Below are 576,716 nucleotides of genomic sequence, written 5' to 3'. Positions count from 1 at the left end.
CTCCATTGTATGTTATTTGTTTCTTTTCTCTTGCTGCTTTGAGGATTCTTTCTTTATCCTTGACTTTTTGGAGTTTGATTATTAAATGCCTTGAGGTAGTCTTTTGAGTTACATCTACTTGGTATTCTATAACTTTCTTGTGTATAAATGTTGATACCTTTCTCTAGGTTTGGTAAGTTCTCTTTTATTATCCCTTTGAAAACTATTTCTACCCCTATCTCTTTCTCTACCTCATCTTTAAGGTCAACAACTCTTAAATTTGCCCTTTTGAGGCTATTTTCTGGATCTTACATACAGGCTTCATTGTTTCTTATTCTTTTTTCTTTTATCTTCTCTGACTGTGTATTTTCAAGTAGCCTGTCTTCAAGCTCATTAATTCTTTCTTCTGCTTGATAAATCTGCTATTAAGAGACTCTGATGCATTCTTCAGCATGTCAATTGCATTTTTCAATTTAAATTTATTTGGTAGAATTCTAAATTCCTACTCTGTGTCAACTTGAATTTCTTTGAGTTTCTTCAAAATGGCTATTTTGAATTATCTGTCTGAAGGGTCATATATCTCCATTTCACTGGTATTGGTCCTTGGTACCTTATTTATTTCATTTGCTGAGGTCACATTTTCCTGGATGGTGTTGATGCTTGTAGATGTTCATCAGTGTCTGGGCATTGAAGAGTTAGGTATTTATTGTAATCCACTGGCTCTAAGCCCAGCCTATCCCTAAGAGTTGCCTGGGAATTGCCGTCCTTATGTCCTAGACTGCCTTTTATCTTTACCTAGGACCCCAGAGCACTTTACCTCATGATGGTGAGGCTTTCTGAGAAACTCAAATTCTAACCACTGGGATGGGCAATTCCTCATTGGCTAGGGCTGGCCCATCACTCCCCTCATGCATGGATACTGGCTGAGCCCAGCATGGCATTTTCTGTGGGTAAATAGTTGTTAAAATTTGTTATTCTAGCAGGAGGAATGAATGGTATCAGCTTCTGTTCCACCATCTTGCGTCAACCATTGAGGTGCACTTTAATAGTCTGGCTTTTGCCTTGTGACCAACAATGCTCATAATGAAAAGTAGCCAGCTATGTATGATTCATGTTTGTATTTGCCATAGAAATATAGTTGAGAATGTTATTTATCACATCAGTATGGCCTATGTAAAACTTCTCATGAGTTATTTCTTTTACATTTAACACCAGCAGAAAACTTCTCTCTATTTAAGTACTGGCTTGCTTCCTTCTTTCTAATAATGAGGACTATGCCATTTATCTCTCATGTTCTCTTTTGACTCCGAAGCCAGGAATTTCAGAGCCATTCTGAAACTTAGCCATAGTGACTGTGTTGACCATTACTAAGCTTAGCATACTATGGTTTTCCGTTTTCAATATTCCTAATTTTGTATTTGTGTTTTCTTAGCCTTGTTAGTACATATGTTGATATATATCATGTTAAAGCCTTTGGAAATAAATGCATATAGATAAATTCAATACATACATAGCATAAGTTGGAATATTACTCAGCAATAAAAAGAACAAGCACACAACAAATTGGATAAATTATTTTTAATGAATTGCAAGGGCATTAGTTGAGTGATGAAAGCCAGTCACAAAAAATCCACATTCTGTATCATTCCATTTATATAACATTCTTGAAATGATAAAACTATAGAGACAAACAACAGATTTTTGGTTATCAGGTATTAGAGTGGTAAAAGATAGGGTATGGGTGTAACTACAAAGGAGTAGCCTGATGCAGTTTCCTGTGAATGTATACTAATTACAAAATTTTTTAAACTTTTAAAAAGAAATCTATATATCTGCTGCACCCACATATGCATAGCCTCCCTTATTATCAACATCCCCCTGTAGAGGGGTATATTTCTTTACAATTGAGAGAGTATATGAAAAATCTTTAAATTTTCTTCTGAATTTGGCTGTAAACCTAAAATTGCCCTAAATATATAGTTTATTAAAAAAATTCATCAACCTGTACATTTTACATGGGAATTTTATTGTACATAAATTATACCTTAACTAATATTGATTAAATAATTCACAAGAATGCCATTATCTACTAAACAATGAATTGATTGATTACATTGATTAGCTGTTGGAGGGACCCTAGGGTTGAGTTCCTTAAGAAAATCATTATCCTAAAGATAAGTTGCTTGCAGTTTGGTTGGTCAAATCATCTCATGAAAAGCCCTAAAGACATTTACAGTCAGCCCACTCGTATAAGTGAATATAGTGCTGACAGCATAAAGCGTAAGTGGCTGGCCTGAATCAGATGGGGTTTATCTTCTGGGTACAGAATGATAGAAGTGCAAATAAGCAGAAAGGAAAGCTCTCAGAGCGAAAACAAAATGCTTTATCTGCTCAGCCAGCAACACCAGGGCCAGGATCCAAGCAGATGAGCACAGGTCACCAAGACCCACAGACCATGTAGGCATGCATAGACACCTCTTAAGTAAGAGAGGGGCTTATGCAAAACCCTGCACCCCTGCCACCTATGATTGTTCCAAAGCCATGACTAAGTACCATGAGGAGTTTGTCACTTGCCCAGACCTTTGATGGGAATGGGTGATGCTCACAACCAGAGAGTTTCATCTACAGTGCAGCCATTAGGTCCATCAAATGAGGCGACAATATTAATATGTAATTTTTAAGCTATCCCCAATACTCTCTTTGAAACATTTGTTGTTAATGGGCTATTTAGAGAGAGTATCTGAAACTTTTGAGACCCAGGACTGTACCTGCTGCCTTGATGGCACTGAACCACCAGCTTCTGAGCTGCAATTAAATGTTTCTTCTAGAAACTTTTCAGTCAGTATAGATAAAAAATATATTGGCTTGACTTGATTTCTAAAGATTAGGCTTTGGACACAGGAAAATGTAGTGCTGTGTTTCTCAAAGTGTGACCCCGGCCCCAGGGATTCCCAGTATCAAATGTAAATTTCAGTTCCAGCCCTGCTGAATCTCAGGAGGCAGGGCCTGGGAAGCTGCATTTTAACAGGAATCCACAGTACTGTGTATGCTAAGAATCACTGGTAGAGTGCAATGGAAGGAAGCAGATTGGTCAAAAACATTTTCACCAATAGTGTTTCATCATCCCCTTTAGTAACTTGTAGATGCCTGGTAGAACAAACCAGATAGAAATTAGCTCTTTTTCCCGCCACACTGCAGGAGCCAAAAATTGGAAATCACCAAGAGGCAGGTAGATGACAGCAGAGGACCAGAAAGGGGCCCAGTATTTCCACCTGGGTAGTAGTTGGCTTTTGTGTGACATAGCATTACTAGATTCTAAAAAATCTTTGAAGGGTACATGGCTCAAAAGAAAGTAATAATGTAATTCTAGAAGTCCACATTTGTTTCCTTAGATACATAACACTGCCCAAACAATTTGGTTGCAATTTTGAGGCAGTGGTTTCACAGTTACTTGATTAAACTGTGGTGCATTTTTGTAAGAAGGAGACGGACTGATAGCACTTGAAGGTTTCTGCAAGTACCACAATTGAAAATTATAACGTTGCTTGCTTGTAATGATATTTTTTAGCTGATTTCTCCTGTTTATAAATATATTTTCATCTATTATTCCCATGAGATTTTCCTCATAATCACAGGAGCTTCTTTATCAACTAAGTTAATATACAAGTTTTCTGAGACAAAAAAAAAAAAAAGGAAAGAAGTGAGTGTCACATTTAGCTTTTGAGAAAAATGTGTCATCAGCAAAGATGATGCCTCTACATTATTGACAAGAAATACTTCCACAAACCATGAGCTTTCCTTACCGTTGACTGTCCTTCCCAAACCCCTAACATCTTCGATTAAGTAAGCCAACTTTAGGTGCAAAAGGGAAAGGGACTGAGCTATGAGATTTAAAGTAAGCAAGCAAGCAAGAAAGAAAGCTGGAAAATGCTGATGAATCACTGTGTATTCTGAAAGGGTGAGGTCATGCATTTTTTCCCATGAATAGTTATCTCTCTTTTTACTATGGACTACATCATCCATTTTATTTGGGATTATTTTGTTTGGGTGTCAGGGATATTTGTTCCTGTGACCTCCCTTCCCCCATAGAAACCAACATTTTATCTATAAACACAAGACACTGGATCCTTTGAAGCAGGTACCCCCTGGAGCCCCCGGAGCTGCTCAGCTGTTGCCTTTGACCTTAAGAGAACTTTTATTTTTCTCTCCACTTCTCAGCCCAGATTCTATTTTCATGCCAACGTGACATTATGGTCTTTCTTATGAAGGGTTTTCCAGTTGTGCTGAATTGGCAAAATTGTACCAAGTATTTGATATATATTTAATACATGTCATGTTGAACTGTAAAGAATTACTTTTGTGGGATACATTGCCCTTGATAGAGCAGGCAGCTTGATCTAAGCTAGTTTAAATATGTATAAAAGTGTGTGTACATTTATTAAGAAACGTTAATAAACTAGAAAGCTTTATCTTGTTCTTTTATTTTCAGCTTTAGATCTAAAATAGAAGCAAAGCATAAGAGAGTGATTCCTTTCATACAAATTAATAGTTACATATTAATTTGTTGTTAATTATTATCAGTGAGTGTGTTACTTTTAAAAAATAACAGAACACTTGAATTTTTTTGGTTATAATTTGGGGAGAAGAAAGTTACTCAGAGAAGCAAAATAAAATGAAATAAACATGATTACAATGATCTGTTCCTGAAAAGAAATTCAGATCATGGATTCTGCTAATATTCCCTAGATGTTTGCATTATTGAGGCCACATATTTTGTTTTGTTTTTTGGGGGAACGAACTTTTCATGTTATAAAAGTCCAAATATCTGTTTATTCTCTCCTAAAATGAAGCAGAGAAAACTCCTTGGTGATGAAGGCTGTATATAAATACACTTCATTCTTTTGTGCCTTTTAAAAATAAATTCTGAAATGCTCATTATATGCCATGTAGAAATGCAAAGTCTTTGAAACACCTCCATTATCATTCAACAATTGCAAAGGTGACCTATTTAAACTAATTTTTGAGGAAGTACTACCTTCCCTGTGATAATATAGATAATGTCTCTAGAAAGATGAATTAATATATTTTTATGGTTTATAGAAATGTGAGTAACTAAAATAATAATTTGAATTATGAAAACTGATTTCAAAATTCAATAGAAATTAACATACTTTTCTGTTAGGAAAGTCATTTTTCAATGTTAAAGTAAAAAGATTATCAAGAGATAATTCTGATAACTTCTGATGGTCATACTATTCTGGATGTCATCCATATTCTTGTCTAGGTCCATATACCATCCTTCCTGGTTCTACCCTATGTTGTAGAAGGCTGACCTCTATGGACTGCATCACTGGGCTACCTTGACCTTTGGCATCCCAGTGGGTTGGATCAGTGAGAAGCCCTGGCAGTAGATCAAATTGGAGGAGGAGAATGTCGTCAACCTTCTTACCAAGTGGCCACTGGTTAGCTGTGTCACTCTGCCAAAGGTCAGAAGCTTTCCAGGCAGTCCCATCGATACATCAAACTTCTCCAAGTTCTGGTGACCCCTTTCTCCACTTTAGGCCTAGGGGTAATAACAGTTACCCACCACTGCTAGCCCTGTGTGTGCTGAGCCATCTCTTGTTTTCTCTAAACCCTGGCCCACCCATTTGTAAAGAAAAGGGTTATCTTTATTAAAAATCTCTTAACTATGGTATTTGAAACAGGCATTTGTTTCTATCCAAACCTTATCATGACAGACATATTGATTATCAGAATTAAGTTCAAGCAGACCTTACAGAGATTAAAAAAAAAAATAGAAACTTCGCATCAGTTCTAGTTATTTTTTTCCATATTCTCAACAACCTAGGTACATTTATCAAAACTTAGGTGTCTTTTTTAATGAAATGGTTAATGTTCTAATAAAAATATATTCTGTTTGCTATGGTTGGCATCATTACAGTGCTTTTAAAAAGCAGATTTTATTACTTTGGTTAAAGAAAAATATTAAATGCTATGGAGAAAGGCTGTAAAAGCAGTGGGGTCAAAATATCTCCAAAATATACAATTTATTTTATTTTGTTTATCTTATTTTTTAAATTGTACTTTAGATTTAGGGGGTACATGTGCAAGTTTATTACTCGCGTATTTTGTATAATGGTGAGGTTTGGGCTTCCAGTGAACCCATTGCCCAAATAGTGAACATCGTACCCAATGGACAGTTTTTCAATCCTCTCACCCCTCCTCCCTTCTTCTATTTTGGAGTCCTCCGTGTCTGTTATTTCCATCTTTGTGTCCACAAAACATACAATTTAGCTAGAACTATTAGCCTTTCCATCAGTTCAAGTGTCTGCTTCATGTGGAGGATAAGAACTGTTTTCTTCATTGCTGTATTCCAAGCACTTAGCAGGGGTTGGCTCATGGTAGATTCTCAATAAATATGTATTGAGTTTGTAAGAAATCAAAACTTACTTTATTTTCTAATATAACTGAAAAGGAGGATGTAAAAATATAAAATCAGAGTCTAATAACTACTTTACATATTTATTTTAAAAATTAGATTATACCTATCTGTGATATAAATTTCTCTACATAATCATTATTACATTAGAAATAAATTTAATTGAGCCTTCATGATAAGGGGATTAGATTGAATGAATACCCGACTTTGAGTTCCAGAATTGAATAATAGGACCTCATACTTAAAAGAATTCTGCAACAAATCCAGCATAGAATTGGAAAATCCTTTTAGAATTTGAAAATTGAGACCAAGAGAACGTAAGTGAATCATCCGAGATCACAAATGATTTAAAATTTAAATACTTTCCAACTTTACAGGCAAATGTAAGCCCCTGGATTTTGATCTGTAGCCTCCTAGAGAATTTCAGCTGCCCTGTGGACCAAGCACTCAGTCTATGCGCTGAGAAGTAGATACCATTTGGGAGAAAAGGACCTTTGAAGCTACTAGAATATCATATTGTGCAAGGGAAGGGACACAGGGTGAGGTAGTTGTTTCGCCCTACTCTCTTCTCCGGACCTGCAGAGGAGGGGCTGATCCCTGGTTGGCTCCTGGCTAGATTCCCAAAGACTTTAAAGGCTGATTGGTTCCCAGTGAACTTCTAAGAAGAAATCAGTTCACTATTGGGCGATGGGTTCACTGGAAGCCCAAACCTCACCATTATACAAAATACGAAAGATGGGAGAGAGCTGAGACAGAAGATCCCAGACACAATATTATTCAGGGGTAAGGGAGAAGCCCAGTTATCCTTTTTGCTGCTCATTCCATTCCTCTTTGTCCCTCTGTTCTTCTTTTCCTTTTGTATTTCTCTAATCTCTCCTTTTTCACAAACTTCTCTCTGTGCCTCTCTTTCTCGCTTATCACTGACATCCTATTTCTCATTAAGAGCTTATCAGACCGGTACCATTACTCCTTCCACTGATAATGTCAGCCATATCTCTCTCTTTAACTGGTAGATTGGCAAATGGAATTCAATTTACTTTAACCAACTTTTGTTGAAGGCCAAACAGTGTTTCTAGGAATAAGTCACAGTTGCTAACCTCAGTGACTTTAAAGTCTAGGCAGACGGTTAAGACCTTAGGCAAATAACGGTCCTTCAAATTTCTTAAGTAGGAATAGATTTGATCACATCTACCTGAGTGAACCAGAACAAGCATATGAAGTAAGTAGGTAATAATTGAATTGAACAATTATTTACCACAATAGGTAATTAGGGGGAGAGGCCTTATATGGTTTTTCAATTGTTAGGGGAAGAAAAGACAAGATAAGGAGGATGAAACTAGTTTGGGGAGAGATTTCCATGCCAGGCTCCAAAATTCAGAGATGATTAGGTAGTTAGTGATGATTCTTTGAAAATACATTTAAATATAAAAGTGACATACAGTGTTTGTTACATGTAACTTAAGTGACCCAAACTGACTAGTATCAACTAAAAAAAATAAATAACTCGTGAAAATAAAACAAAAGCAGATGGAAAGTGGGGCACACTGCTTGTTTGTGTGGTTGCTTGCTTGTGGTTATTTTTTATCTATCAACGTGATTAGTTATACGACATATTTTGAGAATCATACGTTTTGCCAAAAATTAAAATAATTACAAATTGAAATAAAACAAACGAAATTTAAAAGACATAGAAATTTAATCCTAGTATAATTTTAAGAACTACAAAGAAAGCAAGCATTTGTTTAGTAAATATGCAAGAAAATAATCAGATTCTGCTCCCCTTTCATTCATTCATTCATTTTTCTCAACAAATAAATACTAATTGTCTGTTTTGGCCAGAACTATTTCGGGGATGAAAAGGTATCCCTTTCTTCCTTACTTCAGAGAAATATAGATTTTGTGGTAGAAGCTCAGCATATCTAAAGACACCCAAATAGAATATATTCTACACCACTTTGAAGTAGTTTGAATGTCACCTGAAATGGGATATTACTTCTCATCCATTTCAGGTCATCTGTTTTTTTGTTTTTTTGTGTTTTTTTCACTTTTGTCTTATAGACTAAATATTATCATAGTATTAGCACATATAGTGTATATCAATCTATGTAACATATGGTATTGGGAAACATTTTTACTAATAGGGATATTTACAAGAGAATTATGTCTCATTATGTATGTTCACAAATTTTAATAAACTCCTGTTTCTACCCATTGCCAAAATGTTTCCTATCCTCTCAAGAAATAAAACTGTTACTTTGTTTTTGGTTGAACTCATAGAATATTTTCTTTCTTAGGATAAAATTATTATTTTTCTTACATAAGTCATATACTAAGGTCATATATTAACATGTTGAATTCCATACCTCACCAACTGGGATATAAATGATATAAATTATGTTTGAAGTGGAAAAAAAAAAGCTATTAAGATGGGCTGATGGCCATTGTCTTAAATATTACTTTCCCAACACCAAGGGTTACACCTGGAAACTGTTCATCATAGCCAAAAAGGCAGGGCTCCTTGGGATGTGGCTCATCAGAATGACTAATACAAAGTCACTTTTCTCATAAATCTGCCTATTCTCCCACCATCTGTTATTTGCATTTTTCCAGAAAGTTAAAAAAAATACTGATGGAATGTTTTGACCCAATTGCAGTTAAATTCACATAGTTTACTCTTTGAGTTCCCAAGATGACATTTCAGCCAAGCCCTATAGTGGGGTATTTCATCAGAAGAGCTTCTATTATACAATGGGAATTCCAGGTGAGACATCTAGAGGCAAAAGGCGGAACTGCTTAAAAATTCAACTATCGTTAGTAATATTTTGTTTCATATCAATTTTGAGCTATAAAAATCATCTAAAAATATGTACCTATCACTGAATTACTACCCTCTGTTCAACTCATAAAACTCTACATGTTTTAGCATGCCAGACCTGTGAGCTTAGTAGTTTTTTTGAAATTTACAATGATTTGATAGAATGATTTGCACAGATTTTAAACTATCAACAGCAAAGCAGATGCATATTTCCAATTCAAGGAAAATGCATAATATAGAATACATATTATGTGTTATGTCTAGACATGCACACAGACATTTGAGCTTGGACAAAAGCAAGGTCATGCCTGTTTAAAGCTGTTAATCTAGATGATGTTTCATTAAAACCAAAGGCATATGTAACATTTGTAATAAAACCAAACAAACAAATAAAAACTTTATTTGCCTAATTACATCTGAGACATTCTACTGGATACTGAGCTAATAGTGGTAAAAAAGGCAGAGGTGGTCTCTGCCCTCATGGAGTTTATAATCTAGTATGAAGAGAGAGAGACCTCAAAAAGCAACAATAACAGGATGGATTATTACAAATTACAGGAATTGCTATGAAGGAAAGCAGAATATAAACTCATGGAACTATAGATGTTCATTGACAGAGTGGCTTTAGATGTCATCTAGTGATCAAATATGATATTTCACAAATAAATAATATATTATTTGTGATATAATTGTGATATAATTGTGATATAGTCTAAGGTGATTACAGGATCTGTCCAAGGTCACATAGCTATAGGGAGCATACATCAAATAAGACATAGAGAAAACTGACAGTTGATTTTTTTTTATCGCAAGAAGAGTTTGAAAGTTTTTAATTAATTTTTTATTGACATAATAGATGTACATAATTCTGGGGTATATGGGGTAATATCATACTTTCATATAATTTATAAAGATCAAATCAGTGTATATTAGGGTTCTCCAGAGGGACAGAACTAATAGGATATATGCATATATGAAAGGGAGCTTATTATGAAGAATTGACTCAAAAAATCCCAAGGTGAAGTCCCACAACAGGCCATCTGCAAGCTGAGGAAGAAAGAAGCCAGTGATGGCTCAGTCCAAGTCCAAAAGCCTCAGAAGTAGGGAATCAGACAGTGCAACTTCAAGGCCCAAGAGCCCCCCCAGCAAATCACTGGTGTAAGTCCAAGAGTCCAAAGGCCAAAGAACCTGGAGTCTGATGTCCAAGGGCAGGAATAAGGGATAGAAGCATCCAGCATGGGAGAAAGATGAAAGCTAGAAGACTCAGAAAGCCCCCTTCTCCCACCTTCTGCCAGCTTTGTTCTAGCTGCACTGGCAGCTGATTGGGTGGTGCCCACCCACATTGAGGGTGAGTCTTCCTCTCCCAGTCCAGTAACTCAAATGTTAATCACCTGTGGCAACACCCTCACAGACATACTCAGACCCAATATCTGCTTTTTAGGCATCCTTCAATCCAATCAAGTTGACACCTAATATTAACTGCCACACAATATGATTGGGTATCCATCACCTTAAATATTTGTATCTTCTTTATGCTAAAAGCATTCAAATTATTCTTTTCTTGCTATTTTGAAATAAACAATAGAATCATACTACTGATCTATCAAATGTTAGGTCTTATTTTTTCTATTTAACTGTATATTAGCACCCATTAATCAGCTACTCTTCATTCTTCCTCCCTTCTACCCTTCCCAGCCTCTGGTGACCACCAATCTACTTGCTGTCTTCATGAGATCCACTTTTTTTTAAGTTCCCACATATGAGTAAGAACATGAAATATTTGTTTTTCTGTGCTTGTTTTATTTCACTTAATGTAATGACCTCCAGTTCCATCCATGTTGTTGCAAGTGACTGGATTTCATTCGTTTTTATGGCTGAACAATATTCCACTGTGTACATATACCACATTTTGTCTATCCAGTCATCCACTGATGGGCACTTAGGTTGACTCCATATGTTGGCTATTGTGACTAGTGCTGCAATAAACATGGGAGTGCAGGTATGTCCTCTATGTATTTTCTTTCTTTTGGATACATACCCAATAGTGAAATTGCTGAATCATATGGAAGTTGGATTTTTAGTTTTTAAAGAACCTCCATACAGTTTTCTATAGTGACTGCACTAATTTACATTCCTACCAACAGTGTACAAGTATCCCTCTGTCTTCATATCCTCACCAGCACCCCTTATTTCCTGCCTTTTTGATAAAAGCCATTTTAACTGGGGCAAGATGATATCTCATTGTGGTTTTGACTTGCATTTCTCTGATGATTAGTGATGTTGAACACTTTTCGTAGACTTCTCGGTCATTTGCATGTCCTCTTTTGAAAAATATCTATTCAGCTATTTTGCCAATTAAAAAGATCAGATTGTTTGCTTTTTTTGGTATTGAATTGTTTGAGCTCCTTATATATTTTGGTTATTAATTCTGTCAGACTGATAGTTTGCAAAGATGTTCTCCCCTTCTGGGGGTTGTCTCTTCACTTCGTTTTGTTGATTGTCTCTTCACATGTTGTTGTCTCTTTAAGGTCAGCCATTGGTTTCTTTCTTTGTCCATTTAAGGAGGTCCCTGTTTGCTGTAGTTTCTTGTGGATGTATGTCAATGTCTTTGCATTAAAGGATGAGTTATTTATTCCAGTCTTCTTTGTCTGGCTTGTTTGGGTTTTTATTGGATATGTTTACTTACAGATTCTTTGTAATTTACCTGTTGCTTTTCTTTCTTTTCCTGCAAGGTTGATGCCTCCTTTTAGGCCCTAGATGCTGCTTTAAGCTCACGTTTGCCTAGAAGCTAGTAACATATCAGACTGCGCCCATCTTGAATGGCAGAGGTCCCACAGGCAATATCCTGGTAGTGTGGGAAGGCCAGCTAGGCATTCCTGCCAAGGGACCTGTAGAACAACCTTCCTGCATCATGCTGCTGTTACATGGCCACTCTGATGTCACTTCTCCTTTGGCCAAGTTACAGAGCAAAGTTTTTGGGACTGGATATGATAGTGCTGCCTCTCCACTTTGTCTCTGAATGTCCCCAGAGATATTTCTCTCTTCAGGCACTAGCAATGATTCCTGTGGGTTGAGGCAGGGAGAACTTTCTGCTAGGAAGTCCAGGATGGTGGGGAAACTGATTGTCCACCTTGATCCCACTTTTTCCAGTGTAGAAACTGTGAATTAGGAGGAAATTGTTACTGTACTTTTTCCTGGGCAGAAAAGGGATAGGAGACTTGTGGATACGGGAGTCTGATTCTGTTCTGCTCAGAGTTTTTCATCTCTCTGTGACCCCAGGAACTCTCTCATTCTCATGTTTGAGTTCTAGGATATTGCTCATGATAATTGCCATGTGGTATATTTGTTTTGGTTTTCAGTGGGGGCAGTAAAACTGGCTTGCTTCTGTGATGCCATTTTGGAACTGAAAGTGAAAGACAGTTAATTTTATATACGAAAATAGTATTATATTAAATTTAAATAACCCTTGATTTGCCTAGCTTTTCTGGAGTAAAATGAGATCAGAAAAGCAGTAGAGGAAAAGATTCTCCTTGGTTTACAAATGCCAAAAGAGAAATAAATTTGGTGATCCTTTTCAGGAGGTCTATCAGTCAGGCTAAGTTATATTTTGATAACAAATAATCCTAAAATTTTAGTGCAACACGTCAAGAAAAGTCTCCCTCTCTCATGTCCTATGTGTTTCATAGGTTGCCTGTGGCTGTACCCCATTTCATCTTCACTTCTGGGAACCAGGCTGATGGAGAAGTCTTCTAGCAGAAGTACTACGCGTCATGATGGCAGAAATAGGAGCACACTTGGTGGACCATGTGCTGGCCCTTGATGGGTCTACTCAGATGGGTCATGTATCTCTGCTCACAAGGTGAGTCCCTGGTTTCACCTGAGTATAGTTTTATTGCCAGGAGAGGCATCAAGTATGGGAGAATAGTATGCTACCTACCACATGCATGGAGTATATGTTTTTTATATAAAGACTAAGGGGTGCAATATTTTAGTGAAAGGAACACACTGGCTGCTTGTCTGGATTAGTTCTTAACAGTTATTTACTCCCTTAGTTTGAATCTACTTTCTCTTGGTAATAGCTCACTCACTTTTTGCTTGTGGAGGTCCCTCCTTCTCTCTTAGCCCAGGAGATGTAAGTCCCACCTCCAACTTTAAGAGTGAAATATCCACTTTATATGCCATCTAAGCCAATCACTACTTTATATTCTCCTGGCCACGAGGATTGGGTCAGAAGTGGGGACTTTATCTACAGCAAGTCTAGTTAAAGCAATTTTCATGCTTTTTGTGAAGCAACGGGTAGATGGTAACATAAAAGAGAACTTTTTCTTGTGGGATCTGGACCTTGAAGCATGTGAAGCAGAAGCTGCTGCAGTCACCATGCTCATACTCAGAGCTCAAGGGTGAAACCCAACATAGGGAAGAGGGGACTATTGACCTGAGATGTGTAGAGAATCAAAACCGTTGCAAAATGTCTGGGCTCCTGAATGCAGCTATTCCTGAATACAGCATTGCTCTTAGGCTTTATAGTTATTGGGGGGGTTTGTTGTTGTTGTTGTAACTAATTTATTTGATTTGGGCTTTCAACGCTTGCAACTTGAAAAACATAATGCATATTTTGGGATACTTATTCCGAGTCTATGCCTTCTTCTCTGCTTAAAGAAATAAGAAGAGGATAATTGAATTAGATGACATCCATATTTAGCATTCCATAATGTCATAATTTAAGACACCTTATTTCATGATTAAGATGTTAGTAGAAGAACATTAATGTTTATATCCAATTGAAATTAGATTTCTAACACATCTCTAATAATGTTGGTGACGAAAGTTGCTCTTTTCCATGGTAATGCAGCTTTATTCTATGACATGGGCACTTTACAATCACTTCTCAAGGGTCAAGAAATTATCACAGAATAAATCTGCTAATATCATTTTAATCGTTGTTGAGTCACTAGCTTGAAAGTTTCCTAAGTCCCAGGCCTCTTGAATACCACCTCTTCCCCTAATGGAGCTATAATAAGGTAAGAAGACAGTATATAATACGTGTAACATACAAAATGTATGTTAATTGACTATGTGATGGTTAAGGCTTCCAGTCAACAGTAAGCTATTAGCAGTTAAGAAAATGTTAGTTAAAAAATTATAAGAAAGAGAAAGTATATTTACTTTTCATTCAGTGGAAGTGAATCAGCATAAAGGCCTTCATCCTTGTCTTCGTGTTGACTAGGCTGAGGAGGAAGAGGAAGAGGAGGGGTTGGTTTGGTTGTGTCAGGGATGGCAGAGGCAGGAGAACATCCATGTGTATATGATTGGACCTCCACAGTTCAAACCTGTGTTTTCCAGGGTCCGCTGTAAAGTCACATGTCACTTAACAACAGGAATATCTTCTGAGAAATGCATGATTACATGATTCTGCAATTGCATGAACACCATCAAGTGAACTTACATAAACCTAGATGGTATAGCCTGTTGCACATCTAGCCTATCGGGTAAAGCCTATTGCTCCTGGCACAGACTTGTACAGCATGTTACTATTCTGAATACTGAAGACCGTTGTAACACAGTGGTGAGCATTTGTGTATCTACACATATTTAAACATTGAAAAGATACATTAAGAAAACAGTATAAGAGATAAAACGTGGTACAGCTGTATAGGGCACTTACCATGAATGAAGCTTGAAGAACTGGAAGTTGCTCTGGATGTCAGTGACTGGTGAGTGAATGTGAAGGCCTAGGGCATTACTGTATATGACTGTGGGCTTTATAAACATTGTACATTTAGGCTACACTAAATTTATTGAAATATGTTTTTCTCTCTTCAACGATAAATTAACCTTAGCTGACTACAACTTTGATACTTTATAAACTTCTTAATTTTTTGAACTTTTGACTCTTGTAACAGCACAGCTTAAGACACAAACACATTGTACAGCTGTACAAATATTTTCTTTATATCCATATTCTTTAATCTTTTTCTTTTTCCCGATTTTTGAAATTTCTCATTTTTATTACGTTTTACTTTTTAAACTTTTTAAAATTAGAAACGAAGACGCAAACATACACATTAACCTCAGATAAAAAAATGTACCACTGTTTTCCACCTTCATATCTTATCCCACTGGAAGGTCTTCAGGGTAAATAACATGCATGGACCTGCCATCTCCTGTGATAACAATGCCTTATTTTGGAATACCTCCAGAAGGACCTGCCTGAGGCTGATTTTCCACCTATTTTTTTTTATAAGTAGAAGAAGTACACTCTAAAATAACAACAAAAGTATAGTATAGTAAATACATCAACCAGTAACATCATCATTTATTATCATTATCAAATATGTCCCCTACACAATTGTCTGTGCTAATTTTATATGATTGGTAGTGCAGTAGGTTTGTTTACACTAACATCACCACAAACACATGAGTAATGCATTGTGCTACAACGTTATGATGGCTACAGCATTACTAGGTGATAAGAATTATTCAGCTTCATTATAGCCTTATGGGACCACTGTCCTATCTGCAATCCAACCTGGACTGACATGTCTTTAAATGACACGTGACTGTAGCAGTTTTTGCAACTACATGAGGAGACATTAAACCCAATAACATGCTACATCCAAACCTGGTGGCAATTCAATTCCACAAACAATACTAAGCACTGGTACTGAACTGTACATACGTGAAAGTGTCAGGTTAAATATGATAGGGACATGTAGATAAAATCAGTTCTTTACATTCAGTGAGTTGGCACTGTCTCCGATGATAAGGCAAGCATCAATAGATAGAAATGGGTTGCAAGGTGGAAGAGGTCCTACATTGTAAGGGAAGAGGAACTGAAAGTATTTCCTGGAGGCAATACAAATTGAAGCAGATTTTGTGAAGCTGAAAACTTAAAATGGTGTTGATGATGATGATAAACAAGCAAAAAACAGAAACAGCTAAAATAATAAGGAATGTTTATTAAAGTATTACTTACAAATTCCAGTAATAATCCTATGAAGATCATATGATTAAATCCTCGTAATGACATTGAGAGGAGGTACACTTTCTTCATATTATGGTCAAGTACTGCTACAGCCCAGTGTGTTGAAATAACTTGTCTATAGTTACACAGCTAGCAGTAGAGGAGTCAGGATTCATATCCAGGTTTATCTCATCCTAGAGCTTGAGCACTCATCTCGCATCTTGTCTCCTTGCCTTGGTCTAATGCTCCTTCTTCCTTCTCAATGTGTCCCACACTCACCCTGTTCTAGGCTCTAGGGCCTCAGAGAGAAGGAAACTGTCCCGGCTTGCTCTGTCCTAGGACTCCAACAGTCATAACAGAGTTATGTTGATGCTGACTATGCTGACAAAGTGGAGGTGACCCCATGAGGCCCAATGTCTTACCAAGGACTGGTCCAATCCAATAACAGAGCCCAAGGGTGGTCCCAGGGTACTCTGAAACCCCTTGCAGGTGGGAAATTTCTTCCATGCTTCTTAATCCTTTTACCTTGAGCTGTTAAGTATCACTTACACTCTCAGCCAGATGATGTAGGAGTCAACTAGTGGTGAATGCCCCACCAAATGATGCTGAGTTCATTTGTTTCAAATATTTAAGTAAGGGGAAGAACTAGAAAATCACTTCTTCATATTTTCTGAAGTGATAATACTCGTATTAGAATATGAATGGTGTTGAAAGTATGATGTCCAAGAATATGTCCTGAAAGTCTTCCCAGTTTTTGATGTGCTAATCTTAAAATTCTTAAGGAGTGCAGACTACATTGTGACCATAATTTAGGTGTTTCTCTTGGGAAATTGCATTTTAACAAATATCTTTGAAATAATCTTGTTGTACTGTAGCATTCTGGTTATAAAATTTTCAAAGAACAATTAGCCTAAGAATTTTGTGAATTAAATCTAGAGACTGTCGTGAAAAATTGCAGTGTTTGGTTTTGCTCTTTAAAGACACTGAAGGCAAATAAGTCTTCACCTCTTCTGAGGTGACCACTTCCCCACAAGGGTTTACCTTCTCTATTGATTGCTGAAACTTGAAGGTCTTCTGGTTTTCAGTCTTATTTTTATATTATTCTATTTCTTTGTCATTTAATTGTTTCAGCTTAGAATTTGCCTGTGGGCCCTTTGAGTTGTGACAAAACAGCTGGCACATGACAAGTTGCTAGAGTTAACAGCTGCCCGTCACACTCCATTGCCAACTGTGACACCAATGATGAACGCAATTCCAGTTTTAAATGGACCCATTTTTTAACCTCGGAAAATTGTCTTTGTGATTTTGAGCTGTCAAGAGGAAAAGAAAATATCCACAATAACCTATATCTAATTTGTCATTTCTTTAATGTTTTTCTCGTACTGCTTTTTATTGATAACCAAAAGGTTATATAAATTAAAGATACAGATTTAAGAAGCATACGAAGAAGAAAGCACATTATTAAAGAACCACATGGAAAATATGGCACATTTTAAGGGAAAAATATGAATACCTCATCTCATACTTCCTAGGACATGAAATATCACAATAAACTAAGTAAAATACCATTACAAAGTAGACTACAGGACTGGGCATGGTGACACATACCTGTAGTCCCAGCTACCTGGGAATCTTGGGCTCAGGCAATCCTGAGCTGCAGTGCACTATATTCATGCCTGTGAGTAGCTATTACACTCCAGCCTGGGCAATATAGCAAGACCCCATCCCTAAAAAAATCACATAAAATAAAAGTAGACTATATGTAAGAAGGTATAAAAGAAGTTTGCAAAATTTTAATCAGGATTTATATTATATTGTCGTATTTAAGTCAAAAATTGCCACACTTGATGTCTTACAAGTCACCAAATATAAATCACTCATCCTTAAGTATTAAAGTTCAAACTTCCTAATACCATATTGTGATTAATTGGAAATTAAACATCTAAGAATCTATTCTGTTTTTTTTCAGTATGAAACAAGCCTTCTACAAGAGTCCAATAGAAAAGTAACATTTCACACAAAAAGTCATAATATCTTTACTACATGAGGATGAAAAGATAAATTTGAACAACACTGTAACAAAGAAAAAGTTGGAATTTGAGTGATACAGAAATAGAAAAATGAGAAAAGAACAATAAGTAAATGACAAAGAAACAACAGGAAAATGGAATGAGCCTTAAAAAATGACCAAGTGTATTGTGATTTAAAATATTCCTGTATAACCCCTTTGGTTTGTTCGAACTTTATTTTAAAAGTTAGAAACACTCAAATTCAATCATAAGGCAAAATTCCCAGTTACTATTTATAAGAAATATAGCTAATCCAACATGGTCCAGAAATAGAAGAAATGATGAGTTAAATAAGACACTACAGGCATAGAAAGGAAAAAAATGAAGTAAAATAAACATGTCATGGTAAAAATTAGGGAAAGAATATATTCAATCACCAAAGGGCTTACCTATACCGATAAAAGGTACACTCTACCATGAAAATATAGTAGCCATGCACTTTGAAATACTGAGTAATATAAAATTAAAGTGAGAGGTTGTTCAAGATCACAGAGTGTATAAATCATAGAACTAGAACTTATACCACATTTCCCATAGCTGAAAAGTCAGTGCTCTTTCCAAGCTGATAAAGTTTTCAAAATATGGTTAGTCATGGATGCCCCAGTTAGCTAAATTTCATTAACATGACTTCATGTGTGCACCACTTTAAGGCTTCACGTGTAGCAGGACAACCTGTGATCATTTTTGGAGATTAAAAACACTATTACCACCAGCAAACTGCAGTGCAAAACATGGAAATTTAGCCTCTGAGATTCTTTTCCCTTTCTTTCTCGACCCCGAGTCCTCCTATGCCCCCTCCATATGCCCTCCTGTAATATTCCTTCTCACTAGGCAGTCTCACTGGCTATTGTAAGGTATGCTTTTTAGCATGATCTCTGCATCCTCTCTTGTGCCCTTCATGAGAAAATTTTGTAGATGTTTTGCCCTAGTCAAGTACACCTAGGCAAGGAGAGACTCTTAGAACATCAGCTGGTGGCACACGGCTGCTTTTGGTTCTCTGCAAATTCAAGGCTTCTTACTCTAGAACACAGTTGTCCAGTCTGTTGGCTTTCTTGGCCCACACTGGAAGAAGAATTGTCTTGGGCCACACATAAAACATACTAACACTAACGATAGCTGATAAGCTTTTAAAAATTGCAAGAAAAGCTCTGAGTGTTTCAAGAAAGTGTATGAATTTTTGTTGGGCTGCAGTCAAAGCTGTCCTGGGCTGCATGAAACCCGTGGGCCATGGGTTGGACAAGCTTGCTCTAGAATGAGCAAAGGGGAGCCTGTAAAACTGGGAAGGGAGAAGTCATTATTCGTGGCATAGGACAGAGAAGGAGCTCGCCTTTCCTGTGCTCAGTATATTAGGAAAACCAAAGTGAGTATGCGCACTTCACTTGATCCCCAGAATGTTCCAACAGGTATTTCTTTCAGTATCTAAAGTAGCCACCCCCATCAGCCTAACCCCCTTAACTGCAAAAGTTTTTCTTCATATTATTTGTTTTCAATGTTACATATTTATTGTTTTTAGCAGTCTTCCCTAATAGAGTATGAACTTCATGACGGCAAGAATCATGTCTGTTTTGTTCATTATGTCTCCAGGCCAGTGGGATATAGTAGGGACTCAACAAACATTTGTAGAAGGAAAGTTGGAACGAAGGAAGGAAGGAAGTGAGGAAGGAAGGGAGGAAGGAAGGAAGGAGGAGAGGGAGGAAGAGAGGGAGAAAGGGGGGAAGGAAGGAAGGGAGGGAGGGAGGGAGGAAGGAAAGAAGGAAGGGAGGGAGGAAGGAAGGAAGTGAAGGAAGGAAGGGAGGAAGGAAGGAAGGGAGGAAGATGAAATGAAACAAAATGAAAATAAGTGGAGAATCTTTTTTTTCAGTGTGCTTTTCTGGAATAAGAGAAAATTCTAGGCTTCCACATAAAACTAATGATCTCTATTTTTCCACAATATTTTACTACGCTTTTTTAAAGTAATTAAGTTTGTTTTACATCTGAATGCCTTTCTGAATGCTTGCCTAAAAAGAAATCACAACTAAATTACTTCTATAGTGGAGATATAGCTACCCTTACTAAGCAATCAGTTTCCTTTCACATGTTTTATATATAATGTCAAAGAATACTTCAAAAAAAAAAAACAAATTAACTTGAAACATCATGATAAGTGGTTTTTTTTCTGCCAGATGCTGAAGCAACCACTAAGAGCATTTCTTATCTTCTTTCTTATTGACATACACTTTAGGTTAGCTGTGTTCGTGGCATGTACATTGATATAAAAACACATTACCCTTGTGTAAAGGGTCAGTGAAGCACATGACTTTTGGCACGTAGCTGCCTTCAATTTAGTTCTCTAACCATCTATAAAATACAGTAAATTTGAATTTTTATGCAAAACAATAAGGGGGTGGAGAGAAGTTAAATTGTTGATATTTATGTATCAGAATGTCTTCCAGATAATAGTAAAGATATTATTATAACTTGTTCTTTTGCCCAGAGGGATTCCGCTACTTTATAAAATGATCCAATTAGTTTTCCCAGAATCTTTATTAAATAGCCAGTGCCATTAGATAGCAAATGATTCATTTCTATCGGAATGCATCTTAAGGCACTTTTCATTAATGGATGCTATTTACCTGGCCTCCTTAGGTTAAATTAACATAATATCATGTATTATAATCAGACAAAGTCCTTTTAATTCATATATCTATCTAATGTGGTTTTCTAAATGCTTAATAAAGAAAATAAAATGTTAAAAATTACTAGGTTGGTAATCAAAAACAGATTCATGTGAGATGAGAGAGGGCCCTGAGCTCCAGGTGAGGAACTCCCCCAAGTTGATACTTTGATTTCAGCCTGTGAGACCCTGAGCAGGGAACCCAGTGGAACTGTGCCTGGACTTCTGACCTGTAGACACAGTGAAATAATACATGGATGCTAGGTTAAGCCATGAAGTGTGATATTATTTCTCATGCAGCAATATAGAATTCTTTGTGTACATGAGTTTAATCCTACAGACTTTTGGATGTTTGACCATTTTTTGACGCATAAAATAATGGTAATTTCATAGAGTTCAATAATAAATCCTCATGCTGATTAGCGATTTGTGGTTGTAAGACTGAGACTCCTAGCAGCTAGAAGATGCCTGCATTTGCCTACCACGAAACCCTCCCCATAAGCAATTACATGGCAGTTTGTTTCTGCAAGGCCAGCAGCAGAATATGTCTGCTTCTATGTGCAACCTCTAGACCCTCTTTTAAAGGACTCACCTGATTGGGGAGTGGGGTTCACCTAATATAATCTCCTTTTTGATTAACTGAAAGTCAACTGATTTAGGACCCTAATTACATCTGCAAAATTCTTTCACCTTTCCGATAATCTATTGGTTAGAAGCAAGTGACAGGTCTCACCCATACTCGAGGCAAGAGGATAACACAAGGAGGTGTGTCATTATCATTTAAAATTACTCTCACTCAGAAACTGGTTAATTTGTTAATACAATGTGGCTAAGAAAATGATCTGTAATTAATTATCTGGAAAATCAAAGTCTGTTTCTGTCTCTATCTTTTTGTTTCTCTCTCTCTCCATAGTTCAGCGGCTATTTATTTTAGTCTGTATATGGCAAGCAGTTTTTCCCCTACACAACTTTGTTAGTTGTAGATAATTCTTATTCTTTACCTTTTCACTACTACAAAGTCTGCAACAATTTTATTGCTGAGATATGTGGGAATTTTGCTGATACACCTTCTGCTAAATGCCTGAGGCTTCTTACTTATGCCCAGAGATATTTTGTCTCTTTACATGTTTATGGGGCTTTATATTTTGTTCACATTGCTTTGGTGTGCTTGCTTCCTTAATTCATTTATTTATTCAAAAATATTTCAGAAGCCTACTCTGTGTCAAGGGAGATAAATATAGGCATACAGACTCAAGAGTGGAGCTTAAAAACTAGTAGAGGAGACAGATATTAGTCAAATAATCATACAAAAATGGATAAATTGTGAGTGCAACAATAGATATCAGAAAAAAAAAGGTCATGGCTTTACATTTGGACAATCTGCCCAAATCAGAAAGTCTGGCTTCACTTCCCTGAGTTAGGAATGTTTGAAGTAGGTCTGAAAGGTGAGAAGAAGGGATAAGGCTAAGTGGAGGGAAATGAACATTATGCACATGAGGCAGGACATGTGCCAAAGTCCTGTGGTAGAAGGGAGTGTGATGAGGATGAAGGCCTGAGAGTAGCCCTGGAGTGAAAACAATGGTATAGGACGAGGCTGGAGGAGAAGCTGGGGACCAGATCCTACAAGTCCATATTAAGTTCCACTATTCTGAGAGCGATAGGACATCCATTCAAGAGTTTCTAGCAGGGGAAGTAGCATGCTTCAATATAGTTTTGTGCTGGGCAGTGCAAGAAGTTAGAGGATATTCAAAGTGTCTCTGCTTAGATCAAGTAGGAGGCTATTTATGACCCATTCTGAGAAGGGGTGGTAGGTAGAACTAAGATAGAAACAAGGAGATCAACAAAGGTGGATGGATTCTAGAGATATTAGTAAGGTAATATAGATAGACTTGTTGATGGGTTGGATGTAAGGTGGCCAACTATTCCAATTTTCCTGGAACTGAGGGAGATTGTGGAATATTAGTTTGAATGAAGGACATTCAGTGCTAAAACTGGGAAAGTCCCTGCCAAACCTGGCTGAGTTGGTCACCCTGGAAGGGAAAGTGAAGGGTGATTTTATCGGGCTTGAAAGTGCTTCTACCCATTTGGGCAGAGGAAATAATCTCCAGAGCTATCCCCCACTGGGGAAAAACTATGGGCATCGAGCAATTGTGTACGTTGTATTGATAAACATTTTCCAATAACTTCTTTCCTGTAACTTCTTAGTATTTTACTGCTCAACCATTTTGTGTTCTCTTATTTGTGGGTTATAATTCATTCATTTATTCAGTCAATATTTTATGGAGCTTCTATTAAGCCTATGGCACTGAACATTCTAATTGGGATTTGAGGGAGGAGACAGGCATATATATTAGAATGTCAGATTGCAATAAGAATTATGGAAAATGATTTCCCATGATGAGGACTCCCAGGTGATATGGTTTGGCTCTGTGTCCCCACTCAAATTTCATCTCGGATAGTAGTCCCCATGTGTCAGAGAAGGCGCCTGGTGGGAGGTGATTGAATTACGGGGGTGGACTTCCCTCTTGCTATTCTCCTGATGGTAAATGAATTCTCATGAAATCTCGTTGTTTAAAAGTGTGCAACTTCCCCCTTCACTTGTTGTCTCTCTCCTGCTGCTATGTAAGACATGCCTTGCTTCCCCTTTACCTTCTGTCGTGATTGTAAGTTTCCTGAGGCTTCCACAGCCATGTGGAACTGTGAGTCAATTAAATCTCTTATCTTTATATATTACCCAGTCTCAGATGGTTCTTTATAGCACTGTGAAAACGGACCAATACACCACGAATAGTAGTGATTGAGAGTTTACTTTTTATTTCTAAATAGTGTATCCAAGAAAAGCCTAACTACAAAGGCAGCAATTTGAGCAAAGCTCTAAAGCACGTGAATTATTAGCCTACTACATGGAGAGGAGCATTTAATTAGAGAAGAAAACAATACTAATTCCTGAAGCAGGAATCTGCCTGGAAAATTTGAGGGCTTACAAGGAAATCCCAGGGTTCAAGCATGACAGCAATGGGCTATCTATAGGATATGAAGGGCAGGGTGATACTGTGTGTGCAGATTGCACAGTTCATCCTGATGAGCTGTCTTGATGGAGGCCACCAAGAGTACAAACTATACTAGATCATTTTCTTTTTAGTAATGCCATCAGTGCTTGTCTAAACCAGCTCTACACTTGATTATTGAGGATATGGTGATTTCTTTCTGCCTTTTTGGCTTTGCTCCAAAATTATATTTAACCTGTAAGATGAGTCTTTTCTTCTTTTCTTGTCTCTTACTTTGTGTGTACATGTGTGTACGTGTGTGTGTGTTTAAGATGGCAGAAAAGGGACGAATGTTTACTATGGATTTCTACGTGCAAGGCACTATCCTAGGCAATTTTCATGCATTTATTTTCATGAATTAGGTTACCAAATTATCACAGTGTTAGAGATGAATAAACTAGGAGTCCAGAAGGTACTAATACATACTTGCAGAGTAGAGTTTCATACACAAACCTTCGTATGGTACTAGATGATGCTATGATTAATTTCACCTATGATGTATATGATGCTAAAAATGTTCAAAGGAAAAATCAGTGAATAGAGAGAGCTAGCTTTCTTAATAGGTATAAAGGGCGCATATTGGTGGGTAAACAATTTTATCTGGCATATGGTTCAATGTGCTAATGAAGTTCAGACTTGAATAAGGAAAAATAAAATGCAAGCTATCAAAAAGTTGGGACTCTCTGCAAACCAAGTGTATTAGTCTATTCTCATGCTGCTAATAAAGACATACCTGAGACTGGGTAATTCATAAAGAAAAGAGATTTAATGGACTCACAGTTCCGCGTGGCTGGGGAGGCCTCACAATCACGGTGGATGGCAAAGGAGAAGCAAAGGAATGTCTTATATGGCAGCCGGCAAGAGGGCTTGTGCAGAGGAACTCCCATTTGTAAAACCATCAGGTCTCAGGAGACTTACTCTCTACTGTGAGAATGGTATGGGGGAAACCACCCCCATGATTCAGTTATCTCCATTCAACCCCCCCTTGACACATGGGGATTATTACAATTCAAGGGGACACAGCAAAACCATATCACTGAGGAATAGAACCTTTCACATTGTGGGGATTCATTGGAAAGGGGAGTGGTCATGAGAAAGGCCCAACCCACAAGCCTTAGTGGCCCTTTAACTCGAGCAACTCTAAGCCAGTGCTTTTAAAATCTTATCTGTTTTTCTCTCTGTTTATCATTAATACATTTTGTCATTAATACATTTTTGTTAACATTAATACATCTTTATTAAGTTAGTTCATTTCTGTTAAGTTAGTTTCTTTGATGAACTAACTTGTCAGGATGATCACTGATAGCTTAAAAAACATTGAAATCTTACATTCTGACTGTGGTGGCAATTACAAAAATAGCCCTATGTGACAAAGTTACACACACACACACACACACACACACACACACACCCCTACAAATAAGTGCACATAAAACTGTGAAATCTGAATAAATCAGTGGATTGTACTAAGGTTAATTCTCCTGCTATGATATTATACTAGAGTTATGCAAGAAGTTTTCATTGGAGAAATTTTGCGAAGGGCAGAGGGATTTCTCTGTGCAGATGCTCCTCAACTTACAATGGGGTTACAGCCCAATAAACCCACTGTAAGTTGAAAATATTTTAAGTCAAAAATAAATTTAATACACTTTACCTACCAAACATTATAGCTTAGCCTAACCAAATTAAACATACTTGGAGTATTTATATTAGTCTACAATTAGGCAGGATCATGTAACAGAAATCCTATTTATTTATTTATTTATTAGAGACAGAGTTTTGCTCTTCTTCCTGAGGCTGGGGTGCAATGGCATGATCTTGGCTCACCGCAACCTCCACCTCCCGGGTTCAAGTGATTCTCCTGCCTCAGCCTCCCGAGTAGCTGGGATTACAGTCATGCACCACCACGTCCAGCTAATTTTGTATTTTTTGTAGAGATGGGGTTTCTCCATGTTGGTCAGCCTGGTCTCAAACTCCTGACCTCAGGTGATCCGCCCGCCAAAGCCTCCCAAAGTGCTGGGATTACAGGCATGAGCCATGACACCCAGCCCACAAAAAGCCTATTTCATATCTCACACAATTTATTGAATACTTTACTAAAAGCATATCACTTTTACACCTTTGTAAGTTAAAAAAAATCGTTTAAGTGGATCCATCATGATTCAGGGACTGTCTGTATTGCATTCAGTTGCATGTAAATATACAATTACCCCAAAATAAAATTTTAATAAATTATTAAATCTTAGAAACCAACATTAAAGAATATTGTTGGAGTCAGACTTGACAACAAAAACTAGTAGAGACATTTTAATGTTCCAAGGATATGACTTTTAATTTGTTGGCCAATATGTCTTTTGTTTAAATTAAATTAAAAATAACATTTACCAGAGCAACCAATAGAGAACTGTTTCTTTCTTTTCCTTGGTCATGTATGACAGTGATGGAATATTTTTGTTTGCAACTAATTGTTCCCAGTAGACATTTTCTTTCTTTTTGACTATATTATACATATATTAATTCTATATGCACATCTAATATGCTTACTGAAAAATAAAGGAGCTCTTTCTTTACTTCTTTTTAAATTCTTTTTAAAGTATCCATGGAAACTTAAAGTATAATAAAAAATAAAATAAAATAAAATAAGGTATCCATAGAAAAGGAAAAATGAACATAGGCAATAAATGTGTGGTTTGTGAGTTCACATCTTTAAAAATGAAGCATGTTATAAATTTAATATGTAAAATACTTTTTAACATGATGTCAATCAACCCATTTTAAATTCCAAAACCACAGAATATTCTTTATCTGATACTAAAACAAGTACCCTTTAGGTAGGTATATATCTTGAATGTTGCAGTGGTTAATTTTATGTATTAATTTGACTGGGACAAAGGGTGCCCAGATATTTGGTCAAACAATATTCTGGGTATGTTTGTAAGGGTGTTGTGGATAAGACTAACATTTGAATTGGTAGAGTGTGAAACGAAGATTCTCTCCCAGTTCTTAGTTAACTGAAGAACTAAATAGAACAAAAAGATTGGCCCTTCTGTGAGTAAGAGGAAATTTCCTTCTGTTTGGCTGCTACAAACTGGGGCATTTTTTCATGCCTGCAGACTCAAATGGAAATAACCACTCTTTTTGGGTCTCAAGCCTGATGGCATTTGGACTGGAGCTACACCATAGACTCTCCTGGGTCTCCAGCTTCCTGACAACAGATCTTGGGACTTGTCAGTCTCCATAACCAAGTGACCCAATTCCTTATGATAAACTATGTATCTGTATATCCTATTTGTTCTGTTTCTTTGGAGAACCCTGACTGATACAAATATGCACTATGTGTAAGTAATATTAAATTCTTAAAGGTAAAAGCGTATAAGCTTTTCTGTATATATGTGTACATTTATTTCATATACTATGTCCTTCTTGATGTTCTGCTCACTATACCAACAGTACATAAAATAATGAGCATGAAACAAGTATGGCAGAAATTTAATCCCCATCCTAAAGCAATTTTCATTTTAAAAGAACAGATATTTTGCATGAAGTAGGAAGCAAATGTAGACTATATATATAATTTATATACATATATCACATATATCATGTATATACATATATCATATATATGAATACATATACTATAAATTTTTAGATATAAATTTACATGTATACATAAAATGCTTAAAAATGTGATACAAATCAAAGATATTGCCAGATTAAAATAATATTTGATAGGAAAGTCTTCCAGATGAACAAATAATAAAACTAACTAAAGTGATTAACTAGAAAACTACAATAAAACTAGAAAAAAATTACTTTCACAAATTACTTTCATCAGTTGTCTGAAATTATGGAAGACCTGGAGTTGTGACTGAGGGAGCTTAAGAAATGGAAGTCAGAGAGCATTCTAGCCCGATTAACTTGTAAGATAGAAATATGGTTTCAGGAACCAGCAGGTAGTGGAGGTAGCCAAGGAAGGTGTGGAGGGAGGGCTGATAATACGAAGGGGAAGAAACAAGATGGTATTTAAAATGCCACAGAATACATCACTAAAACTCTATACTCAGCCTCTAGGATGGCTTCACCACAGAGTAAAACTACAGAAGACTGTTTGAGCAGTTTTTGCTGGAATATTCTGAATATTAATGACCTAAGTGAATGCCAGGTGCCTATCAGCTGAGCATCACATCTGGTTTTGATTATTAACATGTCCTTATCTGTTACCATTCTTGGATAGTGAGTACTACCGGGGGCTTCATGACTTCTTAGTCTTTGAGTTGGGATTTTAAAATACCTGGGTGCGGGGTGAGGATTTCTCTCACTCTACATGCAGCACACTGAGATGTAGAGAGTTTATTTATTAGCAAATCTGCTTACTGAGAGCCTGATGAGAAGCTTTTCAGAACGTTTAGACAAAAGGAATGCAAAATTGTAAAGGCACGGAATGCTCTGATGTGCATCCACAGAGTATACTTTCCTAATTTATTGAAAGCAAATTAAACTTCCTGCTTCCAGTGCTCCTGAGGCTGTGGTAGAGATTGTGACTTCAGGGTACAGTGATCACAGCTCCATGGTTACTAGGATGCAGGATCCAGCAAGCCAGAGAAGAAAGCAGCTACCTTTCTGCTGGAAGAAAAACCAAAACCTCCTAGCAATGATGATTGTTAATACTGGAACTGGATTTTAGATTAAATGGTGTAATCTAATGGAGGTCTTTATAAGCAGAAGCTGGTTTAATATGTACAGGAGAGTACATATTAAATAAGGTAGACTATAAATTAAATGACTCTTGTAAGTTTTTACCATGGCCAATTTCAATTACTGATAATATAAAAAGCCCAAATTAATGTATATGATAGAAATAGACCACTGTTGCTCACTCCTTGATCTTATTCATGGCTCTCAGTTACCTACAATTTATAGTCACATTTCGTCAGCATAGACTGACATCCTAACCTCTTTTTCCAACCTTCTAAACTCTCCCCCAAAGTTTCTTTCTTCTCCAACACCACATATCCACTCTATAATAACATTCTTAGTTGCTTAATAATTAGTTCTTTATATTTATATGTTCATATTGTTTCTTGGTAGCATTAGAGATTGAATTTGTATTTCATGATGCAGCCTTAGCCTTTATTCTCTCTTCTCTTGATACTTCTAGTCCCAAATTTCAGCTTACCTCCTCAGGGAGGGTCCTAATTCCCCACTGTCCGTGATTCTATGTAATTCTTATGTCACTTATTTTCATGGTGTCTTTGAGATATCTGCATACTTCTCTTAACAGTGAACTGCACAAAGGCAGGTAAAGACTATGTTTTGCTCATCTTTCAATTATTGTTTAATAACTATGATGCATATATAAAAGCATTGGCATGATGTATATTTTCAAAGAGGTGCTTAATTACATATGCATATTCAATATGCTTATTGGCAAACTCTTTCAGAACACCTCCTGGATACCCACATCATTTGGCAAGTAAATCATAAATTCTACTGTGGAAGTGTCCGTGACTTTTTCTCATTCTTTCTAATCTGAGTGTCTAAGGCTTCCGTAATTTTTACCTAGATTTTAAAAAATTGTCTCTTAACCAGTTTACATGTCTTCAGAGATTCCTGTTTTTAATACATCTTTTACAAAGTTATCATAGTTATTATTTTCAGGTGATTAAGATGTATCCCTGTCTTGTTCAAACAAACAAACAAACACAAGTAAACTTTGGTGTGTTTTCAGTAGACAATCAGCAAAGGAGAGATTGATGACTGGGGACACAATGAACTAAAAAGTTAAATCAGACTTACTGGCAACCGATGAAAGTAAGGATAAGCCTTGCTGACAATATTCCCATCAGAACATAAATGATGCTCAAACCAGGACACAGACAAAGCCATGGTACTATCACAACATGACTACACATTCCTCACTTCTGACCAACATGAGTAATTGCCGGTTTTTTTCCCATTACAACACGAGCCCCATTTTGATCTTCCCGCTGCAGCAACACATTTGTTAAGATACCCAGTCACAAACTAGCCCCTGTTACTTCACAGTGCCCTATTCAGAACTGACTTTGGCTTCCCTAATTCCTCCTTAAAATCACTGGACATAAATCCAAGACTCATAAAATGTCCCTCTTTAATCCCACTACATAGTCCTGTCAACTTTCCTTTGGAATATGTTCACCATTGTTGCAGTCAGATAAGTAAACCTAACTCTTTTTAGCTATAGCAGTACTTCTGGTGGACTTTGTTGAACCTTGATGGACACATTAAGAACCTTACAATTAATTACAAGTTATAATTTCACTCTCCCATCCCAGGGTACTTTCTATTCCCACAGAGATAGTCATGGTCCATAATGAGACTTAGTCCTGATGAGAGAATATTACTCATGGGTGGTGTTTGGAGGCAGAAAGGGTCAATCAGTCTACAGAAATAGTAAGCACGGTATTTAAGGCACTTGGTCAATTATCAAAAACTCCACCTTTCTATCCTCTGGCCATGGATCTTAAGACTTTGCCATTTCAAAAATATGCTCTTCCCTCACACATGATATACTTTCTTATGTGATTTGGCCATGCACATTCTCTCCTTTACCAATTCCATCACCAATTCTCTATATGTTGAGTCTCCGTGTAAAGCCCAGAACAACTCTCATCTTTTCTGGGAAATTGTCTCCAGTTCTGAAATTCAGAAGGACCCACCTTTTCTTCTAGATCCCATAGCACTTTAGACTTTGTGTATATATCCATTTCCTGGTATGGATTATGAGCCCTTTGGGGGTTACGAGTCCACAATTTTTTATTATTGCCCAACATAGTTGCTTGACTATAGGGCTGCTCAATATGTATTTAATGGATTTGCCTCAGAGGCATTGACCCATGTAACCAAATTCCAAGACACTAGTTAATAATCCAGGATTCCAAGTTAGCACTTCAACATAGGAGTCACATCTGGCTTGAAAACTTGAAGTCTAGCTTCCCAAACCATTTTTGATAGGAAAGTTGCCTGAGGAGGCCAAAAGATTATTTACATATTCATATGCAAATATTACCATGGGGCACCATGCTACAAAGGAGATGAAACTTTTTGGAATTCCAGTTCTAATAGATCATATGATATCCTAATGTACAGTCTTCTTCTACTCAGGAATATTGCTAGGGAAATAACTGCTGTATTCAGCAAAAAACCAGATCATTTGCTTCCCTGAGAAAATTAGAAAAACACTAATGTTCTTGATCTTGTGACCCCACCACTCTAGAAGATTGAATTTATTTGGTTGAACCACATAACATTTCCATTTTTTGGTCAAAAATGATCAAATATCATGAACACCATATGGCCAAAACCAATATATACTTCCTAACTCTAAATTGTGCTGTGACAATTGAGTTAATTAACTTGCAGCTTCCTTTTGTTTTATTTTACTTTGGATGATGTGCTGTCATCATGAAGACTGAACTTAGTTGTTCCCTATCTCCTTAGCAACAGATACACACATCATTGCATAACGGGGATTCTTCCTACAGATGGTGAATCTTAACCAGTTGCTATTTATTTTTACAGGTTCAAACCAAGAGTTATTTTTTTATCTTGGCCTTAAATTCACTAATAAGACCAAAACCACCAGACTGACTATAGTTACCATTTTAGATACTTTAATCACAGTGCTGATCTAGGAATATATTATCAAAGTTTAAAAACTGGATCTAATCATGATGCACAATGCACTTTACTGCAGTGAATCTATCCTAGATCACTGCCTACATAATATAGTCTTTTTCTAAAATATCAAATAGGGTTTGTTCTGATTAAAAATTATTTCGCACATATAGTGATCTCACAGCATGCATACTAAGAACGGAGCTGTAGACAGCAATCAGTGTACTAGTCCAACACCGTTGGTAATATCAACATTTAAAAAATCCTGTATAACAATATTTGTAACACTAAGTGGTACACTTTACCTATTGTTGGAAATTTGATTTTTCTAAATTGTACTACCTGGGAAATATTGCCACTTAGGAAACTGATTACCACTTAGGTATCTTAACATTTACAGATTTCTTTTATTTAATTTATTTGCTATTTCTTTCTCCTTTCCTCCTTAGAAATCCTTGGCTCAAACATTTCAGTTTATTTTTCATCAATTACAACTGTAAGTTGAAAGGTGACAGCAAAGTTTGTATAAGCAAGTGAGATGGTGAAAGAACAGGAAGTCCTAACTGACATATTGGTGGAAAATGATAAACAAAACATCAATATACAATGTGAAATAAAAAATGTTAGGCTTAATTACTTTGTAAGCAACTGTGCTGCCAATAATATCCCAGCTTCCCGCAGTCCACATCAGCACATTTTAAAATATATTTCATTTTTAGTTTTTGTGGGTACATAGTACATGTATGTATTTGTGGGGTACATGAGATATTTTGATACAGGCATGTGATGCATAATAATCACATCATGGAATATTGGGTATCCATCCCCTCAAGCATTTATTCTTGTGTTACAAACAATCCAGTTACACACTTTTAGTTATTTTAAAATGTACAATTACATTATTTTGACTACTGTCACATCAGCATTTTTCAAAGGCTCATATATTTAAGTTTTTGGAAGGTTTTTTTTTTAAATAAAACATTAAAAACTGGTTTTAGATTTATAGAAATCTTGTGAAGAAAGTACAGAGTTACCACCTATCTCACACCTTGTTTTCCTTTTTTTAACATCTTAAAGTAGTATATTTTCACAAGTAATAAACCAATCATACTAGGTTATTATTAACTAAAGTCCATATGTAATCTGTTCTTCCTGTTTTATTTATTTATTTATTTATTACCCTATGTCATTTCTCTGTTACAGAAACCCATCTGCAATACTGAATTAAATTTAGTTTTCATGCTTCCTTAGGCTTTCCTCCGCTGTGACAGTTCCTAGGACTTTCCCTGTTTCTGACGATGATAGTATTGAGGAGTATAGGTCAGATACCTTGTATAATGTTCCCAATTGGGATTTGTCTGCTGTTGCTCTCATGATGAGGCTGCATTGTTTTGAGAAATAAGTGCTATTACATATTATCAACTTGATTTATTGATGGTGAGTTCATCTTGATCATTGACTGAGTGAGAGTTTGTCAGTTTTCTCCACTGTAAAGTTACTTTGTGTCTTAGTTCATTCTGTGCTACTATAACAAAATACAGAAGACTGTCTAATTTACAATAAACAGAAATGTATCAGCGTATAGTTCTGGAGGCTGGGAAGTCCAAGATGGAGAGGCCAGCACCTAGCAAGTGCCACTTGTTGCATCATCCCATGGCAAAAGATAGAAAGACAAAAGAGGGTGAGAGAAAGGTGGGGGAGGAAAAAAGCCAAAAGAGGGCTGAACCTGTCCTTTTATGAGAAACCCATTTCTGCAATAATGGTATTAATGCATTCAAGAGGCAAGAACCTTCATGGCCCAATCACCTCCTAAAGTCTCACCTCTTAGTACTGTCAAATTGGAAATTAAGTTTTCAACACATGGACTTTGGGGGACACATTCAAATCATAGCACTTCTTTATCCTCTTTCTGTACCGTACTCTTTAAAAGGACATGACTATGTGCAGTCTGCACTTAAGAAGTGGGGTGTTCAGTGTGGGCCGTTCTTGAGAGCATAGTACTTACATCAATTATTTATAATGGTTCTGAGTAGGAGGTTTGTTCACACTCCTCTTTGGATTTGTTTATTCAATTATTTTTTGTAAAAGTCTAGACTAGACTCATGGCTATTTACTTTTTACTTTGGTTTTAATCCAATACTACATTATTTATCTTATTGCTAAAATTATTCTAGCTTTGGCCACTGGAAGCTCTTTTAGTTGGCTTCTGTATCCCTTTGACATAGCCCATCATATATCATGTGTGCATTTGCGCGCATGCACGTGTGTGTGTGTGTGTGTGTGTGTGTATTTTTTGAAAGCACTTCATCACTTTTTCTGACACTGCAACATGCTCCAGGCTCATTTTGTGTACTCTCTAATCCAGATCTAGAATAAATAATTTCTCAAGGGGTCCTTGGTTCTTTTTTGTTGAAGAATGGTATTAGAAACCAAGACATGGCCAGAAGTTGTGCTCATTGCTACTGGATCATAGTTGCTTCCAGACGCCTTTAGCTGAAAGAGCAAGGAAATATATATGTATATACTAGCTCATTTACTTACACATATGTATTTTTTCTATATATATTATTTGTGTATTTACATTCTATAACTGTATATTTATAGAATATGTATTTCTATATTGATATATCTATATTTATATTAAGTTAAACATGTTTATATTGATGTTTCCAACTCTTAATGCATTACCACATGCATTATACTAGTTTCTTTCTTTTGCTCATCTGTAACCTTCCACTCCAGCATGTGAAACCTAACTCCTACCATGTGCCATTTATTAAGCTAATTGTTCAGTTCCTGCATATGTGCAGAATTGTTTACTGATATATCCCCATGGGAAATAACTTTATCGAACAAAGTGCAATACTTATGTCCCTTTACTCTTTGTTCTATAGTCTCCATTCATTTTCAATGTCACTTGGAACGCTTACTCCCAACCCCTTCAGAGAGATTATTTACAGCATGTATAATATAGTTCCATGCTTTTGTCACAGTCTGCCTTCCATTTGGGATCCCCCAACCTGCTAAATGAAAATTTAAATATGTATATATTAAGGTTAATTTTTTCACTGTGTAGTCTTATGGGCTTTAACAAATACATAGTGTCATGTACCCACCATTATGGTATACAAAACAGTTTTACTGATCTAAAAAGTCCACTGTGCTCTATTTATTCAACCCTTTCTTCTACCCAAGTCCTTGGCAATCACTGATATTTTTTCTCTTTGTATAATTTTACCTTTTCCAGAATGTCATAAAAGTGTAATCCTGCAGAATACAGTGTTCAAAATGACTTCTTCGGTTTATAAATATGCCTTTAATATGCATCTATAATTTTGCATAGCTTAGTGGCTGACCTCTTTTTATTGTTGAATAGTATTCCATTGTATAGATGTATCACAGTTTACTGAATAACATCTTGAACAACATATTGAAAAACATCTTGAATAAAACTGCTATAAACTTTTGTATACAAGATTTTATGTGGGCATAAGCTTTTTAATTAACTTGGTAAATACCTAGGAACACAATTGCTGGATTATGTGGTAAGACTGTGTTTTGCTATGTAACGAACTGCCAAACTGTCTTCCAAAGTGACTGTACTGTTTGCATTCTACCCAAAATAAATTAGAGTTCCTGTTACTCTGCATCCTTGCCAGTGATAATTATTATCAAGTTTCAGAGTTAAACAATTCCAATAAGTATTTCTCAGCATTTCGTTGTTATTTTAATTTGCATTTCTCCAATGACAAATTAGATTGAGCATTTTTTGTGTGTTCTTGTTTGTCCTCTGTATATCTTCTTTGGTAAAGTGTCTATCCAGATATTTGGTTGGGTTATGTGGCTTCTTATTGTTGACATTAAAGATTATTTACATATTCATATACAAGTCTTTTTTCAGAAATATATTTTGTCACCATTTTCTCATAGACTGTGGCTTATCTTCTTCTCACAACAGTTTCTTTCACAAACGTGAATTTTAAAATTTAATAAAGTCCAGACTATCCATTTTTATTTTATAAATGGTGATTTTGTGTATCTAACAATCCATCACCAAACTGAAAGTCAACTATACTTTGTTATGTTTTCTTCTAAAAAAAAGTATAGTTTTAACATTTACACCTGTGATCTATTTCCAGTTGATGTTTGTGTGACATGCAAGGGCTGTGTCTAAGTTAATTTACTTTTTAACTTTTTATTTATGCATGTGGATTCCAATAGTTCCAGGACCATTTGATTAAGAGACCATCTTTTCTCCATTGAATTGCCTTTGCATCTTTGCCAATTATTTGAATCTGTTTGGGTCAATTTGTTGGGTTCCTTTGATTTAAAGGTCTATTGTTTCACTATTACCACTGTGTCTTGATTATCATAGCTTAATAGTATGCCTTGAAGTTGAGGTGTAAGTTGCCAACTTTGTTCTTCTTTTTCAAAATTGTGGTTGTTATTCCAGTTCATTTGCCTTTCCATATTAATTTAAGAATCAATTTGTTGATATCTACAAAATATCTTTCAGGAAGTTTGATTAGGATTACATACATTCTATAGGTCAATTTGGGAAGAATAAACATCTTAATATTGAGTCTTCCAGTTTATGTACAAGGAATTGTCCTCATTTATATAGATCTTCTGTGATTTCTTTCATCAGTGTTCTATAGTTTTCTAATGATATGGTTTGGCTGTGTCTCTACCCAAGTCTCATATTGAATTGTAACTCCCACAATCCCAATGTGTCCTGGGAGGGACCCGGTGAGAGGTAATTGAATCATGGGGGCAGGTTTTTCCCATGCTGTTCTCATGATAGTGAATAAATCTCATGAGATCTGATGGTTTCATAAAGGGAAGTTCCTCTGTACATGCTCTCTTGTCTGCCACCATGTAAGATGTGCCTTTGCTCCTCCTTTGCCTTCTGCCATGATTGTGAGGCCTCTCCAGCCATGTGAAACTGAGTTCATTAAGCCCTTTTCCCTTTATAAATTATCCAGTGTTGGGTATTTCTTCATAGCAGTATGAAAATGGACTAATTCATCTAAAAACAGATTTTTGCACATATGTTGATATATTTGTACCTAGACACCTTATTTTGGTGCTATTATAAATGATATGTAGTTTAAATTTCAAATTTTAATTGTTCAATGCTTGTATATAGGAAAGCAGTCTAGTTTTGTATAGTCTTCTTTTATGTTGTACTCACTTATTAATTCAAGAAGTATTTATGTAGATTCTTTGAAACTATCTATATAGACAATGTTATCATTGTCAAATAAAGATAGTTTTGCTTCTTTCAAATCTCTAATTTTTTTAAGTTAGCCTGGGGCTTCCAGTATGATATTGAATAACAATTGTTAGAGAGGATATCTTTCCCTAGTTTCCAATCTTAGAAGGAAAGCATCCAGTCTCTCACCATTAAATATATTACTTGTAAAGATTTTTGTTCTTGATAAAGTTGAGAAACTACCCCTCTATTCCTAGGTTGCTAAATGATTTTTCATGAATGGATATGAGATTGTATCAAATGGTTTTCTCATGTCAGTTAATATAATCATATAACTTTAACTTTACTTCTTTAGCCTGTCAATAGGTGAAGAACATTAATTTCTGAAAACTGAACTAGCTTTACATACCTAAATAAATCTTTCTTGGTTGTGATGTAAATTTTTATGCATTGTTGGACTCAATATACAAAAATTTTAGCAGATAATTTTGCATCTATATTCATGGTAGTTATTGGTCTATAATTTTATTTTATTTTTTCTTGTAAAGTCTTTGTCTTGATTTTAGTGTTAGGGTAATGCTGAGCTTAAAGTATGAGTTAGGAAGTATATCCACGGTTTCTATTGTATGGGACAAATTGTGAAAAACAGTGTCTTTTTTTTTTTCCTTAAATGGTGGGTACAGTTCAAGAGCAAAACCATGTGGGCCTGATGGATTTTTTTCTTTAGTTTTTAAATCATTTATTTATAGTGTAAATATTAGCCTAATCAGGTTATCAATTTCTCTTTGTGTGAATTTTGGTATTTTGTGTGTTTCAATAAATTGGTTCATTTCATTTAAGTTCCACTAAGTTATCAAATATGTGGGTATAGAAATGTTCATAGTCTTGTCTTGTCTTTTCTTTGTCTGAGACAGGGTCTTTCTCTGTCACCCAGGCTTGAGTGCACTGTTGGCTCACCACAGCCTCAACCTCCCAGACTCAATCGATCCTCCCACCTCAGCCTTCTGAGTAACTAGGACTACAGGCACAGGTCACCATGTCAGGCTAATGTTTGTATTTTTTGTAGAGATGAGATCCCCCTGAGTTGCCCAGGGTGGTCTTGAACTCCTGGGCTCAAACGATCAGCCTCTCAAAGTGCTGGGATTACAGGCATGAGCCATCGTGCCTAGCCAGTATTTTCTTATCCATTTTATGTTTTTACTATCCATGAGATCAGTGTGGATGGCTCATCTTTCATTTCTACTGTTGATTATTGTGTTTTCTCTCTTTTATTCACTATCAGCTAGAGTTTTATTAATTGTTTTATCTTTGCAGTGAACTAGATTTTGTTGATGTTCTTTACTGTTTTCTTAATTTCAATTTCATTGATTTCTGCTCTAATTTTTATTTCCTCCATTTTGATTGCTTTTGGCTTAATTTGTTCTTTTTTTCTCTTATTTCTTAAAGTTATAGCTTAAGTTATTGATTTAGGATTTTTCTTATTATCTTCTTAATTAATATATACATTATATATATATTTCCCTCTGAATACTATTTTCACTGAATCCCACAGATTTTGATAAGTTGAATTTTCATTCATTGAGTTCAAGATAATTTTTACCTTTCTTGAAATTTCTTATTTGACTTATGGGTTATTCAGAACTGTATTTTTAAATTTCCAAATATTTGATGATTTTCCAGCTACCTTTCTGTTATTCATTTCTTTTTTTAATTCCAATGAGTTCTAAGAACATATTTTACATGATTTATTGTCTCTTAAATTTTTAAAGATATGCCTATGGCCCAGAATATGGTCTATGCAATTGTTCCATGTGAACCTGAAAAGAGTAGATGTTCTGCTGTTGCTGAAGAAAGTGTTCTATAAGTGATAAATCTGAAATATTCTGATGCCTACACTACATGTTAAGCTGTATAGAATTATTGTAAGGCAGACCAGGATAAGTAAGTAGTATATATTGTAAGTTGTAGCACAAACACTTGTTTTTTAAAAAAATATATAATTGATAATCTGAGAGAGTAGATAAACTGGAATCATATAAAGTGCTTACTAAAACCAGGGAAAGTGAGAAAAAAAGTTAGGAGGAAGAAACAAGGAGCATATGGAATGAATAGAAAGCAGTTACAAACATGGTAGATATTAATCCAACTATCTCAAATTCATCGCAAGTGTATGTTATAACATTGCACTCATTGATTTCACTTATCCACGTGACTATAAACACAAAATACAATGCTATTGTTATTACTTTGAACAAAAAGTTGTCTTTTAAATCTGTTAAGAAAATTGAAAATAAGACTTTATTTTACTTCCTTATTCCTTCTTCAGTGTTCTTCCTTCCTTTCCATAGATACAGATTTCTGACCTATACCGTTTTTCTTTGGCCTGAAGAAATTCTTTTAAAATTTCTTCCAGGAAAGGTCTGCGAGAGTTAGAGTTGTTTTTATTTGTCTAAGAATATATAATTTACTTCACTTTTGAAGAAAAATGTTGCTGAATATAGAATTTTAGTTGATTCGTTTTCTAACTCTTGAGATACTTCAGGCTAGTCTCTTCTTGCTTGCATGGTTTCAAATAAAAATTCACTATAGTTCTTGTCCTTGTTTTACTGTAGTTAAAGTGTTTATTCCTTCTGGATTCTTTAAAGAATTTCTCCCTGACTTTGATTGATTGTAGTTGGAATATGATATACTTAGGCTGTTTTTGTTGGTTTGTCTATTTTTTGGTATTTATAATTTTGGTGTTCTCTGAACTTTCTGAATATATAGTTTGGGGCTTGTCATTAATTTTGCAAATTTCTTAACCATGATTACTTTGTCTCTTCATATTGTGTTTTCTTTTCTTTTGTGGCATGACTTTTAATTTTCTTGTTGAAACCTGAACATACTCTTTGGATTACAGGGACTGAAGTAAACTTGCATTTATTGTGAGGATATTTATTACTTTGGCTAGATGTTAGGTTGCATTTATATAGTGTTGTAGTTACATATATATAAGGTTCCAAATTTTTTTAGTGTCATTGTTTTTGTTTCCTCTTTTAAGTTTGGGCTTTCTCAAATACTTCTTCTCAGAGAAGCTCTTTCAGCTGCAATTTGTTTTTATTATAGTTGAGCTGTGTTACATGGTGTTAAAGTGCGGGTGAGGAGAGCTTTTATAATGCTATAATTAAATCTTCAAACTTTTAGTTGGCATCTTTCTCAGACCTATGACCTTCACAAGTGTTTCTTCAGTGTTATAGCTTTCTTCTGCGTACCCTTAATTCTTTCCCTGGCTGCTACATTATTGATCTTTTTTTTATTTTTTGTTTTTTGAGACAGTTTCACTCCTGTCACCCAGGCTGGAGTATAAGGGTCAATCTTGGCTCACTGCAATCTCTGCCTTCCAGGCTGAAGCAGTTCTCCTGCCTCAGCCTCCCATGTAGCTGGGACCACAGATGCATGTCACTGCACCCAGCTAAATTTTGTGTGTTTTGCAGAGACAGTGTTCTGCCATTTGCCCAGGCTGGTCTTGAACTTCTGAGCTCAAGAGATCTGCATGCCTTGGCCTCCGAAAGTGCTGAGATTACAGGCATGAGCCACCACACCTGGCCTATTGATCTATTTTCTTGAAACTCAGACCCCTGGTAACTGTATTTTTTCCCTCATTATATATGATAAGACACACTAGGACATATCATAGTCAAACTTATAAAAAATAAAGACAAAACAATCTTTAAAGCATCCAGAGAAAAATAATATGTTATTTATAGTGCAAATAAAATGGAAAGTTAGTTTCCAACTAGAAACCATGAAGGCCAGAAAGAAGCAGGATATAATTTTTCAAGTGCTGAAAGAAAATAAGAAAATAACTGTCAACTCAGAATTCTATATCTAGCAAAACAACCTTTATGAATGAAGAGAAAGCAAGACATTCTTAGATGATTAAAAAAAGGGAATTTGTTACCAGGAGATCTTCTCTTTAAAAATATGGCAAAATGAAGTTCTCCAAACAAAAATGAAATAATAAAAGAAAGAATGTTGGAATATTTTGAAGGAAGAATGAGTGAAAAGAGGAAAAATATGGTAACACAATAGATTTTTCTTTCTTCTTGAGCTTTCTAAATTACTTTTAGAGTGAAGCAAAAAATTATAATACTGTGTAATGTGAACCTCAGTGTTTATACAGTATTTAAGACAATTATATTGAAAGTGGGAGGGAGTAATGATCTCTGCACTTTATTGAAGTTATTAAAATATTGGTTGACTAAATAAGTCAAGATGGAAGTCTAAATAAATATTCAGCTAACTCAAAGGAAAGCAAGAAAACAAAAAACATAAATAACAGAATGAACCGAAATAAAAAATAAATCACTACACTTGATCCATAACACACAAATAATTACATTAAATATAAAAGGACTAAATATATCAATTAAAAGACAGAGACTGAGATTGCAGTTTGGTTTAAAAAAAGAACCAACTATATGCTATCTGCTAGAAATGCACTTTAAATATAGTGATATAAGTAAGTAGAAAATAAAAGGAAGGAAAAAGATATATAATACAAACATTAATCAAAAGAAAGCAGAAGTGACTACATTAACTTCAAAAAAAGTAGATTTTAAAATAAATATAATTATCAGAAACAGAAACATGTTACACAATTTTAAAGGATGAATCCACAAAGAAGACACAAAGATAGAAAATATGTATACACAAAGCAACGGGTTTGCAAAATATGTGAAGTAAAACTTATTGAACTGAAAGGAAAAATAGACAAGTCCACAATTACAATTGGAAACTTAAACATTATTCTCTTAAATGTTGATAAAACAATTAGAAAATTAGCAAGGATATAAATAAACTTAAAAACACTATCAACTGAAATATCTAATTGACATTTATAGAACATTCCATGAAACTATAGCCAAATACAATTTTTAAAAGTACCTATAGAATATATACTTAGGTGGAACATGTTATTTGCCCTAAAACAAACTTCAACAAACTGAAAATAACTGAAATTATACAGAGTATCTTATCTGACTACAATTAATTTAAAATAACAGAAATATAAATGAAAAATATCCAAAAACTTAAAAACTTAATAATATACTTGTAAGTAAACCATGGGTCAAAGAGATAGTCTCAAGGGAAACTTTAAGAACTAGAAGAAAAATAAAAACTAAAAGAAAATAAAAATATGGCTTATCAAAATTTGTGGGACACAGCTAAGGAGGTACTGAGAGGAAAATAAATAGTATTAATTGCATACATTAGCACAGAGAGAAAACCTTAACCATTTAAGCACTAACCTAAGGAACCTAGAAAAAGAAGAGCAAAAATTAGCTTAAAATAAGCAGAAAAGGGAAATTGCAAAACATAAAAACAGAAATAATTAAATTAAAAACAAAAAAAATAGAGAAAAGCTAATGAAACAAAAAGCAGTTTCTTTGAAAAAGACCGATAAAATTGACCAAATTCTAACAAAGACTGACAAGAAAAAAGAAAGAATACTCTAATTACCAGTATCCTAAATAAAACAAGATGTCTCTACAGTTCTTTAAGACATCAAAATGATAATAGAAAAATGCTTAGAGCAACTTTATATACATAAATTTGCCAACTTATGTGAAATAGAAAAATTTATCAAAATACAAATTAATACATCTTACCAGATATGAAGTAATTTGAATAGACCTATACCTATAAAGGAAATTAATTTATTATTTTATTTTATTTTGAGAAAAAATCTCACTCTGTAGCGCAGGCTGGAGTTCAGTGGCATGATCTTGGCTCACCGCAACCTCTGCCTCCCGGGTTCAAGCAATTCTCCTGCCTCAGCTTCCAGAGTAGCTGGTATTACAGGTGCGCACCATGGCACCCAGCTAATTTTTTGTATTTTTAGTAGAGATGGGCTTTCACCATGTAGGCCAGGCTGGTCTTGAACTCCCAACCTCAGGTAATCTGCCAGCCTCAGCCTCCCAAAGTGCTAGGATTACAGGCGTGAGCCACCACGCCCAGCCTAATTTATAATTTTAAATATCCTGAAAAAAAACTTTCCAGGCCCAGAAGGTACCAAATAATTTTACCAAATAATTAAATAAAAATTAAGACAAATCTCATATAGTCTCTTTCAAAAAACAAAAGAGGAGGGAATGCTTCCTAACTTATTATAGTAGCTTATGTTACCTTATTACCAAAACCAGATAGATAGCACACACACAAAAAGAAAACTACTGACCAATATCTTTCATGAATATACATCCAAAAATTTTAACACAACATTATAAAATACGGTTCAGTAACATATGACCAAGTGCCAGTTGTAGCAGAAATAAAGGCTAGTACAGTAGTTGGAAATTATTGTGATCCAAAATATAAGCAGACTAAAAGGAAAAAAATCATAAAATTTTATCAATTGATACAAGGAAATATTGACAAAACTCAACACTCATTCATAATGAAAAGTCTCAGGAAACTAGAAATAGAAAACTTCTTCAACTTGGTAAAGAATATCTACAGAAAAAAATTAGAGTAAGGAAGTTAGAATGTTTTCTCTTACCACTACTATTCAACATAATACTAGAAATTCTAGCCAGCACAATAAGATTTTAAAGAATAGAAAGCACATAGACAGGAAAGGAATTTTTTTAAAAACTGTCTACATATAGGCAGATAACATAATAGTCTATGTAGAAAATCCCAAGGAATCCACAAAAATCTTCTAGGACTTGGTGAGTTCAGCAAGTTCCCAAGAAAAAAGATAAACATACAAACATCAACTGTATTTTTTTTTTATTATTATACTTTAAGTTTTAGGGTACATGTGCACAATGTGCAGGTTTGTTACATACGTATACATGTGCCATGCTGGTGTGCTGCACCCATTAACTCATCATTTAGCATTAGGTATATCTCCTAATGCTATCCCTTCCCCCTCCTCCCACCCCACAACTGTCCCCAGAGTGTGATGTTCCCCTTCCTGTGTCCATGTGTTCTCATTGTTCAGTTCCCACCTATGAGTGAGAATATGCGGTATTTGGTTTTTTGTCCTTGCGATAGTTTACTGAGAATGATGATTTCCAGTTTCATCCATGTCCCTACAAAGGACATGAACTCATCATTTTTTATGGCTGCATAGTATTCCATGGTGTATATGTGCCACATTTTCTTAATCCAGTCTATCATTGTTGGACATTTGGGTTGGTTCCAAGTCTTTGCTATTGTGAATAGTGCCACAATAAACATACGTGTGCATGTGTCTTTATAGCAGCATTATTTATAGTCCTTTGGGTATATACCCAGTAATGGGATGGCTGGGTCAAATGGTATCTCTAGTTCTAGATCCCTGAGGAATCGCCACACTTACTTCCACAGTGGTTGAACTAGTTTACAGTCCCACCAACAGTGTAAAAGTGTTCCTATTTCTCCACATCCTCTCCAGCACCTGTTGTTTCCTGACTTTTTAATGATTGCCATTCTAACTGGTGTGAGACGGTATCTCATTGTGGTTTTGATTTGCATTTCTCTGATGGCCAGTGATGATGAGCATTTTTTCATGTGTCTTTTGGCTGCATAAATGTCTTCTTTTGAGAAGTGTCTGTTCATATCCTTTGCCCACTTTTTGATGGGGTTGTTTTTTTCTTGTAAATTTGTTGGAGTTCATTGTAGATTCTGGATATTAGCCCTTTGTCAGATGAGTAGGTTGCGAAAATTTTCTCCCATTTTGTAGGTTGCCTGTTCACTCTGATGGTAGTTTCTTTTGCTGTGCAGAAGCTCTTTAGTTTAATTAGATCCCATTTGTCAATGTTGGCTTTTGTTGCCATTGCTTTTGGTATTTTAGACATGAAGTCCCTATGTCCTGAATGGTAATGCCTAGGTTTTCTTCTAGGGTTTTTATGGTTTTAGGTGTAACGTTTAAGTCTTTAATCCATCTTGAATTAATCTTTGTATAAGGTGTAAGGAAGGGATCCAGTTTCAGCTTTCTCCATGTGGCTAGCCTTTTGTATCCTAGCAATTAACATGTGGAAACTAAATATTAAAATACAGTACTATTTACAATAGTTTGAAAATAAAATGCTTTGGTATACATCTAATAAATATGCATAGGACTTCTATGCTGAAAATGAGAAAATGCTAATGAAAAAATCAAATTAAAAAATCAAATAAATGAGAGACATTCCATTTCCATGGGTATTAATAAAGATGTGACTTCTCAAAGTGATATACAGATTTAATGTAATTCCTATCAAGTCTCAGAAGATTTTTTTTTTTGCAAATGAGACTATTCTAAAATTTATATGAAAAGGTAAAATAACTAGAAAGGCTAAAATAATTCTGAAAAAAAAAATGAAGGGAGAGGAATCATCCTAACTGAATTTAAGACTTATTATACAGCTACAGTTATCATATGGCTACAGTTATATGACTCCTTATTACATGGCTGTGTGGTATTTGTGGAAGGATATCCATATAGATCGATAGAACAGAGTACTGAATCCAGAAATAGATTTATATAAATATGCCCAATTAATATTTGACAAAGGAGCAAACAATTCAGCAGCGGCTAGATTGCTTCTCCAATAAATGATACCGAAGAAATTCAGCATCTATAGACGGAAAAAGTAGACCTCACACTTTATACAAAACCTAAACTTCATACTTTATACAGAAATTAACTCAAGGGCCGGGCGCGGTGGCTCACGCCTGTAATCCTAGCAGTTTGGGAGGCCAAGGCGGGCCAATTTTAAGGTCAGGAGAACGAGACCATCCTGGCTAACATGGTGAAACCCCGTCTGTACTAAAAATACAAAAAAATTAGCCGGGCTTGGTGGTGGGCGCCTGTAGTCCCAGCTCCTCTGGAGGCTGAGGTAGGAGAGTGGCGTGAACCTGGGAGGTGGAACTTGCAGTGAGCCGAGATCACACCACTGCCCTCCAGCCTGGGCAGGCGACAGAGCAAGACTCCGTTTCAAAAAAAAAAAAAAAAAAAAAAAAAAATTAACTCAAAATGTATTATGGAGTTAAATGTAAAGCCTCAAACTATAAACATTAAGAAGATAAACTAGGAGAAAATTTTCACACTGTAGGTTCTACAGCATGAAGAGTTTTTAGATGTGAGACTGAAGGCACATTCTATAAAAAAAATTAACTGAAATTTGTCATAATTAAACATTTTTACTCTGTGAAAGACATTGTTAGAAGAATTAAAAGATAAGCTACAAGAGGTAAAAAATAAATTGCCAATCACATAGCTGGCAAAAGACTCACATCTAAAATATATAAAGAACTCCTGAAATTCAGTAGTTAAAGAAAAAAGTCAAACAATCCAATTAGAAAATGAATAAAAGACATGATGACAAAAATAAGCCTAAAAACAGGTGTTTAACATCATTAGCTGTTAGGAAAAATGAAATATCACTGCACTCCTATTAAAACAGTATACAGTTGACCCTTGAACAACAAGGTTTGAACTGTGTGGGTACATTTATGCATAATTTTTTTTCGATAAAAGTTTCAGTAAGTATGTCTGCTTCTCCTGCCTCTCCTTCCACCTCCTCCACCTCTGCCACTCTGAGACAGCAAGGCCAACCCATCCTCTTCCTCCTCTTCCTCAGACTACTCAACACGAAGACAATGAGCATGAAGACCTTTATGATGATCCACTTCCACTTAATGAATGCTGAATATATTTCTTCTTTCTTAAAATTTTATTAATAACATTTTCTTTCCCTCATAAGAATACAGTACATAATACATATAGCATATGAAATATGTATTAATTTATTGTTATTGGTAAGACTTCTGGTCAACATTAGGCCATTATTAGTTAAGTTTTTGAGGAGTCAAAAGTTATACATGGATTTTTGACTACGTGGAAAGTCAGTGCCCCTTGCCCCCATGTTTTTCAAGGGTAAAATGTATAAACACACACACACACACACACGCACACGCACACACACACGCATGCACAACCAAATACAAAATATTGGTGATGGTGTTAAAAAACTGGATCTATATCCATTGCTGGCGGGAATGTAAAATAGTACAACCACTCTAAAAATACTTCGGAAATTTCTTTTGAAAACACTAAAAACACAATTATCGTAAACTCAGCAACTGCATATCTAGACATTTATCCCATAAAAACAAAAACTTATGTTCACACATGAACCTGTGCACTATTTTTCAAAACAGCTTCATTTGTAATAGCAAAAACCTGAAATGACCAAAATGTTTCTCACTAGGTGAATGTTTAAACGGTGGGTCATCCATGCCATGAACTTTTATTCAGCAATTTAAAAATAACAGAATACTGATAGGTATAACAATTTGAATGACTCTCAAGGATATTCTCCCGAGTGAAAAAGGCCAATCCCAGAGTTGCATACTTTATAATGTAATTTCATTTATATAAGATTCTCAAAATTACAAAACTACACATGTGAAGAGTAGATTAGTGGTTGCCAGGGATTAGCAATGAAGAAGGGTGGAAGAATGTATGTAGTCTTAAGGGGTAGCACAAGAAAGGGCTAGCGGTGACGGAATAGTTCTGTTTCTTGATTGGATTGATTCCATAAATATGCACATTTGATAAAATTTTTTGGAGTTCTGCACACACATTTTACCAATGTCAGTACTCTGGTTTTGATCTTGTACTATTATTATTTAAGATGTAACATTTGAGGGAAGACACGGGACAAGAGTACATGGAATATCTCTGTATATACTATCTTTGCAACTTTTGTCTATCTACAATGATAAAATAAAAAATTTAAAAGTTATAAAATATTTTCCTATGACAAACTTTAAAAAGGTACTTATTAATTCAACAAATATTACTAAATGCTTCTTTTGGCAGTTATTACTGTAAATGACAGGAACTGATCCATGAATAAAGCAAAGTTGCCATTTCGTTGGAGTTTCCATTCTTCTTGGGGGACACATAAAATTGGTAAATAAGCCTATATGTGATATATTTTGTGATTAAACTTGCTATGAAAAAAATAAAGCAGAGTGAGGGGATAGAGAATGCTCGGCCAATGTGATAAAGTATAATTGATCTGAGTCCTGAAGGAAGGACAGGCACACCTCATTTTATTGTGCTTCACTTTATTGCATTTCACAGATATTGCATTTTTTACGTGTTGAAGGTCTGTGGCAACCCTGCATATAGTGAGTTTATTGGTGCCTTTTTCCAATAGCGTGTGCTAACTTCATGTTTCTGTGTCCTGTTTGGGTAATTCTCACACTACTTCAAGCTTTTTCATTAACATAGTATCTTTTATGATAATTTGTCATCAGTGATCTTTGATGTTTCTATTGCAGTGGTTGTGGGGCACCACAAACTGTGTCCATGGCAAATGTAATTAATAAATGTTTTGTATGTTATGACTGTCCCACTGACTGACTGTTCCCCCATTTTTCTCCCTCGCCTTGGGCCTCCCTGTTCCGTGAAACAACAGCATTGAAATTAGGCCAGTTAATAACCCTGCAATGGTCTCTTGTGTTCAAGTGAAAGGAAGAGTCCCATATCTCTTACTTTAAATCAAAAGCTAAAAATGATTAAGCTAAGTGAGCAAGGCATGCCAAAAGCTGAAACAGGCTGAATCTCAGCCTTCTTGCAACAGCAAAGTCATGAATGCAAAGGAAAAAATTTTGAAGAAAATTAAAAATTCTGCCCCAGTGAACATAAAAATAATAAGAAAGCAAAACACCCTCATTGTTGGTAGGAAGAAAGTTTTAGTGGTCTGGATAGAAGGTCAAACTAGACACAACATCACCATAAGCCAAAGCCTAATCCAGAGCAAGGCCCTATCTCTCTGCAATCCTATGAAGGCTGACAGAAATGAGGAAGCTGCAGAAGAAAAATTTAAAAGCTACAAAGTTTAAACCTACAAAGGTTGGTTCATGAGATTGAAGGAAAGAAGCCATCTTCACTAACATGAAAGTGCAAGATGAAGCAGCAAATGCTGATATAGAAGCTATAGTAAGTTACCCAGATGATCTAGCTAAGACAGTTAATGAAGGTGGCTATGCTAAATAACAGATTTTCAGTGTAGACAAAACAGCTTTCTATTGGAAGAAGATGCCATCTAGAAATTTCACAGTTAGAGAGGAGAAGTCAATGTCCGGCTTCAAAGTTTCAAAGGACAGGTTTTCTTTATTTTTAGGGGATAATGCAGCCGATGTTTCTTAAGTTGAAGCCAATGCACATTTATCATTCCCAAACTCCTAGGGTCCATAAGAATTATACCAAATCTACTCTGTCTGTGCTCTATAAATGGAATAACAAAGACTAGATGACTTCATATATGTTGACATCATGGTATACTGAATATTATAAGCCCTTCGTTGGGGCCTACTGCTCAGCATAAAAGGATTCTTTTCAAAATATTAGCGCTCATTGACAATGCACCTCATCCCCTAGGAGTTCTGATGGAAATGTACAAGGAGATTAATCTTGTTTTCATGCCGTCTGACACAATATTCATTCTGAAGCCCATGGATCAAGGAGTAATTTCAACTTTCAAGCCTTATGTAAAAAATACATTTTGTAAGGCTATAGCTGCCATAGATAGTGATTCCTCTGATGGGTCTTTGTAAAGGAAATTGAAAACCTTCTGGAAAAGATTCACCATTCTCAGTGCCATTAAGAACAATTATCATCCATGGGAAGAGGTCAAAATATCAACGTTAACAGGAGTTTGGGAGAAGTTGATTTCAACACTCATGAATGACTTTGAGGGGCTCAAGACTTCAAGGGAGGAAATAACTGAAGATGTGGTGGAAGTAGTAAGAGGAGCAGAATGAGAATGGAGCCTGAAGATGTAACTGAATGACTGCAACCTCATGATGAAATGTTAGTGGAAGAGGAGTTGTTTTTTATGGATAAGCAATAATAAAAGTCATTTCTTAAGATGGAAGATATTTCTGATGATGATGTGTGAACAATGTTGAAATGAGAACAAAAGATGGAGACTATTACATAAACTTAGTTGATAAGGCAGTGGCAGGGTTTGAGAGGATTGACTCCAATTTTGAAAGGTGTTCTACTGTGGATAAAATGTTATCAAATGGCATCATATGCTACTGGGAGAACTTTGATATAAAGAAGGGTCAATCAATGCAGCAAAGTTTATTGTTGTCTTATTTTAAGACATTGCTTCTCCATCACTTAGCAACTACCACCCTGATTAGTTGGCAGCCATCGACATCTGGCAAGACCCTCCACCAGCAAAATGTTTACAACTTTCAAAAGGCTCAGATTATCATTAGTGTTTTTTAGCAATATGGTATTAAGTACACACCTTAATTAAGGTATATACATTGTTTCTTTAGATATAATGCTAATGCATAGTTAATAGACTATAGTACAGTGTAAATATAATTTTTATATTCACTGGAAAGCCAAAAATGTTTGTGACTCACTTTATTGCCATATTTTCTTTATTGAGATGGTCTGGAACCAAACCCACAGTATCTGTGAGAGTAGATGTGGAAAACTGGGATACAGCCTGTAACACTGTTGAATTCTGAGCACCACTGATCTCACATTATTGAGCAGAAGTAAGGCTGGAACGTATTCTCCAATTTCAATTACAGCCTCACTGAACAGATTTTTAAAATGTTTTAATGAATAAATAAATTCATATATTTTGTTTTTAACATGTTGATGACCTTTAGTGGATATATATAATTTTTATAATAAAATAAGTGTATGTGCTGAGAATATGGCTTACATGTAGCTCAACAAATAATCTGATGATGATAAAATAATTATGGTAATGATCTATCTCAAAAGGTGAACCATTGAAGATTACCAGCAGAGGCAACTTTGAAACCTGCTTCACCATCATATTATCAGTACCCTTAGGAGGACATGGTAATGTGCTAGGGGCATCTCAACACCAGATAAACATTACATGTCTCCTAGAGCATGAAAATTGCCCATAGTCCTATAAAAATAGCAGTATCTGTCACAGAAATAAAAACCAAACATGGGTCATTCATAGAGCTGAATACAAGTACCTGTTAATTTTTTAAATAGACTACAAGGTCTAGAGGTTTTTTTGCACTTGCAAGAAATCTGCTTAGGTGCTACCCCCTCAAAGATCTGATGAAAATGTACCTTTCTAGTTCTTCCATAGCTGGGAATATTTATGTTTGAGTAAGTCTTCCTTATGAAGTTTAAAGCTTGAAAGCTCAGCGAGAACAAGAAATTGGATCTTGCCCAAGATACAGGTAGCATAAATTAATAGCTCCTTTTTTTAAGGTCTTCAATTTTGAGAAAAATCATCTCCACTCTTCCATGCCCCGCCTACCACATCCTGGTGGTGTTTAGGTCAAGATTTAAACTGTCAGGGCAGAGAGTTTGCTGAGCCAACCTGTTCACAGCCCCACTGTTTAGTGGTGCTCTTGGGCACCTTTACTGGTAGTTCGGGAAAGGTATCATTTGCACCTCTGAATATATGTCAGACTTCTTTTAACTACATCAAGTTACTTCGCATTGCCTTCTGATTTCTTCTACTAGCTCCATAGTTCAGTCAGTTTAGACTTACTGAATAGAGTCCATTATTCAACCAAGATTGTTTTGTGTCTTTAGTCTTTTGCACACTTAGTTTTTTCACGTATTTAGTTACCAAAAACCTACAAGGATGTAACCTACTGCCAAATAAGATTGAAGTTTATTTGAAAAAAATTTTAGTCAAGTCATTGAACATCTGTTATATGCAAACTCAGCATGTTATCATGAAGTACAGACTTTTACATTCAGAGTACAGCATATTAATGACATAAACATATAATAAACTAAGCTATTCACAAGTAGACAATATGTAATAGATGTGCTTTGTAGTCCGTCATATGCTAGAGTTGAAATTTCTTCATGCCTTACTTTCTTTAGCAGTAAAGTAGAATATATACTGTACTTTGGTACAGACTGTCTAGCTACTCACCAAATATACCCATTCCTTTTGGGTGCAGAGCTAGGCAACACTTTTCCAGCCTCCTGTGCAATAAGATAAGGCTATGTGACTGAGTTCTATGATGTATGCCACTTCCAAGCCTGGACAATGAAACTGTCCCATTTGATTCTCTACTATTTCTTCCTTCATCCATTTGGTGGATTGTATTGCCTACAAAGATCATTGGAATCCACATAATTTGTATATGACTGTGCCTCCTTCAGCCTGAGCCACCCAAAAGACTGTATAGAAAAGACACCTTGCTCTGCTCCAAAGTACATAACGGTGCTTTTCATGAGTGAGAAAAAAAATATCTTTGTGTAAGGTACTCAAATGATGGGGGTTTCCCTGTTATAGCAGTTAGCTTCCTTTTAATTAACGCAAATGCACACTACGTAGGGTTGTTGAAGGCTTAGTTGAGATAGTGCTCATAAACAGCTTCATAGAGTTCCCAACACATACTAAGACCTGCAATAAATGTTACTGCTATGGCTAGGTAATCCATATTTAGCTGAACAGGAAGAAGACAAACCATATCCAATTATTCCCATAAAGATTATTAGGAGTTATTTATCTGAATACATTTTAGCTAATTTATTTTAAATTTGCTATTTTAGGTCAATGCTTAAGTTTACAACTACCAAGAGTTAAAAAGTCAGTGTATGAAACTGAACCAGAATTACCTTTAAAAAAAAAACAAAAGTCTAAGCATCATAGTTCATTCCAAAAGTTTCTTCCAAAAGCTCTTTGGGGCCTATAATATTTTGTTTCTTTATTTGTATCCAAATAAAACTTCATATAGAGATTGATAATGTTAACTATGAAGGAAAATTGGTATGAAAATAAATTATAAATAAGTCATCCTGGACTTTTATTTTTTAAATTCATGTCATGGGGCTGGGTGCCATGGCTCATGCCTGTAATCCCAGCACTTTGGGAGGTTGAGGTGGGAGGATCACTTGAGCTCAGGAGTTCGAGACCAGCCTGGGAAACATGGTGAAAGCTCATCTCTACAAAAAAATACAAAAATTAGCTGGGTGTGGTGGTGTGCACCTGTAGTCCCACCTACTTGGGAGGCTGAGGTGGGAGGATGGCTTGAACCCAGGAAGTAGAGGTTGCAGTGAGCTGAGTTGATGCCACTGCACTCCAGCCTGGGAGACAGAGCCAGGCCCTGCCTCAAAAAATAAAATTAAAAAAATTAAAATTAAAAACTCATTTCATGAGTACTGAATTAAAAAAGACTAAACAAAAATGAAACATCTTTCAAATCAGCAACTTCAATACTTTCATGAGCTTACTGCTTCCTAAGAAAATCTACAAGTCAAAATTCTTTATTAAGTGGTCATCAACAATTCCAGGCTATTTGCCTAGATTTTGAGAAAATATTTTACTGCCTTTATTCATCATCATCTAATGACAGAGACTTGGAGAGAAAAGTACCTGGTCAGATGTCAGTTTAAGTTACAGAATTCATTTTCTATACATGAACAAGAAATTAAATTCCAAAGTGACGTGCACTATTCCATAGTGAACAGATCCAAATTCCTAACGATACTTCCATGTCTGAGAAATACAAGTATAATTTTTCTAAAAGGAAGATGGTACTTGAGGTAATTCTATTCGTTAAGATATAGAATTTGGCATAAAAACATGATCTCGATCGTGCCTTACGCACGTGGATTTGGCTGCTTGATAGCCCTAAGACCTTGTAGGTGGTCCCATAGCATGGGCTTTAAGTGTTTAATTAGAGCAATGTGTGGCCATAACCCTGATCTTGGAACTACTCATATCACAAAAATGTATAAATAATGTAATCAAAATTATGTTTTTCATAGTTTTCTATGCTTACACAATTCCTTGTACAAACATAATTAGGATGACCCTCACATTGTATTCTGTCTGAGCCTGTAAACATTTTGAGAACAAGCTTGTGTTTTACTTGTCCATCTGTGACCAGCAAGTGTTCAAAACTTGAAACAAAATCTTTGTCTAACTCAATGTTTATTTATTGAATGAGAGAAAGACATTTATCTGAATAATCTGTTTCATAGAAACTCCTTTGATTGCAGAGATTGACTGTGAAGCTCTTTATGAAAAATGATATTTATTTTTGTTTGTTGGAAATAGTTAAATACTACCTGGGACCAAAGTAGAATTGGAAATAAAAGGCTTTGCTTGGCAATGTTCTGTTTGATACTTTATACTGTCTTTTTGCCTAAAAGTAAAAGAACTGTTTAGAAGATAAAAAGATACTAACCTGATCCTATTAATTTATAATAAGTTGCTGATACTATAAATCTAGTGACTTTGATACAAGCAATAGATCCTCCAAAACCTAACATGTACCTTAATCCAGATTATATATTAAAAAAGACTTTTTTCTATCTTTTAGTAAATTTGCAGTCCTTTAAACAGGATAAAGTTATAACTTTAATGTACTTTATGAGGTTCACCTAGAACATTATTTTAATGTTTCCAAGGACACTGTGTTCTTTGCAAGGTCACAATGACATGAACAAAGCAGCATGAATGACTAATGGAGAAATCTGTGGTGCCTCTGCACAGATTTCTCAATGTGAAGTGCTGTATTTAACATTGGAATTCAAAACAAAATCTGTTTCTGATTAGATACAATTAAAAAGTTTGTTTTGTGTCAGGTACAAACCATGACCCCAATACCCACCCCTGCTCTGCTTTCTTGGAATTAGTGAAATTCAAGATTTTGTGTTTATTAAGATTACAGTAAAAAAATAAGTCACTTGTGTCACAATTTTCTGGATAATTAAACAAACAAGCAAACAAAGCTAGGAAATGAAGTAAAAATCATTGGAATGCTCTTTTAACCATTTGATTATATTTGTTCTAAAGAAAATGGTATTTTAAAAGTTAGCCTTCATTCTGAATACTAATGTGCAGTGGCGTGGTGAATGACTATTATGTGTATGCTTTTGTATTGGACTAAAAGAGTCAGTTCTCAACTTGCAATTAAAGCAAATGGTAAGAGCTTCCTGATGGAGTAAATTCAGCATTTTAGTGGTGGTTGTGGATTTATCAGCTAGCTCCCAAGCCTGAGCTTTTAGCATGTTCTTTCCCATAGGATTTCAGATCTTCGTATCATCAGACAGCATGGAATTCTGAAACCGGGATCCCAAATTTTCAGCTTGAGAGTATTAAACTTTGTTATTTTGTTTGTTTTTGAAATTATTAAAAGCAATGTTACATTTCCACCCTGATATGTATGTAACTGTACAGATGTGGTCAAATCATACATATGCTTTTAATGCAGTACTTTAAAATATGTTTTTGCTTATATTCTGTCTTTTCTTCTCCTCCCTGTCCATCCCCCCTCTCATCTGGTCCCTCATAGCCCATGTTAATAACAGGGAAAGTAGCCTTTTATCTTTCTCATGCTCAGTAATCATTTCAATGATTATTTGATTTCAATTGATTCAATTGATATGAAATAATGAATATATATGTATATGTGTTATAAATATTTGTGATTTCTATTTTCCTATAAACATGCATATAGATACAGGGTTTTGATCATCATTTTAAAGAAAAATAGGATAATATGAGAGATCTGTTTTACATTTTCCTTTTTTCACTCACCAGTACTTTGCAGACATATCTCCAAGTTAATTGCTACATAGGGGGATGCTGAGGGCAGGGGAGTGGCAGGGAGGATTTACACTGGTAGGGAGCAGTGTATTGTCTTGACATCCTGGCCTCAAGTGATCCTCCCACCTTGGCCTCCCAAAGTGCTGGAATTACAGGCATGAGCCACAGGGCCTGGCTGAGAAGTATATTATCAGAAAGACTGTTTAGAATTACCAGCAGTATATCTTGATATAAATAAGCAGAGTGTCTTCTATTTGGGTAAATGTTTTACAGACAGAAAGCCTCCTTATAACCATTATCTAGGAGGACTGCTCTCACCACCTCTACTTAGTACACTGAGTGTACATTTAGCCCTCATTCATTATTTTCAATAGCTGCATAATATTCCAGGACGTATATGTTTCATAACTTACGCTGTGTTTCTCTCTAGTTTGGCATTCAGGTCTTTTTCTTAAAAGTAGCTATGAACTCTAGCCCTGCCCTGACTCCAGAGGATTTGGTCATGCATGTTTACAGTGTGCTTTTCATGGGATATTTCTTTAACCTCGTGGATGGCCTAATGCCTAAGTGTTCAACCTGGGACCAGATGTCCCTTTCATAGAAAACTTGTTTATACTGGCAGACACCCATGTGGTTCTTGTCTGATCTGTGTCCAGTTTGCTCCTGCCAAGATAGTCAGTGTCTAAGAGAACACTGATCTTGAAAAATGTTAGATTTGCAGATTGGACACATAGGAAGCAACTCAACAAAACAAATACAACAACAGGAGTAGTTTGTTACTTACAGATCCTAGAAAGAAGAGGGCAGCATGCCTCACGGGGCCAAAGTAAAGGGCAGAGCCATTCGGGACATGCACACTCGACCACTGGGTGGGGGAGCCAGAGAGAGATGGACCTATGAGCCATGAACTTTATTGGGGTCTGAGGTATTATTATGCAGGCAGGTTTCCTGCAGGAAGTTCTAAATGGTGAGTTTAGAGCAAGCAGGCACATGTTCAATGGAGTCACAATGACTGTGGCATATCTATACAGTCCATACACGGTATAGAAACTACGTAGGTTATGTGTGGTTGTCCCACAGAAAGATGGTCACCAGGAGACAATTTTATAAAAGTCAATTGATTATACTAAGGAACTGGGAGGAGGTGGAGGCATGAAAACTGTCAAGGGTAAATAAGCCCTGCTTCTGGTACAAGAAAGTTAAAACCATATTCAAAACGGATGCCAAGGCAACATAAAATTATAGGAATTTACTTATTGAACTTATTAACTTGCTTTCCTACTGAAGGTCATTCACTTTTCTTTTCTTTTTTGTCATGATAATAATACTCTAGATACCTGTGTTCCCATGTTCTGGTACTTTTAGCCATCAAATAAAGTCTCAAGATAAAATTACTTGTCCAAAGGAATATGTATTTTTAATTCATATTATTAGAATATTTCAAAGATGCTCTATGGAAAGCTGAAACAATTCAATTCTTACCAGTAACAGGTGTTTTTCCTCTTTTTTATTTAAATGACTGCAATGGATATAAAAACCTTGTTATATTATAGTTTACATTTCCTTGAATTTTATTGAGCTTCAGCATTTATTTTTTCATACATCTGTAGTCTCTTGAAGTTTGCTCTTCTATATTTACACTTTTTGTGTTAGGTTGTCTCTTTTTAGTCAAAAAAGTAATAGCCTTTTGAATATTATATATTGAGCTCTCTGCATCAAAAATATTTTCATCAAAACAAATGTGTGTATATAGAATTAATTTTGCTATCACTTAGTCTGTAACATGATAAAAGCCTGTTTGAAACATATTTAAAGAGGAATTAAAGGAGAAAAAGAAATAAGCTGAAGTAATTTTTATACAGAAGAATTTAAATTATATTAATATATGTCCATTTTTAAAAAAGCGTATCTCCTGGGTTCCCAGTCTTTGTTAAGAAGGTTTCTCCCATTACTAGATAGGTAAATATAGCCTCTCAGATTTTCTTGCTATACTTTTACTTGTATTGTTTATTTATTTACTTTTACCTACCCATTGACAAATAGAGTTTAAGACTGGGGTCTGTCACAGGTTAGAATCCCTAGGAAGCTGACTCTAAGCTGAAGACCACTAGCACAAGATTTGTCAGGGAGTGCTATTGGGATTATTACCTGCAGGGAGGGAGGAACAAATAGAGTTGGACAGGGAGAAAAGTTGGATTACTATAATGTCTCATGAAGACCTCAGTCAGATCCATGGAAGCTCTGAAACCAGGATGGCTCTTCAGAGGTCTTACTAAGTATGTCTCGCTTGATTTTAATCAACCTAGAGTCATCTCAAAGTCTTCCTCACTCACATGCTTGCTGGTGATGCAGGCTGTCAGCTGAGACTTCAGTGGGGACTGGCAGCTGGGACATCTACACAAGTCTACTGTATTTCGCCTGAGTTTCCTCACAACATAGTGACTGGATTCCAAGCATGAGTATCCCTTGGGAGAGAGCAGAGGAACCATGTTCTTTTTTAAACCTTGTCCCAGAAGTCACAAAAGTGTCACTTTAACCACATTCTGTCTGTCAAAGAAACTACAAAATCTCCTCTTGGTGGGAGAGTGTCAAAGAATTTGTAGACATGCTTTAAAATCACCTCATTTTTTCACTTTTCTTTCTTCTTGGGCTTCAGTTAGGTATTTTTTATTGACCCATCTTCAAGTTCACGGATCCTTTCATGTATTGTATCCAATCTGCTGTCAAGCCTATTTAATATTCTTTATTTTTGATTTTGTATTTTTCATTTCTACCATTTCTACATTTCCATTTGGATTTCTCATATTTCTGTGAATATTGTGAATCCTCTCAAGTATATCATTTAACATATTTTACAATAGTTATTTTATAGTTCCTATCTTATAATTGCAACCTCTGAGTTGCCTCTGAATCTTTAGTTGACTGTTTCCTTTCTTGACCATATATCACATTTTCTCATTTAAAAAAATATGGCATGTTGAAAATTTGTCTCCAGAAAAAGTCACACTTTTTTCCATTCAGGCCAAATGAGTGATTATTGGAGCTGGCTGAAGAACTTGTTATAGCTTTAGTTTGATTCAGTTCATCACTAGATTCAGTGTTTGTGGTCAGTGTCAGGACCTTCTCTCTAGCAAGGCCTGGGGACTGAGCACTGACAAGCTCCCAGAGATCTTTGTGTGCTTTACAATGAAGAAGCCTGTTTTTTTTGGTTGCTAGAGACTTCCCTTTGCTCTCCAATTTCCAACTCTGATATTTTGCTCTAAGCCCTATGAAGGAACTGTCTTATAGTCCCTGAGTGCTCAGAACTCCTTAGAGATGTTTTCCCCAGTTCACCTGTGCCATGCTCCCGCTCTTGGTAGGTGAAAGCTAGAATGTCTCAAATTGCTTTCTCTCAAGTCTCTTTTCCTGCCATAGTGCCATAACTGAACGTGGGTTCTGTTGCTCGCCATTTGCAGAATCCAATTAACAAGAGTGAGGTATGGTAGAAAGAAGGTGACCTTATTTCCAAAGCTAGCAAAGGGGAGGTGGCTGAATTCCCATCCAAAGCACAAGAGTGAGGTATAGTAGAAAGAAAGTGACCTTATTTCCAAAGCTAGGAAAGGAGAAGTGGCTGAATTCCCATCCAAAGCAACCACTTCAAAATTTTGGGGGGAAGGCAAGAGTTTAGAAACAGAAAACTTGATATGCAAGGGATGCAAGAATTATGCCAAATACAATGCCTATGTGTTTTGTTCTGGTGGCTATCTTGGGTCTCAGATCACCTGGAACATGGGCTGGCATCATCTCAACAATGGCTGGGTTGTTGACTAGCTGCCTTGAGGTAATCACTGGAATTTTGCAGCTGGGTCTCTAGGCTTGGTCCGACTGTCTCAAGATTAGCCCCTGGAACTTCTAAGAAGGCGCAGAATTAGATACTAGCCTACAGTTAGATAAATGTAAAGGGAGTATATGCAGTGAGAAAGGGAGCAATATGGAGCTTAGTTTAAGGCTAAGTGAAAAGACTTATACAGTTTGCTTCAAGGTTACATCTTGAAACCCAAGAGAAAGGTGTGGGGGGTGGGGGGAAGCTTTAAAATGCATTTTCAAGTTAAGCTGCCTGGTTACAATCTTAAAGGTAGGTGAGGGACTTGAGTACCCCAGATGGGTTCCTCTCACCTCTCTTCAACCCTCTTCCTCTCTCTTGTACTTCCATTTAGGAAACAATGGCTCTGCACTTGGGAGAGGCCCCATGCATCTAAGCAGGATTTCTTTCATCCACTCCCTTCTTTCCAGTGTCTGGCATACCAGCCCCTAATAGTTGTTGAAGACCCAGGGGAAAAACTAAAGTGTCATTGTGTGCTGGGCTCCTCAAAATTCTACTCTGGCCCTCCATCCATAAGCAGCCATACAAATTTGTTAAAAACTAAACGTTTTTCTATTTTATCCTCCCTCTTGTCTGTCATAAAGTCTTCCCCCTTCTCGTGAGTGAGGATGGCTTCTTTCCTATGTGAGAAGAGATTTCATTTTTAAAAAATGTAATCAGCTTAGGTTTTATTGCATTCTTTGCTTTGTCACAGGTTTATACAAATCTGTGGGTGTGATACTCATCCATGCTGCTATGGCTGTTAGGAGGAGAGTGGCTGTTCTTACTATTTTCCATATTCTAACTAGATACCTGACCTCGTAAATGGAATGATTATTTCCATTATTGTCAGTTTCCATGTGTGCTTAAAGATTAGATTATTCCAGTTTTCTTTCTTTTTTTTTTGTTTTTCAAAAGATATTTTGGGTTGGTTTTGTTTTAATATTTTTGTCACAGAAAACCTACTTTCTTGTGTCACATACTTCCTCCCCACACCAAACAGACAGGTTTCCAACTTCATTCGAATGATGTACTGCTGCTTTGCTAGCCTGATGAGATGTGAGGGGGAGAGACCTCTCTTGAATACTTGTGGGTCAGATATTCTCCTTTGTGTGTGCACTTCACTCCCTGATTTTTGCAAAAAGATTCGTTGTATGGTTCCTTTATTCAGATTTTAAAAACATTGGAATGTATAGAAACTAGCAGATAGTCAGACACTACAAATAACTAAGTCCCAGTGCAATTAATTACCTTTTGTGACTTGCCTCTGAGTTAGCAGTCCTAGAGACCAGGACCACACAGCTAAATGTGCTGATCCTTCCAGGTCTCCAACAAAGGCCAAGAAAGAATGTCTCACTCTTAAATGTGAATTAGAAGACATAATTCACCAAAGTTTCTATATTAACAATGGGGTGTGATCATTGGTATTGGCAGAAAAGAAAAAATCAATATGACATAATGACCTTTTTGTTTTACAGTTTTTTTTTGTGAAATGACTTTTTGTTTTACAGTTTTTTAAATCAAGTTTTTACACAAAAGTGTCATCTTAGAAGAGATAACAATGAACAACTCCAGCTCCTACTGGACATTGCTGAATATACATTTCTATTAAAAAAGAACCAGATACAGTGATTTTGATCTGCTGTATGTGTTTATATAATTACAGAACACTGATTGAACAGACCATGTAAGTTCTTGGAGGTGTAATTTCTTCTTATTGGAAATGAAATATATAGGAGTGGGAACTTTTACCTGAGGTCACTGGACTCAGCTTTAGAGTCCTGGAAGACCAGGATGCGGTTTTCTCTGGAGAGATAATTGATAGTGTGATAGTTAATATTGAGTGCCAACTTGATTGGATTGAAGGATGTAAAGTATTGATCCTGGGTGTATCTGTGAGGGTGTTGCCAAAGGAGATTAATATTTGAGTCAGTGGACTAGGAGAAGCAGACCCACCCTCAATCTGGATGGACACCATCTAATCAGCTGCCAGCATGGCTAGGATAAAAGGAGGCAGAGGAGCATGGAAGGACTGGACTAGTTAAGTCTTCTGGCCTCCATCTTTCTCCTGTACTGGATGCTTCCTGCCCTCTAACATGGGCAAGTTCTTCAGCTTTTTGGCTCTTGGATCTATACCAGTGGTTTGCCAGGAGCCCTTGGGCCTTCGGCCACAAACCAAAGGCTGCACTGTCAGCTTCCCTACTTTTGAGATTTTGGGACTCAGGCTGGTGTCTTTGCTCCTCAGCTTGCAGATGGCCTATTGTGGGACTTCACCTTGTGATCGTGTGAGTCAATACTTCTTAATAAACTCCCTTTCATATATACATCTATCCTATTAGTCTTGTCCCTCTGGAGAACCCTGACTAATACAGATAGTTTTCAAGAAGTGTTCAAATAAGCCCATGGCTCGAAAAATGGTTTGGAAATACTATCAGTATATTTGGATGCTAGATTGTCCCAACATGACTTCTTGGTATATATTAACAGGCATTAATAGTAAAACATAATCTGTGCTAATGTCTTCTAAAAATTAACAGTTATTGGAGGCATACCATGTTCTAGCAATTGAACATGTGCTATCTCATGCAGTCTTGACAGTATGAGAAAGTGGGAGTTAATACCACTCTCATTTAATAAATGAGAAATTTGTGGCTCAAAGAAGTCAGGTTACTTCCCATGGCCATATGATTTGTTAGCTGTGGAGTTGGAATCTGAGGCCAACTCTTGCTCCATTCAAAAGCTCTTATGAGCTTTGTGCTTGAAGTGTTTGGGGAGGAAAAGTTACCATATTAATGTCTTACTGAAATAAAGGAGATGGGCAAAATCATAAGTAATCACAAATCTATACATATTTATTGAAAAGATAAAATACTAAATTGGATTCCAGCATCCTTGGGAGATCAGGTAAACCTAGTTAGCTAAACAAATACTTGGTGTCACTGATTCTGCCTTAATCTATTATTCTTAACTTTGCAAAGTATTTTTTTAAATGTCCCTCAATGAGGCAAAAAATCCAAGTATCCACTGCTTGCTATAAGGAAAATTCTAGATGTTAATGATTCTGCAGGGTGGCATAGGCAGGAACAGGAGTTCCCTCCTAGTATTTAATTTGTAGATACCATACTTTAAATACTTTAAAGAAGACATGATTACTTTGGGAATATAGACATGAAATTAGGATGATCCACATGATCCACAGCTTGAATACTCATAGAAGATACAGTAACGAACAGTAAGGAATAGTAAGTGAGTGGATATACATGTATTATTATCAGGAGAGGCAGCCGGGGTATTATAAATTAAGGCAGTAAAATCCTTTCAAAAGGCAATTTGGAACTTGTTTGAAAAGCTATAAAAACCATTACACTTTTTGACCCAGTAATATCTCTCCTGAGATTTTATCCTAAGGAAATAATTTAAAAAATATAATACAACTGTATGCATAAACTTATTAATTACAGAATTTACTCTACCTGTGGAAAAAAGAAAACAACCTAAAAATCAAACAACTGACAAATAGCCAATTATGAAACATTACATTTAAAAAAATAGCCAAAATTGCAACTGCAGTTATGAAAACTGAAGCAATATAAAAATACATGCAATGGATTTAATGAAAATAATGACTACCAAATTGCAGATATTTAGTGATTAAACCCTTTTTAAAAGGTAGTTAGTTACACTTGGATAAAGACTTTAAGAGAAATAGAAGGAAAGGGAAACTGTTGTGTATCATGACAGTGGAATTCACGGCAAAATCAGTCTCCTATTGGCATGTCGTTTCCTAATGCTATTAGCAAATTGTATGCAATAACTGAAAATCAGAAAAGGTCTTATGTGTATTTATACCTCTGGTATTTATCAGAGGTCTGCAACAAAGGCCCAGCAGTTACCAGTATTCATGGCAGAGATATTTTAAAACTTGCCCTCTATATTTTGGTGATTTTGAATTATTTGTTTTATTAGGATAAATAATATTGAGGATTATGGACTTTTTTCCTTCTTTCTTTCTTTTGGGTCTTCTCAGCCTCATTTATTGCAAACTCTTAAATGTGTGATTGTTACATTTATTTCAAAGGGCATCATAAATCACTTTAAGCTTAATGCCATTAAACTAAAGTAAAATTCTGCTATTACAAAGTTTATATACAAAGAAACACTAGGATACATAATATCAAAAAAGATTGCTTCTCTTGATCTGTTTCAAAGTGGAATTGTTTTGGAAAAAAATAAACATAAATACAACAACTTTCAAGATAGTAATTTCCCAAATTGTTTAATGGTATTTTAGTTTTATTCATAAGAGCAAATTTAAGCAAAACACCATTGAATTTTATTATTATCTGTACAGCTCAGTTGCACAATACATTATTCAAAACATACAAGATTTTTCTATAAATATTTTCTTACAGTAAGAGGGTTTAAAAAAGTACCTGGGTGCAGTGGCTTGTGCCTATAATCCCACCACCTTAGGAAGTGGAGGTGGGAGTTACATAATTGTCTGGGCAATAAAGCAAGACTCTATAGTTACAAAGAAAAAAAATCCTTAAAAAATAAAATAGAAAAGAAAAGTGGACATTTTTAGTGAAAATTTAGATATTTTGACTATTTGTGTAATATTAGACATATCTAAATAGCTAAAAATGAGTATGGTTTTCCTAACTGCATATGCATTAAGTACTTTTAGTTATTCCTCATTTCCTATTGGGTTAGTAGCTAAATCCCTGAGTCCCTACTTTAGTATGTTTCATTTTCAAATGCATTTTGTGAAAGCATGAATATAAGCCTATATACATTCTTTTAAAATTATTTATTGAATATCTAATATTTTCAGGGTACTATATCTCTCTCCTATGCTTATAGGAGAAAACTCCTTTATGTTGTAGTCAAGGAACCTCAAAATCTATCCTCACGTCCTTTGAATCTCCCATAAAACTTTGCTTTGTGTGGCCAAGAGGTGGTACTTGCCAATCATAGCACACCACTTGCAATTTCTCCTATCTGTTTCTTTGCAAGCTTAAAAACTTTACACACACCTAGTAAATCTCCCTTTTCTGATCTCTGGGTATTTAAATCCTCTCTATTTGTGAAGGCCCAACTAAGCCCTTTCTTCTACCAGAAGTCTTTCCAGAAAATTCTGCTGTAATTGACTTTCTTTCTCTGAAATCTTATGTCACTGCAATTTGACATTACTTATATTGTTGATGTATTATTATACACTCAATGCTGCATACTTTTACTCTTTGCATGTCTTTATTTCAACAAGCAAATTATTAGGACTACAAAGGCAGGGAACTAAAACCCCAGACCTTGTAAAAGTAGGTACATATGAGCAACCAATGCATATGTGAATTAAATATTTGCCATCTGCTTAGGACACATTTGGCATTGGCTTAAAAACTCAGCCATCTCTGAGTTCTATCAAACTTTGTCTAATACTCCATTACAATACATTACTCATAAATGCCAAAATAGTAAAACCATTTTGTATCGTGTCTCTCTCTCAGAGGCAACGTTCTTGGACCCAGAGGTACAATCAATCCATGTGTTATCTTTTTTGTATACCCCAAACATAATCATGGCTTTTGTCATAGAGAAGTCAGCTGATATTTGCTGAACTTCACTTCCTTGGAGTATCTTATTATTGTTCATTAATTTAAAAAAATGCATAGTATCCTCTTGGAAGTAGAGTTTAGAAACAATAAATTACTGTACAAAAAGAAATGAATAATACAGGAAAGGAAGAAACAAAAATTTCTCAAGAGTTCTCTTTACGTAAATGCCTTAATATACATTATTTTATTACTAACAATAATGCCTACATTTTTTGAGTGTTTAATATGTGCCAGTAACTATTACAAAATCTTTACATGTAGAATTCTATTTGATTCTCACAACACCATTGTGTAGATACAATTATGCACAGATGATGGAGCTAAGGTAGCAAATATTTGTAAGTGGAACACTTGATCTTCCCAAACAAGCAGTTGGACAGTGTAAATGCTGGAGAAATTAAACTTTCCAGAAGATGGCAAATAACAGAGAAAGGGTTAAATTTAAAATCAACTTAATTCATTTGTAAAAGGAAAGGTAATGATGCGAGTTAATCCCTGAAAAACATATTTTATATATATTTTAAATTGCTTTTCATTAAACCTGTTATGGTTTCATTGAGGCCAACATAAAAATAGATTTTAGAAGAAATATGAGAGGGCTTCAGAAAAGTTTGTGGAGAAATTAAATTAAAAGATAATAAAAATATATAATTTATTTCTCAACATAAGCTTTATCAAGATCAATACACTTTTGTAAGCAATAGTACAAACCATTTTGTCAATCCCTAAAATAACTATGGGACCAGGAAAGTAAAGATGTCAATGCAATGTTTGTTACATTACTAACTGAAAAAAACTGGGTGCCCTTTACAGATTTTCTTAAGATTAGGGAAAAAAAAAAAAAAAAGAAGTCAGAAGGAGACAAATCAGGATTGCAAGGTGGATGCCTAATGATTTCTCATCAAAACTCTTGCGGAGTTTCCATTGTTTTATCAGAAACATGAGCAGGAACATTGTTATCATGAAGAAGGAATCTCTGGTGAAGGTTTTTTTTTTTTGCTGTTTTCCTGATAAAGATTTGGCCAACCATCTCAAAACACTCTCATAATATGCAGATGTTTATTGTCCTTTGGTCCCCTAGAAAGTCAACAAGCAAAATGCCTTGAGCATCATCAAAAACCGTTGCCACGTAACAAACCTGTATGTTCTGCACGTGTATCCCAGAACTTAAAGTAAAAAAATAAAATAAAAAAAATAAAAAAAAAAACAAGAAAAAATCTGTTGCCATGTCCTTTCCTTTTGACCCATCTGCTTTTGCTTTGACTGGACCTCATTCAGCTCTTTGTAGCTATTGCTTTCATTGTGCTTTATCTTCAGGATCATACTGGTAAAGCCATGCTTCTCCCCTGTCACAATACCATGAAGAAATCCTTCAGGATCTCAATCCCACTTGTTTAAAATTTCCATTGAAACTCTGCTTTTGTCTGCAGTCTATCTGGGCATAACAGTTTTGGCACCCACAAAGTGGAAGTTTGCTCAAGTTTAATTTCTCAGTCAGGATTATGTTTACTGAAACAATTGAGATGTCTATGGTGTTGGCTATTGTTTTTGCTGTTAATCATTGGACCTCTTCAATTAGGGCATGAAAAACATGAATTTTTTCCTTGCAAATTGACGTTGATGGTCTGCCACTGCAGCCTTCATCTTTAACATTGCCTTGTCCCTTCTTAAAATGAATAATCCATTTTGTTGTTGTTGTTGTTGTTTTTTGTTGGTTGTCTTTTGTTTGCTTGTTTGTTTTTATTTTACTTTAAGTTCCAGTATACATGTGAAGAATGCACAGATTTGTTGCATAGGTTTACATGTGCCATGGTGGTTTGCTGTACCTATCAACCTGTCATCTAAGTTTTAAGCCCTGCATGTATCAGGTATTTGTCCTAATGCTCTCCCTCCCCTTGACCCTCACCCCCTGACAGGCCCGGTGTGTATTGTTCCCCACCCCATGTGCATGCATTCTCATTGTTCAGCTCTCAGTTATGAGTGAGGACATGTGGTATTTGGCTTTCTGTTCCTGTGTTGGTTTGCTGAGGATGATGGCTTCCAGCTTCATCCACGTCCCTGCAAAGGACGTGATCTCATTGTTTTTTATGGCTGCATAGTATTCCATGATGCATATATACCACATTTTCTTTATCCAGCCTATAATTGATGGGCATTTTTGTTGGTTCTATGTCTTTGCTATTGTAAATAGTGCTGCAGTAAACATGTGTGTGCATGTGTCTTTATACTAGAATGATTTATATGCCTTTGGGTATATATCCAGCCATGGGACTGCTGGGTTAAAAGGTGTTTCTGGTTCTAGATCCCTGAGGAATCGCCACACTATCCTCCACAATGGTTGAACCAATCTGCATTCCCACCAACAGTGCAAAACCATTTCTATTTCTCCACAGCCTCTCCAGAATCTATTGTTTCTTGGCTTTTTAATAATCACCATTCTGAGTGGTGTGAGATGGTAACTTATTGTGGTTTCAATTTGTATTTCTCTAAAGATCAGTGATGATGAGCTTTTTTTCATGTTTATTGGCCACATAAATGTCTTATTTTTAGAAGTGTCTGTTCACAACCTTTGCCCACTTTTTGATGGGGTTGTTTGTTTTAATCTTGTAAATTTGTTTAAGTTCCTTGTAGATTATGGATATTAGACCTTTGTCAGATGGGTAGATTGCAAAAATTTTCTCCCATTATGTAGGTTGTCTGCTTACTGTGATGCTAGTTTATTTTGCTGTGCAGAAGCTCTTTAGTTTATTTAGATCCCATTTGTCAATTTTGGCTTTTGTTGCAATTGCTTTTGAAGTTTTCATCATGAAGTCTTTGCCCATGCTTGTGTCCTGAATGGTATTGCCTAGGTTTTCTTCTAGGGTTTTTATGGTTTTGGATTTTACATTTAAGTCTTTAATCCATCTTGAGTTAATTTTTGTATAAGGTGTAAGGAAGAGGTCCAGTTTCAGTTTTCTGCATAGCTAGCCAGTTTTCCCCCACCATTTATTAAGTAGTGAATCCTTTCTCCATTGCTAGTTTTTGTCACGTTTGTCAAAGATCAGATGGTTGTAGATGTGTTGTGTTGTTTCTGAGGTCTCTGTTCTGTTCCATTTGTCTATATGTCTGTTTTGATACCAGTACCATGCTGTTTTGGTTACTGTAGCCTTGTAGTATAGTTTGAAGTCAGGTAGTGTGATGCATCCAGCTTTGTTCTTTCCACTTAGGACTGTCTTGGCTATATGGGCTCTCTTTGGTTCCATATGAAATTTAAAGTAGTTTTTTCTAACTCTGTGAAGAATGTCAATGGAATAGCATTGAATCTATAAATTACTTTGGGCAGTATGGCCATTTTCATGATATTGATTCTTCCTATCTGTGAGCATGGAATGTTTTTCCATTTGTTTGTGTCCTCTCTTATTTCCTTGAGCACTGGTTTGTAGTTCTCCTTGAAAAAGTCCTTCACATTTCTTGTAAGCTGTATTCCTAGTGTTTTATTCTCTTTGTAGAAATTGTGAATGGGAGTTCATTCATGATTTGGTTCTCTGCTTGTCTATTGTTGGTGTATAGGAATGCTAGCAATTTTTGCACATTGATTTTGTATCCTGGGACTTTGCTGAAATTGCTTATCAGTTTAAGGAGTTTTTGGGCTGAGACAATGGGGTTTTCTAAATATAGAATCATGTCATCTGCAAACAGACACAATTTGGTTTCCTCTCTTTCTATTTGAATACCCTTTATTTCTTTCTCTTGCCTGATTGCCCTGGCTGGAACTTCCAATACTATGTTGAATAGGACTGGTGAGAAAAGGCATCTTTGTCTTGTGGTAGTTTTCAAAGGGAATACTTCCAGCTTTTGCCCTTTCAGTATAACATTAGCTGTGGGTATGTAATAAATAGTTCTTATCATTATGAGATATGTTTCAACAATACTTAGTTTATTAAGAGTTTTTAACATGAAGGGACATTGAATTTTATCAGAGACCTTTTCTGCATCTATTTAGATAATCATATGGTTTTTGTCATTGGTTCTGTTTATGTGATGGATTACATTTATTGATTTGATATGTTGAACAAGCCTTGCATCCCAGGGATGAAGCTGACTTGATCATGGTGGATAAGCTTTTTGATATGCTGCAGGATTTAGTTTGCCAGTATTTTATTGAGGATTTTCACATCAATGTTCATCAGAAATATTGGCCCGAAGTTTTCTTTTTTTCTTGTGTCTCTGCCAGGTTTTGATATCAGGATTATGCTGGCCTCGTAAAATGAGTTAGGAAGGAGTTCCTCCTTTTCAATTGTTTGGAATAGTTTCTGAAGGAATGATACCGGCTCCTTTTTGTAATCTGGTAGATTTCAGCTGTGAGTCCATCTGGTTCTGGGCTTTTTTTCAGTTGGCAGGCTATTAATTACTGCCTCAATTTCAGAACTTGTTATTGGTCTATTCAGGAATTTGACTTCTTCCTGGTTTAGTCTTGGGAGGATGTATGTGTCCTGGAATTTATCAGTATCTTCTAGATTTTCTAGTTTATTTGCATAGAGTTGTTCATAGTATTCTCTGATGGTAGTTTGTATTTCTGTGGGGTCAGTAGTGATATCACTTTTATCATTTTTTATTGTGTCCATTTGATTCTTCTCTCTTTTCTTCTTTATTAGCCTAGCTAGTGGTCTATCTGTTGTGTTAATTTTTTCAAAAAAAGCAGCTCCTGGATTCATTGATTTTTTTGGAGGGTTTTTTATATCTTTATTTCATTCAGATCTGCTGTGATCTCAGTTATTTCTTGTCTTCTGCTAGCTTTCGGATTTATTTGCTCTTGCTTCTCTAGTTCTTTTAATTGTGATGTTATGGTGTCAATTTGAGATCCTTCCAGCTTTCTGATGTGGACATTTATTGATATAAATTTCCCTCTTAATAGTGCTTGAGCTGTGTCCCAGAGATTCAGGTACACTGTCTCTTTGTTCTCATTAGTTTCAAAGAACTTCTTGATTTCTGCCTTAATTTCATTATTTACCTTGGAGTCATTCAGAAGCAAGTTGTTCAATTTCCATATAGTTGTATGGTTTTGAGTGAGTTTCTTAATCCTGAGTTCTAATTTGATTGCACTGTGGTCTGAGAAACTGTTTGTTATGATTTCAGTTTTTTGGCATTTGCTGAGGAGTGTTTTACTTCCAATTATGTGGTTAATGTTAGAATATGTGCTATGTGGTACTTAGAAGAATGTATATTCTATTGATTTGGGGTGGAGAATTCTGTAGATGTATATTAGGTCCACTTGGTTCAGAACTGAGTTCAACTCCTGAATATCCTTGTTAATTTTCTGCCTTGTTAATCTGTCTAATATTGACAGTGGGGTGTTAAAGTCTCCCACTATTATTGTTTGGGAGTCTAAGTCTCCTTGTAGGTTTCTAAGAACTTACTTTATGAATCTGGGTGCTCCTTTATTGGGTGCATATATATTTAGGATAGTTAGCTCTTCTTGTTGCATTGATCCCTTTACCATTATGTAATGCCCTTCTTTGTATTCTTTGATCTTTGTTGGTTTAAAGTCTGTTTTATCAAAGACTAGGATTGCAACTCCTGCTTTTTTTTGTATTTTTATTCTTTTGTTTTGCTTTCCATTTGCTTGGTAAATTTTCCTCCATCCCTTTATTTTGAGCTTATGTGTGTCTGCACGTGAGTTGGGTCTCCTGAATACAGCACACCAATGGGTCTTGACTCTTTATCCAATTTGCCAGCCTGTGTCTTTTATTTGGGTCATTTAGCCCATTTACATTTAAAGTTATAATTGTTATGTGTGAATTTGATCCTGTTATCATGATGCTAGCTGGCTCTTATGCACATTAGTTAATGCAGTTTCTTCAGAGTGTCCTTGGTCTTTATATTTGGGTGTGTTTTTGCAGCAGCTGGTACCAGTTTTTCCTTTCCATATTTAATGCTTCTTTCAGGAACGCTTGTAAGGCAAGCCTGGTGGTGACAAAATCCCTTAGAATTTGATTGTCTGGAAAGGATTTTATTTCTCCTTCTCTTATGAAGCTTAGTTTGACTGGATATGAAATTCTGCATTGAAAATTCTTTTCTTTAAGAGTGTTGAATATTGACCCCCACTCTTTTCTGGCTTGTAGGGTTTCTGCCGAGAGATCCACTGTTAGTCTGATGGGCTTCCCTTTGTAGGTGACCTGACATTTCTCCCTGGCTGCCCTTAATATTTTTTTCTTCATTTCGACCTTGGAGAATCTGATGATTGTGTGTCTTGGGGTTGATTTTCTTGTGGAGTATCTTAGTGGTGTTCTCTGTGTTTCCTGAATTTGAATGTTGGCCTGTCTTGCTAGGTTGGGGAAGTTCTCCTGGATAATACACTGAAGTGTGTTTTCCAACTTGGTTCCATTCTCCCTGTCTCTTTCAGGTACTCCAATTAATTCTAGGTTTGGTCTTTTAACATAGTCCCATATTTCTTGGAGTCTTTGTTCATTACTTTTCATTCTTTTTTCTCTAATCTTGTCTGCATGCCTTATTTCAGCAAGGTGGTCTTCAAACTCTGATATCCCTTCTGCCACTTGATCGATTTGGCTCCTGATGCTTGTGTATGCTTCACGAAGTTCTTGTGCTGTGTTTTTCAGCTCCATCAGGTCATTTGTGTTCCTCTCTAAAATGATTATTCTAGTTAGCAGCTCCTGTAATGTTTTATCAAGGTTCTTAGCTTCCTTGCATTGGGTCAGAACATGCTCCTTTAGCTCAACAGAATTTATTACCCCCTTTTGAAGCTTACTTCTGTCAGTTCATCCATCTCATCCTCCGTCCAATTCTGCACCCTTGCTGGAGAGGTGTTGCAATCGTTTGCGGGAGAAGAGGTATTCTGACTTTTGGTGTTTCGGTGTTTTCAGTGTTTTTGTGCTGTTTTTTCCTCATCTTCATGGATTTATCTACCTTTGATCTTTGAGGCCGATGACCTTTGGATGAGGTTTTTTATTTTATTTTTTTTTGAAGGGGGGTCATTTTGTTGATGTTGTTGTTGTTGCTTTCTATTTGTTAGTTTTTCTTCTAACAGTCAGGCACCTATTCTGCAGGTCTGCTGCAGTTTTCTGGAGGTCCCCTTCAGTCCCTGTTTGCTTGTGTATCACCAGTGGAGACTGCAGAACAGCAAAAATTGCTGCCTGCTCATTCTTCTGGAAGCTTCGTCCCAGAGGAGCACTGGCCTGAGACCAGCTGAAGCTCTCCTGTATGAGGTGTCTGTTGACCCCTACCAGGAAGTCTCTCCCAGTCAGGAGGCACAGGGGTCAGGGACCCAGTTGACGAGGCAGCGTGTCCCTTAGCAGAGCTGGTGCACTGTGCTGGGAGAATCCCCCTTGTCAGGATCAACCATTCTCTTCAGAGCTGGCAGGCAGGAAAGATTAAGTCTGCTGAAGCTGCCACTGCAGTCGCCCATCCCCCCAGGTGCTCTGTCCCAGGGACATGAGAATTTTGTCTGTAAGCCCCTGACTGGAGCTGCTGGATTTCCTGCAGAGATACCCTGCCCAGTGAAGAGGAATCCAGAGAAGCAGCCTGGTCACAGTCACTTTGCTGTGCTGTGGTGAATTCCATCCAGTCCAAACCTCCCAGTCTCCTTAGCACTGTCAGGGGGAAACAGCCTACTAAAGCCACAGTAATGGCAGTCACTCCTCCCCCCATCAAACTCAAAAGTCCCAGGTTGACTCCAAACTGCTATGCTGGCAGTGAGAATTTCAAGCCAGTGGTTCTTAACTTGCTGGGCTCCTTGTGAGTGGGACTCACTGAGCAAGACTGCTTGGCTCCCTGGCTTTAGCGCACTTCAGGACAGTGGACAGTTGTCCTGTCTCACTGGAGTTCCAGGCACTGCTGGAGTATGAAAAAACTTGCAGCTCAGTGCCTGCCCAAACAGCCGCCCAGTTTTGTGCTTGAAACCCAGGGCCATGGTGGTGGTAAGTTCGCAAAGGAATCTCCTGATCCTCAGATGGCAAAAATCCATAGGAAAAGCATAGTACCTTGGGCAGGTAGCACAGTTCCTCACTGCTTTCCTCGGCTGGGGGAGAGAAGTCCCCAGTTCTGTGCACTTCCTGGGTGAGGTGACGCCCCACCCTGCTTCTGCTCACTCGCCGTGGGTTGCACCCACTGCCTAACGAGTCCCAGTGAGATGAACTGGGTACCTTGGTTGGAAATGCAGAAATCACCTGCCTTCTGTGTGGGTCTTGCTGGGAGCTGCAGACCAGAGCTGTTTCCATTCAGCCATCTTGTCCCCTCCTCTGACTTAATGGCTCCTTTTGTAAACTGCTGATTGTTGGGGGCATTATCTCTATACACTTTTCATAAAGCAACAATGATTTCACCATTCTTCAATCCAAGCTTCACCATCAATTTAAGGTTTGTTTTTGTTCAATTTTAGCAGAATACATGTTGCTTTCACAGGGGCTGTTTTCAAACTAATGTCTTATGCTTCTCACTGCGTCAAACTAAATCCTATTCTGGCATATTATAACCAGTTAATATGAGCTTATTTCAGTGCAAAAATATTTTGAAATCCTTGCATAGTTTCTTCATAATACACATTTTCTGTGAACATTTTGAAAACTCCTCATATACTTTTCCAATTCTTAAATATTTAACATCATTTGATTAAAAATCAACCTGGATTTTGTGAATTAGACTTTTTTTTTTTACAGATTGATTTAAACCACACTCAAGGAATGGCATGAATCAGGATATTAGTGAAAAATTAATTATAAGATTTATTTGCTCTCTAGAGTGTTGATAAGCAAACACATTTTTGTTTTTTTAAATCTAAAAATAGCATTTTTAGACTTCAAGGAAATACTATTAAGTAGGTTTACTTATTTTATTAGCAGTTATAAATGACTAAGCAAATCAAACTGATATTTATTTGACACTTCTTATGTTTAGTTGATAAAGTGAGTCTATTTCCCACTAGAATTTTTATAGCCAAGTATATAATTGTGCCCTATGGTGTAAAATAATTTTAGACATATCCAAAACCATCACAGCAACATCTACTGTGTTACTAATGGTTAGAAATTTTGTGTTCATTTAAATGTACTTAAAATAAAATGAATAACCATGAGTTTATTTAATTCTTGACTAAAAGATGCTAAATTATTGAACTTCTACCCTGCAGTGATACCTTGATTAATATGTCCTCTGCGAATAAGGCTCAGGATCATTTATATCAGCTGAACTGTTTTATCCTAAAACATCAATTGGAAGATGAAAGAAATTGTCTTCCTAATGGAATGTCATGCATCAACCAACCAGAGGAGAGGGTTTTTGTTACTGTTTGTTTATTTATGTGATTTTTCTTTTTTTTCTTTTTCATGCACCCCTGGAGTAACAATACCTTTTTTCTGACTTGTTCTGAAAACAAACCCAATTTGGTCCTTTTTGGAAAAAGGGATCACAGTGGCTATAATGACAGAATGAAAAATTTGTGATTTCTCATCTCATTTCCTTCTACCTCTGACCCCCCCACCCTTCTCATATCAGAAAGCTACACAGCTGATAGAAGAGAAGAAAAAGGGAATAAACTTAGCACTTGTAGCTGCACCCCCAAATCAGCATGAGGCTATATAAAGACAGCAAGTTCTGGAGTCAGACAGACCTGATACTCATATTTTAATGTTTATTTTATTTAGCAAATACTTATACAGTGCTAGTTGTGTCCTTGGTACAGTTCTACACAGTTGGCTAATGTGAACTAATTTAATCCTTATAGTAATTCAAATAAGGAAAATACTCTTCATATACCCATTTTATAGAAAAAGAAACTAAGGCACGCAAGGGTTAAGAAATGCCTAAGATCACAAGCCAGCAAGTGACAGAGGCTGGATCTAAGAAATATAGTTGGAGTATGTGATCTTTACCGTGATGTACCTGAGGCTGACTCTCCAGATCTTAGCCAAACCACTTAGTGGCCAGGCCCTCTTGGGCACTTAACTTTTCTGAGTTTCGATTTCTTCACTTGAAAAACAGGAACAGTATCTACAGCCAGTGGCAGTTGTCAAAGTGCATATGACACTTTCTGATGGTCCTGTTCCTTATGATTATCTTCCCAGAACAGATCTGCCCAGCAATGTTTCCTTTTCCAAATAATGCCATGCTCAAGTTTCAGCTGGACCTTGCCACCATACTTTTGATTCAAAATCACATATGTATTTGGGGATGGTGGCACATTCAACATTATTAGAGTTAGTATTTAATGGCATTAATACTAGTAATTTAATGGCATTAATACAGTAACACGTATTATATTCTAAAACATGTCCCAATATTTCTTATTGATTTTGCACATCTCTCAGTAGACTGGTAGTTGCATCCGCATAGGAAAATGTGTATGATTTATTCTAAACTCTATCCAAAGCCCACAGAGGACCTGGAAAGTGGGAGGAATTCAAGAGGTATAATGTCATAAAGAAGTGAGTGAATGGTTTTCCTACCACCTATAAAATTTCCATCAACAACATGTGCTAGTAAATGCATCCTCATTAACAGGCATGTTATCATAATGATAGCATTTCCAAGGAATGATAGCAATACAAATGAGCCAAAAGAAATGTGTAAAATAAAATTCAAAATCATGCAAATGGAAAAACAAAGGCATTTGGCAAATTCTTAAGTTATTAATGTGCCAAATTAATGTTTATTTTTTCTTTTAAGATAAAAATATGAATTACAGTGGTGAAAATCAGACCTACTAACAGAAACATAAATAAACCCCAAACAACAACAATCAGCTATCAAGATCACAAAGCAAGATGTTTAAATGACACTTTTCCAGTGCCATGTTCCTGTCTGAGCGCCATGAGATAAAACTCTCAGAACCACATGCTCTGGAGGCTACCCTGTTCCAGAGAGCTGAAGGTCAAGGAAATCCCCATATGTGATTACCAAGCATCTTAAACAGACACATCTCACATTAAATTGCATTCAGGAGACAAAGGTTTGTCTAGTACAGCCACTGCTCACAAATGCTCACAAATGCTCACAAATGGCTTCCATATGGTGATGTCTCCAAGGCAGTAGGATCCTTGGTTCTTGCGTGTGACTCCCCTTTCTACAACTTGAATTCTGAACTGAATTAAAATTAAAGCTTAAAGGTAAAATTGTCATTTCTCTTCTATTTTTATGCTAAAATATTTTATGAAAAGCAGGCCTTTTTTTCTTAGTTTGGAGAATTGTATTTTTATTCATTCATATGCTAACAAGCTGGATATAGAAAACATATCACTATGCTAAGTGTGAGACAATATACTGACTTCCCATGTAAAAAAAGAAAAAAATGAAGAAAAGTACATGAAACCTTTCTAAAATGAACAGTGAACCTACAGAAGGAAACTCGAATGCTTTTACAAAATGGGCTTGAAGGCAAAACCGAAACATAAATGTACGGGTTTAAAATTACTCATGGGCAAGGTTCCCATCTTAAATATTTGAAGTATTCAGGCCTCCAGGCACCTGTTCAAGTTTGTGCTGATTCTCCCCCCAGGCAGCTGCCTCACTTGCCTCTGCCTCGGGCTGGTCCTGAACGTGGTCCAGGATGCATCTCTGATGAGCAAGTTCAGCTGGTGCTCAGTGACAGGTGTGGGTCCTGATTGCCTTCAACAGTGTGGCATGTTTCTCAAAGAGGGAAACAAAGCCATCAAACACTTGCTTCTTAAACCCAGCTTTTTAATGTGTGATTTCAAAATAAAAGCATACACTAGTAAAATAATAGGCCTATATCAGGCCTAAAGAATACCTTTTTAAAAAGAAAACTAAATAATGGACAACTGTGGCAAAGCAAAGAGCTGACATCACTGGTGAGATTTGAGGCATTCTGTAAGGTCCAATAGCTCACAGGACATGCCTTTGTGAACACTAAAGCCTTGACTCCAGGTAGATGATGGACCCAATTTTCCAGACCCATGAAGAACTACAAGATCCCACTATGTCAGCCTCCAGGCTTCAGACTGTGGGTCACTGATGACATGGGCATGGGGAGCACTCTCAATAAGGTGTGAGGCTAAGAGTGATGGCTCCACAACTAGATGCCCATATAACACTCCTAGTTCCATCCCAGAACACAGTGGGATTTTTCTGTGTGGCAGGATTCAGCAAACTGTGACCCATGGGCCAAATCCAGCCCACCACCTGTTTTTATATGCCCATTGTACTAGTCCATTTTCACACTGCTATGAAGAACTGCCTGAGACTGGGTAATTTATAAAGGAGGGAGGTTTAATTGACTCACAGTTCAGCATGGCTGGGAAGGCCTCAGGAAACTTGCAGTCATGGCGGAAGGTGAAGGGGAAGCAAGGCGCCTTCTTCACAAGGTGACAGGAAGGAAAAGTGTCGAGAAAAGTGGGAAGAGCCCCTTATGAAACCATCAGATCTCATGAGAACTCACTATCATGAGAACAGCATGGGGGAAACCAATCCATGATCCAATTACCTCCACCTGGTCTCTCCCTTGACATGTGGGGATCATGAGGATTACAATTCAAGATTTGGGTGGGGACACAAAGCCTAACCATATCACCTGTAGCTAAGAAATTTTTTTTTGCATGTCTGAAAATAATCAAAAGAAGAATATTTAATGACATTGAAAATTATATGAAATGTAAATCATAGTTGCTATATATAATGTTTTATTGGAACACAGCATGTCTATTGTTTACATATTGTATATGGCTGCTTGTGCACTACAGTGACACGGTAGTTGTTACAGAAACTGTATCATCCACAGAGTCTAGAATATTTACTACCTGACTCTTTAAAGAAAATGTTTGCCAGCTCCTGGTGTAGCCCCTTATCAGCTGTGGTAATGGGTAATTTACTAAGACACTACACTTTGAGTCTTAGCTTTCCCATTGGTAAGGGTATATGAAAACATTGGGGTTGTTGTGAATGATACAGGAGATAAGGTGTCACAAAGAACCTAAAATAATGGCAACAACTGATTGTCATTTCTATTCTTAAAGAAATGGGAGGGAGAGAAGTATTTTCTGGTCTCGTTGTGATTCTAAACAATGGAAGTGGCCACCAATCTCCCCTAGGTTTCAAACTGCCTGGTGGTGTTGGATGTTATTGTTGAGTATTCAGCAGCTGTTGCACTATTTTTCCAATATGTAGCAACATTTGGTTCCATAAGTTTTAGGAAAGAATCCTGATTAGTCTTAAATAGTAGGGACACTCTTCCCTCTGAGTCAATTAGAGAGGGGCACTTTTAGTTGTCTCGGTGACTAGAGGGTGCCATTGACACTTAGTGGCAGCAAGCAGAAATGCAAACGATTACGCATAATAGAGAAATGTCCCATCAAAAAAGCCCACAACTCCCCTGATGAGTGTCACCTAGGGTAGCGTAGCTCAGCTTGCCACATGTTTGGGCAAGTTAGGCCTTAGCCAAACACCATGTCTCCAATCAGCACAGATTTCAGGACATTTTCTGGGAATTGTGGACACCAGTGTTCTCTCTCATATACAGTGTGGTGAGCAGTTGTGAAGTCTAAAAGCTCTTTATAGTGTTTTATGAACATAATTTCATGACCAGGCAATCCAGTTTAAGAACAAAGAAACAACAGAGAGCAGAGCCAAACCAGAAGAATCAGAGAGGAACAAAGCAGCTCTCTAATTAAGCCACACATCTAATCAAGCCACACCTGTTCTATTTCCTACCCGTGAGCTTCTCAGAACTTTAGAGTTTAAGTTACACCGCATTGGATTTATTGAAACTTGCTGACAAGATCAACTACTATAAATGGGACCTGCTTGTAGATTCTGACTGAAGGTGTTGCTCAGGTGATCCTAGTTTAGAGCAATAACCAGAGAATCAGGACACAGTGATTCAGAGGTGTGCTACATTTTTATATGTCAGGATCCATTCACAATTTATAAAATATATCATATATATATTGCTTAACAAATTCAATTTTTTACTTAGTGCCACTATGTGCAAATCTCTTTGCTCAAGCTGTAGGAGATGCAAAAATGAATAAGCCACATTACCAGTCCTCAAGGAATAAATTACTTCATAGAGAAAAAAACACATAAACTACACAAGATGTTAAAATAGGTGGCAGAATAAAGTTATATGTGAGCTCTGCACAACATTAGAGCCAGAGAAGAGAGGCTATTGCCCTCCTCACCTGATTCTCACAACAGTTCTGTGGGGGAGGTACAATAAATGCTTTTATCCTCATTGTTACATATTTGGAGATTCAGAAATGTCCAGTGTGCCTGGGCTAATTGATGGTTCTTTAGTTGTGCTCAGTAATTCTCTCTGGAAGCCCAATATCTTTTCTATTCCTCCATGCAAATTCTTCACAATAATAACACAGAAAAGGGCTATTGTTTATTAAGTACTTCATAAAGGCTCATGTTTTACTCTGTTTTGTGTTACTATAACAGAATACCACAGACTGGATATTTTACAACAAAAGGACATTTATTTCCCACAGTTCTCTGGAGTTTGGGAAGTCCAGTATCAAAGTGCCAGTGTCTCGTGAGGGCCTTCTTGCTACCTCATACAGTGGTGGAAGTTAAAAGGGTAAGAGGGTGAGCAAAAAAAAAGATGGAACTCGTAGCTTCAGATCTCTTTATAAGCAGCATGAATTTGTTCATAAGCATGGACCCCCATGACCTAACCATCACGCACTAGGCTTCACCTCTCAACACTGCTGACTGGAGATTAAGTTTTCAGCAAATGAACTTTGGGGCCACATTCAAACCAAAGCAGCTCACAAAGAGAAATCAGGCATATACTGTCAAGTTATAAAATGAGAAATGTGTAAAATAATAGGGAGAAATGGGGACTTTGAAAAACCAGAGGCCACCTGATCCAATTAGAGGAAACTACCACTCAGATCATGATTGGCCAATATTGTCAGAACTTTCCATTTGAAAAGAGATCCAGAAATATAATTGTATGAGGAATCTCATAAAGTATTTTAACAATTTCATCAACCCCTGTTACTTCTTTCTCCAAAATTCTTTCTCAGCCACTTCCTTCCGTGTCCTTGTGATAGCCCCTAAGTGATCCTCTATATTCCAGTTGTATCCCTTTTTATACACCGTCTAGAGAGCAGCCAGTGATCAATTTTAAAAATAAAGGTTATCATCATTCTATTCACCTCATATACTTATCAATCAGGATTCATTCGTGAAAGCCTGGCCATTATGGGCATTATGGGAATAACTGACTCATTATAAGGGTTAGACCTTGGACAAGTGTGTGAGGAAATGGGGATGAGAAGGAGTCTAGAAGCTGAAGTAAAAAGCCATACAAAGAATCACTGACCCATCACAAAAAGCCCTGGTGTAGGTGGAAACCTAAATCTGTGTGTGTGTGTGTGTGTGTGCATGTGTGTACATGTGCTTGCATATGTACATGTGCACATGCTTGCAAATATGTTTGTATGTGTGTATACATGTAGCTTCCCAGTGGGTTCATTTTGTTTGCTGCCCAGATAGAGTCAATATAGGAAGGTGAATTGCAATAGAGAAAGAGTTTAATGCACATAGAGCAGGCCAAAGGGAAGATGGGAGTTTTAATTATTACTCACATCAGCCTCCTCAAAAATTCAGAGGCTAGGGTTTTTCAAGGATAGTTTGGTGGGCAGAGAGCTAGGGGACTGGGTGCTGCTGATCGGTTGGGGATGCAATCGTAAGGGTGTGGAAAATAGTCCTCATGTGTTGAGTCTGCTTTTGGTTGGGCCATCCAGTCAACAGAAAAGCAGAGGCCTGAAAGGACATCTCAAAAGGTCAATCTTACATTCTACAATAGTGATATTATCTGCAGGAGTAATTGGGGAAGTTGCAAATCTTTTGATCTCTGCAATAATGCCTGGTGTTCATTTACACCTACATCTTAGCAAGATTCAGGCCCCTCTCATCCTCCTAACCTGGTCATCTTTCATTAGTTTTACAAAAGGTGTTAGTTTGGGGAAAGGGCTATTATCATTTAAACTACATTTCTCCCAAAGTTAGCTTGGACCAACCCCAGGAATAGCCAATGGAAGTTTGGAGGTTAAAGGCAAGATGAGGATTGGTTAGGTCAGTCTCTTTCACTGTCATAATTTTTTCATTGTTATGACTTTTGCAAAGATGGTTTTATACACATATATAATTTTCAATGAATACTTTTATTTTTTATGAAGTCCTAAGTTATATAATTTATTCCATTATGAAGACATGTACATTTACTAAGATTGATAAATATGCAGACATAGATATAAGTATATTGATATTTTCACAAGAAAGTTCAGTCCTGAATATCAGATGAAATTCTGACTCTGTCACATGATGTAAGCAATATCCCCTACAGAGTTCAGGCTCCGCGCAGCTCACTTCCAGCAGCAGGTACTAGATATTTAACATTTAAAAGTAAATGGCCAGCTCACTCATTAGTTTCTGAAGGCATCATGATAGAGATCAATCCTTATAAAAAGACAAACATCTCAAACTACAAAATTCATATCAAATGGTTAACAAATTAGTTACTCTGAGAATGGAAGCATTCTCCCAAGAACACGTTTAAGCTCTTCTACCTATTTGTTGTTTCTAACCACAAAGTTCTCTTATTTACAAACTGGAGAGAGTCGCACCATCTAACTTCAGGTATTCAGGCTTTGGTCTCATGAGCTTTTGTACGCTTTATTTCCTGATATGATGAGAAGGAAAAGTTGCACCTAATCTTCTGATGGGAGACTTAGGATTGCAATGCTATTAAAGACTTGAGATCACTGGGGGGAACCTCAGGAACAGCCTGAGCTTATGGATCCTCACACTGCTCAGAGGGAATCGTAGAGGATTGCATTTGTCTACATGAAATCTCATAGTGTCTGATACAACCTGTGTGCATAATAAATATTTGTTGAATAAACTATTAAATGGAATAAATAAAAAAGAAACAGATGTTGATACAAATATGAGATTCTATAGAATTTGGAGCTTTGCTCTCTGGTGTGGCTGAGCAATAATAGAATATAACACTAAGGTGCTTTCCATCCTTAAGGCTGAAGTGTTCCTCCAGGAAGCAGAGCCTGAGATGCTGGTAATAACCTTTGAAGAGCACCAAATATGTTCATAGCACTGAGATAACGCTGGCCATTCTGTTGTACAAGCGGCATACACGGGCTCAGGCAATCTTCTCTATATACATTGCGATTCTTCACATACTAGGTGCTTGATCTGGATGTGGTGCTCTTTAACCAGCACAGCCATTGTTAAGCCCAGGCACCCTTGTCAAGACTGACTTTCATATATTGCACTCTTCAGCATGCTGTTGTAGGCACTGCCTTAATCTGGCATTCTCTCCACCAAGTCAAACATGAGACACACAATGAAATAACAGGTCAGAATTCAGGCAAAGTTATTTTTCTTAATATTTATCCACAGAGAAGTGTAAGAGAGAAGAAAAAAATTGTAATGCAAGAACAAAGCTTGACACCTTTCAGATGAGTGAGAACTAAATTAAATTCTCTTCTTGTCCCTCTCATCACTACAAATAGAAAACATATCCAAGAGCTCTAATATCTTTGGACATTAAATTACATGCATGTCAAATTTTGTAACTGATTATAACTCATTTCAAAATAACACAGGAATTTCTCCACAACTAAATAATTGGTATTGTACCTTGTGAATGCCAAGTGGAGAGACAAAAAGAATGACAATCTTACAGATAATGTGGGTAGCAAAGCAAAATCTGTTTATGCCTGTCAAGCTGTGTAACTGATTCATTTTTTTTCCTTTTAGACATATTTGAAATTAAATCAACACAAGAATATGAGAGGAAAATCTGTCTCCTAGGGTTACTCAGCATAAATAAAGCATAATACAGGAGATTGGGATCTTCTTTACAGATTCTATAAGACTGTCTGCTCAGACTTGTCTGCATAAAGATTACTGGATGAAGTTGGTTTTAAAATGTCAGTAAAGTAAAACAAACTTTTGTAATTCTTCATCTGTTGCTCTATCCAGATTATAGTTTTTTTATATACCTGAAACTATACCCATTATGCCTCCAAGATTTTTCAGGTATTCCCTTCTATGAGGAACTGATAAGTTCTACGATTTTTGTTTTCTGACTCTTGGTAATTTCTTCTAAATCATTGTGGTCTTTAATTGTATCATTTAAACAGCATTACTACTCTTCCTTCTCTATATTGTTATCATCTGTTTAATTTTCTTCTCCTTTTCCATATCTCTTTCTCTTTCTCCTCCTCCCCTCCCCTCTTTCTCCTTCTTGTCTTTCTTCTCTCTTCTAACTTTCATTTATCCCTTACTGATGGTCTACAAGCTTCTGCTTGATTGGCTCTTCTTTGTCTTCTTCAACCCATTTTTTCCCTCATGATATTCATCTCTAGCCTTAAACTTATCATTGTCCAACTCATGTGCTTCATATTTGCTATTCCTTGTGCCTAGAATTCTCTTCCTCAAGTTGTCTTCTTTCCCATCAAGGCTACAATATGTGGCTATGCATTGCGTGCAGAAAAACCCCAGGGGTGATACTCAGATTATGATGCGACTAGCTTCTCCAGAACTTGCAATTCGGTGGCATGGTTTTCTATTCTAAGGAACTCAGCCTATGTATTATATCTTTTTCTAACTCTGACAGATGAGATATAAAATGAAATTTAAAAAATAAAAATAAGGTAAAAATGACAAATTCCTATCCTGTTTCTCGTACTACTTTTAGAAACGGGAAAATTTTTCTTCAACTTTCTTGCCCTATTTTTTTTAAATTGGTGATTTATAAATTATTATTATCTTGTGAGTTAATGTTAATAAAGGATACCTCTCTATACTAGTCTTCCATGACTCAGCTAAAAGAAGAAAGTAGAGCTAAATACATTGACATGGGAAGATCCCCAAAACATATATATATGGATAAAACAAATTATAGCATCATATTATTGCACAAGCTGAATTATGTTTGAAACAAACCCACAAATTCTTAAAACTATACATATGTATATGCATATACATACACAAACATATATTTTATATCATACATATGGGAAGGTAAGGGTGTGTATAAATATAGCAAAAATTTTGAAGAATGCACATAAATTTTTGATGGAACACTGGCTAAGGCTGTAATTTAAGGGGGTTTCACTTTTTGCTATATATCCTGCCCTAGTTTTTGTATTTTATGGTGGTATATGCATCTATTCATGTATTACTATGTAATAAATAGAAGGTAGACCACATGTTTATATTTCCCATCCCTATTATTTTATATATGGCATTTCTCTGTGCAAATTTTTCAGTCTACACCTGCAGCAGAAATGATTTTAATGTGGGAGACAAAACAAACTTTTTTATTTTATTTTTACTATCACATGATATAGGACCTGGGTCATGATAATCATTCAGTAAATGTTAATTGATTATGTTCAGGAATAACTAAATAAGTGATTGATTGAATACAGATATTAAAGCTCCAATCTCTATAACATAAGCCTATCATCCTTACAGTTGACTAGCAACAAGATATCCAATACAATCTAGTAGCTGTGAATGACCAGCCTTAATGAGGTTCCTGGAAACTCACTTTTAGTTTCTATTTAGTTTCTGTATTAGCCTGTTCTCACACTGCTGATAAAGACATACCTGAGACTTAGCAATTTATGAAAGAAATTTCGAAGTTTAATGGACTAACAGTTCCACGTGGCTGAAGAGGCCTCACAATCATGGCAGAAGGTGAAAGGCAGGTCTTGCATAGTGGCAGACAAGAGAAGAGAATGAGAATCAAGCTAAAGGGGTTTCCTCTTTTAAAATCATCAGATCTTGTGAGACTTATTCACTATCACGAGAATAGTATGGGGGAAACTGTTCCCATGATTCAATTATCTCCCACTGGGTCCCTCTAACAACACTTGGGAATTATGGGAACTACAATTCAAGATGAGATTTGGGTGAGGACACAGCCAAACCATACCAGTTTCCATACCAGTTTTGTAGGGTTGAACTGTGACTAGAAAAAGAGGTGAGATGTTGTGTACTAACTTGAAGATGGCGAGGTCAGTTGGTTTTCCAGGAGCATATTAGAGAAAATTTAAATGTCTATATCAATTTTAGTCATACTCTCATGAAAACTATTTGGAATGACAAATTCGTTTTATTTTAGTGGAGTGCCTCATAATCCAGTATTGCTCTGGAGGTGATGGCTGTGATGAGAAAACTGCTGAGGCAGGCAACCACCCATGTTTAGCTGGATGAGACTCGCTTTACATATCCAAGTATTCAAATTTCTGGCTCACTGTTAGATAAATTATGCTGTTTACCTATCAGCAATGTTTCTCTCTTCTTAACATATCAAATATCCACTCTCTGGGAAAGAGAAATGGCAAATTTTAATGTACCATGGACATCAGTGCTATCAATACTGTTCAGAAATTCTTGAGAAAACCCATCATCAGATACCTTTCTGGAATCATCTGTATTCTGAATAAAACTGTGAGAGTTATGTGCTAGTAAATGATAGAGCCAAATGTGAATCCAGGCCACCTAACTCCAAAGCCATTAAATATTAAGTAATATTAAGTAAGTAAATAGTCATCAAATCAGATAAAACTTAAAATGTTTGGCAAAGAGCTATTATAGTCAAATCACTGTTCTAGAAGTAACTGGTCTCTGTGCATTTTAGTAGAGTAATTCAATGGTATGGATACTGGTGGTGCTATGCTCACTGATGCCATAAACATGTTCAAAAAGTTGAAAAATGGATGCTAGATCAAGAAGTACAACCCTATTGATATGGTTTGATTGTGTCTCCACCCAGAATCTCATCTTGAATTGTAATCTCCGTAATCCCTATAATCCCCACGTGTCGAGAGAGACCAGGTGGAAGTAATTGAATCATGGAAGTGGTTACCCCCATGCTGTTTTCATGGTAGTGAATGAATTATCACAAGATCTGATGGATTTATATGTGTTTGGTAGTTCCTCCTGCATTCATTCTCCTTCCTGCCGCCTTGCTTCCCCTCATCTTCTGCCGTGATTGTAAGTTTCCTGAAACCTTCCCAGACATGCAGAACTGTGAGTCAATTGAACCTCTTTCCTTTACAAATTACCCTGTCTCGGGCAGTTCTTTATAACAGTGTGAGAAATGGACTAATACACCAAGAGTAATAGTGATTGGGAGTTTTAACATGCTTATGATTATTATCCATTTTTAAAATGTCCAGAAATGGCATCAATATATGAGGGGCCAAGTTCATTCTGATGAATCTTCATGATAACATCACCCAAATGTATGACACTGGAAGTTTTTTATGGTTTCTTTTTTATTAATGTTACTTGGTTTCTCAGGCTATAACATTCAGAAAAATATCTGCTCAGGTGTATGAAAGTCTTCATAACAGGAAAAGTATAATAAGCATTGAAATTTCCTTCTGTGAAACTTACATCTCTATATGTAGAAGGTGGCCTTCTCATGCAGTATACACATGAATAGGCTATCTGATTAAAACAAGAGAAACAGCCATGCCCAAATCTCACCATACCTGAGTGCTTTGATGGTTTATTTGAATGAATGTATTCTCCCCAAAATAATTAAGAAAAAATTTTAGTTGACAAATACTTAAAACATCTAATGTGAACCCCTTCTTTTAAACAGAAAAAATAAAATTAATGGCAAAAACTGGAATAAGTATCATATATCATATATGGTATATATGTAAAGTGTGTGTGTGTCTGTGTGTGTCTGTGTGTCTGTGTGTGGTATGACGTGTGCTATAAGGATAGCAGGTTAGATGTAAAACATATAAGCAGAGGGGACGTGAAATGCATTCAGACTAACATGGTTATCATTAAATGTTTTCATATTTTAAGAGGGGTTGAAAACATACATATTTTTTACTAAATGATATCTGGACCTTTATAGGAGGGCCTTTCAAAAAGTCCTTGGTAAATGTGTATTATGAAAAAGCTATGCCTGGATTTCAAAATTTTTTACACCAAAATAAATTCATACTACATTTCTATAACATGTTTGAACAGGATCTAGTTTGAAGCACCAAGCAGAATGATATATCAGTTTGAAAAGGGCTCCTATCAGGGCAACGTGTATTCTGCTAAAATAGAAACAAGAACAGACACCAAACTGATGAAGCTTCAGTGGAAGAATGGTTAAATCATCGATGCTTTATGAAAAGTTTATAGGGACAATGCCCCCAAGAAATCATCAGTTTGCAGATGGATTATTTGTTTCAAGAAGGGATAAGACAATGTTGACGATGAAGCCTGCAATGGCAGACCACCCACATCAATTTGTGAGGAAAAAGCTCAGTTTATTCCTTGCTCAGTTGAAGAGGACTGAAGATTAACAGCAGAAACAACAGCCCATACCATAGACATCTCAATTGGCTCAGCCTACACAAGTCTGATTGAAAAATTAAAGTTTAGCTTATTTTCCATTCAATGGGTTCCAAAACCATTGCTCTCAGATTAGCTACAGACAAGAGCAGAGCTTCCAATGGAAATTTTAAACAAGAGTGATCAAGATCCTGAATCATTTCTTTTAAGAATTGTAACAGGAGATGGAACATGGCTTTACCAGTACAATCCTGAAAGCAAAGCACACTCAAAGCAAGAGGTAGAAGTGGTCCAGTCAAAGCAAAAGCGGACTGGTCAAAGTAAAGGTCAGCTTTTAGGGATGCTCAAGGCACTTTGCTTGTTGGCTTTCTGCGGGACCAAAGAACAATAAACTTCTGCTTATTATGAGATGATTTTGAGAATGTTAGCCAAAGCTTTATCAGAAAAACACCCAGGAAAGCCTCACCAGAGAGTTCTGCTCCACTGGGACAATGCTCCTGCTCATTCTTTCATCAAACAAAGGAAATCTCAAACAAGGTAAGTATTCATCTTACCATCTGATTTGGCTCCTTCTGACTTCTTTTTCTTTTTGTTTCCTAACCTTAAAAAATCTGTAAAGCGCACTCATTTTCCTTCTGTTAATGATGTAAAAAGGACAGCATTGGTATGGTTAAATTCCCAACACCTTCAGTTCTTTAGGGACAGACTAAATATCTGGTATCATCATCTATAAAAGTGTAGTGCACTTGATGGAGCTTACATTGAAAAGATTATATTTTTATTTTTATCTTTTAATTTTGTTTCCCATGAACTCTTGAAGCTCCTTATGCCTCTATTATATTATTATATTCTAGTTGTAAAATTAATTTACTTAATAGGTAATAAATGTTTATTATTAAAAAAAAATTTAAGGATATTTAAGGTTAAAAGAGGAAAGAAGTGTTACCAACATGTCTTCCAGTCCTCCCCACCCCCTCAGCCCCTGCATTAGTTTCTATCCTTGGGGAACACCATTGTTCCCAATTCTAGACTTTGATTTGCAGATTTTCTGTGCCTATACAATTGTCTCTCAGGACAAAGGAAACCTACTTATTTTATAACATTTGAGTTTCATAATATTCTATGATATAATATGTTGCATTTTACTTTAATTATTAGTTTACTTAATTCTTTACTGGAATAAAATTTAGTGCCTTTGTATTACTGTTGAATATCTCCATCTGCAGTGCTACTCAAAGTGCAACTCAAAAACTTTACCTTTAGATAAACTACCACTGATCTGCAACAAAAGTATATAAATTAAGCATTAGTATTTAGAAACTGTAATGGCAATTGATGTTGTTGTAGTAACAAAGGATATATTCACTGTATTTTACAAAATTATCAGCCTACAACAGATTGTTGGGGGAAAACCCAATGGTTACAGTTTGAGAAATACAGCACTTGACTCAGGCTCATGAACAATGGCTAATACAGTGTAAGCACTAAATAATATCTGTGGAAAAAATAAATATGAATATATATTCTTACATTTAGAAAATTAAAGCCTCTCTAAGCAGTTATTATTCTACCAAAATGTGAAATATGACCAAAGGAACAGGATAGAAGTTCATCTTTAATTGAAATGAAATTAGTTTTGTTTTGTACTAGTTGGAACTGATATGTAGGAGATTATGTTCCACAACCATTTAAATAATGTGACTAATGCATTATTTAAGCTAATAGACAGCACTGCTACACACGACTGGATTGCCAAGTCATACAGAAATCAGAGCTCTCACAGGATATCAAGCTTTATTGATACAGGCAATCAAGGATATCTTGCAATTAAGGATATAAACAATTGAGAGGGTCAGAGGAGCAGAAGGAAGCTTGGGACATTGAGGACATCTCTCCCTGTCCTTCCTTCCTGCATCAGACACAGACTCTCTGGCCCAGTCTCTAAGTTGAGGTCATTACCTCCCACCATAGGGAACATTTAGTTTATGAAACTCATTCATTTTATACCCCAGTTTACATGACATTTTCCAGGGAGTCACACCTCATAAATACATACATTTTCTCTTTATTTACTATAAACAGTGCTTAACCAGGAATATTCCATAGATATGAACTCCTTACTAAAAATGTTAGTAGTCTATTTATCTGGAAGTCTGGCTATCACATTGATAAGGCAATTGGATAGTTGGTTGACTTTTTTCCTTCCTCAGGGTGTGTCCTCCATTAAAGAGACTGTATACATTGTAGGCTAGCCACCTTAGCTCCTTCCTCCCCACAGACTAAAGTCAATATTTGACAAATATTAAAATTCTGTACAAGTGATCTAAATATCAACTATGTCTTGACAGTTGGAAAAAATGTAACTAAACATCATAAATGGTAACTCACTCTTTGTAAAATGATCGCACTAATGGCTCAATTTTTATACCTCCGTGAATCCACGCCCATTGGTAGTGCTCTCCCATGCTGACTAAGGTTTTGGCTATCTGACTTGCTTTGGAATTAGAACATGTGATGTAAACTGAACTTTGAAAACACATTCAAATTTTCCACTCTCCCTTCGACCCCTGCCATGTGAAGAAGATTTGGCTGTCTTACTGGAGGATGACAGACAACATAAAGAAAATCCACTTCGTCTTAGCTGAGGCCATCCTAAGTCAGCTGCATTGAGCAGGTCAAGGTTAGAACAGCAAAGTGGCTCAGATCAGCAAAACATCCTAATCAGCCCAAAAGCTCTCCTGAAGGAGAGAGAGCAAAAGAGCTAGAGCGAGAGCATGAGAGAGAGAAAGAGATAGAGTGTGCACAAGAGGGAGTTGTTTTAAGCTCTGAAGTTTTGAGGTGGTTTGTTACACAGTGTGTTAGCTTCCTAGAAGTGCACTAACAAAGTGTAACAAACTGGGTGTCTTAAAATAGCAGAAATTTATTCTCTGACAATTCAAGGGGGCCAGAAGCCCAAAGTCTTTTTGACATTTGGTTCTTTCTGGAGGCTCTGAGGCGGAATGTGTTCCATACCTCTTCCCAGCTTCTGGTGATTCCAACAGTCCTTGACTCGGCTTACAGATACATCATTTCAATTTCTGCCTCCATTGTCACATGACCCCCTTCCCTGGGTGTCTGCCTCCTCTGTTTGTGTCTCTCTGTGTCATGCCTCTTCTTATAAGGCCACCAGTCATTGGATTAAGGAACATCCTAAATTCAGGAGAATTCCATCTCAATATCCTTTAATAACGTTTGAAAAGACCGTATTTCCAAACGAGGTTGCATTCAGAGGTTCCAGGCATGAATTTTTGGGGACACTATTCAAAGAACTACACAGAACAATCACTAACTGTATTGGAATATGTTGTGATTAAATAGGCACACTAATTAAGCCCATAATTAACTGAGAATGAATGAAGTATGAAACAGTTTGCATACCAGGCTCCTTAGCAAAATCTCTGTATACTCAACCTTTCCTCCAAAATGTTCCATTTACATTGCTGTCACTGAAAACTAGATATTTCTTGCTTTTCACCCTGCAAGTAGCAAGTATTTTTATCTCTAACACTCTTCCTTTGCCTGGAGGTGGGGGAGCTATTCTCCATGCTCGTTATTGCCAGAGGCAGACCACTTTGCTCTCTCTGTCATCTCTTACTATTCCAAGTTTGAATCTCTTATTATTATGTCTTGCTTACTGAAATTATCTGCCAACTCCATTAACTTTCTTTCATTTCCCTCATATTTGAGCTTCTTGTTCACTATCAGTCTTAAACCCTCACTGCTAGTCTAAAACTTGGTGATTTTAATATCTGCATAGACAGTTCTTCCTACATCTTGCCCATTCAGATTTTCCTCAATAAATTTTGTCCACTCCTATCTCAACTTGTCATAGAAATACCATTAGACTGTGTCATTACATTAACCACATCCCCTATATAATCTCAATTTTATACAGTCTCAATTTTAAGCAACCAACATTTTCTATTTTCCATCTCACTCTTTCTAGTCCCTAAATCCTGAAAATCCATTCACTACCCAGAATCTTAGATCCATTGATTCTATACATTTTCTTTCTCCCTCAGTTTCCTTCATGTACTCACTGCATTTTTATGCAGTCTAAATTCCAGAGTCTGTCATCATACTTATGCACTGCATAAATCCCTAATTATCTTGCTACTATGTCATTTTATTGTATTTGATGGCAAAACAACACAATTTTGCTCATTTGTGCCTGCAGCTACACAGCTGAACAAGGGTGGAGAAAACACACAGCCATGCCGACTTTCCTCAGGTAAATTTTGTGGCCAGTAACTTCAAGTGAGACCTTGGCACTATCTAGCAATCATATCAAATTTACCTGGTTCATTCATTTCCATTCTCCACAGCTTGCATTGCTGATTCACCTCTGTCCTCAATCTCTTGACACACACACCTTCATAATCACTCCCAGTTGACGAAGTGGCCTCATATTTTACTGAGAAACAATCAGTGCAAACTTTCACAATACCCTAACACCACCACTACCCACCTACCTGCACACAGGTAATGGCCATTATATATGCTTCTCTCCTCTTACTAGGGATAAGCTCTTCATGCTTGTATCCTTAGTCACCTCTTTATTTGTGCACTAAATCCTTTTCTACCTCATTTTATGAAAATAAGATCAATTCAGCAAATCTCCTGTTTTTCCTGCATCACCAGCTTTCCCTGGCTATTGGGTATTTCACATCAGTATAAAAATATGCTGTTTTGGCCTGGTGCAGTGGCTCACGCCTGTAATCCCGGCACTTTTGGAGGCCGAGGCAGGTGGATCACCTGAGGTTAGGAGTTCAAAACCAGTCTGACCAACATGGAGAAACCCCATCTCTACTAAAAATACAAAATTAGCCAGGCATGGTGGCACATGCCTGTAAACCCAGTAACTCGGGAGGCTGAGGCAGGAGAATCACCTGAACCTGGGAGGTGGAGGTTGTGGTAAGCTGAGATCATGCCATTGCACTCCAGCCTGGGCAACAAGAGCAAAACTCTGTCTCAAAAAATAAATAAATAAAAATAAAAATAAAAAATGTTTTTTTTTAAATATGCTGTTTTGTCGTCATCCATCCTAAAACAAAACCTGCATTACCCCAGTTTGTATCCTATATTCCCGATTCCCTTTATAACAACACTCTTCTAAAAGTTTTTTATATACTTTTTGCTTCTAATTCCTTCTCTCCAGAGATTGAACTGCCTGTTTAACATCTCTACTTGTGTGTTAAATGTGCATCTCAAACTTATCTCTAGAACAAATCTCCTGATTTATTGCCCAAAGTTAATCTATCCAGCCTTCTCCATTTTAGCAAATGGCTATTCCATTTTTCCAGTTGCTTAGGACACAATAAAACAAACAAATACAACTTGGAATCATCCTTTATTCTCTTTTGCTGCATAGTCAACCCATTAGCAAATATTCTCAGCTTTTCCTTCAAAATATATCTAGAAATGAATGTCTTCTCAACACTTCCACAAGTGGCCCAAGATTTTAGTACCTCTCACATGATTATTGAGGTTTCCTTATTCCTGCCATGGACCCCTGTGATCTACTGAATAGAGTAGCCAGAAAGATCCTCTTTCAAACATAAGTCAGACGATGTGTCTCCTCTCCTGAAAACTCTCCAATGGCTGTCTCCCTATTTCATTCATAGAGAAAGCCAAAGTCCTCATAAAGCCCCAGTGTAATCTGGCTTTCCATTTTCCGTTTTATTTAATCTTCTACCATTTTCTCTCTTAGTACATTTAAGCTACTTGGCCTTTGCCCTTCCATTCCTTCTGCCAAGAATGATATTTTCCTAGTTATTCACATAGTTGGGTCTCTCATTTCCTTCAGGTATTAGATCAAATGTTACCTTCAGAGTTATGACCTTTATTCCCATCTTATTTAAAATTATACTTTAGCTGGGTGCAGTGGCTCATACCTGTAATCCTAGAACTTTGGGAGGCCAAGACAGGAGGATCTCTTGGGCTCAGGAGTACGAGAACAACCTGGACAACAGAGTGAGACCCCCATCTCTACAAAAAAAAATTTAAAAATTAACTGGCCATGGTGGTAAATGCCTGTAGTCCTAGCTACTTGGGAGGCCGAGTTGGTAGGATCTCTTGAGCCTGGCAGGTAAAGGTTGTAGTGAGCTGTGATCATGCCACTCACCACTGCACTCCAGCCTGGGCAACAAAGTGAGACCCAGTCTCAAATAAGTAAATCAATCAATCAATCAATCAATCAATAGATAGATAAATAGGTAGATAGATACATTGTACTTCTCCAGCATACCCCCCTCCCCAGTGCTTTACTTTAGACAGGGATTTTTGTTTCTTTTGTCCACTGTTGTGTCTTTCAGAACAGTGATATTAAAAGTTTGGTGTTTGTTACTGGTCCAAGACATGAGAAGTATAAAGAAACATTTGAAAAGGTTAATGTTTTAAATTAATAAAATCTGCCTTTTGACAGAGTAGTTTTATGTCTGTTGAATCCAATAATGTTTTTTAAAAAGGCTTATACTTTGTATGTCTTTTTAGATTTACTTTTAAAAATAATTCTGTTTTATTTTATTTTAAAAATGTATCATTTGGCAATAAATTTAGACTTTTAAAAACAAAACAAAACGGATCTTTCTCCTGAGATAGTTTTAGAATTATTTCCCTATAATATTAGATGATTGAATCAATGTCTTGAGTGGCATAAAACCACTCAAGTGAACTTTCTAAGGCAAAATACAGTTAGCAAAATTAGAACAGTAAAATATTTTTAAATGGTTTATTATTTTTATGAAATCCTTATGTCATGATTAATAGGCAGATGTCATACAATACCCAGTAAACATTAATATTAAGAAATGTCAGCTTATAGAAATTAACGAATGGGTATAATTATACTGTTCTACCATCATTTCAAATTTGGTACTTAGGGACTCATTGCTTTCTTCAGGATTTTCTTTTTTTTTTTTTTTTCTTTTTTTTTTTTCCAAATGCAATATATGAATTTTATTTGGATCCTGATTCTAATAAGTAACCATTTGAAAAACGTAACAATGGGGAAAATTTAAATACTGATTAGATATTTTTATTATTATTATTATTATTATTATACTTTAGGTTTTATGGTACATGTGCGCAATGTGCAGGTAAGTTACATATGTATACATGTGCCATGCTGGTGCGCTGCACCCACTAACTCGTCATCTAGCATTAGGTATATCTCCCAATGCTATCCCTCCCCCTTCCCCCACCCCACAACAGTCCCCGAAGTGTGATGTTCCCCTTCCTGTGTCCATGAGTTCTCATTGTTCAATTCCCACCTATGAGTGAGAATATGCGGTGTTTGGTTTTTTGTTCTTGCGATAGTTTACTGAGAATGATGATTTCCAATTTCATCCATGTCCCTACAAAGGACATGAACTCATCATTTTTTATGGCTGCATAGTATTCCATAGTGAATATGTGCCACATTTTCTTAATCCAGTCTATCATTGTTGGACATTTGGGTTGGTTCCAAGTCTTTGCTATTGTGAATAATGCCGCAATAAACATACGTGTGCATGTGTCTTTATAGCAGCATGATTTATAGTCCTTTGGGTATATACCCAGTAATGGGATGGCTGGGTCAAATGGAATTTCTAGTTCTAGGTCCCTGAGGAATCGCCACACTTACTTCCAAAGTGGTTGAACTAGTTTACAGTCCCACCAACAGTGTAAAAGTGTTCCTATTTCTCCACATCCTCTCCAGCACCTGTTGTTCCTGACTTTTTAATGATTGCCATTCTAACTGGTGTGAGATGGTATCTCATTTGTGGTTTTGATTTGCATTTCTCAGATGGCCAGTGATGGTGAGCATTTTTTCATGTGTTTTTTGGCTGCATAAATGTCTTCTTTTGAGAAGTGTCTGCTCATGTCCTTCGCCCACTTTTTGATGGGGTTGTTTGTTTTTTTCTTGTAAATTTGTTGGAGTTCATTGTAGATTCTGGATATTAGCCCTTTGTCAGATGAGTAGGTTGCGAAAATTTTCTCCCATTTTGTAGGTTGCCTGTTCACTCTGATGGTAGTTTCTTTTGCTGTGCAGAAGCTCTTTAGTTTAATTAGATCCCATTTGTCAATTTTGGCTTTTGTTGCCATTGCTTTTGGTGTTTTAGACATGAAGTCCTTGCCCATGCCTATGTCCTGAATGGTAATGCCTAGGTTTTCTTCTAGGGTTTTTATGGTTTTAGGTCTAACATTTAAGTCTTTAATCCATCTTGAATTGATTTTTGTATAAGGTGTAAGGAAGGGATCCAGTTTCAGCTTTCTACATATGGCTAGCCAGTTTTCCCAGCACCATTTATTAAATAGGGAATCCTTTCCCCATTGCTTGTTTTTCTCAGGTTTGTCAAAGATCAGATAGTTGTAGATATGTGGCATTATTTCTGAGGGCTCTGTTCTGTTCCATTGATCTATATCTCTGTTTTGGTACCAGTACCACGCTGTTTTGGTTACTGTAGCCTTGTAGTATAGTTTGAAGTCAGGTAGTGTGATGCCTCCAGCTTTGTTCTTTTGGCTTAGGATTGACTTGGCGATGCGGGCTCTTTTTTGGTTCCATATGAACTTTAAAGTAGTTTTTTCCAATTCTGTGAAGAAAGTCATTGGTAGCTTGATGGGGATGGCATTGAATCTGTAAGTTACCTTGGGAAGGATGGCCATTTTCACGATACTGATTCTTCCTACCCATGAGCATGGAATGTTCTTCCATTTGTTTGTATCCTCTTTTATTTCCTTGAGCAGTGGTTTGTAGTTCTCCTTGAAGAGGTCCTTCACATCCCTTGTAAGTTGGATTCCTAGGTATTTTATTCTCTTTGAAGCAATTGTGAATGGGAGTTCACTCATGATTTGGCTCTCTGTTTGTCTGTTATTGATGTATAAGAATGCTTGTGATTTTTGTACATTGATTTTGTATCCTGAGACTTTGCTGAAGTTGCTTATCAGCTTAAGGAAATTTTGGGCTGAGACAATGGAGTTTTCTGGATATACAATCGTGTCATCTGCAAACAGGGACAATTTGACTTCCTCTTTTCCTAACTGAATACCCTTTATTTCCTTCTCCTGCCTAATTGCCCTGGCCAGAACTTCCAACACTATGTTGAATAGAAGTCGTGAGAGAGGGCATCCCTGTCTTGTGCCAGTTTTCAAAGGGAATGCTTCCAGTTTTTGCCCATTCAGTATGATATTGGCTGTGGGTTTGTCATAGATAGCTCTTATTATTTTGAGATACGTCCCATCAATACCTAATTTATTGAGAGTTTTTAGCATGAAGGGTTATTGAATTTTGTCAAAGGCCTTTTCTTCATGTATTGAGATAATCATGTGGTTTTTGTCTTTGGTTCTGTTTATATGCTGGATTACATTTACTGATTTGCATATATTGAACCAGCCTTGCATCCCAGGGATGAAGCCCAATTGATCATGGTAGATAAGCTTTTTGATGTGCTGCTGGATTGTTTGCCAGTATTTTATTGAGGATTTTTGCATCAATGTTCATCAAGGATATTGGTCTAAACTTCTCTTTTTTTGTTGTGTCTCTGCCAGGCTTTGGTATCAGGATGATGCTGGCCTCATAAAATGAGTTAGGGAGGATTCCCTCTTTTTCTATTGATTAGAATAGTTTCAGAAGGAATGGTACCAGTTCCTCCTTGTACCTCTGGTAGAATTCGGCTGTGAACCCATCTGGTCCTGGACTTTTTTTGGTTGGTAAGCTATTGATTATTGCCACAATTTCAGCTCCTGTTTTTGGTCTATTCAGAGATTCAACTTCTTCCTGGTTTAGTCTTGGGAGGGTGTATGTGTCGAGGAATTTATCCATTTCTTCTAGATTTTCTAGTTTATTTGCGTAGAGGTGTTTGTAGTATTCTCTGATGGTAGTTTGTATTTCTGTGGGATCGGTGGTGATATCCCCTTTATCATTTTTTATTGCATCTATTTGATTCTTCTCTCTTTTTTTCTTTATTAATCTTGCTAGCAGTCTATCAATTTTGTTGATCCTTTCAAAAAACCAGCTCCTGGATTCATTGATTTTTTGAAGGGTTTTTTGTGTCTCTATTTCCTTCAGTTCTGCTCTGATTTTAGTTATTTCTTGCCTTCTGCTACCTTTTGAATGTGTTTGCTCTTGCTTTTCTAGTTCTTTTAATTGTGATGTTAGGGTGTCAATTTTGGGTCTTTCCTGCTTCCTCTTGTGGGCATTTAGTGCTATAAGTTTCCCTCTACACACTGCTTTGACTGCATCCCAGAGATTCTGGTATGTTGTGTCTTGGTTCTCGCTGGTTTCAAAGAACATCTTTATTTCTGCCTTCATTTCGTTATGTACCCAGTAGTCATTCAGGAGCAGGTTGTTCAGTTTCCATGTACTTGAGCGGTTTTGAGTGAGATTCTTAATCCTGAGTTCTAGCTTGATTGCCCTGTGATCTGAGAGATAGTTTGTTATAATTTCTGTTCTTTTACATTTATTGAGGAGAGCTTTACTTCCAAGTATGTGGTCAATTTTGGAATAGGTGTGGTGTGGTGCTGAGAAGAATGTACATTCTGTTGATTTGGGGTGGAGAGTTCTGTAGATGTCTATTAGGTCCGCTTGGTGCAGAGCTGAGTTCAATTCCTGGGTATCCTTGTTGACTTTCTGTCTCATTGATCTGTCTAATGTTGACAGTGGGGTGTTAAAGTCTCCCATTATTAATGTGTGGGAGTCTAAGTCTCTTTGTAGGTCACTCAGGACTTGCTTTATGAATCTGGGTGCTCCTGTATTGGGTGCATATATATTTAGGATAGTTAGCTCTTCTTGTTGAATTGATCCCTTTACCATTATGTAATGGCCTTCTTTGTCTCTTTTGATCTTTGTTGGTTTAAAGTCTGTTTTATCAGAGACTAGGATTACAACCCCTGCCTTTTTTTGTTTTCCATTTGCTTGGTAGATCGTCCTCCATCCTTTTATTTTGAGCCTATGTGTGTCTCTGCACGTGAGATGGGTTTCCTGAATACAGCACACTGATGGGTCTTGAGTCTTTATCCAATTTGCCAGTCTGTGTCTTTTAATTGGAGCATTTAGTCCATTTACATTTAAAGTTAATATTGTTATGTGTGAATTTGATCCTGTCATTATGATGTTAGCTGGTTATTTTGCTCATTAGTTGATGCAGTCTCTTCCTAGTCTCGATGGTCTTTACATTTTGGCATGATTTTGCAGTGGCTGGTACCAGTTGTGCCTTTCCATGTTTAGCGCTTCCTTCAGGAGCTCTTTTAGGGCAGGCCTGGTGGTGACAAAATCTCTCAGCATTTGCTTGTCTGTAAAGTATTTTATTTCTCCTTCACTTATGAAGCTTAGTTTGGCTGGATATGAAATTCTGGGTTGAAAATTCTTTTCTTTAAGAATGTTGAATATTGGCCCCCACTCTCTTCTGGCTTGTAGGGTTTCTGCTGAGAGATCCGCTGTTAGTCTGATGGGCTTCCCTTTGATGGTAACCCGACCTTTCTCTCTGGCTGCCCTTAACATTTTTTCCTTCATTTCAACTTTGGTGAATCTGACAATTATGTGTCTTGGAGTTGCTCTTCTCGAGGAGTATCTTTGTGGTGTTCTCTGTATTTCCTGGATCTGAATGTTGGCCTGCCTTGCTAGATTGGGGAAGTTCTCCTGGATAATATCCTGCAGAGTGTTTTCCAGCTTGGTTCCATGCTGCCCATCACTTTCAGGTACACCAATCAGACGTAGATTTGGTCTTTTCACATAGTCCCACATTTCTTGGAGGTTTTGCTCGTTTCTTTTTATTCTTTTTTCTCTAAACTTCCCTTCTCGCTTCATTTCATTCATTTCATCTTCCATTGCTGATACCCTTTCTTCCATTTGATCGCATCGGCTCCTGAGTCTTCTGCATTCTTCACGTAGTTCTCGAGCCTTGGTTTTCAGCTCCATCAGCTCCTTTAAGCACTTCTCTGTATTGGTTATTCTAGTTATACATTCTTCTAAATTTTTTTCAAAGTTTTCAACTTCTTTGCCTTTGGTTTGAATATCCTCCCGTAGCTCAGAGTAATTTGATCGTCTGAAGCCTTCTTCTCTCAGCTCGTCAAAGTCATTCTCCATCCAGCTTTGTTCCGTTGCTGGTGAGGAACTGCGTTCCTTTGGAGGAGGAGAGGTACTCTGCTTTTTAGAGTTTCCAGTTTTTCTGCTCTGTTTTTTCCCCATCTTTGTGGTTTTATCTACTTTTGGTCTTTGATGATGGTGATGTACAGATGTGTTTTTGGTGTGGATGTCCTTTCTGTTAGTTTTCCTTCTAACAGACAGGACCCTCAGCTGCAGGTCTGTTGGAGTTCCTGGCCAGCCGTGTGAGGTGTCAGTCTGCCCCTGCTAGGGGGTGCCTCCCAGTTAGGCTGCTCAGGGGTGAGGGGTCAGGGACCCATTTGAGGAGGCAGTCTGCCCGTTCTCAGATCTCCAGCTGCGTGCTGGGAGAACCACTGCTCTCCTCAAAGCTGTCAGACAGGGACATTTAAGTCTGCAGAGGTTACTGCTTTTTGTTTGTCTGTGCCCTGCCCCCAGAGGTGGAGCCTACAGAGGCAGGCAGGCCTCCTTGAGCTGTGGTGGGCTCCACCCAGCTCAAGGTTCCCAGCTGCTTTGTTTACCTAAGCGAGCCTGGGCAATGGCGGGCGCCCCTCCCCCAGCCTCGCTGCCGACTTGCTGTTTGATCTCAGACTGCTGTGCTAGCAATCAGCGAGACTCCGTGGGAGTAACACCCCCTGAGCCAGGTGCGGGCTATAATCTCCTGGGGCACCATTTCCTAAGCCCGTCAGAAAAGCACAGTATTCAGGTGGGAGTGGCCCGATTTTCCAGGTGCCTTCTGTCACCCCTGGAAAGGGAACTGCCTGACCCCTTGCACTTCCGGAGTGAGGCAATGCCTCGCCCCTGCTTCGGGTGGTGCACGGTGCACTCACCCACTGACCTGCGCCCACCGTCTGGCACTCTCTAGTGAGATGAACACGGTACCTCAGATGGAAATGCAGAAATCACCTGTCTTCTGCGTCGCTCACACTGGGAGCTGTAGACCGGAGCTGTTCCTATTCGGCCATCTTGGCTCCTCCACCTCAGGATTTTCATATACTGTTTAAAGATATATAACAAAATAATTTTTTTCTAAAAATGTATATATTTTTTCATTGATTTATTTCCTCTTTAAAAGTTTACCGATTTGTTTCTCTTACATATTTATTAAAACAAACATGTTTCCTTGATATTTGGCATATGTATAGGATGATATGTTGTAGCATGTTATATATCCTGTTTTTAAATGTCTTTGTGATTTCTTATTTATTTGAGAATTGTCTATTATTTTTTAAGTGGACTGTCTTACATATAGTAATTTATTGGTAAATGCTTCCTTAAGATTAGTTGACTGAATGAATGGATTACCCAACAGATGAATTGTTATCTCACAGACAGTTTACATTCAGGTAATGGGAAAACCATCTTTTACCTGTAGAAATGAAACTCTTATAGTAAGACATACTTTCTTAAAGAATTTTGTTATTCGAATCTAATATATTATTAAGGTATTTTACACAAACATGATAGTATTTTGATGCAATTTGAAAATTATGTTTTTACCAGTGGTTTAGAAAAACTGTGTGTTAATCTGCAAATGTGAGTACAATCATTGATAGGTTTATGAGAATAGGTCTGAGGGAACAAGTCCACTCCAGTATTTTAAAACATTATTGAAACTGTTACAAAAAGGGATTCAGCCTATACTTGATATTTAAGTAATCTGTTAATTAGCATCCTGTTTGGCTATAATACTTTTGATTAGTTTAGAATACATTAATACAAGCGTCCTTTGTTAATTAAAGGTTTAGTTTATTAACAATAAACGAGACTGTATTAGTTCATTCTTACGCTGCTATAAAGAAATACCTGAGACTGGGTAATTTATAAAGAAAAGAGGCTTAATTGATTCACAGTTCTGCATGGCTGGGGAGGCCTCAGGAAACTTACAATCATGGCAGATGGCACCTCTTCACAGGGCAGCAGGAGAGAGAATGAGTGCCAGCAGGGGAAATGCCAGACGCTTATAAAACCATCAAATCTTATGAGAACTTACTCACTATTACAAGAGCAGCATGGGAGAAACTGTCCCCAATGATTCAATTACCTCTCACTGAGTCCCTCCCATGAAACATGGGGATTATGGAATTACTATTCAAGAAGACATTTGGGTAGGGACACAAAGTCAAACTATATCAGAGATCTATGGCAAATCTAAAAAGACATTAGGACTAAAATATTAAATCCTGTGTAAATTTGTTACGAAACTTTATAAATATGAATTACATTTCTCATTAATGAATAAATATCTAGGCCATTAATATCTTTGACATATATTTCATTCTCTTCATGCTCATAACCTAATCCTAAAAAGTATAAATCTCGAAAATATTAGCGGTCATTTAATCATTGTTTTTGAATGGTGTGGGACTAGCTCTGTGCAACAGGAGATACAAAACCTTATAAGACATTGTTTCTGGATTCTGATAACATAGAGGAAAAAAAGGGTCATAAAATTTTTAGACATTTATTTTCAACATGAGTAATATTGGATTCACATATATTGAGTTTATGAAGCAAGAATCTATTAGCCAGTGGGTGCACCATAGGAGACCAAATTGTGTCCCCCCAAATTCATACGTTGAACCCCTAAACCTCAATATGTTGAATTTGGAGATAGGGCTTCTAAAGAGATAATTAATGTTAAGTGAGGACATAAGAGTTGAGCCCTAACCAAATGCAACTTGTGTGCTTGTAAGAAGAAGAGACACCAGGATGATGCACTTGCACAAAGGAGAGGCCATGTGAGGACTCAATGAAAAGGTGGCCATCTGCAAGCCAGGGAGAGAGACCTTAGGAGAAACCAAACCTGCCAACACCTGGATCTTGGACTTTCAGCCTCCAGAACTGTGAGAAAATGCATTTATGCTGTTGAAGCCTACAGTCTATGGTACTTTGTTATTGCAGCCCTAGCAAATTAATAGAGAGGAAGGAATTTCACTGAAGCTCAGATATTGGAAGGCTAGAATGCTATGCAGGGAGAGCTCCTTCATCCCAGAAATGATGGTCCTCCATTGTTTCTGCTTAGGAAATGGTATCCACCTCCACCTACATGCTGACCAGAAGCCTGGAACACAGCCTTATCTCTTCCATTTTCCTCACTCAGGTATGAAATCTTGCAGTAAATATTTTCATCCTACCTCTTAGATATCTTTTAAATTCTGTGCTCCTCTTCATTCTCATCACCATGGGTGAGTCTAAGCCTTTATGGTCTCAACTCAGAACTACTTCCTTCTTTCTGGCTCTCAAACACCTTGGGCTTCTAAGTGACTTTTTTTTTCAAATGCAAGTGGGGCAAGACTTTGTTTGCAGCCTCTTTGGGATAAGATGTAAAATCCCTAGTTTACCCTGTATTAATCTGATCCTCACCTCTCTCTTAAGCCACATTTTACCCTCGTAACTGTGTTCACTCCAACTATGATGGAATCCTTCCATTCTGTGAACATACCACAATCTCTTGACCTTGCAGATCCTCAAGTCAGCTGTTTTCTCTGTCCTATGAAGTCCTCATGCTTCTTTAATTTTAAGTCTCAGCCACATATTGCTTCCACCAGGAGGCCCCGTGACTTCTTCCTGGTCTCTTACCTACCCAGAACAAATCGGTGTTCCAGTTATTAATCATTTGGTACTTTCTAATTTTTTTCCCTTAGCACCTGCTTCATGTTTATATAATTATTTTTAAGTTGACATTTCCCCTCTCACTGAAAATTCCATAAGGATAAGTAACTAATCTGTAAGTTAACTATTTTATTACTAGTATCTAGTAAATATTAATTAAGTAGAGAAACAGTGATTTTAAAAAGGGGAAAAAAGTGTGGCTTTGATCTGAGATTAAATTGGGGCTTTCTATTACCTCTCCAATAATTCTAGACATTGGGACATGCATCTGTCTCAAACACTCCACCAGTCACTCCCCACAAAGGGTCACCATCTGGTGAACAAACCCAACTGCAAACAGATAGGAAGCATCAACACGTGGCCCCACTGCCTGCCTTGGAAAGCCAGGCTCAATGGGTCATAGAGAATGAGACAGTCAATGGTACTTCCAACCTGAACACAAAAGGAGCAGCTCCAGAGAAAGCAACAGATGTTGATCCAGTCTTGCCTGGGATGGGGGTCATGAATTGGCCAGTTTACTTCCCTAAGTAAGTAAGAGTGAAAGGTTGTTCTTCAGCACTTCTGAGAAAGGTGAGGTAGTGATAGAATGCTTCTCTTTACAGGCTGATATTGGAATGTGACAAGAATGGGGAAAGTGTTTCCTCTTGTTTAGGGGAGAAACAAGTCCAGATCTGGGTCATAGAGTGAAAAAGGACAATTATCATAAATGAAAATGTAGAGGAAGGTAAGAAACTGACTGAAGGTGTAACCTGGGAAAGGCCAACGCTTCGGGAATAGGATGAGAAGGACGTGTTCGTGAAAAAAAAATATATTGTCCATGCCAAATAACTTTTATTTAATATTTCAATGCCAAAGAGGATTGACATTGATAAGAATCACTCTTTAAGAGAATAAAAATACTTTTTAGATCAAACGATGCTTTTAGCATGCATGAAGCTATGTTTGCTGAGAGTCTGGGGGGTAGAGCTGCTGTTCCTGCTGAGTGCAGTACACATTGTTATTAAATAAAGCAAACAGGTGTTAAGCACCCAGTCATTCCTGTTGCCTCAAGAATTCTCGCACCCACCATTGAAAATGTCAAACTCAGTTTTGAGCCTATAATTCATATTTACAAAGTTATTGTTTGAACTTCTTTGGCTTTCTGTTAGCACTGCTTCAGAAAAATAATTACTAGGTGCCTGAATAAATACAGATATATTAATGAATCATTCAATAGTATGCTGGAAAAATAATGGAAAAAATATTTTCTTTTTTATACAGAATTATATAGGCAAATCAATCTTTTAGTGTGAATAGAATCCCGAATAATGCTATTCTGGTCAAAGATCTTTTGCCAGATGGTTAACACTATTTCCAAATTTAGAACCAAATATAGAAACCAAATGAGATTCTTTGGTTTCTATATTATTTAGGGTATAATTGTGGCTGCTTTAACTGGGTCTCCAAATGACAATGGCTTAAGCAAGACAGTTTATTTTGCTCCTAGGGAATGATTCTGGGAAAGGAGCCTTGGGCTTATGTGGTGGCTTCATGATGTAGAGAATTGGAACTGAGCCTCTTTCCATCGAATTACTCTGCAGTCCTTGGGTACTGTCCTAATTCTCACGGTTCAAAGTAGCTCACGAACATTTCAGCCAGTGTGGAAGGGGAAATGTAAGAGGAGGCCATGTGCCCTTTTAAAAAGGTATGACTTCATTCTGCTCACCTCCCAGGTTGCAGAGTTGAGTAATATGGATAAACCAGACTACAAGGGAGGTTGTCAAGTGCTCTCTTGCTTGAACAGCCATTGGGATAGCAAAGACCCAAAGGCCCTATTACTACCAAAAGGGAGCAGAGCAGGGATCCTAGGAGACAGGTCACAGTGGCCACAGCAATTGCTTGCTCTAAATAAATGTTTAACCTTCTCAACCAAAATCGTCTACTCTGGACCTGTAAAAGAAAAAATAGTTTGTACTTGACTATAAAAAATTACAAAACTGTGTAGCAAATCAATTCACAAATGATAAATTTGCAGAAAAAAATTAGGTATAAATAAAATTTAAATTTAAATAAGTTGGCAGAAAAACAATGTATAACATCCATGCTAATGAAGGTTAAATATATTTACTATCCAACAGATTCACGTGAATTGATAGGAAAAAGGCATCCATCACAATATAAAACAAGTCCAAGTGGCCAAAGAAGCATAAAAATATGGTCAAACCCACTAGTGAGGAACAGTAAATCATAGGAGTAAGATATTACTCCATACTCATTGTGCTGAAAGATTAAATAAAAGCTTCAATACCTGTTCTGGCAGAAATGCAAGAAAAGGACTATGCCTGTTTACTGCTGGGGAAAAGACAAATTGTTGTAACTTTTTGGAAATTAATCTGGTAATACCTAGGAAATTTTAAAACACATATACCTTTTGATCCCACACCTTGGAATCTATTACATAGATACAAAGAACTAACTGGGAAAGATACTAAGGTACTTAGGGCACCTTAGTTTGTAGTGATGAAATCTAAAAAACAGTGAATGCCCTTCATTGGCAAGCAGTGAATAAATTATCAAGCACCTATACCATAGAATATTATACAGGCATTAATAAATGTGTTAGAGCCATAACAACTGGCTTTAAGGAATTTCCATGAGGTATTATTCTGTGAAGAAACAAAGATGCAGAAACTACATGTGTATGCATGTACACATATGTTCTGTAAACAGCTCTTAGAGGTTTAATTGTGCCCTCCATGAAAATATATAGAAGCCATAACCCCCAAAACCTATGCCGGTGACATTATTTGTAAATCAGGTATTCACAGGTGTAGTAAAGGTCATATTAGATTAAGATGGTCCCTAAATCTGATATGACCAATATCCTTATAAAAAGAGAAGAAACACAGACACACACAGAGGAAAATGCCATCTGAAGACAGAGACAGAGATTGATGTGGTGAATCTGCAAGTCAAGAAACATCAAGGACTCCTGGAAACCACCAGAAGGCAGCAGGATGACATGAGACAAATGCTCCTTCAGAACCTCTATAAGAGAACAATCCTGGATTTGGAACTTTGTACCTCCAGAACAGGGAAGGAATGAATTACTGTAGTTTTAAGCACCCAACCCTAGGAAATCAACAGAACACCTAAATATCCTATATTTTTCCATATGATCATGGGAGAGAGCCTGCAGGGGAAGAAGACAAAGAAAATATGGCAAAAATGAAGTTAATGGGGATTTTATAAAATAAGAACCAAGTAATTTTATGTAAATGTGTATGGATATAAATGTTTTAAATTAACAACCTAAAAATACAAACACATACAAACACACACTCCTTCACTTCAACTATAAAATTTTGACTATGATGGTACTGTATTTGGGTGAATGGGCTTGTCTTCTTTTTGCTTGCAGCCTTTGAATAAGATATAAATAAATAACTCATCTTTTGATCATAGACGATACCTAGAGACTATAATCCTTCTTTTTTAAGATTCTGATCTGAGATCATATTGAGTTAGGAACGATATAACGCCTTGTAATATATAACCTAGTGCCTTACAAGAATATCTTTCCATTTCTTCCTCCCTCTTCGACTATATTATAAAATCTATAGTACATTGTTATTATATTTGCTTTAAACAGTCAATTATCATTTTCAGAAATGAGAAAATGCAAAGCAAAATCTGTTTTATTGATTTACATATTAATTATTACTGCCACTTTTCTTTTTGTAGATCTAAATATGCAAGAGATTATTTTTAACATTGTTAATATTTAATATTTTAAAATATTAAAACAAAAAACTATGAAAGCGAAAAATTCAAAAATTATATTAATCAATGATTTCTTATTACTGAATGAAGAAATATTTTATCATTTATTTAGAAACTATATTGTGTGAAGCACTTTTGGGCACCTTTAAATTTATATTCCATAAACATTTAGTCTCATAGGTTTTTAATGGAATATTGGTTAAATAACATTCACAAATGTCTAAAATAAATGATTATTTCATATGTCAAGCTCACAAAAGAACAGATTTCTGTGAAAGCAACTATTATATTATCATTAATCCACACCATAATGTTTGTACATCAGGGCGAATAATTCTTCAATCATTATTCAGTCCTCTTAATAACTTGTAATGGTAGTTTATTTGGGTTGAAAACCTATCTTTCCTTTCTCTTGCTTTTACTCTTAGAATATTTATGAATATCTCTTCTTTTACTATTACCATTCTCCTCCAGCATATAACATTGTTGTGCTTTTAGCTATATACTGAGTATATTTTATGCCATTAAAATAATGAAATACAAGTATACATAAAGTTTCCCTTCTGGGACTGACCTAAATCTATGCCACCTAACTGCACACTGGTTAGTTCAAGAATGTTCCTCCAAAGACAGTGATGTTTGCATGTTCGTAACCTGCAGGAAAGAGATGTTAGCCTGAACTTTTTTATTCTACGAATGAGGGTTCTGAACAAAAAAAAAATGAATCTATAAGAATCTAAAATTATTTCAAAAATTGAACATTAATATGCTTAATTTTCAAAGTAGCCAATAAAATGAATCAACAAGAATCCAAAGTTGTTAAATAATTCAATATCTATACACTTCTTTTTTTTTTTTTTTTGAGACGGAGTCTCACTCTGTCACCCAGACTGGAGTGCAATGGCGCAATCTCAGCTCTCTGCAAGCTCTGCCTCCCGGCTTCATGCCATTCTCCTGCCTCAGCCTCCCGAGTAGCTGGGACTACAGGCGCCTGCCACCACATCCAGCTAATTTTTTGTATTTTTTTTTTTTTTTAGTAAAGACGGGGTTTCACCATGGTCTCGATCTCCTGACCTCGTGATCCTCCCGCCTCAGCCTCCCGACGTGCAGGGATTACAGGCGTGAGCCAGCGTGCCCAGCCTACACTTCTTATATAGAAGTGCTATCACAAATACAAAACAAATAAACAAATAACTAGAAATTAGAAATAAAAGTGAATACACCAAGTATCAATGACTAAGAATTTCTTTTAACAATTACTGAATGCACTACTATGAAAGTATTACTACACAGGTATATTGTAGATTTCAGAAGATCAAAGTACTTTCCAGATTTTTAACTGATTTTGTTAACTTCCCTTTAATGTAGGAAAGGAGCAAGCATTCACTTCATTATATATGATGTGATTTTTAAAAAACTGGTCCAGTGAATATTCAACAGATTTGCTGCCCAGAGTTAACATTTTGTGTGTGTGTGTGTGTGTGTGTGGGTGACCAGTCATTTTCCAAGCAGAGTTTTCACATCAACATAAAAATCCAAAGAAATATTACAAAATCACAGTGTAGGATTACAGCATATATCAATCACTCCTATTACCATAGAAGGCTATTAACATAGCTGAGCCATCAAAGCTACTTCTTACGTTATTCTATCACTCAAATTGTTAAGGGGATAGCACATGAATTTCACTAGGATATTTTATGACAAACATCTTTTACTATGAGGAAAGGTCAATTATTGGTCCAGCAAGAAAGATTTGTATCAGCTGCATGTGGAACTCCTTAAACATTGGATGCATTAGCAGAGAGGAATGATAACCTTTAAAAGTAAAAGGCCTAGATGATCTGATAGCTGTAGCAAGAATCAGTGATCAAGATGTCCCCTGAGTATTTTGAAGTAAAAATATTTTAATGGAAGTACAATAATTGATCAAAGAGACACTCAGGCCTCCTGGGTCTGGAGTGAGGCTATTCCAAGTCCTTAAATCTGCCATAAAGCTCTATTGGACACCCAGGGGGACACTTCTGACAATTTATTTTAGTTTAAGTGAATTCCACAACCTTAAATTACCAGAGACAACCTAGCCATATTTGATTGCATTTTCTGTTTCTGATTAATTTATGGATTAAATTCAAATTTTTCATTATTAATAAATTTGTAATAAGCATCAAATAGCTAACAGCTATGTCACTGAATAACTCCTAGAAGGGAGTAAAGTTTATCTGCCAGAAGGGTCTGAATTTTATCATCTATGCATGTTTATAATCCTTGGTTCAGGTTCTTAAAATACTCTCTCATTGCCTGCTCAAACACTAGTTGAAACCATCCTTTATGTTTGTATGTTTCATGACTTTTAAAAAAATTGTATATTGCTTATGTAGTAGTGATATTCACTCACAATATTAACAAACCACAAATTAATGTTAGCCTACTAGCATCTGAATAGAATCTTAAAATGAGAGACCTCTCTAAAATTACTTCATATTTTCAGGCATCAGCAAAACAATTGAGGAAAGAAGTAAGTTTATTGCCTTACATAGTGTGGAGAATCTTCTTCCAAATAGCTTGCTCAAGTATGCAATAGTTTCCAGTCATACCATAACAAATTTCTGGAACAGAGCTGCCATTGATTTTATTCTTCCAGCTAAGCAGAGGAGAGAAGGTTTTCAAAAAAAAAAAAAGAAAGAAAGAAAGAAAGAAATTAGGAGCCCAAAACGCAAATGTTTAAGACATTTTAGGTTTTAAAAATACATTGTGCTAGTGGTAACTAACCCTAGCCCCCATCTCAAATTTGCCTCCTTTGAGTCATCCAACTGATTAAAAATAATTTATTGAACACCCACATAAGCTGAACATGTTGAAAACTCACTCCTTCTGTCTCTGCAAAATTCATGGCTAAATGTACAAATCTGAAAACTGCAAGAATCTAACAGAAATGAAGGCCCTTTGGAAATCATTTCTGGTTTCCAAACATGGATGTTCACAAACTGTTTTAAATTACTTTTTACAAGTTACAAATTTCATACAGTAAAACTAGCCTATTTTAAGGGCTCAGTTTGATGAGTCTTAGCAAATGTACACAGTTTTATAATCACTCTTACAATTAGGATACAGAAGATTCTATCACCCCAAGAAGTTCTCCCATGCCCCATTAAAATCAATCTGCTCACCTCACCCCTAGCCCCTAGAAAACACCAGTATGATTTCTGTCACTAAAAGTTTGCTATTTATGTAACTTCATAAGTGAAATCGTAGCTTGTATAATAATTTGTTTCTGGCTTCCTTCACATAGCATAAAATTGGATCTTGCTACTTCATCCAGTGTGAACAACCTCTATTTTCTCATGGGAGCATTTAGACTATCTACATTTATTGGAAATTATCCATATGATTACTATGTTTTCTATTTGTTCCATACATTCTTTGTTATTTTTTTCTCTGTCCCTGCTTCCTTTTATATGAATTGAGTATTTGTAAGTTTATGCTTGCTGCTACTTTTATCAGCAATACTTCTTTTTAAAAATTTTTTGTAGTTGCTCTGGGTTTACAATGTACCTGTTTAATTTTTTATAGTCTATATTTAAATAACATAATGCCTTGTAATATATAACCTAGTGCCTTACAAGAGTATCCTTCCATTTCCTCCTCCCTCTTCCACTATATTATAAAATCTATAATACATTGTTATTATATTTGCTTTAAACACTCAATTATCATTTCCAGAAATGAGAAAATGCAAAGCAAAATCTGTTATATAATATGATTTACATATTAATTATTACTGCCACTTTTCGTAGATCTAAATAAGCAAGAGATTCTTTTTAACATTGTTAATATTTAATATTTTAAAATATTAAAACAAAAAACTGTGAAAGAAAAATTCAAAAATTATATTAATCAATGATTTCTTATCTCTGAATGAAGAAATATTTTATCACTTATTTAAAAACTATATTGTGTGAAGCATTTTGGGGCACCTTTAAGCTTATATTCTATTAATAAGTGTAATATAATATTTGCTTAATTTTCAGAAAACCCACTGTAACTAATTTACAATATCCTATTTAACAGGTAAGAAAACAGACTTACAGAAACTTCTTAACTTAAATAACTAACTTATATAGCTAATCAATAGTAGAGCATGGTCAAGAAGCTACCTCCGTCTGACACAATAGTTTATATTTTTCACTTGATTTGATTCCCATATTAGTTGATATTTACAACTCAGAGAATTTAAGTAATGTGTCCATGGTCAAATACTGGTATGTGGCATGAGGAGAATTTAAAATTTTGCCTACTTGATTACAAACCTTTTGCTAGAATCCATTAAATTATACTAATATCCAATCAACTTTAAAGACGTGATCATCTATCTACAATAAAAGACAATTAATAAAATTATGCATTATAGTTCTATGTGCATTTCTAGTATAACCTCAAAGGAAATTATTTTAATAAATTCTCTTAATTTGATGTCATCTAGAAGCAATTATAATTCTGATTTCTTCCCAAATATCCTTGGAAGCATATTAAAAACTAATTATTAAAAAATCAAATACCACAAGAGGAATTAAAATTAATATCAAAGTATATGTGAATTTTAAAAGATCAAATGAGTCTTTCAGCACTTCTGAATGTATTCTATTAATCAAAGTAATTCTTACCTGACTTTTGGCTATAACTACATTTCATTTAGATTGTATTTTAGAAGGTTAAAATTCCACTAGTTTAAATATTGCTAAATAATTTTTTAAAAGTAAAATTGCTCTGAAAATTAATTAATAAGATACAACTGTATGTGGCATAGAAGAAACCTAATTTAAAAAGCTGATTCTCTTAAAGATTAATATATCAATCAACTTCTAGCCAGGCTACCCAAGAAAAGTGGTAAGAGGGTTCAAATTAACAGTATCAGAAATGAAAATAGCATCATCACTACTGGTCCCACAGATGTTAGAAGGATAATAAGGGAAAGCTTCAAACAAAACTGTGATTACATATTTTAATAACAGATAAAATGGACAATAACCTGAAAAATACAAACTTCCAAAATACATACAAGAAGAAAGAGTGACCTGACTAGTGCTAGGTATGTTAAAGAAATTCAATCAATATTTAATGATTTTTCCAAAAAAGAAAGAACCAGGCCCAGATGGATTCAATGGTGCATTCTACCACACACCTAAAAAAGAAATAACACTAACTCTCCACAGACTCTACCAGAAGATAAAAGCAGAGGGAACATTCTATGAGGCCAGCATTTTCCCAACAAAACCAGATGAACACATGAGTAGAAAGGAAAACTTTAAAGAATAATATCACTTGTGGGTAAAGATGCAAAAATTCTCAACAAAATATTAGCAAACAGCATCCATCAATGTATACAAAGAATTACATACCACAAATGAATGGGATTTATTTCCAATACGCACACTGATTGAGCATTTAGAATTTAGTCAATGTGGCCAGGTGTGGTGGCTCACACCTGTAATCCCAACATTTTGGGAAAGCCAAGACAGGCAGATCACATGAAGCCAGGAGTTCAAGACTAGCATGGCTAACATGGCAAAACCCTCTCTCTACTGAAAATACAAATATTAGCCGGATGTGGTGGCACGTGCCTGTTATCCCACCTACTCAGGAGGCAGAGGCAGGTTAATTGCTTGAACCTGGGAGGCAGAGGTCACAGTGAAAGGAGATTGTGCCACTGCATTCCAGCCTGGATGAAAGAGCAAGCCCCTGTCTCAAAAAACAAACAAACAAACAAACAAAAAAGTCTAGTCAATGTAACAAATCACATCAGCAAGCTAAAGAAAAAGCATATGATCGTATCAATTGATACTGAAAAAGCTAAAAAAAATTCAATATCCATTCATGATTAAGAAAAACCACTCAGCAAACTAAGAATGGTGAGAAACTTGCTCAACTTGACCAAAAAACACCTCATCTACAAAAAAACTGTAGCTAATATCATATTTAATGGCAGGAAACTTTCCCATTAAGATTTTTTCCCCTGAGACCTAGAATAAGGTAATGATGTCTCTTCTCACCACTCCTATTCAGGATGGCACTGGAAGTCTCTGAAAATAAGATAAGAAAAGAAAAAGAAAAATATACACATATACACACTGGCAAGGAAGCTATAATACCAAATTTATTTGCTAGTGATATTATATACCAAAAAAGAAAAAGAAAAAAGAAAAAACCACAACCCCGAAATTAATAAGCAAGTATAGCAAGATCAAAGAATAAAAGGTTCACATATGCAAGTCAATTGCTTTCCTATATATGTGCATTGAACTATTAGAATTTGCAATTAAATAAAACTACCATTTACAAGAGTACCAAAACAAAGAAAAACAAAATAAGACATTAAGTTATTAGGCATAAATCTAACAAAATATTCACAAGATCTATTTGCAGAAAACTATAATACATATGAAAAAAGATTATCTGAAAAAGTAAAAATATATTAGATGTTCATGGATTAAAAGACTCAATATTGTTAGGATGTCAATGTTTCCTAACTTGATCTATAGATTCAATGCAATCTTAATAAAAATCCAAGTGAGATATTTAATAGACTCTGATAAATTTATTCATAAATATTTAATCAAAGACAAAATAATTAACTAAGATTTTGATTGAAATTTTATTAAATACATGGAACAAGTTGTGAAGAACTGATGTCTTGACAACATTGGAGTCTTACTGTCCATGTTCATGGAACATCTCTTCACTTAATTAAATCTTCTTTGATTTCATTCATCAGAGTTTTATAGTTTTCTTCATAAATATTTTGGATGATTTTAGACTAATACCTAAGTATTACTTACTTGGTGCTAATGTAATGACAATTATTTTCTTATATACCAAGAATAAAAAATTGAAATCCCAATTGTCAATTATTTTCTTAGACACGAGAAACAAATACTTGGAATTTCAATTGTTCATTCCTGGTATCTAAGAAAATAATTGCCTTTTAAATATTTACCTTGTATCCTGCAAGCTGGCTATGATCATTTAGATCAAGATTTTTGGTTTTGCTTTTTATTCTTTACGATTTCTTACATAGACATTCATACAATCTGTGAATGAGGACAGTTTTATTTTTTCTTTCCTAAGCTTCTGTTTACATTTTTTTTTATGAGTCCAGGTTTTCCAGAGAAATAGAATCAATAAGGTATACATACATATACACATGCACACATATACTCTGTTGATTCAATAAGTGTTTTCCTATCCTTAGACTTGAATTGAAACATCTGCTCTCCTTCAGGTTGAAACTACACCATTGGCTCTCCTGGGTCTCCTAGATCACCAGCTTGTCAACTCACATTGTGGATGATTTATATACATATATATGCTCATATATGTATGTATGTATATGTATGTATGTGTGTGTGTATATATATGTATATGTATGTGTGTGTATATAAATGTATATAAAATAAGGAATTGGCTGTCATGTTGTCTTAGTCTGTTTTTGCTGCTATAAAAATACATACAAAATACTATAGCTTAGATAGCTTATAAATGACAGAAATTTATTTCTGAAAGTTCTACAGGCTGAGAAATCCAAGATCAAGGTGCCAGCAGATTCAGTGTCTGCTGAGGGCCCTTGTGAGTGTCAACTTGATTGGATTGGATTGAAGGATGCAATATATAGTTCCTGAGTGTGTCTGTGAGAGTGTTGCCAAAGGAGATTAACATTTGAGTCAGTGGACTGGGACAAGCAGACCCACCCTCAATCTGGGTGGGCACCATCTAATCAGCTGTCATCATGGCTAAAATAAAGCCGGCAGAAGAAGGTGGAAAGAGCAGACTCAGCTAAACAGTGCCATCTAATGAATGAGAACTAAGGCTGTATTAGTCAGGGTTCTCTAGAGGGACAGAACTAATAGGATGTATGTGTGTATGAAAGGGAGTTTATTTAGGAGAATTGACTCACACGATCACAAGGTAAAGTCCCACGAGAGGCCATCTGCAAGCTAAGGAGCAAGGAAACCAGTAGTAAATCAGTCCAAGTCCTAAAACCTCAGAAGTAGGAAATCTAACAGTGCAGCTTTCAGTCTGTGGCCGAAGTCCTGAGAGCCCCTGGCAATACACTAGTGTAAGTCTAAGAGTCCAAAAGCCAAAGAACTTGGAGACTAATGTTCCAGGGCAGGAAGCATCCAGCGTGGGAGAAAAATGAAGCGTGGGAGAAAGATAAGGCCTGGAAGGCTACCTTCTTTGAAGGAAGAAAAATCCCTGGCGATCTCCTCAAGTCCACAAATCTTGTGGAATACGTTTTCTGTTTAAACCAATGTTGGTGTTCGTGCTTCTCTTCACAGCTCTTTCTTTTGAGAATTCTTCAAAGGAAAGACATAATTACATGTTATTTTAACTTGCTTGGATATTTTAATATCTACTAATCTCTGTTTTAGGAAAGGTGCTAAATTGAAGGAGAAGAACAGAAGGGAAAATGATGTTGTTCTGGAGTTACTATGATGAACAAAGGAGCAATCAAACGCTTCATAGTCTGTCTAAATAAAAAGTTCAGTAGTCAAATCATAAAATTCAATGTTCATCCATAGAGAATCTGTAATCCATATGGAGCCTGTGCCAATTTTATTTAAAACTTAATTTAGGCCAAGTGCAATGGCTCACACCTGCAATCCTAGCTCTTTGGGAGGTCAAGCTGGGAGGATTGCTTGAGCCCAGGAATTTGAGACCAGCCTAGGCAACACAGGGAAACCCCGTCTCTACAAATAATTTTAAAAATTAGCTGGGTGTGGTGGTTTGTATCTGTAATCATAGCACTTTGGGAGGCTGAGGTGGGAAGACGGCCTGAGCCCATGGAGGTTTAGGCTGCAGTGAGCTGTGATGGTGCCACTGCACTCCAGTCTGGGCGACAAAGCGGGACTCTGTCTCAAATAAATACATACATACATACATACAAATAGATGTATTTAAAGGTTTGTAATTTTTGTGGAGGTCAGGGGGTGTTTGCCAGAGGCTGGAGATGAAAGTGACAGATGGGGAAAGGGAAGATAGTACCCAAAGGGTGCAAAGTTTCAGTTAGATGGAAAGAATAAGTTTTAGTGAACTTACTGCACAGCACGGTAACCACAGTTAATAATAATGCATTATGTATTTCCAAAATGCTAGAGGAATACATTTACAATATTCCTAATCACAAAGCATGTTGATAAGGTAATGGACATATTCATTAGCTTAATTGAATCTTTCTACAATGTATACATAGATCAAAACATCACACTATAGCCCCTTAAGTATACACAATTATTATTTGTCAATTAAAATACAATCTAAAAATTTAATTTTAAAACAAACTTTGAAAAGGAATCACATAATTATAATCTATAGTATACAAATAAATAAAACAGCAATTTTAAGGAAAAATTTTATAACTGATTTATAAAGCAGCAAATTTAGGTATATTTTCTTCCATAAAAGTATAAAAGAGTTCTTTTAATTAAATAATCTTAAATATGTATAAAAAGATGTTTCACTTTAAAATGTCAATGTATTCATGTTTTCTGAGATACATCCAATTGTAAAAAAAAAAAAACTTGTACATGTTATTGCTAACATGATAATTAGCACTAGACTCCTTTTTAACCTATAAGAAATGAATTTATTTCTACTGAACTTGCATAAATTATATTATTATGGGCCATGGTGTTTTTATGGTCAAGTTTAAGGTTTCAGACCATACATATGTTTGTCTGTCAGGTTTGGCTTCACCTACTCCTTTTCAGAGAGAGAGAGAGAGAGAGAAATCCTACACAAAGCTGAATATTTGCATATTGTAAAATGTATGTACTGTCTTTTATCTCAAAGTGCTAACCTGTTATATACTAATGAATAAGTATATGCCTCAGAATAGCTACTTCAAAGAAATCATTGTAAACTGTTCACAATGGAGGCATTTAGAGTGCCTTTTTTTCCAATTGACAGTCAAAGCAAAAAATCATTTTAGATTTTTGACAAACAGATAAGGAGGTGCTAAAATAGCTTCAGAAGCTAAAACAATGTATAGGGAGAGATTTAAATAACACTTTTCATACTCATTTTTTAAAGAAAACAAAATATTTTCTGGGAATTGTTAATAGTGGCAAGAGGTATTTCAACAATTTTGATGAATATACTTAAGAAATGGTTAAAGCAACTGCTTATCTTATTTAAGTAGGTTCTGGGATTCAGCTTGACTACAAGGAAATTTAGTTTCTATTGTAAGATAGTGGAGCAAAACAGGCTCCAGAAATGAGAAATTGTAGACACTGCTTTTTTAGGTCATAGTGGATAAATTATGAACATTAAATTAAAAAATGAAGCTGGGTCTTCCAGTGCTTTTTTCCCAGCAGGTTTTTCTTTTCATTTTAGTTAGTATTTATTTCCTCTTTTGAACCCAAGAAATTGCTAACATCTTCCCGGCCTTTCATATTAAAAGTATTTCCTTGTTCATTATCCATGCACTCCCATGGTCCACCTAAACAGCGTGTGTGTTTTTGAGAAGACATAATATGCTCATTGTAATAGAGTTAGGAAAGTTTCAACCTTTAGATATAGCAAGGCATTTCTTAGTGAAACATACCTCTTGAGTGTATTATCTATGTCTCATAATCAATAATTAAAAGAGAATACCCTTTTAATGCTGCCTTAGGCAATTTTACTTTGTAATTTGTCTTTGAAAGCTTTTCCATATATATATATAAAATCATTCTATATCTTTATACATACATGTATGTGAGTATATATGTATGTGTGTGTATGCATATATGTGTGTGTATTCATGTGCATGTGGACTATTTTGAACTTTCAGTAATTGAGAGCTCTCAGGGCAATATAAGTTATAAATTTTTAGGTATCATCTTATTATATTTTAATATTTATATTATACTTTCCTGATCAATAAGTATTACAATACCACACATGCTCTCAGCTGATAAGTACTCTACTACAATCTCATCTTGACTGTGATTACAGTATCATTAGTATATGTAAATATATATATAAACTTATCAAATTGCACATGTGTATTGTATGTGGGTTAAGGTAGATCAATTAACCCTCAATGAGCTTGAGTAAAAGTGGTTGTGGATGGGTTTGGGTGGGTGGGTGGGTAGCAGGGAAAGAAAATTTCTGTTCTGAAGGAAATATTTGCTATTTTGCTTTGAATGGTAGTTACAAATTTATTACACAGTATATTCAAGATATGAGTAAAAAATAAAATAAAAAACAATGAAATAACAAAAGAATGTAGAGATCACTGGAAAATGGGCATACTAAAAGGGCCATAAGTATCACTGCAGCCTTAAATTAATGAGGACAAATTGCAGGGAAGGTCATTGGGAGAAACCATGGACAAGGCGTGTCATGACCACTCAGGATTTGAAGAAAACAAAAGCAAAATTTTTAATTTAAAATTACCAGAGATGTATTTACATAGAACAGGGGTGTCCAATCTTTCGGCTTCCCTGGGCCACATTGGAAGAAGAATTGTCTTGGGATGCACATAAAATACACTACCACTAATGGTAACTGATGAGCTTAAAAAAAAAATTGCAAGAAAGTCTTGTCATGTTTTAAGAAAGTTTATGAATTTGTGTTGGGCTGCATTCAAAGCCATCCTGGGCTGCATGCAGCCCGCAGGCTGCGGGTTGGACAAGCTTGACATAGAGGATATGTAATATGTCTTTCATGACCAGGAATTCATCCTCTGCACCAACCATCTAAAGACATTAGGTTCCTAAGCACTGGATTCAGTGGCCAATGTGTGTACAACCTAGTAATAAAGTACTTGGAGATGTCAGATTAAAGCTCTAGATACTCTTCAAGGGTTTCAAACTGAGGATTTACTAAAATTTTTAGTGTCAGAAAGCTTACAAAGTACCACTTCTACTAGATATGAGAGGTAAACCACCAGAAAAATAAAATCTATATGGTTTAATTTATAAATTATACTCTGAGCACCACTAAGAAAACCCAATAAGACCTCTGATTATGTGATTAGTTTTGGTCTTACACAATTCAACAGCCTAGCTTAATTAATAAATACATTAAGTTGGTCAACTGTACCAAGTACTAGGAAAGGAATTTTTTTTTGCCTATGGTCTCTTGTGGCTAGTACAGGAGACTGATTTATAATGGTAATAGACCTTCTTCCTTATACATATTGTGTTGCTTAGGGACACGTGTTATGAGTGCCTTAGGAAAAAACATCAGCAATTGAAAGGCTTTTGGGTATATATATTCTGTCATTTAGCGCCCAAAAAGCAGTTTATATGGGGATCACAAATGCTGATTGGCTAAGATTTCTAAGATAAATTCTAGGGTTTAATTTATAAATTATAAATTTATAAATTATAATTTCTGAGCACCACTAAGGAAACCCGATAAGACCTCTGATTATGTGATTAGTTTTGGTCTTACACAATTCAACAGCCCTGCTTAATTAATAATGATATTAAGTTGGTCAACTGTACCAAGTACTAGGAAAGGAATTTTTTTGCGTATGTTCTCTCTTTGCTTCAGTTTCCCCTTCAGGAAAAAGAGAATTATAATAAGGGTAGCAACACCATGAGGATTATAAGTATTACATATGTAAAGAGCTTAGACAAGTACCTGGCACACAAAATACGATATATCAGAATCCATTGCTATTGTCATCATGGACATTTTATTTCACACAAGCTAAATTAGTGAAGTGACCATGACTAAGGTGTTATGCCTATGTGGCATGAGTGTCAGACATACACTGTAGTCAAGTCTGGGGAGGAGAGAGAATTTGTAGCTACGCCAAAATGTGGCCCTAGCACTGCCATTACTAATATTTACATGAGAAGCTAAAATATGTGATTTGCATATTGAGTCTCTAAATTTCCAAGTTTTGGTTCAAATTCAGAAACCCATAATGCTCAAATAAAAAATATCTTCAGCTCAGATCTGCCCTTGAGTTTGTCATCTTTCAAACTCTGCTGTAAATATTTACATTGACTATTTTTACTTAACTGTTTACAAAGTTGATTGTGCACAATCCCCCAGGAAAAAAGTCTTCTGTTGTTATATTACATAATATTTCTTCCTTGTTTACAAACATATTTTCTGTCATTCCAGAAAATTAAAAGTGTAAGAGCTGGTTATCATAAATAGAGTAGGAATGCTACATGGGTGAGTTTAGTATAACACTTATTCTGGAAGAAAGTAAGGAAGGAAGGGAGGGAGGGAGGGAGGGAAGGAAGGAGAAAAAGGAGGGAGGAGGACAGAGGAGGGAGAAAGGAAAGAAGGACGGAAGGAAAGAATAAAGGAAGAAAGTAGGAAAGGGGAAGGGAAAATGAGGGAAGGATAGAAGGGAGGAAGGGAGGAGCGAGGAAGGAAGAAAGGGGGAAGGGAGGAAAGGGGGGATGGAGGAAGGGGGAAGAAAAGAAGGTGAAGAAAGGAAGGGTGGAAGAAAGGAAGGGAGAAAGGAAGAAGGGGGAAGAAAGGGAGGGGGAAGGAAGGGAGGAGGAAGGGAGGGAGGAAGAAAGGAAGGAAGAAAGGGAGGAAGGGAGGATGGGGAAGGGAGGAAAGGAGGAAGGGAGAAGGGAAGAAGGGGGGAAGGGGGAAAGGAAGGAGGGAGGAAGGGAGGGAGAAAGGAAGGGAGGAAGAAAGGAAAGGGGAAAGGGAGGGAGGGAGGAAGGAATGAAGGGAGGAAGGGACAAGTGAGGAAGGGATGAGGGAGGAAGGGAGTAAGGAAAAGAAAGGGAGGAAGGGAGAATGGAGGAAAGGAGGAAGGGATGAGGGAGGAAGGGAGAAGGGAGGAAGGATGGGAGGAAGGAAGAAAGTGGGGGAAGGGATGAAGGGATAAAGTGGGAAAGTAAGGAAGGAAGGGAAAAAGGGAGGGAGGAAGGAAGGAGGAAGGGAGAAAGAAAGGAAGGTGAAGAGGGAGGGAGGGAGGAGGGGGAAGATAGTAAGGGAGGAAGGAAGGGAGTAATGAAGGGAAGAAAGGAGGAAGGAGGAGAGGGAGAGAGGAAGGAAGGAGGGAAGGAAAGGAAGGAGGAGGGAAGGGGGAAGGGAGGTATGGAGGAAGGGAGGAAGGAAAGAAGCAGGAAGGGGGAAGGGGAGAAGGAGGGAAGGAGGAAAGGAAGGAAGGAAGAAGGGCAAAGGAAGGAAAGTGGGAAGGGAGGAAAGGAGGAAGAGGAAAAGGAAGGAGCGAAGAATGGAGGAAAAAAGGGAGAGCAAAAGGAAGGAGGAAGGGAGGAAGAGAGGAAAGGAGGATGGAGGAAGGGAGGAAGGGACAAGGGAGGAAGGGAGGAGGGAGGAAGGAAGGAAGGGGGAAGTGAGGAAGGAATGAAGAGGGGAAGGGAGGAAGGAAGGAAGGGAAGAAGGGAGGGAGGAAGGAAGGGAGGAGGGAAGAAAGGAGAAGGGAGGGAGGAAGGGAGGAAAGGTGGTAAGATAGGAAGGGAGAAAGAGAGGGAGGAAGGGAGGGAGAGAGGAAGGGAGGGAGGGAGGGAGCAAGGAAGGAAGGAAGAAAGGAAGGAAGGGAGGTACAGAGGGAGGGAAGAAAGGAAGGAAGGAAGGAAAGAAGGAGGGAATGAGTGAAGGAGAGAGGGAAGGAGGGAGGGAAGGAGGAAAGGAGGGAGGGAGGGAAGGAGGAAAGGAGGGAGGGAAGGAGGAAGGAAGGGAGGGAGGGAAGACAAACAGAGAAAGGGTCTCTATGATAGAGAATACTAATCTTTGGATCTCTCAAAGATACTCAGAAGCAAAAGGCCCTTGTATAACAAGTTTCTCTGAAAGAATAAGCCACAGGAGTGTCCTGGTATTGCAGATTACTTAGCCTCAGGATCAGGGGCTGGCTGTGCCCAAGCTGGGGGTGATTCCACCTCTCTTCACAAAGGTGACCTTTGTGACAGTCTACTTCTGCCACTCATGGGCAGGTAATAAGATTCACAAGATTACTTTTTCTTATTATTTTTTCAATAAGCCCCTAACTCCAAAAAGCCTGAGGGTACAAACACAATAAAGTCATTCATTAAAATGTGTAATCAAACTGATAACAACCTAATGCAGTGTACTTCACACTGCCTCTTCATCTTGGCAGGCAATTAATAAGACAAGTTTTGCTTTATGTCCTAAAGACAAATAAACTTGGCTTAAAACAACATAACACTCAGAGGTGGTTCACATTAGAAACTGTTTTGCTACCTTTTCCTCAAAACTGTACCTTGGCTGCCTCAAATCTATTTCAAAAGTAGGTAGAGTAGATGTGAATGAATAAACAAAATAAACAGCAAACTGAGGGATGATTTTCAGGGATGCAAATCAATCAGCTATTTTGAAAGAGCAAAGAGAAAATACACCTCTGGAAGCCAAGAATTAAACCACATGGGAGGCTTCATGACATCTGTCCCTGAAGAACATCTGCGTATATGTGGGAACTAACCAATTAAAGGTAGAACAGGCACAGTGAGTACCGCTGTTTGGTGAACTAATCTGGTTTGGATTCTTATACCCCGACTGATGAAGTCTGCACTACCTGAAGATGTGCAAATCACTTTGATGCTTTCCCCTACAGCTCATCAGCCTCAATCCAGGCAGATTCTGCTACCAGACAAACTGAAGATCAGCAACAGGATTTATTAACCCAAAGTGATGCTAGGGATATAGAGAGCAATGGCTGACACTGCCTTATAACCTTACAATCTTTCCAATGTTTATCACTTACGCTATCTCAAAAGCTGCATGTATAGATATTATTTGTCTTTTGAATGGTCAGCCAGAATGTACTTTTCAGAGTCTATCTGCTGAACTGTAACAAGATTTTATTGAATACGCACGTAGGTAAGTAAACAAGACTTTGTAATAAAAATGTGGTTCTCGTCTATCAAATTCCCAGAGAATATTATGCAAAGCATAAATCCTCATTCTAATCATTCTCTGTCAAGCTTATATCTGCAGTTTTTTATTGCTATGTGTCCACTTTAATTTAATGTTTCTTATTTACTCAGAAAACTGCTAAATAGGGATTATTAGAATCACATGCAAACAAGAATAACTAGGAATTAATGATAATTGGGAAGCTTGCCTAGCAGTGGGCATTTAGGCAAATTATAATACCCAGATATCATATTTAACTTAGATGCTGGGAGATTTTTTAAATTAAATTATTTATTCTGAGTTGTGTTTCGAAAGGTGGACTGGCCACTTATTCATTTCCAGCTAGAAAGACTGTCTCTAGGGCAAACATTCACTAATTCACACAACATGCTTGCCTTTAAGACTCATGACGGACTTCCAAAATTTCCGGGCCCATGATAGATGGATGACACAGAATTGACAATGACAAGAAACAGACTGATAGGATAAGAAACACTTTAACAGACAAGAATATAAAATCACATAGGGTGCAAAATCTTTACTGCATTTCCTGAATTAATCTAATGCCACATTCTCAATGTGCTGATCAATTCAAGGACAGCAGCCCTATTTTATTTATCTTTATACACTAACACCTAGCAAGGTATTATTGTAAGACTGGGCAGGAAAAGTTGATAGACCTGAAACTCACATAGTATTTCAGTTTAAGGACTTATTAACTCCAGCAAACCAAGTACCCTCACTCCAATGATACATGCACTCATTCAGATACAATAAATGGCTTCACAGTTTGTGCTTCTCCTGGGCTTGAGATTAAGCTGGAGGAGAGGTCTGCAACATCAGCTGTTTCACAAAGAGAACTTCCCAATAAGGTTCCCTTGGACGATCTTGCCATTACTTGGCATAGCGGATAGAAGAGTGACCCCCAAAAACATAGGTTCACTCCTCATTCCTGAAACGGGCTAATGTTACCTTGATTTGGAAAAAGAGTCTTGTAAGTGTGATTAAATTAAGGATCTTGAGATGAGGAGATCATTCTTGATCATATGAGTGGTCCTTATTTAAATTAAAAGTGCCTTTATAAGAAAAAGTCAGAAGGAGATTTGAGACAGACAGAAAAGGAGATGACACAAACAGAAGGGGAGAAGGCATTGTGATCGCAGAGGCAGAGATTAAAGTGATGCGACCACAAGTCACAGAATGCCAGCAACCACAAGAAGCTGGAAGAGGCCAGGAATGGATCCTCTAGGGACTCCAAAGGGAGCTTGGCTCTGCTAACACTCTGAATTTGGACTTCTGGCCTTTAGAACTGTGAGATAAAAAAAATTCTGTTGTTTTAAGCCACCCAGTTTGTGGAAATTTGTTAGAGTGACCACAGGAAACCAGTATGCTTGGGATTGTTCTCTGGTTTCAACTCATAATGGTGCCAATGCATTTCTGTCCTTACAGAGCAACCACTCTCTTAGAGTACATGAATTCCACATTCCAACTCACATGTATGTAAATTATGTTCATTTAGGTCTTTCATTTTTAAAGAGTTCCAAGTTGGCATTGTTTTTTCTTTAGGAAATGCATGTTTAGCTCATGAGAACCTTGAAAAATGCTTCAGAGATGGACACCTTGGAAAACAAAGTCCTTGCTTTCTGCTGACTCAGAGGCTACTTTGGAAATTGACATTTTGACACCCATGCCTCCTCATCCATATCCATGCAGAGAATTGTTGGCAATCATTGCATACTTTCACTTGTATAGATCTTTGCCATCATTTTTATTTGTTTGTTTTAGGCAAGAGACACATTGTGTAAGGCTCTACAGCAATATTGGGTACTCAGTTCAATATGACTGAATGCATTAAGTGATATAATAAATAAATAAATATTCATTCAAGACATGCCTTCTTTATGAAGAGTTTGCTTCTTCAACACTCCTCTGTGAAATGCAATTCGGCTTGAAGTTAAGAGAATGGTCACCAAGAAGCAGAGTTAAATCTACTGCCCACCTGCTGTGCAATCTTGGAGGCATTGAAACTCTTTGCTTCAGTTTCCCCTTCAGGACAAAGAGAATTATAATAAGGGTAGCAATACCATGAGGATTAAAAATGCTACATATGTAAAGCGCTTAGACAAGTACCTGGCACACAAAATACCATGTATCAGAATCCATTGCTATTGTCATGATGGACATTTTATTTTACACAAGCTAATTTAAAAGCCTACCTCTACTGGCTCAGTAGATTAGACATGGAATCGGATGACGTCGCATTCTCTGGGAATGGGAACCTTTTGTTTTACTATAAATACCAAGAGCTCTCATCCTCAGTCTCTGATCTCCTGGGCTCTCATACTACTTGGAGAAATTGCAGATTTTTTGAGGAGAAATATCACTTGTTGTTCATTTTGCATCTCTCTTTACAGTATAGAGTCCTGTCCCCTGTTGCTTTGTAAAGGTAGATCTCGAAATAAATTGATTAGATTAATTTTCTTCTTAAAACTTGTCTTAATAATTGTTCAGCGAACTTGCTGTAGCTTCTTGGACTTTTAAAAAAGACTAACCAGCATGATGAGTGGTAATGATGGCTGCTTTTGCCAGGCCAATTTTTTTGTCTGTGCACCAAAAATGTGACTTGGGGCTGGTTTGGAAGGACTTTGAAGTGACAGAATAGCTTGAAAGCCCTGATTAAAGAGGACTTGTTTACAAAACAAACCTTAAGATTATAGGAAAACTTCCTCCGTGACTTTTTTGGGTCTTTGATTCAATGAACCAGATCCTTCTTTTCTCCCATGCGGTGAAGCTGACCTAGACCACAACAGAGAGACTCTCGCAGATAAGCTTGCCAAATCCATGCCCGATACAATTAGTGGGAAACAAACTATAATCTTTAAAGAGCAGGTGGAGGAATGATGAACAAAAGCAAAATCCGTGTTTGGCCATATCTCCTGTTTTACTGACCATTCATATTTTTTGCAAATGTTTAATTAAAGAGAAGACTTTTTTTATTTTTCATCTTGGAGCTATAAATATGGTACTTCCAATTATAGATATTCTGGGAGCAGGTGACAAAACTAAAATGTCAAACCAAAAAGGAAGACCTTTGACTGTCATATAATTTTAAGACTTCTTTTCTCTCTCTGTCTCACTTTTGTTATTTGTGCGTGTGTTTGTTTTTAAAATCTGACTGCTTTATTTTCAATGATATTTCTCATGGAATCACATCCTTCATTCCTGAGGGTCAGTAATTCTCAAAGGCTGCTCTCAGAGACAAGTGAATGGGCTCTTTTTCTCAGCATTGTGTTTCCAGCCTCTAGTCCACAGCATGAAATATTATACACACTCAGTAAATAGTTGTTGAATAAATGGAATAAAAGCCAATAGGATCTTGTCTTCAAGTGTGACCTTTTTTTTTACTTCCTTTTCACGTGCTAGCCATAAAAGCATCTCGATAAAGCTGTGAATAGACATTACTATTAGCACATATAAAATTCTTTCTGAAGGTTTCTTACATTTATTTACTCCATCTCAAATCTTGCCATTAACAGATTTTCTGTTATTTTTCAGAATTTTTGAGAATTTCTCTTAACTCTTTTATTCACTGCTGTCCATACCACTCCACTTATTCACCATTGTATTAACTCTTTCCTTCTCTTCATCACACTTAGTGTGATAGGAAATGGGACTTTTACGTGTTTATTGTCTGTTTCCACCACTGAAATGCAGTTCACTAGGTCTAAGTGAGCAGGGACCTGGCCTCTCTCATTCACTGTTCTACTGCCATTATTTAACATAGTTCTGAGCTCATCATAAGAGCTTAATAAATATTTGTTATAAATACATTTTTACATTGAAAACATAAACATTTCATTCAGTAAAGTTAATATTCATTTGTTAATTTTAGAAAAAGTTTTTCAAAATAGCTTTAAGTTATATTACATCCACATGATATTTAAGGTATATAAATTATGAGAGAATATGAAACAAACGTTGTGATTTCATCTCAACTTACCTAGTTGATTTTCTATTATGGTTTGTTTTAATAAATAAGACTTTTCTGTGTTGTATGTACTATGTTCAGACTGTTAACTAAAATAAGCCACAAGAATTTGCATCAGAATAGAAATATCTGAGATAAACACTTCATTACATTTGCCTTTACACTTATAAAATTCATCTAAGTAGGTGTAATTAAAGTTTTGGTGTGTAGAAAATGATCTGAGGAAAGGCCAACTGCAAGAAGCAACACATAAAATCAGAAAAGGGGCCAAAAATTATATTTATTCACGGCTGACTTTTTCCAGTTTTGTGCGTGTCTTAGTCCATTTGGGCTGTTATAACAGAGGACTATAGATCAGATGGATTATAAACAACAGAAAATTATTTCTCACAGTTCTAGAGCCTGGGAAATCCAAGATGAAGGTGTCGGTAGATTCAGTGTCTTTGGAAGGCTCACTTCCTGGTTCATATCTAAATGGCCATCTTCTCATTGAGGCTTCACATAGCCAAAAGGCTAAGGGCACTCTCTAGAGTCTCCTTCCTATGAACACTAAGGACACTAATCCCATTCATGGCAGTGAAGTCAAAATAACCTAATCAACTACCAAAGGTCCCACCTCCAAATATCATCATATTGGGGAATTAAGATTTTAACATTTAGATTTTGGGAGTACACAAAATTGAATCTATAGCATTCCATCCCTGTCCTCTCCAATTTATGTCTTTCTCACATGGAAAATATGTTAATTACATCCCAACAGTTGCAGCATTTGTTCCAGCATCAACTATAAAGAAAAAACCCAAAGTGTAATCTAATATCATCTAAATATCATCTACATCAGATATGGGTGAGACTCAAAGTATGATTTAGCTTGAGGCAAATTCCTCTTCAGCTGCGAACTTGTGAAACTAAACAAGTTATGTGCATCTAAAATATAATATTGGGACAGGTGTAGTTTAAAGATATCCTTTCAAAATGGGTCTTTGATTCAATGAACCAGATCCTTCTTTTCTCCCATGCGGTGAAGCTGACCTAGACCACAACAGAGAGACTCTCGCAGATAAGCTTGCCAAATCCATGCCCGATACAATTAGTGGGAAACAAACTATAATCTTTAAAGAGCAGGTGGAGGAATGATGAACAAAATGGAAAAACAGGAAAGAAGAAAGAATTAATGGATCCCAAGTAAGTCCAAATGACAAGCAGACTCCATGAGATCAAAGGCTTAAAAATAATCCTTTGTGACTTGATATGTTCTTCTCCAAGCAAGTCCAAATGACAAGGCAAACTCCTTGAGATCTAAGGCTTAAAAATAATCCTTTGTGCCTTGATATGTTCTTCTTCAGGTCCACTGGGCTGAAGGTCCCACCATCAAGACACACTAGGGTGGCGGTCCTGTTCCTGCAGCTTTGTTGGCTAGATTTGGGCATTCATACCTTTGAGCAGCCCTGCCTTCAGTGGTTTTGGGCAGAAGTCATCTGGTCTGTTGAAAGGAAGGCAATGGTCCCTCCATTTGAAACTGGGGAGGTAGCCCTGATGATCTCTAAGTCACCTTTGGGCTCATTCATCACTTGTCTTAAGGAATAGCATCCGGTTTCTGTTGAGATTAATAATTAGGCCCATGGTTCACCTTCATACTTGTCTCCATATCAATGGGTTAATTGGCCACATCCTTAATGTTCTTTTCTGGACACACGTTCTCATGTTCTGCAATATGAATTGGTTAAAAACTCCCAAAATTTTAAAGTTCCAATTCCTTTCTGCTTAGCAATTCTGCCTTTAAGTCAAATCTCTTCTCTCTCATCCTACCGTAAGCAGTTAGGAAGAGCTAAGCTGCACCTTGAACACCTTGCTTAGAAATCACTTCAGCTAAATATCTAATTTTACCACTCACAAATTGTAACTTTCGCAAAACACTAGAACATGAACACAATTCAACCAACTTCTCTGCCACTTTATAAAAAGAATCTCCTTTCTTCCACTTTCTAATAATGCTTTTTTTCAATTAAGAACTCATCAGAATGACTGTCCCTATTTGTACCAACACTCTGTTCATCACTGTTATTATGGTTTGAGTCTGGTTTGTCCCCTCTGAAACTCATGTTGAAATTTTATCCCCAGTTCAGCAATGTTGACAGATAAGTCCTTTAATAGATGATTGGGTCATGAGGACAGGATTAATGGATTAATGGGTTACCACAGGAGTGGGTTAGTTTTCAAGAGAGTAAATCAGACTGGCTTTTGGTTACAAAAGCCAGTCTGGCTTTCAGTGCACCCCTCTTGCCCAGCGATGCCTTCTGCCGTGTTATGATGCAGCACATGGCCCTCACAGGAAGCCAACCAGATGTGGCTGCCCAATCTGGACTTCCCAGCCTCCAGAACTGTGAGAAATGAACCTCTTTTCTTTATAAATTACTGAGTCTCAGGTATTATGTTATAGGAACAGGACTAAGGCAATTACTTAAGTATTCTTTAAGAAGATTCAGGCCTTCCTCACAACTCTACTTTTATCTCTGAGCCCTTGCCAGAATTTCCTCTAAAGTTCTATTCACAGCAATGTAGGGTTTCTCCAGTATGCACTTCCACACTCTTCCAGCCTCTACCCATCACCCCGTTTCAAAGCTGTTTTCACATTTTTAGGTATTTGTCACAGAAGCACAACCACTTCTCTGTACCAGTTTCTATCTTAGACTGTTAGGGGAGCTGTAATAAAATGCTACAGGTTAGGTGGATACTTTGCATGTGAGGATGTAAATTCTTGTAGTACAGCGGTGGAATGTTATAAATGGAATGTTAACATCCCCCTAAAATTCATATATTGGAATTCTAACCCCTTAGTACTTGATGGTATTAAGAAGTGGGGCTTTTGGTAGGTAATGAGGACATGAGGGCTCCACCCTCATGAATGAGATTAGCGGCCTTATAAAAAAGACTTCTGAAAGTTCCCTTGGTTCTTCTACCATATAGGGACTCAGCCAAAGATGGCTGTGAACCAAGATGTGGGCCCTCACCACACACTGAATCTGTTGGTGCTTGATCTTGGACTTCCCAGCCTCAAGAACTGTGAGAACTAAATTTCTATTGTTTATAAGTCCCCCAATCTATAGTATTCTCTTACAGCAGCCCAAATGGACTAAGACAGTGTATTTTGATATATTAAAATAGACTATTAGACAATAAAACTATAAATAATATTGTTTTATTGAAATGTAATGACTATAGAAATGAAAACTTCCCTAAGGCATTCAGCTTTAAAATTTTGTCATTTTAAATTTAACTTAAAATGAAAAAAAAAGATGTTCAAGAATCTTGAGACAGGATATTTAAAGAATTTACAGAAAAAAATTTAAAGTTTTCTTAGTATAAGCTGTGATGGTAGTGAAAAACTTATTTTTCTTAACATACAGTTCTGCATTTTTTTCTACCAGTTTTCTTATCCCAAATTATCATCACTCTGGCTACACCGTTCATATTTTATTTTCTAAGTAAACATGTAATAGTCACATTGAATATAACACAAACTTTATTAAACATTTTTTAATGTTTTGAGTTGAGTTGAGAAAACGTTTAATAAATGTTTATGATCTTCTTTATGATTGAAGATCATAGATCAGTGATATCCAATAATCATTATTGCTTTCTGCAATAATAAAAGTGTTTTATTTTTATTTGCCCAATATGGTAGCCACTAGCCACATGTGACTATTGAAAACTTGAAATGTGGTTAGTGTACCTAAAGAAATTAATTTTTAATTTCATTTAATATTATTAATTTAAATTTAAATAGATACCCATGGCTAGTAGCTACCATATTGGGCAGCACAGATATAGGTTATGGATTTGAAATATTTTTCCTGCTTTCACTTCCAAACTCACAAAAGACCAATTTTAGAAGAGCCAATGCAGTGTTAGTTCTCAGTATTTCTGGAGTTCATCTGGCATAAGGACTTAAAGATTACCATTAAATTACAAACAAAATTATGTTTATCACTTAAAGTTGCCCAGGCTCTGTCTTTTCTTTTTTCACGTGAAGGTTTTGTCTGGGTTTAAAAATCAGAGGGTCAAAGTAAGGCTGATTTTGCAAGATTCCATCTGGGAGTGGAAATAATGATGGGTGAGTGCCAGATATCTCAAGAAGGAGCCAACACTCATGAGATCCACAGCCAAATTTACCAGATAAGGAAGAAGACAGAATGACAGAGAAAGAGAACCAGACAGAACAATATTAATAAAACTGTTTTGCTTAGCTAGGTCTGAAAAAAATGATTTTACTTATATCAAACTGGGTAAGAATCTCACCATATAAAAAAAAAGATATTTTGGGGGTTTGGGAGCAGGGGTTTTCATATAAGAAGAAAATAAGACGAGAATTTTAGTTTTTTGCCAGGTGCAGTGTCTCATGCCTGTAATCCTAGCACTTTGGGAGGCCGAGGGGGGCAGATTGCCTGAGCTCAGGAGTTCAAGACCAGCCTAGGCAATACGGTGTAACTCTGTCTCTACTAAAATACAAAAAATTAGCTGGGTATGACGGCGTGCATCTGTAGTCCCAGCTACTCAGGAGGCTGAGGCAGGAGAATTGCTTGAACTCTTAACCTGGGAGGCGGAGGTTGCAGTGAGCTGGGATCATGCTGCTGCACTCCAGCCCAGGCAACACAGTGAGACTCCGTCTCAAAAAAAAGAAAAAAAAAAAAAAGGAATTTTAATATTTTTTAAATATGGAAAAAGTTGTTCTTTTACTTCTAGCAAACACACCTATTATTTTTGCTTCCTGTAAGTCATAAGGTTTGGAATAGAACACATTATATTCCAAATTGAACTACATGAATTCATAATTGCGTATTTTCTTAGATATCATTACCCACTTACCACACACTTGAATATGAAACAGAAATTAAATTTGTGGATTTCCTATAACTGTAAAAATTGTACATTTCTAAAAGGGTTCAACTCACCACAGAAATTATCAACCTCTCTGAGCTATTGGGCCCCATTAATCTCTGTCATGTTTTGCAGATATATATCTGTCAGCTATGCTCAAAAGTTTGCTGTGCAACAAATACATGTATTTTACAAGAGAAAAACACCTTTGGAAACCACTTTTATAAAGAACACCTTTTTCTTCAGGCTCATTTTTGGAGTTTAGAACTCCAAGTAATGGAAATGGATCCGTCTGCTATTGTGTAATGTAACAAATCCATAGGGGAAAATAGAATGAAATCAGAACCACAGAAAAGCAACTTCCTGCACTCTATCACCCTCCAAAGGAAACAAGGTGATATATAATGCATGTAATAGAGTCTTGTGGGCCAAAGACAAATAGCACAGGCTCTACATTCCATTTTCACTCGAAAAGTTATATTAGAAATACCACCAAATGAGCAAATACCACCAAATGAGCAAACTTTTTAAATGACTGAAACAGAAACCAAGAAACAGTAGGTATATTTGAAGACAGAGATCTCTAGTAGATGCGCTAATGAAACGTTCATTGAAAGAGATTATAGAAAAGTTCCTCAAAAGTCAGTGACCAGCTGATTTATCATCCAAACTGAGGCACATTGGAAAGTGAAAGTTGGTGCTATTAATAATTAAGTGACTCTTCCAGACCAACCAAGACATGTGGCCATCCTAATATGAGTCTCTCTTACTTAGCCCATTATTCATCCTTCGTGGTGTCCCTCCATTACCCAAACACCACCATTTTTTTAAGACACTGTTTAGTTCCTACTGTCACAGTAGTACTTTCACAAACTCTTCAGCCCTCTTGGATATCTTCTTTGTTTATGCTTCTGCAACTCTTCTAATCAGTTCTACACATTTATATTACATTTATCATTCACTCGTATATTAGTTCTATTGCTATAATTAAACTGGAAGTTCCTGAAACCAAGCACCTTGCTCTATTTTTCAAATCTCTCTAAAGCCCAAAACAGTCCCCTGGGAAGAGTTGCTTAACAAAGAGTCCTCTTCTTATTAGTCTCCTATATTGTCAAAGCTCCACTCAGGTCTTTCTTTTCCTATGAGGCCTTCTCAAACCAAAGCAGAGGTAGTAAGCACTCCTCTTCTTATGAACTGTAGATATTGCTGGCTAAAACATAGCAATGCTTCATATATCAATACTGATTGCCTTACACAATGTGATATCTTTCCAGCTGGATGACAAGGGCATTGAGGGTAAGCATTATATCTTATCCTTTTCCCCATCTCCAGTGTCTCTCACTGCACTTATATCTAGTGATGCTAGGAAACATCAAATGTTGAACAGTCACAGCAACATCACAGTGACATGCAGGTCATACGAAGCAGCATCTAGCATACATACAGGTCATATGTAGCAGCATCTAGCAAGGCCAATTTAAGTAAAAATGGCCCAGATAACATAGAACCAACCTCGTCTTGAGTCATACATATAGCTCCTGCAGTAAAGGGGAGATGCTCTGGTCTCCCAGACACACTGGGACAAGCATAAAATAGGGTTGAAAAGGATAAGAAAAGACTGAAAGTTTTCCTGGCTAAAGATACAGTTCTTTGTTATTATCTCCTGATATCGCTTCAGTACAGAGCTAAAAGAATCCAGCCAGCTGCCCAGTCTGACCCTGAAGAGGGACTCTGGGTGACCCAGAGAAAGCTCAAGCATGGATTAGGCGAGTGCAGTAAAAGGTGGTCCTAAATGGTGATCAAGGTGAAACTCCAGAGAGACTAGGAGAAGGGCAACTGTATGGCAGGAACCACATGAGAAAAGCTGGTTCTGGTGCCCCAAAGAAGGAGACTGTATTATTCATTTTCACACTGTTGATAAAGACATACTTGAGACTGGGCAGTTTACAAAAGAAAGATTTATCAGACTTACAGTTCCTCGTGGCTGAGGAGGCTTCACAATCATGGTGGAAGGTGAAAGGTAAGGAGGAGCAAGTCACATCTTATGTGCATGGCAGCAAGCAAAAGGAGAGCCTGTGCAGGGAAACTCCCTTTCTTAAAACCATCAGATCCCATGAGACCTATTCACTATCACAAGAATAGCATGGGAAAAACTTGCCTGTGTGATTCAATTATCTCCCACCAGGTCCCTCCCACAACACACGGTAATTACGGGAGCTACAAGAAGAGATCTGGGTGCAGAAACAGAGCCAAACCATGTCAGAGACTGTTGGAGTTAGGCTAGTATAAGGACCAAAAATCAAGGCAGGACCCTGGACCACTGAGAGAACACTGTAGGAGAGAGGAGAGAGTGAATAAAGCTACTATCAATGCAAGAACAGACTCATTCATTGCCCACCAGATAATGAGGGGAATCAGGATGTGATTTGAGCCCTGGCTGCAGTGCAGCAGGAGCAGCTGGGGCTCTTTTGAACCTATGATGATCGATATAGGAACTGCGATGGCCTGGACACAGAGATGAAACCTGTTAATATCCCCAGCTGAGAAATACTAAGAGATAACATGAAACAGGAATGGAGAAGTCCATGGATAGAAGATGAGAAGACAGTAGGCTTTCCCTGTGGGCATTCTTAAGGATATTAAGGACAGAAGAAAGGATAAAGTGGTAAGGTAAATGTTGGAAAAGCTAGGTTAAACAAAATTAACAGTTTTCTTTTACTAAATAGTCCCATGTGCATTATCTCAAGACATGGCTCTCTTATGCAGTAAAACACTAAAACATTTTTTCTAAACAAGAGAATAGAACAGAGCCTGTACAGAAATGTTGCCTCAGGCACACTGGACCCGTGGAAGTGATAGAAAGTGGAGGGATGGTATACATGGAGCAAGTCCCTGGTTCCCTGGAGCGGTATTGCTCATCATCTGCATTGCCTCCCACCACTTACTTGCTAGGAAAGTATTTGGGGAAATACTTTTAAAAATTAAAAAATATACAGACATAGATTTCATAAAAATGTATATGTGTGTATATTTATACACATACACACACATATGTGTGTATATATAGACACACACATATATATGCATGTGTGTGTGTGCATGTGTGTAAGCACTGATTGTTTATTTGCCTTACCAGTCTCCCAATCAATTACTCAATTTGTAGCACAGATAATAGTTGGCTTGTAAAAAAAAGAAAGTGTGAAAACATCTGCCAGTAATTGTATACTGCACGAGTTTCCTATTCATCTCAGTAGTTTTTTCTTATAGTCCTTTTATTTTCTTTTTTGCTTCTTTGCTGCTAGAAAAAGTAGTCTAAGGTAGGCATTCCTGCAAGAAAACAGAAGGAATGAAATGAGTAATGCTAAATGATGAAGCAAGTTATACCAAGTTCTCCCAGCAAATAGTCACATGATGGGGAATGGTCTCATGTAGGCTCCCTTTGAAGTGACTCTGTGGTTACCACCCAACAAATTTCTTACATAAGTCACGTGAGAGGCTCTGCAGCACCGTACAAGGAGGCAGTGGCTTAAGGAGTATGGATCTGACTGAACCCAGCTCTGTCACTTAAGACTTTGTGCTCATGGATTTGGCATCATGGAGAGGCACCTGGATATCTCCCTATGACCAAGGCATTTATTCTCCCAGCAGCTGCTAAGTGTGGGCTTCTGCGGGCTCTCACCTGAGAACACCCTGGAAATCGCCCTCCTCCAGAGGGAGCTATTTCGCCCTGAGTTATGTCCCCTTCCTGGACCGCTTCATATCCAGTGACTGGTCAAAGCACATGTGCAAAGGCCTAGACCTCTCTCCCCAAGGGAGACAACTCTGAAGGCCATCCCAGCTCAAGGCTCCATGTGGCATCAGCTGACTTCTACTGCCTCTGCATCACAGCTAACATCTCTGCTCAAACCAGCTCCCCAACTCCTCCACGGGAGTTGTTGCTAAGAGCGTTTTCTAATAAATTTTCTGCACATGAATCTCAGTCTCAGAGTTAGTTTTCAAGAGAACTTGGTCCACAACAGTCGGTTCACTGACCTATCCAAGCCTCAGGACCCTCATCTGTAACATAATAGACATACTAATAGCTCATTGAGCTATTAATTGCATGGAGTGGTTACCATGTGTTGGGCTCTGTTCTAAGCATTTTTTAGGGATTAATTATTTTAATTGCTCAACCACCTTATAATATACTCATATAAATCATTTAGTTGTCCCAAGGTCCAAAACCTAGTAAGTGGGGTTCCTGGGATTAATCTTATGACCCTGATTCCCTCACAGGACAATGGTTAAGATTAGAGAAGAATGTATATCCTATGTCTATCACAGTGCCTGAATATAGTATGTAATCAATAAATCTTCATTTTCTTCAATCTGCATATACATCTAAGTGACGCAGGGTCACGAAGATGGCCGGAGATGATAGGATGCCATGCTATGCATGGAAAGTCTGATCTCCAACTATAAGTGACCAGTGCTAATTTTCCAATGGTGGCACCCTGTGGTAGGAACGGAAGTTTTAGAGTCAGATTCTTCACATTTGGAGCCTGGATCCTCTGTCCGCCATTTCGGTCTTCTGAACTTCAGTTTTCTCATCTATTAAAAAGGAAGTAATAATATTATCTACCTTGTAAGGTTGCTGTGAGGATCAAATTAATTAGTATAGTGTTTAACATATTATCTGATGCATCGTAAAATTGAATAAATGTTATTATAATTGTTATATTAATTATTTATTATTGTAGTATTATAGTACTTTTTACTTAGGATTAGGCTTGTTTTCACACAACAGTAAAAAACTGAAATAATTAAGTAAGATGGAACTTAATTTCTTTTTCTTGTAAAACAAGTCCAGTGGTGGGTAATCCTTTACTGCCATAGCATAGCAGGTCCATGAAGGCACTAGGTACCTTTCAACACAGGAAACTACTAATCTTACTATTACCTCATGATCCAAGATAGCTATTAGTGCTCCAGCTATCACATTTGTATACCAAGCTATATGCTAGAGAAAGAAGAAAAAAAAGAAAATTATCCTTCCTTTGAAAAGTGTCCCACCAAAAATATTACTCCTAAATTTTATGGCCATCTAATAGCCACATGCCACATCTAGTATGTATAGGAAGCTGTGATATGTGGACTCTTATTTTCGGCAGTGATGTGTTGGCTGAAATCAGGATTCTGTGACAGAGAAAAATGAAATAATAGATCTTAGAATTGCATCCAGCAGTCTCCACTGGAGGGGATGAGCTCTTGAGGCATCCAGTTAATAAGTTATAACATTCTTCTGGTTGCCTTTAGGGAAAAAGACAAATTGTTGTTTTAGGTAATGCAAATATCCAATGTCAGTTAACTTAAAAACTGAGAGTTTTAATTCTAAACCTAAACATTTTCATTTATTTCTGTCATAGTTTATATTACTGACAATTCTAATTTATACAGCAAAGTTTACTATAGAAAATGTTATAAAATCATAAAGTAATCACACTAGTTCTTGCAGGTGTCTCATAAATAACACATTAAAAATATTAATTAAAGAAGTCCAAAGCTTAAGATATTTATGTTTGCTATACAAATGCATTGTCATGAAGTTCACTGGAAACTAATTATATGGAGAATAAATAAATAGGACATTTGAATATTCGGGACTAGCCCTTTGACACCTAATATTAAGAGACAAGGAGCAAGAAATTGCCAGCAATATTTTCATTATGTACAATTAATAAGAATTAATAGCCTTGAAATTATTTAAGAAATTTACAATTTGAAAAAATTCTATTCTGTTAATTCAACTCACTTTCTTCACAAATACACATAAAATTTCAAAACAGCAAAGATGTTAACTAATAAAAAATGTGCAGAGGCAATCAAATACAGCTTATTTATAACAAGGAAGAAATCACATGAAAAGGAGCATGTCCCTGTAATGGGAGGAGCTGAATACTTTCTCCCATTCTAAGAATGTATTAGAAAGAAACCACCCACTGTTTTTACACAGTTTTTCTAATCTGACTTCACCATGAAGCTAGCCAGTCAAAATATAAAGTTACGGGAACGTGATTTTCAGCTATACCACAAACCTGGAGAAACAAATGTTATTCTGAATCCATTATCTCATCATAGACAAGGATTACACAACAGGAAACAGCCAAATGGCTGGTCGATCATTGACAAGGCTTTATTCTTTACAAGGATGTAGTTTATTAAATGCATATTTTGCCCAGTGTCCAAATGTGTTCTGCATTGCTTCACTGGAACCCAAAGAAAATAGCTTCAGTAAAGAAATTATTCTGAACCACAGTTGCAGACTTTTCAATTAAAAAAAATAAAAATTGCAAAGAACAAATATGAGTGTTTGAATTTCTGAGAAACAGTAGGCCTTGACTGACTCTACAGTAAAATGAAAACTACACACAGCTGATCATCTTAACTTTGGATTAAGAGGCTCCCAAAATTAGACACAATGTAGATCACCTGATTGCTTTACATTTTCTTGTCACTGAGTTGGAAAGATTGGTTGGGTGATTAGTCAGCAGCACCTACCTTGGCCTAGTGGGTAATCAGCTGAAGAAAAGGTGACTTGTTTATATAATATTGTAAAGTATGCACAGCTTTTATTTCTTTTAACTTCAGTTAAAATGTAAGGCATGGGAAAAACATAATGTTCTAGGAACTCTTCCAACTGAAAAAAAAAATTCCAAACCAAAGTTGCAAATATTATTTTTTATTCTGTCTCTTCTCTCTCTCTCTCTCTCACACACACACACACACACACACAAGCACATACATGCACAGATACACACAGAGTCCAGCAAAAAAGTGAATATAAAGATCACAGTCTTTAGAATATTTGGGATGAAAAATAAAGCCTGAGGTTAAAGTTTCCATGATTTTTAGACATTACCTAATGTGTTAACCCCTTTGGGCTTCTATAACAAAAATACAATAGACTGGATAGCTTTATCAACAAACATCTATTTCTCTAAGTTCTAGAGGCTGAGAAGTGCAAGATCAAGGTACCAGCAGATTCAGTCTGGCAAGAGCCCATTTCCTGATTCATAAATGTTCCTTCCTGCTGTGTCTTCACATGGAAGAAGGGGTGAAGGAGTTCTTAGGGTTCTCTTTCCCCTCAAGACTTAACCACCTCCCAAAGATTCCACTTCCAAATACTATAACATTGGGAACTAGGTTTCAACATAAATTTGGGGGCATACAAACATTCAGTCAACAGCACCTCAACTCCCTGACTCTTAGCTGCTTCAATTGAGAAATTAGGGTAACACCTGTATTAGTCAAAGTTCTTCAGAGATACAGAATCAATAATATAGGTATAGATATGTAGCTGTAGATATATGGAGAGATTTATCGTAGGAATTGACTCACATGATTATGGAAGCTGAGAAATTCCACATTATGCCGAGAATGCCCTTGGTGAAATTCAGTCTGAGTTCAGAGGCCTAAGAACAAGGGGAACCAATAGTGTAACTCCCAGACCAAGGAGGAAGGCCTGAGAACCAGGACCTCTGATGTCTGGGACCAAGAGGAGATGGACACTCCATCTCAAGAAGAGAGGAATTTACCCTCCTTCTGCCTTCTTATTCTTTTCAGGTCCTCAATAAATTCGATGATGCCTCACATTGGTGAGGGCAGGCTCACTTCTTCCATAAATACCCTCATAGTCACACATAGAAACAGTGTTTTACCAGCTACCTGGGCATCCCTCAGTCCAGTCAAGCTGACACAGAAAATTAAACATCACAACACTTATTTTGAAGTCATGTCAGAAAATGAAGAACATGAGCTTTGCAGTCAAAAAGGCCCTAGTTAAATCTTGCTCCTAATTTCTCTGAGCCTAGTGTGTCACTGGCACACAGGGAGCTATCTGTCACCTTTCTTATTAGGTGTATTGCTGCAACTTTTACATTTCTGAGGCCAAATCAGTACTCACAGATCCCACAAAAGAACATTTTTGTTGAAACCCAGCATTATCAAATGATCAACACCCCACAATCGTGACATTTTCTCAGTCCCCTTAGTTACAGAGCTTTCCACCTGTTTGCGTCTACCAAGTATTTTGATCATCATCTCTGGCTTGTTTTCTCCATGTCTCAGATTTCTGGTTGAATACCAGTCACAGTTCTTATTGGCGGGTATCCCACATTCTATATAAAAAAAAGATGCTCATGGACAGCAATCTCATCAAAGAAATGATTTGTATTGAAGCAGTATTTGTCATATAGCTGTTTTTAATTAAAATGATCCCCGGCTAGGTGCGGTGGCTCATGCCTGTAATCCCAGCACTTTGGGAGGCAGAGGCAGGCCGATCACGAGGTCAGGAGATCAAGACCATCCTGGCTAACACAGTGAAACCCCATCTCTACTAAAAATACAAAAAATTAGCCAGGCGTGGTGGCATGTGACTGTAGTCCTAGCTACTCGGGAAGCTGAGGCAGGATAATTGCTTGAACCCGGGAGGCGGAGGTTGCAGTGAGCCGAGATTGTGCCACTGCACTCCAGCCTGGGTGACAGAGTGAGACTCCATCTCAAAAAAAAAAAAAATCCCTGATTCTCTCCAAATGCACTGTGTAAGACATTTCCTCCTTGTTCTCAACTGTCCTGTGCCTGCCACCTATAAGGTCAGGGACAACCAGACATGCTCATCCCCCCCCCCCCATTCCCAAGGGCTCTGTAGAATCTAAAGTTACCTCTACACCAAAGTAAAAGAAGTTGGTTGTGGCTTAAATCCATAGCCCTTGGGCATGGTGTTATTCTGGAATCTACTTTAGGAAGAGCAAGCCTAGAGCCCATAATCAGCAGAAATCAAAGCTTGACATGTTTTTAAGCATCCTCGTTTCCAATTACCCCTTAATGCTGCCTATCTCCCCATCCCACCCCCAATATGTAAAGTATTATTTCAGTACTATCAAAAAGAACATATATAAATAAGTGGATATGATTTTCTGCATTATTTATGATTTCTTTGTCTTATTTAAGAAAGCTTTCCTTTTCTGTATTCTTAAAAATACACTATTCTATAATTTTAAAAATTTGCTTTTCTACTTAGGCCATTAAACTATTAGTCGGTGCAGATCTACAAGATTTACACTTAGAAAGTAATGGCAAAAACTGCAATCACTTTTGAGACGGAGTTTCGCTCTTGTTGCCCCAGCTGGAGTGCAATGGCACAATCTCGGCTCACTGCAACCTCTGCCTCCCAGGTTCAAGTGATTCTCCTGTCTCAGCCTCTCATGTAGCTGGGATTACAGGCATGTGCCACCACGCTTGGCTAATTTTGTACTTTTAGTAGAGACGGGGTTTCTCCATGTTGGTCAGGCTGATCTCGAACTCCTGACCTCAGGTGATCGGCCCACCTCTGCCTCCCAAACTGCTAGGGTTACAGGTTGAGCCACTGCACCTAGCCACTTTTTGTATCTTAAATTTATGTGTAGTTGTGAGGTGAGAATCACGTATTATTTTAAATGGAAACAGCAATGGAAACATAGGGTCAATAGGTTAAGGTGTTTTTTTGTTTGTTTTTTGTTTTTGGGGTTTTTTTTTTTTTTTTTTTTGGTCACTTGTAGCAAACTTTTTTGTGTGAAATTTCTCCATGTAATCTAAGGTTTCAAAGGTATTGTGTATGTCTATGGTGTCCAATATCTACACATGTTTATTCCCACTGCTGGTTTTGTGCTTCTCTATTTTTTTTTGTAATGAATCAATTTGGGCAGGAAATGATTATTTTATTAGTCTCTAACATTTATTGGGTCCTGTATTAGTCAGGGTTCTCCAGAGAAACAGAATCACTAGGAAATATATATAATGGGAACTGGCTCGTGTGATGATGGAAGTCTTATGATTTGGTGTCTGCAAGCTGGAGCACCAGGTAAGCCGGTAGTGTCATTCAGTCTATGTCCAAAGGCCTGAGAGCCAAGGGAGCCAATGACGTAACTTCCAGTGGAGTCCAAAGGCCCAAGAACAAAGAGCTCTGATGTTTGAGGGCAAGAGACAATGAAATTCCAGCTTGAGAGAGGAAATTAGCCCTCCCTTAACTTTTTGATCTCTAGAGACCCCCAATGGATTGGATGGTGCCCACCCACAGTGGTGAGGGTGATCTTTACCCATCCCACCAATTCAAATGCCAATCTCCTCCAGAAACCCTCTCACAGACATACCAGAAGGTCATGTTTCACCAGGCATCTGGACCTCTCGTGGTCTAGGCAAGTTAACACATAAATTAACCATCTTAGCTCCTCTAGGATTTGTTTTTTATTTCATTGCTTAGGGATCTAATTTTTATTATTTTCTGTGGGTTTACTTTATGTATTAGGCTTCTCTAGAGGGACAGGACTAATAGGATAAATTTATATATGAAAGGGAGTTTATTAAGAAGTTTTGACTCAACCTGCACGTTGTGCACATGTACCCTAAAACTTAAAGTATAATAAAATAAATAAATAAAAGTAGTATTGACTCACATGGTCACCAAGTGAAGTCCTACAATAGGCTGTTTGCAAGCTGAAGAGCAAGGAAGCCAGTTTGAATCCCAAAACCTCAAAAGTAGGGAAGCTGACAGTGCAGCCTCGTCTGTGGCCGAAGGCTGGAGAGCCCTTGGTGAACCACTGGTGTAGGTCCAAGAGTCCTAAAGCTGAAGAACTTGGAGTTTGATGTTTGAGGGCAGAAACATCCAGCACAGGAGAAAGATGGAGTCCAGAAGACTCAGCAAGTCTGCTCTTTCCATTTCTGCTTTTATGGTGGCAGTTGATTAGATGGTGCCCACCCAGATTGAGGGTGGGTCAGCCTCTCCCAGTCCACTGACTCAAATGTTAAACTCCTTTGGCAACACTCCCAAAGACACACTCAGGAATAATACTTTGTATGCTTTGATCCAATCAAGTTGACACTCAGTATTAACCATCACACTTTGTGTCCCTTTTCTAACCTCTTTTTGTTTGTTTTGTAGTGATAAGATCTTGCTATATTGCCAGGCTGGCTATTCACAGCCATGATCATAGTGCACTACAGGCTTGAACTCCTAGGCGCAAGTGATTCTCCTGAGCAGCTGGGACTACAGGCATGTGCCACTGCACTCAGCAATCTTTTCTAACTTCTTAAAGTTAATTTTCAATTTTTCTTTTTTTCTTCAAGCATATGGATGTAATGGGATATATTTTCCTGCAAGTACTGCTTTTGGCTGTGTCATACATTCTGAAAAGATGGTTCAATGTCACTCTGTTCCAATTACATATAGTTATGATTTTTTTATCACTCAAATTATTTTAAATAGCTTAAAAGTGGATTTAAAAAATTTAAATATATTTTGGAGTTATAGTCCTACTTATGTCTAATGTTACCCCTTTTTTTCAGATATCATGGTCATCATATTTAAGGCTTCCAAGACTTGAAGTATAGAAGATGATTAATTTTTATAAATGTGCCACGCTCTTTGAAAATATGTATTTTCTAATTTTCTAGTGCAGCTCACTATGTATACACACATACATATGTATCACATTTATGTTTATATATGATATATATGTGTATCATATATGTACCTACATATATGTAAATATATTCTATAGGTACATGCTCACCTATGTGTGTGTATATGTCTCTAGTAGGTAAAGATTATTATGTTTTTTATTCAAATTTTCATTATATTTATTATTTTCTAACCTATCAGCTACTAACAGAAGTTCTGGAAGAATTTTAAGAACTGTTTACCATACCCCTATGATTTCATCCCCAACCAATCAACATTTCCCATTTCCTAGTCCCCTGCCTACAAAACTATCCTTGAAAACCCCTAACCTGCGAGCCTTAGGGGAAATTGATGTGAGGAAAATCTCCATCTCCTTCATGGCCTAGCTAACCTAGCCTCAATTAAATTCTTTCTTTATTTTAATACCATGGTCTGTGCAGTAGGCAGGAAGAACCCGTTGGCAATTACATGGGCACTTAATGTAAAGTTAGTCTCTATGACAACTCATGGTGCAGGCTTACCTGCTCAGTAAAGGCAATCTTTCCAAGATCCCCACTTTGGGAAGAGGTCTCGGTTCTGTTTCCTTGCCTTTTCTCCAGCTCGAAGTTATTTCTCTTCTCCCTTCATAGGGGTTAGAATTTTAAGTACTAGAACAAAGGCCTCTCATGGCACAATCCCTTGATAAGCCACTTCAGCCCAATTCATAAAATTAAGCTTTCTTCTTCATCTGTTATTTGGAATCTCCAAAGCTATTTTTCATCAGTTTCTCCAGCATTTTTATGTGTTTTGGGTAGAATTAGAGTTTTGCCTTTGCCAGTGCCACCATTTCATCTAAACTGGAACTCTTCAGCCAATTCTTTAAGAACGATCATTCATTGCTGCCTACTATACAGGGGAAGATAAATAACAGATGATTGCTGTCCTCACAATCTAGGGGAAGATAAATAACAGATGATTGCTGTCCTCACAATCTAGGGGAAGAGAGAGAGATTTGCCCTGAATTGTTTGTCGAGGAGCTTCATGGAAAGGCCTGAGAAGGCACAAAGAAATAAGTCATTAGCTGGACTGTGAGGATTGAAGAAGGCTTCCCCAAAGAGAGATTTGAAATGACCTCTACAGGGTGATAGGGAGCCCCAGGGTGGAAAAACCAAGAGGAAGACATTCTCTTAAGAAGACTGAATGTGTAGCCTCAGAATGTCATATCAACATAGAGGTGAGAGTTGAGGCTGCAAGACCAATGAACATAGTCATGCAGAAAGCATGGGGTAGAAGGAGAAAAATTAATGACATGGAACTTGGGAGAAACAAAGTTGAACAGGAACCATCAAAGACCCTCATGTTCTATGGTTGAACAAAAACCTCTGTTGAAAGGAAGCTCCAATTTTGAGGGAAATTACAAGCAAAAGAGAAGGCCTTTGTGGGCCCAAATTAAGAAATGAACTTTCCTATTTGAGCAAAACATCTTTTAATCTTCTATTCTCAATAAGGTGGTTTTAACCTTCTCATAACATTAATTGCTATGCTTAACTAGAGTTAAGGCTTAAAGAAATCTCCTACATAATAAATCATAACTAAAGCTAGCAGAATATCACAAGTTTGGTTACTTCATGACAATTTCTATAATGGGCATTTTATTATTTTATTTTCTACAAGGCTGGAAATGTACTCGCCTTTATTTTACCACACACATATCCCATGATCATCCAAAATGTCACTGTGAGCAGTCAGCAAAGAAAGGAAAAAACTAAACACCCATCTACTGAATCAAGAAAATGCCTAAAGGGTCTCTTAAACATCCTAAATCAGCATAATCTTCTCCTTTATCTTCAGAATTCCACAAGCTTCTATTATAACATAGACTCCTCTTGATCCCCTAAAGGTTTACAATCAGTCTAAAGTTTCCTCATTCTAAGCCCCAAAAGGGAATTTTACTTTTTAACTATCTGCACTAGACAAAAAGTTAATTCAAGGAATTGACTTCTGTGGCCTCAAGAATTGAGTAATAAACTCTCTTGTATCCATTAAGATTCTTTGAGAGTGAGAGTTCCCCCAAAGCACCAAAGGGCAATTATTGTAAATCTACCTGGACAGAGCTTTCAGCATAGGGAAAATTTAATTCTCAGCTTACTCAGAGGTGAAAAATGGCCTTATTGAGAAGGATGGCCTTTCTGAGACTCTGCTGGTTCCATATACAGCACCACATTATACTACACTCCCTCTGACAACTAGCACAATTCGAAATCACGATTTTCCCTGAACATATGTTATTCATGGTTCTCATGCAGCAGCGTTTACTACACAATAGGTACTAAAAAATGTTTATCCAGGAGAAAGCATGAATAACTGAGTGAAATACAAATCTTTTAGCTGAACATTAATTGAAGATGAAGAAGCAGTTTCAGGGAAGTTGGTGGTGGAACTGAGTCTAGGATGGATGCCTATATCTGACTTACCTTCATCACAGTCTGCTTCAAATGAAGGACAAACTTCAGTAGTGAAGGCGCATTGAATTTAACATGTTCAGAACTTAGTTCATTCAATCTCAGACTTTAGCAGTCAAGCAAACACCTGAGAAGCTGATTGAAATTAAAATTAACTGCTTTCATACCCAGATGTTATGATTCTGTAAATCTTGTATGTACCACAGGAATCTTTTTTTTTATTTGTATTTTTAATTTTTTTTGGAGACAGAGTCTTGCTCTGTCACCCAGGCTGGAGTGCAGTGGCACGATCTCAGTTCACTGCAAACTCCACCTCTCAGGTTCATGCCATTCTCCTGCCTCAGCCTCCCAAGTAGCTGGGACTACAAGTGCCCGCCACCACACCTGGATAATGTTTTGTGTTTTTAGTAGAGACGGGGTTTCACTGTGTTAGCCAGGATAGTCTCGATCTCCTCACCTCATTATCCAGCTGCCTTGGCCTCCCAAAGTGCTGAGATTGCAGGCGTGAGCCACCGTGCCCAGCCTTCTTTTTTTTTTAATATGCCTGGTGATTCTGATGAGATACTGTGTCAGAGATACAGGTGCTAAGCCAAATAAGCCACTGTCTTTATATCTACCATGAAAAATTTCACCACACACTACTAGAGAAACCTTTGTATAGCTGTCTTCGTTTTAAGAACAGGTATACTTGCTTAACATCAGTTATTGCATATAGAACCTTCTTCCATATCTAGCTGACTCTAAACAATTTAAGCACTTCATTTGAGAATCAATAATAGTTTTGTACTAACCAGCGGTACTAAACCATTTTCTGTCACCCATGTATCTGAGGACATAATACTTTCATATCATTTGCAATGACTTCTTCATTCAGGAAACAGCGGAGACACTTGAGATGAGTCAGAAGAGGAGTACGTATTATTTGAAAGGACCTCACAGTAAATCCTAGCGCCCATTAACATTTAATTTGGATTTTTGTTCTGAATTAAGAGCTACCATGTGCTTTTAATATTTACAGTCATTCTCTTATTTTTCAGCTTTTCTGCTCTCTTTTCAATGCCTGGCTTATATTATGCCTCTTCTCAGAAGTCATTTTATTTATACCTCTAAAATTATTCTATTCATTTATGCTTTTCAGCATTTTGTCCAAAACTCTGCATAATACAGCATATAACATGTAACAGGGAATAGTAGAACTTTTTGTTTACATGTACACTTCCTCATATGCTATAGCAGAAGCCTGTCTTACTCATCTTTACATTGTCAGCTTTTAGCACGTTGTGCAGCCCAGAATATTGTTTCAATAAATATTCGTGGAATTAAAAAAACTGGCAGACAGGCACATGCAAATGTCCTGGTGCTGGTGTTAGAAACTCTCCGCACATACACAAGGATAGGCCTAGTCCTTAGACTATGACAGTAGACATAGACAAGGATAACTGGATGAAAGATTCTTCTGAGTCTAATCGTCAGTAACTTTGTACTCTGCTAAACCTAAATACTTGAATGTCTTTTGGGTGGTTTCAGTTTAAACATTATATATTGTAAAACTATGATAGCTTTACAATAATGATGTGTGTGTTGGATAAATTATGCATTTTTTGATGACCTAAAGCAACTAGCATATAATCTTACTTGGTAAAGAAATGTTTTAGAGACTTACTTTAAAAACTGAAGATCCGATAACTTTTAAAAAATAATATTTCAGAAGAACAAAAGCCTTCTCAAACTCGTACAATCATTGGCACTTTTCTCCTCACCATGTACAAGGTTTGCAAATTTGTTTTTATTGATTAAAGTCTGCAAAGAAAACACATTTATTTAGATTGATTTGTGAAACTGGCTGCAGTAATGGAATACTGTACTACTTGTTTCAGTACTGGGCCCTGAAAATCAATTACAGGGCACTGAGGCCATTATTTTCCTCTTGTAAACAAAGGTTCTTTACAGAACATGCCCATTATGTTAGAGAATATGAACCAAAGTATTGCATTTAAAGAGGGTACACCAATATTTTCCCACTTAGATTAGGTAATTACCATAAAATTAATATTGGCTGATTCTGAGTTTTCCAGTTATGCTCAAATGTATACATTACTAGAATAACAAAACAACAAAAGTCCTATGTTCACAACGACATTAACTTAAATGCCACTCCTTAAAATAAGAAAACTTTAAAGTCATTTCAAAAAATAATCTAAATTCTATGAAATGTCTTAGTCTGTGTAGAGCTAGAAAGGAATCTTCCCTCAGTGTGGGCCACTTGGCTGCAATGAAAGAATGTCATGGTCTTGTGGAATTTCCGGTTCTAGCCACTTAGAGTTTGACCAACCCTCAATCATGCAGGTTTCACTAGTATTTACCAGGTTCTTTAAAAACAGATTCGTTCTTTTTCTGGAAAGATCATTTACAATTATATCCAAGGAACAATGCTTGGAGTTTATTTTTAAAAAGAAGAGGAAGTGTAGGTCAAGATTAAAGCATACAACCACGGTTAAGTCTCCACCCAAAGAGGCCCTTTGCATCCAAGTTCTAGGCCTTCTTATTATACTTCCTCATGGGGTGCTTTGGGGTCCTTTGTTTCTTCCTCTACAAAGAATGGAGGAAAATTCATGGCAAAAGTAGGCTGAAAACCCAAACATGAACTTTTCAAAACCTTTGGGAAACTAGACCATGTAAATAGCTGATTTTCAATTAGGCTTTAAAATTCTCAGAAAGCAATCCCATGTTTGGAAAAAGGGTTGTCAGTAAGGATCAGTGCATCTACATATTAAAGTTAATGTCAAAAGGAGTGATAATTGGTAATGAACATTATAGTTTTAAGCAGCACCTGAGCTACATCTTTTTAAGAAGTACTTGTGAGGGCACCGCACGACATCCACACACGCAGGGCCTGCAATTGTACAAAGCAAACTTACCTATGGTGTTTCATTTCATCTTGTCATCAACTGTATGACATAGGAAGGTAGGATTTACACTCCTTGGAGAAGTCTCTGAATCTGTCTTTCATCATTTGTGAGACTGTGATGATAAATAACAACTGTTCTAATTTTTTGTACTATAGAAAAGAATAAAATGGTCTATATGAAAGATAGCGAAATAAATAAAATGGGAAACTAATGTATGTTAATGTCCTTAAGATAAGGACAGAATTTGGGTTTTAAGACTATATATATATATATATAAAACATTGAAGAACTGAAATACACTAGATTATTAAAATTTGTGTTACCTAAATATATATATACATGTGTATATATATATACATGTAAGACTATATATGTCATATATACATGTGACATGTATATATGACATATATATAAGACTTACATATATACTTTTATATATACTTATATGTGACATATATATACATATGACATAAGACTATATATATAGTTTTTATCTATAGTCTATATATAGTCTATATATCTAGTCTATATATAGTCTTTATATCTACACAGTCTTTATCTATATCTATATAGTCTTTATAGTCTATATACATAGTCTTACATGTATTTATATATACACATGTATCTATATAGTCTTACATGTATGTATATACATGTATCTATATAGTCTAACATGTATATATGTACATTATATATAACAAATATACATCTTTTATATATTACATATATGTTTCTATAACAACTATATAAACAAATGTGTATATAAACATATATATAACAAATAGATATGTTTTATATATGTAGCATATATATATATAACAAATATATATGAGACTATATTTATATGATCTTTTCCCACTAATGTTTCACAGCCTGTGGAACTATAAAATATTTGCTTTATGCCTATTATTTCATCTTTAATACCCTGAGAAAGAGTTTAATAAATGAATGGAGAAATGAACATAGCAATCTATCCAGAACAAGGATTAATTAGATATAAAGACCATATTCTGAGCCATAAAGCAAGCCTCAATAAAATTGAAAGGATTGAAATCATGCAAAATATTTTCTTTTATCCCAATATAAGTTGTGTTAGAAATAAAACAAACAAAAATAGCAAAGCCAATCAAATATTGGAAATTAAGTAACATATTTTTAATTAATCCATGAGTAAAAGGATATTCAATAAAAATTACAAATATTTTGAACTTAATTTTAATGCAAACACAATACATCAAAACTTATATAATATAGCTAATGGTGTAAATAAAAAGAAATTTTGTGAGCTTAAATGCATATATTTGTAAAGAAGAAGTGTTACAATGAATAATCTGAGACTGCATATTGAGAAACAAGAAACAAATATCTAAAGCAGAGAGATGTTTGTATCTGGTATATGTCACAACTAAAATCAATTAGAACAAGATGAGCACACCAAAAGAAGAGGAAAAATAAATACCCAGAAACATGTAAAAACGTGTCAAATTCATTGGTAAATTAAATGAAAATTGAAACCATAATGGGATACTGACATACAAGCTCCAGAATAACTAAAATTAAAATATTGATGATAACAAGTATTGATGAGGGTGTGTAGGAACTGGAATTCTTTTAGGTTTCTGGTAATGAGAAAACAAATACACACCATCGTGCACACACACACAAAAAATTTGTTTAGCACAGTAGGGTAAAGTGAGGAGGATTTTGTGGCATGAAGTAATCAAATTCACTACCAGGCAACCACCTAGTCACAAAGAGGACTAATGTGTTCAATACTAGGACATTTTATCTTAGCATATCAGTGTGCTAAGTCCACATCTTTTGAAAAGCTCTGTTCTTGGTGACTAAATTGTAATTTGAAGAAAGGGAAAATACATATGTATAAAACACATGTTTATATAATATTTATAAAATTTGTATAATACAATTTATATTATATAATATACTTATATAATTTATATTTATATAATATAATTATACAATTTATATAAATGTATATTTGTGTATAATATATATGCATACAAATATATTTATATATGTGTATATATTTCTATAGCATATACATTTTTCATTATTTGTAAAATAACAAATGCTGAATTTCCCAACTACTGTGCTGTATTAGAATAGGGAACAATCCTTAACAATCCCTAGATTTTTTTTTGTCTCATACATTGCCCATTTGAAGTGGAAGAAGCAGGTAACCCAGAAATGCCAACAGGAGCAGACAGAAAAGAAGTCACACCAAAAGCCTTCTCTTTCTAGCCAAGAACCAGAAAAGAGGCAACTTAGCAAGACAGAAAACTTTTAGAAAATAACTGATCTCCCTCAACCAAACACCACCGAGAAAGCTGTGGCCAACCCCACCTCATCCAAAACAGCAAAAGCTGAGTGGGGAGCCTCTACTTATCAAAATTAACATGCTAAGAAAGATTCAGAATACAAAATATTTATCTTTTTTCAAAATTAACACCTCTCATTCCTTTCATTTGGAATCTTCAATATTATCCAAATATCATCAAGAAGCTAAAAAGGATTGAAAAACTGAAATAAACTAGATTATTAAATTTATATCATCTAAATATTTTAAAAAACATGAAAAAGACATAGCAAACTTCCAGACATATGGGCTAAAGTAGGAACTACCCCTACTACTTGAAACATATTAAAATTCAGAATATATGTAAGAGTTAAATTTTTAATATACTATGAACTCTAAAAAAGAAAGGGAGATCTTTACATGTCAGATACAAACCAGGGATTTGAAGTCAGTGGTGCTAGGGTGTCAATTCTGGATCTTTCCTGCTTTCTCTTGTGGGCATTTAGTGCTATAAATTTCCCTCTACACACTGCTTTGAATGCGTCCCACAGATTCTGGTATGTTGTGTCTTTGTTCTCGTTTGTTTCAAAGAACATCTTTATTTCTGCCTTCATTTCGTTATGTACCCAGTAGTCATTCAGGAGCAGGTTGTTCAGTTTCTATGTGGTTGAGTGGTTTTGAATGAGTTTCTTAATCCTGAGTTCTAGTTTGATTGCAATGTGGTCTGAGAGACAGTTTGTTATAATTTCTGTTCTTTTACATTTGCTGAGGAGAGCTTTACTTCCAACTATGTGTTCAATTTTGGAATAGGTGTGGTGTGGTGCTGAAAAAAAAATGTATATTCTGTTGATTTGGGGTGGAGAGTTCTGTAGATGTCTATTAGGTCCGCTTGGTGCAGAGCTGAGTTCAATTCCTAGGTATCCTTGTTAACTTTCTGTCTCATTGATCTGTCTAATGTTGACAGTGGGGTGTTAAAGTCTCCCATTATTATTGTGTAGGAGTCTAAGTCTCTTTGTAGGTCACTCAGGACTTGCTTTATGAATCTGGGTGCTCCTGTATTGGGTGCATATATATTTAGGATTGTTAGCTCTTCTTGTTGAATTGATCCCTTTACCATTATGTAATGGCCTTCTTTGTCTCTTTTGATCTTTGTTGGTTTAAAGTCTGTTTTATCAGAGACTAGGATTGCAACCCCTGCCTTTTTTTGTTTTCCATTTGCTTGGTAGATCGTCCTCCATCCTTTTATTTTGAGCCTATGTGTGTCTCTGCACGTGAGATGGGTTTCCTGAATACAGCACACTGATGTGTCTTGACTCTTTATCCAATTTGCCAGTCTATGTCTTTTAATTGGAGCATGTAGTCCATTTACATTTAAAGTTAATATTGTTATGTGTGAATTTGATCCTGTCATTATGATGTTAGCGGGTTATTTTGCTCATTAGTTGATGCAGTTTCTTCCTAGTCTTGATGGTCTTTACATTTTGGCATGATTTTGCAGCGGCTGGTACCGGTTGTTCCTTTCCATGTTTAGTGCTTCCTTCAGGAGCTCTTTTAGGGCAGGCCTGGTGGTGACAAAATCTCTCAGCATTTGCTTATCTGTAAAGTATTTTATTTCTCCTTCACTTATGAAGCTTAGTTTGGCTGGATATGAAATTCTGGGTTGAAAATTCTTTTCTTTAAGAATGTTGAATATTGGCCCCCACTCTCTTAAGGCTTGCAGAGTTTCTGCCGAGAGATTCGCTGTTAGTCTGATGGGCTTCCCAACACCCTAACATCACAATTGAAAGAACTAGAAAAGCAAGCGCAAACACATTCAAAAGCTAGCAGAAGGCAAGAAATAACTAAAATCAGAGCAGAACTGAAGGAAATAGAGACACAAAAAACCCTTCAAAAAATTAATGAATCCAGGAGCTGGTTTTTTGAAAGGATCAACAAAATTGATAGACCACTAGCAAGACTAATAAGGAAAAAAAGAGAGAAGAATCAAATAGATGCAATGAAAAATGATAAAGGGGATATCACCACCGATCCCACAGAAATACAAACTACCATCAGAGAATACTACAAACACCTCTACGCAAATAAACTAGAAAATCTAGAAGAAATGGATAAATTCCTCAACACATACACTCTCCCAAGACTAAACCAGGAAGAAGAAGAATCTCTGAATAGACCAATAACAGGCTCTGAAATTGTGGCAATAATCAATAGCTTACCAACCAAAAAGAGTCCAGGGCCAGATGGATTCACAGCCAAATTCTACCAGAGGTACAAGGAGGAACTGGCACCATTCCTTCTGAAACTATTCCAATCAATAGAAAAAGAGGGAATCCTCCCTAACTCATTTTATGAGGCCAGCATCATCCTGATACCAAAGCCTGGCAGAGACACAACCACAAAAGAGAATTTGAGACCAATATCCTTGATGAATATTGATGCAAAAATCCTCAATAAAATACTGTCAAACCAAATCCAGCAGCACATCAAAAAGCTTATCCACCATGATCAAGTGGGCTTCATCCCTGGGATGCAAGGCTGGTTCAATATACGCAAATTAATAAATGTAATCCAGCATATAAACAGAACCAAGGACAAAAACCACATGATTATCTCAATAGATGCAGAAAAGGCCTTTGACAAAATTCAACAACCCTTCATGCTAAAAACTCTCAATAAATTAGGTATTGATGGGATGTATCTTAAAATAATAAGAGCTATCTATGACAAACCCACAGCCAATATCATACTGAATGGGAAAAACTGGAAGCATTCCCTTTGAAAACTGGCACAAGACAGGGATGCCCTCTGTCACCACTCCTATTCAACATAGTGTTGGAAGTTCTGGCCAGGGCAATTAGGCAGGAGAAGGAAATAAAGGGTATTCAATTAGGAAAACAGGAAGTCAAATTGTCCCTGTTTGCAGATGACATGATTGTATATCTAGAAAACTCCATTGTCTCAGCCCAAAATCTTAAGCTGATAAGCAACTTCAGCAAAGTCTCAGGATACAAAATCAGTGTACAAAAATCACAAGCATTCTTATACACCAATAACAGAAAAACAGAGAGCCAAATCATGAGTGAACTCCCATTCACAATTGCTTCAAAGAGAATAAAATACCTAGGAATCCAACTTACAAGGGATGTGAAGGATCTCTTCAAGGAGAACTACAAACCACTGCTCAATGAAATAAAAGAGGATACAAACAAATGGAAGAACATTCCATGCTTATGGGTAGGAAAAATCAATATCGTGAAAATGGCCATACTGCCCAAGACAATTTATAGATTCAATGCCATCCCCATCAAGCTACCAATGACTTTCTTCACAGAATTGGAAAAAACTACTTTAAAGTTCATATGAAACCAAAAAAGAGCCCTCATCGCCAAGTCAATCCTAAGCCAAAAGAACAAAACTGGAGGCATCATGCTACCTGACTTCAAACCATACTACAAGGCTACAGTAACCAAAACAGCATGGTACTGGTACCAAAACAGAGATATAGATCAATGGAACAGAACAGAGCCCTCAGATATAATGCTGTATATCTACAACCATCTGATCTTTGACAAACCTGACAAAAACAAGAAATGGGGAAAGGATTCCCTATTTAATAAGTGGTGCTGGGAAAACTGGCTAGCCGTATGTAGAAAGCTGAAACTGGATCCCTTCCTTACACCTTATACAAAAATTAATTCAAGATGGATTAAAGACTTAAATGTTAGACCTAAAACCATAAATACCCTAGAAGAAAACCTAGGCATTACCATTCAGGACATAGGCATGGGCAAGGACTTCGTGTCTAAAACACCAAAAGTAATGGCAACAAAAGCCAAAATTGACAAATGGGATCTAATTAAACTAAAGAGCTTCTGCACAGCAAAAGAAACTACCATCAGAGTGAAAAGGCAACCTACAAAGTGGGAGAAAATTTTCTCAACCTACTCATCTGACAAAGGGCTAATATCCAGAATCTACAATGAACTCCAACAAATTTACAAGAAAAAAACAAACAACCCCATCAAAAAGTGGGCAAAGGTTATGAACAGACACTTCTCAAAAGAAGACATTTATGCAGCCAACAGACACATGAAAAAATGCTCATCATCACTGGCAATCAGAGAAATGCAAATCAAAACCACAATGAGATATCATCTCACACCAGTTAGAATGGCAATCACTAAAAAGTCAGGAAACAACAGGTGTTGGAGAGGATGTGGAGAAATAGGAACACTTTTACACTGTTGGTGGGAGTGTAAACTAGTTCAAGCATTGTGGAAGTCAGTGTGGCGATTCCTCAGGGATCTAGAACCAGAAATACCATTTGACCCAGCCATCCCATTACTGGGTATATACCCAAAGGATTATAAATCATGCTGCTATAAAGACACATGCACATGTATGTTTATCACGGCACTATTCACAATAGCAAAGACTTGGAACCAAGCCAAATGTCCAACAATGATAGACTGGATTAAGAAAATGTGGCATATATACACCATGGAATACTATGCAGCCATAAAAAATGATGAGTTCATGTCCTTTGTAGGGACATGGATGAAACTGGAAATCATCATTCTCAGTAAACTATCTCAAGGACAAAAAACCAAACACCGCATGTTCTCACTCATAGATGGGAATTGAACAATGAGAACACATGGACACAGGAAGGGGAACATCACACTCTGGGGACTGTTGTGGGGTGGGGGGAGGGGGGAGGGATAGCTTTAGGAGATATACCTAATGCTAAATGACGAGTTAATGGGTGCAGCACACCAGCATGGCACATGTATACATATGTAACAAACCTGCACATTGTGCACATGTACCCTAAAACTTAAAGTATAATAATAATAATAATAATAATAATAATAAAATAAATAAATAAAGTCAGTGGTGCACACATAAGCTAAAGTTGAAGAGATGTGGGCAAACCCAGCTTCTGTACAGATTTTAATAGGTCACGGCTGGATTTCAACCCTCCTGGAGAGAGATGAGTTGGGCCACAGATCTTTGCATAGAGGTTCCCAGATGCCTAGAAGCTATGAAGCTTTACCTTGCGATGCAATGACAAAACTCTACTCCCAGAAAATGGGAGACAACAAAATAACTTATGATCGGTCTGATTTCATTAAATATGAGTCTTTCTACTCCTATTGTACACTGAGCATGGGAAGGGACAGGTCCATTCACCTCTTTCCTTGGGCAGGGAGCTCTTTAGGATTTTCTCTTTTGGGTAAGTGAGTGCTTGTGTGAGAAGAACACAGGTTTTTGGGTCGCCAGAGGCATATGTTATGGCAGGGGCTATTACTATCCCCAGAATATATTATCTCCTCTACATTTTTTGTTGTTGTTAATAAATATCTTTCTTATCTCTCCTAGTTTTAGTTAAAGACATGATTTTGAGCTGAAGACCCATATTGCAGCTGCCTCCGTAGCTAATTGTGGTCATGTGACTCAGTGACTTGGAAGTTGCTTGAGCTCCATGCTATCTTACTCCCTTCATTGGGGCTGAAAGGTAGCGGTGTTGCTGAGATCAACCTTAATTCATAGAGGTCAACTGAAATAATTGTTCTATCTTACTACAATTGCATATTTTGAGGGGATGTCTTCACTACAGCAACTTAGCCTAACATGCACTAATACAGGAAGAAGTGGGTATGAGAGTGGTAATAAATTTAATAATAATAATAATAATAAAATATAGAATAATGATAAAAATGAGCCATGAACTGACTCTTTGATATGAAGGTATTGAAAAAATAGTGAATGATTATTACACAATTTTATGTGATTTGTATATGAAAGAAAATTACAGGCCAATCTCTTGAATATATGTACTAAAATCATATATAGCTATCTATATCCATGGAAATCTAGATGACAGGTGGAGAGAAAGACAACAGACACTACAGGGAGACAAGGCAGTGCTTGCCTCTATAAAGGGAATAAAAGGAATGCACTCAAGAGGTAGATAAAGTGCCAGGTGCAGTGGCTCATGCCTGTAATCCCAGCACTTTGGGAGGCCGAGGCAGGCAGATTGCTTGAGGTCAGGAGTTCAAGACCAGCCTGGACAACATGGGGAAACCCTATTTGTAGTGAAAATATAAACATTAGCTGGGCATGATGGCATATGCCAGTAATCCCAACTACTCGGGAGGCTGAGGCAGGAGAATCGCTTTAACCCAGGAGGCAGAGGTTGCAGTGAGCTGAGATCACGCCACTGTACTCCAGCCTGGTGACAGAGCAAGACTGTCTTGAAAAAAAAAAAAAAAAAAAAAAAGCAGATAAGGAAGACCTCCAATTCTGTCTATAATGCTTCTTGTTTGCAGTAACATTATAGAGAAATATTTTAGCATTTGTTAATTTCTTGAAGAGTAGCTGCTGCACAGGTAATGATTACATTATTGTCTTTTCTGTACATCTTAAATTTAAATTTTTCAAAATTCAAAACAATTGGTAAAGGAAATAAGAAAAACTGTAACTATAATAACAAACTTCTATATTTAGATGAAGTATACATGAGTTATCTCACTTGCATAAATTATATGTGCACTGTAAAACATAAGGATACTGATAATCTAAAATAGAGCAGGAGTGACTTACAATTTCCATTTCCAATTCTTTAATGAATTATCTGCCTCATTTACTTAATATAAATGTAATTTTCAATTTGTGGGATTGAGAACGTCTTGTTAAATGGAATTTCTCTTGAGAAAAGTTTTTTCTACCTCCCTTAATTGGATCTTAGTAATATTTTTAAATTTATTTTGAAGGTGTATAGTTTTCATTTTATCAAAAGGATAAAGAAGAAAACCATATAGGTAGCAAAGTATACATTCACTAGTTTCTCTATTTCTCCTCCATCCTTTCCAAGTCCCAGCTGCAATGGTCTGGCATAAGGTAAGAGGACCAATTACTTGCTATCATTATTTGTGTGGGTTGGGGAGCAAGAATAAAATTAACGGCCACTTGCGTGTATGCTGTTGGTAAATTCCATGTCCTAATAAGAGACGGTGTGGTCCTAGGTGGCTGCTAATTCTGTCTGATATTCAAATTTCACTTGGCCCTGTCTACACACTTGAGGATAGCATTGTGTCTTTTGTTGGCCCTCAATAGATTAATGGGTTTTTGTTTGATTATCCTTCAAAGATAGTAACAGAAGCTATTCTGCATGAATCTAAAGTTCTAGCATTCATCAGAATGACTTAAGAACTAGTAAAATGCAGATTCCTTGTTTCTAACCAGAGATATTCTAACCAACACGCGGGTCTGGGCAGAGATCTGCTGTTTGCACATGCCAAGGGATCCTCATATTGATAGCTCACGATATAGGAGACTGTGAAGAAGCCATGAATATGCAGGTAAAAGTGAGGTGTTGTTGCCTTTTTTTGGTTCTAAAGTTTTCTCAAGTCCTCCTAGACCACCAGTCTATAAAATGGTCAGCTCTTAATGCTCACTTTGCCAAAAATCCAGAGGCGGGCTGAATTTTGCTACAGCTTTCATAGCAAAGTGTCAGAAACTGGTGGCTTAAAAAAGCAGAAATGTCCTCTCTTACTGTTCTAGAAGTTAGAAATCCAAAATCAAGGCATGGGCAGGGCCATGCCACTTCCTGAGCCTTTGGGGGAAGATCCATTTTTGCTTCTTTCAGCTTCTAGTAGCCCTAAGTGTTCCTTGGCTTGTGGATGCATCACACTAATCTCTGCCCCAGTGTTCACATGTCTGTCTTTTCTCTGTGTCAGTGTCTCTACACCCTTGTATCTCTTCTTATAAGAACACCAGTCATATTGGATTAAAGGCCCACCCTATTCCAATGTGACTGCATCTTATGTCATCTTGTCACATCTTGTCATGTGACTGCAATGACCCTATTTCCAAATAAGGTCATATTCTGAGATTTTAAGAAAGACATGAATTTTGGGGTGACACTATTCAACCCAGTCTACAAGCCTTAAACTATTTAATTACATATTATCTTAAAATAATGTTAAGTTCTTCACAAGAAAATGAGAACATACTCTTAATTTCCCAATTCCATTTCTTTTAGTTTTTTTTTTTTTATTTTTTAATTTCCAACTTTTTATTTTAGGTTCGGGGTGTACACAAGCAGGTTTGTTACAAGGGTAAATTGCATGTCATGGGGGTTTGGTGTACAGATTACTTCATCACACAGGTAATAAGCATAGTACCCTACAGGTATAGTTTTTTTATCCTCACGCTCCTCCCATCCTCCACCCTCAGAGTAGGCCTCAGTGTCTATCATTCCCTTCTTTATGTTTATGTGTACCCAGTGTTTATCTCCCACTTATAAATGAGAACATGTGATATTTGATTTTCTGTTCCTTTATTAATTCACTTAGAATAATAGCCTCCTGCTCCATTCATGTTATTGCAAAGGACATGATTTTATTCTTTTTCATGAATGCATAGTATTCCATGGTGTATATGTACCATATTTTTTAAATCCAGTTTATCATTGATAGGCATTTAGGTTGATTCCATGTCTTTTCTATGGTGAATCATGCTGTCATGAACATATGCATGCGTGTGTCTTTATGGTAGAACAATTTATATTCCTTTGGGTATACATTCAGTGACAGGATTGCTAGGTTGAATGACAGTTCTGTTTTAAGTTCTTTGAGAATCTCCAAACTGCTTTCCACAATGGCTGAACTAATTTACACTCCTACCAGCAGTGTATAAGTGTTCCTTTTTCTCTGTAACCTCGCCAGCATCTATTATTTCTTGACCTTTTAATGCCAGCCATTCTGACTAGTGTGAGATGGTATCTCATTGTGGTTTTGATTTGCATTTCTCTAATTATTAGTGGTGTTGAGAATTTTTCTTGTGCTTTTTGGCCGCATGTATGTCTTCTTTTGAGAAATCATTTTATTAAGGTTATCTTTTATTCCTGTGTTAATTCTTTTTTAAGTTGTTTCCCTTTGTCTGTTTTTCAGATGACAAAGCTATCATTCACTTTAGAATTACCTCATTGCTGTCTATGCTAGATTTGGTACATCCTTAGAAACTAGGGATTGCTTCAGTAATACGTCTGTATGTGCATACATGTTGGGGGAACAGACTAAAAATCCCCAGGGAAATCAATGCTCCATTATCCTTTGGTTGCCAAAAGAAGGAACTTTTGCAATGTGATGAATGGAATGACCTTCAGAAGAGTGAGAAATAAATCTCCCTAACCTTGTTGAACAATGCAAGTCTGATAAGCATTGCCCATTAACTTTCTAAGAGAAAAAGCAAAGCCGAGTCATAACAATTCTGAAAAACAATGATTTTTTTTCTAGGGCAGACGAGGGAAACTTGAAATTCCAGGGAACTTTATTTACTGAAGCCAAAAGACTCCAATAGTCATGAATACTGTCATCTCCAGAAAGGTCAGTTCTCAATGGAAGCATTTTCAGGGTGGAGAGAGCTGGTAACATGGAACAGCAATGAAAGTTACTCACAATTTAAATTGTTCTTGATTTTGTCTCAGCATCACATAACCTTATGCACTTCATTCTTTTCAAAGAATACTGTTGAAGCTTCATTTAACTCAGAGAAACACCCTTAATGTGTGTTTTAATTTCTATAAGCCTTTGTTCTGAAGCCGCATGTCTCTTGTGTAAGCCTCTGTAGAGTCTTCAGGGTCTGCAGCCATCTCCTTGTGACTCACAGTTGCTCTATGTATCCAACATCACTATAATCTATTACATCACAGAAATTCACAAACTGTTCCAGAAACTCACATTTAACCAAAAAGCAGTCACCTATAGTCGTCACTCAGTATCCAGGAGCCATTGGTTCAAGGACCACCCTCATGTATATCTTCCTGTATACCTTAAATCATCCCTAGATAACTTATAATACTGAGTATAATGTAAATGCTATGTAGATAGTTGTATCTTTTTTTTAGTTTGTAGTATTTATTTTTCTGAATATTTTCAGTGTAAGATTTATTGAATTTTTGGATGTGAAATTCATAGATATGGAGAGACAATTGCATGCTTGTTCACTGTTATATTGAAGTTTCCAGGATATTTCTGATGCTATTACTTCTGCGTTTTGCCTTTAAAGGATGGCTAAGGCACAGATACATCCTTACACCAAGCTTTCATAAAAGAAGTGGCTGTGCCCTTATACATTGTTCTTAACCATAATTTATAAACTTGGATACTGAAGTATCTTCATAATGCTGTCCAATGCTTTTGGTCAGAAATATGTATATGTTAGATAGTTTAATAATTGTGGGCCGGGTGCAGTGGCTCTCACACCTGTAATCCCAGCACTTTGGGAGGCTGAAGCGGGCAGATCACAAGGTCAGGAGTTCGAGACCAGCTTGACCAACTCGGTGAAACCCCGTATCTACTAAAAATACAAAAATTAGCCAGGCTTGGTGGCATGTGCCTGTAATCCCAGCTACTCAGGAGGCTAACGCAGGAGAATCGCTTGAACCTAGGAGGGGGAAGTTGCAGTGAGCCGAGATCACACCACTGCACTCTAGCCTGGGCTACAGAGCGAGGCTTCCATCTCAATAATAATAATAATAATAATGTCAAATAAAAAATAATCATTAAAGAGATATGATCAAAGTTATTATGTGTTCCAGATAGCGTGGTCTATAAACTAGTGTGTGATGATTCTAACTTCTTCCACATAGACCATTAAATGAATCAGTGCAAGTACAATGACTGAGGCCTCTATAGGTATTTGATAAAATATAAAGTAATATTCATTTGTAAGTTCCTTTATAGTAGTGGTTCTCAACCCTTGCTATGCTATCAGAAGATTTTAAAGAGTTCAGAGGGTTGCATCAACCAGTGAATGAAAAAACAAACTGTGGTATGATCATACTATACAATACTGCTCAATATTCTCAATACAGTTTAAAGGAATGGTCTTCTGACACCCGCAATATGATGAATCTCAAAAGAAATATGCTAAGTGGAAACCAGGCAAAAAAGACTATATGGTCTCTGATTCCATTTACATGATATTCTGGAAAAGGCACAACTATAGGGATAGAAATCACTTTCAAATGAGATTTTACTGTAGTTAAAATATGTATAAGTCAACAAAGCTTGTGGAAAATTCAGATACTCAAGTCTTACCCATAGAGATTCTATCTCAGTTGTGGAGGAACTCAGGCAAGGGTAAAATGTAAATACTCGCCAGGTGAGTCTAATGCTGGGATTGAAAACTATCACTTCATTATGTTAATTTTAGACACCCCAATCCATTGTGACTGTGGTATCACAAATCTTATGCAAAAAAGACAGCTACTTGAAGTATTCAAAATATAAACATTACCTCTTCTCTACAAATGGAATCAGAATAAAATTTCCCTTATTAATGAACATACATTGATTGATTTATAATGCACTTATGACTACAGTAGTTTTAAAAATATCGTTCCTTTGTGAGGATAACATTCAGATATAATATTTAACTTCATTCGAGAACATTGGTGAACACTGGTAGTCCCTATGTAATACACAACAACACCAGACTAAATCCATTTACCTTATGATAACACATAATTCTGGTTTAATTCATACTAATGTGTCCGGAATTGGTGGGTTCTTGGTCTCACTGACTTCAAGAATGAAGCCGTGGACCCTCGCGGTGAGTGATACAGTTCTTAAAGGCGGCATGTCCGGAGTTTGTTCCTTCTGATGTTTGGATGTGTTTGGAGTTTCTTTCTTCTGGTGGGGTTCGTGGTCTCCCCGGCTCAGGAGTGAAGCTGCAGACCTTGGCGGTGAGTGTTACAGCTCTTAAGGAGGCACGTCTGGAGTTGTTCGTTCCTCCCGGTGGGTTCGTGGTCTCACTGGCTTTAGGAGTGAAGCTGCAGACCTTTGTGGCCAGTGTTACAGCTCATAAAGGCAGCGTGGACCCAAAGAGTGAGCAGCAGCAAGATTTATTGCAAAGAGTGAAAGAACAAAGCTTCCACAGTGGGGAAGGGGACCCAAGTGGTCCCCAAGTGGGTTGCCACTACTGGCGCGGGCAGCCTGCTTTTATTCTCTTATCTGGCCCCACCCACATCCTGCTGATTGGTAGAGCTGAGTGGTCTGTTTTGACAGGGCACTGATTGGTGCGTTTACAATCCCTGAGCTAGACACAAAGGTTCTCCAAGTCCCCACCAGATTAGCTAGATACACAGTGTCCACACAAAGGTTTTCCAAGTCCCCACCAGAGCAGCTAGATACAGAGTGTCCATTGGTGCATTCACAAACCCTGAGCTAGACATAGGGTGCTGATTGGTGTGTTTATAAACCTTGCGCTAGATACAGAGTGCCGATTGGTGTATTTACAATCCCTGAGCTAGACATAAAGGTTCTCCAGTCCCCACCAGACTCAGGAGCCCAGCTGGCTTCACCCAGTGGATCCCGCACCAGGGCTGCAGGTGGAGCTGCCTGCCAGTCCCCTGTTGTGCTCCCGCACTCCTCAGCCCTTGGGTAGTCGATAGGACTGGGCGCCACGGAGCATGGGGCGGTGCTCATCGGGGAGGCTCGGGCCACACGGGAGCCCACGGAGGGGGTGAGAGGCTCAGGCATGGCGGGCCGCAGGTCCCGAGCCCTGCCCGGCGAGGACGCAGCTAAGGCCCTGCGAGAAATGGAGTGCAGCGCCGGTGGGCTGGCACTGCTGGGGGACCCAGTACACCCTCCGCAGCTGCTGGCCCGGGTGCTAAGCCCCTCAGCCCGGGCCGGCAGGGCCGGCCGGCCGCTCCGAGTGCGTGGCCCGCCAAGCCCACGCCCACCCGGAACTCCAGCTAGCCCGCAAGCTCAGCAGGCAGCCATGGTTCCCGCTCGCGCCTCTCCCTCCACACCTCCCTGCAAGCTGAGGGAGCCGACTCCGGCCTTGTCCAGCCCACAAAGGGGCTCCCACAGTGCAGTGGTGGGCTGAAGGGCTCCTCAAGGGCCGCCAAGGTGGGAGCCCAGGCAGAGGAGGCGCCGAGAGCAAGCGAGGGCTGTGAGGACTGCCAGCACGCCTTCACCTCTCACTAAGACCCTTCCTTACGTGAGTCAAGATTTTGATGTAATCACTCAAATAGCCAAGGCAACCTTGGTTTAACAGGAAATACCATACAAATCATCTTGTATTTAAAAGGCACCATCACCACCAGGACTACCACCCCCAGAACTTTAACTCTTGTGTGAGAAATAGGTTATGTCCATTCAAAACTAGAACAGATGGCAGGTACCAACTGGTAGCAATCATCTCTACAGCCACAGGGGGAGATAAAAGATTCCTCCACCTGTAGTGCTCAAACCTGGCTTACCCTCTCCTATTTTTCAGACATCAAATCCATCCACTACATGAACACAGGATTCGATTTCCTAATCTATAAATTTCATCTGTGACATCCCTGCCTCAAATCATTCCGTGATGCCTCAACCCATAGGGTAAACACCAAATTCAACATGCGGTATAAAACTTGGCTTGATCTGGGCTCTGTCTCTCACACCAGCTTCATCCCACTGCTGTCCACTTTCCCCTCCCCAACTTCCAAATGTGTTTCCACATCCCAAGCTTATTTAACACTACATTTAGGGGCGGTAGAGGGGAATACTGAGAGTTTGTTGATCATGTACTAAGTGACGTTGAGCTAAGTGCAGGGCTGATTTTATAGGCTTGAAACCTGTGCAGTAGTCCTGCTCTGAGAAAAACCCTACACTTGGTTTAATATTTTACTCTCACCATTTTGGAATTCTTAAAAGTTTTATATTTGACTCTGTGTTTTGGAAGTAAAATCCAACAGGACAATGGAGCATATGTGTAAATAGAGGAGGTAACCCAGGCGGCGCCATGTGCTCGTGTAGTCGGGTCCAGCAACTGCAGATACAGGTATCAACACACATAGCATTTGGCCCTGCATGCAAGCTCAGACTCCAGGGAAATACTGGGAACCCCTCTTTGTTTTTGCAATGATGTTTTCTATGCCTGAAATGTGAATTTGCAACCCCTTCCATATTTGCCAGCTTATCATTCCTCTGCTAAATATTGGAGAAACTCCTAGGCATTCTCCAAGACTCAAATGGGCCCTTATTTCTTCTAAGAAGTCTTTTCCAAGCCTGCAAAAGTCCATTATTTCCTACTTTAAGCCACTGCTAGTCCTAACACTAACCGCTATTCCAGCATGTGTTATGAATATTATACAATCCTTCACAGATATTTCAGCCCTCACTAAATTGTAGATCCCTGTAGGAAGTAACTCCTTTTACTAATCTCTGTATTCCTGATACTTAGCACAGTGCTCACTGCTGTCTCAGTAAGTGCTTATCTGAATTAAGCTGCTGGCTTTACTTAGTAAGTGGGCTTCCTGCTAATGGAAAGTGAATGTGTGTTCAAATGGTCCTCTTTATAAGCTGGGAAGGGTGTAGTCAGAGGAGAAGCTCTGTGTATTTGGAGAGTTCCAACCTTTCCAACAATCTACCAACACCCACTCTGATGAAAGAAGATGGCTATTTCCACAACACGGGGCCTACCCTTTCCATCTGCTCTGTTCCCTTTGCCTACCACTTATTCAGAGACCCTTTTATGTGAAATTAAACAATTTCTCAGATCCACTGGGGAGTAGGTTCCTCCCAGCTGATTGTATTTAATATTGCAGTGTTTACTTTCTGGCTTTTTGTTGAGTGTTTAAATCCAGGTGTTTACAATATGGGTTTCTTCTGTAATTTCTGTTTATTTCAAGTGCAGATTTTCTTAAGCAGCTGGTGGCACATATGTAAACAAAATCAAAATATTTGTTTAAAATTTTCTAGGGTTTTGCATCTACTGGACCTAGTGATAGAAGGTGTTTATTTTACAGATGACTGTGAATGAGGTAATAGAGATTGCATTGCCTGGGAAATATAAAACAATTGAAGTGGGATTTTTTAAAGAACATTGATGATTAGGGTATATTGGTATAATTATTGCAATAGTTATTGGCATACTGGCTGAATGAAGCTGAAAAAGGCATATATTGATATTGATATAGGTAGCACATTTTGTTCAGCACCCATTATGCATGAATAGTAAGTTCAAATCAAGAGAATATGCCATGTGCTTTGGTAGCAGAAGAAACTAGGCACTCATTTTTGGGCCAGGTTGTAAATTTGTACATTATTTAGGCATAGCATATTCTTTAACTGATCTTAAATAATACCTGATCATCATGACTAATTTTCTTAAAATACAATAATCAAATTTTCTTCCAAAAAAGACTATTTGGGCCAGGCACGGTGGCTGACACCTGTAGTCCCAGCACTTTGGGAGGCCAAAGTGGGCAGATCGCTTGAGCCCAGGAGTTCAAGACCAGCCTGGGCAACACAGCAAAACCTCGTCTCTACAAAAAAGAACACAAAAATTAGCCAGGCATGATGGTGCATGCCTGTTATCTTAGCTATTTGGGAGGCTGAGATGGGAGAATTGCTTGAGCCCGGGAGGCAGAGGTTGTAGTGAGTTGAGATCACACTACGGCCCTCCAGCATGGGCAACAGAGCAAGACTCTGTCTCAAAATCTATTTGGCTTAGTAGAAAGGATGGGTAGCAGTTAAAGGCACAGCCAAAGCACATATGTAGACACAGGGTGGGCATGAGGGAGCTTTTCTTGGCCATTTTCTGAGCTCAGCACACCCATTACTGATGTGTCAGGCACAGGACTGGACACTGGAGTGCAGTGCAGAATGAACCGGGCATGAGTCTTGTCTGTGGCAGTGTCTTGATATGTATTAAACAATCAGAATTCTAATAAAAATTACACCTGGGTACAATGCTCTAAAGGAGAATTATATGATGAGATTAAAGCCCGTGCTAGGAGGAGATGATGTCATCTGGAAATCTGGACGAGGGAAGCAGATAAAGGGAAGAGCATGTAAAAAGAATAGCAGGTTTGAGGGCTAGGGCTAGACTCAGTAGGGCTGACGTGAGGTGGGGCCATGGAGGGAGGCTGGGGCCTGTGGAAGACGTCAGGAATTTCAATTTTCATGTGAAAAGTCATGGGAAGCCCTTGCCCTTTAGCAGCAGAGTAAACTGATCAGCTGAGCAGACCTTAGAAAGTCTGTCTGGCTGCGGAGGGGGGAGATATTGAAGATAAAAGGACAAGAGAAGCCTCTCCACCACTGCATTGTTCTCAGAGGCTCTTATCTTAACTCAGCATCCAAATGCAATGGGCAACATGGGGTCAATTGTGGATACTATTTTCTATTTATATATATATGCATCTATCTATCTATCTATCTATCTATCTATCTATATATATATATCTTTCCCTTCTGAAGACCTAGAATTGATCCATAAACATTAGTTAGTGGTGGAAAATATTCCCACCTACAATCTAAAAGCAGCTCCAGGGACAGCAAGGCCGAGGCTTAGTGAGGTCACACAGCTGTTCAGCAAAATGTCTCTATCTTATAGGCCATGACCCCAGTATAAAAATGAAAACAACCTTGGGCGTTCCTTAGTTAACCTTGTGGAGCCTGGCAGCCATGCACAAGGATAGGCCAGCCAGGTTCAAGAAGCATCTGTGAGTGTCAAGGAATGTACAGAAATGTAAGCCAGATAAGCACTTGATTCGCTTTTGTAGGTGCTGACTGTGGGAGCACATATCTGTATGACTGCGTATTTGTGCTTCTTGCTAATCAAAAGCACCTGAATGGGGGAAACACAGAAGTCATTTCCTAATTGAGAACAGTTTGGGAATCTAAATACTGGCATTGATCCACCCCCACCCTTCCTAATGAACTGCGTGGAGCTTTCCCAGCATATGGAAGAAGGAGTGGAGCTGCAATAACCTTCTGCTGAGCTAAACACCAAACATTGTGCCAGGCAGGAAGGATACAACTCATTCCTCACCCTGGATTGCAGGGATGTGAAGTCTTTCTGTAATGAATTACTACAAATGTTGATAACTTTAAAATAAGCAATTTTACTCCAGTATGATTACGTTTTGAGACATTTTAGTTCAATATCTATAAAATAATTGTCAAATTTATCTATTGAGTTCCTTCCTTCAGCCTACATTTTTTGTACAACACATCAAAAGCCACAATCTAGACCAGGTTCTGGAGACACAAAGACAAATGACACACAGATCTTGCCCTAAGGAGCTTCTACACTAATGGTAGAGACAGACTGGTAAACAAGTAGGAAAGTGGTAGAAGACTGTGGTTGGTGTTACATGAGGCACAAGGTGGTAGGGGTGAGGGGAATCATACACTTTATCTGAACCTGGTGAGTTTCCATTGTCTTCTGTTCTCATCATCTATTTGTCTTATTGCAGGTGGCTACCCTTGCATTTCATCAGGGCTCTGCTTGCAAGAATCGCAAGGCAAATCAAGCCTAGAGGCCTAAGGTAAGAAGACTATTCCCCACCAATCTTGTAGGAAAGCCAAAGATAGGAGTCCAGTTATTCTCTAACCCTTCTCATTCGCTGTCCTCCAACCCCAAGGATGACTTGCATTATTAGAAAGGGAAGTGAAATCATTTCAACACAAAGTAAATTTAAAGCATATTTTTCACATTTTATGGGCGCAAATCTCTGTCTTGCCAATCAATAAAGAAGACTCAATCCCTACCTTCTATTTTAATTGCTTATGTAGTTGTATACCTATGTTGTGTGTGTTTTAATTTATCACTGTTTACATAGAGCAAAGCAAATGAAATGATAGCTTCATAAGTATATTATAACATAATTATATTAATAATCATCTAAATGTTATTGCAAATGAATACCTTCTTAAAACAGTCAAGAAAATGTGGCAAAGTTCCTTGTAACTATTCCTTGGGGATAAAATATGAATAATGTGAATATCCTTGATGTAAAAGAATCAACAATGATCTATATATACACACATATGTGATATATATTTTCTATTTTAATTACTGCTTTAAATCTCTTGGCCTCTGATTTTTATGTGACCACTCTACCTCCCTTCAAATAAATCCACACATATGTATCATTCCTTCAGTTATCCTCTTCACTCCTACGTCTTGAAAACTGAGTGATGCAGGAGAAAATTATATTATTGCACAGTTTTGTGCTGATACATCAGGTTTTTCTGTCTCATCTGGATCCTCAACACCATTTGTCAGTCTTTTATCTTATTCCAGTGATTAGCCCCCTTGATTCCATTAAACTTTGACTATGCTCCTCAAAAACCCTACACCAAATGCTCTTCTCTAACTCTAAGCCAATATACTCATCTAAATAAATCAATAGAGCATATCAGATAGAAGCTACCCTGTCTTGTAATACTGCTCTCTCTGAACCAGTCTTCTCCTTCTCAATTCTCTGTTTTCATAAGCAGATATCTTTCCTCTTTCTGCATCTTAAAGTTTGGTGATCTACAGAATTCTGTTCTGTTTTCCTTTTCAGTTGTCACTGGGTGGCTTTTCCCAGGAAAAGATAGATGTCACTGGACCAGAGCTTTGTTAGGGTGTTATCTGGGATTCAACACCTGTGGATAGGAAGGGAGCAGGAGTGGCCAGAGGCACCTTTCAGAGCTTCCCTAGGTTGGAGAGGGAAGAGCAGGCTTTTCTGTGTTCCTGTCAATCAATCACCAGATGCCTAGTTTGCTAGGAAGCAAGTTTGACCTTGGGAGAGGTGAGTCTCTCCAGTGGGAGAAATCTCTAGAAAGGGCTACATTAGAGGGCAGCAGCAACACTCTCAGGAGTTGAATAGGAGTCTTTCATTCCTGAAGAGGGATCTGGACAGTGGGTCACATCGTTGTGTCCACCACAGATTGCTGTCCTGGACACACACACACACAAACACACACACACGTGTGCACATACACACACGTGCTCACCATCACACACATCAAGACCTTGAGACTTTATGTCTTGTCTGTATCTCAAATCTGACCTACTGTACCATGCTAGTATCCTCTTGGGCACTGAAGATGAAAGATTCAAGGTTTAGGAGGTAGTTTTCCTGCTCCCTTCCTCTTGGAGAAGGGTCATCCATGAGAATGAATCCTATGTTCAGGGAGAAAACTTCCAGTGCAATCCTCTCTTTTCCTCAGCTAATTCAAGTGGTGTTTCTGATGCTTGGTACTGCAAGAAATCTTGACTAATGCAGAAAATAACCACAGGCTGAGCTGAGCCAGATCCTGGTGGGTCATGATGCCCTTCAGGCCAGGCAGCACCTGCCCTGGAATCTGACTTGTTTTGTGCAATGTATGGCTGACTTGTGCCAATATGATTAATTCCCACCACATTTTCTCTACAGCCATACTTTCTTCCTCTTCTTTAATTTTATTTTAATATGTTGGGTTTAAACAGGGAAGCACTTGCATTTCTCATGCAGTGACAGGATGATTAATTTCCCAGAAATGTTTATACCTCTTTTATCAGAAAGAAAAGACAAAGAAAGCTTTGGAATTACTTTCCCTCACTTCCTTCCCCACTCCCAAGATTTAATTGCTCAGAAACACACTTAAAAAACTATCTTTCAGCATATATAGAATATATATAGTTAGAGGGGAGGTCAGAGTAGCACATCTGACTCATCTTTTATAAGATAAGAATTTAAAGGAATGTTGCTACAGAGGAGTGTGTGTCTGTGTGTGTACCTGTGTGTGTGAGTGAACATGCATGCATTGTAATAGGGGCTTTTTGGGATAGGGAGGCTCAGAAGTGGTCTGACGGTCTTAACAAGCCTTTTCCATCCAACAAACCATCCATTCTCTTGTTAGAGGTTAACTGACCTCAATAGAGCCTGCACAACCTCTGTCCTTAGAGTTGAGCTAACGTGAAAGTAACCAATGCCTCAATGATGCTGATTCTTGAAACAACAAAGCAAAATGATGTGGGAAAGGAACAACTTCAACTCATTGACTGATATTTAACTTGCGTTCACTTTAAACCCAGCTGTCTCCCAGTCATTAAGGAAAACATTTTCCTAGAGTAAAGGATTAGAAGGACTTCATCTCCACTGCTTCTATTATTTAATTCTGAGTTCCAGTTTACAATTTATTTCTAAGAAACACAAAACAAATAACATTGGTATAGAACTTCATACTGCATTTTTTCACATACTTTTTTTTCTTTTCAGTGCTATATGATATTTTGAAAAGTAATTATTAACTTTCCCAGATTATAAATTTTAAAACTTTAAAGGTCAAAGGAGGTTAAAATTTTAAAGGCCAAAGGAGATCAAAAGAAGTGCCCCAGATCACCAAATGACTAGAAAGGGGAGAGTTAATGTAACTTGAGTTTTCTGCCAGCAGCAACTAAAATTCATACACAAACAGACAATAAATAAATGGGGAAAATTTGAGTTTCTCTGAAATAATATAAATCCAAATAAGCCTGTTGGCAATCCACTCACATGAAAGAAAAATAAAAATAATATGTATCTAAGGCCTAGAGAGAATTCATTCAACAAATATTTATTGAGCCTTTGTCATATGCCCACTTATTTTCCCAATGCCCAACAGCCTTGGCCTACTTGACAGCCTTTTTATAAAGTGGAATCCACATACCATTAACCCCTTTAGAGCCTGTGAAAAATGCCTGTTGTATCAGAATCCATAGGAGGAATATGCACCTTTAATATGTGGTCTAGGTGGTTCTCATGGATGATAAAGCTTAAAAATCCTGATTTAAGAATCTCAACTCAGATTCCAAAGTAGATTCAATGCCTCCTTTTCTTATTTCCAGTACACAAGGTAAAAACTTTCAGAGAAATGAGTGCCGCTTTCTTTATCCTTCTATTAGTTGCATTGAAATAATATTTTCACTCAAATAGTTCTCCTCTGAAACAATGAAATGATAGGTGCTGTAATTCAGAGCCATAGAATCTAGTCACTAAACACAGCACTATCTGTCTGGGTTTGTTGGAGAAATCTACGAGGGTGGCCCAACTGCAAGATTTTTTTCTTTGGCAGCAATCCCATCAGTTTGTCTGACTAAAGTTTATGCCTATATTTTCATGACTCATATGCTCCTTCTGCTCTGTCCCATGAATTACTTGGCAGAATTTCTGCTGATTTGGAACATCACATGTCAAGGAGAAGGTATCAGATTGTGTGTGTGTATATTTCAAAATGAGCAGATGCAAACGTCTGAACTATTTGCTCTTTTGCAGACCTCTCAGGATGACCTGATTTTCCTAAAGTCTTAAATTTAAAATCATAACATGCACTTCATGTTCTTTAACATAAGCTTTAACCTTTAAAAATTTCAAAGAATAAAATGACAAAATAACAATATTGACAGGGAACTAGGGAGACAAAAATGCTGTGTACATCAAAGGAGGAAAGACGAAGGGAACTTTTACTGTTTAGCTCATGACAATCACTACTCCCTGACCTGTGAATTCTGCCCTCCAGAGATCTACTTGCCCTGGGAATGAATCCTTCATAAAGACCCATGTAAGGAAAGCAAGGTGAGAACTTGGATCAAGAACTCATGAAGTATATAAAAAGATCAAAGCTACACAATATGTCTGAGACAAAAGTGCCAGACTATTTAACTATTGTTCATTAATAATATTAGTCTCAAGTCCTTTTTCGCGATCTGAAATATTGCCTTCTTTCCACTTCAGAGCTTTAGTTATGCATCAACTAGCCCCTTCACTGTTTGAGAAGTGGAGTGGGGTGGTGAAGTTTAGAAAGGGAGGGCAGAGTGGGAAAAAAAAAAAGCCAGGGGGAGTTCCTCAAACCACAGGATGTAGAATCTTTTAGAACATGGAGAAGGGACATTTTCTAAAGTTCTATGTTCAATGCCAGGAATTTAAATTGCATCCTGCTATAATTGAAAATGCGTATGTCTAACCTAGGGTTTCTTAACCTCAGCGCTGTTGACATTGGAGTTGGATAACTCTGTTGTGGAGCCTGACTTGTGCGTTGTAGAATGTTTAGTAACATCTCTGGCCTCTTCCCCCAGATGCCGGTTGTCCTGTCCTCCATTAAGACAACCAAAATGTCTCAAGACATTGCCAGAGGTCCCCTGGGGGACAAAATCATACCCTGTGGAGAACCACTGGGCTAACTGGCCTGGATCTGCCACATGGGTGACCCTCCACATGTGAGGCAGTACCCAGCCTCCACCCAGCCCACCTTCCACTCTCAGGGAGTACCTGCTGCCCACTCCACAACTGCTGGTTGAGTCTTCCCTGCTGTTGGGCTCCAGCTGGCATCTTCTTCATGCAGCTAGTGCAGGTGAAACTTCTCAATAAAAGTTGGAGGTGGTGAAAATTGTTGCTATGCCTCAGCACAAAACAAGAAGCAAATTGTGAATATTTGATATCAAAATGAATTAACTATATTGACCAACTCCATTGCAGAGAAATTCTCATGAGCTATCTTTTTCCTCAATCTCTGATATCCTATCTTGGTCTAGGTTTCTTCCTTTCCCCCAAGAGTCCTACTCTGGCTCACTCTTCTCCTCATACTAGTTTATGAGTTACTCCTGACTTTCCTTGCCACCATTACATAACTATACAGACCAATTTTACTCTGTAAGTATGTGTATGTATGTATGTATGTATGTACATGTGTACCTATCTATTTATCTATCTATCATGCAAAGATAGGTCCCAAACTTCAGGACCTATCTTTGCATGGTAGATAGATAAATAGGTAGGTATACATGCACATACATACATACACATATTCACTTATATATAAAGCACGCATATATATGCATGTATGTATATTAGCATACATTTGCATAGAGGAATATATGTATAAACACACTAGTGCAGAAACAAAACCATATTTGCTAAACCAAAGGGTTTAAATTGTTTGACGATCAATATACCCTTGATCTTCATACCTAATAAAATAAGCATAGTATTTCCTCAAAATGTCTCAGGCAAATGTTTGTGTAGACCCCCATTCCCCACCAAGCCAAGGAAACCTCAGGGATCAAAGAACAAGTGGTAATTGTTCTGATTGTGTAGTAGAGCAGGTAGGTTTTATCCCTTTCTATACTGAACACAGACCCTCACTCCATCCAGGCTAAGGCAATAGCAAACATTTCTTCTATGATGCAGTGCAAAGCAAGGCAGGGAAACACCTAACAAGAGACAGGCACTATGCAAACAGGAGGTTAATCTTCGCTTTGTAAAGATCTGATTGCCATTAAGACCCCTTGCATCAAAGTCATGCCATAAGGTCGCAGTGAGGTCTTGCCCCCTTTTCCTTTTTCATATCAAGATCTAAAGCATCCCTTCCTCCCGTGGAGTGGCAGCTCTGGTTCAGACTAGGGAGGTGCCTAACACAAGATACCCATTAAAAAGAGGCAGGACCTCACAGACGAGAGAGGCCAGGGGGAAAGGTTAAGATCCTGCAAAGAGATGCTCCCTGACAACCACAGGGTATCTGACACTGGCTTCTCTACAGTCATATGCTCAGACCACAGGCCTAGAAACAGAATTCACGGAGAAGTAATAGAACAGGCAGACCTTGTCAAGTTGAAATTTGTTGCCTGAACTTGAAATAAAGTCCTAATTAAGCACTCTGCAAATTTTACTGGCAGCACCATCTTATGGAGCAATATGAAACCCCTCCCTTCCATAATTATGGAATCACATCAACAAGTTTATATTACACTTAGAATATCCCAGGCATTCTCTTGTGCCATCTTGGAATATCTAACAACTAGGGTATTTTGGGAGGTCCCAGCACCATAATTGACTAACTAAAATGAAAATTAAGGGATTTGAATCATTGTAGGCATTTTAAACTATACCTACGACAAACCCAGGATGTAACACTCCTTCTAGATGGGTTTAATGGTGTTGGCTTGGGTTTTATTGTATCTCATATATTTCATTTGAAATCACATATGATCTGATGGAAAGAACTTTCCCTGCTCAAAATAATAGAAAGCATTCCTAAAGGGATGTGTTTTAGTCAAGGGAGAAAGGATTATGCCATGGGATGTGAGTTAGTTCATGCAGCTTTGCACATCACTCTCATAGTCATGCCTGCGTCATATGGTTATTTTATCTTCTTATTAATACACTTAGATTCTATGGTTTAGAACTTTGAAATCTCAAATGTTTCCTTACAGGTACTGGAAAGGAATCCAAATTATATTTAGGAGAATATCACAGGTAGGATTTATCTCAAATTCACAGGTCAATCAAGAAATTTATACACACACACTCATACATATATATACATATATGTACATATATATCTATAACATATATACATATTTACTATATATGGTATATGATAGTTGAACCTTCACTCTTATGGACATAACATAAGCCATTGTCTAGATTACTAAGTCAGGAAAAAGACACCAATCAATATCCTGTACAGTATATACTCCCTGCCCATGGAAATAATTCAATCCATTCTTGTTTTTGAAGGAGAGAACCCAAGTCATAACGCATTACCTAGATATGGAGTCTAGAATGAATCTCAAAAATTCCTTTGGGCAGGAAGTAGTTTTAGAACCCTTGATGAGTACCGAAGACTTTTCTTGATGCCTCTTTTCCTTCTTCTCTGATGTGTTTTTTTTTTTCCCCTATCTTTATGTCACCAATCAAGCTTGCCTTCTCATTTTTCTCCCAGTACCCCCATCCACCCTGGATACACGATCTCATGAGATTAACTATTGACCAGTTAAATTTAAACCACAGCTTCCTTTTCTAAACTTCAGGACTACACGTCCAAATGCCTCTTTCATTTTCCTATCTGAATGCCCTACAGCCTCCCGTATTAACTTTCTGAAGATCTTTCTAATCATGTCTCTCCTACTTCTATCTTCGAATACAGTGCATCACCAAAAGTAAATGAGATTTTGTTAAGGTTAATTTTCACATAGTTTGTTGAATGAAAACAGTCAGTAAAATGACTGTTTTTTTTTTAAAGCCACACTCATCCCCTCGATATTCTGACAGCTCACCCCTTTCCCAAAGGAGAGTTTCCTGCCATGATGAAAATTGCTGCGTTTTGTTATCCCTGACTTCAGGGTTGTCCTTCTCAATGTATCATCCACGTGCTGCCAAACACCTGTCAAAACAATCCAGATAGCAAGTCTTCTTCATTCTTCTGCTTAAACCCTTCAATGGCTCATACTGGTTTAAAGCTTTTTCACTCATGTCCAGCAAAATCCTCTGAGGGCAAAGTACGTATTTCTTTCATGGCTTAACCAGAGGAGTTCCCAAATAACAGAAGGGACTATTTTATATTGCTTTTAACAGCAGGTAACATAGGAGAAGGAGACAGATTTTTTTTTTTTTTTTTTTTGACGGAGTCTCACTCTGTCGCCCAGGCTGGAGTGCAGTGGTATGATCTCGGCTCACTGCAACCTCCGCCTCCCAGGTTCATGCCAGTCTCCTGCCTCAGCTTCCCGAGTAGATGGAACTAGAGGCGCGGATCACCATGCCCAGCTGAGTTTTCTATTTTTATTAGAGACGGGGTTTCACCGTGTTAGCCAGGATGGTCTCGATCTCCTGACGTCGTGATCCGTCCGCCTCAGCCTCCCAAAGTGCTGGGATTACAGGCGTGAGCCAAATTTTCGTACTTTTTCTCCAAACCAGCCACTCTTGGCTAGGTAAAAGATGTTTGAAATCGAGGAAACACAGTAAACTGGTATGTCTTTATCTTTTTTCTTCTTTTTTCAGAGATCCTAGGCTACAGGATGGAGAATATCCCAGGTCAGACCAGGGTTAGAGACGGGGATGAAAGGACCACATAGAAAAGGTAGACCATCTTGAGGGTAGCACTAGAGAATGGAAAATTAGAGCCTGCCTTGGGACCTGAGCAGTGAATGAAGAAAGCAAGAAATGATCCATGAGGTATTCCCAACTCCCTCCCCAAAGCAAATTCTGTCCAATCCACACCTGAAGTAAAGACCCATTCTCTGTAGTCTTTGATGCTCGACATGTGAAGGATACACTCGTTTTTGTTGCGGAGGGCAGGGGAACGTGAGGTGTACCTTTCTAACTTCTTAGTGTCAAGCATACAGAAAAGGCATGGTGAATTTTTGAAAAGTCAAGCTTCCTAGCAAAGCTTTTCATATCACTGTCTTAATCTGCCTCTAAATACTCATTTTCTGCCACTTACTGCTTGACACTTTATGAACTGTCAACAATGCCTAAACTTCACTGTTAAAACACCTCACCACAATCTGTGCTTTCACTTGTGTGCCCCTTTGCATTAAATGTTCTGTGTTTCTCCACTCTGCCTTGAACTACTAAACCCTCCTAATATTTTTTAAGACTCAACTGATCTTCTACAGAAATGTTTATCTCACGTTTTCTCTCAAGTTGAGTTTGGTGCTCTACAATATTCATGTTGCAATATATCATCATTGCAAGCAGATGTATTTATCCCATTCACTAAGTTGCTAGTTGCTTGTATAACTGTATCCTATTAATCTTTCAGGTAGCTTCTTTAGCACCTAGTGGATATTCAATAAATTTATTGAAGAAAGAAATACTAGAGTTATATGCATATTTGAATTTTTTTCCTTAGCGTAAATTAGAGTTTATTTTCCTTATAAACTAAGGGTAATTCAGAGAGTATAATGGCAGGGCATTTTTCCAGCACCCCTACAATCCAATCGTGATAAAAATCCATTGAAGATCATGGTGATCTCGGCAAGGAGCTACTTCAAGTGCTCTTCAAGTGACAGTAATCCTCTTCCTGAGGCCAGGTAGAGACCTGCCCCAGATATCTGCCAAAAGCACAGCCAAAACTGAATTTTTGCCACAGCTACCTCATTTAGTTTCTGAAGAATGATTTACACTTTTTGATGTTCTAAGAGTCAAGTATAAATGACATTATGAAAAGCATATCCAGTGACTTCAAGGAAGCATTTATTCTCAAGTGTCTGCAGGCAGCATCTTTGTTTTGACAACCCACAGATCTCAGCACAACCAAGTAATTTCTGTGAAAAATTAAACTTCTAGTTCCCAGTAATAGTGATTTTTATCTCAGTCTCCTTATAGAAGAAATGTATCTTTGAATTTTCTTAAATTTAATCCTGACTTTTAAGGATTGTTTTTTATATCATGAGCCTATTCCCAATTATTAAATATCCACTTAATTATTTAAATATATTATAAAATATGGGTAAGAATGCATTGGACTGTGTTCATTGTAGCATCCTTTGATGAATATCACCTATGATATTAAAGTGACTTAATTCAATCATGTTATAAATGGTCTACTGCCTATTTTGAGATGTAGGTTTTTCTGGATAAGATCTTGAGTCCATCATCTGAATAAAATGTCTATATAATTCATCCTCACATAATCTGCAAATTTATGAAATAAGAGATACCCAACTTAAAACACTGAAAGAGAGATGAAAGGGAAAATGCCTTGAGTGGAATTTGGTGGTGGTATTTGGGAAAAAGGAAGAACAAAGTGGATTATTCACTCTGCAAAGATTCTCAAATGCTAACTCTAAGGGTTTTTCTGGAAGGCCTTGACAACATTACGATTTATGTGGAACCCATTTGATCATTCTAGCTCCCCTCTTCCTTCTTGTCAGGCAGTCTCCCAGGAGCTGGAAATGTGGCAGTGAATGAGACAGACAGGACCCTTACTCCCATGGAATTTGAATTCTAAGATGGTAGTTCAGAGAAATAAATGAAGAAAATATTTCTGATAAGTGCCTTTAAGAAAATGAATGCAATGATATATAGACTGTTGCTTGGAGCAGAAGGGAAGGACCACATATCAAGTCAGATTCTCAGAGAAGACCAGGAAGGTGACTTCTGAGTTCAGATCTGAAAGACAAAAACCAATAAGATTTGCTAAAAAGCAGTTGAATAATGAGAAACAGCAAATACAAACACACTGAAGAAGAATTAAACTTGGCAAGAATGTGGTCCTGAGGGCTGAAACTTCATGAACAGGAATACATAGGCAGGGACCAGAGCAAATAGGAATGTATGGATTAAAATCGGAAATTGGATTTTGTGCCAAAGGCAAGAAACCACTGTTGATTGCTAAGCCATAGAATGACATGATCTTAATATTTTTGAAACATCTCTCTCTTGCTAACAATGTTAAGGTCCAAACACAATTCCAAAACAATAATGTTATTTTACTTCTGATTAATTTTCTAACCAATAGCATATCGAGTATTATTAGTAGTTTTAAGTGTGACTTAATTTCCAAAGCCCATCTTTGTATTTTATTTTTATTTTCAGTCATTATCATCATAACCATTAATGTCATCCATAATCTCAGGCATTCTTTCCATGCTACAAAAAACAGAATTGTAAATAATTAGAGTTTTATTATACTTTTATCCCCCCAAATATGGGCCTTAATATTTTAATTCTCTCTATAAAACATTTCTCTTTCTTTTTTTGACTGTCAATGAACAGTTATACAGCTGTAAACCTGTATTCAAGTAGATAAAATGCATGTAAAGTGTTATGAAATCCTTTAAAAATAATTGACCACTGAAAGTATAGGACTAATCTTTCAAATCTCCAAAGCTCATAAAAAGCAATAAGTTAGAATCAGTGAAAAATAATTGATAGGGAAATAGGTTATATATAAATATGCAGAAATATTATTAAACATTTGTTGTTGAAAATGTTTATAAAATTCATAATAAAAACATGTTCTTTCTCTACAATTGTATGTTTTCAATTTATACATATTTCAAACTTATTATAAGGAAGAGCTAGAAAGTAGCACAGGTAAGGTATGAAAATAAAGGAAAAGAAAATACTCATAGGTCACAAATGCTTATCTTAAAATCTCAGTAACCTAGATCACTATATCCAAACAGAAAATATCAGGAGGAATTAGAAAGTCAAAGAGAGAAATGTTCCAAGTTACTTTGCTTTGACTGACAAGAAATGGATTAGTCAGCATCCTCCAAGAAAGACTTATTGTAAAGAATTGGCTCACATGATTATGGAGGCTGAGAAGTCCCAAGCTCTGTATTTGGCAAACTGGAGACCCAGGAGGGCTAATGATGTAGTTTCAGTCCAAAAGTTGGTAGGCTTAAGATGCAAGAAGAGCTGATGTTTCCATTCAAGTTCAAAGACAGAAAAAAACAATCTCCCAGCTCTAAGGCAGTCAGGCAGGAGAAATTTCCTTGTATTCAGGGAAGGGTCAACCTCTTTGTTTCATTCAGGCCTTCAACTGATCGAACAAGACCTACCCAGTTTGGGGAGGACTATCTGCTTTGTTCACTCTATTGATTTAAATGTTAAGCATCACAAAAAACACCCTCACAGGAACACTCAGAATAATGTTTGACCAAATAACTGGGCACCTCATGGCCCAGTCAAGTTGACACATGAAATTAATCATCATAAGCAGCAAGGCAATCTTTACAGCTTAGGCCAATAGTCACTGATTTATTCATTCTACTGTCATTTGTTGATACCCTGAGAAGCATGAGGTCTATTTTCCATGGTGGGGATTCAGTAAGATATAAGAAATTATCTCTGACTTCAATAGATTCATGCTCTTCGAGAAAAAGGAAAATGTGTACATAAAATACAGTGAGATAGTTACCAAAGGGAATAGGTTGGAAAGAAAGAGTGAGGTCACAAGTCACAGAAGGGATGCTCAAAAGTTTTAACTCTAAAATGTAGAGAATGGTAGTGAGATTACTTGTAAAGAGGAGATAAGTGTTCCAGGGAGAGGGAGCATACCGACAAAAGCAATGGAGACAATCAGGAAGGACAGAGTGGGAAATGCAAATGGACTGGGAAGGAAGAAAAGCCTGAAAGGTCAGGAGAAGCCCAGGGACAGTGGAAGGTTATGTCATCAAAGGCATTGTATGTCCTGAGCAATACATTGCTCCTTGATTGTTACCAGGATCCAGTATAAAACTTTTCCTAAGTAAAAGTGAACTCAACAGCTCACGTTTTCCCAAAATGAATAAATGAATTTATTTCATTTTGGGAAAATTTTAGCTAGTCTTTACTTGGTTTCACCAAAATCTTTTTTGCAGTTACCAACTATTGATACTCGTGCTGTCCTCCAATGACTTGTTCTGTCCAACAGTTAGTCTTCAAATGCACCTCATTACTCTTTTACTCAGCACCCATTAATTAAGCACAAGTTATGTCAGGTACCATGCTATGTGCTGATAGATTAGAGTGGACAGAACTGGTGTAACCCCTTCCTCATGAAGCAGAACAGCTTCTAGAGGAGTAAATAGAGAATTACAAAAGAAAAATACATACTTTTAAAATGTGATTACTGCAATGAATGTAAAGTACAGACTAGCTATTTGTCAAAACTAAAGTCAAAATCTGGCCCAGATGAAAGAATCGCAGAGAGACCCGAAGAAACTTGTTTTATCTCAGAGTTCCTGTGTCACGATTGTTAAGGTCCAAATCAACTCTTAAGTCACTTTAAAGTATGCATTAACCCATGGTCTCATCCAGGAATAGAACTATTATTTTAACTGCCATTCTTATCTGGAAACAAGAAATAAATTTTAAGTTCCTTTTGGACTTCAGGGTCAGATTTATTTATTCATTACTTCTATTGATTATCACTGACTGACTTAACCACTCCCTTTCAGTGGTATTGTTACTTAGTTCACTTTGAAATTATACCCAGAGCTCATGCTGTCAAAATCCAAGAAGAAACATAGGGAATAAGAATAAGGTTTGTCACAGTTTTCTGCCTCTAGGCAATTAAATTTTTATACTGCCTTCTTATAACTAAATAGGAGATATAAAACTCTGTAATTGAAATGAGATAAACTCATTTGCTTTTCTAAATTTCAAGCTGTTTTTCATCATGTCAACTCCATTCAGAGGCTCCCAATATCCCCATCCTGAAGCAGAAAGCAAGAGATGTGCCCGTCCAGTCTTTGGTAATAGTTTTGATACTGAAAAAGTGAGGGAGAATAAAAGAAACTCAGAAGCTTGTTCATATCCACTAAGCTTTGGCCCAATTCTCCAGGTTAACCTGGTATTTTACAGACCAAACAATTTATTGAGGCTTTTTCTTATCAGCCTTTTACATACAACCAGGTCTTTCCACTGAGCTGAGCTTCTCTCCTTGTCTTCCTGTGCTTGTTGGATCCCAGCCATTACCATTCACCATCCCACATTAATCACACACCCGCTTTAAACTGTCTGGGCCCTCGTCCACTCTGCTTTGAAAAGATCTGCCTTCACAGCGTCCACTCTCACAGGTGATGGGACTAAGGCCCTTTACAACTCCTGGTGAGCTGGGATTCTCTGTGCCATTTGCATAGCAAGAACATATGAAGGCTGAAAAGGAGACCAATGTTTGGGGGTGATGCTTTTAATAGAGTAAAAGATTCTATACACTGAACTGTAATAGATAAAACATTGAATACATGATTTTGGGCTCTAATTTTGCATTTAAATGTCACCTATTTTAAGAACACCAGACATTTAACTATACTAGGGATTGAAATTTTTAATTCTAAAAATGTGAAAATTCAAATACAGCTGGCAGTTAAATTCAATTAACTTTGTTTAATAGACATTATTGAGCTCAGAGTGAACACATATTAGTTCATTCATCCATTTAGCCATTCATGTATTATTTAACAAATATGTATTTAGGATCAACTCTGGGTAAGACTATGAGCGCCAAACATGTGGGAAAAGATTGGTTTTTATTTTCTCATCATATTGGACTTATATGACACAGAAGCCTATAAATGTAATATTTGAGACCTTCAGGACTAGAAAAAATGTTATCTATTTCTAGAATCAAGCAAACAACAGCATTATTATAGTTCTATTATCTCATTGATTCATTCATTCATTCAGTAAGCATGTACTGAAATCCTAGTATCTATGTTGGATGAGGCTCAATTGTTATAGAACGAAATTATTATCTCAATAGATTTTTTGGATAAATACAAAAAATTAGCATGGCTTGCTCACGAAATGTTAAGATCAGAAGGCAGGAGAGCAAAATAGATTTGCTGCTTTACCAAGAAGTGGAAACTCTCCTTACACAATTGAGAATAATTAAAGACTTTAATAGAGAAAGAGGAATCTGGTCAAGTTAGCAAAATCTTTTGGAGGAAGTTTGGAGAAGGAGTTAGAGGGCTGAAAGCCTAGGGAGAGGAAGGAGGCCTGGAAGGGAGTTACTGCAGTGAACCCTGTGAGTTACAGTGGGATCTCAACCTGGCACTCAGGCTGTGGGATGAAGAGGAAGTAACGCATTTGGAAGAAGTTGATACAATTGTATTAGTCTGGGTTCTTCAGAAAAAACAGAACCAATAGGAGATATATGTATGAGATACATACACACACACACACACACACACACACACACACATCTATATATACATATTCATTCATATATATATAACATATATATTACACACATATATAGATATTTATTATAAAAAGTTGGCTTACATTATTGTGGAGGCTGAGAAGTCCCCCATCTGAGATCTGCAAGCTGGAGCATCAGAAAAGCCCATGATGTAATTCAGCCTGAAGGCCTGAAAGTCATGCAGCCAGTGATGTAAACCCCAGTCCCAAGACAGGAGGCTATGAGATGAGATGTCCCAACTCAAGTAGTGAGGCAGGAACAAAAGGGGTGCATCCCCCTTCCACATTTCAACCTATTCAGACACTCCATGGATTGGACAATGCCCACCCACACTGGGGAGGACACTCTGTTTTGCTAAGACCAATAATTCAAATGCTGATCTCGTCTGGAAACACCCTCACAGACACACCAGCAACAATGTTTAATGTGAGCACCTTGTGGTCCACTCAAATTAATACATAAAATTAACCGTCACAAACCCCAAACCCCAGTTATGTAGATTTAGGAATCACCATTATGTAGACAAATATAAATCGTTAAGGATCAGAAGTATTATGCAGTAAAGCCTAATATTTCCGTAACATTTACCATATGTCTAAATGCTGTACACAGATTCACTTTCAGAGAACAGACTCACAGATTAAATCCTTGCAGTGATCCTAGGAATAAGCTACAATTTCCTTCTGATTTTACACGTGAAGACGCTAAGATGAGAGCGGTTAAAGAAAGTTTCTCAAGCCTCTGAATAAGTGCTAGATTTAAAACCCAGGCATACTTACCTCCATGGATTTAACCACTACACAAATGATATTATTGTTACTGTCATTGCATCTTTATTATAGTAATTCTTGCTCATAGTAACATTAAATTGTACAGAAAAAAATTAGGCTAAAGTATAACATTGGTCTATTTCTTTATTTCCTTATCCATTCTCTATGATCTCTTTTCATTTTGATTGTTTTTAGATCTTATGATGGTTCCCTCTGTAATTGTCAATGATATGCTTATTGACACTCTTTAATAAAGATGGCACCTATTTCCCCCTCACTCTGAAAGATGAGTTACCTTAAATGCACTTCAATGCACATTCTCCATTCCTGGTCCCAAAGTCTGATAGTTGTGATCATTGCTCTTAGCTTTTATATTGACCATTTATGACGCTAGTAATATACATAAAGTATTTATTGTTCCATAGCATTCTTACAGGATCTGTTGACCCTTAACCACTTCTGATGATGAGTTGTCATAACCCTCACCCCTACTTTCCCGATATTCCCACACTTGCCCTGCTCTTTCACCTCCTGTTATGCTAGTGAAATTTTTTCTTAACTTTACACCTCCATGGTACCCTTCTGGTCCTGGGTCATATGTGACAGACTCTACGAGGCTTGTTAGACTCTAGGGTTTTTGATAGAAATACCATACAAATCTTCTCTGTGTTTGACTTCCCCAAACTCCATAGAAATTCCAGCACCCCAACACTCATCCCCAACCCCACCACACTCAAGAATGTAAGCTTTAGAAGAGACCGGGAGGCACAAGTCCTTTTACCAAGGATGAATATCAGTGATTTATTGTATGCTATTTTTTCTGAACTCTCACCCTTTGCCCCCAGTTCAGAGCATTCTTAGCTACTGGAAAGATTCATTCTCTCTGATTCTTCCAAATCTCTCATTTAGGATTGTCCTTCAATAATTAGCATATTTTATCTAATTTTGCTTTTCTTTTTTAACTACCCTACCCTGTGTGTAGAAGCTCCTTTAGACCAAACCTCTCCAGAAAATTGATTCTTCCAATAACTTCCTGAGGATCAATGTACCACACTCCAAAAATGTCTGAATCTTATTTCCAACTTGAGCTGGAAAATAGTTCTACAGAATAGCCTTAATTAGTAAATGAGTTTTACCAAACATTAAACCCACGCTTTCCTAAAGCAAAGCTGGAAAGCAAAGCTGGCCAAACAAAAATATTTTTGAAATTGAACCTGACCCTAACTGATAAATCTTTCTGGTTTAGTTCCTCAAATAGAATTGTTTCTAAATTTGACCTGGTCTCAAGATGTTTGGAGACAAAAACAGCTAAAGATACCCATATCTATTAATTCTAACCTCAGGTCTCCCAGATATTGTGGGCATCTGAAGGCCAGTCCTGTTTGTGCCATGTCTTTCATCTCAACCCTTCAGGGATCTGCTGGAGAAAATGGGCTTTTAAGAGGACGGCTGAGGAGGCAGAGTTTCTGCCACTTGGAAGGCTGAATTGCCATGTGCTGCTAACTCCGATGAACTGGCAGCTCTTAAAGGCTGTTCAAATTCATGCTCAGTCCTCATGTGGCCTGCAAATATCAGACATTTTTTTCTGATTTTTTTTCTGGTTTTCTCCTTTTTACTTTCCTCTCTTATTAGAAGACCATTTAAATGGGTTAAGTCGGAGCTGTGGTTATTTTAAGTAGATGCTCTAACCATTCTCATTAAAGTTTTAAGGATCTTCTAGAAATAAGAAAGCAGTTATTAGCAAGTATTTCATGAATTTTTGAAATTAGGAGAAAGACAAATCATCAAAATGTCTCAGTTTTGTGCTTCAAAATATCACAAACCTATTTTATTATTGCTACATGCTGCCATGCAATATTTTTTGGTAATAAATTCTTAGGGAATCCTGAGGGGTTTTAAAATATTGTGGAATAAATTCTTACAACCTGGAACCATTGAGGTCTAAATATGGGAAGAGTGCTGGCTACATGATCTTGCAAAATCCTCTAACTCTCTAATGCTTTGATTGATGAATCTGATACTACTTTGCTTCAAGCTTCATAGGTCCATTGACTACTAATCAGGCTTAATAAATATAATTCTACTTGAAAATATTAAGTACCATAAAATTATTGCCTTGATGATTTTTAGCCAAGTGCATTGATAAGAATTTCTGACAGTCTTCCTGAGCAGTGATCATTCAACAAAACTGTTTTCTGGATGGAACATATCACATCCAATTTCCTTAGAGTTATATTTTCAGAGGTTTTTCTCTTCATCTATAATCCAAGATGAAAAGTTAAGTAGATAACGAACAAAGTTTCCTAATATGACTTACAAGATAAAAGCTTATGAAGAAAAATTCATGAAGGCAATTTATTCTCTGAAAATTCAAATAAGTGGGAGTTGAACAATGAGAACACATGGACATAGGGAGGGGAACATCACACACCAGGGCCTGTTGGGGGGTGGGGGGCTAGGGGAGGGATAACATTAGGAGAAATACCTAATGTAGGTGACTGGTTGATGGGTGCAGCAAACCACCACGGCATGTGTATACCTATGTAACAAAACTGCACCTTCTGAACATGTACCCCAGAACTTAAAGCATAATAAAATAAAAGAAAATTCAAATAAAGTTTACTAAGTAAGAGGCCAGATCTATTTTGATAAACATGGATTAGATAACTGAGCAACATGTAAGAAAGAATACACTGGCTTAACTGAAAATTTAAGGAATCAATTAGCTTCCTTAGTGCTTAATGCCACCAAGGGGAATTTCATAAAATATTTTTGAAGCTTTTTTACAATTTATTTAAGAATCAGGTTAATTATTGCACAGAGACCAAGATATATAAAACTGAGCACAGATTTATCATGACATTAAAATACAGTTCCTGATAGGCTTACATATGATAAAATTGTGAGAGGATAAGCATGGTGGCTTATACATTTCCACAATCTATTTTTTACAAAGTTAACATCTAGCTAAACTAGCAGTTGCAGAAGCAAGTTCATTGTACTGTGAGGCTTCTGTGATGGTTAATTTTATGTCAACTTGACTAGGCCATGAGGTAGCCAGATATTTGGTCAAGCATTATCCTGGGTGTCTCTGTGAGGGTTTTTAAAAATTATTTATTTAACATTTAAATCAATAGACTGAGGAAATCAGGTTGCCCTCTCTAAGGTGGGTGGGGCACATTCAATCAGTTGAAGGCCTGAGTACAACCAAAAGGCTGACACTTCCCTGAATAAGAGGGAACTCCTCCTGCCTGACTGCCTTCAAACTGGAACATTGTTTTCTTCCTGCCTCCAGACTTGAATGGAAACATCAGCTCTTCTTGGGTCTCCCCCTGCCAATCTTTGGACTAAAATGACATCATCAGTCCTCCTGGGTCTCCAACTTTCCAATCACCCTGCAGATCTGGGGACTTGGGACCTGGCTGCCTCCATAATCACCTGAGCCAATTCTTATAATAAATCTATTCATATCATATAAATATATGTGTGTGTCTGATATATATGCATATACATATCTGTATAGATATACACATATATACACATCTATATAGATATCTGTATACACACATATATACACATATATATAGATATATACATACATAAATATGTAGATATACACACATATATATTAATATATATGATATATATATATGAATTAGCTTAGGACAATCAAAAACCCTGTGTGTGTATGTTGGGGGTGTGTTTTGGGGGGTGGTAGGGATGGTGTTTCTGTGTGTGTGTGTGTGTGTGTGTGTGTGTGTGTGAAAGTGATGACTGTGATGACTATTGAGAAAAAGGACCAGGATTTTTTTTCCTAAATAACTCTTTTGTTTTAAGAAATGGGAGAGCCACAGGGAAGAGACCAAGGGCTAAAATTTCCTAGTAAAATATATTTTGGTCTGATAAAAGTTAATGACTCCTTTATTTGGGAACAGCTAATATTATAGAATGCATCTTCACCAATCCACACAGATATTACTTGGGACATAAACAATAGAGTAAATTCACACAAATATTTTTTGGGAAATACAAGATGTAGATAGTAAATCTACACAAATATTTCTTGGGATTTACAAGATGTAGATAGTAACTTTATTTTTCCAGTTCACCTCTTGATAATTATTTTTTTCCATCTAAAGAAATGGAAAAAGAAGGTCCAAGAAACTTTGGTGACTTTCTTAAATTAGTTTTCAAATCAGGCAAGCAATATTGATGCATTCCGACAATTATATTTTGAAAAACATATTACAGTATATAAAGTAAAAGTTAAAGTATCCCATCACTACTCCCAACCAACGTTGTGCCACAATCTTCTTGTTAATGGTTGGTCTTACAGTTTCAAAACTTTGTCAATTCATTTACATGAATATATATATACATATACAAATATATATATTTTCAAGATAGCAATGGAATTTAAATACACTGTAGAACTACATTGGAACTTTTAAATTGAGATATGAACATATTTATCTGCCTCATTCTTTTTAGGTATAATATATTTGTATTCCATGGAGTGGTAGTTCCTTAATTTCTTGTACTTCTAAGAAACACACAGTAGTTTTAATTTGCAGTGCCCTTGAGGTTAGGTATTTCCCTGTGAATGATATCTGAATGGGAGAGACATGTTATCACTTTTAAGTGGAAGCTTTAAGAGCTGTCTGCAAGGCACCACACCCTCTCTTCTGCTAGGAATACAGTATAAAACTCCAGATTGGTGGTGGCACTGTCTGCCTGGCCCCTGGATGAGAACACAAGGCAGAGCCCCAGCTGACCTGAGAGGACCCTGTGTGAACAAGACATCACCTTTTGTTTTAAGCCACTGAGATTTTGGAGTTGTCTACTACTGCAACATACTCAAATACTTCTCAACTCATACCCAGTACTGATATACAATCGGTATTGTGGGCTAGTTTAATCATTTTCATAATAGAATTATTGCTTCCAATTGTTCACGAATACAAAATAATGGCAATACACCCATTTATATTTACATTGTACAATTTTATACGCACAGGCAGATTTTTGTGTAGGCAATTTTGACAAATACTGCCAAACTGTCCTCTAAAAAGGTTGTAGTGGCCGCATGTGGTTGTTCACACTTGCAATCCCAGCACTTTGGGAGGCTGAGGCCAGGGGATCACTTGAGGTCAGGAGTTGGAGATCAGCCTGGCCAACATGGTGAAATCCCATCTCTACTAAAAATACAAAAATCAGCCAGGCATTGTGGCGGGTGCCTGTAATCCCAGCTACTCAGAAGGCTGAGACAGGAGAATCGAATCACTTGAATCCGGGAGGTAGAGGTTGCCGTGAGCTGAGATCGTGCCACTGCACTCCAGCCTAGGCAACAGAATGAGACTTCATCTTAAAAAATATGTAAAAATAAGAATTAAAAAAAAAGGTTGTAGCAATTTATTCTATTAGGAATGGTCCACGCATGGGCAATATAGAGAGACCCAATCTCTACCAAATATTTAAAGCAAAAAATTTAGTCAGGTATAGTGGCACACACCTGTGGTCCCAACTACTTGAGAGGCTGAGATGGGAGGATCGTTTGAACCCAAGAGGCTGAGGCTGCAGTGAGCCATGATCATGTCACTGCACTCCAGCCTAGGTCACAGAGTGACACCCTGTCTCTAAAAAACAAAAAAAAAGAGAAAGAAATGGTCATGAGAATACGCATTAACTCATAGTGTAGCCAGTATTAGATATGACCTATCAATCATGGTAATTTGTGCAGGATCTGATAATCTAGAAATATCTACCAGTGTTGTTTAGCTTGCATTTTCTGATTATTGATTTGACTATATTTTGTATATTAGCTATTCGGGTCTACTCTGAATTGCATGTTTCTATTATTTTGCTTTTTCACATGGATATTTAGGGGCTCTTATGTGTTACACATTTTTACTTTGGGTATGTTGTAAATTTTGCAATTTTTTTTCTGGACTAACTTTTGCCTTTTCATTTGATTTGTGTGTATTTCATTGCACATAGTTTTTACTTTCATAGAGTAAATTTATCAGTTTCTTGATAGATATGGAATCTGAAATTTGTTACATGTAAGAGCTCTTTCCCCACTCAGCAAAGCATTATAAAATGTATTACATTCTATTATGACTTAAATTATTTATAAAATGCCATTATAGTTTTGAGGGGTATTTTGTCCTTATTTCTCAATGTAACTGGAATTTATTTTAATAAAGTAGAAACCAAAATGAATTTTTTGTTTGAATGAATAAGCAACTATTCCCACTATTTGTCGAATAATCTTTTTTCCCTGCTGACTTGACATGCCACATGCATTCTATGTTTATTCTATATATATATATATGCACACACATACACACATATAAATATAATATACTTTGCTCTCTCTGACCTCTATTCTGTTATTTTTACCTCCCCTACTCTATTTTTTTGTGTCAATATGACACAATTTTAATTATTGGACTTTCATAGAGTATTTTAAAACCTATCAGGCCAATTTCTCCCCATTTGTTCATTTTCAATTTTGTATTGCCTATTCTCACACATTTTTAAATCTAGATGAATGTTAGAGTCAACTCATCAAGTTTGATACAGAATCTTGTTGGATGTTGAAATTTTAGATTAATGTGTGTGGTGGAGTCAAGGTTGTGCCACTCAGGTCCCCTTCAAGAAGACTGCAGCCCAGCTACAGAGAGTGAGGGAAGCTGTTGGCTCCAGCTGTCCACTCCTCAGGGCTGAGAAGTGTAAAAAACAGACCATTTGGACCCAATATAGGATCTTTCAGAGCTCCAGACCTCCCTTCAGGGCCTCTTGAAAGGTTGGCCAAGATTTTGTGGGGCCTCTATCACTGTTCAGCTTCATCCTTGGCCGAATGCTCTTCTTCACCTTTCCCTTCACATTTGCTGATCGCAGACAAAGACCTTGCATCCCAAATTCTGTCTCAGTGTCTGCTTCTGGAGGTCCGAATCTGTGGAAATTTGGAAAGCACTGATGTATTTACATTATTGGCACTCAATGGCTAATGTGTGGATATTGTTCCTGAGAATAGTTCATCCTTAATCCTCATAAAACCAAGTCCCATGAAGCGAGTCTGTAATCACTGTTTATTAATTCCCAAAATGCACACCACCATGAGGGAAAACTAGCACAGTACCAGAAACAGAGTTCAAACAGATGTCAGGCTGGTAATATCACAGAATGAAGTGGGGCTTAGGAAGACAGTAGGAACGGGGAGAGAGTAGAGCAAATGGGAGAGGATCTGCTTTGGGTACAGATGGGATACTCAGCTTCAGCCTTTCCCTGCCATGTGGACACTTGGGCCCAGGGAGGTTCCTCCCCCAGTTTTATTTTTTCTGAGGGAATACTATATATCAATGCATTACGTACTATTTCTGACTGCCTGATCTAGAATACGCACAATCATGTTTCCCACCTTTTTTTTCCTAGAAGGAATAAGGTTTCTGAAACAGAGAAAAAAAATTGCTCTATTGAATATGCATTAAACCTTAATTTACCTATAACAATTTGCCTGTTTTCAAAGTCATGAACTATGAGATGACAATATATTACCAAGGCCAAATGTCTGCTGCGAGGTTCACCAACTTTGTTTTATTTTTTTTTAATTTTATTATTATTATACTTTAAGTTTTAGGGTACATGTGCACAATGTGCAGGTTTGTTACATATGTATACATGTGCCATGTTGGTGTGCTGCACCCATTAACTAGTCATTTAGCATTAGGTATATCTCCTAATGCTATCCCTCCCACCTCCCCCCACCCCACAACAATCCCTGGAGTGTGATGTTCCTCTTCCTGTGTCCATGTGTTCTCATTGTTCAGTTCCCACCTATGAGTGAGAACATGCAGTGTTTGGTTTTTTGTCCTTGTGATAGTTTGCTGAGAATGATGGTTTCCAGTTTCTTCCATGTCCCCACAAAGGACAGGAACTCATCATTTTTTATGGCTGCATAGTATTCCATGGCATATATGTGCCACATTTTCTTAATCTAGTCTTCTATCGTTGTTGGACATTTGCCATTTGCATTGGTTCCAAGTTTTGCTATTGTGAATATGCTGCAATAAACATACATGTGCATGTGTCTTTATAGCAGCATGATTCATCATCCTTTGGGTATATACCCAGTAATGGGATGGCTGGGTCAAATGGTATTTCTAGTTCTAGATCCCTGAGGAATCGCCACACTGACTTCCACAATGGTTGAACTAGTTTACACTCCCACCAACAGTGTAAAAGTGTTTCTATTTCTCCACGTCCTCTCCAGCACCTGTTGTTTCCTGACTTTTTAATGATTGCCATTCTAACTGGTGTGAGATGGTATCTCATTGTGGTTTTGATTTGCATTTCTCTGATGACCAGTGATGATGAGCATTTTTTCATGTGTCTTTTGGCTGCATAAATGTCTTCTTTTGAGAAGTGTCTGTTCATATCCTTTGCCCACTTTTTGGTGGGGTTGTTTGTTTTTTTCTTGTAAATTTGTTGGAGTTCATTGTAGATTCTGGATATTAGCCCTTTGTCAGATGAGTAGGTTGCGAAAATTTTCTCCCATTGTGTAGGTTGCCTGTTCACTGTCGTGGTAGTTTCTTTTGCTGTGCAGAAGCTCTTTAGTTTAATTAGATCCCATTTGTCAATTTTGGCTTTTGTTGCCATTACTTTTGGTGTTTTAGACATGAAGTCCTTGCCCATGCCTGTGTCCTGAATGGTAATGCCTAGGTTTTCTTCTAGGGTTTTTATGGTTTTAGGTCTAACATGTAAGTCTTTAATCCATCTTGAATTAATTTTTGTATAAGGTGTACGGAAGGGATCCAGTTTCAGCTTTCTCCATATGGCTAGCCAGTTTTCCCAGCACCATTTATTAAATAGGGAATCCTTTCCCCATTGCTTGTTTTTGTCAGGTTTGTCAAAGATCAGATGGTTGTAGATATGTGGCATTATTTCTGAGAGCTCTGTTCTGTTCCATTGATCTACATCTCTGTTTTGGTACCAGTGCCATGCTGTTTTGGTTACTGTAGCCTTGTAGTATGGCTTGAAGTCAGGTAGCGTGATACCTCCAGCTTTGTTCTTTTGGCTTAGGATTGACTTGGCAATGTGGCCTCTTTTTTGGTTCCATATGAACTTTAAAGTAGTTTTTTCCAATTCTGTGAAGAAAGTCATTGGTAGCTTGATGGGGATGGCATTGAATCTATAAATTGTCTTGGGCAGTATGGCCATTTTCACGATATTGATTTTTCCTACCCATGAGCACGGAATGTTCTTCCATTTGTTTGTATCCTCTTTTATTTCCTTGAGCAGTGGTTTGTAGTTCTCCTTGAAGAGGTCCTTCACATCCCTTGTAAGTTGGATTCCTAGGTATTTTATTCTCTTTGAAGCAATTGTGAATGGGAGTTCACTCATGATTTGGCTCTCTGTTTGTCTGTTATTGGTGTATAAGAATGCTTGTGATTTTTGTACATTGATTTTGTATCCTGAGACTTTGCTGAAGTTGCTTATCAGCTTAAGATTTTGGGCTGAGACAATGGAGTTTTCTAGATATACAATCGTGTCATCTGCAAACAGGGACAATTTGACTTCCTGTTTTCCTAATTGAATACCCTTTATTTCCTTCTCCTGCCTAATTGCCCTGGCCAGAACTTCCAACACTATGTTGAATAGGAGTGGTGAGAGAGGGCATCCCTGTCTTGTGCCCGTTTTCAAAGGGAATGCTTCCAGTTTTTGCCCATTCAGTATGATATTGGCTGTGGGTTTGTCATAGATAGCTCTTATTATTTTGAGATACATCCCATCAATACCTAATTTATTGAGAGTTTTTAGCATGAAGGTTTTTGAATTTTGTCAAAGGCCTTTTCTGCATCTATTGAGGTAATCATGTGGTTTTTGTCTTTGGTTCTGTTTATATGCTGGATTACATTTATTGTTCTGCATATGTTGAACCAGCCTTGCATCCCAGGGATGAAGCCCACTTGATCATGGTGGATAAGCTTTTTTATGTGCTGCTGGATTCGGTTTGCCAGTATTTTATTGAGGATTTTTGCATCAATGTTCATCAAGGATATCGGTCTCAAATTCTCTTTTTTTGTTGTGTCCCTGCCAGGCTTTGGTATCAGGATGATGCTGGCCTCATAAAATGAGTTAGGGAGGATTCCCTCTTTTTCTATTGATTGGAATAGTTTCAGAAGGAATGGTACCAGTTCCTCCTTGTACATCTGGTAGAATTCGGCTGTGAATCCATCTGGTCCTGGACTTTTTTTGGGTGGTAAGCTATTGATTATTGCCACAATTTCAGAGCCGTTATTGGTCTATTGAGAGATTCAACTTCTTCCTGGTTTAGTCTTGGGAGGGTGTATGTGTCGAGGAATTTATCCATTTCTTCTAGATTTTCTAGTTTATTTGCGTAGAGGTGTTTGTAGTATTCTCTGATGGTAGTTTGTATTTCCATGGGATCGCTGGTGATATCCCCTTTATCATTTTTTATTGCATCTATTTTATTCTTCTCTCTTTTCTTCTTTATTAGTTTTGCTAGCGGTCTATCAATTTTGTTGATCTTTTCAAAAAACCAGCTCGTGGATTCATTAATTTTTTGAAGGGTTTTTTGTGTCTCTATTTCCTTCAGTTCTGCTCTGATTTGAGTTACTTCTTGCCTTCTGCTAGCTTTTGAATGTGTTTGCTCTTGCTTTTCTAGTTCTTTTAATTGTGATGTTAGGGTGTCAATTTTGGATCTTTCCTGCTTCCTCTTGTGGGCATTTAGTGCTATAAATTTCCCTCTACACACTGCTTTGAATGCATCCCAGAGATTCTGGTATGTTGTGTCTTCGTTCTCATTGGTTTCAAAGAACATCTTTATTTCTGCCTTCATTTCGTTATGTACCCAGTAGTCATTCAGGAGCAGGTTGTTCAGTTTCCATGTAGTTGAGCGGATTTGAGTGAATTTCTTAATCCTGAGTTCTAGTTTGATTGCACTATGGTCTGAGAGACAGTTTGTTATAATTTCTGTTGTTTTACATTTGCTGAGGAGTGCTTTACTTCCAAGTATGTGGTCAATTTTGGAATAGGTGTGGTGTGGTGCTGAAAAAAATGTATGTTCTGGGATAGAAGCAGATCAAAATGCATGCCCTCTGTGAGACACAGAACACATTTGAGCCAGTTTTTTGTCCAAAACCAAAAATGATGTGATTCCTCCTTCCCTGGAGAAGGATAGAGAAGGCAAGTGAGAGAGGCCAAAAAGTTATTGGATGCCCCTTTTTTATGCATTGTATTAATGTAATTATACTATTTGATATTTTAGAAAATAATGATATGCTTAAACCCAGATGGTATCAGAACAGCTAACTTTCACATTCTGTATTTATGCATTATAAGTAGTAAAATATTTACATTATTTTATTTTATAAGAAAGGACAAAAACTGTATAGTTCTTGGTATCATCATGGAGCCTTTTCTCCAGAAGAATACAAACTCTACTATAATTTATTACTTATTCATTCGTACATTTTTATCTGCTATAACCGTTTATAGTATAAAATGACAGAAAACAATGTTTTTTCTTATAGAAAAATGGAAACAATACATGTTTAGCTCTTTTACCATATTACTGCCTCCTATGGACCAAGCCAGTTATATTTGTTAGGGTGGGGGTTGAACAGTAGCTATGAACTGAATATTTGTGTCCCTCTAAAATGTATGTGCTGAGACCCTAGTTCCCAATGCAACGGAATTTGGTGATTGGGCTTTTGGGAGAAAACTAGATCATGAGGGTGGGGCCTTCATAATAGGACCAGTGCCCTTATTAGAAGAAACACTAGAGAGCTGGCTTCCTGTCCCTTCCTCTCCACCTTCTGAGGGTATAACCAGAAAGAGGATCCTCACCAGGAGCTGAATCAGCAGGCAGCTTTGATCTTGGACTTCCCAGCCTCTAGAATGGTGAGGAATAGATTTCTGTTATTTAAGCCACCCAGTCTATGTTATCTTGTAGCAGCCTGGGCTGACAATGGTACAACAAATAGATTCACACATGTAACAAGTCAATATAATAGATTATTTTCCCTTTCTGTAGAAGTCCAGGGTAGCTCCAAGTGAAATAAATGTGCACAGATGGGGAAGAGGTAACTCAGTTTTATATACTGATGGAGAAACTAGTGGAAGGACACTATGCCATCTTCAGCATGTGGCTGCCTAAGTTGCCTAGTGTGGGAGTTGAGGGAGCCCACCCTAGTCAGCTTGGAGAGGTCAAAGTCACCACAGAGCACATCTAAGTGGCTTCCATAGACTGGGCTGGCATGGATGCTCATCTTCTCTATTCACATTTTAAATTCAGTCAAGGGCCACATCCAAGTATGATTCTGGAAATGCAATTCAGTGATATACACAGAGAGAAGAGAAAAAATGAATTTTAAAAAAGGATTAGTCTCTGATCTCTTTCAGGTCAAAACTACTGCTACTCAGCCATTGTAATAACCATCTAGCAGATCAGTCCTGCAGTCTGCTCTCCCTAACCAGCCCCACCCTGAGGGCTGAGGGACACTATAGAACAGCATCCTGGTACAAACAGCATTCTTAGGAAGACTGGAAAATATTTTATTTAACCATAGCCATCTCCCTCTTTGTTGTGCTTATTCTCATCAAGTCTTCTACCATTTCTGGATAGCAGATGACCTTGTATCTTTCTGTTTGGGGAAAATTAAGAACATAGGACAGAAATTCACCTAATATTCTGCCTCATTCTCAACAAAATTCTTCATATCTTTACCCTTTGCTCTTTCTTTCCAACTTCAGATGATATAAGGCCATTCTTCCACCTCAAGACCAACTCTCTTACCTGTGTTCAGTTTTATAAAGTATCAAATGCATTAAATTTAATTTTATTTAATATCAACAAAAATCTTGAAAGTGAGGGGAATAAAATTGGAGAACTTGCTGAATTTCAAATGTCTTTTATTTAAAAGCAAAAGATTAAGAATACCCCAATAAAATATATACAGGATGTATTAAGACATCTAACAAGTAAGTAGGACCAAAATCAACCAACATTTATTTTGGCTCAAAAAGTTTATCACAAGTTTCAATGCTTTGCTGTCATCAATAGTAAATTGACTATAAGATTTATAAAATGCAAATTTTTATTATGGGGATAGTAGAAATAGTTTATAAAACTGTTTACAAAAATGAAAAACACAATGATAATAGTAAAGAAAATAAAAAGTGTATCGGTCAGACTTCAACTAGGAGGCAAAAACTACACAGTAATTTGAACGGGAAAAATTTGAAGTAAAGAACTATTAACTCTAATAGAGAAAATCTAAAAAGCAGTAAAGAGAATCCTAAACATTTACCTAGGCTTGGGGGAGATTGCTCAAAAGAGAAATACATATATGGAAGGTGAGAGTCCCTTCCTCAAGGCAGGGATCCAACCTCAGGAGACAAATGTGGTTGTGACCCACTGGATGGCAGAGATGTTTTCTAGGTTCCCTGGGACACACCTGGTTCATAGTCCCTAAAAAAGCAAAAAATATCTCTTTGGGGTTCCATTGAAATAAGATGGAGGTACACACTACAAATGATTCACAAATGTCCTGCTGGCAGCTGCACAATAAGAGTAAGAAGTAGGTGATTAAAAGAACCAGGAAGAAAGGACCTTCTTCCTGCAGTGTCTCTCCATCACCCTCTGCTTACAAAGCTTAACATCATACCAGCTATATAGAAAAACTAATGTAAAGGGCCCAGCTAGATTTTCATACAGCAGGCAACGAAGGGCAACTTTTGGAGCTGAGGAGGTGTACATTGATCATTTTAAGTTATATTTAACTCTCTTTCTTACCTAGTCATTTCTATGGGAACATATGTGATTAACTTTCCAAGTAGATTAATTTCATCAATTCTCATAAATATTGCAGCAATCATATGGTAAAGGAAATGAGCATATTCAGGAAATGAGACTATTTTGGTGATGTATATAAGATGCTTAATATAGCCTTTGGACCTAAGGATTTCCTAGATATCCAAATCATATTTCCCTGAAATGGTTGGTAAAATGGCTCTACTCTTTTAACTATACATATGCTCTTGTTTGTTTTCTTTTGTTTGAAGGGATGAGGGAAGGGCAAGCAGCTGAAGTAGTCCATATTTTTGAGTTTTATTTTTTCTGATTTATTTTTCCCTTTGCAGTTTGTTTTAGTTTATGGAAATTATATCCCTTTGGATATCTATGAATATCTATGAGAATGAGAGGCAACTCCAAATTTTATGAGGACTGAAGCTTATATAGATGGAAGAGGAATTTTTTAACCAAAAAATAAAATATGAAATTATGAATTATGTGAGCCACATGAAAATACCCTGCTAAAGTAAATGTATATCCAATCCAAGTTCTTCTTAGCCAAATCCCCAAAATTCCCATAGCCATTCCAGAGCCCCCAAAGCAAGGAGAAGTAGGATGGAAAGTAATTTAGAGTAGAAAAAGGTATCACTCTCAACTGACCATAGTCAAAATAGCCCTACTTTTACAAATTTTACCAAATCATATGACCACACGCGAACACATTAGTAGGGTCTCTCCCCTCATCTTAGAGTAGTTTTAACATGTGTGTGACCATTAAATTTAAGCTTTATTAGTTTCACATTCAGCCCACTTCTGGCAATCAATCTAACTGTAATTTATTAAACATCTTTTCCTTTACTTACCTATTTTATTTAATTTCCTTTTATTCATACTGTTAGTTTTCATCAAATGTTTGGTGATTCTTGGTCTTCTTCCCACACTTATTAATAAATGTGTTGATCAGTTAAGGGAGGGGTAATGAATATCCTCTTTAGTAGATCCATAAACTCTTAAACTTCACCTATGGCTTTGGTTTTTATAGATAAGTAAAATGTTTTCCACAGTGTCTGTATATAAACTCCACAGTGCCTACATAATCTGGCCCCTGCCTCTCTCCCTGACCTCATCTTTGTGATGACCTGTATGGTTCCCCAACACATCAAGTGTACTTTATCTCAGAAACTTTACAATTCCCCAGATATCTAAAATATTCCCTCAAGCATTTGCATAGTTGACTATTCATTGTTTATATCCCATCTCACCTTCTTAGATCTAGTGAATGATGCATTGATAAAGCAGAAAGAAAAAACTATGAGAAGTCATCAGAAAATAAGGTGGCCAATCAATTTTTGGCCTTACTATTTCCTTGTACTAATTTTTCTTTATTTTTATGTCTTGACTTGTCTTACTTTCCTTTCCAAACGACTCTGATGAAGTTCTTCAGTGGTGTATTTTACAAAATCCATATATTTATTTGAAAAGAGTCTACACATTCAAATAAAAATGATGTAAACTTCTTTCAAAGATTCCACCCAACAACATTTGGGATGAATTACGTTTTCCAGAACTAGATAGTCTTAATCTTATTTTTTAGCTTCTTAACATCCCTACCCTTGTGTCTTTCCCCAGAAAACTTCATACCCTCATGTTGAAGTTTGTATTGCAGGCTACCCTCTCCTCATCTTCCAGTTTTTCAATCTCTACCTTGCTTATTGCCTGTTGCAGTATTTGATGACAGAAACTTGCCTCTCTTGCATACGATCATTTGAATTTGAAACCTTTGAAGCATGATCCTGGAGTCTGGAAGGAGGCGGGGTTTCTAGGGACTTATATGTAAGATACTGGGTTGATAGGTTTCAGTAAACAACTGCGGGATGGTTTGGAACTTGGACAATGTAATTGGCGTTTGAAAGCTATGAGAAGTCAAGAAAATTTTAGAGTAGAACAAACATGTGAATTCTAGTCTCAGAAAAAGTCTAGAGGATCCTCAGGCAAGCAGACCATTTTGAGAGAATTATATTCATGGCTATCTACTGATCTCTAAAGTGGTTTCAGTCCTCTGTATCATTTTCTTCATAGTCTTCCTATTGTAAAGGAAAAGCATATATTTACCAAGGAAGCAGTAAGTCTATATGTGTAACCTCTGACAAACGGTGTCAAACTCCAAGGGAATGAGGAGAATGGGCAAAATAATGCCTCTACTAGCAGTGTATAATCTTCTAGTCTCAGAGCAGGCTCCTTGCAGCCTTTTGAATACTTATGAGTTTTGCCACATCTGAGTAGCACTTGAACATCATACCTTATAGTCCTAAAGGTGAAGGTTGGGTTAAGTTGATGCTACCAACTTCAACACTGATATAAATAATTATGTCCATTATATAAGCTCAAAGATAAGTGAGGTTGCCGTCTTTTATCAATGACCATAGCCTGATCACTGATCACCATGGCTGGTATTACAACAAGTATTCAAGAAATATTTATTCAGTGAATGAAATAAAGTAGTTTAATATGTTAGCTTTATATTTATGTAAAAAATTCTTAACTATTAAAATAAAAAAGTGTGGATTTTTTTTATATTGAAGTGTTATGAGTAACACCTTTCAAGGACCCGTGTGAGAAAATATTGCTAGAGCATTGAGGCACAAGTGCCCAGTGGGATAGGACATTTTAACTTACTACCAAGTCTCTCTTTTTTCCCTTTCCTTAATAAATGTGATATCGTATGGTATATTCACAAAGAAAGACAAAAAAATTTAGATTAATGCATTCTTTAAAACAAAATACCTCCAGAAGGCAGCAATAGTTACTGCCTTCTGGAGTAACTAAGGAAAATCAACAAGCAGAATCAATTTAAAAGCCAACTTACTATTTTGCCCTAGCAAACTGATTTGTTCTTCATTGAAACCAGCTAGAAGATCGATAAGAAATTATTAAGGACTAAGATTTTAGCAAGCATAAAGTCCCCTACACTGATCTGTAGTACCTATGAAGTTCATTGTATTGTAGAGAAAAATATTGCTTTTTTAGTGACGAGTATATATACCTAAGTTGGATGGGTCACTTCCATTCAGGCTACATGGAACTGCATAGTGATTAAAATGTCTTTGAGTATCTGTATATGATGAATAGCAAACTAATAAAAATTAATTTAAATGAGAGTCTATGTTGCATTGGTTTGGTTTTTGATTCAGATAAGCCTGGTTTGAATTTCCACAATCAATTACTATTGTGTATTAGTTTGGGAAAGTTTTCTAAACCTCAGCATCTTTACCCAGAAAATGAACATATTCATAGGGTTGAGGTGAGAATTTGAAAAGATGTCTTAAAAACTTAGTTCAGTGTTTTGCATAAAGTAAGAAATAAATTGTAGTGGTCTTACTATTGTTATTATTAGTCTTACTATTATAATGAATTATAAACCCATAAGTAGTGACACTTAGGGTATCATTGTATGCATTTTGTGAACTAAAATTATTCCTGATTGGTTTCATCTCATGCTGTAACTTGTGTTTCATTCTTGTTAAAATTCTCACACATTTCTAATGTATGTCACCTTGCTATATTTGTACATTAATTACAATTGCTTTATTTGGATAAAAAGCGGGGTTTAAATAAATATATAGATATAAAACTTCCTAAATAATACTCACATGTATATATAACAATTCTGGTGTATAAAGTATCGCAGGATCTCACCCAATATTTGTTTCATATAATGAGAGAGAAGAGCAGAAAATATAACCTCAAAAGAATATATAAATCAACTAGAATCAAAGCTTTACTAGTATACTGAGTTTGACCTTTTATGCCCAGAACAGTGCTTGGTACACAGGTGGACTTCAGTTAGTATTTGTTGAATAAATACATAAATTAAATGAACATTTTCTAATAGTTTTAAATGCAGAGCAATTGGCCAGGCACTTTGTAGAATACAAGATTTATAGCAAATAAATGTAGCTTCTCTTTCTGGAACTCACCATGTAAGTAGAGAAGACAAATTCCCAAAGAAATAACTATTATAAGACAGATGGCATTGTAATGAAAACCCGAGCACAATACTGTGTATCAAGGTAGTGGGGGAGGGTGTTTGAGGGGTGTACATTAATTCCAACTGGGGAGAAACATGACACAATCCTAATACTATTATCAACAATTCAGAGCCCTTGACACTAATTTCTAAGCAATATGTAGAATAATTTTAATATAAGCCTTATCTCATGAAAAATATTGGCCTCCTAAAATGGGAGATTGGTACCAATCACAAGGAGTTGATTTAACCAAAAGCTGGGACTTTTTTTTCACACCACTCTTTACCCTGAAGTACCTGAAAGTCATTTTGATGAGGAGGGTTATGAAGTGGTGCATTCTTGTGTTTGGCTCTGTGGATGAAATGTTATTTCTGGGGGAAATAATGCAATTTCCAATGTATGGGACAGAGCTGATTCTCTAATATAGCTTTCTCAGTACCAACTTCATATTCTAATCCCCTAGGGGGTTCTGAGAAAGAAAGAAGAAAAGAGAAAAATGTGGAGGAGAAAAAGAAGAAAAAGTTGTCTAGCCCTAACCCCAGACTAAAAAAATCATAATCTCTGAGAGAGGGGCCCAGATATTGGCATTAAATAAAAATCTCCCAAGAATGTAATGTGCTGCCATGATTGAAAGCCACATTGGTCTAAGACAATGCATCTCAAACTCTGCTGGGCATAAGAATCACCTGTGTGGCTTGCTGAAACAGGATCCATGAGCCTCAGCCCTAAAGATCTATCTGGGACAAAGGTCAAGGTTTTTCATTCAACAAGTCCCAAGATAATGCTGTGCTGTTGATCTCTGAAGTAGGCTTTGAGTGGCAGTGCTCTAGGCAATGGCTACCAAAGGCTCCCTAAGTATAGGCAGAGAGGCAAGTTGCCAAGGAGTTGCTACTCAAAGGGTGATCTATGGACAGGCAGCATCAGCATCTCCTGAGATCTTGCTTCAGATTCCAACTCTCAAACTCTTCTAAATCAGAATCTGTATGCCAACAAGATCCTCAGTGGTAAGCATGTACATTCAAGTTTGAGAAGTTTGCTTTAATACTCAAATTTGATTCCATATTGGACGCATCTAGATTTTTTTTAAAACTACCAGCACCTGTGTACTGCTCTAGGCAGCCTTCTGGACATTGGGAGTTTTTAAGAACTGACTAAGTGACTTTTTTTTTTTTTTTTGCACAGCAAGGTTTGAGAGAACCACTGCTCTACAAGACATGAGGTGAGGTGATATTATGCAAAATTTTCTCTAAAGTTATTTTCTTCCGATCTCCTGGTTTGTCACATTGCCTGACATTCTAATATTCACTCATGCATATTAATAAGAATCTTCTCAAATACAAATCACTATAGGATGAACATTGTTTTATCAGTCATTCACATTATTGTGTCAACATAATTTAATTAGAATCTGAGATCACAGAGATGGAAAAAATGAGTTGTAATGGGGGTTGGGAGAATGGAAGAAACCAATAATTTCAAATATTGGGGAGCTTTTTCTCATGGGCTGAGATGGATGAAAGGTTGGACTGTTGATGGTGGTGGGGTGGTGATAAGTTAGTTCTTGCTCAAACAAAAGGTAGAGTAGCACACTGAGCATTTGAGTAGCTGGAAGAGTGGGACCAAACAGTGATAATAAATTTCTTTCTTTTTATGAAATGAACGTGGAAATAATTGGCGAGAAATTATGACATTATAATTAATTATGTTGAGATTGGATATAAAAGAGAGTATGTAAGCGGTTGATGAAGTAGCCATTAGAAACTATTAGAAGTCTCTGCATTATTTTACAGGCATTTTTTGTAAACTGACTGAGCTCCAGAATCTTATCATATATTTACCATGCTCAATGACATTTTAGATATTGATATCCTAGCAACACTGTACATACTGACTTGCTCCTTATTTAAGCCAGGTTAACTCTAAAAGTATGACTGAATAAATGAATGTGCTAAGTAGTACCCCTCCAATAAATACCTTGTCTACATACACAGGTCTAGGATTGCCAGAATTTTCTCTTTCATGCCACCAGCACACCTTAGATACACTCTGAGTCATTTAACTGGAATTAGGTACATATGGAAGAAAGAGAAGTGTCAATGTTCCTGTTACTTAATGGATCACCTTGAGGGAGAAGCCAAGCAGTGATTAAGGGCAACCGGGAGTCACATAACAGATTAGAAAGTCTAGACCCTCAATACTCACCAGCATCAGTCTTCTATAGTACATGCAACCTCATGGTCATCTGCAGAAATTGAAAAATGTTGTATTTTTCTTTGAAAAAGTTCTTATTTTGTTTCTTGATAAATAAATACCAGTAATGACAAAGTCAACTAATTTAAACTATTGCTTTTATTATAATTACACGGGAGCACAAATAAATAATCACAAAAAGTATTGTAAAATATTGTCAATGCACTAAAGAAAACAATTTATTTTCAAACAACATCTGGTTACTTCAGTGGTATCAAAGTACATTTATAATTACATGTTACCTAAAAAAATCAAGTACAAAAATTAAGAGACGTTAAAACATCAGTGTGTATATTATTATGTATATAGAAATGGCTAATAACACATGAGTAGAGAAATCTGTTATCTAATGCTTATTTGCACAAATTTTCAGGCACATACCTGACATTTCTAATGAATTATGAAAAATGCAATATGACATTCAAATTTTTAGATATAGTAAACATGTTATATTGGAATGGATGTTAAATGGTTTTCTTTAAAAACCCTGTCTTTTAAAAATGTAGTGCCATTATCCACTAAAAAACATATTATTTTTATATCATCTTCTCATAGCTATTTGTTTCAATTGTCTGAAAGAGCAAGAAAGTAAACATACAACTGCTAAATACGTAAACACATTTTTAGTGCAAGATAACAAGACCTGTGACTTTACTGTGCTTTGTTTTTTATAATCACAGTGCACTTTACACAAGTTGCTACACTATAAATGTTAACTTAAGGAGTTCCAATCAAAAGAAGTGCATACTAAACATTTTCATATATATTATATACAGTATGTATACTGTACGTGGGTGTATACATGTGTAAATGTAGATGCTTTTAGGGTGGGCAAACCCAGTTATATTTGGGAACAATTGAACACTTCAAAAGAATTTTCACATGTTTGGTTGAGATAAATCCAACAGCATTTCTTTAAAAAATTCCCCTTAAATTTGAAACTTCATAATATTTAAAGGGAAATATAATCAGACATTTTTTTCCATATTACACACATTTTGCTGCAATGTAATTGACCCAAATATCAAAGAGTTTTAAATCATCCAAACCCCAAGTCATAATGTTCAAGTCCAACATGGCAAAATGTGTTACCCTTTTAATGATTTACATAGACAGCAGTACATATTATATATGCACACATCGAGGCTTACACATAAACATATTCTATACTTAGACATTAAGTTTAGTATGTTTAGAATTTTACCTTGACTATACACTTGATCTGAAAAAAAAAAGAGAATGCCATATGTAAACACAATTTTATATCTTCTTCAAAACAATTGGCTTTATTTTGAAAATATTGATGATTGCATAATTAAGCTCCTTGAAGGGTGGGACGACATCTTTTTCAATGTTTAACACCAAGTGCTTTAGAATTTTTAAATGCCTGATACATAAGTTGCCCAATAATCAACTGTTAAATAACGGATTAGTAACAAATGGTCCACATTCTACAATTAGCTGTCTATTTTGTATACATGGAAGATGTAGTGACATAATGTTAAATGCTATAGTACAATTTTTCTTTTATTTCCACTTAAGTTTGGGACATAATGAATTGTGAATTGCTATCTATTCTACTTCTATTTCTTTGCAAGTGTGAATTCCCTCTCATCTCAGATAACTTACTGCTTAAATCGTAGGAATTGTTTCTTAATTTCACATGTGAGTGTAGTTATTTTACAAGCTTTTTTCTACTTTAGGAAGCTGGCTTGTCTTAACATGGAAGTGATATTAAAATTGCATTTGTACGTGCATTGTGTTGATGTCTTATTTAATTAGTTAAAATAATAACCCAATAGCTTTATTTAGTTGTATTGACGTAGTCACTAGATTTGCTCAAAAGAATCAAACTAAATTCCATGTACAGGCAAGACCTACCAACAAAATGTAGTAATAAAAACATTCTTTTATTCTCTAGAAGCATTCAAAGACAATTTTGTCACTGCTTTGGAAAGTAAAGTTGTATCTAGTTGTCTCCAGGCAATTGGCATGTATTTGAATATATAATACTTTAAAACTACAAATTTTAATCTCCAGACGTTTTGTTTTACTTTTCTAATTATTTTACATGGGTGAGTATTAACCTTCATTTACACAAATCCATCACATTTGGCGCCAAGCTTGCTTCAGTAGCATAAACATGGGAGATATGTGGGTGGTGTTTATGTAATAGACTACTCTTATACCTCAGAGGATGCTGGCTTCTGCGACTGAAATAAATGCAGATTTTTATATTTTCCTTTCATCAGTTCTAAAGAAATTTATATCTTCTCTGCTAAGGAGTGTTTCACATATAAAAGCATCTTGTGATATCCAATAAAATTCTGTTTCTATGAAATTTGCTGTGAAAGGACCATTTTTCATAAGTATGAGCTCTTTCAACCTGATAACCATGCCATGATATGATTTGTTCTTTGGCACTGCTAGAAATATGAGCTTTATCATGGCATAGTGTTCTGGCTATCTGTAGGCTATATTCTGACCAAATTAATATATTGAAGTATCCCAGTTAATTACTGCCAGAGAGTCAGCTTATTTTTCTCTACATACTGATGATCTCCTTTTCTCCATTTAGAGAAACACTACACAAAAAGGAAATTGATCATGGAATGATTATTGCCACAGTGGACAATCGTATAGGCACAGAATAACAGTTCTTGAGTCAAATCTCAGTGAAGCCACTTTTCCAGATCTTTCAGTCACTTTCCACTTAAGTAGAGACTTGCGGAAATAAATGAAAATAGTTGCCTAAGGTCAAATTTTCAAACAAGTTACCGCCTCAGAAAATAATGCATTTGAAAAAGGAGTGCATGAAACCTGGCCCTAGCATGAGTTTGATAGAAGAAATGGGAATGGTTTAAGCCAACACAGATCATTTTAGTACTTTTGTTTCCTTCTTGACAAATGGCCAACATTAAATAAACTTTCTGCCTAAATCAGAGTGATATGGGAAAGATACGCATCTGAAAAACACACTTGCATCTCCCCACAGAAAGATGTTCCCTAAATATAAATTTTAAGGGAGGGTTAATCATCACCATACTGAGCCTGAATATATACATATCACAGACATGCTGAGAATTAGTATCTTGTGTCTGACTGATAAGCTTGAGTATATGTGGTCATAATAACTTAAATCAGGATAATAACTTGGGTCATAAACACATTTTATTTCCATTCTGATTTTATCTAAACAAATTTTCATCACCCTTAGATTTGTGCTTCATAGATTGTTGGGTTTGAAACGTAATCTATAGCTGGTGAAACAGACTGGCAGGTTTTATTTAAGCTACTTAAGATCCCTTCATAATTTCCTGCATTTGTGATCCCGGTTTTCTACCACCTCAAGCAGAACCTGCAACTTCAGTAAGCATTTTATGTATACAGTTCTCCCACTGAGTATTCGTTCATGTACACACACACTCACACACATACACACGCACGCACGCTCACAGACACACCAACCATACACTGCTCCCACTTACCTTTTTCCTTATTCTTTCAGAATTCGAATTGGACATCAAAATACACATTAATTATAAAACATTAGAAAATCATGTTATAACATTGAAAAGGCTTTTGAAAGAAACTATTACTGATAAAGCATTACTAGGTTTGTAGCAATATAGATTACAAAAATTCTCTAACTCCTGTTATATTTGGTTTTATTGAGCAGCACTGAACTATTGCTGTCAATACCCTTACAAGAAAAACTGCTATAACAATAACTTCAAAAACACTTTTCTCTCAGAAATATAATACTAAATTGATTGTTAACAAAGAACCACATACTATCAATTTTAGGAGGCATAAATAGTAATTTAAATATACAAAATATATGCGATAGTTTCTTTTTTATTCATTCGTGGCAATATTTATATTCAACTAACAAGTTCTTCTTAAAAGATATATATGATTTTTTTAACTTAAATTTCACCACCACATAAAATTGAATCCACCCCATCCCTCATCCCCTGCATTTCCTGTCTCTTTCTTGAAACAAAATAAAATGAAAAATGATCATAATTCTTTGGTCATGGTGTCATAATCAGTAAGAATGGGTGTGATGATCACATACAGAAGATTATGACCCAGAAATGTGGTGATAACCAGTTTGAAAAAATAATTAACAAGAAATACATGTTTTATTAATGGATCTAAACTTTTAGAAAGATTGGCATTTAGTGTATTAAAATATGTAAACTGGTCTAGTTGAATGTTTATTTCTCATTTTCTTGGGGAAACAAGCATACACATGAAAAGTTACTTAAATATAGTGATTATGGTGGCTACAATGCCACTGGTCCCACTTTCTTGAAAGCAGTCATGCTCTTGAGCTATTAATTCCTTGTTCCTTCCATTGTCACAGTGAACCCTGGTCTCCTCCAATCAGATCAACGATGCAAGGACACATGTCCCTAAAGTCATTTCTGAAGGAAATGTTTTCTGCTGGGATGTCCAATATATCCTAGTAACTTTCTCTGGAGTCTGACTAACCATTGCTTAGTTATTACTAAGTCAGACTAATGGTTAGTCTAACCATTGCCGGAGGATACTAAAGAGAAATTCTTATAAAGCCAATGTAGCAAAAATATTGTTGTCAATGTAACTTGGACGTCCAAATTAAGCATCATGTTTGCATTGATTTCCTGTCAAACCGTTGAAACTTAAAAAGCACAGATGCTCTTAACAAATATGATATTCAACTTCTACGTTACTAGCACCAGATCATATATTATGTGATTGAACATGATTTATAGTTGTGAGCTCTTGTACAGAAACCAAATGTGGGCAAGGGAAAAAAAAACATTTTAAATGCAAAAATTAATAATAAAAGGCATCAAGGGATTACATATAAAAGAGATAACAAACCAGTTAATACCGAAATTATATCATATCGTAAACTCTTGATATTTCTGTAATTTATATACGTATAATGTGTATTATTTCAGATGTCACCCATAAACTAGTAAAATATTTACATTTTAATATCTTCTGGATTCAAAATAATCCGGGATAAATAAGTGTGCCTTCATTGCAAGGACATATGCATTTTATCTTGAACTTGCCACGAATAGGCACAGCTTCCCGTGGCATTCCACTCCCACAGAAAAGATATGTAACAGTTCATTATCATATGACCGAGTCGACCTCCCTCTTCATATTAAGAAATGTGGAGCTCACACCATCCTGCACACACTCATATGGCAGTATCCCAGAATACCGTTTGCTGTTTAGAATAGGGCGGAGGGCTGTACTTCTTGGCACCTGCATTCTTCTTCCAGCTGGGCAAGATAGGCATGCTATCCTGTTTGCAAAGGCCCTTTTCCGTTTTCTGTCTAGCCTTTATTTCCTTGCACAAGCAACGCTTTTTCTCAATCATCTCAAGCATTGTATGGTCTCCATGAAACCACTGCATGCATGCCACCTAGCAAAAAAGAAAGAGTGAATACAGAAGAAAAAGATGGAATGAAAGCATATTTCTTTTGCACTGTGCTAGTAGTTTCTTAGAACAATGTCAGCTGTTTCTATATCTCTTCTAAAATTCTTTTTTGTTTTGTCTTGTTTTAGACAAGGTCTCACCCTTACCCAGGCTAGAATACGATGATGCAATCACAGCTCACAGCAGCCTCAACCTCCTGGTCTCAAGTGATCCTCCCACCTCAGACTCCCCAGTAGTTGGGATTACAGGCATATACCACCATGCCCAGCTAATTAAAAAAAAAAAAAAATTTGGTAGAGATGAGGTCTCTCTATATTGCCCAGTGTGGTCTCAAACTCATGGGCTCAAGCAATCCTCCCGCCTCAGCCTCCCAAAGTGCTGGGATTACAGATGTGAGCTACTATGCCCAGTCCAAAAACTCTTAAGATAAATTAAGAAATAATTCTTACAAAACAAAAATAAAAGAATGGAAACTATAAACAAACTTTGTACTTAAATTCGTGAACATCGTGATATTTAACAACAATTTGGGCATGAATATTTTTCAATATGTTCTAAAAGTTCATGATACGAAAATTAAATCTTTACACTTTTAAGCAATTTTCCAAATATTTACCTGTAACTTTACGTTGGCTCCATTGTCTTATTTGTGCCCATATTTTTAAATTCAATTATTGGAATTACTTTTCAGTGAGGTCTAATATGAATGTGATATGTTTTAAAGATTTTAATGAACGTTTTTTATTCTTGAAATAATTTTTAAACATGGGTTTATTTATAAAGAGAATGTAGTAGAATATTTTTAATAATTCATCTCATCAAAATGATTTTAAGTGCACACCATATGCTTAGAATATAAATGCTTAAATATTTCTTCTGCTAAGAAGTTTTTGCTATAGTTTTTGATGCTTCAGCAAATGTCTACATTAGACTCATTGATCCCTGTAGTCACACTGACAAGGATTCTAATCAACTTCAAAAACTTAGAAAAATAGATTCATGAGGTCAATTTGGTTACCAGGAGAAAGTTCGGTGTAGACGATATATTGATACATACATACACATATGTACATATTACTGGACAAGTAACCACTGCTTCCAGGTATATGTGGCACCATGTCTACCAGTAACTGTTCTTTGGAACAGAGCTAGCATGTTGCGTCTGTCACACAAGGGCGGCAATAAAATTGGGCCCATGAGCTCGGCTAGGTTGTGGAAGCTTCCACATAATTGTTTAAACAAATCTACTGTATGACTTGAAGCATTAAAATAGTGCACTTGAAGTCATTGAACTTGCTGTTACAATTTTAGGGTGATAATTAGAGCAAATACTTACATAATGCTTACTCTATACCAGATTTCATTCTAAGTACTTTGCATAGTTTAATTCATTTATTCCTCATCAAAATGCCTTGAAGTTGTACTATTTATTAACCCATAGTGATGAATAAAATGAGAGTTAAAGTGATTTGGTAACTCTCCCAAAGTTACAGAGCAAACAAATGGCAGAGTCAAGATTTGAACCCAAGAGTTTATACCCAACACCCATGCTTTTAACAACGACACTATGCTGCCTCTCAATGTATGTATACACAGAACTAGACAGAACTGTGAGCATGGATTACTACAACACCCTACGCATAGATGAAGAAGTTATATATCTAGTCCAAAACCAGGCAGGTAGGTTTTGGTGTGAACAAAGCTAAATCAAATTCTCACGATTCCTAATCATTTAGGGAAAGGACAGGTCCTAGACCTAGAAAACATGGATTTAAATCCTGATGTGTCAAATTTCCTTTGGTCACTGGGCTTCCTGGTTTCTTTATCTGAATGAGTGAATTGATAAATTTGTGTGAGGTTTAAATAGGATAATGAAGGTCAATTCATTTTAAAAACAGTAAAGCATTGCCCAAGTCTTATTATTCTAACACTGATGAATACCTAGTACTTTTCCATGCCTACACTCTGCCAGGCGTGTGCAAAGAGCTCTATTTTGTATTAAATCCTCCCAGCCACACTGAAAGAATTTATCCACGTGATACAATTACAAAACTAAGTCTCAGAAAGGTTAAGAAACTAGGTCATGTTCACAGCTCATAAGTGATACAGACCTATATCAAACTCAGGTCTGTCTGACTCCAAAGTTGATATTCTTTCTATTATCTTATGCTCCATTACGTGAATTTTACTTATAAATTATAATAATAGTTATTGTTGTATGTATTACTGTTTCCAGATGCTACTCAAAAATAGAACTATATTTGTGGCTTTATGAGTGAATAAAAACTGCTTATTAAATAATTAAATCAAAGTTACTAGCTTGGACTTGGAGCCCAGAAGATACTCTCAGATAAATATCTTGCTTGTGCCTAATTTGATAGAAAGTTCCTTGAAAAGATGGGCTGTATTTTATGCCTTTTGGTGTCCTCTAGTTCCTAGCTCAGGACTGTAGACAGGAGCATTCACTTTTTAAATAAAATTTTAGGTGTTTGTTGAGTTAATCTAATGAATAAGTTTGTGTTCCAACAGGAGACTGTCAAAGTGGCTCAGAAATTTTTAAAAAGACTTAAAATATTTCATAACATGATAATCTGTGCAATAAAAATGCAGTAACTCTATTTTGGTGAAAATGCAAGAAAAATTTATTGAGTAACTACAAACTGTCATAATGAAATTTATAACACAGAATTCCCAGAGGACAGGCTTCAAATCTCACTCATCTTGGTGGTCCCAACAAGTAGAACAGAGTCCTAGGCTTTCAATAAAAGTTTTATGAGTTAAATAGAAGTCACCATCATAGAACAGTTTTTGTTGTCTCTCAAAAAAATAAAATAAAATCCAGATAATCTTAGTAAAATACTCTGGGTTCTACACATTTCAACATCATTGCAGAACCTCCAAACTTCTTTAAGTCCCAATATTTCTTACAGCGTCACTTGTATATTTTTATTTTATTTACTTGTCTACACAAACATTAAGTCATGTGTTACTTAATTCCCTTTAATATATTTTGGCATAAATTGGTATGTGCAACTGAAAAATAATTTTTCTGGATTCCTTTGACAACAGGGTCACCGATATATTTCACAGTTGCATAACATTTCATACATGTATATACAGTGTACTGTATTATCCATAAAATATGTATTTTGTGTCAAACAGAAATACTATAGAGGTGTGCAAATTTATTAAGAATACATTTCTTAAACTCTAAAGAATAGAAGAATAAGAATAAAAATTATAAAGCTTGGAATTTTATTCTTTAGATTTTTATTTTACATTAAATATTTATATGTCCACTTGATTGATATAATGGTCTGAATTGCTAGGAAAACAAAATAACTTTTTTTTCAGACTTACTCCATAATATTTAACTCATCTTTTGGAGACATGTGTAGTGAGTGAGAAAGTATTGCCCAATATATAAAATTCCATGAAAAAAGCATTGCCCAATACATGAAAGATGGCTAGGTATCAGATGATAATTCAAACTCAGGTTGCTGGAAGATTGTCCATTCAAAATATAAATATATATTTGAAAATAGCTCAACAAATATATAGATTCTAGTATATAATCTTCTTATTTTATATCTGCTGTCAATTTGTTTCCATTTAAACTCCCCCAAAAATATTTCTGTTAAGATGTGATAAATAAACATAGAATATAATTATATTGTGGGAAGATATATCTGCTTCCCACATTTATTTTTAAATAGCACATGTTTGGGTGCATAGTCATTTTAATTCTCAAAATCAAACTCCAATGTTACTACTGTGGCCATTTCCATCATTGAATCCCCAAAAAATATATCTAAATATTATTTTTTGCTAATAGTAAGATGTCATGCTTTCATTCATTGTTTTGGATATAATAGATAGCATGTTTAGCAAGTATATGAAGTATGTTAAAAATACTACCCATAAAAAATTGCATCACTTTTCTATTTTCTTTTCTTTTATCACAAAATCCTTCATATTCTTAAAAGAAAAAAAAAAGACATGTAAAATCCCATGCCACCTCTCCCTGGAATTGAAAGAACTCTGGGAATTGACTATTAAAACGAATTTGAAGCCAAGCCCAGTAAATAAACTCTTCTAGTTTAGTTATTTAATTCAATGGCCTTATTTCTTATCTTTAATCCAAAGGCATTTATTATACTGTTTATCCCGTGAAGAAAAGAAAAAATGTATACATAAGTAGGTAAGTACACATCGAAAGTTAACTGTAGGGCAATTGTTCAATTCGTATGAACACACACCTCTAGGACAAGATTTTTATACCAGCATGATTCAGCAGAAGCAATATCCTTGGATAGTAAGTTCATGGAAATAAAATCAAGTGAAGCTTCCTGTCTAGGAAGTGAAATTTCAATCTCCACCCCTTTTATGTGGGCTACACACAGTGACTTCTTCCTAAAAAGTACAGTATGGAAAACTAGGAGGGAAGTAACTATACATTGGAGGAACCTGGTGTTATGGTCTGTTTGTGCCCCTTCAAATTCTTATGTTGGGATCCTAACCTCCAAGGTGATGGTATTAAGAGGTGGGACCTCCTCAAGGTGATTGGGAGGTGCATGGGACTAGTACTCTTATAAAATAATCCCAAGAGAGCTCTTCCACCCCTTCAGCCAGGCTGCCGACACAGCAAGTAGTCAACAGTCTGCAACCAGGAAGAGTGTCTTTACCAGATCATAACCATGCTGTCACCCTGCTCTTGGACTTCTCAGTTTCCAGAACTGTGAAAAATAACTTTTTGTTGTTTATAAGCTACCCAGTTTATAGTATTCTGTTCTGGCACGCCAAATGGACAAGATACCTGGCAAACATCACCCCCAACAGGCGATCAACAGTAGTAAATTATACTGGCAGTATGTATCCTTGGTATAATGTGATGAGACCAGAGGCACTTTTACTTCTGCCATCTTCCTCCTCAAAACCCATAACTCCACTTTAATCATGAGAAAACACTATAGAAACCCAAATGGAGAGACAGTCTACAAAATACCATACCAGTACTCCTCAAAGCTCCAAAAGTCATCCAAAATAAGGAAAGTCTGAGGAACTGTCACATCCTAGAGAAGGATAAGGAAACCCAATGACTAAGTGTAATTAATTTACATGCTATCCTGGAAGGGACTCTGGGCAGGAAAAGAACACTGGATTAAAAACTAAGGGAATTGGAATACAGTATGGATTTAAGCTGATAATGATGTATCAATATTGATTCATTAGTCATGACACATGAACCATGGTAATGTAAGATATTAACAATGGGAGAAACAATGGGTGTGGAATATGTGGGAACCCAATGCACACTCTTTGGAACTCTTCTGTAAATTAAAAACACTACTTCAAACTTAGAAGTATATATGTACACACACATATATGTGTAAATATATGTATATGTGTGTTTGTGTGTGTGTGTGTATGTTTAAAGATCAAGTGAAGAGACTATATTCTTTTCAAATCTTAATTTTAACTGTATCTTTCATTCTTTAAAAGGAAGCAACATGGTATCATGGAAAGAGCTAAATGACTTGATTGGGATCCTGATCATTGTGTGACATTGAAAAGTCATGAATATCTCTGAATTTCCTAAATACTGTATATTGAATGAATATTGGTACATAATTCATACATACATAGTATATAAATTTACATATGCTTCACATATGCATTTTATGGATATTGTACTGTGTGTGTATATATATATAAAATACATATTGCTACACACTTCACACTTTATATGGTTGTAGGAGGCAGAGAGCTAAAGCATATAAATGGAGAAATCCCCATATATTGTAACAATCTCATCTAATGATCCTTCAGTGCATCAGGAGTAACATAAATGAGAAAGAACCTTTAGTTCACTTCAATAATTACTTTCTCTAGAAAATAAAATTAATTACTTCCTGAGATTAAGAGTATATTTTCTCCAAAGAACAAAGGAATAGCAATGCAGTACCATAATAAATCTCCATAGTATTCAATTTTCCAAAGTAGATAAATCATAAAGAGAAAAGAAAATATTCTGAAATAAGCACTTGGAGTATTTCATTTTTGAAAATGATACCAAAATAAAACTGATACAAGCCTGCATGTCTCTATTGATTTTGATTTTTGTGCCTCATTAGTTAGCATGTGAAAAACAATAATTTATCAAAGGCCTAGGAGACAGAGCGCGATGCCAAGCAAGTGCCTTGTTAACCTTGGAATTAATTTCAGCTAGGAATCTTGAGACTTGTCGTGAGAGTAAAATTTAATTTCTTGAACAATAGGCACAGCAATCAATCAATACTAATTTTCAGATGATCTGGGGCAACATTGTCAGTCCTGTGTTGCTGTCTCTGGGCCAACCTCTCCAACCTGCATTGCCGGTTGTGTGAGAAATTGTCATTTCCTGCATAAGGAGTGTAAGTTTCACCTGGCTGAAAAGGAAGCTGGAGTTCTCAAAGTTCTCTGGATTTTCCCGTTAAGGGAAGTTTCTCCAGGAGACCATGGATAGCATTGGTGAGGGAACAAGGAAGAGAAGGCATGAAACCCAGTGTGTGTGACTCAAGAAGGGGAGACAACAACTTCAGAAATTATAGGAGGCTGCAAGTCACCTGCAACTGTGCTCGTCCTGTCTTTAGGAGTCATGAGGTTGGCCAGGGGTGTTATTGCTCTCATTGAAAATGTTCTTCCTCTCCCATGTAGTTGGCGAAGAGGTTGATTTTTGAATTATAAAAACATACAGGAAAAAAATAAGCACGTAAACACCATGGCTTTTTTACATATATCTTCAAGACAATGGATAGGGGTCGGCAAACTACAACCCACTGGCCAAATACAGCCCACTGCCTGTTTTTGTGCTGTCCATGAGTAAGAATTTGTTTTTATATTTTTAAATAGTTAAAAAACTAAAATGAAGTATATTTCATGACACATGGAAATTACATGAAATTCAAATGATGGTGTACATAAATCAAGATTTGGGGCACACAAATGTACCTATTTGTTGACGTACTATCTACAAGGTAGAATTGAGTAGTCGGGATAGAGGCTATAGGCTCATAAAGCTGAAAATATTTACAACCTGCCGCTTTACAGGGAAAAAGAAAAGCACTCACTCCTGAACTATCATGTAAGATGAAAAATAATTAATAAAATTTAACCACTTTGCTATGATGCATAAACTATCTGAAAAGCTCAAATAGTATGCTAGACCTGTAAAAAGTGGGAAACTAATTTTAATTAAACATCTAAAAACTTGTTAAATTTCCACTTACCTGCACCTTAGTAAATGGTTTTTGGAAAAAACTACTGTTACCCTAACATCACACTCTTTCCTAAACATGTTTTCAAGTAAGTAAGTGATCGTTTGACCCTTAAAATAAATATCTATTAGAATTGTCTGATAGAAGACAGAAAAAGATAATGTTAGTATTGGTGCTATATAAACAACTATAAAACAAAATCAAGAGTATTGATTCACACGGGCTTACAATATTTTTTCCTATTGAGTTTGGCCCATTAGATAAACCAGAAGTGATGAAACCTAGATTTGAAATCGGTTCTAGAAATTAATTTAGAAAATTTCTCTATTCTAAATATGTCAATTACATATTTTATAATTCCATCATTAGAAGGAAAAGCAGTATGTTAGAATGAAAGAGATAAACTGATTTAAATTGTATAGATAAGAGATTTAGTATTAGGTCAACTCTTTTTAATAACCCTGCAGAGGTTACTTAGTTGCCTGTGATGTGTTACTGTGGTGACTTAACCTGAAAAATGTAAGTTTAATTTGAGAACTTTCCCCCTAGTTTTAATGAATTTATTTGAACTACATTTTGGAAAGTATGGGTCAACTTTACATAATTTGGACAACAACATAGCCCTCAATAAATCCTTTGAAATTGATATAACGTAGAGCTGGAAGGATTATAATTTTCTGCACTTGTCAGCATATTCAGTAATAAAATTGCTTCCTTACTTATCAAATCACAAGTCTTTCAAATGATCATCACACAGAAAAAAAGTATTTTTTAATGAGCATATTTGACCCATGTATCTGTTATAAAATAATTGATATTTTGGAAACATATAGAGGCAACACTACTCCTCAGAATATTTTACACTAAATGTTTAAAAAGGAACAGTCAGATAATTCATGTGGGTTTACAATTAATTATAGACACCATTTATGCCACTTTAAAAGTATAAATTCAAGGCTAGGAACATGACTCTGCACTATAATTTTCTCCCTTTTTATGAAGGCCAAATGAAGCTATTTGAACAGATAATTTAAGTGGGCAATAGCAAAATAGTAGGGGCTTTTCAATTCCATTGGCCGGAATTTGATTTTAGGCTTTCAATCTCACTTTGATGACGTTGTATAAGTTACTTATCTGGCTTTCTTGAATAACATGACAATTAGGGATTATATATAAAATGTACCTAACTTTCAGACTTTGATATTATTTGAAATAATATGCACCTCTGTCATATCTTTAGCTTTTTCCATAGTCTTTCTCCTGTATTTTTTTCCATCTTTAACTCTAATCTACTGATCAGGTATTTCTTTAATTGTCCCCTTATAATTCTCCCTCATTTATCAGCACTGCTGACTCAGAACATATGTTTTATGAAAAATTATTAGGCAAGTCTACACGTGAAGCATGTACTGGAATTGCAGTGTTTATTTCCCATGTCTAAATTTAGTTTTGAGATATAGATTATTGATAAAATGAGAACCATGTCTTGATTTCAGAGTTGCTTTTGAATGCAAAATCATGGGTACACGTTAACTCCTGCTCTTCTTTTTCTAGATCTAAAAATCACCCTTGATGCACAGTCTCTGATCAAGTGCTAGGTACATAATAACAAACATCACATGTTGATATTTTAAGTTGTATATACTATTTATTTTTATGTATCTGGGTTTGCTTACCTTACCAATTACATAAAAGTCACTCATCAAGAAGATTTAAAAGTTATAAATGAACAAGACAATTACATGATTATAAAGAAAAATATTTTCAAATTAACATCTATTGCTCATTTTCTCTGCCTGTAGAATGAGGAAAACATCTAATGCTTCAATTTATAGTGATGTCCTTTAAGCAAGACCCATGAAACAAATTACTTTCAGGGATGAAGGCTGTTTTCAACTACCATGCTGAACAGTGACAATTATAGCTTATTTCAAGCTCCTAATACAACACACATCCCTTTTAAAATATGTATGTGTGTGTTTGATGTCCAATTTTCAAGCTGGACGTGGTGGATCACACCTGTAATCCCAGCACTTTGGGAGTCTGAGGCGAGCGGATCACTTGAGGTCAGGAGTTCGAGACCAGCCTGGCCAACATGGCGAAACCCCATCTCTACTAAAAATACAAAAATTAGCCAGGCATGGTGGTGTACACCTGTAATCCCAGCTACTCGGGAGGCTGAGGCGGGAGAATTGCTTGAGCCCAGGAGGCAGAGGTTGCAATGAGCCAAGATCGTGCCACTGCACTCCACCCTGGATGTCAGAGCAAGACTCCATCTCAAAAACAAACAAAAAGAAGTTGATTTTCTATTTTCTGAAGAGACAGTATAAGATGAATAAAATGGATAAGATGACCTGGTTTTTATCACTTATTATATGTGAGATCAGAACAAGTTACCTAATCTTTCCTTTTTTTAACCTGTAAAATGAAAATAATAAAACCTCAGGTTTCTCAAGAAGATTAAATGTCCTAATTTGGTATCTACTGAAAAGTGGAAATTCCTACAAATATAAGCTTCTCTACCCCAGTAGACAATGAACTCTTTAAAGACAGGGACTCCATTATTAATCTTCATATTCTTAGCTTTTAACACAGTAAAATTATGCAACAAATGTTCATAAAATAAATGAATGAATAAACAAATGGATCACACTAAGTGTAACATTTTCTGAGTATTGTCAGGAAAGGTGCTTTTGAAATCCTTGATTTCACAAATGAGTTCATTCCACTGTGGCTCAACTGAATCCAACAATACCTCAAATTGTACAAAGTTAACAAAAATATTGCCTGGGCTTTATAAACCCCAGGAGATCTAACCTGAAACTCAGTCCTCAATGCCATGTGAGTCACACCTGGGTGTTCTATGACTGAGAACATCTCTTTTTCAAACTCTGGACATCAATCCTCAGCCCTTTGGCTGAAGTTGAGACACAAATCAGTGCTCCCTAAGCCTTAGTATGCACCTTAGTATGCATTCAACCAAGGAAGTATGCAACTCCCTTGGGAGTTGATTAAAATGCAAATTCTTAGGCATCAATGTCAGAGAATCTGACTCTAATTCTAGATAAGGTGGGTCTTAAGCAGCTATAGTTTTATTAGGCTACCTAGTGATTTTGATGGATGATAGGCTGAGCACCACATTTTGAGAGATACCCAAATTCTAGTTAATGGTAAGAGGTTATACTAACTCAAGAGGGCGCAGAAACATTCTCTCAAGATCTGACCTTTCCCGTTCTCTGTCCATACATACTGGGCACAACATGCAACTAAAGAATCAATTGAGATTTTGAGAGAAGTCAGACAGATTTTTGTCTTAGCAAATTATTTCAAGTACAGTCTATCCATTTTGCATATATTTATAAATGTATGCATGTATCTGTAGGCATATTTACATATATGTGCATGTATTATATATTTATGATTAAATCACTGAATCATTTTACAGGTCTCTTAGTTAACATATTACTTAAGAAATAAAATTGCAAAAGTGTCTTAAAGAATATATGTGTCAATAATGTCATTCAAGAAAAAGTGGTGGCCTAAAGTTAATAAGGTGCCATATATTGAGATTTTTTTATTGATCTAAAGGAATTACCCCAAAACATTCTTCAGTGACATCATAGAAGTTCTAAGATAAATTGGCAAGTTATATGCGCCTTCTATCATGTGACTTTGGAGAGAAGGATTGTCACAATCTATAAAATAAACATAGCAGTATCAACAATGTAATAATACCAACAACCATGATTTATTGCACATAACCATGTTCCAGGCACTCTATGAGCCCTGAAAATATATTAATTCCCTTAAAGCTTAGTAACTCTTAAGCATGCCCTATTGCTATATTTCAGATGATAAAATGAAGCTTGAAGAGATTAAGTTACACATATAGCATCACGTGACTAATAGAAGGCAGAATTAGAATTGCAATTCAAGACTAAATATATCACATGCTAAATAAAAACTGCACTCAGTATTATAGCAGATTGCCTCACAGCTAATTATGAGTAAAGTAGTTCTTATTAGAAACACATACACATGAGCACAATTATTTCCCTTCATATAGCCCATGACATGGGAAGTGCACTTGATTAAATAAAGGCTGTTAAGTTTGCTGCTGGAAGATAAGAGGACTTACAAACTATTAATCAAAACTTTGATGGATAAATGAAACTTTGACCTTTCTATTTGTCATTGTTGTCATCACTACCATTGCCTTCGTCTTCATTATTATCAAGATCCTAGGCACAATAACCACAGTGTTTCTCCACAGTGGGCAAGGCACTGTGTAATCACTATGTGTGCTCCATCTTATCTCACCTCCAAATAGCTTACTCACTGGTAGAACCTCCATATACTTGCGTACTGAAAATACATTGCCCACTCTGGGTACAGCATCAAAAGAAGTCCCTCTGAAGGTAAATTTTTAAAATTTTATTTCATCAGCCACACTGCAGATCATTTCAGTAAACCCTGTTTTCCTCAGTTTCGTGGTAGCAGACAAATATAGTACAGTAATCCTTCCATACATATTTATGCTTCTCTAAGTATATTCACAAGTATGGTGAGATATTAGTGTCTCCTGAGTTACATAAAAGTGTTAGCTGGTACACTGAATTGCATTAGGAGAAAAAGCCAGGGAGAAAGTCTTCACCCGTGAAAAAGACCAGAAATGGTTTTCTTCCCTCTGTGAAATAAGATGCTAATTGCATGAAACCATCATTTTACAAACTCTTGCTGGAGCGAAATTTTGGAGAATGAAATTTCAAAATCTAGAAAATACATCACATTTGCATATTACAAGATGAGAACTAATGCAAAAGCAGAATAGAATGTTAACTTTGTGTCTCTTAGAAGCAAATGCAAAGAGCAAATTGGAAATGTACATGATTTTGCACATGTTCTCTGGTGAAAGACTATGACCAGACATACAATGAAAACCTACCCATCCAACAGCACACCATCCATCGAGGTGTGAGTGACATAGTATTTCTTCTTTATGCATGTATACAGAGCATACATGCAGGTGTAATAAGTAAATTATTATGGGTAAAGGTACAAGAAAATAAAATGACAGAAAAAATCATAATATTGCATGAAAAAGACTTGATTTGTAACTTAATTCTTGTGTATCTGAAATTGGCTAAAAGTTTTGTTCCATTGAAACTTGTATAAAGTTGTGAAGAATATCTAAAATAAGCATAAGTGACGTGTGATGCAATGTACTTATATATTACATTGTAAGATGAGGTTTTTCAGAAGAAAATTGATTCACGCTAAAATATATTTTAAAAACTATGTTTGTGTCCACATACAGAACCATGGTATAATCTTTAAAAAGCAATATATGATTCTCGATTTGACTTTTGACTATTTTATGATTATAAAGTATTTGGCCTTGGAGAGTAAAAATGACTACAGAAAAAAATGTGATATATTATTTTCCAATAAAGAAGACAGAACTTATTTCTCAGTAACTAAACCTAGTAATGACTACAACTACAATTGCAGCTATTAATTGATTAAGCTAATTGTTTGTAATAAAGAAAAAATCCTCTGAGCAGATTCCTGAATTAATTTATATGTTTTTAAATGAGCAAGAATTCTATAAATAGAAGGCCTTCTAAAGAGATATTCCCTGAAGGAACAAGCAGTATTACAAGATAAAATTCAATTATAACAAAGGTATTGATATCTTTCACTAAGTATATTATCTTAATCATTTACATAAGCATTAATACAATTTCAAGTTTAATTTCATTATAAAATATTGGTTTTTAATAGTATACATGGGCTTGACCACAGACAAATGAGGGAGAGCCACTTCTCAGTAAACATGTGGTTTATCCAGCAAAAGAAAAGGAAGCTCATAGGCAAGCAAAATATACTAATACTCAAGAACAGAAATAATAATTGCTTAAACAGCTAAAAAACATTTTTAGTTTTATAGCTTTGAATTGAACTGGGGAAGTATCTGTAAAATATGTTTTTTCTCCACTAGAACGCATTTCCCAAAATGAGCATAAGTACGTTATAAAAGGAGAAACATGCTGGCAATCCCAATAATTCTGTTCTGGAGCCAGTTATTTTGCTAGCTCTGGGCAAGTCACGTCACTTATCTTGGCCTCAGGTTAGAACGGACCAGTGGGTCCAAACTGTGGAATGTATCACACTCACAGTTGTGTTTTGTATAAAATGCAGCTTATTTGGTCAGCTGTGGTGGCTTACGCCTATAATCCCAGCACTTTGAGAGGCCGAGGGGGGGTGCAGATCGCCTGAGGCCAGGAGTTCGAGACCAGCCTTGCCAACATGGTGAAACCCCATCTCTACAAAAAGTACAAAAATTATCTGGCCATGGTGGCAGGTGCCTGTAATCCCAGCTACTCTGGAAGCTGAGGCAGGAGAATCGCTTGAACCCAGGAGATGGAGGTTGCAATGAGCTGAGATCATGCCACTGCACTCTAGCCTGAGTGACAGAGTGAGACTCTGTCTCAAAAAAAAAAAAAGAACCATATTTAAGATTTTTGTGGAAAAAAAACAAATCAGGAGATTACATAGTAAGAGACAAGAAGAGAAAGGTGAGAGCTGGGGGGTGGGGAGAAAAGGTAAGGCTGACAGAGCCTGAATTTTGGCTTCTCTAAAAAAAAAAAAAGAGAGAGAGAAGCATAGCAACAATGAACTGGAGCAGAGATTTCTCTGCCCTTTTCAAGTGGACTTGCCTTTCCAGTTCAACCTAATCCTAATTGTGATCTCCACACAGAAGCAAAATGCTGGTTGCCATTTTTCATCTCACTGGTAATAAAACTTTTCATAGAGCAGAAAAAAATGTTTGCCATACTTGATTCTATCAAGATGAGGAAGTACTGATTTCCATTCTCTCCTCGGCAGCAGCCACAGGTATTGGAGTTTGCGTCTCTCTGACCAGACCATCTAAATAAAATCTCCTTTTATTCTGTGACTCCAAGTCTGAGTCACATTGACCTAAAGCCTGACCCTTTTCCTCCAAAATCCAAACCGACACTTACTCCCCAAGTAATCAAAATAACACTTGTAATTTTGCCCATAAATTGACTAGACTTCTCTCATAATTGGACTTCCTCAAAAGAGATTGATCATTTTGCCTTCTAACCAAATTTGTCCAAATATGTATGAGGTCAGTATGAAAAGGCAGAAAAAAAAAAAAGAACGTCCTTTATGAGAAACCCAAAATCAGCATAGGAGCAAGCCGTTTACTTCTAGTTCACGACCTACCAAGCCAAGAGTTCAAAAAATAGCCCCCTTCCTTGCTGCTTTTATATTTTCCATCTTGCTCTCTTTTATGGCTTCTCTCCTGCTTCTCATTCTGTTTACCCATTGCCAAAAAAGACATCCTTTGGAGCACTTAAAAATGAGATGGCATGGCCCATCTACCTGTTGTCTAAGAGATATGTAATGTATGCAGAAGGAACCTACCAGGGGATTCCGTTGGTGTCTCAACTGAAAGTCTCAAAATGTAATTTCCAAAATTGAAGGCTGTTATTTGCTGTTAACTTACTTCTCAATAAGATAATATGATGTCATTTGCTCAAGTCAAAATAACTGGAAGGAATTTTTTATTAAATGCCGATTAAGGTTTTTAGCATTGAGGATGCCAGCTGGCTTAAAAATATCTTCTCTAAATCAATACTCACGAGGCTTCTATAGTTGTGACAAACACACGCTGTAAGCCTGAAGGTGATCGAAGTTATTACCCAGAAAATGGCTCTTCCCTCTCAGGCTCTCTCAGCACCAAGCTTTCAAGGGATCATTGCCTGTGGGTCATGGCATTATTCTCATCTGAAGATAGGGACCAGCTTAGGCTCAGAAGTAGAATAGTAAAGTGCCACCAAAAAGTTCTTGCTGAAAATTATTTCCACCTTGTCCCTATGCCTCTTCCATATGATATCATCCCAGTTCACAAGCCACGATAGCATTTCCCACCATGATATCTTTCAGTTGTATGCGCCAAAGAATGCAAAGAGTCAACAGAGGAGTAATACTGGGAAGAGTAGTAGGAAGAACAGAATGGGGGGAAATGACTATTACTACCCCAGTTTTCTTCCTAGTGAAACTGCTTTCCTCATGCCATTTATCTGCCTAGAAATGTCAGTGGCTTCCATTGTCAAGAGTATTAAGTCTACATAACTTCATCTGTAATGGAAACATATGGACCTTAGAGCTACATCTGCCTTTATGATCTCATTGCCTACAATTCTCTCATAAGAACTCTGGGCTCTCGCAGCTTATGGCATCCATCCTATTTCTGATTCAAATTGAAAGATGATTTTTCTTATTCAAGACTCCTAGGTCTCATTCCAAAGATGAAGCATGCCTGCTACTTTTGAAAATATGAGGAATTCTTTTGATAGCTGTTTGTACCCAGTTTCTAAGAGCCTGAAGAAATGACAACACAACTTCACAAAGCCATGCTTTCATAAAAACCATAATTATAAGTCTCCTTTCCTCCCTTCACCTCCAGTTCTTAGATTAAGATCTACTGGCCACTCAAAAATAAAATACAAGTAAGGGAAAAAAGTTAAAACCAGGACAATGGAGAAGCAGGAGGCTATGAGTGTTTTCTAATAGTTTGTAGCTACTGGAAGTGTTCAACTGGAGTTGAAGAGGCCAAAAAATTCTAACACTCTCCTACTTTCATATCTTCTTCCTCATTTTAACAGCTTTTACTCATGACCTTTCACACTTACCAAAATAAAGAGAATTCTAAATGCATTGGCTACACTGTGGTAAAATAATTCACTAAAGACCTTACAATGTGTCACAGCTAAGCTTGGACCACAGTGGGAGATAATAAACAGCCTATATTTTGTAACAATTTTTATTTTTCTTGGAATATCTTCTTCAAGACCAATGTATGATGAACTTTCTCTAATGATGCCAGGGTAAATGCTTTTCTAAGCTGGCTACAGAAGGCATGTTCAAGCTCAAGATCATGTCCTGCAATGACTGGATGGTTTGGCTCTTTCAATAAGTGTCAAAGAACAATGAGGACTAGATAGTATTTCTCTGTAGTAATAATAATTGAAATGCTAAAAACAATACAAACAATGGCTAACATATAGTGAGCACAAGCAATCTGCCAGGGGTCTTCCAAATGTCTTACATATGCTAACCTATTTACTTCTCATACTCACACCAGCCTTATAAGGTTGACATTATGATGCTGACTTTATAGATGAAAAACTGAGGCTCTGTGAATAAGAAACATGCCCAAAGGGACTGAGCAAATAAGTGGATAGAACTGGAATCTGAACTCAAGTGAACTAACTCCAAAATCCCCACTTTTAAGTCTTATAGAATGTGGCTCTGCAATTGAGGTTGTGCATAAATGCAGTGAAATTATGGGTATTTTTTATTATGTATCTACCACCATTCCTGGAAAATAGCATGTGACCAAAGTGCTCATTTTCTTTTTCTTATTCTTCCACAGATTGAATAACTGAGGCTTGACAGAGTTACATCACTTGTCCAAAGAGATAATGCCAGTGAATGGAATAGCCAGATCTAATTCCAGAATCTGTAAAGCTCCACTGCTTCTCTCTGAATGTTATAACCCATCCACAAGCCCTAAGATATTAGACACATCAGTGATCACTCCATCTGCTTTTGGCCCATTGCTGTTGTCAGGATTTATGCATTTATGTCTGCAATAATTATTTATTGAGGACCTTCTCTCTTGCAATTGCATATGGCCTTATAACTGAATTCTGACTTTGTGTCTCTCTTGGGATAGACAGATAAAAATTTTTCATATGTGATCTTCTTTCTGTCCCCTACCTCTCATCTATGAGCCTGAAACAGCAGATTCAGTAGAACAGTCAGAGTTTCTCAGGAATGGCAGAGCCACAAGTTGGGAGGAGCCCAGCTCTGTCCAACAATCTGGAACATCCGTCAACCAGGAACACTGTTGCACTTTATGTGACTAAGAAACATTTTTAAGGAAAAAAGCACTAAAATTTTGGGTTATATTTGTTGCAATAGCTGTGTTACTTTCCTAATGCACAATCACAAATGTAAAATGCACACACACAGAGTGTGAGGAAATATATTGCTATTGGACTACTTGTAGTCTATTTAATTTTTTTATATAGCTGTAGCCAGATCTGGGGTGAAATGGTTTAGAATAATAATTTCCAATAGTATACATCATACCTTTAAAAAGACTTTTATGGATGGATAAATATCTAATTATGGAACTGCCCTGCAACGTAAGTGATAAGAGAAACTCTTTATATATGCTTTGTTTTTTTTCTGAATGCATAGGTTCAGAATTATTAAACAAATCCTCATCTTTTGATAGCCAGTAATCAATTTCTCATTTTCAGGGAATAGAATTGCATTAGAGGGGACGTTGAGGAAGTTATGGACTACCTCATCTTTCTACTATAAAAAATAAAACTACTTGTCTGTATTGAATTTGATTTTATATGTTCAATGAAGTATATCATATCCTTACAATAAAGTTATATAAGTTGCAATGACCATCTTTACAAGGTTTACTTATCAGAACATTCCTTAATTATTTTAAAAAAGAATTTCTTGAGAAAACTGAACACTAGAACTCTAGAAAAATGCAAATTATTGCCGGTAGAATAATGCAGGGAGCAGTGCCATACTTGGCATTCGTAGTTGGACAGAATCTACTCTATAAGATTGCAACCCCTTTCTAGGTGTAACCAGAATCAACTACCTATTCCTAGGCTTTATTGGTATCTTCTTATACGAAAACTGAGGGATTTTCCTATACTTCTAAACTTAAGAAACACGTTACATTCTGCCAGGGATATCCTTGCTTAACAAGGGAGAGACTTCTTTGTGCAATTTTCACAAAAACAACATTTAATGAATTCTGCTGACATTTTGACTTGATGCCTTGGAGTAAGTGAGTAGCTAAACTGATGAATCCAAGCTCTCATTGATTGTGTGCAAGAAATAATGCAACAAGGGAAAGTGTGAAGAGGGAAACTGAACAGTCATAGTATGTTAAACCCGGTGCTATCTATCTCATAGATTATCTCATCTAATCTTGTATGTTCATGTAACAGTATTTACCAAAATATTTGTGACTATATATTACAAGTGAGGAAACTGAAACTCTCAAGAGCTGGGTGGTAAAGGGCAGAAAGTTTTAAGCCAGGGCTGATTGATTCTAAGGGTTGTCATCTTTCTACATGCAAATACGTTATTTCAAATTAGAATAAAGATAAATGTCAAAAATAAAATAGATTAAAAAATTAAATCAGGCCGGGCACAGTGGCTCACACCTGTAATCTCAGCACTTTGGGAGGCCGAGGCAGGCAGATCACAAGGTCAGGAGATCAAGACCATCCTGGACAACATGGTGAAACCCCGTCTCTACTGAAAATACAAAAATTAGCTGGGCATGGTGGTGCGTGCCTGTAATCTCAGCTACTCCGGAGGCTGAGGCAGGAGAATTGCTTGAACCAGGGTGTTGGAGGCTGCAGTGAGCTGAGATCACACCACTGTACTGCAGCCTGGGAAACAGAGTGAGACTCTGTCTCAAAAAAATAAAATAAAATAAAATAAATAAAACAATTAGAAACTCCACTCTGAAAATGAGAATGTATTACCAGCATGTTTGCACTATTTAAATTTTGTTTGAAATTCTGTTGGGTGATGAATAGAATTATTTCAATTAAATATAATTATCATGTGCGTTAATGAACATTGTAGGTAATATTGTTGAAAATACCAAGATGCTCCCTGCACCATATATAATTAATGCAAAACATCTCAGTGGTTAGTTTTAATTTTGTTCTAGGACCATGACTTCAAATTATACAGTGTTACTAATATTTTCTTTTCTACCTTTTTTTTCTGAAATAAAGTACTTGCTTTTATAAGGCATTCCTCAAAAGTGAGAACATGATTCCAAAAGCAATTGTTATTGTGTCCATAGTTATTAAGCTACATTTTCCCCTGAACAACACTTGCCAAGTTTCTTATACAATATACTTAATCTCTCTTTCTTAGCTGGGATAAGAATAAAATAATGTATTCATTGTCCTTTGAGGATTGAACAATGATAAGAAAACCAATGATGTCATCAATCTACTTTGTCATAAATTACCATTATCCTCCTCTCTTTAGGACTCTAATTACAGCTCATCTTAATTACCTCTATTTTTCAGATAAGGCACCTGAGTCAGAAAGGTTAAATAATTTGTCCATGAAACTCAGCAAGGGGATAATTGAGCCAGGATTAAACCCAGAAATTCCATATATCTGCACATTTACATCCATTCTCACTGCTTCATGGGCAATGCATTTCATAAATTAGTATTTCAGTTGAAATACTTCTTGGCCCCTCAACCTTGTATCTGATACCTTATAATGCAACTCCAGTATATGTAACATCCAAGAAAGAAACGAAAAGTCTTTCTCTTTATTTTTACTCTGTTTAATAAAATGCAGCATATTGAAGAAAAGATTGCCTTCTTCCAATAAAATTTTAGAAAAAGGACTGAAAGAACTTTATCTTCAAGGATACTGCTATTAATTGGTTCTAAGTTTTGAGAAGTATAAGGGATGCAATGAGAGGAACTAGAAAAAGATCAATCCAACCACACAGCTGGCAGAATTAAATACATAAATAAATAAAATATGAGAAGAACTCAATGAAATTGAGACCCAAAAGTTCATACAAAAGATCAATGAAACCAAGTTAGTTCTTCAAAAGAATAAATAAATTGATAGATTGTTAGCTAGATGAACAAACGGGAAAAAAGAAGATTCAAATAAATTCAATCAGAAGTGACAAAGATGACCTTACAGCTGCTCCCACAGAAATACAAAAGATCCTCAGAGACTATTCTGAGCACATCTACGTAAAAATTAGAAAATCTAGACAAAATAGATAAATTCCTGAAAACACACAACCTCCAAAGATTCAATCAGGAAGAAAGTGGAAACCTGAATAGGCCAATAAGAAGTTTGGAAATAGAATCAATAATTAAGAAAACAACCAACCACTCATAGCCAGATTCTATCATATGCACAAAGAAGAACTGACAACATTCCTGCTAAAACTTTTCCAAAAATTCAAGGAAGAGGAGTTTCTCCCTAACTCATTCTACAAAGCCAGCCTCATCCTGATACCAAAATCTGGCAGAGACACAATGAAAAAAGTAAATTTCATGCCAATATCCCTGATGAGCATAGACACAAAGAACCAGTATAAACTACTAACAATCCAAATCCAGCAGCACCTCAAAAAGTTAATTTAAGATGATCGAGAAGGTTTTATTTCTGGGATGCAATGTTGGATCAACATACGCCAATCAATAAATATCATTCACCACACAAACAGAATCAAAAACAAAAACCATATGCTCATCTCAATAGATGCAGATAAAGACTTCAATAAAATCCAATATCCCTTCATGATAAAAAATTCTCAACAGATTAAGCATTGAAGGAACATACTTCAAAATAATAAGAACCATCTAGGACAAACCTGCAATCAACATCATGCCAAATGGGCAGAAGCTGGAACCACTCCCCTTGAGAACTGGAAGCAGATCAGGATGCCCACTCTCACCACTCTATTCAACACAGTACTGGAAGTCCTAGCCAGGGTAAATCAGAAAAGAGAAATACATAAAACACATCCAAACAGGAAAAGAAGTCAAACTATTCTCTCTTTGCCAAGGATATGATTCTATGCATAGGAAACCCTAAAGCCTTCACCAAAAGGCTCCTGGAACTGATAAATAACTTTAGGAAAGTTTCAGGATACAAAATCAATGTGCAAAAACGAGTAGCATTTTAATACACCAATAATATTCTAGCTTAGAACCAAATCAAGAACATAATTCCATTTATAATAGCCACAAATAAAATGAAGTACATAGAAATCCATCTAACCAAGAAGGTGAAAGATCTCTACAAGGAAAACTGCAAAACACTGCTCAAAAAAATCAGATACTCTCTAACACAAATAAATAGAAAATTATTCCATGCTCATGGGTTGGAAGAATCTGTATAGTTAAAATGGCCATACTGCCTAAGGCAACTTACACATTCAATACTATCCCTATCAAAATGCCAATATCATTTTTCACAGAATTAGAAAAACCTATTCTAAAATTCATTTGGAACCAAAAAGGAGCCCAAATAGTCAAAGCAATTCTAACCAAAAAAATAACACTAGAGGTATCACATTGCCTGACTTCAAACTATACTATAAAGCTACAGTAATCAAAACAGCATAGTACTTGATATAGTTTGGCTCTGTGTCCCTAACCAAATCTTATCTTGTAGCTCCCATCATTTCCACATGTTGTGAAAGGGATCTGGTGGGAGATGATTGAATCACAGGGGTAGGCCTTTCCTGTGCTGTTCTCATGATAGTGAATGGGTCTCACAAGATCTTACAGTTTTTAAGATAGAGGTTGCTCTGTACAAGCTCTCTCTTTGCCTGCTGCCATCCATGTAAGATGAACTTGCTCCTCGTTGCCTTTCACCACGATTGTGAGGCCTCCCCAGCCATGTGTAACTGTAAGTCCCATTAAACCTCTTTCTTTTGTAAATTGCCCAGTCTACAATCATATAATCTTCAATAAAATCAACAAAAATAGGCAATGGAGAAACGATTCCCTATTCAATAAATGGTTCTGGAAGAATTGGCTAGCCATATGCAGAAGAATGAAACTAGACCCCTACCTCTCACTATATGTGAAAATTAGTTAGATGAATTAAAGATTTAAATGTTTGACCTCAGAATACAAAAATCCTAGAAAAAAACAGGAAATACCCTTCTCAATCTAGGTTTTGGCAAATAATTTATGGCTAAGTCCCCAAAAGCAATTACAACAAAATCAAAAATTGATGTGGGGCCTAGTTAAACTAAGAGCTTCTGCAGAGCCAAAACAAATTACCAACAGAGTAAACATACAGCATATAGAATGAGAGGAATTATTCATAAACTGTGCCTCTGACAAAGGTCTAATACCCAGAATCTACAAGGAACTTAACACGCGAAAAACAAAAACAAAACAAGAACAAAAACAAAAAATCCCAATGAAAAATAAGCAAAGGACATGGATAGACATTTTTCAAAAGAAGGCACACGACTGGCCAACAAACATATATAAAAATGTTTAAGATCACTAGTCATCAGAGAAATGCAAGTCAAAACCACGATGAGTTACCATCTCACATCAATTGGAATGGTGACTATTAAAAAATCACAAAACTACAGATGTTGGCAAGGGAGCGGAGAAAAGAGAATGCTTATACATGGTTGGTGGGAATAAAAACTAGTTCAGCCACTGTGGAAAGCAGTTTGGAGATTTCACAAAGAACTTATAATAGGACTACCAACTGAGCTAATAATCCCACTACTGGGTGTATACCCACAAGAAAACAATTCATTCTATCAGACACATGCACAATATGTTCATTGTAGCACTGTTCACAATAGCAAGGAAATGGAATCAACCTAAGTGCCCATAAACAGTGGATTTGATTTTTTTTTAAATGTGCTACAAATACACCATGGAATACTAGGAAGCCATAAAAAAGAACAAAATTATGTCTTTTGCAGCAATATGGATAATGCTGGAGGCCATTATCCTAGGCAAGCTATTGCAATAATAGCAAGTCAAATATTGCATGTTCTCACTTATAAGTCGGAGCTAAACAGTGAATACATATGAATGTATAGATGGGAACAATAGACACTGGGGATCACTAGACAGGGAAAGGAGGGAGGTGGGGGTGTGAGCTGAAGAACTGCCTGTTGGGTACTATGCTTACTGCCTGGGTGATGGGATCATTGGGACCTCAAGCCTCGGCATTGGCAATTTACCCATGTAACAAACCTGGACATGTATACTTTAAACTATAATAAAAGTTGAAATTTTTAAAAAGTTCGATGGAAATTCTTTTACCACTAGTAAACAATAAATTATGAAAAAATCACTAATATGACATGTGGCTTGTAAAAAAATTCTAGTTAAATAATTTGAGAAGGTAGTAATGGATAATCATTCATTTTACTATAGATATTAAGAATTTCATCCTTTCTTTCCTGTTAACGCATAAGACTGGGGGCTTGCCCCTCACTTTGCTGACACATGATCTACTCTAAAATCAGTTTGTTACTGGAAATATAACATTCAAAACACACCCCCTTTTCAAATTCCCTGAATACTGGTGACTTCATGCCTTTGGCAAATATTGACAGATCTTCCCAACACTCCTATCGTGACCAAATTTAACCTCCTGTTCCCGCAACATACTGCCTCCAGGAGAATCTACAAATAGATGAGATTCAGGATATGTGATAAAACATATATTCCACTTTTGACAAATATCGAGGGGCTTCCTTGTCTCCAGGAAAGGAGAAAAATCAACAGAGTAATGACATGTCGCGGATCATGGTCATAGGATGGTGATTCTGGTTTGAGGGCAGTTTTCCTGCACCCTCTGCTGATTCACTTTGCATGTGTCTAACTTCTCAGCTACTCACTGTAGCACCTTAACACACTTCTGCCCCTCACATACTCACAAGTCAAAGCCCCAACGGGCATATATAAACACAAAGATTCCTTGTCAATTTTTCCAAACACACTAACCCTTCCTACAGCCACAGGAAAGCTTCTAGATAAAGGGATGTTAAACTCTTCTGAGAGGGACTAATAAACTCTTAGCTATTTTGAAATTAATTTCGCTTGCAAACACCAGAATACATGGTCCTTCTTTGTATGGCATATCAGAACACATTTTTAACCCCCAACTCCAAATACCACAACCTAATATATAATCAAAGCTCCAACTCCCTGCAAGTTACATTATCTTCAAGTCCCCAGTCTCCTCATCAAAGTCTGGTCAGAAGAAATGAAAGTTTTTTACTTTTTTTTTCTCTCTCTCTCTACCCCACAGCTCTCAGAGCAGAAAGCTACTTACTGAAACTCTTTTAGACTCAGCTCAGGAGATTTAAGACTCTAAGCTTTGTGGCTTCACCTGACTTCCTCAGCCCTGAATGGGGTCCTCTGCTCATCACAGGGCAAATTTGTGAGCTACAGTTCTGAAGTCCATCTGGGTCAGGAACAGAGAGCCTGCTTTGTCATTGTACCCCAGATAAAAGGGAAACAGAGGACTGTTGGTAGTGAGTACACACAGGACTGTAGACTGCTTTGTTCTTTTCATACTCCCTGCCAGGGAAGAGTGGATAGAAGGTACTACTGCTGGAGTCACAGGCTGAATGTTCTTGTTTTACCACATATCATTTCTCAAAGACTGAGCTTTCTGACTATCCTGCAGATCTAACAATTGCTCAATAATACCAGAATCCTAGCCCCAAAAGGGTTATATGACCGTAGCATAAGACATTAATTTGATTCACAGTGGTCAAGGTAAGAATCATATCACCCATCACTGCCTAAAGAAAAATTTAAAAAGTGTAGTTTTGTAATGAATGCACAGTGATAATCCACAGATTGTGCGTATTTTTCTAAAGAAATGGTTACATAAGCTTACCTCGTTTTATTGTGCTTTGCTTTATTGTGATTCATAGACATTGCATTTTTTTAAATAAATTGAAGATTTGAGGCAATCTTCTGTCAAGCAAGTTTGTTGTCACCATTTTTCCAACACTATGTGATCACTTACTGTCTCTGTGTCACATTTTGATAATTCTCACAGTATTTCGAACTTCTTCAGTATTATTATATGATATGGTTTGGCTGTGTCCCCACCCAAATCTCATCTTGAATTTCCATGTGTTGTGGGAGGGACCCAGTGGGAGATAATTGAATCATGAGGGCAGGTCTTTCCCGTGCTGTTCTCATGATAGTGAATAAGTCTCACGAGGTCTGATGGTTCCATAAGGGGGAGTTTCCCTGCAAGAGCTCTCTATTTGCTTGCCACCATCCATGTAAGACATGACTTGTGCCTCCTTGCCTTCCACCATGATTGTGAGGCCTCCTCAGGCATGCGGAACTGTAAGTCCATTAAACCTCTTTTTTTTCCCCCCAGTCTCAGGTATGTTTTTATCAATGGTGTGAGAACAGACTAAAACATTATATCTGTTTATAGTGATCTGTGATTGCCTTTGATGTCACTATTGTAATTGCTTGGGGGCACCACGAACCATGCCCATATAAGATGGCAAACTTAATCAATTAATGCTTTACGTGTTTTCACTGCTCCACCAACCAAATGTCCCCCATCTTTCTCCCTCTCCTCAGGCCTCCCTCTTCCCTGAGATATGACAATGTTGACATTAGGCCAATTAATAGCCCTACAATGGCTTCTAAGTGCTCAAGTGAAAGGAAAAGCTGCACATTACTCACTTTGAATCAAAAGTAGAAATGATTAAGCTTAGTGAGGAAGGCATGTCAAAAGCCAATATAGGCCAAATGCCATGTTTCTTGTTGCCAACAGTTACCCAAGTTGTGAATGCAAAGGAAAAGTTCTTAAAGGAAATTACAAGTGTTACTGCACTTAATATTTGAATGACTAAAAAGTGAAACAGCCTTCTTGATGATATGGAGAAAGTTTTAGTGGTGTGGGTAGAAGATTAAACCAGCCACACATTCTCTTAAGCCTTAAGCCAAAGATGAATTCAGAACAATGCTTTAACTCTTCAGTTATATGAAGGCTGAAGTAGGTGATTGACCTACGGAAGAAAAGTTTGCAGCCAGCAGAGATTGGTTGATTAGGTTTAAAGAAAGTAGCCATTTTCATAACATAAAAGTGCAAGGTGAAGCAGTAAGTTATCCAGAACATCTAGCTAAAATAACTGATGAAAGTGGCTATACTAAAAGACTTTTGATGTAGAAGAAACAGCCTTCTGTTGGAAGAAGATGCCATCTAGAGCTTTCCTAGCTAGAGAGAAGTCAATACCTGGTTTCAAAGGACACGTTGACTCTCTTGTTAGGAGTTAATGCAGCTAGTGACTTTAAGTTGAAGCCAATGCTCATTTACCATTTCAAAATATTAAGGCCCTCAAGAATTATGCTAAACTACTCTGCCTGTGCTCTAGAAATGAAAAAACAAAGTGTGTATGACAGTACATCTGTTTACAGCATTATTTATTGAATATTTAAAGCCCATGTTGAGACCTACTGCACAGAAAAAAAAAGAATTCCTTTCAAAATATTACTGTTCATTGACAATGCACCTGGTCACTCAATAGCGCTCATGGAGATGTACAAGGAGATTAATGTTTTTATACCTGCTAAGATAACATTCATTCTAAAGCCATGAATCAATGAGTAATTTTGACTTTGAAATCTTGTTATTTAAGAAATATATTTCGTAAGGCTATAGCTGCCACAGATAGTGATTCCTTTGATAAATTTGGTAAAAAAAAAAAAAGTACCTTAAATACTTCTGGAAAGGATTCACCACTCTAGATATCATTAAGAACACTTGTCATTCATGGGAAGAGTTTGAAATATCAACATGAACAGGAATTTGGAAGAGGTTGATATCAACCTTCTGGATGACTTTGAGGCACTGAAGACCTCAGTGGACTGCAGATGTGGTAAAGTGTAAATTATAACAAGAGAACTAGAATTAGTAAGGGAGCTTGAAGAATTAACTGAATTGCAGCAACCTCATGATAAAACTTGAACACGATGAGTTGCTTCTTAGGGATGAACAAAGAAAGTGGTTTCTTGAGATGAAACGCACCCCTGGTAAAGGTGCTATGAACATTGTGGAAATGACAGGAAAGGATTTAGAATATCACATAAGCTTAGTTGATAAAGCAGTATCAGGGTTTGAGAGAAATGACTTTAATTCTACAGTGGGGAAAATGTTCTCAAACAGCATCACATGGTTTGGCATAGGTAAAGGAGGGAAAAAGAAAAAAAAAACAGCATTGCATTCTACAGAGGAATCTTTTGTAACAGGAAGAGTTCAATTGATGTGGCAAACTTCGCTGTTGTCCTGTTTTCAGAAATTGCCACAGCCAACCCAGCCTTCAGCAACCACCACCCTGATCAGTCAGCAGCCATCAACACTGAGGAAAGACCTTCTACTGGCAAAAACATAGGACTTGATGCAGGCTCAGATGATCATTAGCATTTTTTAGCAATGAAGTATATTTTTAATTAAGGTATGTACATTGTTTAGACATAATGTTTACACTTAAATCCATTAGACTTGATTATAATGTAAAAATAATTTTTCCATGTACTGGAAAACCAAAAAATTATTGAGCCTTGCTTTATTGCAATATTCACTATATTGCCATGGTCTGGAACTGAACCCATGATATCTCCAAGGTATGCCTGTAAACAATCCAAAGAAATCTTAGCAATATTGATTTTAATACAGATCCCTGTCATTCCAAAACACATGATAAACAATGAATTACTGCTTGATGCTGCCAAAATGATTGCTGAAAGCCTATGTACGAATTATTTTTGGAAAATACTGAAGACATTTTCCCAGGAAGGACATAAACTAATGCAATAGCACCCCTATGTGGTGACATAAGGCTATAAAAATCATACCAAGACCATTAATTTGTAAGGGTCTTTTTTAGAATTTCCTGCAGAATTACATTGAAATGGCCTAAAGACTCATTTAGTAATCCTTTCCCTTCTCTTAGGCAGAACCACACTACTATCATCTCACCAATATGGCAATTTACTGTGGTTTTAAAGGTCTCCAAAAGAAAGATTCCATGACTTCTCCTCGTACAACATTCCAGGTTCTGCTTTCAGGTCTAATAAAAATAACTTGACACACGAGCATGCACCCATTTCCTCTAGTTAAACCTGCCTCTTTGGTTGAGATGAGAACCAGATGGCTGTTATCCTTTTTATTCCTTGGCATCTATGTACACCAACCTCAAAGGCCAAGGATACAGAACCACAGCAAGATTGTACAAAATGGATTTGGTCAGAGGAAGTCATCATGACCTATCTATAAAACCTTCCAAAGTAGGGCCTGTAAATACCACTTCTGTTTGGAGCAGAAAGTGTTTTAGTGGGCCAGAATGTGCACAGCACATTTCTTCATTTGAAGAGCTCTTCATCTTCCCCTCATGTAAGGTGAATCGCTGCAACGTGGGTGTACTTCATAACAACCCGACTCTCCTTAGAGGAGGTGTGCTCACACTGCTTTCAAACAACTTGAGGCTTTGGAACAATCGTATCTATTTATTTAACCTTCTTGCCCTTTGCACATCATCTGACTGCTGGACAGAACGGAAATAAAAATTGTTATTTTTCTCTTTTTAAAGTCTAACCTAATTACACATTTTCTACTACTGAACTGAATGCTACTTTGAATTTTCTCCATTTCAGCATTTTAAATATTAATAAAATTTTGATTTTTTTGTTATTCACTTTAGCAGTTCCCAGTGGTTTTCAAATTATAGAACAAACTGAGCTCTTCCCAGAACATTCTGGATACTCGTTTTCATAGGGTTGACATTACAATACCGTGTTTGTTTCTCTCTTTTTTTTCTCACTAAATGATTTTTTAAATTGTAATTAAGAAAAGTAAGTAGTTGAAAATGTAAGCTGCCAGTTTTATCTCTAGTTAGGGTTTATTTTTATAACACATAATCAGTTGAAATATATACAGATTAGCTTTGCCCATTTTTGTCCATACGAATGAGCTTTAAGGGATGAATTAAACAATGGTATCTTATTTGTAGTAGGTAAAGACGTGATATGCAGAAACCTATGTTGAGGCCTTTCATTTTAAAACAATACAGGGTAATAAAAGCCAAATTCAAGTTCCATAATGACTTTTGATCTCTTTTGTACAAAGGAAGAGATAGACTCATGAAAAGTAGTAATAATTAACATCTGCTCTGTATGTTCGTGTACCACATGCTTTATGCCTCAGGTAGATAACATACATTGTAAAAGAACCACCAACTGCATGTTCCTGCCTGAAACCTCACTGTAAATAAAATATGAGTCAGACATTCATTATGTAGTTTTTGGTATTCATACTTGTCCTTAATCATCCTCTATTATGTCTGTAGTTAATGCATATGCAATCAATTTTAAGCTATTAGCAGCAAAAAAAAAAAAAGCAGGGGACACCAATTAGGACATAATTTTTTTCTTTATTTATTCCTGTGTATGTAATTACCTTACATTAATAGTTTGACTTGTCAAATAATTTCTAGCCCAAATGAATGTAGACATGTTAACTTTGGAGATCCTCTCCCTCCCTCTAGTGGTGATGAACTGCATAGGAAATTTTTGGTATGTGTTTGCTCTACAATAATACCCAGGAAAGTGCAGTTGACACACATACACACACACACAGGAAAGAACAGTGCATTGAGAGTAAGAAGAGAGGGGTTCAAGTCCAAGATCTGCCATTACTCACTCTGTGAACTTGAGATTTCATTTGGCCTTTTGTTTCTCAGTTTTCTCATCAGAGATGGAGTAATGATTATGATTTGCGGGACTGTTGTGATGGTCACATGAGAAAACATTAGGTGAAATATATTTAGACATCGATAAAACGTATTTAGATTTCTTTTTTTTCTAAGAGAAAATACAAGAAACATAATATACTCAATCCACTGATCTTATCCTCTAATGGAAAACTCTGAGGCGGCCCCCATGGCCTCAGCCTCCTGGTACGCAGAGTGTTTAGAGTGGACAAATCTAGAGAGGGTCTTACTGATGTGTTCAAACATCAGTCCCAGTGATGAAACTAACTGATGTCATCTGCTGTGTGACTCTTGGAGAAGGTCGCCACATGTAGTTTTCTTGCTAAGTGTGGTGAACTCAAATCTAATCACAAGAGAACAATCAGACAAATTAAAGTAAGGGACATTCTGGAAAAAAAGCAAAATTGTTCTGGACTCTGAAAATGTCACTTATCTTGAAAGACTAATGAGGTTGGGAAGTATTTGTGATTCAGGAGATTTGGAGAAACAAAGAAAGAAACTGAAAACTATATGTAATGTCGTATCCTTGATTGGATCCCAGATTGGGGAGGGGTATACTATTGGGGCCCTTGTAGAGATTTGAAGATTCCCTTTATATTAGATGATAGTAGGTAGTAGTGAATTATTATAAATTACCTGACTGCTTTTTGGAGTTTGATTGTTTAGAAGAATACACTTGGTCTTAGGGTAGTCTTGTTCAAATATTCAGAAATGAAGTGACATGATTTTAAAAAACTGTGTGTGTTTAAAAGTACACACATTATACTAGTCTTCCAACTGTGCGTCTGTAAAGAATCTCTATTAAGGTATCTCTATTAAGTATTTTCAAAAGGAAAATATGAAACAAATGATTGCTTTTAGGTATTCTATCCATTGAAGATTCATTTGGGTTAAGAATGCCCTCTTTTGTAATGCTAATTGTTCAGGGAAGGGCTCCCTTCTACAATCCCCCTGTCATCTGAGGCTTAAGTGAGATGATCTCAGGGAATCAGAATTTAAATTAAAAGGAGACAGCTCCTTAGCAAATTTCTGTTGACTTGACTTTCTACGTGAATCAGCTTCCTCAAAATGGGAGTAATAATGATCATGCTTATGGTTCCTAATTCTCCCAGAGCATTACCACATGCTCTTCATCCCCTAATCATTTTTCTACAATTTTTCCCACCTCAACATTTGTTAATCCTATAATGCTAAACTGCTTGCATTTCTCTGACAAATTGTATGACTTCAGACTTCTCACTCCTTTGTAAATTGTCTTACGTCTGAATGTAACGGCCTTCCACCCACTCTTATTAAATATATATTATATTTATATTTATATATTCACACACACGTATTTGGCTTCTTTATCAGGCTGAAATTTCTTTGAACACAAGAGTTTGTCATATCAACCATCTTCAGACTCAAGCATTGAGCAGAATATCTGGTGTTTAGCAGTCCACTACAAGCATTTGTTGGCTGAATACATGAAGGCAATTTATAAACTCAGAAGTCTGAGGACTAAGCTCTGATTTTTTTAGCTTGCACAAATTCCTATCTAACGGGTCTGGAGAGTCATGCCCTACAAATCATAAATTCTCATCAGAATGGTTTTATTTAACCCTACATACCGTGACTCACTTTCCAATCTGACCCTGGCATAACATTACGTGACAAAGAAGAAAGTCCAAATATTTTACCCCAAAACATGTTTCTTTGCCATATTTTGAAATGGTCCTGCAAAGCTGTCCTTTGTGTGTGTGTGTGGGCATGGAGAGTGGGGGAATGTGTATCTGTAAAGAATCTCTATTAAGGTAGCTAGATCTTTTTCTTTCAGGCCCTCCCAGTCCTGAAAAGATTAAGAATCTAGTACTTTTTAAAGGTCCAAATAAGAAATATTTGTCATCTATTGTCTCTAAGGGCAGCCACTTTAAGACTTCAAAAGAACCTTGGTCTCCACAATCTTTTATCTTAACCTGAATATTTCCTTTCTATTGATCTCAAGTGTTTAAACAAACTCAACCAATTATCAATCAAAAAATGTTGAAATTTACCTGTAGCCTGGAACCATCCCCCCAACCCCGCCCAGCCTTTGAGTTGTCTCGCATTTCTGAACCAAATCTATGTATTTTTTCAATGTATTTCATTGATGTCTCATGCCTCCCTAAAATGTATAAAAGCACGCTGTGCACATGTTCTCAGGACCCCTGAGGGCTGTGTCACAGGTCATGGTCACTCATATTTGGCTCAGAATAAATCTCTTCAAACATTTTACAGTTTGACTCTTTTTGTCAACAAGTACTAATGTTTATGACTGCAAAATGTCAATGACAATGATATATGTCAGTTATTGGTGTTTGCTTGGTGGTGCAAGAGAAGGTAGGCTACATATGTGACATGGGACATATGGGGTGAAAAATTTGGCACTAAAGTAGGTGACTTTAGCGCATGGAGGCTTTGGAGAGAGAAGAAAAGGTAAATTGGCCAAAAGTTAATTTTACTCACACTACCCTTTTGCCAAGATGCCAGATGATTGTTTTCAGAGCTGTGGCATCTAAGTTTGCCAGAGCAGCATTAGAAAGTTTGCACATAACAGCATCCTCCAGGGTATCCTTTTTCCCCAGGTCTAGCCACTCCACCCAAAGCCCCTGGGAGTAGCTGAGAGGGAAGGAGTGGGATAAGAAGGAAAGAAGGTCATGATGTGCTCTACTCTAGGCCACCTCGTTTGCCTCACTTCCTCACCTCCTGTCTATCTGGGTGGTGGGCTTTTTTTTTTTTTTTTTTAACACGGAGTCTTGCTCTGTTGCCCAGGCTGGAGTGCAGTGGCAGAATCTCAGCTCACTGCAACCTCTGCCTCCCAGGTTCAAGCAATTCTGCTGCCTCAGCCTCCTGAGTAGCTGTGATTACAGGCACGCACCACCACAGGTGGCTAATTTTTGTATTTTTAGTAGAGACGGGGTTTCACCATGTTGGTCAGGCTGGTCTCGAACTCCTGTTTTTTTGGTCTCAAAAAAAACAAAGGAGCTAGGGAAAGATGGTGTGCTGCCCTCTCCTGGCAGATTTAGCAAATCTTCACGCAGCTCATGAGACTGTTCATGAGTTGTGTTAAAACGCTCCATTTTTGTGACTCCTGTTGAGAAGACCAGCAGGACAGGAAGGGGAGAGACCTTCTTTCAGTTCAACAAACTGTAGTAGCAAACAGCTGTTTGTCACTGGGGGTTTTCACACTTAAAAACATTTTTCTTTTTTTTGCCTTTGTATTTGAATTTAGCTGCAAGAGTATTTTTAAAGATTCTATGGCATGTAACAAGTGCTAAATCACCCAAGGAGGAGGTCTCCATGTGCTTAGGGGTGCAAAGCCAGGGCAGAACTATAGAAAAAAAAAAAAGAGAAAAGAGAAAAGTTCAGCTTCAATAAATTTCTGCAAAATTTTGTAAAGAGAAAATCTAAATAAAGTTAAGTAAAACGTATGGAGAAATTATGTAAGGTTTGTGCTATTTGCAAAGGTAAAATTCTATATTATTTGTGGAGAGAAGGCTTCATAATCCCTTCTGTTCTCAGAGACTATAAATGTCTTAATTTACTCCAATCATAGTTCATGTTCTGCCTTAAATATATACTTGTATCACTCAAGTATGGAATGTCTTTCTAGAATGGTTTCCGTGATAGTTTCTCCTAATATTCATAAACCTTTGGGGCTTTTTTGTTTGTTTGTTTGTTTTTGAGATGGAGTCTCGTTCTGTCGCCCAGGCTAGAGTGCAGTGGCGTGATCTCGGCTCACTTCAAGCTCCGCCTCCTGGATTCACGCTATTCTCCTGCCTGAGCCTCCCGAGTAGTTGGGACTACAGGCACCCGCCACCATGCCCGGCTAATTTTTTTGTATTTTTAGTAGAGACGGGGTTTCACCATGTTCGCCAGGATGGTCTCGATCTCCTGACCTAGTGATCCACCCACCTCTGCCTCCCAAAGTGCTGGGATTACAGGCATGAGCCACCACGCCCGGCCGCATTTCAGTTCTATCCTCTAATTTTTCTCTCTCATCCTCAGTAAGTAGGTAAAACTGGTAAGTAACTAGCTGAGGTGGGCCTATGTGATGACTGTGTGCAGAGCCACAGTGCACAGTCCCACTGTGTCTGCAAGTTATTATAACAGTTATACAATGACATGCTAATCCGTTTCCACTCTTAGCAATTATTTATTCATTCAATATGCATTGAGACAGCAAGAGATTTCCAGGATAAAATAGACATTCCCAGCCCTCAAGAAGCCTCCATTCTAATGCAAACAATTATAAGCTGAATTTTTGGAATCAATACATGCTCCTTGGAAAAATGAAAAAAGCATTCCATGGTCGGATATATTTGAGAAACATAAGCAATATTATATCCCTTGCTTTGCAATTTCCACTGCACATCAGCAAATTTGAAACTCAGATAGTAGAGAAATTTACTTAACTTGACTTTCCCCACACTGCTTTACTGTGTAATAGAGTTCCTCTCTGATTGAAAAATAAGGCCTTTCATGGTTATGACGGTAAGTACAGGGAAGAGACAGAGAAGGGAGAGCTGCTTGGGAAAGATAAAAAAGCCTTGTGGATGGGAGAGCACACTTGATCCCAGACTTGACAAATAAGCAATAGTTTGCCAGCAGTCAAGGACTAGGGAGGGTGTTCCAAGAAGAAGGAAGAGTTAGGCAGCTCTTGGAGGCCTGCCAGGAATATTTAAAAGTGAGACAGGGCTGGGTGCAGTGGCTCATGCCTGTAATCCCAGCACTTTGGGAGGCTGAGGAGGCAGGCGGATCACAAGGTCAAGAGATCAAGACCATCCTGGCCAACATGGTGAAACCCCGTCTCTACTAAAAATACAAAAATTAGCCAGGCATGGTGGTGTACACCTGTAATCCCAACTACTTGGGAGGCTGAGGCAGGAGAATCGCTTGAACCCAGGAGGCGAAGGTTGCAGTGAGCCAAGATCACGCCATTGCACTCCAGCCTGGGTGACATAGTAAGACTCTGTCTCAGAAAAGAAAAAAAAAATAAAAGTGAGACAGAAAGAACTGTGGTGGGCGTGTGGATGAGCCTGAGGTGTAGCAGGTGAATGGAGGCAGGTAATGGATAAGGAAGCTGAACAGGAAGACCAGGGCCAGGTCACACAGGACCTTGAAATCCAAGCAAAGTTGTTCATGATTCATGCTGTGGGGTAGTGGGCACCCTTAAGTATTTTGCATGGAGAAAGTCAACTACGATCACTCTTTTGCTGCTGTGAAGAATGGATCTGGGAACAGAGGGTGAGTTTAGAGGCTGGAGCTGGGAAAATGGGTGAGAGACGCTAAACCTGTGATCAAACTGCAGAGTCATCTTGCGAGACTTGTTTGGATTCAAGAGAGAAAAAGCACAAATCATAAAGATGCTGGAGTGGCCCCAGTCCCCTTGTGTACTGGTGTCCTGGGCCCATCTTGCTTCTCCCTAGTGCTCCATGCATGCTTATAGTAAAAACAGTGCTTTGTACTTTTTTGCTCAAAGAAAATGTTAAAAATAGCCCATGTTTTAAATAAACGAATGACTGAAAATGAACACATTTAAACCTTCTGGTCTAAAGTGTGCTTTTGTATTCATTATTTACTTTATATGGATGTAGAAATCAAAATACTTGGAAATTCCACGAGGCCTGGAGACTGTGATCATCGGATATGAGTGTTTGCTTTCTCCAAGGGTAGGTCCCTTGTTTCATTATTTAGGTTTATATCACACAAGTGATAGTACAGATTGTGTTCCTTCTTAGATCGTTCCTTGAATGATAAGCAACTTCAGCTCTGTTGGTTTCTCCCAAAAAGCCTCTACCCCTTTCATATGCAAAGTTGATTGGGTCGGGTAGGATTACTCTTGACACCTTTTGGTCCTTCAAATAACTTTCTCATTTTCTGGGAACGAAGTCATTAAATGCAGCATTCCAAATACCATCCCTGTCAAAATAGCTGACAACTAGGGATTATTAACTAGCTCTAATGCAGCATTTACTTTAGAAAACAAATGCTTTGAAATGACAGTACAGTTGGGGTTCCCCCCTCCCACTTTAAAGTGTCTGTTCGTGGGATCCTGTGGAAGTCCAGAAGCCAGATACATTTTGGTGAATACATCTTGGTCTTTTGCATTGTTGGTTAAATCTACAATAGTACTCTGGAAGCTGATATCTATGTGTGCATGTGTGGGCGAGGATGTTTTCTTTTCAGAATGTGGAAAGGGTTCGATGTGCTCAAGTGTTAATAGTCACAGACACTTGTGCACATGCGCAGCTGCAGGGCTGATGTCCCATGGCACTAGTCCATGGTCCACAAAAATATAATAACCGATGAATGGAACTTAGCTTTCTTCCAGGAGTTACTTTCCCAACCTCATGTCAACTTTGGGGATTTTGCTCTTGATTGGCACTCTGCTTAGTTGAAGTCCTAGTTGAATTTGTCCTCTCCTGTGAAATTTTAGTCTTGAAAAGTCAAAAGGCAACACCTGGGAAATCGAAGGGTGATTAAATAAATGAATGAAAGTGAAGGAAGGTTAAGTTTTAGAAAGAGAGCAAATTCAGGGACAGGCGCAGTGGCTCACGCCTGTAATCCCAGCACTTTGGGAGGCCGAGGTGGGCAGATCACTTGAGGTCAGGAGTTCGAGACCAGCCTGGCCAACATGGTGAAACCCTGTGTCTATTGAAAATACAAAAATTAGTTGGGTGTGGTGGTGCATGTCTGTAATCCCAACTACTTGGGAGGCTGAGGCAGGAGAATCACTTGAACCCAAAAGGTGGAAGTTGCAGTGAGCAGAGATCGTGCCACTGCACTCCGGCCTGGGTGACAGAGCTAGACTCCATCTCAAAAAAAAAAAAAAAAAGAGAGAGCGAATTCTGGAAAGGAAGTTATATATGAGGCAACTATGCATAAAGCAGGGGTTTGGTAGATAGAACTACCTGGTTTTATATCTTACATCCATAAAGCCACTCACTGGTTATAAGAACTTCAATAGGTAACAGAAATTCTTTAGCCCAAAATTTTCTCATCAGTGAAATGGGTATAATATTACCTACTTCAAAAGTGTGCTGTAAGAACAACATTAGATAATACAGCATTCTGAGCACTGTGGCAAGCACGTAAGAAGCTCTCAACAAAAACTATTTTAGGAATCCAATTTATCTGGAGAAGTGTTTTCAACCTGAAGGATAATGTTCATTTGCAGCACAGAACAAAGAATGAAGATTTGTCCAGCAGGTGAGCTGGGTGCTAGTGGTAAAGATCTCTAGTGTTTCTTGAGTAAAAAACTCATGGCAAGGATGTATTTATTATTCTGAATGAAGGGTACTGCAACTCTGAGCCAGTACTAATAGCATGTAAACATTTATTCCTAATGCACATGCAATTTAAGTTGGAGGTAAATTTACCCACAAGTTAGCAAGAATACTCTTTTCCAGAAGGACTCTCAAACTATCTGTTTCAAACATGTTAATGGAAGGCAAAAGAAATCAAGAAGGAATTTTTCCATTTAACCAGTCATGTTTTTTTCTGTTCTTTTCCTTTTCAGTTGGCAAAAGAGGAATAATGATCTCCTTTCCTGGAAACTCAGGTTGAATTAAGGGATTTACAATGCACAGAAGATGTCATAAATCCTAATGAAAACAGCTGCACATATTCATAAATAATGCATAACACTCTGAGATCACTAGCTTTGATTCATTTTTTCCCTCCTTAAAGTATTATTTTTAAAGGCATACTATTTAAAAGTTAGAGAACCTAAAATTGCAAGATTAAAGTAATGAAAAAAAATTCAAAACAAAAATCATCAGAAAATTTTATCATAGATTTCTACAGGCGTTTTGCTTATTATCCCAAACAAAACATACATCTTCTCTGTCATAAAACAGTTTTGTTTTGACTCAATTTTTGAAAGCCAAGTATAGATTGCAAAGTGCTTTTTAGGCGCTAGGTGGCGCCATGTATCCACCTAGTGTTATGCTACGTTTCCACAGGCTGGGTTGGCCCGCTCCATCTGAAGCCAGACATTCGTTTTAATAGTTAAATCGATATATTTTATAATGTGAATGGTTGCAGGCATTAAAAAAATAGGCATTTAAAACTGGTATGGGGAATCTTTAAGTAAATGCTGAGGTTGGCAAAAAAAAAAAATGTATCCTCTGTCTCTAATACCTGCTGTCCGGACCCTAGCAGGTAATAGCTTCCTATATAGACTTAATGTTTTCATTGTATTTACCCATATCTTAATTCAAAGAGGTGAGTAAGTAGTATTAGGGGCAGGAGAGCTGACAGTTCTGAAATGCTACCTGTAGCCAATTTCTACTTACTTTGCCTCCAACCCACATATGAGACCTACAAGGTAAGAAGAAATGTCAGACCTAAACTCCCTATTACATGGTAAATAACTTAGTATCTAATTTTGTAATTGTGAAAGAAGGAGTAATGAATATAATGGGCTCTAGGGGGGTTACCAAGGACAAGGTGGGGGGATCAATTTGCCCCAGGTGCAGGCAATAAGGAGATGCACTGTCTATGGAGAACTTAAAACCAATGATAGAACCAACTAGAAATCTGTCTGCTTTTTCTTATCACCATGTGCTAGCAGTTCTATACCAGCTTGGGGATAGTGGGGTGGACCAATCATTCCTTCAGTGACTACTGCCTTTGGAATACCACCGACTGAACTACTTTCCTCTTTAGAATTTTCCAGCAAGCAGAAAAATTGAATTTTTTGGAAAGAGGAAAAACTGTTAGGAAAAGGAGAAAGAATTAATATTTTTTTCCCACAAGTAATGTCTGTCCAGGACTTTACACACCTATGTTATCTCATTAATCCTCAACAACAACCCCAGTCTCAGAAAGGTTCAGCAACATATTCCGAGTCTTACAGACACTAACCGGTAGAGCCAGGATTCTAATAAATCTTTACTTCCTGTAAGTCTCATATCTATCTCAGGTTTTTGTCTATCTCAGGTTTTTGACTGGTTAATATCAGGTTCTGAGTGGTAAATCTCAGGTTTTTGAGTGGTTAATATCATAGCCTTTGACATTTAATAAATACAAAACCTTGGATGAGGTATGTAACCTTACTCACTTTGGTATCCTTGGTTGTGATGTGGGATAATAATAGTACCCATCAGTGAGGACTGTAGGGAACACACCTGCAATGATGCAGGCATGCTCCGAGCCCAGTCCTGGCACATGGTAAACACATGAGAGGTGACAAAAATGGCACATAATGTTCATTATGCAAACTTCACCTAAGAACCCTGAATAACTTTTTGTCCCTTCCAAATGGTAAAGAAAGCTGGAGTATGTACTTCTGCTACTTCACACCTGTAGCTCTGGTGGTTAAGTTGATAACTCTGACCTCGGATGCTGAAGAGAGGGACACACACAGGTACCAGGGACAGCAGAGTCAGATAACAGGCACCCTCAGAGTCCACTGGGCCCAATCCCCACCCTTATTTGTCAATTGGTTCAAGACTTCTCTGAGAACATCTTGCTTATTATACCCTCCTTGCTCTGACAGAATAAATGACAAGGTTGTTGGTGGCAGGCATGAGCTTGTTTTGTTTTATTCCACTCTATAACAGAGTTACTGAGAGACTGATCATGGAACTTCTGGACTTTAAAAAGTGACCCACAAATATTCTGCTGCCTAAAGTATGTAAAAGTTAATAAGCACGCAATGGCTAATATGTAATAATATGTAAATTACTTAGCCCATACTGCAGCTAAGTTGTAAAGAGTTATGACCCTCTGAATTCTTTGTATTAAAGTAGAAAGGAAATAATTCCAACATTTCATTTTACATATTCCTTGATTCAGCTACTATTTAAAAGTAATAATAAATTTTATTTTCTGCCTTAGATATGACATTAATTAAAGCTCATAGAGAGTGCCATAAAGAACTAAAGCCTAACGTTTTTATAAAACAATTTGACAGGATCATAGAAAGCACACATAAGATAATGCTTTTTATATATTTTTTGCACTTGCATTGTTTTAATGCAACTATGCTATAGTACTTGGTAATAGATCCACTTAGCCACTGACATTCTTATTTGTAATATGAATTTATTCCACATTTCACAGGGCTAGATCCAAATTCTTTGGTAAATATCATTTTCATAACAAATAAGCATAATTTCTTTGTAACATAATCTTTGTTAACATAGCACTTTATTTTACAATTTGAAGTTAGTACAGAGAAACACTTCTCAAACATGATGCTGATGTTGTACTGTGAACTTAGTGGGGGTGTTCCAAGTCCTCCTCTTAGGGTTTTTCATGTTTGGAAATATATGTAAGGTTGACCTGTATGCAGAAGGAAGTAAATAATAAGAGCCAGTTTTAAGATGTATTGCACAGCCTGAAAGAAGCCGTGTGGTGGTGACAAGCTGTGTGTTAATGAGTTCAGATTTTGTTGGTTCTGTTCTGTGTGTTGTTTCTGCTTTTCTTCCATTTCCATCATGTGATGTAATCATGAGCATACAATCAAATCAGTTGTGTAAAGGTACAAATGGCATGGAAAACATGTTCTCAGTTCAGGTCTGATAGGAGAATCTGGAATATCACAGAATCTCAAAAAAGAAAAAAAAAAGAAAACACATTTGTTCAACACTTGAGCAGCAGATGATAGAGAAGGGGCCGTTGGTCACACAGGGTGAGAGTGGCACATGCTCTCCAACTACATAGTCTGTGGCTCTGTCATTCCCAGCACTGCTTTCTCCTGTGGACTGTAAAACCTTAGTCTCAAAGTAGGAAACACTTGACAATGTATCCAACTGATCAGGTAAAATGTCCCTGGTCTATAGGACAAGGGGCTAAACTAAAGCATGCATGACTTTGGCAAAACAACTCATCTCTAGGCTCATAGTGGTCTGAGAATTCTAAAGAGAAAATAATTTTGAAGTTTTTCTACTCTTACATTTTACAGTGTTTTGGGTTTTGTTTTTACTTTCCTTTTCCTTTTTTTTTAGAGTAGTTTTAGGTTCACAGCAAAATTGAAAGAGGTTTCCCATATTGCCCTTAGGACTTGTTTTTGTTTTTCTGCTTGATTCTATTGAAGGCAAAAATTAAATGAGGATGCAGCTTTGCAGCCTTTAAGATTACGTTATTCAGAGTTGGGGTGGGCACCCAGGAGATGAAATTAGATTTCCTGCTAGGCACAGTGGCTCATGCCTGTAATCCCAGCACTTTGGGAAGCTGAGGCAGGTGGATCACGAGGTCAGAAGTTTGAGACCAGCCTGGCCAACATGGTGAAACCCCGTCTCTACTAAAAATACAAAAAAATTAGCCTGGTGTGGTGGCAGACGCCTGTAATCTCAGCTACACAGGAGTCTGAGGCAGGAGAATCGCTTGAACCTGGAGGCGGAGGTTGCAATGAGCTGAGATTGCACCATTGCACGCCAGCCTAGGCAACAAGAGTGAAACTCTGTCTCAAAAAAAAAAAAGGGGGAGTTAGATTTCTCATTTCACACTCTAGGCCTTTCTCTCCTGCCTCCCTTTGTTGTTAGCCTTTCTCACACTCTCCAGCCTCCTAGGCATGTTTTATGTGCAAATGTACTATCTGGAAAGTTCAATGAAAGCTCAGAACTCACAGGCCCTGCTTTGGAAATATTAAGGATGGAAGAACAGGAACAAAATCAAATTGTTTGAGAAAAAATTTTTTGAAGCTTATATACAGAAAGACGTTTATAGAGAGAGATGTTGAGTAAGTCAACAAATGATGACTGAGTGCCCCACTTTGCGCTGGGCATTGGAGGAAGACCTCTGAACTGAGCACAGTCCTGGCAAAGAAATTCACCTAAGTCCTTCACCCTGGTCTTCACATGTACTGACCCCACATCCCTATCTTTGGGTTGTCTATCTTCTTTTTTTAAGTCTGTAGAAAACAATTCTGGCATCTGAGCATGTTCAGAAATAGACTCTAGATATGCATCAAGCTATGGACCCCCTAACATGTTCCGTTATCCAGGATTGCCGGCCGATGCTGATGTAATGACATAGTGGTGGAGCCCATGGAAAGAGGGAACCTGCCTCTGCTCCAGAGGCAGCCCGGACAGACTCTCATTCTCCTGCAAGGTCGTCAAGCAAAGGGGAAGTTAGGAGCTTGGTGAGAGGCCAGGGGGCTGCTATGAAAAGGAATAAGCATTTGCTAAGTAATCCCAAAGAGGCAAGTTGAAAGGAACAGGGCTTAGTAGCCTGGATAACAGCTATTAAGTATACAGAAGGGACTGGGCTGGGCAAGTTTTGTCCTGGGTGGTGAGGACGCAGGTATCATGAAACACAGGACCCACAGAGATCGTGGCTTCAGAGGCAAAGCACTAAGTGGTTTCTAAGCATTCTGTGTAGGTTTCTAAAGAGATTTGGTCTGTCAAACTTTGGAATGTGGGTCCAAAGGAAATTACAAGTGACCTTTTCCTACCTCCCTCCCCCAAATCAAGGATGATCAGAGATAATTCAGTTTAGAGTGATAAACAAGCCTCCGAAAAAGTTGAGGTTTCAGTTCAACACTTGGGTCACTCTTAGCTTTGTCATTCCTTGACATGAGAATCTGCTGTAAAAAAAAAATGTGTTTCTGAGTGAATGTGAGTGTGAGATTGTGTTTGTGTGTATGTGTGTGTGTGTGTGTGTGTGTAGTGGAGGTTGTGGCTCTCATTTCCTTCCTTCCTAGAAAAACAAATTCAAACATGTCTTGGGAACATTTTTCCAAGGAAAGCTGCAGTTCTGTTTGGAGACACATCTTAGCCGCTCCATTCTTGCGGGAAAGCATGGTTTGATATGGCCTGTGCATCAGCTGCTATAGCATCACCTGTGCAGCAAGAGTATAGATGGCACTGTTTCCAATGGGGTCACTGAAGAAGGAGGCTGAGATCAGCCAGAGATGGAGGAATCACATGAGCATCACCATCTGCTGTGTCTAAGAGCATTCACATCTCTTTCTTCTGAGTACATGGCTTTCTACTCTATTACAGAGAATACAAAAGAGAAAGTAACGTGCTCCAAGTTTAATACATGACTCCTGTGCAGTTTGACTTTTTTAACTAAGAAAATAAGTTAATTTTCTAATGGTAGGCACAAAAATTCAGTCTGATTTCCAAAGATTTCTATGAAGGTAAATGCAGAAACGTGGCTGCATTACAAGGAAGTTCCAAGAAAATGTCCGTAATTGCCCCATGTCTAGTCTATTTACTCAGGAGCAAATTAAGAAAGAATAAAATCTTATTTTTATCTCTCTGAGTGTCAGAGAATAATATGTGTTTTGGGGCAAACTAAATGCTTTAGAACTCATACTTTTTTCCAGAGTTTCTCATTTTCTCTTACATATTTTAAAGTTCCAGTCAGATACAATTATACATTTCTACAGATCGTGTGTCTTCTGTAGTTACCTGAAGCTAAAACTGATGTCAAAGGCAAGCAAACATACCTTCCCCTTTGTTTATACACAAACTCTGGTGGTGGGCTGTCACTATTGGCCCCAGGCCCATGGGGAATGGGGACCAGTCACTTTGGTCACCTCTGTGAATCTCTGCCTTAGTAATGTCAAGCACTTCCCCCTAACTCCACCTACAACATTTCTTAGACAGCTCCAACCATGACACGAAACAGTGAGTGACAAACTAGGACCAAGAAAACTGAACAGAGATGGGATGAGAACAACAGTCTGAGAAGTAACACAGGTCTTTTTGTGCGAAGGGCAATGCCCAATAACGTGGCTGAAATGTCACAGCCTTTGTAAGGCCAGATTCCTCCATAGACAAGCACCACTGGAATTATTTAGAGGTGAGTGACTGATTTTGTTTGTTTTATTTATTTACTTTATTTTTTTGAGATGGAGTCTAACTCTGTTGCCCAGGCTGGAACGCAGTGACACAATCTCAGCTCACTGCAACCTCTGCCTCCTGGGTTCAAGTGATCCTCCTGCCTCAGCCTCCCAAGTAACTGGGATTACAGGTGTGCGCCACCACGTCCAGCTAATTTTTTGTATTTTTAGTACAGACGGGGTTTCACCATGTTGGCCAGGCTGGTCTCAAACTCCTAACATCAGGTGATCCACCTGCCTCGGCCTCCAAAAATGTTGGGATTACAGGTGTGAGCCACTGCACCTGGCCTTTTGTTTGTTTTAAATAGATCATGTGAATTCCAATGATTTTTCCTAGTAAGTCTATTAATCTCCTATTAAGAATTCTGGGTTTTAATAACTACCAGGTGTCTTGGTGTTGCAAAAACTGCTTAAAAAGTGACCAGAGGGATTGTTTGATAATGCTAGGTGTTCCCTATCCTTGTTTAGGTATGAATAGTCATTGTTAGATTCAACAGTTTTACATGTTTTTCCACCATTGTCTTGCATGCCTGAGCACAGGGCAGTGCCATCCTGGTTGTAATTTAAAGAGACATCTTAGTCAAGACTATGGATGAGGGCATGGGAAGTAGGTGAGAAAAGGACTTTTACTAAGTTTTTTTTTTTTTTTTTTTTTTGAGATGGAGTCTTGCTCTGTCGCCCAGGCTGGAGTACAGTGGCTGGCGTGATCTCAGCTCACTGCAAGCTCCACCTCCCCACCTCCCCGGTTCACCACATTCTCCTGCCTCAGCCTCCCAAGTAGCTGGGACTACAGGCGCCCGCCACCACACCCGGCTAATTTTTTGTATTTTTAGTAGAGATGGGGTTTCACCGTGTTAGCCAGGATGGTCTCGATCTCCTGACCTTGTGATCCACCCACCTCTGCCTCCCAAAGTGCTGGGATTACAGGTGTGAGCCACCACGCCCAGCCAATAAGTATTTCTTGACTTAAGTTGAATGCTAAGTCAGAGGAGTTCAGAGCAGTGTTTGTATGAGCTATGCTTACCACTTCATCTCTAGAGTATAGGAATGCATGTATATTACAACTGGCCATAAGCCACAGAGGAGAAGCCTAGAGGCCAGCCTTCTAATTTATAGCTCTGACAGCCCATGTATGATTTGACTGTGTGTCAGAATCTCTATCAGCAGGTAAGGAAACTAACAGCATATAAAGGCGTCCTGGGCTTTCTCCCTTGCTACATTTTGAAAAACGAAGAACTTCCCATCAGGTGAACAAAGAGTTGATAATGCAAAGGCACAAAGGGTATACCTTGTCTCTATTCTGGAAGTTTATCCCATGAACCTGCTTTCATTGAGAGTTTGAAGGGGCTTAGGGTGAAACAGCTATAAATACAACTAGGAGAAAAGCAAAACAAAACAAATAATACAAAACATCTCTGAGATATTGAAGGTAATATACTAGCAAGGGTCATAAACTTGAAAACTTGATTGTATTAGTGCAATCCTCTGCCAATTAGCTAAACTTCTCTTCTTTCAGTACCCAATGTTTTTAAGCTTTAAATGTTGGTAAGTACAATATTTTTGGAATAGCTTTAATCAACTAAGTTGGCAGTTTATCTTATTTATTTTATTCAGTGTCTTACTGTTTCTACTTCTTTTATATCCAAAAAGTGTTTGAGTTGGTACATTTAGTTATAAAGGCATTTAACATTTATATAAAGGCATTTAAATTTTAAATTAAGACACAAGAAATTCTAAATGGTACTTGAGATACCCTTGAGAGAAGCCTCTCATTTCTTATATTTGCAGATACCTCATATATTTATAAATCAACTCTTTTGCATATTTAAGTCAGACAAAAACACTAAGAGGCACAATGTCTCTCATTAGAAGAAAACGTAATTATTCTACTTAGTTATGTTTTTAAAGTAGCCTGACATTTAAAATAATAGATGAATATGTAATTTGCTCATCAGTAATGGGCAGTTCCCTTGGAGGTATCATCAGTGTTTTATAAGTTACTATTTCAGAAGAGTTTCGTGAATGCAAAGATTGAAGCTAGGAAGCAGACAGAAACCACTCCAGAATGACACCACCCTACTTAACACCTATAATACTTAACAGTAACGACAATTAAGCCTCACAAATTAAGTCAATGTATTGAATTCCTATTGGGTGAGCTAAAGATAGGACATTTATGTGTAGTGATTTTTCCCCATACTAATTCCCCATCCACAACCACGTACCCAAACGAACATCAGAGCAACATATTATGCTGTAAAGGATTAAATGATATTTCAGTTTATGCTTTTATTTCTTGTCTCTTTTCTCCAAATGATAATTGAGATCTCATTTACCATGCATGAACACTTACATTCCCTTTCTGAGAACATTTTTGATATTGTTGGTATAAGAGAGAAAAGTCATTTATTTAAAGGTTGCCTTATTAATCTGCAGTTTTTGTTAAATATCTAGATTATCTGGCCAGTCAATTTGTCTCTATAGCCTAAGAAAGAAGAAAGACTAGCTGCCATACTCAATCCAAATGAATCGGGATATGAATATTTATAAGGACATCAATATGCAACAGTGTCTTACAGTCATGCTCCAAGCTAAATAAAAATAAAACCACCAGAAATATTACAGTATAATAGGATAAGAGCTAAGAAATATGTACAAATTCATTGACAACATCTGTGCAAGTGTTCTGGACAAAACATTTAAAAAGAAATCTACATAAAACAAAGTAGATAAATTTATCAAATATTGATAAATTTTCAGAGACAGTATAAAAGTACACAAAACATGAAAGAGAGAAAGACTTCAAAAAATAACCACTAAGCCAATACATATAGTACAAGTTTACTACATTTATATTACAGAATGATGGAAACCAGAGACAAAAACGATTTGGTAACAAACAGCAAAGAAAGTTTCACCACCAATCACAAGGAAGAAAGACATTCTTTTTCAAATGAAAACACAGACTGCCAGAACTCATCCCGCGCATCCCCTAACCCATACACACAGAAAAATAAAAGCAAATGCGAAAGTTGTCTACAGTAACAGGACAGACAGAGGTGGGAAGCATTTGGCAAGTTGCATCACAGGAAGTCAATCACGATTGGCTAACGATGATGGTACCTGGCTCTGTTGCAGGTCACTGCTTTGCCTGAGAGGAGTGACTGATGGAGGAGGCACACCTGATGTCGACGCAGACCGGCCTAATTTGCAGCTTACTTTAGGCTCTGGAAACAAGGGGGAAAAGACACAATATTAGCTGACTGACATCTGGAATAATAAAGTGGCTTTTCAGTCTTCCTGTTGCTTTCGCTACTTATTCTTGGAATATACAAAATGCTCCTGATGTTTGCTAATAATTAGCAAGTGATAAAACACTTTCATAACAGTTGACTCTAAAAGGAGCTTTATACCCAGATCAGCTTCTGGGGAACAAATTTCAGAAGCACAGGCCTTCTGTCCTTGCACATTTTACCCCACTTAGGGTTGGTTTCTATGGAGTCATTCCTGGAGCAACAACAACCCATTAGGAGAACAAGCAAGTACCATGACTATTTTGAGTGTTTCACTTTTAGCTTTGGTCCATAGGATTTCTGTGTCCTAAAATGTCTTATCTCCCTTCTCCAAATGTTCTGTTTTCCTTCCTTCCATGAATACTATCATCATGTTTTCAATGTAACATTTCTTCAACTCATCTTGATTTTCATTAAATTTTATAACTGTCTTCCAAGACTTTTGCTATCTTTCATAATATTATTTTTCCAACTTAGAAAGCTTTCTCCTACCTCTTCTCTAATTTGAGAAGCCCAAATTAGCTGCCTAGGCCACTGACAGGATGCTTTACAGATTACAGTTTGAGGACTGAAAGAGTTCCCTTCAACCAGAAAGTACAGGATATTTGGGAGGTAGAGATGATGAATTTAAAGACATATTTAAATATATTTGACAAAGGAAAAAGAAGTCATAGATAGAAAAATGGACATTTGTACTTTATCACAAACTTCAATGTGAGCTGTTGGTTTTTGAGTGCCTAGTACATTCCAGCTTCTGTGAGGAGTTACACCTAAATTATCCCTAAGCCTAAGAACTCTCTTTGGAGCTGCAGAGTTAGCTATCAATACCCTCGACTTACAAATTAGAAACCTAAGGTTTTCCAAGTTCAGTCTTTGCCTAATAAATAAACAAGTGCTTTTCAAAAAGCCTTTCTTTATAAACTTGACCTAAAAATTAAACTCATTGAACAACTCACTTTAAATGATACGACGTAACTACAGTACTGAGAACTGACACACGTGCCAGAGAACCAGAATGTGCCCAATTCTGTTAGAAGAAAAAAAAATGTGTTGCTCACACTGGGGAGGTGCACTATCCTTATGCCATTTCTATATGAATCGCACTTCAGAGAAAAGCATTGACTATATCTGCGTTGCATGAATGGTTCACTGCCAACTTCAGTTTCCATCAATTGCCTTCCACTCCTCCACTCCCAACCCCTCTCAGACACAACATGCAGACACACAGAATGAGTAAGCTTACGCCTACTTACACACAGACTCATAACACTCTCACCCATATGCGCCTTTCCTCTCTCAGTCCTGTTTCCACCTATTCAACAATGCTTCACCTCTCTATTAATATTATTCTCCTAAGGGAAATAATAGTTTTCTTTCTTGGCAAATCAAATAGTGTTTTCTCTGTACTTCTGATTTAGAGGAAAACAATAAAAGACAATAAACAAGGTTTGGACTTAGAGCTAATTTTGAATCTGACTCTGCTAGGTGTATGATCTTAGACAATTGTTTTCATTATATAAGTTATGGTTCTTCTCAAATAAAATGAATTTAGTCACTTATTCAACATTCGGCATCTATGTATTTTATGCCTACTATGTGCCAGGAACTTGCCAGAGAGTAGTGACCAAAATCCCAATATTGCTCTAAGGGACTGCACAGTCTATGCACTAAACATAGACATTAAACAACAAATGATGGGCCAGGCACAATGGCTTATGTCTATAATCTCAGCACTTTGTGGGGCTGATGTGGGTGGATCACTTGAGCCCAGGAGTTGGAGACTCCATATTCTAATGACGTTTATGTATTCTCAGGGGAGAGACATTAAGCCTAAAACCATTTGCCGAAAATTAGGAAATATTTTAGAAGGAAGAAGTAGAGGGTGCTGTGGTATCATTTATCAGAGTATCCACTGTGTTCTGGGGAGCAGGACAAGGAGAGACCCTGAAGAAGCTGCAGTAATTAACACCTGCCAACAGTACTGAATGGTCAGCAAAATCTGAGCTGGGAAGGATCCTGGATCCACAGACTTACTTTCCAACCGATCCAGAAGTCAAAAGCATTTCAGAATGTATTGCTTGTGTGTTATAAGGAAATAGTAATAGTGAAATATCCTGGTTTCCAGGTTAGTGGAGAAGAGTTGAGCTAGTGCTAAGTAAACAGATAAACTGAATTACATGCAAAATTCATAGAAAAACACCAGACACATAACAAGTGCTTTTAGTGAATGCTAGCTCTCACCCCCTACACACATACACACACATACGCATGCACTTGCACAAGTACGTGCATAGTGACCCTTACCTCTATTCCTCCTTCTACTTTTAATGAAACCAACTACATTCTCTTTCTGGAAAATGACTCTCTTTCCACCTGTGATATGCATTCCTTCACCTCTCTCTCAACCCAATGTCCTTTTAGCTTTATCAATTTGTCTCTTGCTTGGCCTTTTCCCTCCGCACCTTCTCTCTTAAGAACATCAGCATTCTCATGGTTTCAAAGATAATGTTTTCCCTTGGAGTCACATGCAGGTTCCCATAGCTTTGTCCCCTTCCCATGCTCCTGTTTGATTTTGAGCCCCTGTGCTTCCTGGTCCCTAGGCTGTATACATTGCTTCAGGATGCAAACCAAGTTCCAGCTTCTTCTCAATATCTTGGATCTTCCTTCTACTTTTCCTACGTATAGTAGAAACATCACCTCCATTTTCCTAAAGGCTTAGGGTCCAGATCTTGTACTTTTTCAGTTCATAGCTTTCTTTTCCTCTCTCTATAAATTTAGTCCTGTTGGAATTTGCTTTCCCCCCCGCCCCCCTTGCAATGGCTCTTGTAGTTATCTCAACTCATCTCAGAAACCTCCCCATAATCTCTCTGCTCAAATCTAACTTGGACACAATGCAGACTGTGTTTCCTAGATACTTTAGGCCACTCATCTTTTTCAAAAATGTTCAATTATTCCATATTTATTATCATGAAAAACTGTCTATTTTCTAGAGGTCCTCTGTGACCTGGCTCCATCTGATCAGGTCCACTCTATTTTCCATTGCTTCTTGCTTCCTAAAATATATACTATTTGGGCTGGGCACAGTGGCTCACACCTGTAATCCCAGCACTTTGGGAGGTCAAGGCAGTCAGATTACCTGAGGTCAGGAGTTCGTGACTAGCCTGGCCAACATGGTGAAACCCTGTCTCTACTAAAAATACAAAAATTAGCTGGGCGTGGTGTTGGATGCCTGTAATCCCAACTACTCTGGAGGCTGAGGCAGGAGAATCACTTGAACCTGGGAGGCGGAGGTTGCACTGAGCCAAGACCATGCCATTGCACTCCAGCCTGGGCAACAAGAGCAAAACTCCATCTCAAAAAATAAAGTTTTATATATATATATATATACACACACACACACACACACACACACACATATGTATGCACACATACATATATATAATTTGATCTATCCTCTTGGTATCCACTTTTGATTCTTCCACCTTTCACCTCAAGTTGTTGCCAAGCATGGGCATTAATCAAACCATATCTCACCATTTTCTAAGACCTAGTTCAAAGTGTACTTTTATTGTAAAGCATCCTGTGATCTTGTTTTCTTCTTTCTCTCTTCTGAACTGCCTTATCACTTAGATAGCATTTGCACTGCTTGTTGTGGTTTTCAGCATTTTTGCTGGTAGGAACCACCTAATAAGCATTCAATTATTATGTATTTTTCTTTCACTGAAGATACTCCAATTAACCTGGAGAAGGTCACTGCAACTCCCCAAAGCAAGGAGGCAATGACGTAACAACAAATATGTTATAAGATCTGGTTTCAAGCCTCTCTCCCCTACTTACTAAGGCAGTGATTCCAGTTAGAGGGGATGTGACCCTCTGGGGTCCTACAGAGGAGGCTTGGCATTTGAAAATTCTCCCTTGATTTTGTGCGGGTGTTTAATGTCTGCCCATCCATTCTTGAAAATACCACTGGATTCTCTCTGAGGCTGTTTAAACACAAATGTATCATATGATGACATAGATACAAATATCCTGGTAACTTATAAATTAACCTCATTTCCCAGGATGCCTAAATCCTTGCATATCTTAAGGAATCATCCTTTATTATATAAAACAACAAGCAAAGCATCCATCAGAACCCTGGTTGACATGTTTCCATAATAAGCCAATGTTTCAATGTTTCCATACATGCCATGACTAGCTTAGCACATTTGGTCACATGGAATGAGAAAATTCAGTATTTTTTTTCCCTAGAAAAGGATGACAAATAATAATTATTTACTATACAGATTTTTTCCAGTTTACGTTGAAGATATTATCATCTGATGAAAAAAGATTATCTAACCAGATCAAAGGCTTTTATATCACCTAAGTTACCTAAAGATTAATTTCCCCTTTTGTTGGTTTCTGGTCAGACCAAACCTGTTTCCATTGTAGACAACAGTATCTCCAATGCACAGACTACGCCTCACCAAAATCCAAGCAAACTCCAAATTTCACCGTGACCTGGAAACGTCTTGCTCTACCCCCATAGGATGCCAGTCCAGATCACGTCTAGGTTCATCAAGCCCCAGTAGGCACTACAATATAAATCACTAACCATCCATTGAACATGGCAAATTAAACTGATAGCCAAGCACTCTGTGTGGGCTAGTTCTAGAGTCAGTTCACCCAGTGGTCTAATGTTCAATCCCAGCATGGAATATGACTCCACATGCAGGGATAGACTAAGATCATTATCATATATTCATAATGTACACATACATACACAGGCAGATACACACAGACACACACACACACATACACTCCATAATACTGCTGCTTAATGGTATCACATGGGAGGAACTTTTTTTTTTTTTTTTTTTTTTGAGATGAAGTTCTGCTCTTGTTGCCCAGACTGGAGTGCAATGGCACAATCTTGGCTCACCGCAATCTCTGCCTCCCAGATTCAAGTGATTCTCCTGGCTCAGCCTCCTGAATAGCTGGGATTACAGGCAGGCATCACCATGCCTGGCTAATTTTGTATTTTTAGTAGAGATGGGTTTTCTCCATGTTGGTCAGGCTGGTCTCAAACTCCTGACCTCAGGTGATCTGCCTGCCTTGGCCTCCCAAAGTGCTAGGATTACAGGCATGAGCCACCGTGCCCAGCCAGCAGGAACATTTTTTAAATGGTGAGATTTTTGTTTATCTCATTTATTTTGGCTCTTCTTTCAGTTTCACATGATTCTTAACCTAAACGCATTTGGAATTTCCTATGGTGTTTCTGAGACCAGGCTGATGAAACAAATCCTTACGAGGTTGCATCCACCACCGTTTCTTTGACCAAAAGAATTATCTGAAGCAATCATGAAAATCCTAGAAAATATTCTAATTATAACCATGCCTTTCAGAGATCCTTTAGGCCTGTGACATCAAAGTGAAATTGTTCAGCTCACCTACCTTTGACCAAAAGAATTATCTGAAGCAATCCTGAAAATTCTAGAAAAGATTCAAATTATAATCAAGCCTCTCACAGATCCTTTAGGCCTATAACATCTAAATGCAATGTTTGGCTCACCTACCTTTGGAAATGCAATGCTTTTTAAGACTTGAACGGTGAGGCTAAGGAGCCATGACACTGGAAACAATAAGTTTTGATCCTGAATTTTAACAGAATAATTGCCAAGAATTTTGGGGTCCACCAACAATGGGCATATGCCTAGAAAGAGATCTAAGACAGACCTTTCCTACCCCAAGGAAAATTCACCCAATTGAGAGATTAATTATTAACTAGAAGGCACTTGTTCTTCCTAAGTCCAAGGAAAAATTTTTTCCTTTGAAAACTCTTCTAGTATCATCCCAGAAGTAAAAGTTGACTCACTTGTGCAATTTAGTGAAGATCAATGTAAAGAGAATAAGAAAAAAATGAGAAAGAGGTTGATTCAGAAAGAGAGAGAGAGAGAGAGAAAGGCAGTGGAGGAGGGAAACAGAGAGGAAGGAAAAGGAAGAAAGAAGAAAAAAGAAAGGAAAGGAGGGAAGGAAGGTGAGAAGGAGGGAGGAACGCAGTCATTTTAACTCCTTTGAGTAAACCATTATCAAGACAATACAATGAGATGTTTCCAGGTCTGTAACTCGCCATCATCAAAAAGATTTTTATTAAGTAGGTACCAGTAGGACTATGTAATTTATTAGTTAGCTTTTTTCTTCTTCTTTTTTTTTTTTTTTTTCTGCCCAGGCTGGAGTGCAGTGATGCAATGTCAGCTCACGGCAACCTCCACCTCCCAGGTTCAAATGATTCTTTTGCCTCAGCTTCCAGAGTAGCTGAGACTACAGGCGCATGCCACCATGGATGGCTAATCTTCTGTATTTTTAGTAGAGACAGGGTTTCACCATGTTGGCCAAGCTGGTCTCAAACCCCTGACCTCAGGTGGTCTGCTCACCTTGGCCTCCCAAACCGTTGGGATTACAGGCATAAGGAACTGCATCTGGACTTTCTTTTTGTTCCTAATAAACTTTCATTGCTTTTTTTAAAAAAAGATAATCATTTCTTATCTTTCCCTTAAGGAGAACTGAATTTTTGTTCAGGATTATGTCATTAGTATTGTTACAGGATCATCTCCACGGCATCGGCTGCTATTACTGTGAGTATTGGAGTTCTATTTGTTTCCAGAAAAAAAGACAAATGATGATTCTCAACCACTGTATTTGCATAACAATATAAGATTGGTCCATTTTCATACACAAAAGAACAATTTCATCTAGCATTAAAGAAATAAAATCAGTCAAATTCTGAGGACACATATTTTGTTCAATTTTGTCAATAGGTAACATTTTTGCTATACTAGTGAAGACATAATGACTCCCCCAAGTAGCTAATAATGCTGAAAGTTTCTAATCAATGATTTGGGTTACACAGAAGTCACAGAGTGGCTTTTTTTTTGTTTTTAAATACACCAAAGTATGCCCATTGCAAACTCTAATTTCTGGAAAAGACTTTTTTTTTTTTTTTTTTTTAAATAACACATGTGCTATTTGAGATAAACTGGCACCTGAGTCCAAAGAGGCAGTTCTGCCAGGACTATATTAAAAATTTCCAGCATTCTGAACACTTTGTTTGAGGCTCCCATCACACATCAAGGTGAACATAGTAAGATGCCCTTGTGTCCTACACTAAATGTAATTTTTTTCCTGAATTTGAATTTTTATATATTTTTTGAAATTGTTAGACTGTGAGTAATCCAATTAATTATAATTGGCTATGACTTCTAAACAGTAATCTTGCACACTCAGGAATTATTACAGGATTTGATAATGTAGTCTAGAGATTATTTCAAAATTTAGTGGAATTGTTTTAATACTAAATTTAACAATTACATTGAACTATGTCATTTTTTTTACTGATTTAAACATTAATGTGAATGTGGCAGTTTTGGAATTTTGGGTGCTATGATTTTTAAAAAATATTAAATATTTTATAGATCTCTGAAAAGCTGGTAGACCTAGGCATGGTGACTATGGATATGAAAAGATAAAACTAATCTGATAACTGCTGTGATCATTTTGTGACCATGGAGAAAGGAAAGAAAATCAACAGGATGCAAGAATCTATCTTGGGAGTAGCTTTTCTCTCTCTCTCTCTCTCTCTCTCTCCGCTCCCCCCTCCCCACCCCTCAGCTTTCCAAGAAGTTTTCCTCTGGGGAGACAGCTGAGATTTGCATAGCTGTGAATGATGCCCAGTATCCTGTAGCCATGGATGGAGGTCCTAGTGTTATTTAGGACAGAAGGGTTAGATGGTAAAACTATTGATGTTGGAAAAATTGATGATTCTTTTTGGGAATACTAGAATTCTGCTGAAGACCTAAAACCCAGAGAAAAGTAAGGTGGCAATGTAGTGGCAGCTCATGATTCAATGTACCCATTATATTCCTTGTCTTCCATCTTTTACGTACAGAGCATATAAATCATATTACTTAAAACACGGGGATGCCCAAGATGCTGCAATGCATAGCTGGTTTCATCCAAGGCAACATAGTGTAGTGAAGCATTAATTTTTTTTTATTTGACAGCCTCTTTCATAATAATATATAATTTCTAAAACACCTTGAGATATTCATCACTTTAGCTGAATATGAAAATGTGCTTTTATTTTCAAAAAAAACTTTTTTCACATTAAAAGTGAATTAAAGTATGTATGAAAAAACAACATAGTTTCCATTTAACAAGTAAATCATGCTCCTTAATTTTAAAAATCATTACGTAAGGAAAATCCATCAGCTTCAATATAAACTCAAAAAGTCGTATCACAGTTGTAAAGGATCAAATGCATATTATCATGGAGACAGAAATTTCACTTTGTTTTATGACATCAAAAATACAATACACAAACAAACAAAATCCTTTTGTCAGCTGATATTATAAATGAATGCATGACAAGAATCACTTGACCTGTTTAAAAATATATTATATTTTGCTTCTAAATAACAAAATCATAAAAAGGAAATGCCAAGGTTATATTTTGTAGATAACCCACCTTGTGATGTGGCAGCTCTGTACTCCTAATAAGTGAAAATCAAAACTGGATATAATACTAATGGTATTTCCTCTTTATACCATTAAATCTTGTACTTTGTTAAAGAGCAAACATTTTGAGAGAAAGTGTGACCAGTTATTATAACATTGATGGTCCTCATTACTATGTTCTATTTCAATGGCCATGTTCCTTATACTTTTGCCTTGAGCCAACTGACAATTATAGATATAAACTAAGCAATGTCTGGCTGTGAATAAGCCTAATCTAGGACTGTACACACTCAAATCCTCCATGGCAGAGAACTTCAACCTGATCTCCAGTAGTGGTTATGCTTGTTCACTTTATAGCAGAAGTTCTGGGGGTCTCTAAGATGCTTTGGGGGACAAAGCAGAAGGTCAAAACTATTTCATAAAAATATTAAGATGTTATTTGCTTTTTGACTGTATTGACAAATGTACTGAAAGTCTCAAAGCAAAGGATAAATCTGCTGTCACTTTCACACATCAAAGGAGCAGCACTAAGCTACACTAGTAAGTATTTGTTTTCTGCTAACACACAGACTTGGATATTTGACAGATTTTCTTTTTTGAAAATGAATGAAGTGAGTCTATTTCTTCAAAGAAGGCAACTGACAGCATTTGTTGACAATAATAAATTTGAGCTTTCAAGCAAAATTAAAATTTTGAAAAAGTTTTACCCATCACTGTGAGCTTGAGATTATCCTAATACTTAAAGGCTGTTTTTTTATGAGATCACTAGTGATATTAACAAATGTGATATATTGATTTTTATAACAAAATGTGTCAACACATGGAAGATTCACATGACGTAATGAACTGCTATTTTCTAAATGCACAATGTTATAAATCATAATGGGTAAAACACTGCATTTTACAATTCAAGATAGAGCAATAGATTTAAGTGTAAGAGAGCATGATGAGTTTATTGATATACAGCTAACATTGCAACTAACCTTTAAGAAACTACTATTAATTTAATTTTGGAATAGTATTAAAAACGAATATCCACAATTATATAAACAAGCTATTTAAGTATTTCTCACTTTTCAACTACACATCTGTATAAGGACAGATTTTCTTGATATATTTAACCAAAGCAAGATATTACAATAGATTGAATACAAAAAAGATAAGAAATGCTGTCTATGTTCTGTTGAATCAGACATTAAAAAGATTTTCACAAATGTAAAACAAATTCAACCTGCTCGCCATTTGTTATAGTTTTAGAAAATAGTTATTTTTTGAGAAAAATGTTATTTATGTTAACATACTATGGGTTTGTTAAATTTTTAATTACTAGATAATATTTTAAGTTTCTAATTTTAATTAGTAATATGATAAATATTATTATACTTAATTCTCATAAAGGAAAGTCTTTGGTGCCCTCAATAATTTTAAGAACAAAAGGTGTCCTGAGGCCAGAGTTTGAGAATCATTGCTTTACACAGTCTGTCCCCAAAGCCAGAGTTTGAGAATCATTGCTTTACACAGTCTGTCCCCAAAGAGCTCTATTAAAAAGGTAACTTTTTATACAATTAGCCAGTTGTGTATTTTAAAACAAACAATAAAACATAGGAAAATGCCATGTTTAAGTGCAAGGAACATGGGAAATCCTTTGAAAATTGCAAGGGATTTGGGAACCACCAGTTAGGAAATGCTTTCCTGGAAAAATCTCTATGGCAAAATCCAAGAAACACTGTTTTCTGCCCATGAGACCTGAGGGAAGTTATACAAACTCTCAGGGGATTTTTTATCATCTATAACAAGAAGCAAATTCCAAGGTTCTACTCATTGATTCTTTGATGCTAGTAAATGAAATTTGTTAAAATAATTGAATGACCTCAAAGATACTCTTGATTAATCATGCACTAGTTTATTAAGGTCATTTCTTTTACTCCTCTTTTCTGGTCAGCATTTTTGTTTTTGTTTGTCTGTGTATTTTTTAGTAACAATGTTGATAGAATTATGCATAACTCAAGTTTGCTATTTGTTCAAATGTTCTAACGCTGTTGATAAAAGTTTTGGTAGTAAATAGTTTTTAAATATCCATACAAATTTATTTAAAAATAAATATTTAGGAGGGGTAATGGTCATCTGTCATTTTTCTCTGTCTAAAACCCATTTCCTCTTCTTCTGGAATAGTAATTTGATTTTTCTTCAGAGAACAGTATCACCAGTTATCTTAGTTCTATGGTTCTGTAGTTAAGAGCTGACTTCAACTCTAGCTCCAGAAGTGGCCACATGACTCAAGTCTGTCCAATCAATTATTCTATCCCCTTGGTCTCATTGACTGGTACAGGGATGGACACGTGACCCAAGCCAGTCAATGAGAGTGGCTTTCATACTTCTGCTGGAGCTTTTGGGAAAGAGGTATATCTTTTCACAAGGTTTGCTAAACTCCCATCACTTCCTAGCTGAACGACCAGGAGAAATTTGCTTGAACTCACTACACTTGTTTGTTCACAGATAAAATGGGAGAAATAAAGGTACCTAGTTCACAGGATTGCTGTAAGAATTAAATAAGATAATACATGTTAAGATTTTTCCATAGCAAAAAGCATGTACTAAAATCTCAAGAAATGTTAGTGGTTTTTATTATTCGGGGGTCAATCTGATTTTTTTTAGCTTCCCTGCTTATAATAAATTACACACCACTTCCACACAATGGTACACACAGCTCAGCTTATACAACCAGCCTCATCAGTAGCCTTGCCCCCAGCACACTGCACCAGGTTATCCTAAGCTCCCTGCCTTCTCTTACCGTAGGATTTTAATCACGCTACTTCACTCCGCCTGGTACACTTGGTCCTTCCTTCCCTTTATTCCTCTACTAAACTCCATGCTCTTTGAAAGCAGGAACCATGTCTGTCTCTTTCCTCAGTGTATTTCCCTGAGTAACATGATAACTGATCCTTGATAAGGACTCATTAAGCATTTATTGATTGAATTATTCTAAATAATATTTTGAAGAATAAGGCCACTCTAAAAGATGATTTGTATGTTTCACATGGATAAAAAGCCATGTTTCTCCATCTGTTCACCTTCCCCATTTTTCCAGAAAAAAAAATCTAAAATACATTGACTAGTTCTCTTTTTTTGTTTTTTGAGATGGAGTCTCGCTCTGTAGCCCAGGCCGGAATCCAGTGGCACGATCTTGGCTCACTGCAACCTCTGCCTCCCGAGTCCTGGTTCAAGCAATTCTCCTGCCTCAACCTCCTGACTAGCTGGGATTACAGGCATGTGCCACCACGCCCAGCTAGTTTTTGTATTTTTAGTAGAGATGGGGTTTCACTATGTTGGCTAGGCTGGTCTTGACCTCCTGACCTCGTGATCCACCCACCTCGGCCTCCCATAGTGCTAGGATTACAGATGTGAGCCATTGCACCTGGCCTACATTATCAAGTTTTCAACTGAGTACTTTATAACCTTAAAAAAAAAAAAAAAAAACAAAAAAAACAAAAAAAAAAACCTCTGTGTGTGTGTGTGTGTGTGTGTGTGTGTATGTGTCTGTGTGTTTGAGGGATTGCAGTTCCTGTGTTGGACAGTAGATGGCAATAAACATATTATTTGATACGTATTCTGGGCCGATTACAAAACTTCCAGAACTAGTCTCTGTAAATGCCTAGCATAATTCGGACAGAGTCTTCTATTTTATAATGTCTTTTGTGGTTTTTCTCAGAAACAGAAAGGGCATTCTTTGTGAACACTGTTGGTGCAGCATCTCCACAGGGCCTTTCCAAAGGAAGCTAACAGCTGTGGTCTAGGAGCAATGTCAGGGTGGATTCCCCCCAGAGAGGGCACAGGGTGGAGCCACCACCTGCAGTGACAGACACCTGTCACTGATGCTACAGTCAAAACTGGAGTCAACACATGGTCATTGTGGTTCTCAAGCAGAATTAATCTTGTATTGAGAGGCAAGGCAAGGCAAGGCACCTTCTGCATTATCCCAATGGTTTCTACCTAATTGTTTTCCCCAATAGAATCAGAGAATAGTTGGAATTCAGAGTTTCTCTACTGAGAATGAAATTACTATCAAGTTGTATTTTTTTCTAGCAGTGTTCAGGGTATCTATATAGTATACAGTATCATATTTTATGCATGTGTTTAGCAGAAACCAAGTTAAAGGGGAAATATGTGTGTATATGAATATAATGCATATATAAAATATGGTAATAGGTAATTAGCTGACTTTGCAAATCTAATCATATGAAACTTATGTTTAAAACCCATAAGTAGCCTCATGGCTTTATATGTGTACACACACATCAGTTAATATCACCAAATTCCTTGACTCTAGGCTGATCCCATAACTTTAGCTAACCACCTTCCTAGAAAAAAAAAATGGGAATAAGAACACAAAGGGTTTGACAAAATTTCACAAAGCAGCAAAGACTAGGACTAGTTCCCTATTTTACTGAATCAGAGGCACTAAGGCACCCTTGCTGTATAAAACCAACTGAGATCACAGGCATAAATAAGCTCCTTGAAGTCAGGGGTCATCCTTTTGTCACCTCGTAGCGTTCTCACTGAGTGAGTAAATGACTGGACCAAAGAAAGACAAGCATACATAATGTTGCTGATTTTTGAAAAAAACAACAAAAACACATGTGTAACATGGCTGCTCAGGTGCTCAATAATTAATTTTTATAGATACCAACAATCAGTGAAAAACACCTCTCAATTAGGTATAGGAAAGGTGAAGTCTCATGGGTTAGAGAGCGAAGATAACAGTTCGCCTTCGGATTTATAAGGCAGGTTATTTGGGGCAGCCTGTTTATGTTGATCTCCATAAATCTGTTTCACTTGGTTTAGGATGGATGATCATAAATTAGCTGACTCTGTGTATGTGATCACATAAGCCCTGGGTTAAAAATCCATAAATGGCTTCCTGTCATTTTCAGGTAAGACCCGAGTCATGGATGTGGCTGGCTCACCCTCACCCTTGTCAGGTTCTCAGCTTCTTCTCTGCCCTCCTTTTAGCTCCTCAGTTATGTGGGTCATAGCGTCACAGGGTTCTGGCATCTCGTCCTCTTCCTTGATTGCTCTTCCTCCTAATTCACCTTGAGAGCTCAGTCCCCAGGTTATGGATGCGTTGAAAAACACTCTAAAGGAAGCGCCCTGTCACTCTCCTTTCATCACCGATTGTAATTAGAGTTTTAAACTTTTGTCATTTCTCTAATGGCTCTCTCCCTCACTGGCATGTACTCAATGGTTGGTAATTTTATATTGAATAAAATAGATGAATAAATGAAAGAATAAGTGAATGTGAATAAATGAATAAACCTGGGAGCACGGAGGTGGAAATAGAGAAACCCAGCCTAATTAAATTGTGGGAAGAGAGCTGTAGTAGGAGTCAGAAACCCAAAGTTCATTTCTTTATTTGAATCTACTACTTATCAGTGAATCTGGGCAATTGACTTGATTTCTCTTGAGCCTCAGTTTCATCACCAAAAAAAAAGAAAAAAAATGTCAGATAATGATACCAGCCCACTGATGGCACAGGTTTTTGTGAAGTACAAATGAGATAGTACACATAAAGGCATTTTAAAAGCTCTGGTATAATAAAAATAAGACATTATTTTAAACAGGTCACAGATAACCTACAAAGGTAATAAATTCCACAACTCAGGTTATATATAATCTGCAATAACCTTAGAGCAATTTTTAAAAATTATACCAGAGTCTGTTCTCTTTAAACTTGTCAATTTAACTGTTTGAACATACAGGATCTTATATGCATCAGAAAACTGTATTATTTTTTTTCCCCAGAAGCCAGAGCTGTACCAACCTGTTCTGGGGGAGCGAAGGTCTTTCTTGTGCTTTAGAGAAACTCTCTACTGAGTCCCAAGACTTTTTTTTTCACTTTGATGATTAAAAATCTTTCAGTTTCCTTTGGTTACAAAAAATCTTATTGAAGGAATAACTTAAGTGCCCAGTTACTTACATTAATCAAAACTATGAATATTATCTCAAGGAAACACTTCTCCCTTGGCCCACTTTGGGCTAGCTCCTGGCAAACAGAAGAGATGGCCTCTGTCTTGGCCTCCTCTCCCTGTTCTTCCACCTCTGTTCCCAACTTGGTCCCCGCAACGCCTGCTCTCATCTGGGCAGAAACAGGAGCAAGCAGGAGAGATGGGGAAAGGAAAGGTTCTTCAAGGGCCTGGCACAAGCTAGTGTCTCTCACCCTCTGGCTGGGGAAGGTGTTTGACACTGAAGCTCTGTGTTCTTGGGGTGCTTTCCAGTGTCCCTGAAGGCCTCCTCAGATCGGTTGGCCATCTCTCACCTGGAGACATCATGGTTGTTCACTCTATGTCTTTCGTGGGTAACTGGGTATCCTGTATGGCACCTTGAAACACGTCCTGAGAGTCCTGTCTGCCCCAGGCACTCTCATGGTCCAGACCACCTCCAGAGTTCCTCTCCAGGACCAAAGCTGGTCCATGGAAAACACACTTTATACACATCTTTAACCCACCATCAGCAGCCGAACAGTTACTTGCTAAGCAACTTTCTCTGTGGTTACAGACCATTCACCCAGTCTCTTGTGCTTTTTTCTTCCACTCTGTCCCTCAAACTGTTAGAAATAATATCGACTTTTCTGAGTGGTTCCATTAAAGTCTCTCTCATTTGACTTTCCACTGAGGGACACACTTCTCACACCTCTTCTATTGGATGGACACTCATCACTCTGTCTCTCTCTCTCTGTCTCTCTCTCTCACCCCCCTCCCATACCACACACATACACACACACACACACACACACACACAGAGTCTATTTAAAATTCTCTCTAATATCTAGAGTCTATTTAAAATTCTCTCTAATATCTAGAGTCTATTTAAAATTCTCTCTAATATCTAGTCTCTGTCTCTCTCAGCCTCTAACCACTTTCCTAGGCTAGAAATGAGAGTTCAGTTAAGGACAACAACATTCATTTCGATCAACTCCTTTGCAAGCTCTGCTTCTGCAGTCAAGCTTTTCGCCTTGGAATGTGAGAGTCATTATCTTCTATTATTTTGTAATTAGCCTTTTGCATTTTGTACCCTGTTTATTTACATTCAAACTCTAGAAAGACAGGCTTTGACCATTTAAAATGGTTAACTCCCTCCCAGTTCTCCTTTTCTGGTTGTTTCTCAAAGCCGTACTACCAGTATCAGGAGAAATCCAAATAAAACTTTCTCTGATAAACATGCATTCTAGCCAGCAGAAGTCACAGTTTTCCACAGAGAAATAAAAGTGGGAGTCTTGAGGATACAGCTTACAGTACCCTCCAAGGCCCCTCCAAATGAGAATTCTGTTATGCATTTGCTCCTCAAATTTAGAAAGGGAGAGTTAAACTGCAGAGTGAGAAAACAGTGAACAGAACCAGGCAGCAGAACCTGGCAAATGTTCCCCCGGGGAAGTCACCAAGCACCCAATTAGAACTGGAAAGGAGAGCAGATGTGGAGAATTGTCTTCTAATGCATGATCTGACTGCACAGAATGGCAGCCTTGAGGGTCATAGCTCTGGAAGTTCACAGCTGCCCGGGGCTGAAGTGGAGCCAAGCAGGAAGTTAGAGAACAGCCTACAGTGAAGTCTAAATTACAATGAACACCCGAACTCCATCAGATTGGTTTGCTGTTCCTGTTGCATAACAAAAATGAATATAACAGAGAACTCATACTCCTTATCGATACTCAGTCCCTCAACTATGAAAACATGATGGTTTAACACAAATACTTCCTAAAGTGAGATGATGAAGGAAAAGGCAGGTGAGTAGTTTCATTTTTTACTTTAACTTTTTGTCAATGAGCATACTCTACTTACCTGTTATTATGCTACTATACTATTACCTAATAATAATAAAGCAATAAAGCATTTTCACTTGGAAGAAAAATAGCAAAATACAAACAGATCATGGTATCTGTGTCACGCCGCACCCAAACTCAGTGTCTTAAAATGACACTCATTTAGTTTTGCTCATGAGTCTATGGGTCTTCTGGGTGATTTTTCTGGTCTCAGCCTGGCTCACTCATGCATCTTTAGTCAAATGTGGGTCAAGTAGATGGTTCTGCTATTCCATGCTGTGGTTTCTCACATTTTGGGGGTTCTCCTCTATTGTATTTCATCCTCCAACAGGCTAGCCCAGGCATGTTCACTGGTGGCAGGGTTGGAAAAGAGCCATGAAAGCATTCACACCTCATGAGGCCAAAGCTCAGGAATGACATACAGTCACTTCCATCTCACTCTATTGGTCAATGCAAGACTCAAGGCCAGTCCAGATTCAAGGGATGGGAAATTGACTTTACTTCTTGATAAAGAGCTATGAAACCACATTACCATACGTGTGCATGTGTCTTTATAGCAGCATGATTTATAATCCTTTGGGTATATACCCAGTAATGTACCCTAAAACTTAAAGTATAATAATAATAAAATTAAAAAAAAAAAAAAGAAAGCACATTACCAAGGGCATGATTACAGGGAGAGGGGAATAATTAGGACCATTAGGAGAAACCTTGGCATCCTGAAGGAGATGGGCCACATGAAGAAATGAAAGAAAGAAAAGAAGACACAGCTTAGAAATTATGTAGATATATTAAAAAGTTGAATATTAACCAGGTTCTAAAAGCAAAGTTTTTATCCACACTCCTGAGTGAGCTGCAGGAAACATTCTATCCTCTCTTATTTGCCTGGCTCCTACTTATCAGGCTAGTATCAAATTTAGTGTCACATTCTCCAGGAAGCTTGTTTGAATGGCCTTCCCTTTAGCCAGTTGTGCTTGGCTTACTTATAACATTCTTTGGAATAATTGGTTGTTTTATTTTCTGCTTTACCTGCTAGAATATGAGTCTAGGGTATATTATATATATTCCTGTCCTCCCCACCCCCTGCACAACACAAAGTAGACGTTGAAGAACTTTTAGTTAGAAAATAAACACAAAGGGAATAAATGAGTAAAGGAATAGATGAATGAATCTCAAGCTGGATATTTATTAGAGAAGATGTACACATTTGCAGACATCAATATTTTCTTGTGATTCCCACATCCTTTACAACCTGGTTTTAAATCCTATTCATTACTTCTAAGCATAACAGAAGCACTGTGAGAGATTAGGATTACTTCTTTGATAACTGTGTACGATGCAGCAACCAAGTCTTAAGGTCTGCCCCTCATTCTTCCTCCAAATTCCATCTATAAATGCAGACTCAAGGAAATCCAAAAACGGTCATCACGCTGGCTACAAATCTTTGTTGAAAAATGCACGGGTCAATGAAGCATACATTGTTGCACTAATAGTAGCCTCATAACCACTTATATTATGTTTTGCTAAAGAAATATATTTGCAATGTGCTGATCTTTCAAAAGAAAACATCTAGTCTTGGTCCTAGAAAAAGACAGGTATTTTTCCAGTAAAATTGAACGGGAACAGAATAAACATTTGTCTACTAGCTATTATAAACGGCTTTGTACCAAGCATTTCCATGCATTTTTTAATTTAATCCTCATCATAACCTACACAGTGAGATTTATTTGATCTCTCCTGTAAAGATACAGAAAGTGGGTCACAGCAGTGTTTTGTTATTTCATCAAACAATTGACACCAAAATATTAATTTATTAATATTGTTGCCAAGCATGATTTACTTACTAAAAAAAGAAAACTATGTCGATTTATTATGGTCTCCCAGGAAGGACCGTCATGAGTACTGTTCTGCAGCTCACAGTCCTGCTGCCCAATTCTGCATGGTTTACCTGTTTGTCACCTCTCTAAACTTGTGTGCATGGGAGTCTTCTTGGATATGAAGGCTGAAGCATAAATGGCTTTGAGTTATTGCTGTCAGGAAGTTTATCAGCAAAGTTAGCCAGTCATTTCAGTGTTATCAAGTAAAGTACGGGAAATATGTTTTAGAAGTTTCAAGAGAAAATCATCTTTCTTATAAATCAACGGATAAAAATTCAGTATTCAAAGACTGTGCTTTTGAGTTCAATTGCAGTTCCATTCCTGAATCCCAGCTCTGTTGCTTATTGTAAATAGCCCCCATTTGCCACATCTTCCCGGGTCTCCACTTTTGAGCCTTTGAATAACCCCTTAAGATCTTTGTGATCTCTTCAATCTTTAATGTAGTGACCAGAAGATGAATTATGGCTGCAAATGTCTTATGAACCGTGGTTTGGGTGTGTAAAGTGTCATGTTGGAGCCAGAGCTCTCACTGTCTTCAACAAAATAGAATCAGGATTTAAATCCAGATTTGCAGGTTGCCTAAACATTTGGTGCTCAACCACTGCATTATACCTTATGCATGCATTTATAATTAGTATAGAATTTACAAGCACAGTGTGTAAGAAATGACTTTTTTTTTTGTTTTCTTTAAATGAAATTAAATCCACATCTGTTTTTCGCTTTTCTGAACTTGTGTGTACAAGACTCCTCTTGGATATGAAGGACTGAATCATAAATGATGATGGGAAATGTTTCCCTACAATGGGTCATGAAGTCCCAGAACTGTTCTGCAAAGCAGAATATACAATATGGTCCTCCTAGTCTTTAGCTCATACTGGTTGTCACAGGGGGGTCTACTGTGCAAGCACAAAGAGCCCCTTGAAGTACAGAATTCCACATTTTGAAGGTTAGAACCATGGTGCATAAAGCCCAGCCTATGCAAACTCTACCCCACCCAACTTCTCTACCAGTTAGAGGTCGTGCCATTTTGCAAGGCTACTATGAAGGATTAGGCTGCTGGTCCTCACTATTCATGGAATTCTAAACCTCTGTTCCTCTTTTAGTGCTAAGGAATTCCCCATTCCTTCCCTGACCATCAAAGGCTGCATGTCTCTCTCTTATCAGTGTTGCTATTGCTAGCATTTCCTTGTCCAGGAGCAGCAGCTTCTGGAAAATAAAAGCCAGGAGGACAAGGTATCTACTGGGACCTGCTGCTTCTGGTAGAAAGCAGCTTCTCTGTGCCACAGGGTCAAATCCATGCTTCCACCTAATGGTCACCGCTTGATTTTACAAACCAGAAAATGCCAGTATGTGGTCTTCGGGTCTTACCCAGCTAAAAGAAGTGAATTATTCTACTCAATGTTTTCTAAAAATTGAACTACATTTAAAAGTTGGGAGATTTCACATAATAGCAATTAAATCTGGGAACCCTGGGTGAGCATTTCTCATGGCAGCATCAGCTGGCACTGAGTAGCTTTCGTCCACTTGGGGTGCCCCTATGCTTTCCAGGTCACCTGCATTTCCATCATTGAGTCCTGAGGCACATCAGCTTGCAATAGATTTTCCTTGTAATGGAGAAATATTTCTCCTTAGCAATGCTTCTAACAAATGTGGGAATATAGAACTTAGAACAAAAGGGCTTCAAGTTTCAAGAAAAGTGGGAAAAACATTTTCCTTTGTGGGAGTAAAGTACATTTCTATGTGCTTCATATATAAGCAAAATACATGAAGGAAGGCATCTTTCCTGCTTCGCTTGCTAATGATACCTGTCTGTCCTGAAGGCATCTCAATTAGCATCTCATCTTAGACCTTTTAAGAACAGCAGAAGCACAGAAAGTTGAACGCGCAGAAGCCAAGTGTTTTATAATATAGCTGATCCTTCCCTTTATAGGGTTTTCATTCTTTTTAGATTTAAATGTTACACTATAAACTGTGTGTGCCTATATATGTCTGTGTGCATGTGTGGGTATGATACCACTTTGTTCATAAGCCAAGGGCTGAGTTTACTTCCAAAAACACTTCTGTCAGGGTGGCCTGGCAAGGCCAAGCCGGGGCAGGTGTGTCTCTTCACTTTTTTCATCCCATGTGGAATATTCTCTTTCCACTCAGTTGATAATCATAATTATTTTTAAGAAGATCTAGAATAATCCTTATGTAAGACATGGTAAGACTCCATGTCTTCCATTAATCTCTCCATCATTTTTCAAGCCTACACTAATTAATCGTTTTCTGAATGATTTTAAACGTATAGTAAGCAGTAGATAATAATGAAAATAATACATTTAATTATAACCTAATTAATTTGTGTTCAATAGTTCTGTGTCATAAAGAAACATAGTAAAATCTTTGAGGGCCAGAGATTGTATTTTACATAGCCTGTGGGGGTAGCTGTGTGTGTCCCCAGAAACCATAACAGAGTTGGATACAAGCTGTGTGGAAACTATTTGTTAATGGGTTCAGTGGTTGAAATCTCAGTTTTTGTCAATACCATATTTACTTGTGTAATCTCCTCATGCTTTCCTATTATGTTCATGAGCATTTGGGTCTCAGTTCTCCACTGCCTTCAAGAATCACCCTCTGGGGAATCTCTGATTTACTAAACAACAGTGACTTTAACAAAGTAACCCAGCAACCAGTGTTAATGTTAATTAGAATTGAGATCTCCTGACACATTTGCTTTACTTCAGCAATTCTTTCATTCCTCAAAAGAGCTGTTAAGAACAACCATTTCAAGTGGCTAAACTACTTTTGGTAAAGCAATAGCCTGTGACTGGTAGAAGTTTGTATGTATATCAGTGTGGTGGGGGGACAGAGAGAAATAGATGCAGAAGCAGAAAGTTGACAGAGGAAGGAGGGGTTTATAAGTAGAATCTTCTTTCCTCTATAGTGTGAGGTATAAAGTTGAGTACCCAGGGGCAAGGAGGCAATAATGATGAGGAAGTATAAAGAGAAGAAGGGGAAAGAGTTAATACTGACTCATTGTCTTCTGTTCCAAAACAGAAAGTCTAAAACTCCCTCTTGATGTATCTACTTGCTTCTTTTGGACAAATACCATCTCATTGATGAATATTCAAGTAGTGCATGGTTTGCTTAAAACACCAAAGGTGGCCAGGCAATCCCAGCACTTCGGGAGGCCGCTTAGGCAGGTGGATCACCTGAGGTCAGGAGTTCAAGATTAGCCTGATCAACGTGGTGAAACCTTGTCTCTACTAAAAATACGAAAATTAGCCAGGCATGGTGGTGGGCACCTGTAATCCTAGCTACTCAGGAGGCTGAGGGAGGAGAATCTCTTGAACCTGGGAGGCGGAGGTTTCAGTGAGCTGAGATCATGCCATTGCACTCCAGCCTGGGTGGCAGGGTGAGACTCCAGCCTGGGTGACAGGGTGAGACTCCATCTCAAAAACAGAACAAAACAAAACAAAACACCACCAAAGATGAGTGTGAACTTCAGATACTCTATACATTTTTGCCATTTTTGGCATTTTCTAGTTCAGAACTGGCACCATAGAAAATAAAAGCTAACAAAACAACATTTTTCCCTTTCTCCTTTTCTTTCCTGAGAAGTAGTAGAATGGTAGACTAGAGGTTCAAGTAATGGTAACATTAATTTGAGTTTTGCTTTCACATAAGCAACTGGCTAGCACAGACATTATATATGTAACTCTACACTTGCCCCTCTGTTTTGCATTTCTTCTAATATGAATACAACCATCTCATTATTTAAAACTTAACAGAATTTATTTCTTCTTCTATCTTTGCCTACCTCCTTCATAATCTAAGATAAAGAATCTGAGGGACTAAAAATATGTATGTCATTTCTTCTGGTCAGTAGACAATTTCCTGCTCTACAAACAACACTAAAAACCTCAGGAGGGCAGATTTTACGTGCTGTAAACCAAAAGAGATGCTTTGGGGTTTTGATGTGGAAGAAAGTGAAAGTAAGGTATAAATTCTGTTTACACTCTGAATTTATTAGAATATTCATATCAAAGTGTAAAGACACTGTATGGTACATGTTTATCAATTTATATGTAACTTACTAAGTGTTCAAAAAAGTTTAATTATGGACTATCTGTTACATTTCTATGTATTTGCCCACACTTTGAAATGTCTGGATTTCCCCAGGGTGTCATCTGAATTTCCTGCTCTCTTCGTTTAGACTCATTCAGTCTTACTGTTATAACCACGCCAAAGGAGTCTAGTCTCAGTTTTGAATCCACTAAATCTCTTTAGCTACAGATCTATAATCTGAACAATCTACTGATTTCTCAATTTGATGTCCCAGAGCATTTCTAACTTAACATAGGCAAACTGTAAGTCCTGACTTTCCCTCGTAAACCTTGCTCCGCATCTCACATTGACTGTCTCTATCTCAGTAAATAACTTCCCAGTCACCCAAGTTTAAAGCCACAGAGTCATCACTGGGTGTTCCATGATGTAAACTGAATTACATTATTCCTATCCTTAAAAAATAGTAAATAACTACAAAACATCCACCACATAACTTAAAAACCTAATTACAACATGGCAGACACCATCTACTGCTTATACAACATCATTCCCCTTTTATCCCTGCTAATAGGCTTTTGATTTCATTTTCAGATGGAAGGCAAAGGACCCTTGCTTTAGGGGAAAAAGGGTTCTCTACAAGCCCATGGAAATCCCATTTTCCTTCACTCAGAGATTGGACCAGACAAGATGTTTGCCAGTTCTGACCAATTAGATGAAATGGAGAATCTTTGAGGTGTGATGCCCAGAACTGTGTAGTCTATCAGCTTTGTCATCATAAAAACAATCATCAAGGGTAGCAGAACAGAAGAACTGAAGGATACAAAGTTCCTGGGTCCTTGACATCTCTGAACAGCTGCAAAACACCTGGAACTGCCTACCTCAGGGCTTGATGCTAAGGGTGCAAACAAAGCCTATTATTGCTTAAGCCTCTGGTAATTTATACTTCATAGCTGAAAGGCTTCCTAATTAATAACAAGGCCCTTCAGGACTTTTGCTATCTTGTTACCTACCTACTTTCAATCTTCCCTCATCCTTTACACCAAACACTCTTTGTTCCATCCCATAGACTTTTAGGATTTTATCCAGAAGGCTGACTTTTTTCTTCATCTTCCTCGTGAGCAACTCTTTGTTTCAAGTTCTAGCTCACATATTCTTCAAGCAAATATTATTTATCTACCAGAAGTTCCAGATTATTACTGCTAAAATCACACCGTCCCAGGAAGAACTAACTGATTTCTCTTCAGCTGTGATTTGGATATGGCTTGTTCTCACCAAAACTCATGTTGAAATCTCATCCCCAATGCAGCAGTGTTGGGAGGTGGGGCCTAGTGGGAGGGGTCTGGGGCATGGGAGTGAATCTTCATGAATGGCTTGCTGCTATTCTTGAGGTAGTAAGTGAGTGCTCACTTTGGTGAGACTAGACTGGTTCTTGAGAGAGTGGGTTCTCATAAAGCCAGATGCCCATTGAGTTTTGCCTCTTCATACATATCTACTTCCCTTTTGAACTTCCACCATGTTTTGACCCAGTACAGAAGCCCCAACCTCATGGTGAGCAGAAGCCAGCTCCATGCTTCTTAAACTTCCCAGCCTGCAGAACCATGAGCCAAATACACCTCTTTTCTTAATAAATTACCCAGCCTTGCATACCCAGAAACACAGAATGTATTAAGACATCTTCTGTTTCCCATAGTATTCATATTTTTATATAACACATGTGATTTTATGTGTCAACTTGACTGGGTTAAGGAATGCCCAGATAGCTGGTAAAACATTATTTCTGGGTGTATATGTGAGGGTATTTCTGGAAGAGATTAGTATCTGAATCACTAGGCTAAGTAAAGAAAATCACTCTCACCTAGGTGGGTGGGCATCATCCAATTTGTTGAGGATTTGAATAGAATGGAACAGAGAATAAAGGGCAAATTTACTCTTTCTTCTTGAGCTGGGACAGCTGTCTTCTTTTGCACTTGGACATCTGCATTCTAGCTTTTGGGATTTTTGACTCAGATTGGGACTTACATCATTGACTCCCCTAGTTCTCAGGCCTTTGAGCTTGGACTAGAACTCTTGCCATTTTCTTTCCTGGGCCTACAGCTTGCAGAAAGCAGATAATGAGACTTTTCTGCCTCCATGATTATGTGAACTAATCCCTCATAATAAATCTCTTTATATATTTATATCTATATATACTATTGGTTCTGTTTCTCTAGAGAATCCTGACTGAAACACACAATATACTGCAGTTGTCTATTTGTCTGTCTTGCTCTAGACTTTGAGCACTTAAATGTAAGGATATCTTTTTTGTCATTGTATTCTCAGATCATAGAACTGTGGCTATAACATAATAGAAACCCAGAGAATGCTTCTGATTTTTATAAAATGTATATCTAGCCACAATAGAAGTATATATTGTCCACATATTTTCAATAGAACTGGTACAAATTTTGATAATTCTTTAAAACTACTGATAAGCCCCAAAGTAATCATAAGACTCAATTAAATAGTGATGTCAAAGTTTTTTGGGGAAGTGACTTGTTTCTCCGTAAAAACACTATTTGTGAGCCAGGTACAGTGGCTCAAGCCTGTAATCCCAGCACTTTGGGAGGCTGAGGTGAGTGTATCGCCTGAGGTCAGGAGTTTGAGACCAGCCTGGCCAACATAGTGAAACCCCGTCTCTATTAAAAATACAAAAAATTAGCTGGGCGTGGTGGTGGGCACCTGGAAGCCCAGCTACTAGGGAGGCTGAGGCAGGAGAATCACTTGAACCCAGGAGTCGGAGGTTGCAGTGAGCCAAGATCGCACCATTGCACACCAGCCTGGGCAACAAGAGTGAAACTCCGTCTCAAAAAAAAAAAAAAAAAAACCTATTTGTTCTCTATGTTTCTTTTTCTTTGTGACAAAATGCACGCCTATAGCAATTTATACTTTACTATCAAAAATATACTTTGAAATTTCTATTAAATTCATATAGTATTCCTTTGGCCAAATTTTAACTCATGCTTTAGAGTTGGTTATCCATATATGTGCTATGGCTCTACCACCAAAGCTTCAAGTTACATGTTAAGTCTGGGGAAGCTAGTACTTTGCTCCTGCCTGGGTATTGTTCCAGGAATATCCCTCAGCAATTGCAGAGACCATTCATCCTGTTCCAATTTTAACTTGTGCACGACTGTCTGAGAGACCACAAGCTAAATTCATATAAATTGCTTTCTAAGATGAGTATCAGAGCTGAAAAGAATATTAAAGGATTAGTCTTTTCTTTGGAGCTCTAACACTCTTAAGAAATAGAAACCTGAAACTACAGGAGGTTCCTTGATTATTTGTTGTTTATTTCAATTGACAGCTCTCTGTGAGTCCAACACATAGATTAATAAATTCAAAGCAAACATATGCTGTTTTTTAAAAACTTGATGTTTAATAATATCTACCTATTAACCATGTAAAATGGCATTGCAGATTTTAATTTTAACTCATGACGTTTAAAGGTACATTAGATTAAAACTTTTACATTTCCTTTGACTTAGATTTGGGAATTTAGTGCCATTCCCAATGCCCAGTTATCATCTTCAGGTAACCATTTCAGATGACTCCTAATATCTATTTTCTTTACTGCTTTCAGATTATCTTTGTTACATTTCTGTTCTCAATGTTGCTTTTGTTCATTTTTTATCAGTTGCCCAAAATATTTTTTGAAGCAAAGGAAGCATAAATTCTAAATTACTCAAACTTCACAAGTTAAAACTGCTTTAGATGAGGCCTCTAGATATATTTGAAGAAATTTAGTATAAAACTTTTTAAGTTTTCAAGGCTGCTGTCTTGCATAGCTCCAAGAAGCACCGTTCAGGTATCTTTCATCTCTGTAAATAGTTGTATTTTCAAGTGGTACAATATATTGTTATGTCCCTTTATGTAACCTATGTGAATGGCTACTTGTGTTGCCTCTCTGTGTAGAGGCAGAGATATTTGTGGTGATAATTCTGTAAGTGATACTGCATGAAAGTAGTTTCTAGAGACAGGAGGAATTACCATCTGGGAGATCATAATCTGCCTTACCTGAACTGTGGTTTCCTGCTAACAAGGTGGGGCTCACAGAGCATCTTCCCAGTCGACTGGTGACCACAGGTGGCCCTGGTGTTCCATCCCATTCCTGAGCTTTGACAGGCTCTCTGGAGGAAGACGCCCCATGATGGCCTCTTTCCTTGTTGTCCAACTTTGGTAATGGCTCCGTGCTGTGGCTTCGGACTTTCAGTTCCTCTGTTGATTCTGTGTAGTAACCAGAATTATATTCTGTTAAACAAGAGTAAAGTTCTTCCTCAATTACTTTCAAAAAATTAGTGTGATTTTCTAAAATTGTCTCAACATGTTGTTGGAAACTCAGACTTGGAGACTACAACATTTAAATATAACAGAAACATAGACTCCAGGGGGCCTTTTTTCTGAGTTGTGTAGGCTAGTATCTCTGGGAAATACAATTTTCTTTTTGGAAAAACAGTACCTCGACGAATCTTTAGTAACTCTTCCCTTGTGCTCATCTCTGAGTACACTTATTTAAGAGTACTTCACACTCACTCTCTTTACTTTCTAATCTTTACAAAAATTCAGCTAAACCACACTATCCAATCTGCTCCTGATAACATCACCTAGTGCCTTTTATTTGGCAAATGTATAAGCCTTTTTTTTCAGCCATTTGACAATTATTTGATTACTCACTCATTTATATCTTCAATTCTCTTGGCTTTGCTAGTGGTCCATCCTCCTGTGTTGTGTTCTATATCTAACACCTTTCCTTTGTCATTTATATCATCTCATCCTCCATGCATCCCTGGCACATTGGTTGTTTCAGAGGTGCTAGCTTAGCCACTGTGCTTCTTCTGCTACATATATTCTTTCTGATTTTTGTCCTCAAGGATTCAGCTAGCAATCATCTAATTGTTAGTGATTTCTAAATATTTTATCAGATGCCTGGACCATTCTTTTTATCTTTAGATTCATTTATTCAACTGCCTGCTAGGTGAATCCATCTGGAGTCCCCATATGAACATTTCAGATACTGAACTGATAATTTCTTATTAAACTACTGGTTCTTTCAGTCCAACCAACTATCCAAGCTAGAAGCTTGTCTCTCCCTTTCTTTAAGTGATAATCCCCAAATCTATCAGTCAGAAGATTCTACAGATTTTATTTCTGGATGTCTTGCTCTCGCTTCTCTTCCACTTTGTTTCATGTCTACCTCAACTGCTCTGGTTCAGCTCTAATCCTCTCACTTGAATTACTGCAACTTGTCTCTGACTCTATCCTTGACTCCTCAAAGTATAAGCTCCTTATACTGCCAAAATGATCTATTGAAATGCAAATCTGATCATAATGTAACCCTGAATAAAATCATTCCAGAAGCTTCCTGTTGCCCATAGAATGTCTAAGCTCTTTAATATCATCGGCAAGAATCTCCACCTTCTTGCTCTTTCCTTCCCCTCTAGCTTTGTCGTTCCCTGTTAACCTCCCTGTATTACATTGGTTGTAGGTTCTTCCTCCCCACTCCACCCCCAATAAAAACAGTGCTGTTTTCTACAGCTATTATCACCTCTCCTTTCAATGCCCTTATGTCTTGTCTTTCTTTGCTTAACTAACTCTACTCACTCCTGGTAACTCAATTTAAGTATCCTCTGAAGCCCTCTCACCCATTCACCACTCTTGCAGGGTCATGGTCGTCTCTGCACTGACCTTGCTTTATAGTTCTATGGATCTGCTCTTCCCAAAAGGCCTTGAGTTATTTTAAGGCAGGTATTGAGGTTTTGTTTGTTTTGCATTTTTTAAAAAGTGGTTGACTCCACCACCTATCATATTGCTCAATGAATTTTTAATTTAATTAATTTATTTATATTGCAGATTTCTCAGCTCTTCACATATCTTTCTAATCTGTGTAGGAAATATAACATTGCTGATGGAACTGGAAAATCAGGTGATAATAAGTGTGTTAATGGAGCTAATAGTATTTTCAAAAATCTGATTATATAATAACCACAAGTTGTAAAATTCACCAGGTTAACAGTTTAATTCAAATAAGGAATTTTTTAGAAAATCACAGAAATGATTTAAAAAAAATCTGAATTTGGTTTTTTTTTTTTTTTTTACACTTGGGTTAAAATCCTTATCAACTTTCAGCAGTGTGATAACACAAATGTCACACTTTGGTTCACCATTATCTGAATCTGTGGGACACAAACAGAACAGGCTGTCATATATGGAGAAGTCCGGGTCAGGAATCTCAGAGGCCTCAGCTTTGCAACTCTGGCTGTGACCCATGTCACCTCTTGGGGAGCCTCATTTTTCTTACCTACAAAACAAAGAAAACACCAGCCCTACCTAACTTCCTTGATTTTATTTTAAAAATCTGATAATATTCTACAGTTTAAAATATTTTGAAAACTAGAAAGTGCCAGCACATAAAAAGTAGTATTCAGTTAAATATAGTCATTTGGCCTTTATTAGTTTATTTAATTTTTCTACATTAGATAATTACGAAGAGTCTTATACAAATGGAAAATTGCCAAATCACATTTAGAAACAGAACTCTAGCCTATCATTTACAGTAACTAGCTTGGGAAGTCAACCTATGAGGTACCAGTTACACTTGTAGAGAGTAGACCCGTCTCTAGGAAATAATCGTAAAAGCTAAACAACCACCCATGGCCTCAAATAGTCAAGACTTGAGTAACAACTTAGCTTCCCCAATTTTTGCCCCAGTTTCAAACTTAGGAACAACTGAGGAAAAGTAAATATACACCTTTAACCAATCACATAGAATGCCCCATTTCTAGTGTGCTTACCTGCCACTTCCCCAAGTTAATAGTCCCCAATCAAGGTACACTTGAAGCCTTTTCATTGTTGTTGATAAACGAAAATTTTAGACAAACTTAATTTAGCAGAGTTTATTTGAGAAAAATGATTTGTGAATTGGGCAGCACCCTGAACAAGTAAAGGCTCAGAGATCTCTGCCCAGCAAACTGGTCAGGCAGTATTTGTAGAAAGAAAAAAGAAATAACATATAGAAATATTCTGATTGATTACAGGCCAGCCTTCACCTTATTTGGACATGTTTTGACAGTTTGCACTCTGTGATTGGCTGAAAAGTTGGCTGCTATGATTGGCCAAGACTCAGCTACTTGTTACAATAATATACTCTTATGATAGTTTGTAGTTTATTTACATACTAAGTTAGGTTGCAATTCATTGCATATGGAGGCAGCTTTAGGCCAAATTTATTTGAACATTTTTCTCCCATAAAGCCTTCCTACTCCTCTGCCTGACTCTGAGTCTTTGCCAAATGCAAGCTCTGAATAAATAGCCTTTGCCTGTCTCTTTTGTTTGATCTTCATTTATTTCCATATTGCTATAGTCTCTTCCAGCTCTAAGATGCTATCCAGTTGTGTAAACACATGTCATGAAAAACATTATATGAGATTAACTTAAATCAGGAGGGTAGTTCCAATACAGTCTCAGAAAGATTTCAGGTTTTTAAATGGGCCTGTGTATAAACTTGTTTTAGTTATAATGAAATCAAGTATATGAAGTCTAAATTTTTTTTTTGGAATGAACATGTTTCAGAGATTTATTAATCATTAATGATGAAACAAGTAAGATGGTAAAGCTGGTCCAAAGAGCATTTGGAGGACCTAAGTATTTATACACATTTTTAAAAGAATGTTAGAATAAAATTGCTAGGTTAGAAATAAAACTGGTTGTGGCTGGGCATGGTGGCTGAAGCCTGTAATCCCAGCACTTTGGGAGGCAAAGGCAGGTGGATCACCTCAGGTCAGAAGATCAAGACCATCCTGGCCTGGCCAACATGGTGAAACCCCATCTCTACTAAAAACACAAAAATTAGTCGGGCGTAGTGGTGGGTGTCTGTAATCCCAGCTACTTGGGAGGCTGAGGCATAAGAATCGCTTGAACCTGGGAGGTGGAGGTTGCAGTGATCCAAGATAGAGCCACTGCACTCCAGCCTGGGCAACAGAGCGAGACTTTGTCTAAAATAAAAAAAAAGAAAGAAAGAAAAGAAATAAAATTGGTTAATGTCCTTAAGGCAATACAATTACAACTTTTAGAGTCATCTTTCTACCAAATAGAAATAATTTGCATCTCTATTTGGGGGCAGGAAGAGGGCATTTGGATGGTAATCAGTACTCTGCAGAAAAAATAAAGAGTGGAAAAATAATTGAAAGCAGGGGCCAGGTTCAATGCCTCACAGCTGTGATCCCAGCACTTTGGGAGGCCAAAACAGGAGGATCATTTGATCTCAGGAGTTCCAAATCAGTCTGGGCAACATAGCGAGACACTGTCTCTACAAAGAAGATAAAATTAAGTGGGCATGGTGGTGCAAGCTTGTAGTCCCAGCTACTTGGGAAGCTGAAGTGGGAGGATTGTTTGAGCCTTGGGAGGTTGAGGCTGCAGTGAGACGAGATTGTGCCACTGCAATCCAGGCTGGGCAACAGACTGAGACCTTGTCTCAAATAACAATAATACTAATAATTGAAATCAGGAGCTCAAACAGGTATTTGTACATCCAAGTTTATGGTAGCATTATTCACAAAGGACAGAAGCAACCCAAATGTCCCTCGATGACTGGGTCAACACAACGTGGGACAAGCATACAGTGGGGTATTATTCAGCCTTACAAAAAAAGGAACTCTGGAACATGCTAGCATAAGGGTTTATTGCTACTGGAAGGATGTTATCATAAGTAAAATAAGCCAGTCACAGCAAACCACCATGACATGTGTATACCTATATAACAAATCTGCCCGTTCTGCACATGTATGCCAGAACTTAAAGTATAATTTAAAAAAATTTTAAAAACTGTATTAAAATATACCATAACATAAAAGTACTATTTCAACCATTATTTTTATAAAAATATATTTAAATACATATAACATAAAATTTCCCATCTTAGCTATTTTTAAGTGCATAGTTCACTAGTGTAAAGTACATTCACTTCGTTGTGTAATCAATCTGCAGGGCTCTTTTTGTCTGGCAAAACTGAAGGTCTGCACCTACTTAATAACAACTCCTCATTTCCTCCTCCCTTTGGCCCCTAGCAACCACTCCTCTACTTTCTGTCTCTAAGAATTTGACTACATTAGGTATGTCACTTAAGTGGAATCATACAGTATTTGTCTTTTTATGAGAAGTCAAAATATTGTAAAGGCAATATATTCCCGCAAAATAATTAAAGATAATTTAACGAACACTTGTTTTTCAGTGTCCTGAGACAAATGGAATAAAACCAGTATCAGAAAATACCATTATAAACTATTCCCAAGCTGTTTATTCACAGCTTCAAAGAAAGTGTAACTCTAGCTTCCAAACATCACAGCCTCAAAGCCTAACGACCCATCTGCTTCAGCCCACCTTCTCTTCCAGATTTTTTTTTTTTTTTTTTGAGATGGAGTCTCACTCGTCGCCCAGGCTGGAGTGCAGTGGCACGATCTCAGCTCACCGCAAGCTCCACCTCCTGGGTTCATGCCATTCTCCTGCCTCAGCCTCCCAAGTAGCTGAGACTACAGGCGCCCACCACCATGCCCGGCTAATTTTTGTATTTTTAGTAGAGACGGGGTTTTACCATGTTAGCCAGGATGGTCTCGAGCTCCTGCCCTTGTGATCCGCCCGCCTTGGCCTCCCAAAGTGCTAGGATTATAGGTGTGAGCCACTGCACCCAGCCCTCTTCCAGATTTTAAACCAGGGAATGTCACTTACTTCTCCAGCCTCTATTAAATAAAAGCCTACAGCTTTGGAAAGGAATTTTGTGTGTGTGTTATTGTCTTCTTCTTTGTTTTCAAGTCCCAGAGGTTAGTCTTCAGTAAATTTTGGCAGGTATATTTAGAGAAACTTGAACAAAAGGATTAAAGAAATGGTACTACTCAGACCTGTGCCTGTATACCTTAATGTCTGCCTCCTAAATAGAAAGCAGAGCTGAAAAATCTGTAAGAAAATCATAAATGTATTATCGAGAATTTTATTTAGGAATAAATCTGTTTTTTCGTGTGTGTGTGCGTGTGTGTGTGCGTGTGTGTGCGCGTGTGTGTGTGTATTCAAGAACTGCTTCCTAACAAAGGTGTTTTCTAATTCAAATAAATATGAAAATCTTCAAAATAGCTGTTGAAAAGAGACAAATTGAAAGTGGACAATTAGACTCTTGTAATATATAATATGTAAATAAGATATATTGAAAACTCAAGGAAACCTATTCAGAGGAAAAGGACATGTTTATCCATATCCATATATCTCAATGTCTTTTTAAAGTCTGTTGAAAACAAAATTGATTTTAGTAACATAAACTCTCTGGAACAAGATCAATCTTACATACTGTGGTAAAGCTTTATGTGGAATCTGAGTTATTTTAAGTGTTCACAGTTACGGCCCCAGCATGTAGCTCACGGTGCCAACTACATAGAACGCACCTATCCTCTATTCAGTGAATGAATGAGCGAATGTTGACTATTGCTCTAAAATCTAATTCTCACATTGAAATCTGAACTTGAATTAAATTTATTACAAAAATGGATATATTATTTTATTATATTTGTATTTCAGACTGGGTGTTTTGTATATCATTGTCTTAAATTTGTTACAGTGTTTAGGCTGAAGAAGGATACAGAAGAAAGACCAGGAGCAATTCGTTTCTGAGCAAACACTCCCTCCAGGATTCTAATCCATCACACCTCATGCAGCTAACCCTGAAGTTTCCCATTTCCTGCCTCTCTACGCTGTCTGTGGGTCTAGTTCTGTCTCTCTGGCTTCTTCTCTGTCTCTCTCCCTCTCCATCTGTGCCCTGGATCCTGGGCCACCTAGGAAGACTTGGTTTCCTGGGTTTAATGGCTTTTACCACTAGGTCTGACCCCATACATTAGTGGGTTTTACCAGAATCTCTTATTCACTCTTCCTCATCAACATTGATTCACTCAGTAACAAATGAGTACTGAAGATTCTTATAAATCCTCACCACCTAAAGATCTCTTTTAAGCTCTAGGAACAAAACAATATGGCATGAATGAGCCTTTGCATGTGACTGCCTGGGTGGGGGCACAACCTGTTAAAACTGGCAGCACTATTCTCTCTCTGAACTTGCTCTTCTTCTAGCTAAAAAGTCATGGTCTTCAGAGCCAGACAAACTTCCACTTTGCATTTTGGCCATGCCATGTATTTGCTACTTAACCTTAGTCAAGGTTCCTGAACCCCAATTTCCATATTTGTAAACAAAGATAATAATTGCTGTTATTGTGTTCCTGTGAAGATTAAATGAGATAATGCATTTAAAGTTTCTTACATAGCAATGCTAAGAATTATTTTTTCTCCTACTGTTCTTTTTAGTGACATAGATTACCCTTCTTACAGGTTCACCAGGAAGACACTTGGCAATCGTCTAATCTATGTCATCCCTAGCACGGAGAGTGCCCACAACTTAGCAGTCTTGGGATTTGGACAGGAAACAGAAGCATATAATACTTTTCCACACTTTTCCCTAGCCACCATCATGGCTATATTCTTGCCTTCACTTTTCTTCTTTGTGTTAAGGCAAAAGCCCCTACCTGCCTGTCTCCTGTCATGATCCATTTCCATTTATTTTCCAGTGAGATTACTTCCTGATTCCCCAAGGCCCTTAGAACCAAGTTCCAATGCACTGGGTTAAGACATCAGGCCCTTCGTAAACTAGTTTCTGGCAGCTCTCAACATTTCTTTTCCATTACCTATTTTCATTGTGGAGATGATGAGTTGTTTTCTCTATATTTGCTCTTTCTTCAGCCTGCTGCACCTCTCCTCCAAAGCAAAATGATGAACTGATTAGCCAGGTCTTCTTGTTTGGGAATACTTAGCTTGGGTGTTATCATTCAAGGAAGACTTCTCCTAATTCCTTTTCCTAGTTCGAGTTAAAGCTGTGAGTAAAGAATTAATATCAGGCTTGGGCTGCCCTAAAGAAAGTGACCTCGGAGCCTGTCATATTGTAATATTTTCACCTTGGCAATTACAATAACACAGAGTGTAATGTTGCACCTGTCCTATTTATTGTAAGCCCTGATCTGTTGGTCTGCACGTGGACAGGTGGACTACTAGGTGGCATGAGGACCTGGGACAATATGACAAAAATAATAAAATGTTTGTGGGGAGCCAAGGCTGCAGCTTCTTTGGATCTTCTTTGGATTGAGGTGACATGTGGGTGCCTTGGTTTTAATTCCAGCAGTCATAAGCCCTTGGTACGGTAGCTGTGTATATGGTAGCTGCTGGGGGTACCTATGAGGTATAGAGCCAAACTACATTTCTGCAACCTAAGCAAACAGGGTATTACATTAAAACGTTCTGTCATTGCCGGGCCACCCTATGCCTTCCATGGCACATGTCTTGTGCTCTGATGTGACATGTCACAGTTGTTGTTTATATATCTTGTTGCCCCCATTGGATCGCAAGCTTTAGACTAAAGACTACATCTTTCACATTGGTACTCAGTATCTAATAGAGTCCTCAGTGAGAATTGAAGGGATGGGATGAATAACTGCATGCCTGCTTCACCCAGGATAATAGCTTGTTACTGTTTGCTTCTGGCTATAATCCCATCCCTGGCTCATACCCACCTCTCCAATGTTTCCCTGCAGATGGGCCATGCATAGTAAGCATAAACCAATAGCCCTCAATAACTGGAGAACATGAGTTAGTTGCTGTTGTCAAAATTGTCTTTTCTTAAGCCATAAATGTTTCCACAATTACCACTTGTTATTAATAGGCCATAAAAAACAAGCAATTTGCCTGGAAAAATGAGTTTTATTTGGAAATATGAACAGTCACATCATTTACTTGGGAAAATTTAAGATTCTATTCTCCTATTTTTTTGTAATATTTAAAAGGATTCAACTGTCATTCATTTAATTGCTTCTATGAACATGTAGATGACTCAGATGATTTACATAAAAAGCTTTTGTATGTGTGGTTCATGACTGCTGTTTTTTTATTTTTTTATTTTTTGATAGAGTTTCACTCTTAACGCCCAGGCTGGAGTGCAATGGTGCGATCTCAGCTCACCACAACCTCCATCTCCCGGGTTCAAGCAATTCTCCTGCCTCAGCCTTCCTAGTAGCTGGGATTACAGGTGCCCACCTCCACACCCAGCTTTTTTATTTATTTTTTTAGTAGAGATGGGGTTTCACCATATTGACCAGGCTGGTCTCGAACTCCTGACCTCAAGAGATCTACCTGCCTTGGCCTCCCAAAGTGCTGGGATTACAGGCATGAGCCACTGATGTGATTTTTGAAATGTCACAATCTCACATAGAGATCACTTGGTTACAAAATATGGGCTCTGATTGTGCCTAGAAATAGAGAGACCAAAGGTCTGTTGCTGATGAGCAATTGAGCTTCCTGTGGACATAAAGAATGCTTCCAAATTGTTGCTTCATATTGGCATAATCAACAGGATCAAAGACACTGCATGCTACTCCAACTGCTGAACAATGAGAATAAGGAGAAGTGATAAAGGCAGATTAATTAAGCAGAAAAGACAACACGTTTTAAGCACTAAAGGAGGCACTGAACTAAGTTGCATTATCAGATGGGTATTAGATTCAGTCATCAAATTTTATAACTGAAACAGCCCTTGGAAATCACCACTTGGAACAGTTCACTCAAGGTAAGGTGTGTGTTTGTAATTACTGAGATGGTTGTCCTGCCTCTCGGAGGATAACTCCAGGGAAGACCAGTTCCTACCTCATGGGAAACCTTGGCTCAATTTTGAAAATCTTTAATTTCTAGAAAGCTCTTACAGAGCTCACGTTGACTTTCTTTCCAGTACCACCATTGGTTAGTTATTGGTACTCCAATACAAATCTGGAACTCTCACTCTACCAGTCACCCTGACCTGTATTCTAATTGAATATCGCAGAGTATTTTAAAACTGTGGTTTCTGGAGCTGATTAGAGCCAGCCAGACAGAGAAGTTTACCTACAAGCCCAGGCAAGTGCTGGGGGCTTCTCGTTGCACTGCTATTACTCCATCCTCCGAGTCTCTAAGGAAAAGAGGGCAAAGGCCCTGTGCCTCCACCATGAAAGAATATGGAGGAGCAGGTGCATTTTTTTATATTTCATTATTCTTTCTCTCTTGTGTAAACTGTTATTTGGGGTCAGCTACGTCAATTCTTACATCCAAGGGATGCCTTCTCTTCAAATATATAGAGAGAAAGAACAACAGCTCAGTCATTTGGAGATTCCACGGATTTCAGTACAGTTGGAAAGAAAGCCCAGGTTTGTGTTTATGAAGGCAAACAAGATAAAATGATGTTTTACACACAGATGGGGCACACTGAATCAAGTGGAATATGCAAAAAGTCCTAATCACTTTACAGGTGTAAAAACAGCACAGAGCCTTCACACAACTTGCCCAAGATTGCACAAACAGCAATTAGCAAAGACCTGATAAAGAAAAAGTCTTTTTCTTTATCAGAGATTCTTCAACAGAGTTTACACAAGAGAGAAAGAATAATGAAATATAAAGCATTGCCCCTGCTCTGCCATGCTCTTTCGTGGTGGAGGCACAGGGCCTTTGCCCTCTTTTCCTTAGAAACTTAGAGGGTGGAGAAACAGCAGGTCAATGAGAAGGCCCCAGCACTTGCCTGGGCTTGTAGGTAAACTTCTCTGTCTGGCTGGCTCTAATCAGCTCCAGAATCCACAGTTTTAACACACACAGTGACATTCAATTAGAATACAGGTCACAGTGACCGGGAAAGTGAGAGTTCTAAATTTGCATTGGGAGTACCTACACCAGGCAGTGTTCACCTCTCACTGTAACACGGGAACACACACACTGACTTATACACAACAGTTCTCCATGAAATAGTTGCAAATAATAACAAATTTTCATAGCACGGAATAATAATTAGAATTTTTAAGACCATGTCTGGCCTTTAAAAACTCTCCACCAAACATCCAGATGATGGAATTATTCTTTTTTTTATCAGAATACATGAGGATTGTAGAGATATCGCCACCAAATTATTTCTGCCTGAAACATCCCTCATTAATAGTAGATCTCAGGTATTGGTATATTTCAGTGACATTTTCTTTGAGAAATTCTAGTATTGCAGGGCAGAGCGAGGCAATTTGCTCAGAGAACTCAATCTATCTTTTCATTTGTGTTTGTACTGAAATGGTCAGCCGCATGCTGACCAAATCCCTTTGTCCTTCTTTCTGGGCATCTAGTTAAGCCATGTTTATGAGCATTCCTTGCAGCTAGGGAGAGCTGTATAACCGAGGTCTAGCCATTAGAATGTAGGCGGAAATGACATATGCTACTTCCAGGTCTGGGCATCAAATGTCCTATACAATTCTCATCCTTTTGCTTTCTTCTGCCAGCTGGAATTTTTTTGACATTTTAGAGGCTGTCACACCCACTAGATGGAAATTTCCCGATAGCCAATTTTTCACTGAATTCACTAATTGGTTGCCACTTTGCCTGTGACAAAAATCACGGCCTGTGACATAACCCAGAAATAAATCATATTCCAGTATACTGCTGAGGTTTTGGAATTGTTTGCAATAGCAGTTGGACTATTCTCTAGATGTAACTCCTAATTCTAATTATAAATTCATGTAGCACTCAGCTTCTGCCCAACTCTTCATACAGATTTTAACAGAAATTATTTCTCATTTTCTCTTCTGTAAAACGCAGTCTAAATATTAGATCCTTGTGTTTCTAATGAAGAAAACGTTTTTATTGGTATACTGACAGAAAAACTAAGAGATAGAGAAATTAGGTTGACAAATACAGTTCAAAAATCCAATATGTGATGCTTTCGTTAGCTCTAGTTGTAATAAAATGCCTTTATAAAACTCATACTCTTTATTGAGTATTGAATAGATATTTTAAATCCTCTGGCTTTAGTAAATATGTGTCAAGTGTAAAAGTAGTTGAATATCTAGAATGATCATTCATTTGAACAGCTTACATATATTTTATTTGTATTAATTTGAATGAGGCTAGTGCCAACCAAAATTTTCAAATAGTTTTTCATTCAAAATAGTAGCAAAACTCCCAAATCTGTAAGAAATAGTTTAAAAAATGATTATTTTAAAATGTTCATAAATAAAATATTAACCATTCTTAACATACATAATTTAGATATAAATCAGCTATACTTAGGAATAAATAAGAATGAATTAAAATATTTTCCCAGAAATACAAAAACTATAAAACATCCTGGCTTGGGGTTGAGATGATCTGTAGTTCATTCTCAGCTCAGTTCAATAAAATCTTTGGGAATCTGAGGAAGCAACTCTTACTGAGCCTCGGTTTTCTCAGATACAATCATGGATTTGAAACAAACTGTAAAAATTTTCCTTTGTCTAAACTTGTATACTTCTATGATACCAAAGTTTCAGAAAAAAACAAAACAGTTCATGAGGCTTCAACAATATTAGTTCTGTTTTAAAATACACCTTCGCTTTACATTTCAGAGAGTGTCTACGTTCTTATTATAGTCTTCAATTAAATTAAACTACATAGAGTTTAATTTAATTCTCCTTCCTACTACCTTCCCCCAATCAAATCACAGTGGAATATATAATAAATGAAGAAAGTGAGCTATTAAAAACATTAATGATTTGTTTTTAATGTTTTTCCCTGCCTGTTATTAAACAAAGTTAATGTTTTCTAATTACTATTGGAAAGTCAGGAATGCAGTTCTTCTACATGATGTCTTATAACAGCAGCAGCATCAACACTGTTATTAGAGCTACCACATATTAAGTGGCTACTGTGGGTCAGATGCTTCACTAGACTCCTTACAAATATTATTTCCAGTTTCTACTATGATGGTTAATTTTAGGTGTCAATTTGATTGGATGGAAGGATGTCTGGATAGCTCATAAACTGTTGTTTCTGGGTATGTCTGTGAGGTGTTGCCAGAGGAGACTGATGTTTGAGTCAGTGGACTGGGAGAGGAAGACCCACCCTCAATGTGGGTGGGCACCATCCAATCAGCTGCCAGCAGAGATGAAATAAAGCAGGTGGAAGTAGCTGGGATAAGCTGGCTTGATGAGTCTTCTGGCTTTCATCTTTCTCTGGTATGGGTGCTTCCTGCCCTTGGATATCAGACTTCAGGTTCTTCGGCCTTTGGACTCTTAGATTTGCACCAGTGGTTTTCTGGGGACTCTCAGGCCTTCAGCCATAGACTAAAGCCTGCACTGTAGGCTTCCCTACTTTTGAATCTTTTGGACTTGGACTGAGACACGACTGGCTTCTTTGCTCCTCAGCTTGCAGCCAGCCTATCATGAGACTTCACCTCGTGATTGTGTGAGTCAATTCTCCTAAATAAATTCCCTTTCATATGTTCAAATATCCTACTAGTTCTGTCCCTCTGGAGAAACCTGACTAATACACTTACCTAGCCCTTCCAGGCTTCACTGTGAAGTAAAACTTAGGGTCCTGTTGACTGGGAAAACTCACTGTTATGGACTGAATATCTGAGCCACACCCCTTCCCCAATTTATATGTTGAAGCTCTAGACCCAGATGTGATGTTATCACACACGTTGGGTGTGATATCCAAAGGTGGGGCTTCTGGTAGATAATTAGGTTTAGAAGAGATTGTGAGGGTGGGGCCTCCATGACGGTATTAGTGCTTTTATAAGAAAAGGAAGGGACAGCAGTGCTTTCTCTGTCTGCCATGTGAGGATACAGCAAGAAGGTGGCCATCTCCAATCCTAGAAGACAGTCCTCACCGGTACTGGTATTTGAATGTCTTGGCACCTTGACTTTGAACTTCCCAGCCTCTAGAACTGCAAGAAATAAATGTCTGTTGTTTAAACCACCCACTCAATGGTATTTTGTTATGGTAGCCTGAGCAAACTAAAACACTCACCAAAGAAAACTCACCGAGGGTCTCAATGGTTGTGTCAGCTTCCCAGTGCCAGTCAGAAGTGGTTGACAGGAGGAACCAGGACATGAATGCAAGTCTATCTAAACAAACAGCCTTTCCAGAGAGGGTTCACTTTGTTTTTTTTGTTTTGTTTTGCTTTGTTTGGGTTATTTTAAGGAGGATTATTTATGTTATTAAAAACAACAGAATTTTCTTTTCAGAAAATGTGAAGACTATATAAACAGGAAGAGTGGTATAATGAGATGTGGGAAATGGAAATCTAGATAGTACATCTTATACACAACTCATCTCCTGAGACACTTCAATAGACAGTCATAAAGAAGCCTGTAGTAGTTTTCAGCTGGGACACATACTAGATCAGTACTCCTGCACAGTAGTGGGTTATCCAAACCACAGTTACTAAGATATATTTATTGGTAACATTGAAACAAGCCAGAAAACAAAGAATGTGGCTTTTCTAAAACTGGCTTCAGCAGTTTACTCTGAAATTTTTTTGGATTGATTTTTTACAAAACAAGTGAGGAAAAGTGTGTGTGTGTGTGTGTGTATGTGTGTATATATATACACATATATATACACACACATATATGTACATATATATATATGTATATATATATATATATATACTTATTATGTTCAACCAATGGTAAAATGTATATGCCTTTGCTGTATCTGTCTAGACATTTTGAATGCCAGGCACTGTGATCTGGAAGAATAGAACAGTGAACTAAAACACCGTGACCTCTGCCTGACTAGAACTCCTAATGTAAGGTAGGGAGAAAATAATTACATGAACTCATATGGAATTAGAGCTCTGATAAGAGCTACAAGAAGAGATAATAGATATAATGAAAAGATATAATAGATGATTTTTTTTAAGTAGGGAAGTCAAGAAATCTTGATTAAATAGTGATTCAAAAATGGCAAAGGGGAGGGTGAGGGTGGATTAGATTAGTTTTGCGGGCAGAGGGAAATATTTGTGCAATGCCTATGGCAAGTTGGAAGAGGGGAAGATCTGTGCAGCTGGAGTGAAGAGAGAAAGGGATAAAAGGCACTAACTGAGGGTGAACAGACACAGCTGGTCAGATATACAGGGCCTCCTTCTGAAAAGAATTTCATTGCTCAGTTTGAGAGCAAAGAAAAGCAGTTGAATGTTTATGTAGGGATACATGGAAAACACACACACACATGATTAAGATTTGTAAAAGATCACTCTGGGTGCAGTACAGAGGAGGAATTGAGGCTCTAGTCTTATAAGTTTTCCTCTGAGAAGAGAAATGTCTAGAAACTAGGGGTTTTGATGGTTGATTCCAGACTTTCCATAACAAAGTAATGTAGATCCCATAGCCTACATTTGATTTCTGTCTACCACACATTTTCAAAATTTGCTTCCTGCCCCATCCTCTTCCTTTCTGCATCCAAAACTCAACCAGCTTGCTGAAACCTTGAAGTCCATAAATTAAGCTTTTGATATAAGCTAAAGGCAAATTCTACGTGACATAAATATTCTACAACTGTCAATGGAGTATAGATGTTCTTAACAAAATGGTTCTATTGTTAAATAACTTTTGAAAAGGCTTGGTTAAACAGTTAAACAGAAAGGCTTGCTATTAAGATTTCTTCAAGTCTTTAATGAATTATTAGGCATTGTGCATGTTTAGAAGGCTCATGTAATGTTGAGATTACTTAATTTTCTTCTCTAGGGTGATTTTCCCCCCATTTCAAGAACAATTACAAAAGATATATTGTTACACAGAATGCACTTTGAAAACTATGAATGTATGGCCTACTGATAGCCTGTTGCTGGCAGAGATGGGGCTGAAATTCAGAATATCTATCCCATTCTATACTATCCCATAGTTTTGGGAAAAAATTAAACCCTGGCATATAACAGAAATTTTCAATTATTTACATGTATTTACTATTTCCTTCTATCTACTATTCTAAACTCTCTGGAATGTTATGAAGACAGAATTTTGACTCCCCTTAAAATTCACATGTTAAAGTCCTAATCCCACAATGTGACTCTATTTGGACATAGGCCCTTTAACAAGGTAATGAAGGGTGAATATGGGCACAAGGGTGGGGTTCGAATCCCATAGGACTGGTGTTCTTAGAAGAAGAGAGAACCGAGGTATGCATACACAGGGAGTAAAGGTCACATGAGCACCCAACAAGAAGGTGGCCATCTGCAAGCCAAGGAGAGAAGCCTCAAGAAAGACCAAATCTGCCAACACCTTGATCTTGGACTCCAGAACTATGAAAAAATAAGTCTCTGTTTACCCCACCCAGTCCACAGTTTGATATAGCAGCCTAAGCAGACCAATATACCAACTGTACATGAAATCTTAATCTAATTCTACCACTTTCTAGATTTCATTTGGGGTAGGAAGAAATTTGAGGAAATGAATGGAGGACAATGAATGTCTTCTAAGAACTACGAGGCAACTACATAATCTTCATTTTACTGATGAAGAAACCAACGCACAATGAGGTTATATGACTTACCCAGTAACACCTGCTTGGTGAACAATAAAGCTGAGGTGTGATTCCCAATTTATCTGAATTTAAATACAGTATTGACTGCAGTTTACCACGTGCTTTCTGGATTCCCATTTCTTCATTTTTAAAGTGTGGATATCACACCACATTCAAGCACTTTTAAGGACCTTTTCCAAATCTTAAATATTATGATGCTATTAACACTTTAATATCATTGAGTTTTACATCTTTTATTTGGGGCAGATTTAAATAAAGAAAGTACCACCCTTAGCCCTGGGCAACCAGTGTCCCTGCCCTGAGCACCGCACTTTGGAGGTTCTCACTCTGATTCTCATCCTGTTACCTCTCAACATGGGACAAGGAGTCCATGAAGCCAAGAGCCTGTGCCCATCTAGAGCCTCTATCCTCTTTTACAGACTTCTCCATATGCAGCTTGGACCCAAGAACTCTCTGCATTTCTGGTCCCAAGCTGACTTCCAGGTCTTGGGCTGTCTTCTTTCCTTGAGTTTGTCCTACCAAAAGCTGATGCTGAATGTGCTATGTACACATCTAGGCCTAAGAAATAGTGAGAGGAAAGCTGTTTGCGGGGATGGTGAACAAGAGAGGCAGGACAAAAAGTAAGGACCTCTATTTATGCTCTTACAAAAGGCCTCATAATCAGGTAGGCTCATGTAAGAAGAGTATGAATGGCATCACTTGGGACTGGAGTTGACTATAGCTTACTGTCTTGGATCCATCCTACCCTCAGTTTGTTCACTCAGATTACAGGTGTTATAATACCTATAATTTTCCAGAAGACTTAAAGATTTAAAATTATGTAGCAGCTGTTCTCTGATTTTAGTAGGTTTGCAATCTGGTAGGAGAGATGAGATATCTTACAGGCACTGGGAGTCAATTAAAGAATTTTGAGCAAGAATATCACAAGAAGTAAAGGCAGCGATCTATAGGGCAGATTGGAACAGCCATAGTTTAGAAGGTGAGGTTTCAGGCCAGTGTGATTACAATGGCCCACTGACAGAAGGAATGAAAAGAGAAGACACAAAGAGAAGTTGGCACAGGAACAAGGCTGGAATATAGAGGGAGAGAACAGTCCAGGGTGACATTTGGACTAGGGAATGGGGTCACATCTATGCTACCATCCTCCCTTCCCTAGTCACATTTATTCACATGTATGGTGTTGTGGCTCAGGACTAAGAATAAGGCAAAAGTGACCCAAATCACAGATCCTCCTTTCCAGAAAGTCACTGTGTGGTAGAGAACAAAGACACGGACACGTAGAAAATAAGCAAGTTAAAGCCCACAAATGTCCAGCCTGACAAAATAGCACAGCAAATACTTTTTTAAAAAAATTGAAAGATAGAGAGAAATAATGGTTCAGGGAACCAAAATAAGTTCAGCCTGCTTCTGAAAGGCAGACTTTATATTAGAAAGAATGAGACCTGAATTTACATAGAAAAGAAGTAACAAATTGAACTTTTAAGTGGCAGGCTACAGAGTTTGTATTTATTTTCAAGGAGCAGGATATGATGATGCCATCAGTTTTAAAGGAAGATTCACCCAAGAGAGGTGTATGAGAGGCACCAGAAGGAAGATGTGAGAATAATTATCCCAGGTCACAGGCTCATTATCAGTGCTGCCTTATCTCTGGGCATGTGAAATCAACAGACATCCAGATGTTACCGTCTCAGCATTAGAATGCCATCAACTTCTAAAATATCCTTTTCAACGTATTGTACAGACCTAGTTTTAAAAATGCAGAAATATAAAACATTTAATAGTGTATATTTTTATAAACAACTAGTGTTTGCATCCAATGCCACAGAATTTGTGGCTATCTACCAGATGAAGATCATTTTATTGGGATTCCAAAATCTACCAACTGTTCAATGACAAGATAATCATTTTTTGCTAACCAACCTCATTGTCTGGTCTTAATCTGATGTCAAGATTTAGTGAGAGAAATACCAGACAAGGTTATATTGAGAATTCATTAAATAACTACTCTGAACCCCGAGTCAATTCTCTGCATATTAAAAATGGAACATAATTATAGAAAGTGTCCTTATTGTTCAACAACCCTTTTTACTTCAAAATAGTGCATAAACATGCAAATGTCTCCCTATAATTTACCGCATTAAATATGTATGCCCACAGTTCTCTAAGGTCCCTGTAATGGCAATGGTGTGCTTTTAGTCCTTTTCCATTTAAGACCTGACAGTGTGGCAGCTCATTTTATTCCCTCTAAATTCAGTTCTTCATGGTTCTTTTGATTGAGAAACAACTGATAAAAATCTCCTAGAGGGAAAAATAGAATTCTACAGTCTTGACCAAACAGGATTTTAGGGTTATAAAATCTTTATAACCTGGGTCAGGTACAAATTTTGACTTAGGATGTTTTAAGATGTCTTTATCTTTTGACAAATTCCAAAATCATGTGCCAAAGTTATGGAAGAATTGCTGCTAGAGTCAGTCTTAAATAGGACACAACGCAGCAAATTAACATAAAGCTAACAACTTAAAAAAGAATGTTCTTGAAGAAAGGAGGCCACAGGACTCAAACATGTGTCATGTTAGATTGGTTCTCCTTTCCACTGCCCCCATCATAGTAATGCTGAATAGACTGGCATAGTACAAAGATCTCTGGATTTAACTTCTGGAAAACCTGACCCTGGTAATGGTTTTGCCATCATCTGTGTGTCACTGGGTACATTTTCTTACTTTCTCTGCCTCTGTGTACCCATCGCTCAAATAAGAGATTTAGGCCATACCATCTCTGAAATGCCTTCTGGATCTTAAATTCTATGGGGAAAAAATAAATGAAAGGGCCAAAATGTAAAATTATATACACTGTTTTCTCAGTTTAAAGTGAAATAGGATTCATGTGAGCCTTAGTACATGACAAGAAATGATGTTTGATGAGAAGTGTCCCCCTACGGAAGTCCAATATTCTTAAAACTACAAAACTGACCTGTTTCAAGGAGATTTTCTAACTAATTAATGATACCTTACAATAGAACAGAAGAAGGGTGGTTTTACATACAAAATATCCTTAGGTGCTGCCAGCAGTGTGAACAATCAGACAGCCGAAATACAGAAGAAATGATGCCAAGCTCTAGGAGAAGCAACAATGGTATATACAGAATAAAGAAACCATGCCTATAATTTGAGTGGCCCTTTTATGAGATATTCAAGAGAATTTGGCTTTATAAGAGGAATCTGAATCTCTGATTACTAAAGCCATGGCAAGAAAGTAGATCAATTATCTATTGGATGCAAGGAATTCAAATTAACTTTTCCTTCTATAGGAAAAGAAAATGTGAAACTCTATCAATGCCTCTACCATTTCTGTTTTCATGTATTTTTTAAGTGGTGATGTCAGAATAACCCTTTGAACAATGTGATAGAAAGAGAATGACTGAGAAGTCAAAGCAATACTCTGTGAACAGACATTTTATAGGTTGGGAAGATGTAATGTAGAATATTTTTATGTATCCTCAACACTGAGTTAATACTCATAGGAAATTACAATTAAGCATTTGTGGAACAAAATCGAAGTTCCTGTTGCATGGGCTATTACCACATTTTATTAGAAATGGCCTAGATGTTGTCGGAGAAAATAAAATTGGTACTAATAATGTAGTGCATAAATTTATACCAGCAATTTGGAAACCAAGTGCAGAAAGTTCACACCTCTGGACACTTTGATCTGGGGAGTCCCAGTCATAGCACTGCACAGCCACAACATTGTACAGAATCATCTTTGGGGTTATGAGCCCCTGGGTACCAGTTCGGACTTAGCCCTAATTAACTCTGAGGCTTTGGGCAAATCACTTTCCTCTATTTGCTTAACTGTAAATGAGGAATTTAGACTCAATGATCTTCTACTAGGATTCTACTAGTAGTACCAGAATGAATTCTATATTAGATGTTCCTGTTCTTGACTGCATATTAGAAATGGGATCTTTCAAAAAACTATTCATGCCTAGGCCACAGTTAAAACCAGGATTAAGAGACACTGTTTTATATTATGGAAAGTTTTTAGCAACACTTAACATACTTTTGGTTATTAATTTTGTAGACTGTCTAGATCCTGTGATTCCACTGTTTACCCTATTTTAAAATGAAAGCATTTTATTTGTCCTGTTTGCCCCAAGAGAAAGAAAAGAAAAGTAGAAGTAAATAAATATGAGCTAATCTATTTTATATTTATTAGAATTCTTTGGGAGAAAACATGTTACAGGTAGAAAAGAAAAATGTTTCACTACTCCAAGTTTGAAGATGATTGCCATCATTTATTTATTTATTTACATTATGATTATTCCCCAACTTCATAAATAAGGAAAAACTTGGCTACCAAATCTAAGAACAAGCACAACCAACCAGTGAGTAGGTGGGTGAGACTTTGTTATTAAATTCTGATTTTTTACTTAGCTACTTCAGCTAGGCTGCTCTATAAATGAAAAGAAAACCAGCAGATTAAGAAAGATAATCAACTCTTTTACATCGACTGACAAACAATCATTAGGAGGTTAAAAAGTCACTGATCTAAGACAGCCAGAAGGCATTGTATTTAACACTTCACAGTATTATCTGTCTTCTATGACTATAAATTTTTTTAAAAAGGATAAGAGTTCCCACTTTTAATTTTTGAAGGAAAGACAAGCTTTTCCACTCTTAGGTGGGAGTGTGTGGGTAGCTGAATATATGTACAGGTGCAATCAACTTTAATTAAGACTCAAATCATTCTAACAGGCAGATGGAAAAATGCCTCAATCTTTAAAAGAATCAGAGGCATTCAGGCACTAAAAATATTAATGCATGGGAAGAAAAATATCGTTTCCATTCTTCCTAAAAGATATAATTCTGAAAATACATTCATGAATGTTTCTGAAGCAAACACTAAATGCTAAGAGGAATAATTCCTCCATTACAAAGGCTAATGAGAATATTTAATTTCTATCAAAGTAAATGCAAAACTTGGTATTGCTGGAATCACAGTTACTAATACATATTTGGAAGAGATAAATATCTCATAGCTATTAAAATTTCATGTAAAAGTAAGGCAGAAAGAGTAACCCTTTTAGGGGTATTAACCGATGGCCATAGCACTGAATGTATCAGTACTGTACATTTTGCTGATTTATCTACTGATTCTCTCAATAAATATGGTTATAGAAAGTAATAGTGTTTGGGAATCATTAGTGGCCAATATGAAATTTGTCATAGTATTCCTGGGGAAAAAATATAAATATAAATGTGGAGGAGAGATATTGTTTAGGGAAAGCCAATTAACCAGATTTGTTTTTTTCCTCTAAAATGACATTTTAAATGGAGTTAGTTAAGAAGATCAAGTAAAACCATAGGCAAAACACATAGAAATATATTTAAGTATTGATCTCTTAGCAATATTTAGAGGGCATATATGAGAACTGGAGCCCTGTTTCAGGTCGTGCTTCTTCATAATACTATGGTTTTGCCCAAGTAATTGAACCTCTTTGGACTTCAGTTTGTCTGTGATATCAGGGAGTTAAATATGATTATTTCTAAGGCCCAGCAAATAGTTATTGAGCCCCAGCTGTAACACATGATTTAAGGATGTAGAATAGGGAATCACTAATCTTATTTTCCAGGCGTTCACATTAAAGCCAAAAAAGGAAATGTACAAAACTTCTTCTTTTGGGAATTTTATGTGGCAATACCATTTCCACCTCATTTTGTTTCCTATGTTTTCAGCTTTTTTTAGGTTAGGTGTCTCCCATCTGCTCCCTTGAATGAAATCTTGTCATCCTCTTTTCTTCACACTCTTTCATATCTACGCACATCCAAAATGCATGTATGAACTGTTTACTCGCAAAATACCTTGGGAATTGTGGTGTTTACTTTTTATTTTTTGTGAATTAAATGAAAGAAAATAGAACTTGGCTTAGATTTTATTCCTTATTTCTGATGTTACTGATATATTTTATTGCTATTGTATCTTGTTTCATAAATTATCTGGTAACAGACTTCGTGGCAAAATCAAAGTAAAAAAATGAAGATCTCAGAGGGTTTCAATATCCATTGTTTTGGATTAAGCTCATCAGCTTAATCAGAGAAAGTGACAAATGAAAGAAAAAGAGAAGGAATAGGAGAAGAATGAAGAAGGAGCCTATTTTCAATACAAGATTCTTCAGATAAGGTTATGATTAAGCCTCAAACAAACAAAACTATCTTCTGAGTGTCACCAGAACCAGTTCACTGGAGTGGGTGCCAGGATGCCCAGGTCTTTGTGAGGTTCAGAACCCAAAAAATCATTGGGACATGGGCCAGGAGAACTAGAATGGAGCAATGTGGAGGCAAAGAAGAAAGAAAACAAAACACCTTTCTAAAATGCTCAGTTCTGGAATCACTTAGAATCCTGAAGGAGGAGATTGCAGTGAGCCGAGATTGCATTACTGCACTCCAGCGGGGTGACAGAGTGAGACTCTGTCTCAAAATAAAAATAAAAGTAAAATGAAATGCTCAGTTCTGAATCTGTCTGTCTTCTTTACTACCTACAACTTTGTTAAAAATATACTTGACTGTCACATCTTCACTTAGAAAATACTCCATTATTAATGTATCTCTGATTCTAATTTGAATTCTTGATTTTATTTTCTAAAATTTCAAAATAAAGATGCTAGCACCTAGAATAATGCCTGGCACAGACTAGGTGTTCCATAAACATTTATTGAATGAATGAAAGAATGATTGGATGCATAAACATGATTAAATGTTTATATATTAATACCATTAAAAAGAATAAAATACTTAGGCATAAACATAACCAAGGAAGTAAAAGACTTATACACTGGAAACTTTAAAACATTGCTAAAAAAATTTCAGTAAATGGAAGGACGCCTCAGCTTAATATTTTTAAGATGTTAATACTAAGCAAAGCAATGTATCTAGTCATTGTAATCCCCAAAAACAATCCCAATAACTTTTTTTTGTGGAAATAAAAACATCCATCCTAAAATTCATATGGAATCTCATAGGACCTCAAATAGCTAAAACAATCTTGAAAAAGAAGAACGAAGTTGGAGGTCTCACATGGCCCAATTTCAAAACTTGCTACAAAACAGTAACCAAAGCAGTGTAGCACTGGCATAAGACAGACAAATAGACCGATGGAATAAAATAGCCCAGAAATAAACTTCTATATATATGGTCAAATGATTTTCACCAAGTGCCAAGATCATTCACTGGGATGATCTTTTCAATAAAGTAGGTTTGGAAAACTGAATATCCATATGTAAAAGAATAGAGTAGAACTCTTACCTTACACTACCTATAAAAATTAACCCAAAATGTATCAAAGAGCTAAATGTAAAAACTAAAACTATAAAACTCCTAGAAAAAAATGCAGGGGAAAATATTCATGATATTGTAAGAGAGGAGAAAGAAAGAAACTGGTCAAGCAGGCAGTTAGGGTGGCTCCTTGGTAAAACTCTTTCAAACAAAGAACAGCCTCAAAGTCAAACTGCAGGCCCCAGATAAGAAAAAGCCTGCATCCATGAAAGGAAACGCTCAGTCTGTGAACCCAGACAAACAAATCCTACCTTTTTTTGGACAAATTTCTCTCCCCTTCACGCCTTTGTCTCTCACTTTTCACCTATTTTACATATGCCTATCTTTCTGTAATGGGCCGTGGGCTTAGTCTTCATTTACATAGGGTAAATCATCACTTCAGCCCTTGATTGGTCCCAGGTGAAGCCTTCATCTTTACCTCCAATTGGTTCTCCAAGATGGCCCATAGACCAGTCAGCACATTCCTCCCCTTCCAGTCCATAAAAACCCCAGACTGAGTCCTATAGCTGGCAACCCTCTTTTGGGCCCCCTCTTCGCTGCAGAGAGCTTTCCTCTTTTGCATAATAAACTTTCACTCCAAATTCAACCTTGGCGTCCATGCTCCTTAATTTTCTTGGTCATGAGACAAAGAAATCCTGGTAATAACTCAGACAACCAGACTGCTTTTGGATTTGACAATAACTTCTTGAATATAACAACACAAGCACAGGCAATGACAGTCAAAGTAGAGAAATTTAAAATTTGTGTGCATCAAAGGACACTATCAGCAGAGTGAAAAGGCAACCTATGGGATGGGAGAAAATATTTCCAAACCATATTATATCTGATAAGGGATTAATATACAGATTATATAAAGAACTTCTACAACTAAACAACAAAAAGAAATCAAGTAACTCAATGAATAAATGGGCAAAGGACTTGAATAGATATTTATCTGAAGGAGGCGTATATAAATGGCCAATAAGCATGTGAAAAGATGCTCAACATTACTAATCATAAGGGAAATGAAAATCAAAACCAAAAGAAATATCACTTTATACACATTAGGATTGGTATTTAAAAAATAAAACAAAAGAACAAATGTTGGCAAGGATGTAGAAAAATTAGAACTTTTGTGCATTGCTGGTGGGAATAAAAAATTAAACAGCTGCTATGGAAAACAGTATGTAGGTTTCTCAAAAACTTAAACAGAGGCTGGGTACGGTGGTCCACGTCTGTAATCCCAGCACTTTGGGAGGCCAGGCGGATGGATCACGAGGTCAAGAGATCGAGACCCAAGGTCAAGAGATCGAGACCATTCTGGCCAGCATGGTAAAACCAAGTCTCTACTAAAAATACAAAAATTAGCTGGTCGTGGTGGCACATGCCTGTATTCCCAGCTACTCAGGAGACTGAGGCAGGATAATCACTTGAACCCAGGAGGTGGACGTTGCAGTGAGCCAAGATCGTGTCACTGCTCTCCAGCCTGGTGACAGCAAGACTCCATCTCAAAAAAAAAAAAAAACTTAAACACAGAATTACTGCCTACATGATTCAGCAATTCTACTTCTGGGTATTTCTAAAGAATAGAAAGTGAGATCTCAAACAGATTATCATACACCACTCATGTCCATCACATATTTTGTATTACCCAAAATAGCCAAGAGGTGGAAACAACCCAAATATCCTTCAATGGATGTATGAATAAACTCAATGTGGTATATCCCTAAAATGGAATATTATTCCATCTTAAAAAAGTAATGAAATCCTGCAATATGCATGGATGAAACTTGAGGACATGCTAAGTGAAATAAGCCAGTGACTGAAAGATAAATATTGTCTAATTCCACTTACATCAGCTACCTAGAATAGTTGAAGTATTCAAGACAAAGTAAAATGGTGGGAGGAGGGGATTGTGAATTATTGTTTAATGAGATGGAGTTTTAGTTGGGAAGGATGAAAGCTCTTGAGTGGTGATGATTATGAAACCGATGGTTGTGAAACTGTCATTGCAAAGCTGCAACTGAGACAGTGAAGGAGGTCTGACCTAATCAACTCCATCTTGCTTCTCACCTTCAAGCTGTCCTTATTCATTCCTGAGTGTAAGATGAACTAACTTTGGCAGGAACTTAGTTTATAGTTTAAAACAAAGATGATAACAGCCCTTTTCTAAAACAAACCCCCTTTTTGCCTGGGGATTAGACTGCCTTTGTAGGACTAACAAATTAGCCAAAAGATGAGAAATTATGGTATAGAAGTCCTGCAGCTGGAGGCTACAAGATTCTGACCCTTCCCAAATTGCTCTTGGGGATAACATCACTATTGTAAAGCCTAAGATCATTTCTCGAGACATTTTGCAGACCCTGCACTTGATGGATCAGCTGGCACCACCCAGATCAATAAACTGGTTCATTTGATCTTGTGGCCTCCACTCAGGAATTCACTCAGCACAAGACAATTTCAACTCCCTATGATTTCATCTTCGACCTAACCAGCCAGCACTGTTGACTCACTGGCTGCCCACCACCCACCAAGTTATCCTTAAAAACCCCTATCCCTGAATGCTTGGAGAGACTGATCTGAGTAATAATAAAACTCTGTTCTCCTACACAGCTGGCTCTGCGTTAATTAATCTTTCTCTGTTGCAATTCCCCTGTCTTGATAAATAGGCTCTGTCTAGGCAGTGGGCACTGTGAACCAGTTGAGCGGTTACAGTTGCACAACAGTATGACTGCATTTACTGCCACTGAACTCTACACTTAAAAATAGTTGAAATTGTAAATGTTATATATATTTTATAATAAAAATGTTTTTGTAGTTATTGATTTGAGTTGCAGGGTTGGCATAAATGACTATGAAGCAGTAACACAGATCTCAAACATTGATGCTTTTTAAAAGTACAGATCTTCTCAACTTCAACACTAATTGCAAAATAGTATCGTGGACTTTGAATTCTTCTTATCATGGATGGGTCATGTGGCTAAATTTACCCTACCTTCTTCAATCAGTTTTACTGGCTTAGCCCCACTTTAGCTTAGTATGCTGGAATTTGACAGGGAAAAAAGTATCCAAGGTCAAGGGTCAAGGTTTCACATTGGCACAAGCCATGAAAGTCTGTGGCTGCACTTTAGAGGGAACTTGCCTGCTCTTAATAGGACCCTGGCCTGATGGAGGCCCCGTGTGCTCTACCATGCCCTGATGACTACTGCCCTTCTGTCAGGCTGGTTTTCGTTCTTCTTCCTAATTCATGACCTTCTGTTTGGGTTCCTAACACACCAGTCTTCAAAAGATTTGCCATACACCATATGTTCTTAACTTTCATAGGCCTCAGCACATAGGTATCTGAAGATCAGATTCTGGTGAATTTAATTTTTTTTTCGTGGAATATATTTGAATGCAAGTGAGTGCTTTTTAGGCCTTTCTTTCCCTTCCTCAGTCCCAGACCTAGCGGTTCCTGTTAACTGGAAACCAGTACATGTGTAGCTGACACAGCATCTCACAATTCCCCTGGGCATATAACTCGGGAACTCGGGTATGCCTTCACTTATCTTGCTCAATAGCTTCCACAGTCTTCTCTATTCTTAGAAGAATGAGAGAGAGAGGAAGAGAAAGAGACCGAGAGAGAGAGAGAAGGAGGTGTGGGGGAAAGAAGCTGAAGCCCAGGGAAACACACATTTTACACCAACACAGATTATAAGCTTCCTGGCTTCCTTAAATGTCAGCTACTCATGAGTCTCTTGAAGCCCTCCATTGATTTCACATGGAAGTAGGTCAGGGCTGTTTTTAACTGGAGAAGCCTCATGCTGCAGGTTTTATTTAAGTGTGAGCAGTGAATATTAAAATTTGATATGCAAAACAAACCTCTGCTTAATTAGCATCTGGATAAAGTCTTTACTAGGAAAGTCATTAATTTTGAAAAATGAGAAAATGGACAGTGAAGCCATTTGTGTCTATAGCCTTTCACATATAAAAAACATTATGGATGGTCACTTATCATGCATTGCCTTCTCTATGCTAGCTTAGCTGTATTTAGGAGGTTAGCATTCCTTCTGTGCATTTGTGGTTACACATATGTTTTAAAATAATATTTGAGTGTTTTTTTCTGCCATTCCATTTTTCAAATGCTAACCTTAATTTTTTTCATCTCAAGTAATCACTTTAAAAGAAAATGAGATTCTTCTACTTGAATGTACTTAGAAACAACACTTCACAAATCATATTTTTTAACAGTCCTCCATCTACATACTAATCATTTTTGATATTAAGTACTTCAACTATTCTTGGTTTCCACTTAATGATTTGGTTAATACCTATAGCTTTTTGGAAGCAAAATTTTTATTTTAAAAGATAAATTGTTTGTAACCACGACATTTTTAAAAATTACATTTGAAAAATATATCAACAACCGAGTGATATTGAAGCTTTTTCTTCTGCTGGTAAATCATCTTTCACAATCATGGTGTCATGCTGCTCAGCCCTTTGTACAATAAAGATGGCCTCTTTGTTCTCGGACTTATTCTTTGTGGGGCAAGGGTACTGGACTGCATCGGATGTGAAGGCCCCCCAACTTCAAGGCTTAGATAGCATTCAGCAGCCTTAAAACATCCTGCCTCCTGTGGGAACAGAGAATGGCTTGCATTCTCTCCAATTCTTTATGCTCCTAACCTCAGGTCGTAGAATGATTCACTTAAGATGTCAGATCCTTTACCCAAACTTAACTGAAGAGCAAGTTATGCAAACAACAACATGGAACCTCTGAAAATTTATTTCATTTGAACCTTACTTTATCTTTTACTAAAATATTTATTCTTTTTACATGTATCTAAAGGTTAAACAATCACCCTTTATAGTTGCATAGCAATGAACATTTACAAGGTATTGTCCTGTGCATAATTTCCTTTAAATTGTCACAACAATCCTATGGGGTAAATATTTAAAAATTAAGACTCCCAAAGTTTGGCTTTTCCTAAAAGAATGGCTGTTATTTGATCCAGCATTCCCACTGCTGGGTACCTACCCAGAAGAAAAGAAGTCATTATATGTAAAAGATACTTGTGCACACATGTTTATAGCAGCACAATTCACAATTACTAAAATATGGGACTGGCCCAAATGTCCATCAATCAACAAGTGGATAAGGAAATTGTGGTATATATATATATACATATATATATATAGATATAGATAGATAGATATAGATATATACACATATATACACACACGTATATATATGCATGTACATATATATGTATACGCATATATATACACATACATATACATATATGTATACGTGTGTGTATATATATGTATACACATATATACATATACATATATATGTATACACATATATATGTATACGTATATATGTATATATATGCCACATACATATATATACATATATATGTATTCCAAGTGTATATATATATATATATATATATATATATATATACACTTGGAATACTATTTAGCCATAAAAAGGAATGAAATAATGGCATTCACAGTGACTTAGATGGAATCAGAGACCATTATCATAAGTGAAATAACTCAGGATTGGAAAAACAACCATTGTATGTTCTCACTTATAAGTGGGAGCTAAGCTATGAGGATGCAAAGGCATAAGAATAATACAATGGACTTTGGGGACTCAGGAGAAAGGGTAGGAGGGGGGTGAGTGATAAAAAGAGTACAAACTGGGTACAATGTATACTGCTCTGGTGATAGGCACACCAAAATCTCAAATTTCACTACTAAAGGACTTATTCACATAACCAACACCACCTATTTCCCCAAAACCTATGGAAATAATTCTTCTTAGAAAGCACAGCTGTTAGATGGCAGATCTATTTTTTAACCCCAGGACATTAGACTTCTATGTTGTTTTTTTTTTCACATATACAAATACCATAACCTTCCACTCTATCTTCCACTGTAAGGAGGTTGTTTTCTAAGCTGGTTAAACAAAGGACTTTTTAAAACAAAGATATGAAAATGAAGGTACACTTTTAGTCTTACTTTATTTTTCATCTTCTGAAAATTAAACTGCAAATGGACTGTATTCAATACCATGCAATCTAGCTAATAATTTTGCTGTCAACAACATGATATTCATTTATCTTGCTGCTTGTTACTTGCTTTCCCCAATCAGTAATGGGACTGACTTCTCTTTTCAGTATTATATATAAGAATAATATAAACCTGGATTCTCCATTGATATTCCTTGAAACATTTGGTTCCTAAATATCTTAACTACTGTTGATCTTGGCATTCTCTACAAAGCTCAGATTAAAATCAATATTGGTTAATCATGGCAATTCTATTGGATGGTGCTATTTTTTTAAAAATTAGCTTTAGAAAAATCAATAAATCTACAAATATAAACTGATTATGCAAAATTCAGTCATAGGGACCATGAAAATTTACAAAATATATAAACCATCTCTGCCCTCAAAAACTTACCATTTAATTGGGGAGGTCAGATGCATATTTGTTCACTCAAATAGTTGAACACATGCTGAGCATACACTTTATGCCAGAAAATGTGCTATTTACTGCAATAAAAAAGACTCAGTATGTGTCCTAATAATTTAGTGGGGGAGGCAAACATTTAAACACATAATTACAACACTGTCAGTCATATGTCAGAAGAAATTTTTCATAAAAATGAAGGAGCAGAGTTCCCTAAAAAAGGAAGCAGAAGGGACACAGTTTTAAAATGATTACTAATGAGGATATCCTATTGCATGGAAATAAACAGAAAAATCTTAACATGTTAGGCAAGAGTGTGGCCCCAGCTACTTGGGAGGCTGATGCAGGAGGATTGCTTGAGGCCAGAAGTTGGAGGCTGTAGTGCACTATGAACATGCCTGTGAATCACCACTGCACTCTAGCCTGGGCAACATAGCCAGAGCCCATCTCTCAAAAAAAATATGGAATTATTTACATAGAATAATCAACAATATCAGATGTTTCATGAAAGTTTAAAAGAATCAAGAGAGGAAAAATGCTAGAACCAGAGTCCAATTAGGAAGCCTCATGTAACTCTGGGGTGAGTAGAAGAGGAAGCCAGTTTGTGAGAAATTAAGGCTGGAATGAGGGAGAAGAAATGGAGGCAGCAAGTACAGCACATTCACTTAAGTGGATTGGCCATGGAAGCTAAATGGAGAACCATGGCTGGACATAGAATCAAGCTACTGTTTTATGAAACATCAGTGGGCAATTTGATTATGGTTTATATTAAAGAGCCATACACACAGCTTGGTTCAGATGCCAAAATGAATTCTGCAGGCTACAAGTGAGATTATCAATTAGCCAAAGAAAAACAACTGTGAGGTAATCTGCTTTAATTTCTTAGGTTTAAAACTTCTCTTTGACCATTTCAACATTGACAAAAGCTTTCATTTATTTGACACATATCTCTTGTCATTAATTATTGGTAAGTGGTTAATAACTAATGGTCAAAAGAATGAAAGTTATTTGTAGATATAGATACAATTTGGATGTCCAGAATGTGTAACTTAAATAGAGCAGTACTTTATTTCAGCTCTGATCATTCTGTTGTGGGCTACTAACAACTACATCCTTTTTCATCCTTCTAGTTTTTGGGAATCTAGATTTCTTAGTTGTGAGATGGGAACAAAAAGATGCATTAGAATTATCCACCCATAGCACTATGGTTGGATCTAACGTTGGACAATACATGAATACCCCAATCTCTACTTTATGACTGCTTCTAGCTATTGTTTTCTCATCCTTATTCTTTCTTACCTTAACTACATCAGTTCCATCTATGAAAAGAAAAGCAAAACAAAGGAAAATTTGTTTGCTATTTTATTGAATATAACTGAAAGTTGACCAGTAGAATATGTATAGAAAAGTTTTTCCTCCATTATCAATTATCAGAAGAATATTACAGACTTCTGGATTGGAATTTTTTCCTTTCAGTTCAGCTGTTCTGGGTTCCTTTCTAGCCAGCTGTAGCTGGCTAGACAGTGCACACTGCTTCACGATCCATGTAACTAATACTCCTTACTTCCCTCTTAGAATCCTTAATATTTTTACTTCTTCCATTTGGAAACAGCAATAGCCCAGATTTTTCAGTTGATTGGTTGTTCTGCTAGGAGTGGAATATTTAATTAACCTAGCTCCCACCAGCAACAACAATAACAAGTTGGCCTCTACCATGAAATACCATGCACCACTACAGACATTTAATTAAATTTGGGATTTTCATCCATTTACCGAATTCCAAAAAAAAAATTATTTTATCAAAAACTGAGAAAAGCTTTTCAAATATTTTATAACTAAAACCCATTTTTTTCACCAGGGAACTCACATATTCAAGACCACCAGTCACATAATGATAGCTTTGTGGATTTATGCAATGTCTTTCCAACAAAGATGTTAAATGACCTATTTGAATGTTTTTATTTTATTTTATTTTTTAGACAGAGTCTCACTGTGTCATCCAGACTGGAGTGCAGTGGCACGATCTCGGCTCACTGTGACCTCTGCCTCTCGGGTTTAAGCGATTCTCCTGCCTCAGCCTCCTGAGTACCTAGGATTGCAGGCACCCACCACCACACCCAACTAATTTTTGTATTTTTAGTAGAGACGGGGTTCACCATGTTGGCTGGGCTGGTCTCAAACTCCTGACCTCAAGTGATATGCCCTCCTCAGCCTTCCAAAGTGCTGGGATTACAGGCATCAGCCACCGCACCCAGCCATTGAAGGTGTTTTTATTGTCTTTACAATTTTTGATCAATAATGCATAATGCTAAGCAGATTGAAATTTCTTCTTTAAAATGTTAGTTATTTTCTTTTTTAGAAAAAGGTATCCTTCTTTCTACAAACATAGAAAAGAGATCAATTTTCACAGCTCATTCATTTGTACAGAAACTGATGATGATTTGACCTTACAAAATAGTCCAAATTTAAATGTTTGATGGGTATATTCTTTATATCTTTCCCTCCAATAAATCTGCCTGGAACGGAATGGCCATTCTTTCAAACATGCCACTTAAGAGCAGAAGCAATGATTCAGCATTCAGCATAGCTGCTTTTTTGCTGAATGACTATATTGATCTTAATGTGCAATATTCTAAGTCAAACATAGAAGCTGATTTTTGTTTTTTCACTTAATGGTCAAACATTTCTTATATGGCTTTTTTCTCTAAAGTTTAATAGCCTTCTTAAGTGTGCCTATTAATTCAACAAGTTCAATAAATACTTATCATGTACCAATGTGGGGAAAGATTGTATTGGATCAAGTATTACAAAAAGTAAAATGATGAAAAGGTTTGTAGCTTGTTTTCCCTGGTCCTTTGTCTCAATAGAGAGAATCAGATAGAAATAATCTTCACAATGCATTGGAATAAGTCTCATGTCATTCAAAAATTTGAAAAAGAGTAGTCAAAGACAATAGCATAAGAAAAACACCATGGAGAAATTGGTAGACTGAGTTGGGAGTCAAGGATTAGGCTGACATTTTTTTCATTAAGTTTCTGGTGAAGTCCTTTCAGCAAGGGAGAACTACATCAGAAGGAAAGTCTCAGAAGGAGGAAGTGAGTCCTCCCTTTGGAGATTTACAGATCAGCCAGTAATCTGCAGAAGCCCCACACAAGAAGCCAAGCCAGAAGGGACTCAGTTTTAGCATCTAATATTTTCATTTGAAAAGTGAGAAAACTAAGACACTAAGAGGCAAACTGACTTATCTAAGGTCTCAAAGCTTGTTAATGGAAACCACCTCTTGTGACATCCAGCCTTGTGCCTTCAAGATCATATTTAATTAGAATGTGGGACACGCTGAGGGTAACATGATGTAGCCAGTAGGAACTCACTTATACTGAATATTTAATTACTTATTGTTCTCAAAGTGTCAAGAATACATGATAGTCTCTAAAAAAACAGAAATTAAATGTTTATTTCAAGTAACAGAACAGGAGGGAAAAAATCAGTTCTAGCATTTTTCATGTGTATAAAATTAAATACTACTGAGGGAATCTTGGTTTAAATAAATAGACTGGTATAACGTAATTTCTGAATTGAAAATGTTTCTGCATCTTATACATCTAAAGCAGGTAGGGTTCTTCTTAATGGAGAGAATTGCTGATTAAATTGGTGACAAGAAATTGCACTTAAAGATTCAGCAGCCGGAGAATATAAACGCGAGGGATAAACACATCTGCCTGCATCAATCAAGGACAGCTGCGGTCTACTCCCAGAAAGGTGAGCAATTATTTATGAAATTATATCTTCTTCAGTGATTTTATATTGCAATTCCAGGATAAACTAAATGAGAAAAACAGACAATGTCATGGTCCCAATTAACCAAGGAGTCACACGAATTTTCAAAATCAAGGAATTTTACTTATACTATATTTAACCTCATCCTGAAAAAAAATCCCTTCACTTTAAAAACATAACAATAGGCCAGCTTGTTCTCGAAGAATTGTATTTTTTAAAAATTTTAAGGATGAGTGTCTGATTCTGTCAAGTACATAGTACCACAAATGTAAAGAGTAAAGAGGTGGTGCTAAGAAGCATAGGGCCCCTTGGAGCTGCTTTGCCTGTTTTACCCCAGTCAGTTTTCAGATTAGTGCTGCTAGGATGCTCATTGCTTTGGTGCATTGGCTGGGGTTTTTGATTAATTAACTATTTTTCCCCTTGGAGTAGCCATGGGCCATCAAACTACTGCATAGTTACAGCCAAGATGCAAGCACTGAGGACAAAAGCCCTGTATCCCTGGATAGTAGCTCAGTACTGCATATCTGACAGGCCAAAGAAACCTGCACATACACCCTTAAGTTATGCTTAGAGGCACTGAGGTGAGTACTCATATCTTTTTAGCAAAGAAATCTGAACATACGTTTTTAAGTTATGCTTAGAGGCACTAAGTTGAGCACTCACATCTTTTTGCTTAGGTCATTTAGGCAATTCTGAGGCCCAGTGGGCAGACCACATGCCTTCAGGGGCAGCTCAGAAACCTGGGGTACAGAGTTCCTTGAAGTGACTGAGATATTCCAAAGTGAGTTTTGAAGGGTGCCCAAAAGATTTCCCACCCCCTTCCTAAATTGATGCCAATCATTAAGTAGTTCATGCCATTTGTCTACAGATTAGGCTTTCTTTCATTAAGCAGATATCCCTGAGAATAACATCATGAGTCCTTAGACTTTTGATGAAAATTGGTGAACTTTGGAGAGATTGATCAAGTATAGATAGATAAGGTATCATTAAATCGAAGAAACTCTAGAGCCAAATAATTGGGGTTCGAATCCCAGATTTACTCCCCATGTGACTGTGTGAGCTGTGCCTCAGTTTCTTCCATCTTTAAAACGGCAAGGTCAATATCACATGCCTCAGAGTACTGCTACAAGGACTGAATACTTGTAAATTTTTAGATAGTTCTGGTACAGAGTAAATGGCACGAAGGTTAAGTATATGCCACTATTATTATGGAAGCGTTCTCGAGGAAGGGGCTGGCCACTGCTGCCTTCTTCCACATCCTTACCACTAGTTTCTTTGATGCTCCCACTCTAGGCTTAGTTGGTCTTGCTATTGTTCCTGAGACAAACCTGTGTAAGCCCAAGGCACTTAGTAAGAATCTTACTACCTTATTCCTCATTAGCATTATGAGCCCAAATTCCTCAGCTCCTTGGCCCAGTCATGAACGCTAGAGCCCCAGATTGCCAGTAATGCTCTCATTCCGTCCTTCCGGTGCCCAACAAGAAAGACTTCCATTCTCTCCTATTACCTGTGAGTTACACTGTTCTCTCTGCTCTCCCACACTGACTAGAGAGTGTCCTCTGAGATAGCACACCTTTGTTCTGAGTCACAGCCCCATCTGGAGGGCCTGCCATGCTCTGGCTAGTCCTCCCCCTCCAAAAGCCTGGACTCATCTGGATGGACTTCTGAGGTGAGGACTGCTGCCAGCCAGTCTTAGGTTTCTTCCTTGCCTTCTGGACCAGCAGCACCAGCTCCTGTCTGAAGCAGCTTTTATCAATGGTTCCCAAACTCAAATATTGAGGAATGCTGATGAAGGAAGTGGCACACACTTGGCACAACTAAGATGGAGATGCTAAGACAAGGATAGATGCAGTTCACAGATTGCCCACCATGTATTCCATTCTTAAACTCTCAAAGCCTCTGGGAGAATCCACAGGTAGTGAAATTGCTATCTCTTTAGAATCTACATTACCCTGATCTGTCTTCGTTGCAAGCTACCACTAATCAGTAACTTAGTCAAGGAAAGGAAAACAACAGTCACTCATTTTGAGTTGTCTGTTTTACTTTCTCCTGTCTCTCTTCTTTTGCTTACACAAATTATCTTTTAACCTTGCTAGATGAAAGCAATAGTTTCTTGAATACAAGCAAATGGTGATGCTAACATTTAACCATATGTCCCCAAGTTATTGTTTGATTGAAGGCATAAATATCACCAGGGATTATCATTAAACAGTCAACATCCCAGGCCTAACCCCTACAGTTTCTCATTAAATAGGTCTATAATAAAGCCCAGCAATCTGTATTTTTAACAACATCCAGGTGAATATGATGCAGGCATTTGGACCACTCACCTAAGCTTTCTACCTCTTGCCTACCATGCTTTGAACTACACGAGAAACTTCTCTGGAGGCTGAGCACATCCCCAAGGTCACATCCTGGGAGAATCATCATTATACAGGTCCTGGCTTGATTTCCCTCCTGAGCTGCTGGAAGGATCCTTGCTAAGGCAGAAGCCAGTCTGAGGCCACAGGAGGTCACTGTGTGGGACTCTTAGCAGAGGAGCAACCAACAAACAGCAGGACAGGAGATCTGAAAAGGGGTTAACCTTTATTTGAGATGTTTAAGAAAATTAACAGGTCTGGATCCTGCCAGAACTTTTGGAATCTTCCTCATGGTATCCTCTGAGGTGGCTTCAGGTATCTGGGTATAGCTCAACTCCTAAATACCTTTGTATTCCAGAGTACAAGAGGTTCCGTATCTAGCCCCTAACTCCAGTCAGGTTGCTCCAAGTTACCGTATATCCAGGAGTCCTGCCCAAAGTCAACATGCCTGCATGTGGGCAGTCACAGGCTGAGGATTCTCTCATTCTCTCTTGCAAAAGAGAGATCCAGGACTATAGACTCCCTCCTCCAACCTTCCCTTTGGTTTTTCAATACCTGTTTTGTCCTACTCTTTGTCAGCGCCTGCTTAAACAGACGGAATATAAAGTCCTTAACTATTTCACCTGCTAAGTTTTAATGAAAACTAAATGTAATTTATTTTCCTTTTTTTTAAGACAGGGTCTTGCTCTGTTGCCCAGTCTGGAATGCAATGGTGTGATTATAGTTCGCTGCAACCTCAAACTCCCAGACTCAACTAATCCTCCTGCTTCAGCCTCCCAAGGACCTAGGACCGCAGGCATGTGACACCACACCTAGCTAATAAATATATATATATATATATATATATATTTTACTTTTAGTAGAGATATAGTCTCAGTATGTTGCCCAGGCTGTTCACGATATCCTGAGCTCAAGCAATCCTCCCATCTTTGCCTTCCAAAGTTTTGGGATTACAGGAGTCAGCCACCACATCCAGCCTCAAGATGTATATTAAATAGGCTAAACAAAATGTGTAGATTCTCCTAAAAAAAAAAAAACAAAAAACAAAAACCTAACATTTATTCCATATTTTCCAGGATATCATATTTTTTTTGGCAAGTTGATGTTCCTAACCTCTCAGATATTAATCCAGAACCCTAGGCAAGACCTAGTTGGTGGATAAAGTGGCCTTTGGAAGTACAAGTCACACAGTCGCTATGTTGCAGTTCACATAGTTTAATTAGTTGAGAAGCTTCTCAGACAAGTTGGGTATCTGGTTTCTTGGTCCACAACTGATTTTTGATTTGATATTACAATGAGGAAAAGAATGAAAAGAGAAGAGGAGAGGCAGAGATGGTGGGAGAAGCTAGATGCATCAATAAAACTATCTGAAAGAATGGGAGAAGGTAGGAAAACCACCAGAAACAGACATAAGAATTTAAGTGAATTTAAATGATATAATAGTAGATGGCACTTCATGTCTACAATCTCAAATAGACCCCAAAGACATCTCAGCAGAATAATAAGCTATCAATGCTGTGTCACTGCTATTACGGATGACCAGAAACAATGATACCACCTTTGTGTGAGGCCTCCCCTGTTCGGGTCAACTTGCTGGACACTTTGCATTAGCCTGTGGCAGGCACACAGTGACCCTGAGTTACCAAGACAGCCAGTGTACATTAGTAGACCCTTCTTTTTTTCTTACAAATGGAACAGCATATAAAAATAGAAATATATTTAAAAATCCTTTTTCCAAAATAATTCTGTTAATTTACACAGTTTAAAAATAAACTGCAGAATTTTTTATTTACAAATTCTTTAAAAATTACATTAGTAAGAGTTAGTTGGAGCAGCTCCTTCATAATCAACGCTTAATGTTTTAGGTATCAGTGGACCTCACACAGCACAAAAAAGGAGAGAGGTATGCAGGCCTGTATGTCCATGTGAGGCAGGGGTTAGGTGTTTTTCGGTTTTTGTGGGTTTGTTTTGTGTGTTTGGAGCTGTGGTTTCTATGTGGATTTTTTTTTTTAAGAAAGTCAATGAAAAGGCAAAGGTGATATATCTGATTCCTAGTTCTATTTCATCAGATCTACAAGACTCATTTATATCTATAATTTTAAAAATATAATATGACATCTAAAAGAAATACTGGCTGGGTGCAGTGGCTCACGCCTATAATCCCAGCACTTTGGGAAACCAAGGCTGGCAGATAACCTGAGGTCTGGAGTTCAAGATCAGCCTGGCCAACATGGTGAAACCCCGTCTCTACTAAAAATACAAAATATTAGCCAAGCGTGGTGGTGCATGCCTGTAATCCCAGCTACTCGGGAGACTGAGGCAGGAGAATTGCTTGAACCCGGGAGGGGAGGCAGAGTTTGCACTGAGCTGAGATTGCACCACTGCACTCCAGCCTGGGCTGCAGAGTGAGAATCCATCTAAAAAAAAAAAAGTATTAACTACTTCTTAAAGGCTAAAAGATGTGATTTAATAGGAAAAACTTATGAATCTCCAATAATGTAGAATATAGTTGAGCATGATATAGCTCTTTTTTTTTTTGTAATACCAAGACATCATCTCTCTTTTAATAATAATGGCAGGAGTTGGGTGGGCCTGCACCTTCATTTTTGTCCCTGTTTCTGGAGCTCCACCAAGTTCCATGCCTTCTGCCCTGTTCTACCTGTCTCTTTCTGAAAGCAGCAACCTGACGAGAGTTAGGGGCTAAATTTGGAAGCTCTTGCACTCTGGAATTCTTCAAAGGTATTTAGGAGTTGAGCTACACCGAAAAACCTGAAGACACCTCAGAGGATAACATGAGGAAGATTCCAAAAGTTCTGGCAGGATCAAGGCCTGTTAGCATTCTTAAACATCTCCAGTAAAGACTAATCCCTTTCTGTGCGCCTCACTTCTTGGTGTCCACATCTGTTCACGTGCCCTTCTGCCCCTGGGCGTGCATGTCTTTTGTATCTTAGTGCCTTAGTTTATTCCTTAGTCTCTTCCTTTGCTGCTTCATCTTCTACTTTTTCTTTACATTTTTAATTTACATTTCTCCATTTATAACATCTCTATCTCACTCTTTCCTTCAGATTGTAAATTTTAATTATGTTCTTCATTAGATCTTGTACTTTTTCATAAAAATGTACATTTGTTCATCTATGTTGAATGCAGGCTGATATGATTTGGCTCTGTGTCCCCAACCAAATCTCATCTCAAATTATAATCCCCATAATCCACACGTGTCAAGGGAGGGGCCAGGTGGGAGGTGATTGAATCACGGGGTGCTTTTCCCCATGCTGTTCTTGTAATAGTGAGTTCTCACAAGATCTAATTGTTTTATAAGGCAATCTTCCCTGCTCTTGTGAGCTCTCTCTTTCCTGCCACCATGTGAAAAAGGTCTTTGCTTCCCCTTCACCTTCCATTATGATTGTAAGTTTTCTGAGGCCTCCCCAGCCATGTGGAACTGTGAGTCAATTAAACTTTTCTTTATAAATCATCCAATCTCGAGTAGTTCTTTGTAGCAGAGTGAAAATTGACTGATATGAGGGTTAAACATCTCTTTTAAAAAATATTTCTTGAGGGAATAAAGAAAGTTTTCTACTTTTAAAATTTGGTTTGGTTATTAATTTCTATGATTCATGGCACCTGATTTATTAAAATGAAATGGCCCATTCGTGACCTACATCTTCTAAAAAATCAAATCAAAATCATAATGAATATATTCAAAAAAATGCAAAAGAAAGATGAAAATGATATGTAGTGAATTATTTTCATTTACGTCTCCAAAGTTCATCACAAAAATATTTGTACCTGACCTGCTTACCATTTACACAAAAATTTATAGCAATAGCATATGAGTTGATCACTTCTTACATGCCTCATGTCATTCACCTCTCTGCACAAAATTTTTAAAAAATATTAATAATGACCAACTAAAAAAAGTACTAGAGCTACAGACTATCAGGTGTCCTAATTTAATCATAGATAAACATGACAATGTCCCATCAACCAGGAAAAAACACTTCCTAAACAATGAATGTGAAGGCCATATTTTGAAAATTGTGAAACAAAATGAAACTTAATTATAATCTACCTCTTTTGTCTTAGTTTATTTCTTCTCTATTGACCAATCCCCATCAACAATTATAAACCTTTAAAACATGAAATTGATACATTTGGTGTGCCTTTTCCAGATTATTCAAAATGAGTTTAAGGTATACATTTTATTTGACATCGTTTTCCTTAATTAAAACAAAGACTATATTTGTTTAGATTAAATATTAGTAAATTCTTAAAATTGACTTCTCCACTAAACCAACAGAGGCTTGGAAAATAGAGATATCAGTTTTGCTTTTATTCCTGAAATGTAGAAAATTCCTGAAACTTAAAAAGAATAATGAGACTCAGGGTCATAAATGTTATACTACTTCATATCACTTATTCTGTCCCTAAGGTATCAACAGTTACACAAATCCTGTCTGGGAAGAGTAAAGGGGAGAACTGTATCCATGAGTGTACTGCAACAGAAATTACTAGTTAATTCCCAATTAACAATTTTGGTTCTATGTTTTGCATTATGGAAAGATTCTGATAGCCCCTTTGATTTTGTGAGCATCTAATGGTATCTTTCTACCTTCCTTGAGAGTCAAAAGTAAATAGCAATTTGATTTGTCTATTTGATTTTTTGATTATTCATTTGTATTACCTGCATTTTTCCTCCCTTCCATTTACGTAAAGTAAAATATTGAGGTTAATGTAACTCAGGGGTATGCCCTTTCTCTGCAGAGTTGATGCATGGTTAATAGCACATGTGAAATAATTCAATCCTTGGCTCCCTAAAAGCTATAAAGAGCCTTGACCATTCTTCCATGTACAAGCTTTGTTTTAGAATTACACAAAGCTTGTTTTTGGAGTCGGATGGGGAAGTCTGTGACATATAGCACATAGACTGATTCTAACAGATGGATTTTTCTTGAAATAGCTTCATTAGTTAATCATTTCTTTTACATATACTTTTTTTCTAGTTAATTGGCATAGCTGCCAGCTGGAGCTGTTAAGGATCCTCCAAAGAAGCTGATAGGTAGGGAGGAAATCCAATTGTCTCACCAGTTCTAAGATGAAACTTCCATTAATTTCACAATACCCATTATGTATTTTTAAAGTAAAATGTTAAAAAAAATATTTTCTCTTATTCTAAATACCTTATTTGATCTGTGTGAAAACAAAATCAATCAATGAATTATCTGGAAGAAACTATAAACTTTAGTAAATTATCTAGACCAGGGTTTTCCAACCTTGGCACTATCGACATTGTAGACCAGATCATTCTTTGTGTCTGCGTGGGATCAGGTGGCAGTCTTGTGCATTATATGCTGTTAAGCAGCATCTCTGGCTTTTACCCAATAGATGTCAGTAACAACCCCTGTAGTAACAACCAATAACATCTCTAGACATTGCCAAATATCCCGGGGGACAAATTGCCCTAGTTGACAACTGCTCTAGAAATAGATTGTTCCTAGTTTTAAATTCAATTCTTAAAATAATTTTATGTATATATGTACATATGCAAGCATATAACTCCAGACATGCCTAATATATTAGAAATGTCTGCCTTTCACTTAAGCAATTAAAATGTTTTGGGGGCAATTATTGAAGTAGCTAACATTTTCATAAGTCTCTGGGTAAAAGGAAAAAAAGAATTAGTGGCTTGTAACTACAAAGGAATATTAATTATCTAAAAAATGCCATTGTCATTTTCATCATCAAAAGTATTGAGAGTTTCTTTTCCTTTAAGGGAAGTTCTCAGTATGAGGGTATGAATAGATAAATAAAAAAATCACATGGAAGGATTACTTGAGATGTAAGTGATTAATTGTCAGCTTAGGTGCCTAAGGCATTTTTAAATAAGAGAAATAAATGTAATTTAATGAAATGGACATAGAAAAAACTAATCTGAGTCTGTTTTGACTTTACTATATACTTGTGAATTGATTTAGGATGCATAAAAGTGTTAGTCATTCAGATAGATAAATTTCCTGGTCTTTGAAATTCAGTAGTAAAAGTAATGTTCACCACCTTAGTGACTTTTCTGTAAGTTATATATTGATGGATCTAAGAAGAGTATCATAGAAAGAAGATGTACATCGCCATGGCTTTTAAAAGGAAAATAATGGGTCTATTCTCATTTATAGTAATGGCAAAAATGCAAGAACATGAAGTATACAGAGAGAATCATTTTGTATGTCAAAGAAGATCCTAAATTCTAATCAAACTGCTTTCTTTCCAACAGAGGTTTTCTAATGGGAATTTGCTCAAAAAGGAATTTTTTTTTTTTTTTTTTTTTTTTGAGACAACGTCTCGCTCTATCGCCCAGGAGGGCAGTGGCATGATCTGGGCTCACTACAAGCTCTGCCTCCTGGGTTCACGCCATTCTCCTGCCTCAGCCTCCCAAGTATCTGGGACTAAAGGTGCCCGCCACCACACCTGGCTAATTTTCTTTGTATTTTTAGTACAGACGGGGTTTCACAGTGTTGCCAGGATAGTCTCGATCTCCTGACCTCGAGATCCGCCTGCCTCGGCCTCCCAAAGTGCTGGGATTACAGGCGCGAGCCACCATGCCTGGCCTCAAGAAGTTTTTTAATATAAGGTGAAGGCAAGTTTTAACATTTATCAATTGCATGTTTGAATGTTTAATTCCGCCCCCCACGCCCCTGCCCCCAAATCAAGGTATTTACGTAAAAATTCCATAGTGGTCTCTGTTTTCACTGTTTGACTTTCCAGGGCCATTGTAAGAATTTAGATTTTGTACTTTTTTTTAAACACTCTTCTTTTAAATAGGAATATAACATTTCCTATTTAAAAATGTTATATTATGCAGATTGTCATTTTTAATTCTTTCAGCTTACATTCAAGATACACTATTTGGCTTAGTGTGGCAAAAGTGAATTAACACATTTTGCACGTTGAGATTGCAACTCAAAGTCCTCAAGACCTACGTACTCCGTGCGTTATCTGTACCTACCTAAAATTCCACAGTGGTCCCTATTTTCACTGTTCAACTTTCCAGGACCATTACAAGAATTTAGATTTTATACCTTATTTTTCAAAATCACTCTTCTTTTAAATAGGAAATAGTATATTGTGCAGACTGCCATTTTTAATACTTTCAGGATACACTATTTGGTTTAGCATGGCAAAAACGAACTAACACATTTTGCTTGCTAAGATTTCAACTCCAAGGCCTCAAGACCCTGTACTACTCTGTGCGTTATCCACACACAATGGGCTTCACCCTGGTTGTAAGCCTGGCACTGGGCTCTGGGTCTCAGGCAGGCCCTGCACACTTACTCTCTGCAGGCTCTTTGGAGCGCCGGCCACTGGACGACTTGCGCAGCAGGCTGCGGCCGGAGGAGAAGAGGCTGGTCAGCTCCTCCAGCGGGCTCGTGGGTGTCCGGGACCGGGAGCCACCCGGGGCTGCCCCATAGGTGTTCACCGCGGCGTTGACCATCTTGGCCCCATCTTGCGACACGGGTCTGGGGGTCGAGTGAGGCACTGAAGGAGAGCTCCTTGAGAGGCTGCCCGAATGCACAGCGTCGTAAGGGGGAGGCCTTTTGAGGCTCAGGGGAGTCAGGGACCTCCCCATGCTGACGGGGGAGGGAGAGGTGGAGTGACTTTTAGGGTAGCCATGGGGAGACTGGGTTCGGTACAGCGTAGACGGGGGCGGAGGCGACGAGGAGAGCGCAGAGGTGGCAGCGGCAGGTCCCAGGGCCGCGGCCTGCTCTTTCTCCAGTTTCGCATGGCCGGGGACGTGGGATGGCAGCGTGGAGGGCGACGCCCCCGCTGGCTGTTTCATGTAAGACACGTTTTCCAGCACGGGAAGCTTCGTGACCTCCAGAGGGGTAAGCGGGGACTCATCGGAGTTGGGGGAGCAATGCACGGGGGCGGGGGGGAATACCAGCAGCGGGGGTCTGTGAGAAAGCAGGTTGGGGAAGGGCGGGGGGATGTCGCAAAGCAGCCCCTTGGGGGGGCATGGCACTGAGGCCTTGGCGAAGTCCAAGTCAGGCACCGTGGGAGTAGCACACTGCGAAGAACAGCTGTGATGGTCAAAGTCGCATTTGGCGTCTTGGCCCAAGTCGTCAAAGATAGGGTACTTCATTTCCTCGTAGACGGCCTCGCTCTGGTCATCGTCCTCCTTCCTGAAGTCTCTGAGAATGTTCCCCACCATCTCGATGTACACGGGCTCCTCTTCCTCGGGGTCTCCGGCGGGGCTGTCCATCTGGGACAAGGAGGAGTCCCGCGGCAGCGACGTCCTCCGGGGCCCGTGCTTTTTGATGTACGTTTCATCGAAAGATGTGCTCAGCTGAGTGTTCGGATTTCGCTTCGGTTTGGGAGGAGGAATCTTCTTGGAATATTCATCACTGTGGGGTCTTGGTTTAGCTGACACTAAAAGAAGAAAAAACGTAGTGGAATAGATGAGTATAATAGGAAAGTTTTCAAAAATGATTTGCATGTGGGTTTACTACAATAAACTTTAGGCCAGGGGGTAGACAGCTTCATTCTTAGTTTGAGGTTCAGAGTAAAAATCAACCAAAGAGTCAAGCATTTCCCTTATTTAGAAAACCTGATGGCAGAATAATAGTCATCTTTAAACTGATATTAATAATCTAACACTGATAAATGCATTAAAACCACGACTGTTCACCCCTTTCCTTTAGAATGCCTAAGTAGAAGCTTTCAGATGAAACATACTGGATAAAACACTCATAAATTTTGTGAAAACTAACCTGCATGAATTGAGAAAGAAATGTAGGAGGAAAAAAAAAAACTAGAGTCTCTGTTAGCACTATTGGTCAAAAATACCATACAGATTGCACCCTTTTACTGATGTGGTTTTTATAGGTGAACACATCTTGCTTGCATTTAGGATAAAAATTTCCCAGCCTGCTAGACTTAAAATCTGTCTTGGTTCAAATAAATAGCTTCCATACAGATGGGTCTGATATTTCAGGGGAAATTGATGTGAAAATCTTATGAGGCTAGACAAGTTAATCTTTAAATCTCCAGGTATTGTTGATTATGGTGTATTTGTTTGTTTTTGTTCTTAAGATCTCTTATGATATTCCAAATGCTGTCTCAGAATGAATTTATTAGATATGTTCCACTGACACATCAGAATGCCCTCAAGAGTGTTAAAAGAGAATAACTCTCAGGGAATGATGTGTAAGTTTCAAGAATAACTTCTGGAAACTCACAACAGATATGTGTACCAACATATTGCACAGCCTGCTGGAAGACCCTTTATTGACAGAATATAAACTTCTGACACCATACAATAGCATGGAAGAGGCTGGCAAATGCCTGTAACTAAAATCAATTGTTTAGCATGCAAGGAAGGTACTTGAGTCTTGTTATTATCTTATTATCTCACTGTGTTGATATATGATTACAGTGATCATCTTTATTATGCAATGTAGCAGAATGTGGTTGCTTACAGAAGATAGTAGCATATAGCGTGAGTTGACAGTACAGCTTAGAGTTGTAAGACTGTGAGGAGCTAACAAGCTAAAGAGAAGGGTCTCAAGGCACAAATCGGGAAACACCTGAATTTTCCTTTTTTTTTTTAACTGGCCTAATTTATATGCAAGAGTTTTACTAAAACATGGTAAAGGAGCTGAAAGTGCTTAAGGATAAGCTAGATGACTGCTCCACCCATCAACTGAGCCTTCAGCAACAGGGAACCAATAAAATATTCTAGCAGTGACTATGTATTTCACCTTTCTAGATCACCCCTGTTTCAAATATTTTGTTCCCATGTGCCTATGATGATGGTTTTACTCACTACAATCAAACAGCTTTTTGAGGAGAAGGTTCATAATGTGTCTAGAATTTCCATTAACCCATACTGGGTAGAACTAGATGTTATTTTCCAGGGGGAGGCTGTAGCAGTAAAGTATTTTAATGCCCAAAGTGAAAAGCCTAGAGACAAAATGATGTGAAAGCTACGCAGTCAATCTTTTTAGGAGGGACCTAAAGCAACCAATAATTGTACCACCTAACTTGGCATATATTTTACTGGTTTTGAAATCTGAGTACATTAATTTTCATATGATTTTAGTAAGTCATCAGATTATATGCAAAAGTCCGAGCCCCAATAATGTAAAACTACAAATCAATGAACAAGGTTGACAAAATTTTGGTCAAGACTTGGAAGAACCAAAGCTCATCCAGACTATTCTTCTGGAACTTGTTTCCTGCCATCCTCAACAGCAAGAAATGACTGTAGACCAAGTGCAGGCTCTGTGAAATTATTTTCTACAAATATTGAATTATAGGGATTGAATGGAGTGGGGTTGAGGGAATTCTTTGAGGGCAGAGGACTCAAGAGAGAGATGCTCTTTGAAGGGAGGGTTAACCTAAGGCTAGAAATTAGTGTGTGTCCCTGAGATGGGTAATTTCATCATACAGAAATAATCATATTTAGAATTATATTTTCATTTTCACCGTCTTAAATTATAATTTGCTTTCATTATCTTTGACCCTTCATTAAAGTCTAATACTCCAACATAGACTATGGAGAGAAATAACAGGGTAAGAACTTAAGCATCTGTGGAGCCTATGCCTAGGTAGCAACACTGCATTTATGGGAGGCTACAGTGTGGGATTCTCAGGTAGTGAGGCTGTCAGTGGCAGATCTGGGCATGTCACGGTATTCAGAGAAGCAACAGTTGAACAACACTGGCGACAACTTCTCTCTTTCCCATACAGATGAGAAGGTGGCCTTTGGAATGGAAGAGAGCTATGTTTGGATTTACTCCAATTGTGAGCAAATGCCATTTCATTTGCCAAAAGGAACAGAAAAAATGAAATAAAGCCCCACTATATCTATGAAATGATTTAAGAAACAGAAGTTTCTATTGCAGAATGCAGCATACTTAGAATTAAGTAGAACAACTACTAATTGAGAAGGAATCTGGACAATCCATTTACGAACAATTTCAATGACAAACCAAGTATAGATGTTGTATGACAAGGGAAACAAAATATAACATATGGCTTTTATGGTGCCTGTGAGATTATCAGAGTTGACAGTTGCTGTTGACTGAATTGTTTCCCCATTCTTCCCCAGAAAATTTCATCTGTTGAAGCCCTAACTTCCAAAGTGATGGTATTTGGAGACAGATCCTTTGGGAGATAATTAGGCTTGGATAAGGTCATGAGGGTCTTACCCTCATGATGTAATTGATTATAAGAAGAGACAGCAGAGTTCTCTCTCTCTCTCTCTCCCCCCTCTCTTCTCTCTCTCTCTCTCTCTCCATGTCTCCGTGTGTGTGTGCGCACGTGCGTGTGCGCGCACGCGCATGCCATATGAGAACAGAGAGAAAGCATCAGTCTAATCAGTCTACAAGCCAAGTAGAGAGCACTCACCAGAAACCGACCATGCTACTATCTTGATTTTGAATGTTTAGCCCCAAGAATTGTGAGAAAATTTCTCTAATTTAAACCACTCTCTAATTTTGTTACAGCAAAATGAGCTTAGCTACCTAAGACAACATTATATTTATTAAGTCCTAATGTAAAAGACCTTTACAGATGAACGATGAACATTTTAATGTCATCCTCTGGCACTGGAAAACATTAACTAACTTTGTTATTTTAGGATTAAACAACTCTTTCCAAGCCGCTTAAGTTTCTCCTGCTCCCTGTCCCTTACCTCCTTAACTTTTACAATACGTCACAGAGAGCACATTCTGGCTACATCTAGAGATGCTCATCCCATACATGGGCCAAGAGCACCCTTCCACCACATGGCTTGTCATGCTCACTCTTCTTGATCTGACTCTCCGGTTTCTAATTTGTGGAAGGCACTTACTACTTAAATCTGACCCATTTTCTAGATGTTTGCTGTTTGTTGTTTGTTTTGATACACTTACTCCCTGCATCATGCTGCTCTGCTTGTTCAGCCCACAAGCTGAAGTTAGTCTCTAGCTTGCCTTGCCCAGGGAATCCCTCTTTATCTAGGCAAGCTTCTTCCCTCTTCCCTTCCCTGCTTGGTGAAGACAGCCTAATGCAGGCAGATTCATAAAGTTCAAGCAATTTCCCCTCCAGTCGTTTTTCTTATTATTGATCCAACTTTAAAATGAAGGTGTGAGTGTGGGGTGCAGTGGCTCACACCTGTAATCCCAGCACCTTGGGAGGCAGAGGCAGGTGGATTACTTGAGGTCAGGAGTTCAAGACCAGCCTGGTCAACATGGTGAAATCCCATCTCTACTAAAAATACAAAAATTAGCCAGGCATGGTGGTGCATACCTATAATCCCAGGTATCTCAAGAGGCTGAGGCAGGAGAATCGCTTGAACCCAGGAGGCAGAGGTTGCAGTGACCTGAGATGGCAACACTGCACTCCAGCCTGGGTGACAGAGAGAGACTCTCTCAAAAAATAATAAATTAAATTAAATGAGGGTGTGAGGATGTTTAGAGAATAGACTCCTCAGTAAATTATAGATGATCAGGATGAGTTAACAGATTCATTCTTTCAATATGGAGGCAGGGGCTTCTTTTAAAAAAAAAAAAAATCTGCTTTTCATTCCCTGACATCCATCCTTGTAATCTCATGTTTCTTCGAGGTAAATCAGAGCTTCTTTGAGGTAAATCATGGTTCTTTGAGGTAAATCAGAGGAGGAAACAAATTTAATTCCAATAAACTAATTTTTCTTTTCATTTTCCATGAATCTTCTGGTTTTACCTTAGTGCAAGTATTGAGTAAATAATTTATATAACAATGAAAATGTGTTTCAACCGTCACTATCATGGGTGCTATTTTAAAAGTGTATCTATATAAGAAAAGTATGAAATTTCAGACAACATTGTCCCATAATGTATTCCAACTTAACCTCATTCTAGGAACATAAAAATTAAAAAAAAAACATTTTATTTAAAATGCCACTTCTTTATAAGGTACTTAAAAATAGTCTTGAGCTACATACATAGATGCTAAAATATTGCTAATAAAAGACAATAAAATGTCACTGCAAATTTCAATTTAACCAAATTCAACCATAATAAAAAGGTGATTTTTATCACTCTTGAATAAATTTTAAATTATTTCTAATAAGCCCAAAGATAGAAGCAATAATTTCTGTTCAGCTCCAGAACACAAGTTTTAATGCTTAAAATAGTATCATGACAGTAGCATTTAATAAGCAGAAAGTGACATTTTTGAAATGAGCTATGTGAGCACAAAGGTTATACCTGGCTTTCAGTCATGCCCAGATGATCTTCCTTTCACAGTTAATTTTGGAAATTCACCACGTGCCTTGTCAACCTATCTTTAGGAAATATTTTTTTCCTTATTTTTAAAAAAAAGGGGGTAATGTAAAACCATGCTTTAGTATCTGTAGGTGTTCTTGACCCAAGAGGTGAAAAAAAGAGATACAGCAGAGGTTAGCCTTGTCCCTTCCTAGAAAGACTATGGCCACAGAATCCCAGAATACGAAGGGCTCTTTGAGATATCCAGCCCAAATTCCATACATTACTAATGAACAAATATGAATTCCTTATTGACCACAATATCTAAGAGAATCTCATAACTTATATTTAATTCCACACCCTTTGAAACAAAGAAACCCATAAAGGAAAAAGCTATGCAATTCATTATTTTGTGTATGGCATAAAGTATCTTTTTAAACAGTCCTTTCCATAGCAGCACTATAACTTTGCATATCGTGTTTTAGAGTTATATTTAAATAAGTGGAAAATGTGAATCCATTGAAGGAAAATGTGAATCCATTGAAAGAAAATAATGTCTACACTGTGTGATACTGGAACTGGCTGATTCTGGAAGGTGAGAGACACATTTCCCACTTTCAGCAGAACTGTGCTCACAACAACTCTTTTCACAACTCACAACTCCATGACTTTGAAGGATATTTTTATTTTCACAGTCGCAAGCCCCACAATACTATCCACTATTTTTTTTTTAATTAAGATGTTTGTTAAGGAATGGAAGTTGCAAATGGCCTTAGTCTGTTTATAGTAGGAACAAGAAAGTGTAATCATGTACAAAAAGGATCAGGTTTAAAGTTGTAGGACCTGTGTTACAGTCCTGGATCTGGTGACAGTGAAAACAGAGAACTCAGATGAACATTTTGGTGGAACCACATGAAGTAAGGCATGGAACTGGCTCAACAGTGTGGTCAGAAAGTCAAGTGAGACTGAAAGGGTCTTGGCTTAAACTAGAAGACATAATTCTAATCTCTTCTCTGCCTCAGTCAGGATGCAGAACATTGGCAAATTACTTTGAAGTGTATTTTTATTTACACTCACTTTTGCTATATATACAACAAGGGACTTTAATCAGAACTGCTGTTCTTTGAGGTATTCATTTCAGCCCACTAGTTGTAAAATAAAATTGGAGTTTGTAACCAGCATTTTAAAACAATACATTAGAATAGATTAGAAAATATGAGCACCTTTCATGGGAAAGAGCCAAAGCTTGCTTCTTGAAACAATATTTAAGCATATAGAAATTCCCTGAGCCACACATATTTCTTACAGGTCATGATCAAGAATGTTTGGAAAACCCTAAACCAGAACACCTCTTGCTGGCAGTCTCCAGTAATTGATCTATAAATTCTTTTTCTCCCTATACCTACATATGTTCTCATTCAGTAAGAGGTGGAGTCTATTTCTTCTCCCCTTGATTCTGGCAGCTTCCACTTTCTCCCAAAGAAAACAAGCCACTAAGTCATAAATCTGACCACTCAGAAGATCACCATGCTGTAAGGAAGCTCAAGCTATCCTTGGGGAAAAGAACCAAGAAATGGAATCAATAATGAAAATGAAGCCCTAGCCATACAACTTCAGTAAAGCTGTCCCAGTGGCCCCCACATCTGTCTGAGCTACCTTAGATGAGACAGCAGACATTTTGGCTCAGTGGTAAGCCATCCCCACTGTGTCCTGTTGAATTTTTAACCCACAGAATTCTGAGCAAATATAATCATTGCTTTTTATATCTCTAAATTATGCATTTATACATACCTAAAACTGGTATCAGAAGTACAGTGATACTATAACAAAAATCTAAAACTTGTACACCGGTTTTGGTGCTCAGTGACAGCAGAGGCCTGAAGGATAGTGAGGAGACCAGCTGGAAGCTCTAAAGCTGTTAAGGAAATTGATATTGGAGGCTGGAAAAGGGGAGCATGGTGTTATATATTGGGGAAAAATTGGCAAGATGTTGCCTGTCGTAAGGCAGAAAATACGAAACGTACCTAATGAAACTGTGGACCTAACGAAGGAGAGTTCTGGAAGGAGATAAAACTGAGTTGGTCTGTTTTAGCCATGTATGATAGAGGATTGCAGGAGACAGAGCACTAAGGAAAGAACTGCTTAGTTCTCGAGCAGAAATGAAAGGAAATAGTTTCAGTGCAGTGTTTGCCATGAAGACTTTTCTGAGCAGCAAAAGGTTTCAAAATGAAAACAAGCCTCAGAGCAAAGGTCAAATTCAGAACTCTGCCAGTAAAATGTGGACTTGTAAAAATCAAATTAAGCGCTTGACTATAAGAGCCCCTGTTGACATCTCTGAAAGGTTTGAGGTACTGAAACTGGGGCTCTAAAGAATCTCACAAACACTGTGCCACAAGGCACTGACCATAGCCTTAAGTAGAGAGGAGCCTTTCTCAAGGCAATTTGTGGTTCTGTCTTTCATCTAAAGAAATGTAGTATGATCTCATTCATAGAAAGCCCACAAAAATTATAAGAATACTTGGCAACACTGTTTAGACAGGACAGAGATAGTTTAAAATTTGAATTAAAAAAGACTTTAGGCCCCAAAACTTTTAAAGGCTGGAAGTAGCTAGGAAAACTACTCACTTGCAGGTACAGGTCATTTGTTATAGAAAAGAAAAGATGATTTGGAGAGTAGATTCAAGAGCTTAGAGAGCAAAATCAAGAACCACAGATAATCAAAACCAGGGAGGAAAACTGAGCCCTTATCAACAATCATTTTTGCCCTCAGAGTAGGGAGAACTGGACACATGAGTCTAATTGAACTTCTGAATTGCTGTGAACCAGTGACTTCTATGTTCCTCCCCTCCTTCTAGCCCCCACTTTTTGAATGAGACTGTACATCACACTTTACCTGCCCCTGACCTGCCAGTATATATTGGGTTTCTGCGGTTGCAGATAAACTGTACTTTTAATTCAAAGCCTTTGCATATGAGGAATTGCAACCTAGGAGCTGTGCCTGAGAAACTGCACCAAGGTGCCTCATTGCACATGGGCATGATTTAGATAATGAAAGCTTGATTTCAATCTGATGTTGCCATGTCATGAAACTTTTGGGGAAGAGGGTGAGAATATTTTGCCTATTGGCAATATTGTGGCTGGAAGGCAAATTTTGTTTGACAGTCTTTCAAGATAGCCACCTTCCCTTCTTTTACACATTCTGTCTATCAATAGATAAGATCTATCTCCCTCTCCTGAAATAAGTGCTGGCCTTGTGACTTGCCTTGACCTACAGAGTATGTCAGAAGTGATTTTCTAAGTCTTAGATGTAAGAGGACTGGTGGGATTCACTTCCTCTATCTTGAGAGCCAATTGCTGTAAAAGACCTCTTAGACCAACAAGTTACAAAGAAGTTCAACCTAGTCATAGAAGAGGCTATACAGAGGAGAAAGATTGCTCAGACATATGAGTGAAGCATTATTCAACGTTCCAACCCATCCCAACTGCCAGCTGAGTACAGAAAAATAAGAGGCCCCAGTCATCGTCACATAGAGCAGAGGAACCACCCATATAAGCCAACAACTCACAGAACAATAAGAAATAATAAAATTTTGGGGCCAGGAGTGGTGGCTCACACCTGCAATCCCAGCACTTTGGGGGACTGAGGCAGGTAGATCACAAGGTCAGAAGTTCGAGACCAGCCTGACCAACATAGTGAAACCCCATCTCTACTAAAAATACAAAAATTAGCCCAGCGTGGTGGCAGGCACCTGTAATCTCAGCTACTCGGGAGGCTGAGGCAGGAGAATTGTTTGAACCATGGAGGTGGAGGTTACAGTGAGCCCAGATCACGCCATTGCACTCTGGCCTGGGTGACAAGAACAGAATTTTGTCTCAAAAAAAAAAAAAAGAAATAATAACGTTGTTGTTGTTCTATGCCATGGTATTTTGGTTTGGTTTATTACAAAGCAATAGATAACTGAAAAAAAATTCCAAAATTAATTTCCTGTGCATGTGGATATCTCATTGAAAAAAATATTATCATTTTCATAGAACTAGGGTATAGATTGTACCCTGAGGATACAGAAACCATCCTTTTAGAATATAGAAATTAAGAAAGTAAGCTTTCCTTTGAGGATGATTCAGAGAGGAGATATAAAAAGATTACATACTTTCTAGTCAAAAATCTGGATTGAAATCAGAGACAAGGTATTAATATATATAAAGGAAGAACAATCAGAGTAGAGGTCACCAGCCACAGGGATGGAAAACCTTAAGACCATGGAGCAAAGCCTGGTGGCCCCTCACAGCAGTACCTAGGGGATCTGGTCCTCTGTCAGATCTCTGTTGTGGACATGAACTCAGCATGCTAGTACAGCCTGAAGCCACTACATACATAATTCTTATTAGTCATTCATTTTCTAAGTTCAGATTCGATCAGAAAGCTTTTAATAATTTATATTTCCAAAGTTTTATGCCTATGTTTCTAACATGATTTGACTGTGTCCCCACACAAATCTCATCTTAAATTGTAATTCCCATAATCCCCAAATCTCATGGGAGGGAACCGGTGAGAAGTAATTGAATCATGGGGGTGGTTTCCTCCATGCAGTTCTCATGATAATGAGTTCTCACAACATCTGATGGTTTTATAATTGTCTGGCATTTCTGCTGCTGGCACTCATTCTCTCTCCTGCACCCCTGTGAAGAGGTGTCTTCCACCATGATTGTAAGTTTCCTGAGGCCTCCCAGCCATGCAGAACTGTGAGTCAATTAAACCTCTTTTCTTTATAAATTACCCAGTCTCAGGCAGTTCTTTATAGCGGTGTGAGAACACATTAATACGGTAAATTGGTAATGGATAGCGGGGCACTTCTGTAAAGATAGCTGAAAATGTGGAAGTGACTTTGGAACTGGGTAACAGGCAGAGGTTGGAACAGTTTGGAGGGCTTGGAAGAAGAAAGGAAAATGTGGGAAAGTTTGAAACTTCCTAGAGACTTGTTGAATGGTTTTGACCCAAATGCTGATAGTGATGTGAACAATGAAGTGCAGGCTGAAGTGGTCTCAGTTGGAGATGAGGAACTTCTTGGGAACTGGAGCAAAGGTGATTCTTGCTATGCTTTAGCAAAGAGACTGATGGCATTTTGCCCCTGCCCTGGAGATCTGTGGAACTTTGAACTTGAGAGAGATGATTTAGTGTATGTGGTGGAAGAAATTTCTAAGCAGCAAAGCGTTCAAGAGGAAGCAGAGCATAAAAGTTTGGAAAATCTGCAGCCTGACAATGCAATAGAAAAGAGAAACCCATTTTCTATGGAGAAATTCAAGCCTGCTGCAGCTGCAGAAATTTGCATAAGTAACAAGGAGCCAAATGTTAATCACCAAGATAATGGGGAAAATGTCTCCAGGGCATGTCAGGGACCTTCACAGCATCCCCTCCCATCACAGGCCCAGAGGCCTAGGAGGAAAAAAGGGTTTTATGGGCTGAAGCCAGGGCCCCCCTGCTCTGTGAAGCCTCAGGACATGGTGCCCTGCATCCCAGCTGCTTCATCTCTAGCCATGGCTAAAAGGGGCCAAGGTAAAACTCGGCCATTGCTTCAAAGGATGCAAGTCCTAAACTTAGGCAGCTTCCATGTGGTGCTGGGCCCTGTGGGGGCACAGAAGTCAAGAGTTGGGGTTTGGGAATCTTCACCTAGATGTCCAAGGATGTATGGAAATGCTTGTATGTCTAGGTAGAAGTTTGCTGAAGAAGCAGAGCCCTCATGGAGAACCTCTGCTATGGCAGTGTGGAAGGGAAATGTGGGGTAGGAGCCCCCATACAGAGTCCCCATTGTGGCACTTCCTAATGGAGCTGTGAGAAGAGGGCCACCGTCTTCCAGACCCCAGAATGGTAGATCCACCAACAGCTTGCACCGTGTGCCTGGAAGAGCCTGGAAAACCCACAGACACTCAACACCAGCCTGTGAAAGCAGCCCAGAGTGAGGCTGTATCATCCACAGCCATAGGGACTGAGCTGCCCAAGGCCATGGGAGCCCAATTCTTGTATTAGCATGACCCGGATGTGAGACAAGGGGTCAAAGGAGATCATTTTGGAACTTTAAGATTTAATGACTACCCTATTGGATTTTGGACTTGCATGGGGCCTGTAGCCCCTTTGTTTTGGCTAATTGATCTTGTTTGGAACAGGCATATTTACCCAATGCCTGTAACCCCATTGTATCTTGGAAGTAACTAACTTGCTTTTGATTTTACAGGCCCATAGGTGGAAGGGACTTGCCTTGTCTCAGATAAGACTTTGGACTTGGCCTTTTGGGTTAATGCTGGAATGAGTTAAGACTTTGGGGGACTGTTGGGAAGGCATGATTATGCGTTGAAATGTGAGGACATGAGATTTGGGAGGGGCCAGGGGCAGAATGATATGATTTGGTTATGTCTCCACCCAAATCTCGTCTTATAGTTCCCATAATACACACGTTATGGGATGGGCCCAGTGAGAAGTAATTGAATATTGGGGGCAGTTTCCCCCATGCTGTACTCATGATAGTGAGTGAGTTCTCATGAGATCTGATGGTTTCATAGGCATCTGGCATTTCCCCTGTTGGCACTCATTCTCTCTCCTGCTGCCCTGTGAAGAGGTGCCATCCACCATGATTGTAAGTTTCCTGAGGCCTCCCCAGCCATGCAGAACTGTGAGTCAATTAAACCTCTTTTCTTTATAAATTACCCAGTCTCAGGTTATTTCTTTATAGTGGTGTGAAAATGGACTAATATAGTTTCTTATTAGAAAAAGAGCAAAGTGGGATTCTAGTTCTATGTACCCATCTCTTTGAGTTTGTCTACTCTAGACATCTGATGAGAGGGAGTTTCTGAGCTTGTAGATTGTGGCCAAACCTGTACAAGGCAAATTCAGCACAGTAACACCCTTTTGTGGAAATCTATCCAGGCAGGCAGCCAGCATTCCCAAGAAGACACAGCCCTCTGTTCACAGTGTATATCACAAGTTCTAGTTTGATATTTGCATTCCAGGGCAGTATCTTGTTTCCAAATCACTCTCCTCCTGTTCTAGACATGGGATGTCCATTAGACATAGCCTGCTTGTAGAGAACAGAAACAGTGGTGGTGCTGCAGACATTTCCTCAGCTCTACTACTACAGGCTCTCAGATTGCACCTGCCATTCCATCTTTTACACAAGTCTAGTAGGATAGAGAAAAGAATTGGAGACAATATATCTATCAGGGAGAGGAACTATTCTGCAGGAATGATCTCAGTGGGAGGTTATGCTAAAATATTAGGTTCCATAACCTAATAGATGTGAACAGCAGAGCGTAAGACATGAGAACACATAGGGAGAATGTGCTCTGGAATCAGAGAGATCTCAGTTCCAATCCTATCATGATCTTGAACCACTACTTAACCTGTTTCTTCATCTATGAGGAGGAGATATTTGTAGGACTGATTATGAAAATCAAATGAGACAATGAGTCTGTGCATTTAAAACCATTAGCAGAATTCCTGCTCCTTGGAAGGGCCTCAAAATGTACACCTATTAATATTTTACTTTCTCTAAAACACTGAGTTTATTCCTGCTCCCAGGAATGCTTGTGTTCCTGTTGAAGCATGGAAGTCAATAGCCCAAAATACAGCACTGTGACATGCTGGCCTAAAGAAGCAGCCTTGATGTCTCTCTCACCTCCCCCCTCACTCCTCCTTTCTCTCAATCCCCTCTCTCTTTGAAAGCACAGAATTGAGTTGTTATCTGCAGTTCCCTTACTGCCTAAAGCCCAGACCTACCAAAGAAGAAAACAATTTTCTCTGGTACCTTCCCTGAGTTTTCATTAACTTAAATCATATTGCAAAAAGAAAGACCAAAGTCTGTCAACACACCAGAACAGACTTTTGTCATAAGCCATTGTCTTCTATTTCTGTCCCATTCAGTATCTCAAAGGTAATCATTTACCAGCCATTGTCTGCTCTGTGGGCCCAACAGACTTCATCCCAGGCCACTTTATGTTCTCCAAGTCCATTCATTTCCCCCCTAAAAATTATTTGCTATCCCTCATATAGCTGCATTTCTTCCATTTCACCTTCCCCTACGAAGAAACTTATATAAACATCTGCACCCCATCAGGTTATTAGGTAATCATTCCTCCATGATTCCCCTGTGCTGTGCACATTAAAATAAAGTTTGTTTGCCTTTTCTCTTATCTTCCTTTTTTTAGCTGATTTTCAGGAAACCTTCAGAGTATAAGGGGGAAAGCTTTCCCTCTCAACCTCTACATCTCCTCCTATACAATGTTGACTTCTTTGTGTCACTCAGATCTCAGCATAAATGTTACCTCTTCAAAGAAGTCTTCTATGCACATCCAATCAGAACTTATCCCTGTTGGATATTTCTCGTTTTCCTCTCCATTGGTTTATGTGAGCTTATTGGTGCCAGTGTAGGTATTTCCCTTTTCCCCACTTGACTATAATCTCCATGACAATAATGGTTTCTTGTCTGTCTTGATCTTCACTAAATCATTAGGGTAAAGTGACTAGAATATCACAGATTCTTGGTAAATCTTTGTTCACTGCTGAGTGACTTATAGACCTTTGACAGTATTAGAATCGGCATTCAGAATTTGGGGTATTTTGTAAATAACCCTAAAGAGTCATGAGCACCCCTATAATTTGTTATTTCCACAAATAGTCTTGAAGAAGCAGGATGATGAGACTGATGAAGAGTGGTAATAATGGCAAAATAAAAGGAGAGTGGTGAGAGTGGTCAGTGAAGGAATACTCAACATTATCCATGTGGAAAAATTGAGGCAGGTTAAATATTTTACTTGCCAAAAAGAAAAGTTAGAAAAATTAACTGAGAAATTGAAATTTTCCTCTTTTAGTTCCCTTATACTCTAAGTAAAAGTCAAGGGAAGGCATGAAGGGACAGGGCAGAGGGAAATCACAAGTTAGATTTTGCAATGTATAAAACACTTAGGGTCTAATGACTTTGTAAGCATAATCCCAGACCATAAATTTGGGATTAAAACAATCATTTTCTGGCAAAAACCTCCTGTGTAATTATAAAGCTTAATATAGCAAGACCATTTGAAAGAATATCACTAGTAATATAGGAAATAAAAATATCCCAAGACTCCCTTATAACTCTCATCCTTCGTATGTATGAAAGTGATGCCATGTGGGATTGCTCTGAAGTAGTAAAGAATTACTGCAAAAAATGTCACAGCCAGTATGATTTTTCTTCTTCTAATAGCATGCCAGACCTCCGATCATAACCCAAAATAGTTTCCATCCTTTTTCCCCTTGGCTTCTTCATGTGCTCTTCACACTGACCAAACCAAACTACCGCTGTTCCACACACTTATCAGATACATGTATGTTCAGACTTTACTGAGACATTTCCCCTGTTCTTGTACCATCCTACCCTAAATAAGACCCTTCCCATCCTTTCAGGTCCAGCTCAAACATCACCAACTCCTCCCTTTCCTCCTCCTTCTCTTCTTCTTCTTGCCCAACCCTCCGCCCCTCACTTTGGGCTTCATCTCTTTCTTTCTTGTGAACTTCCTCATTTTTACCTTGTACTTGATTATCAGCTTCTCTCTCAAAGGCTATGAGCTTTCTGAAGGGAGAATTAATTTATCTTCTTAAAAGTCCCAGAAAACTTTACACAGCAACTTGCTCCCAATAGGCAATCAATCAATAATTACTATAAATAACTGTTCATGGGATAATAAACTGTAAGTGTATAATGATTCAAAGTTTTCAAATCTTTCTTATATGTCCCTTCAAATTTTCTTTTTTTATTTCCTCCACTTTCATTTTTTTAATGAAAGTTTATGTGCCACATAATGGGGTTGCAGTTAGCTATGGATCCCATATACAACTGTGGTCTCATAAGATTATAATACCATATTTTTACTGTAGCTTCTCTATGTTTATATAGGTTTAGATATGCAGATACTTACCATTGTGTTACCATTTCCTGCAGTACTCAATATCGTGACATGCTGTACAGGTTTGTAGCCTAGAAGCAATAGGCTTTACCTTATGGCCTAGGTGTGTACTAAGCTATGCCATCTGGGTTTGCATAAGTACAATCTATCATGTTCCCATGACAACAAAATTGCCTAATGACACATTTTCTCAGAAAGCATCCTTATTGTTAAGCAATGCATGACTGTATACGCAAACACACATGCGCGCGCACACACACACACACACACACACACACACACATATTACTGTAGGTTCCTCAAACCAAGAGATCTCTGAGTGGTTTTATCTCACAGGTCAATCACCTCCACCCAGTGTTCAAACACTAGGAAGTCCAAGCTAAGAAAAACAATACGCACATTTAAAACTTAGGGATTGCTGAGCTATTAAACCAGTGGTTGATAACTCTTTTTTCTCTTTGCCCAAATATTTTGAAGCCATCAGCAAGTTTTCTTTACAAGTTCACTGTAGCTATCACTTGCAGCATTTCTACCTACAGTGAAAGGAAGTTACCAAGTAAGTTGATTTCCTAAGTCTTAAGGGAAAGAAATGTGACAGCATAAAAATGTCCATGGAAAATGCATGATGCTAAGCACCCAATAAAAGCACAGTTAATTTGGATTCAACCAAGGGGGATATTATCTTAAAGAAAAGTAAGTTGGGAGAAAAATCCGATTAATGATTGGAACATTTCTCCTGTCCCTGGGGCAGTCAACTCTGTAGAAGCTGAATCCCTGCCGTTTCATAGATACAGTCTACTGAGGATTATCCTTTGGAAGCCTGTCCTGGTTGTGATAAAAAGATAGAAATGTTTGTGATCTTCTTAAGTACCTGAGATCACAGAGGAAGCAGCATGGAATTACAGAGCCATAAAACATTTCATCCAACCTCATTGAAGTTGTGTTACTGTGTGCTAACATTTCCTTTAGTGGAACTGTAACTTCTGTAATAACAGTAATAATGATAATAATGCATAATAATAGCCACTATTTATCAAATGCTTTACTTGTATCAGACAAAAGCGCTTTGGGGGGGATTATTTCATGTAATCCTTACAACATCCCTATGAGGTAGGTACTATTATAAACTCTGTTTTACAGACATTAAAATATAGTTATAGAGAAATGGAATTACTTGCCCAAGTGGCAGAAACTGTGTGAACATGGGTGAGCTGGCTCTAGTCACCATACTATCAAAAGGACAAATTTGCCTCAATATATGATGGTGCATATTTGTTTTACAAATATATTGTTAAGGGCATTTTTTTTTACCATTTTTTAAAACACTACCAATACTCTTCCATAAGTCAAATTAGGCTGAATTCGAATCCCAATTTAGTAGTCATATAACCTTGGGAAAGTCAACTCTAACTTTACTAAGCCTTGTTGAGCTCAACTGTTAAATGGATATAATGATGCTTATTCATATGTGCATATGAGGATTTAAAAAGACATTCTACCTGAAGTATTTAGCATACTGCCTGGGATATAGGAAGGGCTTAAAATGTAGAATCAAGTATCATTATCAATTATTATTGCTATACATGGAGAATTCTCTCTGACTACATTGGAATATATGAGAGCATATGCTTTTACACATACTTCACATTTATCTATCACAGAGCTATAAAAATTAATGGTGCCAATACCAAAGAAACTACCAGCTTTGAGAAATTGCAAAATGAGTGATTTTGCCAATAAATACAGATTTTATGTTCATTGAACTATGAGACCAATATATGTCAGTTCCCTTCTGCATTAGGTTTATAGCCCATGTATGTGAAGGTAATAGAAATGGATTTACTTTGAACAAAAAAAGCAACATGTTTTTTAAAAATACGTAGTTATTGGAACTTTTGGGATATTACCATTTTAGTATTGATAATCTTAGTTTTCTTATCAGTTTTTTAAAAATGATTTTCCTTAAGTGAGTTTTAATTGAAGGTGCAACTAAAAATCACAAAGTGAAGTAAATCACAGCATATGCATGACAATAGAAAATTCAACAGATTAACAATTTTTATTAAAACTTTTTTTTTTTTTTGAGACAGAGTGTTGCTCTGTCGCTCAGTCTGGAATGCAGTGGCATGATCTTGTCTCACTGCAACCTCTGCCTCCCAGGTACAAGCAATTCTCCTGCCTCAGCCTCCCAAGTAGCTGGGACTACAGGCACCCACCACCATGCCCGGCTAATTGTTGTATTTTTAGTAGAGACGGGGTTTCACCATGTTGCCCAGGCTGGTCTCGAACTCCTGACCTCAAGTGATCCACCTGCCTTGGCCTCCCAAAGTGCTGGGATTACAGGAGTGAGCCACCATGCCATAAATATATCCCTTAGGTTTTACAAAATTACGTTGGTGAGTTATTTTCTGTGCTTCTCAAATTTAGGAAAAGTGTGACTAGATTGTTAAAAAAATAGAGAATATTTCTAAAAACTGAGATGGCTCATTATGAGGACATGCAGATAGTGAGCATGTTTTTTTTAATATTTATGCAGTTCACCTTTGGATATTGCAGGTATTCTATTATCCCCATGCAGTGTACCTTCATTCTTGAAGAGTTAGGTGGGAAAAGAGAAAAGTTTTTTTGTTCGTGCACAATTTTAATTTTGTCCCAATGACCTAATACTCTTTAATTGGTCTTTTATGTAAGTTCTGTTTACCTTTCTCAATATTCAGATGAGGAAAATGGTTTCATCTAGGACAGAGTAGCTTGATCCATGTCAGAATCTCACTGACCACAGGGACAAGACACTGGTATTTTTTGGTTCTGAGCTCTTAGGGGTTACTAAAAACACAACACAAGCAGAAGTAGCAGTGGACAATGGAAAAATCTAAGCCTTGACTTTTGAACTCAAGGCCTTAAATCAGTTTTGCTCTTTTTTTTTTCACAATATTTGGAGCTTCTATTTAATCCACAGTAATTTCAGAGAAAAGTGTTATCTCAGAGACAGGGCTCTGAACAGTCAGGACTACAGTGGGCCATGCAGAAGCAACATCCCCAAGGAGACCTTAGTCTTCCTTGCCTTAGCTGGAATCATGGGCTATTTGTGAATTTATTATTATTTAAATAGTTATGAAAACTTCAGAGGCTATTCTTTGTTTTGGTTTTAGATCTAAGTTTGTTTTCTTTATAATAAATGCCATCAAGATGACATGGATTCTGAGTCTAAACTATAAGAAAGGAGAGAGACATTACAGTTCACCCAGTCTGCATTATTCTCAGATTACAGTCCACAGATTATTCCCTGTGTGGCTTTTCCCACCCCCAAGTCATACCTTAAACATCTAACTCAAGGTCAGGATGGGATATTAACCTAAAAATTAAACTTCAACATATAGACCATTTGAGTAATATTAACAGGAATTTAAAGAAATTACTCTAAAACTAATTTGAAAGTACATTTTCAAACTCAAATTTGAATTTGAATTTGAATATGGATACACACACACACACACATATGTGTATGCATGCCTATATGCATGTATGTATGTCTCTCTCTCCTTCTCTCTCCCTCCTATGTATCAAGAAATGTTCTGCTTTGTGATCACTATGAAGATCCTTCATATATAAAATTGTAAATACTGTAATCAATTAGCTTTGACCATGTCACGAACCCATTCCTTTACCCCTACAATGTTCTCCCATAGTTATTACAGTACACATAGCCTTCTATGACCTGGCTTCCCTCTCTTTCTCCAGCCACATCTCACAATGCTCACCCCTTTGATAACTCCCTGCAGCCAGAGGCTTCTCTTTCAGTGATTCAGATGAAAAAAGTGATTTCCCAACACCGGGCTATTTTGTCAAATGCTTTCTACAGCTAGAAGACCTTTCTCTTCACTCCCGTGCCTCCCTTTCTATTTAACCTCTAGGTCTTAGTTTAATGTTCACTCAAGGACCTCTTCTCTGCAAAATCAATCTAAGAATAATCTTCTTTGGAACCCTCCCCTTTTTCTTGCCACCATTTCTAGGTGCATGTTTATTTGTGTTACTGCTTGCTTAATGTCCTTCTCCTTTAGATAGGAAGATTGTGTTTGTCTACCTCACTTTTGGAGCCCCAGCTCCAAGCACAGTGCCTGCTTGATAATAAAATTAGAATCTTTTGCAAAGTTACAGATAAAAAGATACAAACTTTTACACTGTTCATTCCTTCTAAACATCTTTTGTTAATTTCATTTCAGAAATATTTTGCCATGAAGTGGATAAGTGGGGAGATCTTGTCTCATCATCAGACATTTTATCCAAATAGAAAGGACAAATGATAATGTGATAATCTGCAACAGCTTGTGACAATTAAAATAAGAGAAAAGATGCTGTCAAAGTACACCCGAGCTAAGCTGGCAGTTTAGGTACCGACAAAACAATTATAAAGTAGTGTGATGCTGGAAAGGCACAAGTAGAAAGCTCTAACATGAGAAGAAGTTAATCTTAACAGGAGCGAGGTTTGGGGTGGTATCCTGGGTTTCTCAGCAGGTACAAACTATACAGAACAAGTACGTGAGGTAATTGGGAATAGTGCAGCCTCTTCCATTTCCTCGACTCTGTATGTTCCAAGCAAATTTGCCCTTACAATGCTTTTCAAATAGCACAAAAACCCAGGCAGGGAAGACAAATTGTTCTCAGCCAATAGGAATTTTGGTGTTACCTTGGAGATACGGATCCTTTGCAATCAAACCCATATCCTAAAATTCTCCCGCAATCACCCTTAAGTACACAGTACTTAGACCAGAAAATAAAAGCTTTCAAGGGCATACCCCAGCAAGCCGTTTAAAACAATAACAGAAGTTCCTAAATTCATAGAGATAATTGAGACATTGAACACATACGGTAAATGCCCTTAGAACGATCAGGAAGCCACATGCCCTGGATTTCTAGAATGTTTCTATGTATTTCTGTGAACAGATTCCAATGGGAAGAATTGTTTTTCCTCATTTGTGTGTCATTTGTCATACACCCACACAAAGCGATAGCAGAAACTGTTCTTTCCCCCAGTGAATTTACCATTTAAAGGGGAAACAAAACACATATAATTTCTGACTATTTACCAGTAAGTGAGACTCACAACTGACAAAACAAGTAGGAAAAGCACCAGTGGATCCAAATTGCAGCTCCCACTCCCTCCTGCCCCACTCTGTCTTCCAGATTTTCAGTGAGCTTTTCTTAACATGCTAATCATTTAACTAAGTTCTAGTTAGGTCCAGAACTTTTTGAGAGACAGGAAGCCAGATCTTAATTCAGTGATTTCTTTTTCCTCATGAGTTCATTGCCATGAATTGAAGCAAACATGAAAAAAAAATATAGCCCCTAACTCCAGGACCCCATCCAGATGAGCACATGATTTAACATTTCCTGTCAACATAACATGATACATATAATACAGAAATATAGAATGATATGTGCAGGCTACTAAAAGAAAAAAGAATCATTTTATTAAAAACATACTGATTTTTACATTGCAACTATCTGGGTGAATTGTTACTCTTGGGCTCCAGCTAAAGCCTCTATTTCACCTATAATAGCATGATCACAATAAACTATAACTGCCTCTATGCCTGTCTGTTTACTCCCCTGGAATGCTTACTCCATGCCAGCCCTGCCTGTCTTTATCCCCTGTAGATACCCACTGTCTATCCAGGGGCCTGGAGTACAGCAGGAACTTTAAAATATGTGTTGAATGAATGGCCTCAAAATATGAGGCACTTGGAATCCCTAGTGGGTCTTATAATGCCATGAGTTGACTAACCCTTGCCCATCTTTCCAACTTCATCTTTTGTGCCTTTCTTCCAGGTTCACTCTGTTCCAGCCACCTCTGGCCTCCTTCCTATTCCTAATTGCCAAGCATGCTCTAATCTCAGACCTTTGTACTAACTCTTCCCTCTGTCTGGAATGTGCTTCCCCCAGCGATGTACATGGCTTGCTTCAGTACTTCTTTTCAATTCAGGTCAAATATCACCTCATCACTGAGGGTTTCTCATGACCACCTTATTCAAAGTGGTCATCCCCCTGTCTGTCGTCCCCCCAATTACTTATTTATCTTCATAGCACTTGTCACTAACTGCCATCATATTTACTTATGTTTACTGTAATATCGCTGCCTCTTCCCACGAGAACATAAGCTCCACGATAGTAGAAACTTGTTTTTAGGCACGGTTGCATGCTCCAGGCCTGCAGCAATGCCTGTCATAGACTAATTGCTTAATAAATATTTGTTGAATTGATGAATTCATGAGAAGCCACAAAAAAAAAAAAACGTTTTGGAAAGGTCCTTTGTTGCCTGCATCTCTTCCATCTCTGACTTCTACAGCAAATTTATTTATAAAAGCTAGGATGGAATATGTGGACAATTTTAAAATAATAAAAATTAGAATGGATCAAACAAAAACCAACTTGGATTAAAACCATTTTCCCTGCTCCTTTTTTCCCCCCAGCCCCTATAGTTTTGCTGAGCCAAGTTACACATGTAAAATTCTGAGCACATCACAAATATCCTTCCAGCTCCTGCTTGTGCCAGAGTTTCTGTTCCAATTGATCAATTATACCCTCTAAAAATATGCCCAATCATCTGGATATAAATGCAATATTCTATTGATAGGAAAGATCCCACTGAGTTTACCAAAGCCTATTCAAATTTTGCTATGATTATGGTTCTTTAAAATAAGCCAAGCTGTTTAGGTGGGCAATTTAGCATCATGTATCAAATTCTTTGAAAAGTGCAATGTCCTTGCCTGGAAGACTGTATTTGCAGGCATGAATCTCAAGACAATATTCAGTCATATTTGAAAAGATATGTCCAAAGATATGGTATGCTCTATATCATAGTGTTTCTCTCAAAGTAAGTTAGAAACAACATAAATATCTGACAAGAATATTGTATATCTAAATTAACAAGACCCTTATAACTATACAATAAAGTACTCTGCAATAAAAATAATGTTATGATAATATGCTATTGGCATAGAAAAAATGGTCAACATTTACAAAATTATATTTTTGTAAAGTAAGTGTCTATTATGAATATATATGTAAGTGTATAGAAAGGTATCTTGATGGATTGAAAAATTTGTCTATGACTTGGAAAGGGAGGTGGGTAATGGCTATTCTTTACATATTCTTTTTTGCATATGTAATATATTATGATCTCCTTGTGATAATGAGGCTTTACTTTTAAAATAAGCAACTATAATATGAAATTGGGGAGGAGATAAATTAAAATATGCCCCTTCAGTTTACATCATGCATTCCTAATGAAGGCAATATCTTCTCCAATAGGATGAAATTTGGTTCTTGGGAAAGGGGCAAAATATCTCTTTCTTTTCATGTATAAAGCATAGATATATATACAGCACATGAACAGATATATTGTATATCTGCAGCATTAAAATTTTATGTAGGGTGACTAGGAAAAATATACCTTATAAAGCTCCTTTAGGGAGTATAATGAAAAAAATTGAAAGTCCCACTTCATTTCAATCTAATATTTTAATATTTTGTTTGTGTGTTTTTAGAGCTTTTAAAATTCCTCCCATTTATTTGATACATAATTACTTCTCCTCACTTCCAGTAAAAACAGGTTTAAATCGAACCATGGGTCCTGAGGAGAGTGTCCTACAAAAATTCATGAGGAGTTTCTGAAAAGAAGTAAAGGAATGAGGTTACTGGATCACTAAAGGTAAAAATCTTCAGCTTAGGAGAGAGTTAACTCCAATATCCGGTAAGCCACTTCAGGCATCTCAGAAGCAATCCTTAGAAATATTTCTGCTTTTTCTAATTGAGGTCAGACAATGAGAAGCTTCTCCTAATCCCCAGACATAGCACATTTTTTTTTTTTTTTGGCATTTGTACAATGCCTTCATTTAAGACCTTCCTTAAAAGCATCCTCTCCATGATAAATGAGCTATGGAGTTGGCAAGCTTTTTCTCTACTGATACTCATATTTCAGAAAGTCAGGATTATGATTAGAGAAGCACAATATCAAAGACAAGACTCAAATAAGTCCCCAGAGCAAAAGCAGCTGAAATTAGAATTATCACCAGCATTTCCTCCCAGGAACAATTTCAAATCCATCAAAGAAGGGGATAATTCTAAAACATTAACAGAGAGGAAGAGAGAGAAAAAAGACAGCCTCCACCTCCTAATATAATAAAAACAATTTCTCCAGGTTATCATAAAATATCCTCAAGGAGTGATTAAAACTCCAGTTACCCAAAGTAAACAAGCTGGAGCTTTCCGGTAACGTGTCACAGTGTACTCAGCCCCCAGATGTATGGAGTTCTTGGTCAAAAGCCGAGTTGTATCATAGTGTTAGGAAAACATGAGTGTTCTTCTTGCCCATTCCCAGAAATCAGGTTAATCCTGTTAAAGAATGGCTCTGTCTGGTGATGCCTCTCATTGTAGAGGAAGCTGCAACCATAAATTTAAAGAGAAGCTATGGAAGATAGAACAATGGCACCCCCACAAAATGTCCATAGCCTAAAACCTGCAGCCTGTGACTACATTACAAAGCAAAGAGAACTCAACAGATGTGATTATGGTTAATGACTTAGAGATGGGGTGATTAGCCTGGATTGTCCAGATGAGTCCAATCTAATCACAGGAATCTTTACAACAGGGAACCTGTTCCCTGGCTGTTATTGGAGAGAGGGGACAAAGGAAGCAGAGTGAGATGCGACGTGAGAATGTGACCAGTTGCTGCTGGGCTTTAAAGATGGAGGACGGGGGTCATAAACCAATAAGAAATTCTATCATTTACTGATTTCCACAAGGAGTATATGCAGCTAAAGAAGCTGGAAAAATGGACAAAGGGTTTCCCCTAAAGCCTCTAAAAGTAAATATAGACATGCTGACACCTTGATTTTAGCTCAGTGAGACTCATGTTAGACAGAATTAATACAAGTATTGTTTTCAGCCACTAAGTTTGTGATACACATACTTTTATAGTAGCAATGAGAAATTAGTATGAAGCTAAGGTTGGAAATCTCAAACACTCACTTTATTACATCCATGGCTAGTTCTTAATAATGCAAAACACCTTGAATGTTAGTTGACAGATCCAGCCCTCCTCCAGGGAGTGACAGCCAGACCACTCCCTGGAGGGTCATATCATAGGATCGAACCAATCAATTCCCAAAGCAGTACACAGGCAGAGCAGAAAAACCAGGGAAAGGGAGAAATATTTCTGAGGATCCTTGTTCATTTTTCCCTGGATCTTTTAAATTTGTACTCTAATGCATTAGGCAACATTATTCAACTTTATTTCCTTAATTGTAGCTTTGTTAGAAACATAAAGGCCCTCCAAACAATGTGATTCCACCTAATTTTAAAATAACTGGGCACATTGTAGACCCTGGCAATCAGCCTAGTCTATTCTACTTAGCCCTTTTTCTATTAACCTGACAACTTAAACATGATAAATGGATGCCAGGGAGAAAAATGAAATAAAACAAAAGGGAGAAGCTTAACAGATTCTTTTGGTATCGTGACCAAAAGAATTCTTTTGGTATCGTGACCCTCATTAGAATCACATATTTGGTTATAAATACATGGCTGTTTTATTCTCAGCTCAATTATTTAGAAAGGTTCTCCCTGACCAACTATTTAATGTTGCTCCTTCCTCCATAGAGTTGTATTTCCCTATTTCCATTTATTAATAATATAGTAATATCTGAAATTATATTTATGTTTTGGCTCACATATCTATTTTCTCCACTAAAACATAAGCTCCATTCTTGCTTGGTTGTTCTGGAAAAACATACATACAAACATATGTACATAAAAAATAAAATATAAGCTTCATGAAATTGGAGACTTTTTGAAGATCTTGTTCATGCTATTTCTTCACGGTGTAAACTAATGCTTGACACATAGAAGGCAAGCATTAAATAATTTTTGAAAGGATGGATAGATGGATAGATGGATGGAAAGAACAGAAAAAAGATATTCGATGTCCAGAAGGTAAACAAATCTTTAAAAAATGGCAAGATTTTGTAAATCTTTAATGGGTGGCTATTAAGTAGACAGATGGAGAAAACAAGCCATTCCAGATGACATTCCCCATGTAGATAATAATACTTGCTTTGACCAATGAAATTAGAGCAGAGCTAATCTGTTCTATATCTAAGAATTTAGATATGTATGTTTTGCTTTGGCATCTTTCAATCATGCTCATGAGAAAAGTATGGCGCAAGTGCTGTTGCTACTTAGTCTAGGCCTCAGAAAGAGAGACATTTGAAGTAAACCGGAACAGGACCAATGGTCTGAAGTTGAGCACAGCCAAAGATATTGACACGCATTAGCCATTATATTCTTCTGACTGTTATGCGTAATTATAACAGCACACTGTTAAAATCATAAGTATCACTAATATAGCTGGTCAGTGGGGATGTATGCTACGGGAAAGCTTGATCACAAAATGTAGCAGAGAATGGTTAACAATCCATTAAAATTCATGCTTCCCCTACCATAGTGTAGAGCTGTTCCTGGGAAGTAGCTGCCAACCAGAGACTGTACAAACTGTTGCACCCAGGGGGAGCCATTTGACAGTTCTGATCAATGGAATAATATTGGAAGTGATGTGTGTTACTTGAAGTAACCAAGATGGTCAAAACAATTAAGAAGCCATCTCTTTTGCTTCACCCAGGTGGATACTAATGACTGAGGAGCTCAAGGAACAGCAGAGCCATAACATTGAAGAAGTCTAGATGCCTAAATTATCACCTGGGGGAGTGCCACTCCAGACCAAAAACACCCACATTTGGACTATTATGTGAAAAATAATGAAACTTGTATTTTGTTAAGCCAGTAAAATTGAGTTTGCAACAGCTAGTAATAGCCTATGTAATATGTTTAACATGTAATAAAATTATATCTATTAAATAATGATTATAGCTGTATATGCTATATTGTATATAGTATAAGTATATCGTATATGTGCAGGATTATTTCAGAATCAGAAAATGTTTATGTCCACTTAAGAGAACGCTTCTCAGAAGAGAAAGTATTACTTTAAAGAAAAAGGCAAGCTTTCCAATATGGTAACATTTTCTATTCATTCCTATAAACAAATGGAACAGACAGTCAGAGGTTCTAGCTGATGAGGCTCCATGGGCAAAAAGACTCCTGCCTTCATAGAGTATGTATACTAGTAGGACTTAGACAATAAACAACCATAATACATGTCAATTATATGATACATTAGAAGGTAATGACTGCTTATAGAAACAACAGAGCAGGGTAAGAACTGCAGGGGTATAGTGTCAGGATCTGTAGGGGTGCAGGGGAGCACAACTTAACTAATATTTAGACGTTCACTGCCCAAAGTGAATGGAATTGAAGGTAGAGAGGAGCATCCCTAACCAATTTCTTCCATCTATATTCCTCACCAACTCCCAAGGTGATTCTGGAAACTGTAGGACTCCTATTGTCCTCATCTCAGCTCTAAATGAGTTGGACTCTTGTTTTTACTGGGCAGAGGAAGAGGAGGAAAGCTAATCGGGCTTAGACAGGCTGACAAGGCAGTGATCCCCCTTCTGTGTCTTCAGGAAAGCCTACTTAGGCATTGGTTGACACAGGACCAGATCTGTTAGTTGCACATTTACCATTGATAACTAGATGGATGGATCACACATCTGGAGGTGCTGGTGATCCCTAAAAATCAAATATGTTATAGATTTGCTGCTCTGTTGTTTCTATAAGCAGTCATTACCTTCTAATGTATTAACCTGAGACTATCACTAAGAGATTTTAACAACATAGAATCTTTGGTTGTGATGGCAACTCTAAAAAAAACAGTCTTAGGAGAGGGAAAAGAGAGTTGTTTATTGATTAGCCCAAATTTGCCCCTACCTATATGTAATTTGAAAAAGGGAAGAAAAATGAAATAAAGCAAAAACCCAACTCAGGTGCACAGAATATATTTTTAAAACATAAAAAACAAAATGCTTGTTTTTCTCCTCCCACCCTAGCCTATATTTATTTTGGCTGCTCACAACTCCTTCCAAATGGTTGATCAAAACACAAATCCTTCTGGGAAAAAAAGCTTGAATATGATGATTTCAGTCTCAGAATTATTTTCTGAAAATCATTCAAAAGTATTAGCATATTTTGTATAGATAATAAAGACGGAAAACTGTGAAGAAAAACTGGAAAATGCTTGAAGTTTCTGTATGTTGCTATAATATTGCATTTAGAAAGCTATGATTATTTCACAAATGCTGTTCAAAATTCCAGTAATCTTTTCATTAGCTGTTATTTTTTATTTATAAAATAAATTTTATCATGTATATTTAAAATATACATATATAGTAAAATGGTTATTATAGTGGAACAAACTAACACATCTATCATCTCACATTGTTACTCATTTCAACACCTTGTGGCAAGAGCAGCTATAAGCTACTTATTTAGCAAAATTCCTGAATATAATACACTATTATCATCTGTAGTCTTCATGTTGTACATTAGATCATATCCTTTGACCCACATCATCTCTCCTTTTGCTCCCCCAACCCCTACAATCCCAACTCTGGTAAGCACTGTTTTATTCTCTATATGAGATAAATGTAGGCTGAGCATAGTGGCTCACATCTGTAATCTCAGCACTTTGGGAGGCTGAGACGGGCAGATCATGAGGTCAGGAGTTCAAGAACAGCCCGACCAACATGGCAAAACCCGTCTCTACTAAAAGTACAAAAAAAAAATTAGCCATGCATGGTAGTGCCCCCCTGTAATCCCAGCTACTCAGGAGGCTGAGGCCAGAGAATTGCTTGAACCCGGGAGGCGGAGGTTTTAGTGGGCTGAGATTGTGCCATTGCACTCCAGCCTGGGTGACAGAATGAGATTCTGTCTCAAAAAAAAAAAAAAAAAAAAGATAAATGTGTTCTGATGACAGTTTTATATGGTTTTAGATTGGGAAATTTTTCTGTAATACAAATAGTTTATACTAAGGCCATAGGAGAAAAGAAGCAAAAAAAAAAAAAAAAAAAACCTTGGATTACTTTAGAATATATATTGTTTAGCTGCTGTTATTGCCACGGAAAAATGAAAATACTGGTATGTAAAAGGATTAGTAACGAATGTAAGGGACCAAATTATTATGGGTTAATTAAATGTCTAACTTTTTTTATTTTTTTGAAATACTTTTTTCATCTTTTCTTTTTGAATTATTTCTGAGACAGAGTCCAGGCTGGAGTGCGATGGTGCAATCTCGGCTCACTGCAACCTCTGCTTCCCGAGTTCAAGCAATTCTCCTGCCTCAGCCTCCTGAGTAGCAATACCACGCCAAGCTAACTTTTGTATTTTTAGTAGAGACAGGGTTTCACCATATTGGCCAGGCTGGTCTCGAACTCCTGACCTCATGTGATCCACCCGCCTCAGCCTCCCGAAATGCTGGGATTACAGGTGTGAGCCACTGCGCCCAGCCTCTTTTTGAATTCTTGATAAAAGTTGATATACTTCTCCAGGTCATCCTAAGCCAGAAATGGAAAGCATATATACTTTTTGATATTAGCACCTTTAAAACAGTGGTTATGTTTATGAAAACAAAAAATAAAGAACACTTGTCCAATCCTTCTTTGAAGCTACTGTAATAACATATTTTCAATGCAAATGATTCAGACATATAAAGTCACCTTCCATTTGGCTGTGCTAACCTTTCTTCCTCTCTTTCTCCCTTGTACCACTGAAGAGAGAAATGGCAAAGATGGTTATTAAAAAACTGTGCTAGTTATTAAGCTTTTGCTCCTCAGCTTCCTTCTCATCCTTCCACATCTCATCAGCCCTGTGATTCTGGAGTTGGGACTCTGCAACCTTGTTTATTCTGTGCCGGGTGCTCTCTGTTAGAGGAGGAAGAGGCCCTAGAGGAAAGTAGAATACTAGGAAGAGAGAGGGGGAACTAGGGGGAACTTGTTTCTTCCTGGTTTACTACTTGTTTTCACTATAGGGGTAGCATTTGGTTCCAGTTTCCAGGTTCTTCTAGTGGTCCTAGAACCAGCTTCTTTATGTTTCAGAATTAGCAGCTGCCGCCAGGCAGGGACCTCCCCTCAGAGCTCCACATGCCTTGCTGTTAGGGCCCTTCCTGCAAGCTTCTGGGGTTTGATAATCTCTTTCCTTCGCTGCCCGGGATATATCCTAGTCTGTGTTGGCTGCTATAACAAAGTACCATAGCCTTGGTGGCTGATAAAAACAAAAAGTTGGCCGGGCACAGTGGTGGCTCAGGCCTGTAATCTTAGCATTTTGGGAGGCCGAGGCGGGCGGATCACAAGGTCAGGAGTTGGAGACCAACCTGGCCAATATGGTGAAATCTCATCTCTACTGAAAATACAAAAATTAGCCGGGTGTGGTGGTGGGTGCCTGTAGTCCCAGCTACTCGGGAGGCTGAGGAAGAATCACTTGAACCCACGAGGCAGAGGCTGCCGTGAGCCAAGATCGCACCACTGCACTCCAGCCTGGGCAACAGAGCGAGACTCTGTCACAAAAAACAAAAACAAACAAACAAAATCTTGTTTCTCACAGTTCTGGAAGTTAGAGGCCTGAGATCAGGGTTCCAGCACGGTCAGTTCTGGTCAGGGTCTCTTCCTGGTTTGTATCCTCACATGGTAGAGAGAGAGAGAGAGAGAGAGAGAGAGAGGGAGAGAAAGCTCTCCCTTCTTATAAAAGCACCAATCCGATTTATGAGAGCTCTATCCTCATGGCCTGATCACCTCCCAAAGGCTCCACCTCCAAATATCATCACATTGTGGATGAGAAATTCATCATATGAATCTGGTGGTACATAAACACTCAGTCTATTACAGGATGGTAGTCTCTTAATGAAGTTATTATTCCTGAGTTACCTCTGTGTCTTCTTTTTGCTTTTTTAGTCCTTCCATATTTGTTGACTTCATTCTTTATATAAAATTCTATGTGTTCGAGTGGCAAGTATCATGTATAGTTTTTATATTTATGACTGGGCATGGTCTAATAGAGGAAGCAAATAGAAAAGTTTGAAAATCTGAGGGAATTTTGGACAATGCTCCATGAAATTGGATAAATGAGGCAAAATAATAAGAAAAATGAATAAAAAAAAAAGAAGTACCAGGTGCGGTGGCTCACACCTGTAATTCCAGCACTTTGGGAGGCCGAGGCAGGTGGAACACTTGAGGTCAGGAGTTTGAGACCAACCTGGCCAACATGGTAAAACCCCGTCGTTACTAAAAATACAAATATTAGCTGAATGTAGTGATGCACACCTGTAATCCCAGCTACTGGGGAGGCTGAGGCAGGAGAATTGCTTGAACCTGGGAGGCGGAGGTTGCAGTGAGCCGAGATGGCACCACTGCACTCCAGCCTGGGCAACAAGAGTAATCCATCTCAAAAAAAGAAAAAAGAAAAAATAAAAGCTATTAATGCCCACATAATGGAAGAAAGATGTTTCAACTACTGTGTATATGCCTCAACCTTTCAAATAAAATGTTTGAGCCCAAGACCAGTGTCCAATACCTTTTTTATCAACCTCTTAGGCCTTAATATACTGGCCTATACATAATAAACATCTAAATTTATTTCGATGGGTTGATCTCTTCTTAAAAAAAGAACAAAAGAACCTACAAAGGATAGACATTACAGTGTCACTTTTCTGCTATCCACATTCTTTCTCCCAGAGCTATACATTTATAAATGACCTTGCCAATTTGTCTGTTTCCTGTGTGCAATGGAGAACAGCTGAATAATATTACACAAAATTAAAGTAATAGAAGACTCAGGCTATTATCCATTACAGATATGAATACAGCCCATGCAGGCACATAGCACTGGCCCAAAATACTATGATTTTCCAGTTCCCATGAAGGGTCTTACTTTTCATATTTCTTTCCCAACTCACATTTAACAGATAATAATGGTTTATTTTAGAAAATAGAAGAAACCTGTGACAGCTACTTTAGTGACCCCTAGTGAATTTCACCTTCTGGTATCCTAGTATAGTCTCTTCCACGTCCACTCTGGCTTTGGCCGTATGACTTGCTTGGCCAATGGGAAATTAGCAAATATGAAGCAAACAGAGGCATGATAAATACTTGCATATCAGGTGTGAGCCTTGGAAATGTTTGCTCTTGGAAGCCATTGCCATGCTGTAAAGATAGACTGTTGAATCCCATGAGACTACATGAAGTGAGATGCTAGAGGTTGGAAGACCTCTTCCAATCAAACTTCCAGTTGAATGTAATAAATAGCATGAGAGACCTCAGCTACACCACATGGAGCAGAACTTCCCAGATGAATTGAGACAAACCCCAAGGCAGTGAGAAATAATAATTCATTGTTGAGCCATAAAGTTATGGGGTGGTTTGTTACATAGCAATAGATAACTAGAACATCACTAAAGAAAAATTTCCTCTTATTTTCACCACCCAATAAAACTCAAACCAAAATTTACAGCTGGTTCTTCATTTTCCCTTCTTTGGCTGCACTGGAAAAAGCTTTAAAGCTCCAATATCATCAAAGGCCCTGATGGGCTTTATTTCTTATTATTTGCCAGCTTGTCAGGGGCTTTCCTCCTTTGGTTGTCTCCTCTCTCACCTTCATCAGTGTTTCTCTCTTCTCTGGATCTTTCTTATCACCATTCTAACATAGTTTCATTCCTCCCATAATTCACACAAGAATGTTTATATATATACATTACCCTGATTCCTCATCTCCTTCCAGCTGCCACCCATTTCCCTACTTCTTTTTACAGGCAACTGTCTCAAAAAATTATGTTTGCCTCCTCTCTAATTCTGCACAGTTCACTTTCTCTTTCAACCTCCACCCCAATTTGGCTTCTGCCTCCACCACGTCTGAGATTAGTTTTCCCTAATCACCAATGCCTTCAATATTGCCAAATCTAATAGATTCATCTCTGTCCTCAACCTAATTAAGCTCTCAATGATTTGTCACCATTGATTACTATATCTTTTTGTAATATCTCATGTAATGTATTTAATACTGTAAGGAAAGTGAAAAAAAAAAAGAATGGTTATATGGGTACTCAAAGAAGTACAGTTTCTACTGAATGAGTATTGCTTTTGCACATCCTAAGGGGACCATCCATGTGTACAAGATTGTAGATATTTGCTGATGAGAAATGTTTTCTGGTTACCATATCTTAACGACTTTTTTCCTCCTGGCTTTTAAAATGCTTTGTGTTTTCCTTCTGACTTGCTGACCTTTTTCTCCATTTCCTTTCTTGGCTTGTTCTCTTACATTTGACTGAGCCTGAGTTCCACATGGATTGTTTTCTCTTTTTTTCTCTATTATTTATTTATTTTGAGACAGAGTCTCGCTCTGTTGCCCAGGCTGGAGTGCAGTGGTACAATCTTGCCTCACTGCAACCTGTGCCTCCTGAGTTCAAGCGATTCTCCTGCCTCAGCCTCCCAAGTAGCTACGATTACAGGTGTACACCACCATACCCAGCTAATATTTGTATTTTTAGTACAAACAGGGTTTCACCATGTTGGCCAGGGTGGTTTCGAACTCCTGACCTCAGGTGATCCACCTGCCTCAGCCTCCCAAAGTGCTGGGATTACAGGCGTGAGCCACCACCCACATGTATTGTTTCTAGACCGTCTCATCTACTGCATTTTCTCCCAAGGTGATTTTGTCTAACTTGATAGCTAAATGTCATCTTTATTCTAATGACAATCAAATTTTTGTCTCTAGTCTTTCAGAGAAATATATCAAATTGTTTACTTTCCATCTCCACAAACAACCATCTCAAGCACAGCCATCTGAAACCCAGTACTTTAAACTGATCTTTCCCATCAGCAATGACTCCATCAAGTATTCATTTGTTCCATCTAGAATCATAGGAGCTTTGCTTGACACACTCAGGCTTTCAAAAAGCATTTAACTGAGTACTTACTAACACCAAACATTATATTCAATTAACACAAATTTTGTTCTATAGGAGTCACTGTTTAGAGTTGGAAACAGATATGTAAATGGATAATTACAATACAAATTTTAAAATGTTAAGTAGAAACAAGATAAAGCACATCTATAAACTAGGAAATAGGATTTGTGTCTCATTCTTGGAAGTAGAGAAAACTATTTCCAATAGCTGCATTCTGGCTGGGCATGGTGGCTTACACCTGTAATCTCAGCAGTTTGGGAGGCCCCAGTGGATGGATCACTTGAGGCCAGGAGTTTGAGACCAGCCTGGCTAGAATGACAAAACCCTGTCTCTACTAAAAAATACAAAAATTAGCCAGTGTGGTAGTGCATGCCTATAGTCCCAGCTACTTGGGTAGCTGAGGCAGGAGGATTGCTTGACCCAGGAGGTAGAGGTTGCAGTGAGCTGAGATCATGCCATTGCACTCTAGCCTGGGCAATGAGCAAGACCCTGCCTCAAAAAAAAAAAAAAATAGCTGCATTCTGAGAAATTTTGCTTTTATTACAAAAACCATTCAGTGACTTTTTTATCAGATTATTTCAAGGTAACCAAACAAGGTGGCTCAAAGTTGTCCCTTAGAATGAAAAGTTATCGGGTTTGAAATAAATGTTTTCAGAAGCATTTCCCAATGTAGAAACTTTTTCTTGTCAATTGTGGATTCTCGTGGTAGCACTGGTTTATTCCCTTCCTTATCAGATGTCTTCAAGTTTTTTTCCTCTCAATGTTCCTACAGAATATGGCTATAAAATCTACTATCATTTACTTCTCTCTGCATTCTTCGTTTGCTCCCACCTAGCATAATTTTAGAGTTTCAGGACACTTGACATCCCCAGTAAACCTCCAACTCTCCAGAGACACATAGCATTATGTAATTAGATAGTGGGGTATATTGATTAATACACAGACATTTTTATTGTAAATACTTATATTTGGTTACAATTTGAGTATTAATAAAAGTATATCCACATGTCACGTTTCCTTCAGGGAGTTCTAGAAGATTAAGAATCAGAAAGAATTTTGCATATCTAGTATGATGACCTCTGGACCTCTTGACTACAAGAGTTAAGGGAAAATAACTATGTTTCATATTTTTAAAGTATGAATAAAATGTGGCTTTTATTGTGCCTATAGGAGTGGGAAATGTCATAAATAATGTTAAATATTTCTCCAGATAAAAATTATCTGCAGATAACATCTCCCCAGTTCAAAAAATGCTCCAGTGGGGTAAGTAATTACTGGTAACATGTTTAAGTTGGTATATAATGGTAAAAATTAGTTTGTAAGAATGAACTATTATTAGATAATGTATCTCTAATTAGTAGACTTAACACTAGTTCTTGCAACTTTCTTTTTAAATAAATGAGGGCCAACTGCAATGCATATGTATTTCATGTAGTGAGCTTCAGGAAATATAGTAGGGATATAAAGAACAGGAAGACCTTCAAGAATATATAGCTTGAGGGTGGAGCAAGATGGCTAAGTAGAATCATCACCACCCCAACCCCACAGGAACAACAAATGTAACAACTGTCTACATACAAAATAGCACCTTCATAAGAACTAAAAATTAGGTGAGCAATTATAGCACCTGGTTTTAACTTCATATCACTGAAAGAGGCACTGAAGAGGGTGGGAAAGACAGTGTTGAATTGCTGATGCCTCTTCTTCCCCATCCCCCAGCAGTGGCCACATGGTATGAAGAATCTGTGGACTTGGGAGAAGGAGAGTATAGTGATTGTGGGTTCCTGCATTGAACTCAGTGCTGTCCTATCACAGAGGAAAGCAAACCAGGCTAAACTCGGCTGATGCCCAGAGGGAGCATTTAGACCAGCCCTAGCCATAGGGAATCATCCATCCCAGAAGTCAGAACTTGAGATCCCACAAGCCTCACCATTACAGACTGACATGCTCTTGAGTCCTTAATAAACTTGAAAGGCAGTGTAGTCCACAAGGACTGCAATTTCTAAGCAAGTCTTAGTGCTGTCCTGGGCTCAAAGCCAGTGGACTTGCGGCGCACATGATCTAGTGAGACAGAAAGACACAAGCTGGGGTGTCCAAGGGGGTGCTTAAGCCATGTAATTAAATAGTGGAGTAAATTGCTAGGCCTGGGACTCACCCTTCAGGGCAGTGGGCTACCCAGTGGTCCCAGGGTAGGTCCAGAAATGCCATTCAAGAACTAAGGCCCAGAATCAGGAAACCTAATAGTCTGCTTGGCAGTGCAGCTTACGGCAACAAAAGGGATTCCTTCCTTCTGTGGGAGGGGAGGAGAGGAAAGAGTAAAGAGGACTTTTTTCTAGCTTTGTGGACACCTGCTTAGCCACAGTAGGATAGGGCACCAGGCAAAGTTGTGAGACCCCCTTCTAGGCCCCAGCTCCCATATGACCTTTCTAGACACACTCTGGGCCTGAAGGGAACCCACTGCTTTGAAGGGAAGGACCCAGTCCTGGAAGGATTTATCACCTGCTGATTAAAGAGCTTGCAGGCCCTGAAGAGCCAGCAGCAATGTGCAGGTAGAACATGTCAGCCTGGGATGATACTTTGAGATATGTTGTCTTCAGGTGGAACCCAGTACATTCACAGCTGTGGTGGCTACAGGGAGAGACTCCTTCTGCTTGAGAAAACCATACAGAAAAGTAAAGGGGACTTAGTCTTTCACTTTAGGTGCCAGCTTGGCCATAGTTGGGCAGAGTACCAAGTGAACCACTGGGGTCCCTGATTCTGGGCCTTAGTTCTTGGATGGCATTTCTGGACTCACCCTGGGCCAGAAGGGAGCCCACTACCCTGAACGGTAAATCCAAGGCCTAGAAACATTCACTACAAGCTGACTGAAGAGACCTGGGTCCTTAAGTGGATATCGGCAGTAGCCTGACAGTACCCACCATGTGGATCTGTGGTTGTGGTAACCATATGGAGAGGCTCCTCTGCTTGTGGGAAGGAAAGGGAAGAATGGAAAGGACATTCTCTCATGGTTTGAGTGCCAGCTTAGCAACAGTAGAATAGAGCATCAGGTAGATTTCTAAGATTTTTGACTCCAGTTTTTGTCTCCCGTATGGCATCTCTTGATTCACTTGGGGCCCAGCGGAACTCATCGCCCTGAAGGGAAGGACACAAACCTGGCTGGCTTCAGCAACTGCTGACTGTAGAGCTTTAGAGTCTTGAGTGAACATAGGTGGTAGCTAGGTAGTGGTTACAATGGTCCCTGGGAGAGACTCAGTTCTCTGCTGGGTTCAGGTCTGATCCAGTGCACTCCCAGTGGTGGTGGCCACAGGGGTGCTTGTGTCACCCCATACCCAGCTCCAGATGGCTCAGAACAGAGATATAGAGTTCATTTGTTTGAGAGAAAGTAAGGAAGGAAAACGAGAGCCAAGTAATCTACAGAATTCTTCCAGATCTTATCCAAGACCACCAAGGCAGTACATCTATGAGTCTGCAAGAATGACAGCATCGCTGGGCTTAGGGTGCTCCCTAACACAAGTAGGGCTTAGAAAACAATGTCCAAATCCCTTCAAATACCTAGAAAGCCTTTCCAATAAGGACAGGCACAAACAAACCCGGACTGCAAAGACTACAATAAATACCTAACTCTTCAATCCCCAGACACCAACAAATATCGACAGGCAAAAGACCATTCAGAAAAACATGTAACTTCACCAAACAAACTAAATAAGGAACCAGAGACTAACCCTGGAGAAACACAGATATTTGGCTTTTCAGAGAGAGAATTCAAAATAGCTGTTTTGAGGAAACTCAAAGAAATTCAAGATAACACAGAGAAGAAATTCAGAACTCTATCAGATGCATTTAACAAAGAGATAGAAACAATTAAGAAAAATCAAGTGGCTATTTTGGAGTTGAAAATGCAATTGACATACTGAAGAATGTATCAGAGTCACTTAATAGCAGAATTGATCAAGCAGAAGAAAGAATTAGTGAGCTCAAAGACAGGCTATTTGAAAAGCCATGGTCAGAGGAGACAAAATGAAAGAGAATAAAAAACAATGAAGCATGCCTATAAAATCTATAAAATGGCCTCAAAAGGGCAAATCTAAGAGTGATTGGCCTTAAAGAGGACATAGAGAAAGAGATAAGGGTAAAAAGTTTATTCAAAGGGATACTGTCCGAGAACTTCCCAAACATAGAGAAGGATATCAACATTCAAATACAGGGTTATAGAACATCAAGCAGATTTAACCCAAAGAAAACTACCTCATGGCATTTAAAAGCAAACTTCCAAAGGTCAAGGATAAAGAAAGGATTCTAAAAGCAGCAAGAGAAAAGAAACAGATAACATACGATGAAGCTCCAATAAGTCTGGCAGCAGATGTTTCAGTGGAAATCTTATAGGCCAAAAAAGAGTAGCATGACATATTTAAAGTGCTGAAGGAAAAAAAAATAACTTTTACCCTAGAATAGTATGTCTAGCAAAAATATCCTTCAAGCATGAAGAAGAAATAAAAACCTTCCCTGATAAACAAGAGCTGAGGGATTTCACCAATACCAGGCCTGTCCTACAAGAAATGCTAAAGGAACTACTTCAATCAAAAAGAAAAGAATATTAACAAGCAAGAAGAAATCACGTGAAGGTAAAAAACTAACTGGTAATAGTAAGCACACAGAAAAACACAGAATATTATAACTCTGTAATTGCGGTATGTAAACTACTCATATCTTAAGTAGAAAGGCTAAATAATGAACCCATCAAAAATAATAACCACAACTTTTCAAGACATAGACAGCACAACAAGACATAAAGAGAAACAATGAAATGTTAAAAAATGGGAGGTGAAGTTAAAGTGTAAAGTTTTTATTAGTTTTCTTTTTCAGTGTTCGTTTATCCAATTAGTTTTGTCATCAGTTTAAAATAATGGGTTCTAACACAGCATTTACAAGCCTCGTGGTAACTCAAATTAAACATCATACAACAAATACACAAAAAATAAAGAGAAGAAATTTAATCCTACCACCAGAGATAATTATCTTTACTAAAAGGAAGACAGGAAGAAAGAAGAGAAGACCAGAAAATGAATAACAAAATGGCAGGAGTAAGTCCCTATTTATAAACAATAACATTGAATATAAATGGATTAAACTCTCCAATCAAAACACAGAGTGGCTGAATGGATAAAAAAATAACACCCAATCATCTGTTTTCTATAAGAAACACATTTCACCTATAAAGATACACATAGACTGAAAATAAAGGTATGGAAAAAGATATTCCATGCCAATGGAAACCAAAGAAAAACAAAAATAGCCATACACTTATATCAGGAACTTATTTCCAGGACTTATATCAGAAAATATAGATTTCAAGACAAAAACTATAAGAAGAGACAAAGAAGGTCACTATATAATGATAAAAGGGTCAATTTAGCAAGAGGATATAACAATTGTAAATACATATGCACCTAATACTGGAGCATTCAGATATCTAAAGCAAATATTATTAGAGCTAAAGAGAGAGACAGGCCCTAATAAAATAATAGCTGGAGAATTCAACACACAGCATTCAGCCTTGGACAGATCTTCCAGACGGAAAGCCAACAAACATCAGACTTAATCTGAACTATAGAACAAATAGACCTCATAGATATTTATAGAACATTTTATACAACAGGTGAAGAATACACATTTTTCTCCTCAGCACATGGACCATTCTCAAGGACAAACCATATGATAGGTCACAAAACATGTCTTAGGCATTAAAAAAATTGAAATAATATCTAGCATTTTCTCTGACCACAATTTCCACAATGGAGTAAAACAAGAAATCAATAAAAAGAGGAATTTTGAAACTATACAAACATATGGAAATTGAGCAATATGCTCCTGAATGACCAGTGGGTCCAAGAAGAAATTAAGAAGAAAATTGGAAAATTTCTTAAAACAAATGAAAATGGAAAGAACATACGAATACTTTTGGGATACAGTGAAAACAGTGATAAGATGGAAGTTTTTAGCTATAAGCACCTACATCAAAGAAGAAGAAAAACTTCAAATAAATTACCTAAAGATGCGTCTTAAAGAACTAGAAAAGGAAGAGTAGACCAAACCCAAAATTAGTAACAGAAAAAAATAATAAAGATCAGAGAAGGAATAAGTGAAATTCAAACAAAGCAAAGCGAAAAGATCAATGAAACAGAAAGTTGTTTTTTTTTAAAAGATAAAGGTGTGTCAATTTTGTTTAGCTAGACTAAGAAAAAAAAGAGATGACCCAAATAAATAAAATCAGATATGATAAAGAAGATATTACAACCAACAATGCAGAAATTCAAATGATTATTAGTGGTTACTATGAGCAACTATAGACCAATAAATTGGAAAATCTACAAGTGCATAAATTCCTAGACACATACAACCTACCAAGATTGAACCATGAAGAAATTCAAAAACTGAACAGACCAATTGCAAGTAATAAGATCAAAGCCATAACAAAAATTTTTCCAACAAAGAAAAGCCTGGGACCTGATGGCTTTATTGCTGAATTCTGCCAAACATTTAAAGAAGAACTAATACCAATTCCACTCAAACTATTCTGAAAAATAAAGAAGAAAGGAATACTCCCAAAATCATTCAATGAGGCCAGTCTTATCCTGATATCAAACCAAAGATGCATCAAAAAAAGAACTATAGGCCAATATTTCTAATGAATATTGATGCAAAAATCCTCAACAAAATACTAGCAAACCGAATTGAACAACACATTAAAAAGATCATTCATCATGCCCAAGTGGGATTTATCCCATTGAGGCAAAGATGGTTCAACATATGCAAATCAATTAATGTGATATATCATATCAAAAGAATGGAGGATAAAAATCATATGATCATTTCAATTGATGCAGAAAAAACATTTGATAAAATTCAACATTCCTTAATGATTTAAAAAAAAACTCAAAAAACTGGGTATAGAAGGAACATACTTCAACATAAGAAAAGCCATATACAACAGACCCACAGCTAGTGTCATACTGAATAGGGAAAAACTAAAAGCCTTTCCTCTAAAGATCTGGAACATGACAAGGAGGCCCACTGTCACCACTGTTATTCAACATAGTCCTGGAAGTCCTAGCTAGAGCAATTAAATAAGAGAACTAAATAAAGGGCATCCAATTGAAAAGGAAGAAATTCAATTATCCTTGTTTTCAGATGATATGACCCTGCATTTGGAAAACCTTAAAAACTCCACCAAAAATTATTAGAACTGATAAATTCAGTAAAGTTGCAGATACAAAACGAACAAAAATCAGTAGCATTTCTATATGCCAACAGCAAACAATCCGAAAAATAAGAAAGTAATCCTATTTACAATAGCTACAAATAAAATAAAATACCTAGGAATTAAGCAAAGAATTAAGGATCTCTATAATGAAAACTATAAAATAACGATGAAAGTAATTGAAGACAACAAAAATTGAAAAATATTCCATGTTCATGGATTGGAAGGATCAATAATGTTAAGATTTCCATATTCCCCAAAGCAATATCCAGATTCAACACAATCTTTATCAAAATACCAATGACATTCTTCATAGGAATAGAAAAACAATTCTAAAATTTATATGGAACCACAACAGTCCTAGAATAGCTAAAGCTATCTCAAGCAAAAGAACAAAACTGGAGGAATCATATTACTTGACCTCAAATGATACTACAGAGGTATAGTAACACAAACAGCATAGTACTGGCATAAAAACAGACACATAGACCAATGGAACAGAATAGAGAACCCAGAAACAAATTCATATATCTAAAGTAAAATCCTTTTCAACAAAAGTTCCAAGAACATACATTTGAGAAAAGACAGTCTCTTCGATAAATGGTGCTTGGAAAATGGGATATCCATATGCAGAATAATGAAATTAGATCCCTATCTCTTGGCATATACAAAAATCAAATGAAAATGGATTAATGGCTTAAATCTAAGACCTCAAATCATGAAACTGCTAAAATTAAACATTGGGGAAACTCTCCAGGACATCGGACTGGGCAAAGATTTATTGAGTAATACCCCAGAAGCACAGGTAACTAAAGCAAAAATGGACACATGGGATTATATCAAGTTTAAAAGTTCCTAAACAGCACAAAGAAATAATAAACAAAGTGAAGAGACAACACACAAAATGGAATAAAATATTTGCAAACTATCCACCTGACAAGGGATTTAAAACCTGAATATATAAGGAGCTCAAACAACTCTATAGTAAAAAATATAATAACCTGACTCAAAAATGGGCAACTATCTGAATAGATATTTATCATAAGAAGACATACAAATTGCAAACAGGTATATGAAAAGGTGTCCAACATCACTGATCATCAAAGAAATGCAAATCAAAACTACAATAAATATCATCTCATTGCAATTAAAATGGCTTTTCACAAATAAAAGACAGGCAATAACGAAGGCTGGTGAGGATGTGGAAAAAAATGAAACCTCATAGACTGTTGGTGGGAGTGTTAATTAATAAAACCACTGTGGAGAACAATTTGGAGATTTCTCAAAAAACTAAAAATAGAGGTACTATATGTTCCAATAATCCCACAACTAAGTATACATCCAAAAGAATAGAAATCAGTATGTCAAAGAGACATCTGCACTCCCATGTTTCTTGCAGCACTATTCACAACAGCCAAGATTTGGAAGTAACTTAAGTGTCCATCAATAGGTGAATGGATAAAGAAAACGTGGTACATATACACAATGGAATACTATTCAGCCTGATATGATTTGGCTGTGTCCCCACCCAAATCTCATCTTGAATTTCCAAGTGTTGTGGAAGGGACCAAGTGGGAAGTAATTGAGTCATGGGGTCAGATCTTTCCTCTGCTATTCTCATGACAGTGATAAAGTCTCATGAGATTGGATGGTTATTATAAGGGGGAGTATTCCTGCACAAGCTCTCTTGTCTTATCTGCCACCATGTGAGACGTGCCTTTCACCTTCCACCATAATAGTGAGGCCTGCCCAGACACGTGGAACTGTAAGTCCAATAAAACTATTTCTTTTATAAATTGCCCAGTCTCAAGTATGTATTCATCAGCAGCCTGAAAACAAACTAATGCAGTAAACTGGTTCCAGTAGAGTAGGGCAATCCTGAAAAGATATCTGAATATGTGGAAAAGACTTTGGAACTGGGTAACAGGCAGAGGTTGGAACAGTTTGGAGGGCTCAGAAGAAGACAGGAAAACTTGGGAAAATTTTGAACTTCCAAGATATTTGTTGAATGGCTTTGACAAAAATGCTGATAATTATATGAACAATAAGGTCCAGGCTGAGGTGGTCTCAGGTGGAAATGAGGAACTTGTTGGGAACTGGAGCAAAAGTGATGCTTGTTATGTTTTAGCTAAGAGACTGACAGCATTTTGCCCCTGCCCTAGAGATATGTGGAACTTTGAACGTGAAAGAGATGATTAAGGGTATCTGGCAGAAGAAATTTCTAAGGAGCAAAGCATTCAAGAGTTGACTTGGGTTCTGTTAAAAGCATTCCATTTTATAAGGGAAGCAGAGCATAAAAGTTTGGAAAATTCGCAGCCTGACAATGTGATAGAAAAGAAAATCCCATTTGCAGAAAATTTTTGCAATCTATCCATCTGACAAAGGGCTGATATCCAGAATCTACAAAGAACATCAGAAATTTATCAGAAAAAAAATCAAACAACCCCATCAAAAAGTGGTCAAAGGAGATGAACAGACACTTCTCAAAAGAAGACATTTATGTGGCCAAGAAACATGAAAATAAACTCATCAACACTGGTCATTAGAAAAATGCGAATCAAAACCATAATGAGATACCATCTCACACCAGTTAGAGTGGCAATCATTAAAATGTCAGGATCAATAGATGCTGGAGAGGATGTGGAGAAATAGGAATGGTTTTACATTGTTAAGGGGAGTATAAATTAGTTCAACAGTTGTGGAAGACAGTGTGGCAATTCCTCAAGGATCTAGAACAGGAAATACCATTTGACCCAGCAATCCCATTACTGGGTATATAGCCAAAGGATTATAAATCATTCTACTATAAAGACACATGCACATGTATGTTTATTGCAGTACTATTCACAAATAGCAAAGACTTGGAACCAACCCAAATGCCCATCAATGATATACTGGATTAAGAAAATGTGGCACATATACACCATGGAATACTATGCAGCCATAAAAAAGGATGAGTTTATATCTTTTGCAAGGACGTGGATGAAGCTGGAAATCATCATTCTCAGCAAACTAACACAGGAACAGAAAACTAAACACCACATGTTTTCACTCATAAGTGGGAATTGAACAATGAGAACACACAGACACAGGGAGGGGAATATGACACACTGGGGCCTGTCAGGAGGTGAGGGGCTAGGGGAGGGATAGCATTAGGAGAAATATCTAATGTAGATGATGGGTTGTTGGGTGCAGCAAGTCACCATGGCATTTATATACCTATGTGACAAGCCTGCATGTTCTGCACATGTATCCCAGAACTTAAAGTATAATAATAAAAAGAAAGAAAGAAAAGAAAAGAAAATCTCATTTTCTGAAGAGAAATTCAAGCCAGCTGAAGTAATTTGCATAAGTAACAAGGAAGCCAATATTAATCCCCAAGACAATGGGGAAAATGTCTCCAGAGCATGTCAGAGGTCTTCACAGCAGCCTCTCCCATCACAAGCCTAGAGGCCTAGGAGGAAAACGTGGTTTTGTGGGCCAGACCCAGGGTCCCTGGGCTGTGTGCAGCCTAGGGACTTGGTGCCCTGCATCCCAGCCACTCAAGCCTGGCTGAAAAAGGGCCAACATAGAGCTCAGGCCATGGCTTCAGAGGGTTCAAGCCTCAAGCCTTGGCAGCTTCCACATGGTGTTGAGCCTGCCAGTGTACAGAAGTCAAGAATTGGGGTTTGGGAACCCCCACCTAGTTTTCAGAAGATGTATGGAAATGCCTGGATATCCAGACAGAAGTTTGAGCAGGGTGGGGCCCTCATGGAGAACCTCTGATAGGACAGTGTGGAAGGGAAATGTGGGGTTGGAGCCCCCACACGGAGTCCCTACTAGGATACTGTCTAGTGGAGTTGTGAGAAGACAGTCACCATCCTTTTAATTCCAGAATGGTAGATTCACTGACAGCTTTCACCGTGCACCTGGAAAAACTGCAGACACTAAACGCCAGCCTGTGAAAGCAGCCAGAAGGGAGGCTGTACCATGCAAAGCCACAGGGGCGGAGCTGCCTGAGACCATGGGAACCCACTTCTTGCATCAGTGTTACCTGGATGTGATGCATGAAGTAAAAGGAGATCATTTGGGGGCTTTAAGAGTTGATTGCCCCACTAGATTTTGGACTTGCACGGGGCCTGTAGCCACTTTGTTTTGGCCAATGTCTCCCATTTGAAATGGCTGTATTTATCCAATGCCTGTATCCCCATTGTATCTAGGAAGTAACTAACTTGCTTTTGATTTTACGGGCTCAAAGGCAGAAGGAACTTGCTTTGTCTCAGATGAGATTTTGGACTGTGGACTTTTGAGTTAACACTGAAATGAGTTAAGACTTTGGGGGACTGTTGGGAAGGCATGATTGGTTTTGAAATGTGAGGAAATGAGATTTGGGAGGGGCCAGGGGTGGAATGATATGGTTTGGCTGTGTCCCCACCCAAATCTCATCTTGAATTCCCAAGTGTTGTGGAAGGGACCAGGTGGGAGGTAATTGAATCATGGAGTCAGATTTTTCCCATGCCATTCTCATGATAGTGAATAAGTCTCATGAGATCTGATGGTTATTGTAAGAGGGAATTATATCTGCACAAACTCTCTTGTCTTACCTGCCACCATGTGAGACATGCCTTTCACCTTCTGCCATGGTGTGAGGCCTCCCCAGCCATGTGGAACTGTAAGTCCATTAAACCTCTTTCTTTTATAAATTGCCCAGTCTCAGGTATGTCTTTATCAGCAGTGTGAAAACAGATTAATACACAGCCATAAAAAATAGTGAGATACTGACATTTGTGACAATATAGATGGAGTTGGAAATAATTATGTTAAGTGAAATGAGCCAGGCACAGAAAGACAAACTGCACATGATCTCACTTATTTGTGGGAGCTAAAAATTAAATGAAGATAGAGAGTAGAGGGAAGATTAACAGAGGCTGGGATGGTAGTAGGGGGTTGGGGAAAGTGGGAATAGTTATTGGGTTCAAAAATACAGTTAGAAAGAACGAATAAGACCAGGTGCAGTGGCTCACGCCTATAATCCCAGCACTTTGGGAGGCCGAGGCAAGTGGATCACGAGGTCAGGAGATCGAGACCATCCTGGCTAACACGGTGAACCCTCATCTCTACTAAAAAAAAAAATACAAAAATATTAGCCAGGCGTGGTGGCGGGCACCTGTAGTCCCAGCTACTCGGGCAGCTGAGGCAGGAGAATGGCGTGAACCCGGGAGGCGGAGCTTGCACTGAGACAAGATCACACCACTGTACTCCAGCCTGGGTGACAGAGTGAGACTCTGTCTCAAAAAAAAAAAAGAAAGAAAGAATGAATAAGACCTCCTACTTGACAGCATAATAGGATGACTATAGTCAATAATAATAGTACATTTTTTAAAAAATAGCATAACTGGATTGTTTAGTACACAAAGAATAAATGTTTAAGGTGATGACCCCATTTGCCCTGATGTGATTATTACACATTGTATGACTATATAAAAATAACTTATGTACCCCATTAATATATACACCTACTATATACTCAAAAAATGAAAAAAGAAAAAACAAGAGCAACAACAACAACGAAAAGAATATAGAGCTCAAAGGACCCCATCAGCACATTCTTTTCTATGTGCTCCCTTCCATAATGTGTGGCCACTAGCATTGCCTAGTGCGAAGGATGGGAAGAATTTCCCAAAGGCCAGGGGGAAATAGGCCACCCTTTCATGCAGGTAATGCCAAGAGTAATGACAAGGGGCAGGAAGCAGGTGAATTTTCAGGGCAAGAGGGAACGGCATAGGCTGAGAGCACTGTGCTGCCTATCATGTGCCAGAGCCTTGGGAGAACAGGAGGAAGAACTGACAGCAGCAGCTGGAAAGGGGTTGGGGGCTCAACTGAGGGGTAGCCTTTATCTCAGATAAGCTCTGAACTAGATTTATTTTTGAGAAATATGAAGGTGAAATACAGCCTTTGCAATTATTTATTTGATGAAATAGCTCTGGCTGCTATGTTTATAATTTAAGCATCTATAGATCTCTTACTGAAACTCATTGGCAGTTTGGAATCTTTTGAATTGCAAGAAAAAATGTAAATGCAATCAACAGCAAACATTTAATGAGTGTTTATATAGAGTCTAGGATCTTTATGTCACAGAAAAATTTTTATGGATAAGACATACATATTCTAGATATATCTATATCTATCTATCTTTCCCAGTAAGGAAGGAATGGAGGTAGGATTATGAGTAGCTTCTTCAATAGGAAATGTAGCACTTTTCTCACTATTTACCAACAGTTCCACTGTTCCTACCTCCATCTAAGCAACCATCATCTGTCTCCTGTGTTCCCGCAGTAGCTGTCTGACTGGCCTCCTTGATTCTATCTGACCCCTGTACATCTATACTCAATAGGGACCACAATGGTTGTTTTCAAGTAGTTCATGCCACTCTTCCACTCAGACCACTACAATTCTCCCTTGGAATAAATCTCAAAGCCACAGGATAGCCTATAAGGAAAGCTGCAGGGTCTCACCTTCTTTTTCCTCTCCAATCTCATTTCCTGGTCTTATCCTTTTGATCCAAACTGTTCCCTCAACACTGACCTCCTTGCGATGCACTCTTCTGCCTTTGGGTTCTGTAGCAACTGTTTTTGCCACTTGTAACACTCTGTTACAAGATATCCATATACGTCATCCCACATCTCCTATCTTTGGGAAGTATCAATTGATTGCATCTCACTTCCAAACCCATCTTCTTTTCCTGCTTGTGACAAAGGAAATAGGCTCTTTAAACATTTTCTTCTGGGCTGGCTGGCCCAATGTTAAGTTTTGTCCATAGAAGATACTGGAGAAACATTGAAGCAGAAAAGAGTTTTGCTTCCTGGTTCCTGTATCTCACTGGCCAAGCTTCTGCAGTGCAGGTGGCTTCTCCATGCTCAGCTGCTGCAGAACATGCAGCTTCTTTGGCATTTAACTTCTAAGACACCCAAAAGCTATTAGCTGCCTGCTGATCTCAGGCCATTATGTAGTGCAGTGCAGTATCTCTGGTGAGAAACTCCTGGGAACAGTTTTCCCCAGCACCCTAGAGGGTAATTCTCTGACGAGTTGCAGAGGCTGCATTTCCAGCAAGTCCTGCCTTGCACAGTTCCACAGCAGTGTCTCTGGCTCCGATGATGCAAAACTGCACACTCCCAACAAGGTCTGAATCTTAGCCCTGGGCCAGAGGCTACTCTGACTCAGCCCTGGGAGTTAATGGCTGCTTCTTATATCTTCTATTCTTGTATTATTTGCAGCTTGCTTTACTTTTTACCAGCTGATTCTCTTACTCGAATCCTCTTGTCATTATTGATTCTTTACAGTAAACTTTTCCGGTTCCAATTACTGTATGGTTTCTCTCTCCTCTCGGGCCTAGACTGATACAATATTTTAGCTCAAATATCAAGATGATGTCTTTTCTGTCCTCTACTTAAAATTTCCTTCTGCATCTCTTTACCTTGCTTTGGATTTTTCTTTCTTCTATTGCACTGATCATCTTCCAACATACTAGCCAGTTTATGGATTATGTTTATGATTTATTGACTGCTTACTTCTATAGAATATAAACACCTGGAAGGTAAACATCTATTTCACTTTTGCTCATGGATATATCTGCAACTTGTAGAATAATGCTTGACCCATAGTAGGTGCTCAATAAATACTTGTTAAAGAACAATCGTATGAATCTCAAGCAGCTGTATCTCCGAAGAATGCCTACATTGGCCCCTGCTGTGGGAATTTAACTTGTTGCCAGTGGCTATGGTTAGTATTCCCACATCCTTTGGGGAATGAGGGAAATGCTAGTCCTCCCACTTGTCCTAGGTTGTAAATTATAGAAGCTGCTTATCGTTGTATGTACAGGCCTTAAGACGCAATGTTTCCCTCTACCATCATACAGGAATGTTTTCTCAACATCTCCAAATTCACTTAGCCATTTTAACCAAATCAAGAAATCCTTATTCAGTTGTTTTTTTATGTGTGAATTAATTTTACATTTAATTTACTTGTATTCCCTGTCAAGCCAGTTTACACATATTGCTAAAACAAAGATTTTCACGGATACTGAAATGTAAATTTTGGTTAGAAACATAGGATAACCTGCCAGTTAAGAAACAGATCTGTATAACTCTGGCTTCCTTTATCTCATAGCAAATGTTTATATGACATGTAAATAACCATAGCCAAGTTACCTAGACATAGTTAGGGAAAAAATAAAATTACAAAATATTGAAACAAGTGAGGTCTAATTTTCATTTCTCTGGCTACTATTTAATTTATGGGAGCAGAGTCTTTTTACTATATGGAAGTGAATACCTCTAATTTGAATTTCATTTCTATGTACTTTTTTTTTTTGAGACAGAGTCTTGCTCTGTCACCCAGGCTGGAGTGTAGTGGTGCGATCTTGGCTCACTGCAACCTCCACCCCTTGGGCTCAAGTGATCCTCCAGTCTCAGCCTCAGAAGTACCTGGGACCACAGGTGCACACCACCATGCCCAGCTACTTGTTTTGTACTTTTAGTAGAGATGGGGTCTTTCCATATTGCTCAGGCTAGTTTCAAACTCCTGAGCTCAAGCAATCCACCCGCCTCAGCTTTCCAAAGTGCTGGGATTATAGGCATGAGCCACCGCACCCAGCTGGCTTTCTTTTAAAGATAGCCCAGCTCTTATATCACACAGAGATGGAAGACTATAGAAGATAAAATAAACAACAGGACTCCTTAAATAATGATTATATATGGAGAGTAGAACTTTTGTTACTTGGAACTGCAAGGACATTACTCAGTTTGGTTAGCCACATTTTTGGAGACATAAGAGCATTTTTATTCAGTAGCAACATACTTTTTCATTTTAAGCATTTTTATAAGAAATATTTCTAAAATACATTATGTCCTTATTTTCAACAGTTAAAGACACTTCCTCTGAGAAGCCATCTTTGGCCCTTCTAGTTTGGGGTAGGTACCCTTGATCCATGCTCACAAAATACCTGGTATCTTCCCTTCCAAAGCACAGATTTCACTTCACTGTTGACATCAGTGGGCTACACTGGGTTGTCATGACTTTTAAGGGAGAGAATCTATCTTTCTTGTTTCTCTATTGCCTAGCATAGTATAGCGCCACACGCATAGTAGACACTCAGTAAATATCTGTTGACTAATGACATCTTCAAGGGCATCACTGCAAACACTGAAAACAACACAGATAATAATCAAGGCCTTGTAAGTGGGTGGTGCTATGTATACATTCTTTAAACTTTGGCTAGTAGCAGGTAGCAGTCCTTTCATGTTCTTTTCCCCTGCTTGTACATTGTTTCTAATATGCTATAGGGTTAGAGACCCCAAATCAAATTTATACTAAGTAAAAATAAGTTTAAAAATTAAAGAAAGAAAGAAACTAAAATTCACAAGTTTTAGTGCAAGAAGAAGGAGTTTGGCTTCTCTAAGTTCTTTCTTATTCTTAGTTTTCAGCTGTTCTGGTTAGACAAAGTTGTCAGAAAGCAGAGATTTCCAAAGGGCAATGTGTTCCTGTGTTCTGCTCCATGTAGACAACTTAATTTAATACGTATTAATAGCTAAAAATAAATTGTAAAAAGCAGGTCTTAAATCACTGCCCTCCCACTTAACAAGAAAAATCATAGACAGCAATTCATATAATAGAAACTGTTAGTGCAGATATAGAGCCATAAAATCAAAGTACTCTTTATGCAATAAGTCTATGCTTCATTGAGGTCAATTAAAGCAAGATTTATGCACACACGCAGTCACTCTGCCTTAAAAAATGGCTTTAATACACTCTAAGGTAGGGTGAAGAACTGCTCAAAAGCTGGATCCCTGCAGAATGGAAAAAAAAGAATGAATCTGGAAATATATACCTGTCCTCTAAGAATATGATAGAAATGGCTAAGTAAAACTGGAAATGTACAGGCATAAGAAAGATAAAAATTAACATCCAAAAGTCATTTAAGGAAAAGAAATCTCAGCTCTCTTTTGCATCTCAGTTGAGAACATTATTCTTTAACCTTGTATAAATGGCACAAGCTGAACATTCTTTGATTTATATTATTTGGATAAAGTAAAAGGTACATGGTGCTAACAACACATTAGTCTGTCAACAGTATTCTTTGTGACCACCCATAATTAGTTTGTGTACCGATCAAGATTCATAAATACAAAACAACTGAAGAAAGGCAGGGTTTTACAAACCTAAAGAGCCAGCAAAGCAATCTCATCTTTTACATGATTCAGAGTGGTTGCCGTACTATAAACAAAGCAGGGCCTGAGTGATGGATGGAGAGAAAATGCTCTTGCTCTCTGAGGATCATAAATCACCATGCTTTTCTCTAAGCTCTCCAATATCATAACTTCTTTCTACATTAAAGGTGCCTGGAAGTGCATTAACTCTTCATAGCAATTAGTCTCCTGAAAGACTTATTTATGAAAACATACATTATTCAAAATGTTCCCATTCATCATTACTTATTAAGCCCATGTCTGCAGTAGGCATCAAAGGTACAACGAGAAAAGGACAAGGTCCATGTCTCTAAGGTGTAGTCTCATTAGGATACAAAAAAGACAGGCAGATATTTACAAAAAAAATATTAGCAGATACAATGGCATTGCACACAAAGTATAGTTCAATCATAGAAAAATGCTTACATAAGTTATTACAGAGAAGGTAGTTGACCCTGTTCCTTGAAGGATGAGTGGAAATTTGTTGCTGAGAATAACTTGGAAAAGAAACTCCAGAAAGAAAATTTTACAAGCAAGGGCACAGAGGCAGGAACAAGCATGGTTTGTTTGGGGTAAACTAGGTAGTCTGAGTTGGCTGTAATAGGCATGGTTGGCAGGAGGTGTGGCTCTGTAGGCAGGAGCAGATGAAAAAGGTCATGCTAATGAGTTCAGTTTTATCAGATAAATGATAAGCAGGATAGTGACACAATCAGATGAAATGAGCAGAATGGTGCTATAATTGGATACACATGTGAGAAAATCCTCTCTGAAAGTAATAGGGATGATGGATTTGTGAAAGTGAAGCTGCAGGAAAGATGACCAGTTAGGTGCCCATGCAATTGTCCAGGTGGGAAACATGATGGCCTGAATGAGATAGGAGCATAAAAGTGCAAACAGGTGGAGAGACTTACATAAGTGGAGCAGAATTGGCTGGACTTGATCACTGATGAGAGATCAGGGCAAGTGAAGGAGTGCAATCCAATTAGGCTCTTGCATGTCTAACTTGGGTGTCAAGATAAAAAAACTTGGAGGAAACGCCTGGGTCAGTGTGGATATGACAAGTTTGAAGGCTGTCTGTGATATCTACAGATAGATGTAGGTGTAAAGATTCGGACATCTGGAGATAATGTGGAATTCATGACTTATTTGTTCAACAAAGATTAGAGTGAGAAGACAGGAGAGCCAGTGAGAGTTCAGAGACATCATTTAAGAATCAGGCAAAAAACAGACACCCTCAAGGAGACAAATAGAGTAGTAAGAAGATGAAAATTAGTAGAGGGTCAGGCATAAAAAGCCAAGGAGCATGGGATTTAGGAAGTATGGAGGTTCATAGTCTAAAATGCTAAAGAGACATACCAAAGGATAGGGATAAAAGGACACCATTGAGAAGAGAACCAAGATTCAATTTAGTGTCATGGCTAGGGCATCAGAGAGCAGTGGATTTTGGATGAGGGTGGAGGCCTCAGAGCAAACATGTGCAGGAGGCCTTTCAGCATCCAGCTGAGCAGGAAGGGAGGGATGCAGGACAGTGGCCTGAAAGAGCCACCTGCTCAAAGATGCAGTCTCAAATGAGTTAATTTCATTGTCAGACTGCTCTGGGGTACATTCACCTATTAGAAAAATTTCTTTCCATTACTATTAAATCTATGAGATGGAGAGTAGCAGTATAAAGAAGAAAAAGTCACTTTCTTAAAATTAAAAAAAAATAATTTTATAGTTTTGTACAGTACCAAACACTTTATATTATCAAATGGGAAAAATGTTTTTGTCAGATATACTCTCTAAAAAAATACTGACTGAGGCCAGGCACGGTGGCTCACCCCTGCAATTCCAACACTTTGGGAGGCCAAGGTGGGTGGATCACAAGGTCAGAAGATCAAGACCATCCTGGCCAACATGGTGAAACCCCATCTCTACTAAAAATACAAAAAATTAGCCAGGTATGGTGACAGGCACCTGTAGTCTTAGCTACTCAGGAGGCTAAGGCAGGAGAATTGCTTGAACCCGGGAGGCAGAGGTTGCAGTGAGCCAAGATAGTGCCACTGCATCCTAGCCTGGGTGATAGAGTGAGACTCTGTCTCAAAAAATAAATAATAAAAATAAAATAAAAACACTGAGTTGGAAAGATGAGAATGAAGCCAAGTTGTCTCCCAGGGAACATGCTTGTATAAATATAGGCAGGGGCCAGGCACAGTAGTTCATGCCTGTCTTCCCAGCACTTATGGAGGCCGAGGCGGGTAGGTCACTTGAGGCCAGGAGTTTGAGACTACCCTGTCCAACATGGCAAAACCCTGTCTCTACTAAAAATACAAAAATTAGTCGGACGTGGTGGCTCATGTCTGTAATGCCAGCTACTCGGGAGGCTGAGGCAGATAATGGCTTCAGCCTGGGAGGCAGAGGCTGCAGTGATGAGCCGAGATCATGCCACTTCACTCCAGCCTGGGTGACAGAGAGAGACTCCATCTCAAACACAAACAAACAAAAAAACATAAAACAAAAAACAAAACAAAAAGAAAAGATAGGCAAGCTCTGAGGTGCCTTCTGACGATGGTGGCAGTCATTTCCTTTAGGTCTTAGGGGCCATGTTGAAGTCTAGAAACATGAAGGAAAGGTAAAACATTTAAGAAGGAAAGAGATAAAGAGGTGGAAGTCGTTTAATAAAGGCAGGTTATGAACTCCTTTCTGCCATTTTGTTTACAAAATCCTAGTAATTATTAATTCAATAATTTAGTACAATACTTTCTAATGCTTTCATATAAATGCAAAGAAGAGATCAATCTTTATTTAGGTTTGAGGCCAGACAAAAACAGAGACTTCAGGGAAAGTTGCAATGAGGGTTACATTTAGTATTCTGCCCTTTCTCCACTTCGTCTGCAGACATGCTTTTTGATGTCCATTCACCCATTACTGGAAATTGATGCAGTTGTTGCAATTAAGGAATTGTATAACTTGGGAACATCGAGTCTCGTGTTTCTCACCAAAATGCTACAGAACAGGCAGAGATCACAAAGGTACACAGCATAAATTAACATCACCAATCCCTACAATCCAGGGGTTCTGGAGAATCACAGGTGAAAGCACTGGGAAGTGGGTTTGCTGTATCAAGAACACTGTGCATTATCTGTTCCACAACTATCTAGGGATTTAGGGGACCAGTTCCCATGCTGGGTCAACAAGAGAGCTCCCAATTAGGAAACTCAGCAGTGAGAATCATTCAGACTGATGTCTATGTACACTCTAGTTTTAATGCTAATATCATTTTTGTGTCAGTATTTTACTTGGATCTTTATGTTCTAGAAGTTCTTTGGCCTGAGGACTGCTGGGCTAAAGAGTGTATTTTCTCACATGTGAAGCCAAAGGAAATGAGATTTTTTCCAACCAATAAAATAATCCAACCACTTTGAGGAAGGATGATTTCCATTATGTGGAGCAAAGTAAAGACAAAGAGAAAAATAGCGAAGGGAATTATATTTTGCCCTATTTATTTGCCAAGTATTTAGATTGTATTGTGATATTTCTATTATCCCATAGAATTTTAGTTTACCTTTTGCAGTTTTCATTAACTTTCCATGAGTTGACTTTTGAAGCATTCAACCAGATAGTTGGATGGTTTCTAGGAAAGCAATATATGCCTGTTCCTAGTATCACCCTGATAACTCAGAATTCTAAGTTGGACACAAGATTCCTGCCCTCTGGAGTTCATACCCTGTATAATTCTCTCTCATTGAGTGCAGAAGCAGGACCTTGAATATGATGGTATTTCATTCCTTTGATTAAGTTAGGGATTATGGAAGAAGGTGAAGAGGTTTTCCAGTTATAATTATTGCTTTTACTAGGTTGACTCTGAGTTAATAAGAAAGGAGATTAGGCCCAGTGCAGTGGCTCACACCTGTAATCCCAACATTTTGGGAGGCCAAGACAGGAGGATCATTTGAGGTCAGGAGTTTGAGACAAGCCCAGGCAACATAACAAGACCTTGTCTCTACAAAAAATAGAAAAATTAGCTGAGCATGGTGATACATAACTGTAGTCCAAGCTACTGGGGAGGCTGAGGTGGGACGATTTCTTGAGCCCAGGAGTTTGAGGCTGCAATAAGCTATGATCATGCCACTGTGCCCCAGCCTGGGCAACAGAGAAGAAAGACCCTGTCACAGAATAATAATAATAAAGTAGATTGTTCTGGGTGGGCCTGTGTTAATCAGGTGAACTCTTTAAAAGAGGGTCCAGGCTTTACCGGAAATGACAGAATCAACATCCAAGAAACTCTTCTGTTCTTGAGAAGCAAGCTACTGCATGTTCTACAACAGCATAAATAAATAATAAAAAGAAGTTTTGCCAACTATGTATGCTTGAGAAAGAACCCTGAGCCTCAGATGAGACTCCAGCTTCAGCTGACACCCTAGATTGAAGCCTCGGAAAATCCTGAGCTGACTCCTAACCCAAGGAAACTGTGAGCTAATAGAGGTATGTTGCTTTAATCCATTAAACTTGTGGTAGTTCGCTACACAGCAATAAAACACACCTCTAAATCAATGCCTGATTACAATAGACACACAGGCACATTGGGCTTATTGGTTTCTCATGGAAGGCTCCATCCGTGCCAACAACATGGGTAATGAGTCATATTATGAATCTAAGACACTGAACAAACTAGGCCAATGCTGAACTTAATAGGATGTTGGGTGAGACCAGTAAAAAGGCAGGGTATTCTTTGGACTGGACAACAACCATGGCAAGAACCGAGAGAAAGATGCACTGCATGATGACTTGACTTGCAAACTGTTTCATTCATGAGCCTCGGGGTACGTTTAGAAAAAGATCACACATGGTAGATGTGCAACTCTATCTCCATCTGAGCAGTGCCGGGTTTGACAGATGGGTCTTACACTAGGAAGCCTAGCAGCATCGGATTCTGCCAACCTGGGAAGAGAAATCCAGGAATGTGGGCCTTCAGTGATAATCTCCTACATCCTTTCCTCATAAAACAAGAATACACATTAGAACACTATCCAATGCAAAAAACAATGGAGATTTTGAGAGTTTGCTTTCCACCTTCTTTGTGCTTTATTAGTATAGTGCTAAACAGGGTTTTGAGCACTTCTTGGGGGCACACTATGAAGTACAAGTGCCACTTGCTATGTGAACAAAGGCATTAACAAGGCAAGTTGCAGCCACGTAGACAAGCCTGTCAAAAAGCCACCAGAAAAGCCATTGCTGAGCCATTTGAAGGAACAAAAAAATGTTGCTGAAAAAGGAAAGACTCTTTCGGAAGAGCCAAATAAATTCAGAAAAAGCTAAGCAGCTATTCAAAGGGCTATATATGTCAGTATTTGCTGAACCTCTATCATCTCATTTATTTTCAAAGTCTGGCCAGGGACATTTGGGAAGTCACTGCTGTTGTCTTAACCACCCTCCCCTACCTGAGAATACAGCCCAGTAATGAAAGGGGAAGGGAAGTAAAGTTATCAAGCATCTGCTGTTTGTCAGACACTAAGCCAGGTGCTTTGCTAACTTGCTTTTCTCTGTCTAGAAACTTTGTAAGATGGAGTATCTTTTGATTGCTGCTTAACAAGTGATCACAAATTTAGCAGCTTAAAAATCAATACCTTTACTAGCTCACACTTCTGTAGATCAGACGTCTGGGCACAGCCAGAATCCAAAAGGCTACGTTCTCTGCTCAGGGTCCCACAAGCTCAAATAAAGGTAGCAGCCAAGCTGAATCTTCGTTTGGAGGTTCCAGGGAAAAATCTACTTCCAGGCTCACTCATTGTTGGCAGAATTCAGTTCCTTGCAGTTATAAAACCAGGTCCCAGCTTTCTTGCTGACTTTCAGCCATGGTGCTGCTCTCAACTCTCAGAGGCTGCCCATGTGCCTTACCACATGGCCCCTCTATCTTCAAGCCAGCAACAGTGCCTCGGGTCCAAAGATGATACAGGAGTAGTACAGCAGGGAGTGGGGGAATCTTGAATACCATCTTAGAATTCTGCCTACCACATATGGTGAGTATTGTTATTTCTATCTTACAGACGGAAAACTGAGGCTGAGGAAGACAAAGAATGCTAATGTCTGCAGCACTGATATGAAACCAAGATCTGTGTGCTGGGCTTTTGTTGTACCCATCATTCAAATAGTGAACATTGTATCCACTAGATGATTTTTCAACCCTCACCCCCGTCCATCCTTCTACCTCTTGGAGTCTCCAATGTTGTCTATTGTTCTACTCTGTTTGTCCGTGTGTACCCATTGTTTGGCTCCCACTTATAAGTGAGAACATGAGGTATATGACTTCCTGCTTCTGAGTTATTTCACTTAGGATGACTTCCAGTTCCATCTAACCTGCTAGAAAAGACATTTCATTCATTGTTATGGCTATGTAGTATTCTATGATCCATTTGTATGTGTATGCTGCATTTTCTTTATTCAATCCTCCATTGATGGACACTTAGATTGATTCTGTATTTTTGTTATTGTGAATAGTGCTGCGATAAACATACAAGTGTGTAATGAACTACCACAAATTTAATGTATTAAAACAAAAGAAAACATTTGATGAAATGGTTTCTTTCCCTTTGGGTATATACCCAGTAGTGAGATTGCAGCATCGAACGGCAGTTCTAGTTTTACTTCTTTAAGAAATACCCATACAATTTTCCATAAAGGTTGTGCTAATACATATTCCAACTGACAGTGTATAATGTTCCCTTTTCTTTGCAACTTTGCCAACATCCGTTTTTTAACTTTTTAATAATAGCCATTCTAACTAGCATAAGATGACATCATACTGTGGTTTCAATTTGGATTTCCGTGATGATTGGTGATGTTGAACATTTTTTTCATATGTTTATTGGCTGCTTGTATGTCTTCTCTTGAAAAGTATATATGTCCTTTGCCTACTTTGTATGGGGTTACTCATTTTTTCCTTGAGTTGTCTGAGTTTCTTATAGATTCTGGATATTAGGCCTTTTTCAGATGCATAGCTTGCAAATATTTTTCTCTACAGTTTCTCTGTTTACTCTGTTAATTGTTTCTTTTTCTGTGTAAAAGCTTTTTAGTTCAAGTCCCATTTGTCTAGTTTTGTTTTTGTTGTGTTTGCTTTTGAGGACATGGTCAAATTCTTTGCCTAGGCCAACGTCCAGAGGCATTTTTGCTAAATTTTCTCCTAGGACTTGTATAGCTTCAGGTCTTATATTTAGATCTTTAATCCTTCTTGAGTTGATTTTTGTATATGCTGAGAGGTATGGATCCAGCTTTGTGATGGTTAATACTGAGTGTCAATTTGATTGGACTGAAGGGTGCAAAACATTGTCCCTGGGTGTGTCTGTGAGGGTGTTGCCAAAAGAGATTAACATTTGAGTCAGTGGAATGGGAAAGGCAGACCCACCCTCAATCTTGATAGGCACCATCTAATCAGCTGCCAGTATGGCTAGAATAAAAGCAGGTAGAAGAATGTGGAAGGACTTGACTTGCTGAGTCTTCTAACCTTCATCTTTCTCCCATGTTAGATGCTTTCTGCTCTTGAACACCAGACTCCAAGTTCTTCCACTTTTAGACTCTTTGACTTACACCAGTGGTTTGCCAGGGCCTTCAGCCACAGACTGCAGGCTGCACTTTTGGCTTCCCTACTTTTGAGGTTTTGGAAATCAAACTGGCTTCCTTGCTCTTCAGCTTGTGGATGGCCTGCTGTGGGACTTCACCTTGTGATCGTGTGAGTCAATACTCCTTAATAAACTCCCCATCATATATGCATCTATCCTATCAGTTCTGTCCCTCTGGAGAATCCTGACTAATACAAGCTTCATTCTTTTGCATATGGCTATCCAATTTTCCCAGAAGCATTAAATAGAGTGTTCTATCCTCAGTGTACATTTTTGTTAACTTTGTCAAAGATCAGTTAGTTATAGGTAGGTGGCTGTATTTCTGGGTTCTCTATTCCCTTCCATTGACCTATATGTTTACTTTTATACCAGTATCATGCTCTTTTGGTTGCAGTAGCCTTGCAGTATAATTTAAAGTCAGATAATGTGATCCCTCCAGTTTTGTTCCTTTTAAGGACTGCTTTGGCTATTCAGGCCTTGTTTTTTTGGTTTCATGTAAATTTTAGGATTGGTTTTACGCATTATATGAAAAATGACATTGGTAATTTGATAAGGATTGTGTCAAATCTCTAGATTGCTTTGGACAATATGGTCATTTTAATCATACTGATTCTTCTAGTCCATAAGCATGGATGTTTTTCCATTTGTGTCATCTATGATTTCTTTCATCAGTATTTTGTAGTTGTCCTTATAGAGATGTTTTACTACCTTGGTGAAATATATTCCTAGATATTTTTATAGCTATTACAAATGGGATTGACTTTTTGAATTGGTCCTCAGCTAGACATATATATAAAATTCTATTGATGTCTGAACATTGATTTCATATCTTGGAACTTTACTGAATTCATTTATCAAATATAGGGAGTTTTTTTTTTTTTGGTGGTATCTTTAGGTTTTTCTAGATACAAGATCAAATCATCAGTGAACAGGGAAAACTTGACTTTCTCTTTTCCAATTTGGATGCCTTTTATTTATTTCTTACCTGACTGCTCTTGTGAGGACTTCCAGGAAGAGTCTTTTAAAAAACGTTATGGCCACTTATAAGTGTCACAGATCTGTACTAGGAACTGAGAAAGCAAAATCAAATATGTGGCTGGCCCTGACTGGTGCTGACTTAAGTCCTCAAACTAGGATTCTAATCTGGGAAACCTGTAAGTTCCCCAAGATGAACATACTCAACTTGTTTCCACTCCTTTTTCTTCAACTGTCTCCAGGTTGTTTCTAAAATTTTACACTGGAAGAAAATCAAATTCTGGCTACTTTAAGTTGGTCAACACCAAATAGCCATAATCAACAGATATTCTTTGTAGGAAAAAGCACACTATTAAAATGTGTTAAACCATTTCTTCTCTAGATAAACACTCGATTACATGAAAGAAAGGCACGTGGTTGTCATGCCAGATTTTCTGGTTTCTAGAAATTGTTCCTTTAACTCATTGCTGGCTCTATGACCTGGATAGAGTAAAACAGGCTATGCTGGGGAAGTAGAACCAAAACTGTAAGCAACATGAAAGAAAGGACCATTTGTGTTCTCTCTGTTGCTGGAGCTGGATCCCAGTAGAACAGGGGAGACACCCAAAGTATTTTCTGAATAAATGGAGGCACGAGAAACGACATTTTTAAAGGCTCTAAATTACTTTTTCGGGTAATTCTTAAAAAGAGGTTTGTGTCTATTTTTAAGGCAGTGACTTTTAACAAACTTCGGCTTCACTTGGTTCTGGCTCAACCACACGTTCCAAGATTGTAACGACAACCATGACTGAAAATATTGTAGCGGATATCCCAATTTTTGCTTCCAAAGACATGACTTTACTAAATATGTCTAAAACAAAATCAGAAATCAGGAGAACTATCCCAATTCAAAAGTATTTCTTGATTGCTTTGTAAAGAGACAGTCATGAAATTATATGATAAAGAAGTTTGAAAATAACTTGAGGAAGAGTTCATAACAAATGGAAGGTAGGAATACTTAGCTGGTTCTTGTAAAGACTTGAAAATGTAGAGATAATTAAAGGTTAATAAAATATTCTTTATACCAAATACTATGTTAATATCATATTATTAAAAGATTATGCCTTGGGAATACTTATTAATGTCACAATATTATTAAAAGGTTATTTTGCCTGGGGAATATTTCTTAATGCCATAATATTGATAAAAGATTATTACACCTGAGGAATATTTTTCTGTTTATTTGGGCCACTGTGCAATTCTTTTTGCTTCTCTTCCCTGTTTATTTTCATTTTATTTATTTCTGATACAGAGTCTCACTCTGTCACCCAGGCTTGAGTGCAGTAGCACAGTCTCAGCTCACTGCAATTTCTGCCTCCTGGGTTCAAGCAATTCTCCTGCTTCAGCTTTCTGAGTACCTGGGATTACAGGCTCCCGCCCGCATGCCTGGCTAGTTTTTATATTTTTAGACAGATGGGGTTTCACCTTGTTGGCCAGGCTAGTCTCGAACTCCTGACCTCAAATAATCCAACTGTCTAGGCCTCCTAAAGTGCTGGGATTATAGGTGTAAGCCACCATGCCTGGCCTATTTATTTTTAATTGGCAAAAATTGTGTATATTTGCCATGTATAATATGTTATTTTGAAATATGTATACATTGTAGAAAGGTTAAATCAAGCTAATTTATATATATATGTTTTATATATAATAATATATATAATATATATAATTATATATTATATATAATTATATATAATATATATTTTTTATATATTATATATTATATATAAAATATATTATATATAATTATATATATAAAATATATTATATATATTATATATAATATATAATATATATAATATATTATATATAATATATATAATATATAATATATATAATATATTATATATAATATATATAAAATATATTATATATATAAAATATATTATATATATAATATATATATATATTAGCTCACATACTGGTTTTTTTTGTAATGAGAACTCAAAATCTCATAAGGATGCTCAATACAATATGTTGTTATTAACTATAGTCACCATGATGTACCGTAGATGTTTTGAATTTATTCCTTCTAACTGAAATTCTGTATCCTTTGACCAATACTTTCACCCACTCCTGCCCTAGCCCCTGGTGATCACCAGGCTACTCTTTACTTCTACAGGATTAACTTTTTTACACTTTACATGTAAGATCAAGCAGTATCTGTCTTTCTGTGCTTAGCTAATTTCATTTTACATGATGTCTTCCAGGCCCATCCATGTTGCCAAAAATGTCAGGATTTTATTCCTTTTTATGACTGAATAGTATTCTATTGTATGTATGTGCGTGTATGTGTGTATGTGTGTGTGTGTATGTGTATGAATGACATTTTCTTTATCTATTCATCTGTTAAGGGGCACTGAGGTTGATTCCATATCTTGGCTATTGTGAAGATTGCTGCAATAAACATGAGAGTAAAGATGTCTCTTCAACATACTGGTTTCCTTGGAAGTGTACCCAGTAGTGGGATTGCTGGATCACATGGTAGTTCTATTTTAAATTTTGCTCTATTCACTATTCCTTAATGGCTATCTTAATGTCTATCAGTAGTGTATAAGGGCTGTCTTTTCCCCACATCCTCTCTAGTGCTTATCTTTCATATTTTGGCAATAGCTAGGTATAAAATTAAGGCTCTAACATGCGAAGTGGATGTGCATATCTTTTCTTCTTTGTTTTTAATATGTGTGCTATACCAGACCAAAATTTCATGTTATTCAGGCCTATTAGAAGTGGTGATTCAATAAGGTATTCAGCTCTATTTGTACGGCATCTTCTTTGTACCATGCACAATCATTGGCATTAGTTCACTAGATTGTCATAAAGCTGTGAGGGATGCAGGATCTGATCAATTTTTCCATTATTCACAATCACTTTCAAGGTAAAGAAACAGTCCCATTGGACCACTTGCCTAAAGTCAATGTTTACCTGTTGATCCTAAGTACAGTCTCTTTTGCCTAAACTAGACAGCATTTCTAACAATGACATTATCAAGGAATCAGCTATGTGTTTACCTGAGGAATGGGGATGACCAATGTGAGGGTGCACACTCCCTCCTTTTGCTGGATCACACATGAGACACAGCTCAAAGGATCTCTCACTCTTTCTACTTAACCCCCTTTATATCATCTAATCTTTCCTCAAAATAAGCAGGAACCACACTGAAGCAATAAAAAGGAGTAATTAAAATATTTATAGTATACCGATCGCCAGTTTATGCTCACCACTATGTAAATTTTTTAAAGGTGTTTCTGTTGTAGATAATTGGAAAATAGAACAGTAAACATTTATTTTTAATGTAAGAGAGTTACAATTTTTAAAAACTAAATTATACTTTCTTGGTATGTGATATTTTTTGTTTGTTTGTGCTCAACAGTTTTATTTTTTTCTACTCTGAAAAGCCATTTTGTAGAGTCCAGTTCTTTTTACTTTCATCCACAGGGAAGTCATAATCCCTTACTTAAATAGAAGCCAGTTACCATGGCAATGATTCTAATGCCACTGAATCAATATTTTGATTTTGCTGGCATTTAATGTAAAAAGAAAAGACAGGCTAAAATGTATAAAAGTCATTTTTTATCTTTGTTATACTGCTGATAGCTAGAAAAATTATAAAGAAAACATATGCTCTGTAATGAACTCCAGTTATAGCACAATTATACAGAACTGAGAGTTCATAAAAGAACAATCTACATATTTATATATTAATAATTTTGGCTCTGAGTACACACATATATACACATGAATTTGGACTCAAAATTTTTCTCCCATCCCTGAATTGAGCCCTGTCTTTATGCTATTATTATTGAGGTCATAATTTGGTAGAAGAGATTTGCATATATCTACTTTAGCAATTGCCATTTTATTAAGTGTTCTGGAGAGAGAAAAAAAAAGAGAAAGTAAAATTCCCATGAAGAATCTCTTCTCTATGGAAGTCTACCATTTCTGCACTGGGTCCTGACAACTTATGTAGCCCACTGAACACCCTCAGAGCTCCTTTTTGAGGAGAAATGCTGGATTTGGAGTTGGTGTTTAATGAGCTCACTACCTACCAAGTATTTTTTCCAAGTCTAATAAGTCTTTGCTGCTGCAGTTTAACCACATCTGCTATTTTGTCTTCTGAAGAAATAAAGCTTGTTGAGCTGCTGCCTTCTGCTTGACAAGTAGCCATTGGGAGCCCACTACCCTTGGATGGTGAAGACATCTGAGAGAGAATTATGAGACTCTCTGCCCCAGGAGTTAGCTATGAAACATCCTGAATGAATGGGAATCCCTTCTATTTTTAACACAAGTGAATTGCCACTCAAATTTTTCTTCTGTGGGACAGTAATCATGATTTTCTCTATACTTTCACTCTAAGTAGCCCAGCTCCTCCTCTACAAAGGGGGTTTTTCTGAGGTGTATATTTTATACTCTTTCCAGAAATGTTTCTGCCAGTAAGGCATTGATAACACATCCCTTACTGGCTACTTTTTTTGTCCTTCTCATCTCTCTTCTCTCTTTGGGTGGTTCTTTTATTCCCCTTTATTCTTGAATTATTCCTGACTGCATTCAGACCTCCCGTCTTTCAGTGATCACTTTTTTAAATCAGTAATTTTCTTTTGAAAATAATCTAACATAATTTATTGGGTAGTTTTCTGGCAGTAGAAGTAGGAGAGTGGTGACTTCTGCACAGAGAATCACAGAAAATAAAGAGAAATGAAAAGCACCGTGTATCAAGGAAACCTATGAACAACATTTAAAATTTACAAACGGTAGGCCTCTGGGGCCTTTTAGTGTACTACTGAGTTAACTAAATACCTATTAATACATTGTTTCTAAAAAAAGTGTTACAAGTTGAAGGACTTACTGATAACTCTGAATCATGAGAAAAATAATCAAATGTCTAATACTCTAAGAGGGCAGAGGAATAACAGTTACACACACACACACACACACACACACACGAATGTTCATTGTAGCACTATTCATTGTAGCTGCAAAACAGAATCAATCTGAGTATTCATCAACAAGATAATCATTAATTACTTGGCTGTACACTTCTCTCTGTTAAAGTTGTTTCTTGACAAATTGCACACCATGGAAATTAGTTACAATAGAAGAAATGAAAATGCAAAACACAAGACTCTATGCACTATGATGTCAATTTTGCAAATATGAAAACACATACATGTTATTCATTTGTGTGTCTTAACCACATATACTTACATGCAAGGCATTTTTTGTATATGTATAGCAGGAAAAACTGAAGCCACAGGAGATTTTTTTGTAGAATTTATGGACTGACTCTATCTCCAGACATTTATTGGTATTATTCAATATGCACTGAAGATATTGGTTGTTTTTGGCTAAAGGCACCTGAACACCAATGAGAGAGAAAGGAGAGACAAGGATGATGGAAGAGACGGCACATACCTCATAGGCATCTGATCTCATGGACTGCCTATGAGAATCTGTGGAAAGATTAGGCCAGAAGGCCAAGGGGCTTTCATGAGGGACTAGGGAGCCCATGTGACAATGAACACTGCCTAGTTGAAGAAAGGACCATGTGGCTCTCTGTGGCAAATATGATACTTGGTACCCTAGGGGCTCAGAGAAGCTTGCTGTGGAGAAAGGAGAGTGGGGCAGAAGAGAAGCTATGGGACCTGGTGGAACTCCTCTCTCAAACTGGTCACTGGCAGCATTGGGAACCTTGAAGTGTTTTCCACATTTGCTATGTAAAGATCTGAATGTGCCTGTGCAATGAGCTGAATGTTTGTGCTCCTCAAATTAGAATGTTGAAAACTTAATCCCATAATGATTGTATGTGGAGGTAGAAAGGGAAGGAGAGCAGTGCTTTCATGAAGAGGATTAGCATCCTCCTGTGAAGAGCCCAGGGAGGCCTTTCTGCCCTTTGAGGATACAAGGAGAAGTTGGCAGTCTGCAACCAGGAAGTGGGCCCCAACAGAGCTCTCAGGCTTCCAGCCTCCAGAACTGTGAGAAATAAATTGCTGTTGCTTATATGCCACCCAGGCTATGGTGTTTTGTTATAGCAGCCCCAACTGACCAAGATAGCTTGTGTCAAGGCACACTTAAGGCTACTTTCCCACCATGGAATTCTCAGGAGTAACTCAGGGAAGCTGAGACTCTACTAAATTCAGTAAGGCCTAAAGATCTGGTGAGATCTGGTGTTAATGTGACCTAATTTGTATTCATAGACCAGCAAAGAGGCTGGGATATATTTGATTTGTATGTTTCATAGCTGAGAAAAAACACAGGCAGGTAAAGGTAAAAATTGGAGATATTAAGTAGAGTTTAAGATTATAGTATGCACACACATACACACATAAATACATAAATTCATATTCATTGGAAGGAAATTCACCAAAACGTTAAAAATGACTATAAGCTTTTTCCTGATATTTTCCTGAATTAAAATGTCCCCTTGATAATCAAATAATAATATCTTTAATTGTATAAATAGTATAAGAAAATATAACTTTTAGATATATTTCTGGGCAGAATAATTTTTGAATAATTTGAAGCTTTAAAGGATTAAAAAAACTCATAGATTTCCTTCCCTTTCTGAACCATCAGAAATACATTCTTCTGGAAATTTGACAACACATCAATAAATAACCTTCCCCTCAATTCTTCTTTTCTGGGACTTCAGGGTGAGAGGCAGGATTATGTGGCCCAGTGAAGAAGGCACTTGCCCCTGGGCATGCTGACCTGAACATACTATCTGAAAGAGATATCTAGGTGACATGGACATGGCGTGTTTTACCTTCAGTCCTCTCAGGGGGTTTCCCGCTCTTACTGGCTGCAGTGCTGCTGACCGTCTCTGATGAGGTGCTCAGCTTGGTGCTGGGGTCCCTCTTGGGTTTGGGTGGTGGTTGTCTCCGTGAGCCACAGCTGCTGTCATCGTCTGTGCCCCCAACCGAGTGCAGGGACTGTGATCTCACAGAAAAGCCACTGGAACAAGGATGGGGAAGTCTGTCCTGAGGAGCAGGCATTGTCATGAATCCCATGCGGAAATGTTTGCCCACGTAACTCCCTTCGTGGCCTCGCCCTACTTCTCCACCTATGCTGTAAAAGAAAGCAGACCAAAAACCATGAAGATAAAAGCAGCCAGAATATACAAGATCATACATGTGAGCATATTACTCATACGGAAAATTTCACATCTTCATTTTAGTCTGGTAAAAGGCTGCCTTTTAAAACAAACTGAAGTAGCATGAAAGCATTCTAACTTTTAGGTGAAATTTTGTTTTCCCCAAAGGAAAGAAAAAATACTGCCTAGAACACTTATCTTCAATCATTTTATATTTACTTTGAGGTAAATCTTATCAGTGGCTTAAAACATAAACAAGAATTCCATGACTATGACTCAGATTCCTTTTGACGTGCAATTCAGTCCTAGGGGTCAGCACTTGAGACTCTTGTCCACTTCATCAAAACCATTCCTGCTTTTATCTGCTTAACATATTGGAGAAAATGAAACAAAAAACAATAATAAATGTTCTGTTATGAAAGAAAGAAAGAAAGAAAGAAAGAAGGAAGGAAGGAAGGAAAGAGAGAAAAAAAGAAAGAAAGAAAGAAAGAAAGAAAGAAAGAAAGAAAGAAAGAAAGAAATAGAAAGAAAGAGAGGGAGGGAAAGAGAGGGAAAAAGAGAAAAAGAGAAAGAGAAAGAAGAAGAAAAATGAAAAAAAGGAAGGAAGGAAGAGAAAGAAAGAAAGAAAAGAAAAAGCAAAGCAAAGCAAAACAAAGCAAAGCAAGACAAGCAAAGAAAGATGGGAGGAAGGAAGGAAGGAGAAAAAGTAAAAAGCAAAGGAGAGGAAGGGAAAGGAAAGGGGAGGGCAGGAAAAGAAAGGAAGGAGTGAAGGAGGGAAGAAGGAAGGAAGGAGGGAATGAAAAAGAGAAGAGAAGAAGAAAGGAAGAAAGGCAGGGAGGGAGGGAGGGAGGAAGAAAGGAGGGAGGGAGAAGAAAATATTTGCTTAAATTGGTGAAGGTATTGCCAATCACTCTCAGTCCTCCAGAATCTTCAGTTACATTAGAAACAGTTCTACTAAGAAATCAGACACACAGAATAAAACAGCAACATTGAGTAAAGAGGTGTAGCTTAAATATCTTTTGATCCTGAGATGATTCTAATACTTCATAAATATTCAGGGTATGCAAAGTTTCCAAATTTAAGGTTCTTCAGTTTTACATAGGAAAGTTTGAACAAAAATATTAAAATATAAGCAATCCCCTCTAATTTTGAAACTCAAGCAATTATTTAGGAAGTGACTCTTGGGCCTCTATCTATGCTATTAAGTAATAGTGACTCCTTTATGAAGAGAAGGGACACAAATGTGAATGTAAACTTTTAAAAGGAAGATTTTTCTAGAGTTTCTTTTTATCTATGAAGTTCATTCACCAAGAGCAAACACAATTTTTTAAAAATACCATTACAAAATATTTGACTAATTTTCTTAGATATGTTTGAATGGTAAGAAGTACCTCTGAGTATATGAAGTTTGGAAGCTTGCTGAGTCTACCTTTCCAGACATGTAAGTTTATTCAGATCTTCATTTAGTAAAACTAATTTTGGCTGGCTCTGCCTTCATAATATGATGGAATTTCATATCTTTCATATCGTTACAATGTTTGTTATAATTTTAACATTCCAGTAGGAACAATAATGAAAAATGAGATTTTCTTTTCCTCCTTCAACTGGGGACTTATGACAATTACACGTCCTTTGGGGATACAGACAAGAAGAATTTAACAAGAACATTAGATTCTTGATTCTGACCTTTAATACCAATGATAACTTGCCACTCAACCCAAAATATTTTATATGTATTTTTTTCTGAATATTTTCAATTGATACTCAGACACTAAGCACGGAGTGCCATCTTTGCAATAAAGGTGGCTGGAATTTCAGTGCACTAAAAATCAACAGTATCCAGAAGCATGAATAGAGTCCAAGTGATGGCTAAGGGACAGTGTTGACATCATAGCCAAAAGTATCGTAAGTCAGTGCAGTGTTTTTATGTGTTTTATTCCCTGTCTCTCTCTCTCTCTCTCTCTCTCTCTCTCTGTCTGTGTGTGTGTGTGTGTGTGTGTGTGTGTTTTAAAGAACGGCAATTAAGACATACATTAGAAGCTTATCCAAACAGAGTGGTTTGTGAAAAATGAAGAATTTGAGAAAGGATGGGGTAGTGGACGTGAGGGGCAGTCTTGGTATAGGAAGGTCTATCTTCAGTTTGTGATGATTGTGGTTTTGATCTTTCTCATAGATGATATACTTGATGTAATCTAACTTTGCTTTCAATTATTTTTCATCCTAATGTCTTTTGTTCATTTCTGTTTCATCACAGCACAAAAGGTGCTTTAAGGATTTATTTAGCCAGTCATCGCATTTCTGGTAACACAGCCACCTGGGGAAATTTATGCACGTGTTAATGCACATGGGCATTTATGAGAGTTACTAAAAATAATTCTATCAGCAATTTCTCAGTTACTTTTGACCTAAATGGAGCCTGAACTTTTTCCCGGACTGATAATTTACTCTGCTTCTTCATTTCAGAATTATCTTTTTTTTAACAGCACACAACAACTTAATATAACTCTATCTGCTTTGTTTCATATATGCCTTTTACACACACACACACACACACACATTAACATTTCTTTCAAGAGAAATTCAATGCATGCTTCAAGCACTAGCAGGTACCACTGTAAGTTTAGTTTGACCAGGCTGTAAATGCAAGATGAAGAAATGGGACAAAAACAAATCTGGATGCAAAGACCATTGTTCAAGTCAAGGCTAGGGACAAACAGTGAAGGTGATGGCACATCTAGGTTCAAGAGACCCAGAAAGATTATTAGCCCAAAGCAAATTGAAGATTGTGAAATGCAGCATACAACTAGTTTCTGAATTTGCTAGGAACCTGTGGAGTTTTTTAAATATACAGATTCCCAGACTCCATATGAAGGGCAATGATTGGACCATACCTGTTGAATCAAAATCTCTGTAGGTGTAGAAGATGAATTTGTGTTTTTAAAACTATATCTAGATGTTTCTGATGTAGCTGATCCAGAACCCCCCCCAGAAATATTAAGAACAATAGTTAGGGCTATTAATGAGTAGATACATCAATTAGAAGCAATCAGGAAGAGGCAAATACTAGGCAAAATATCACGAATGAGAAAACACACAACTTATTAGCCAAATCTTATTAGGTTATCCTGCAGTAACAAACAATCCCCAATCCCTAATGTTTTTTAATGATATAGGTTTGTTTCTTGCTTGTATGAATGCACATCAACTGTGGCTCTGTTTCACATATCTTCTTCACCCCAGGATGTAGCCCCATTGGGACTTTTTCTCCTGGCAGAGAAGGAAAAACACCAACTAACTTATATAATGTCTCTCCTGGCTTCTGCTCAGATGGGGCTTGTAATCTTTCCATCACTCTCCACTGACTAAAACCAGTCTTATGGTCAAGCTTGAGGTCAGTGGCCTGGGGACATATTCTCCTCCAATAAGTACTGCAAGTCATATGGCAATATATGGGGATGCATATTCCTTGTACAGGTAGGAGATCAAATACCCGGCAGCTGTGATGGTATGCAACTGAGATCTCTTAAGAGAGCACTTGCTATGAGGAATGAAGTTAGCTGACAAGACAACAATGATCCATTGAGCACTTTATGTTTCCAATCCCTGTAACTCTGGACTCTACAGAGTTAAAAAGTCCAGGTCCCCAAAGAGGCACACTCTTTCTAGAAGACACAGCAAAGTTCCCATTGAACAACAACTTATAGCTTCCCCTTCAGCAATTTGAACATCCCTTGTGTAGTGGGTAACAGGCAACAAGAAGCTGATCATGGTGTTGTGCCCCTGTTTCCCAGACACTCTGGAGACTGAGGTGGGAGGTTTGCTTGAGCCCAGGAGTTCAGGGCTGCAGTGGGCTATGATCATGCCACGGCACCACTCCAGCCTGGGCAACAAAGAAAGACCCTAGCTCTAAAACAAACAAACAAATAAAACAGAAGAGTCGTTGCCATTGTGGAAGATATCCTTGATCCTGGTCAGCAGGAGGTAAGGCTGATTTTATGCAATGGGGCAGAGAGAAGTATGTGTGAAACCAAGGTTATCCACTTGGGTGCCTCTTGATACTGTCTTGCCCAAATATGACTTTGAAAGGTCATATGCAGCAACCCTGGCCCAGAAAGGTTATGGTTACCAGGGGCTCCAAATTCTCAAGAATGAGAGATTACTCTCTCCACTAAGTAAGCCACTGAGACAAGAGGAAGTGTTTCCTGAAGGTGGGGTGAATTTAGGATGAATGATGGAGGAGGGAGATGATGAGAACCAGTCGTAGCTCCCATACAAACTGCAGTGATGAGGGCTATACTTTGTCTCACTAACTGCACCCTTCCAAGTTTCCCCTCAAGAAGAGCCAGGAGAGAACTGTTCCCCAAGCCTGCAGGAGAAGGACATCAGCTGAGTCTAGGGAGTGAACTGTGGCAGCTGTGGAGGTGTGTGGCTCAGAAGTCCCTCAACAGAGAACCTCCTCTGAGGATAGCAGTCAGGTGCCAGCTGCTGTCTTCCAAATCTGGTGCAGCATTTTAGTTGAGGCTATGTTGTCCATGGGAAGCTCCTAGACAATGGATGAGCACAATGAGGTATTACACCTGGTTACTTCTTCCCGGATTCGGGCAACTTTTATGGCTGGCTTTCCCTATTGCACTGGTCAAGACCTTCCTTCTCATCACTGCACCACAGTCTGATGATCTTCCTATTCAATTGCTTTTCCTCCCCCTCTCCTTTTATAGGTGCTAGATCTGCATTGTGATCTGAGGCTTGTCCTGCCTCTTCTGCTTCCTCCTTCTTTACCTCTCACAGGCATTCTTCCCAATAAACCTCCCAGACTTCTAACACTGTCATGGTGTCTGCTTCCTGGGAGACCTGAACTGACATGCTTGGGAACAATTCCTCCGGCATTCAGAAACCAAAGAAGCAGGGAAAGAGAAGGCATCAGGACAAATGGAAGACCCCAGAAATAAGAATGCCTGTGAAAATAGGTCATTCTCCTGCTTCAGACTGAGCATTTAAATGAGGCTTGAGGAGTTAGAAGCTAACTGCACTATAGGAATATTTGGCTGGAAGTGAAAGTTATGTGGGCTAAAGAAAGAGTCTTCTTGCAATACGACTCCAACACTCAAGATAGATTAAGCCTGACACATCTCCTGTTATAAAAATAAAAACAAGTTTCATAATCCTGAATTTAAACAAGTATGCTTTTTCTCATATAATGAAGGCAATGTTGTGAGATCTACTTGTCTGTTGGTTAGTTATTCCATTACAAAACACAAAGTGTAAAATATTATCTAAATCAAGGAGGGTTATTTTTCCAGAAGTGATTGATGCAATGTTTGTAAATATCTCCACCAAACAAATTATTGGCTAGTAGACAGGCCTGGACGTTTGTGCACTGGAATCATGGAGTTATAGACTATCCCAGAGCCATTATTTAGCAGCTGTATAACATTAGCTACTGAATCTCTGGGGCCATTTCCTTAGCTGTTTAATAGTGGCATTGGCCCCGTCAAACTGGTATCAAATTTACCTGATATACCGCATATGAAGCACTTAGCAGTCTGATATATAAAATGCAGTCAATAATTTTAGGCTTAAAATTCCTACATTTATTGAAGTCTTTTCCTACTGAATTTTGCTTATAGGATAATCATTTGCATTATAAGGCCATGCCTGTAAAGCATGCCATATGGTACCATGTAACCTCAAAAAACTTCACACAAAGAAAGTCAAAATAAAATCCTACATTTAACTCAAGGTATCAAGATAATCTAGGCAACTGTACCCCTCATGTTGTTAACTTTCTTAAATACTTGCATCAATTTTTCAAAGCACCTGCTGATTAGGACTGATAAACAAAGGTACAAAAAAGCACTTCAAAACTGCTCTGACAATGCTAATCACCACAGTTTGTTTCTTGTTTTGCTGTCTGCTTGAAATCCATCAGCATTGATGTTGTGTGTTTCCTTATGAGAAATGCTTCCTTTCGAAGACAAAAACAAAACCCATGAGAAAGGTGAGCTTCTGAGGTGAGACATCATCTTCCAAAGTGACAGGGGTGTTGCTTCTGCATGCAATTTTGAGGCAAACATGTCAATATTTTGTAGTACAGTTTTCTTTGCTAAGCACTGGGAAAAATATAATCCCACTCCAGATAGATAATGATGATGACAATGATATAGACTGATAGCTAGATAATGATTGATAGATAAGTAGATAAAGATATTGATCCTCTTTTATGCACATCTAGAAATTTGAGATACAAACTGAAGGGTTGCCTAGGAGTTTGCTTGCTTGAATAGTTCTTCTCTGTAGTGATACTTTGGAGCTGAGCTCAAAAACCTGTCTCTGAAACTGATTCATACTCCAGTATATTTCTACCTTTGCAAACTTTGCAAACCATTTGGGATTTTTTATGTTAAATTTTCAGAAAGATGTTTTTATCTAGTATCAGGGAAAGGGCACATTCAACCATAAATTAAATGGGGGAACATCTGAAAGGGAAATGGTGGCAGTTACAGCTGTAAAGAAGAGGATGAGATTTGCCTGTGGGCAGGTGGGCCACGTCACCTGTTAACTCTTGGAATCTTTCATGTGGGCATTTCACTATGAATGAGTAGAAAGAAACTAATATTTACACTTTCTTCATTAAAAGTATGATTTAAAAAGTTTATATTTGATGCTGCCTCCCTGTTGCCTTCTCTTTAGATGCTCAAAGCCAAATGCTTACCTTGTGCTGCCTACTGAACATCCCCCTGGCCCATCCTACCAGAAGGATCCCTGCTCCAGCACAATGTCCTTTTCTAGGTATCAGGACCAGCTAGGCTGAGCTGTGCTCATGGAAATTGGCCATCGAAAGAGCCACTAGTAACACCTTTTCCTATTTGACAAGGAATATGCCACAACTCAAAGTCAGACTTTTAAGAGAGAGGCATAATTAATTACATCTGCTTTGACTTTTGGCAGATGGAACTTGTCATACAATTCATTATATTCACACACTCTCCACAGCCCCATTGGCCTTGAGTACAAATGGCTGGTCACATTCACTTACCCCCAGATTCATGAAAGCAGGCATTCTGTCTCCTTGCTCACCACTCTAGTCACTAGCACACATTTGTTTTACAAAGGAAAAATGAATAATGGAAGTAAGTCCACTTTGGAGATAGCCTAATAGAAGGATTAGTTAAAAAAATTTGTAGACATATTTCATTTTTGCTTCCCAGGGATGCATTCTCCTTTATCTTTGCAATGGAAATTCCTGTAGGGAATCTTTTTTATTTTTATTTTTCTCTCAGTCCACCATATTGCTCAGTCTCAGCCAAACAAACGTTGGATCACCCTGGCCACCGTGACTATTTTAGGAACTGGCAAATGCCTCAAGGTGGTCCAATCAGAGTGAACCCAGGGCATGCATGAAGCTGCACTGGCCAAAAGTCTGGACCTGCTTCATCCTTCTTCCCATTGTGAAGAAAGATAAGTGGGACCACGTCTCCAGGCCTTGAAGAAGACCTGGCTATAGCTATGTCTGCAGCTAGAATAATCCCAGAACTGTTCAGGTATGTCAACTACTAAATTCCGTTTTGTTAAAGCCAATTATATTCGGGTTTCCTGACAAATGTATTGAGAAAAGTCCTAAATGAACCAGTATAATAATCTGCAGACAGTAGTTACTAAATAAGAGCTATTGGCTAACTTTTATCAGAAAATGCAACTGGTGTCAGGGATAGACTGAGGATGATACAACACAGGAAACAAATGCATCCCACTTTATTATTTGAAGAAATCCCTCCTATTTAACACTATGAATAAAAATAATTAACTGCTTTATATATTTGCCCTATATATAGTTTTTAAATCAGGCAGTATACTTGGATATGAAAACTTGGCTTCAGTAAAATTAAACTGTGTTCATATTTTCTTCCAAATTGTTTACTCACCATTACCCTTAATGTCTTCCCTGAGCCACACATGCTCATTCAAAACCATAATTTGTGGATTTCTTGCCCTAGGCTCAAACACTCATTTTCACCACTTCATATCCTCAATGATATCTATTTTCTACTTTATGCACCTAATATTTTAAGTCTCCTAGTTTTCTTCAGACATTAATTTCCTCTGTCTGGCTCTTTATTGATACTTCTTGGATATCAATCACTGCGGTGATGAACCGTTATAGAAAAACAAAATAAAACAACAAGAAAAAAAAAACTGCCCTGAAGAGAAAGGACTCAGTTTCTATTAGTTCCCGGTATTATACTTTAAGATGACGATGATGATTTTTTTTTTTTTTTTTTTTTTTGAGACAGAGTCTTTCTCCGTCACCCAGGCTGGAGTGCAGTGGTGCAATCTTGGCTCACTGCAACCTCTGCCTCCCAGGTTCAAGCAATTCTCTTGCCTCAGCCTCCCAAGTAGCTGGGATTACAGGCACACACCACCATACCCCGCTAATTTTTGTACTTTTAATAGAGACGGGGTTTCACCACCTTGGCTAGGCTGGTCTCAAATTCCTGACCTCATGATCTGCCTGCCTCAGCCTCCCAAAATGCTGGGGTTACAGGCATGAGACACAGTGCCTGGCCTAAAATGATATATTTTAAATATCAAATATGTTATTTCTCCTTGGTAGGAGATTTCACCTCTGCCAAAATTCAGTATCTTAGAATTTGAGATATGTAACTAACCAACTTATTTACTAGCTATCCAATAATAGGTAGAAGACATATACTTTATGAACTTCAATTATGCTTATCTTTATAAAGAAACAATTTCCAGGGTTGTTATAAAGTAAAATGAGATAAGACATTTTAAAATAGTCTGTCAAGGTGGCTGACATAAGTACATGTGCTATAGACTGAATGTTTGTCCCTCCTGCTCCCCCACCCCAAATTCATGTGTTGAAACCTAATCCCCAGTGTGAGGGTATTTGCAGATGGAGACTTTGGGAAGTGATTAAGTCTTGGGGGCAAGACCCTCAGAATGAAATTAGGGCCCTCATTAAAGAGATCCCAGAGAGCTCTCTCACCCCTTCTATGGTGTGAGGACACAGAGAAAACAGCCATCAATGAACCACGAAGCAGGACCTCACCAGACACTGAATCTGCCATCAGCTCGAGCTTGGATTTTCCAGCTCCCAGAACTGTGTGAAATAAATGTCTGTGGTATTTATCCTAGCAGCCTGAGTATACTATGACAGGAGGCTGGACAAATGTTAATTTACCTCCCCTTCGTTCCTGACTTACCTAACTCTGTATCAATTTTTATCTTTCTGTTCCCAGTCATCAAATAGCCATTTTTAATAAGTATCCACCCTAGAGCACCATGAAGGAAAACATACTCTAATCATATCTATACATTTTGTTTATTTTTGTAAGAGGGCTTCAACAGTATTGTCATGCAATATACTTCCAAATCCAGATAGTAAATAAAAAAAAAGTCAAGAAAAAAAAGCCATAATTATCAGCTGGACATAATTATAGAGTTGTGCAAACCTATCGAATGGATTTTACAGTCATCTCTATCAAACACCATGATAATTTAAGATTTTTATGAATGTTAGAGCTTAGGGTAATCATGGCTAGGGAGTTATGCTTGAAAAACAAGCACACAACTTATTTATCACAAAGTGCTGTTGCCAAGAGTTTGACGTTAATATTGCTGCCCATTAATGTGATGCTTAATTATAATAAAGTAAGGAGGTTACAGAGGGAAGTAGAGAGATTTTTTTAACCTCTATATAAGTTCCTTTTCTTAATTTCTGAGTTTCTAAAGAGGCAGGACAGAAATATAATGCTTATTAAGGCCAGAATAAATTCTATGGAACATCTTTAAGAGACTTATTTTTACTTAAAACATGACAAGTGCTTTTAAGATTAACATATGTTATTATCTACGGTACTTTGGAATCTAAAATTAAAACATTCCTCATTTCTATACATAAGACTCTTGTACTTCTCGAAGTGTCATGGCCTAAAAAGAGGGTATATGGAAAATAAATTATAATATTCAGATTGAACTTAGAATACAGTTTACAGAAGTTCACACCGTGGGAGATCTTTTCCAAAAATTCAACCAGAGGAGGAGAAGTTCTGGAAAATGTATTTTATTTGTGTCTTCAAAACTGACATAAGCTTTGAATATGGTTTGAGAACATGCCAAGTTTTTAGAAATGAGTTTAGCTAACCATATGTGGCTCACTTTTTTCAACCTAGAAGTAGAAACTAGAAATATAGAATAACATATAATGGCCTTGAACTTCCCGAGCAGAAGGCCTTAATGCCAGTTTAAAGCATAATAACTGGTTTAGCATTCTAAAGGTATAATTTTTAAGGAGGACAAAACAACTCCGTCTTGAGGAATTTATTTACTCACTATTTATTTACAAAATATCCAAGTGTCTATAGTTTGTCAGGCAGTGAACAGAACAGAGTGGTCAGGGTCCTCGGAAAATCACAGGCTCTTGAACCCCTATGATTTCAGCACCTTGTGATCAGTTGTTCTCTCACAAGAAGTATAAGGCAGGTGCAATGGAAGAACAAGTCCTGGGGTCCTAACAACCACCAAAGGGCTGGGAAGCCCCATGGGAAGATGTGGCTTTTCAGCTGATGCAGATCATGAGTAAGACTTCATCAGATGAAGAGAGAAGTGGGAAAGAAGGGGATTTGTGAGCCAGCAGTGAGGATCTATAGAAATTGAAAAATTATCAGTATATTTGGGCAAAACTTAATTGGACCTTGTCTGTCTTGTATTTCCAACAGCTGGAACAGTGTTTGGCCCAAAGGAGCAACCAATAAGTATCAATTAAATAAATGAATGTATACATATATGTTTGGGAATAGTTCAAGACTAACTCACAGGTTTCTTAAGCAACAGGATGGATGATACTATTATTTAATGACATTCTTCTCTATTTCCTTCTTCAGTGGCCATTTTCTCAATTTATGATGAAGGAGAAAGGAAAAGTCTGTGACTACTCATACACCATTAATTTTTGTCCCTGTTGGAACCAGTAATCCGAATGCAGAGATCAGCTTAATCCCCTTCTCTCCATCTCTACCGCTCGGCTTTGGTTTAGGTGCTCATCACTTCTTGGCTAAATTAATGCAATTGCCTCTTAGCTGATCTTTCTCTACAGTGCTGCCAGACTTATCCTTCTAAATGCAGATTTGCTCATGTCACTCTCTAAATTAAAACCCTTTGATAGCTCTTCCATTTCTTTGGACTAAAAATCCAAACTTTTAAGTTATACTCATGGTCTTTTAAGGTCTGGATTCTATGCCAGTTCTCATCTGCAACATGTTCCCTTTCTGACCTCAAGAATTCTCTAATGGAACATGTTCCTGCCTTAACATTGCCAAAGGACTCTATGCTCCTCCATGTGATAGCACCTCCTTTATCATGCCCTTCAGGTGTGTTCTCTGAGTTGATCTCCTCCACTGGTCTGTGAACTCCTTGAGAGTACAGACCATGCATTGTTCATAGCAGGTGGAAAGTGGGTAGAGATAGTGGAAGAGAGAGAAATATGTGACCCAACAAAAGCTGCTAGGTAGTTTCAGAAACTTTTCTTTTTGAATTATTTTGGGGTAGGCATTTTCAAACTCTCATTGGAAAGAAAAACTACAATGATACTATGAGGCTTAGGTATGATTAGCTGATAATTGCTTTCACTGTTGAAACAAAAAAAAATGTATGATGGAATGCTGTTTTCAGATATCCCAACGGCCAATTTGAAAAATTGAGCATACAATTCTAGCTCTATTACAAACTAGTTCTGTGACCCCAGGCACATTAATTCGTTCAGTTTTGTTATCTTCACTTCAAAATAGAGGCTACCAATATCTCTCATATTGTTTTATACATTATTTACATGTCTGAGATAACACAGTAGAAGCCTCTAAATTAATAGTTATTTAACAAATCCCTGGATTAGATATCACTCTCCTTCAACTTTGTAAACATCTTGATTGATACCAATGGCATTTTGAATTCCAGAGTCAAGAGGCTACTCTCTGGTTTGTCCATACACTTAGGATCTGGAGACTAGATTGTATGCTTATGAGATCAGTTATGTTTACTCGCAAACCTTAAGCCGGTTTGAAGTTGGACCTAGAGGGAGAACACATGTTCCTATTAGTGAGAACTGTAAAGTCACGCCCTGGATTTGAGAAAGAGCCAAACAACTCAAATAAGTGGCAGATGCCATACTCTTCAGTATAATTTCAGTATGTTTTCTTCTCTGAAAAGTTTCCTATCAGTAATAAGGCAACTAGTTACTTTCTCAGCCCAGACCATCATCTATGACACAGTATTAGATACTGACACTACCCTTGAATGCTTCCTCTTTTTCTACTGTTTTAGGGTGCAAAACTACCAAAATACGTACCCCATTTTGCAAAATCTCTATTCTCCATAATATTGGTAGAAAGGGATTAGCATGACCCCAAACTATTTCTGGCATGAAATTTCACACCAGAAAAATGAGTTTTCTTGAAATCTGTACTTCCAAGGTATATTGCCATCTATTCATTGACCTTCTAGCAGAGAGATGGTGTGATTTGTCAAACAAAATCAGAAGACTGAGATAAAAAAGCTTTCACGCCAGCTCTGTCTTAAACCTACAGCATTCGCCCTTCCCAAACGTTTGTAATACATGCTTCTTCTGATAATAGTGTCTTAAGATTTAATAAAATCATGCTCTAAATTTCTTGAACAAAACAAGATCTAAAAGACTTTATAGAAAGTACCTGGAAATTGAAAATATTTGAGCACAGTGAAATGCTTCTTGCAAAATATTCTGCTGAGGTCTCAAATATTTTGCAGTTTAAAACAGAGTCATGGAGATGAAAGGGAAAAACACACCTCAGACAGATCCGGAAATCCTAGCCATGTATTCACAGAATCATGTGAAAAATGAACTATCAAGGAAGAAAAATAAAACACTGTTTCATCTTTCATATCAATCCAAAAATAATTCAATGTCTTTCTAAATATGAACACAACTTAAACTTACCCTTCTTAAGAATTAAGATAATTCTGAAGTTACACGTAGTACACACCTCTTTATGACTGCAAGCTTTAGGAAACCTCGGTTTTGACAAATCTGAGCCTAGTCCCTCAGAATAATACCTCAAGGTCTATTTCACTAACAAGATTGTTGTTCTCCAATGAGAGGTTCCTGGGTCTTTCTCCTCTACATCTTTCAACTTCTCTACATCATTAACTATATTTTTTCCTCTGGTATGCTGACTCAATATCTCTTAACAATTTTTCTACATATATTATTCTTCCACTTTATTCTCCATGGTATATTCTTCATTGATTATTCTCATCAGCAATCCTAAACATTTCCAACTCCCCTTTCTTTAGCAATACTTAGCTCAAACATCGTGAGCTCCTGCTTCATCTCTTGTATTCTCTATTTCTCTCTCTCCCTCCCTTTCTCCTTCCCTTCTGCTATTTTTTCTTCTCTCTCATTCATTTACTAAATCATTCATTCATCTTTAATTCACAAACATGTATTGAGCATCTCTTTTGTGCCCAATACATTGTTAGCTGCCAGGGATGCACCTTTGAACAAGATGGCAAAGTCTCAAAAGGGGTTCTCACCTTCTTATCACTGTCCTTAAGTCACATTCTTTGTGTATCTGTTGCTTCTACCACCAAAGAGTCTACTGAAATGGTTTTCTTAAAGCGGTGGCTCACGCCTGTAAATCCCAGCACTTTGGGAAGCCAAGACGGGCAGGTCACCAGGTCAGGAGATCAAGACCATCCTGGCTAACACTATGAAACCCCGTCTCTACTAAAAATACAAAAAAAAATTAGCCGAGAATGGTGGCGGGCGCCTGTAGTCCCAGCCACTCGGGAGGCTGAGGCAGGAGCATGGCGTGAACCCGGGAGGTGGAGCTTGCAGTGAGCGGATGGAGCCACTGTACTCCAGCCTGGGCGACAGAGCAAGACTCCGTCAAAAAAAAAAAAAAAAAAAGTAACCTTTTCCTCGCTAATGGCATAAACTAGAAAGTTTTATTTTTCTCTAGATTCTTCTCAATACCTTTAGAGCCATTTTGTCTCTTTTAGACCGCAGCTTCTGTCTGGAATGTCCTATTTCCTTGGCTTCCTGAATACTGTCCTCTCCTGCTTTTGCATTTTTCCAATTTGTCCTACTTGGTATTTCCACTGACTTCTCTTATTGCACCTCACGCTTCAGTGTAGGTCAAAGTTCTGTTTCCCCTTTTATGATTTTTCTGTGCTTGTCTTTGACAAATATCAATTTTTAAGACTTCAATGCTATCCTGTCCACGTGATTTTCAAATCTAATATTCCATGGTTACCTGCATTCTGAGACAACTATTTGCCCTCTCAACAAAATACTGCACATTTCCAAATGGGTGTTCCTTTGACACCCAGGATTAGCATGTTCCAAACCAATGTCATCGCCATCTCCCTTTTCCCTCTAATGAAACTTTGTCTTCAAAGCATCATTCTCTCAGTCACAGAGAACAAATGCTTCCAAGAAATTTGACACCTATATACCTCCTATATATACAGACACTCAAACTGTCAACAAATTCTTCCGCTTCTACCTAGATTTCACATCTATTCCCTATTTTCCAAACCATCTACAAGGCTTTTTATGAACTTCTGGTCCCGGCTACTAAATGATATTCTTGCTTGGATTATTTGTCTCAGTTTTCCCCAGCAATAATGCATTCATTGACCTAAAAAAAAAAGTCCTAAAAAATAAATGGGATCACATCAATCCTCCTCTTTAAAGTCTTCAGGATTACCCAAAATAAGAGTCCAGTTCCTCTGTAAGGAATTTAATCTCTGCTTAATGTGGCCCAGCCTTCTTTCTTATCTTGTCATATCTACTCACATAATTCTTCTTCCCTCCACTCCCCTGGGGTCTTTTCCCCTTCAAACTACATCTCTAGTTGAAAAAAAAAAATCTCAAGTTATTCAGGGCCTAAACCAATGCCACTTCTTTCTTAAACTTTCATCAATACCCACTCTGTTCTTTAGTGAACTTCCTTCATAGTGTCACTATTTGCCTTATATTACAGCTATTATATACAACCTTGACATTATACAATTTTTGAAGATAAAAATCAAAATTTGCATGTTTCCTTTGTCTCCCATGGCATCTAGTATAATTCTTTGAGTGTAAAAATTAGCATGTAAATATTTATGGATTTAAATTATTTTAGACCTACATTAAAAGGAATACATAGTTAATTATATTATTTCCAGGTATATATTAAAGAGTTACAGAGATTTTGCTTCAGTAGAATAAATCTAAAAGACCAAAATCTTTTTAAAATAGAGACTTGGCTTGAATGGGAGTGAAGAGATAAAGTGAAATATAGATAATAAGTTATGTCATCCAGAAATTTCCAACCTCTAAAGGGAACTGAGCTCAGTATCTCTAATTGAATCGTCAAGCCATACATTTTCCAGGAAGTGAAAAAATTCTATCATCTGTGTGTCTATAGAAAAAGACACTATAGATCACACACACACATGCGTGTACATGTACATTGTTTCCAGACAGAAAATTTCATTTCTAACACTGCTCCTAAATCATTGTGTGACCACTAGAGAATTCATTTCCCAATAGATTCATTCATTTATCCAATGAGGTAATAATACCTTACCCCATGATCCCTCAGGATACTTGTGGGATTAAATGCATATATAAATCCAGGTCAGGTTTTATTCATGAAGTGTTTTTCCTATCTTAACAAAAAGCATTTTACAAACATTTCTATTGGACACACCACCTTGGCAAACTGATAAAGCTGAGAACTGTCCTCTCTGGCATTTTTGAAGTCCATTAAAAAAGTCATGCCTTAGAGTTCTAAAAACCCAGCTTCTAGCCCTCATTCATGTAATCAGAGTGACATGTAAATGTGAATCACTAGAGACACTACTTAAGAGCCAAATACTTATGCATGGATGTATTAGTTACTGTAAATAGAGTGGCCAGTGTGCTGTCTGTATGCACAACAGGTTGCAGATCTGCTTAATGTACCCAAATGTAATAATATGATAGATTGAAATATAGATGGCAAAATTACCTATGCAGAGGCTAGGAGCTTGGCTCCCTGTTTTTCTAGAATAGCTTTCTGGGAACAATGCACTTTCCCTGATTGGTTTTCTTCAGACAAAATAATTGAATCTAATGCTCTGTGTCAATGAAGGCACTTAGATTATCCGCTTTATGCTGTAACCCTAAGGGGTGTCAGGGTCCAGTGTTAAAATTTGCCTTTGATCAAACCTCATCTTCTCCTACACATCTTTATTCATAACGAATTAAAAGCTATTATCACAACATATTAGCAACAGTTTTAATGCTCACAATGCATCTAAAAATAAAAAAAATTATCTATTACAATAGATGCAATATCTTAGTTGGCCTCATTATAGTATTTATCATCTATTATTTGTTGCACACAACAGCACAATGAGCCAGTACTGTACAATAAAGATATACACCCCTCAGGGTTTACAGTTTAACTGAGAGCACATTTAAATTTAAGATCCACCCTATTAAAATAAAACCTTCCTTTACACATGGAAGGTGACCAAGGAAATTTAACTTCACAGCTTCCTTATTGAAAAGAATTTCTCTTTTACTGAAGCCTGGTTCAACTTAAGGAGGACAATTAACTTAATGATTCTTTGGCAAAGGTTTTCTGTGGGGCTTTATTGTTTTTGTTTTTGTTTTTTCCATTTATAACTCATTTGTGGCCATCTGTTTCAGTTTTTTCTTAAAGAGTTTGCAAACCTTGGAAAATACAGGATTTGGATCAGGGTAGGAATCACCAAAAGATATTTTCATTGCAACCCATTTAGTTTAAAAAAAGGAGGATAAAAAATGTAAGTTGTAGGCTAATTTGGGAATGCATGAGACACAGTGTTAAATATACACATATTCCCTGGCCACACACTTTCTTGAAATCTTCTCCCCAAAGATATTTTTTTTCTTCCTGTCATAGCCACCACACTCAGGGCCACAATCTGGACCTTTTGATTACCAGTAACCTCACTCCCTCTATAACCTCAGTTTTAAGCATCTGTATATTTGACTACCATCACTTGCCTTTTCAGTTTGCTTCCTTTGTGTGTTCAACCTTAGCTCTCCTTTGACCCCCCTTTTGGAACTTCTTCTGTTCCTTGGTCTTGCAATCTTTTCTGTGTTTCTCAATTGCTGTAAATCTTGTCTTCCTAAATGCAGCTTAAATTTTGTGATCAATCATCTCTATCACTCCCTGATATATACCTTCAACATGCTTATCCTTGAAGTGGTAATGTGATGAGCACAGGTGTGTCAAATGCGGAGGTCAAGATCAGTTAATTCAGGTTCACAGCAGGTGGGGCTGTCATCATTTGCAAGGATGACCTCAGCAACAAACCAGATCTGGTCTGCAGTCTTCTCATCTATCTTCCATAGCTTTACTAGGTCAGTCTACTGAAGATATGCTTAAAGGGAACATTCCTTTGCTCAAATCCTTGCAACGGCACTTTATTTTAAAATATTACATAATGTGGCAACACTGCACATGTTCAATCTTATTTTCTGCTACAATAATCACCAATATCTATTCTTGTGATTTTTATGGCCCCATAAAATCACAAATATCTGATTTATTAGTTAACTAATTAAACCCATAACTACTGAAGGCCTGTCTGTCCTAGATAGTGTGCTAGGCCCTAGTCATTCAACAAAAAAACAAATTATCTCTCCCTGTAAAACATAGAGATTAGGGGTAGAGCCAGGTGATTAAGATTGATGCTACAAAGGAAACAGAGTGATATGAAAGGGAAAAATAGGGAGGGCCTCCTTTAGATGGGAGGATGAGTGAATAATGAATTCTCCTGATAGAACATATTCTTTCCATTTCTTTAAATCTTGCCTTATAAGATCCAGTCAATTAATCCTCCAGTCAAGTTCAATCTATTCTCATTGACAGCTGTTTTTGAAACTTCTCTCTTTCCTAACCCCTGAGAAGTACAAATAGAATAGATTTTTCCCCAAATTCACTTCATAATATTAAGTTTTTGTTTTTAAATAAAGTAAAAGTCTTGGGGTAGAAAGGCAATCAGTGCTGTTTCTTATACTCAGGTTTAACCTGTATAGGTCTCAACATGGTTCTGAGCATTTACAAGACTATTTTAGTAGAATAATTGACCTACTAATATTTTCTTGTAAATTACTAAAATAAGCACACGTGTAAACTTTATGCAATAAAGTTATGTGAGCACTAATTAATTCAGCATAAGCAAATAAAAGTGTTTGAATATCTTGTTGCCAAATTCAAAGAATTTGCATAAAGTTCATGCATTACTGGTTTTTACATATACTAGGGTAAGAAACACAGACATAAACTCTATAGTTTTTTATATCTTATATTGAACATTCTTGTGAAATCCAAACAAACAAATCTTCCCACAAGAATGGAGCTGAAAATGCAGCTGTATTGTGTATACAAGCTGTGAGCAGCCACCAACTGATTCAACCTTTCTTTTTCCCTCTCCACTGCAATCCCCAAAGCATCATTAACAGTAAAAGTAAATAACCTTTCCATAGACAATATCACCAAGCTTAGAAAAATTATAAAAATACCAAACCTTACCTTGAGATGGCAAAAGCGTATGGAAGGCCTATAAGCAAATCGTTTCCTTCTAACCTGTCTCACACTCTCTAGGACCTAATTTTCTGGGAAGAATGAAATTGTATATCTTGATATCTGGTATCTTCTTTTAACAGCCAGGAGACAGGCTCTGGAGAAGAAATGAATGCTAAATGGGGATGAGAAGGTGAATCCAGCAGAACCAGTGGTAAAGCATTAGTGACTGGACCTATACAGTGAATGGGACTGGATGTGACTAAAAACACATGGCAACTGATTCATTCTTGCCTTATTAAGTCATCTTCAAAGTCAAGCAAAGTAATACTTCCCATTTCCCTGCAGAGGTATCAAGGCTATTCACAGTAAATCAGGTGACAGAAGGCTTGATTCACATCCAGTTTTGTGGGGAGACATAGTCATTGAGTAATTTGTCTTGCTCAGTGAAGGACAGTGATCTATGTGTCACATTAGAGGAACTGGCAGTGTTCCCATCAACTTGGATTTATAAAATATTTTTCTTCTTAAGAGCTCTTAATGCTGTCATACATTTTATGTGATGTGTTGCTACAGACACATTCCCATTTTACAAAATAACTAAGTAGTAAAGAGTGTGAAACTAGAGAGAAGAGTGTAGCATTGGAGGCGAGATAACAGAGGTAATCGGAAATCTCACGGCCATTGACTTGACTCATGGTCATTGTAAGAACCTTACTTTGAGTGGTTCAAGAAGTCATTGGGCAGATTTTTAGTTGTGTACTGAGGTTGGATTACAATGGGTTGGCAGAGCTGCTTGTGCACGTCTTTCCAACTCTGACGCGACTTCACATTGGTAGCTTAAAATCAACCACTGTGAAATATTCCCACCACGGAAATCAGCAAATGGCACTTAAAAAGTCTTTTTTTTTCCCCTATAAAGGTCACTGTTAAACTTTTCATTCATTTTGAATAAAATAGTGACATAGTATGAACTACATTTCAGGTTAATAACAGGAGTGGGAAGTGACATCAGAGGCTGAGAAGTCAATTAGGAAGCAATTGCACAAATGCACGAGTCCAGGTGAGAGCCACCGGTGACTCAAACCAAGGCAGAAGTGGTAGAGACACTGAGTTACCTTGTAAATCTCCAGTCAGAAAAATAACTCTCCCAATTGTTTTGAGAAACTATGGAAATCCACACATTTCTGTAAAATCTCCCATTTTTCCTTATGTTGGCCACCCTGTACATGTTAGATAAACATGACTAAGCAAAGCTCCAGTTCATGATCCTGTATCAGCCATGCTTCTTGCTGAAGCAGTAAATAGCAACATCACTAGTCACTAACGTAGGCTTTGGGAATGCATTTTAAACAGACTTTTTAAAAAACATAAAAGTTGCTATATGCCAGGTGTGGTAGCTCACACTTATAATCCTAGCACTTTGGGAGGCAGAGGTAGGCAGATCTCTTAAGCTCAGGAGTTTGAGACCAGCCTGGGCAACATGGCAAGACCCCTATCTTTACAACAAATACAAAAATTAGCCAGGTGGTGTGGCACACACCTGTAGTCCCAGCTATTTGTTGGGGCTGTGGCAGGAGGATCTTTGAAACTGGGAGGTAAGGCTGCAGTGAGCTGAGATGGGGTCACTGCACTCCAGCCTGGGTGACACAGTGAGACCCTGTCTAAAAAAAAAAAAAGTTGCTATAAAAGATGTTATGTCAGCAGAGCCCACTTTCCTCTGCCAGGATATACTGATTTAGTTTGAATCTCCCCTCTAAATCTCATGTTGAGATGTAATTCCCAGTGTTGGATGTGGGGCCTCATAGGAGGTATTTGGATCATAGAGTCAGATCCCTCATGGCTTGGTCCTGTCCTCATAATAAATGACTTCTCATGAGATCTGGTTGTTAAAAGTATGTGGCATCCTCCCCTTCTCCCTCTCTTGTTCACTCTCTCACCATGTGACATTTCTGTCCCTATTTTGCCTTCCGCCATGAGTAAACACTTCCTGAGGCCTCCCCAGAAGTCAAGCAAATGCCAGGGCCATGCGTGTACAGCCCGCAGAACTGTGAGCCAATTAAACTTTTCTTTATAAATTACCCAACTTCAGTACTTCTCTATCAATGCAAGAACAGAGTAACACAAACATTATGGAAATAACACCTAAATTATCAGAGCCCTTTACATTTATGCCAAATACATTTCTTATGTGACAAGTTTATTACCATGTCCCTGTTTTGCAAATGGAAAGATGAGTTGCAAGGAGCTTAACTAACCAGTCTAAGTTCTCATAACTTGGAACTGAGTTGGTTTTGAAGCAGGCCCACCTATCCCCAAAGTTATTGCAGTTATAGGACAGAACACCCAGGAATTCTTTAAAAGAAAAAAAATATATTCTAAGTGTAGAGTCTTAGAACGTAAATATACTTCTTGACAAGATGGCTTGGTTATAACAGTGTTATATCTGATGGTTCTGACATAGATGCTTCCTACAATCAACAGGCAAAGGAAAAGTCACCAGGACACATGGGCATTTGCTCTTCCAATCGCACACTGGCCACATGGGCTATAGAGCAGCCAACATGTGAAAGGGCACATGGATCTTCTCCTGGCCTTAAGCACTCAAGTTCAGGTCTCTGCAGTTGACCTATCCTACCCAGGCCCTGGACTCAGCCCACACCCCTTGGGTCATACCACCACCTCCTCTTCTATACCTGTTCATCTCCTGGTTTCTTAGCCAGATAGGGTATAGGTTTTATAAGTCTTTCACTACTGGAGAATGTCCAGCCAAAGCATAATGAAAATAAACTACAGTAAATGGTTAAACCACAAGCTTTTACAGCCTGGAGAATCTTATTGCTTTATATGAAGTATCATGCAATCAATGACTTTTGTAGAGAGGGCAAACTTTTCTGAGATCATATCCAATCCGGAAATGTCTCCTGCCAAAATTCAAGGCTGTTAGCATCTCTCATGACTTGAAATGTCACTAACTGCAGCGTAAAGACCCCCAGTCCAGCCCACTAGAGAGAAGCCATCTGTGGCATACAGTTTTGCAACATACGTATTGGAGGAGGGGAAATGGTACCAAGTTCTTTCCAAAGACAAACCATTGTAGTAAAAAGTATAGAGATATATTTGATGAAGACTCTATATTTAAATCTAGATTTCAAGAAATTTCTGAGAAATTACAAATTCACAGACACTTATATTCCCTGATTTAGAATCCACAATTTAAAAAATTAAGATAGGTAAGGTGAGATGATAGTATTCAACACAAAATATGATTTGTGAATAATAAAAGGTGGTAGGACCCAGAAGCCTAATGATGGAGATATAGGTTTGACAAGCAATGGGACACTTCCTTGCACCTCAACCAGGCTAAGGAATTCACTAACTCTTTAAAGAGCAAGTTGTTCAAAATTTTGTTCTTGCCTTGTTTTTCACATAATGTATCACTTATTGCTCATGTAGTTAAGCTTAAGATAATAAACTCTAGGCAATTCCCCTTCTGTAGCCAGGAATTTAAACTTTTTTTCTTTTTTCCTTTTTAGAGTCCTGTGTCAAGAACTCTTTAGGCATCTTTAGGAAGGGATATTAGACAGGCTGAATGGGATTCAGAAGACCCCACTTGTCCATCTTGGTTCCCACTGTGTCTCCATCATCTAGGGCAGTGCTTAGAACATGAACACCTTCAAGAAATACTGGTTAAATAATGGAACAAATGAAAAATTCCATAACAGCAGTCAAGAGTGTAATGCTCCATGCAGGTGGGCAAATCTGAGAAGCAACATCTTTTAACAGTCATGAGTTGTGCAACTCAACACACAAATACTCAGCAGCATTCAGGTCATGGAAACTAATAGCAAAGTTTAAGACAATGTTTAGCAACTCTGCATTTGAGAAAAGACAAAGGCACATCTAAGTTTTAATTTACATTGATTGCAATGTGTCTCATCAGGCCCCATGCCCTGTCAGGTTCCTCTCTGAGTCAGCCCTGCAGAGGCTCCCTTTTAGTTTCTGGCTTGGTAATCCTGGATTTGGATTGCCTAATCCTCTCAAGTTACATCTCTTCCTCAGTCTGCTTATCATTTCCCTTATCCAGGAGGCCTTGCTGTAGAACAGTAGCTGCTGCTTGTAAAATTTAATTTATAAAGAGAGTCAAGCAGATATATGTACATCTGCAAGGAAAATCCCCAGTCTTTCTCAAAGCTGGTCTTTCTCTTTACTTACAAAATGCATTTTATATTGATGCTCCAGAGCATCCTTCATGAAGATGCCTTGACATTTTTCTTAAAAGGATAATGATTATGGGTCTCATGTGTTGCTGCTAAGGGAGTCAAACAAGAGTCTTTATGTTATAAGTAATCAAAGGAATACCTTTGGGACAATATTGCATGTGGAATGGTATAGAAGAGAACAGAATGGGATGGAAATTGAGTCTCAGACCCAGAAGCTGCCCAAATTCCCTAGAATATTTAGTTCAGTGTTTTCCAAAGTGCTCTGACAAATTGAAGCTCCTCTAACTGGAGAGATATGAATTAAAGAAGATTCATAGTCAAGTCAAACACAGTTTGACTTGTCAAAGACAGTTCAGGAGGTTTCTTAACTGCAGGTCACTTGGATGAACAGTATGAGAATGTGCATTGTGAACACCTAAGAACCTCTCACAGTTTGCATTGTTTCTCAAACTGTTTTTCCAGGATTCTCAGAGCTATGAACACGCTTTGGAAAATGAGCTTGTAATTCAGCAGTTCTCAAACTTGGCTATACATTGGATCCACCAGGGGGAGCTTTAAAAAATGCTGGTGCTGGAATCCATCCCCACAGATATCTATTATTTGATCTGGGTCAAGGTCCCAGGGCGCTGGTATTTGTTTAGACAATTCTCAAAGGCCTTATATTTGCCACTTAGGGTTGAGAATCCTTGCACTGTGTGAGTTCAACCCCCATTTTCAGAATGACGATACCCTGCTGACTTACACATCCACATCCTAGCTATATGACTCCAGATGACTAGAGAAAGTTGGGAATTTCAGAATATGGCAAAAGCTGGTACTTGTTTCCTCTCTAAAAGGAGAAATAAATTATTAGACTTTTAGTAAGAAAGGAAAACAGGAATCTATTGTCTTATTTTATGATTAATTACCAGCTACAGGTGAATCTTAGAAAAAGGGGAGACCGAGCACGATGACTCACACCTGTAATCCCAACCATTTGGGAGGCCAAGGCGGGTGGATCACCTGATGTCAGGAGTTCAAGACCACCCTGGCCAACATAGTGAAACCCCATCTCTACTAAAAATACAAAAAAAAAAAGTAGCCAGGTGTGGTGGCGGACACCTGTAATCCCAGCTACTTGGGAAGCTGAGGCAGGAGAATTGCTTGAACACAGGAGGCGAAGATTGCAGTGAGCCAAGATGGCATCATCACTGCACTCCAGCCTGGGTGACAGAGCAAAACTCTCTCAAAAAAAAAAAAAAAAAAGAAGAAGAAGAAAGAAAGAAAGAAAAAGGGGAAAAGGGGAGCCTCTTATATATGAGAAAACCATTTACAAAAATATAAGTACAATGCAGACTTTGGAGTAAAACGTGCTGGTGAGTGAGGAAAACCTATTATTTCAATTGAGCATTGATATCATCAGTCATGAAATCATTTTGCAGACAAAGCTGGAACAGTTCTTCTGCCTGGATTCTTAGCAAAGCTGTGCTGGTAAGCATTCATTTCCTTACCCGGGTGGCATACTTCCCTATTTACTATGCAGTTTTGAGCAAAGTTGTTCTTTAAAGGAAGTCCCTATTTCAATATTACTGATAAAATCAAACTCACCAACCATTGTAGAAGAATTCATTTCATGACTTGGTTCTGTAGACTATGAAAACTGTCTAAAGTCTGTCCCAAAAAAGTGTCTCTTAGAAAGAAGCCAAAGGGAAACCCACCTGTTCAGAAAGTTTGGGAAATAAAAATCCTATCAAAGGCTGGGTGTGGTGGCTCATGCCTAAAATCCTGTCAAAGGCTGGGTGTGGTGGCTCATGCCTATAATCCCAGCACTTTGGGAGGCCAAGATGGGCGGATCATTTGAGGCTGGGAGTTCGAGACCAGCCTGGCCAACATGGCAAAACCCTGTCTCTACTAAAAATACAAAAAATAGCTGGGCTTGGTGGTACATGCCTGTAATCTCAACTACTTGGGAGGCTGAGGCATGAGACTTGCTTGAACCCAGGAGTCAGAGTTTGCAGTAAGCCAAGATCATGCCACTGCACTCCAGCCTGGGTGACAGAGTAAGACTCTGTCTTAAAAAGTCATATAAAACAGATGAAATAAAGATTCTGTTATGTTTATGTGATTGGCTTATAAAATGAGCAGTCTAACTTTTTTCTTAAGTTAAATAAACAAAATCTGTTTTATTTTATTTTTAAAGGTTAAGGATTATCATTCTTTTCCTGGCATTTATGACTTCATTAGGCATAAGCTGCCAAGCATGTTTGTTCGCCTTCAAGCTCTGTGGGAGAATGATTAAGATTTTTCTGTCATTCCTTTTTCTAAGCAGTAGCAGGATTATGCAAAGGAAATACATAAATTTTGATTTAGCCTGTATGATGATCAGTGGATATGGGTCAGAAGAAGCTTCCTAGGAGAACAAAGAGAACTTTGTGAATGCTGAGTCCAAATTTTCTTTTCTAGCCCCAGATGGGCCCCTTCCTCTTACACCAAGCACTTTGGGAATGTCAGCTAAGCTTCAGCCAATGCCATGAACAGATGTGCCATCATACATAGAGAAAGCCAATAGAGGATTTGGTTAAAACCCATAAAACTTGGAAATGCCACCTATAAAACTGATACTCTGTATGTGGGTGTGGGTGGAGGATATCAGAAAGGGGGATAGAAAATAGTGACTGCTAAAATATATCTATGTATCTATGAACAAACATCCCCATAAATAAATACTATGTCTATGTTGTATGGATAAAGCTGGTCTAGCAAAGCTAATTCAAAATTCCTAAATAAAATCTATCAGGTTGAAAGTTTACCAGGTGTGGTGGCTCACGCCTGTAATCTCAGCACTTTGGGAGGCTGAGGCAGTTGGATCACTTGATGTCAGGAGTTCAAGACCAGCCTGGCCAACATGGTGAAACCCTGTCTCTACTAAAAATACAAAAATTAGCCGGGTGTGGTGGTGGGTGCCTGTAATCCAAGTTACTCATGAGCCTGAGGCAGGAGAATCACTTAAACCCAGGAGGTGGAAGTTGCAGTGAGCCAAGATTGTGCCACTGCACTCCAGCCTGCGTGACGGAGCAAGACTCTGACAGGGAAAAAAAGAAAAAAGAAAAGAAAAGAAGAAAGTTACCAATCAGAAATGAGAAAGGAGGCTCGAGGCTACAGCAGAAGTCCAGGGGAGCTGTGAGGGCCATCGTGGGCCTGAATACCAGTGTTTCTGAGAGATCCCATGTACGTGCACTGTCCACTCCATTTATTTCCTGCCCAAATACTAGCTTGTGGCCAAGGCCAGGCCAGCATTTACTCACTCCTGGTGCAAAGCAGAGACTATGCCAATATTCTCCTTCCCAGTGAGAGGGAAGTGCAGCCAGGGAAATCCTACTCATTCCCCAGAGGGTGTTCAAGAGAATCTAAACTGGAGGAGATAGGAGCACCAGGCTGGCCTTGATTACCAGATAGCAATATGTGATTTTTGTCTACCTATAATTTCAAAAGTGCTACTCATATGTTTTCCAATCCCAGTGGTGTTCTCCCGCACTACTGGCTACAGTTCCCTTAACTGTAGGGCCCTTCCCATTTAAAATGTTTAAATGTAGGGAATTCTAGGGAATAGCTGGAACTCAGATCTGCAGGGAGGAGGAGTTAATGGCTGGTATCTGATAATTTTCCCAAAGGGGAGGGCCCAGGGAGGTTGAACTGTGAAGGGAGAATATCCTATCAGAGCCTCAAAGAGAGCATGATCTCCAGCCAACTCACCTACAAAGTAGGCCCTGATGGGTTTCTTATTCTGCATTACAAAATAGCTACAATTGCTTTGAATGAGTACAATGAATTTAGATGAGCAATGCCCAGAAACAAACCCAGAGGTTATTTCAGAGGTTATTTATGAGACACAAATTTCTCCATGGAGAAAATCAGTGGGATTTGGAAGCAGAGATCAAGTGTACCTAATACCATAAGCCCAGCTCAGCAGCAGGCAAGGCTCAGTGCCTGCGCCTGCCTGCTCCTCACACTGGGGCTGTTTGCACAGGCCTTCAGAGAATTCTCAGTAGCATCAAAGCTTAGAACATTTACCTCCTACAGAATCACTAATAGCTGGCAGTTTTCTTCTCAGCTCATGCACTCCCATAGCTCCTACCCTTAGCTATTCTTTCAGAGGCCGCTGTTGCCAGGAGCATAGGAGTGCTGAATACCCTCTTGGTTTTACAGTCTACCTCTCACTGCTGATTTATTTTCCAAGCAGAGCAGCCAAGCTTCTCAAAAATCTGGGTCTCCTCGTTTTCACACTTGTTCTAAAATAATAGCCAGGAGAAGGAAGGCTTGGTGGATAATGGCTATTCCAGCCAGGGCACCATGCACCTTGCTCAAGGGTGAGTGGCCTCATGATAAGGAGAAAGTGATAAAGGGAATTCCGCAGGGTGCTAGTTCTCAACCAGATGGGGGTAGGAGAGAAGTGGGGGCAGTTTTACCACCCCCCACAAGGAGACATTTGGCAATGTCTAGAGATAGTTCTGATTGTCATGCCTAGGGGAGGGGCGTGGCTACTAGCATTTAATGAGTAGAGGCCATGGATGCTGCCAAATATTCTAACATACACAGGGCAGCTGCATCAGCAAAAATTGATCCAGTCGAGAATGTCAGTTATGCCGAGAAACCTTGACCTAAGGGCTTCTGAAGCTTTTTGAGGTAATGGCATGCTTCTCTCCTCTTTTGCCCAAGTCATTTGAGCAATTTGGAAAATATCCATCTCTCCCTTTCTGTGATTGCCCTGAGTGCAGGGCTGTGAGATTCAGTAAGAGGGGACTGAATTTAAATACATTTTATGTGTTTTTCCTGGATAAATGAATACCACAGGGACTCACACACACCCCTCCCACCAATAATCTCTGGCTCCTCCCCACCATTGTCCAGCTTTTAAACAGTCCTCTGGAAAATAATATAAAGCCAGAGTCTAAAGGGAGTACATTCATCTTAGAGACATCTAATTCTGCCTCCCTCTCAAGTAACCTTTCTAAAAATGCTGCTGGGTGAAGATGAGCACACACCTAACTTAGAAATGAAGTTGCTAACATGGTTTGAGAGTCAATGACTGTATTAGTTCTCATGCTGTTAATAAAGACATACCCAAGACTGGGTAATTTATAAGGGAAAAAAAGTTTAATTGACTCACAGTTCCACATGGCTGGGGAGGTCTCACAATCATGGCAGAAGGTGAATGAGAAACAAAGTCACTTCTTACATGGTGGCAGGCAAAAGAGCTTGTGCAGGGGAACTCTCATTTATAAAACCATCAGAGACTCACTATCACGAGAGAACAGTATGGGGGAAACCACCCCCATGATTCAATTATCTCCACCTGGCCCCACCCTCAACACGTGGGGATTATTACAATTCAAAGTAAGATTTGGGTGGGGACACAAAGCCAAACCATATTTATGACCAACTGCTGAAAGCACATTAATGAGAATCTGAATAGGCCAGGCTCAGAGAGCCTCAAAATTACCCACAGGGGTTCTTAAAACTCACATTGATGGGCCTAACCCTTAGGGTTTCTGATTCAATAGCACTGGGGTGAAGCCCAAGTTTTCATTTCTAGATGATGCTGATACATTTCAGATGACACTGATGCAAAGCCCATGCTTTGAAAACCACCAGACCAGGCCAATCAACTTTGATTTCAAAGCACGTGTTCAAGTAATAAGAGTCACAGAATTTTAGAGCAGACATTAGCCTTACAGAGAAGTCTATTTCTCATTCTCCAAGTGAGAAAATATGATATTAAGCCAGTCAACATTAAGCAGGAGGCTTACAGTAGAGTAGAAAGAGTAAAAGATGTCTCATCAGGACATCTGGATTCTAAGCCTAGCGGCTCCTTAGCCTGTGGGCTAGTTAAGCTAACTAGCTTTGGTAAGTAATTTAATCTCTGATCCTCAGCCCCTCATCTGTAATCAAGAGAAAATACTTCCTTGCCTAATTCACATTGTCATAGAGATTATTAAATGAAATTTGATAAAATGATAAATTATGTCTTAATACTAGAGGCTAATTAATAGTAATGCCTATTACTTAGCAACTAGCCTGAAGCTGCAGATGTAAGTGGCCGAGCTCCAGTAAAGGGCTGCCCTCCTAGCTAAGTCAACTAATCATTTGGGACGTGTACACTGAAAAAATACATGTTGGAACACCATCCTTCTTACAGTCCTACAGTTTATGGCCTGCTTCTAGAACTAAGACAAAAGAGCAAAGTGGATACAGGCCTTTAATTGCTGTTGGCGTCTTAGAAAATGTGAGCACCAAATGCCACTCCTAGCAAAACGGAATACCTACACACATAAAGCACCAACTTAAAAACCTGATTTCTCTAAATAGTTAGTGTTCATTTACTGTGGTGGTGGAGGAAAACAATCTTACTAAGTTGGAAATACCCAAGACCCTAAAATCCTCAAGTTTTTCCTGTAAACCACAACCTTGGCAAGTGTGAGTCCTTTAAGAAATTTCATTCACATATAATTACTTAAAATTTTAAAGTAAATTTTATCCATATATTATAGTTTATCTTATTTCTTAAACAAAAGAAAATCTTTGACTCCAGATAGTATTTGAAATAATTTAAAAGACGCTTTTCAAGACAGTTATTTTTCCGTGCCTGAAATATGGAAAGGGCTATAACATTTTTTTCTCATTTAGCAATTATATCATCAAATTACTTCCGTATAAACTTTTTGGGACTCAAATATAAACAAAACTTTCAATTCTCCCTGTAAAACTGAAAATGAACAAATATTTTGAGCAGTATGTTTTATTTAGAAGATATTTTCTTCTTAGGTATGTTATTTCTCACGCTATTATTTTAAATTGTGTGTGTGTGTGTGTGCGCGCGCACACGTCTCACTTTTTCTAAGAGTAGCTCTTGTGATAATTGCAAATAATTCTAAATGAAGGTATTTTGACCAGTGCTTTTACCCAATATTTACCAGATCCACAAACAGCTGTGGAACTGAGTAAGAAAACAATACTATTTCTTTGCAAAGTCTCTGCTCAAACCAGGGCAGGGATTTTGGATGGTGACGGATTACCATATGTTTTTCTTACCATTATTTATGTATTTACATAAAAACTATGCATAATTAACAATTATAGTTTGATGAGTTTAAAGATAAGTGGTAATAAAGCCATCGTCACATTCTATATCATGAACCTGCCTATTACCTTCAAATGTTTCCCCTAGCTCTCTTATTTATTATTATTATTTTGTGAAAGGAACACTTAACTCAAGATCTACCTTCTTAAAACATATTTAAGTATGATACAGTGTTATAATATATAGATGTTATGTAAGTTAATTTTTTAAACAATTTAAAATAAATGACAGATTTTCACATTGCTCATCACCTGCATATAAATTACCAGTACAGAATATTCAAACAGGTGCACTATAGCAACATACTTGTTAGGAAAACACAAACCAGTCTCTTCTTGGTAAAGAAGTACAATATTTACCAGCTGTCTGAAGAAGTCCTGAACAGTCCACAAAATCCCTGAAATAATGGATCCATGGGCTTTGTCTTTTCTCTGTATACCATTTTCTCCATTTCTCCCACTCTGTTGTTCTTCCCGTTAGCAGTAAGATTGCACATTTGTTTACCCAAGGAGTTTGTTTGGGGTAGGGCTGGCTGGGGAAAAGAGCTGCCTAGGGAATCCAGCTAAGAGACCTAGAAGAGGAAACTTAATGATCCTAGAAGAGAAAGAAGGAGGTGGCAGTGAGGAAAATAGGCTCTGTGGTGGTGGAGTAGCAAGAACATCAAATAACATTTTGGAAAGTTTGATTTTTCTGCTGCATTTGAGTAAGGAGAGAATGAGAAAGGGGTAAACAGGTGCATTTCAGAAGCCTTCGGGAAACCCCACACTCTCTTTCTATTGAAGTGACCCATCATTAGTAGCAGTACTTTCCTTTTAATATTCCCTTAAACATTGCTGGTGTAGTGAAGCAGAAAAGAAATATTGAATATATTATTTTTGATGCAACAGTGGCAACAAAGGCTAAGACTAAGGGAAACACTGCAGAGGAATCTGCAAGCAGCCACACTGTACACTACTCTAACAGGCAACATTCTATTACCAGTCCTTTTTGTTCTCAGACCACTCATCTCATACACATGAATAAAGAAGGTGAGGGCAGTCCAACAAAATGGCCCCATATTTTCATATGCAAAAGCAGATAGGAAGATGTTTTATAATGAAAAAACTTCAATGGATCTTTCTGTAAAATTGCAGGTAGTGAAGCTTAAAGGGTTTTAAATCAATTCAGTAAGTCACTGTAGAATTTTATTTTAAAGGAATAGAATACAATGGAATAGGAATTACTACTATGCATTATATGTAAAAATAAGATATTTTTGTATACTCTTGCTTCATTTAATTCTCCTCTCATTAGAGTATGCTATAAGTGTATGTCACATTGCTTTCTGTCAATCATCACAGTTGCCACTGCATGTTTATTTGTGTATGTGTGTGCGTGTTTGTTGTTGAAATTGTTGTTGTTATTGATGTCTCTCTCTCAACTAAATCACAGACTGCAGGGGCCTTGGGTTTGCCTCCTCATTCTTATTTCCAGCACTTAGCACAATGTTGGGCCAAACTAGGAATCAAAAATATTTATTGAATAAATGATAAATGGATGCCTAAGGGGGTGGAACCTTGCCTCCCAAAGGCCCACCCTGACCCAGAATGTCACAAACTTCATCTATTTTGCATTTGTGCCTTTCAATATATAAAATATTCAGTGATTTTTCAAACTTCAAGAAATACTACTTCATATTATTGCTTGAGAGAGAGAAGTAGCTCACAAGTAAACACTATTAATTTAAATAAAAATCCTGAGTTTGAAAAATTAATAAATTAGTAACTGGTCCCATAAGTTTGTTCTCCATGTTGTTGTTCATAATCAATTCAATTCTTTATTAGCAGGTCAAAAAGTGAATAAGTAAATATGTTTTATGCTCAAACTTGAAGTTGAGAACAAAAATGAAAAGGTAACAAAGTGTATTGATACACTGGACTTAAGAAAGTATTATTATCCTAGAGCATTTTCTAATGAATAAAATAGTCATTAGATTTTGACAATAACTAATAGAGAAAATAAATAATTATTATTATAATTTGACCATTTAGTGAAGAGAATTTGACCATGGATGTAAACACTGATAAAAGTAGAGTTATAAAAAGTACATGGATAACCTGACTGCTTCTTGAGAGATGATGAATTATATACAGGATGACACTTATTTCTGAGGAAAAGGTTTTTTAAAGAAAGAAACAGTAGAAATCAATAGTCATCATCCTACATTTCTCTGAGTTTTCCCTTTGATTTCATGGAACACATTAAGAATGATTCTGAAATTTCAAAGAGATGTCAACTTAAGGGAGAAATGGGAAGGAAAATATAAAGTTCTGTTCTTGAGAATCTTGTTGAATTGTTAGGGAGTCATTACATCAAAGACATTGTAAATTAGCAAAAGGGGTGTTTACTCTCAATTTAAGATAGTTAATTCTGAAAATATCTGGATACATGGATCATGTTGTTGGACTGAAGTATAGCAACTATTTTTTAAAACAATTAGTTTTAATATAAAAACTAATTTAAAACAATTAGTTGTAATGTAAAAACCATTTATATAAGAAAGAAAACCAAATTGTCTCCTCATTGTTCAGATCATAGTATACAAGTTTTAAGTCATCTTCTCAAACAGAGCTCCTATATGTAATTCTCCTGCTTAAATATCTTCAGTGGAATCTATTTGACCATTTATTTTATTTTCCCATTTAAGATCCTTCTTGCTATACCCTCAACCACTTTTGCATAGCTTCACAATATATCCTATGTTCCAATCACACAAATATTCGCCTTTCTATGAAGCCTGCATTTTTGTGCCTCAATATTCCTTTATCCTATTTTCCTTCCTCGGCATGTCAATTTCGAATGAAGTTCACTTATCTACATTCCTTCAAGTGCTAGCTCAAATGCCCTTTTAGTTAAGAAATATAGCTTAAACTCACCCACTTGGTTTTCATCTTTCTCTCCTTCATATCTCCATTATGCTTCCAATTTTTAACAGTACATTTTGGTTTGTATCAGAATTTCATTTACATATCTATCTTCCCCTAGTATACATATATAAACCTTAGATGGAGGAGATCATTTTTTTTCTTTCTAGAATTTTACCACACCCACTCTTCCCAATAACACCTGTCATGATACCCACATGTAGTAGACATTCAATAATATCTATTGAATTTTTAGTCTTAACATGAAATACTTTCTAAAAATTATTTTCTAAAAATTAAAAATGTCTCAGGCCGCCAGAAACAATTGTCTACGTTAGGAATTCACAGATTTACAGAAGTTTGGATTTCCTTAGAAAGTAATACATATTTTGATTGATTTAACTTTTACCAAGGTTACTTGGCTGGTAAAGTCCAGTGACGTCAGTAGACAAATAAAAGAAGTAGAAGAATTTCTTAAAATATATTCACCTTTGGGATTGTTTGAAAATTGAAGAGAGGAATATGGAGGTGCAATAATATTTGCATTAAGAAAGATGCTTTGAAGAAAATAGGACTGGGGAAAGGGAATCACATTGGTAAAAATTTGATGAAATTACATGTAGAAAAAAATTTAGATGTTTTTCATATCCTAACAATTTAGCTAAATTTAACTTCTGAATCATCTGAAGTTTGTCCTTAAGAAAAAGCTAATCATAGCACAAAATACAAGGTGACTGCAAATGCAAATACCTTTGGTAATTACTGGTGGATTTTTAAAAAAACTATGGTACTTTGGAATTCTAAGCATTTTCACAATGCATTGGAACTGATTCAAAAATGCTATTAGAAGTTATTATTTTGGCTGGACTACAGGTACCATGCAATGCTGAACTTCTGGCGTGTCATACTCTTTTATTAAAGGACTTTTGGTCTGCATATAGAAACAGTGCCTTTTAACTATTTCAATGGGTCACTTAGGATGGTTCAAATCATCTAGACTTTTTTCATTAAATATTCTTGCTGAGATTCACTTAATAAGTAGATCATGTTGGCATACTCTAATCCACTGAGGTACAGTGTTAATTTAGGACAACTTATATTTTAAATTAAGAGTCACTGACCTGATTTTATAAGAATAAGAAGTTCTTATGCAAATTATACCAAATTCAAAGGTATGGATTTGGTGGCAGTGGATTTATAACCAGATTTTTCTTCTGGCTGAAGAGTAGGGAGAAGCTTATGTTGCTGTAATTCTTACTCTTTCTTCAAATATCTCCTGTTCCTTTTTAATCTTTTCCTATTGTTTTTTCCATTGGCTCCCACTCATTGACTGTTCCCAAGTCACATATGAACATATTTCTCTCCCTCAATATTCAATCACATCTGCTAGTACAATTTTAAAACATATTAACACCATAATGCTGAATCTCTTATTTTTTTTTCCAATGATTGGATTCTCTAGCAGCATCTTAAATTCACAAGTCAAAGCTTTTGACTGTTGTGTTTGGTCCATGAAGAGTCATCTTCCAATCCTTGCACAATATTCAGATCATGCTCCTATACTAATAGGTGATACAAGAGATATTTTGAAATTTCCTGTAATGTTGTTTGAAAAAATACTTTTTATATTAGGATGTAATGCCTGCTTTTCTTCACCACCCTCCAACAGGGTCCTGAATTACTCCAATCTCACGTTCCTGAACCTAGCTTTCAGAACCATTGTATTTTCATGAAAATTTGTCATCAATTTTGTTTTTTACACAGATTAACCTTGAAAAAATTTAAGGTCACGTTGCCAAGAATAAAAGCAATATGAGTGACGGACTGATTAGAAAGGGATATCCCCACCTTCAGGCTTAAAGTTGGATTTGGTTCTGGCAAACCTGTCTTATGGTCCAAGACAAAAAGGTAGCATATACAAGATTCCTCACAAACTCACAGGATTTATGACCATAAACTTCTTGATTATCATGTTACTAAACCTGCTGTGAATTCTTCCATTGAATCACTTCAACTCTGAGAAAAATGAATTCATAAACAGAGCTAACATCTTCTGTATTTTATTTTTAACTTAGGAAGAGAGAGAGAGAGACTGGCTTCTTCATCCTGGATTCCTGTTTATGCAGCTGCACCAGCATGTTCCCAGTTATTGGGGCTCAGCATCCCCGACTCTTCATCCTCCATATATCCAGGATCCAGATTCCTCCCAGATTCTTCCTTCTCTTGGACATAGGTGCTTACCACTTACCCCCAGCTTGTGACAAACAGCATTTCTGTACTAAGTATTGTTTGCCTCACACTTGGATAGCACCCGATTAAACTTCCTAGAGCATAATTCTTTAAATTAATGACTTATGTTCCTTAAATGCCTACAGGATTAATTTCAACCGTTCCTGGCTGAAACTCAGGGTTTTCTTCCTTCCCTTATGACCTAACATCTCATCAACCTTGAAATGATTTCGGGCTCCTTGAACATTTCTTTTAATACAATGATTGATAAGGGCAGTTTCTCCTCCTCCTCCTCCTCCTCCTCCACTAAGCCATCGCAGCAATTCCACCCCCATTTTTTCTCCTGTTTTCTCTACAGAATGTCATTTCATTATATATCATTTTGTTTGAGTACATAGAGGGGCCCATTTCATATTACAGATATAGATATACATGTGTATGTATATGTGTGTATATATGTGCGTGTATCTATGTGTGTAAAAGCATACATGTCTGTATGTATGTGTGTGTGTATATACACTAACACGCACACACACATATGCAGTGAGAGAGAAGAAGATTGACTCTTATAAAGTAAGTTTCTAAGGAAATTAGTCTGGGCCTTTGCTATTCAAAGTTAGGTCCAGAGACCAGCAGTATCAGTAAGATCTGCGAACTTGTTAGAAATAGAGACTCTCGGCCGGGCGCGGTGGCTCACGCCTGTAATCCCAGCACTTTAGGAGGCCGAGGTGGGCGGATCACGAGGTCAGGAGATCGGGACCATCCTGGCTAACACGGTGAAAACCCGTCTCTACCAAAAATACAAAAAATTAGCCGGGCGTGGTGGCGGGCGCCTGTAGTCCTAACTACTCGGGAGGCTGAGGCAGGAGAATGGTGTGAACCCAGGAGGCGGAATTTGCAGTGAGCCGAGATAGCGCCACTGCAGTCTGGCCTGGGCGAAAGAGTGAGATTACGTCTCAAAAAAGAAAAAAAAAAGAAATAGAGACTCTCAGACCTGCTAAATCAGAATCTGCCTTTTAACAAGATGCCCATGTGATTTACATGCACAGTAAAGTTTGAGAAGCACTGCTCCAGAGGTATACTTCCAAAAGCACACATATAATATGTATACCTCACAAGTGCTGGATATGATGTGTACTACATATATGTGGGGCATTGTGTAATTTTCTTTTCATATTCCCTTTCCTTCAAAGGCATAGGCAGTGGTGGCTTAAAGGTAGTTAATACAGATTAGCAAAAAACAACTGTTAAAATTTCAGAAAATTTATGAGACAGTTGTTAAACAGCCATTTTTTAAAGTCAATTATACAAATTCACAATTAAATAAATTATATTAAAAACAAAGGTAACATACTGAAACTCATCACTTTATAATTATGATATTCATTTTACTATTATCTGTATCTTAAAGTTACTTAGGTCTATTGTATCTGTATGGTATATTGCTATATAATGGTGTATGCATCTCTTCAATTCTATGTTTAGGGACCACTGGTGTGTGCTTGAAATTCATCACAACAGTACTATTTACACAATGGAAATCCACAAATACTGTAAGTAAGTGTTTGATATATTGTTTTGATTGTCTGGATTTAGGAAAGTGATAGAGAAAATGATAATGCAGATTAAGTTTAAAAGTGTGTCATAAAATATATATTTGCATACATTTTTCTGTTTTAAAAGCCTGTTAAAGATTTACCAGCACATTGCTGGGTAAAGGCATTAGAAATAGAATGTTCCTACAATGAACAAAAACCTGGCATATTTTTTAAACAAATTTTTTTTTATTTTTTTGAGACAGAGTCTTGCTCTGTCGCCCAGGCTGGAGTGCAGTGGCACGATCTTGGCTCACTGCAAGCTCCGCCTCTCGGGTTCATGCCATTCTCCTGCCTCAGTCTCCTGAGTAGCTGGGACTACAGGCGCCCGCCACCACGCCCGGATGATTTTTTGTATTTTTAGTAGAGATGGGGTTTCACCGTGTTAGCCAGGATGGTCTCGATCTCCTGACCTCGTGATCCCCCCGGCTAGGCCTCCCAAAGTGCTGGGATTACAGGCGTGAGCCACCATGCCCCATCAGTAAAAATTTTTTTAGACTTCTATTAAAACTAATCTGCCTCATAGATTTTTGTCGATTCATTGAGACTCTCCTCATAGTTTTCTCTGAAACGATGTTGAGAGCTGCAGCACCACCATTTATAAATTATTCCATTAAATAGATTCTGACTCCACTTATTTATAGGAAAATCACCTAATCTCTGCAGTTCTGGAAGCTCGGCAGGCTTCTGTTACTTTCATTGCCAAATGAAGAGTTCCATATTCCCTAAGGTGTCATGTTCTCCAGAACCACTACTGCCAGAGAATATTCTAAATAAATAGTTTTTACGAGACACTGAAACAAGTATATTTGTCAGTTTCTCACTGAGAAATCAGTTCAGTATTATGAAAATATATCCCACAAAACTAAACTAGGAGATTTGAATTATAAACAAAATATTGATTTACTCTCTGGCTCTCTCTACTCAATTGCAAAATATCTGATTTCTGAAAAGATTTATTTTCAGATATGAAACTTATTCAGATAATAAACCTCACAACTGAATGCCTAACTAAGCAATTTTTCAATCTAGATTTTGGGGAATAACACAAACACAGAAAAATGTCAAAATACCATTCTTGCCTTTCAGACTCAAATAGAATTGTTTTTCCCTGCTTTATTTAAAATTTATACTCATATACATCAAATAAAACTGAATTTCACTTATTTTCCTTAGTTTATGGCTTTAATAACAGCATTATCATTAACTAACATTACAGAGAGAACTTTAACTCCTCCCACCAGGGGAGGGTAGAACAAAGAGAAAATTATGTCTTTGAAGAAGGAGAATGTACTACATCAGTGCATTGTATTGTAGTGGTTTGGTTTGGTATGGCAAAAGTGTAGAACTTGGCCAGGAAGAAAAATAAAAAAACCTGAAAAACTGGTCAGTTTGGATAAGTTGACATTCTTCAGATGATATATTCCAAAATGGAAATGGTAAATACATTTGTTTGCTTCATTTATGACTGTTTATTTTCTTATGCTTTTGCTATAGTTTTCTGCACTTTCAAAAGTTTCTATCATAAGCATGTATAAATTTAATATTTTAAAAATTAGAATAAAGATTTCTTCTAGAAAACACAAATATTGATCTTCCTAGAACTGGAGTGTGATGCAAAGAAATACAGATGCTTTTATAGCTGTACAAAGTCTCACACTTGTACATATATTCAGAAAATAACAATCTTCTGTAACAGGTGATGTTTTGAAAAACAAAGGAGTACAAGACAGAGATGCCCTCTCTCACCACTCCTATTCAATATAATGTTGGAAGTTCTGGCCAGGGCAATCAGGCAGGAGAAAGAAATAAAGGGTATTCAATTAGGAAAAGAGGAAGTCAAATTGTCCCTGTTTGCAGATGACATGATTTTATATCAAGAAAACCCCATTGTCTCAGCCCAAAATCTCCTTAAGCTGATAGGCAAATTCAGCAAAGTCTCAGGATACAAAATCAATGTGCAAAAACCACAAGCATTCTTATACACCAATAACAGACAAACACAGAGCCAAATCATGAGTGAATTCCCATTCACAATTGCTTCACAGAGAATAAAATACCTAGGAATCCAACTTATAAGGGACGTGAAGGACCTCTTCAAGGAGAACTACAAACCACTGCTCAACAAAATAAAAGAGGATACAAACAAATCGAAGAACATTCCATGATCATGGATAGGAAGAATCAATATTGTGAAAATGGCCAAATTGCCCAAGGTAATTTATAGATTCAATGCCATTACCATCAAGCTACCAATGACTTTCTTCACAGAATTGGAAAATCTACTTTAAAGTTCATATGGAACCAAAAAAGAGCCTGCGTTGCCAAGTCAATCCTAAGCCAAAAGAACAAAGCTGGAGGCATCACGCTACCTGACTTCAAACTATCCTACAAGGCTACAGTAACCAAAACAGCATGGTACTGGTACCAAAACAGAGATATAGACCAATGGAACAGAACAGAGCCCTCAGAAATAATACCACACATCTACAACTATCTGATCTTTGACAAACCTGACAAAAACAAGAAAAGGGGAAAGGATTCCTTATTTAACAAATAGTGCTGGGAAAACCGGCTAGCCATATGTAGAAAGCTGAAATCGGATCCCTTCCTTACACCGTATACAAAAATTAATTCAAGATGGATTAAAGACTTAAATGTTAGACCTAAAACCATAAAAACCCTAGAAGAAAACCTAGGCAATACCATTCAGGACATAGGCATGGGCAAGGAATTCATGTCCAAAACACAAAAAGCAATGGCAACAAAAGCCAATATTGACAAATGGGATCTAATTAAACTAAAGAGCTTCTGCACAGCAAAAGAAACTACCATCAGAGTGAACAGGCAACCTACAGAATGGGAGAAAATTTTTGCAATCTACTCATCTGACAAAAGGCTAATATCCAGAATCTACAAAGAACTCAAACAAATTTACAAGGAAAAAACAACACCATCAACAAGTGGGCAAAGGATATGAACAGACACTTCTCAAAAGAAGACATTTATGCAGCCAACAGACACATGAAAAAAGGTTCATCATCACTGGCCATCAGAGAAATGCAAATCAAAACCACAATGAGATACCATCTCACACCAGTTAGAATGGCGATCATTAAAAAGTCAGGAAGCAACAGGTGCTGGAGAGGATGTGGAGAAATAGGAACACTTTTACACTGTTGGTGGGACTGTAAACTAGTTCAACCATTGTGGAAGACAGTATGGCGATTCCTGAGGGATCTAGAACTAGAAATACCATTTGACACAGCCATCCCATTACTGGGTATATACCCAAAGGATTATAAATCATGCTGCTATAAAGACACATGCACACGTATGTTTACTGTGGCACTATTCACAATAGCAAAGACTTGGAACCAAGCCAAATGTCCAACAATGGTAGACTGGATTAAGAAAATGTGGCACATATACACCATGGAATACTATGCAGCCATAAAAAACGATGAGTTCATGTCCTTTGTAGGGACATGGATGAAGCTGGAAACCATCATTCTCAGCAAACTATCGCAAGGACAAAAAACCAAACACTGCATGTTCTCACTCATAAGTGGGAATTGAACAATGAGAACACTTGGACACAGGAAGGGGAACATCACACACCGGGGCCTGTTGTGGGGTAGGAGGAGTGGGGAGGGATAGCATTAGGAGATATACCTAATGTAAATGATGAGTTAACGGGTGCAGCACACCAACATGGCACATGTATACATATGTAACAAACATGCACGTTGTGCACATGTACCCTAGAACTCAAAGTATAATAAAAAAAAAGAAAATCAAAAGAGTAACACTGTATTTTTCTATTGCTAGCAAGGAAAGAGATATCCCATCCAATTTCTTTCTAGATAATTCGTACTGAAACAGTTTTGAACCAAAATTTAAATTAAAAAAATTACTATTTGGACATAAATGTTTCTAAGGATGACAAAATTCCTATGATTTTTACACAGCCCTCCCTGAGCATATCTTGAAAATTCATCCTTTTTTGACTACTCAGGGTCATAATTAAGAGCATAAATATTGTACCCTGATTGAAAATAGACCCATGTCTTTAGGGAGTGTTTAATTTTGAAGGGCTCTTACCTCTGTACCAAATGCTGTCAGGCTGCAATGCACTTATGCTATGCCTCACAGTCAGCCAAGCACACTCACATTCTTCAGGGGTCAGTGGGGCTATGGGAGCAGATTCCTCTTGTCCTGTCTTTTCCCTGTCCACCCCTTCAAATTTCTGCTTCTTACTTGCTGCTGGCTGAACATGCATAGGCAAACATGATAATTAGCTCCAAATAAAAGTAAAAAGCAACAAAATGAGAGCCTGAACAATTGAGTAGACATGTATGACAGCAAAGGTGATGCATTTTAGTTTTCTTCTTGAGAAGCAGGATGAGTCGTGGGAGCCAGACTCTTTGGACTGGTTGGGTGGGTTCAGATCCCAGCTCTACCTCTTGCTAGACATATGGCTTTAAGCAAGTCACTTAAAATCTTAATGCTTAGTTAATCCATTGATAAAATGGGAATAATATTCATATCTCCGTCAAACGATGGTAGGGAGATTAAATGAGGTAATACATACCCAGTGCAGGGAATATAATAAGTACTCATTAAACAGTCTTATTATCATTATTTTTACCTCTTGGTTAAATTCTGTATGTTAAAATTAGTAGGTTTGTGATGTCTGATAGGTTTGCTGCATATTAATGGGTTCCTTGAAGCATTTTAGCTGTCACAGAGAGATAGTTGAATGTGGCTTTGAAGGCAGAGCTAGTATCAGTCCTGGTTTTGCCATTTGCTGTGCACATTTAGAAGCAGCTTACACTCTCTCAACTTGTTGTCTCCTGTGTAAATGAGGCAACGCATGTTTCACAGGGAATCCATGGAGATTACATAAGATAATGCCTACATAAAGCACTTTATCTAAGACCAGGGACTTAGTAAAATGCATTACAAATGTTTGCTGAAATCAACTGCAGCCATGCAGGTGTTTGGATAGGGTAGCTGCCCAGATATTTCTGTTAATGTGTTACTATATGTCTAATTTAGTGACCCACCCCAAATTACAGTAAGCTAAATCATTTAAAATTATGTTTAAATATACCTGTGCCTCAATATTTTCTTGCGCACAGAGAATAAAAAACTATTTGAGAGAAAATATTATTTTTAAACATCAGATTTTTAAATATTCATGACTATAGTCATATTCAAGGATCAAAGTCACAAAAGAAGCAGGTTTTCTAAGCAGTAAAATAATTAAAATTCATCCAAACCATTCTGCGTCACCACATGTATAGATATAGATATAGACACGTGTATAGATATAGACACACATGAGGACATGAATAGCTGTTCAGGACTAGATTTTAAATTGACAGTTGCTTCATTTGGGGACAACCATGTTTATAGTACACGCAGTAATGCAGACACGGTATCTGGCAGACATTTGTTGCAAAGTGGCTAGCATCTGTTTCATTTCCACAAACAATGGAGATTTGTCTAAATCCCTCTATATTGATTTGAAGGTCAATCTTCAATTTTACTTTAACATATTTTGTGGGAAAGTTCAAAGATAAGGAGCATATTAATAAGATTTAGCATCTTTTTTACATCGCCATCTAAAAAGAAATCAAGAAACCCCCTGCCTCAGTCTCCCAGGTGGGAAGTCTTCCTAGCTGGGAAGGAGGCTGAGGTAGGAGGACTGCTTGAGCTCAGGAGTTTGAGACCAGCTAGGCAACATAGAGAGACCGCATCTCAATATACACACACACACACACACACACATACATACATCATACATATATATTTCATGTAAGATTCTGTATATGTAAAATCTTACATTTAAAAAAATAGTTCTTACAAGCCAATGCAATCATATGTTCTAGGTTTTTGCTTTTGTTTTTTAACCACAGTCCCAAGTAAGGAGTTGGCTATTCACACTTTAGAACACTGTAAGACAGCACGTATAATTTCCTGTATTCTGTGGAAAATGGGGATTTCTCAGCAGGCATTCCCCCTATGATGTTTTTATTCCAATTGCTTTTTACCCACCAGAAATGTTGAGTATCCTTTTCCTCAAGTGTGGCACAAATTTCAGCAAGACTTAACAGAAACTCAAAAGAGCTTGTACCATATATGCCAGACTGCCATGTATGCTCATATACCATATATGCCCCTAAATTTGGGGGTTTCAAATTGTGCTCATGAATAGGTCAAAGTGAAACCTCACGGTATTTTACTTTTATTTCTACTAACTGGGGAAATGGGTGTGAGTGCATATGCATACAATAAAAGAATGAAGAGAAGTGAAGAAAATAGAGAAGGGCAAGATTTTTCTTTAGTAATGTTTCAAGGGAAGAGGCTTATCAAGTCTTTTACTTTAGGCACAGAAAAATCAGGTCACAAATAACATTAGGAAAACAAACCATTTTTTTAACAGTGTGGTGGGTTCTAAGTGGAAAATGCACAATGCAATTACTTATATGTATGTATTGCTTAATAGATAAGACAGATGCAATATACTTCATTGTGAAATCTTCAGAACAGGCATGTTAGCTATTAGCTGTTAGGCCTGTTAGCTATTAGCTAGTATTTTTTTATTATTCTACTTTAAGTTCTGGGGTACACGTGCAGAACATGCAGTTTTGTTACACGGGTATACACGTGCCATGGTGGTTTGCAGCACCCATCAACCCATCACCTACATTAGGTATTTCTCCTAATGCTATCCCTCCCCTAGCCCCCCATCCCCTGACAGGTCACAGTGTGTGATGTTCCCCTCCCTGTGTCCATGTGCTCTCATTGTTCAACTCCCATTTATGAGTGAGAACATGCAGTGTTTTGTTTTCTGTTCTTGTGTTAGTTTGGCTGAGAATAATGGTTTCCATCTTCATCCATGTCCCTGCGAAGGACATGAACTCATCCTTTTTTATGGCTGCATAGTGTTCCATGGTGTACATGTGCCACATTTTCTTTACCCAGCCTATCATTGATGGATATTTGGGTTGGTTCCAAATCTTTGCTAGTGTGAATAGTGCCATAATAAACATAGTGTGCATGTGTCTTTATAGTAGAATGATTTATAATCCTTTGGGTATATACCCAGTAATGGGATTGCTGGGTCAAATGGTATTTCTGGTTCTAGATCCTTGAGGAATCGCCACATTGTCTTCCACAATGAACTAATTTACAATCCCACCAACAGTGAAAAAGCATTCCTATTTCTCCACATCCCCTCCAGCATCTGTTGTTTCCTGACTTTTTAATGATCACCATTCTAAATGGCGTGAGATGGTATCTCATTGTGGTTTTGATTTGCATTTCTCTAATGATCAATGATGACAAGCATTTTTTCATATGTTTGTTGGCTGCATAAATGTCCTATTTTGAGAAGTGTCTGTCCATATTCTTTGCCCACTTTTTGATGGGGTTGTTTTTTTCTCGTAAATTTGTTTAAGTTTTTTGTAGATTCTGGAATATTAGCCCTTTGTCAGATGGATAGATTGCAAAAATTTTCTCCCATTCTGTAGGCTGCCTGTTCACTCTGATGATAGTTTCTTTTGCTGTGCAGAAGCTCTTGAGTTTAATTAGATCCCATTTGTTAATTTTGGCTTTTGTTGCCATTTATTAGGTAGTATTTTTTTCCTTATTTTTTCCAATTGGAATGAGAGTCTTGAGGTACTACCTGGCCAACTGGCAGAGAAATTCTTAATGGCAAGGCTAGAATTTAGTAATTCAAATATGTAGTCCAAACTATTACCTTTACAGGTTACACAGAATCATTATCACAATTAGAAAGAAACTCCTCTTTTTGTCTTTTTTGTCCTCTTCATGTCCTCAGTGACTTATTCCTCCTCTGTCTCCTTAGACAGACTCTTGTCCAATAGTTTATTAGAATGGCTGGATTATTTAAATCAATGGTTTTTGTATTGCTGTAGGTTAATTTCCTAAAGCGCTCCTTTGATCATACCTCTTTTTCTCAATGATTTTCTATCGTCTAAGTTTCTTCTTAATATGAATGCCAATTCTTTCTAGAATATATTGCCCACTTCAGTTGAAACAGTGGTTTGAATGATTGTATTTCTTTCCCCACTTGTTTGTGTCCTGTTTCTTGTCTATCCTTCCTTTCTCACTGGCCTGTCTTGGCTTCCTGTGTTAGTTTCCTAGGGCTGCCGTTAAAAGAACCACATGCTGGGTGGCTTAAAATAACAGAAATGTATCCTTTTGAAGTTCTGGAGGCTAGAAGTCCAATTCTTGGCATTCCTGGGCTTATCAACACATCATTCCAATCTCTGCCTACGTCTACACATGGCTGTTTTTCCTCTTCATGTCTGTCTCCTTTTCTTTTATTATAAGGAAGCCAGTCATATCAGAGTAGGCCCACCTAATCCAGCATGATCTCATCTTGACTACATCTACAAAGACTTTATTTCCAAATAAGGTTATATTTATAGGAACCCAGAAGTTGGGCCTTCAACATCTTAATGTAGGACACAATTCAATCCAAACATTTCCCTAAAAGTGATTATATTATTCATCTGTCAGTGCTCAATACAAGCCCAAACTCTATCAAGAGGGTTTTTCTGGTTTCTCCAGTTCACCCTTTTTTGAACTCTCATAGGCTTGAATGACTCCCTGGAGTACTCACTATGTCTGCTTTTTTTCACTCCTCTATCCCAGGAGGCCTGGAGTAGTGGCCAGCATGCAGTAGGAACTCAATAAGTATTTGTTGAATGAATGATTGTATTCAAAAAGTGAATGAATTTATACTACATACTTCAGTTATTTTTGTAAGTGTGGTGGCATAGTGTTATTTTCTGTCTTTAACTGCTCCTCTAAGGAAATGTGAAAGACATTATTTTAACCCTATTTTGTATCCCAGAGCCACAGAGTCTCGCATGGAATTCTCACTTGGATAGTAATCTGATCAGTGCTTTGCTAATTGATTGGTCTAGAAAAATTTGTTTGAAAGGCAGTGAGACTTTGATAGTCTATTCTGAGGTATTTTTAAAAAATGGAAGTCTATTTCAGGTAGGAAAAAGGGCAAGGCCGAGTAGATTGGGTGACTAATGTTTTGTTTATACTGTTACAGTAGGTAGCTAATCAGACATGAACAGGGCAGGAGAGGCATCAACCACAGCACCCCCCACCACCCCCAGTCAGGAATGTCAGGTGACCATCAGTTGATGGTCAGGCAGTTTTTAACTGTCTCTCTAAAATAATAATTGGTTGCAGCTGGTGCAAGGGGCAAGTCAGTCTCCCAATAGATGGAAAAACCTGAAACTGGTGATCAGTGGCTTCCAGATAAGACGATCTCAGGGCTCACACACGTGCACTAAGAGGCAAAATGGTGGAGTTTAACTGGTATCTGACCTCTAAGGACATTCGGCTGGTAAAGGAAGAATGCCTCAAGCGAGTATGCGTACAACTCCAGTAAACACACTGCGCATGTTCTCCTCCCAAGCACTGACAGGCCACTGCGCAGGCAGACAGCCCACCCCAAGGAAAGAATAAGGGGAGAAGCAACACAAGATCCGGAAGTATGCCAACGTAGAAAACCCCAAGTCAAAAGGTCAAACTGTACATTTGTCTTTCAAGTCACCCACTTGGCCCTCTCCAAGTGTACTTTCCTTCCTGTTGTTCCTGCTCTAAAGCATTTTAATAAACTTTTACTCCTGCTCTAAAACTTGCCTCAGCCCTCTTTCTGCCTTATGCCCCCCTCAGCTGAATTCTTTCTTCTGAGGAGGCAAGAATTGAGGTTGCCGCAGGCCTGTATGGATTTGCAGCCAGTAACAAAACCAAATACAAATTCTCTCAATATTATAAAAGATTCCAGATATATGGCTGATCAGAATTGTTTAGATACCATCTTGACTTACCTTTTCATACCTCATGTTTTGACTTTTTGGACGCAAGTGGCTCTTGACTTTTTGGAAGCAAGTGGTTCTCTCCTTTTGCATGTTTTATTAGAAATATATAGTGCTAAGCAGCATTTTCAACTGGAAAATCATAAGAACAACTCCTGCCGTCTGCATTCTTAACTTTGCATAACCCCTAATCAGTTGCACAATGGGGAGCAGAGCAAAGCTCACACCTGGGGTCTTAAATATGACAAATAATGCTTGAAAGAAAAGAATTAAAATATTTTTCCACCTTTCTATTAATGTTTTCACTTAAGTAGTCCCTTTATCCCCCAAGTAATCCCCAAATGCTCACTTTCTAAACCCTGAAGAAAAAAAATCTGGAAAATGTAATAGGCATTGATGACACCCACAGAAAATGAACAAAAGCAAAGAAGTCAAACAAAGTCCCTTACATTCCATATAGGAATGAGAAAATAGAAAACAGTATTTGTCAAGAGGGCATAAATCTTCAAGTGTTTGAGGAAAAGCGTTTTGGAGAAATGGTATATTCAGAAAATGTTGTGTATGTGTTATTTGCTTAGTTCGGTGTGTTATGATAGCACAAAAAGAGATCGGGCTTCTCCAGGAGTTGCAAAGTGCTCAAGCCATTCAAGTGGCTGGTTCAGGCTGCCAGGCCTACATTTGCAATGTAAATTAGCAAGCAACATGGTGTCTTCAATTGTAGGTGAGCCTTAATAGGCCTGCTGATTGCTTCTTAAGAGTGTGGATTTTGTGCAGAAGAAATTGCTGAATGTTAGGGAACAGAGCATCTCACCAGAAACCCCACAAAGGGCAGAAGTGATTGAGTGTAGAAGAAAAGAGTAAGTACACTTCAGTAAGTGATTGCTGTTGAAGAAAGAGTTCAGAGTTCTGTCCACTGAAATAAGTCATGAGACACCTGACATGTCTTTCAACAATGCACCCAAGGACACAGAGAGTGTTTTTTTTGTTTTTTGTTTTTGTTTTTGTTTTTTTTGAGACAGAGTCTCATTCTGTCACCCAGGCTGGAGTGCAGTGGCGCGATCTCGGCTCACTGCAACCTCCGCCTCCCGGGTTCACGCAATTCTGCCTCAGCCTCCCAAGTAGCTGGGATTACAGGCGCCCGCAACCATGCCCACCTAATTTTTTGTATTTTTAGTAGAGACGGGGTTTCACTATGTTGGCTAGACTGGTCTCAAACTCCTGACCTTGTGATCTGCCCGCCTCGGCCTCCCAGAGTGCTGTGATTACAGGCATGAGCCAATGTGCCCGGCTCCAGAGAATGGTTTTAGAATGTATATAGATCTAGGAAACACCCAACAACATAAATTTATTTGTGAGTCTGTCCCAGGAGGTGTAACTCTAACAAAAATGTAGGGTCACAGAGGTTGACAGAATATACAAATAGGCATATCTGCAGGAGGGTCAGGTTCATGCACAAGTAGAGATCTGCTTTGAGATAGCAGGCCCAGAATTCAGGTCAAGGGGGCTCCTTTCATCCCAGTGGCAAAGAAAATCATGCCCAAAGGGTAAGTCGATATGTCCTCCACTTCTCATCTATCTGCTTTTGGTTTTATGGGGAACCTAAGGAAATTTGCAATTTTCCTTAGATCAGCTCTTTTAGATACTTAAAATGGTATCTTGCATTGCCTTCTAGTATTAGATTCCTAAGTTTGTACCATAGAAAAGGGTGAGATGAAAATACTCATAACTTTTGCCAGTAATTGAATAAAAGTCTCTAACTAGCTCACCCTATGCTGAGGTTGTTACACAAATATTATCCCAATATGAAATAGACAGTTTCAGAGGAAAACAAAGAGAAAGAGGAAAACAAACATGCATTACAGATAAAAATGAAACTGCCTGACTCCTGGTACCTGCTCAGTCAATGATCGTCTCTTCCCTTTGCAAAATGAGGGCACATCTTTGCCTATTGCTCACGTTCTTACTCTCCCCACAAAACCATCTATGGGATGGAAACATATAGTTTAATCTAGAACAGAAAACTAACATGGATTGCTTTCCCATAGCCTGTACACTTATAAGAATCAGAAATTTCATGTTAACAATTGTTTAGCTTCTCCTTAATGCAAAAGTTCTGGTAACCATGGATCCATAAGCCCCTGTCACTGCAATGGCTGGGAGGTGAGCAGGCTCATGCGCTGCCCAGTTACCTGAAGTCACCATCCCCCCCTACTGACCTAGCATTGGAATTTCTCCATCGTTCATGCTCCCTTCCTGGCCCGCAAAGTATTTTCCCTGTGATCCAGAGATGTCTACCTACTTCTCTGCACCTTCTCCCACAGGCCCTCTCACTCTGTTTTTCCCCAAGGTTTCATGAAATTAAGTTATGAAGATAATTCATGAAATGGGGTTGCAGGATGACACATAGGATGTTTATCACAAGGTGCCCTTGTGTCCAATATTTGCACCAGGGATAAGGAAGAGGCAGTTGAGCAGAAGGAGAGGTCCAGCTGCAATGCAGTCTTGATGGCAGCCTTGACTGACAGACACCACAGGGAATTTTGGAGCTAACATGGCGGTCAGAATCATCCTGCATTTAGCTTTTAGACCCCTGCCTCAATCAGTCTCTGTTTTTGGGTCTCCCCACTGTTCACCACACACCTAGCAGCTGGGAAGACAGCCTTTCCTTGAAGGAACTTTTGGCAGAGCATCTCTGAATGCACCACATCCTGCAAGCCAGTTTGCTGGGTCCTCCTTCCACAAACTCTCCCATCTGAGATAGCATTTAAAAAGTCACTGATAGGGCTGTTCTTTGTTGCATTCTAGCTGTAACCTCTACAACTGCTCTAAGGATCCCACACTTCTGTAGCTCCAGAGGGTCACCAGGATGAACTCTGCAGCTGCCCCTCCACACAAGCAGAGTTTTCCAGGATTCCCAAAGTGCATGCTGCTCACAATCCACAGCCAGATAAACTCTGTGCTTATCCTGCTATTGCCTGCCACTATTCATCACCCCAGTGCTTACTAAGTCTCCTAAAAAAGACCTGCATAGGGATTTTCTGGTAGCATATAAAGGAAAGGATGAGATGTGGAAGAAAAGAACTCCAAATGATTTGACCAAGTCATTTTGTCCACACAGCACAATTTATCCAAATGGCACAATTAAATCTTGATTGACAATAAAATAAGCCCAGCACTTATTTTTGTATTTGTTTTTCACTTGCTGGTAATTTTAAAAGACATTGTGGGCAGGTTCCCCTGCCCTGAAGTATTCACTATTACAAACAGAGCTGAACAATACATTTTTCAAAGTAGGAGCACTCTGAAAAAGAGATTAAATTATTCACAAATAAATTGTTCATCAAAGATACATGAGTGTTACAAATACAAGAAAACACATGATTGATTGACTGATCACCTATTCAATTTGACAGAACGATTTCTGCAAATTTGTTTGCCACTAAATACTCTGCTACAATCATTCCAAATGCCACAGATAAAACTGGGCTTGTCTTTACCCCACACTCTAGCACTGAGAACAGGGCTGCTCAAGGTTTTCACCCTGTTACGACAGCTAACTTTAAATCCAAGACTGATGCAATGCAGGCGTAAGCCTGCCTTAGCAATGCCCGTTTGGAATCCACAGTGTTACAATGTCTTATATGCATATATTATACCACTAGAGGGAAGAGGCAGCTGATGGACTTAATTGGGGCACCCCTCTCTAGTTTACCTGTCTCCACCTACTCATTTCTTATCTAACCTGCTTCATGATTTAGTTTACACGTCTGATCTGTATAGGTTATTTGGGTTTGAATCCTCTGCTACAGATCATTAGTACATAGACATCAGATAATCACGACGATTTAAAAATATTGATATGGCTAAGATTATCTGGACTAAACAATCAAAATCCATATTTTGAAATGCTCTTGGGGTAAACAGTCAGATGCCACTGGAAGGCAAAACAGGTCAGTTTTTTAATGGACCAACTGAAGCTACTAGAGGGGGCTCTAAATGATATTTCAATCTGACTAGAACTCAGTATTACTAAAAATACTTCTATTGTCTGACATTCTGATTGTGCTCTGATTCAGGTCATTCACATTTGCAAAGTCAGGGATTTCAATATGGTTTATGGGGAATCACATTTCCTGGGAGCTGGCCTGGAAATGTATGATCTAATAAGATCAAGAAGATGAATAGAAGACGTGTTTCTCCTCTGACCTATGCATAACATCATCCGAGTTATAAAGTCATTCATCGGGATGGAAGAATTGGAAACTGGAGCCTTCTAGTCTGGGTGGGTGCATTTGGTCAGGATAATGAGTAAAACTTCTCAAGGCACAAAAGAAAGGTGAAGTCAGGTCTTGATGGAATGATGATGGGAAGAAGAAAGAGACAGGAAGAGAGCACACAGAAAGTGCAAAATGAAAGAAAAGAAATTTACTCAACCTTCATTTCAATCATAAATCCACATCTTCATCATTCTCATGACTTAAACTTTCAGGTCTTTTTTCCCAAGTTTAGTAACAATTACTTCCATGTACATTGATTTAGAAATATTTACAGAAATATATTTAGAATAGCAAATCCAACGATCTAAGTTTGAGTATTAATTAAATAAACCTATGCAACTATGCAGTGTATATGTACACAATACACATTTATATGTGCAAGTTTATTTGATGAGATATTATTTCTTTATATGACATACAGACAGACTTCAGGGGGAAATCACTTTCTAATTAGGATCGAGTCTTTTTGAAATTTACATTTCTAATTAATTATTGTTGATGTTGAGACACCCACATTCAATTATACTGCAATCTGTGACAGAAGATACATGTTTTCACTCAAATAAATAATAAAACAAAAGTACATAAATTATTGTCTTTCCTAAATTAACAATGACACTAAACTTGAAAAGAAATTAAAAGTCTATAATAATTATTATCACCAATGATTCAGAACCTAGCAGATTTTTCACTAACAGATCTGTTTAACAGAAAGCATGAGGACTGGCTGCTTTTGTCAATGAACATTATCTTATCTCCAATCCATGGAGAATAATGAAATTTTAGGGATATACTTTGTAGATAAAAGGATTTTTGGATTTCCCTCCTACCCTGAGATGGTCTCCAAAATAAAATATGGTACAAGCTACGAAGCAAAAAGTAGGACAGAGACATCTGAAGACCAATGATGAAAGGTAAAAGTTACAAGGATTTCTACTTCCATAGACACAGAAAGAGACCAGTTTATTTTTCAAACTCGCTCAGTCTTCCACTACTAGAAGTATATTCCAGGAACAGACTTTTCTCTATTGGTCCATTCTTATTTGGCAATATTAGGCAGTTTCTTGTTTTCTGTACAGTGTTCAACTGCCACTTTACAAGGACAGATTGCACAATGAGAAAAGATGTATGGAGGATTGTGCACATCCTGGGTGCAATTTCAGGCTGGGTGGCAATTTCAGTGCTACACACTTGTGTGAAAAAGCCTTGATATGTTTCCAAGTCCCTGAAAGTTTTTGGCACAGGCTTTTCTGGGCCAGAATCTGAGATAACCCAGTTAGACACCTCCACACACAGAACAAATGGTAAGGTGCATCTGGCATTTATTTAGAGGGAGCCATCATTTAGCTTTAAGCAGAACTATTTGCACGGGGAGGAACAATTCTGGTAGAGTTTATGAACAACCCCCACCATGGCAGTGTACAAATGATCACTGATATTCTCTTGGAAAACAAATCTTATTTTTTTTTTTTTTTTTGAGACGGAGTCTTGCTCTGTCGCTCAGGCGGGAGTGCAGTGGCGCGATTTCGGCTCACTGCAAGCTCCGCCTCCCGGGTTCACACCATTCTCCCGCCTCAGCCTCCTGAGTAGCTGGGACTACAGGCGCCCGCCACCACGTCCGGCTAATTTGGAAAACAAATCTTATCCACGTAATAGATAACCTAACCTCTCTTTCAGTCATCAGTAAATTTTGGTCACTTATTGCTGGGTATAATGAATCCATCCAACAGGAGTAACATGTTCATCCTCAGTTTTCTAAATGCCAATTTTAAATTCCAAAGCGATGGTCTAGCATAGGCAAACACTTTCTCTGTCTGGCAATCTTAATCCAGAAAGAAAATAAGAATGAGCTAAAGTAAGCATATCCAGATAATTCTTCCAAATGGACCAATTAGAGAGTAACGCCTCCTCTCTTACCTTCAGAGAGAGACTAGAAATATTACACTGACTGATCTTCCTCCATGTGAAGAGAAATATCAAGATTAGAGAAGAATTATTATTACCCACCTCCCAGCATGAAACAATAAACATATCACAATATGTCATACAATAAAGTCAAACAATAAAGTCATACAAAATATGACTTTATTTTGTAACTCAGCAAGCTTTCTAGTGAAATCTGACAAATAGAAAAATAAGACAAATGAAGAAATTACGAGTTCAGTGTTTTATCAAAGTAATCAGCAAAAATAATCTACCATGAACAACCCTAGTAGAAACTGTCACCTAAAATACATATGTCAAACTGATTAATAAGAAATTGCTACCTTATTAATTATATAGTATCTGTAAGGGAGATTGGTAGCCTCCTGAAATCTTTCAAGAGCTAATATTATGGGTGATAGAAAATGTATATACAAAAAAAAATCATCATTTGATTGGTTAACTAATTGATTGATTAGAATCCACTCCACACCTAAAGAGGAGTGAATAAGAGACAATGTCATCTTGAGTCTTTTGACCTACCTCAATTGCTAGTACTTTCTAATTATAATAAGCTACCTTGGACTGAGTTTCCAAAGCATCAAAACATCAATAGAGGCCAGGCGCTGTGGCTCACGCCTGTAATCCCAGCACTTTGGGAGGCCGAGGTGGGCGGATCACAGGTCAGGAGATCGAGACCATCCTGGCTAACACGGTGAAACCCTATCTCTACTAAAAACACAAAAAAATTAGCTGGGCGTGGTGGCGGGCACCTGTAGTCCCAGCTACTTGGGAGGCTGAGCTGTAGTCCCAGCTACTCAGGAGGCTGAGGCAGGAGAATGGTGAGAATCCGGGAGGTGGAGCTTGCAGTGAGCTGAGATCACGCCACTGCACTCCAGCCTGGGCGACAGAGCGAGACACCATCTCAAAAAAAAAAAAAAAAAAAAAAAAAAAATCAGTAGAGGAAAAAATGTAGCCCTAATCCATTATTAATCAAAGCATCTGTTGTTCACTTTCAAATTTATGTATGCTTAATTATTCAATTTAAGTTTCAGTATGTTGAAGTAATTATATGCAAGCTTAAGTTAGTCTGCAGACATAGTTCAACCATTGTTAGGGGGAGATATTTCTTTTCAATACGTTAAATTTCTAACAGATTTTTGGAGTTCTTAAAGAAAAAGTACTGTGCAAACATCAGGTGGGGGAGGAAGTACTATGTTAGTCATTGGGGGATACAAACACCAACAAGACATCCTGACTATAACCCTAACCCAAACCCCAATGTCAACACTATATTGTTGTGCATAAATATTGATGAGGAAGAAGACAGGTGTATATCAATAACATTAGCACAATGAGAATCCAAATTAAAAACAGATATTAAAATGTAAACGTAATTTAAAATCATTACCATCAACATGTTAAACTGTTTACATAGATTTTTAATCCATATAACACAGTATGATACAATAAAGCAGAAAGTAACTATGAATATTTCTCACTCTTTGCCCTACATATACTGAAAAATTGGTGAATATGCATCTTTTTGTTTCTAGAAAAATAAACTACAAAGAGACTAAATATGAGGTTGTGAAACTGAAAGCAGAGTAGACCAATGAAAAGTTTAAGCAAAACATGATTCATGTTTAAGAAAGAGACCACTGTCCACACTCTCTCTGTCTGTCCATGGAAAAAGAGGAAATGGATTTAAATTTCACCATCAACAAAGAATTACTTCAAAACCAACTCAGCTTCTTGACTAAAGTGGTAAGAAGGAACTAGATGTTTATATTTCCAATAAACCAAAACATATCATGTGAATTTAAATTTTGAGCTGTTAAAGGTGGGACACATTTAGTGGACGCACTTAACTGAGCACTCTTAACAAATCTTTCACACAGACATGTAAACAATGGAAATGAAGCAGAGATCAGGCTTCTGCTCTTGTGGAACCTGGATTTAACAGAATGTTCTTCTTCAGTATGAATCAGAACTCAGAGTTCTGTTTCCCCAGCACAAAGCAGCATTCCTTTTCTTTGGCAATCAGATAAATCTAAGCCTTTGTTATAGTCTATTAAAATAAAACCATTAAGTGATCTTTTTTTCTAAACGTAAGGATTAAAGCTATACTAACATTGATTCAATCAAAAAACTATAATTCAATTTTATCTATAGATTCTGACTTGCATTTTGAAATATTAAAACTAAAGAGAATGCCTTAAAGTACGTAGATTTTCTGTCACCCAGGCTGGTGGGCAGTGGCACAATCATGGCTCACTTCAGCCTCAACCTCCCCACTCAAGCGATACTCCCACCTCAGCCTCCTGAGTAGCTGGGACTACATGTGCGTGCCACCTGTAGTATGCAGAGTACAATAACAACATGTAGAATACATAAGAGATTCATTTAAAAAATCCTTAAAGAAAATGTAAAATGCCTGGCTAATTTTACATTTTCTTCAATGACTCCTTAAATGAATCTCTTTTGTACTGTGCATATTGTTTTTTTTTCTTAAGTATCGGTGGAAATTAGTTAAGCTGTAACAATCAGGTAACTAAAGAATAAGGAGACAGAACTAAAGCCCAACAAATTAGTTGCCAGAAAAACATCTTAGAAATGATTCTACATTATTTCTGCATGACCAAATGCTTTTGTTCTAAAAAAAATCATAGATGAGTACTGTTGCCCCTGTAGACTCATCTGGGTATTAAGACAGTTGTTTTCCTCTCATGATGTTTAATACAGAAAAGCAAATGTTTCATTAAACACTATCTTTTTCCTACCTGCCTGCCACATGACCTTTGGTCTTGATTAACATAATAATGAATTACATTTATCTCTCTGTGTTCACAAATACACTCTTGGGGCCAATAAAATGGCATATGGCATAATTGAGTCATCTGTTCACTCATAATTATTATTAGCTAAACACTTTCAGCCTGGTGGAAGTTGACAAGAGTCCATTGTGTTCCCTGGACTCAGGGGTTAAGATGTTACTCTGTTCCTTGTTTTAGGTTTAATTGCATTCAGGTTTTCCTATTTTCCTGATAGTATGTACAGTAGCAGTGTCTGCTGTCTAGTGTTAGACTTTTTGTTCCTTTATTTGACTCATGAAAATAACCACAATAAGATACAAAGTGGGATTAGTTCAAAGTATTTTTTTTAATCAATAAAGGAATGTGTCCATTGAAGGGCTGGTGAAATCTGCCCTTCAATGAAGGTGAAATTTACTCATAAATATTAGCATACCTTCTAGAAATAAACCTGAGAGCCTCATTAAAAGAACGTTAGCTATTGCATTACATCTATGTAATAAAATTCTATTCTGCACTAGTTTCACAACTGAGTAGAGACCAACACCAGGCACATGACAGCGATATTATAGGAAAAGCACAGGATGCACATTGCATTCACTCTGCATAGTGTAGGACCAGTGCCTGGCACGATATGGGCTCGATAAATACACAATGAATCAATAATGGAAGGTGACAGAGCAGGAGCACCATCATCTTGGACAAATACTGCCATTTTAAGTTCCAGCTCCCTTTCTAACCTCATGCATTTCAAGGAAATCATTTTTCTTCTAACAACAAGCAGCGAGAAAGAACAGATAGTAAAACACAGATAAGATAGCTTGGGCACAGAAGAAGGGGGGAAAGTCTTTTGTGTAATCACCAAACTTCACACTTATACAATGGGCCCAGTAAAACAGTGAGCCCTAATAAGCACATTCCTTTCCCTTTAGGTGCACTCAGATAGGGAAGCTAGCTGGGGGTATGCCTGCAGCTGCAGGAAGATATATGGGAACAGACACAAAAACTCTCCCTCCCAGATAAGCAAGACAAAGAGAAACAAACTAAAAGTTGGCTTATGTGGTCTAGGAATGCGGTGAAAGCTGATAAAAACTCTTCTCTATATAGATAGCACACCTGGTTGTAACAGAACCATCAGGCCCTAGGAGGATAAGGCATCCCCTCCTCACCAGCCCCTGAACCCTTAAATACCCTCAGTCTGTAAGAGAGAAGCTCCTGATCTAATTAGGCCAGAAGCTCCTCTCACGTTTATTCTCCAAAATAAACCTGTCTTTGACTGTTAAGTTGCTTTTTGTGTTTCTTTCTTCCTTCTTCAACTCTTACAGAAGGGAGTGAAGAAAGGGAGGCCAAGGCAGAGACCGATATTCAAGCCAAATTCATGTTCTCAGTCTCAGAGGAGAAGATGCCAGGACACAAGTCAGTAGGGCAAGTATCAGATCTTGAACTATGAATCCAAGACAACATGAGGAACTCACAGTGTCAAATGTTTCATCAGGAGATACAGTCTCATGCAGAAAGTCTGGGCAAGGGTGACTCAAATTCACTGGGCCATGTCTGGTTGTCTCAGAGCTTTTTAAAAAGAGCAGGCTAAGCCCATTGCTAATTAAGCAGTGGACTCATATGCAAATGTAATGTGTGACAAATATCTTTCATCTGAGAACTGCAGCAATAAAGTAATTAAAGTGGCTGATTTTTGTATGCTTAGATACTGGGAGGCCAACCTGCCTGGGGAATGAATATGCTGATTCTCTTATGGACCAGTGCCTCTAGAAATCCCAGAACTATTTACATGATACCTGATTAAGAGAATGAACACATCAGACTCTTTAAAATTTATTTTCTAACGGCAGGTCTATGCATCACTTAATCAACACTGACATTTTAAGAGCTTGTCAATAATCATAAAGAAGTTGAGTGAATGCTGAACCTTCAACCAAAGCACTAAGTTTCTCAAACATTTCCATCCAGTAGTCATAAAGTACGGTCCTGGAGAAGGGAAGCTATGTGTGAGAGAAACCTACAATTTTCCAATATTTTCTTATTCACCTTAAAACTTATGTCAATGTTCCATATTCTTCATAACACATCCATCTGAAAGTATAAAAATAACAAAAGGCTATAGGAGCATATGCCATGTTTATTCTCACTTTACATACACTAGTCTCATTTGTGTCTAAAATCATGGACATTTTTATTTCCATCTTACACTGAGTCATTGGCCAATGCCTATCCTGCCCATTGACAATAAAATTATATGGTTAATTATGAGGAAAACTTCATTGGACTGTATATTGAAGGGGTACCACTAATTATTTATCAGGCTGTTTGGCATTAAATAGGATATTGTACGTAGTGGATAATGTATAGCTGAGAATAGGGATATGGATATAGGTTAGAGGTGCACATTTTGAACGTGCACTGCCTGGCCAAATGTTAAAATAATTATTCAGCCAAAGACAAGTGTATTCGTTTCCTATTGCTGCTGTAACCAACTATCAGAACTTAGTGGCTTAAAACTACACAAAACATTTCTCTTTGTAAAGCTTTAGAGTTCAGGAGTCTGAAATGGGTCTAACTGGCTAAAATAAAGGTGTCAGCAGCTCTTTCCAAGGCTCTGGGGGATAATCTGTTTTTTTTTTTTAATTTTGTTTTGTTTTGTTTTGTTTTTTGCCTTTTCCAACTTCTGGAGACTGTCTGCATTCCTTCACTCAAGCTCTTTACTTCATCTTCAATTGCCAGTGAAGTTTGCTCAGGTGCTATCACTATGACACTTTTGCCTCCCTCTTTCCCATTTAAGGACACTTTTGACTACATTGAGATCACCCAAAAATAAATCTAATTATTTTATGGTCAGCTGGTTAGCAAACCTAATTCCATCTGAAATCTTAATCCCCCTTTGCTATTCAACATAACACAGTGGTACCCAAACTTTTTGGCACCAGGGACTGGTTTCATGGAAGACACTTTTTCCACAGATGGGGAGGGGTTTGGTCTTGGGATGAAACTGTTCCACCTCAGATCATCATCAGGCATTAGATTTTCATAAGGAATGTGTAACTAGATTCTTCGCATGCGTAGTTCACAGTAGGGTTCATGCTCCTATGAGAACCTAATGCTGCCACTGCTCTGACAGGAGGCGGAGCTCAAGTGGTAACACTCTCTTGCCCGCCACTCACCTCCTGCTGTGCAGCCGGATCCCTATCCCTGATGTAAGATATTAACAGCTTCTGGCAATTGGATGTGGACATCTTTGGGGAGCCCTTATTCTGCCTACTAGACTAAAATTGAAGCTAATATCACCATCATAACTGAATTTCTAGGACACTAGAATAAGTCTATAATTGTATTAGAAAATTATATTGAGATTTATTGATAGTAATCTATTAGTCAATTTTTTAAAGTTTTTTGTTTTTGTTTTTGTTTTGTTTTTTGAGACAAGATCTTACTCTGCCACCCAGGCTGGAGTGCAGTGGTACAATCATGGCTCATTGCAGCCTCAACCTCCTGGGCTCAAGTGATCCTTCCACCTCAGCCTCCCAAGCATTATAGCTGGGATTTCAGGCACATGCCACAATGCCCAGCTAATATTTTAATTTTTTTGTGTGCAGATAGGGTCTCGCTATGTTGTCCAGGCTGGTCTCAAACTCCTGGGCTCAAGTGATTCTCCCGCCTTGACCTCCCACAATGTTGGAATTACAGATCTAGGCATCAGCCACCACCCCGGCATCAAAAGTTTTACATTATAACACAAAAATATTAATTGCTCTATAAAAAAATTAATAGATGGCCAGGCACGGTGACTCACACCTATAATCCCAGAACTTTGGGAGGCCAAGGCAGGAAGATCATTTGAGGTCAGGAGCTGGAGACCAGCCTGGCCAACGTGGTGAAATTCCATCTCTATTAAAAAAAAAAAAAAAAAAAAAAAAAATTAGCTGGGTGTGGTGGAGGGCACCTATAAACCCAACTACTTGGGAGGTTGAGGCAGGAGAATTGCTTAAACTTGGGAGGCAGAGGTTGCAGTGAGCCAAGACCACACCACTGCACTCCAGCACTCCAGCCTGGGTGACAGAGTAAGACTCTATCTCAAAAAAAAAACAAAAACAAACAAACAAAAAAACTTGATAGAGAGTTTTCTGAAAAGTATCCCGTGAGACCTTAGAATTACTACCAGAAATTTTAAAACAGTAATTAAAAGTTATTTTGTGATATATAATGATCAAAAAAATCTCTAAAGCTTAGAGCTACAATATCTCATTTCAGTTTTTTGCTATATATTTGTATTAATTTTCATAATTAATTGTCACAAGCAAGAGTTAATATTTTTCAGGATTGGCATCACCGGGAAGCTTGAAAGAAATAACAGAATCTTAGAGCCAATCCCCTTGAATTAGATCTTAAGTTTTTACAATATCCCCAGCCAATTTGTGAGCAGAGTCTGAGAAGCATTGATATAGCAAACAGTCTCTTACTTAATATAAACATTTATATTATCTGTCAATATGTTTCCCTGTTTATTTAAGTGTTTGAATGGCCTTTACTAATGTTTTGGTATATGAAATTAACAACAACTTTCATAATCATAGTTCTATTTGTTATAATAATAAATACACATTTATACTTCAAATCATTGGTAAGATTTTAATCTATAAAGACAGAAGACCTACTGAGTTACATCTAGAATTCACCTATATTTGAAAGTGGCTATTCAGACATAACCATAGTGCTCAGTGACATGCCCTGTTTTATCACGCATCCAGTCAGCTGGGCATGCTGACTGGATGCGAAGGTGTCCTAAAATATTTCATAATGGTTGATTATGCACAAATATAGCAATTCTGGGAATTCCATTGAAACAGGCATTTGGTTACTGTGCCGTCCAAAGGCCAAGGATAAAGCCAAATCTTACAAGTAGATTTTAGCCAAACACTCACTGTGGCTGAAACTGAGCCCTGTGTGTTGAGCTCTATTACGTGTGCATGTGTGTGGTGGGGTGTATGCGTGCATGACTGCATTAGTGGATTGTATTGTCTTTGAATATTGACTTGGAAAGAAAACAAATCAAAATAAACAACAACAAAAGACTAATCAACGTAACACTCTAAGCACTCTTGGGTTGCTTAGTTTAGAACGAATCAAATTCAGTGGGAAACCACAATTGTCTTTATAGATTTGAGGAAAGGAAAGAGGAGTGAGAAATGTCTATTGAAGCCCTAAGTGGTAAGACTGAGACCTATGTGAAGAAGTTACAGAGGAAGGATTTTTATCCTCATAAGATATAACTTACAACCATCCAAGAAAGCTGTCCAAAGATAAAATGAGCTGCTTGGGGACTTAATGAATTGTCTTCTGTCTTAGGTGTTTAGCTTTAGGCAGAGTGCTGGCAGAAGGGATTCAAATTTCATTTGAATGATTAATAATAATAGCTCATATTCGTTGAGCACTCTTAAGAGTGCACTTCCTACAGGGCTAATGCAACTTATAATATTAACTCGTTTGCCCACAACAGCTTCTTAAGGTAGATGCTACTCTTCTTCATTTTAAAAAGAGATTTGAAGAAGTTAAAGGACTTAATCTAAGCAATGAGTGGCAGAAATAGCGTTTGAATCCAAGTCTCTCAGATTATAGAGCTATAACGCATTGCAAATGAAGCAGGATAGATTTGAACCCTCATCTTCCCCTCAACTGGAACAATTCTACCTAGTAATTGGTGTTAAGTGATTATCTTTTAAGAATGATGCTTTACATTTTGACTTTTTCAAGGCATTGAATATTTCTCAATAAAAATTTATGTACGTGTGTGTGTATATATATGTTTGTGTGTATATGTGCATATATATGTAAAGAGAGAGAGAAATTGGGAGGTTGTCACTACCTTCTGTACAGTTATTGACAGGATCAAACAAGTTAATATAATGCAATTCAAGAGTGAATGGTTTAGAAGAAATTCAGGAAATGTTTGTTGAATGGATGTACAAATGAATGAAATCTCCATTCTTATTAGCCTACCATATAACAGAGCTTTGAAGCTAAGAAAAACTATTTGACTCATTATTTTTAGCTTATATTTCTGAAATACCACAGAAACTTGTACCTGAGTAAAGTAAGTAAAGGAGGTGGTATAAGGTTTTGTGATCAATATGAAATAGAATTAGCCAGCAGTTCCCACAGCTCTAAAGTGGTACACCTGTTATTCTAAATTACAATCGCAGTAATGGTTTCTGTAAAGAATACATCATCTGCTAGGTCTGGTAAATGCATTCATCCTGATACATATATATATATATATATATATCATAAGTAGTGATGGCATTGTGCCAGATCTAAGTTATCATAGTATAATAAAAAAAAAACTTTGTTTTTTTAGCTGCAATGAAATTATTTTTGTATAAAAAGGTATATTTGCATTCCTACAGATATAATTATTAAAATAAAGAAAATATTAATATTGACAGATCAAGTACATTTAAAATTCTTAGAAAAAAGCCTTTTTGCCATTCACAGTGGACATGAACAGATGGTGAAGAAAGTTTCAAATTGATCCTGGTAGTTTCTTGCCTTCCTGGTGCCTGGCAGCTGTAGACCGACCTTCTGCCTCCAAGTTTTCCTCATTTTGTTCACCTGTTCCTTCTCTTGCCAAAGATGAAATCCTTCTACAATCTGGTTTCAACCTTTCCTTTTAATTTAATTCATTTTTGAAAATTATTCTCTTTATGGCCTGCAGTAGTAATTTATGGGTTTTACTATTTAGCATTAAGTCCCGTTTTAGATGACAATGGCACCTCTGTTTTGCTTTTTGGAAATTTCCCCTCCCCCAGCCTAAGTGATATTTTTTCATCTATTCCAAAAGTATTCCCATGAACAGCATTCAGCCTCGGTCCGACACAGGAATTTTCTGGCCATAGTGATTGGTGTGAGAATGACAAGGCAGGGCCATCAGGACTGTGAAGGAAGACATACTTTTCTACTGGTCCTCAGCCTTGGAGGTGTTAGATGCTGCACAAATCCTGAGAGATGGAGAGAGGTGGCAGAAATGTAAAGAAACTGAGCCCTAGTAATTATAAGATTAACATTTGTGGACAATTTACTATGTGGCAGGCACTTTTCTAAGGACTATAAATATGTAAATGCACAAATTCACTAATCATAAAAATCAGATTCCCATTTACAGTTGAGGAAACTGAGGCACATAATTTTTAAGAAGTGCCAAAACACATACAATTATCAAGTAGCAGAGCTGGGGTTTGAACCTGAAAAGTGTGGCTCCAGGAAGTGTGTTTTGTTCACCACTATCTTCTTCTATCTTTCCAAGTGTCATAATATGAGCCCAAAGTCAGTTCTATTGCTGTCATTTTCATTTCACAGAGCTCAAAAATTCCACTGGGACACCTTGAATTGAGTTTGCCATTGTTACTAAAGACCAGATCAGTCTCTTCAGAAACAAACACATCTCTTGTGCTTCTCTCTTCATAATTACTGATGTTAGAAAAAGTCCATTAAATCTATTCTTTCCAGCTGGGTATTTTCTACTGAAATTGCATTTTCCACATGAGGCCACCCTCACACACTTCAGTCTATGAGGCTGCTCCCTACTCTATACTTACTAAACCTACACAAAGGTAGGTTATGCAGCATTCTTGACAATGTCAAATTCTTCATTTCCAGTGTCTATGGCATCTGTTTTCTAAATAAACCATATGTCCTTACAGTAAGGATCAAGACCACATATTATCTTTCTCTATCTTTCTCTGATTCCTCGGGAGACATACTACCTAATGATATTTATTATACCTAATAAATACTTATCAGGTGTCAGATTATCAGATACAGGAATGGTGCATAGGAGCTATCTCGTGTATGGCTTATTGGCCAGGTGTGGTGGCTCATGGCTGTAATCCCAGCATTTTGGGAGACCGAGGTGAGTGGATCACTTGAGGTCAGGAGTTTGAGACCAGCCTGACCAACATGGTGAAACCCCATCTCTACTAAAAGTACAAAAAAAAACAAAATTAGCCAGGCATGGTGGCAGGCACCTATAATCCCAGCTACTTGGGAGGCTGAGGCAAGAGAATCACTTGAACCTGGGAGGCAGAGGTTGCAGTGAGCTGAGATTGTGCCTCTGCACTCCAGCCTGGGCAACAAAGTTAGATTCTGTCTCAAAAAAAAAAAAAGAAAAGAAAAGAAAAACAGAGAGAGAGATCTGGTTTCCTTGGGTGAAATGTAGAAAAGGATATTTTAAAATGAAAAATGTAGTTTGAAAAAAATCAATCCAGATTTTGCTTTGTGTTACACACATTTAATGATCTCATAATATCACTCTTCACTGAAGTTTTTGCAATATCAAGAGTCAGCTGTCATGTTCTTAAATAAATAGTAAAGTTCATTCTTGGAGACAGTACTTCATATCTATCACATTATGAGAGTTCATATTTGCAAAGCTTGTTGAAGTTTACTTTGTGTGGAATGTATGTTGTTTCATTAGAGCTTCACAACGAACCTGTGAGGTGAGTACTATTACTCTATTATATAGTTAAGGAAAAACACATTCAAGGATAAATGACTCCTAGTGAGTGAACACCTAATATTACGCTGCAAAGCTTTGAAACTTACACTTGAACTCATTCCACTTTTAAATTTCATTATTTTATGACTAGGAGAATATCTACCACTTAGCAGATGTTCAATAAATATATACTTGTTTGACTGACTGTTATCTTTATTAATTATTATAAATATATTCTGTATGATACATTGAATACTACAAGATTCAATGAGGTGCTATACCACACAGACATTTTTTATTGTCTCCAGGAGTTCATCATGCAGTTTGTACAGAAATGCCCCAACATTAACACATCGTGTCCTTTTCACTCACCAGAGTTGGTGCAGATCTGTATATACACAAACCCAAGGGCAATGGATATAAATAAAGATCACCATTTGCGAACTGGTTTAAAAATTAATAACCTAAACTTAGAACTGCTCATTGAATCTCTCTGGCTAATTTTGATTCTGGAGCATGACAAAGACAATGGCTTGTCACCATTCAGTGCTTCTAAATAGTAATGATAATTTGAAAGCTTGAAAGTTGCAGCTGAAAGTGTGAGCTCTCTGGGGGAAGAGAGGGCCAGCCCTACTGGGAATATTGAAACCTGGATGCAGATAGGCACAGCCACAAGAGATGTAAATACATATATTGAGTTAGTTATAGAAATCAATCATGTAGAATCATTCATGACCCATAATTTTAGTGTAAGAGATTTCTTTTAGGACATATTTATTCACCTACTTCTTTTTAAATTAATAAGGATGGGCACATTAATTCAGTTATTTCATTAAAAGAGAGGTATCTGCTTAAATAATCTGGCATCCTTCCCCACTTCCATCCCCTTAATATTTCAGTTTAAATAAATCTCCTTTGTTTCTCTGATTAATTCCCCTGGTCGCTTTCAAGTGTGAAGCTACACAATCACAGCCATGTCACATTCTCCTGATCTGTAATAGTTATTGATGACTATCACTGAATTACAGCTCCTACCCACAAAAGCAGGAGGTGGTGTGTTAATTGGCTGAAAAGATTCCAACTCCTCCACTTGGCCCTCTGTCTCTATTTTTCTTTTTCCACCAAAGTGCTTTCTTTGCTCTGCTTTCAGAGAGCTGGATCTATCACTTACCAGCCATAGCATCACACTTGTATTTTGCCAGCAGAGCTGAGAAGGCCAATCTCAGGTGGCAACAAACCGGGACAGCTTCCCAGGTTCATTAGCTTTTTCACTGCAAGTTCAATCTTCCTAAATTCCACTTCAAATGGAATCCCCACCTGAGTTCTTTTTACACTAAAGATCACACCCAAGAACATCAAGAAAATTCACAGAAATTATATTTGTTTGAACAGCTGCTTGGAATTGCTCTCCCTGTAGTCAGAATCTTCTTTTATAATCTCTTGGTCAGGGAGCTATAAGTTCAAATTGCTAATATTGAATTAAGCATAAATGATGCGGTAGAATGTAGAAGACATCGATTTTACCATTCCCTGGCCATTTCTAAGTTCCTTCTAGTTTTAGTGCTGAGTATCACAGATTTATGTTATTTAATCTTTCAACCTCTTCTATTTAATCATTTTGTTTGATTTTTTCATGCATTCTATATTAATTTAAAGAATTGACAGTAGATTTGAGGTTCTAACCTTCAAGTTTAGAATGTACCCAACATTATTCTTATTTATATTTTCTGATTTATATTTCCTTTTTGGTGCTAGTATCCTACATCAGGTTTGGGATCTGTAATTCAAATTACTTATTTATAGAAGCTCCATATTGTCTTAATGTAGAACTCTCTCCATCTATATAATAAGCTTGGAGTTTATTTGATATTAGTATTAACTATGTCAACATGTCTTGAGATTAACAAACCTAATATTATAAATAATGTTAGATATTAGTGAAAATTACAGTAGAAACAAACAAACAAACAAAAACCTCTATGTATTTAACAAAACCTGAGGAAGGCTGCAGTATTGGTTATAAGAATGAAAGAACAATGGGGTCTAATCTAGAGGTAGAAGGGAACAGCTCCACTAGGAAGTATCCTGTTGAGTTTTCTTGTCTCCATCTGGGATTCATGGGCAAGGCTGGACCACAATCTTATTAGATTCCTGGCAGAAGACCCTGCAACTTCTGCTGGAGCCAAGGAAGGTAAGCAGTCTGGTGAGGAACCATCGTGAGGCAATTTCTTATCAATCTTACTCCCCCCACTCATCTTAGGCTATTGATGCAGCATTTCTAGTAAGTCTATAAAACTGCTTGGCTGTAGTTTAGCTTGGCTTCTCGGTGGAAGAGACACTTGTCTGCTTTGTCTTCAGATAGCCTCTCTGGTTGAATTGTCCTGTGGGACTAGAACATGGGGAGCTGACACCGTGCTGGTCTTGCCTTTGCTATCTGTGTAAGTAAAAAACTGTCTGAATCTATTTGGGCTCATTGTCTTTTCACCAGCCAAATCTAACAGGCGCTGTAGTCAACCTTGTGGCCCTGTTAATCACCCTGCTGCTGTTTACAGACTGTTTTACTACTTAGGAAAATTACAATTGCTTTGAAGTTACACTGTTTTCAATAAATCAATAGTACATAATTGGATTTTACAATAAATTGCTAACCACTAAAGATTGTCACCATTTGTAGGTGCCACAGTATGGAGTCTTGCAATTCTAGCCTGTGTTCAGTTAACACTTCCTTCCTCTATGCTTCTATATAACTTCGTATTTTCATATTCCTTTCTATATAACTTTCATGCAACTTCATAACATTTTCTCATGTTCAACAGAATTGGTAATGCAATTGGTTTTGGGGTTTTTGTTTTGTTTTGTTTTGTTTTTTGCATCTTTTTCCTACCCAGTGAAGTTACTCACCCTGGAGAGTATTTTTTGTTTTAGTACTCCAGATTCAGCAGAGTATAATTAATTCAATGAATGAATGAATGAACAATAGTAACAGCTAATATTCATTTGCTGCTTCCTAATTCCATATATATATATATAGAGAGAGAGAGAGAGAGAGATGGAGTCTCAGTCTGTTGCCCAGGCTGGAGTGCAGTGGTGCAATCTGGGCTCACTGCAACTCCACGTCCCGGGTTTGAGTGGTTCTCCCGCCTTAGCCTCCAGAGTAGCTGAGATTACAGGCTTGAACTACCACGCCTCTCCAAAGTTCCATACACTTTCTAAGTCATTTAATTACTTAATAATCACAATAAGTCTATGAGTTTTATATTAGTTTTACAGTTGAGGAAATTTAGACACAGAAAGGTGATATAGCCCAATGTAAGACTGAATATTATTACTAATAAGTAAATAAACTAATTTTTCAAAAACTGCAAGGGAAAGTGATCATTTTTGACCTTTTATGTATATATCTATACACTTCTATAATTAAAATGTTTTGAATTTAATTTCTTCTTTGCAATATTTTATAGGACACTCATACTCTAATTCATTCTTAATTTAGACCAGCACCAAATTGGGCTGCTCAGATTTGATAGTAAGCTTTATTTTTTTAAGCTTCATATTTCTTAAGCTTTACATTTTTAATTTTTTAAAATATATTTTTAAAAGATATCACAGGTCACATAAATCACATCTTAGTGATTCACATTAGAATTTAGTTTTCCCAAAATACATAAAATTCAGTATATCTAGTATAAAAAGTGGTCAATTAAGAGAGAAGCACTGCCTTTTCCAGATGGAACTCTGAAAACTTTGTCATTCTATAACTCTAAGACCTGCTTACTGATTTTATATAAATTCAAATTAAGCATCAGAAATATTAGTGGGTGAGAGCCACTTTTATGTTCAATTGATACTTTGTTATTCTTTAAAAAATTAAAAGAGGGAAATTTTTATGTACTTTAGCATAATTTCCTAAAAAACCTTAGGAAAAGTACATAAAGTACATAATTTTATGTACTTTTGCATAATTTCCTAAAAAACTTTAGGAAAATGTTTATGTACTTTAGGTGAACGCAGTATTTTGGTAAACTTATATACAGAAAATAAGTCGACATTTTGTAGTTAGAGTAGTTGAAACGTCTTCTGATTATATGAGTAACCCAAACATGTTTTTAATGTTTCACCACAGAAAATGTCAGTTACATACCTCTATATATTTTCCAAACTACAACACTTTCTGTGGATTAGCTATATAAGAATAGTTAAATGCAAAGCAACATAACTCATAGCCAAGTCAGTAACAGAGAATACGGAATAGTTTTTTTCATTCCAAATCTTTTGTGCTGTTAAGGGAAAGGGGGAGAAAAGTGTTTCAGATTTTCAGTATTTCTCTCTTTGATTTTATGAGAGGCACTGATCAATAGCACAAATAAGTGTTATTGTCTTTTAACATGTTATTATATACATTATTAACATTTCCAAAGTAGATTGGAGAAATGTTTTTTTTCTAAGTTCCCATGATATTTTAGCCTGGTTGGTGGACAAATGGTGAGGAAAGTAATGTTTTTCAAGTTACTACTGGCCAATGATGACTTCAGTGAACTCAGAAATCCACTTCCCTTTCCTTGCCACAATACAAATTCTAGAAATCCTTCATTATCAAAATAAAGAATCATGTCCTTCAAGAAGTTTTCTCCAAGGAAGTTAAGTGAACAGATAGTATTCTCTTAATTATGATTTCTACATTTTATATTACTGTGTCACGTGTGTGTGTGGTGAGAATGTGTATGTATATAAACCCAATAAATCAAATATTTCAGGAATGTATAAATTTATATGCAAATCTTTATGGGAAGATGTAACTTTTCAGAAACACTTCAGTCTGCATCATGATCTTAAATTCCCACTGGAAGCAGTGGAGATACAGATGATGTGTGCTAAGAGAAAGAAACACTGTACTTAGGGTGAGTGTGGTCATCAGTGCACGTAATTTTACTTGTATTGATTCTGGCCATGTTGGTGTAGAATGTTAGACCATATATGTTAAGTTTCTACAGGAAATGTCAATGCCATAATGAAGACAGAAAACAAATCTCTCTGGGAATCGTCGGCTTGTATGGTAATTCTTTCTTAGTTGTTGTCTGCCATTTAAATTTATACAGTTTCGGCCTTCTGAAATAATTCCAAGGTTATCTGAAAAAAATGCAACATGAGCAGATGATTGCCATTATGTATTTAACTCACTCCATATGGAAATACCCATTGAGATCATTTGAATCTAAGTAGCAGCTGCCATCATGGTGTGGCACAAGACCATGCGAAGGAATGTATAAAAGTTCTTGGGGGCTGGCAGATCACACAAAGTCAAGAATTTGATCTTTGGAAAAGTATGTCGACTCAATTGGATCTATGGTCAGTGACTATTCCTTATGTAAGTCTTGACAGGTGTCTCATAAAACTACTTTACTAGTCCACAGGGAAAGGAGTAACAATTACATGGAACAATTACTATAAAGCTGTTCTTTAGAAGAAAACTCAAAACTTTATGTGTAATATTTGCTTCCAATAAAAAATAATTGGTTTAGTGGTTAATAGAGATGTAGTTTACAGGTAGTTTCTTTCCGGTCTAGCTCTATTTTTAATTTAGATGTATGATATTTCCTTTTCTTTTCTTTTTTTCTTTTTTTTTTTTTTTTTTTTTTTTTTTTTAGACAGAGTTTCGCTCTGTTGCCCAGGCTGGACCATATACATACCAGTACCACCATTTTGTACTATGTTTGTGGATTGGTTCAGCTCCAGTATGTAGTATTGATGTGTAAAGGGATCTTGGTTTATATCAGCATTAGAATGTCATTTCACCTGGCACCTTATGTCTGCTCCCAGAGCTGCGTGTCTGGGGTCTTAAACTGTTTCCTATCCATGCTTTAGGAATGGCAGGAAGAAGAGGAACTCGTATTTAAGTATCTTACTAAGTGTTGTCATTCTGCTATCTCATTAATGCCTTACTACGAGTCTGTCAGATTGGTAATTATCTCAATATTATAGGTGAAGAAACTAAATCCCAGAAAAGTAATAATTTGCCCAGAGTCAGTGGCAGATGTGTGATTTGAGCCCAGGCTTTTTTGTTTCCAAAGACTTCCCAGACAGCAGCATCATGGGGATGATGATTGTTCAACAAGGACTTTGTCAAGTAAGTTTTGCGATTGCTAAGACACAGGATAAAAATGAAAAGTTTGTTTTTTACACATTTCCCAAACATGTAAAATCAGATAAGTTTTATAAACATGGAGCATCCCTGAAAGACTAGAAACCTCATTGCTTCTTGTTACATCAGTCAAGTGAAGCCTCTTGAGAGAACAGATCTATACAAACTCAGAAGTTGTTCTGTTATAGACAGGAAATTATACTATGCAGCTTAGACTTACACAGCTCTTAGATCAATGTAAACTAGATTATCACTGCCTATTCCTGCAACTCAGTCTCCTTACTTAGATACCCCTGCCTGGATACCCACTTCCCTTATTGTGTAAGCTTGGTGCTTTCCTTGTTGGGAATTTATTTCCTGCATGTTCACTCATTCTTGGCCTTAGCGTCTTTCTAATTTGGTGCTTGTATATGGAATTCCTGCAGGTGTATAAAACTTCTTTCTTTCTCATTAAAAGCTCAGTCACAGTCTCACCTAACTTATTGACATTCAAGCCTTGTTATTCCATCCTGCCCTTTGGTCTCTGTTGACTTCCTGGTCTCTGGCTATTTTCCTAAACATTTACTCTGATCCTGTCAATATTTGTGCCTTTTGCCTTAATCAATCATCATCTTTTGATCTAGGATACTGAGGGCTTCCTTTCTCCAGTCTTTAGGCCCCAGATAACCTCTGTCATATCCTGCCTGGGTTCTTGATCACATCTGGCTAATTGCCCATCTCCCTGTTCATTCTCTACTTTTTGTGTTAGCTTTTACTTCACTTTCTGACTCAGTTTCCCTGCCCTGGATCCCCAATTCATCATGTCACATACTCTATGCAAACATCATGTATGTGTATTTTTATATTTTTCATTAACTGAAATATTTTGGTTAGAATATATTTTATCAGCAAACGGGCTTCTTAAATTGTTTAATGTTTTTAAGGAAAGTAATATGTATTATAAAAACTATAACTACTTCTTAAATTACTAGGCCTGAGAAAAGTCAATTATTCATCAGTGCAATCATTAAGATGTTGCTTGTGGAAGCTTTCTGTAGAAGCTGCTGGAGGTGCAAGTCTGGTCTTAAAGAAGAATTAAGCACCTTCTATAGGGGTTGCCTTCCAATGGCAAGCCCCGCCCCGTGCACAATGCTAAGCACCAGTGTGGCATGCTATCACCTTTTCCAGAATGACATTGACTTAAGTCCATTCAAATAAGTTAATGTTTCTCTTTTAACTAACTCACTTGGCAGGAACAATCCATTTACATGCCAATTTGAAGACAGACTAGGGGTAGGTCCTGAGCAACAGGGACATTTGGAAGAGGCATCTTACATTGTATCAAGTTATAAGCATCAACTACTTATATTTTTAATCTAAAAATCACTGCCAAAATGTGACATGCACTTAGAACTCATATATTTTACAATTATAGACGTTTGAAAGCTGAAAAATCCTAATGAACACACAGAAACCCAGAGGGGTATCATCCCAGAAAAACCTGCTGGTTACCCAAATACACTGTCACAGGGGATCATGGTCATGCCTGATAAATTCACCACAGTCCAGGGTGAGAATCTTCTTCATATAGTTTCCTCTCATAAACAAACCCAGATTTTCAGCTAGAAGCTTAGGCTGCAAGTGACATTCAACTACTGGTCATGTAGTTGCAATTAAAACTCTTCCTAGCAGCCATTCCCTACACACTGGTGTGCCATCATCTCCTGGCAAGGGGTTTTGCCCCCCCTTCCAGGTCTAGAACTTGATCTGTTTATACACAGGGAATAGATTTGTCCCTCAGTGATGGGCTCAGGTTAGCCAAATTCCCAAAAGCTGATGTATAAAATAAAATAAATTTCTTCAGGCCCACTATCTAAAACAACAAAACAAAACAAAACAAAAAAAGACATACTCATTTACAATAAAAAATGTAACTGCCAAAGGACATGAACACTCCTATCTTCTGACTGATCATCACATTTTCTCCATGTGGTCACTATATGGGAAGTCAAATTATAATTGGAATTAAATATTAAATAGTTTACAAGTGTGATATAGTTTGGCTGTGTCCCAACCCAAATCTCATCTTGAATTGTAGCTCCCATTATCCCCATGTGTCATGGGAGGGACCCAGTGGAAGGTAATTAAATCATGTGGGCAGGCTTTTCCTGTGCTGTTCTCATGATAGTGAATAAGTCTCATGAGATCTGATGGCTTTATAGAAAGCAGTTCCCCTGCACACTCTCTCTTCCCTGCCACCATGTAAGATGTGCCTTTGTTCCACCTTCACCTTCTGCTATGATTGTGAGGTGTCTCCAGCCATGTGGAACTATGAGTCCATTAAACCTCTTTTTCTGGCCAGGCACAGTGGTGCACACCCATAATCTCAGCACTTTGTTGGGGCCAAGGCAGGTGGATTACCTGAGGTCAGGAGTTCGAGACCAGAATGACCAATATGGTGAAACCCTATCTCTACTAAAAACACAAAAATTAGCTGGGTGTGGTGGTGTGTGCCTGTAGTCCCAGCTACTCGGGATCCTGAGACAGGAGAACTGATTGAACCCGGGAGGCAGAGGATGCAGTGAGCCGAGATGGTGCCACTGCACTCCAGCCTGGGCAATAGAGTGAGACTCTGTCTCAAAAAATAAATAAATTAATAAAATAAAATACAAACCTCTTTTTCTTTATAAATTACCGTCTCAGGTATTTCTTCATAGAAGTATGAAAATGGACTAATACAAAGTGAGAAATGTGGTTTCCAGAAACTCAGACAGGAAACAATGCACATTTTCTTCATCAGTGGTTCAAAAAAAGTCAAAGTAGCAATACAAGATATTTGGTGATTTGCCTTCACTGTTTGGTGGCTTCAGATTTTAATAAGCTGATTATTCTTTTCTACACAGGCGTAGAACTACTACTGAAATAGAAAGTGTCTCTTTTTCCTTCTCCAATGCTTAAACAGGACCTGCCAGTTTTTTCTTTTGTGCCTCTGAATTTTGTATTCTTCCATGGCTAATCAACTACTCCTCACCTAACTCCTGTATTGGAAAAAAACGGATAATTTGAAACAGTCTGAAGTCAAGACCTGCTGATTATTTGACTCTTCATGAGAAATTCTCTGAGAAGTTGAATGTTAATATAATAAAATTATCAGACAACAACTTTATTTCCCTTATTTCCACAGACTTGAGAATGCCGCACTGAAGAGCTGGCAGTGTTGACATTTTGGTTTCTGTTATTAATAATAAGGAAGGTGATGACGATAATAGCCATTTATGGAGTGACGGCTGTTTACTGGGCACTGAGCTAAGTACAGTACATGGGTATGGATGACATAGGTATTCATGGCATTTCCAATTTATAGATGAGGAAACTGAGCCTTAGAATAGCTAATGAACTTGTCCAACATTATTTCACTAGTCAGTAGTTGATATGGTTTGGCTCTGTGTCCCCACTCAAATCTTATCTTGAATTGTAATGGAGGGAAGGACCTGGTGGGAGGTGATTGGATCGTGGAGGCAGTTTCTCTCATGCTATTGTCATGATAGTGAGGGAGTTCTTGTGCAATCTGATGGCTTAAAAGGGGCAGATTCCCCTGCACACTCTGTCTCTCCTGCCGCCTTTTGAAATCGTGCCTTGTTTCTCCTTTGCCTTCCGCCATGATTATAAGTTTCCTGAGGCCTCCCCAGCCCTGCAGAACTGTGAGTCAATTAAATCTCTTTTCTTCATAAATTAGCCAGTCTCATGTAGTATCTTTATAGCAGTGTGAAAATGGACTAATACAGTAGTCTAGCTGGGCTCTAAAATGTGACCATCAGACTTTGAAATTTACATATTATTTGGAAACTGTATCTTATGTGCCTTTACATGAAATGACCAACCAAGATTTTCACTGTTTTGCCCTTGTTAATTATTAGATTTGGTTTATCATATTAAAGACAGCTATTCTATCATTTTCCTGGTTATATGTCTAGATTATGCAGAATACATGCAAGTTTTGGAAATGTAGACTATTGTGTAGTGTTAGTTCTGCAGAGGGATTCACTGACCTGCAGAGCTTCATGCTTGTGGAATACGTAGCTCTTAAGGACTCACCCTAGTTCACAGTATTCTCATTACTGCAATCCTTGGGGGCCCAAAGGATGCCACTTATCACAGAGGATGGCCATGACACAGTTTGCATCAGAAAAGAGTTATGGTTAGATAGTAATGTAGATCAGTGCACAGAACGTAACTCATAAAGAACAGCACTGATCACCAAGGCTCCTTGACACCAGCCTCCATTGACACTAGTGTCTCCATTCTAGACATGGAGACAGCCAGATTTTGTTTGATGTCTCTAAAGCGAAGAGTCTCCCATCTAGTATCAGGGCAATTCATCCAAGCTGCAGGTTCTCAAAATTCTAGGCAAACTTATTCCTACCCACCAGGAGAGCTGAACTTTTGACAAACCAGAAGTTAGATAAATTCAATCCAGCATGCTTCACAGCTCAATTTTCCTTGGACACAGCAATAGCCTATTTTTTTGCTCTTCTCCATACTCTTTTGTCTTTCCTCAAGTCTGTGCTTTATATCAATGCACCTCAATCTATTTCACTCTCTCCTTGATCTTGTCCTACATTACTCCTCTTGCACTTGTCTTTTTACTCTGCCATCTCTAACCCATGTTTTACATTAACGAAATCCTCTGTACATTCAGAAGGCTTTATTGAGCATTTATTATTGCTCCTTAGCCTTAGAGAACCACAACGCTTCTCCAAGGAAGTTGTTTTGTTTTGCTTTGCTTTTTGTGAATATTTGAACACAAACTGTCATATCCCAAAGGTCTTATACATGCTTCACCCTAAATTATTCAGGCAAAACCAGATTTCATAGCATTGCTGAAATTATCAGCTAATATTTTCACTGTGTCATTCTCTCATTAACTGTTAGTGTTAACTGAAACCTCTTCATTTATTCTACCCAGTGCATCCTATGATCTGAAGGTGGAATTAGCATCTCCATGCCTGCAAAATGCTGCTTCCAGGCATTTAGTCTGCTAGCCTCATGTAAAAAAAATGGCTGTTTGATAAGGTTTTGCTCTGTGTCCCCACCCAAATCTCTCCTTGAATTGTGATCCCCACAATCCCCATGTGTAAGTGTGGGACCATGTGGAGGGAACTGAATCATGGATGTGGTTCCCACATGCTGTTCTAGTGATAATGAGTGAGTCTCACAAGATCTGATGGTTTTATAAGCCTCTGGTATTTCCCCTGCTTGTACTCACTCTCTCTCCTGCCACCCTGTGAAGAGGTGCCTTCCCATGATTGTAAGTCTCCTGAGGCCTCCCAGCTATGCAGAACTGTGAGTTAATTAAACCTCTTTTCTTTAAAAATTACAGTATGGGAGCTCTGTTTTCACTCTATTAAATCTTGCAACAGCAAAAAAATAAAAATAAAAATAAATTACCCAGTCTCGGGTATTTCTTCATAGCAGCACGAGAATGAACTATTACACTGTTCCCTTGAGCTTCCTGACATTTGCTTAGCTTCCCTTATTTTCACCCTTCCCCATTTATTGAAGATAGGGAATGTGGGTCACTGTTGTCCCCCTCCACTCCATGTCTTGCCATCATTCTGGACATCTTCAATGTCTCATGAAAACGGACTCATGCAACATTCTTGTCTCTCATTGCCTTGGTGTCCTAATTTCCAAAAACATTTGCTTCTATTTAAATTCAGGGACTCACCTCTATGGCTCCAGGTTGAGATCTGTAGTGACCCACAACTCTCCACCACTGAAAAAATGAGTTCAGACACCCTATTCTGTAATCACAATTTTCCATTCTTTCAGGACTCTCAGTGACTTTTTCTCTTACTCATGTTCGACTACCTTGTCCATTAATCTCAATGAAACTCCAAATTTTAGCCTTTCTACTTTTTCCCTAACTATGAGGCCATCACTGGCTTAATTCCCTTCTTTATTTGGCTTAGAATCCATGATCTATTTTTTCGACTATGCTCTTTCCTATATCTTCAACTTCCTTTCCTCAAGTACACCCTTTAAATCCACCTAATGAAAACCCAACCCTTATACACTTGGGTGTCTGCCTTCTTCATAGCCTAACCCAAGATCCTGGGCACTGGTGGATCCTCCACAGTCCCCAAACAGTCCTCAACTGTTACCGCCTCACCCTGCAATATTTACACCAACTTATACCAACTCACATGCAGATGTATGCATCCTCTGACTCCCGCTTTCCATCCAGCGCATCTCACTTACCCAGTACATTCTCCTTTAGTCACACCACTTCTTTGAGTCTCTTAAACACATATACTTGGGTACTTCTGAGCACTTTTCTTCCTTTGACCTTGAAAACTCTTCTACTCATCTTGTAGGTCTTACTCTATGTATTTATTTTCCCAGGAAACCTTGTTTGATACTCTAATTCTGGTTTAGATGTATGACCTGTGTAATTCCAAAACATATATATCCCCATCATAATTCTTAGTGCAAAAAAACAGGTCAGCGTAAACTAAATGTGTGTTGAATAAATGAGTAGATGAATGAACAAACAATTTAGATTGTCTTCTTGTTTTACCTTTGGACTTCTGATGATGCTATTTTAAAGATACCTACTATCTTTAATTCTTAATTCTTTCATTTGGAAATACAGAAAGATATTATGTAAGTTACTATCTACCAATACATCTTGATATTTTTCTCTTTGGAAATTAAATCAATGCAAAGTGCTATTGAACAGCAGCAGGCATTTGTCAGTGATTTCACAATACTTGCCAAATAGGGCTTTTGAATCTCCAATCCAGGGCTCAGTGGATGAGCCTGTCACCATAATGCCATAGCAGAGGCAATGCACTGTGATGAATGGGAGGATGTGTCTATCTTTGATAAAGCTAAAGCACTTGCCAGACTCTTTTGTTCTGTGGCAGTCTCTTTACACCACTGCAATAGCATTATAAATGTTCCTGAGTTTGTCCATGGCATTACTTGATGTGACAGTTTTTCAGATGAAACTTATCTATACTCATAAAGTTAAACATCTAGAACCAATCAGTGGGAGTTTCAACACATCTACTAGATATGTGGTACTGGGCGGAGCAGAATAAAGTATCCAAGAGACATAAGATAAGACATGAAACTTGCTATTAGGAACATACTCAACATCTAACCTTGTAACAGGAAAACAATCATGTTCCAAGCTACTATATTTCAGCCATAGGTATATGTTATACTAGCTCAGAGAGAGAGAGAAAGCAAGAATGAGAGTAAGAAGGAGAGGAAGAGAGAGAGAGAGATCATTGTTAGGTAGAGTAACTGGTGAAGCTTTATCATGATCTGGTCTGTGGCTATTTGAATTGATGTCCCCATTCATAAACTGCATATAGAAAGAGAATTGAGATGATATAATAGATAGAAGCATGAACTATGGAGTCAGATGGGGCTAGGTTTGACATGATTTCTGAAACTTACCCACTGTTTCATGTTGGTCACCTTACTTAGCCTTTCTAAACCTGAGCTTCCTCATCTGAAGGGATGATTAAATCAGATGTTTACGTGAAGCACATAGCCCACTGTTTGATGCAAGTGAAAGAAGACCTCATTTACACTTGCAGATATGTTGGTTTTATTTTATTTTATTTTTTGGCATGGTGGTGGAGAGGTGCCCTTCCTTTCTGAAATGAGTTCAAAATATTACCATGCATTGTGACTTTGTTCCAATTAGTGGGAGGAAGGGAAAACATGAAACAATTGTGATCTACAAGCAGTGTGATCTGAAAGTGGGGAAGGTCATGCAAACATCCTCAGTTATCACAGCCAGATGAAATGATTTTTACTTGTAGACAGAAATAGCCTAGCTACCTTATAGCTCATGCTGACAAACCTCCTTCAGTATATGGTAATACCAACAATTCATATCTGTTTTTCTCTTTAGATGATTAAAACGCAGGAGCAGAAAGTATCCTTCACAACTGTCATATACTGAGTCCTCCAAAGCTTAAACAGTTATATGATTGCCATGAAGCCTTTCCACGTGGCTGTGGAGGACTACCTGTGAAGTGCCCATGCTCCAGTCCAGCCCACTACCTCTTCAGAAAAGATGGCTGCTTGGTTTTAGAAACTAGACACCAAATAACAAGATTATTCTAATTTATATTGCTTGGGTGCCATATACATATATATATATATATATATATATAGTTTGATGAATTCATAGCTCGGTTCTTCTTTTCCTTTGAATAACGAATTCCATTTTGAAAATTCCTCAGGGTGACTTCTACGGCTACTCAAGCCATGCCTTGCCCTGGTGGGTATCCAGTCCCTCAGCCCCACCACCAGCTCCCATTTGAAGGAATGAGGCTCTGATATGGCAGAAGTTCAGAGCAGAGTCTTTTCAGCAGGAATAGGATAAAGCCAGAGACAGTGGGAGTGAAGATGGGGACAAAGAAAGCAGAATAATTTTACCTGAGAAGAAACCGGGAGGCTGCTTCTTCTTTTTTTTTTTTTTTTTTTTTTTGACTATACAGAAGAAAACTATCAGAGTTAGGTTAGAGAGTTGGGTTTGGGGTCAGGTTGTAGCAAGTTTTATATTTTGGGTTTAATTGTGTCCTCCTCAAAATTAATATGTTGAAGTCTTAACTCCCTGTACCTCAGAATGTGACCTCATGGGGAAATAAGGTCATTGCAATATAATTAGGTAAAATAAGGTCATACTAGAAGAGGGTAGGCCCCTAATCCAATGTGACTGGTGTCCTTATTGAAAAGGGAAATTTGGACACAGACACACATGGGGAAAATGCCAGGTAAAGATGAAACCAGAGATCAGAGTGATGCTTCCACAAACCAAGGAATGCCAGAGATTGCCAGCAAACCATGTCAAGCTAGGGAGGGTCTTCCTCACAAACCCCAGGGACAAACAATGCCAATACCTTGATCTTGAACTTCTAGCCTCGAGAATTGTGAGACAATAAATATTTGTTGTTTAGGCCAGTTGGTTTGTGGTACTTTATTAGGGCAGCCCAAGGAAACTGATACATGTTTAAAGATTGTTTGACCTTTATTTTACAGGCAAAAGGAAAGCACAGAAACAGTCAAGGCAGAGACATGATCTGACCAATTAATCTGGTTTCCATATGTTAAACTGACTAAATGGGTGTGTAGGGGCTAGACCGGATGGAGTCCACAACACAACTGCAAACTACAGTATCTGGTGCCTAGTAGGTGATCACTAAATAATTTTATCTTATATTTCCTAGTTCTTAATATCTGACATAGTTCTTGCATCGCTTCATTCAATGATTGCAACCACCCCATAAGGGAGATAGTACATCTCATTTACAAATGAACAAATTCATGTTGAAGAATGGTGAGAGATGGAGCCAAAAATTAAATCCAGATTTGTCGGTTTCGAGGGCCCAAGTTCTTTACTACTAGCATTCATGATCATGTAGTAAATATATGTTTAATAGCTAGGTGAATGCGTGTGGATGCTTGTGTTTGCATTCATGTGCATAAATATGACTGAGAAATAAAGCCAAAAAGAGTAACTGCTATAATATAAATTCATCCCTTCAGGTTATTGAAGTGGATATTTTACAGGGAAATTAATTAGAAAAAGAAATACCAATATGTAGAAAACTCATAAGCATTTTAATAATTAGGAATGATACACAATTTATTCTGCTCAAGGAAAACTAAATTAAGAAGCAGATACAGGCATGAGATTTGAAATATTGAGTATTGGACCAGTCATGTCAAATTAAAAACTTAAGCCAATTTAACCTCCACTTTGATGACTTCTTTTGAAGTCTTTAACGGTTGTGTGAAAGATCATTTGACTCTCAAGAGTTTCCAATTGAACTCACTTTCATTTGTATTTATAACACGGGCACAGTTGAGTTTCAGTAGACTTATATTTTTTATCTCTTTATATGGGTCACTTTCTGTTTCTTACCCGATTCTTTACTGCCTTATGTATTCAATAAAATAAAATGATGCCTTTATTCATGTATGCCTTTGCTTAATTTACTTTCTATGCTTATTTGATTATTCAAGAACTTTGAGGGCAAATAGCAACTGTCTGGGATATAAATTCAGAGGAGAAGTGTCACCGAAAAAAAGCAAAACACACAAAACATCATGTTTATAAAAGGCCAATAAGGAAGTCACAAAATGGGTCAAAATGCAGGAACAGTAGTACCATGAGATAAAATAAACTTTTTATATATCAGGACACTTTTCAGGCTTGGCTAGGAGAACACACTCAGCTAGTTGCACAATAGCTTTCAAGAACAATAATATTCTTCTTAATAAAGGATCAATTCAGCATTGAGGTATTCGACAAGTCTAATCATATATGATGTATTCCACAAGTCTGATTATATATATATATATCAAGTTGCTTTTTGAACATACCTGTATCAGTTTTACACGTGTGTACACACACACGTGTATATATAAAATGGTGGTGTGATTCACTTAATGAAACGGGTCAAATACATTAAATGATAATATAGAAACGTGTACCATCTACAACAATGGCACTGTCCATGTATTTCTGTATTATGAAATAAGACAGTGTACAGTCTGCAAAGGAGAAATTCACAGAGAAAATGCATTATTAGGACATACCAGCTGGTGTAATGCAGCACCTCTAAGTTCATGGTATACATTCCAGTGCCCACTAATAACGTGGGCACAGAGTGGACAATCGATCAGTATCAGTTGAATGCATGAACGTTTTCAAAAAACTGCTTCTCTCTTCATGAAAACTCAAAGAATTAATTTTCAAGCCTCTACTTTTAATTGCCCAAGTGTCACACTTCTAAACTCTAAGAACAGCCAGGTCTTGTCCCCCAATACTGAAATCTGTGCTAGAATTTTATGAAAGAAATAGGTTTGTTTCCTTCATTTACACGTGGAAAAGCTGGTGCTACTGTGGCTGTGGGCTGACAGAAATGTTTAAGCAGCTTTGAAGCCCCCTAGGATGCTGCTGTAGTGGAGGGCAGAGGGGCAGTTGTCTCTGACGCCACTGGACAGCTCCCAATCTTACCTAATGCAGCTCCAGAGTACTGGGCTGTCTTTACGTTGTGTCATTTACATCACAGACAACCTTGCTAGGTTCTCCTCCCTAACTCTTCTGAAGGTAAAACAAAGAGCTGTTCTCTTCAATATTCACACAAACCCTCCCTTACTACTGAATAGAAGAAACTCATGGGCAGTTGTGGTGATAGATCTCTTTATTAAAATATATTGGTCCCTGGTTCGGTAATTATAGAGATACATGCTATTCCAAATCATTTTATTCACATTCCATTTTACATCCCCTAAATACTGATATTTGCAAAATATAGCTTAATGAAACACCTGATGTGTTATCACTTCAACTGCTTGACTCTAATAATTCTTTTCTTTTTTTTTTGAGACGGAGTCTCGCTCTGTCGCCCAGGCTGGAGTGCAGTGGCACGATCTCGGCTCACTGTGAGCTCTGCCTCCCTGGTTCACGCCATTCTCCTGCCTCAGCCTCCAGAGTAGCTGGGACTACAGGCGCCCGCCATCACACCTGAATAATTTTTTAAAATCATTTACTCAGGACTATTTAAAAATATTTGAAGACCATTAAATCACTTAGTTTTGGAACTTCCCTACTCTACTCATACAAACTAAAATAGACATACATATCACTTAATATCATATTTTGCTATATATATTTTAAATATTTTTTAAATTTGCCCTTTGAAGTATTTGACTATACATTTCTTGTTTAATTTATGGTTAACTATAAATTTTTTCGGCAAATATGCATATGCCAGGATTTTGGCAAAGGGAGGATATTCAGTGAAAATATTGTTTTCCAAAAAAATTGCTTTTTTTTTTAAGAGATAGGGTCTCACTGCATTGCACAGGCTGGAGTGCAGTAACAGGCACAATCTTGGCATATTGCAGCTTTGAACTCCTGGGCTCAAGTAATCCTCCTGTCTTAGCCTCCTGAGTAAGCTGGGACTACAGGCATGCACTACTGCAACCAGCTAAAAATGGCTTTCTTAGTGAATACATAATTAAACAATTAATGAAGTTGGTAAACTTACAATAAATATTTAATGAAATATTAATTACATTTCATAGGATTTTTTAAAAAAGTATTTTCGAACCAATAATTCAAGATGCTCAACCAATATTCATTTCCTTGCTGAGCTAAAAACTATACTTCCCAACATCCCTTACAGCTAGGCATAGTCATGTGACCCAGCCAGGGCATATGGTTTATGAGTGAAAGGGAAGTGTACAATTTTTGAACATACTGTAGAATAAAGGAACCTGCCTCCCCTTCCCCCTACTTGACTGCTAAAATGCAGATATGGCAGAAGGAGATGGAGCAGTCTTTTAGATCACAAGAGGGAATTTGTATGGAGAAGATAGGTGAGAAAAATATGAAGGAGTCGGGACCTAAAACATGGTGGAGATGCCATATCAGTCCTGGACTGGTTATGCTTAGACTATCACACAGAGAAGGGAGGGAAGAGTCTTTTACTTTACTTAAGTCAAGGTTATTTTTTCCTTTGTTACAACAGTTGAATTGGCATCCTAGGTGGTATTTTGGAAAGTACAGAGCAGAATTAGATATAACTCCCGCTCTCAAGATGTTCTGGTAGGGAAGATATCTATATAGCTATATATATTTATATAAGCAATTTATCTAAATATAAATTTATATATAGATATATAAACATATCTATATCTCTATATATATATTTATATAGCTATATAATAGATATACACACATATATACATAAATTTATATGTATAAAGTTGATTTTATTTACACTGCCTTTTCTATCAAATCTGAACATACATATATAACACAGTACAAATGTATATATAATATCCCTGATCAGTCACCACAGTCAAGAGCTTTAAAACCTATCATTGTTGGCCGGGTGCGGTGGCCCACGCCTATAATCCCAGCACTTTGGGAGGCCAAGGTGGGTGGATCACGAGGTCAGGAGATCAAGACCATCCTGGCTAACACAGTTGAAACCCCGTCTCTACTAAAAATACCAAAAAAAAAAAAAAATTAGGCGCACATGGTGGCAGGCATGTGTAGGCCTGTAGTCCCAGCTACTAGGGAGGCTGAGGCAGGAGAATGGCGTGAACCTGGGAGACAGAGCTTGCAGTGAGCCGAGAGCGCGCCACTGCACTCCAGCCTGGGCGACAGAGCGAGACTCCATCTGAAAACAAACAAGCAAACAACAAAAAAAACCCTATCATTGTTATAAATTATATGGCCACACACACTCTTGCAGTATAAAATTATAAAATTATTATTTTCTCACACTTAATGTAAGTCTGATGACTTTGCTCATTGATAGGAACTTTTGGTCAACCCTTCCCATGTTCAGTTCCTCAACATTTCTGTGTTCACAGTAGATGGAACATGGCTTGCCTTATAAGTGGACTTCTTAATGCATAAATGCATTTTGCTAATGAGTTCCTGGAACATGCTAATGACATTTTGTTCTGGATCATTTCCAAAGTGGTTGCAAGCAAACAAGCTCATTTAAGAGAAAAAGAGAGAGAGAGAGTTCAGAGGAAGACATTTATTCAATGACTGTTAACTAAAAACATTTGCACATAAATGTGATTACTTGAGAAATTGCATCAGTCTGATTGACTGACATTGGAAATTTAAAATAGACTCCCTTGAAGTTCAAAGCTTTACCACAAATCACAAGAATCATTAATTACCCTACACAGGATCTTGGGAGTTGCCTGTTTGTAAAATCTGCTGCCTTTATGTTCATAAAGCTTAAACTAGATAAGCAGAGTCCCAAAAAACAACTAGAAAATGGAATTTTGTTAATTAAAACAATATGTAAACGGAAAGTCTGAAAGAATGCCAACGGTCTACCGTTTGTTGATGAGGTATGATTTCTCTACAACAGCAGCATATGGAGATCACGTAACTGTGATGTATTTGATCCAAGTGGATTAAAATAATAGTCTGGCATTTGAAATAACTTCTGAAAAATACAGAGTTTCTATAGTTTCATCACAATTTTCAAGAAATAGAATTGATATGTACCATATAATTTATTTTATTTTATCATTTTACTTTTTAGAGATATTTGAACATGTTTAATGTGAGTCAAATCAATCTAAATGACGTAATAATTTGGAGAACACGTGAACAAGCTCTTTTTTGGCCACTAAATTTTTACATCTTTCCTTCCCTCTGAATGTACATTTTCATTGCCCAATCCTCAATTTAATCTTTTACTTTTTTGTTTTTTAAATTGACAGATAAAATTAAATGCATTTGTTGTGTAAGACATGATATTTTGGTCTGTATACACTGTGGAATGACTAAATCTAGCCAATTAACTTACGCATTACCTCACATGGTCCATCCCAGAGTTTAACATCTGTTTTTGTTTTGTTTGCTGTATTTTCCTATTTATGTCTGTATTTTTCTTTGTTTTTGGTTTTAATAAAAAAAAATAGCATTCTAGTTAGGGCACTGCTTCTTGGGTTCAAATCCCTGATGTGTTGATTAATAACTGAGCTCTTGGGCCTCAGTTTCCTTATCTGTAGACTGGAAATAATAATAGTAACTAATTCATATTGCGGTGGGGTGTGAGTTAATATATGCAATGCACTTTGTACAGTGGCAGGCACTTTGTCAGTGTGTGGTATATGTTAGTGGTATCATCCACCATAACAGAAGCAGCTAGCAAATTGAATATCTGATACATGAATAGATCACCTTTCACCTAATAAATAACTTTGATGCTATTAAAATAATGGCTAAGAAAATAATATCCCCTCATAAATTGAAGAAGGGAATCTAAACAACGTGTGCATATTTCAATAATTTGTGCTGTCGACATGTCTGATTATTCTATATTTGAAAAGGCTTCATGTTATTCATGTTCTAAGATTTTGATGGGGGAAATTAATAAGGTCCTGGACATTGAAAAACATTTTTATCCAGTCATGGTGAGTTCAATAGAAAGGATTATTTTGAGAAAATCTAAGTTGGCAAATAAACGTTTAATCATTGTATTCTATATCTAAAAGAAGGAAAAATAAGGGAGACAAAGAAGAAGAGAGGAAGAGAGAGAGAGATAAATATGAGTGAATAGATTTTTAAAAAGCAGAGAGTTGCAGGAATCAGAATAATCCAGAGTTTATCAGTTTACGCTGACACATTTTCCTGGCAAAGGCCCTGACTGTAGGCAGAGTCACATGACCAGGTGGCTGTGTGTGTGTCTGCTTAAGAGCCCGTGAAGCTCTTTGGCTCCAAACTAGCATGTGTACCATGTGACGCTGGGGTTGCCATGGTAAGTACATAGTGTGGAACTGATGCTTTTTTTCCTGATATGCTGCTCTATCATAGATGCACCAGAATTCAAATTAATACTGAAAAGAAAATCACTGCAAGAGGAAGCTTTATGGAGCTTTGGTTGAATATTCAGCACTTATGCATGGGCTCACCCTAGATTCTGCAAACATATGTGCTATATCTATCATTTTTCCTCAAATATAATTTATCTTAAAATAGTCAATGGATTATCAGTACACAATTAAATAAATATATTAACCTCAGTTTTATTGTTTTCTCTTTTGCTATGCTGAGATTTATTTTATAGTGAGATTTTTAGCTAACTGAATATTATTGATTTCAAAAGAAAATGATTTTTCTTTGTTTTTCAAAATATTCCCATGCAAAATGCCAGAGACATTGCAAGGAATTCCGGGTATGCTGAACTTTGTGAAAATCTGAATACACTATTATGGATCCGATGTGAAAGCTGTCCCAAGTACCAGTTCGTGGCTTTGGAAACTTTCAAGTGCTCAGAAGGTCCTCTTGGTTATCCAGTATCACTATGCAAAATGCAAGCTTAGCATTTGAACTGTGAATTTGGAATCCTGCTGTGGTTTCTTTCGTGGTCTGCCAGATTTGATTCATATACAAGAAACTGATGGGCAGGCCATTACCTGTCCCTAAATCCCCCCTCCCCACCCCCAGCCAAATAATGCATTATTTCTTATTCTCTCTTTCCTTTTTCATAACTGTTCTTTGGAGTCAGATACATCTGACCTTTTCCCTAATTCTGCCACTGCCTAATGATATGATCTTGGAGAATTTCTTAAAGTCTCTAAGACTCAGCTTAAATAAAACAAATGATAGAATCTGTCTCATGGAAATATTATCTGGATTAAATGGATGTAACATGAAAAGAATTTATAGGATATGTTATATAATAAGCACTAAATCAATGTCATCAGTTATTATGGTCTCTTTATGGTTACTTACATTTTTCTCTCTTACATTATGCAAATTTTTAAAAACTAGCTGTCCTAGAACTTTAAAAATTTCCCAAGATGTTCTTGAAGTTTTACTGTGTATGTGGATCAATAATCCAAAGAGCTCAACCACAGATGCAATTCTAAAGCCCAGTTTCCTGATGCTTTCCCAGGAATCACATTTGGGAAGGCCAGAATACATTGAAATCCCTTCCAAAGAATTGGCCTAGGTGATGATAATTAGGTCAACAAACTGAATGGATAGAGTAGTAGCGGGTGTTTGAAAGCTATGAACTGCAGGCCAAATACGGTTTGTCACCTGTCTTTGTAAATAAAGTTTTACTGAAACACTGCCACTCTCATTCATTTAAGTAGCCTTGAGGGCAATTTCATGCTACAACAGCGGAACTGGGTAGTTGCCTTATGGTACAAATGCCCAAAATAATCAAATTATTACTATCTGAAAATATTTGCTGAGCTATGAATTAGAAGTTACCTGAGTAGGAAAACACAGGAAGTGAGAGGAAGTTTTTAAAGAGCAGAGCTGCCAAATGATATTCAGAACTCAAGTTTCAAGTAATCTTTCCAGGTTTCCCCTGGATTCCTATATTGAAAAAGAATTCAAAGGCCAGCAGGGAAGAGAGGGCAATAATCAACTATGGCTGGGACAAAAATGAATATTTTAAATTATAAATGACAATAAACTTCATTGATTCTTCTCTTCCTAAGAAAGGAGAATGCTTTCTTACTAGGTCAGCCCAGGGACCTACTCTCTTGTACAGAGTTCAGATATCTTTCAAAGACTGAAAGAGGAAAAATCAACCCCTTTTGCATACCCATCAGATCCTCCAAATCCAGAAATGTTACCTTGATCTGCACAATAATGAGCTTAACCAGAGAGAGGAGTAGAGAGAGGGAAGATTGGGTTGGCTGGTATGGGGACTCTTAGGAGTTTATAGGTAGGAAAGAGAGTCATTGTTTTTTTGGTTTTTTGTTTTGGAATAAAATGCTCCTTTGGGTATTCTTCCAGAGACACCAGCAAAGATCTGAATCACTTTACAAATCTTCCAGGTTATTAGATTCTCATTTGTTCAAAAGGGATTCTGTGCCAGATCTGGCCATTATTTGGCTCACTTTTAATTTTATGCATGGAAAGAAAATGATTAGAGGAGATGCATTAAACTCAGAATAGAATTATGTAGATTATGTAAAGAATGCTAGTAGACCAAAATAAAAGATAGCAAACAACAATGCCTGTGAACACCAGAGAAGGTTTCAGTGAGATACCACTTGGGCTGAGTCCTGAAAGAGCCACAGGGACTTGGACAGGGAAGGAGCCACATGGGTGGTGAATGATGGAAAGGACACAGACGTGAGCAGAGGCTAAACTTGCAGGAGGACTACATATTCTCTATGGCTGGAGAGCAGTGACCCGTCCAGCAATACTGATGATCCATTTAGTCCTCACTACAATCTGTCAAGACGGACATTGGGATTGTGATTTTCACAGATGAGGAAACTGTGATATTAAAAGGAAAAATGTATTTGACTAAAATTACACAGTTTGATGAAGTGTCATTATTTGTATCCCACTTAGTATCACATTAAGAAAAGTGTCCCTTTTGTGGACAATCTCTGGGACGTTAAATTCTGGAGGGTGACTATTTGGGGTAAGATTGAATAGTTACCCAATCTGAATATTCCCTAACATTTCTCCATCTATTTTGGAGTTGCGTGGATAAACTTTTAGGATGACAGGTAGCTTTTCTGTTCAGAGGTCATTAGGAGGTTTTTAAACTTTCCATTTTTCTTACACAAAGATTCTAGGTTTGATTGCCCAATTGCCCAACTGATTCCTATGTCCAATAAAAATCTAAACTAAACAGAATAATTTTGGTTGGAACTAGTCTTATTTCTCTTTTAAATTCAGCAATGACTTGCTATATGACCACAGGTAACTCGCTTTTCCTGCTTGGATGACATTACATATTAATCCAAATCTGAGAAAAATTGTAAAATAGGGGATTAGCTACTGGTTCAGGGCCACTCTTTTTATTTCACAGTCTTCTTGCTGCTTCTATTTTCCCTTAAAACTGCAGTGCTCTCTCACCTATTATGTGGAGTGGGTCTAATAAAATCACGCATAGTCAGGCAGAAGTGACTAATAATCATCAAACTATACTAATATGTTATCTCTTTGCTTGTCTTATTAAAAGTGAACAAATACGCAAGCCAAAAGAATCGTTTCATAATTTGGGGATTTATGGCTTTAGGCATTTCTGGAGAGGTATTTTCTCAGGGTAAGGCTTGAGTAAGCACTTCCTCAAATTACACCACATGACTAGCTTCCTATTTATTCATTAATAAAATCTCAGGATATCAATCATTGAATCAATCACTCAGATATACTTATTGAGTGTCCCCTGTTCCAAGTGCAGTGGATGCGCAAAGCAAGTTCCTGCCCTCATGTTGTGGGTACGTTAGTGGATAAGAGTTCATACTGACTTAGCACTTACCGTGGATTCTCTTTTATGCTTTCATTGTGTCTAAAGTCATTTATTTCTTACAACATCCTAATCTGTAGGTACTGATATTACATGGAGAAAACTTCAGCCCAGTGAGTCTGAGTAATTTGTCCGTAATCACACAGCCAGGAAGAATGAGGGTAAAATGTGGCTTGGAAGGAAGTCTGACTCTACAGATCCCACTGCTACATTATATTATAGATTGAGGTGAAAATATTAAATAGAATTTTTTTAAAAAAAAGAAAAGAGAAAGAAAGCAAAGATAAGTATAACATGTAGCTAATTTTCTAGGAGATGTTATAATTTTTAAATTTCAATTATCAAGAATTAATTCCTGTCAAACTACGTCTTTATTTTTTTCATCTTGATGTTTCTCACTGTAATGAATTTAAACTTGAGCTTACCCTTAACTATTCCTCTCTCCCTTCATTTCTTTCTTTCTCTCTCTCTCATACAATGACACGCTAATTCTTTTTCACAATCCAGTCATCAAACTGAAAATAATACACTTATATGACATGTATGTCCAATTAGTACAGTTTCATTACTTAAACAAAAGAGTTTCCCTTGAAAACCTCTTCATTAATGTGCCTGCTAAAATCTATTATAATAAAACCCTTGGTGGTTGTATAAAATCCTAACGTAATTCTAAAAACACAAACATTTATTTCTCTTCGATTATTCTCTACACAACAGTAGTCTCCATCCTACCACAGGGAAAAAGAAGTGTATTTTTAAACATATTAGATAGGCCTCTTAGAAAAGTCCATTTTCAAACAGAAACTCGACAATAGAAAGGCCTCTTTAATTTCCCCTTCACATTAAGTTTCCCATTCCAAGTGTGTGTCAAGAATTTAATTGCAGCATGAAATTAGCCAGTTATAAAATACTGTACTTGTGCCCTTGCCTTCTAAAGCAGAATGCACTAAATAATTTGCTTAATGGCCTCTAACATGAGACCTCAATTTAATAACCAGAGTGCCCTTACTTGTTGGATAAATTCCTAGTGAGATATGCTCTGTGTGTAATCCATCAAAACATCAATAGATCAAACACACACACACTCACACACACAGAAGCTAAAAGAAAAGTATAAATGCTGATATGCCAAGCTGACTAGTTTAAAACGAACCAGCCTGGCAGATGACTGTACCTTTTATAGGAATGCACCTGATTCCTTCTCTTGTAGCTGTGTGAGCAATACCCTCAAGGACTCAACGGTGGGAGATTACATGGCCAGTTCACAGACATGAGTGTGCTAGGGACCTTACATGTTTCTGTCTCCTTTTTCTGAAAGCTCTATTTCTTTTTTAAAAAAAAAATCAGTTTCTATAGTTGAGGTTGCCAAAAGATTGGCTTCTAGAAAAGCAATGTTTCTATAATGATTATGTGTCAGTTTAGACATACCACTTTCAATATGATAGAAATGAACTCAATCTTTTTTTATACTCCATAGAACTACACAGATTTCCTTTCCTGATTACTTCTAACAAGCATTTTGCAAACTTATTAGTTCAGAGACTAGAGAAGATGGAAACAAAATCTGGCTGTTTAGTGAATGGGTTAACATTTCTTGACCTATAATCTCCTTTTTTACTTTACTTTATATTCAATTTATATCCACATATTGCTTTGGATTTATGAGAACTAAGTCAATGAGAGTAGCAGAAGACAATAGAATAAATATAAAATAAATTAAATAAAACAGAGGAAATTACAATTTGAGGGAATTCCAAAACCTTCATATTGACTTTTTGACTTTGTAGTTTAGATGGATAAATATAGGTAAATGCATTGCTAAACCAATGCATTTATGGCATTTATAGTGAAGATATTGAAATGTAAGGACTTAATAAAAATAATACTAGATCATAACTCGGACTTTAGGTCTCAAAAGCCAATATTAAAAAAAATTTAAAATTTCTATGTTAATTTATGAGCTAAGTAAAATGGATGACTCTTCTTATAGCACTTAGAAGTGTTGTGCTATATTACTTATTAAGTTATTTGCTTTGCTCAGAGATGATAATTAAAGTTCAAATAAAACAAATTGAAGCTGGAGAATATTAAAAGAAAGTAAGCAGATGAGATTGATTAATTTGACTTACTTATACCTCAGAAGAAAAACAATTTGATAAAAACTTAAATTTTAATTAGTTCATTGTCCTGCTATCACATTTGTTACAAAATAACATATTCTTAGTTCACTTTTTAAAATCTACGTTAATTAATTTGAAAGAGTTGAGAGAGACTCTTTTTCCCCAAAGTTTAGATATGAATGTAAACAAAATAAAATAAAATGTCATCTTTGAGATATTCAGTCTCAATCTTGAATTCATGATATTACATTTCATCAAGTATCTTAGGGACTGTGTTATCAACATGAGAAATAAAGTATCTCTGCATCTTTATCTTAGAAAATTTCATAAAAAGATCATATATTTCCATCACTGATAATACCTTCATGATGCAGGTAGTAAAAAGGTGAGGTTTTTATTAACTAAATTGACTGCTCAAGGAGTTGAAACTAGTGAATGTATCTATTATGTACAATTTCTTGTCTGCCAGAATACGTTGCATTCTTATCAGCAACTAACAAGAGCTGCTAGTTGGCACATGGAGATAGTTTTATTGTGCTGTATTAGGTTGAGCATTATGAGCCTGTCACTAAAATAGGGTTTTATCTGTGTGACTGAGGTAACATAACATGCATGCATTGTTAAAGCACATCATTAAAAAATAAACATGCATACACTTGTCTAGGCAAACACCAGACCACAATATGAGGGATCTGTTTATTCCTCCACATGTTCACTGAGGCCATTTCATTTTTTTCCCAAGTCATAGTTCCTAGAATAGTTCATACACGCCATCAAGCCTGAATTGAACTCTTCATTCAATCCTGGGGTGACAGAGGTCAGTCAGGCTGTTTTCATGTTAACTAAATCACAGTCTGTCTCAAACCAAGATGGCCAATTGTGTTAAATTAAAGATAGAGGCTCTTTGCTGAAGGCAGCTTACACAGGGGGCTGTGTTGACACCTCTAAGCTGACTTTCTTTTAGAATTCTAAGTCACATTGAAATGGAATGACTTGGATAGACAGGGTCACTGCATTAATGACAAATCCACAAGCCACATGGCATTCCTTCCTAAAACCCAATACCATCCTAATCTTTCATTCCTCTTCTTTAATGCAATCATATAACTGCACAGGCTTCGTGTTTTCACCTCATTCCAAAATGCTCTCTTATATGCACCATCTCTCCTTGGAGACTTCTAATCTTGTAAGAAGTGGTAGAATACTTTCCCTTCCACTATAGGCTCAGAAGCAAGTGATTTTATTTTCTGGTATGTGTGACACTGATTGACTTCTTTAGAAAACTCCTATGGTGTCAACTCAAACCAGAGTATCAGAAAGCCATATTTTATAGTGTCTTTTAATAACATCTGTTTATAATAATGAGAGCTTCTGATAGCTAGCCATTGGGAAGAATACTAGTCATAGTATCTATCTTTAAAAAGAATTGTTCACGATTAGAAACCAGACTAAGATGCTGTCATTAAAATATTCGTGGAAGGGTTCTGTTACTTTGTTTCCTTTTCTCCTTTATTCTCCTTGTCTCATGCCTGAGAGTTTCCACCTGAAGGATATCTCTACACTACAGTGATGCCCTCATCTGACTTTGCAAATTTTGTATTGACTATACTTTTTACCAGTTGTATTTTTAGTTGACACTGTTGGCAATGGTGTGTAGTTGAATTACTCCCTGCCAGTTTTTTTTTTTTTTTTTTTTATAATAGATCGGTTCACAGCGTCCTTGCCTATTGCTTATCTCTCCAGTTATCTGTCCTTTTTTGCTGTTGCTGGTGGTGTTCATTCAGACAGACATCATTCTTCCCTTTTACCTGTTTATTCCAGTCTAACCCTCTGAAAAAAATTCATCATGAGTCAGGAGAAATTCCTCATGGCATGTATTACTGGTATTTGTGATTTGACTGGCAGCCGACTGACACTTAGAGAACAATTTCTCTACCTGAATTGGACTAGACATCACTAATGCACATGGCAGATTGATTGTACAGCTTCAGTGGATGTATTCTTTATTAATGAGATTCAGTATGATTTGCTAAAAAGGCTTTTACTGGGCAGTCATTTTCCTTCCCCCTTCCCGATCTTTCTTTATCCCATTTAATCTGTTGAACCATGTACCATGTTTTGAAAATGTGTTTCTCTCGTCTACTTTTATTTGAAATACCCAGACATTTTAAGTAATTGCTAGCAAACTGAACAGAACAAACACAAAATAAAAGAAATATTGGAATTGAAATGGATTATAAAAGACAGGAAACAAGAAAAAGAATTAAAATCCTAAAAAGTCATTTAAATGAAATAAATGTAAAATTATGTGGAAAAGAAGAAGAAGAAAACAAATCAAGAATAACGTTTGACATTTGAAATAACTGATTTGTAGAAATGAATGTATTTGTACTGATAGGGGTTGTAAAGTGTCATGGGATTTCTTTCTAAAGAAAATATGCTATTTGTATTGATTTGCTGAGAGTTGTGAGTTGCTGAGGTTTGGGGACTTCAAATAGGGCCCTGCAAAATATAGAGAAAAACCATAAACTACACATCTCTTAACCCTTTGCTTTATTACCCAGAGGCCACTAGGCCGGAGAGAATACTTTATCTTAGCTTTGAGTTTTTTCTAGAACACCAGAAGGTGACATAAGGATGAACTATTTTAGATTCTAGTCTCACCCTGAACAAATATTCCCTCCTATGTAATTTCCAACCTGGTATAGGAGGAGGATAAAAAAAGAAGTGACTTCTCTACTCCTGAGAGAAGAGTCTTCATGTGCTCTGATCACTATAGATATTTCCCCATTATCTTTCTTTTTAAATTTCCCCATTACTGTTTATTTTTTGTAAATCACAAAATGTCATCTGTCCCCTAAGTAAAATAAAATACCAGTTGCTGAAAGAATAATGTTCTCCTAAAAATAACCTAGAAAAAATTTGCTTGACAAATGATTTTCAATCCTATTTTGTCACTCATCTCAAAAACAAATACTATTTAAATTGTATGTACTAACAGACATCTAAACAATTTTTAAAATTATATGTGACAGTCTAGTAACAAGCATCCTAGGTGGTTAAGAAGCCTTGTCACTAGGTGTGGTGACACATGCCTGTCTCCTCAGCGTTTGGAAGCCTGGGGAGGGAGGATTACTTGAGCCTGGGACTTCAAGGCCAGCCTGGGCAACATAGTGAGATCCCTTCTCTACCATTAGCTGGGCATAGTGGTGTGTGACTGCGGTTCTAGCTACTTGGGAGGCTGAGGTGGGAGGATCACTTGAGCCTGGGAGGTTGAGGCTGCAGTGAGCCATGATTGTGCCACTGCACTCCAGCCTGGGCAACAGAGGGAGATCCTGTCTCAAAAAATTTTAAAAAGTAAATAAATAAAATAAGAATCCCTGTAGAAAAAATCCTAATAGCTTAAATTTATCCATGCCATTCTGCTTCTCTCTGTAAAAGAGCTGGATATGTCAGAGTTACGATGACTGTATCAAGTACTACATAAAAAAAGAAATACAAAAATTAGCCGGGTATGGTGGCAAACATATGTAGTCCAAGATACTCCAGAGGCTGAGGTGGGAGGATCACTTGAGTTTGGGAGGTAGAGGTTGCAGTGAGGTGAGATCACGTCACTGCACTCAGCCTGGGTGGCAGAGTGAGACCCTGTCTCAAAAACAAGAACAAAAAAAAGGAAAAGAAAAAGAAAAAAGAACTCCTCTTTCCCTGTGCAAAAAGCAGCTATCGGTTATTGTTGGGCCAGCTTCCACTCGCATCCTCAAACCAATATGAAGCTGAAACCTGTCAGTAGCATTTACCGTGTGATGCTGAATATACATTGCTCTTCAGAAAAGAAATCAAACTATAAAAAATTTTTAAAAATTATTTTAGGTTTTAGTTATTGTAGACATAAAGTAGGCATTTTATCTTCATAATTCATTACTTCTTTCCCTCTTTAACTTTAGCCTAAATGCGTGGCAGTTTCACCAAAACATTTCTATTAATAGAGTAAAAATATAGCAGCTCATGTGCCCAGAAAGAAAACTTTCAGGGTAATTCCCTGAAAATATCTGGAAATTCATTAGCAAATTGCACTTAAAATATCACATGCTATGCCAGCTTATTTACTATTCCCTAGGAGAAGCCATCATCAATGCACTGAGTGGGTTCAACACAATCTGATTTGACAAATGTTTAATAACCTACTATGCACAAGAGACAGCTTCTCCGCTCTTGGAAGCCAGTTTAATAATTAAGACTAAACCTACCAATTATTGCATCCTTTTGAATCTATTCATATGCCAAAATTATCCTCCTGTAATTTTAACTATTTTAGGAGAAAGAACAAAATATGTGTACATTGATAAGATAAAACAAAATGATAAAGTAGAAATTCACAGTTGGGGGCTGGGTACATGTGTCATTTGCAAATGCCCAAAGCAAACAGTCTTCCCCTGTATTGCTTTCTACTCTACATGGAAGTGGAATCTTTGTAGACATGGTGCCGTGTGATGTTATTAAGATAGCCACATTAAGTGATAAAGATGAAGGTAAAAATCGTGGCAGTAAAAATAATAACAATAATAATAATATTAATACAAATACAATAATAGCAGCTATCAATTCTATAATATGTTGACTACCCCACTAGTTGTGCCACGTGTTGTATCTTTTCTTTCTTTTAACAACTCAACAAAATGAAGATTGTTATTTCCAATTCAAAAGGAATAGACAACTTTAAGATAAGGGACTCATTATGAATCTCACTAAAGCTAGCAAGTGAAAGAAACTGCTTCCATCTTGTATTAGGGCACAAGGATTTTCCCACTACTACGTTCCGTTTCACCCACATACACAGAATTACTCCAAGTTTCATTCTTACAATGAGGTAATAACCTACAGGTTTATTGAAATACCCAAGAACAGAAAACACCCCCAATGTGCATCAACTAATTATCTATGTCTCCATCATTGCAAAAATGTCTCAAGTGAACATTACCAATGCTAATAACTGAAGCTTCCCATTATCAGAGCATCTTTCCTTTTTGAAAATGTCAAGCATTCTGTAGGCCTACATCTGCCTTTTATCTTCCTTCTTAGATTACAGGATTTGTGACTGTCATCTCTGCCCTAAACTGGAAAGCAGCTGAGTGTGTGGATCATATAGCTCTTAGAATCAGTATCGCCGATTGCATGATTTCACTAACTGCGCAAAAGGCAGAGACCTCTAGGCAATTGTTCATTTGTTCTGGTTAATCTGGGCGCTTGCCCTCCATTTGCTATTTAGTGAGTGTAAAGTTTCAGTTTTGCAAGATGAATAAGTTCTAGAGATCTGTACCTGTGGTTAACAATACTGTGTTATACACTTAAAAATTTGTTAGGAGAATAGATCTCATGTGTGATGTTATTATACACATACAATAACGAAAACTTTCCTGAAACTTAAATGTGTATATGTATACAATTTGTAGAGTTTTATAAAAGTATTCAAAATTTTTGACTTTTCTAAAAGTATATAAAACGTTTTATAAAAGTATTAACACTTCTGTAAAATTTTTAACCTCATACCTACAAATTACCAAAAATGAAACATGAAATTCTTACAAATATCAACAAATCATTGAAATCCTAATACACATCTCAAACATACTATGTCTAAAACTTTTCTCGCCAAACCTGATTCTTCTGCCATCTTCCCCATCTCAGTTAATGGTAACACCATCCTTTTCGCTTGCTTTCACACCTCCCATCCAATCTGTCACTAAATTCTGTCAATTCTACCTTCAGAACGTAACTACGATTCCATCACATCTCACCTCCTCCAGGGCTGCTGCTCTGGTCCCAGCCACCATCTTCCCTCATCTCTATTGCTTTTACAGCCTCCTGACTGGTCTTCCTGCCCTGCCCTTACTGAGACCCCTCTCATCCCAATTTCACCCTGAGCTAAGCCAGCTTCCTGACAGTAACCTCCATGTCCTCACAAGATTGGACTCCATTGCCTCTGGCCTGATCTTCTAACCTCCATCTCACCTGCTCTGCCCTGTTCGAGCCACAGTGATGTCCTTCAGGGACCTTCTATGTGCTAGGAATGCTCCCCAATACGACCTTTTCTCTCCACATTCCTTCTTCCTTAGAAATCTGTTTTTCCTGAGATCTGCATGGCTTCTCTCCTCACTTATTACTTCAGGTCTTTACTCCAATGTCACATCCTCAGTGAGTCTTTCCCTGAGCTTATTTTAAATTGCACTCTCCCTATGCCCCTGACCTCCAATTCTCTAGTTTAGTTTTTTTTTTTTTTCACAGAATTTGTTACATTTGCACTTACTCTATATTTACTTGTTTCTTTTTTGTCCTCCTTCTCCACCTCCCAATCCCCTACCAGATTGTAACTCCGATGAGGACAAGCATGTTTTGGTATTCTGTTCACCATCTTATCCCAAGCACCCAGAGCAATGACTGACATATAATAGATGCCCAATATATGCTTAATGAAAAATTTAATATGGAAACAAAATAGCTATGCAATACATGTAAACATCAACCTAATAGAAAATTAAGAAGTCTCCTTGGTAACAGCCCTCTTCATTCTTTGCTGAACCACTTCATTTTTTATTCAAACGTCAGGATATGCTGAGTGGTATACTTAGCCCCAAATCAGAGACGAAAATGCAATTTACTAATTAAAATAATGGATTTTAAAAACTTCTTTTTTATTTTTTAAAACATCTTCCTTGTACATCTTATTGAAATTGCTTTCCTTTTTCTTTTTTTTTTTTTTTAAGTGATCTTTTTTTCTGCTTCCTAGAAGGCTGGCTACATTCACATTCCAGTATGGACATGAATATTCCATTGTGTATTTCCAAATATGAGCATTATTGAGAATAACTTTTAACTAGAGGCATGTGTTTCAAGCAGAGATTCATTTTGAGGGGGGACTTGATTTTCCTTTTATCAATTCATGACTAAAATTAATTTTAAGGTAACCCATACATGTATAATGAAGACATTTTCTTTAGGCTACCTCAAAGTTAGAAGCCTTGGAGCAATTTTATTAGCATGCTCAGGCTCTATTCTAGCAGTTTCATTTGTTACATTACACACATTCTCTAGGAGACATTGCATTTTTAGTAGTTCAAAAAGTCCCCTGACTCATAGCCTTACTCCATAATAGTTTCTTTTTCTTATGGGTTTTTTGGAAACGTTTTACAAAGGCCATCTTTAGTTAAAGATATCCTCCAATAGCTTGAAGAATATAAAAAATAGCCCTCAACAGGAAACTATTGGCAGTCAGTCTATAACCATCTCTCCATATTTAACATTACTTTTCAAAGAAAGATTACCTTAAATTCTCCAACGGGCTTCTGTTTAATCACTCAATTTGCCATGGTGTTGGATGTTTGGAAGGTCCACTCTTCACTGCAATTTCCTCTGTCAGAAGAGCTTAATTCTCATGCTGACTGAGTAGCTCACATGGGGCTCTGTTCTGAAAGGCCCCTCCTCTTGCCAACATCTGTCTATTTATTTCAGATATAGAACAGATACTGAGCTTCTTAAAATGTAAAATAAGTGCTAGGTCTAGGAGATAATTAAAGTTAAAACAACCAAAAGTATAAATAGCTCTTGAAAGGTACGTGAGAAGACTGAAGGAGGCTTACCCTAACAGGCACCTTTAAAGGAATTTTTTAAATGTCGTCTCTAATCTGTCCTGGCAGGTGACTAGATGAAAAACCCAGGATTATCTCTATTACTAATATAAGTATAATGTAAATTGTAAATTTATAAATTCTGAAGTTTGTATTAAGCATCTTGGGAACCTTGATGGCTCTAACTGAAAACAATAGGCCAGCAGGACAAATGCCATTTTGACTTGTATAAGGGGACTCTTTAGATTAACTTTTCCCATGAGCATTGAAAAAAATATATAGAGCACCTATCATAAGTTAATTCATTTAGAATCAGCCTTGCAGATTAAACTTCTGGCTCAATAAAGAATTCTTCTGGTCTAATCGTATGGTTTGAGGAATAAAAAACTTGCCCGTGCATTTGAATTTTTAACCAAAATTACTCCCATATAGGAATATCTTGTTTAGCTTTGAGGAAGAAAATCTGGATGCATGATTTTTACATAAAAACAAGCAAAGCAGCTTCAGGTCCCCTGAAATGATTAATAGAAAAGTGATTTGAATTAATCACAAACACAAGAGGAAGCTGAAATTAGAGAGGGTTATTAAGATACTGGCTGCTGTTTAATCTCACCCGTTATCAACACATTAACCTTGTTTTCTCTGCCTGAGCACTAAGTCCTACAGCAAAATTAGGTCAGAAATTCACATCAGATCAGATCAGCTGATTCATTCCAGCAAGACCCTGACATGCTGCAGATTTGAGTTTAATTCTAGATAGGAGGATGGCTGAGGGCTTTTTTTTTTTTTTTATGTTGCTCAAAGCATAGATTAGTTATACAGTATTTCTGTGCTACCTGTAGAGTATTCCCAAATACTCTTAGGCAAGCTGGTAGAGTATTTCTTAAAGTTGACAGTGTGTTTCCAAACCTTTGTTTAACCATGCTTACTTCACTGTGCAATGGGGCTTAAACACTCCTTTTCACGTAGAAATAGAGTATCTCATTTTTCTACATGCCTCCAATTAAAACAAATCTAATAATATTAGCTATTCATGACCAAAATAGCTATTCATGGTGCAATGAGCAGGTATATCATTCACAAAAATGCACTTCAATAGATGCTATTTCCACAAAGTCTACTGCCACAAATCGTGGGTATGATCCCAGAAGTCATTACTATCTAAAGAGGATTTATGTAACTGTTAACATTTCTCTAATAAGAGCTCTCTGTGTAATTATGTCTTTGGGTAAAGTAGTCATTTAAAATATTAACCAATTCAAAACTTGGATATCATAGCCATTTGCTTTTTGGGCAGCAATGTATTAGTAAAGGAAAAACAAATATTTTCTTCATTTTTATTTTTGTTTTATTTTTCTTCTTGGTCCAAAGGATGGACTTTAGTGGTTCTTTTTGAGTAACAGAAATACTGAATCTTTCAAATAGAGATAGCTTTCAAGTATATATAGTAATATGCAATTGCATGTATTTTTTTAAAGGAGCTGTAAGTAATCTAATTCCATTTCTGTCACTTTTAAAGAGGAAATATAACCTCATATAGATCCCTTGAGGGCATCCACAGGGAACAGAGACATTCCTAATCAGCCTAAGTAGTCCTTTGTGTCAGAACCACTTTGCTAAAGTCGAGAGCTGTCTTCCAGATTCACAATGTTTTGGAAAATTTAACTAATGCAGCATTTGTTTGATTAGAAAAAAAAATCCTACCCTTACCTATGGTAGATATGATGCTCACAAAGACATGTACTGGGAACAGATTTTCCTGTTGCTTTCAATTTAAAGGATGTTTCCTATATTGCTTTTAAAATACTATAGCTAATAGCAAAATGAGACAGTGCAGGGACCAGTTTCAGATTTAAGAAAGAAAACTTTGTTTGAAGGGACTTTTTGTGCATTTAGCATACCAGATGATCTTTGGATTGCCTGTCCTTCTTAGTGAATATCGTCACTTGATGCCTAAACCTGGTGGCCTGTAAATAGTCAACTCCAAGGAAGGTGTTCACAGATACACCCAGGTACTGCCTTAAGGGATGTTTGTGGCTGGACTCTGTTCTCGTTGGTCACTTGCCTCCTTCTCACTGGCTAGTTCCTGAGTGTGTCAATGGTTCAATACACGACTATCCTTCCTGTTTCTTACCTTTTCTCTCATTCACATGATAAACTGGGATTTTGCAACCCATCTCAAGGGAACTCATTTGTGTGAAGCTATAGGTTTTGTGTGTTTGTTTTCTTATAGGTTTCTCATAAAAAAGTAAATCTCATTTAACAGTGCCTGCACAAAACCATTAGGATTTAAAATAGCAGAAAATATGAGCTACTAAAATATTTTTCATTCTCTATTAACTTGTTTCCTTTAAGTCTTTTTCTCTCTTTCTCACCAAATGTTATTTGAAGCTGTTAAGAAAAACACTAAGAGCATCGCTTTTTATTTATTTGATATTTTTTCACCCAGCCAGACTTTTGAGTAAAATCCCATTTGAGAAATGGAAGTGAAGGTATGAGAAAGTTAATAGTGACAAGGTGTTCAAGTTAGTTTAAAAATAAGGAATTGGGTTCAGAAAGCCTAAGTGACTTAGAACACTGAGAAAGTGATGAGGATATTCTTTTTCTAAGAGCTCAGTGTTTTAAGCTTCCCAGCTTCAGCACAAAAGGCATTTCAGCACATATGTGATCCAGAAGGTCAATCATATGAAATCCTATTTCCATTTTTTAAGCAATCCTTGGCAGTCTGCACGTTTCTGAAATTGCAACTGGCATATTTCACAGAGAATTATCATCAATGCCTTTTCAAGGTCAAACATGCCCCATCTTTAGATTTTCAGCATGTATATTCTATACACTAAACAGCAGTATATTTTTAAAAAGCATTCAGTAGATATGTTACATAATTTTAAGTAATTAGACTATGTTTATTAATGCCTCATTGAATTCTCTCTACTCAATGTAAATTGCATGTTAAAAATATTAAAACGTGTTAGGTTTAGATGCTGGTCCTCTGTATCTTTCACCATCCCTGGAATCCCAAAATGCCAGTGTGACTAGGATCTTGCTATGGACTTTCTCAAAATATTAAAAACACATTTTTTTATTAAGAACATGGCAGCAATTCCAAAATTGTAGTTTGAGGAAATAATAAAAGACTGTTATTATTTTTAAATTGTCAGAACTCCAAGATATCCAGTCACTATATGAATCAAATAAAATTGAATTTGGATGTTACCATGAGTACTGAGACTAGATCACTTGAGATTCCACAGCTCTAACTGTAAACAATAGGCCAGCAGGACAGACGCCAGTCCATCGTAAGGAGGTTTAGGACTTTAGCCTCCTCCTCCTGTCCTATTTTTTATTTGTTTATTATTTTTTTTGGCCTGTTTCACTTTTCTCTCTCCAGCTTCCTCCCTTACCTATCCAGATACTATCTCTGTCCTCACACTGTACGTGGGTCCTGATTTTGGAAAAGAAAGACACTTGAGAAATCTCAACAACTAGAAAGATTTACTAGTATTATGCCCCCTCCAAAGATATTTATATTTTAAATTAAAATTCTAGAAAAATATGTTGGGGGAGGGAGAGTAGGAAAGAAAGGAAGGTTCTAGATAGTAAGACACACACTACATTTTTCAAATCCTAGTGCATGTGCTGACTGTGAGGACAGTAATAAAATAGTGTTTGAGATATGATTGACCTCACCAGGTTTGAGGCATGGCCCACAAATGACTGTCTCCCACGTGTGCACCTGATCAGGGTTCCTGCTGCCATCTGAGTCTCTACCTGTGATTGTCTTTGAGGTGAGGTCTGAGTGTGTCCTGATGTGAGTAATTCCTCTGTGCCTCCGCAGTGCAGGCATGGAACAGGCTTCCATCTTGGTTTACTTTCCTAGCCCGCTATTTTCCGACTAGAGCTTATCCTAGACCCAAGCCTCCAGCTCTTCTCCACTTGGCAGCTTTAACTGTACAGAAACTTTTGGAGAAACAGGGAGAAGGGACTGTTCTTTAATTCCACCTTTCTGTTTCTTTTTCTACTATTCTCAGCTGCTCTGACGGTTTTTCACAAATTTTACCTCCATAATTTGGCTCCTGATTTAAATCTGTATATTGACTTTAGAGAACCAGTTTTGGGGACTTTTCATGCCAGTTTTTAGTCTTTCATTCATTCATTATATATTCATCCACATAATGTGGCATCTGTCCTCTTACCACAGCTGAGCAGTCCGTGCTCCATCTAAAATGTTCTAGACGCCTCTTTTCCTACCTACTCAAGGACACTCTAACAGTAATTTTTCCCTTTCTCTAAGTCATCAATATTTCTCTTTCTGCAGTAATCATTCACAACCACATTTTAAATATGCTGATTTTTCTCCCTTCTTACAGGAACAAAATTTTTATTAAAAAAAAAAAAAAGCCGGGAGCAGTGGCTCACGCCTGTAATCCCAACACTTTGGGAGGCTGAGGCAGGCGGATCATGAGGTCAAGAGATCGAGACCATCTTGGCCAACGTGGTAAAACCCCATCTCTACTAAAAATACAAAAATTAGCTGGGCATGGTGGTGCATGCCTGTAGTCCCAGCTGAGGGACTGAGGCAGGAGAATCGCTTGAAACTGGGAGGCAGAGGTTGCAGTGATAAATGATATATAAATGATAATATAATATTATTATAGTATAATATATTATTTATAAATTATTTATAAACAATAAATATATTATTTGTAAATAATTATTTATATTCCGCTTCAAATCCTTTATTTTCATTCTGTTGCAAACATAATCCCATTGAGTTTTGTTCCCAGCCCTTCAACGAAATTGTTTTTATTAATAACACAAATGTGGTAAAAAGCAATGGTCAGTTCTTAGGCTTCAACATATTTGATGTATCAGCCAAATGTCTCTCTCTTCTTTAATTGCTTTTGACACTTCACTCTAAGGCATCACACTCCTTTGTGGTCCTCCCCTCTCACTAACCGTTCTTACTGAATTCTTCCACTGTTCCTATCATATGAGCAATCAGGTGCCTCCAGGGGGCAATCCTGGGTTCTTTTATCATCTCTATTTAAATTTAAGTCCTTGGCTCATGATGGTGAAATCTATAGACTACAACTCTCACATTTGTACCTTTGGCTTGGAATTCTACCATAGCTCCAGATTCTTTACTCAACTGCCTTTCCATCACCTCCACTTGGACATTTAAAAGGCTTCATAAAATCATCATACCAAAGCTGAGCTCCTGTCCCCCCATCAGTTACCCTAAACTTGCTCTCCTTTTAGTCTTTGCCGTTGCATTAAATGGAAACATCATTCTACTAGCTTAGGTAGAAACAAAATAAAGTAGAAAACAACAACAGAACAAACCTGAGAGCCACCTCTAATTAATTCTTTTCTCTTGCTCAACTACTGCATCTTGTCAATCAGAAAATTCAAATGATGCCCATAATTTGATTATTTTACACCACCTTTACTGCTATCCTCTCAATGCAAACCAACGTTATCTCTCAACAGTTAGGACACAACAAAATGATGTACTTCTGTCTTTTGCTCTATTCTCAAGTAGGACTAAAATTTTATCTTCTGCTTAAGGGGTGAGTAGAAGTGAATGTCTCCAGATCGTGTAAGACTTCTTCAATTCAATGTGTGATCTGAGTTATCTTTACTTGCATGTTATTAACATAGTTCTGAAAAATATTGCTTTATCAGACTAGCAGGAATCAACTCAAAGTTCACATAAATGGATTACTTAGACCTCACTTATTATGTAATGACAGGGTTTTGCTGTGTCTCCATCTACCTAAATTTCTGTTCCTAAGTCCCTTGGACTTTAGTTCTCTGAGGTTATGCCCCTTTTTGAACACTTGACAGTTAAGCACCTAAAAATTAGCCATTTTTGTTGTCTTAACAACTATGAATCTTTAAATAGAAATCTACTGAAGCTTGTTAATGAAATACAGAAGCTAGTAATAGAGTAATAAGCACACTTTGGGTGTTCTGTAAAAGCTAATGGAATGATCCAGAAAATAATTTTATTTATATGCTTCTAGAAAAGGATTTATTATTGAGTTTTAATGCCAAGATTACAAACTTCAGATTTTAGAGTTTTGAAGTTACTTTCAAAAACATGTAGGCCATCCGTTGTATTTTGAATTTTAGAAAACTCAGATTCATAAAACTAAAGTTAAATGCTCACACACAAAAAAATGTCCATCAAAAATACTTCACAGAAAAAAAAAAATGTCCTAAGAAGGCATTTATACACTCTAGAAAAGAATTGTGATACCAGTTAAAATTGGTTAGAAATCAAAATAACATAGTCCTCAACAACAAATTAGTTGACTTCAAATACAAATACATGCAATTGTGAAAATGTTGATCAATTATGCAATTTCTATACCTGATAATACATTTTCATTTTAATAGTCTAGAGAAAAAAGGTTTCTCTTTTAAAACAATCTTGTATACCATTCCTTTCTATTTCTAGTTTTTTGCTTTCAAATCATTCTCTCTCTCCATAAAGTTATTTTTAATTAAATTATTGGAGTAGTGTGATCTTACCTAGCTTCTTTATAAGCATGAACAATTCATTTTAAGAGAACATTTTGGTTTTTTAAAAATCATAGCGTTCAGAGATGATAAGCAAAAGTATTAATGCCAGATTAGATGAAAAATCTCCCAATTAACCATCAAAATATCTTTCATATTATTATTATTCAGTTATCAAGCTAATTGATATGGATTAAGTCCCTATATTCTGGATTTTGCACTTAGTAAATGAACTTTATTTGAAGAAACAGGACTCCATCTGACACAGGTGTCTCCCTGTACCACAAGAAGACACACACACATGCAAACTGAAAACATTGTAACATTCTTTTTAAAAAATCAAAAGATATGCATTCTTCTTTTGGTGTCAGTGCTCTAGGAAATTTAACCTCAATTTGGAAGGCCGCCATCTGGGGCTCATCAGCTAGTAGCTGGTAGGTTTTGCATCATAAAAGTAATTCCGTTTGAACAAACTTGTGGCGCTTGGTACCAAACAAGAAATTTAACAGCCATAAAAGTCTGCATAGGGAGAGCACACCATGAGGATTCTACCTGCCTTCAGAGGCTCACATAAGTATAATTATTGATGTGTCTTGGCCATAATCTAGAAAGAAGATGAGCTCTATTTAAAGGTAAGAACTATAACCAAAGGCCATTAAAGGTAGGGATTTTCATCAATCTTGGGCTATTAAAGGGTTTGTGTGTTCCCTTGCATCTTTGCCAAGAGGTTATTGAGTATGAGCTTTTGTTCAGAGGAAATTGAACTTTTCCCCATCTGTCTGTAGCTGCATATGCACACACACAAGGAAATAACTTTTGTTAGCTAAGGATGCTGTTGGCAGGGTGGGTGGTGTTTTTGTTATAGTTGAGGGGTCGCTTTCATATGCTCTCACCAAGTCTAACTGACTCTGGAAGACCTTTTCTGACCAAGTGACAACATCACGACTTTAGCAGCCCTCACGGACTTTCTCATGTGCACAAAACTCGAAATAATTTTATTTATATTTACCGCTTTATTGCTTCTTCTTGTCTTCGGCGTTTTTCATTCTTCTCTTTCAAATAGGCCAGGTTAGTTTCATTTCTCAAGCGATCATTCTCTCGAGCAATATCTGATGCATTCTGAATAACCAAGCCATCGTAGGCCTTCATCCCCATATCCTCAATGTACTGGAGAAATGTGTCCAAAGGGTCTTCCTCAGGATTAGAACTCATCATCTTGGAGGATATCATGTAAAGAGGAACACTGCCTGCAGGGTGAGAACACATTTTACTTTTATCCAGGGTGGGGAAAAAAGCAAGGTGCTGTTTATTATCCCTAACAACTCAAAACTCCAATGATTATGGCCAAATCCAATTGGAGAAAATATCTCACTAGAATAATTACAACCAGAATATTTGAAGTAAATATTAAATAAGTGCTACCTGAGTAGCAAACCTTCTCTCAAAGCAGCAACACTAGCAGGACAAAGGCCAAAGCTCTTGAACTGAAAGATGATGGGAAGGTGTAAATACTGTATGCAAAGTTAAACATTTGGTTTGCATAATTACAATAATAATTTTGTTTCTTAAAATGTGTTTTCACACAAAGAAGGTATATAAGATCCAAGCTTCATGTATTTCTGATTGCCATAAAGACTTTTCTGTTCAATTTCAAGTAAAATGATGTAATTATTTGGAAATAACTTTTGTACATATATGTGTTTTCCTTAGTTTTTGAAATTAAAATGTATGAATCTGAACTATGTATGCAAAATATAATAGTAGTAAAAGAAAAACACATTTCTAATATAACTTGTCCAGAAAAGAATCCTTTTTAACTCTTCATTTCTTTCCATAATGTTCCTCCATAATGCCTTCATACAACAACTAACATATCATAGATCACTAGGACCACATTAGTCCTGACCAGTCTGGTAATTCAAGCATTGACAACTGTTGTCTCATTGTTACATGAAGTTTTCAAAACTTGAGCCTCAGAAAGGATTACTGAGAAACCAAAATTAAATCAAAACAAAACAAAAAAGCATAGGAATTTCAACTAGTATATATTACTCTCAACTGTAAAATGATGCTAGTAATAACTCCTACCTCCTGCTGATGTGAAGATTATGAGATGAAGACTGTAAATAATTTAGAACAAAGTTCAACAATAGTAAGTATATAATACTATTAGCTAACATTATCATTAAAAAGTATGACCTGGCAGCAATAGTAATGTCAAATGGATATGTGTGGCTAGATGGGTAGATGGACAGATGGATGGAAGGAAGGCTTACTGTCCTAATTGCATATTAATTGTGGTACAAGAAACTGGTATAATTGAGTCAGATTAAAAAACCAAAAGCAAAGTCAATTAACAAGGGGAAAAAATTCTCCATTCAAAAGTTATCAATTCCCTTGCAGGTTTTACTTTCTTTACAAGACTTAGAAAGATATTTTTAAAATATCAGCCCAACTATTTGATGTAAAACTCCCAGACTTTCACTTTTTCGATTACAAATAATTTTCATTCTGATTTTTTTACAGGTATAATCATGTTCCAAAACCTGGATAATAACTATGGAAATTTTACTTCTCATCAGACTTTATTAGCATTTCAGCTGCCAGTCAATCCATATTTGATTTGGAACCCATCCTGAATTTAAGGATTTTTCTCTCCTATCTAAGAAATTATTGAAACTGGAGTCTAGATAAGGTTGTTTGTTAACTCTTGATTTTTATGTTAAGTTTTTGTATGTTTTGTTTTATGTTAAGCTGTAATGGGTTAGCAAATGAAATGGCCTTTTAATTCCAACTATCTGTGTAATTGAATTGTATTTTACTATCAGTCCATCAGATTAGATGCTGACATGATGGACATTAAGAATAGTAAATTCATGCTACAAATGATTGCAATTTGGGGAAAAATACAAGAAAATGATTCTGAGAGCTAAAGCATTGCCATTGTCAGGAATTCACTTCTACCAAGGACTTTAGCACTAGGAGTGCCTGGATAAAAAAGATCAGCATAACTTCACGACAATTAATTCTACCCAAGTTAAGCAAGCCAAGTCACTATTACAAGAATTCTAGAGATAATGCCTCCGGCTGGAAGATGATCACTCCTTCTTTGCCCTCTAGCAAAATGGTATATTTCCCAATTAAATAAGGCATTATTACCCAAAGGTTTTATTTTTTTTCCTTAAGTTTTCCTCCAACCAAAATGACACCAGAGATTCCTACGCAGTTTATATATTCCAAATATCAACAAGGTTATTTGTTTACCTCTGAAAGTTAATTACCTTCCTAAGTGGTGTTTCAAATTGGCTGGAATTTAAATTATTTTTGTTCTGAGAAATTATTAACCAATAATATTATAAAGTATTTACACTATAGAAAGATGCTTTTAAAAACAAAAAGGAGATCAAATTTTTTGAGATGAAAATGAACCATCACATCTAGTAAAACTTCAAAGTAATGAAAATTGAATAAATGTTTGTACACATGCTCCTGCCACCTAATTCTAGAAAAGTATTAAATTCCATGACCATTCATTTTTTCAAGTGTTTGCTGAGCACGTGTTATGAAAAGCCCTAATGAAGGCAGAATTGTGTCCCTCTAGATGTCTTCATGGCAGTGTTAGAGCAAAATAAATAAATAATTTCAATTCTTGTGACTAGTGTTGATTTAGGTGGACTTCACTAGTTGGTCATACATGTTTTATTTTCTCTGTTTTTAAGGGTGAACAAGAAATATTTTTCAACAATCGTGTTTGGTCTCCGAAAATGGTCACAGGCCCTATCAATGTCTAAACATCATACTTCTTTGTTTACTTGTCCACATGTAAAAAGTATAATAGTTTTTAATATTGAGGAGGCTGTGAGGCTGTCCTGAAGGGCATGGATAAGGAGGCTGGCAGAATGGCCTAGAAACCCCAGTGAAGGTACCTCTAGCTCTAAAACTTTGTACAAGTTAATTACTGTTTTTAAAGTTCAATTTCCACTTAAAAAAAAAAAAAGTGGTTGGAATAGACTCATGTTGTGAGTATTGAGTTAGAAATGCATAAAAGTATTCCATAAATTTAACTATAATTTATAGTCACTAACATTACTGTTTCCCAATTCTTAAATGTGGCTAGAATTATATTTAATAATAATATAACCCCTTGATAAACGTAATTTTACTTTGAAACAAAGGTGAGTACAATGTTTATTGTAGTGCAACTTCCTTAAACATGCATGTGTAAATGTGTAAATGGAGGCCAGGTTAGGAGTTCATACATTCTTCCCCCCAATCAAATCTATATGGACAGCCCCACATAACCATTGTCCCGCATTGTCCACATCTAGAAAATAAAGAAACTGGGACATATGGACCACGAAGCTCATCCCATCTCTCAAACCCTAGGTCTCCACCCTTCCAAGCCAAAAGTCTTTCTCAGGCAACTGAACTATGAGTAAATAGATTCATGGCCTCACTAGAGAAAAGAGAACCTTATGTTCATTGTCTACTTCATTACAACTGCTACCAATTCAAAGCAGTGAGAACCCACAGACAAGTACAACCATAAATCTCTTTGTTTTTCAGAAATTTATATTTACACCTAAGATAGATACTGAATAAGGTATGTTGTAAACCATCAAAAACTTGGCTGCATTTTGACTGTTAGATATTAAGTCAAGTTTATATCTGGCCCTTAAATGACAATTATGTATGCAAGAATTTTATAAAGACTTGCCTTGAACATCTAATCCTATGTCAGCATCCTAGAAGACCCTATTTGTTAAGAGGCAAATGGCCCCTCTCCTCCAGGTAGCATCTTTAGCTCTGTCTCAGTAAGTAAGGGAAACTGGCTTACTGGACCATTAACTGGTGCATGGGGTATTTGTGACAACAGAGTGGGTGAGACTAAGGTGGAACTCTGGCTTTTCTACAGGCATCCCTTTTAATTGAGTTCATCCCCTTTAATTGAGTTCATTGAGTCTGTTGCCATTTTTGCTCAAAACAAATTAGATATTTTAGCCCCTTCCCTGCTCCCTGAGCATTGGCTGAAAACAAGCATCCATGGTCTTCATTTAGAAGACAGATGTGTTCTCTTGGCAATGCACAATGTTGATACAAGTAGTGCAACACTGTATGTGCATTCCTTGAAATTTGTGGCCAACATTTAAAATTTGTGTCAGGGACACTCCTGGGAAAGCACCTAAAATGACCAAGATCAGATTTCCTGTACAATCTACAGATACCTTCACATCCTCCCTCTCTGCCTTTCCTCCACTGTTGTATTCTGCATTCACAAAAGACTCTTTTTGTTTAAGTTTTTAGATTACTGTATCTAGAATCATCACCATTCTAATATAAGTTAAAGATGTTGGCTTTCACACAGCTGTATGGTTAATTTTTCAGCTTTATTTTATTCTTTCACTTTGTTATTTACATCATGTTGACCACACCCTTCACAAAGATCACTTTGTATAATACTGTGACACTTCCCAAAATTTGAAATTTCATTCCACCCAGCTAAATTGCACCAAATTAAACTGGTTTAATTCTCACCATAAGTTAAATACTAAGCATTTAACTGTTTATTGAGTTAACCATTTTCTTATTTTCTTTTGTGCAAGGCCATCATTATACTTTACCAATGCTGAACCTAGAGCTGAAAGTAACATTCCATTTCTTTACAATTGTTTCCACTGAAATAAAACTACCCATTATATACACATGTGGAGCATAAGCTAAGTCTGATATGTCAAAATAGAACTCATAGAAACATTAAAACATTTAAAAAATGACTCGTTTTTTCTTTTTCTATAGTTTCCTGCTACTGCTTCCACCCAGAGAAGTCAAGAAGCTAAGACACTATGTGACCCTTAGTTCCGAAGCTTAAAAAAAAAGCAGCATTTTTGAGAAAGATGTGTATGCAAAAGAATCAAACTAAGATTATAGATTTATGTGGGCTATTCCCATTGTAAATTAAGGTATCAAATGTGTGTGGTCTCAATCTACCAGAGGGTATTTAATGTGGCACCAACTAATATCAAGATTGAGTTCCCCAAGGTATAGAGGGCTTTTGATTAATTCCAAGATATTGTTGAATCAAGGATGTACAAAGAGTCAGATAAATATTAGGCATGCCATCTTCCTTCTCATACATGGTTAAGCATTTCTTTTCTCTTTGCTTCAGAGCAAATTTCTTCATGAGTATAATTTCATACATTGTGATATCAACCACTCTAACTCTATAAGGACTGACTAGAATGGACATGTACACTGATTTGTCAGGCAGAGCCTTCCAATGGGCAATTTATCTCCATTTACCAAAAGCAGAGTTTTACAGGTACTAGTATCATCTGAGTAAGTTAGTCCAGTAGCCTTCATAGGCACAGGTCCTTTTATCTTTTATTAAGGTATTTATCTGGAATTTCTGATATGGAGCTATTCTCCATCTGAAACTTTTATTTTCCAAGATATAAAGTTGTGATAACTCTGTTAATCTGGTTATTTGCTACATATACTAAGTAGTGGAGGGAGAAAAGGCTCTGTTTTGGGAGAGAATGGCTTCCTAATCCTAATACCTGGAGCTTTATGAGAAGCTTCCTTAATTTTAGGCCACAGTTAATCCTACAAGATAATCTTATAGCTATAATAAGATAGTTTATTTTGTGCGATTATTATAATGCTACTTGTGACCAGCCAGAAGAACATAATACACAGAATGGAACAAATGTCCTGATGGAAACCTAAATATTTTACTTTTATTGTACTTCACATTTGTGTTTTTATTTTATTTGCAGAGGGAGAAGTTTTCTGGTCTCCACCTTTATATATTTCTGAGCTCTTTAAACCACACCTGTCTCAATGTTGTGAGGAAGTTATTAGAATTTGAGTTATTAAGATTTGAGTTTCCTTCCTACTCCAATCATTGCATCCTCTTTGAGGTAGAGAATCCTACTTTTTTTCTAGTAGTATTGATCCAATAAAAGTTTCCCAAGGCAATTTTGACTATTTTTTGTTGTTTTTGTTTAGCAGGAGAAAAAGATCTTTTACAACTTTTGCGTGTACTCAAACCAATTTGAAAACACATTGTGTATGAAAATGTAAGTATTTAAATAATCAGGCTTCTGATACATATGTAAAATACATATGCAAATTAATATTTAAACTTTGCTGACTTCACATAGGACCAAATCATCAGACTAGCCAGGTTATAACCCATAACACATGTAAACCATGTCAAAATTTTTTTCTGATAAAATCTTATAATTTGTCAAGCATTACTCCTATAATTTCACTTTGATTATGCTTGAAATCCTACTCCCTACTCCACAAATGGTCACACTCATTTTCTCATTCTCAGTGTCATCAAAATGCAGCTGTTCTGCCCAAAATGGGAAATGTTGAAGTTACAACCAAGAAAGCTTGCTAAAGTGACTACAAAGACACTGATTGCTTTTTTCTCAGAAAGCAGATTACTTTGCAGTGAGTTTTTCTCCACTATCTCTCTTCCCAAAATGAGTAAGATAGGCATAAATCGTGTTAATGCAGTAGCATGATGAATTGGTATCTCCCCCTCATCTTCCAGGTTGTCATGGTGCTGTTTGCCCATGGTGTAAAAAGATTGTACATTTCCATTAATATTGGAGACTTATGCAAAATGCCAGTGGCTGAGATACTTTTTGGAGGCTTGGGCCAAATGGTTCCAGATGCTTACAAGGCATTATTTGCAAAGTAGATGTAGTCAGTCTAATAAATTGCTGACTGGAGCTACAGTGGGAACCATCTAATTGAATAGGGAATCTATAATTTATTTATTTTTTTAAACAATAACCAACCTTCTGGTGTCTAGGATTTTTACACTTCTCTTTCTAAACTTGACTGATGCTTCAAGTCCTCAGGCTTCTCCACTGTCCCTTGTGCAGTTGCAATATTTTCCTCTGGTCTGTTTCCACTATTCTCTAAACTGTCTATGTCCTTCACATAGTCCCTTTCTTTGCTGAGTTGGCTCATGTATGTTGCACTTTCCATAGGAAAACAAAATAATTTCTGCATTTGTGGACCACATTTTCTCATTAATTTGTGTAATTAGTGCTTGACAATATTTAAATAAATGGGAACATTGTCTAAAATGTGAAGAATTAGGAAGAGAGTTAATTTTCACTCTTTCTCTATATTTGTTATTCCACACTACTTGGTTATAAATGCTTGGATGTTAAAATGACTAAAACTACATCATGTAAGCTTTTCAGAATTTCATTATTTTTTGGCTATATTTAGAAAAAAGTCCAATTCTATGGTACCAAAAGAACTTTAGTATTTCCCAATGATAGTGAAAAATATTATTTTATGTAACAGTTTTTCCAGATATGAAATACCCACATGTCTTGTATTTAAAATATTGCTGAGTAGTTGGAAAAATTAGGACGGAGACACCCCAACAAAATAAGAACATGTCCCAAGTAAAACAAGTCCACCTAAAGTTTTACAGAAAATATTTATTGTGATGAGGCTAATAAAATCTTTCTGACGTTGAATAGTATTAAAAAATGTTTCTCAAAGAGGTTTATGTCTAATCAGTCAGGAAGAAGCAGTGTCGGCTTTGCTGTTTGTGTGGTAGTTTTGAATTTTGGAGGGTACTGTGTCTTTTTTTCCTGAGAATGTAAAATTGGGCTCTCACTGCTGACACAAATGTGCTAAGAGACTGTTGTAAAATATTTATGGTATGGAATAGCGGATAAATAGCTAGCATGCACAACTTGAATGCCAATTAATACCCTGGAAAACATTTTCGATGCTTTTAATAATTCAACATGGCTTATTTTACTAATGAAAATCTAGTTTAACCATTTCCATGGTAATGTAACTAAGTGGGTAAGGGAGTAAAAATAGCCTCAGGCTCACTAAAGCCCTGGATGCCTTCACTGTGGCTTTATTTCTGCTCCACCTAATAAGGCATGCAAACTTCAGCATTAAGTATCCCTAACTAAAATCCATTCCATTTTATCACCAGATTGCTTGATCTATTTAGTGCTGGATTCGATTAGCATGCTTAGAGAATCTGAAAAATGAGATACATACCAAAATTTAAGTCCCCAGGGAGAGCTAAGTGCAATAACCAGAAGGTGACTTGTATCTGTCAGAGCCCTCTCTCACGGTTGATCTCAGGGCAGTTCTGTAGGAGTAATCCAGCACCATAAGAAATAGACTTGTAGTTCAGCTCAGTGTTTCTTCAATTAAAGTGCATTGTGTCTGGATGGGAAAAGTGTCGACTCCCAGATTCTTCATCACTAGATCAGAGCATTCTTGATGTCCTTCCTATCAGATAAAATGGCCTTTAAAGTTTGCTAGGAAGATGCAGTGGCGGAAGACAGGTGCTTGCTTCCTTAAATCGACATTCGGAGAAAAGAGGGCATAGCTAATGGGTGGGGATGAACACACAGCCCCTCTCCTTCCAGGTCCAGCAGGGAAGAAATTGAATGATTTTACCCACTTTGCTACACAGATGATTACAGGACCAGAAGCAATCACCAAGCTGGCTAATGTACCTCATTTGATTATATTCTGCGAAGACAAAAATAAATGAAAACAAAAAATCAGAAACATCCTTTCTAAATGTCTCCTTTCAGCCAAAAAGATGCTCTTTCTCATTGCCACTTACATACAGAAGGTTTGGAGCAGCCCAGCTTGTGGCATAGTCCCTCCCCCGTGACAACCAGCTCTCTCTCTCTCATTCTCTCTCCCTCCACTCCCTCCCTCCCTCCCTGCCCCTGACTCCCTCCCTTCCTGCTTCTCTTTCTCCTCTCCAGCTGCCTTAGTCTGTTGAAGCTGCTGCTGATTAATCAGGGATTCTGAAACAAAGAACCTACCTTCTGAAATAAGCAGTAATCTTTCTTCTCTGTTTCTGCAATCCGTCTGCATTGAACGGCAAGGCTGCCAGCGTTCTAGCACCTTGGATAGTTCCTGCTCACTAGGCCCATTGGAAAAGGGAGAAGCAACTGAAGAAACTGCAAGAAACCGGAAAGCGGCATCGTTCTACTTTGGATTTCGGCTCCCTGGGGGCTCCCATCCTCATTAAAGGCCTCACATCTAGGCAACAGAACCTCTCTCTTTTATCTAACTGACCTGAAGTCTGATTAGTAAATAATAAAAGGAAAAGAGGGTAAAGAAACACCCTTCATTTATATTCACTGTAGCACCAATTCAGTCTTTATGGAGAGGAAAAATATAAATCCATTGAAAACAAATGTTCTTACTACAGAGAATGGTTAAGTTATAAGCATTTCACCCCTGGCGTGGCTAATGAAAATGAGCAACAACTTAAATGGAACATCTAGATCTCAGTTTGATACCCTTATTTGATATCAATTTTGCCTCCACCCTCCCTGCACAGCCGAGCCATGCACACAATTACTGCTGACGTACTTCAGGCTGCTGCTTGGGGAGAGAGGGGAGGAGCCTTTTAACCTCATCAAAACAGCTTCATGCCACCTGCTCCCATGGCATGAGAACAAAACTAGCCCACTTAGAAAGAACATGCACAGCACACACGTGTGTGGAACAAAGGTCTTACTCGGACTGCACATTTTTTTAACTAAAATAAGATGCAAAATAATTATGACATGTATGTCATTAATTCCCATAGACTCATTGTTAAAATTAAAGTCATTCTATTTCTGATATTTCCCAAAGACTCTCTTCATTCTGTTCTTAATACTCTACTGAATATATACATATATATCACATTATATACCACAACTTACATATGTGAGTGTGTTTGTGTGTATTTGTATTTATTAAGCTCAAAGTTTTTCTCATACTTGCTCCTCCTCAGTAAAAACTAAAATGTACATGTTTTAATCTATTAACTTTGCACTATGATAAAAGTAATAATATATAATATGTTTCTGATGGATATGAGCTTAAAAAGCAATTTTGATGGGAGGAGATGTGCTTATTATTTGATAGTGACTTGTAGATTTTTCCCCTCACATTCTTTTTCAGCAACTCACTGTAAATGACCTTCACTTGCAGGTTGGTTTTCCCGAGTGTTTTTTAACATCTATATTCATAACCAATGTCTTAGAAAATAGTTTTCTGAATTTAGTTTTTAATGAATCGACAGACCACAAAAATAAACAAGTTCACCTGTCTAATTCTTAAATGTCACCTGTGACTGTGCTATAATTTTCTTAAATCATATTTCTTTAACTTGTAAGTACCTGGGGAAAAATAAAATCAACACATTACATTACTATAAAGCTGTTCTATTTTAGATGTTCTGAAGTGCATTCCTGAAGCTCATCACTTATTTCTTGGTCTTTGTGTATCTAGCTTTCGGTTGGAACAGGACATCTGTTTAATTTTAAGAAGGATTCTGCAAGATTAGATAGATGAAAAGAAAAGAAGGAGGAGAAATACAAATGAGGAAGAGAAGAGGCCACACCTTTCTCATCTTCTCTTCCCCCATTCCAATGCTCTCCCTTTCCTTCTCTCTCTCTCTGCCTTATGAAGGTTCTAAATACTTAGCACATTGCTGAAAAGTGCCTCAAGCACCACTTATAAACTAGTAACAGCCACCACACTGTGATCAAGAGGTTTACTAATGTGCCATTATTTTTGGTAGTGAAGTGTTCTCATAGATGTTGTCTTTCAGCACATGACCAAAGGTGGAAAAAATTCTTTACAAAAAAAATTATTGACAGACATTTTAGAAAATGGAAATACTTTATCATGACTGATAATTTTGCCATTCTGGGGGTCTATATTTTGAACTATAGAGAGCTTGAATAAGCTCTAGTGTAAAGCCCATTTCTATATATTAGAAAAACACTACCAAGATAAGTAAACTGATTTATTTCCAAGCTCACGTTTATTGCCTCATTAGGATTAAGACCCAAGGTCCCTGGGCTCACTGCAGGTCTCCTCATCTTTGACCAGTACAGTGGTTCTCAGTCCCCTTGACTTCATGCACCAATATAATCCAAACAAAGTGAGGAGAGGCTGACATACAGTTGCCAAGCATAAAAAATGAAGAATCTGCCATTTCCTTACCACAAAAATTCAAAAGTAAAAGGAATCTTTATACTAGAATAGAGAAAGCATATTTATAACAATAGATGGTCTTTTAAGTTTCATATATTCAACTTTAGGAAAATATATCTTTTTCTTCATTTCCTTCCTTCCTTCCTTCCTCCCTCTCCTCCTTCCTTCCTTCCTCCCTCCCCTCCTTCCTTCCTTGTTTTGTTTCTTCTATCTTTCCTTCCTACCTTGCCTCCTCCCTCCCTCCCTTCCTCGCTTCCTTCTTTCCTTCCTCCTTTCCTTCTTTGCTTCCTTCCTTCCTACTTTACTGCCTCCCTGCCTTTCTTTTCTTTTTCTTTCTTTTTCTCTTTATATTAAAGAATAGTGCTTGAGAATCATCACATTTTACCAACCCCATTTTCTCAATCCCACACTTTCCTCATTCTAGGTGTCAATGTCACTGACAGGGCAATATATTCTCTGGAGATATATTAGCATATAGGAGTTTATAAAACCTTTGAGGATCGTGCTGAGAAAGACCCCAGAACTACTTTAGGTCTCACTGAATGAAACAGCAAAGTATCTTTACTCTTGCAAGTCATCTTAGAGCCAAATGCAGAACTCACCTCTACTCATTTCAATAGTATCTGGAGAAAAGTGCGTTGGACAAAATTTAAGTTAAAAATCCTCATATCGGGAATAAAGGTATAGAGATATTTAAAAAGCTCAAATTATACTCATGCATTGGTTTATTTCTTGTGCATCTTTATAAAATACATGGATGTTTCTATTCTATTTCTATTCTATTGAATAGAATAGACATCTTATTGATGTCAATAAGAAGTCATTGAGCTACCTGATGACTTGATATTTCTTTTAAAGTTCTTTAGTCAGGGTAGAGTTTAGCTCTTTTGGTTACACTATATTAACAGAGTTTGATGCTTTGGGGGTTAAATAGGTCCCTTCAATGAACTTGGATAGACCAGAAGAGTCAGCGCCCTGAAAATGCTTCTTATTCTATACATCAGCCAGATGGTGGAAAGTGCTTGTTGTATAAAAGTGATGTAAATGAGAAAAGTGAGAATTGAAATAGAATAATTTAGTTACCTAAATTTTAAAGGATTTATTCAAATACATGAAGTGAGGATGAACTCTCTGAAGTCATATCAAAATTTATCACAAAGCCTTTCTAGTTTTTTTTTTCCATGATCTGTACTCTTTCTATTATTCTTTTCACATTTAGCTTAGGAAGGTGACCCCTCTGTTAAAATGAAATTATTCCACTAAGGAAAAAGCTAATCTCCTTCCCATCCAATCAGGATTACTAACCCTTCTGGTAATAGCGTGAAATGAAAGTCTTGGTCGAATGAAAACCATATGCTCCTCGTGATTTTTGCCTATAACAATGTAGATGTCGACAGAAGTCATACATATGACTTAGGGGTTGTGGGGCAGCAGATGGTGATATGGGTGCTCCAAGATCCAGCATACTCAGTAGCTAAAACAGAAAGAAAAAGTAAAAGATTTATGGTCTAATAATACACACAAAATCTACATTTATAGTGCCAAGGGGGAAAACTGGCAATAAATGAAATATTCCCCTGGCAAGAGATGTAGGAATAGATCCAAACATCCCTCCATTGTTTTGTCCAACAGATATTTTCCAGTAAAGATTTCAGAAATACCATCAATGTATTCATCGCCATACTAAAAATGATAAAAAATATTGCTAAACAAGGATCCATATATTCTAGTGAATCAGACACCCCCACTCCAACCAACCATCTCTCTTCTTTGAATGAACAATATCTATACTTTTCAAAAGTCAAATATGTCTTACTCTCATAGTTTGTCCTAATTTACCACATTCAAACTGGATGCTTGCTCTCTGTATTATGAAATATCCAGTATAATTAAAAATAAAGTCATGAATTTTTTATACTCTACCAAATATTTCTATTTCATTGTTCAAATGTTTTTGCCTAAGAGTCCTTAAGAGTGGAGCCCTTCCTTTCTGTTCCCATGGCCCCAGCTTATTGATTGCGTCTAGCCAGTGGTAGGGATTTATTGAATGAATGCATGACTACATAGCTCATCTGGTGACATGTTCTGCACAAGTAGAAAATTCAAATGTATCCATATAATGAACATGAAATCGTCTTTTTTTAAAATAAAAGTATAAATGGAAATTTAAATATAGAAGTAACCAAACTAAACTCCAAGTAAGTGAGGAAGAAAAATATTTCCAAAGGGACTCCATAGTTTTTCTAACTAAAAATGCAAAATAACCAGTTTGAAACTTACTAGAAATAATAAAATTGCTCCATAGGAAGACCAACTGAATATATGAACATAAGGATCATATTTAGAGAAAACAGTAAAATTTTTCTAAGATACTGCTTTAGTCAACTCAGGTTTTGAAAACAAGATACAATCGACTGAGTGGCTTAAATAACAGAATTTTATTTTTCACAGTTCTGGAGCTTGGATAGTCCAAGATCAAGGTGCTGGCAGATTTGGTTCCTGGTCAGGGACTCTTTGCTGGCTTGCAAATTGTACCTTCTGGCTGTGTGTCCTCACATGGGAGGGAGGGAGGGAGGGGGAGAGAGAGAGAGAGAGAGAAGAGAGAGGAGAGAGAGAGAGAGACTCTTCCTCTCCTTACAAGGACACTAATCCCATGACAGGGGCCCACTCTTTTGACCTCTTCTAAACTGTATTCCCTCCCAAAGGCCCCACCTCTGAATACCATCACAATGGGGAGTAGAGCTCCAGTGTATGGATTTTGGGGCAGACACAAAGATTCAATTCAAAACAGAGACATAAAAAAGATACGGGAAATTATAGGAATTCCTTGTTCTTGAATAGGAAGAATAAATTTAATAAATAATTACTTCTTACTAAATTCACTAGAGTGAATGCAATTCCAATTTAAATAAAACTGTTTGGTAGGCCTTGAAAAGCTATTGGCAGAGATGTGCTTGACTAAATATTAAAATATCCTGCAAAGCTTTATTGATTTTATTGTAGTATGGCACAAGACTTGATTGTGAATCTATAGAAGAGGTTAGAAAGTGCATGGAAAATATATACAACTGTAGGTATTTAGCATATAAATATGTCATTGCATATTAATAAACAATAAAATTGAAAAACAGAGAAATGTATACATACACAATGAATTTTCACAGTTCCTTACATAAAAATAAATCTAGACACTTGCAACACAAAATGTGGTCTAAGAACCTACAGCATCAGCTCATTAAATACGCAATTTGGGTCTTTCCCCAAAATGTCTGTCTTAGTCTGTTCAGGCTGCTATAACAAAATGTCATAGACTAGGTGGCTTAAATAACAGAAACTAATTTATCACAGTTCTAGAGAGTGGAGGTCTGAGTTCAGAATGCCAACATGCTTGGGTTCACCATGGTGAAGGCTCTCTTTCTGGTGTCCTCATATGGGGTGGGGGAGAGAGAGAGAGAGAGAGAGAGCTAGCTCTCATAAAGTCACTAATCCCATCCTGAGGGCTCTATCCCATGACCTAATTACCTCCTCAAGGCCCCATCTCCAAATACCATCACTTGAGAATTTAGGGTTTCAACATACAAATATGGGGGGACACAAACACATAGTCCATAACATTATCCAAGTAAGGATCTGCATTATAACATATGCCTAGGTGATTGGGGGTACATATTAACATTTGAAAAAAACTGTTCAAAGAAATTTCTCTGATGATGAAAACGGTATATATCTGCACTGTCGAAAATAATAACCATCAGCCTGATGCCGTAGCATGAACCTGTAGTAAGCCTGCTTGGGAAGCTCAGGCAAGAGGATTGCTTGAGCCCAGGAATTCAAGGCCAGCCTGGGCAGCGTAAGGAGACCTAGTCCCTGAGAAAATAAAATATAATATAATAGCCACTAGCTACACATGGCTATTGAGCACTTAAACTTTGGTTAATACAATTGAGGAACCACATTTTAGATTTTATCTTAATTAATTTAAATTTAAAATGCACATGTAAATAATGGCTACCATATTGAACAATTTAGCTCCAGACATCTGAAATATTTGTATATAAAAACACTAATTTACTAAAAGAAACTTTAATATGATCTTAGAGTGGAGATGGCCCATCTAAAGATAACTAAAGATAAAGTTTGAAAAAACTAAGTGATAACAAAGAAAACTGAATACGTAAAAATGTAAAACATTTTTTAAAATTTATTTTTAACCTTTATTTTAGGTTCGTGGGTTCATGTGAAGGTTGATTATATCGGTAAACTCATGTCATGGGGGTTTGTTGTACAGATTATTTCATCACCCAGGTATTAAGCCTAGTACCCAATAAATTTCTTGTGTTCATCTCCCTCAAGTGAACCCCAGTATCTGTTGTTCCCTTCTTTGTGTTCATGAGTTCTCATCATATAGCTACCACTTATAAGTGAGAAAATGTGGTATTTGGCTTTCTGTTCCTCCATTAGTTCAACCATTGTGGAATGCAGTAGGGTGATTCCTCAAAGAGCTAAGAGCAGAGTTACCATTCGACCCAGCAGTCTCATTACTGAATATATACTCCGAGGAATATAGATCATTCTACCGTAAAGACATATGAAAGTGAATGTCCATTGCATCACTATTCACAATAGCAAAGTCATGGAATCAACATAAACACCCATCAACGACAGACTGGATAAAGAAAATGAGCTACATACCCATCATGGAATACTATGTGACCATGAAAAAGAATAAAATAATTTCTTTTGTGGGAACATGGATGGAGCTGGAGGCTATTATTCTTAACAATGTAAAACATTTAAGTAGGAAAAGATTATAAATAAAGTTAACAGTTACATATTTCTATATTTTATTATAAATAAACAAGAATTAAACACCATAGTACTAACAAGGGCAAAGAAAAGGAATGGGTCAATCATAAATAAGAAATTGAAATGGCAAATACATACAAAAAATATGTTTAACCTTATAGTAATAAAATGAAAATTAAATCAACAATGGGTCTTAGTTTTTCATAATAGCTCATGCTGGCATATATGTGGAGAAATGAATGGTTGTGTAAATGCACGCAACCAAAATGTGAGGAAATTTGATACAGTTTCAATTTTTTAATGTGCACAGCCTTTGAAACAATAATTTTACTTTCAGGACATGATAAGTGTGCCAGACTGTATATTTGAGACTATTCATGGTTTGGAATAGAAAAATGTTAAAACTTCCTATATGTCTAAAAACAGGAGCTTGAAAGATAAGTTATTACATAACAATTAAAATTATAATATAGATCTATATTCATTTATGTGAATGTGGGTATTGTGAGGAGGGCAAGACCATTAGCTCTGAGAAGGAATCACTGGGCTGGTATACTGCTTACCCTGTAACCTGTGTGACAATGGGAAAGATACATAATTTCTTGCTGCCTCAATTTCTTTATCTGAAAATGACAATAATGATAGTATAAACTCACATTTATTTTGAAGATTAAATTAATTATATGTAAAAGCCTATGTAAAATAACTACATTTAGAATTTAATAAGTATCAATAAATGCTAGCTGATCTTTTCTAATTTTTATTTTTATTTTAAGTTCTGGGGTACATGTGCAGAATGCGCAATTTTATTACATAGGTAAACATGCGGCATGGTGGTTTGCTGCACTTATCAACCCATCACCTAGGTATTAAGCTCAGCAAGCATCAGCTATTTTTCCTAATGCTCTCCCTACCCCCACCCCCTGACAGACCCCAGTGTCTGTTGTTCCCCTCCCTGTGTCCATGTGTTCTCATTGTTCAGATCCCACTTACAAGTGAGAACATGCAGTGCTTGGTTTTCTGTTCCTGTGTTAGTTTGCTGAGGATAATGGTTTCCAGCTCCACCCATGCCTCTGCAAAGGACATGGCCTCATTCCTTTTTATGTCTGCATAGTATTCCCATCAATGATAGACTAGATAAAGAAAATGTGCTACATAACACCATAACTGATATTTTAATAGATGTAATAATAGTAATAAGAAATCTCCCATTAGTTCATGAGAGGCCGTTTAACTTCCTTTACTATTTCACTTGAAATACTGTTCCTGTCTTTCATGACATTGGATTATTCTGTTTTTCCTCTTATTTCAATGACTTCTTTCTCCTGGTCTCTTTTGCTGACTCTCTCCTCTGATTAAGTTCTAAATGTTGGAAAGCTCCAGATCTCAATCTTGGCTCTCTGTCCTTTCTCTATGCGTATTTTCTTCCTGATCCTTCAGTCTAAAAATGAAAGCCACCAGTCACTTATTATTACATCGACTGGATACATTTCATTGCAAATATGTACCACCATTTGAATGATCTTGTTTACACACACATATGTAGGATATATTCTTACTACTGGTAATTTTATTAGTTTCTCCTTACTAAGATGCAAGCCCCATGAGAATAAGAACCTTGTATGTACTTGTTCATCTTTGCATCCCAGCATATAGATCAGTGTCTTGTATAAGAGTTCTTGAACTAAAATTTATTGAATAACTGTATTACCTAGGAAATAGTATCTTTTAGAATATGTGCATACATATAATGCTTTTGCATAAACATAATATTCACAATAACAACAGTAATAGCAAGCACATACACAATGTTTATTATGTGCCCTACTTACATTAACTGAATAGTTCGATCACTACTCTAATTTTAAGAGATAGGCACTTTAATTCTTCTCATTTTAAAAATTAGGATATTGAGGCAAACAGAGATTAAGTGATGTCTAAGGCTATGCAACTATTACATGTAGAGGAAAATACATATTACAGAAAAAAATAGCATAATTTTGTTTATATTTGGCATTTGTCTATTTTTTATTTAAAAATAAATGTCCGTATTGCTTAGTTCTCCCCAACAGGTGTATACTGTTTTTACAATAATTTCATATGGTGATTTTAGGGGAAATGTAAAATCCTATCTTCACAAAACTCCCCCTGAAAGAAGAGACTTTGGAATCTGTGGGTTTCCACTTATTTTTAAAATGAGAAGGCTGGGTCAGGAGGATTTGTGAAATAGAAATGCCTCCAATGCATTACCAAGTTGGCAGTATCTGCAACAACGAGATAAAAATTCAAAAATAAGTATGAGCGTATTGGGCAGATAGGATTTGGGGGAAAGTAAGAAAGGAGGGGATCGCAGGTGGAAACAGAACCTGCCTAATGAAAATATTTAAAACAGAGTTTAGGAGATGATGTCCTTCAGGTTTGGGGGCAGGCTGATTTTCAGTGACTGGCTTCCTTGATGCTGAGCCAAGTCTTGCCCACTTTTTCAGCTTCTGTCACATAAAATACTATAGCCCGTTTCACCTAAGTGGGGATGCTGTAGTTTTCTTTAAGCTCACACTGAGTTAATATGTATTTGAAAATACCCATCAGTAATTAGAGAACAGTGGAAGAAACAAATGACAGCTGCAGCCTACAATATATTCTCCAAGTCTATTTCCTCACTTCATTTAGTTAATTCAAGTATAGCAATTTGAGGGAATTTTAAGGCATGTGAAGTGGTCATGAGAAATTGATTACTAAAGTAAAACATGAGGACCTAACACTCTCAAAACTTGTAGTCAACAAAATAATAAATTCACAATTATATTCCTCCATGTCCTGATTTTTTAACTCTAGGTTGACTATAAATTAAATTTAAGGTGCTCTCAGACAAAATTTCAATTTAAGTGATCTATAGTACTCTCTATGTGGCTGACCATTATCATGAGGTCAAATTTAAATATAGAAACAGGATTTTGGAGATAATCTAGTCTAACCCCTTCGTTAAACAGATCAGGAAATCGAAGCTCAGAAAGTCAGGCAGCTTGCCTAGGAACACAGCACTGATTCTTTGAGTATTCAGGACTCATTTCTTCTAGTGTGTAACACTTTTTCATTCATAGATCTTTTCCTTAGCTCTCTTTCCAGGAGGTTAAGAAGAATAAACTACTGGATTTCAAATGGAAATTAAGGAGTAAATTAAGGAGTAAACTGAATTTTGTACAGAGAAAGAGGTACTAGAATATCCATTGTGATATGAGACAGATTAGGCTAGCCTTGGTAAAATTGTGAAGTGGATTTCTGGAGACCCCAGGAATCTCTAACTCCATCCTACTCCCTCAGCCAAGTGCCTCACGCCCTCTCCTTGACCCCTGAAAACTGCAAACTACAAACAACAGGAGACAATCTGTTATTAGTTCCAGTTTTGCACTCATGACTTCCTCTATTTGAGAAGCTTTTCCCCCAGATACCTGTGTGTCTATCGTTGATGCTTCCTCCAACCTCTTTCCTGAACACCACCCCCAGTCACTGTCATATTACCCAGTTGGCTGTAGAGCTAGATTAACCCAGGTTTACATTACGGCTTCAGTCTTTGTTAGCTGTGTAAAGCTGAACAATGATTTAATTTCTCTGTGGTTCAACAACCTCATGATTAAAGTTGCAAGAGTACTTACTTTACAGAGTTGTGATAACTAAATGAGTGAATATTTGCAAGATACAAAACATTAGCTCCTATTACCCTATTTATTACCTTTCTTTTTAATTTTTGAGACACGGTCTCGCTCTGGCACCCAGGCTGGAGTGCAGTGGCAGGGTCATGGCTCTCTGCAACCTCTTCCTCCTGAGCTCAAACAGTCCTCCCACCTCACCCTCTAGAGTAGCTGGAACTACAGGCACGTGCCGTCATACCCAGCTAACTTTTGTATTTGTTTAGTAGAGATGGGGTTTCTCCATGTTGCTCAGGCTGGTCTCACACTCCTGCAATTAAGTAATCCACCCTCCTCGGCCTCCCAAAGTGCTGGGATTACAGACATGAAACACCGCACCCAGCCTTTATTACCTTTCATGTATTTGTATTGTTATCTTCATATATTTACTCATTTATTAATTAATTTATTGTTTATCTCTGCATTACGATAAAATTCTAGGAGAGTAGGGAACTTGATTTTCTTTTCTTTTTCTTTTTTCTTTCAAGACAGGTTCTCGCTTTGTCAACCAGGCTGGAGTTCAGTGGTGTGATCACAATCACAGCTCACAGCATCCTCAACTTCCTGGGCTCAAGTGATCCTCACACATCAGCCTCCCAAGCAGCTGGGACCACAGGTGTAGATTATTATGCTCAATTAATTTTTAAAACACTTTTTGTAGAGGTGGGGTCTTATTATATTGCCCAGGCTGGTCTTGAACTCCTGGGCTCAAGCAATCCTCCTATCTCAGCCTCCTAAATGATTCTTTTTCAGCTTATATCCCAAGTATTCAGAAAGTTTCTTTGCAAAGAGAAGGCCCTCCATAATTATTTCTTAAGGCGCCAACAGTTATTTACATTTCAGTGGGCACTCACGTATGTCCTCAGGCCCCATCAGCCCCAGTCTCATTTTTTTTTTAAATTTTACTTTAGGTTCTGAGATACATGTGCTGAACGTGAAGGTTTGTTACATAAGTATACATGTGCCATGGTGGTTTGCTGCACCTATCAGCCTGTCATCTAGGTTTTAAACCCCACATGCGTTGGGGATTTGTCCTAATGCTCTCCCTCCCCTTTCCCCCACCCCCCAACAGACCCCGGTGTGTGATGTTCCCCTCCCTGTGTCCATGTGTTCTCATTGTTCAACTCCCACTTATGAGTGACAAAACGTGGTGTTTGGTTTTCTGTTCCTGTGTTACTGTGCTGAGGATGATGGTTTCCAGCTTCATCCATGGCCCTGAAAAGGACATAAACTCATTCTTTTTAATGACTGCATAGTATTCCATGGTGTATATATGCCACATTTTCTTTATCCAGTCTCTCATTGATGGACATTTGGGTTGGTTCCAAGTCTTTGCTATTGTAAATAGTGCTGCAATAGATATACATGTGCATGTGTCTTTATAGTAGAATGATGTATAATCCTTTGGGTAAATACTTAGTAATGGGATTGCCCAGAATCATTTTTCACCACTGAATGAAGCTCTGTTCTGTTTAAAGGTGTTTCAGGCCTCAGGAAGGAAGACTGTGGAAGGTGTTGCAGACTCATCTGTACAGGCACAACCAATTCTGTGTCTACATGAATGACCTCTGAGTGCTGAGCAGAGTCCTTTCCCCAAGTGGTTTTCCCACATGAACCACAATAGTTTCTGGAATTCCATTCTTCTCTTCACTTAAGCTCAGTCTTTACCAGAGGCTCACTAAAATACTCAATGCAAGATATTTGTATTCATATACATGTGAATTCTATGTGCTAGGTTATCAACTAGTTTAGTCATTTTGCTAGTAAATAGGACTCTGACAACAAAACCAAAGCTTGTGGTTATAATCACCTAATTACTCTGGCCAGCGCTATGTAAGTATCTAAACAACAGTACAGGCAAAATGACAGAAATGAAATATGGAAGCAACATCGCTTATTAATTTTTTTGCTATGAAAAATTTATATTTTTAAAAATTTCTTCAACTTTTAATTTTTCTCCATTCTATGTCTGAAATAAATGAATATGGAACAGAATGCCAAACAATTAAACAATATATAGAAAGCCATGCCTTGGGAAATGAAATAAACTAGCCTTAGACAAAAGTCAAGGATGAAAGAAAATCAACTGCTTTTCAAGTTTAGATCACGTTTGACCTAAAGTCTAAGAGACCAGCAATAGATCTGAAGGAAGCACAGATAATCAGGCAAAGCATAAATATCACCAGAGGTAAGGAAATGTGAAGAGCTGATTTTGGAAGTGAAAAAAAACTTTTAAAGACATGGATACCGAACAACTATCTAGTGCAGGAGCTACAATCAGTTCAATAACTGCTGCTAATTGAATAATGTATAGCATAGAGGTAATAGGCTTTTTGCTTCTTTCTTCCTTACTTTGTTTCTTTTTCTTTCTTTCATTCTTTTTCTCTCTTTCTTTCTTTCATCCTTCTTCTTTATATTGTTGTTATTATTATACTTCCTATGGCCATATGAATTTAAAGCATATTTAAATTAATATTTATTTTGTGCTCCACCAATTAAGTAAAAATAACTTAAAACAAATTTTTGTTACTGAGTTATTTCTGGGCATCTAATGAAGATGTTTTGAGATGAGGGGGAGAAAGAATGCAGAACTAGCAGAGGGTAGACTCGCTGCTTCATTTATTTTGCAGTTTAGATTACAGCTTGGAACAGTCTAGAGATTTTTGTTAAATTTTCACTTATATACCTGCTGATGTTTAGATGAACCATTTCAATAAACTTGTGTTTCTCTTCCCTATTAATAAAATAGGAGCTATAAATTACTTTGTCTACACAAACAAAATAAAACCATATTAAAATTATGAGACTATAATTATAAGAAAACCATATTATGTTAAACCACATAACATAAAGCAGATATATAAAATTAATTTTTCCAATGTCTTTATTTTATAAGTAAAGAACATGGCACCACAAAAATTTGTGATTTGTGCAATCTACCAATGATCAATCTGTGGTAAGGTTCTAATTTTCTCACTCCCTGTTTGCTGCTCTTTCTCCCAGAGAGAAGACCTGGAAGAACAGAGGCTGGAGTAGATGTGACCAAGCTTCTACTCCTTCATCTAGAAACAATATTTTGTGCTCAGGTGTGTTCCCAGGTACATTCACCTAGAAAATCATGTAGTGAGGAGCTTACTGCAAAGTGCATGTAACTGCATGTATATAGAGAGTCATCCGTCAGTATCCACAGGGCATTGGTTCAGAGACACGTGCAGATACCAAAATCTGCGGATGTTCAAGTCTCTTATATAATAAAATGGTGTCATATTTTCAGTATTTTAAAATTTTTACACATATTCTTCCATATACTTTAAATCATCTCTAGATTACTTATAATAGCTAATACATTATAAATAATGTGTAAATAGTTGTTATACTGTATTTTGTATTATTTTTATTGTTATATTGTTTTTTATTGTTTTTTGGCTAATATTTTCAATCCGTAGTTAGTTTAATCCAGAGACAGATACAAATGGCCAACTATGTTCTAGAGTAAATGCACCACCATAATTTTAAAATCTACCCATTTGTATGTTAAGGTAAAGTTATACTAAGATACAGGATTTGAAAAGAAGTGATTTTTAGTAGATACTCTAAATTTTATTTTATAATACAATCAGTGTAGGGAATTCAGCATGGATGTACCATTAGCAAATAGGTAGTAAAAATCCAAATAAAAAATAAATTTTAAAAAGTTAGTAAAAGTCAAATGTAATTACAACTGATTTATAGTACAATATTTATTTTGAATGGAAACTCTTATCTCATTTAAAATTTTCAGAGCATTGTATATAAGGATTAAAGTTTTTTATCCATTAAAAGAAAACATACAAATTGCAGGGTGCTCTAATAAAGCAAAACCAAACCCCAAATGATAAATGCACACAGCCTATTTCAATCTGAGGCCCTCTGTGAAAGGTTATGCATTTACTTTTATAGAAAGAAATAAATGTACAATCCTCTAAAATCATCTAAAAAAAACCTTAAACTACTTACAGTATCTTTAATTTGGCTGTCTTCCATTATTTTCTCAAGGATTTTTTAATGGAAATGTTTTGCTATGAAAATGCATGTAAATGTTGACAGGTTATATTTTAAACCCATTAAAAGCTATACTGTTCTTCTTATACCCAGGTCCTAAAACTAATAATCATATGCAACAAATAATTTATAAGTATGAATCCATTTTCACACTTCCATAAGGAACTACCTGAGACTGGGTAATTTATGAAGACAAGAGGTTTAATTGACTCACAGTTTCACAGGCTGTCCAGGGAACATGGTTGGGTAGGCCTCAGGAAACTTACAATCCTGGCAGAAGAGCAAAGGAGAAGCAAGCATATTCTTCATATGGTGGAGCAGGAGAGAGAGTGAAGGGGGAGTGCTACATACTTTTAAACAACCAGATCTCATGAGAACTCACTAACTATCATGAGAACAGCAAGGGGGACAATCTGCCACCATGATCCAATCACCCCCAACAGATCCCTCCCCAGCATTGAGAATTACAATTCCATATGAGATTTGGGTGGGGACACAGAGCCAAACCATGTCATTTTGCCCCTGGTCCCTTCCAAGTCTCATGTTCTCACATTTCAAAATACAATCATTCCTTCCCAAGAGTCCCCCAAAGGACTTGGACATTTTACTTCTAAGTCCAAGTCCAAAGTCTCGTCTCAGTCCCTTCTGCCTATGAGCCTGTAAAATCAAAAACAAGTTAGTTACTTCCAAGATACAATGAGGGTACAGGAATTGAGTAAATGCCTCTATTCAAAAAGGGAGAAATTGATCAAAATAAAGGGGATACAGGTCCCATACAAGTCCAAAACCCAGTAGGGCAGTTATTAAATCCTAAAGCTTTCAAAATAATCTCCTGGACTACATGTCTTACACCCAGGGTGCACTGATATAGCAGGTAATATCCCAAAGGCTTGGGCAGCTCCACCCTTGTGGCTTTGTAGGGTACAGCCCCTGTGGCTGCTTTCATGGGCTAGTATTGAGTGCCTGTAGCTTTTCCAGGTGCAGAGTGCAAGCTGTCAGAGGATCTACCATTCTGGGGTCTGCAGGACAGTGATCCTCTTCTCACGGCTGCACTAGGCAGTGTCCACTTGGGGATTCTGTGTGGGAACTCCAACCCCACAATTGCCTGCAGCACTGTCCTAGTAGAGGTTCTCCATTAGGGCTCTGTTTCTGTTCTGCCTGAACATCAATGCATTTCCATACATCCTCTGAAATCTAGACAGAGGCTCCCAAGCCTCAACTCTTGCCTTCTCTGCACCCACAGGCCAACACCACATGGAAGCTGCCAATGCTTGGGGCTTACACCCTCTGAAGCAACAGCCCAAGCTATATATTGGCCCCTTTTAGCCACAGCTGGAATTGGAGCAGCTGGGACACATGGCACCATGTCCCCAGGCTGCACAGAGCAGTGAGACTTTCAGACCCACAAAGCATTTTTCCCTCCTAGGCCTCTGGCCCCTTGATGGGAGGGGCTGCCACAAAGGTCTCTGAAATGCCCTAAAGGCATTTTCCCCATTGTCTTGGCTATTAACATTTGACTCTTCATTACTTATGCCAATTTCTGCAGTCTTGAATTCCTCCCCAGAAAATGAGTTTTTTTCTACCACATAATTGTGCTGCAAATTTTCCAAATTTTTATGCTCTGCTTCCCTTTTAAATATAAGTTTTAGTTTCAGGTCATTTATTTGCTTATAAAAATGAATGTGGGCTTTTAGATGCAGCCAGGCCTCCTATTGAATGCTATGCTGCTTAGAAATTCTTCCATCAGCTACCCTAAATCATTTCTCTCAAGTTCAAAGTTCCGCACATCTCTAGAGCAGGGGTAAAATGCCACTGGTCTCTTTGCTAAGGCATAGCAAGAGTCACCAGTTCCTAATAAGTTCCTCATCTCTATCTGAAACCACCTCAGCCTAGACTTTACTGTCCATATCACTATCAGCAATTTGGTCACAACCATTCAACAAGTCTCTAAGAAGTTACAAACTTCCCGTCATCTTTATGTCTTCTTCTGAGCCCTCCAAAACTGTTCCCACCTTTGCCCATTACCCAGTTCCAAAGTTGATTCCACATTTTCATTTCCTTCCACTTTCATTCCACATTTATAGGTGAGATAAAGATAAAGGTACTTTATAGCAATGTCCCCCTCCTGGTACCGATTTTCTGTATCAATTCATTCTCACACTGCTATAAAGAACTACCTGAGACTGAGTAATTTATGAAGAAAAGGTTTAACTGACTCAGAGTTTTGCAGGCTGTACAGGAAGCATGATTGGGGAGGCCTCAGGAAACTTACAATCATGGCCGAAGGGCAAAGGGGAAGCAAGCACCTTCTCCACATGGCAGAGTGGGAGAGAGAGTGTGAAGAGGGAGTGCTACACATTTTTAAACAACCAGATCTCGTGAGAATTCACCATCATAAGAACAGCAAGGGGGAAACCTGCCTCCCATGATCCAATCACCTCCCAAAAGGTCCCTCCCAAAATATTGGAAATTACAATTTGACATGAGATTTGGGTGGGGACACAGAACCAAATCATGTCATTGTACAACTTCAACAAGTATTCAATTGGATTGAAAGATTTTGCTGTTCCAAATAAACATTATATATATGTATATAAAAAACTCATGTATGTCTTCTGTGTAGGTAAACATGAGAAACAAGAAAATTGTTTGATACTCAATGTTTAATTGATGTTTCTTCTAAGTTTTCAATTCAAGCCACATTGGAGGTCCCACATTTCTTCACTCTGTTATATGGTGTCACTAAATGCTAATAGGGCAATTCCATGGGGATATATTCACAAAGTCCACTATTTTTGTTATAGAGTTTATCCTGATTTATGAAAGAGAACTCTTCTTGTGGCAAAAACAAGACTTAAATGAACTTAAAAGAGAAAGGGGAGTTATTTTTTTTTTTAAATCATGGTATGTTGCTTTCATCTTCAGTGTCTGAACAATCGTCTGAGGGCTGGCTTTGGTGCACATAAGAGACAATAGACATGGGGTCAAATGCCAAAATGAGAGTCTCATGCTGTCTCTTGCATGTTCTTTTAGTTCACCTTGGCTTGATTTTCTCTAAATACAGAGTAGTTTTCTTCATGTGGCAGTGGACATGGCTGTCAATAGTTCTCAAGATCCATAGCTTACAGTTTTCCTCACCAGGAAGAATTATCCATTTTTGAAGTTCCAGGAGAGAAGCGAGAAAGGACAGAACACATCTGTTTCCTTTAAAGCCATTACCTGAAAGCTCCACAAATCACTAGTCCTTATATGCTACCAGTCAGAATTTTGACTCATGGCCAGACTTAGCTACAAGAAACACTGAAAAATTTGCCTTAACCAAGGCAGCCATGTATCCACATAAATTTTAAGAAATCTATTAAAGAATAATATGAATATTAAAGGACAACTAAAATTCCACAATTATGGCAATGAAGATATGATAAGAATTTAACTCAAGCATTAATAGATGGATGTAACTGAGTTACAAAGGGGAACCAAAAGAGAGGTGCTTCCCAAAATAAGACAGAGGCATTAGAATAGGGGTCGCCAATCCCATGTTCTAAAGCCCCACCAGTACCAGTTTGTGCCTGTTAGGAACCAGGCCAAACAGCAGGAGGTGAGTGATGGGCAAGTGTGTGATGCTTCATCTGTATTTACAGCTGCTCCCCATTGCTCGCATTACCGCCTAAGCCCCGCCTCCTGTCAAATCAGCGGTGGCATTAGATTCTCATAGGAATGCAAACCCTATTTTGAACTGCACATGCGAGGGATCAAGGTTGCTCACTCATTATGAGAATTTAATGCCTGAAGATCTGTCACTGTCTCCAATCATCCCCAGATGGGACCATCTAATTGCAGGAAAAAAAGCTCAAGGCTCCCATTGATTCTACATTATAGTGAGTTGTATAATTATTTCATTATATATTACAATGTAATAGTAATAGTGATAAAGTGCATAATAAATGTAATGCACTTGAATCATCTTGAGACCATCCCCCCAACCCACCCAGTCTGTTGAAAAAATGTCTTCCATCAAACCAATCCCGGATGCCAAAAAGGTTGGGGATGTCTACTTTAGAAGACATGCTTTAAAAAAATTCCTTTTTATAGCTGAATAGTACTCCATTGTGTATAAGTACCACATACCACATTTTCTTTATTCATGGATTAAACTGAAGGTCATTATGCTAAGTTAAATAAGCTAGGCACATAAAAACAAACATCGCATATTCTCACTTATTTATGGGGTCTAGAAATCAAAATAGTTGAACTTACGGAGATAGAGAGTAGAAGGATGGTTACCAGAGACTGGGAAGGATAGTGAAGCATGAGTGGGAGAGGTGGGGATGGTTAATGGGTACAAAAATTAGTTGGAAAGAATAAGACCTAGTATTTGATAGCACAACAAGGAGATTTTAGTCAATAACAATTTAGCTGTACATTTAAAAATAATAAAAAAGAATAACTGGATTGTTTGTACCAAAAAAGATAAATGTTTGAGGTGATGAATACCCCACTTTCCGTAATGCAATTATTACCCATTGCATGCCTGTATCAAAACATCTCATGTAACCCATAAATATATACATCTACTATGTACTCACAAAAATTAAAAAAGTTTTTAAAAACCTCATTACTGCAAATAAGTCTTTTACTTTCAAATTATTTTTTACAACATTTTTAGCTGGCTAATAAAATTAAGGTCAAAGCAGCTTAGTTTTGGTTTCCTCCATTGTATTATGGTAGTTTTATTTAAAAGGTTAATGAGTGAGTGTGCTTGTCAGGAAACTCAGGAATCTATTTGCTTTCAGATAGAATATTGCTTCCTTGATAATAACACCTGAACTTCTGAAAGCTTCTGATTAAGCAATTAAAAAGAATGTGCTAGACCCTGCCAGTTGAGTAACTACTCACTAGGTGAAAAAGTAGGACATCAGAATCACAGAGTAATTTTCTCCAACAAGTGTTAAATGGTACTTCAGTGAAGCCGTGCTGACGCCCTCATTCTAAGTACCTATTTAAGACCTTGGAGCAGCTGAGTCATGCAGTAAAGCCTGACCCAATCCGCTTTTCAATTGCTCCCTTCATTCCATATAAAAAGCAAAAACAATTAAACCTCTTTCAGGCACCCAAATCGGAGACACCCCCAAAATATTGTCAGCACTTGATGCAGTACCTACGGTGTTCTCTAATGGCGATCTATTATGTGCACCTAAACATCTTTCACATTTTAAATCTGATGAGTAATCCTTTGTATCACCTCCTGCCAAAATATCTATTGTATATTTTAACTAGGAGAGGATGGCTGCCATGTAGCTAAATTGGAAGCATGGATATTTTTAGTGCTTGGTGAAAAAACTTACATAAAGAGCAACTCTATTCACCCTATTGGGATCTTCTTATGTAAAAGGCCTGGCACGAGTGTAAGGTATTATTATGACTATAAAAGCGCCTCAATCTGTAATCATAGGAAAGGCAGTATTATAGAGAAATACCATGCAGTTGCATGGCAACTGAATCCTGGTGGAGTTAGTTGCCACGCAATGGAGTTATTATAAGTGCTTCGATGCAGCCCAGCCAAAAGAGCACCCAGACCACAAGCAGGTAAACACCTACCTGTTGCCTGAGGACATTTTCTCCTCCACTCTGGTAGTCAAATGAAATTGAAGATGAAGATGTGGGTTTACTTCCCGATGCAGAGCCTGAATACCAGTTAAGGTTGTTTTGTTTGACAAATGTCTAGCACCTTGGTTTATTGTGTAAGAATGAAAAAACATGCACATCACTGTGTCAGCAACAATGGGAAATCCACAACAAGAGCTTGTGCCAAATTCAGATGATTCTAGAAATGTAAATGTACCTTGCTATCTTCCAAAATGGGTGTAATAGCTCAAGGTCTTCTCTTGTTAAAAAATAAAAATGTAAGTGCTTGATATTGGGTCGTTGTTATGTTTTACCTTCCAGTATTCCTTCTTTTTGCAATGAATAGCAATTTCAGCTTCTTTTGAGAAGTACACTTTCCTCATTGTCAATCATGCAGTTTGGGTGAATCCCATCTGTGGCAGGGATAGGCAGGTGATCCAGACCTGGCCCGTTCACCTATTTCATTTACCTGATAACACTGAAATTGGGTCAAGGTTGGGCATAAAACAAAGCCAGGTGAATGAGACCCATTCTGGGGCTTCTGACGGAAGTTTCGTGAAAGAAGTGTTCTCTTTCTGCTGGGCAGTCTTAGTCGGCCAGAGGTTCCCCAGGAGTGGCTGGTGGCCACCTTGCCTCCTGTGGACATGCTTTACTAACTTACCCAAAGTGAAGCCAGCTCCGAGGAATGCAGGGCCAAGAGATGCAGCAGACAGCTTGTTAATTGCATCATTCCAACACCTGCATCCTGCTGGGACAAAAATCCCACCCCCAAACTTTGGCAATAGGCGCTCTATTTGTCTTTTAAATTTAAGCTATTTTGAATTAGGTTTCTGCTCTTTGCAAGAAGACAGGTTCCTACCAATATTCAGCACGAACTTGAACTTTGGAGTTTACATCTGCTCTCTACCACTTACTAACTGTGTGACCTGGGCAAGCTACATACTTTCTCTGGGCTGCAGAATCTTTGTTTTTAAAATGAGCCTAATAATGGTACCTTGTTTGTGTTAAATGAGACAGTGCATGTGAAGAACTTATCCAAGTTCCTGGAATAAAAGATGAGCTCAGTAAGTAGTGTTTATTATTTGTTAAAGTTTTACAAGGCTATTTGTATGAGTTGGGTAGAGTATATGATTTGCAGAGAACATGACCCTTTCAGGGATATCCTCCATCACTCATATACTACTCTCTGGGCCTCTAGTTCTTGAATTTCATTTAACCCAAGAAACACTAGTGAGCCTTTAATATGTTCAAAAAATTCCCCTTACACCAAGGTCCTTGGAGCACTGCAAGAGATTACTATAGGCCACTACTATTCAAGCAACCTGTGGATTTACATCTGTGTCCTATGATTGAGGGAATCCTCCCCTGGGTCTTGTTCCCTCAAAGCACACTTCCCTCTCTTCTCTGTTAGAAAACTGATAGACTCTTAAGCCTTCAAAGCCATGCTGGGAAGTCCTCTGCATAAAGATTTTGCTCTGCCATGCAAAATTTCTCTGTAGTGATAAAACACCAGGTACGGGGATACATCACTGGAAGGAGAATGTAATAAAATAAAAAATACAGAAAGCACAAAATAGAAATTAATATCCCAATATATCATTCCTACCAAATAGTTAATATTCTGTGAGTTGTCACAACACCCCCTGTGCTAAGCAGAAATCCCCACCCTGCTTATATCAGTAACTTTTTCATGGCACCTGTAGGCCAAAAGAAATACCTAACAATACTATTTATTAAATGGTTAGGTCCAAATACCTAAATAACTACATTGTAATAACCTAGTATCAATTTGAAAAAAAATATCCACAGTGATTTACTAAAATCTGTGCACACATATCAGATGTTGCACAATTTCTCAAAACACAAAACCAGTTTCGGCATTGCCAACCTCATTTCCTGCTCCTCGTTGACTTTTGCGTGACACTTGCTTTTTATCACAACCACTATCAAAACCCAGCTTCACAAAGATATGACAGCATCAAAAGTAATGTTGTGCAACCTTAAATTTAAACTCAAAATATCTCTGCTATGAGTTTGCTGCTAGCACTCAGGGGCACCTGGGCACAGTTTGGGGACCGTGATGCAAAAACATTTGCAAGTGTTACCTTATGTTATGCACACAACAGTCTTGTGAGGAGAGGGACTTTAATCAGGTTTCAAAGATAAAGAAACCAAATTTTTTGGTATAATAACTTATTTAAAGTTACCAAATATGGGAAAGCAGGTACTATTCAGGGACTCCAAAGTCCCTGCCTTCAACTATTACTCTCTTTTGTCTAAAGTAGGAAAAAATGTATTTATGTTTTTCATGATGTTGTTAATTTCACTCCTTAATTTACACAGTCACACATAAAATATCTCATAAACACTAACTTTGTGCTCACTGCCAAGCTTGGGTCTGAAAATTCAGAATGAGTAAGAACTCAGAAAGCAGAGGGGACAAATAAGGACAATAAACATTTGTAAAGGTGCTGTCACAGAGTATAGAGGGTACCATGGGGATCCATTGTCATAAAAGCTTACATTGAGTATCTCATGCCTCAGGAGAAATTGAGATGACTAAGCAGCATCAAGGTACCACCACACTGTTCAAAAAATGTCATCTCCAGCAGAAGCAGTAACATACACAAACTGCCAAAGACCCTAAATCGTCTGAGAAAAGGGAGGTGCAGAATGTTAGGGAGGCAGGAAGGATGAGGCATACCTAGATATGGGGCTGAAAAATAAGGGAGGGGTCACATTATCAGCATTTTCCCAGGAATAACCCAGTACATCAGTGTTTCTCCAAAAAGTGACATTGATGCTGGAAAGTTGATTCTTAAAAAATGGATCCACATAACTGTTGAAGAACCACTCTTGGGTTTCAAAATGAACAGAAGCATTATAAAAGCTTTGAGAATATCTGCTGCTTCAATAAAAAACAACTAAACAACAGTAACAAAAAGCTTTTTTCTAAGTGTTTCTAGTTCTTGGAAATAGTGCACTCTAGGAGCCACTGCTTGTGGCAACAGGGAGCTTTGCCTTCTCACTCACCTCTGACAATGACACTTCTTTAAACTGTTTCAGATACATCTGTGTTTCTTTAAAAAATGCATATGCATTTTTTATTTGAGATGTTGGGAGGAGATGATAGGTTGATATAAGGATGATGCTTATAATCCAAGTGGTCCAGTGTCTATGCCCTCCAGCCCAGGGATACAAGTAACTGCCAGAAATTTTAGGTATAACAGTGAGTTTGCAACCTGAGCAGCTCTGATTCGGTGTTCTGAAGAGAAGCCTGTGTGACTTCAATTACAAGTTCTATCAAAGAAGCAGAGCCCTGTAGACAGGGTGGAGCTGAAATAAATACGTATGCCAAAATCTCCTTCAAGGGGAGAGCAAGGTTGTCTCTACTCAAGGGTGGAATTGGCTCTGTTACAATTCAAACATACCATAAAAATGCTTAATGATGCATTTTCACAAGGCTTGCCCATCAAACTCCCTGCGTGCCTGATCTTAAAATTGCAATGCTAATGGATCAGAGTTTGGAGGGAGATTTATTACCAAATTAATGGGGAAGTGGCCATATACCAATAATGGTTATAATATATTGAGCATTTATAATGTGCTAAGACCTGTATGAAATGTTTTATTTTACATGCCTCTGCTCAAATATCAAACAACTCTGAAGAGCAGATATAAGCGGTTCTAATTTTACTGACAGGGAAGTGAATTGTAAAAGCATCATGCCTTGATGTTAGCAGCTGTAGCAGGATGGGAATATAAATATGAAGAAGCCCAAGTCTGTGGTCTTATTGCTTTTTCCGTTTTGTTTTTTTTTAACAAACAGATTACAATAAAGCCATTTCCAAAAATGTGTGCTTTATTTTGTGTAGTGACACCAAGAGATTTCAGCATTCAGGTCCCAAGGAAGTTTGGCTGTTTGAAGCTATGTTTCAGGCATCTGGATCCCTGCCTCAGTTGAGAGGAGAGAGGGGAAAGTGCCTGACCTTTCTCACATTGTTTCCTGACAACCTCTGGGATCTGATCCAACAAGGGCGGATGTGATTGGAAGCTCTGCATATCAATAATCCCTTCATTAAAGGTTTTAGACACCTGACTTCACTGAAATGCTTCACCACACTTGCGTGTGAAAAGATCCCTGGGGTCTTCTGCATGGTGAAAGTACAGTTAGCAAGCAGGTCTAACCTGTATTTCCTGATCAAACTCTTCTGGTTATCAGCATACTAAGATATTTTAAAAGGAAAAGGAAAAGAAACACAACCACTTAACAAAGAATATGCGTGTTAAGATTTTGGTCACCATTTTGAAGTGAGCATTAGGACAAAAAGTAGATTTGTAAGTCATTCCTGACTTTATTTGTGTATCAACACAATTCTGAAATTGTCACAAACATGGCAAAGATTTGGAGTCTTGATTTACCTTTAAAATTAAAAAGAAAAGAAACTTCTGTATTATACCACTCATCAGCAGGGCTATACTTAAAGGTCTGTCAGTGTTTTCATTAGCCTTTTTCCCTGGCAGCCATTGACAGCTATATTCTTTCTAATTAAGATAAAACAACACTCCAATGCATCTGTAGTGTGCAGCAAAATCCTCCCCATAAGGCTGAAGATAGGGAAATACCAAACTACCCAGTGAATACATAGATATAAGGCACATCAAGCAGGTATAAACCAGTCATAAACAAATATAATAAATAAAAATAATTGTATTTAATAATTAAATGTTTTCTTGATTCTAAGGGTCTCTACCTGTCATAGATAGGGTTATTATTCAGCAAATATTTAGGCCCCATACTTCCTTTGAATGTGATTTACCTTGACCTTTGGACAGTGAGCAGATGTGATGCTAGCAGAGATTTCAAATGTGCACCCATGTTTCCTGTTGTCTTCCTGTACTACTAAGATGCACATAAGAAAAACATACTCTGGTAGCCACTCCCTTTTCTCCTGTGGGACAGGATCATCCCAAACAAACCAGCTGAACTGCCTGCAGCCTTCTGAAATGACACCTTTCACTGTGACTCCTGACTCATGAGTGAGAAAAAATAGATGCACGCTGTTGTATTTTGGTATGGTTTGTTAGACTGAATTATTGCAGCCTAACATCCCACCTCACTCCACCTCCAGGGATGTCTAATGACAATTTATGCTAGACAACTCTGGCAAACTGTACAGGATCAAGTAATTTTAGAGGTCAAATTAAGCTATTCTTTCTGTCTCTAGCCAGTACAAAATTCCCACTTGAAAGCTCCCTCTCCATTGGCAAAAATGTTATTCTGTTTCTATTGCCCAGCTCACAAAACTTGCCCAGAGCCCTTAACCAGCAGGTTACACCATTTGTTTAAGAGATTGTCAGCACACAAATGCACAGAGGGTTTGTATTTGATTCCATATTTCCACCTTCTTCTTTCTCTATTTTCACCATTGGAGTCCTCATAGCCGTGGGCTCTCTGATGCTGGCTGGTCCAGCTACTCATGTCTTAGTGGTGACTCTCTCATTCATGTTATTTTCTACTTTTACATTTTGATAAATGAGAGGGTCTTGGATACCTAAATAGATTTATGCACAGATTCTTACGTAGCTGAGAGTGTGGCAGCCTGGCCACTTGTCCAAAGTCCATCCCACAGCCTCTGCTGGTGGGGTTATTTCATCAGCCTCTTTGGGGAGATAGCAAAATATAACATACTCCCAAATTACATCCATGGTCTACCTTCAAGCCTACAGGGAAACTAGGAACACCTCCAATGGAGAGAGGTCTTTGCCCTCTCCTGCCCAACCCTGCCACTTGGACACTGCTCTTTCCCTAATACAAGAGCAGAGCTTTCATGAGATTCTCAACCAAAACCTTCTGTCAGATTTCTCAGATTTACCCGAATTTATTTCTTACCCTTTGCTATCACAGGCAAGAAATTTAAACAAGTAGGATTCCGGCTGGGTTAATGCAGGAGAGAGTAATTTACTCACTGCCAAAGCAAAGATCAAACAATCAAGTTTCTTTCATTGCAGCTTGGTATGAATCTGGGGAGTGAGATAACAAGTATAAATTTCAGGGAGTAGAAGAAAGGATTTATAGTTACCCATTAGAGAAGTTACTGTTTATGTTCTCAGCCGTTTTTGACGTCAGCTAGTCAAAGAAGTAAAGAAAAGAAAACAGAAATCAATATCTTGTATTTCAAGTCATTGCGGTCATTGTTTGAAAATCACGTCAATGATGTAATTTTTCTTTTAAGCGAATGCATTAAAGAATACATTTGATTGATAATTTGGATTTGAGCAGTTGGATGATTGTCTACAGAATGTAAGTTCCATGAGTACAGGGATTTCATTTTGCTCACTGCAGGGAACAAGAGTGCCATGTGCTTAAAAAAAAAAAAAAAAGTAGTAGTTGAGTGAATTGATATAAATAAGCCTGAAGAATTTTTTCACCATATGACTTTGACTTTAAATTATCTGACAAATTTTGGATCAACTTGAAGAAGATAGGCTAGCTATTATGTTTCCCCCCACCCCCAATTTCAATTTTTTTTTCATCTATCCTACAGGTTCTTCTCTTTATTAGGAAAATGTCAAACATCGCACATACATTACTCTTTGTTATTCAAATCCCCACATTATTTTCTTTAAGCCTAGGGCTAAGTATCGTTAAAAATTAACATGTTCATTATATTTAATCGTTTTTATTCACTAAAAGTAAATAACCCACTTTCAGTAACAAAACCTTTCAGTAACTTTCAGTTACAAAACCCACAGTGTTTTCTTACAAGAAAACACTGAACTAGTTTGAATAGAGTAGTTGTAGCTTTCATAAAACACACCACACACACATACACACACGTGCATGTGTATATATATAAAAAATAATATATATAATATATATAATAGGACACATATCCTTTGGGTATTGTTTCTCTGGAAAACCTTAAGTAATACATACTCCTAAGGCAGTTTTAATTGGTCAAATCTGCCTAAGCACAAACATTCAAACATGTCAGTGGACAGCAGGGCCCTTTGGACATCTATTATCATCCCACATCAACATCATAAACATTCTGTAATCTGTGCTGTTTAATGTGGTAGCTACTAGACTGGTGTGGCTATTTTTATTTATATTAGAATTCATTAAAATTAATGAACAGTATAAATTCAGTCCCTCAATCACACTAGCCAAATTTAAGTGTTCAGCAGCCACATGTGGCCAGTGGCTACCACATTGGACAGCACAAATGTAAAACATTTCTTTAATGGAAGAATATTCTTTTAGATTGCACTGACCTATACAATGCTGAGTTCCATTGGCCCATAATTGCAGAGCCCTCTTGTATCCCTTTATTTCACTGGAAAGTTTCTAGCGCAGTAGAAACAAATAGTGTATAGTCAAAACTATCCTTGAAAATGCATCAAGGATATTGGTATTTTGCACATAAAACCTTGTACCAATATGTAAAAGTGTATAAGGTATGTATAAGTGTATTTATATTTAAATACAAATATATGAAAATATATATATGTGCATATACAACATAGTGTTTAACTATTTCATTTACTCTCTAATAATCCCTCCCTCTGACAGGTGGAGCATTCCTGAATTTACATCAGTATAAAAGTGAAACTCCTCTGCTTCTGTCTAGGTTTCAGATATACAAAGGCTGTCTTACATTGCGCTAGTATATTTGCAAATCTGGCTCTGGAAATTCAAGATCTGAGTGTGCCCATTTCACTGCCAATAGTATGGCGGTACCAGGGACAGGAATTGGTTCATCAATTAACATTATCAGAATGACTACCTCTCCACTGGTAGTAAATGGGTGCCTTCCTCAACCTGCAAGGACTAGTATGTGAGAAGTAGGGAGGAATTTGAGTAGGAGAACAATGTGGGGGAGTCATTATTGGGTTAGGCAAGATCAAAGGTAGGCCTTGAAGAGAACATATAACATGGTCAGGTGGAGAGGAACAGGTAAGATACTTCAATCAGAACTACTGAAATGGTCTACGGCACAAAGGTGAAAATTGACACAGCCACTCATGAGAAAGAGAAGACCAGACCTGTACAATTTCATATCCAGCTGTTACCAATTTTACCTCTTATGCTTCAGTCACATCTGAACTATCTCTTATTCCTCAACATACCTTTTTTATGTTCTCTCTCTCCCTCCCAATCTTTTGCATCTCCTGTCTCTAGAACACCCTGAAAATCTTTCTCCACCAAGGAAATTCTTAGCTCCTCTCATCTCCCTGTCATCTTCAGCTCTACAGAGCTCTGTCTGACTCTTCTAGGCAGTCACACACTGATTCCTCCACACTCTCACAGTACATTGTTTATCTGCTATCCTTTTCCCATTGCATGTTTGTGTGTCTGTCTTCTCACTAAATTCTGAACTGCAGGGGGCATGTCCATGTCTTACTAAACCTTGCGTTCTCAAGTCCAAAACAATGCCAGGGACACAGTATGTGTTTACCCCCCTTAAGAAGAATCGATGGATGAGAGATGGATAAGAAAGAGTGGCTCAATAGCTCCAGCCAGTTATTATTGAAGTCTGCATGGATTTAGTGAAAGTGCTACTGTGGATATTAGAAACCTCTCAAATCTGTCAATATTTCTGGATTACTCAGAATATTTTGTTTTCAAGTAACAAAAATCCAACTCAAAGTGGTATAATCAATGGAAGAAAATCTTTGCTCTAGATGATAAGCCTCAGTACAGCTGGATCTAGGACAGTAGCATCAGGTGTCAATCACTTTCCAGCTCTCAGCTGTGCTCTCTTATCTGTTGGATTTGTGTTGGACAGTCCTTGCAATGTAGTGATCTGGCAGCTCCACGATGACAAGTTACTGTCCCACCAACCTTCCTAGAAAGAGATCTCCCATTTCTCTACTGTGCTAGGAGAATTCCAGATGAGCCTATCTTTGTACCACTGTAGACTTCTCTGGAGGATATGATGTGGAGTGCAGAGGAGGTGATACTGTGGTTGTCCAGACTTAGGTCACATGATGATTCCTGGAGCCAAGACTGGCATTAGCCTTGCTGTATCCACAGTGACTGAGAAGTAAGCAGTGGTATTCCAAAGGAAACCTGAGGTATTCTTATTAAAGATGGAGGCTATACACTGGGCAGACCAAAACAAATGTGTCCCCTATGGTTCCTTTTCAATGTAATTATCTTCTTGCTATAATATGAAAAAACCAGTTCATTATGTGTCTTTATTTTCTCTGTGGTAGAAACTATTACACCAATGCTTTTCTTATTACTGTCTCCAAACCTACAAGTGGCTATTTCAAATAACAGAGGGAAAACAAATGTTACATGTTGACTTGTTCTTTGAATCTCCTACTGGTCATCATCATGTATTATAATCAACCTCTTCCCAACTCTAATCTGCTATCCCTAGCTATTAGTCAAGTGATTCAGGCTCAGATTGGTTCACTCGTTTGTTTTCTCAGTGGCAGAAGAATGAGCTGATAGAACATTTTTTTTTCTCTCTTTTTTCCGATAATGCTCATAGGATTCCATCTAAACTGGTGTTACTTCACTGCAGGCGGTGCTAAATGCTTTTAGGTGGCGTGGCATTAAACAGCATCAATCCACATGGTGAAAAAGTTAATCTTCCTTATATTCTCTAAATCTCCTTCTAATTATAGAGCCAAGAAAATCTGAGTTTTGATTCCAGTCTTGTTTTTTAGTATTTGCTTTTTACTGCATAGAGTCAGCTTTACTCAGATTTTTTAGTGGGTGCCAGTACATGGATAAAAGTCCATAATATTTTTTTTCTTTTATTATTATTATTATTATTATTATTATTATTATACTTTAGGTTTTATGGTACATGTGCGCAATGTGCAGGTAAGTTACATATGTTTTGTGGCTTTTTTTTTTATCTTCAGTTGTGCCATTAACATCTATATATCCCAAACAATGGAAGTTTCCATTTAAAGCAGTGTGGAAAATACAATGTTATATACATTTATATAGGTAAAAGAAAGTAGTCAACCTTTGCTAAAATATTAAATCCATAGACATACAGATGATGTGTTATAATGCAAAAGTCGGCATAATTTCAAATGAGTATAGCTTTGGCAGTGCTAGAAAGCTAAAATGTGACCCTATTTAGTGCCTTCAATGGGCCTCTTTTGTTTATACAAGTCAGGATTCAGTAATGAAAGTTTTCTTTTTAAGTTTCTAAATTGTTAAAAAAATGTGTTTAAATACACAGTGAATAAGAATGGTTATATTAAGTAATATTTTGGGGATGTGAATTTTAACACAAGATGTAGTTTTATTTAATTAGCAGACAAGTGGGATCTTTGAGGGTAGCTGGTTTTGCATCAGTTACTGCAATGCAAGGAGAAAGCATCACGCCAAGGGTCCTTCGTGTCAGGGCAATATGGAGAGTAATCACATTTTACTACTTTCAAAATAACCACACAAGGCGGCCTTTGTGGTGCTGAAACAAGGGGCCCATGGAATCGTAGATTTGCTCTAAGTGAAGGTATTCAACCACGACTGTCATCGACTAGCCACAGTTTAGGGGTAAGAGATGTCATCCTCTTCCTGTGCAGGAAACAAAGTGTTAACCTTAAGAAGTTACTTCAACCAACAGTAGAAGCAATCCTACCTGGGAACATCAGAATAGATAACGACATATGAAGCACACGTTTTCCTGAACCAAAAACAGCAAAAAAAGAATCAAACAAATGATGAATCAATAGTTACATATTATGTTCCCTTATAGTATTTCAGTAACATTTTTGCTCCACTAAGACTAGGGGGTAAGTGCAGTTCAAGAGCAAAAGTACCAGTGTCACAAACTGAGCTTATTCCTCCTTGAATGCTAGAACATGGCTATTAGCTTCAAATGGGCACAGAAAATGGGTTATCTCATGAAAGTTTCCTTCAAATTTACTCATGCTCATTAAAAAAGACATTTGTTTTCTTATTGCCCCTAATTTCCCTAGCAGGCTAAAGAAGTAAAAGTTAAAGACTAATAACAAAAATAACCTTGGTAATTGTTACACTGAAGTAAAGAAACAATAGAGAGGAAATAAGTGAAAACAATATTTCCCTCAGACTGGGGCATAGGTTAATAGCAAATACACTCTTTCAAACATTAGCTGAAACAAACAAATTATTTCCTACTGCATCATTCTAGATTTTAACAGCATCTGTTTTAGCTTTAGGTGCAATATTATGAAGCTCAAAAACTCAAGCAATTCTTGTGGAATTAATACATTTCAGCATTCAAGGTCTTTAAACACAAGTTGTTCAGTATAAAATTGCTTTTTAAAATGGTACAAAACATAGGCTACATATCGAAGCTACATATTGAAAAGACAAGGTCTATGGTTTCCATTAAATATGTAAGATTATAATAGTAATTCTATAAACAATCATAACATAACATTTGAAGAAAAAGGCCCATATCTTATTTCCATTGTATTTTTTAGATTTAACGTAAAATGAAAATAGCATTCTTAGTGTAAATTGATTAAGAGTACATCCTGTAAATCTCTGTGAGTTATAGCTGTGTCCCGGTGAAGGCCATATAAATTGAACTCTTTTTAAAAGGCATTCAAACATTAGCAAGTTAAATATGCCCTGTGAAGGTAAATAAAAACTGAGGGAAACTGGATAAACAAAACAGACGTGAAAAAAGTCATGTATTGGGAAAAATATGTCTTGGTTCTTTGCAAGGGAGAAGAATACTAATATGCATACACGTTGCAAATTGTCAAAAGCAAACTTATGGTGGGTCCAATAAAATCAAAAAGATAAGAAATACATATATACAAAATTTGGTTTAAAACAGAAAAAGAGTTGTCTTTTGTTTTTGTTTTTGTTTTGTTGTTGTTTTTTGTCACCAGCAAATAATGCTTTCTATGCTTTGTAAAATAGGTTGGTGCCTGGAAAAAAATTACACTATCAAGGAATATTTTACTCAAGACTATTGCAATAGGGGAGAGATACTGAAATTGACTCCATTGAAACAAAGGCAAGAGAGTTTTTAAGCAGTGAGGTGAGCTTGTGAAATGGTGCTGAAAGATGGAAGACATTTGAGGGAAGGGTCTTGGTCACTGAGATTAGGCCCTCTGTGTTTGCTAAGGGCCTAGTGAGGTCCCTAACCTCCTGCAAAGCCTGAAAGACAGGAGCACTGCCTTTCTTGATGATTACCTTTCAAAGAGATGGCTCTCAGGTCCTTGAGAAAGACATTCCTGGTTTGTAAAATTGGCAAGAGTCTGGGAGAAGGTTCATATTTCAAAGGAGCAGTGTGCAACTGCAAGTTTTCTAAAGTAAACCCTCTTAAGAAAAGGGAAGTTAAGAGTCTAAGGACAAGAAGATATTTGTCTCAAGTTTAGTCAAGTTGAGGGGAATGTTAAGGCCCTCCTGGTTAACACACACACACACACACACGCGCACACACACACGTAAGTATACAAATAAAACGATGATGCAGCCTACATAAATACATTTTCTTCCAGAATTTTTCTGATAAATATTCAAATATTGTTGATAAAAATTAAATACCCATTCCAGATTTAATAAACAAAATCGAACAAAAAAGCACTGAATAAAATAGTAGAATTCTTCTTTCACATTTTAAAATGTGTATCTTAAATCAATAATCAACATTCTTTAATAGTTCAACTGGAAATATTTCCAATAAAATCAGGAGCAAGATAATGATATCCACCATCACCACTATTTATCTTTTCCTTATAGTTCCAGATCAGTGGTTTTAAAGAGGTGGTCCATGAACCAGCAGTACCAGCATCCTCTGGGAGTTATTAGAAATGCAAATTCTTAAGCCCCACCTGATTCCTATTGAATTGTAAACTCCAGAAAGTAGCACAGGGCAGCAATCAGAATTTTAAAAAGTCCGTCAGATGACTCTAATGCATACTGAAGTTAGTTCTTGGCAATATTCCATACCACATTCCAGGCAATATTCAATAGGCAAAATTTTTCTGCAAAGGACCAAATAGTAAATATTTTACACTCTGTATCCTTGTTGTCTGTGTTACAACTCTGCCAATATAGTGCTAACAGAGACAATTTTTAAAGAATGGGTATGGTTTTGTTCCAATAAAACTTTATTTTAAAAAACAGATTGAGTAAAATGGTCAATAAGCACATGAAAAGATGTTCAATGTCATTAATTATCAGGGAAAGGCAAGTCACAACTATGAGATACCACCCACAGCCATTACAATGCAATGGCTACTACCAAAAAAAAAAAAAGCCAGAAAATAAGTGTTGGTGAGGATGTGGAGTTATTGGAACTCTTGTGCACTGTTGATGGTAATGTAAAATGGTACAGCCACTGTGAAAAACAGTATGGAGGTTCCTCAAAAAGTTAAAAATAGAATTACCATATGATCCAGTAATTCTTGGTATATACCCCAAAGAATTAAAAGCAGGGTCTTGAAGAAGCATTTTTGTACAACCATGTTCATAACAATTACTTACAATTGCTAAGACATGGTAGTAACAAAAATGTCCAGTGACAGATGAGTGGATAAGCAAAATGTATTATTCAGTCTTAAAAAAGAAGGACATTCTGACATATGCTGCAACATGGATGAACATTGAGGACATTATACTCTGAAGTAAGCCAGTCACAAAAAGACAAATACCGTGTGATTCCATTTATATGAGGAATTTGACTTATATGATGATTTTGAGTACTCTCATAAGTAGTATGATTTTGACTACTTAGAGTACTCAAAATCATGGAGACAGAAAGCAGAACAATGATTTCCAGGGGTTTAGGGGGAAGGGAGAATGGAGAGTTTTGAATGGGTACAGAGTTTCAGCTTGGAAAGTTGAAAAGTTCTGGAGATGGATGGTGGTGATGGTTGCATTACAATGTGAATGTACCTAATGCCACAGAACTGTAAAAGTTAAGAGATTTAAGATGGCAAATTTTGTGTTTTATTTATACATATATATATTTTATATATAAAATCATAACTTTTTAATCCAGAAAAAAACTCACTCAATATATTTAATACCATTAAACTGTGAACTTAAAAATGGTTAAGATGATAAATTTTATGTCATGTTTATTTTTATGTGTATTACAATCTTAAACAATGAAAAAACAGATTGACAGCTGAATTTGGTCCTCAGGCGTAGTAGCCTGCCAACTTTTTTTCTAGAAGCCAGAATATAGATGACACGAGACAAGAAGCCTAGAAAGAAATACAAACATTAGAACATAGAAGTAATTTTTTTCATTATTTCTGGCTGATATAACATTCACCATTCTTCTAACAAACTATATATTTGATTTACTTACTGGTTTATTTTCAGAATCTCTCAACAAGAGGGTGAGCTCTGTGGTTACTGAGGTTTGTGTGTGCCGTGTTCATTGCTGGGGAGCTGGCTTACAGAGCAATGCCTAGCACATAGTAGGAATTCCATTGATATTTGTTGACTAATTAAAGGAAGGAATACTTATTGCTCTCAAATTAATTCCTAAAGTCAGTGTAATCCCCAGCTGGAAATGGTTTGAAATTTAACAAAACAAACTCAAGATTCATCTAAACGAGTGAAAACAGACAGTTATTGGGGGAGAAGAAGCAGCAGGGGTGAGGGGGGTGAAATATAACTTTGCTGATATTAAGCTGTAGTAACTGTAATTATCAAAATATTGACAAATTAGAAATCTAGCCAATGAGTCCTGAATTTAATTAATATAAGATAAAGATGATATGACACATCTACGGGAAAAGAAATATTGAATATATGGCATTCTTAAAAGAATAACCAAGAGATTATTATATCAATTTAAAAGCAGGCAAAATAATTGAATGTCCTTGAAAAATGAAGTATCTGTGTGGTGGTAGTACAGCCATGGGTAAAAACTTGGCTTTTTGATTTTGGAAGCTCAAATTCAGATTCCACCATTGAATTATAGTTTGGCCTTGGACAAGTTATTTGCCTTCTGAAAAACCTTGAGCCTTCTTTGCAAAATAGGACTTAGAATGTTTATATCATAAATTGTTATAGTCAGTTAAGGAAGTAATATACGTAAAGAACATAGCATTTCATTTATCTTGTGGTAAATATTTAATAGGTGCTGATTTCTATGACATCAAAACTGCATGCAAAAAAATAGCCCGAATGTCCAAGAAAAAAGAATTGAATGATTTAATTATACACTGCCTAAGAGATCATTATGCCAAAAATAAAATCATGTATTTGAATTATATTGAAGGACATGCAAAAGTAATTAGACCAAAAAGGTAAATGATAGAGGAAAACAACACACAAATTGTATAAAGGGGAGGGATAGCATTGGGAGATATACCTAATGCTAGATGACGAGTTGGTGGGTGCAGCGCACCAGCATGGCACATGTATACATATGTAACTTACCTGCACATTGCGCACATGTACCATAAAACCTAAAGTATAATAATAATAATAATAATAATAAAAGAAAAAAAAAGATTTTAAGAGATAAGGAGAGAAAGATAGATACATGGATAGAAGCATTGAAATGAATACTGGCCAAAAAGCACGACAAGCGATTCATAGAAGTCCTCTCTGAGAGGCAGGCTTATGAGTGATTTTCTAATATGAACATGTGTTACTTATTATTATTATTATTTTAGTTTTTGTAGAGACAGAGTCTTGTTATGTTGACCACATTGGTTTCAAACTCCTGGCCTCAAGTGATCCTCCTACTTTGGCCTCCCAAAGTTTTGAGCAAACGGGTGCAAGCCACCATGCCCAGCCTGTCATCTTTTTAGTAACATAATAAATAAAGTAAAGGAATTCTTAGAGATTAGAATAATTTCCTAATATAGACATATCTAGTATATGTATTTCAATGATCATTAATTCAAATTATTATACACTTTTATAATCACATTTTAAGGAAACAGATTGACATGGAATTTTTTCCCTTGAGATTTGTGTTCATGGTGTCTAGAAAGCTCACATTTTGTCTGTTTGTTTGTTTGTTTGAGTCAGAATCTCACTCTGTTGCCCAGGCTGGACTGCAGTGGCATGATCTCATCTCACTGCAACCTCTGCCTCCTGGGTTCAAGCGATTCTCCTGCCTCAGCCTCTCGAGTAGCTGGGATCACAATCACATGCATGCCACCACGCCCAGCTAATTTTTGTATTTTTAGTACAGACAGGATTTCACCATGCTGGCCAGGCTGTTCTCGAACTCCTGGCCTCAACTGATCCACCCGCCTTGGCCTCCCAAAGTGCTGGGATTACAGGTGTGAGCCTTCGCGCCTGGCCAAAGCTCATGTTTTTACGTTTACTTTCTCTTAAATATTTCCAGATTGAAGTAGACAGAGCTCTAATTTAATATATTTTGGGAGGTGAGTGGAAGGAGGAGAAAGATAATTCTGAAGGTTGTGAAGAAAGGCAAAACTGGCATGCTTAATATGTCCTTGGTTTCTTAGAAGACGGATCATGTTGTTTAATAAGAAGGTTCCTGTTTCCAGGATTCTATTCTCTTCTTATCTAAAAATATCCTGGAATGCGATAGTCTTAAAACCCCTTCAAAACTTGGCTTTCCTAAAAGGCATTTCAAAATAAATTCAGTTGCTTTATTATAGAAGACTTGGTTAGGCTCTTATTTCACACATTATTTTAGACACTGACAACGAATCCAGAAATTCAAAACACTGGTAAATAATTCAAAATTACCCTTGAAAGGCTACAAAGGAGGCAGTGGTAGGGAAAATAATATTGAACTGGAATAGAACAGGTTGTATTTCTGGATTTGTCACCAGTGTCTGTGTCACCACAGGCAATTCATTTTGATTCATTGAAGCTCAGTTCTCTGATCTGAAAAATGAAGAGGCTGGATGTGATGTTTCTGAAGAATCTTTTTAAATGTAAAGAGAAGCCTGTGAAATTTCATGGATTTACTTGATATTCCCAGGATATATGAATTCTATAGCTATGATGACATACATTAAAATCAGTACAATTTATCTTTTAGTGAGAAGAGATGTAATAAGAATATTAAGTTCAATCCTCAAATTCTTAATATAGGGCAAGTTATCAGTGCAGCAATTAGCAATGCAAACGTTTGAGTCCCAGTAAAATCAAACACTAGATTTTCCTGTGTTATAGGAAAATATCAGCAACCAGAATGGCTATATGTTAAAAAAAAAAAGTGATGAGCTTTAATTCATTGATTCCCCGCTAAAGGTAGAATAAAAATCTATCAATATAGATTGTCCCATAAGGAATCAGTCTTTAAGCCAGGACGGTTTTAGTCTTTGATGCTGTCCTGATAATAATTTCAATGTTTTTTTTTTTTTTTCACTGCCTCTGTCTCTCTCACACACATCTCATGAAAAAAAAAAGAAAAAGAAAAAAAAGTCTTTAAAAAATGTTTTAGCTCTGCCCAAATATTGATAAAAATCTTTAATAAAATCTACTTGGAAACTGGAAAAATGGTTGGTTCTGGCTTCTGTAAATATCTAAGGTCCAAAATCTCTGAAAAAGCTCTATTGACAAGTTACCAGACAAAATACAAAGTCTGGAAAGGCTAAATGTAAAAGATAGTGAGTGTTCACATATTGTTCTTTTAATATTTAAAATCTTACCCTTAACACATTGCCTAATAATTACGTTTACATGATGGCATCTTCTTCTGTACTGTGATCTCCAGGGTGCAAGTAGCCTATCTCAGTATAAATCTCCAGAGCTTTCAATATGGTGAATGCTTAATACATGTCTATGCAATTAATGTTGGATGAATGAAGACTCAAGAGTATATCCTGGATTTGAGACATATTGGTTTTGAGTTTTTTGTTTTGTTTTTATTTAAACAAATTGTCTTCTCTCATGTTTTTTTTATTTTGATAAATAAAGCCAGGTCATTATAATATCACAGAATTATTTGATGGTGAAATAGTGTTCATGAAATTACTTTATTGTATAAATATCAATCCTAATAGGTTGCTATTATGTTTACCAATATAGCGTAATATTAAAAGAAGGCCTCAAACTGAAGAAAGTATCTATCCTGTTGGTTCTAATGTCACCTGGAATTTCTTGGAATGTTGCAAAACCCGTTATTCCTTCATAAAGACAAGACTGAAACAAAAAACAAACATCCTTTTGAGGAACAGCAGAATGACATGGTTATATACCAGTTACTGATGTCAGATTTTTTTGGAGTTGGACAGAGAAAAGGCAGAGGAAAGTGTATGTGCAATAGGAAAGATATGGAATGACAAAGAAGTCCTACAAGGAGAGGTACGGCTTCGGGTTTCCTAAAACTAGCCTCAGGATGCTAATGCCCTAAATTCTATGCTCAGGGGAGTTTTTTAAGTTCTTTTTTCATATTCTGATTTTTAAATAAAATAATTTGCAAGTCCTTCCTTATTCTGGAATAAAAATGGCAACACATTTAGCAGAGGAACTCTATTCTGAGGGTACAGAATATAGAATCATGCATTCTGGCTGACTGCAGTCTTGATTCCAGCGCTTACTAGCTGAGTGACCCTGAATGAGTTGTCACTCTGAGTCTTGTTTCCTCATTTCTAAAGTTGTCATGGTATCACAGAGCATATGGTTGTCATTCAATGTTAGTTTTCTACCCATCCCTTCCACCATACTTGAGTAGGAGAATTAGTGAGCTGCATGGTTTTACTATTAGGTGTACACATGACAATACAAAGAAAACACTAAACACACTCAAAAAATAGTAGAATGAGCCTCCTGACTTGAGGTGGGTATAGTGGAGGAAGGACAATGCAGCCGCAGAAACACTAGCTCATTGACATAGATTATTGTGAGATGTCAGTTTGTACTGCCTTCAGATTAGTTTTTCTTATGCTATATTTAGAAGAAAGTAGCTTAGGCACGGATAAGCTAATATCTTTATATTACTTTCTTTTCTTCTAATGGAATATTGTTGCTTGAAATCTCTCATCTACCCCATAGATGGAAGTGTATGTCTCTGAATCTCTAGTGAGATAAAAAGAATTAATGTGCTCAAGGGTATGGTTATAATCGTTGGCAAGATGTATAAAAGGGAGTTTGGTTTGATGACTTTTGCAAAATCTCTTATTTTATTAATAAAGTTTTTATTTCCTTTGAACCAGCACTGTAATACTTGTTAATAGTACTGTAAATAGCTATTATAAATATGTTATCACTATTAGCAGGAAGTGAAGGAAAAGGCTTAATTGAAAAAAAGCATCGGAAAAGATTTTGGTGATATTAAAAACATAAAGTACAGAGACTAAGTCATCTCCATAACTTATTATGAAAAAAAAGTGTGTCTCTATTAGGCTAAATGCTCTGCATAATATGTTAGCTAGGCATATGGTCAACTATCTTTGCAATAGAAATAGGACAAGTTAGAACTCACTAGTCTTTTTTACCAGCTGTACTATAAAGTCATGGATATGTAGGAAATCCCATTATTGAGCATCCAGTTTTGCTTCCTCATGAGCAAATGTGTTCTATCCACACTGGGTCTTCTTTCTATGTTTTTCACCTCATTCTACTTTTGGCTTTTGCTCATACATCCACTTAGAATGCTGACCTGGCAGTTTCATTTCACATGTAACCTCTTCAGGGAGGCCTCCCATACTTTGGCAGTTTTCCTTTCATCTTAAAATTTTATTTTGTCTTTAGAATATGAACTTGTCTCTCCAGTGTCTAGAATGGTGTCTGATACTTCAAAAGCAACAGATGTTGACGGATGAATGAATGAATGGCTAAGTTCTTATATTTTAAACCCACAGTGTGGATTGATTTAAAACCAACATAAGACAAAGATGCTCACAAACAATATTTTTAAATGTTTACTTTTGAATTTTATGCCTTACTCCTTATTAAAAAAACACCTGAGTAAAAGGCAAAATATAAACATTAGTGAAGTCTTTCTCCTCCAAGTATGCCAGTGTAGGTCGGCCAGTGTCCATCCTTGACACCTCCCTCGTTGGTGGTATGAAGAAAGAAGAGGCAGGCCGGGATGGGAGGTGTGCAGAGGGACCCAAGAGTCTTAGGCTTTCAGAGGCTCTAGCCTGCTGCCCCAACATATAAGGACAGTTGAAGTTTTAGAATATTTTTTAAACACAATTGGTAACCAAAATGAGCACCTGGAATCTCATTTAGTTCTGCCTCATATTTCATGCTTTGAATAATCAATCAAGCTGCTATAATAGTTTCCTGAAGTAAAAAATAAAAATAAAAAATATGAAAATGTAAATACTTTCTCCAGCTACTTAAAAAATTTACATTTAGGCTGGCTCGAGCCTGTGGCTTAAGCCTGTAATCCCAACCTTTTTGGAGGCCAAGGTAGGAGGATTGCTTGAGGCCAGGAATTTGAGACCAGCTGGGGCAACATAATGAGACCCCACCTCTACAAAACATTTTTTAAAAAATTGCTCAAATATGGGATCAGTGCCTGTAGTCCCAGCTGCTTGAGAGGCTGAGATGGGAGGAATGTTAGAGCCCAGGAGCTCAAGGCTGCAGTGAGCTATGATTGTGCCACTGCACTTCAGCCTGGGAAACAGAGTGAAAGCCTGTCTCAAAAGAAAAAAAAAATGTTTCATTTTAAATTTACATGTTAAAAAAAGAATATTGTCACTCAAAGAGAATAGGACTGAACCCTTTTGTGAATTGATTATTGAGCAAAAATATGGTTTTTTTCCCTTAGTATTATACACATTCATTATACGCAAAATATAACGATAGGCCAGGTGCAGTGGCTCAAGCCTGTAATCCCAGCACTTTGGTAGGCCGAGGTGGGTGGATCACCTGAGGTCAGGAGTTTGAGACCACCCTGGCCAACATAGTGAAACCCCGTCCCCACCAAAACTACAAAAATTCGCTGGGCGTGGTGGCACGCGCCTGTAATCCCAGCTACTCGGGAGGCTGAGGTGGGAGGATTGATGAACCCTGGAGGCAGAGGTTGTAGTGAGCCGGGATTGTGCCACTGCACTCCAGCTTGAGAGACAGAGTAAGACTCCATCTAAAAAAAATATATATATATATGTGTATATATACGTATATATGTATATATACATATATACGTATATATACATACATATACATATACGTATATATACATACATATACATATATGTATATATACATACATACATATATATACATATATATACATATATACGTATATATACATATATACATATATACACATATATACATATATACATATATACATATATACACATATATACATATATACATATATACATATATACACATATATACATATATACATATATACGTGTGTGTATATATATATACGTGTATATATATATATATATATAAAATTTACTCATTCATTCTTTCCATGTATATTTGAGTATTTAGCACATACTAGCTTTGTCCTAGTTTCTGGGAATACTGTAGGAAAAACATGGCTGAGCACTCTACCTTTGTAGGATCTATGTTCTACTGTAATTGGGGAAAGCAAAAATACACAAATACATGAACTGACACATTTCTACCCAGTCAGTGCCAGTTGTATATAAGGCAAACGTGTGTGTGCGTGGATTAACTTGGAGACACACTTCTTTTTATTTATTTCCCATTGGATTTAAGCACGTCCAAATAGTCCAAAGACCGTAAATGATACAAAGCACTAGATGCTGTTCCTTCACAAGGAATAACCAGCACTTTTTCTGAACAAATACGATATATCTTCCAGTGCCGATACCTCAAACCCAGTGTCTTTTTCAATTCCTTTGTCTTCAAATATATGTGAAGTGATCCGCCGGTTTACAAAAATCCAGCCACAAGTTGGAAGGAGTAGATTAAGCCCTAGTAATGCTAAATTTTAATTAAATCTTAGAAAAAGATATTGTATCTAATGCTGGGTAAATGGAAGAAATAAACCAGGCAAATGTGTAATTGCAATTAGTGGATATATTTTAACTCTATCTTCGTAATTTTCTATTAAGAATAGGAATCGATGGCTCTTCAAGTGACATTGAACAAATTGCATAATTCTTTAAAACTTTTCTCATTTTGTATGCCAGTGTTAATACCATTTTCCATTTACTGACCTCAAACAAGGATCTGTCCTAGAGTATATTCTGTGTTCTAAGATCTGCCTATAAAAATTTTCTGCATTAATAGAAATCACTATTAATTTTTTGAAAATTAATATGTCTTGGTATTATACAGCACCTCAAAGAGTTAGAACCTTATCTTCCATCTTAGCACACACAGAACAGCTGAGTTTCTGCTTACTTTCTCCCACAGGTGTTAGTTTGCGTGTTTCCAGTATGAGGCTTTTTTTCCCTGGTCATACTTCTAACCTCTTCAGATTTTTTATGTTATCTTTTCACCCTCACTTATGAATTCAAAATCATCCCATTTAGCATCATTAGCAAATTTAATTAACATATTTTTCCAGATAGTAACGATGTTAAACAAAAACCTTACATGTTACTATAATGACATCAAATTCAGTTCTCTTTTTGAGATAACTGGCTACACAAGAGAGCAGATGTGGGAGTCTCTGCCACAAAAGGAGCAACTGAGAATAGAACGTAGCAAGTTGGGAAGACATGGGATAGGACATCCTTGCTATTGTATTCCAGGCTGATGACCAATAAACGTACTCAGAAAATCAGAAGCAACAGAGTGGTGAAACAATTATGTTTTTGATCCCTTCAGGGTAGGATTAGGAATATCACTATATTGAATTAAAAAAATTCTCAGTTTCTTCCTCCAGGGGATCATTAGACAATTGAAAGTTAATAATTATAACTAGCATGCACTGAAGACCTGATAGCCACTGTGATTGGCACCAGGATACATTTTGAAAAGCCTTTAAGACATGAACCCTGCTTTTAAAGAGCGTTCATTGTGTGAGAGACACAGAAGCACAGTTAATTTTAATCCAAAATGGGAAGTGTAAAATGGGCCTCGGAGATAGAAGGGACAGTGAACTGGGTGAAATGGGTGGAGCTCGAAGAATAAATGACATTTGAATTGAATTTGTAAACAGCAGTTTGATCAGAAAAAATTGGGAAGAAGCTTATCAAAGGGAGAGATGTATGTGTGCAAAGGTGTTTGACAATGAGACATATTCCTATGCTGGGGAATAGCAAATAGGCTTAGTGTGGTTGGAATAAAATCTGCCAGTGGTGAGAGCAGGTGGAAGTGATGGAAGATAAGACTTAAAACCATAAGACCAGCTCCTGGATTCCTTGTGAGGGTTTGAAGTTGACCCTGTAGACAATTGAGTGGGGATTGGGAGCAGCATAGAATTTAAAGTTGGGAATTAATATGATAAATTGATGTCAATATTGTGATAACTGGACTGATGTGCAAAGAAATTTTAATCCTATTACAATGTTTATGTATTTCAACCATTCTAATAAAAGCTATATTACCCAGATGTAATAAATAGATCTATGCAAGCAAAATTCCACACTAATGAATAGTTTACCTATTGATTTCTCCTCCATCTCTGAAAAGAAATTTATTGTCATTAAAATATTACTCACTCCTCTAAAAGGAGATCATACAAAATGTATTATATAGTAAAAAAATGCCACTTACTAAAATGTTCATGATAACATAATTTTTTTCTAATTTTTCTAGTTATGTGAGAATTAATTAGCAAGGCTCTTTTTTAAGTACTGCTATTAAGACATGTATAATTCTCTATATATTTATACAGATCCAGTATATTTACTTAATTTTCTAGTTGCCTTAGAAATAGCTAACAAAGACTTTGTTAAGGTCTGCTGTTATGAAAACATTTCTAAATCATTTCAATACACTATCCTGCCTCAAGAAACATAATTAACATGATATTAGTACTGATGATGAACAATTTTGCAGTTAATTAAAGCCTGGATATCAATTCCCTTTTTTATATAGTAGCAAACATTTAAAGACAGATGGCATGAAAATAGAGTTCTGTAGATCTCAAGACATTATAAAAAGCTTTAATTGTTTTAACTTAATATATGAGAACAACATGTTCAGTAGATTTACTCCTAGATAGAAAGCCCCCAAAATTAGTTAATAAGGCTTTAAACTAATAGTGTGGAGCATGACGCCATCCACATACTAAATTATAGATGTATGTTTGTTTATTGAATGAATGGATCTTCGGTTAAAGCACTTGTAATGTAAATTGATTAAACATATGACTATTATCCATTCTACGACAGATGTTCACCATTCCCCTGAGGCATACTACTTGCTGTTATCTATATTTATTGAGCATTCACAAAGATTTAGGCACTGGACATGCCCTGTGCATTAAGGCTCCCTGTTTTTCATAGAATTTTACCTTCTGCCAGAACATCACCTGGCTCTTAGATACATTAAACATGTCACAGCAAGATATAAATGCAGTTCTGCTTACATATCCATTCAACCAATTTTCTATTATTGTATTTGTGTGGTTGGCACTATGCTAGGTGCTTGAGATATACACAGCAAAAATGGATAAATAGGACCAGTGTGGTCTCCACCTTCATGAAATTTACAGTGTATCAGGCAAGAGAGGTATTAAGCAGGTAATTACAAATGTTAACACTGCTAAGTGAATTCGAAATATTAAGGTGCTGTGGAAACTGTAGGGTGGGCACTAGGTTAATTTGGGGAGCAAAAATTATCATTACTTGTTTCTTCAGTTTTGCTCTAGTTACTTATTTTTTTAGGCTTGGTGTTGAGACCATGCATTTATTTGTTCATTCCACTGAAGTTAATCAGTTTAACAGTCAAATCTATCAGGATGAAATGTAAGAATCTTCATTCAAGCAATTTGGAGATACTCCATTTATGATAGGGCTATTGGGTGGATATGTGAGGTATTTAAAATTATATTTTAAAAACTGTAGAAACCATTTATTTCTAGAAGAAAGTAGCCCCCAAAAAAATCTGAAAACTGAATAATTACCTTTTTATTCCAAGAGGAATTATTTTCATTATTCCCACATATGAAGAGATAGTCATTTTCCAAGTGTTATTCTTGTTAAACTTTCCACATCCAAATTTATAGACAGTATTTTAGCAATCGAACCAGCTTAGAAATGAAGTGCCTAAGGTTTCATTATTTTAATAGAAATCTAAGGAACAAAGTTTATGTGGCTCTTTTATCAATCAGGATTTTGATCATCACTGTTAATGCCACAGGGTTATAATATGAGAGGTGAAGCAAATTTTCTGTCCATGCAAAAATAGTAATAAAAAATGAAGGTAACATTATTACTTCTTATCTGCTAAGCTTCACTATTCATCTGTCTTATGCCATTCCCCAACCACATTATCAGTGCCTCTTTCCTTGGGTGTTTCTGATACTTAACAATGGTTTAATTATAGTTACCCAGAATAATACGAAGAACAAAATGATTATGCACTATAAAGGATATTTAATTTCCCAGTGTCAGCCACAAAACAAGTTTCATCTAAATGACTATTTTAATTATATCTAGAAGTCTTGTCCAAGATCTATACCAATGCAATGGCACTTTCCATTGATGTAATCTGTTAGTTAAAACATATGGACCAAGAAGATACAGTTGTGAGTCATAAATAGCTGCCCCGACCCTCCCCACTTTCTCATTACATACAAACTCTCTTCTTTCCCTTTCCTATTGTGATCCATGACTAATTTACAGCAGCTGAAAGCTGACCTCAAAGAAAAAACTTCCCGTCTGCTCTCCTTTGATCTCTATGGCGGCTACAAACTAAAATGCTTTGCAAATCTCTAAGTCTAGGCATCCAGGGACAGACTGTCAGTCAGGCAGTAACCTTTATTGATATTCAGCGTGCATGCAGGGCACTGCTGTGGAAGCTCTGGGATATTACAAAGGTACTGAATGAAGTTCCTGTAGAAGCCCTGACCGTCAAGGGCTCTTAGAGTAAAAGACAGTAATCAATTCCAGATGAATCTATGACTATACAAAGCAGATCTATTACTGCTGGAAATTTTCCACTGAACTCTACTCTTCAACCTCTGAGCTTGCACTGAAATACTGATAGGATTGCCCATGACATCCTTTTATAATTCAGCTGCTGGCTCAATCCCACCCAGACAAGTCAATCATTCCAGAGCGAGAATAATGAAAATAATCCCTCTTGGAATAAAAACGTATCACCATATACTCTAGAGAAACAGTATTCTTTTGATATTGATGACTGCATTTCATTTAAGTTTTGGTTGTTTGTTGTCTTCTAGTAGTTAACTGTATTGTGTAATTTGGAGAGCCTTACAGGGGAAACTTTTGCTATTTGTACACATGGTGTTCCCATATATGAAGAGATAGTCATGGATTGAGGGATGATGATTAAGCAACAAGGGATTTATTTTGGGGGTAGTGAAAATCTTCTAAAGTTAATTGTGGTGAGATGAACATACTGAATGACATTGACTCACCTACTTTAAATGGGTGAATTGTATGCTATGCCAATTATATATCAAAACTGATTAAAAAATCTCTAACTTTCTGTATTTGTGGGCTTTTTATTAAATAATAGCCATGATCAGCATTCTTACTCCTTTGTTGATTTACTGTATGTGACTGTTTGCAAAATTCAGGTTTACTTATTTCCCTTAGCCAATATAAAAGAAAAAAAAGGCTAAGAGTCTGAATCAGATATTACCTAATGCACATGGTTTAATTAGATGCAACCTTTTTAATTACAAAATGGTATTCAACTATCCAAAATGCAGACTAAACATATAGTTGTTCCCATCATTCTCTGCCTTTGAGAAGTACCTCTTTGTTGCGCTTTAGCTCTAGTCTGTGATGTGGGTTATTGCGGGCTTTCCTTTCTCCTTCATCTTCCCTCTGAAATAGTTCTCAGACCATCCTGCTCTTTAAGCATTAGGCTAACAGAAAGCAACTAAGTTTTTTCAAATGACTGTCCTACAATTTCTCCTTTTTATTTTTTTTAGCCAAGTATAAGTACATAAAGTATTATATTATTCCTAAGTACATCAAGGAAAATGTGTGCATTTTATGACTTGCTTGCTTTCATCCTTGTCCAAATGCCCTCCCCCACAAAAAATTAAGTTGTAAAAGAGGCATATATATATATGTGTGTATATATATATATGTGTATATATATACGTGTATATATATGTGTGTATATATATATGTATATATATATATAAAATGATAACAAAGCAAAAACAAACCAAACTAACCTCAAACAATGTAATAATTATTGAGAAGAAAATAAAGGGCTGGAATAAGGAGCAATAAAAAGATGCCAGGTACATATGGCTACTTGGCTACTACAGCTGAAAGACAAAACATTCTGAAAACTACATAGTGACATTTGTTTCCCCAGTCCAGCTCCCTGTCCCAGGCTCCTTTCTGAAATTGATTTGCTTTAATGTAAAACCCAAGATAAAGCAAACCAATGGAATTGTTTATTTAAGTTCATTTTAAGTTTTAGCTATTCTTAGTGCAGAAAAAGTTCTGAAGTCAAGGTGAACTCCAGGGCCATTTTAAGGCCATAAAATTAACAGAGATTATACTTAAAGGCTCCAATAAAGAAAATAGAGTGATTCAAGGGGTACCCAATCTAGGCCTTCATGCTTGTCATGCTTGGAACTATTCTTTGGGTCTCCACAGCCATCCTTTTTTTTGAGACAGAGTCTCACTCTGTCGCCAGGCTGGAGTACAGTGGCGCTATATTGGCTCGCTACAACCTCCGCCTCCCTGGTTCAAGCGATTCTCCTGCTTCAGCCTCCTGAGTCGCGTGGACTACAGGTGCACACCACCACGCCCAGCTAATTTTTGTATTTTTAATAGAGACGGGGTTTCACCATGTTGGCCAGGATGGTCTTGATCTTTTGACCTCGTGATCCAGCCGCCTCAGCCTCCCAAAGTGCTGGGATTACAGGCGTGAGCCACCGCTCCCAGCAACCACAGCCAGTCTTTTATGCTTAGGACTAATCTTTAGTTTGAAACTAGCAGGGAGTCTCAATAATTTAAAAACTTAAGTCTTATCATTTATGTCCTGACAATTGATAATATATTGGCTCATTAATAGCAAAAACTAGCATCATCAAAGCTCTCACTCTTTCTTAGCTCGTCTTTCTTTCACTTCCCACCCTCTAAACATAATATTTTTCCAAACTCATTACTTAGACTCTACTAATGTCCTCCACATTTCCTTCATGGAACAGATACAGCTAGTACCTTTACAGGGAATCCCAAATCCTTATCTCCAATCTAGTCCTTTCACTCAAGTGCCCGGACTCGAAATGCTAGTCAGGCACTTCTACTTAGATTTCTCAAAAGCATTACATTTGAAACTGAACTCTTCACACACTCCCATCTTCCAAAGAACTTCCCATCCTAACCATTGTGTTTTGTCAGAGGCTGTTACCATTTTCTCAATTTCCTGAGCTCAAAGTGCTAGTATCATTTTGAATCACCATTTTTCTTCATTTTCTACATTCATTTAATCCCTAAGGCTTATTGATTTTTCCTTTAAATTGTTGCATATAATTCTCTACATTTTCACTGTTATTTTCAAAGTGTAACACCTTTTCTCTGAATTACTGCCAACAAACTCCTGGCTGATCTCCACACCCCTATACCCCCAATTTCAGAGTTGGCCTCTTCAAATCAATGTCAAGCATAGTTCTCAATTTAATCTCCCCTAACCATTGCCCTTGCTGGTTCATACGGTTTGTGATAATTTGTGATAATTTGATGCTTCTTCATATTTGTAAAGCAAATATTTTATTTGGAGGTCAATTTAAAAGCATAAATTTTTCCATATAATTTTCCCTGACTGCTTCAAATTTCAACAAACTCTTATTCCTCTGAATTACTTTAGAACATAGAGTTTGCACAACGTATCAATTAATTGCATAAGGCTTTGTTTAGCCAATATTTTTTCCTTAGTACTGGTTAAGATTCTTGGGGATAGGAACTATGTCCTTTGTGATTTACTAAATAATGATAATGGTGGTTTAATGATGATGATACTGATATTCACAAGTCACTCACAGTAGTATGGCACAGCTATGTTGGAACAAAAGCTGCCCACTCCTGGGAGAAAAGAAGAAATGAACCAAAGATGATTTGATGGGTTTAGGGGGAAATGTATTCCAAGGAGAGACCAAGAGCCAAACCTCTAAAAATATGGCATACAGCAAATGCAAGGTTGGGGAATGAGGTAACAAGCAGAGAAGGGGATTCTAGGAAGTGGGTTCTATCTGAATCACAGGTCAAGGTAGTTCCTTCCAGTCCATTTGACAGATTCTAGAAGCAGAATAAAGGCTTGAAAAAAAAGAGGAATGGTAGTAATTACATGAGAGATGAAGATTCACAACGTATGAATCAGAAATGGGAATTGATCAGGAAGATTATGCCAGCCCAGAGGGAACACAAGGTGTCACATAGCTTGTCCTTCCCATGCAAAGAACAGTGTTTATGGGAAAAGTATCTAGGGTGAGGTATTTTCTTTATACATTCCTAGGTTCTTGTTTCTCTCCTACCTCTTGATCAAAACAGAGAGTGAGAAATTCTGATGGTGTATATTAGCTCATTGGCCTGTGTTTTTCAGTTGAGGCAGCTAATCTATAAAAATTCATAAATCTCAGAAATCTGATGTATTTCCCACTTCTTTCCTTCCTGGACTAGTACAAAGCAGTAACTCGTATAAGTATTTAATCTGAAGACTCCTTTCCTTTGACTAAGTCTAGATCAGAGTCGATGTGTAAGAGGAAGGAGAGACAGATTGGTAGCAGTCTATTTTGCTCTTATACTAAACCACTTTCTAGTGCAGAACATATTGCACAGGTGAAAAAAAAAATCTGTAATCTGTTCAGAGATAGTTTTTCTGTCCAAGGCTAAAGATAGAATAAAATATTCAAAATCAATTTATTAGTTCAAAACAGCTGAGAAGGCAGGAATAAATCAAGTAGATATGCTCTTAACAGTGGAGGAATGGACATATTCCTCCACTATTAAGTCTGGCAAGTCTAGCAAGATATAGACCAGACTTGTATGCATGGTTTCAGCTAGAGTCTTTGTAGTGGTTGTCAGCCCATGGGATTGAAGAATACTGACAAAAAGTGTCTACTTCAGCATTGAGAAATATGCTGTTTGTCTTTCTGAATATTTTTATTAATAACAATACCAATACTGCCACCAAAAAAATAAAACCCAAAAATCCTACAAATGTTCCCCTAAGGACAAGTTTTGGTTGTTATTCTATATATAATAAAAATTTACTGAAACCTGAAATCATTGAGCCAACTGTAGTTATTTAAAGACTATTCTTCTAATGAAGGATTATCAGCTTTATTGTAATTTTGTCTATTAAAAGATAAAATGTGGTTAATCTTTTGTTAATGTTAAAGAATAGAGAATATTTGTATTACAAATAAAGAAATGCTAAAAATAAATTGCTTACCCTCACAATAAGATATAACATTTTATTAAATATTAAAGATTAAATTGCTAATCATGATGATAAGATATGTCTATAATTTGAAAAAGGCATTGAATAAAGCCTCTAGAAACATTGAAGATATTACATATGTACTATCTTCAGGATATATAAAGCTATCAGTCATTCACTCCAAAAAATCTTATGTCTTTTGCCAAACACTCTTCAAGGCAGTGAAGATATAATGATGAAACAGACTAGGGATCCTGCTTTTATAGAACTTACAAGGGAATTGAATACTTCCAAGGTCATCTTTTAGCTTTCTTTGTCTATCATTTCTGATTTTCTCTGGGTGCTGGGTTTGTTTCAATGGACTGCTTTTTTTACACTATGGATACATAGATGCCTCTCAGCTTGACCTCTCAGCTTTTTGAATTTTAAAAAAGAAACTATGGAAATATTATTATTCCTCAGTTTGGTTGAATACGCATTCCTTGTGACTGAATGTGAGTGTCCACATTGGTAAGAAGATGTCAGCCTCCTTTGGAAATACAGTCATAGCAAAGGGAAAGACATTTTCTGAAAGAAATACCAGTGGAACACTTGAAAGACCAAATAGCGCACCACAAAGAGCATCTGATAAATTTTCAACTACATTATCTACACTATCAAATCTCAAAAGAAAACAAAAAATAGTGAAAGAAAACATACAAAGCAACAGCTGAAGGACTGAAAGAACTCAGCAGAAATTTCATTTTGTTCCCATGACAAAGAAGCCAGAATATAGGGCCTGAGTCAAGAAAACTAACTGCCTGCTAGGTCAAATAAACACATGCCAAAGATAACATAATCCTGAATCTCTATAACAGCAACCACAGTGCCAAAATAATTTTAAAGATTATATATGCAAATAAAAAGAAAAATATGACTTGAAAAATAATTAGAAACAATCAAGATGCCCCTGGTGTTGGAATTCGTGGACAAGGATGCTAAAGCTGCATTTAAATCTTTCAGAGATTTAAAGGAAAATGTGATCATAATGAATAAATAGATAATCCTGGCAATTAAATAGAAAGTATGAGAAGAGCCAACTAAAGTTCTAGAACTAAAAAAATGAAATATCTAAAATGCTAAATTTATGAGATTGGCTTAAAAGCTCATTGGAAATGTCCAGAAGAGAGAAACAGTGACCGGAAGCTAAATCTATAGAAATTTATAGATCTAAAACGAAAGAAAAAACATCTAAACACACCAAGTAGAAAGAAAAACAAATGAACTGAGCTTCAAATATTTGTGAAATAATGTCAAGTGAGCTGACATATCTGAACTTGGATTCCTAGAAGGAGAAAAAATGAAGAAAATGAAGTTAAAAACATAAACAAATCTGTGAGGCTTAGTAAACAAGATAACAAAGAAAGAAACCAATATTAGATGCATTATAGTCAAGCTATTTAAAACTAAAGATTAAGAAAAATATTAAAAACTGGAATAAACATCAAATTATATAAACAAGAACAATTACAATAACTTCTTATCAGAAACAAAGCCAAAAGGCAATGGATATACTTTAAAATACAGAAAGTAAAAGAAATCTGGGAATTCAGAATTCCACATGCAGTAAAAACACCCTTAAACCTAATGATAAATATATCACTTTTCGTAATGAATGGAACAACCAGGCAGATCAATAAGGAATAGAAGACTTCAAGGATACTATAAACCAAATAGAACTAAAAGCTATCTATAGAAAAGTCTACCCAACAACATCAGAAAACATTATTTTCATATGCTTGTGGAATATTCTCTAAGAGAGATCATATTTTAGGCCTCAATGTATTTAAAATGAATGAAATCTTACAAAATATGTTCTCTGACCAAAATGGAATTAAACTGAAAATCAATAACAGAAAGAAAATTTAGAAAATTTGACAAAAACATAGGAATGAAAAACACATTCTGAAATAATCACTAGGTCAAATAAAACATCCCAAGGGAAATTAGAAAACACTGAGAGATGAGTAACAACAAAAATATAACATACAAAAACTTACAGGATGTGTCTATACAATCTTTAGATGGATATTTATAGCTATAAACATCTACATTTAAAAAGAAGAACAATTTCAAATGAATAAGCTAAATTTCCACCTTAACAAACTAAGAAAATAAGAGAAAACTAAACACAGAACCAACAGAAGGAAGAAAATAATAACAAAACTACAGTACAAATAAATCAAATAGAGAATAGAAAATAACCACACATTGCTCCTTTGAAAACATCAACAAAATAGTCATCTTTTAGCTAGGTTGAACAAGAAAAACAGGAGATAACTCAAATTAGTAAAATCAGGAATGAGAGGGGCCATCACTACTGATCTTACAGAAATAAGAAGGATTATAAGAAAACACTATGAACAACACTATGACAACAAATTCAATAACGTAGATAACTTAGCTACAATTATATACAACTTAGGTAGAAAGATGTAAAATACTCAAACTAAATTAAGAAGAAGTTGAAAATATTAATAAACTTACAACAAGTAAAAAAAAAAAAATAGAATCATTAAGCGAAAATCTTCCCACAAATTAAAGCCTAGGTCAAGATGGCTTCACTGGTGGATTCTACCAAATTCTTCCCAATCTCTTCCACAAGAAGGAAAAGAAAAGAGGAGAAAGAGAGAGGGGAAGATACTTGTCAAACCATTTTATAAAGCCAATTACTACCCTGATACCAAAACCAGAAAAAGGAGTCACTAGAAAATAGGCCCATATCCCTTAAGAATATAGATTCAAAGTCCTAAACAAATAATGAATTGCAAACTAAATCTAACACTATATAAAAAGGTACTATACACTATGGCAAAATAGAGTTTATCCCAGGAATGCAAGATTGGAGTAATTTTAAAAATCAATTAATATAATACACCATATCAACAGAATAAAAGACAAAGAATGATTATTTCAATAGACACAGAAAATGCATTTGAAAAAATCCAACACTGCTCCATGATAAAAAAAAAAAATACTCAGTAAATGATAAATAGAAAGGAACTTCCTTACCTGATAAAATTTATCCCTGATAAATATATCTCTGATAAAAAATTATCTCTGATAAATTTACAACTTACTATCATAATTAATGATGAAATTAATTAGTCCATTCTCATATTGTTATAAAGAGCTACCTGAGACTGAGTAATTTATAAAGAAAAGAGGAGGTGTAATTGGCTCCTGATTCTGGAGGCTTTACAGGAAGCATGGCTGAGGAGGCCTCAGGAAACTTTTAATCATGGCAGAAGGTGAAGGGGAAGCAGGCATGTCCTACATGGCTGAAGTAAGAGGAAGATAGAAAGAAGAGGGAGGTGCTACACACTTTTAAACAACCAGATCTTGTGAGAACTCACTCACTATCATGAGAACAGCAATGGGGAAGTCTGTCCCCCTGATCCAATCACGTCCCACCAGGCCCCTCCTCCAACATTGGGGATTACAATTCAACATGAGATTTGGGTGGGGACACAAACCCATACCAAATCAAAGATTGAATGCTTTCCTCCTAAGATTGGGAACAAGAGAAGGAGGTCTGTTCTAAGCACTTCTATTTAATATTGTGCTGGAAGTTCTAGCCAAGGCAATTAGGCAAGAAAAAGAAATAAAATGCACCCATTTTGGAAAAGGAGAAGTAAAACTATCAATTCTTGCATATGACATAATCTCGTATGTAGAAAATTCTAAGGAATACATATACACATACACACACACACACACACACACACAACTATGAGAGTAAATAAACGAGTAAGATTTCAAGATATAAAACCAGTACACAAAAATCAATTGTACTTCTATACTTTAGCAATGAATTATCTAAAAAAGTAATTAAAAAATAACTTTACTTACAATAGCATCGAAATGACTAAAATATTTAGGAATAAATAATAACAAATAAGCCAAAGATTTGTACACTGAAAACTATAAAACATTAATTTGATATGTATGATAAGCCTTAACATTAAAGCTAAAACCATAAATCTGCTAGAAGAAAATATTGGATAATCTCTTTATGTAGTGACAGCAAAAATTTCTTAGAAAACAAAAAGCAATAATTTCAAACGTAAAAACAGATTCAAAAATAAAGATTTTTCTCTATAAAAAGAACGCTTAAGGAAATGAATAAGCAGCCAGAAACGGGAGAGGATATTTGCAAAACATATATCTGACAAAAGGACTGATGTTAAAAAATATATAAAAATTACTGCAATTAAATAAGAGGATTACTACAAATTGAATTTAAAAAACACAAACCATAGACAATAGACGTTGGTGTGGATGTGGAGGAAAGGGAAGGCTTATGCACTGCTGGTGGGAATGTAAATTAGTACAACCTCTATGAAAAACAGTATGGAGATTCCTTAAAGAGCTAAAGGTAGATTTACCATTCAATCCAGCAATCCCACTACTAAGTATCTACCCAAAGGAAAAGAAGTCATTATATGAAAAGGACACCTACACATATATGTTTATAGCAGTAAAATTTACAATTGCAAAGATGTAGAACCAACCTAAGTGCCCACTAACTAATGAGTGGATAAACAAAATGTGGTGGGCTGGGCGCGGAGGCTCAGGCCTGTAATCCCAGCACTTTGGGAGGCCAAGGCGGGCAGACCATGAGGTCAAGAGATCCAGACCATCCTGGCTAACACATGGTGAAACCCTGTCTCTACTAAAAAAAAAAAAAAAAAAAAAAAAAAAAAAAAAAAAAAAAAAAAAAAAAATGTGATATATATACATGTCAAATACTACTTGGCCATAAAAACAAAAAAAAAATGTCTTTTGCAGCAACTTCGTTGGATATGGAGGTCATTATTCTAAGTGAAGTGACATAAAAGTGGAAAATAAAAAACTATGTTATCGCTTATAAGTGGGAGCTAAGCTATGAGTATGCAAAGGCATACAAAGTGATAAAATGGACTTCAGAGACTCAGAATAGGGAGGGTGGGGAAAGGGCTAGGGATTTAAACAAACTACATATTAGGTCCATTGTATACTACTTGAATGATGGGTGCACTAAAATCTCAGAACTCACCGCTACACAATTCTTCTATGTAACAAAAAAACGCTTTTACCCCAGAAGCTATTGAAATCAAAATGTAAAACACACACACACACACTCGAATGAACATTTTCCAAAAAAATTTATGAATATACAATACAATAAGCACATGGAAAGTTATTGAATACAGTCAACAGGAAGTTGTAACCACAATCAAATATCACTATAATCTCACCAGAAAAACTAAAAATAAAAAGATTGACTGTCAAGTCCCAAATCATGGAGAACATATAGAGTGGCTGGAACTTTCATAAATTGCCAGTAGAAACATAAAATGATAAAAGAATTTTGGAAGATGATTGTGCTTTTTGTTTGTTACAAATCTAAGCATACATTCACCTGTGACACAACAGTTGCACTCCTAGGTATTTAATCAAGAGGAATAAAATAATATGTCCACAAAAACACTTAGTCAAGGGTCTTCATAGCAGCTGTATTTCTAAGGGCCAAAAACTAGAGACAACTCAAATATCCATCAGTGTAAGACTGGATAAATAAATTGTAGTGTAATCATTCAGGGGAGCATTACTCAGCAACTAAAAGAAATAAAGTACATACAAAATCATAATGAATGAATCTCAAGGTCATTGTGCTGAGCAAAAGATGCCAGGCACAAAATGGGTGTGTATTGTATGTATATGGCATTTCATCACTGACAAAACTTATGCATAGTAGAAAAATCCTCACAAAGATAAGTAGTTTCCTATGGGTGAGCAGGTGGAGATTGGCTGAGAAGTGGTAAGAGGAAATTTCCTAAAGTTATGTAATTGTTTGTAGTTTAATACGAATCTGGTGAGTTTCAAGGGCAATTGTATTTTTTAAAACTCTTTAAATTTTATTCTTAAAATGTTTCCATTAAGGTATGTAGAATTTACCTTTAAAAAATACTGTAAGCAAATAGTGAAGATAGAAAGCCATGAAGAAAAGCAATTATTCATGCTTAATGCCCTTTAAAATAATATTGTTATCTGTTCAAGATGATTGAAAGCAGGATAGACCTAGGGATTTGAGATGGTAGGGAGAGTAAGTGCTTGCTAGAGGAAGCTCTCTGCCTCCCAGTCCAGAAAGCTTTACAGTATATTTGTAATGTGAAGGAAAATATGAACTCTGTCATGTGAACTTTGAGTCTAATTAATAACAAGAAACTGTCAAAGTGATGGAAGAATAAAATCACACGATCTTGGAATCATTAGTTACAAGAGAGAGAGACACTGAATAAAGCAAGGTCACCCCATGTCTGTCGCCCTGTGTCTAGCTATAATAAACAATGGAAAAATAGGCATCTAATTGTTCACGTGTTCATTACTGAACACCATTCAGGGTCTTTGCATGCACAACTCTAGGACTATCATTGGCTATAAAGTTCTGTTCTAGGAAAGTCCATTCAAGACAGGAATGTGAATGGTGACCTCCTGGAGTCATGTAACATGGCAGGTGGTTCAGGTACCATTTATACATGACAAGAACTGTGCCAAGGTCTAGGAATAATTACAGAGGCATTGTTCTCAGAGAAATCACATCTTGAGGCAGAGCCACAAACAAAAATGCACATTCTCACATATAAATACAGACATCCACACACACACTATTCCCAAGCTAAGCTAAGAATTGTATTTGTAGTAGTATTAAGTGGTTAGATACTTGGTAGTGCAAGGCTTTTGAATTATCAGAAATAGAATCTTTGAAATTTTTTAAATCATCAGAATTATACATGGACTTCAAAAAGGATCATAAAGAGTGATGGGAGAAGCTGGGGATTTTAGACATGCATATCAATTATAGCAACAAATAGAAATGCGTTAAACACTCCGATTAAAATAATACAACTCTGAGATTGAGTCAAAATTTAAATATGTGCTGTTTTAAGTGAAAAGCCTAAGATAAGAGTACTTTAACAATTTAAAAGAAAAATAAGAAAATGCTTAGTAACAAAAAGAAAAGCAGTAACTCTACACTGAAGAAAACTACAGGCACCATCTTAACCAAGTAGTCAAAGCTAACATTACCAGCAATGAGATAACTAGACACTATAGGCCCCCTGATATGATGCACTGAGATTCCTGTGGCATTGTTGAAGAAGAAAGCATAGACTAAATTTAATTATGAGAAATTATCAGACCAACTCAAATTGATGTACGTTCTACAAAACAACTGCACTGTACACTTCCAAAGTACCAAAGTGAAGAAAGACAAAGAAAGGCTCCGAATCCTTTCCAGATTTAAACAGACTATGGGAGATATACTACTCAGTTGGAAATTATTTAGCTGTTATCATTTCTAAAAATTTATACAAAATTAGTAGATTTGGTTAAAAATGTGATCATATTAAAGTAATATTCTTAGGAAAAAAAGAGTATAAGGAGACTTCACAACTAAATAACAACATATCATCCCAGATTGGATCCTAAACCCAGGAGAAAATTTGTGAGAAAGGTCATTAAGGATACAACTGGCAAAATTTGAACATAGACTACAGATTAAATGATAGTATAGTAACAATGTTAAATTTTCTGATTTTTATAATGGTAGCACGGTTATGTAAGAGAAGGCGCTTGTTCTTAGGAAACACTCATTGGTGTGTTAGAAGAAAGGGGCTATAATATCTGCAGCACATTCTCTAATAATTCTGAAATATAGATACATGATGGACAGAGAAAGAGAGAGAAGTAATGTAAAACAATTGTACAAAGTCTTTGAAATATTTAAACTTAGGTAAAGGGTATATGTAATATCTTTGTACGATTCTTGCCTCGTTCATGTAAGTTCAAAAACATATATAAAAGTTACCAAAATGTTTAATTTCACTGTGAATAAATGAAAATTCATATTGAAGGGATAGGTAAAGGGTTGTTCTAATTTTGTTCATTTTCTCAGAGTCAAAGAAAGTAGGAACAAAGAAACAGAGATAGTTATTTTAATATCTAACAAAAGGACAATTAAGAACCATATGGAAGTTATTTTTCAACTTGAAATATTAGACTTGACAGAAGTTTTTCTGTGTGAACAACTCCTTATACATTTTAATGGATTAACATCAAAAATTCTTTGTGTTTTGATCCAAACTGTATTTGAAATTCTTTCAGTACTCTACCATGAAACAAATTTAGTAAACAAGTGTCACAGGGAAGATTTCCCAGCTTTAATATCTGCTCTCAAGATCTAAGTTTTTGGAGGCTAAATTATTCATTTCCTCATTTTGGTTTTGAAGGAAGGGTGAAAAACATACACTGACTCATTTATTTAACTCAGCACTCAATTCTCACTCACCAATCTGATATTGTCACATTTTTCTTTTTTGACCATATATGCTATCAGCACTATGGTAAAGAATTAGAATAGAAATAGTATGTTTTCTCCTCTAGGCAGTATTTTTTAATTATCATGCCCTTTAATTTCTTTCCTTAGGAAATTTTAAAATAATTTATGCCTCCATCCCCCAAGGTTATATGTTTTTAAAATAGTAATGTGTTATAACTCAAAAAATCAGTAGCATATAGAAAAGTAAAATAAAATCTGCAAAGCCTCTAGTGAAGTAAAGTCATACAAGTCAACATTCTCTCATTTCTATTTTCTTTTTTAAAGTTTTAATTTATTTCAGTTTAGTGAGAACACTACATTAGAATAGTTAGAAGACAGAAAGAAAACTACTCAATGTTCCATTACCTAATGAAATCAATGTCTTTGTTCATGGTGCCCCTTGAACTTGTGCACATGCAGATTTTTACGTGTATATGGCAACACTACAGATAGAATCTTATTTTACATATGATATAGAATACCATGCATATATTCTTATTTGCCACAGCTTTTTTTCTTATCTCTTCTTCTTCTTCTTCTTTCCTTTTACTTGTCCCATCTAGCTTTCCATCCATGATAGCCAATGTTAACAAATTGACATATATCCTTTCATGTGCGAGTATTTTGCATACTCACAGTATATATATATATATATATATACACACACACACACACACACACATGATCAAAGATCTCTTATCTCATTCATCAGAACTGGGAATTGTTCAATAAATGGGGAGTATAAAACTGATGTAGGTATAGCTTGAAAATCTTCTTAATTTAATCATATACATTTATACACATTATATTTCTAAGAGTATGAACCAACTGATTTTAAACTTTCTCGCATTAGCTACACCAAAACTTCCAGTTTGGGTTTCTTTAAAGTACAACAAAATTTTGAAGTCATTTGCTAAGCAATTTAATGTAGAATTTTCTAGCCTGCTCTTTTCACAATGGTTTTGTCCATATCTGGTTCTAAATGTTTTAGTGACTTTCTTTTCTGTAGCCTTTCCAAAGTTTTTAATTTTGCTTTCATAGAAGCAATAACCCTTTCATCACATTTATTTATAATCACTTCATGTAATATTTTATTAAATGTCATAATTGCAATAGGAAGAACAAGTGCACAAAGAGATTTGGTAACAAATGCAACTAATCCTTAGTAAGTGAAAATTTAATGGTAGAAACAGAAATGTGTGGATAACTAGATTGAAATCAATTTTCAGGGAATAATCTATGTGCTTTTTGCACATTTTATAGAGGAATAAGAAACATAGATGAATTTGTTGCATCAGTTAAGTGGAAGGTGGTTGAAAGAACTAGTTTCTGTATCTTTTAGATAATTTGTTTTAAGTAAATGAAATTATCCAATACATATTTATCAACAACTTGCTTTTTCACTAACTATAGATAATTGCTCTTTCCAAAACAATAGTTTGGATCTAATGCATTCTTTTCAATAGCTGAATGATGTTTCATGAAGTCAATATGTTAAAGCCCAAATCAGTCTTTTCTTACTGATAGACATTCGGATAATTTCCAGGTTTGGCTACTTCAAACAACGTTTTAATGGAGATCTTTATACATATATCCTTAAATACTGCTGCCTTTATTTCTGTAGGATAAATTCTCTAAAGTATATTTCTGTAACCTTATATTTCAAATGTAATTATACAATACTTTATAATAAGGCCAGGGTCTCAAAATGGATCATTATAATTCAACTTTACACTTGGCAAGATTTTAACCAGTTTAAAAATTTCAACCAATCTGTGAATGAATTGCTGTTAATTTTGAGTCCACTAGGACTCAGTAGCCTATCATTCATCTATTGGTTTGAAGAGTTTTGTAAGTAAGTTATCTTGGCCCCCATACTTCTTGTATATGGAGAATACTACATCTAGAATCATGCTTATTTATTCCTATGATTTCTTTCACTGAAAAATTTTTCATCAAGTCCAAGAGAGGCCAAGTAAAACTTAGTCTGTATTGAGATAGTATGGGAAAATATGAAGCATTTAAACACATAAAATGTTAATATACACCTGAACACATGGTTTCCATTTCTTACAAATCAGAAAAATGTTGTATCTGTAACGTAAAAGTTAGCTTTGTTTTTCCCATGATAATTGTAAGTTATTTTAAATTTTATATTTATTACAGGCCACTGGGATATAACACACCAGCATGTGATTAATAGACTCCCATAAAACAGTGACCAGTATTAATAAGCTATTTTGGGTAGATTCAAGGTTCATAAATACCCTAGAAAAGTATTGGGGCTACCAGGCTACATGAATCTTCCCTTTAATGTCTCCAATAACATTCTGCGTCTTCTAAATCAGCTGCTATGCACAAGCATCTAATGACATCTGAATGCTGATTCTGCAAGATGCACTCCTATGTGCTTTGAGATAGAGGAGACCTCATGTATCAATAAGATAGTTTTTCTATTGATTATCAGTATCTTTGAAAAGCTGTGGAAATTTGCTAATAACCTGAAATTTGGAAGTTGAGTTTTGCTGTATTTTTTTCTTTAGTCATTGTAGACCTACCTAGTATATATAAGCTCCTGCTTCCCTAGGATTCAAGTACCTCCATTACATTTAGATTTTCCAATTTGGTGACCGCAGTTCCCACTGTAAGGTCTGGCCTACAGAGAAGAGTAATCATAGATCTCTTTAAGGATGCCAGGGATGTCATAAATTTACTTCTCATAGTTTTGGTAAAAGATATGCCTTCTGGACCCTCCCAGTGTGGATAATGAGGTCTTAAATAACAAACTTATTCTAACATTCCAATCACCTTAACTCTTTAAGTCCCCTGCTCTATGTTAAACCAAGTCAGCCCAGCATTTCCAGCTTGATCACTGTGAGCCACGTTTTTTTGGTCAGCATTTCAGCCAACCAAACAAATTGTTATAGCCTTTCTATCTTTTCAAACTGCAACATTAGATGCAGAATCTGTTTGGTGAGCCCTTACAAATAATTTTTTTCTGATTTGACATTATGTTACTTTTACCTTTCTTTCAATGTTAAGATCTATTCCAGCACATGTTTTACAGATTCTGCCTGTATAAATTAGAAAATTTGAGTAGTTATTTTGAAGTATAGAGTGTCTCCTCATGGATTCCCATTCTTTGTACTTTACCCTTTGGGCTCCCCTAAGACATAAGTCAAGTTGTAGGTCTAGAATCAAGGAGGAGCAGTGAAAGTGAGTCCCAGGGGTACTTAGCATTGTCTTCAAGGCAACTGTCTCAGGGGAGCCCATCGCAATTTCCTCAGGCAATGCAGGGTTAATCCACTTAGAAGGAGAAGGTTGTGGAGAGGCTGCTACCCCTCAGGGGGGAGAAGCCACTGGCAAAGAAGTCTCATCAGAGTTTAAGGGCTTAATGACCCAAATTTCATCAGGATCTTCCCACATGTCTCAATTCTAATATGCCGATTCCAATTTATTCCAAATCAATGCCCTCTTTTATAGTTGCCCAACTGTAAAAATGCCTAACTTATACAGTTGACATTCTGCAAGGCTGAGAATTCAACTTGTGTTGTAATTGAGACAGTTTCAGGATGATATCCTGTGTTTGATTTTCAGCAATCTCAATCGTGTGGCTACAGGATATAAGGGTCTCTTTGAGGGTATAAGTAGAAGCTCTCAGCTTATTTACGCAGTGCTTGAGTTGGAATTTGAATTCCTGAGCTCTGAGATCATCTCGTTTTGTTTTGTTTTTTAAACCACTTTGTTCAGCAGCATTAGCAGCAACCAGTTAAACTTACTTATTCATTAGTTTTCCAAGAATGTTCAAAAGTATTTTATAAACAGTCGCCCTGCTGCTTGCTTCTTATAAGTGGTAGATTAGGAGTATCTGATGCAGATATTTTGCATATCTCAATTGACAGATAACATCATAGACAATCAATGCTCTTTACTGCTAGAAATAGTAATTAGTGTCTTTAAATCTAATCAGAGAGACAATTCCAGAAGTGCCAGAATGAATTCAGAAAACACATCTTTAAAATTGTTCTTCTAGGACCACTCAGTACCAAAATCTGTATGTCAGGGTTCACCAGAGAAATAGAAAAAATTGGAGAGAGAGAGAGAGAGAGAATATTAATGATAGATAGATAGATAGATAATAGAAAGATAGATAATAAAGAATTGGCTCATATGATTATGGAGGCTGAGCAGTCTCAAGATCAGCAGTCACCAAGCTGGAGACCTAGGAGAACCAATGGTGTAGTTCCAATCCAAGTCTTAATCCAAAGGCAGCAGAAGACATGTCCCAGCTTGAAGACAGTCAGGCATAGAGAGGGAATTCTTTCTTACTGAGCCTTTTTATTCTATTTAAGGCTTCAATAATTGAATGAGGCCCACCCACGTTTGGAGGGCAAACTACTCAGTCTACCAATGTAAATGGTAATCTCATCCAAAAAGACCATTTAAGACACACCAAAAATAATGTTTAACCAAGTATCTGGCCACCCTGTGGTCCATTTATGTTGACATATAAAATCAACTAACACAGGTCATGACTGGGGTTTGAAATAAGTCACCATATGCAAAACAATACTAATTATTTTAGGTAAATGTAAAACAATTTAACATGATGTGTTTTTCCCATAAAAATATAATAGTCCATAATTGCTTGAGACAGTAGAGCCTTATAATCACATATCTACACATGTATTTATTTATTCTACTGCTTGATCTTCCATGAGATTTTGTTGGAAGTAATTCAACCATTCAGCATCTCAGGATTTAACTCTCAAGTAGAGACATTATGTTATACTCTTCTTACTAGAAAGTTATGACTAAGTAATATAAATGGTAAGAACGTTTCAAATTTTACATGAGCAAAAATATCACCCTAAACTATAGGACAACCTTGTGAAATATAATTTTCTGAAATGATGAAAATGTCCTATACCTATACTGTAGAATTAAAAAGTCAGTGTCTCAATTGAAATAGCTACCTTTCAAGTGCTCAACTGCCACTTAATGAAATTAAATTAAACCTGAACTTAATTTAATATGGTTCCCATATGGAAGTACAGCCTAAGAAAGCAAGCTACCGATGCTTTTTCCTTCTTCATCAGCAAAATTAACAGTTAGCCAACAATTCTGTTCCACGTAATGACAATCATGGGATTTTGAAAAAGGAAATTTGCTTATAAATGTTAAAAACTATGTTTTTCACTAATAGTGGCAAAAGTAAAACAAAATTATTTATACTAGCACAAGAAACTGATCAGGTCACAATTTCCAGTATCATCTTCCATCTTATCTGAAATATTTTCAGTCCTAAAACTCCCCTAAACCAAAATTCAACATGAAGTTTTCCTATAAAATGTTTATTTATAGGAAAGTCTAGTCTAAATACTTAAGTTTTAAGAAGGGAATTCTTTGTATTATTCAATAAAATTGAAACCAACAAAGTTTGTATTTAAAGACTTGTGTGATTTTATAGTGTTTATTAACATTCAATGATGTTTGTAAATGTATGTTCACTGTGCTTTTTGATGTAGGAAGCATACATACCGCAGCACATAGATTTTTAAATAATTACATTTTCTTTTATAAAAGGAATGTTAAACATAGCTGAGGACAGCTAGAGGAAGGTAGAATAAATATTAGAAATGGGCACAGATACGGTTGTTAATAAATGAATATTTGAATGAAGTCTTACTTCTTTAAGGCTCATAAAAGTACCCAATATAGATGCTTATTTTTTTCTATTATTAATCTTAAAATAAATGTTCACCTTATAAAACATGAAGAACTTCTTAACACTTAGTGATATATCTAAAAATTATTTTTTGGAACTAAACTGTATATTTAGTTGAGAAACAATTTACCATAAAATTCTAAAATTCAGTCTCACTCAAAGAAGTATCTGTAAGCCTGTGGCTATCCTACATTGGGCAAAAGAGCTTCTCCTACTGTTTTCTAAAATTATTTTGGACCCAATTTAAAATACAGCAAAATAAAACAATAACAGCAACAAAAAGATTTATAATTCTAAATGATTAAATGAAGTTTTATAGTTACTTTTTTATTAGCTGATCTCTATGATGGGCATTGATCTTTTGGCAACACTGTTCAAACTGTCTAAACGATATACCAGGAAAAATACGTATTTTGTTTACCTGTCCTAGAAGGACTTAGAAAAAATTCACCTAGTTCCTGCAATTAAAATGTCAAAGCCATGCACAAAACAGTTTGGCTGGTACGTTCAATGATAAGAAACACAGGCTTAGTTTAATTCATTTTTCTAAAGTACCAACTGACAAGTTTTCATTGAATTCAGTCCAGGCTCAAAAGTATAATTGATGTCAGCTCAAATTCTTAGCCAAAGACAAACACTGAGTCTGTTGCTGTTGGCTTTGTTTGAGTTTCAGGTGCAGGGCCACCGCCATATGGTATCCTTGAGGCTGTTTTTGTTATGGCGTGTGTGTCTGTATGTGTGAGTGTGTGTGCTTTTTAATATTACAAACATCTTTCAGTTGCAAAGCAAACAAAGAAAACGCAATCCACTCATTGCCTAGAACCACTACAGACCACCAACTGTTGGGTACTATTAAAGTTATACAGAGCATTAGACAAACAGAAGTTCTTGTCAAAGATATTGCTTCACACTGAATTCTTTATTTGCCCTTGACATCCTGTTTTCTTTTCACCAACAAATGGCTGTGCATTTATAATTAATGAATTTACACTGTATTATTAATATAGAATTTAAGACATTGTACAGCAAGCCAGTGTACATTTTCCAAGTTTTGCACCCACAGTGTTTATTGAATCATCATTATCTATGAGACTAGAGCATTTTTCAATGTGTAAAAATGTTTTATTTCAAAATGGGAAATAATTTGGACTGAATGATAAGCAAATGAATCAGTGAATGAATCAATGAATGACTGCTTGTGGAAGAAGCTATTACACGTTATAAATAGTTTTCTCGGTCGGGCGCAGTGGCTCACGCCTGTAATCCCAGAACTTTGGGAGGCCGAGGCGGGCAGATGAGGAGGTCAGGACATCCAGATCATCCTGGCTAACACGGTGAAAGCCCGTCTCTACTAAAAATACAAAAATTTAGCCAGGCATGGTGGCATGCACCAGTAGTCCCAGCTACTCAGGAGACTGAGGCAGGAGAATCGCTTGAACCCGGGAGGCGGAGGTTGCAGTGAGCCCAGATTGCGCCACTGCACTCCAGCCTGGGCGACAGAGCGAGACTCCATCTCAAAAAAAACAAAAAGTTTTCTCCAGCACAGTCAATATATTTAATACAATATTCAATAGATTTGAAAAGATTTACAGTTTTCTTCCTTGTTTATATAATTACAACTCTAATTCCTCAATCAAGTCTTTATTAAAGACATAAAAGTTCAGGCACTGCACAAGACCATATTGTAAACATCATAAAAAACAAAAATCTCTAGGCTCAAGAAACAGAGTTTTCATATCTAACAGGAATATGTATGAAACAACAGTGGATACTGTAGGCAGAATATAATCATTAAATACAAGTAGTATAGGATAAAAAGGCCAGTATCTAAATAATACTGGGAGGTTCCATAAAGGAGGTGGGGCTTAAAACAACTCGGAGGAAGAAATAGATTTTACACAGAAAGGTGTGGATATTGAACATTCTTACAGGACAGACTAACAGTGTGAAGAAAAAGGAGTGAGAAGAAACACGCTGGGTTATAGGTAATTATGAACACTATATAGTGTGACTACAGTGTAATAGACAATATTGTTAGATAATTGAACTAGCAGGATTTATAAGAACCTGATTTCTAGGCATTTAGACTTGATGCAATAGAATAGTGTGTTCAGTAAAATCTGGGATTGTAGATTAATCTACTCAAGGCCCCTGAAGTTATCTGATTTCACTAGGAAATCTCCATTTTGGTCTGTTTCCTATGTTTGGAAGACATTGTAAAATTTTGTTAAATAAAATGGCTATGATATATAAAAAATATAGTTTCAATAGGCAATAAGAAATTTCTATTTACTTAAACCAACCATGGGATAAACTTAGCCTATATAAACACATATAATATATTTACAGTGTAACAATTTAATTTTTCTGACTTGGTCATTATTATGACTATTAGTAAGTTATAAACAGAAGCCAAAATTCTAAAAAATCCTGCCTCTAATTTGTACCTATCCCTTTCTTATAACTGATACTCTAATTGTAATACAATTAACAAACATATCCCCAATAACAAATTAGTTGACCCTATTGAGGAAATATAGTAGGTGTGTATATTTATATATATACTTACTATATATATTATTATTATATATTATTTACTACTACTATATATTATATACTACTATATAATATACAGTACTATATATTATATGCTACTACTTACTACATACTATATATTATATACTACTACTATATATAATACTATATATTATATAGTACTACTATATATAAATATAATATAAATATATTTTTATTATAAATAAATATAATTTCTAGTAGGTGTTAAGCTACTTCTGCTAGACATTTTTGAAGTGCAAACTTATCAAAATAATTACAGGTAAGAGAGTTTTCTCCTGTTATTACCGCACACTTCAAGAGTTCAAAGACTAATAAAAGTTATTAGTTTCACATTTACCAGCTTTATCTGTGTCTTATTTTTCTTCTGGGCCCTCATACAACTACTAAGTCTCAAAGATCAAGTATACAAGATACATGGTCGATTCAACATCTAGCTCATGGGAAAACCTTGGTCAAATTCTTAATGATTTCATTGTCTATCGAATTATATTACAAGCCAACCTCATTCTAAAAGGTGTGACTTCCTAATGAGTTCACCTCTAAGCACTTCTCCAGCAGTTACCAAGATCTGTGTTTCAAGTACTCTAACTTGTAAATTGGAAGTTTTCCTTGATTAGCACTCTGACTCAAAAGTTCTGGGTGGAGGTTACAGATAAAGAGTTTTGACTGATTTTCAAAATGTTGCTTCATCAATACGGGAGCTGATTTCTCTAGTCGGTGTCACTAAATGCTCCTCTGAAAGGTCAAGCTGGTGTGGAAGACAGTGTGGCGATTCCTCAGGGATCTAGAACTAGAAATACCATTTGACCCAACCATCCCATTACTGGGTATATACTCAAAGGAATATAAATCATGTTACTATAAAGACACATGCACACGTATGTTTATTGCAGCACTATTCACAATAGCAAAGACTTGGAACCAACCCAAATGTCCAACAATGATGGACTGGATTAAGAAAATGTGGCACATATACACCATGGAATACTATGCAGCCATAAAAAATGATGAGTTCATGTCCTTTGTAGGGACATGGATGAAGCTGGAAAACCATCATTCTCAGCAAACTATTGCAAGGACAAAAAACCAAACACCGCATGTTCTCACTCACAGGTGGGAATTGAACAATGAGAATACTTGGACACAGGAAGGGGAACATCACACACCAGGGCCTGTTGTGAGGTGGGGGGAGGTGAGAGGGATAGCATTAGGAGATATACCTAATGTAAATGATGAGTTAATGGGTGCAGCACACCAACATGGCACATGTATACATATGTAACAAACCTGCACGTTGTGCACATGTACCCTAGAACTTAAATAATAATAAAAATATATATACATATATATGTGTATAAAAAGGTCAAGCAGGGTTGACAAATTTGTCCTGAGGGATATTAAATTTGACCTTTGGACTGTTTCTCCCCCTCCTCCTAATCCTGCCCCCTAGATACTCCTTTTTTTTCCATGCATTTCAATAGAACTTGGTGGCCACGCTGTTAGTCATTAGAAAAGGCTTTGTTACAGATTTATGAATGTCCTGGATG

The 576,716-nt window shown here is 37.2% G+C and overlaps 1 protein-coding gene across 1 annotated transcript; it reads right to left on the bottom strand.

Annotated features, from left to right (window-relative positions):
* Positions 1–208,604: 208,604 nt before the first annotated feature.
* Positions 208,605–508,290, bottom strand: NYAP2 (neuronal tyrosine-phosphorylated phosphoinositide-3-kinase adaptor 2). The gene is made up of 8 exons (XM_024243674.3): positions 507,766–508,290; positions 506,978–507,460; positions 498,930–499,167; positions 392,331–392,632; positions 325,746–326,840; positions 282,148–282,357; positions 255,689–255,792; positions 208,605–209,031 (listed from the first exon to the last, which is right to left on the bottom strand). The coding sequence occupies exons 3-8, from the start codon at positions 499,148–499,150 to the stop codon at positions 208,804–208,806; spliced, it is 2,160 nt and encodes a 719-aa protein (XP_024099442.2). The 5' UTR covers positions 499,151–499,167; positions 506,978–507,460; positions 507,766–508,290; the 3' UTR covers positions 208,605–208,803.
* Between the last annotated feature and the right edge of the window lie 68,426 nt (positions 508,291–576,716).

This window comes from Pongo abelii, chromosome 11 (assembly GCF_028885655.2).
Source record: "Pongo abelii isolate AG06213 chromosome 11, NHGRI_mPonAbe1-v2.0_pri, whole genome shotgun sequence".
Classification (NCBI taxonomy): domain Eukaryota; kingdom Metazoa; phylum Chordata; class Mammalia; order Primates; family Hominidae; genus Pongo; species Pongo abelii.
Note: the sequence above shows the minus strand (reverse complement) of the source record. Positions and strands in the feature narration are given on the sequence as shown.

Coding starts and splice junctions, on each gene's coding strand:
- NYAP2 (XM_024243674.3), bottom strand. CDS start 499,150: ATGATATCCTCCAAGATGATGAGTTCTAATCCTGAGGAAGACCCTTTG. Junction 326,841..392,330: donor ACCCCCTGAGAGGACTGAAG/GTAAAACACGCC, acceptor TTCTTCTTTTAG/TGTCAGCTAAACCAAGACCC. Junction 209,032..255,688: donor GTGACCTGCAACAGAGCCAG/GTACCATCATCG, acceptor CTTTTTTGCTAG/GTGGCATGCATGCAGTGGTT.